The sequence below is a fragment of the Puma concolor genome, chromosome E1 (assembly GCF_028749965.1).
Source record: "Puma concolor isolate L17-30 chromosome E1, mPumCon1.1.hap2, whole genome shotgun sequence".
Lineage (NCBI taxonomy): Eukaryota > Metazoa > Chordata > Mammalia > Carnivora > Felidae > Puma > Puma concolor.
This window is the reverse complement of record NC_141680.1, coordinates 31,490,798-32,067,513: the sequence shown is the minus strand read 5'-3', so window position 1 is coordinate 32,067,513 and position 576,716 is coordinate 31,490,798. Positions and strand designations below refer to the sequence as shown.

Here is a 576,716-nt window from a genome sequence, read left to right as displayed (position 1 = left end):
AGAAGTCCCTGGGACAGCTGCTAATAATGCAGATTCCTGCCTATACCCAGAAAGTCCAGTTGAAAAACTTGGGGTGAGGTCCAGGAAGCACTGTTGCATTTTTTAAACAAGTATTAACTGGTTTTGTTGTTGATGTTGATGACTCAGGGAGAATACCTTAAGAAACAGTGCCTTGGTGCTGTGACCTTAATCATTCTGGGGTTGCTGACTATGCGAGAATCTTATAAAAACAATGGAGACTGGGTCAAGGGAAAAAATACAGTGTATGTGGACAGAAACACCTTATATCTCCTACATCCGGATAGGGTTCTGGATTCTCTAAGCCCATTGTTAAGAACCCCACGTTAAGAACCATCCTAAAATAACGGGTGAAGGAGCAAGTCTGTGAGAGCTTGGATAGGAGTGTTTGAGTTCGACACTACTGACAGCTGTCACCTGCCTTTTCCCCTCCTGGTGGGTTTGCACGAAGGGTAGTTCCGCCTCTGTGATAAGGATGTGTGGTGCTTGCCTGGATAAACTCACAGGGTGGTAAAGGTCACATGAGGTCCTGTATACGAAAGCAAATTGCACACTCTAAAGTGCCATGAACATCCAGAGGATTTTGATGACGCAAAATCAGCCTTAAGGCGCTGCCTTCCAGGTTCACATCCTCCTCAGCACTGTGATCGCAATACCTCCCTCCATGCCTTTTCAAGTCCAGTCTTCATTTGCTGCCTGTCCAGTTTTCCTTCATGCCACAGGGATCCAAGGAATTGCACCTCGTGAAATAACTAACCATTGGACGTTTCCACTTTGGAGCCCGGCCAGCCCATGGCTCTCAGTGTACCCAAAACTCATCATGAAATTGGCTCCTCTCCCTCCTCATTTCCTGGCTGCTGTTGTGATTGGATGATATTTTGAAATATTAATGTGTACCCCTCCCCCTCTTGTATTTTTCTCTTTTTCTTTCCCTCCTCCTTTCCCCAATTCATATTCAGTTCTTTTGATAGGAAGAAAAGCAACAGTTGAGATTTTCTGCTGTAGGAAACAGGAGACTATTTTATATAGGGTGACCAAGGAAAGTTCCGTTGGTCTTTTATTAGAGGGTGAATCTGAAGCAAGGGAGGGAATGAGTCATGAATATAAATGTGAAGATAAGACCGTGTCAGGGCAAGTGCCTAGGCCCCAAGGTGGGAGCCTGCTTTGAGTTTTTAAGGAAGAGAAAGGTCACTGTGGCTGGGTGAAGTAAGGAAGCAGAAGATTGACAGGCAGTCAGGTCAGAGGGACCAGAGCTGGCATGTCCTCGAGGTCAAGCTCAGGACTATGGCTTTTATTCTGAGTGATTTGGGAATTGGAACTTACATTTTAAAAGGATCGCTCTGACATTGTATGAAGAATCACAATCACCGTTCCAAGCCCTCCCTCTTGCTGTGTAGGAGCCAAGGAAGAAGCAGAGAACCCAGTTAGGAGGCTTGTTCACAGCCCTGGCAAGACTCACACCAGGGGCAGCAGTGCAGGAGGTGAGGGTGGGGGGATTAGGGCAAGGCACTGTGTACATTTTGAAGGTAGAGCCAATCACATTTTAAATGACGGGTTAGATGTGAGATGAAAGAAACAAGAAGATCAAGATGACTGCAAGATTTAGAATCTGAAAATCTAAGATGGAGATGACTTAAGAGGCAGTGGGGATTGGCATTAGGAGCCAGGCTGGATCAGACATTCGGTTTAAGCCATGTTTAACCTGAAGATGTGCATCCAACATCTACATGGAGAGAGTGAGTAGACAATTTGACAAATTAGTCTGGGGTTCAGGGAAGAGGTCTATGCTAAAGTCAGGAGAATATTCCACAGGGTTCAGATGGTGTTGACAGCCGCAAGTTACGTAAGCATGTAAGGGAATGGCTATGGATAGGGAAGAGAGAACTGGAGAAACCGAGTGTAAAAGTTGGGCAAAAACAAGGAATTAATATGGGAAACAGAAAGTGGCTTGGCGAATTATAACAAAACAGAGTGAAGTGCTAAATGTGAAGGAAATGGTTCAAGAAGGAAGAAGTAATACAGCAATGGAGAAGGCTATTGATAGGTCAAATGAAGACTGAGAATTGACCATGGCATTTAACATTCTGGTAATTAAACTATGTGAATCCTACAATATTCCCTGGAAGAAATAAGAAATCATTTGCCTTAGGGAGTTGAAGACACATTGTTCGATGACATGAAGAGTTGCTCAAAAGTGAAGCTAACTTGATGGATTCCCATCTGCTGAGCAGGGTGCCTGCCCTTTTCTCACCTCCAAAGAAGTGATTTTTCATCAGAGAAGAAACCTGTCACACCTTTGAGCTGCCAAGCCATAAATCTTCTTTCCACCAACTTGCTAATAGTTTTTCTTGCCACCTTTCCTGATAACCCAGAGTAATTGTTATGAAATATGGGCTTGTTCTGTCTCTCCCAGCTGCGGCCCCTCTGTCCTCTGCAGGTCCTGGGGAAAGGCAGAGGCTCTATGTTTGTCACTGGGTGTTCATTAGAAGCACAGCAGATGCTGTTACCAAGAACGTGACATCCTGATGAAACCGGAGGCACCACACAGCAGCCCTGAAATCTGAGAGCCAACAGCCCCTCCTGCCCAAAAGTCATCAGCAAGTGGCTTCTGCTTTGTTTTCTTGGGGAGACAGAGAGAAAATGACCCTATTTAATAGGGATGAAAATGTTCATTCATGTGTGCTTTTACTGATTCCACAGAAATGTATTGAGTGTCTGAAGTTCTCTAGTAGAGCATTGGGTTAAATTTTGATACAAATGAATGGTCTGACATATGCATCCTATGGAAGTCATAATTAGCAGAAATTAACTGAAACATAATTAGCAACTGGGAAGAATATTGGGAGATATGGTCTGGGGACAGCTCAGTAAGTGTAGCTTTAAGTCTCCCTTGTTCATTATGCAGAATGTGCTCAGATCAGTGACTATGGAATTTTTCCTTGACCATCATGAGCTTCTGCCAGATCCTAAAGAGCCCTGTGTAAGCCTTACCAAGCCTCTTAAACCCCAAACACAGATCCTGAAATTTCAACAACTTTCCCTAGTGATTGCAAAAACTGCCTTTGCAAGCCTTATCTCCATGATTCATATCTGGGTTCAGGGTTCAATGTCTTGGTATGCATCTAAGTGCCATCTTACTACGCTGACCACACATTCGGTAATGGTGACTTGACAGCATAGATGCACAGTTGCCCTGAAGCTCTACAATGACAGATAGTCTATGGACATATGCAGTTGGTTATCTACAAAGTCTAAGTGACATCAATTGTGGCAGGCCAGTGCAAGACTTCACAAAGTACTTATGATTGGCACACACCATGCTAAGCATTGGGGATATAAAGCTGAAAACAAATCCCTGCCCTTAAGAAGCTCAAATAGAAAAGGGTTTGCAAAGTCAAGTGACTTTAAGGAAAGAAGCAACCATTGGCAGACTTAGCCCTAGTCTGAGCTCATGAATCTCCTGGCTAAACATCTCAGTCTTGACTGCTGGTCACCCACTAACTAAAAATTGGCAAGTTAAGATCTGATTGGATTGCTTTAACAATTGCTTGAGCAATGACTTATGCATTACAGTTAAAGACTATTTAGTTCTGATTTTCATTGTTGAACATGAGGAGTCCATCAAATGACCCAACACAAGTTAGTGTGGTTTTCAGATGCAGATGCCTGAATTAAACAACTAGAATTTATCGAACTCTTCCCTTGTGCCAGGCATTGTGCTAAGAGATTTCTGTGGATTATCTAATTTAATTTCACAAACCTCTAAAGTATGTACTATTATCATCTCCCATTTTCAGATGAAGAAAGTGAGTTTTGGTCAGGACTCAAGCCCAGGATGTCTGGTACCTGTGTCCCGTCCTACTTTCCAGGATGAAACATTTCCTCATGCAAGATCGATTCAGACATATTATATCTTTACTTAATGAATGCCAACACATTCTGAATGGTTGTGTACAACTACGTAAATTACTCAGCAGAATAGTGAGGGGCAGGGGCAGAAGATAACAGATGGCAGGACACAAGGATGATATTACCAAAGGAATGTAAGTATGGATAATTTGCAGATTTTACCTTGTTCAGTTCCTTTGCCTTCTTTTTGTATGCAATTCTGTTGATCAGACTCTGAAACCCAAATCTCTTCCTGTGCTTGTGATGAACAAAGAAAAGATAAGAACTTTAAAATTTTCAGAGAATAGCAGGAGAAATAAGATGTAAAGTCAGATAAAAAACACAGAGGGAGGCAAACCATACAGAGAAGGAGACTCTTACATACAGAGAACAAACTGAGGGTTGCTGGAGGGGGGATGTGTGAGGGGATGGGCTAAATGGGTGATGGGCATTAAGGAGGGGACTTTCTGGGATGAGCACTGGGTGTCATATGTAAGAGATGAATCACTGGGTTCTACTCTTGAAACCAAGACTACGCTATATGTTAACTAACTGGAATTTAAATAAATTTTTAAAAAGATGTAAAGTCAGATTTCCACCCCAAAATCTCAATTGGTTAAACATGGTCCAATTCTGGCAGCTTTCTAACCAGTAGGGGTGATATTTCTCCATCTGGATCATCAACTTCATCCCTTTTTACCTTTGTCCTTCTGGACAACTTTTCATTCTTGAAAGATTCTGCTCAAGGATCACTCCCTCCAAAAAGCCTTTCTAAGTTCCAGACTTAATCAAGTGGCCCTCCTTTGTTTCCCACACCATCACAGCATCATATTGTCTGTGTGATTTGGTATATTCTATATTAGGCTCTGAACCCCTTTAATACAAAGACTGGTTTTGCTTCTTTTTGTATACTCAACATGTAACAGAGTGGTAAATATATGGTAGGTACTTTTTAGATGAATGAAATCATTAATACATTTTGACATGGACCAGGTAGATTTGGTCTGCTTATAACCAGAGTCTATGTGCTTAAACTCAGTTATCAGTTACTTGTGGTATGGAATATGTCTACCCTCATAACTGGAAACAGAACTCATGGTGTAACAGAAATTTAAACATCAAATGGGATAACAGAGATACACTAGTCTAAATCCTTCTTCATATAGATAAAAAAAAAAAAATTAGACGCCAAGTGGACTGAAGAGCTTTCCCCAAGGTCATTCAGATTTCAGGGACAAGAACTGGGAATGGAGCCTAAATTTCTGACTCCTAAGCCAGAGATCTTTGCCACTTCACTGGTGTTCTCCCACAATGGAGGGTCTTTTAGTATTCTGCCCGATGAGGACAGCATGTTTTTCCTGATAGGTAGATTCATCTATATTAAGAGATCCTCAAAGTGACAAATGAAAAGTTACAAAAGAAAAATGAATTTAGGGGTGCCTGGGTGGCTCAGTCGGTTAAGCATCCAACTTCGGATCAGGTCATGATCTCACAGTTTGTGAGTTCAAGTTCTGCATCGGGCTCTGTGCCGACAGCTTAGAGCATGGAGTCTGCTTCAAATTCTGTGTCTCCCTCTCTCTCTGCTCCTCCCCCGCTCATGCTCTGTCTCTCTCTCTCTCCTTCAAAAATAAATAAAAAGATTTTTTAAAAAGAAAAAAAAAAGAAAAAGAAAAATGAATTTATTTTCCCATATATTGTTGAAAACAACTCAGAGTCTCTGGTCCCTTACAGTGCTCAACTACCACTCCTGAAACATGTTTCGAAAATTCAGTAATTCCAGGGAATTGTTTGTTTTTTCTCAAATAATTTGGCACACAAAAGAAATTTAAAAGGTGTTAGTGATTGTTTCTTATCTCTGAATAGATAGTCAAGGACATCTGCCATAAGGAAAATTCTCATTTCAGCCAGAATGTTGATTTCAATAAATCTATTCAAAGGAATAAAGTGGCTGTTCTCCCCTTTGGTAAAATACACTTGTAGCTCACACAGTATTTTGTTGATAGAAACGTTAGCAAGCAATGACAGACATGCAGCCTGAAAACACTGAAACGTAGCAAAACCCTACTAGTCGATAGAAATTAAAACATTGCTTTTCTATGTACGTCTAGAATGATTTGCGTTAATACATTGGTAGAGACACTGCCTGTGCACTGGAAATAATATGGGCTATGGAAGCAGACATATCTGTTTAACTTTGTCATGTATTAACTCTGTGACCTTTGATAAGAGATTGAATCCTTTTAGTTCCATCCATCAATTCAAAAAATATTTAATGAACATTTACTTGGTGCATATGCTAAAGCACTATGAACAGCAGTGACAAAAAGAGTTTAAAAAAAAAAGTCTAACTTTCATGAAGCTTACATTCTCATAGGGGGAGGCTTTGGGAGACAATACACACACAAATAGGAAATATTTGGTGATTAGAACTATGGGGAAAAGTACACTTTGGGGGAAAGGGAGTGCCAAGAGGAGAACAGTTTTAAATAGGGTGATCAGGGAAGGTGTCAACAAGAGAGTGACACTGGAAAGAGGGCTGAAGGAATAAAGAAATGAATCTGTTAGGCGTGTGGGGGCAGAGTGTTCCAGGCACAGAAAATGGCAAGTTCAAAGGCCCTGAGGTGGGTCTCATGGTAGGCAAGAGGGCTTTATGTCCAGAGTGTTCAGAGAAATGGGGAGAGTAATAGGAGATGATTTCAAGGAGGTATAAGAAGAGGGGTAGGCATAGGGTCAAACCTTGTAGGCCAACAAAGACATGGCCTGTGTTTTCCTAAGTGAGGTGAGAAGCTTATGGAGTGTTTCAAGCAAGGGAATGGTACGATCTGGCTCCAAGTTTTGAAAGATTGCACCGTGTTGACAATAGACTACAGGAGAGAAGGGTTAGGAGCATGAAGAATGATCCATGCAAGAGATTATAGTGTCTTAGACCAGGTGAGTAGCCATGGAGAAAGTGAGAGGTAGTCAAATTGTGGATATATTTAAAGATAGTGTCATCAGGATTTGTGGACAGACTGCATGTCAGGTGTGAGGGAAAGAGAGTCAAGAATTACTTCAAGGTTTTTGACCTGAGCAATTGGAGAGATGGAGTGGTCAACTGAGATGAAGAAAACGATGTGAGGAACAGGTTAGTTGAAAAAACCAGGTGTTTGGTTTTGGATATATTAAGTTTGAGATGCTTATTAAACGTGTAAGAGAAGATCCTAATTAGGCCACTGCACCTTGTAGAGGAGAGGTCTAGCTAGACTGTACATTTCAATATGCCTCTAGATGTTATTTAAAACAATGAGAAATAATGAGATCACCCAGAGAAGGACAGTCTCCAAGGGCTGAGCCCTTAGGCACTTGATGTTAAGAAGTGGATAATAAAAATAGTTAATGCTCATGTAGCACTTACTGCCTACCAGACCTTGTTCTGAGTGTTTTCGTATATGAACTCCTTCAATTTTCATGACAACCTCATAAGGCGGTTACTGTTATTACCTTTATTTTATAGATGAGGAAACTGGAAGAAAGAGGTTAAGTAACTTGGCCAAGGTCATAACACTTGCTGAGTTGTGTAGCCAGAATTCCAACCTGGGCTGTCTGGCTTCAGAGTCTGGGCTTCTAACTCCCTCCCAGCACTCTGTCTCCAGTAACTAGAAGAGAGGGCTGCCAATAGGGATGCCTGAGGAGGGACAACTGGTGAGATAGAAGGAAAACCCTGGTAGTGTGAGGTCCTGGGAGCCAACTGAAGGAAGTTTCAATGAAGAGAAAATTGCTTACCCATGTCAAGTGATGCTGGTAGGCCAAATGGAGATAAAGACTGACATAGCAACATGGAGGTTTTCAGTGACTTTGGCAAACGCAATTTTGACTGGCAGTTTAGAGTGACAAGGGCAGGTAGAGTGGTGGCAGTAAAAGCCAGACTGGAGTGAGTTCAAGAGAGAAGGGGGAGTTTAGACAATGAGTTTTGACCATTCTTGAGAGGATATTTACTATACATAGGGGATATAAGCAAGTAGTAGCTGGAAGGGGATATGGGATCAACTGAAGGTATGTTTTACACATAGGATAACAATTAACATACAGGTGTTGAGAACGATATAGTATAGAGGGAAAAATTGATGGTGAAGGAAAGACAAGGACAAATGGTTGCAGTGATGTCCTTGAGTAGGCAAGAGTTGACTTTTGGGGGAATGGACAGTTCATCCACAGTAATGTGAGGGAAGCAGAGCCTAAAGGTACAGATGCTGGTAGTTGGGTAAACGTGGTGGGACTTTGTGAACAAGCTTTTGTTGTTTAAGTTCCTACGCCTCAATTTCCTTAACCACAAATTGGGGATTTATATCTCTCTTTCAAGTTGCTGTGAGAATTGAATGAGACAACATGGCAAAATGTTAGCATCATGTCCAGTATAATTTATGAGCTCAAATTCCTTATGAGAAATTCCCTCATCTCTCTCTTTATTGGTTATTTTTCTTATCAGCTACTAACATTCATTGAGCATTTACAATGTAGTGGACACTATGCCACGTACTTGGCACAAATTCCTCAGAGAATGTTCCTTCCATGTTTGTGGGATCCTATTGAAGCTTTTTGAACTCTTACAAGGAACCTATTTGGGATTTGGTTGGCCATTTAGTTATTTCTTTTCCTCCTCAGTCTTCCCTTTATCAGCAACTGCTCTGGTCTAGGTTTTTAACATTTGTTCATTCACACTGATTCACCTGGAGAATGGTGGCATATGTCTGGGACCCAGAAGCATACTTTGCAACTAACATCCTTTGTGGGGTAAGATGAGGTGTGGTGGACTGGGTTACGCCATTTGTCAACCCTGGGTCTCATTTATGTTGGCTCCACTGAAACCACCTCAATATGGTAGAAATCCCCCAAAAAACAACTAGCCGTTGCTCAAGCTTTCTTTTGCTGCTTTGGAGATTGGGAAATGAGAGATGGGTTCAGTACTGACCAGCTCCCGAACATCAGTGTTCTCAGGTGGGAAAAGTGAGGTTCTTTTCCCCCATGGAGCGTCTCATAGGTCCACCCGGCATTAACATTTTGGGTTTTTTTTCATCACCTGGACTTATTTACTCTTTGAAATGAATACAGATTTCCCTGCTGAGGATCCCCTTGTTCAAAATAGGTCAGTCATGAGAAATGCAGCCCTCCTAAATGAAGGCCTTCAGCGAAAGTAGATTTGCATTCTGTTCTCACAAGTCTGTTTCTAAGGCAAAGCAGTAAGAATCAGTGTCTTCCCCCTTTTTGAGCAATTTTCATAAACCTGTGACTCTGTTTCTCATATCTGGGAAATGGCCATCCCAGCATTTTTACATGCTTGAGAGCTGAAACTTACGGTTTATCCAAATATGTAAAGTATCGTTATTTGTTTCCTTTGAGGAAGCAATTAATTACATAGACCATTGGAATGATCCTGGTGTTTTATAATACAATCGCAAGGTTCCTCATTAAGAGATGACGAGTCCCCAAAGCAAGCAAATACTACCACCAGGTGAGGGATCTTTATTTCTCTTATGGGGTACCTACTCTGTGACATGCATTGAATGTGATAGTTAATATATACCATTGCACTTCCCTCCTGTAGCTCTTCTATACATTAAGTTTTATTATCCCTAATGTGCTGATGAAGAGAGAGACTTGGAGAAAATAAGGAGTTTTCCCAAATTTACACAGCTAATAAGTGATGGAGCTCACATTTGAACCTAAGTCTACTTCAATGTATGTAAACCTTGGTCCATCTGAAAGCCTTTAACTTTTAGCCACCAAATGGTATTACCCTCCTCCCCCCGCCCCCCCCCTTATTGATGTCAACAACGTTGGATCCAGAACGTTGGATACAGAATCCTTCTGTGACACTATGCTTTATAATGCCCATATGGCTTCACCTGGAGTCATTCTGGAAGCTGTAAGTTCATAAATAATGTCTCTTCAACTTGGTTAGGCTCACAGTGCCAGGAGAAGACAGATGATCTACGCTGTGCATGGTATCATTGCGAGCTAATGTGTTACTTCTGTAGTCTTGGGTTGCCATCCCCTGGAGTGTTTTGATGTGATCAGTTGTCAGTTTCAGGTCTGTTGTTTCTCTCGCCAGAAGCCCAGCCCGTGGAAGATGACAGCCCCAAAGCCTTTCCTGTGTTAGGGGAGCTATCGAACTCACATAATGACATAAACGAGTCGGTGTTCATCTGGGGAATCTCAGACAAAGCAACCCAGAGGAAAACCATCTCTGTCGATGAAGGTTTGTTTCACTTGCAACAGAAAAAGCAGCAGCAGCAGCAGCAGCAGCAGCAGCAGCAGCAACAGCAGCAGCAGCAGCCGCGACCGGAGCCCGTGCACAGGCTGGGGAGAGGTAAAGGGAGGCTGAAGCTGCCACATGTGAGTAGCATTTTATGATTTCTCTAAAGCTGAGAAAGGAATGCTGGGGAGGGGGCTTGGCCGTGAGGTGGGCGTGCGTGTATGAGTTGGGGCTTTCCGTGGCAGGGGGTGGGAGGAATGGTTTACACAATTAACAAGTGCATTTGGGATCTGCCCTCCTCTTCCAAAGGAAGTGCAAGAACGTGCCCACACGCACTTGCATTTTCTCCGCTGGTCGTATAGTAAGTCCAAGCAGCAGGTGGGGGAATATTGTCTTTTTCTTCTTCTTCTTCTTCTTCTTCTTCTTCTTCTTCTTCTTCTTCTTCTTCTTCTTCTTCTTCATCCTTGAGAGTGGGCTGCATGGCAGAAAGATCCCTGAGCCAGAGAGAGCTTTCCTGAGTGGAAGGACTCTTCCAGAGGGTTTCTTTCCCAAGTTTCTTTTGCAGATGTGTAGCTCTCACGGAGATTCTTTGCCACAGAGCTGTTCTCCTGCAGGGGTGTTTACAATCCTGCTAGCCACAAAGGGGCAAGGGTGACTTTTGTATCTCTGGTTCACAGTTCTAGATGTCTGTAGTAAACAGCCACAAATCCAACACAATTTAACCTCTCATTTCCCACTGGTAAAAGAGTTCAACGGGTACCTCCCGGGCTTAGAAAAGCATGGGTTGTATTTCATGCATTTTCTCAACCCAGGATAAAATAAGTAGGTCTCTCAGGGTTGACAGCATTGATGCCTTCTTGAACTTGGGGAAAGTTTTGTGGGGGTTTTTTTTGTTTGTTTGTTTTCAGTTTTTTTGTTTTGTTTTGTTTTATCTTGTTTTTATGTTGTTGTTGTTTTCAGGCTCTGGAAATTACTGTGAACACTGGGTAGATTGAAGCTGAAAAACGGCCGGAGAGAATGTTTTTTTTAAACCACTAGTGTAGCTAGCTGCAGGTTTTCTTGGGCTAGTTAGCATCTCTGGGTTATTGTTACTGACGCTAAATAATGAGCTGAGCAAAAGTACACCTGGTCATAAACTTGCTTGTGCTCTGTTTTTCTGAAGACCTGGTTCTTTTTTTTGTTGTTTTCCCGCCCTTGCTTCCTTTCTTCTGTCTTTAGAAGCTTAGACGTGGCTGAGCATGTCAGGCTGAATGTTTACGTGCATGAGTATTTGCAGTCAGTGCACCACAAGTTTATCTTCTGCAGGACAAAAGGAAAAAGGGGAGAAGGAGGGTTCTAAGGAAAGACACTTCCCTTGTCCTAAGAACAGTCTTTGGGCAGTTGTACATAATGAAGGCAGAAGAGTCAGAGACACTTCATCTGGGACTTGGTCCAGAGGAGAGCAGTCTGCCAATGCTTGGGTGGAAAACTGAATGCTGTTATACTAGGGGTCAGGGCCCCAGCTCTCAAGTTGTTATGGGGTGTGCATGAAATGTAAACCAGGGCATTGCTTTATGGGGAATCCTGTCACCCAGGGAGCGCCTTCCAACCTCATACCACAGCACTCCAGGGTCAATAGATGAGGCTGCTTAAAGTTGGAGATGAGTGGCTAGGAGACCCAACTGGCCATCCCAGTGGGAAGGGCTCAATATTTCAGTATTTGCAGTATCATGCTATCTGGGCTCCATCCACTGCACGTGGGGAGCCTTGCCATTCAAGTTGGAAGGACCTAACTTAAGCAACTCAGGGAAAGCCAAAGAAATGAGGCAAGATGAGTAATCTGATGCCTATGCTTTGCTATGATTTACTTTTGCTGTTATTGGTAAGGATGCATTGTGGAAACATTACAAACTGGGTTTGTTTGTTTTTTTAAAGACTTTGTCTTAATATTGCCCTTTTAGCATCCCGTTTCTTCTCTGTGCTCTCTCCCAGCCTTTGTCCAAGCATGCCTTTTTGACACAATTGTAACCACAGTCTAGAAATATTTATTTTCACCATTTATTTTCCCAGTATTTTTTTTTTTTAATTTTTTTTTCAACGTTTATTTATTTTTGGGACAGAGAGAGACAGAGCATGAACGGGGGAGGGGCAGAGAGAGAGGGAGACACAGAATCGGAAACAGGCTCCAGGCTCTGAGCCATCAGCCCAGAGCCCGACACGGGGCTCAAACTCACGGACCACGAGATCGTGACCTGGTTGAAGTCGGACGCTTAACCGACTGCGCCACCCAGGCGCCCCGTATTTTCCCAGTATTATTCCATAAACACTTTCCTGTCTTCCAGCCAGTTTTCACATAGATGGTTAATTGTGACTGGATTAAATGGATTAATCCCTTAAATGGATATGCCATAATCTGTTTAGCAGTTTTTGGCTATTTAAATTGCTTCTATGCTTTCCCATGATTGTTATGCCACTGTGAATATTTCTGGGCATAAGGCAGTTTTATTTCTCATAAAAACGTTGGGGGGGGGGATGAATTCTTAATATTGATATTAGCAAGGTAAAAAAATATGAATATTTTTGTGGCTTTTCGTGCCTATTACCAAACTGTTCTCTGTAACATATTTTCACTGTCCAAAGCCATCAGTAATATAGTCTGGAGAAAGGTAGATTTATCTAGAGACTTAGGCACATTAGATTCTTTTTTTCTCTCTCTGTCTAAATTAGGAGCTATAAAAAGACACTGGTCACTTCTTTAAATCTGGCTTTGAGTCCAATTAAGCCAGGCAGTATCATCCTCCCCAGGATAAGCCTGCAGCTCCTCAGCTTCCATACTTTGTCAAGAATTCCCGTGAGGAATCCCAAGTGCAGCAGACCCCTCTTTCCATTTCTGTAAGGAGTGAAGAGAGGGGCAGAAGCTCTCCATCCTGTATCAGACCACCTGAGAAAGATGAGCAGGGATCACAGGAGGGGACGCTAGCTTCGGGTTGTCTCCAAGCCCTTGAGCTCAATCCTGGCAGGCTTCTTTGCCCTTCTGTCTCCCTCCCCAACCCTGACGGAGCCAGCAGAGAGGTAAACTCACTCCTTGGGCAAGAGTTGCGGCTGAGGCCTGACAGAGTAGATGGGAGTAGGGTCCTTGGGAAGGTGAGGACTAGCTAAGCTTATCGGGGTAAAAGGAACCATACCGTAGAGTCTCACTGCCTTGTGTCCTCCCAAATGCATGGACTTTAATGATGTAGGGCAGACAGCGCTGAATGCCAACTCTCATCAAATAAGAGCTGTAGAATGCTTCTTTTTCGGTTCCTACCTCCTATCAAGACAACTTTTTCAACGATTTATTATTTCTCTTATTTCCTCTTCCCTTGTACTTTGTCCATTTGGAGATTAATCTGTGCTCTTCTCACTTCCTGTGTAGCTCACCGTAAATTGCTTCAGTGCTAAGCTCTTGTTCATTCTGTAATTATTCGTGCAAAGGCCGAGATTGCCCAGTGGGAGCCACACAGAAACTCGGCATACATTTGCGGACCCTAACCTGCACAGAGAGAAAGGACTTGTGTCTTGGGAGCAAGACTTTCTTACCATACATAAGCGGGTTTGATAAATATGAATTTTTTTTTTAATTTTTTTTTCAACGTTTATTTATTTTTGGGACAGAGAGAGAGACAGAGCATGAACGGGCGAGGGGCAGAGAGAGAGGGAGACACAGAATCGGAAACAGGCTCCAGGCTCTGAGCCATCAGCCCAGAGCCCGACGCGGGGCTCGAACTCACGGACCGCGAGATCGTGACCTGGCTGAAGTCAGACGCTTAACCGACTGCGCCACCCAGGCGCCCCGATAAATATGAATTTTTAAAGGGTATTAGTGACTCAGTCTGCAAGGGCTTAAGAGAAGAAGCACTGCTTCACAAAACTGGCGAGCCACTGGTGTGTCTGAATATCAAGTGGAAAGATGGGGCAGTGGTCTAAGAAGGAACAGGGGTGTTGCTGTTTCAGATGATGGACAAACCAAGGGAAATGGTGTGCTCATGATCTGCCAGTGAGAGGAAAGCCTTGCCTACCAAGGATGACAGGCTTTCAAGTTGTAGCACAAGTATTTAAGAAAGATGTTACTAAGGACTTCCCATATGATGACACTCTGCACTTCCCACGTGGCAATCCCCGATCTTTGTATTATTGGTTTCAGGGCTAGCTTCCTGCAAGTTTATACTCAGAAGCGAGAATGGTGCCCGCTTTATTCCCTGTTACTTCTGCAGTCTGTCACCCAGCAGCAGCACCTTCCACTTCGTCAAGATTTGCTGTGTGCCGGGACATGGGTTAAGTGCTACATCTCCATTAGTACCCTCACTACTCACAGCCGTCCTATGCAGTGGTTCCTAGGATTATTCCCATTTTTTGCAGATTTAAAAAAATGAAAGACTAGGAGGCTAGGCCAGAGGGTAGATGGAGACTTGTGTATAAGGATCGGGCGGGGGGAAGGAAGGAATCATGGAGGGAAAAAGAGAATCTGTGTCTCCACTTGAAAAGTTACACTTTTTGCTGTGTCACCTTTTACCGTGGCTTTGTGCGAGCACTGATGCGACGCCCACGACACCCTTTTGAGAGGCTACCATCTTTGTCCCTATTGCGCCGACGAAGAAATTCAAGCTCTGAGATCTTATGCGGTTTGTCCAGGGTCACAGAGCTAGGGAGTCTGACTCCAGCGTCTGTTACCTCTGACTGCACCTCACTGATGTGCCACTTTGGCGCTGATCAAGGGCCGGAGCAGTCGCAGCAAAGGGTTTGCCTGGGACAGTAGAGGTGGGCTCGGTGCCTTTTTTGATCTCTTTCAACTTGGGGTTCTGGGATGGCTTTTAGATCATCTTCCTATGATGCTGCACAAAAAAACTTAGGTCTTAGCTCATGCCTGAGGTTACCTCAAAGGCAAGTTACTAAAAGTAGAGGGCTCTGAAGAAAAATATCATCATGGGACAAGCCTCTGGTGCACCTGCCTTTGTTCTTAGCTCTAGAACTGCGCTGTCCAATATGGTAGCAGTTAGCCACATGTGGCTATTGAACACATAAAATGTTGCTTGTTCAAACTGAGGTGTGCCCTAAGTGTAAATAAAAAAACACGTCAAATCTCAACAGCTCAGTATGAAAAAGAGTATAGATTATCTTAATAAATTTGTATTGATTACATATTGAAATGATAATGTTGCAGATATAATGGTTTAACTAAAATACATTCTTTTTTCAAAGTTTATTTATTTTGAGAGAGAGAGAGAGTGCACAGGAGCAGGGGAGGGCTGGGAGGTGGGGAGAGAGAGAATCTCAAGCAAGCTCCATGGAGCCTGACCCAGGGCTCGAACCCATGAACTGTGAGATCATGACCTGAGCTGAAACCAAGAGTCAGATGCTTAACCAATAGAGCTGCCCAGGCACCCCTAAATAGAATATAGTCTTAAAATTAATTTTACCATTTTCAACTGTTTCGAAATTGTAGTAAACTCACATAATGTAAAATTTGTCATCAACCATTTTCTTTTTTTTTTTTTTTAATTTTTTTTTCAACGTTTATTTATTTTTGGGACAGAGAGAGACAGAGCATGAACGGGGGAGGGGCAGAGAGAGAGGGAGACACAGAATCGGAAACAGGCTCCAGGCTCTGAGCCATCAGCCCAGAGCCCGACGCGGGGCTCGAACTCACGGATCGCGAGATCGTGACCTGGCTGAAGTCGGACGCTTAACCGACTGCGCCACCCAGGCGCCCCTTTGTCATCAACCATTTTCAAGTGTATACTTCCATAGTGTTAAATATATTCTCACAGTTGTGCAGTCTGGCTCTGGAATTTTTTTTATATGGCAAAACTGATCATTTATACCCTTTAAACAACTCCTCATTTTTCCTTCCCTCATCCCCTGCCAACCACCCTTCTACTCTCTGTCTCTATGATTCTGACTATTCTAAATACCTCATATGAGTGGCCTTAAGATTCATCCATATTGTAATATGTGTCAGGATTTCCTTCCTTTTTAAGGCTGAGTAATATTCCATTGTGTGTATACAGGACATTTTGTTTGTCCATTCATCCGTCAGTGGATACTTGGGTTGTTTCACCTCTTTTTACTTTTTTTTTTTGATGTAGCTTCTACCTTTGCTGTTTGTATTGTAGTTCTATTAGACCTCTTTGATCTGAACTTCTTGTTCTTGGTGCTTCCTTCTTCTTACCCCCACACACAAGGCCTCCGCCAGCCTTTACCAGATGTTACTCTGGCCTCCCTCTTCCCCCTTCCCTAAGACCAAACCAAGAATCTTAACTCTGATCAATCACTTATTTCTATAAAGATTGGTGAAAGACTGTCACGTTAAACAGTTTTCTGTAATTGAATGAAACTATGACATTTCTCAAGAGGAGTATTCCCTTTTTCTTTAATACATAAGTTGAAGGCCCAATATATTGGGACTGAGAAGGAAAAAGCTTTTGAAGTGATTTGATGTTTTTAAAAGTCAACAGCTTTCCTTAGCACACAGTCTGAGAGTGAATTTTATTAACCAGTACAGGGAAGAGTGCAGTACCAATAAGGCATAAATTCAGAGCAGAGATCTATACCAGCCTGTCATTTCTGAAATCCAGGTTTTGTAGAAAGACTTGAGTATCTGGAACTTCAAGACATTGGGATATTGCCAGTATTTTGTAAGCTTCCCATCATCAAACAGGATAAAATCCAGAAGCCGTATTAGCATGGCCCCCAAGTCCTTTCAGCTTTCTAATTTCCTTTCCCCACTCCTTTCAGGCCTCTCTATAAGAAGATAAGTGTTACTGGGGTGCCTGGGTGGCTCAGTCAGTTGGGCATTCGACTTTGGGTCAGGTCATGATCTCATGGTTTGTGGGTTCAAGCCCTGCGTTGGGTTCTGTGCTGACAGCTCAGAACCTGGAGCCTGCTTCAGATTCTGTGTCTCCCTCTCTCTCTGCCCCTCCCCTGCTCACACACTGTTTGTCTCTCTCTCTCTCTCTCAAAAAATAAACAAAACATTAAAAATATTTTTAAGAGGGTATTACTTATTTGCCTCCACATATGCAGTGTTCTCCCAGGCCTCCCTGCTGCAACAGTGTTCTCACTTCAGCCTGGGACACCCCACCCCACCTGCATGCTCCTGCAGAAGCTTAATCATTCTTCAGAAGGCCACTCTCTCTGGGAAGCATCTCTTGACCTCAGCATTGATCAGGGGAAACATGAGGTCCACCCCTAATGAGTGGTTGCAGGGAGTTGCGTGATAGGGCTCCACAATGGTGCAGGCAAAGTTAAGGGAAACCAAGACGGGATGGTGAAGCAGCCCAAGACTAGTAACTGCTGGAAGCAGGAAGGAGGAAGCAGTTACTGGAACATGGCCAAATTCATAAGAGCAACCTCTAGTCAGAAGCTGTGGCCTCTCCTAGAACAGTGCAGCACCTGAAAACCTGCATTGTGAAAGGAAGGTGGCTCTCTCTCCTTCACCCTCTCATGTCCTCCCATTGACTGAAACCATCTGGAAGCCAGAAGGCACCAGTGCCCAGAGGATGCAGTTTATAGAGGTTACATCCAAGAGCACAGAGCAGGTGGGAAAAGGGTGGATCTAGAGGGGCATATGGAGAGTATATAGTATGAGTCCCTACCTCATCTCCAAAAACTCCCTTCCCAAGTTTCCTAAGCAGTTTATACTGTTTACACCATAAGATAATGCTTATCATATTATACTCAAATTGTTCAATCAAATGTCTTTTTTCCTAACTGCACACAGAGACAATGAGTTCTTTGAAGGTCAGACTCACTCCTCTCACTTATACATATATGTCTAATACCTAGCAAACTACTTGATAGCATGTAGGTACTAAATAAATGTGGATTCCTTGATTGTGTTAGTCCATCACACGTGTTTTCTAAAGCTCCCTTGGAATCTGGATGATCTATGATCATTCTAGATTGGGAATTTCTCAATGAGTTGGATATATAGAATTAATATCCTCTTTCTTTGAATCCCAGCTAGGGAGCTAAAATGGCTCAGATAAATGACTCTCTGTGTCTTGTTATGCTGTAATTGGTGGCACATTAAGTCATGAAGAATTGAGGAACTTGAACTTAAGTGGTAGGAATCAGCACTAAGTTAGACCAACCATGAAGGTAAGTGTTTGCATAGGTACCCAAGAGAAATTGAGCATCTGCCTCAATTAAAATCAGAGAATACACATACAGAGAGAATCGCACGCCTTTTCTTCATGTCCTCTTTATTTGGATTTTTCGTACAAACCTACATGGTTTGCAGAGAGAGACTGGAGTATTTAATGCTTTGAACCAGAAGCAGCTGGGATGAGCATTGGGGGCACAATGAGAAATGCCAAGTAGGGCAATGGGAAGTACAAGGCGAAATGGAGACTGGATGTGGACTAGGAAGAACACATTCATGGCTGAGGTTGACACAGCCATGACTGGTCCAGGGACAAACTTTTACTAAGCTGACTGGCCTACTGACCCAACCAGTGAGTGAGGACACAGCTCTGAACTATGCCAGTGTATCTTGAGTTTGCTCACTCTACAGGTCCATTTTTAACCTGGAGTTTGCGATTGTATTAGTTTCCCAAGGCTTCCGTAACAAGTGACCACAGACCAGGTAGCTTAAAACAATGGAAATTCATTCTGGAGTTTTCTGGAGGCCAGGATTCTGAAGCCAAGGTATGAGCACGGCCACCCTCCCCCTTGAAGGTTCTAGGGGAGAATTTCCTTGCTTTTTTCAGCCTCTGGTGGCTCTACGCTTTCGTTGGCTTGGAGCTCACAATTCCAGCCTCTCCATCTTCACCTGGCCTTTTCCTATGGGTCTCCTCCGCATCTGTGTGTCTCAAAGCCCCCTCTCTTTTCTCAGTCCAGTTACTGGATCGATCTCATCTGGAAATCCTTAATTTCATCCGCAAAGACTTTGTTTCCAAATAAAGGTCACATCTATAAGTACTGGAGGTTTAGCAATGGACATAACTTTTTGAGGGCCCATATTCAACCCACGACAGAGATTATGCTGCTTATTAGCCAGCCTCTTTTCTAAAGCCAGACCTTTCCCTTCGGTCCACATGCTCTGATCTATCTGAATCTAGGATCTTACTTCGTGCATTTTTTCCACTTTCTCTTTTGTGTCTTTAACACTTTCAGCTTGATCCTTCCCTTCAGCCTACAAATATGCTTAATTCCTTCCCAATCACAAACAAACCACCTTCTTTTCTCTAATTCTGCCTTCCAAATTGAAACTCCTCTTAATGGACACCATGTCTCGCAACTCCTACCCCCGCTGCCCCCACCACTCCAAAGATGGACTCTTCCTCCACTCGCATCTCAATCATTTCTGTGCTGATTTTTGCTTTCATTACAAAAACTGCCTTTCTGTAGTGACGAGGAGAGTTTAGGTTGTCTGACCCCATAAACTCTGATTCCCTTTCGTCCTTCTGGTCCTTCCTCCAATGTCTCATTCTCTTAACCATATCTTCCTGCTTGAAGTTTCTTTTGTTATCTCAAAGTGTCAAGTTAGGGATTGCAGAGAAAATGTTTCCTCAACTATATCTTGCCCAGCTGCTAATGGATAACTGCCCAACATCTGTTGTATTCCTTCCCCTCCAGGGCTCATGGGCTGCTTTTTCTTTGAAACTCTACTTAAAGCAAAAGTAACATTTCCAACCACCAGTCAAGTAATCAAAAGGTGTTTCTTATTTTTAAATAAAGGGATACTTATTACAACAAAAACACTATACCCATCCCCAGTATAGCATTGCATCTGTTCAGTAGGTCTGTCTACTCTTCCTTAGTCATCACCCGACCTCACACAGTACAGTACTCCAGTTTCATAAGAAATAGATTTAGACTCTGACCACAGTGACCCCCTCCACCTTCATTCTATGGCAGGGTTTTATAGTTTCTGCAGAATAAGGAGGCTACAATTCACAGTGGCCCCTAGCTGTTCACTAATTGGTCAGTCTGTGTATGTGTTGCCCTGCCCCCTTCAGGTGTTAACAAGAGAAGAGGGATTTGTGAATTCAGCTATTGTTTGGACTCCAGACAGAAGCGAAGTAGGTGATTGGCTGCTCTTTCTTACAATCTTAGTTTCAGTTGTTTTCTTAGAAAAGCATCTATTTCATTAAGATTTTGAAGGCCATTGGAATAAATCTGGTATACAGTATTCTCCTGTAAAGTTGCAACTCCCTACATATTGGCAGTCATGTCTCCTCTTATTCCTAATGATACTCACTTGTGTTTTCTCTTTTGATTTTTTAAATTAACCTTTCAACAGGCCAGCTTTTGGTTTTGCTGATTAACTTTACTTAATATTTAATTGATGCAGTTTTATTAAACTTCTACTAATATATAGTATACACACAAAAAGGCAAAACATGGTAGAGCTCAGTGGATCTTGACAAAGTGAATGTGCACTCATGTAACAAATATTACATCAAGAAACCAAATGCTCCCATGAGCCCCACCATGAGGCTTCCTTCCAATCAGCTACCCCCCAAAGGTGGCATTATCCTCCCCATGCATTAAGTCATTTTGTCCGTCTGTTTTCTATTTCCTATACCATGTACTTATGTAGAATGTGTATACTTTCATTGTGTCTGGTTTTACTCACCATTGTGGAGGGTTTCTCATCTGTAAGGGACTTTGAGTGGTAAGAGCACTGGAGACCATGACTGTGAGTCACCTGACAGAGGGTCTGGCCGGAGCAGATGAAAGTGGCAGTTAGTATCATGAGATGATGGTCTTATCTACAGATGGATGAAGTGGGGGAGACGAGAAGGAGAAGTGAGGAGTGTGTGTAGTGGAAAAAGCACAGCTAATTTATCCTGACAAGTTCCCAAACATGTCCTGGCCAGGGCCAAGACAGGAAGACCTATGGTGGAGAGCGGGATTTTGGTACCTCCCTTCCAACTTGCCTGATGGAATGGTAACCACCAGGTTTTATTATTTTCCTAATATTTTCTTATAAACATTTGCAAATACATGGAAACACTGAGTATTACAGTGACTACCCATTTACCCACCACCTGGATTCTACAATTAATATTTTGCTCTTTGTGCTTTATCACATATTTTGTATCTGTCCATTCATCAATCCATCTTTATTTGTATGCATTTAAGAGGAAGTTGCAGGCTTTAGCAGTAGTTTTTTTTTTTTTTTTTTTTTTTAATTGAGACGAAATTCATGTAACAAAAAAAATAACCATTGTAAAATGAATAATTCTGTGGCATTTTATACATTCATCACGTCGGGGCGCCTGGCTGGCTCAGTCGGCTGAGCTTCCGACTTCGGCTCAGGTCATCGTCTCGCAATTCCTGAGTTCGAGCCCTGCAGTTGGGCTCAGAGCCTGGAGCCTGCTTCGGGTTCTGTGTCTCCCTCTCTCTCTGCCCCTCCCCCACTTGCGCTCTGTCTCTCTCTCTCTCTCCCAAAAATAAATAAACATTAAAAAAATATATACGTTCACAATGTTGTACAACCACACCTATCTAGTTCCAAGACATCTTCATCTGTCTGCTCCAAGATAGAGCCTCTTACCTGTTAAACAGTTAGTCCCTTTTCCCTTTTCTTTTCAGCCCCCGGTGACTACCAGTCTGCTCTTTGTTTCTTTGGATTTACCTGTTCTGGATATTCTATGCAAGTGGAATAATTCAACAAGTAACCTTTTGTGACTGGCTTTTTTCAGTTAACATAATGTTTTAAAGTTCATCCACATTGTAGTTCATATCAGTAATTTATTCCTTTTTATGGACAAATGATATTCCATTGTATGGGTACACTACAATCTGTATATCCATTCATCTGTTGGTGGACATTTGGGTTGTCTTCACCTTTTGGCTATTGTGCACTTGGACATTTGTGTATAAAGATTTAAGTACTTGTTTTCAATTTTTATGCCTAGGAGTGGATTGGCTGGGTCCGATGGTTCTTCAATGTTTAACTTTTTTTTTTTCAACGTTTATTTATTTTTGGGACAGAGAGAGACAGAGCATGAACAGGGGAGGGGCAGAGAGAGAGGGAGACACAGAATCGGAAACAGGCTCCAGGCTCTGAGCCATCAGCCCAGAGCCTGACGCGGGGCTCGAACTCACGGACCGCGAGATCGTGACCTGGCTGAAGTCGGATGCTTAACCGACTGCGCCACCCAGGCGCCCCAATGTTTAACTTTTTGTGGAACCATCAAGGTGTCTTCTTGGTTTTTTAATTTTTTTTTTTTTACATTTATTTATTTTTGAGAGACAGAGCACAAGTGGGGAGGGGCAGAGAAAGAAGGAGACATAGAATCTGAAGCAGGCTCCAGGCTCCGAGCTGTCAGCACAGAGCCCGACATGGGGCTTGAATTCACAAACCGTGAGATCATGACCTGAGCCGAAGTCAGTTGCTTAACCGACTGAGCCACCCAAGCACCCCAAGTTGTCTTCTTGGTCTTTAAACCCCAGGAGATAACTTGCTCAAAATGGTCATTAGATTAGATGTTGTGCTTTCACGGCCAGTTATGAGCAGTCACTTAGCTCCAGTCTGACGTTCCTTGATTAGTCTATGCCCTGGATAAAATACACAGGGACTTCAGTGCACCTGAGAGGTGATGCTGATTGGGAAGGCAACAGTTTCCTCTTGTCTCCTGTAGGGTGTGTCAACTTACCTGGCATTGGAGGGGCGGGGTGGATTATCCAGGACATAGACTCCTCAGTTTATGGTTCCTGTTATGTGACCAGCGAGTCTCCATTCTAGAAAACTGCTACATGGAGTAAGACTCCTGTGAATGCTACATGAGCCCCAGATGGCCAAAGCAGCTCCAGACTCCCACATAATTTCCTGGGTTTCGCTAAGAGCTAAGTACCACAGATTTGGGTTGGAGAGAGAGGGATTTGACAAAGAGATTCATGGGAGTGGCAACCTCTGGAACAGATGCTGACAGCTGGTGTGAGATTTCAGAGGGCTGCCCCTGCTCTGTTAGCCTGAGAAAACAGGAGAAATTCCAACTATTGCATGATATCATCTGTGCTTTAGTAGCATTTGTTTTTAAACTACGGATTTAATTGCTGTTCCTTTGGCTCCTATTTCTTCTTTCCCCAAGAAAAAGGGAATCTTTGAAATTCCCATGAAAGCGCATTCAATTGCCATGTCTGTTCCAACTTCAAGACAGAATCATCCCTAATAATGAAAACAAATCTGTTCTTGGCAAAGCAGACCCAAGTGTTGCTTTTGGAGAGTCAGGAAGGGGAAGCAACAAAGTGTCAGAGTGGCCCAGAGAGTGCAACAGATTAACAAAGCCTGTTTATAAGCATGCCAGTAATCCACCAAATTTGTACAATGTGTGATTAGGGGCAAATCCCATTCACAAGAATTTGGTCAAGTAAGCAGAGTGGGCTCTGGTAGATTTTGCTTTGCAGCTGAAGAGGTCTAGATCAAAAAGGATATGCAGCTTATTCATGGCCATAGAGCTAGCAGGAAAATAGAGCCAGATTTCTGGCATATAAGAAAAATATAATAATCACCCAAGGTGTTGGGGAAATAAAACTTTGGAGTCCTGTAAAACCACATGTCTCAGTCACTGACCAGCCACATAACCACAAGCAAGTCATTTAGCTATGCTCCCCAAACCCCTCAGCTTCATTTTCTTCATTTCCATCCTCTGTACAATGGATCTGAAGGTACTTGTAAGATTAATGTGAAGATAAAATGAAATATTGTATGTAGGGTATTCCACATACTAGCAATTACAGGTGCTCAAAAAATTGTAGGTTTCCTGACCATAGTAGATTGTGCCAGATTTTAGAAAATCTCTTCCCACTACTTTTTCTTTTTTTTCTTTTTAAAAATTTTTTAATGTTTATTTATTTTTGAGAGAGAGAGAGAGAGAGAGAGAGAGAGAGAGAAAGAGAGAAAGAGAATGAGCAGGGGAGGGGCAGAGGCAAAGAGGGAGGACACAGATTCCAAAGCAGGCTTCAGGCTCCGAGCTATCAGCACAGAGCCAGATGTGGGGCTTGAACCCATGAACTGAGAGATCATGACCTGAGCCAAAGTTGGATGCTCAACCAACTGAGCCACTCAGGCACCCCTGTTCCTCCTACTTTTTCAACCCTTGCTCTTTTTCTTCAGAGTGTCCTAGACTGCACATGCTCTGGCCCCAAAGCAGAGTTCTTTCCAATGAGAAGATATCCTTGACATAAGAATGATGGGGGTGCTTTGAGATAAGGGCACACTTTGCAGTCACAGGGTAGGAAGAATGGATGTTCGTTACTTAATTGAAATAAACATTCATTTATATGTACAGCTGTCAGGAAGCAAACTGATCAAAGGCCCATTAGTCACAAGGCTGGCTTTGGAAAGGGCCACTTAGTTAGGGGGTGAATTCAACATGAAAGGGAAGAGTGAACTAGTACATTGTGGCCTGGAACATTGTGCATTAGTGATTACAGGGTCCTACTTCTGTAAGCTTTCCCTAACAGAGGTTAACCCAGATGCTGAAGGTGAACTATATCAAGTGTTAGTGGCAGGTATGGGCAAGTGATGACTTTGCATCCCTTATCAAATTTCTGAAGTGGCCAGAATTGAGAGCAAGACTGAGAGGCAGAAATGTCAAATTTCTTAGAAAATATTAGTCCCCAAAGACAGTGTCAAACCTCTCAGACCACCGTATGGCAGAATAGAGTTGACTACTCTGTGTCTGCTTCAGAATTTAGAACTTGCCTGACTTTGGGAAGGTCATTAAGTCTGGACCTTTGTACGCTCATGTTCCAATAGCACTTGCTTTTTAATATGGAATTCTTATTTTTGACAATTGTAATATTAATGATAATATTTATATCATTATGTCCTACAACCAGACAGTGTGAGCCACAAATTAATAAGCATTTGCTCAACACCCACGGGGCACCAGGTGCTGCTGCCACAATGGGGATAGATATTGCAGAAGTGCATGGAGAAATAAATGATTTAATTTATATTTCACATTTTGTAAGCACATTTGCATTATACAAGCACTCAGCACATTTACATAATCTGCCAGTTGAATGAATAGACAACGCGTTGTGGAATTGCCTTTAGTATGTTGTGAGGATATAATTGCTGTTATTGTTATAATTGCCTTCATTTGCTGAGTACCAGCTATGGGAGGGCACCATGTGGGGACAGCAGAAGGCAGTGGTTGAGAGCACCAACTCTGAAGCCATATTGATGTGTTTGAATCCTGACTCTGCTACTTACGAGCTGTGTATCCCTTCAAAAGCAGCTTGATTTCCTTGTGGTTCAGTTTTTCCATCTGTAGAGTGAGATGGTAACAGTGGTACCTGCCTTATAATATTATAGAGACTACATGAAGTGATATTTATAGTGTGACTGGAACAGTACTTGGCATGATGTAAACAACAACAACAATAATAACACATATGCATGCACATGTGCAAACACACACACACACACACACACACACACACACATACACATATCTACTGGGCAATATACTCATTTTATACCTGAGGAAGCTGAGACCTAAAGCCTCAGGGGCAAGGTAAACTCGAAACTCAGGTTTGTCCTCCTCCAAGTATATTCTCCTTCCACAAAGCCAGCTGTATCCTGGTAATGAACATAGTATGCTAACTCTGGAGGACCTAGAGATGATGCTTAGGGGTTGGCAAGGTCTTCTTCCTTCACTATCTATTGTAATAATAGATACATATATCTATTATATACATATGCATATATATACATATATAGATACATATATCTATATCTGTTATAATAATAAAGCAGAGCCTTCCCGTGCCTCCTGATCCAGAAAAGAGCATGTCTATAACATCTACACCATCCCATCTTTCCTGTACGTGAGAGTGTTACCATTTCCAAAATAACAATCTCTGCATAAATGTGCAAGGACTCTGACAAAGGAATTCAAAGAGATTCTATTTCTAATGCACTTCCTCAGTTACCACTCTAAGGAAAGAAATGGCAACCTCAGAGATATGTTCTGAAGGGTCAGTCTCTCTAGGTTTCAGGTCACAACCATTACGGAGATAGCATGGCTTTGAGGGTCTGTGGTCTATAGAAGATACTAGGAACTGGGCTAGAGTGGACAAGACGAGAGTTTTAAATCGGCACCACCAAAGCCAGGGAAGTCATTGGGGCGAGGAGAAATGCAGTCAGAGAAGGAGCCCACAATCAAGCTAGAGAAACAGTATAAAATGCCCATTCTGAAGAGTAAGGAAGTCAAATGGGAGGCAGGTTAAACTGAAGCTGGGATAAATGGGCATCAGATAGCAAAGCCTGGGGCAGAGTGGGGTGGCAGCTCCAGATGGTCTGAGCATACTGCAACTGATATGTCCAGTTGCCTTTGGTGCCTGGAGGCTTACTTGTTTAAAAGGGGCTATGCAAGGCTGCCAACAAACAAGGTCCTCTTGGTTTATACAAGGAATCTCTGGAGTTTGAGTCTAGTGAGAGTTAACCTGGTGCAGAATTTTCTCCTTAGTCTTGCAACACTGGGAATACCTTGGGAAATGTTTGAGTCAATGCCACATATTGAAGTCATATCCCTGCTCGATTGTACTAGATAGTTTGATGGGAGAGAGCAGGGAAACAAGAAAAAACTAAAATCCTGTTGAGTAAACATCACCAGGTGACATATGTCTTTAGTTTGTTACCAATTTATGATTACAATATTAAGAATCTCATTAGTCCCAAATGAGAGATTTGATTTCTGGGATGTCTCTAGGGTTGTGATGTCACAGCCAATGGAGACAAAAGGATCTTTACCAAGATTTTGTATTCTTATGGTATCTCTTTCTTCCCAACATGCAAGTAAAACATTGATCTAACACTGCTAGGGAATAACTAGACAAGGAGATTCATTCACCCAGACCAAATTATATCAATGTATGTGTTGTTTTATACAATATAGGGCAGGTCATTTTGGAGAGAAGTTAAACTTTGCCTTTGCTGGATTTGATCTTGAATTGGACAGATGCTCCTTCTTTACCTAAAATAAGGCATCCCCAGTCTATTGGCCAACCATTGGATTTTCCCATTTTACCCATTGAGGGTAGTGGGAACTCTCAAATCAGCCTCTTTAGTGCTCTTCCCTTGAAAGGATGCAGGAATAAAGAACCTGTGGTTTCAGGGCTAGGAGGAGGCCTTTCATGAATAGGTAAAATGCCCCATTGTCATAGGGGAAACCTGTGGGCCTAGAGCCTGTGAACCTGACCCAAAGCTGTCTTCTAAATCTCTCAAATCCTTGTCTCTAGGCTGCTTCCACATAGCTGGCCCTACTCTTGTATTTATTCTAGTTCTGCCGTATACCTGTATATGGTTTTTTACCTTTCTGGTACCCTTGGGACTGGCCTCCTGGTTTCTGTCATTTCCACATTTGGCTTATTTTATGAACTTCCAAAAAAATTGTTTCCTCCCTTCTCTGCTTAACTCACTGGAAACCCTGACAGCTAACTTAAATTCTGATCTTTTTCTCCAATTTACACCTCTCCCCTACCCCTGGAGTTTTGGAGCCTAAATGCAATGGTAATGATAGATGTGCCTTCTCTTCCAACATAGAGTATTTACTATATCTGGAAGCCTCTTGATGATGTTTCTGTGATACCTCCTCCAGTGCCCAGGAGATCTGGATCATGACTCATTGCCTGTGAGGCATTTTCCAAATAATACACTAAATACATCATCTTGTTCAAATTTCACAATGACTCTCAAGAAGCAATTAATGTTTATCTCTATTTCATAGAGAAATTTTGGGTTGTGTTCTAGCCATTGTGTTGTTGTAGAGATTCTGGATTCTGTTATGTTTCTCTAAAGAATGTTTTATTGTTGTTTAATTTTTATTTTTTGTTTTTAGCAGCAGTAACTTGCCTAGACTCAAGTTGCATACTCTGTCTTGACTGTGGTGGATAGTAGCTCAAATCTCACTCAGCCTTTATTTCCTTTATCCAGGTGGTTTGCACATGGCTTCACACATGCATAGTTTTGGAGTAAACCAGAGATTTGGGCAGAGTTGACACATAGAAACTGGGGCTCCTCTATTCTGTCATTCTCCTTTCTGGGCTTCTCTCTTCACTTTCCAGAAGCTGTGGCCAACTGGGGTTCTGTTTCTGATTTCTCAAACCAGAAAGATGGTGGGTTTTTCCTTGTTCCTTCAGCTGGCCTATGTCTACAATATGACTATGACCCACCCTTAGGACAAAGTTGCAACAAAATGGGGAGCTCATCCTCTGTCAATCTCTTCTTTCAGATTTCAGCTCCTGTCTCAAATCCAGCTGCCTTTGTGGACTCTCTCTCTCTAGAGAGAATAAATAAACCCTTGGATTTCTTTTGGCTTTTTAAAATATTTTGTCCAGAGTTTATAGCTGTGGTTTGTGGAGATTTGTTATAGCTGTTGTGGAGATTGGTCTGCTAGCTACTTACTCCGTCACAATAAAAGCAGAACTCCAGAAAATGTTCAACAACTACTATTAATAATTACTATCTTCACCATTATTCTCATGATCAGCCTTCTCTTGCCAAGTCAGAGAATCACAGGTATCCTGGGCAGGTGTTGTAGAGCTGACAGACAAAAAATGGCTAAAGTATATCTCTGGAATATAGGATTTGTACCCCTCTGCAAGGTTTTCAAATAGTGGTTCTTTACAGAACTACGTGGGACATCACCCTCCCCAAGTCCATATGTGTGTGTGTGTGTGTGTGTGTGTGTGTGTGTGTGTGTGTGTATAGTGGGAGAAGGAGGAATAGTAATTTTCTTGAGTAAAGAACAATTGGTGAAGTGTTAATTCCCCACTCACATATCCCTCAAAGGGCACATAGCAAATGGCTTTTACTTTGGAGACAGGAGGTATCTGTTGCCAAAGTATCCCAACCAGCAGGACATGACAGAATTGTGGCTCAGAATGAGTAAGGAGGCAGGAGCACCTCATTCAAGTTCCTTGTAGCCCTTAAGGGGTCACAGAAGAGGGGTCACCTCACTCTTACAACCCCTGCTGATGGAGCTTGGAGTTTATCTGTGGGACAGGAGCCACAATGCATGTTTCCTATAAGGGGCATGGCATGTGCCCCTGGCAAGGGCCAAAGGGAATATGGCTGCCACTGAGGAGGTCCTCCACACCAGAGGGCAGCAGAAACATGCTGCTCAACAACCACGCAGTCCCCAGACGCCTCCTTGTCAGCAGAAACCACTCACACTTCACGGCACCAATCTGAAAATATGAACACTTCCTTTCTACCTCCCTGCTGTGCAGGCCCCAACAGACATAGTGAGGTGACCATGATCATTAGTTTTGGGACAAATGGGAATGATGCAGGCACTGGGAGCCAAGAAAGGAATGACCACAAGCCTGATGATGGCACAAGGGACTGCTGCTCCTGGAGGCTGACCTCTGCCCCAAGTCCTCTCCCACCCAAAGATGGGCATTGTCAAAAATGAAAAGAGGAAAGTGGAATTAGATAGAAGAGGAGAAAGATGCTGTGGGATGGGATTGTGGACCAGACCTTGTCTAAGGTTTTAATAACCAGGGCTGGGCTGAAAAAGTAAAACAAAACGCAAATGACACAAAAAGAAGCTGCCTGCTCCAGGCAGATAGAGATTTCAGGGCCAATAAAGGAGTTTGCAGTTCTTTTTTTTTTTTTTTAAACATAATTTATTGTCAAATTGGTTTCCATACAGCACCTAGTGCTCATCCCAACAAGTGCCCTCCTCCCTGCTCATCACCCAGTTTCTCTTCTCCCTCACCCCCCATTTGTGGGCTTGTGTCTGAACTTGACCAAGTGGTGGCTTCCCTTTCATACCTCCTACAGGCACAGAACTCCTAATCTAAGTGCTCGGAAGAAGATTTGAATACATGGAAATTTAACCCCTGTAAGTTGAGAGCTACCTCAAAAGACGGAAAGACAAGCAAGAGAGCTATCGAAGCTATAATATGCTTCGATAATATGCAGATTATAAAATACAGATTATAATATATAAAATACAGAATATAAAATACAGATTAAAAAATACATCCATAAAGATAACCCAGATGTAAAGGACAAAAGTTAGGCAAGTCGTAAACATGGATACATACATGGCTAAGAAACATAAGAAAAAAGGCTTATTTCTCAAGGATTGATTGAAATGCAAATTAAAACAAGGAACTACAGGGGCGCCTGGGTGGCTCAGTTGATTAAGCGTCTGACTTTGGCTCAGGTCATGATCTCACAGCGCGTGAGTTCAAGCCCTGCATCAGGCTCTGTGCTGAAAGCTCAGAGCCTGGAGCCTGCTTTGGATTCTGTGTCTCCCTCTCTCTCTGCCCCTCCCCGGTTCACGCTTTGTCTCTCTCTCAAAAATAAACAAACATTAAGAAAAAAAATCTTTGGGGCGCCTGGGTGGCTCAGTCGGTTAAGCAGCCGACTTCAGCCCAGGTCATGATCTCGCGGTCCGTGAGTTCGAGCCCCGCGTCGGGCTCTGTGCTGACAGCTCAGAGCCTGGAGCCTGTTTCAGATTCTGTGTCTCCCTCTCTCTGACCTTCCCCCTTTCATGCTTTGTCTCTCTCTGTCTCAAAAATAAATAAACGTTAAAAAAAATTTTTTTTTAAAAAAAAAGAAAAAAAAATCTTTATAAAACAAGGAAATACATTTTTTTCACCTACTGGACTGGCAAAAGTGTAAATGATTTTTTTTAATTTAACTTGTTTTATTTTTTATTTTTTTAAATTTACATCCAAATTAGTTAGCATATAGTGCAACAATGATTTCAGGAGTAGATTCCTTAGTGCTCCTTACCCATTTAGCCTATCCCCCCTCCCACAACCCCTCCCATAACCCTCAGTTTGTTCTCCATATTTATTATGAGTCTCTTCTGTTTTGTTCCCCTCCCTATTTTTTTTTAATTTTAATGTTTTTATTTATTTTTGAAGGAGAGAGAGAGACAGAGCATGAGTGGGGACGAGCAGAGAGAGAGGGAGACACAGAATTCGAAGCAGGCTCTAGGCTCTGAGCTGCCAGCACAGAGCCCGATGCAGGGCTCGAACTCACAAACTGTGAGATTATGACCTGAGCCGAAGTCAGACACTTAACCTACTGAGCCACCCAGGCGCCCCATCCCCTCCCTGTTTTTGTATTATTTTTATTTCCCTTCCTTTATATTCATCTGTTTTGTCTCTTAAAGTCCTCATATGAGTGAAGTCATATGATTTTTGTCTTTCTCTGACTGACTAATTTTACTTAGCATAATACCCTCCAGTTCCATCCATGTAGTTGCAAATGGCAAGATTTCATTCTTTTTGATTGCTGGATAATACTCCATTGTGTGTGTGTGTGTGTATATACACACACACACACACACACATATATACACATATACACCACATCTTCTTTACCCATTCATCCATCGATGGACATTTGGGCTCTTACCATACTTTGACTATTGTTGATAGTGCTGCTGTAAACATGGGAGTGCATGTGTCCCTTCGAAACAGCACACCTGTATCTTGTGAATAAATGCCTAGTAGTGCAATTGCTGGGTCATAGGGTAGTTCTATTTTTAGTTTTTTGAGGAACCTCCATACTGTTTTTAAGAGTGGCTGCACCAGCTTGCATTCCCAAGTGTAAATGATTTTTAATATCCAGTGTTGCTATCTGGTGGGTGAGGCAGGGGTGAGGACACACATATCCTGATGCTAAAGTCCAAGTCAGAATTATACAGGCTTTTCAGAAGGCAATTAACAGTGCCTGTCAAAATTTAAAAGTGCTTTTGACAAAACACTCCACTCTCAGGAATCTATCTTACAGCAGTCTTCTTACAGCAGTGTGTAACATAGATGTATAAGGATGTTCATGCTACATGACTTGTAATTGAGAGAAATCAGAGAAAACCTAAATGCCCAACGATAAGGGGATTGTAAAAGAAAGTATTGCCTATGCACACCATTCAGTGTCCAGGAATCAGTATTCAGGAATACCATTCAGCTACTAAAAAGAATGAATTACGTTTGTACGAGTAACAGAGAAGCTTGTCCAAGGTAGTTGTTGACTGATACAAGCAAGTAGCTAAACCTTTCTGTGTTTCAGACTCTGTTCTCAGAACTTTATGTTAATTCACACATCTAATCATTTATGATTAAATTGCTCTATGATTGGCACTGTTGTCACCATCCCAAATTTTAGCCAAGGAAGCAACCACGGCCCGGAGAGACTAAGTAAATTTCCAAGATTGACTCCAAAATGCATGTCCTTAACTATTATGCTATGCTGCCCCGTGTGTGTGTGTGTGTGTGTGTGTGTGTGTGTGTGTGTGTGTGTGTATTGTGTATTCATAGAGACATAGAAAGTGTGTAAGTTTTATAAAGATAATAAGACTGTATTTAAGTAATGTGCTACCCAATTCTTCCTTGAAAAACAAGTCACGTATTCTCCCACATGTCCAAAGTGTCGGCTACTAGGGGCTCATATAGCTCCTTGCCTCCCCAGGAACTGCATTCTTCCAAAGGGAGCTGCCTCCTCTGAGTTCACATCCCCTTCTGTAGGGATGAGAGACAACTCACATCAGTGAATAGTGCAAAGAGTGCATACAAAGGCCCTTGCCCCCTTTCAGGACAATTCCAATGGTCCATCTCAGCTCCCAAGTTCCCCTATGAATCACCTAAAGTTTTTAGCGGAATTGCATCATAGCTCAGCTTCTCTCTCTGCCCAATCCTGCTTCCTTCACTCTTCTACGGCTCTGGTGGCCAAGGGCATTTCTTAGTCACTGCTATGCCTGCTAACCTCCAACTCAGAGTCTGTCCTTGGGGGAGCTGGAAGGTGGAGAGTGGTAGCCAGAGGTGAGAAAGGGACTTCCACTTACACTACAGAAATAATGTATATTTCTATTTTGTGTGAATTTTGCTCCATGAACATGTATTACCTGCATGTAACAATTTCCAAAAGGCCAATAGAAAGCATACAACATAAAATTAAGAAGTGTTGCCATAATCCTATAGCCAACATAGAACAACATTGGGACCTTAGAATCTGATTAGAGATGTGTATCCAGAGAAGAATATATCAGGGCTCTCATTTATTTTTCAGAGTCCTTGCCTGAAAAATAAAATGCCTTTCCACTGTGCCTGGGTGTTTTTTCCTCCTGATACAACAACAACAACAACAACAACAACAACAACAGCAAGCATTTTCGCTCTGTCTCTCCAAATTTTATCTGGAAGATTTGATATTTTTGAGTCTCCGTGGGCTCCATTGTCAGAGGGTGAAGGAAACCTGCTGCATTTTCTCTCAAATCCCTGCTGCAGAGAATAGGAAGCATTGAACCTTGTCAGAGTTCCAAATTTATTATATAAAAGCAAAACACAGAATCTGTTGAGAAAGAAAGATTTGCTGATAGATAAGAGGTTGGTTTACTGGTTAGAACAGGAGCCCAGTAATTTTCAGGAGTCCACTTTACTTATAAAATATTGGTGCCCAGTTTGCTCATTCATTCTCTATGCATTCATTCATTCATTTATGTATCAAAACCTTATTGAATTCCTACTTCATGCCACATATTATGTTCTTGGGAGGTGTATTGGCCTGACCATGATATGATGAAACAACACTGACTTACTGATTGGTGAGCTACACTCTGGATGTGAAAAGGTACCATTTAGCAAATTTGGTCCAAAGGAGGACTACCTGCCATTGTACCTGTCCCAGAGAGCTCTCTAGAGCTTAGGTATAATTGAGAGGATGTGAATCACACAAAAAGCTACTGGAGAATTGTTTTTCCTGGGTGATTGAAGAGATTCCATATTATGCCATATTATGAAACAGAAGTAGGAGATTTCCTGTCAAATTTAGACATGAATGACATTGTGATGACTGCTAACAGTAAGGGCAGCCCTTTGCTCCTGAAGAATATTTGGATGAGTGATGAGATTATAAGATCATAATCACAGGCCTGAAATCAAACAAATAGGAATTGCAGGAAAGCAGCATAGGCATTCAGGAAATCAATAAATAAGCAAGTGAATGAAACTCTACCTAGAAAAATGCTTTACGCATTGTAGGCACTCAACAGAGGTCACTAAAACAAAATGGAGAGACTAAAGCGCATATACTGTGTAACTTACCGCCTCCCTGTCTTCCTTCCAGTGTATGTTGAGCACCTACTATGTGCTAAACACTATGCCAGACAGTGATGCCTTTGCACATGTTAGTTCAAACCACACTTGCTAATTCCAAGCAGAACTGGAGCCTGCATTCCCTCCAACTCTTTTGCCATAACCAGACCTTCTAAAAAGTGCTTCCATGACCAGAGAGAGAGAGAGAAACAATGAAAGCTCAAAGTCATTTCACATGCAGGTTTTGAACTTAAACGCAACTGGCTCTTGAAACTACTCTTTTGACAGAGAATCTGCTCTTGGAACAACAGAAGCATTATGCCAGTGCAATGGTGACTGAGATATTTTTAGATTCCCATATTCTGACTTGAAGCAGAGCTTGAAAAGTGGAGCTGTCCAGGAGTAAGAAAAGACAGGCAGCCAGGGAGTAGGAAGCTCTGGCATTATGGAAACTCAGAGCAGTGGTCTGCTAAAGGAAAATCTAGTCTGACGTTCAAACTCAACTGTATTACAAACTAGGTGGGACCTTAGCTAGCAGAAGTCACCTTGGAAGGTTTAAATGTACTTAGGTACGAATACCATTGCTCCTTCTCAGATTGTCACCTGACAGTGACACCTGACAGCGAATGCACTGGCACACTTGAATAAAACCTCGCTGATTGGATACCCGTTGACAAGAAGAGGATTCCAATTCCAGGTCTCCAGTCAGGTACCAGGAAGAAGAGGGGAAGTCAAGTGGAAACAGGGGCAATGTAGGGTGCCTTGCTTGAAGGAAGGGATCATCAGATAATAAATTCAAGCCCATTATAACTTTGTGGGAGGTCAGGCCCTGTGGTGTCATAACTTGTCAAGTTTCAAGAGAATCAGGAAATCTTGACTTTGATTGAAATCCTCAATACGTTTTTTAATAGGCACCATCCAGAGACATGTATTGGTTAGGTTTTACCTATGGGAAGCTCTTGAAGGCAAATGGCCCCCCTGGTCACTATTTCCCTGGTGAAGAGGGAAACAGAAAATGAAAAGAATGTGCAGTGGTTAGGTGTTGTCATGGCAACCAAGTACAGTACCTATGACACCAAGGGAGTGAACCTTCCTTCCTTCTTTCCTTTTTTTCTTTTTTAAGTTGGTTTTTAGAGGAAAACTAAGAAAGGTATTGTGTGAATAAAGACCTTATTTTAACCATAAAACAAGTTTGGTTTTTCTCTCACACTGCTCTCCCAGCTTTGGGGCAGCTTTGAGAGTTCAGGAAAGACTCTCATGGTTCCAAGGCGACTTTGCTTCCCCACTTGTGGGCAGGCCATGTATTTGAGCATAGCAAGCAGTATTCCAGAAGTTTTTCCACCAAGCAAGGGCTTGGCCCTTCCTGATCTGGTAACTGTGTATCTGGGGAATTTACAGGAAAAGGTGGACAAATAAAATAAGATCTTGTTACCAACCTTTTTTAGTTCTGATAAAGTACACCCTATGCTATCTTTTGTCTTTTCCTTTTAACTTCTGGATCTTCATTTTTCTTTCTCAGACTCTTTTCCAGGCTTGGTAACAGAAAGCCTTCAAGGTTGTAGAATGAAGTGGAAATAGCTTGTCCTGGGAGTCTGGAGACCTAGACCAGTTGTGATACAAGCTAACTGAGTGACTTTGTACAAGCCTCTCTGAACCTCAGTTACCCTCACTTGTAATGCAGCAATAATAAGGCAATAGATTGCCATGGTTTCAGGAACCTCAGAATGAGGGGCAGAAGATCTAGGTTCAGTTCAGGTTTGACATGATCTGTATGTGTGATCTTGGCTAGATCACTTCTCCAGGTCTCAGTTTCCCAACTGGCAAAATAAAAGTGCTCATCAGTTCACTCATTCAACAAGTATTTGTTGGGCTCCTAACATGTGTCAGGCTGTTTAGAGGTTAGACTAATATTAAATATTTCATAGTTTATGTCTTAGCCTTCAATGGTGTTAGTAAGTTGAATATTGACCTCCAAAAGACCTTTCCATATCCTAATCCCCAGAACCTATGAATGTTACCTTATTTTTAAAACAAAGGTCTTTGCAGATATATCTGAATTAAAGATTTTGAGATGAGATCACTTTGGATTATCTAGGTGGCTCCTAAATCTTATGACAGGTATCGTTATAGGAGACATACAGAGAAGAGATCCATGGGGGGGGAGGCCATGCAAAGATGGAGGCAGACATTGGAGTTATGCAGTCACAAGCCAAGGAACACCTGTAGCCACCAAAAGCTGGAGAAGGCAGGGAAGGATTCTTCTCCAGAGCTGTTGGCTGGAACATGGCCCTGCCAACACGTTGATTTTGGACTTTGGCTTCTAGAACCGTGAGAAAATTAATTTCTGTTTTGTAAGCCACCCTAATTTGTTACGGCAGCTTTCAGAAACTAATATAGATGGGTTCAGGCCAACCAGCTGGCCACTTCTTTTTTGTGGGACCACCATCTGTGGATGCTCACAGGGCTTTCATAAAGCAGCAGCCCCATTTGATTCCACCCAAAGCTCCCTTTGAAGGGAGCAGTCCAAGATATTTCTTTCTGCTCAGGTTACCATGGTCTCTACCACATGACCATTCCATCCTTGGGGCCACTGGTTTACTAGGAAATAGCTGGCTCAAGGTTGCAAGATGGCTGCAAGGTAGCCTGGAGGAATACTTTACCTAATAGGGCTATGAGTGAACATATTGGACCACTTTCCTCCACTCTGAGAGTTTGAATCTAAGGCACAAAGAAGGAGATATTAGTTGTTAGAAGATGCAAAAAAGAAAAAAAAAAAGCAACATGAAGAACCCACGAGAGTGTAGGACATGTGAGCATCTAGAATCAGGAGCCACAAAGGCTTTAAGTAAGCTGAAGCAATTGAGTATAGAAAGTATGCTTTAAAAAATCAGTTTATTAGGATTGAAAGTGGATTGGTTTCCACTGGTAACAACAGTTTCAACTTCCATTTTTGGAATCCATTTTGGATTTGTCCATTTAAGATCCTTATCAGGCTAGCTAGGGACTATACCCAAATTCTTCTCTTTGGGCTTCTTACCTGGACCAGATGTTGGAGATATCCATGTCCTCGGCACTAGGCTTTGCGCCATGAAACAGTGGTGAGCATTGGTCCAGCCCCAACTGGGGAATGTGCACATTGTCTTAGAGCAACTTTATCAAGACTTGCAGTGCATGGCTATCTGTTCTACCTCTGTGCCTAGTACCTGGTTCAGACTTTTCCTGAATGCTGGTAAATAAAAAGGGTACTAATGTAATAAATACCACTTAATCAACTCCAACATCATGTCGAGTGCCATGGTGGGAATTTAGCATGAATTATCTCTGATCCTCACAATAATTCTGCCAAGAGAAATTATGATCTACCTTTTAAGAAATTATTAACAATACTTATCTGGCACAGTTTGTGGGCATCATAGATAATGTGTCTAAAACGGCACATAGAAAACATTTCAACGTCAGTTGCTGCTACTACTACTACCAAGACTGAAGAGAAAGTTCAGGAGGCTGAGTACCCTCTCCAAGGGTGACAGAGATGGTACTGAGAGGGCCAGGCCAGGTTTGACCCCTGTTTGATCCTGTGTGTGTACTTCCTAGGTCTGTGATGAGGAGCACTGCTATTGCTAAGCCTTAGTCATGGCTGAATCTACTGATATGTCATGGATTCCTCTAGAAGGGCACACCGTGGGCCACACAGGGCTCCTCACCATCAGTGGGGAAGTGACTAGCTCATTATGGAAAACACTGACCATGACCCTTTTCCTGACCTTGGCAAGTACAGAATCCCCTGAAAGGCTTTGTGCCTCCTTGAGAAGCCACGGTTTCTTTACCTTGCTGGGATCTGTCTGCTCAGCACCTGCTGAAACCCCTGCCTGCAGCTCTGTATCCACATTGCCCCTTTTGCCCTTCAGTGCCGTTTAAACCTTGTGGAATAACAAGCTGGCTACCCTGTGCTGGGTAGTAACATTCATTTCTATTCTCATCCCAAGAAAAGCTTTCGAAGGAGTCCCGTTGACCCATTTGTTAATTGCAGTTTTGGCGGAAGCAGCCACCCACTGAGAAGTGGGTGAACACTTTGATGGATATCTTATCCGTTCTTCTAGACAAAGGTTGGCAAACCATAGCCGTAAACCACATCCAAGCCATTGCCTGTATTTATAAATAAAGTTTTATTGGAACACCACCACACTCATTAGTGAGCATATTATCTGAGGCTGTTTTGGCACTACAATGGCAGAATTGAGCAATTGTGACTCTGCTGGTATGGCCACAAAGCTCTTTACGGAAATGTTTGCTGACCCCTGTCCTATACTATAAACCATTTGCTATGCACATGCCTCTGTGTGTATGTGTGTGTACACATGTGGAACCAGTTTACTGAGGACTCTTGACCCTTTAGGCATAGGCATGAAAGGTTTTATTCTTTCCAGGAACCATCTCTAACTAGATTATGTTATTCTTACTTCACCTCTGGGTAGAGGCTCCCTTAGTGATACATTGGTTCATTCCCATAATTTTCAGCCACTTTGAATTTTTTAAAATGGATAAATGCAATTCTGTTTCTGTTTGTTATCTTGAATTTTACTTTCAAACTCAATTTAAAGCACTTCTCAGGGTGCTCGGGGGGTTCAGTCAGTTAAGCATCTGGCTTCGGCTCAGGTAATGCTCTCGTGGTCTGTGGGTTCGAGCCCTGCATTGGGCTCTGTGCTGACAGCTCAGAGCCTGGAGCCTGCTTCAATTTCTGTGTTTCCCTCTCTCTCTCTGCCCCTCCCCTCTCATGCTCTGTCTGTCTGTCTGTCTCTCTCTCAAAAATAAGTAAACATTAAAATAATAATAATAATAAAAGAAAGCACTTCTCCCTTCTCCCTACCAGTGGCCCTAGTACTTGAGGAGAACATGTAACCTGGCTGCAAGATACATCCCCATTTCAGTTTCCTCATACACAACTTCCACAGTTTGAGGGAGAAGTTGAAGAGAGAGGGGAACAAGCTAAAAACCCCTTGCCCTACAGGGTGAGCTTGTGTTCCTCATGTTGGTTGGGCAAACTCACTGACGTAGCTCTGCATCCACCAGCTTCCCTGAAGACTAGTAGTGATTCCAACAGGCAGTGTGGGCGATGATTGATTCCCCAGTACCGGCAGCCCCTTAAGGCATCTGCCCACTTCTTCCAGTTGATTGCCAGCTGGTGGCTGTCACCCCACATATCTCTGATATGTCTCTCTTTGCATCTTTACCCCTGGATACTGCATAGGTCCTGTCTGTAGCCTCCACCCTCATCCATTCTCTCCAGCCCTTTCTAGGGACAGGATTCCCTGCATCTGTCTCTCTTGCTCTCCTTTCTCCTGACTGACATTTAACAAGAGCAATCACGCCAGTCTCCCCTTTTTGCAGACATTGGTCACCTTAGGATGGGACTCTTTTCAAGTTTCATCTTCCCTTGGGCACCCCTTGCCATTGGGGAGGGGAACAACAAAGCTCTCATTTCAACCCTTGTATACATCACAAAACTAATAATCTCCTAGCACCTCTTCTTAATCTGTCTGGGGGGGAGGGGAGAAAGGAGACAAATGGCTAATGGTAGGAGGGCATTCTGGCTGCTCCTTGCGTGGCTTAGAGAGAGGTGGCCATGACCAGTTGCTGGTGGCTCTCTTTAGAATGTAGGGTGCTTAGCAGGATTTGTCATCATTGTTGGAACATAACCACTATTCTAAGAAGAAAATCCATATACTACTAGACATCTTAAGACATTTGCATTTGCATGTGTGTATATGGGTCAGAGTGAGGGTTAAAATAAAGAGAACAGGGTTTGTTTGTTTTTTCTTTTTGAGAAAAATAGGGCAATTCTCTATTCGCTATGCTGAAACTTAACTTCTGTCAATTCAGCAATAGATTGTGAATACCCTTCCATCTTTGCAAGTGTAGATCTACATTAACCTTTTATTTTTATTGAGGTATAACTTACCTATAGCATTATATAGTTTCAGGTATACAACATGATGATTCAATATTTGTATATGTTAACCTTGTTAATGTCTATGTAATACTCGATCATACACCATCCCCTAATATATTTTTCTATTCTCTATTTTTTTTGCATTGATTTTTTTTAAAAATTTACACCCAAGTTAGTTAGCATATTGTGCAATAATGATTTCAGGAATAGAATCCAGTGATTCATCCCCTACATATAACACCCAGTGCTCATCCAACAAGTGTCCTACTTAATGTCCCTTACCCATTTAGCCCATTCCCCCACCCAAAACCCCTCCAGGAACCCTCAGTCTGTTCTCTGTATTTAAGAGTCTCATGGTTTGTCCCCCTCCCTGTTTTTATGTTATTTTTGCTTCCTGTCCCATATGTTCATCTGTTTTGTATCTTAAATTCCACATATGAGTGAAGTCATAGAATATTTGTCTTTCTCTGACTAATCTCACTTAGCATAATACACTCTAGTTCCATCCACATTGCTGCAAATGGCAAGATTTCATTCTTTTTGATTGCCAAGTAATATTCCACTGTATATATATACCACATCTTCTTTATCCATTCATCAGTGGTTAGACATTTGGGCTCTTTCCATACTTTGGCTATTGTCGATAGCATTACTGTAAACATCAGGTTGCATGTGCCCCTTTGAAACAGCATACCCTTATCCCTTGCATAAATACCTGGTAGTGCAATTGCTGGGTCATAAGGTAGTTCTATTTTTAATTATTTGAGAAACCACCATACTGTGGTTTTCCAGAGTGACTGCACTAGTTTTCATTACCACCAGCAGTGCAAAAGGGTTCCTCTTTCTCCACATCCTCGCCAACATCTGTTGTTGCCTAAGTTGTTAATTTTAGCCATTCTGACAGGTGTGAGGTGGTATCTCATTGTGGTTTTAATTTGTGTTTCCCTGATGATGAGTGATGTGGAGCATTTTTTCATGTGTCTGTTAGCCATCTGGATGTCTTCTTTGGAAAAGTGTCTATACATGTGTTTTGCCCATTTCTTCCCTGGATTATTTGTTTTTTGGGTGTTGAGTTTGATAAATTCTTTACAGATTTTGGATACTAACCCTTTATCTAATATGTCATTTACAAATATCTTCTCCCATTCTGTCTGTTGCCTTTTAGTTTTTCTGATTGTTTCCTTTGCCATGCAGAAGCTTTTTATCTTGATGAGGTCCCAATAGTTCATTTTTGCTTTTGTTTCCCTTGCCTCTGGAGACATGTTGAGTAAGAATTTGCTGCAGCTGAGGTCAAAGAGGTTTTTGCCTGCTTTCCCCTCTAGGATTTTGATGGCTTCCTTTCTCGTGTTTAGGTCTTTCATCCATTTTGAGTTTATTTTTGTGTATGGTGTAAGAAAGTGGTCCAGGTTCATTTTTCTGCATGTCACTGTCTAGTTTTCCCAACACCACTTGCTAAGAGGCTGTCTTTATTCCATTGGATATTCTTTCCTGCTTTGTCAAAGATTAATTTGCCATATGTTTGTGGGTCCATTTCTGTGTTCTCTATTCTGTTCCATTGATCTATTTGTCTGTTTTTCTGCCAGTTCCGTACAAGCTTGATAATTACAGCTTTGTAATACATCTTGAAGTCTGGAATTGTGATGCTTCCAGCCTTGGTTTTCTTTTTCAGGATTGCTTTGGCTATTTGGGGTCTTTTCTGGTTCCATACAAATTTTAGGATTGTGCTAGCTGTTGGAAGAATGCTAGTGTTATTTTGATAGGGATTGCATTGAATATGTAGATTGCTTTGGGTAGTATTGACATTTTAACAATATTTGTTCTTCCAATCCATGTGTATGGAATGTTTTTCCATTTGTGTGTGTGTGTGTGTGTCTTCTTCAGTTTCTTTCATAAGCTTTCTATAGTTTTTGGTGTATAGATTTTTTACCTCTTTGGTTAGGTTTATTCATAGATTATTTTATGGCTTTTGGAGCAATTGTAAATGGGACCAATTCCTTGATTTCTCTTTCTGCTGCTTCATTATTGCTGTATAGAAATGCAACTGATTTCTGTGCATTGATTTTATATCTTGCAACTTTGCTGAATTCCAGGATCAGTTCTAGCAGTTCTTTGGTGGAATCTTTTGGGTCTTCCACATAGAATATCATGTCGTCTGCAAAGAGTGAAAATTTGACTTCCTCCTTGCCGATTTGTATGTCTTTTATTTCTTTGTGTTGTCTGATTGTTGAGGCTAGGACTTCCAACATTTGTTGAATAACAGTGGTGAGAGTGGACATCCTTGTCATGTTCCTGACCTTAGGGGAAAGCTCTCAGTTTTTCCCCATTGAGGATGATATTAGCATTGGGTCTTTCATATATGGTTTTTATGATCTTAAGGTGTGATCCTTCTATCCCTACTTTCTTGAGGGTTTTTATCAAGAAAGAATGCTGTATTTTGTCAAATGCTATCTCTGCATCTATTGAGAGGATCATGTAGTTCTTATTCTTTCTTTTATTAATGTAATATATCACATTGATTGATCTGCAGATATTGAACCAGTCCTGCATCCCAGATATTAATCCCACTTGATAATGGTGAATAACTCTTAATGTATTTGTGGATCTGGTTGGCTAGTATCTTGTTGAGAATTTTTGCATCCATGTTCATTAGGGAAATTGGTCTGTAGTTCTTTTCAGTGGTGTCTTTGTCTGGTTTTGGAATTAAGGTAATACTGGCCTTATAGAATGAGTTTGGAAGCTTTCCTTCCATTTCTGTTTTTTGGAACAGCTTCAAAAAAATAGGTGTTAACTCTTCTTTAAATGTTTGGTAGAATTCCCCTGGAAAGCCATCTGGCCCTGGACTCTTGTTTTTTGAGAGAATTTTGATTACTAATTCAATTTATTTACTAGCTATGGGTCTGTTCAAATATTCTATTTATTCTTGTTTCAGTTTTGGTAGCTTATATGTTTTTAGAAATTTGTCCATTTCTTCTAGATTGCCCAGTTTATTGGTATATAATTGTTCATAATATTCTCTTATTATTGTTTGTATTTCTGCAGTGTTGGTTGTGATCTCTCTTCTTTCACTCTTGATTTTATTTATTTGGGTCCTTCCTTTTTTCTTTTTGATCAGTCTGACTAGGGGTTTATCAATTTTGTTAATTCTTTCAAAGAACCAGATCCTGGTTTCATTGATCTCTTCTACTGTTTTTCCCCCCAATATCATTGATTTCTGCTCTAAATTTATTATTTCCTGTCTTCTGCTGGTTTGGGGCTTTATTTGCTGTTCTTTTTCCAGCTCTTTAAAGTGTAAGGTGAGGCTGTGTATCTGAGACTTTTCTTCCTTCTTTAGGAAGGCCTGGATTGCTATATACTTCCCTCTTATGACCGACCACCTTTGCTACATCCCAGAGGTTTGGGGTTGTTGTGTTATCATTTTCATTGGCTTCCATGTACTTTTTAATTTCCTCTTTAATTTCTTGGTTAACCCATTCATTCTTTAGTGGGATGTTATTTAATCTCCAAGTATTAGTGGTCTTTACAAAATTTTTCTTGCGTTGATTTCAAGTTTCATAGCATTGTGGTCTGAAAATATACATGGTATGATCTTGATCTTTTTGTACTTGTTGAGGGCTGATTTGTGTCCCAGTATGTGATCTATTCTGGAGAATATTCCATGTGCACTCGAGAAGAATGCATATTCTGCTGCTTTAGGATGAAAAGTCTGAATATATCTGTTAAGTGCATCCGGTCCAGTGTGTCATTCAGAGCTGTTGCTTCTTTATTGATTTTCTGCCTAGGTGATCTGTCTATTGCTGTAAGTGGGGTGTTGAAGTCCCCTACTATTATTATATTACTATTAATGAGTTTCTTTATGTTTGTGACTAGTTGATTTATATACTTGAGTGCTTTTTACATACTTGGGCATAAATGTTTACAATTGTTAGCTCTTCTTGGTGGATAGACCCCTTAATTATGATATAATGCCCTTATCTCTTTACAGTCTTTATTTTACAATCTGGTTTGTCTAAGTATGGCTACTCCAACCTTCTTTTGGTGACCATTAGCATGATAGATGGTTCTCCATCCCCTTACTTTCAATCTGAAGGTGTCTTTAGGTCTAAAATGGGTCTCTTGTAAACAGCATATAGATGGATCTTGTTTTCTTATCCATTCTGATACCCCAGGTCTTTTGATTGGAACATTTAGTCCATTGGCATTTAGAGTGAGTATTGAAAGATAGGAATTTATTGCCATTGTGTTGCCTGTAGAGTTGGAGGTTTTGGTGGTATTCTCTGGTCCTTTCTAGTCTTTGTTGCTTTTGGTCTTTTTGGTTTTGTTTCTTTTCTCCCCTCGGAGAAAAATACTAGCAAATGTGGCTGTTCTCCGGGGTCTGCTGGGATCTTTGGCTGTGGGGAGGCCATATGGCCTCTACCAAATGCCATCCACGCAGGGGAACCCCTTCTCCCTGTGTGGCCCATGAACCTCTCAGACCTTGCTGCCTGCTCCTAGGGATTCACCCTTCCTCCAACTAGAGCACTGCCAGTAGTTTTGACTCTGCACTCCCGTGTTTATAGAGTCCTAATGATATTTAAACCTTTACCTTTCTCCCTGTCAATGGTTTTTGGGAACAGATTTCTTGTTAAGTCCCTTGTGAGTATTTCCACTCTTTCTTTTTCTCTCCAGCTACTTTTGGGGGGAGTGCTTTTCTTGTACTCTCCCATTGTACCATGCTCTCTCCTTCTTTCTCTGTCTTGTCTCCACAAAAACAGCTCCCTGCCCTCCATGGCTTCTCTGTCCCACAGTTCACTTCTCCGCACCACATACCTGCCAAGTTCTGTGGCTCAAGTTATGCAGATTGTTGTGTTAATTCACAGATCAGTTTCCTAGGTGTGCAAAATGGTTTGATGCTGATCTAGCTGCATTTCAGGGATGAGAGAAGCCAAGAACTTCCATGCTGCTCCACCATCTTGGCCCCACCTGGATCCACCCTCTATTCCCTATTAATAGACACTTTGATTGCCTATAAGCTTTCACTATCATAAATGATGCTGCAATAAATAGACTCATACACATACCCCTGCACTTGGTTGTAATTATTTCTCTGGAAGAGATTTCTAAAAGTGGAGTTGCGCATCAGGGCACTCCAATAGATATTCCTGGGTGTGTTAGTTAGCATTCCCATTGACAATGAATTAAGGAGTTTTTAATTTTTCTTTCACTTACCAATATCGAGTCATTTTAAACTTTGCTAGTAAGAGCTGGGGAAAGTGGTATCATCTTGTTTCTTTGCCCTAATGGAAATTCAATACAATAGACATATTTTGAGTAGCTTCCAGGCATAAGGCACAATGATAGGAAGAAGACACATTTCTGCCTCTATCCTCATGAAGAGTAGACAGTGAAGGGAGTATGCGGGGTGTAATGCCAACACTCTCTTTAGAAGCAGAAAGACTGGGAACCCAACTTTGCTATATGTCATCTAGGCCACCTCCAGTAGTACCTCCCTGAGCCTTGGCTTCCTCATCGCAGTATGTATATGATAATAAAGTTGTGCCTGGCACATATCGGATAATAATTGGCATCTACTACCACTACTGCAAGAGATGATTTTATAAGTATTAACAACTAAATGTAAAATTAGAAATGAAAAGATTCACTCTGGTTGAAAGGAAATCCAGGAAAGACTCATGGATTTGAGTTGGGTTTGCTCCTTGCTAAGATGGGGCTACCAGGGAAAGGCCATCATTGAAAAAGGCATGGGGGAGAACACTGAGATGTTGGGGGTGGGAAGGGTTATCAGGTGCAGTTGTGTAGCTGGGACAGAGAATAAGGGGAGTGAAATGGGAGACTGGGTAAGGTGTGGGCCAGAATGTGGATGGCTGGATACCAGGTTGGAGGAAGCAGCTTGGTTTCTGACCTATCTGCAGTAGAGAGGAACTTAAAAATTTGGAGGAGTAGAAAAACAAAGGCAGAAAGCAGTGTTTTGCCTGAAAGGTAAACTTTGTGAGGGTTTCTAACAAGCCATATTCAACTTATTTACATACCAACTTCTGCTAATAAAGCAATGACCTATGTTAGTTGCTAAACTAACATACGAATGGCTCTTTTCTAATTTACAGAAAAAAATTGAGATGTACAATTGTCCTTTGTACTATTTTCTTTCTTTTTTTCTTCTTTCTTTCAAGTGTTTGGTGCCTACAAACACTTGTCTATGCTAGACTCAAATATAAAATCATGTCTGGTTTATCATAAAACGTTCTAGTGTTTGCTTTATTTCAATATACTATACCAATATTTCATGGTATTTGCAGTGAGCATGAGGAATTCTGGGTCTCCATCCCTGGGACACGTGGAGAACCATTGTTATAAATCATGAACATCTTCAGAGCAGAGACTACATTATTCATTCCTACCTCCCTGACAGCTGGTTCAGAGCTTGGAATGTAGTAGCTCCTCAGAAACATGTTTTTTTCAAGCAAATAAAATACTCAACTCTGTAGATGATAGTAGCACCAAAAAAAGGAAATGTAATTTAAAAAGTTGGCACATGGTTCAACAAAAATGACAGACACACAATAAAAATGTGTTAATTGAAATCACAAAACAAAATGCAACTGTTGATATGCTACAGCAAAGCCATTGAGTAAAATTGCACAAATGATTTTGTAGCATGTATTTTAAATAAATATGGTTTATTTATGAATTAAAATTTATTTTTCAAACATAAAATTATTTGCATTTTTCTTCCAAACAAATGAAACACACACACACACACACACACACACACACACACACTCACTCACTCACTTTTCACTAACAACACGAATTACCCATAATACTCAACATTCTTTCTACTCTAACATTTGACACAGGAATAGAAACAGATTGTTAAACCAGTTTTAACAAATCTGGAGCAGCAGGTTCTTTATTGAAAAAATATTTACACTTATCAAGAGATGTTTTTCCCTGAAGGGAAGTGAACACTGAGTTCAAAACCCTGACTTCCTCATAAAGCAAATTGGGAGCAAGGTCATTTTTCCATGTTGATAACATCCAGATTTGAATTATTTCACCCAGAGAGGGAGATGTTCAGGAGCAGTCTAAGCCAAAGCAGCCAGAGGATGTGTGGTTAATTTTCAAAAGAAAACCACTTATTTCAGAGTATTATGACTCTAACCAAGGCTTCAGAGGTAAACATATTAACCACCTTAATTGGGAAACAGTCCTGCAGTATATCTGTAACTTTCATGTGGGTGCATGGAGGGGTAGTTTCCCAGCCCCCTTCAGCTAATTTCTGGAACTAAAATTAAAATATGTCATTGATGGCAACCAACCTTGTTTTGATGCCATTTCCAAATAGTGTTTACCTTTAAAGCTTGCATCAAATACTTAAAGGAAGAAAAGATGACAAAGGCAGACATTACCATAAAGCATATGTTTACAAAAGAAAAACAACACAGCCTTTCTGTACAAACGTCCCAACCTGACTGGGCGAAAGGGTTGATACAAATTGGAAATGGTCTGTGCTGTTCCTTTGCCTGCCCAGAGGAACCAATAAGGGCTTCTCTCTTTCGTCTCCTTTTCCTTCTTGGCATCAAAGTGTAGGCAGAGACCAAGGTAGTGTGTTGGTTGGTAACAAATTCACATGAATGCAGCAGCTTAAAGCAATGCCCATTTAGCATCTCACAGTTTCACAGGTCAGAAGCAGGGTAGGCTCGGCTGGGTTCTGTGTAGGGTCTCAAAGCCAATGTCAAGTTTTATTGGCCAGCTGGCATCTTGTCTGGAAGGTCTAGGGAATAATCTGCTGCCAAGCCCATTCAGGCTGTTGGTAGAATTCAAATCCATGTGGTTGTAGATCTGAAGCTCCTGTTTCTTTGCTTGCTGTTGACTGAGGTTTCTTCTTAACTCCTAGACGCTCCTGTCCTTGTGTGTTGCCCTTCTCCATCTTCAAAGCTAGCAAAGATACTTCAAGTCTTCTCATTCTTTGAATCTCTGTGCCTCTAGTCAGAGAGAACTCTGCTTTTAAAGGCCTTCCATGATTAAATTTAACTCTACCTGGATGACATCTGTTTTGATTACCTCAAAATTAACCAATTAGTAACCTTAATCACATTGCAGAATCTCTTTTATCACATAATGTAACCTAATCACAGCATGAGATCTCACCCTATGCACTGTCCTAGGGGTCAGGGCAGGAAATCTTGAGGTGGGGGCAGGCTGGGACTGTGCCTTCTACCGGGGACATGATCACAAGGGCATAATATCAAGTCATTTAATTTTCTTAATTCATTTCCAAGTCAAACAATTGGGTAGGTTAGTGGCTAAGAACTTGGGCCATGGCATCTATTACTTGGGCTGAAAACCCAGTTCCTCAGCTGTGGCTGTGACCTTGGGCAAGTTAAAGCCCCTTCTGCTAGAATGCTTGTTTTAAATATGCATGTTGTTCCAAGGACATTGCTATATTAAGGAGAAATTCAATCATAACACACATTTCACATTTGCTTACACACAATTTCTTCCTTCCTGGGTAAATGTAAAAAAACTGCACCCAGCAATACAAACTGCCATGGAGGAATGTGTACTTTTCAAACAACGGCCGCAATCCGCCGCTCACATTATGAGCTATGCGCATCCAAGAAATGCTCCAATTTTTTCTCTGATTTTAGGTGACCCTCCTTTTACCACTTCATAAGCTGCAACCCTTCCAACACTAACTTCCACTTAAACTTACAGTAAGTCTTTCCCAAGGCTAAATGCCATCTTTTTTGTAGCAGTTATGTACTTCTTAACCATCTAATGTGCGTAAAACCGTGCTGCTGTTTATATTAGCTTCCTACCTTCATCTTAATGTGTCCCTGATGATTTTTTTTGGGTGTTGTGCCCTGTTATGGGTTAAATTGTGGCCCTTCTCTTGACCTGCAATACCTCAGAATGTGGCCTTATTTGGATATAAGGTCTTCTTAGAGGTAATCAAGTTAAAATGAAGTCTTTAGGGTGGGCCGTAATCCAACATGACTGGTGTCCTTATAAAAAGGAGAAGTTTAGACACAGAGACAGACATGAACAGAGAGACTGTGTGAAGGCACACAGGGAGAGCGCATGTAGATGTGAAGGCAGAGATCAGGGTGAGGCAGTGACAAGCCAAGAAATGCCAAAGATTGACAGCAAACCACAAGAAGCTAGGACAGAGGCATGGAAGGTTCTACCTCACAGCCCTCACAAGGAACCAGCCCTGTCAATACCTTGATCTCAGACTCCTAACCTCCACAACTGCAAGACCCAGCTTGTGGCACTTTGTTATGGAAGCGCTAGGAAACCAATGCAGGTCCCAACCCAAACTTTCACATAAGCTCCATAGTTTTTATTGTACAATTTTGCATAGGAAAAGTTGTGATTTTAGCAGTATAACAGTATACTGTATGTGACATTGCAGCAGAGGTAACTTTATTTAAATGCCAATTCAGTTTTCTCTCCTTTCAGAGGAGTCTTCATGTGATTGTTGAGAGGGCTAAATTTCAGAATGAAATAAGCACCAAAAAATGCAAGCTGTCATTACTATCACCACTAGACTGTCTAGTTCAAACCTGAATATTGCACGACTCTATAAACAGTGAGAGTAAAAAATAGCAGTGAGAGTAAAATGGCACTCCAAGCTCCAAATATACCACCTAAAATCTACATGGGATGGTATGCCATGTCACTGACGTATGGAAATGGTCCCTTTAGAGAGATCCATGGATGGAGCTAGGAAGACAACGAGTGCTCAATACAGGGACCTCCACCCTCATTCAACCTGGATATTGATAAGGAATGTCACTTTGCAGGAATAGGCCTTTTAAGAGAAGTGTCACTCTTTTCCAATCTCTTTGATTAAAAATAATGCCAGGACAAGTCCAGAGATCAGGATGCTTATTGAATTCCTTCCTTTTGGCAGGTATCCTAGAGAGCTAGGAAGGCCAGAGAGAAGGAAGCCAAGCTCTGCATCAGAGGGAGGGACTTGTGTTCTGAATGCAAAAGATGCTGAGTCCATCATGAGAGCCAGGGAAGGCCACCAGTATGGGCAGGTATATGAGATGGTGTATGAGCCACAGGAGGGTCCTCATTGGAGGTGGGAATCCAAAATGCTGGCTTTGTGCAATGTCTGGCATAAGTCACTAGATGCCCAAAGAAGTAAAATATCCTTTGAGCCAGAATTTCTTAACGAGGCTTCAGGATTGCAGCCTGATGTAAATGAAAGAACATGGGCTTTTTGGAATCAGAAAGGCCCCGTGCAAATCCCAACCATGCTGTTCATTAGTTATGTGACCTTGGAGAGCTTATGTTATTGCCCCAGGCCTCAGTTTCCTTGACTGTAAAGTGGCCATAGTATCAGTTGGCTTCTAAGTTAGCCCTGAATTAAATGAAATTTATGGAAAGGATCTGACTCCATACTAAGTGCTCCCCAAAAGATAGGTTTACATTTGTCCCTCCTTCACAACTACTGTGAGCTACTTTTCCACCAGGCACAGCTCTTCCCATGCTAGCTGGAAAGTAGGATGTGGTCCTTCAATGAGAGAGGGTTGTGAGGTTCTGCCCTGTGACTGGGGCTGTATTGTCCCATGCCCTACATGGCTAGTTGCCATTCTCTTATGTGTAACTCACCTCTTAGTATCTTCTGCCCCCCTATACCCACCCTAAACGGTCCTGGAACTGAACTTTGAATTCAGATTGACCTGGCTTTGGTTCAGATTCTAAACAATAGTCCCAAAGTACTTTGAACAGTCAGGACTATTTTCATCCAATGGAACCTAACTCAGGGTTGGTATGTTTGGTAGCAGATCTTTACCAAAGGTTTGGGATAATGGAAAGGGAGGGATTATAGAAACTGTATAGAAAAACCTTAAAATTGAAAATTTTGGCAGGGAGATCTCCCTGCCATAAAATCCCACTGGTCTTTACCTACTATGAAGACTTTATTGCTGGTCACAGCCCCACTCCCTACCCTGCCTTAGATCCCAGCTTATCTTCCTTCTACTGTACTTCTGTCTTCTGTCTTCCCCCTCCCACTTACCCTCCCCCGTGACCAGCATGGAACCCCCAAATGCCTGTTTCTTTCTTACCAGAGAATTTCAGTTTGTCACATCCCATGGCTGCCAAAGGCTCATTCTAGGCATATCTATGCATTTCTAAAAATCCATCAATGGTCTGTTAAGTTGGAGCTTGTGCCCACCCTGTACCCCCATCTAAGCGGGGTCCTCATATTGAAAACAAGTCAGATCATAATATTCTTGTGCTCAAAATCTTCGGGTGACTTCTCATCTCAGCAGAAAGGCAGAGTCCTTTCCAGCCCCACATGATCTCTGCATATTTCTCAGCTTTTTCTTGTGCCTTCTTACCCTGACTGTCTCCAACCCAGCCACACTGGCTTGTTTGTCCTTCCTTTAGCAGGAGAGACATGCTCTAGACTCAGAGCCCTCATGCTTACTGTTCTCTCTGCTTGAAACACTGTTCCTCCAGATTTCCTATTTATTCTGTATATTATTTGCATCTCTATAGTGGGATAAATGATATCTCCCCCCCCCCCAAAGAGATACCCATGGCCTAATCCCCAGAATCTTCGAATGTTCCTTTTTGGGGGGAAAAAGGTGTTTTTGTTAAGGCTCTTGAAAAGAAGAGTTATCCTCAAAACTCTCCAAATATTTATTGAATAAATGAATAAAAGGCTTCAACTTTCATTGCATAAAGAACCATCAGAAGTTAGAATTTATATTTTAACACCTCATAGCAAATCCCCAATCTCATCCCCATCTCTATAATCTTCTAGAGAAGTAGCAATAATAAATATATTCTGTTGCTGTTGAGAGCAAATCTCTAGAGGTCAAAGGTGTGTGTGTGTGTGTGTGTGTGTGTGTGTGTGTGTGTGTGTGTGTGTGTATTGGGTGATGAATGGGGGGAAGAGAAGGACAAAGTGTCTTTCCAGTTATATCTATATTAAGCAGCACCAAGCTCATATGCCCCTGAGGTTCAGAGAAAGGGAAACTCCTGCTTTCCGGCCTGTCCACACCTGCCAAGATATCCTTTGCCATTTTGCAATTTGCCCAGCAGGTTTGGAAAAGGACCAGTAATGGATGGATAGTCTTACCTTGTCACAACTCAAAGGTGACATGCTATTTTTCTTTGTACCAATTTTCTACCCCAGGAGCATTTATGAGCAGTGGATTAAGCAGTTTCTATTTAAATGCTGAGGCTTGTTAGTCAAACAGGACATGAATGAGCCGTTAACTTAAAGAATATGGAAAGGGAGTGATGGACCAGATCGCAAGTTACTTAAGTGCTTAATTTTCTGGTTTTATTCCTTCACCAGTGTTTCATTTAGCACATTTTAAAATCTCAAGTGCATAGTGATTTTGGATTGGGAGGCACTGGTAATATTTGGAATTCCAAGCCTCTTGTGTTTCCCTTCTTCTTGACCCACCAGTCTGGCTCATAGTTCTCTTCCATGATGCTTCTGATGGTGTTGAACAAGTGTGGATTAACTGCCTTCTGGTGTTGTGCCACCTGGTGTTATAATTTGGGGATTCAAAGTTTAATTTAACCCAGTCTCCATTTGCCAGAGGGCAAATCTTCATCTCCTAAAGAAGCCAGAAATTTAGACAAATCACTACAACAAATGTAATAAGTACATAGGAGGGGACATTGGAACTCAGCCTTAAAGGATAAGTAGAAATTCGCCAGGCAGGATAATAGGAGAAGGAGATTCCTGGTAGAGAGTTAGTCAACAAGATTGAGATAAGTCTTTGCTCCATTTGTGCAAATAGCTCTGCATGGCTGGAGTGTGGTAGGATGAGAAGAGGTGGGGTGCTGCTTAAGAGGCAACACAAGGACAGGTCATGAAGGATACCACCATTTAAAGAGATTTGGATTCTCCCCTGTGGGTGATATCATGGAAGGGCATTAAATAAAGAGTGACTTGGTCATTTCACCTTCCTGGGGGTGTGTGGAAGATAGATAGGGAGACAAGAGCCAACAAGGGAGATTGGTTTGGTAGCCGTAGCAATATTTCAGAAAGAAAGATGAAACTTTAGCAAAGAAAGTGGCTATAAACACAGAAGATGAGACACATACAAGGGACATTAAGGAAGTTGTAATAGGACTTGGAGTTCAAGCAAATATGGAAAATGAGATTATGGAAGGAGTCCACAATGACTCTTAGGATTCTGAGGTTAGTATCTGTGCCATCCAGTTCTTCTGGTGATCATTTTAGTTGATGAAATAGAGTAGGAGAAATCTCTCAGAACCAGCCAGTGAGCATCACCTCTGCAAATACATTGTGTTTGGAGGCAGTAATTCCTCTTAGGTTGTGGACAGACAATTGTTCCACACGAACAAAGTATAGCATAGAGGGATAATTTAGTGTGGCAGAGTTACTTAGGCATACATCTAAGGAACCACATGATAATTATTCTATGGTATGCTAATTAAGCAGTAATCCTTAAAGTTGCTGTAATTCTAGCTCTTGACATTTCTATTCGTAAAGCTAATCCCAATATTTTTGTAATCACCTCATTGGAGAGTAGATCTAGGAGCAGTAAAGCAACAGAGAGTTAGTATCTTTTCCCTTTACCAATCCCAGCTTTCCAAACTCATCCCCAGACTCATCCCTAGTCCATCCCAATTCTCCCCAAATTTAGGGCTTGGCCAACCTGTCAGTTGAGGCTCCCCCAGCTCCAGCCATGGTTTGGATCCTACCTGGGTCTTCCTGGATTAAGAACACAGAACTCTTCAGACGGGGCTATGTACCATTGTCTTCTCCTAACAATCCCTTCCCCTCCATTCCTTCACTGGATAGGAAACGAATCAGTGTCACAAGTGACTTCTTTCATTTTGTTCTCCTAGAGCTAGACTGCATGTCTTAAAACTTGCCTCCTCATCAACTTACACTTTAACCAACCAAATATTCATTTCTGTCAAAACCATTGTTATTCGGACTCCTAAGATTATCAGGGGTTAGGAACCTCTCAGCAATTCACTATTTAATGAAATATTTCTTACCTGGTGCTGAATGATGGTGATACTCAAAGTGTGGTCTGTGGAACAGTGTCAATCCTCAAGAGTAAGTGTTTAGAAACTTTTATAGCAAACTGTCATTGCCACAACCTCCAATATGTTCAGTAGATATTTTTCATGGAATAAGACATAAACCAGTTTAGATAGAGTCAGATTTGTGTGGTGAATTGTGTATCTCCAGTATTGTTTAGAACATTGTGATGTAAAAACAAAATGGGTTGTTCACTGGAAATAGTGGTTGATCAGCCAATTGCATCAGAATGCCTGGAACAGTAGTTAAAAATATAGATTCTTCTGGGGTGTCTGGGTGACTCAGTTGGTTAAGTGTCCGACTTTGGCTCAGGTCATGATCTCATGATTCATGAGTTCAAGCCCTGCATCTGGCTCTGTACTGACAGCGCATAGCCTGGAGCCTTCTTTGGATTCTGTCTCTCTCTCTCTCTCTCTCTGCCCCTCCCCTTCTCTCATTCTGTCTCCCTCCCTCAAAATAAATAAACATTAAAATTTTTTTTTTAATTTTTTAAAAATTAAAAGAATACAGATTCTGGGCCTTACCTTACAACCTAATGTGTCAGAATCTCTGGGGATGGGGCTATACAATCTGCATTTTATTTTATTAGTATCTGTATTTCATCTTATTTAATTTTATTTAAAAATTTTAAAGTTTAGTTATTTATTTTGAAAGAGAGCACAAGCAGGGGAGAGGGAGAGAGAGAGAGAGAGAGAGAGAGAGAATTCAAGCAGGCTCCACACCACCATCACAGAGCCCAACACAGGGCTCAAACTCATGAACCTGAGCTGAATTGGGATGCTTTACTGACTGAGCCACTCAGGCTCCCCTTAAAATCTGCATTTTAAACAAGGAGACTGGTTGCTCTTTCATACTCAAGTTTGAGAAGCATCACAGACATTTAGCAACTACTTATGTTGATTAGAATAGAGTTTTGAAAGATCCTATTCCCATGTCAGCCATTTATATTCTCGTGTAGGCCAGTTATTGTCCTCTGGGGCACAAGTTGCACTCATCACCAAGGCGTACCCCTGGGAATCTACCACCAGCACCTGAAAAATGCATCAAACTCTATATAGTGGAAGTTTTATCATAGTGATGTATAAAAAAAAGGACTCATTGAAGATAGTCTGTACATATTAACACACCCTCTACCCCACCAAACCTGGAGATCTACTTCTTTTAACATCAGCCCACTGGAACATAAACTGAGAAGAAAAACAGTAAAAAGGTGTGAGAAGCCAGATATCTGGAGCCACGTGGTAAAGGGGCAAACGACGAATTTACATGAGCACATAACTGGATTACAGTGTAGGACTTAATATCCAAGAAACCATTCATCATAAATATAATGGCTAATTATGTTCACTACCTTCTGCTTATATTTAATAAATTTTAGAACAATGTGGGAAGGGAGGGATGAATAGGTAGGTAAATTGTTTAGATTTTGAAATTTGTAAATTCTATTCATCTGGGGAGTTCATGAATATGGAACATCTTTTCTCCTGATGGATTCATATAAAGTGGTGCCTCTCAAACACAGACATACATTAGAATCCCCTGGGGAGCTTCTGGAAAATAAAGATCTGAGCCCATCCCAGCTATCCTTAAGCACCTGGGAAATGATCTTCCAGAAATCTGCCTTTTCAGATATCCACATGATTTGGGTGTGCAGGAGGAATTTGGGAATCACTGATTTAATGGCAGTATTGCTATAATATTATAACCTGAGCTTGGAAGTCCTAAGGAGAAAATTGGGTTTATTGGAGGAAAATCAAAGCTCTGGGGAAAGTATTATGTTTGAGAATTAAATATACATAAATAGTACACAACAAAATATGTAAATGAGCATCTGCTATTTGGTAATTAACAACGTGGCCCTGGGGTGCCTGGGTGGCTCAGTTGATTGAGCATCCGACTTCAGCTCAGGTCATGATCTCACCGTTCGTGAGTTGGAGCCCCGCTCCTGCTCTGTGCTGACAGCTCAGAGCCTGGAGCCTGCTTAAGATTCTGTGTCTGCCTCAGTCTCTGCCCCTCCCCTGCTCATGCTCTGTCTCTCTCTGTCTCAAAAATAAATAAAAAACATTTAAAAAAGAATTTAAACAATGTGGCCCCTTTAGCATGGGCTGCTATGTTGATAATCCTGGGGATTGTATGCATCCGGGCATCTGTAAAGTGAGGAAAAATGGCGACTTCAGTAGCCTTTGTAAAGTCAGTCAACATTGAAGGAGAGAGTGAGGGAATTCAGGTGAAAAGTGACATAGAAAAGAATCTTGCCCCTTGCCATGCTGCGTATTGTTGAGTGGAATTGCCCGCCCCGAAGTTGTGCAGTTTGCATCCGTGGCAGACTGGGGAGGAGCAGAGCTGAGCAGAATGGAAGGCACAGGATCTGGTCAGTGGCAGTTTCTGGTTATCAAGTCTGGAAAGGGCTGAAGCCAAAGGCACTTTGGGAACCAGCTTCCCTGGAGAATATCTGTTGGGAGAAGACCAGAGAGCAGTGCGGAGCAAGGTGGGGGGAGTTCCTTCGGTGGTTTGTCCTCAACAGTGGCAGCCAAGGGGCTCACCGAGAGATGGGCAGCAGGGCTCTGCCCAGTCCCATTGCAGGGGTTGGTTCTTCCATGAGAGGAAAGTGATTTCCTGAATTTCCCAGCAGCTGTAGGATGTACTGAAAAGTGAGTTTAGTTTAATTCAACCAGCATAATTAAGTATCTGCTATGTTCCAAACCCTCTGTCCCAAGCTGAGGATATGGAAATGAAATAGCTCCTTCTCCCATAGAATTTATTTTTTTATTTTTTTTATATATATGAAATTTATTGTCAAATTGGTTTCCATACAACACCCAGTGAGAATTTAAACTGTAGTTTAAACTTTACTACAATGCATAGTAAGATATGGATTTTATACACACATGCACAGGAAACATTTCTTGAAAATGTATTACCCTTTATGAAGTACAAGGCACTACAATAGTTTCTTTTCTATTCTATTTCCTTGTTTAAAAACTGACTTTATTTTTTAGAGCAATTTTAGGTTCACAGCAATATTGAGTGGAAGATACAGAGATTTTCCATCTCCCCACTGTCCTCACACATGCGCAGCCTTTCCCATGATCAACATCCTGCACCAGAGTGGTACATATGTTACAATTGATGACCCTACACTGACATATCATAATCACCCAATGTCCATAGTTTACGCTATGGTCCACTCTTGGTGGTATAGATTCTCTGGGTTTTGACAAATGTATAATGACATGTATCTACCATTTTAACATACAGAATAGTTTCACTGCCCTAAAAAGTCCTCTAGGCCCACCTATTCATCCCTCCCTCCCTTAACTCCTGGCAACCACTGATCTTTTTACTGTTTCCGTAGTATTGCCTTTTTTAAAATGTCATATTGCCAGAATCATATAGTATGTCACCTTCATATTGGCATCTTTTATTTAGTAATAAGCTTTTAGATTCTTCCATGTCTTTTCATGGCTTGGTAGCTCCTTTCTTTTTAGCAGTGAATAATATTTCATTGTCTGGATGGACCACAGTGTATTTATTCATTCACTTACTGAAGGACATCTTGGTTGCTTCCAAGTTTTGACAGTTGTAAAGAAAGTTGCTATAAATATCATGTGCCGGTTTTGTGTGGATGTAAGTTTTCAACCCTTTTGGGTAGATACCAAGGAGCATGATTGCTGAATCATAAGGTAAGAAACTGCCAAACTGTCTTCCAACATGGCTGTACCATTTTGCATTTCTCTTTTTTTTAACTTTATTTATTTTAGCGGGGGGCAGGGACAGGGGGGGGGGAGGAAGGGAGGGAGAGAGACAGAGAGAGAGAGAGAGAGAGAGAGAGAGAGAGAGAGAGAATCCTAACAAGCTCCGCACTGCCAGTGTGGAGACCAACATGGGGCTTGAACCCATGAGCCATGAGAAGAGTCAGACACTGAACTGACTGAGCCACCCAGGTGGCCCCCATTTTGCATTTCTTCCCTCCACATCTTCACTAGCATTTGGTGTTGTCAGTGTTCTGGATTTTGGCTACTCTAATAGGTGTGTAGTGTTACCTCACTGTGGTTTTAATTTGCATTTCCCTGATGACTTACGATGTGGAGTCTTGTGGTCTGATTTAACTGCTAGATAAAGGAGAACACCAAACTAATCTGTGGGTTCGTTGTCTTTTTAGCAAGCTTGGGTAGCTGGTTTGAATCTTTAATCTCAATTTCTGATTCTAAAATTGGTATAATTTAGTCATGGGGCTTTGGGCAAGCATTTTTTTTTTTTATTCCTCAGTTTCCTCACCTCTCATTTAGGATTAATAATATTTATTTTTTCTCAAAAATCTTATTTGAGGGACATCCAGTTCTACCAACTCCTCTGTCTGGATTTTGGAGAAGAACAAATAGAAAATTTGAGGGAGAAGACTTGAGAATATATACAGCGAAACACAAATGTTGATTCTGTTTCAGTATAACAGTGGATATCACTGGCGGCCTGGTTGGGTCACTGAAGCTGTGGGCATTTCCCCAGGAATCCACTGGGAAGGATGAAGCTGAGGAAGTCTTACAGGGGAAACACCACTTCCCTCGTGGGCTGTCCCAGGAGCATCACGTGAAACTTTGATTTTGCATGTGCCCCAGGCCCTGCTCTAAAGAAAGTAACCAAAATAAAATCCAGGGGGCAAAGTTCTCCTTTTCTTCAATGTCAGGGACCAAGTGCTTCATTTCTGGATCAAACTTGGAAGGCGTTGGTTTCCTCCCACCCCAGAAGCCTTGACAGAGGGCTGCCTAGCTGCTGGAGACTCTGGAGCCTGGGCACTGGCCAAGCTGGGGGCATGGAGCAGGGAGACTGGGCTTGTGTGACCAGCCCTGAGTCACCTGCATTCCTAACGAGGACTTAGGATGCCCAAGGATTTAGGAAATAAATGGAGACTGGGGATTTTCACCCTCCCCCAGTGTAGCTTGGTGGTTTCAGATCTCATCAAAATGTCTCTGTCCATATTCCCCCCCAAAAGGTAAATGGCTAACCACCAGGGTTTTTTGTTTTTGTTTTTGTTTTTAAAAAGGATCACAACAATGAATTTTGCAAGGGCAGGTCACATAAAGGTGGTTTCCAGGTGAACTCAGAGCGATTATTCATTGCCTTCTCCAGTGTCCTATAGCTTCAGTGCCAGGCTCTGTGTTCTCCATTTTTATTGGCCAAATTCTAAGCTCCAGTCAAAATTCTTTATTCTCGGATCTCCAGAGAGCTTCCTAGTGTTTTGTCTTATCACACCTCTGAGCTGGTCACCTCAGGGTAATTATTCTGCGTTGCCCAAATGTTCCCTTTGCACCGTGTCCTACTCTTTCCCCAACACCTGGCCCAAGCAGTAGCTCCTTGGCATGACATTCTCCGACTTTCCCACCCACTGTCCAATAGATTGCAGCTGTATTCCCATAGCACTTTGCTTATATGCTTAGAACCCTGACTTGTCCTAAATGGCATCTAGGACTTCTCTTCCTTTAACTCTTCTTTTCAAAACCCTTCCATTTCTTTGCCCCAAATATCACTGTTTAATAAATGCTTATGTCATGCTTACTATGTGCCAACCACTGCAAATATTGGATGGTTAGATTGCCCTGAGAACCCTGTGAGAGCGGCACTGTTACCGCACCATCTAACTTTACAAATGAGGAAACTGAGTCATGGAGAGGGTAAGTAACTTAATAACCAAGCTAGTACATGGCAGAACTGGCATTTGAACCCAAACTCTAGAGTCCTGGCAAATGGACAGTGGCCTAACAATCCTAATTTTTCTAGAGGTGATGAGAATCTCTAAGATGCCAAAATTGGCTAGGAAAAAAAGCTCATGTATGTACAAGGAAGTATGGAGAACAAAAGCAAAATATTAAAATTTGAGATGTTATCTTCCTCTATAAGTTAAACCTGTTTTTCAACATCTGTTTGAGTGACCTCAACAAACAGCCATCAGACAAACAGTGCCATTTCGTAGTCCACCTTCTTCCCTTAGGAGGGGGTCACTGGTTCTTGGTTAAGGTTCCATTTTCCCCTGGGGTCTGCAAACAGGATCCTTAATGACTAACATTTAGTTAATCATTAACGGAGTGGTTAATATATGGGTTTTGGAGTCTAAAATGATTGAGGTAGAAGTCCCAGCTCCGTATAGCTGTGTGGCGTTAGGCAATATCTGGGCATCTCTGGGTTCAGAAACCTGATTTACAAAATGGGAGTAATCATTGTATCTACCACTGTATTAGGCAGGGTGCTGGAGTTAGGAGCTTATGCTGGAGCATTAAGCATCGTGCATTGATCATTGACTCAGTAAGGCAAAGGTTTGTTTTTCACTCAAGCTCATGTTCAATGTCGACTGGCAGAGGGGATTTTGTTCATTGTGGTAACTCAGAGACACAGGCTGAGGCTCTGTCTAGACCAAAGTTTCTCCACTTCAGCACTAATGACATTTGGGGATGGATAATTGTGTAAGGGCCATTCTAAGTATTGTAGGATATTTGGTAGCATCCCTGGTCTTTAACTTAGATGCCCTCAGCCCTATGTTTACAGCCACTGACATGTCTGAGAAGCATATTATCACTTTTGTATCCCTCCTTGAGAAGCCCTAAGACAGTGTCCGCCTCTTCCCCCCTCTGTCATCACTCCCAGAGCCATGGCCCAAGAGAAGGATAGTTTGTGTGTCCTTGGGGCATGAGGGACTAGCTCTGCAACACCCTCCCTCAGCTCTTCCCCTCTGACACAGTAAACAGCCCTCTCTCTAAAACAAAAACAAAAAGCACAAACCAAAACCACCAAAAACAAAACACCCCCATTCTAACAACCAAAACTATCTGCAGACATTTCCAGATGTCACCTAAGGGGCAAAATTACTCCCCATTGAGAATCACTGATCTTAGACATACATTTTTATAATCAGGAAAAAAAGCAACTAAATGCTTTTATATGAAAATAATATACTCACTTTCCTTTGTGTTTGACTGACTAAAGTTAGTCACATGGCCATACCTAACTTCAAGGAGGTAGGAAGTACAATCCTATCATTCAGTCCTGTCCCAACCAAGGGAGAGACCTGGAATATCTGTAAACAGACCTAATAAACAACCCTGTAGGGTTGTTGAGAGGATTAAATGAAATAATGCATGTAAAGCACTTAACACAGTGCCTGGCTGATAAGAAGTGCTGTTAATATTGGAAGACAAGTATGAAGCTGGCTGCCCTGGGGAGAATAGAGAGCTGTGGGTTGAAATGGCTCCACCAATGGCCCCTTTATAGGAATACAGAGCTTCCACCTCACATTTTTGAACTTTCCTTTATCTAAAGGCTGGTGGACGTTGGTTAGTTTGTGGTGCATTTTTTGCAAGGAATGCTTTTGTTAACAATATTGTTGACCGATTGAAGTTTCTTTTTACTTAAAAAAAAAAAAAAAGATAAGAAAGTCTGGTTGACCCTTGCCTGTCACTCCAGCCTTGTATTAATCTAGACTGCCTCTCTCTTGGGCCTTCTTCCCTAAACATCCCATACCATCTTTCCTACCCCAGGATCTTTGCACATGCTACTCCTTCTGTATAAAATGTTCCCTTCCCATTCATCTAGTTAATTCTTACTAATGTCTTCACTTTCCAAGGAAGCCTTCCTGGCTTCTGGTATTCCCTCCTCTGCTCCAATCCTAATAAATGCTCATTGTCCTGTGGTCTTTCTGTCATCATACATCACAATTTGTGGTTATATATTTATCTGTGGACCTGGTTGATTTATGTCTGTCTCCACTACTGGGTTGCAAATTCAGTTGTGACTTTCTCTTTGCCCACCTTACAACCCCAGGGCCTGGTGTCTGGTGAATCATAGGCATTTAGTGAATATATGTTGAATGAGTGAGTGAGTGAGTGAGTGAACGAATGAGTGAATGAATGAATGAATGAAGGCCAAGACTAAAATCTGGGTCTGCTGATACTTGCTTTGAACTCTTTCCTTCAAACTGTGATGTAGGCAGCAAAGTGCTAGCTCCAACACCTTCCCCAGGAAAGGAAAAGGGAAAGAAATCCTAGCCTAAAATGTTAAGATTCCTCACCTCCTATCAGGAAACTCTTAGCAGAAGGTATGCCACCTGCACACACAGTGACTGAGTGCCTCACGCTGGCCTGTCACAGCAGCGGCCGTGTTTGCAGAGGAAGCACAGAGCTCCCAGTTCCTGGTTGGGAACCATGGTGAAGAGTCTAAACAGAGCTGGGCAGCCTCAATCCGGAGCCTAGGGGAACAGCTTGGAGGCCTTGGGGCGCCAGCTGGCCACCCCTGAGCTGCTAGTGGTAAGTCTGGCCTTCCTCCCCAGGATTTGGGTTAGCTCTTGATTTCATTCTTCTGGGCCCTCTCCCCTTACCCCTTGGCAGCCTGGCCTCTGGCCTTTTGAACTTGAATGGGAATCCATTTTCTTCCTTCCTTTGACTTGGAGGGAATCCAAATCTCTGTGCTCCTGGCTGGTTGCCCACCCCCCATCCCCCCCAGCCAGGGTCTCCATCCCCCAGTGGTTTCTTTCTGGTTAACTGGATCCTGGTCTACAAAGAATCTGGCAGGCTGCTCCCCTGTCTCTCTGCCAGGCGTGTATCCATCAGACCCATGCAATGGCCACTCAGTTGTGGCTCACAACATCCCTGTGCACCTGTGAGTCTCCTCTCTTTGAAATATGATCATATTACTTTTTGCTGAGGCCAGGCGTGACATGCCCCAAAGTAATACAAGTAAATATTTAAACCCAAACTCCTCATCATTGACAAAAAAGATTTGTTGTTGAAAAGCTGGATGACTAGGAACAAATCCCTCGATACAAGCGTATAGAGGAAGAAAAATAAAACAGACGCGCAAAAAAAATAGGTGAAGAGGAAAACGAGGTATCAGCCACCTCTAACAGAGAAACACCTCTTGACTCTGACGGGCGTGCAGTGATAGCAAACCCATGAGGCTTAAAAGATGGCAAAACACTGGCGGCATAATTCTTCTAGTGTATTCCATTAAATCTGAAGAGCACTTGAAATCATTATAAGCAGAATGGCTGCTGCTCCACAGCCCAGCCCACTGAACTGAGGATAAACGTGGTAATTGGAGGGGAGTCTATGGTCTGAATCAAGGGCATGGTGTTGTGAGCTGTATATTTTGACTTAAATGCATGGCAGAACCCTCAAGCGGCAAACTACAGATGAAACTGTCTTTACCTCGTGGGTTAAATTCGTTTGTGCAGGGTTTTGTTGACAAAAATGGTTACAGTGTTATATAAATGATACAGACATTTAGAGAAATCACTATTACAATGCAGGCTAACGTCTTTTATCACAGCCAGGAGTAATTTTTCCTAAGCCAGGAAGAGTTATGCATTGTATAATTCTAGAACTCATTCGTGGGCTAAAGAACACTGTAAGCTCCTTCCTGGGGGAGCTGACTTCCCAAAAGGTGGCCTCCCTCCAGAATGGCAAAGACAGAAGTTTAGCTGTGGTTGCTACTATAATCTGATTTACTGTTTATATGAGTCATTAATATGAGGAGCTAGTCTGGTTTCTACAAAAATCAATTTTCTACAGCCTCTGGTTCTTTCTTTTTCCTCCCATTTTAATTTTTTTTTAATTACTAAAGTAATACATGATTGTAAAATAGCCAAGCAGAACAAATGTTCACAAAAGTGAAATTCTCTTTTTAACTCATACCCCCAAGCCATACCCATTCCCTTCCCCTTCCGGAAACAACCGTCATTAATGGTGTATATCCTGTAGATAACTTTTTTCTAAAATGTACAGGAATATACACACAGGATACAGATTATCCATAAAAATAAATGCACATGATGGGGTTGTATTGTTTTCAAATTTTAAATAGAATCACATGAAATATTTTAGTCTGCAGCTAAGCTTTTTTCACTTGAGAATATGTTGGGATGCTCTTTCTATGCTTGTGTGTATGGACAGACCTAATTCTTGTAAGCTATCGCATTGTTCCATTCTATAATCGCCATACTTTTTTTCACCTTTCTCTTATTGCTAGAGTTTAGATCATTCCCGTTTCTGCACTCTGACGGACATGTACCAGATGTATACACACATATGTACAAATGTGTGTGTATAATATATATGTGTGTGTGTGTATATAATATTATACACGTGCACTTCTGTGGTATTTCTGTAGGTGATTTCCCCAAAGAGAAATTAACTGAGCTAAGCTGTACGTGCAGTTGAAACTTTGGTACTGTTGAAGCCACTGTGACATAGTCCTCAGAAAGTACTGTGCTAGATCACGCTGAGTGATGGTGCCCTTTCCATCATACCTTCACCATCACCGGATATTATCCATCATTTCTTTTTTGCCAACTCTGTGTGTAGAAAATGACATACCATGGTTGATTTAATTTGGATTTTCCTGGAGTCGGGTGACCTTCACCTTATCTTTAGGCATTTTCCATGATGAATCTTCAGTGTAGGCCAGGTACACAAGTGAGGAATTGGGTCAAGCCCTCAAAACACAAGAAATTGAGGAAATTTAAGCTCAGATCTCCATGCCCAATGAAAAGGAGCTCCGAGCTGATTTCTTTAAAGAAGGCCGTGCTAATTATGTTAAGGGATAACAAGACAGAGACATGGAAAGGGCTCTCTTTAGCCTGGCGTATGCTGTGTAGAAATCAGGCTGGTGGAGCCAGGTTGCACAGAGCTTCAAGGGTGTGTACAGATATGTACTGTGGGAGCTAAGACAAATTACACAACCTCCATATGTCTCAACATTCTCATTGGTCAAACGGGAACCCTAATGTTACCCTCCTCACAGAGGAGGGTCATGAGACAGTGCGTGTCTACTCTTAGGCACAGTGCCTAGAAAATAAATGTTTTCTATGTTGGCTCCATAAATGTTTGCCAAAATAATAGTAATGACAATAGTTATTATTGTTATCTTAAGTTAAAGAGAGACAGTCATATACCCTCAGGGAAAGACAGAGCCCCTGAGTAGTAACTAGGTGGCATTTGAGCTCATCAGATGGATACAGGCCTGGGAGGGGTGTGGGTGGGCAGCTCACTGACCCTTTGTAGAGCAGGATCCAGTTAACCAGAGAGAAATGATGAATTACTTCCTAATTGTAGCGTAATTGTCTATCAGTACAGAAAGGGCTGTTAGAGGCTATTGAGTACAAACATCTCACGGTATGGATGAGAATCAGATCCAGAAAAAAGAGACCTTACCTAAGATCACACAGCTGTCCAAGCAACAGTCAAACCCAGGACCTCCATCTGCACATCCTCATATTTTCTGCCGTATTCTCCACCTTTTCGTTGAACAGAGAAAACTGTGAGGAATCAGTCTGTGGAAACAGATTTTTATTTCTTGTTCCTGAGTATGGATTATGACTTTAAAGAAAAATGACCAAATTAAGAACTCCTCAATATTAATAAGGAAGTGACACCTCCCAGGAAAAATGGGCAAAAGTGAAGAGCAGGTCATTTACAGAAATGGAAGTACAAATGGCCAACATACACGTGAAAAAATGCTCAGTTTGGCTGGTATTAGGGGAAGGACAACTTAAAACCACATTCATTCATTTATTCAGTCAAAACAAAGTTTTGAGTACCTGCCGTGGGGCCGCAGTGGTTTGTTTTTTTATCTACCAGATTGGCAAAAAATTTAAAGCATGATAACACCAAGTGTTGGTGAGAATGTAAGGAAATTGGTACTCTCATACACTGTGTGAGGAGCGGGGGGAATTAATACACACATTTGGAAAGCAATTTGTTATTTTTTAATTTTTTTTTTTTTTTGAGAGAGAATCTTAAAGCAGACTCAGCACAGAGCCTGATTGGGGTGTGTGGGGGGGGGGGGGGCTTGATCCCACGACCCTGGGACCATGACCTGAGCCCAGATCAAGAGTCAGATGTTCAACTGACTGAGCCAGGAGCCCCTGGAAAGCAATTTGAATAGCTTTTGGCAAAATAATGCCCCCTCTCTAAAGATGCCCATGCCCTAATCCCCAGAACCTGTGAATACGCAGGTGGAGTTAACATTGCCAGCCAGCTGATCTTAATAGAGGGAGAGTAGCCTGAATTATCCAGGTGGAGCCAGTGTAATCTCAAGAGTCTCTAAAAGCGCGAGAGGGAGGCAGAAGAATGAGAGTCAGGGAGAAATGACAATATCGGCAACATTAGGGTGGTGTGAGGAGCAGCAAGTTGGCCGCTGCTGGCTTTGGAGATGGAGAAGGAAGGCAGCCATGAGCCAAGGAGTGCAGGCAGGCTCTAGAAGCTGGAAAAGGTAAGGAAACTGATTACCACCCCCGCCCCGCGTCCCCCCTCCCCCCCCCCCCACAGAGAGAGAGAGAGAGAGAGAGAGAGAGAGAAACACCTTGATTTGCCCCTGTGAGACCCAGTCAGATTTAGAGCTTAACAGAACAACAAGATAGTAAGTTTGTGTTGTTTTAAAGCACAGGTTCCCTGTAATTTGTTACAGCAGTGATAGGGAATGGATACAGCTCTATTAAAATTTATTTTTTTTTTAAATTTTTTTTTCAACGTTTATTTATTTTTGGGACAGAGAGAGACAGAGCATGAACGGGGGAGGGGCATAGAGAGAGGGAGACACAGAATCGGAAACAGGCTCCAGGCTCTGAGCCATCAGCCCAGAGCCTGACGCAGGGCTCGAACTCCCGGACCGCGAGATCGTGACCTGGCTGAAGTCGGACGCTGAACCGACTGCGCCACCCAGGCGCCCCTAAAATTTAAAACGTTGTGTTCTTTGACTCAGCAATTCTTGTTCTTGTTGTTACCTCGGAGGGCCTCTAGTGTGTGTGTGTGTGTCTACAAAGAACCACAGACAAAGATGTCTGCTGCAGCACTTCTATAAAAAATGAACAATCTCAGGGACTTGGGCATGAGCTCCGTAAAAGGGGGTGGGAAGCAGAAGTTAAAGTGACTGACGTGCTGAGTTGCCCAAAACAGAGTATGAGAAAAAGCAAGTTACGCTCTCACAGAACAAAATTATATACTTTTAACAGCCCATATATATGAATTGAAGGATGCATGCCAAAGAAAATGGTTTTAACCACGAGGGAGACATTGCGTTTGAGAAGCTTATTCCTTATATGATTTTAAAATAAAATCTAATTGAAAAGTAAGAACAGAGATCAGCTGAAGGCTCATCCCTCCCTCATGTACAATCTTTCTTTGGTTTGGTCCCCTTTATAGTGAAAGGACCCAGTGTTAATAAAGATTCAATGTCTGGGGAGGAAAGGATATTTCTTCAAAGTATGAATTCTCATTTGGACTAGCAGTCACAGGACTCAAAGTTTTCTTAGTTCTGGGGAGGAGGGTCCTTGGGGGACAGGACCATGTCCTGTCTGAAGCCTTTCTTGACATTACTCAGCCCCCTTCCCTGGTAGAACTGGCCACTCCTCTTTTTCCAGCCTCATCAATAGTATATATATTTGTGTTCACCATAAGATTCCATTTATTGCTATATATGTGTGTACTTTGTATTGTTATATAATGCATACTGTTTTGGGAGGATATATACAGTACATTTGGGAGGATATATATAATAATTATACTGTAAGTATCTTGAATTCAGGAATAATGTTTTATTCTTTGTGGTATTTAGGACCCAACACATATTGGGTCCTTCCTCAACACTCACTGGAGTAATGTGAAAAAGACATACATTTTGTGCTCAAGGGATTCACAACTTAAAAGAAGACATGAGTGTCCTTTAAATTAACACAGTCTAGGGGCGCCTGGGTGGCGCAGTCGGTTAAGCGTCCGACTTCAGCCAGGTCACGATCTCGCGGTCCGGGAGTTCGAGCCCCGCGTCAGGCTCTGGGCTGATGGCTCAGAGCCTGGAGCCTGTTTCTGATTCTGTGTCTCCCTCTCTCTCTGCCCCTCCCCCGTTCATGCTCTGTCTCTCTCTGTCCCAAAAATAAATAAACGTTGAAAAAAAAAAATTAAAAAAAAAAAAATTAACACAGTCTACTGTAGTAAGTACACTATATTACACATTTTAACTCAATATGACATTGCCAGTTGAGACAATATTGATTGTGTTAAGTTAAAATGTTGCCTTTCCCTAGTAAAGGTATGGCTACCTTTCAGGGACTGAGTGCCTGGGAGGGAGCCCAAAGATGGCTGTTGGGATGCTGGTCGTGTTCTATTCCTCAATCTTAGTGCTGGTTATCCAGGTGTTCCTATATTGTGAAAATTCATTAATTTTCTTTCTGTATGTTCTACTTGACAGAAAACATTTTTCAAGTCCTCGGATGGGCTCATCTTGACCTCTATGATATCACCTGAGCTTGCCTTATCTTCATCATTTTTTCTTCATTTCTAAACTCCATAATTACAGGACTTATGTCTGTCTTATTCACCACTGTGTCCCCCAGGCCTTCGGGAGGGCCCGGTGCTAGTCAGTTTTACTCTCAATTTCTGCTTGTCTGGTTTCAAATGGCAAGATATGGTCATAAGGAATGGGATGATTGGCTTTCTTTCAGTAACCTCACAAGGGGTGCCTGATTGTAGCCGCATCATTATGCGACTATTCTTATCTGATAGAATAGAGAGCGAATAAGGTAGATGGTGAACTCTCATGAATCAGCACTAGACAGCAAAAGTACTTGCAATGTATGGCCTGAAGTTTTCCCTCACGGAGCAGGACACAGAAATGCTACCCAAGGGGCACCTGGGGAAATTGGTTAAGTGTTCGACTTCCACTCAGGTCATGATCTCACAGTTTGTGAGTTCGAGTCCCACGTTGGGCTCTCTGCTGACAGCTCAGATCCCACTTCGAATCCTCTCGCTCTCTCTCTGCCTCCGTCGCTCTCTCTCTGCCTCCGTCGCTCTCTCTCTGCCTCCGTCGCTCTCTCTCTGCCTCCGTCGCTCTCTCTCTGCCTCCGTCGCTCTCTCTCTGCCTCCGTCGCTCTCTCTCTGCCTCCGTCGCTCGCTCTCTGCCTCCGTCGCTCGCTCTCTGCCTCCGTCGCTCGCTCTCTGCCTCCGTCGCTCGCTCTCTGCCTCCCTCGCTCGCTCTCTGCCTCCCTCGCTCTCTCTCTCCTTGCCTCCCTCTCCCTCTCTCCTTGCCTCCCTCTCCCTCTCTCCTTGCCTCCCTCTCCCTCTCTCCTTGCCTCCCTCTCCCTCTCTCCTTGCCTCCCTCTCCCTCTCTCTCTGCCTCCCTCTCCCTCTCTCTCTGCCTCCCTCTCCCTCTCTCTCTGCCTCCCTCCCTCTCTCTCTCTCTGCCTCCCTCTCCCTCTCTCCTTGCCTCCCTCTCCCTCTCTCCTTGCCTCCCTCTCCCTCTCTCCTTGCCTCCCTCTCCCTCTCTCTCTCTGCCTCCCTCTCCCTCTCTCTCTCTGCCTCCCTCCCTCTCTCTCTCTCTGCCTCCCTCCCTCTCTCTCTCTCTGCCTCCCTCCCTCTCTCTCTCTCTGCCTCCCTCCCTCTCTCTCTCTCTGCCTCCCTCCCTCTCTCTCTCTGCCTCCCTCCCTCTCTCTCTCTCTGCCTCCCTCCCTCTCTCTCTCTGCCTCCCTCCCTCTCTCTCTCCTTGCCTCCCTCTCCCTCTCTCCTTGCCTCCCTCTCCCTCTCTCCTTGCCTCCCTCCCTCTCTCTCTCTGCCTCCCTCCCTCTCTCTCTCTGCCTCCCTCCCTCTCTCTCTCTGCCTCCCTCCCTCTCTCTCTGCCTCCCTCCCTCTCTCTCTCTCTCTCTGCCTCCCTCCCTCTCTCCCTCTCTCTCTGCCTCCCTCTCCCTCTCTCTCTGCCTCCCTCTCCCTCTCTCTCTGCCTCCCTCTCCCTCTCTCTCTGCCTCCCTCTCCCTCTCTCTCTGCCTCCCTCTCCCTCTCTCTCTGCCTCCCTCCCTCTCTCTCTCTGCCTCCCTCCCTCTCTCTCTCTCTCTCTGCCTCCCTCTCCCTCTCTCTCTGCCTCCCTCTCTGCCTCCCCCTCCCTCTCTCTCTGCCTCCCTCTCCCTCTCTCTCTCTGCCTCCCTCTCTCTCTCTGCCTCCCTCTCTCTCTCTGCCTCCCTCTCCCTCTCTCTCTCTCTCTGCCTCCCTCCCTCTCTCTCTCTCTCTGCCTCCCTCCCTCTCTCTCTCTGCCTCCCTCCCTCCCTCTCTCTCTCTGCCTCCCTCCCTCTCTCTCTCTGCCTCCCTCTCTCTCTCTCTCTGCCTCCCTCTCTCTCTCTCTCTGCCTCCCTCTCTCTCTCTCTCTGCCTCCCTCTCCCTCTCTCTCTGCCTCCCTCTCTCTCTCTCTCTGCCTCCCTCTCTCTCTCTCTCTGCCTCCCTCTCTCTCTCTCTCTGCCTCCCTCTCTCTCTCTCTGCCTCCCTCTCCCTCTCTCCTTGCCTCCCTCCCTCTCTCTCTCTGCCTCCCTCCCTCTCTCTCTCTCTGCCTCCCTCTCTCTCTCTCCCTCTGCCTCCCTCCCTCCCTCCCTCCCTCCCTCTGCCTCCCTCCCTCCCTCCCTCTGCCTCCCTCCCTCCCTCTCTCTGCCTCCCTCCCTCCCTCTCTCTGCCTCCCTCCCTCCCTCTCTCTGCCTCCCTTCCTCCCTCTCTCTGCCTCCCTCCCTCTCTCTCTGCCTCCCTCCCTCTCTCTCTCTGCCTCCCTCCCTCTCTCTCTCTGCCTCCCTCCCTCTCTCTCTCTGCCTCCCTCTCTCCCTCTCTCTCTGCCTCCCTCTCTCTCTCTCTCTGCCTCCCTCTCCCTCTCTCTCTGCCTCCCTCTCCCTCTCTCTCTGCCTCCCTCTCCCTCTCTCTCTGCCTCCCTCCCTCTCTCTCTCTGCCTCCCTCCCTCTAGTTATCTTCTAGAGAAGTTTTTGTTAAGCAGGAAGTTTGCCTAGAGAAGATTTTAAATGGTAATTTACTTTTAACAAATTAGACTTTCTGTTCTTCAGTCACACCAGAGATGACCAAGAGGGGGATTGGCAAAGGAATAGCCCCAAGAATAATGATGCCGCAAAACAGCAGCTCTCTGAGACTCTCCTCATCATGTGGTCCTTTAGCTTTTTTCTTCTTTTGAGATACAGTTCACATACCATCTGATTCACCCATTTAAAGTGTAATACCCCCTGGTTTTTGGTATGTTCACAAAGTTATGCAACCCTCACCAGGGTCCATTTTCAATCATTTTATCACCCTCAAAGAATCCCGTACCTGTTGGGGGTCACTTCCGGTCTACCCCAATTCCTCAGCTCTGGCAACCTTGGCTAATCTACTTTCTGTCTCTCTAGATTTGCCTGTTCAGCGCATTTCCTGTAAATGGGATCATATGGTCTTTTGTGACTGGCATCTTTCATTTAGCGTAATGTTTTCAGGGTCCATTCATGTCATTGCATGTGTCAGTGCTTTTTATTCTTGAACAACATTTCATTGTGTGGATATATCACATTATTTTTATCCATTACCGACTGCTGGACATTTGTATTGTTGACGTTTACTGGCTATTATGAATAATGCTACAATGGACATTCATGCGCAAGTTTTCGTGAGACTGTATGTTTTCATTTCTCTTGGATATATACCTAGGAATGGAGTTGTTAGATCATACTATAATTCTGTGTTTAATCCTTTGAGGAACTGTTTGCCAAACTCCTTTCCCAAGCGGCCACACCAGTATTCCTACCAACAGTGCATGAGGGTTTCATTTTTCCCACAAAGCCCTTTACTTTTCAAATGCTTCTTGCAATGCTGGTTTGCATGGAAATGTCTTTATTGTCAAACAAAATAGATGCACTTATATCTCAGAATCTATAGCAACACATTAACTTCTGTTCCTTATCAGTATCTGTACCATTACAGCTATTGCTTTGACTCCTGATGATGACAGCTAGCATTTGCTGAGGACCTACCATGTGCCCAACACTGTCCAAGTGTTTTGCATGCGTTCACATACATTGAATCCTGCAAACAACCCTATGATATGGGCAGCCCATCTCAGAAATAATGGCAGTTTGCACTGGAAGAGCAGAAGTAGAAATGGCGAGAAGTGACAAGATTATGTCATTTATTCACTTATCTATATAGTCCACTCTTCGCTAAGTACCATGTGATATATTAAGTCTACTACAGTGGGGGCGCCTGGGTGGCGCAGTTGGTTGAGCGTCCGGCTTCAGCCAGGTCACGATCTCGCGGTCCGTGAGTTCGAGCCCCGCGTCAGGCTCTGGGCTGATGGCTCGGAGCCTGGAGCCTGTTTCCGATTCTGTGTCTCCCTCTCTCTCTGCCCCTCCCCCGTTCATGCTCTGTCTCTCTCTGTCCCAAAAATAAATAAAAACGTTGAAAAGAAAAAAAATTTAAAAAAAAAAAAGTCTACTACAGTGAGCAAAAGAGACTTCATCTCTGTCCTCAAGGGACTTGTAATCTATTGATTTGAGAGATATTTAGGAAATAAACTCAAGAGACCTTATTAATTGGCTTAATACAGAAAGTGGTGCAGATAAAAGTTTCAACTGGAGGCGAGTTGTACACTTCCTGAGATAAGGAGTGTGGGGGTTTGGGGGTGGGTGGGTGGAAGAGGTGGGTACAAGACAGGAAAAGATCATTTCAGTTTTCGACATGGATCTGTAAGACCTATAATAAACAGTTTGGCATATGGATCTGGAGTGCAGAGAACATATCTGAATCAGAGACATGAACGTAGGGGTCACGTAGATCATAATTGAAATCATGGACACAATTGCCTAGAGGAAGAGTTTTAAAAAGTGATGTGAGAAGACCATCTAGGACTGGACCTTGAGGAAATTTGACATTTAAAGGCAAAATAAATAGAGATAAGGCCGCAAAGAAGCAGCCAAGTAAGTAAGAAGAAAACCAAGACTTTGTAAAGTTTCTGAGGCCAAAAGAAAAGTGCATTTCAAGGAAGGGAGCTGTCCACAAGTTTGAATGCCACTCAGAGGTCAGGGAGGGGGAAGGTGCTTCGGACTGCGAGTCTTGGTGGGCAGTGGTGATCTGTCAGAAAGGTCTGTGGTGCAGTGGTTGGGGAAGTGCACCAGGCCAGTGGAAAAGGATGGAATGGAGGCAGAAAGGGTCTGACTTTTTTAAGAAACTTGGTAGAGAAGAATCCACAGTAGGGCATTAACAAGCAGGGAAACGGCGTTTAGGACATGTTTTGTTTTGTCTTTGATAGAAAAAGCTAAAGCCTATTTAAGTGATGCTGATGTGAATTCAGTAAAATACAAGTGTAAAGACTTATGCCCTAGGTTCAACCACTGTTAATAACTTAGCCCACACCTTCTGTGCATAGATTTGAACAAACGAACATTTTACTAAACATGGAGAAACAGAAAAGCCTGAACTGTGGCCTGGACTATCACTTAAAGTTCAGTGTTTTAATTGCTTTCAGCATCCGTTTCCACACCTTCCTTTTCAGGATTACTGCAATGATGAGAAATAATATATGAAAAGACATCGTGATCCCACTTGGCACTTAGCTCCCAATAAATGGCCACACTTCCTATTTCACTCCACACAGCCCTGAAGTTTGTAGTCGTCAAATCCTTATGTTTTCGTTGCTGGAAGAGTTGTTGTGCCTATTAATTGAAGCTTCAAATAGCTCCCTGGGTTTCCTGTGCCCAAGCCAAATGCTCACATGATGCTGCACCCTTCCATCATCAACACACGTTTATTCTTTCAGGACAGATGTACCATCTGAACTACTGTTCAGCTGTAGTTTTAATCACCTCCTGTTGTCATCACTGCCATTGACATTTCATAAGAAGGAGTTGTACAGCATCAGCCTACCATTCACACACAGCCTTGGGCTTACACTGCTCGACCTAATCTACTTCTATGTCACACTCCGTACTGTTCTTCCACAAACCAAATTTTTCCGCCCTCCTTTCTTTTGGGGGGGGGGAGGGGCAGGATTTGACTCACGGCATTTTCTTCCTGGTGTTGACCTTGATTCCTATCAGAACGCTTCTAATGGCCTTTGGCAGTCTTGGGATCTTCCATTTAAAGTTGAATCCGATCCTTGGGACCCTAATTCAGGAAACATGCCCAATTGCTTCTCCCAGCTCTGTCTGGTAACACTCAGACAAGCATGACAATAAAAGAAAATCAGAAGGCTAATTGGTAAAATGAGTAATTTACTCTGATAGGGAAGTTTTTAGAAGGTACTACTTGTTTCATAATTCCAACGGTCTTCTCGATGCCTCCATAGAGGTTTGTACCGTCGCATGGAAATCAGATTTGTTTACTAACTTGCCATTACCAGGATCCCTTTCTTGAATGTCCTGTCCTCCTTGGTGCTATTTATTCTTACAGTCCCCTATACTCAAATGTGTAGTATTTTCTTTAGTCCTGCAACCCTTGCCCCACCCACTACCTTTACTATACTCCCATTTGGTCATCCATCCACATTTATTCCAACTTTTTCATGCTTTTTGACTGTATCTCTTTATCCCATTCCCCTGACATTTCAACCTGTAGCCCTGCCTCTCTACCCAGCTAAAATTTTCTGACTCCATTACTTGCAAAATAGCATTCAGACCCCCAACACACCCAACCCCTTCACCTTTTCCATTTCTCCTTATGTGTTTTAGGAAGATCTTATTCTGAAATGTTCTACTCACTTTTACCCTGGAGGTGTTCTTGCTTTCTCTCCTTTGGTGATGTAGTTGTATCCACCTGTAACAATCTTCCTCTGCTCCTCCTCAAGACTCTCAGGTTGAACATCCTCCAGAGAATCAGCACTTAGCTATTAATGATCGCCACTCCTATGAGTTGAGAGCACTCAGTAGTTTAATCCTGAACTGGACATTTGTCTTGTGATGCCCTGTGTTTGGCTGCCTTTGGTGTCTTCGAATTTTATGTGATAAACCTTTCAAAGGTAACATTATCTATGGCTGTATGGCTAGAGGTAAAGTATCCATCACAAGGGCAATGGGTCACCTTCTCCATTCTTTATGGTTCAGACTCCACCAAGAATACCACGCCAAGGAGGGATTGTGGCCACACAGAACACATTCAGAGGGAGAGTGACAGAAAAGAAAGGGGAATCTGAGAATGAGGATATTCAGAGTTAGTAAATTGGACAGTTATCTCCAAATACTTATAGAAAGATACTTAGGTTTAATCCATTTGGCCCAGAGAGTGAAGACATCATTCACAGGGGTGATGTGAAAATATTATCAATCAGTTCAGTGCCAATCAGAAATAATATTGGTTGTAGGGATCTCCTAAAGCCCTAGAGGACCTCCTTGCTGTACGAGGCATTAAGCCTTTGGTTTCTGGATCATGGGAAGGTTAAGGAGGTTTTGGGGAAGGTGTCAAGATATTGGGGTCATAGTGGGGACTCAAGGAGGTAAGTAGGGCAGTGGTTATCTGTCACTGGTACAAAAGTGCTTTAACAATTGACACAGCCTTACTGGAGCCTGCCGGCAGAAGATCAGGTCTAGACATTTAACAGACTGGCTTCCTGCAAACTGGCATAGAAGGCATCCACCATTAGGAGATTTGGCCACTCTGAGTACTGGCTTTCTGAGAATTGGCAGCTTTCAGAAATAATACCAACATGAGGAAATTATAGAGAGATAAAGTTTCAGTACAATACAGTCTAAATAGGATTATGAGTGATCTCTTGAGGTAGTGGGAGTCCTGTCCCTCTGGAGGTGTGTCAGCCTCTGACAGGCCATTATTTTATGAAAGGAAAATAATGATGGCATAGAAGACCTCTATGGTTCCTTTCAATCTTGAAAGTCTGGGATTTTACTATAGTCTAACTTCTTCATTTTATAGATGAGGGAACAAATTCCAAGAGGAAATGCGAATGAGATCTGCTTTGTTTTTGCTGCTTTGTTATTGCTGTTTTACTTCCATATCGTGGATTTGTTTTTCTATGTGTATTTGCCATTGTCTCCAAGCATAGTTCGCTTCTTCTACCCTCTACCATGACTAGAAGCATAATGCACACAGCAGGGGTTTAATAAGCATGTGATGTGTGTGTGGATAATTGCTCACCTCTATCCACATCTCAAACTCAGCATCCCAGAGAGAAAACTTAATTCATCCTCTTCTCCTTTCTCCTGCTTCAGACTATTGGAACTTACCACTGCTTCTTCCTTCCCTGACCAAATGCTAATGGAGGTGCTAATGAGGCCCTCTGGCCATCAGAAAGAAAGAGAAAGAAAATCAAATAGTCTAATTAATCCACAAATTATAGTTGCTGAAAAAAAGTGGTCATATTTCCTATAGAAAGCCAGACGAGGACTAATGGGCACTAAAGCATTGGTCTTGGCTCCTTTGGGTGTGTAGTTTGGAGGTTACCTGTTGTTTTTTCAGGGATTATGAGGCACCACTTGGCTTCCATCTGGGTGGAGCTCACCAGAACTCTGTTCCAAGTCTGAGCTGTCTGTTTGCTTATTAAATGGGAAAAGGAGGGCAGAGAGTAACCTCTTTGTATAAGGTGAGCCTAATATTAATAGCAAACATTTATGGAGTACTCATTATGTGCCAGGAACTATACTAAGCATTTTACACGGATGATCTCATTGAATCCTGCACATTTATTCCCCCACTTTATACACAGGGAAACTGAGGCTTCGGTAGGAGAAGTAACTTACTCAAGGTCACAAAATAAGTGGCTGCATATGTGGTCCAAGGCCTTTTAGCGTGTAGTAAATCTGCCAGTTGTATTCTGTAGCCTGTATTTTAACTCTTTCCACTTACACTATATAGTCTAGGTGGCTGCCTTTTCAATCAATGAATTCTGGGAATGTAGCACAAGGAGATTGGAGCTAATACTAAACAATATGGGATTTTAATGGATTGTTTTGAGGATTATTGTAGGGGAGGGGTATGAGGAGGTGATATGCCAGAACCATCTGGTGGGCCAGAGCAGAAAGGACGCCCAGTGACCTACGTTCTTCTGATTTAGAGCAGAGCCTATCCCAGGCTTCCCAACAGGACACGGAGGATTTTCACCGTAACAGAGAATGTGGGCCTTTATCCAGTGAGAATCAAGACAGCCGTGTTTAATAGCTACCAGTACAGTGAGTGGAAAGCAAATTTATAAGTGTGAAATTGCAAGGTGTGCTAGGTTGGAAACCAAAGGAATGAGGCAAGAAGCTAGGAGTAATTAGGCATAAAGAGAGAGACCTCACTGCTCATGGATTAACAAATTCGTGTTTGGCTTTTCCAGAAAGCCTGGTGTGCCTTATGTGTGAGTGCTGCGTGTTGCATAGGGCAATGTGCGAGTCACTGCAAGCCTACAAGAATTTTTGAGACATCTTTCCTGGTGGGGTCAGTCCCACTCAGACCTTTAGCCCGTAAGACCCTCTCTGAAAATCTCTCTTCTGCTCTGAATCTATGCTGGAATTAGTCACACCTGGTGAAAACAGCAGCAGGGGCACCCACTTTGAGCATCTACCTTGGTCCTACACTCTCCTAGTCCAGTGTTTAACACACTCTAAGGCACATATGAATCACCTGGGGGTCTACTTAAAATTCTCATTCTGAGTGGGGAGGTGTCTGGGTGGCTCAGTCGGTTAAGCGTGGCTCTTCGGCTCAGGTCATGATCTCACAGCTTGTGAGTTCAAGCCCTGGGTCAGGCTCTGTGCTGACCGCTTGGAGCCTGGAGCCTGCTTTGGATTCTGTGTCTCCCTCTCTCTCTCTGTCCCTCCTGTGCATGCTCTCTCTCTCTCTCTCAAAAATAAATAAAACATAAAAAAAAGTCTCATTCTGACTCAGTGGGTCTGGAGTGGGACCCAAAGACTCTACAGTCCTAACAGGTTTCCAGGTGATGCCAATACTGCTGGTCTGTGAACCACACTCTAGACCCTTTACATAATGGTCTCTGTTGACCCTAATATAATGTGTAAGATGCCATATTTGACAAATGAAAGCAATGAAGCTGACAGTATTGGATGATTTGCTCAGCCACAGAGCTAATGAGCTCAGTCCGGGTCTGATGACTCCAAAATCTGTGCTTCTATTATGTTCCACTATAGTCCTTACATACATTCAAGCTGCAGCTTCCCTGAGACTCAACATAGTGACCTACAAATACAGCCCAGACACTAGGGCACAGTAGTGGCCCAAGCATCCCTGCCTGCAAGGAGCTGGTTTACTCAGCCCACTATCTTCCAGGGTCCCTGGGGCTGGTATATTCCAGGCCTATAGTTTTAAGCCCACCTTACTCCTCTTGTCCAGGACCTCTGCCAGCTCCTGACCCAGGGCAGAGCCTACCTTCTCTTCTAACCAGAGGCTCAGGAAAACTCCCTTTACTTCTGCTGGACTAGCCAGTCAAAATATGTACTCACTGTGTCCCTTGGATTGGACTACATGTGTTAGAATACCAGCTGGAATGTTCTAGAGCACCACGTCCTCCACCAAGATTAATGTGTTGCCCTTCTATTCCCATCCCCCAGAGGCTATCCCTTTTCTCCTCAACTTGTCCAGTCTCCCTGGCTTTTACCCCATGCTGCTCTTGGTTCCCTTTCCTGGCCTGGCTATGACCTCTTAACATGCTTAATGGCAAGGTGGTGCAGTTTCTGAAATGGTCCCTGGTTTCTTGAGGCTAACACCCTAGCTGGAGTGACAGATGCAAATAGTCACTTGTCTCTCTACCTTAGCCCCTCCCTACCTTCCTTCCCTCTCCCATCTTTAAATACTCAAAGCCTGAAGGATCCACTGCAAACACCATCTTTTCCATAAAGCATTTCCTGATCACCTCAATTTACATGGACTTCTCCTTCCTCTGTACCCCTCCCTACTTAAAGACATATTTTTTGCACGTGCCTCACAACACCCAGCACTTTCAACCTCACACCAAAATCAGCCTTGCCCATGACTTCCCTTGGAAGTAACTCCTTGGAAGTAACTCCTGTTTTTGCCCCATGATTATATCTTCTGCAATGTGCTCTGCACATTATATGTGTTCAGTAAATGACTACTGAGTGAAATTATTTCAAGTTAGACTCATAAACATAATAAAAGAATGGAAACCTATGAGGTAGAATAATTGAATAAAAGGAGGCTGGAAAGGGAGGGGAAACTCCCTGTGGGGTCTCATGGAGGAAATGAGGTTGATATGTCTCTTGAAGAGTGAGATGGATTTCCATAGTGGAGTTAATACTCATTGTACTAATAACTGAAAGTTACTGAGTGCTCAGTATGTGCCAGATCCTGGGTAAAGCATCTGCTTATTTCATCCTCAGTAGCCCTGTAAAGGGAGTTGGTCCTGTTTAGTCTTCATTTTACAGATGAAGAAACACACAGAGAGGCACCAAGAGGCCAGCTCACTTTCTCTGGAACGTATAGATAGTAAGCAATGAAGTCAAGATTTGAATCCATCACTTCAACTCCATAACACATGTTTTAAAACCTAATGCAATTGGTAGAGATGGGGATGCGGCAGACAGAGGTGATGGCACAGCAGGAGCAAAAGCAGGAAGAGAGGGGGAAGGAAGCATCACTTCATCCTACATGACAGGGGACAGAACGGGCCCCTGGTAGGGCCACTGTAATGTCAGACAAGGCTGGGAAGGTGGTCTGGGGACAGACCGGGGTCATGTTTTCCTGTCCTGAGAATGAAGAGGACGAGCCACGGAGAAGAAATACCAAGTGAAAGTTGCACTGAGAAGCGTTATTTATGTGCTGTCTCTGGCCTGGCCCCCGGGGCTGCTGTTGCGAGGGGAGTGAGGATGGCAGCCAGCGCCCCTGGACAGCTCTGTGGGGCATGGAGCTCACTGCAAAGTCACACTTTGGAGAATAAAGCTGCTGGTGATGCCCAGAGTGGCCCAAATAAAAGTCAAATACCACATTCAGTCCTCCGGGGGTGTTTTTGCTATTAAATTAAGTCTGGAAAATAAATAATTGTCTTTGGATTTGATTTGAAAGATTTTTGGGAGTTGAACACTCAAGTCAGAAGAAAAAAAAAAAAAAGCTATTTCTTGAAAGATTCTTTGACTGGCTCCCCCTGCCAGAGGACAGCAGATCACAGTGAAGGCCTGCTGTCTGCAAAGAGCTGCTTTCCTCCCCCTTCTCCTTGACACAATTATCCCAGAAAAATAGAGGGGGGAGGGGAGCCTCCGTCATATGTTCCAATTTTTATTGCCACATTCCTTGGATGGCTCCATATGTTTACCTTTAGCTGACTTTAGACTTGGTGTTCTCTGTGGCTGCTGGCGTCAGCCACAGAATTCTTTCATGTCTATTACTTTATTAAGGAATGTAAAAGCCACATACAGACCGACGGGGGGACACAACAGTATGAGACACAAATAACCCTGAATGCGCTTGCAAAGAGCCTAAGGAGGCTTCACACCGAATTCTCCCAGATGGGCTGTAAGGCTCTCAAGGACCAAAAGGGGGCACTCTTAGCACTCGCTCCCAAGACCAGCCAATAATACCATTCTGGTGAATAAATAGTGCAGAAACAGTGCAGGACTTTAAGACCAGTCTTGATGGCAGCAGAATGGAGTGAAAGAAACCACTCTCATCACCAGGGATTTATTTTTTTTTTAATCTTTGGCTTTCATTAACTAGAAATGGAATCTCCAAATCTTAGGGAGGTTGTTGAGATTAAATAGGATAAATGAACAAAACAATTGCTTGCACAAAGCCTTGGCACATCTATTGTAAATGCTCAGAAAGACCAGCTACAATTTAAACATATACTCAAGAGATTTGTCTGCCTCCTTCTGCCTAGGTCCAGAGTGGCTCATAGCACTAGAGTGTAATTGTAGATTGATTCTTTATATTGGGCAGCCTTGGACAGGGAGTGAGGGATAACCGTTATTTACTCAACTCCTACTGTGTGTTGGGCACTTTACATGCACCATCTTGTTCTCACGACTTTATAGATGAGGAACTTAAGGCTCCGGGAGGGTAATTATTCTGTCCTGGTATTTGGCAGAGTCAGGATTTGAACCTGTATTTGTCTGATTGAGTCTAAGCCCGAGCTTTTTCCACTAGACAAGGGAACGTAACTCAAGACCAACTTCTCACAATACCTTATTTTCTCACCTAGTCTCAAACTCCCACAACACTTTATAAAGTCTTGAAGTCCAGCACTGAGAACTCCCAATCACCTTTGGTACAATTCCAATCTTACTCAAGGACACAGACTAAAATTCTTAAAAATTTCAGCAAAACGTGTTTGTGGAGAGATGCAGAGGGAAGAAGTGAACAACTAGGTGATGAAGATAATCCCAACCTCCAAAGGTATTTCTTGGTCTGTGCAGGATCCATATTTATTCTCCTTCCGGTGGGTCTCTCCAGGCTCTTACACCAGCCTCTAAGTCCCTGAACTTCACAGAACCAAGTCTGGAGCTTGTTTAAACACCAGTGTTCTTCCATTTTCCCTTCCAAGATCTTCACTCAGTGTGCAGATTTCTGCTTTCACAGGAGTTTATAGTCTGTCTGGGTTCTGGCCACCCAGTACACTGGGAGGTAAAAAAGAGAGCTCTTGCTCAAAAAGGCAATCCTCACACATCAAGCCAGGATATGAGGATGGGTTGAGCTAGAAAGACTGTGTAGAGTGAAGTGTGTTTTCACCTCCCCCATGAAGGCTAATGGCCACCTACATGTTGTTTCCTGGTAGGTGCTCAGTGATCAAGAGTAGAAATGCTTTGACTTAACACGGAAGAGATTCTTTGCTGAGATGATAAAGCATGTTTGCCTTGTGATTTTCCTGAAGAACCCAAAGTGGCTGAATGGATTTCAGCTGAAGGATGTTTGATTATCAAGATAGTAGCTCCTTAGCCAAATCAAGAAAGCCTGTGGCCCCACTGAGGATTAGGTGTTCTCTCATTGCATGCAGGGTCTGTCCCTCAGTCCACCAGGCCCTTCAGGGAGTCTTCAGAATCAGCATCTCTCTGCATCATTGGGAAACTTTTTGTAACACTGGATACTCTTTCCAGTGAGGACTAGCTATGTGTATCTAATGTTTACACTGAGCCAGTATTTCCCAAGGTGGCAATAAAGGCTCTGAGAAGTCCTGTAGTAAAGAAACCTATGTCACTTTACTTAATCCAGAGATTCTCACATATATCTGACCACAGAACCTCTTTAGCATAACATCTATTACTATCCCATGGAACCAATTTAGGTATAAACACATAAACTCTTGAAACTGCTTAGACAGGATAACCTCAACTTATTGATGGGTTTGGATAGACTATTTAAAGCACAACTATTGGTCACATATTTGGGATAAAATGTGAAGCTGCCTTAGCGGTCTGTCTGGATTATTTTTAGATCTGTGTAAGTATGTGTGCATGTGTTTATATATACTACATATAAATATGCATTTTAACTGTGGGGTTAGAAGATGGGGGAGGGGGGAGAAAGAATATCACCTTTTATAAAAAAAAAAAAAAAAAAGCAATTGGTGTCCTGTAGGACAAGGGGAAAGTCCGTAAATTTGAAAGCATTATTGCCATTTCCTATGCTGGCAGCCTCTGTTCACGGCTTCCCGTAATAGTGGAAACACCTGGACTCCTGTTCTCACCGAATTCCCTGATGATTGGAGATGACACCCCTTCTCGGCACCCTCCCAGGGCCCAGCCAACCCAGCACCCAAAACACTTCTTTCCCAGTCTTTCATTCCTATGACCTGTACTCATACGCATCCTTTCGGATGATGAATTAATTCAGAAATCACTGGCATTTTTTTTTCAATGTTGTGACTTAATTTTCATTCGCAGTCCGTGTTTGAAACCTTCTAGAGAAAATTCTCAGAAAACAGCTCTGTAAAAAAATCATACAATTATATGTATTTTTTTCATTGTTGCAAAGTTACGGGGGTTGCTTTTAAATTATTTTCAACGAAATATAATGTTGTTTTCTGAAATAGACCTTTAGCCATGTTTTTTTCTTTTTAATTGTCACATATAGGGGTGATTTTAAAGTAAATAGGAGCACAAGGTTCATATTATTTTAAATGTATATTGTATTTGTCTTCTCAACGCTGTGGTTTTTAGGTTTGTGAATAACATCATAGTATGGAGCCAGTCTATTAAGCAGCCTGTTTGGGTAAGGAAACCCTTAGACCAGCACAATGTTGTATTACTCACTGTGTCCTTCCAATATGGTTAGAATCCCACAACCTAAATGATCATTTGTTGAACAAATTCATGCTTTTATTAGTCAAAATACAGAGAAAACAGAGCCTCCCTGTTTCAAGATATTTGCTAATGCATGGTTAATTATCACATATAGCTTACTATAATTCATTTTACAGGGGAGACCTCCTGCAGGTAACATACTAGCAGTTTATGAACCGAAATAACCTCACTATAGATTAGAGCTGTTCCAGGGCCGGTCAGACAGTTGGTGCTTCTAGACCTTCTCACTTCACATTGCTAATTCGAACAAGGCTTTATTTTTATATTTGTCAGCAGCAAGACTGTAGGATGGTTGTTAAACTTCTCCCAGGCCTAATTAGAGCGGCAATGCTCGCATTCATAATGAAGCTCGGGTCTTGCTCCGGAGTTAGTGAGCAGGACTGTTACAGTAGCTTCCTGGCAGGCCGTTGCTGGCAGTTTTAAGGTAGCTAGTGGCTGCAATATTAAGTGACTGTTGAAATTCATTGACTCCACCACGGCTAATGTGTCTAGATGACAACAAGTTTACACGGTTCTTTTATAGTTACAGCAAATGGGTCCATTTAAATATTTATTAGGTGATTATGGTGATGTGAAATGGAAAAAAAATGCAAAGTGCAATCTCACAAGTATGGCTGTTTTTAACTGTTTATGTGGGGCCAGGATCATGGTATCTATCACTCAAAATCGCCGCATCTTTCCCTTATAAATATTTATACTAGATCAGCAGCGATGAATGCTAATTTATTTGCATTTTGTTTCTTTATTGACTTCTCCCTGGGCAGAGGGTAGCTCCGAAAAGGTGTGCAGGCTTACCGGGTTGGAGGATATTTCAATCAGCCTACCAAGTGGCATTTTGATTAGCCGGGGGAAAGTTCATTTCACCGAAACTGAAGAGCTCTTTCTGTTCTTGGAGATGCAGCCTGAGAGAGCATTCAGGCAGCTGCTGTTCTGCCCTCTCCCAAAGTTGATGTGCACGCTGGCAAGCAGTGTTGCCTCTAAAAGACTGCTTTTCTGTAGAGCGACTTGTCAAACCTTGGATTGAATCGGGTGAGGCTGGCCAATCTGGGTGTTTGTCGGACTTCTAACTCTATTTTTTTTTCTTATTCTGTGAGCCACTTAAAAGGACTGCATTTTCGCAGAAGTGGAAAAGCATCTATCTGAAATTGAATGCAGCATCTAAGAGGGGGAGGTTAAAATGAACTCAGCTCTGTTCTATAAAGATAAAATCTACACAATGCCAGAGAACTGAAGGAGCCTATAGAGGGAACGGTCAAAAAAAATTTTTTTAAGGGACAGAAGGAGGTTTTCATTTTGCACTTGACTATTTTGACTGTGTACGTAGCTAGGGCATAAGATACTTACTCTAAATTCACCATCCATAATGCTACTTACTGGTTTGTTCCCTATGTCTTGAAATAAGCAGCATTTGTATAGCCTTGGCATGTAGAATTTTTAGGAGGTTTCTAGAAGTTGCTCTTGAAGCAGTCCATTACTACATTTAGGATGCCCTGGAGGTCTGAGGATATCCAAATAAAAATATGCGTGGAACACATAGGCCACTGAATCAGAAGTCTCTGAAGTTACTATAGATGCTTCAGTTAGTAAAAACAAAACAAAAACCTCAATTTCTAACTCTAGCGATGTATCTCTTATATCTCTTGTATATATATATATATATATATATATATATATATATATTTATATATATATATATAATTTTATATATATATACATAAATTATGCTAGTCTCTCCTTAGAACTGGATTTGTTTCAGTGGATTCCCATCTTAGACCTATTCCAAGGGCATTGATTACTAAAGAGTTTAGAACTGCCTCATTGTATGATCAATAGTGTAGGGTACTTGTAGGACAGGGATGTAGCAAGAGTCAGCTGCAGTGGTGGTTCTACAAATGCATGTTATTTAGAGATAAAAAGTTGGGTGGGTAACTCACTATTAATAAAATATTATGGTGACTCTTCACCATATGTGAAGACTCCTCTGCTAATGCAAATTATTACCCTCAAATCTACCAATCTGTATTCTAACTTGTGAGAATCCAAGCATGTGACACCCCCTCCCCCACCCAGATTCAAAACTGTAACCGTGGATCCCTGTTGATAAGGATTTGTGGCTTCCATTACTGTCCAGTCAGGGCTCTTTGCGGGACACCCATGATGGGTGGCATGTCATGTCTTGTCAGTTGGAGTCTTCTGAGATGTGGGGACAGTGTGCAGAAACTGCTTACTCTGTTCAGACAGAAGCTCATGCCTCAGTCCAGTCTTGTCTTTCCCAGTTAACAAAAAGATATCTTTTAATCCTCTCACCTCAGTGAGAAAACATTTGTTCTCCCCATTTGACAAATGAGAAAACATAAAATTAGAGACATTTTAAGGTTTTCTGGAGATCTCAGGGCGGGCTGCCTTCCTGTCCCACACCATCTTGAGGTCTTGGCGAGGATGTGTCCTGGAGGTAGACTGTGTGCTCCTCTGTGCGGCCGTCTGTGGCCACCTGCCCTCAAGGATGTACCTCTTGCCCCCAGGAAGACTCCACTGTAATGAGTTTCCTAGTGCATTTCATAAAAGATTCAATCGAGCAATGTTTACTCATAAGTTTTCAATTTTATAAAGCAATTTTATAAAGCAAGGCCTCTCTTTAATGGGTTTTCCTAAAATCAGAACACATCGACATACCAGAGGTGGAGGAGGTCACTGGGAAAGGTTGTGAGGATGCCAGTTTAGAATCGTTTCCCTTAAAATCATTATGTTGATGCAAGGGCCAGGCACAAAACAGGGAAGCAAATTCTACTTCCATGTGAGAGATCATTTGAAAAGAGTCATTTGGGCTTACCTTTTTAGCTGTCAGCCCAGGAAAACAAAACTCTTCATGACATCTGCTGAAGGAAGTAAATAAAGAAAATATGGGACACCTCAGTAGCTTACTCGGTTAAGCGTCCAGCTTTGGCTCAGGTCGTGATCTCATGGTTTGTGAGTCCGAGCTCTGCATCAGGCTTTGTGCTGACAGCTCAGAGCCTGGAGCCTGCTTTCGATTCTGTATCTCCCTCTCTCTGCCGCTCCGCAGCTTGCTCTCTGTCTCTCTCTCAAAAATAAATAAACATTAAAAAAATAATAATAACTCATTTTTGTCATTGTCATTAAGTCTGTGTATCTTTGAGTTGGCTGGTTAATTTGTTTCATGTGAGAAAATAATAGTCTTTCTCCAAGTACTTGGGCTTATAGATTTTTACATGGTGGAAGGTAATTGCTGTGTGTCCCAGCTTGCAAATGTGCTACGACCCCCAAAGTAACTAACCCCACATTGAAATTTAAATCACTTTCACCATGGATGACTTCGAATAAAAGCCATAAAACCGTTGTTGCCCTTCCTTCTCACAAGTTTTGCTTTGTTCTGCTCTACTGAACAATGACAGCCTTAAAAATGAAATAGCAAAGCAATATTTGTTCTCGGCCTTGATGCCATTTTGGATGTGTTCACCTGTGGGTGTGTGTCTGTGTGTGTACACATATCTGCATTCCCTCCTTTGTGCTCACAAATTTGGGTTCTGGGTTCCATAGCATTGCTATGAATCCTAATTTCATGGGCCTGAATCTATACCCATCAATGTTCTTTTCCCCTTGACTCTCCGGCCTTGTCAGTGTGGCTCATGGTTGAATCTACAGTCCTGGCTAAACTGTATAATAGGAGAATTGTAGGTAGAAAATCAATTAATTAGTAAGTGATGGTATGGCTTTCTAGGCTGAAAGTATATTAGGTTCTACTTCAAGTTATTCTATATCCTATTATAAAATACTAGAGTATCAAATTGTATACCCCAGTGTAAAATACCCTAGTGTAAGGAAATGTCAACTCCTCCTACCCCCACCTCAGTCAACTATTATACATGGTATGTCTTGCCTAGGTATTGGTGTTATTGTTTGGTCTTCTGATGTGTTGTCTGGATGGACTCTTAGGGTAAGCAGTGAGTTTAAAAGTGGGTAGGGTGCTCTTTGCTCCCTTAAAAGTGAGTCTCCCCGGTATTATTCTTTAAGTGAAGAGGTGGAACCTCGGGCCATACAACAAAACTTTCTGGAGGAAGGCCAGGGGTTCTCATCATCCCTATTTCATATAATGGAATTTCTAAACCAGTTTGAATGACTTTCTCAATTTCACATAGCCAGGTCTGCTAGGAAGATCAGGTCTAGGGCTGTTCAGTCTAGTTTGTTCCTTTTATTTTTTTTTTTATTTTATTTTTTTTAAAAAATTTTTTTTTTCAACATTTATTTATTTTTGGGACAGAGAGAGACAGAGCATGAACGGGGGAGGGGCAGAGAGAGAGGGAGACACAGAATCGGAAACAGGCTCCAGGCTCTGAGCCATCAGCCCAGAGCCCGACGCGGGGCTCGAACTCACGGACCGCGAGATCGCGACCTGGCTGAAGTCGGACGCTCAACCGACTGCGCCACCCAGGCGCCCCTAGTTTGTTCCTTTTAGAAAGGCTCTAGGATGCCAAGCTAACTTTAAAATGCAATGATGGGGTGCCTGGCTAGCTTGATCCGAAGGGCATGTGACTCTTGATCTTGGTGTTGTGAGTTTGAGCCCCACATTAGGTATAGAGATTACTTAAATAAAACATTTTTAATAAAATGATAATTACCTAAAATGTAGTATTTGTGCAACACTATGCAGTTTGTAAAATATGTGTGTGTTTACATGTATACATACATCCATGTGTATATGTGTGTGTGTCTGGCCTTTACAAATACCCTGTGGAAAACAGGGACTGTTTTCTGCTTCAGTTTGATAGATGAGGAAATGAGATTCAGATTTCACATGAAGAGCCCAAAACCACACAATGATGGAGTTTGAATTATAACCCAGTTCTCTAGATTCCTTGTCTGGTGTTCGCTCTATAACATCACAAAGCTATTAGTGGCCTTCTGATATCTTGGTGTCATCTATTGAGAAGCTGTCTGGAGATTCTCAAGTACATAGATAATTTTTAAGAGAAAATGAGAAGGAGATTAACTTGTTTTAGTTAGTGAGACTTGAAAACAGTTGTTCCCTGTGACCCACAGATGCTTTTGTTCTGGAGGCTGGGAAGTGACTCACACTGATTAGAAGAACATTCTGACCTTCAGAATCTATTCTGTGTTTCTCTTTCCCTGAGGTTATTGATTAAGAGTTCTATTTGCTCTACTTTCAAGCTTCAGTGAGTACTACAAATGAGGGAAAAAGTTTGAGGATCACCTTGTTACGTTCCACTTTATTAGACAATGGACATAATAGGGAGTACAAAAATAATTCAGGAAGAAAGCAACCAGGTTGAAAACTGTGCTGAGGTTATGAATGGAAATAGCTGTCAAAAGTTGTATGAATGAGAAAAAAAAAAAACAACAGAATCCCTCCCCCAAAGAGATTCTTGTGGTGAAGCATGCTACGAGACATTCTGAAAAAAAAGGCATGACCTTACATTGTAAGAGCAGTACAAGAAATTTGCAAGAACCATCACGTAGAAGAACCCTATTACCACTCTCAGAGAAAACGATCTGTTGGGTAGAGTTTGGACCTTGACCTTTAGAGGTGCCTACATATGGACAGCTGGTTGTATGGCATCCCTGAACCCCATTATTCACTGCCCTCTTCTACTGGCTCCAGTGAAAAGGAATGGTGGGACAGGTCCCCAGCGACACTGAGGATCTGGATGGAAAACTATGGAGGGACTCTAAGGACACAGGTTATGCTTTCATCTCTTCTTTCAGCTGTAGGTCTTTGGAAAAGAAAGGACTATAAGGGACTGGAAGGGCTGAAAATGGTGTGGAAGAGATGTTAGGTTCCGGGACTATGATACCAGAACGAAGGGTCCTGGCTAGGATCTGGGTACACTGCACAGAGACTGGAAAGTATGTATTTGGCAGGCTATTCTGAGCTGATCAACAGAGTTAAAAGAGGACTTTTGTCCGAGAGAGGATGGAAAAGTGCAAATAAACTGCAAAATAGGATTATGTGGACAATGCTGTGTCTGACATGGCAAGAAGTAACAGAGCAAGGGAAAGGTTCCTAGTATTTCTTAGGTGATGACAAATGGCATTTATATGCCAAACATACAGGGCCACGCATTTGGACTTAAGATGCTAAGATATATGAAGTGTATATGCAGTCTCCTAGATATTCATCTACTTGCATAGGGAAGCCTATGGATAGAATGAACAATAAATTAACCTTTGGAGAAATTCAAAATAAAAATATTAACCCTATCCAAATAAGCATATTTAAATGTCAGATCCTTGCAACCAGAATTCTAAGTCACTAAAAATAAGAATTCTGTTGCTCTGAAAGAGTAGAATCACTCTTGATAAATCCAGACACCCTTACTAGGGATCTACCACAACTGTGCTCACAAAGGAAAACAGACCATTTATTTAATAATCATTGACTGTGTGGTAGGTGGTGGAAATGCGCAGATGAATTAGACATAGTCTGCCCTCCAAGAGGTTACAATCTGATAGGGAAGAGAGATGTAAAAATTAAATATTTAAAATCCAGTAGGCTGGATGTATTTGTAGTATTGTGGAAGTATAAAAAAAAAATCCTGGAGGGTTGAGAAGGAAGTAGGTTTTCCAGCAAAAGATAGAGCCCTCTCTTTGAATACATAGCATGGAGGTTTGTGGTTGAATTTATTTCTTTAGGGGATCTGACTCTATAGGGCACAATAACTTAAAAACATAGGTGGCTGTATGCTTAAGCAAGATCAATTTCAGCTCATGAGGCAAATGCCTTTGAAGTTGGTTTCTCACGAGGCAAATGCCTTTCCAGAGGTTCTCTTCTGTTACTACAGCCTTGATGAGCCCTTCTAGAAACCTCTATCTACCCATTTCAAGCTTTTCTTGCTTGATTCTGACTTGTAGTTAGTCCTGCTTACTTGTTGTAAATCTTTTTTTAAATACCAGTTGGAAGAACTGGGTGGCATGCTGCCTTCAAAGACAGGAAAAGAAGAATTTAGGCCTGTATATGATGGAGTCATATGCCTGTACAAAAAAGTTATAGATCTGAGAGGGAAGGTAAAGTAAAAAGCATTTTGACCGCAATAAAGGAAAAGAATCCAAATGTCTATTTTGGTGGCAGTATACTGTAGGCTACCTAGCCAGATAGTGTTTTATTTAAAAATACAGGGCCACCTAGATGGCTCAGTCAGTTAAGCATCTGACTGTCGATTTTGGCTCAGGTCATGATATCATGGTTCGTGGGTCCAAGTCCCTCATCAGGCTCTGTGCTGACAGTGTGGAGCCTGCCCAAGATTCTCTCTATCCCTCTCTCTCTGCCCCTCATCCACTTGTGTGCATTCTCTGTCTGTCTCTCTCTCTCTCTCTCTCAAAATAAATAAATAAACATTTACATTAAAAAAAATACAGAGGTGATCTCAGTATGATGAGGGACTTTATCTCCTCATAAAACCACCAGAAGTCTGATTCCTTTAAAAGAAGAATATCGCACAATCCTTTACCTCATTGACAAAGTCATTTTTTAGAAAGTGGAAGGAAAAAATAAAATTGCCCTTATACTTAATATTGGCCTTCAAAGTGATGTTGGATTAGAAGGAATTTTGAAAGAACCATCTCAGAAAAGTTAAAGGTACGATGTTTCTGTAAACATTGTTAAAGGCAAGGTTTCTGGACATGTACCAAGGCTTCAAAGAATTCAGAGAATTAATAGAGATAAGTCTATATCTTCTATAGAAGATTCCTAAAGTGAATGGGGACTTCTAAATTTGAGGAATGACAATAGTTGATATTCTGGTTATTCAGTTTAAAATGATCCCAATGAAAACAAAAATGGGGCACCTGGGTGGCTTTGTTGGTTGAGTGTCCGACTTTTGATTTCGGCTGAGGTCATGATCTCATGGTTCATGAGATCAAGCCCCATGCTGGGCTCTGTGCTGACAGTGTGTAGCCTGTTTGGGATTCTCTCCCTCTCTACCTCTCTCTCTCTCTCTGCCCCTCCCCTACTTGCATTGATGCTCACTGTCTGTCTCTCTCTCTGTCTCTCTTTCTCTCCCCCCCCCCTCAAAAATAAATAAATAAACATTTTTAAAAAAAGAAAACATAAGAGGATGAGTTAGCTCATGAAACCTGTATGGATACATGGGTGGTGGGAGAGGAGTGTCAGTGGTTTGGGGACTTTCTGCATTTTGATATCAGAAGATCCATTCAGAAAATTGATTTGAATCAGAAGATGCAATATTAGTGCCATTTAATTTCTGGCTGCTGGGAAAGCTGAAAATCTGAATGAAATAAATCTTGAGTAAGATCCTCATGTCACCAAAGCCTACAAGAGAACCCACACAGAGTAGGCATTTAATAAACAATTGTCAAAATGAACTGCATTGCTGAATAAGAGAGAAGGAAGAACACTCAACTTGCATTAGGTTTTCAGATTTTCTAGCAAGAATTATCTTTACATCAAAAAGAATATAAAGAAGGGAATTCAGGTCAATATTGAGGGAGAACAATTAGGCATCCATGAATTCAAGTTCAAGTTTTTAGGCCCTGAAAAGTTTTATTTGAAAAGTTTTTATGCTGAAAATATATACCCATATATCCTCTTAGCAATCTTATTGTTTACCTTTGGATGATGTATAACGAATGGAAGCATTCTCAGAAGACTAGTGATTAGGAGATATCCAAGTTCACTAAAATTTAATTCCTTAAAATTAAATTTTTATTAAAATCATTGACACAATTCTGGAAAACTGATTAAATTGTAGGTTCAAAAGTTTTGAAAAAATTAAGTGATCACCAAGAACCCACATTTGTTCATTACAACAAATCATGGCATGGTAACTTCATTCACCTTTGAGCTAAAATGTACTGTGTTGATAAGAGACCATCCCAAAACAGAGTACTTATTAACTGCAACCAGGCATTCAACAGTGTCTCCACAGAAGATCCACAATGAGTTAAATAACTGTGCTCAAGGACTGTGACATCTTGGAGGAAATTTTCTAGCATGAGAAACCAGGGCTCTACCCTTGGCTATGACCTGCTCTGTTGGCTGCCAGATCTGTGTTTATCAGCAGAGCCTTTGTATTTGAGTCCATGCCATCTTCTTCTCATTATGCTGTGTTGCTGAAGATGAAAGGTTTAAAATCATCCTGTATCAGGAAATGTTGACAGAACAGGCAACACTCAGCCCAGAGAAGGAAGAAAAGGACCACCCCATTTATACTGGCTGCTCAGAAGTCACCATGTTTTTTTTTTCTTGTCTCACTCTCCATTCTCCATTACCTCATTGCCGCATTACACATTACTAACTATCCCCTTCTCTTACAATATCTTATCTTGATTTCCACAGTAGTACATTATCCTTGTTTCATAACTTTCTTCCTTATTCACTTTTACCTATTTCATTATTAATTAATTTACTTCCTCTAGCAACTAGCCTGGAAAGTTCAGCTTTTCACCTCTGCCCTTATAATCTTCTTTCCTTGGAGAACCTGTATGCATCCACCTCTGCATTACTGGTTGTTAAGTCTATAAACCCAAGCCTGACCACTTTTCTAAGCTCAAGTCACACTTGATCGATTGCTTGACACGTATGTTTAGAAGTCCTGCAATCATCTCAAACTCAAAATGTCTAAAACATCACTGATCTTTGTAAAACCCAAGCTTTGTCTTGGCTTCCCTTATTCTATTTATGGTACCACCATTTTTTAATGTCAGAACTTGAGAGAAGTCCTTGACTTTCAATATTCTTTTCTCTCATATCCACTTGATAATCAATTTGTGTCAGTTCATCATTTATAGATTCTTTTGAATTCATCCATTCATTTCCATTTTCACAGCCAATACCTAAACCAGGTGTTGGCCAAATCACTGCACAGTCTTCCAGCTTGTTTCTCTGCCTCTCTTTCTAACATCCCCTAAATTGTATAAGACCAACCATCCAGAAGTGAGGAAAATGAGTCTTTCATCATGCCACTCCAACCAACTGGAAGTCCTTCTTAATTTTTGCCTTCTAAATCCTAACCTACCTTCAAAGTCCAATCTAAGTTTTTTTCCTCCTGTGATGGAGGCTTTGAATCCCAACTTTGCCACTTACGAGCCATGTGACCTTGGGCAGCCTACTTAACCTATCTGTGTCAGTTTCCTCATCTAAAAAGAATGAGTATGCTAACAATACCTACATCACAGGACCATGAGAAGGATTAAATGAGTTAGTATCTTTAGAGCACTCAGAACTAGTAAGTGCTATGTAAGACATTAAATTAATTAAAATTTGTGTATTCTCCAGCTATTCCAAATTGGAATTCATCTCTCCTCTTATCCTCACCGTTAATATATTACAGATATAACCCTTAATCTGCCCTATTTATTAAATTATGTTGTCACTTTATGCTCCCACACAACATGTCCTTCAGCTACCCATATTGACTGAAAGATTGAGGGGAAAGGCCACATGATGTATTTTTTCATATCTCCACAGTCTCTAGTTTTATCTCACCTATTGGGGATATGCAAGTAATGATCACAAACTGATATACCCCTGATTTTCCAAAATGATCCTCTGGATGCTCTGATTCTCAATCTACCATCTCTGCTTTATTTCTAGATTTGGCCTCACTGATGTTTTCCAAAAGGTTGATTGAAATGGTACAGTCTACCTCTCTTCTTGGCCATCTTTGAGTGCTACATTTATCAGGGACATTGGGTCTTGGCAGGCAGACAGGAAACATAATCTGTAGACAGAGCCACCACAAGCCAATCTTGCCAGTACAATTCCTGCAGTTTGTTGACAGTCATGTGGTTGTTTTCCAAGCTCTAATATGGAATACCATAGGGTCTTTAAAGAGGAGTAGTTGAAGATTGGGGGCTGCTGGCTATTTTTTCCTCCATTGTTTTCTTTGGGAGGTCATGTGCCTGATGTTTTACTCTAAAATGACTTGGGATGCTAAGACTGTCACATAAAGAATGGTCCAGCAAAAGGGTGAAGTTTTGATTGGTGTGAATGTTTCAACAAATCTTCTGAAGACCATCCAAAGCCACACATAAATAATGAGTTTGGAATGGCAACAAGAAAGCATGGGATGTGGCCTTCTGAGTCAGCCATATAGTATTCCTGGAGTGGTGGACTAGTTCGAATAAAGGACCATTTGAAAAACATTTATCAGGGTGTGGTGGGGGAAAAGCTTTCTTTGAGTAAATAGTTCCAATGAAGTTTGCATTTCCACACCAAGTTCCCACCCCTGTGCTGTGATATCTGTCTAGGCACAGCACTTAGGTAGAGGTATTTAATGTCCACAAATTTATGAACTGCCTCATAACCAACAAACCTCTGATACCCTTATTCAAAAAGCAGTCAACCCCATGTCTCCCCATTTCCTTATAACCAGGGTGTTCCTGAGTCTAATTTTATGGTCTAGGCAATTTCATAGGAGTAAAAAATTAAAAAAGCCTAGACAGATGCAGCTCTGATAATTTCATTGACTGGATGGAAATAACAAGTTGAAAATATCCTTACTAGGTTGCCCCTTATAGCTTACATCAAAGGTTAGCTATTGGCCAAGTTCATTCTGTGAAGAGTAAATCGTTCTTCTGGCCAAATAGGAAATGCTTTTGGAAGCACATAGCCTTTATAAACCAGTAATGGGTTCAAAGGACACTGCATAAGAACCTTATTCATGTGTGCCTTATGCCTGAAAGCTTAACCCACCTGCAGACAGGTTTCCAGAATGAAAGTCAGACCCTGGAAAATTCTGCCTTTAAGGACAGCCAGCCACACCTCAGAAAGGCTCTCTGTCCTTCAGGTTTTCCATTTGTCCATCCATCCTTCCCTATATTTCCTGATGCTGGTGTCTTAACTCTTTGAGAATCAGGATGGTCCCCAAACAGCACATTCTTGCTGATTTTCCCCAGCGGACAAGAGCTATTTGTTGTTGGCATGCTCTTTCCAGTTTGTGTTTCACTGTAGCAAATCTGCTTTCTCAGACTCTCTGTGATCGGTTTCCTGTCTACCTCTCCAGCACAAAGTTACTTCCCCTCCAACCTGCTCACACTCCACATACCCCACTTTGTGTGATTCCCCGGTCCCACCATTTCTTCTGTTTGATCAGCCTGCCCAGAGGCTCTGATCACCCATCCTGGAATGCATTTAGATGTTGAAACAGATGACATTCACCAATGAGTACGGATGAATGTTTACTTACACAACAAACTGGAACTCCCAGGAGGAGAATAGGACACACAAGAGTCTGAAGATGAGAAGGAGAGCAAGAGGATGAGGTGGAGGTGGTTTTGGGCTTTTTTGGTAGTTAGGATGTGGGGCCAAGGTGAGGGGCTCTCTGCTGCATTATTTGAAGATCCAGCCCCTGCACCTCTGCACACTGACCTTCCTTGTTGGGTCACACAGACAGCAGAAGAGAGGAGGGATAAGCAACGGGGAGATCCGAGGGACCTGTCAACATCCAAATGCCAAAAACCGAGCCGTCCCCTTCGTGACACTTTCAAACCTCCAAGGCTTCACACAAGTGAAGTAGGTAGTAAGCAGTAGGCCGATTCCAGACTAGCCTTGAAACCCCCCTTGGGAATCACCTCCTCCAGAAATTCTCCCTGATGCTCCCCGCAGCAGCATTAGACTCTCTCCTTTCTGGTGCAGTTGTGTCCTGCACTTGCCTCTAGTTTTTTAGCACATACCACGTGTAGTCTTTGTGGTGGATTCAAGCGCGCCCCCAAAAAGATATGTTTAAGTCCTAACTCCCAGTACCTTTGAAACATGACTTTATTTGGAATTACGGTCTTTGCAGATGTAATTTAGTTAAGGGTCCTCAGGATGAGGTCATCCTGGTTTTAGAGGGGAACCCCAAATCCAGTGGATTTAGAAGGGAGAGGAAATTTGACACAGAGACACAGCAAGAAGGCCGTGTGAAGGTGCTGGCAGAGAATGGAGCTCTGTGGTAACGAGCCAAGGGCCACCACAGATTTCCAGTGGCCACCAGAAGCTAGAAGAGAGACAAGGAATAGATGTGCCTTCAAAGCCCCACAAGAAACAACTTTCCTGACACCTGCATTTCAGACTTCTGGCCTCCAGAACTGTGAGAGAGAAAATTTTCTATTATTTTAAGTCACCCAGTTTATGATAATTTGCTATGGTAGCCCTAGGAAACAAATATTTTAATAATTGTGTATCTGGATTTTTAGCTTCATTGCAAGAGCTGTGAGCTGGAGGGCAGAGGTTGTGTTTTGTGCATCTTTAGAGCCCCACAGCCTAGCACAGTGCCTGGTACAAATAGAGGAATTTTTTCATCTTACAGAAATGTTTTCTGAAAACAAAACAAAACAAACTAAAACAAAACTACTGAGCCTGACCCAATTGAATGCAGAAGGAAAAGAGCCCCTGAAATTAGCTCTAAGCAGGAGGATTCCCACTGAAACTGCTAGGTAGGTAGAAATCACGAAGGCTCAATCTTTCTGTGCATTCAAGGATGCAGTATTGTTTCCACTCTAGTTTAGACTATTTCTTTACCTTTTGCCTGCAGGTGGATTTCTAGAATTATTGGGTGGTGTTGAGAGTCCCTGAGCCAATCTGTATAGGCACTAAAGGGCTCTGGCACACATCCCAGCTTTCTCTCCAGGTCCATGTTAACCAGATCCATCTAGAAGATGGACAAGTAGCCTGGACACTCTGATTTAAACCACATGCCCTCCTGGGAGCCCCTGGAATGAGGGTTCCAATGGTGCAGATAATCTGCTGTTTGGTTTGGGTGCTTTCTTCTCTAGCTGAGCAAAGAGATGATTTTTTTTTCCCTCAGGAGGAGGTGAGTGAGTGAGGATGAAAATATTTACTTAGAGACCACCTAGGCCAGGTCTGAAAACTCCTGAGCCAGGTGGGAAACTTCAGCCCAGTGAGAATTCTCTGTTTTTGTTAAAGAAAAAGAAATTGCAGATGGACAGCCCGGGCATGTTGGAGCAGACGTCTGAGGCACGAATCCCTGAAGCAGACCCAGTGACCACTGCCCTTCCGTGCTTTTCCATCGCCTCATTTTACAGATGACAAACAGCCTGGCCACTTGTTTAAGGCTCGGATTTTTTTCTTTTTCCTCTTTCTTCTCTCTTACTCTTTTTTTCTAAAAGCCACAAGAGTGTTAGGTGATTTTTCCCTCCCTGCCTAGAGAACATTTATTACAGATGCTTAATCTTTCCCCTCTCCTTGGGGCAGCTCAGGCTCTCGAACCTAGGAGTGGAATCTTTGCCTTGGCAGAAATGCTGCCCACACATAAGGGGTAGGTGCTTTTATCTGAGCCTGTTCTACAAGGCAGGCATGGGTAAGGAATAAGCACTGACTGGGGTACTGAGAACACAGAATTAAAGTAGAAACCATGGGATGGGAGCAAAAGAAGTGGAAATATCCCTTCCTACCTTCGAGGAGCTTCCAGACAGGCAGACACACACACACACACACACACACACACACACACACACACACACACACACTCTCTCTCTCTCTCTCTCTCTCTCTCTCTCTCTCTCTCTCACACACACACACACACACACACGCACGCACACAAAGAGAAGTTGAAAATAACTTTTTTTGCTGGCAAATGTGTAAAACTGTTGCTTTTCATTTTTCACAGAATCTTCAGATCTATGACATCGTTTCATGTTTATGAAATTCCTGGGATATAAGGCAGGTGGCATGACTTTCATTTTCTAAATCTGAAAACAGGTTATATGAATGGACCAAGATCATGTAACTTCTTTGTGTCAACATGGGACCCACATCCCATCCTGGGATGTACCACTTCTGGTACTTTCCATCTTAGTAAAAGCAGCTAACCTCTGCTGGATCCTTTCTCTTTGTTAAGTCCTGTTCTAAACACCTTACCCGCATTATCTCCTTGAATCCTTACGAGGGTCCTCTACAGGAAGGACAGTGACTTCTATCTTACAGAAAAAGAAACTGAGACATATCTAGGTAATGGGGCTAGTGAGTAGTAAAACCAGAATTTAAAAACCAAGCCTGTCTCACTCAGAAACTCATCTTTGTAACTCTACAAATTTAAAATTGCATTTTGCTAAGAGGACACAGATAAAGCTGTAGTTAGTATCAGAACACCTTGATCAAGGGAATTTCTTTAAAGGATGTGAATGTTGGGTCCCTCCAAGAGAATAAGAGGAAACATATATCACACAGCTAAAACAGGGGAAGCCCTTTGGAAGAGCTGCAAATCTAATTAGCTCCCTACACAGATAGCATGGTTCTGTTAATTTTATGGGTAAGGGCCTGAGGCTTGGAGAGATCCGGTATCCTGCTCATAGTTCCAAAGCTAGGACTTTGATGGAGTCAGGATTCACGTTCTGGTTTCCTTAGATGACTTGAGGGTCTCCACTCCACCATGTTTTTTTTTTTTAATATATGAAATTTATTGTCAAATTGGTTTCCATACAACACCCAGTGCTCATCCCAAAAGATGCCCTCTTCAATGCCCATCACCTACCCTTCCCTCCCTCCCACCCCCCATCAACCCTCAGTTTGTTCTCAGTTTTTAAGAGACTCTTATGCTTTGGCTCTCTTCCACTCTAACCTCCTTTTTTTTTCCTTCCCCTCCCCCATGGGTTTCTGTTAAGTTTCTCAGGATCCACATAAGAGTGAACACATATGGTATCTGTCTTTCTCTGTATGGCTTATTTCACTTAGCATCACACTCTCCAGTTTCATCCACGTTGCTACAAAGGGCCATATTTCATTCTTTCTCATTGCCATGTAGTACTCCATTGTGTATATGAACCAGAATTTCTTTATCCATTCATCAGTTGATGGACATTTAGGCTTTTTTCACAATTTGGCTATTGTTGAGAGTGCTGCTATAAACATTGGGGTACAAGTGCCCCTATGCGTCAGTACTCCTGTATCCCTTGGGTAAATTCCTAGCAGTGCTACTGCTCGGTCATAGGGTAGGTCTATTTTTAATTTTTTGAGGAATCTCCACACTGTTTTCCAGAGTGGCTGCACCAGTTTGCATTCCCACCAACAGTGCAAGAGGGTCCCGTTTCTCCACATCCTCTCCAGCATCTATAGTCTCCTGATTTGTTCATTTTGGCCACTCTGACTGGTGTGAGGTGATATCTGAGTGTGGTTTTGATTTGTATTTCCTGATGAGGAGCGATGTTGAGCATCTTTTCATGTGCTTGTTGGCCATCTGGATGTCTTCTTTAGAGAAGTGTCTATTCATCTTTTCTGCCCATTTCTTCACTGGATTATTTGTTTTTTGGGTGTGGAATTTGGTGAGCTCTTTATAGATTTTGGATACTAGCCCTTTGTCCGATATGTCATTTGCAAATATCTTTTCCCATTCCGTTGGTTGCCTTTTAGTTTTGTTGGTTGTTTCCTTTGCTGTGCAGAAGCCTTTATCTTCATGAGGTCTCAATAGTTCATTTTTGCTTTTAATTCCCTTGCCTTTGGGGATGTGTGAAGTAAGAAATTGCTGCGGCCGAGGTCAGAGAGGTCTTTTCCTGCTTTCTCCTCTAGTGTTTTGATGGTTTCCTGTTTCACATTCAGGTCCTTTATCCATTTTGAGTTCATTTTTGTGAATGGTGTAAGAAAGTGGTCTAGTTTCATTCTTCTGCATGTTGCTGTCCAGTTCTCCCAGCACCATTTGTTAAAGAGACTGTCCTTTTTCCATTGGATATTCTTTCCTGCTTTGTCAAAGATGAGTTGGCGGCCATACATTTGTGGGTCTAGTTCTGGGTTTCTGTCCTATTCCATTGGTCTATGTGTCTGTTTTTGTGCCAATACCATGCTGTCTTGATGATTACAGCTTTGTAGTAGAGGCTAAAGTCTGGGATTGTGATGCCTCCTGCTTTGGTCTTCTTCTTCAAAATTCCTTTGGCTATTCGGGGCCTTTTGTGGTTCCATACGAATTTTAGGATTGCTTGTTCTAGTTTCGAGAAGAATGCTGGTGCAATTTTGATTGGGATTGCATTGAATGTGTAGATAGCTTTGGGTAGTATTGACATTTTAACAATATTTATTCTTCCAACCCATGAGCATGGAATGTTTTTCCATTTCTTTATATCTTCTTCAATTTCCTTCATAAGCTTTCTATATTTTTCAGCATACAGATTTTGTACATCTTTGGTTAGATTTATTCTTAGGTATTTTATGCTTCTTGGTGCAATTGTGAATGGGATCAGTGTCTTTATTTGTCTTTCTGTTGCTTCATTATTAGTGTATAAGAATGCAACTGATTTCTGTACATTGATTTTGTATCCTGCAACTTTGCTGAATTCATGTATCAGTTCTAGCAGACTTTTGGTGGAGTCTCTCGGGTTCTCCATGTATATTATCATGTAATCTGCAAAAAGTGAAAGCTTGACTTCATCTTTGCCAATTTTGATGCCTTTGATTTCCTTTTGTTGTCTCATTGCTGATGCTAGCACTTCCAACACTATGTTAAACAACAGCAGTGAGAGTGGACATCCCTGTCATGTTCCTGATCTCAGGGGGAAAGCTCTCAGTTTTTCCCCATTGAGGATGATACTAGCTGTGTGCTTTTCATAAATGGCTTTTATGATGTTTAAGTATGTTCCTACTATCCCAACTTTCTTGAGGGTTTTTATTAAGAAAGGATGCTGAATTTTGTCAAATGCTTTTTCTGCATCGATTGACAGGATCATATGGTTCTTATCTTTTCTTTTATTAATGTGATGTATCATGTTGATTGATTTGCGAATGTTGAACCAGCCCTGCATCCCAGGAATGAATCCCACTTGATCTTGGTGAATAATTCTTTTTATAAGCTGTTGAATTTGATTTGCTAGTATCTTATTGAGAATTTTTGCATCCATATTCATCAGGGATATTGGCCTGTAGTTCTCTTTTTTTTACTGGGTCTCTGCCTGGTTTAGGAATCAAAGTAATACTGGCTTCATAGAATGAGTCTGGAAGTTTTCCTTCCCTTTCTATTTCTTGGAATAGCTTGAGAAGGATAGGTATTATCTCTGCTTTAAATGTCTGATAGAATTCCCCAGGGAAGCTATCTGGTCCTGGACTCTTATTTCTTGGGAGAGTTTTGATAACTGATTCAATTTCTTCGCTGGTTATGGGTCTGTTCAAGCTTTGTATTTCCTCCTGTTTGAGTTTTGGAAGTGTGTGGGTGTTTAGGAATTTGTCCATTTCTTCCAGGTTGTCCAGTTTGTTGGCATATAATTTTTCATAGTATTCCCTGAAAATTGCTTGTATTTCTGAGGGATTGGCTGTAATAATTCCATTTTCATTCATGATTTTATCTATTTGGGTCATCTCCCTTTTCTTTTTGAGAAGCCTGGCTAGAGGTTTATCAATTTTGTTTATTTTTTCAAAAAACCAACTCTTGGTTTCATTGATCTGCTCCACTGTTTTTTTAGATTCTATATTGTTTATTTCTGCTCTGATCTTTATTATTTCTCTTCTGCTGCTGGGTTTAGGGTGTCTTTGCTGCTCTGCTTCTATTTCCTTTAGGTGTGCTGTTAGATTTTGTATTTGGGATTTTTCTTGTTTCTGGAGATAGGCCTGGATTGCAATGTATTTTCCTCTCAGAACTGCCTTTGCTGAATCCCAAAGCATTTGGATTGTTGTATTTTCATTTTTGTTTGTTTCCATATATTTTTTAATTTCTTCTCTAATTGCCTGGTTGACCCATTCATTCTTTAGTAGGGTGTTCTTTAACCTCCATGCTTTTGGAGTTTTTCCAGACTTTTTCCTGTGGTTGATTTCAAGCTTCATCGCATTGTGGTCCAAAAGTATGCATGGTATGATCTCACTTCTTGTATGCTTATGAAGGGCTGTTTTGTGACCCAGTACGTGATCTATCTTGGAGAATGTCCCATGTGCACTCGAGAAGAAAGTATATTCTGTTGCTTTGGGATGCAGAGTTCTAAATATATCTGTCAAGTCCATCTGATCCAATGTATCATTCAGGGCCCTTGTTTCTTTATTGACCATGTGTCTAGATGATCTATCCATTGTTGTAAGTGGGGTATTAATTCCCCTGCAATTACCACATTCTTGTCAATAAGGTTGCTTATGTTTGTGAGTAATTGTTTTATATATTTGGGGGCTCCCGAATTCGGTGCATAGACATTTATAATTGTTAGTTCTTTTTGATGGATAGACCCTGTAATTATTATATAATGCCCTCCTTTATCTCTTGTTACAGCCTTTAATTTAAAGTCTAATTTGTCTGATATAAGTATGGCTACTCCAGCTTTCTTTTGACTTCCAGTGGCATGATAAATAGTTCTCCATCCCCTCACTCTCAATCTGAAGGTGTCCTCAGGTCTAAAATGAGTCTCTTGTAGACAGCAAATAGATGGGTCTTGTTTTTTTAATCCATTCTGATACCCTATGTCTTTTGGTTGGCACATTTAGCCATTTACATTCAGTGTTATTATAGAAAGATATGGGTTTAGAGTCATTGTGATGTCTGTAGGTTTCATGCTTGTAACGATGTCTCTGGTACTTTGTCTCACAGGACCCCCCTTAGGATCTCTTGTAGGGCTGGTTTATCCACTCCACCATGTTTAATGGTGCTGTGAAGGCAATGGTGACCACAAGCCATGCACACCTCTTGTGAAATCCATAAGTTGGGCATCATCTGTCTGTTTCTTTTTTTTTTTTTAACGTTTTATTTATTTTTAAGACAGAGAGAGACAGAGCATGAATGGGGGAGGGTCAGAGAGAGAGGGAGACACAGAATCTGAAGCAGGCTCCATGCTCTGAGCTGTCAGCACAGAGCCCGACTCGGGGCTCGAACTCATTGACCGTGAGATCATGACCTGAGCCAAAGTCGGACGCTTAACCGACTGGAGCCACCCAGGTGCCCCATCATCTGTCTGTTTCTAGGGAGCTTTCAGGGGCTTTCTTGGATTGCAGCCACATATTTGTGTTGGAGAACATAGTTAACATAGCTAAGATATCCAGGGGACAAAACTGCTGGGACTTAATAGCACTAGCTTTCCCTTTTTTCTCTTAAAAATTAAAAAAAATTTTTTTTCTTTAATGTTTGTTTTTGAGATAGAGCAGGAGAAGGGCAGAGAGAGGGGGACAGAATCCAAAGCAGGCATCATACTGTCAGCACAGAGCTCAATGCGGGTCTCACCAACCGTGAGATCATGACCTGAGCCAAAGTCGGACACTTAATCAACTGAGCCACCCAGGCGCCCCTCTCTCGATAATTTTTTTTGCCTTCTGCACTGTAGCAGAATACATAGGGCTGTACGAATTTCCATAATTTCTTTAGTTTGGTTCATAGTCTTTTGAAATATCTGTCATCTTGCTTACTTACAGATGCAAACACCCTCCTACTTTCCCCCTTTAATACTACATTCGTAAAGAATAATACTGATGACTGCTACCATTTTTTGAGTATGTATACAAGAGGATAGCCTGCATTAGCTTATATGATTCTCTCAAAAACTGTACAGGGTAGGTATTATTCATCCCAGTTTTAAGATGAGGAAATGAAGCCAGGAGAGGTTACGTAATTTGTTCACATCACACAGGGAGTAAATGGCAAAGCCAGGATGTGAACTTGGGTCTGTGTGATTCCAAGATTCATGCTCTTTCCATTGCCTGCAGGTAATTGAATAGGCTCTACACAGAGGCAGTGGGGGAAAAGTCTTTTAAGGTCATGTTTGTGTATTTTAATTTAAGATAATAAATAATAGGGAAGGGGATGACATGATGGAAATGGTGCTTAGGGCAGGTGGGGAGAGTCTGGAAGAAAAACCTTCTTCAGAGGCCCCAAATAGCAACAGGAATTGGGAATGTTGAGCACCTGGATAAGATGGTGGCTATAGAAATAGGAGATGGTAGTTCGGAACCAGCAGACTTTGTAGAAAACTAATTGGTAAGATTTGAATCATAACCAAAGGGAAGGGGAGAGAGAAAAGGGATATAGAAAGCAAATTCTTGACAAGTAGGGGCACATTGTCATAACACTGAGAAGGAAGGAGACTGGTGATGATATAAAGGGATTCAAAGGGCAGGGGTGGTCTCCTCCTCAAGGTTAAACGGAGAGAGCTAGAAGCAGGGTAGCCATTGTGAACAGTTGGGCCACTTGCACCATGACAGTGCGTCTGCAGGTGTTCATGGTGAAGAAAGGTCTTCCTTGAAGAGGAGGATCTCACCATTGCCAGCCCTTCCCCAGAAACAATGCTTCTTGAGTTTATACTGGCTAAGAGCTGGAGAAAGTATGCTTGAGGCCAGTGAGAAAAGGGACTTGTGTTGAGTCATGCATATGCCTACCCCCTGGCATGGCATTCTGTTTGCCATGGTGACACCCACACACCCCACCCCTTTTCTGCCAGTCTGCCAGCTCAGCCTTCTGGCACCACAGGAGGATTAGGGAGGACTGCCTCTGGAGCTGTCCAGCTCCCTGAGTTGGATGGGAGCACTGAACACTTCCATTGCCACAACTCCTGAGAAAGAGGTAGGTCTTCCATTATTTTTTCCCCATTCTTTTATAGTTGATCACTGTAGCACCCTCTACTTCATGAAGTGGCATGTTGAGGTCATTTATGTCTCTACCTGTTACCCTCTGGATGTCTTCACATAAGTTTTGTGATCTGGATTGTTGATGACAGCTCTACGCCCCTGCCTATAGATGCCTGTGCCCACACTCTGGAAAGTCTCACGTAGAGCAGAGGTCATGAAGTAGCAGCCCATGAACTAGATAGATATATTTTGTTTGTCATATGCAGTGTTTGTGAGCATTTTGAATCAACACTGTTAAATTGGGAAATTTCATACATTTTCACATTTTTGGCTTTTCTTCAAAAAGTAAAAAGTGCTGGCAATCCTGGGCTTCAGTCCCACATGTCAGGCAGTGGCTAGAGTTACTACCGTGCCCTTTGAACATAGCATTTAGTCTCTATTTTACCACAGTCTCCACCAGTCCATATTACCTGACACAAGGCCAGCTGCCCTCATTTACTTCAGACTAATGTATGACAAGGGTATTAGTTCAAACAAGAGGTGGTTCACGACCAGAAAACGTGAATGCCCTTGAGTGGTAGGTATGGCTGAATTCTAATTCCTTCCCCCTTTCTCCAACTCCTCCTTCTCCTCTCCTTCCTCCTCCTCTCCTTCCTTCTCCTTCTTCACTCTCTCCCCAAAATGCACAGCACGCCATGATGAATGCTGAGTATAAAACATTGCTCCTTCCTTCTGGTGAAGCACAACATAATTCTAAGTGAGTATCCTTCCACCGAAATCCTCCTTCCACAGCACCTTACCCAGGGCTCCCTGGCACAAGCAGAGAGGTCTGGCAAGTCGATTTGGGGCGCTGTCTGTGACAGTGCCATTGGTTGTGTTACATATGGGTAGAGTAAAATGCAAGAGAAAGAATGTGGTGAAATAAAATGACCTGAGTATGTCAGAGAAGAGGTAAGATACTGGGTGAGTAAATGCAGTCTCTGAGACAAAGCTGGGCAGTGCAGATGACAGAAAGCCTCAGATATTGGACTCAGTCTAAGGACCGTGGATAGACGTAGCAGTATCTTACTCTGAAGAGTGGCATGACCAGACAGGAGGGCCAGGATGGGAGGCATGCCCCCACCTAAAGTCAGAGGCCACTCGGGAAGATATGAGGGGGCATTTCCACTCATGGAGTCCCATCTACTCTGCCCACTTGGTCTGTATCTCTGGGCCTCAGTCTTCATCTATGACCTTCAGATGACCTGAAAGCATTAGTCTGTCTTTTTGGCAGAGACTCTGGCACTTAGCACTCTCCACCTGCTGTTTCCATTGTGAAGGTGCAGTGAGGCCAGGACCCTGATCCCTTTGGCTGGAATTTTCCCCTGGTTGACAAGTTAGTGATGTGGGCCATGCAAAGTAGGTCCTGTGTCAGCATCCCCTAGAGAGAATGAGAGGGAAATCTGGGCCCACAAATCCCAACTAATAAGAGTGTTCAGAAGGCTATTTTCTTGTGGTTATGCACCAGGCATATCTTGTGCATTTTGGTAGTAGGTTTTGATAGATTTAAATTAGTCTTTTTGTAAAAGAGAAGCAGCATCACAGAGTATGGAATGTGCCGTGATGGTGCTATCTCCAGCCATTCTACCACGAGGTCATGTGTATTACCCAGGGTTTCTTTCCAGGAGGCAGGCTGAAAAAGCCAAGGGTATTGACAAGAAATAAGCATGGACCCTGCCAGCCTAACTGGGCCTGTTTGCAGCTCAGAGCTCCTGGGATTTTACAGCCACAGTCTGACAGACAAAACCACCGAGAGAGCTGGTTTTCATCCACTAAATAAATGCATTACTTCTTTTACTCTCAGCTACACTTGCTGCAATAGGCTTAAGTAATATTTCAGGACCGAATCCTTCATTTTACATAAATCTTAAATTTCACAGGCACAGATACTATGCCTTCAACATCTCCTGAGTCCTCCCTGGGGCCTAATGTAGTTGACAATAAAACATTCAAAAATGGACTCATTGATCCTCAGTCCTTAAGGATCATGCACCTGCTATGTAGTAGGCATATTAGTAGGTATTTAAGAGATGAAAGAAAGGAAGAAAGAAAGAAAGAAAGAAAGAAAGAAAGAAAGAAAGAAAGAAAGAAAGAAAAGGAGTGAAGCATGGTGCTTTCCTTCTTGGAGATTATTTCATGGTAGGGGAAATCCCTACGATATACACAGGCACCAATGATGTGTGTGTATCAGTTTTGCTTGGTACTTCACTATCAGTGTGAATAACTTCACCCCATGTTTAGCCCAGACCAGATGCAGAGGTGGCCAGTTTCTGTTTTCCTTTATTGATTTGCCCTTTTTTTGTGTTTAAACTTGTACAACAACATTTGGATAGAGAATTCTCTGTTCTAAAAAAGCAGTTAGACATCATGGTCAGAGATAATGGGCTTTGGGCTTGAGTCTGTCTACTACCATTCAGTCATGGGTCATTGGGTAAGCCATGTCCTCGAGCCTCAACTGCTCCATTTATTGCGTTTTTATCCTCCTACCTTGCTAGAAAGATAAGATGTTGGAACAAGTCATCCTTCTACAACCATTCAGACTGCTGACGTTTTATTGAGCACTTGCCCTGTGCCAGGCACTAGGCTTGTAATTGACGTCCATCCAAACTTTCCAAACTACTGTTCAATCTGGTCTAGCCTTGACAAATGGGTTTCAAAATAAGCATGTACAAAATGTTCCTCCTTTGGCATCTTCCCTAAGAGAATTTATTCTGAAAAGGAAAGCCAACCCAGGTCCCTAAAATGCAGGGCAAATGAGAATTTGCTTCACGGTCAAAATGATACTACCATCTCCAGGCCGGGCCCCACCAGGCTTCCAGAAAACAGGCAGACAGCTCCTCCGACCAGTCCAGTAGCCAAAATAATCCAGCGTGAAGCTTCAACTAAGCATTTTAACTAATTAATTGTGCATCTGATCAATGTTCAGCCTCTGCTGAAGGAGGCTGGGACATACCCTTTGCAACTTTCCCATCCCTGTCTCCCCTGTGATACAGATTTGAATCTGTCTCCTTTTGGGGAGCAGGAAAGCCAACTCCAATCTGATCGCAGCACCATAGATAAACTTACTCCCTCGCCACCGGGATGCCTCCTCAAACTGCATTTTCACCATTTCTTTCATTCTTTGAAAGTGATTTCTTTGTGAGAAGCATGTGTGAGGCTTCCCCTCCCTCTGCTCTTGACCCTGTGCAGAGATTTGGCCACTGCTGGAGCCAGGCCGTGGGAGAGGCAGCCATTCTTCGCCTCCCAGGACAAAGAGAGTTCCCTTGGTAACGGGAACCGCGTGGAGGTTCGAGAAGGGGTTTCCCTCCACCCCCCAGGTTCTCTTTCAACTCAAGAGCTCAACCCGGTCTCTCATGGAGGCGTCTCTAACCAGGGTAGGAAAACCGCAGTTTTGAATATCAGTAATTGGCGTTTGGAGACAATGCTCTGCATGCAACAGGCAGGAAAATGTGGGGAGAGTGGGTGAGTGAACTCAGCGAGCGGGTAAGCATCCTGGGTCAGGCGGAGGGAAAGCTGGTTTCGTTTCTGTGCGCTGCAAAGTCTTGATCCCAAGTAGTTTGGGGCTGTGATAAAGTGTGTCTTTATCTTTTGGGAGGTGAGAGAATGGGGAATGTGGAAGGAGAGAAGCTTCTAGAGGCAAGTATGTACCTTTTTTTTTCCGGTTTCTCTTTTATCCTTGGCTTTTTACTTCTATAAATACAAAGCAATCAGGAATGGTGCGTTTCTGTGTTAATGTCAACTCTTGCTCATTATTTCTGCCAGTGTACTTGTGGCTCGCTCTTGCTTGCTCTATCTGCCTCTCTCTCTTACCCTTTCACTCTTTTTGGACTTTATTGTCTGGGTGATGGAGAGGAAAGATTTGTTCTAAAGGCAAGGGTGAGCTTTTCTTGTAGGAGGTCATCTCTGAACAACTGAGCCAGGGCTTAGCACAGTTGGGACTGACTGACGTTAAGTCCCCCTACTGATCTCACAGGTTGTATCGGTACTTGAATCCCTGTCACTGACCCAGGTTGTTCTAGAAGACCTCAAATGTGCCATTGATTGATGGAGGGAATGTCTGTTATTGACTAGGTTAGTAGTAACCAAAAGTCTCTGCATTCTCATATCAAAAGTTGCTACGATAATGCAGAAGATAATCTTTGAAGTCTGGGCTGAGGGCTGGCTTCCCTTTCCTTTTCTTTCCTTTCTTTTCCTTTCCTCTCCCTTCCCCTCTCTCTCTTCCTCTCTCTTCCTCCCTCTCTCTCTCTTTTTAAGAATCATATGCAGAGGGAGGCCTAAGCATAACTGAGGAAGCTTTGCAAGGTGCTTTAAGAATCTCCTTGAGATTAAACTGATTACTGCATTCACCTATTAATCAACATTTAAATGCACCCAAAAATTCCAATTTCTTTCATTCTGTGTTCAGACTTCCAGTAAACTCTTTGGGGACAGGGACTCTAGTGTTTTCATTGTTGCACCCCCAGACTCCCAGCAATTATGGGACCAGCCATATTGGATGCTCCATCTATGTAGAATTGAATTGATTCTTCAGTGAGCAGCCTGGGATGTTACAGATTGTGTACTTCTAACATTTTGCATGCAGTGTGGAGCTAGGACCAGTTTTGTGATCAGGAAACTCAGGCTATAGACTCACAAGTGACATTAATAAGCAGCAGGACCTTAGCTAAGCTATTTCAGTTCTCTGGCTCTTGGTTTCTCCACCTATTAAGTGACAGTGTTTGGATAAGAATGGTGTTTTCCCACCAAAAGTGCACCTGAGGTTTTCATGCTGCCCTTAAGCCTGGTGAGAAGAGGATTTAGCAGTGGTGGCAGTCTGGTCAGGAACAGCCCCTGAAGAAAAGGATGGTGCAGATGATGGAGGAGGTGGAACAACAAGTGGCTTGGCGGCTGGCAGGTGGAAAACCTTGGACCTTCGATGACCTCTGCCATTCAGTTGTGAGACTAATCTTTCCCAGTTTGGTGGCACCTCTCCTGTATTCCATACTTTCTAAGGATGAGACACAGTAGTACCCTAATTTTTTTTGTTGTTCTGCCAAAGGCAAGCAAGCTGTGCTTCCTAGAAGGGGATTAAAGGACAAAATTTCACACTGCTGATAGATTTGAAACACTGCCCTCAGAGTGGTGATCAACTGGCTCTGAGCCAGTCACACTCTTGCCTCATTCCAATATTTTCTCTCATTTATTCAACAATCAGTAGATAGCCGTTGAAAGCCTATGAGATTAGATGACATTTATCAGTGAACAAGACAAATCCCTTGCCTTCACAAGGCAAGAGAGAAGAAGAAAAAAGGTAAATGTGATTATTGGCTAGTGTGATAGGAGCTACAACGAAAACAAAAGTACCATCAGGAGACAGAGTGATTAGTGGTGCTTTTATGGATAGGGTGGTCAGGAAGGTTCTTTTTGAGGAGGTGACATTTAAGCTGAGGCATCAATTAAGTGAGGGGATGAGCCATTCTGATCCACAGAGCATAGTGTTTCAGGCTGGAGAGCCACAACGGTGAAAATCTTGACGTGGGAGTCTGCTTGACGTGTGTAAGGCAAAGCAAAGTGTGTGGGGCTGGAACAGAGTAAGTGAGGCAGAGAAGAAAGGTCAGAGAGGGTGGAGCAAGATAGCAGAGACCATAGTGGCCTCATAAGATGTGGGAAGGATTTGGGATCTATGCTGTTGTGCTCACTTAATTGGAATGGCTTTATTCTATCCAACGTGTGATGGGAAGCCAATGGGCAGATTTGCACCTGGAAGTGACAATATCTGATCACTCCAGCAACTGTGGAGTGAACAGTACATCAGAGACAACATCTGAAAAATGGTTAGCGTGAAGGGATTGAAAACTAAACTGCCTACACAGAAGGCTACATGGTGAAAAGGAAATTTGGGTATGGTTAGACAGACCTGGATTTGAATTTTGACCTGGTAACGTGGTCATTAGGTGGCTTGGGCAAGTCATTTAACATCCCTGATCTCTGTTTCCTCATCTGTTAAAGAGGGAACATATTACCTACCTTGGTGCGCTATGAAGAAGAAAGGAGAGTATGTATGTTATCTCATGGCAGATGCTCACAGTGATAACCCTTCCTGTAAAACAAATTGTGTGGCCTGTGCTTTGTTGGCCATCAACAACTCCATTGATGAGCAAGACAACTGAAGATGTCAGGCACATGGCCAGTCTCACATGTCACCCTCTCTATAACATGCTTCCTTTGGGAGGAGTGAGTGGTGAGAAAGGAAGAAGTGACTTGCCTGAAGTCATGCACGTGGTGAAGGTTAGGGCTGTGACTGGGGGCCAGGTCTTTATTTGCATGTAGTGTTCTTTCTTCTATGCCAGGGGTCAGCAAGCTAAGGCCCCACAAGCCAGATCCAACTTGTCCCCTATTTTAATAGAGAACATTTTATTGGAACACAGCCATACTCATTCATTTGCAAACTGACTATGGCTGCTTTAGCACCAGGTCAGCAGAGATGAGCTTTTGCAACCAAGCTTGCATGGCCTATAAAGGCTAAAATATTTATTTACTGGCTCTTCTACAAAGTTTGCCAGTTTTAGTCCTACACCATTCTGCTCCCCTAATTGGAATGGCTTTACTGTATTTAGCTTATGTATCATCAGCTAGGAAGGGGACACCATCTCCAGGTCTCCCAAATAGCACAACTAAGAGAGTCTCTTGGGGAGGGCATGGTCCTGGTGGAATAATATAGCAAGTGACCTTGGGCCACTGGTATCCAGCATAGGAGCACTGGTCGCCTAGGGAAGGTGGCAAAGAGGGAGGATGAGGACTCTGGCCAAAGGGGCATAGATGGGGGGAAAGGACCTAAACCTTTGCCCTTAGCTATTTCAAACCACAAAGACAGCTATCTAAACCTGAGGTGAGGAGGAAGCTCAACAGCTCAGGAGACAGGCAGATGCAGAAGGTTTATTTGACCACCTCAGCTTGAATGTGCACTGAACTGGACTGTCTGGGAGACATCTACCAGGGAGTAGGCAGACCCCAGGGCACATCACCTCATACTCCCATGACTATGACCATGACTATGACTCTGCTTGCTTATTCTCAGACACCATGGCTCAAACATCTTAAGGCTACTTGGAGGGTCCTCCTTCTTCTCAAGACTTTAGGTCTCCATTGGGACTATGGTGTCTTCTCAGAGACTCTTTCTTTGCCTGGCACTCAGGAAGGCCATAGATTGACTTCATTCTCTTTGACCTCCAAGTTCCTACTGATGTACTTAGGTGGATCCTTCTACTAGGACTCTGATGCATTTGGTCCCAACACATGATGATTTACCTACTTCAAGGTTTTAATCTTGTGTTTGAGGGTACATTTATAAGTGTGAACCTACTGGTCAGAAAGCAGTGATTGCTTCACTTGGTTAGATGTGTGGAATCCGAGTTTGACCTTCATGCTTAGGTATTCCTCTTGACTCTTGGTTTCAGACTTCAGTTGTTGCCGTAAGCGGTGGAAACTGGGTTACACAGTTCTTCAACTCCAGGTAATATAAATACAGTACCATGTATTTCTTGGCACTTTTAACTTTCCAACCAGCCTACATGGAGAACACCCTAGCTTTTGGGAATGCTAAATAATTCACCAGACCGATCGGCCATGGTGTTTCAGAGCTCAGTAGGCTCCTTCCACTGATCCAATGAACAGATGTGCTAATTTTTTGCTTGCTCGAAATGCTTCAGTCATTTGAACATCATGGACTCAGGGCTTGGATCAGCCATACAGTGTCCTGACACACTCACTAACTCACAGACCAAGCAGCTCCCCTCACATACACCTCAAGGGCTATCTTGTCTAATTCCTAATTCCTAGAACCAGGTCAATAATTATGAAATCAAATAGCATAATGGCCCAGTTCCAACATGGGCCCTCCCTACCCAAGACCTTTTTAAAAAGAAAAGGAAGAAAAAACTTCCTTATGTCCAATCAACCATTCCCTTCCGATATCTTCTTCCGCTCCAGTGCTTAGATGAGATTAGGGCCATTGCAGAAGTGGCTAATGAAACTACAGGTTTCCCCAGCTATCCAAAAGCAGAGCATCCCTACAAAACCTTTTGTGAGCCTAAATGGCATAAAGCAAAGAAGCAATTAGCATTCAATTATATGGGACATTTTTTGCACTGTCCCAGATCCCCAAAATAATTTTTCTTAAGCTTTTCTGATACCTTGGGACACATCTTGTTAACAGATACACAAAATAAATCAAGATAAAGTGCTCACGCTCTCAGACACAGTTCAAAGTTACGGCACTTGATGCCGAAAGGCTGAGTGAGTATGGTTCCTGGAGAAGGAGCTTGGCAGGGCTGCTCGAGGTGCACGCTGCCTCCATAACGGCCTGCTGCGAAACAGATGCTAAATGCTGTATATGCCTTTCTCCATTTTTTGGTAAAAGCAAAAGTCTTCTTTGGATTTCTTTCAGTTAGCAAAAACAGGTACTGATGCAGGTCTTTGGTAAAAGCAAAGCGGCATAAAGCAAACTTTGGAAAAGCAGGGGATGGCTGTATAACAAAACGGCCAGCAGATCCCAAACACTGTAGGCTGGTAGCAGAGCTGGTAGCCTTCATGAAGTCACTGGGAGCTCCAGGCAAAGCAAGTGGGGCTACAACAGCCCCTGCCTTCTTAGTACTTCCATTGAAAGAAGGAACTGCTAGGCTGACGTGAGCAGGCCAGGGCAAGGGGGTGAAGACAGACAACTAATCAGCATGTGGAGACGAAGGGAATGCTACAGAAGGAGCCCACGCTAAAAATAAGTGATTTTTTACAAGTGTGGTTAACTTTACGGAGACTTAAAATTACGAAACACAGCATGCATTTTCCCCCTAAAAGAAAAGCTTTGAGAAAGTTTGAGCTGCCTCACATGAAAAGCTACAGAAAAGGAAAGTATCTGTGAAAGCTTTTAAAATTATGACCATATTTCAAGTATGATAATCATCAGGAATAGTTAATGCTCTCAGAATTAGACTGATGTAGAATTACTTTATTTGAATCAATCTAGTCATTTGTGTTGCCCCATCAAAAAAGACTCCCTAGCACTCTTATTTATGGAAAATATCTACCATCATCTAGGAGCAATCCAGGCCAGGAAAAGAGAAGGAAAAAAAAAAAAAAGAAGAAGAAGAAGAGGAAGAAATGGGCCAATTTCATCGAATTCTGTCTAGTGTGACAATTTTCCTGTCTCCCAAGTGAAAGTAATCATTCATTTTGTATTTAATCTGTAGCCAGAAAAATGATATTCGATGCTAAGTATGACATTTTGTGTTGTGTTTAGTTGGGATTGGAACCAGCTGATTGACCCAACCAGTTAAGATGGCGCCCCTATGAATCAGTCTTTGCGATGTAACCACCTAATGTTCATAATTTGGAATTGGGCATCTATCACACAGCCCTGCCCTGTCTCTAGTTCACTTTTTATTTCAGCCTATCACAGTTGGCCTGAGCAGATGGGGCTTCTGCGGGTTTTCAACATTCTTCCAGCAACATGAGATTTATAGCATTATCTTTGTCCAGCCAACATTTATTTCCCCAGATATAATTTTGTTCCCATTTTATATGATGTTGACAAGTAGTAAATGCTGGGTATTTTGGTGCCATGTGATTAAAGCTAGTAGTGCCTGAGAGTGTCCTCCAGCGTGAGTCCTCTCTAATCCCCCTCTTTCCAAGACACACACATTAATAATTCTTTAGCACCGGTAGTTACTGTTTTTCCTGAACACTGTTAGTCTTGCAGTCTGATGAAAAGCTTTTGTGTTTGAGGTTTGGGTTGTGTTTTTGTTTATTGTACAGAAAGGTGGAAGGGTGGAGAGAAATGGGGGACTGTCAACTCGGCATGCTGTCAGTGCAGGGATGGTAATGGAAAGTGAATTTTAAAATTATGGGATATAAAGTGGGGACCAGAGGGGAGGAGTAATTAGAGGATTTGGCCAGAGGAGGTGGGGGCGGGGCGGAGGGCAGGGCAAGGAAATGGGAGGGGTGGGCCATCTGGTGTTAATCTCCTGCTGTGTGTTTGCAGGGCAAAATAGTCAGGGTACTTTGTCAAGGTACAGTCTGCTTTTGCAGACACAGATGGAGCAAAAGGGAGATTAATACATGTGGTTCTAACCACCTTTCATATCTTTACAGCTAAACATTATTTATAGAAATCAATTAGTCCTCTGTCTGTGCAATTTTATTATGAGGCTCTGTCCAAGTTTCTGGCAAGCTCTTTAAGAGGATGATTGATGGTAAACTTTCAGAATGAATAAAAAATGAACCCTCCCCTAGGAATTGGTGTAGTGGAGAGAAAGGTAAATGATAAAAATTACAAACTCTGCAAGTCACTAGAAAACTAATGTAGGATCAGTGTGGTCCTTGTTATACTATTTTTTTCCTTGCAGATTTCTTTCTTCTTTCTTCTTTTTCTTCTTCTTTCTTCTTTTCTCTTTACTTTTCCTCTGTTCTCTTTCTTTCTTTTTCTTTCTTTTTTCCTTCTCTTTCTCTGTCTCTTTGTTTCTGTCTTTCCTTGTTTCTTTCTGCATTTCTTTGTTTCTTTGCCTTTCTGTCTTTCTTCCTTTTGCACACTCAGCTGGCTATTTGCTATGGAAACTTTAGGAGAGCCTGATACCTACAACTGAGCTTGTGGGAAAGTAAAGGTTTCTTCATTTGCCAAGCTAGTAAATGCCACTTTGATTACTGATGCTCACACAAGATAAAAGAATCCCAGGAAAAAATGAAACAGAACTTTCATGTTTTGTCTTCTGGAAACTTTTATAAGAGATGGGAGCTGCCAGTTGGCCTCTCTTAAATGAGTCTAGGAGCCAAGTAATGATAAATACAAACTCCCATTGCAGTGAATTCCATAGAAGATGCATATTGATTTATTTTGAAATTCTAGCCTTGGTAGTCTGTTACCAAAGCTCATGCCCCTAGGCTTAGAAACGAATTTGGGGCAAAGCTCACACTCCCAGAGTTTCGACATGAAATAGTTGTGATAGCCTGGATGTGAGGACACAATTATCAAATCAAACAAAGTTCTAAATCCAGGAGAGGACAGGAGACAGTGGCAAGGATGCACAGGTCCTAACTCCAGCTCCTTGAATGTTGGCATATTAAGTTGTTCTGTTTTGTTGACTGTTTTGGGAGGATAAGGGGATATCTTTGGCCTCTAGAATTAGAGATTTGTGTGCAAATTGAAAAATTATGAAGGATGCAAGGGGGTGCTCCAGGAAAGTTTTCTAACCTCATTTGGTCTCAGTTTCTATCCGACTAAAATGGGATGATAACAGTGCCCAGCTCACAGGTTGGCTATGAGTATTAAATGAGATCTGACATTAAAGTATGTAACATGGTGTGAACACAACAAATTCTCCTGTGGTAGCATTGTCAGAGGATTCAGATGGATTTTTCTCATTTTCTTAAGGTTTGGTATTCACTATAGAACGTGTTCCTATTTGTTAACTGTTAAATATATCTGAGGAGCCCCTAGTAAGTGCCTTTAGGCTGGGCAATCTTTATCTTTTTTTTTGAACCCCCCCCCCCCCCGTATTACCTGATACGGATCTTTGTACACAGCAGATGCAAAACACTTGCTGATATAAAATTCCCCAAGTTTAGATGGGGTTTTCCACCTACTTAATTTATGCTGTTGATATAAATGTATATAGACTCTACATAAATGCAGTTTAATAACATGTGAAATATCTAATTTCTAAATATTCGATAATACCCCACATTACACAAAACAACTTCCAACTCCCAGTTTGATGAAAACACCCAGTGCAATATCTGACACATAATAGGTGCTCAGTGCACATTTATTGAATGGTGAATGCCTAAAACCTACATGGGAGGATAAAAGAGAATTAAGCAAGGAAAGGGTTTTAAATAAAAAAATTAGTAAATTTTCTTTTAGATTTCAATAGAAAAAAATGGCACGAACAGGATTAAAAATAATTGCTTGCAAGCTATATAAAATATCATCTTTCTAATCTAAGATAAAACAGTTTATTAGAAAATGTGGGGCAGCTCTTAGAATCCATGAGAATGCCAGACAACCATACTTACAAAAAAGCAGGGCACTGGCAACAACACTGATTTGTGTAGCAGACACTATTTAGCAGGCAGTTGTCAGCACCATGAATAAGCTTCTAGTGTCATTTTCATCCTAGTTCCTCTTGAGAGTCAAAGTCCCAGGAGAGAGTTTCATTGGCCTAATTCAGGTCACATGTCCACCCTGCCCCCCAAATATCTTATTTACAGTCCTATCTAGAATGCATAAAATGAGGAGAGGTCATTCTCCTCAAAGAAATCCGAATGCTGAGGCCAAACTGAAAAGGAACAGATGGCAGAAAATAAATGTTCATGCTATAAACTTACTAATATCTAGATAGAATAAATATGCATGTTGTGTTGCATTTCCTAGGGCTGCCATAATGGAGCACCATAGACTGGCTAGCATCAACGACAGAAATTTGTTGTCTCACAGTTCTGGAGGCTAGAAGTCCAAGATGTGGGCAGGGTTGGTTCCTTCTGAGAGCCGTGAGGGAGCATCTGTTCCAGGTCTCTCTCCTTGGCTTCTCGATGGTCGTTTTCTCCCTATGTCTTCACATCATTCTTCTCTCTGTATCCAAATTTCCTCTTCTTATAAGGATACCAGTCCTATTGGATTAGGGCCTACCCTAATGACTCTATTTTAATTACCTCTTTAAGGACCTTATCTCCAGGGGCTCCTGGGTGGCTCAGTAGGTTAAGTGTCCAACTCATGATCTCAGCTCAGGTCTTGATCTCAAGGTTTTGAGTTCAAGCCTCACACTGAGCCCCTTGTTGGGTAAGAAGCCCACTTAAAAAAAATAAAATAAATGAGGACTCTATCTCCAAATACAATTACATTCTGAAGTACTGGGGGTTAGGGAGTTAGGACTTTAGCACATGAATTTGGTAGAGTGGGGTGGGGTGACATAATTCAGCCCATAACTGCATGCTATAAACACCCTAATTTATAGAATTAATCAAATGAGTGTGTATATCAATGGACACCCAATTGTGTCTGTAGCATTTTTTTAGTGAAAATGGAGTAACAGTTTAGCAAAGTCTGCAAAGATCTTTGATGTTCCAGATTTGCTGGTTGAGCTAATTAGAACAAAGATAAACAGTTTTATCCCATCCATTATTTTTCTTTTGAAAACACATTTGATCCTCATCTACAGAGTTGCTATTGGGTATTACTATAATACCATACATATTTATTTGGGAAAAAATTAAAAGCAGCAGTAATAAAGCTTAGATTTCTGATATTGAAAAAAATAAAATTGAAATAAAGACACATTTGAATCTTAAAAACAAGACCTGGTAACTACTTTGTATCTGAGATGCCAATTCTGCCTATAAAATTTTTCAGAAATTTTTCTGAGAGCAGAGCCAAGCAGAAATGACTCATATTACCTCCGCCACACATACAGATTTTCTCTTTGACTCTGGCCGCTGTTCAGGCTTGACTCTGTCCAGCCTTGAGCAATACATAAAGTAAACAATGTTCATGTAGTGATGCAGAAAGCCCTGGCTGGATCCTGGACTCTTTAACTTGCTTCCTAAAACTCCCAGCTCTCAGAATTTATGGTCCCGTGATTCGCATTTTCCCAACACACACACTTGTGGTCTTCTTCCATGATCAATCTCCACTTCCGTTAGACTTCATCCTCCATACCTATCTTTCCTTGGAAAGATGTACTCCCCTGACCAAGGAACCCAAGAGGTAGTTTGTTGCTGAAAGTTTAAAGGTAGTCTGTATTGTTTATGTCTTTGTGGGAGTGATGGCACCTCAGTGCCACCGAGGCCTGGACATTGATGGGACTTTGTCCACTCAGCTCTGCCAAACATTGTCTGCCCTGCTTCTCCTTCACTTCCAGTGCCTGTGAATATTAACCCACTGGATTTAGATGGCAAGCCAAACAAACAAGCTACACGATTGAAAGCTCCAACTCCCATCTCTGAGGAAGAAATCATCTAGAAACTTAAAACAGCTTTGTTTATTATCTTCACTCAGCATATCAGCATAACGGATGTTTTGCGGGATGTATGTGTGTTGGTGTTTATACACATAATCACAGAATTTGGATGAGCCTTCACCAGTAGTAGCTGGGATGACTTGGGTCTAAAAAGTACCCCTCATGTGAGGGGCACCTGGGTGGCTCAGTCAGTTAAGCATTGGACTTCAACTCAGGTCATGATCTCATGGTTTGTGAGTTCAAGCCCTGCATCAGGCTTTCCACTGTCAGCAGAGAGCCTGCTTCAGATCCTGTCTCCCTCTCTCTCTACCCCTCCCCCGCTTGTGTTCATTCTCTCTCTCTCTTGCTCTCTCTCTCAAAAATAAACATTAAACATATTTTTAAAAAGTACCTCCCATGTATATTAAGCAGTAAACATTTGGACTTTGAGGCTTCTCATAATCTGTCCCCCCACCCACATTTTTTTATTCCTCTCCATTATGGCCACACACTCTATTTACCGGTGCTTTCCCACCTTTCGGCTGGCGAAGACTTCCATCATGTCTCATGCACTTCTAAGTCCTCATAACTTCTGACGGTGTTTTACACCCCAGCCCACATAGCAAATCCTCTGGGATTCCTTCCCTGCTTGTTAGTCTCAGTCGGATGCCCATCCTCAACATCCCATAGCATCCTGTGCATCTATACTGCCTCTGTTCTCACACTGTATCATATAACACATTCTTTCTTTATCTGTTTCTACCCAAACCGTGGGCTCCTTGAAGGTGGGGACTATGTAGGCCTCTTTCTCTCCAGCCCCTAGCACTGTGCCTGGTACACGATAAATGCTTAATGGCATTTATCAACAAATAAATGAATGAGTTAATTAAAATTTAAAAAGAAATGAATAATTGGAGACACAGCTTTCTTATTCTCAACAATCTAGAAGTTCTGAAAGCCTCTTTATTTGAAAGTAGTACCCAAGTTCCTTTAAAATGGACCAGTGCCCCAAGATCCCAAATTGAAAGTACTCTGTGATCCCCAAGTTATTCTTGGGGCCTCCTCACCTTACAACATTCAGCCCATTTCTCAGGATAATGCATAAATTTGCTTCTCAATAGAAATCTGTTCTGTCAGTTAAAAATACTCAGTGGTGGTAACTATTGCACAAGCCACAGTGGAAAATAAAACCCAGTACGGACTGCCAAAATTATAGCCTGCTAAAGGAGAAATGGTAATATACATAATATGTTCATTATTATGGTGTAGTGAAAAGTACACTGGACCTCAAGCCAAAAGGCAGAGACTCAAACCTGGTCCTCACCATTTGCTAGTTGGGTGGCACTGGGCAAAGTTTGTTCATGTTTCAGGGCCCAACTAATTTGACCTTCATCAAATGAAATGAGGCTCACATGAATTGTCTTATGAACTTCAAATTCTGCATCCATGGAATGGAATGAAAATTTATATTGCTTAAGTGCCTACTTTGTTCCTTCAGTCTGTTAAGCATTTTAGAGATGAGTAAACCCAAATACAGGTTTTCTTCAAAGTCCCATGGGATCTGTTTGTTTCTGTTCCATCACATATTACCTTTCTAAAGTTCATGGCTTAATAATTACAGATGTTTTTTTAGAAAATATTTCAAAATTACCCAGACAGGGAACGTTCCATGCCATTGTAATTTGCTATTATATAGACTATTTTCCTATAGGATATAGACCAGTATTATATAGACCATTCACTATTCTTAGCAGGAGTTTACTGGAATGAGGTATGGTAGCTCCTATGTCTCATCTCCTTGTCAGGTGAAGTTGATTTGCCAAAAACATACAAATGAGTGCTGTCTGGGTAATGCGTTCTCCATACCGACACTTTTCAGAGTCCTAGTGGAATCTACAAAATGCCCTGCCAGCAGTCAGCACCATATGCCCTCTTGTTGCCTCTGAATCAGCTGTGTGGGACGCTTGGCGTCATATAGCCCAAACATTCAGATGTTGGACTCATTTTTTTAATTTTCATATGGGTATTTGGCACTCAGAGAAACAGCTCACTTCAGCCTGGAATACAACATCCAAGGATTGTTTAAACATGGGATTAGTCTGGGCTTTCTCGGGGGAAATGTTCTTTTCAACATCACTTTCTAGAACAGTGATCTGATCCTGTTTATGAACAGCATTGTCAGCATTGTTAATAACAACAAGAATTCTTTCTCTTGTATCGTGGTCACGCTCCTCTATCCTTTTTCCCTTCCATCGCACTAATTCAGGTGTGATTACACGACTCCTTATTCTACTCTGGAATTCACCTAACCCTTTCCCTGCCTCCACCTTTCCATATGTCCCTCTGCATGGTACACTCTCACTGCCATTTCAGTGCAATGTACATGCTGAAAATCTTGCAGAGCCTCCCTCTCACCTACACAGTAGTCCAAATGCATTAAGGTCTTCCAGATTCTGATGCCTAGTGTGGAGAAAAAAAGGCACGGGAGAAAAAATCAGGTGGTCTTTGTTCTACTTCCAGCTGTGTCACAAGTGGAGCCCTGTGACCTTGGAGGAGTTGCTTTCCCTCTCAGATCATAGTTCCCTTGACTGTGAAATCAAGGTGATTGGACAGGATTTGAGATGCTAGATGCATGGCTTTTGGGCACCATTCCTTTCCTAAGGTGCCCTTGGAATTTCACAGTTCATGGGCCCTTGGCTCTTTCCCACTAAGCACCAGTGAGCTTCAGAATCATTAATGCAGTCACACCCAGCAGACCAAAGTTAACCCTTGACCTCCCTGAATGGGTCCATCTCTGAGGCTGCTTCCTGTGTTAACTTTCCATAGTCCTGCCCTCTTCTTTTCATCTCACCCACCTACTGCTCCAATGCAAAGCCAATAGTATTGCCAACTACACTCTGAATATTTCCCCCAAATGCATTTCCAATATTTTGGGTCACTGGAATGCCCTTTCACTTCACAGTCCTCATTCCAAATCCTATCCATTCTATCAAATCCTATCAAAGTTCAGGTGAGCCTCCGTGAAAACGTTGAAAGTAACCCAAACTGGGAGTGATCATGCCCTCCATACTTGAATCTGCACAGTAGTTTTTCTTTCAGTCATAAGACCATTACACCACCTTTCTGACCTTCTTGACTACTATATTTAGTGATACTTACGTAGCTCTCTTGACCCTCTACTAGACTATAAACTCCTATGTTTAAAAAACAGACAATCTGTAGGGCACCTGGGTGGCTCAGTCAGTTAAGCATCCAACTTCAGCTCAGGTCCTGATCTCACGGTTTGTGGATTCGAGCCCTGTGTTGGGCTCTGTGCTGAAAGCTCAGAGCCTGGAGCCTGCTTAGGATTCTGTGTCTCCCTCTCTCTCTCTGCCCCTCCCCCACTCATGCCCTGTCTCTTTCAAAAATAGATATAAAAACATTATAAAATTTACAAAGAAAAAAAAAAACAATCTCTGATTAAATTCTAGTTCTTCCTATTGTAAGTCCGCAGACAAGTCATTGAATCTAATCCTTAGACAGCATCTACGGTACAGCCAGCAGTGAACACTGTGCTGGCTCAACGTGGAAAATCAATAATTATTTCTTTAGCAGGAGGAAGAAACAGACAAACAGAGAGAAATTTACTAAGACCTACCTGATGAGCTTACTGTAAGGGCTAAATGAGAGGGAAAAAAAATGTGGTATGTATCTTTGAAAACCTTGGCTGAGGTGTTAAACACATGTAATAAAAACATGTAAGTTATCACTAATAATAATCATCGATAAAACATTCATTAAGGACCAATTTTGTGACAAGAACTATACCTAATTTGGAAGCTGGCATGCACTGGTAGAGCAGGTACAAGCTTTGGAGCCCAACTAAGCCTGTGTTCTCGTAGCCCGATGATGCCATTCTTGGTGACTTTGGGTGAGTCACCAATTCTTTTGGACCTTCATCTTCTATATGAGGATAAACTATCAGGGCACCTGGGTGGTTCAGTCAGTTAAGCATCTGACTTAATCATGATCTCACGGTTTGTAGATTCAAGCCCCATGTCCAACTCTGTGCTGACAGCTCAGAGCCTGGCGTCTGCTTCGGATCCTGTGTCTCTATCATTCTCTGCCCCTCTCCCCACTCATGTGCGCTCTCTCTTTCTCTCTTTCTCCCCCCCTCTCTCCCTCTCTCTCTCTCTCTCTCTCAAAAATAAACATTAATTTTTTTTTAAAAAGGGATAAACTATCTATGTTAGAACTAACTATCCTGCACTATCATGTGGTAACCAAATCTCCCTGTGGTAGAACCTGAAGAAAGTGTCTCCCTTGCATTACACACCATAGCAGATTTGTAGTTATTCAGGGACTCAGGAGGTTGGAGGCTGGCTTCACCATCTTGCAACTATGCCATTGTGGACACATGGCATTCCAGGTGCTAGAGCAATAGAAGAGAGTGGAAGTTTTCACACCAGCAATTAATGCCCAACACAGAAGTGACCTATATGACTTCTTGTCACAGAGCCCACCTCAGTGGACCTGGGAAGCGCAGCCTTCCATGAACTCAGAAGAAGAGGTGAACCAGATATTGGTGACCATTAGAAATGTCTGATGAAGGTAATATGACTACTTTGTAGGCCTATTAGGAGAATTAAAAGTAATAACCTCATCAACATGTAGGACAGGTCTTCAGCAACTGTTTGGTGCCTTCTTCTTTTCCTCCTGATGAACTGGGACAAGTTGTATATGTACTTTTATTCCTTTTCTATTTCTAACTCAAGTCTTTGCACACAGTGCTCAAGAAATATTTACTAAATAACTTTAATAAGAAATTTGAAGTTATTTTTCATAAGCTATCTCAAATTCATAGGAAATGTGGTTATAGAGCGATAATCAATTACAAAACTAATTTAACATTCTGGATAATTGTTATATCTAGACTTTCCATAAGCATCACCAAAGCACTTGGTTTTGTCTTGTTTTGTTTTTTTTAACACTTTCAGAATTCACATAACTTCTCATAAGCCTACAATTTCATCATTATTATAAGGCATTTTGTCAGCATTGACAACATTGGTTTCATACAGGTTCCAATTTCCCTCTTCTTCCTTTCCAACAAAATCCAGACTTGGTTCAGATATCCTCCTAACCATATTGCAGCCAGGTGCCTGAGGCAAGCAGGCCCCACCCCAGCTTCAGACTCGGGCCCCAGTGACTTAAAGGTGCTTCCTTTGCCTGATTGCCTGGGGCCTGATTTGCCCCATAAAACAACCAGAGTAGTGGGGGGGGGGGGGGAGTTTTCTCACTCTTGAGACAGACAGAGGTATGGGGGACACAGAAAAAGAAAGAAGGAGAGGGATAAAGAGAGAGAGGGAGAAAGACACCGCCTCTTTCTCCTGTGGTTGGGTTGGATGTGACTCTGGAAACTGCCACACATCAGCCTAAGGAGGAGTCTGAGGCTGAGGTCCACAGAGCAGAGATGCAGCGATGAATCAGGCCCAGAGCTTGCTCTCCCTGTTTTGTGAGATAATCAACTGTTCATGCTTTAAACTAATTTGAGTCAAAGTTTTCCATTACTTCCAGCTGAAAATATCCTGAGACTAATACCATTATATATTAAGATTTATTCACTAAACAAATAAGTAAGAGCCCACTGGGTTGGGTGTTTGAGAAATAACAAATATGTGAGAAATAGCAACTACTCTCACAGAGCTTGTAGTACTGAAGGGAAACAACCTTGTGCCCTGTGTAGTCTCCCATGTTTCAGTAAATGACAGCATCATCTTCCAACAGAGCTGCCTAGAATGTCATGGACTCCTCTTTTTCTTACATTATTTATCCAGTCTTTCAATAAATGCATTTGACCACACCCTCAAAACGTATTCTGACTTAATCCCCTTCTCAAGTCCCCTTCATTGTACCCCCCCCCCTTGTCCACACCACCATCATTTCTCCAGAGGTTGACTGCGAACTGCTTTTCAATGTATAATGTGTACAGATGACTCTTATCTGTCACAGTAGCCAGAGCTGCTGCTTTCAGAGGACTGTTGGGAGAGGTTGAGGAGTAAATGTATAGTGGAGATAGCAGGCTTTGGAGAACTATTTCTAGAATTTTGACTTGAAGAAGAATAAAAGTAGACTTCCACTCTACCTTTATAGGTAGTGGTTTCAAGGGAGCCTGGTTTTGTTTTTTGTCTTATGAAGATGCTAACAGAGCCTGCTTGAATACAGGGAATGTTATCCAGGAGAAAGGGGTGGCGGGTGGGGTGGGGGGCTGGATTTGGACATGCAAGAGAAAGCAGGAATTAGTAATGGCTCCTGAAGAGGGACAAAGGGATGACATCCAGAATCTATGTAGGGCCTGGCTGTGCTCTCCTCTGTAACTAAAGGAAAGGAGCAGAGTAAGAGTTCAGAGATCAGGAGATGTGTGGACCCTTTGGGAGTTCCTAATTCCTTTATGAAATGTGAGGAGGGGCATCCACAAAGAGTGAGGAGGAAAAAGGGAGATTGTAGGATGAACAGGAGATCGGAGGAGAGCAGACAAGTGAAATAGTCATTGGCTGGATTGGTAGAGCAAGCTTCCCCTGGAGTTCCCTGGAGACGTTGCCAAGCCACGCTGAGGGCTCAGCTTGAAGGTAATGATAACAAATCAATAGCTGCCCTATTGTCCCTGCTCCAGTGACGAGTGTGTGCCCTGTTGGCAGCCTTGGTGGTGAACCCTGAGGATGCTGATGCTGGTGGCAGCAGGGGAGGCAGCCCTGCGTAATTCTAATGGTGACACTCATCGCTTTGCTCCATCTAATGATCTATCAGGAAGCTGAGACTGCGGGGATTGTGTTAACAGGAGAGAGGGCCCAATCAGGCCAGTCTGGAGAATCCATGCACATCAGTGTCTGCCATGCTGAGGAGAAGAAGCTTTCAGGACCCCCATTCTGAGTTCTGAGAGTTTGCTCCTCTTCCAAGATTCAGGGATTCACATACCTTCCTGTTCCATCTTGAAAAATAAAAATGGACGTATCTTCAAAAAATGATCCTGGAGCCCAAAGAAAATAATGACTAGTGAAATCACCCATCCATTCATTTAGCCAACATTTATTGAGCTCCTATTATTTGCTGCCAAGGATTCAAAGAGTAAGGAAGGATCCCTGTCCCTACAGGGTTACCTGCCCAGAGTAGGAAGTAGATACCTAAGGAAATAACCATCAACGTGAAGACATAAATAGTTGTAAGAGCTCTAAGAACACAGAGGAGCCAGGACAAAGTCTGCAGAAGGCTAATAGGATGTTTGAGCTGGGTGGGTGATTGGGAGGCACAGGTATTTGTACAAGGCTTGTTTCACGAAATGTCCTAAAATTATCATAGTATTCTCATATTTATATCTCTTCTTACCTGTCCCTACTACTACCACACATGTCTCTGGGTTGTTTTTTTTTTTTTTTTTTTTTTCCCATGTTGATATAAGACCCTTTGGAAATAAGAACCACTTCTAAACTTACCTTCTGCAGCTGGAAGGGAAGGGAGAGTAGGAGTTCCTGAGAACCAAGTGTTACAGGAGAACCAACCGTTACAGGGGCTGGACCCCAAGGAAGAGATTTGCACTCATGAGAAATTCATTGAGAATTCCCGGAGGAAGCAGGACTGGCACCGGGTAATCTACTAGATGGAAAATGGCCTACATTGCAAAGTAGAAATAGCCCAAGGCATTGTCTTATGTCCTTCCCCTGGGCCTTTGTACTTGTCCCCTGGGCGGAGGTGAGGGACTAGAGCTGGAGAGTCTGGAGTGAGTGGTTCTGGCTCATGCCAGGGAAGGAGCCATGTGCAGACAGGAATCCTGTCTCCAGCATTAATTAGCCAGTGGACGGGCCAGGAGCCTGTTTTTTCCTCTGACCTGAGCAGCACCTTATACTCCAGTAGGTTCTCTGCAAACCAGAGTCCACAGCAATGGTTATAACAGCAGTGTGATGAGCATCCACGGGCATTCCAGGAAGTTGTGTTGTTTATCCCCAAACTACCCCTCTCCATTTGTGTGTAAATGAGTCGCATGATTCATTTTCCATAAACAGGGTGGGTGAACAGAAGGGGAAAAAAATCTGAAGACTAGGAACTGGCATTTCACTTTGTGGAAACTGCCAAGGCAAAGTTATTTTCTTCATTTTGGCATGCTTCTGAGAAGAGAGCAAGTCTCTGAAACAAGAGGCTGTCCACAGCTGGGTCACATCACTCCCAGTCTGGGTCTTCACACGGACCCATTAAGACTGTCCAGGCACACAAATGTCAGCACAGATGAGAAGACAGGAAACAGCAGGGGAACATGTGATTGAAATGCAAACTCTTCCCCCGTCCAGCACTGAGGTCCTGAGAAGGAAACTTCGAGGACACAGAGCTAGCAAAGGAACCAAGGAGGAGGGTCTCTGTCCTGGCTTTGTTTTTTCTCACTCTAAAGTTGAATCATCATGATTAAGACCTTCCAGAATTTGACACCCAGAATCTGTTTGTACTTCTTAGTACCAGGAATAATAATGGCTGTCTTAGTCTACCTGGGCTGCTATAACAAAGTACCGTAGGCTGGTGGCCTCTAAACAACAGAAAATTATTTCTCCCAGTTCTGGAGACCAGGAAGTCCGAGATCAAGTCCCTGGCAGATTTAGTGTTTGGTGAGGACGCCCTTCCAGGTTCACAGACAGCTGCCTTTTCACCACATCCTCACATGGCAGAAAAACGGATCGGTGCTTTCGCTAATCATTATTTTCTTTGACCTCTAAGATCAATTTTTTGAAGATACGTCCATTTTTCTTTTTAAAGATGGAGCAAGGAAGGAATGTGAATCTCTGAGTCTTAGAAGAGAAATAAACTCTCAGAACTCAGAATGGGGGTCCTGAAAAGCTTCTTCTCCTCAGCATGGCAGACACTGATGACTGATGTGCATGGATTCTCCAGACCGACCTGATTGGGCCCTCTCTCTTGTTAACACAGTCCCTGCAGTCTCAGGTCTGGGTCCTCTTTTCTAAGAGCATTGGTTCCATTCATGAAAGCTCCATCCTTGTGACCTAATTATCTCCCAAAGCCTCCAGGGTGGGTTAGGGTTTAACATGTGCATTTTGGGAAAACATGAACATTCAGTCTCTAGCAGTAACAAAATAAAAATGACTCTAGTTTTAACTGCATGCTTACTATGTTCTTGTAAAATCCGTAGTATTTTATATTGATTATTTTATATTGATTATACTATTCTAAAACATAAATATTATTATCCTTATTTACACATGAGAAGAATAGCTAAGTGTGATTAAGTAACTCTTAGCTCCTGGTCAGACACCTAAACATAGCAGAACTTGAATTCAAAACCACTTCTATCTGACTTGAAAAAAATGGGTCCTTCAGAATAGGCCACAATATACTATTCCATTATTTACTCTTTAACTTTATTGAGAATGTTATACTCTGCATTCCCTCGAAAACCCCTACAGCTTTCTTCTTCTGCATCCTTGATAGTGAGCAGTGTCTTTCTCCCATCTTTCACTTATCTGAGTCTTAATTATCATGCCAAATGAAATGTCAAGACATCACACTGGGAAGAAGTGGATTCAGTAGATTCTAGTCCAGAAAGCAACAAACAGATGACCAACTCAGCCAAATACAAAGGGTAGGCCATGGAAGCCTCCAAGGTCAATGCTAGGGGGTGGCAGTGAGAACCCAAGAGCAGGACATGACAGGTGCCAGCTTAAAATCCAGAGGCCAACCCCAGGATTAGGAACCAGGGGAGCTGCCAAGGAATTAGAGACAGGAGGACATGGGCACATTTGCTGGACAAACTGTTTGGCCAGGCTGGTCCATCTGGGGCTTCCAGAGAGTGCATGAGAGGGAGCACTTTCTTGGCTGGCCCTTGTCCCATGCTGTCTTACAGGCACTACCTGACACCTAATACTACTGGTCAGGCAAGGCCCATTTCAGGAAGTGGTCTCTAACCAGGCCAACGAACAGGGACACATCCTTCCTCTGAGTGCTTATACCATCTGTTGTCTGTACCACACACTTAGCTCTTGGCAAACACTGCTCTGTGTGGTTAGTTTTTAGACCCCGCCACTGTGATAAAAGGTCCTGGAGGGCAGGAGCTGCCTCACTGGGGTTTATATAACTAGCATCTAGCCCAGACCATGATCCACAGCAAGAATTGTAATTACAAATGTTGATCAGCTTACTCCACCAATTTCCCGAGGTCTCTGTCTGAAATCGGTTAAAGTGGATTCTTTAAACAGGCTGCGTTAATTCATTAATGTTTTGTCAGTTAGCTCTAAGGATCCCAGTTTTAGAATAGCATCTTCAAGTGTTAGCGTGCCAGTGAATCTGGCTGTGTGCTACCTCTGGGTTCTCACCTGTGACCCTCCTCATGGCCCCTAGGCTCTGCCATGTTGCCTCCTGGATGTTGCTCATGCTCGCTCCTGCCTTCAGCCTTTGCTCTACTGTTCCCTCTACACATAATGTATTTCCCCCAGATGTTGGCATGGCTCATTTTCTCACAATTTTCAAGTCTTTGCTTAACTGTCACCTTGTCAATGAGGCTTTCCTTGACCTTCCTACCACCCTATTTTATACCGCATGGATATCTGCACTTTCTGCTGCTTTATGTTTCCATGTGGAACTCAGCACTTTCCATCGTGCCACACACTTCACTGTCTCCCCAACTAGAGTGTCAGTCCCAGGAGGGCAATTTTGTCTGTTTTCCTTACTGCTGTGTCTCCAGCACCTACAACAATGCCTAGCACAGACAACGAATATCCAAGAATCACATGGGGCACATAGAGGTACAGATTTCTGGGACTCATTACAGTCATTCTGATACTGAAGATTAATTACCTGGCTGACATTCTCCACAACCTGCCTGAATGTTCCTTCCTGGTCACAGCACACTCCTCCCTCTTTTCTCTTGTGCACCTGAGCTCTGGAGGAGAGTAGGTGAGCTGCTGTCTCTCTGTGCCACCTGCTGGGTCCCAACATGCTTGCCTTCCAAGAATCCTTGGGTCAGCCTGACATTGTGGGTGGTCCATTTGGGAAGGATGGGACTGCATTCTTTTCCTGGATGCTGTCATCTCTGCCCTCCCTTGTTCACTTCCTGGACCAGCCAGAGAGCCAGAAGCTCACAAGGCAGCAGTACATTGCCAACAATCCTTCAAAGGCGTGTGTGCCCCCTCAGCCCTCTAGTGACACTTGTCTGCAGTCTACTGGCAGCTTGGCCAGGGGACACAGGAGCTGACAGTGCCTGGAATCCCCAGCAAATGCACAGTGCAGTCACGTTCTGGGACAGCTGGATTAGAGGAGGGAGGAGAGGTTGAGTTTGGCTTGCTTCCCTAGCAAGTGATCTTTTTAGTGAATTGCTTGAGGCCTCTCTGGCTAGACCTGATGCAGTTATTTGCATTAGCCCTTGTTGTCTCTCTGTGCCCCTGGGACAGCCTTTTCCCCCCTCTCATCATCATCTTCAGTGATTCATGGTTGATTTCTGCCATGTGGATCAGCTGTTCATTCCTGTTAAGGGTCCTATAATTAGACAGAACATAAGACCTGCAGCTCCTTGCTTGGATTTTACCCAAAGAAGCCTCCAGGGACACTCAGACCCCTGCCTAACCCTTCTCAAATCTATTCATTTACTCCCAAGCCAGAGAACAAGGATGAACGAAGATTGATCTTCCCTGTCAACAGCCCCCCTCCTTCATCCTTTCCTTCCCCCAGACTGAATGTCCATGTTCAAAAGTCAAGCTTAACCTTGGGGATTTAGGTGGTGGTAGCAGGGGTGGGTTTTATTTAGGTCAAAATGAGTCTATAAAGCACATACACTTAAATGGATCTTCTTTATTTCTTTTATTAAGTGGGAGGGAGTTAATTACCTCTCTGTGTGCCATTATTTCTTTTCCTGTGCCCTGATCACCCCCAACCCAGATTTCAAGGTAAAGAGTAACTAAGAGAAAAAAAAATCCATATCCATATTTGTGTGAAACAGGTATTTTCCAATTTTTAGACCAGAATACTTTCTATTGCTACTCTCTTAAGAAAACCTGGGGTTTTCTGATGTCTGCAGGATTATAGCCAGATATCAAAAGATGCATATTCTATATATTTTTTGTCCTTCGTGTTGTCATTCTTGGTCTAGAAAAGGTGCTAACAATATGACAGGGTAAGAAGTTTGAGCTCCAGTCAATTAAGATTTTTACAAGGAGAAAAGTTTAAGAAAAAAAAAACCTGGATATAATTTTTCAGGAGTTAAAACACTGCCACTTGCAGCTACTGGTGCGTTTAAATTCCGTACCAGAACTTCACAGTGTCAAGAAGATAATGGGTCTGTAACATTGATGCTGAGCCCTTGGGGGCTGAGTTTTTTGGGGAATTTGCTACACACGTTGCAGAGCTCTGGTGATCATCATCAGGTACAGGCAACTCAGGTGACATCAGAGCCAGCCAGGCCAGTAGGCGAGAGTGAGACAATGAAGCCCAGACCCCCGCCTACTTTCACTGGGTCAAACACCCTGTCAGCGTCCATTTCCACCTTTCCCCACCCTTCAGGCAGCAGCCCCAGCCTCCCCCACCCTCCCTCTGATCACTCAGCTATGCCTGCTCCTGCTGCCCCAGCTGTAGAAGTTTCCAGCTCGTGCATTCAGTTATCAATCAATGCAGATCTCAGCTGCAGTTGGGCTGGAGCGGACAAACCAGCCTTTCTTTATGCCAACAGGGAATGCTTGAAATAACTGGACACACAACTCTGATTGATGCAGCCACGGTTTACACACCACACTTTAGACAGTCTAAAATCGCTGGAATTAATAGCCTATTATTAGATAGTGGGGGGGGGGGGAGGGGAAGGAGAGGCAAGAAAATACCTTTTTATGGTCTTCTCATTTAAATCTATTTATTTGATTTTGCGGAGTGTGAAGTGACAGGGGGGATGTGTGTGTGTGTGTGTGTGTGTGTGTGTGTGTGTGTGTGTGTGTAAGGAGGGGTGTTCTTACCACCCTGCTGAGTCCCCTGAGGGGCTTCAGCCAGCTTGGCACCAACCCACCCACCACATTCTTTTTGCAAATGATGCGGATCCGTGTGGTTGAGCAAGGGAGGGGTTAAAGAGACCAGGGAGTCCTGGACTGACGAAGGGAGAGTGAGGGTTGCTTGGCTCCCTTGCTTTCATGCCAGGCTCTGCTAGCCAGCTGCAGTGAGGGGAAATGGAGTTTAAAACCCCTGGTAAGACATTTTTCCTTGGTCTGAACATTGTTTAAATTCCTGAAGTGGGTGATCCCTGTAATAAATACCTTGGACTTTGTAAGACAGATATATTTACTCAAGTTTAAAGTTTGGATTTTGATGGATATGCACTTGGGAATGCATGGGACTGGAGTGTTTGTTATATGTTGGAACCCGTTCAATGCGCACAACGAGTTAAGAGAACTCCATTTATAGCAAAGCAGAATGTCTTAACCGTTCCTTGTGGTCACTGTGTCGAAGTCTGTGCTTCATCCCATATTTTGAACATTGCTGGCCTTCCCAAAACATTAGCTGACAGGGATGAGGGGGGACAGTTGGCTCAAAATACCCAAAGCACTTTCTCAAGACTTGTGTGTGAATGAAGCCTTGAACCACACCACCTTGGAAAGGAGCTCTACAACAAAGTGCAGAGGCAGGGGGTAGAGATGGGAAAATCTGTGTGCTCGAACTCACGTCCTATTTTCCTATAAGGTTACTGGCTCAGCTGTGATTATATATTGTAGGACAAAAGATTCACTCTATGATTTTAAATATGGTTCTCTCAGGACACACTCCCTCTTGCCTGGGGTTGGAACACTTGATATTCCGCTAAATAATACCACCTCAACCCTACCACCCCTTGAGCAAAACCAGCAAGCCAGGTAATTCCAAGAAGGCTAGATTAGAATTTCTAGGAACTCAGGTCACCCTTGCCATCTGTGTAGAAAAGGGAACATTTCCTCACAGCCCCCAGGTGATGTGACCCACCTGCCCTTCTCTCCTTGGTGAATAACAGCATTCATTATTCCAGACCGACTGGCAAAATGAACAGCTGACTGACCATCATGAATCTCACTTAATGGTTTGGTTTGGTTTTCCTAAGGAGGTCCCCGTCCAACCACAAATCTGTCTGGAGCTCCATGACCTCGCTGAACATGTGCCCATGCTCAAGGGGGCATGGCCATGAGCCACCGTGTGCATGCTTTGCCATCCCTACCCTGTGATGTAGCTGCAGTTTTGGTTTCCCAACATGGGAATGAGTTCCCATCTTTTCATGATGGAATGTGTAATGTGGAAAACCATCTCACCTTGGGCTTGACTAGCTGCTCAGGAGCAAAAGCCAAGAGTAAGTTGGAGATTTCTGGCCCATCTGCCCTGGAAAAGGTGATTGCAGGAGGGGTTTTTTTCATAATCCACCTACAATTAATTTCCCTCTTTTGGCTGGTGCTCAAAGCCACTCGAGCTGGCAACTCCAACATTCTGTCTTGGACCTATTTGCTGCAGTCAGAAACTGCCTCACAAGATAAAAGACCAATATAACGTTTTGTTTAAGAAAACACATGCCTTTTACAGGCTGCAGTACATGATGTTTGCAACAAGAGGAATAAAGTTGTGAAAGTATTATTTTCTATGATGTTGGTGTTATTTTTTTAAACTGCCTAAGCTTCTGATTTTACCGTGGCTGCCAGCACAGGTTTTGTTTTTGGTTTTAAGCTGCTGGGAATTTTTTTCAGCACATTATTAATATTAAAGTGATTTCCAAGGCAGTATTTTCCAGTTAAGTTCATGATTTACTTGGGATTTCATTGTTACTTAGGGGAAGTCACAACAGAACAAGTCACACAGAACAACTACTAAATAAATTTCTATTTACAGAATTTTTTTCCCCCTGTGTGTTAACGTAACCAGCCCTTAATACTGGTTGATAACTGGTCTCTTGGGGGTGGTAGGAGGCCATTCATCATCCCCCCACCCCTGGTCCTCACCCACATTTTTGTGACCAAGTTAAAAAATCAGAAAAGGTTATGGGAGTCTTCAAAGGAAAAGGTGCAGACTTAAGTAAATGAGGCTTGGGATACATTCTCATGAGACCAGAGACCATCTGAGCCAGCAATTGGCACATTTGGGCTGCTTCAGGTATCTTGTGATTATTGAAGGCACCAAGAGAACCAACAGAACTTCTTCAAAAATTTTAAGATGTTATTATTGGGAGGACATTCATTTAAACATGCCCCACTATAAACTGTATCACTGCATATATAAAGTTATCAGTATCAATAACTGACAGCATAAGCCAACTTTGCTGGTGTGAACACATCTCAGCCCCTGGATTCCTGAATAGGGTGTTTTACTAGATTCAGTTTTGTCTGTTAATTCAGCATTTGGCTCTTTGAATGACCTACAAGTGGTTTGAAATATGGATTTTAGAAGGTGTTTAAAATTCTCTGGACTTCTCCCAAATCAGACTTGCTGAGGATGGGGCTGCAAAACTGTGTATTTTCCTAACTCGACCTTGGAGGAGGAGTAGGGCTTTTATCCTCAGAAAAGGTAGGAAGGGCATTCCAAGGAGCAAACTGGTTTGGGTGAAAGGCATGGGTTCAAGAAAGATGATATGTTTTTTTGGTTGCTTTTTGCTGCAGAATTTCTTAGAGCCTTTTATATGCTGATGAGCATTGTGAATCATCATGGGAGTATGACATGTAGCCTTTCCCAAACCTATTTGAACTTAGCTTCCTTGGTCATGAAACAAGTGTCCCTTCAAACATAGTTTAGGAAACTCTCAGCTGAGGAAATGAGAAGATGGAATGGAGAGAACTCCCTGTTAACACTTCCTGAGCTCTTAGTAACATAAGGGAATGGAAAGCAAACCCCTGTGTTTCCTTCACCAGAAGCCACAGGCCAGACTTCTGCCAGGTCAGCCTTGCTCTCTGGGTGCTGAGTGAGGAGCCCCTGGCCTATTTGAAATGCTGCATTCAGTAGTCCTGACAACTTCAAGAGGAGAAGAGAATACATTTTCCAAATTGCCAAAAAAAAGGGGGGGCCGCAAAATTGGGACGAGAGCCATTTGTAGGGATAAGTAGAATGGCTTTGACTTTTCTGCCACTAGACCAGCCTGGGAAAACACAGAGACCTGAAAGCTGAATGTTAAGAAGGAAGGCCATCCAAGACTCAGATTTTCGTCTGTTCTGTTTCTCACAAGCTGTGTGACCTTGGGCAAGTACTTTACCAGTCTAAATCTCCATTTTGTTTTATCTAAAAATTGAGTGGCCTACCTACCCATGGAGTCTCTGAGGAAAAAAGTGAAATCAAGTGTGTAAGGTACTCAGGTCAGAGCCCAGAGCTTGGTAGAGACTGACTTACCTGAATAAAACATTCCTTCCTTCTTCCCCTGGATCTGAAGATGAAAGCAACTTCCCTGAACCTGACTTCAATTCAAGAAGCTTTCACTGTGTCCTCAGCCAGAGGAGAACCAGCATCCTGAGCTCAGCCTATAGCATGAGGCCCAACCAGAGAAGGTGTTCAATAAGTATCTTTGTGTGACTGAACAGTCGTATGTGAATCAAAAAGAGAAAGGACCTTGGATCCACAGAGGAAGAAGTGACTCAGGTAGTCTTCTAGTCTTCCCGTACATGGAGCATTGCTGGAAACTCTTTTGGTTTCTCTATCCATTATTTGATCTTCCCCAAGGGAGTCCCTCTGACAGTTTGCCAGACAACCTTATTGTGGGGGGACAGTCACTTCCTGTCTCCAACATCTAAGAACAGACACAGCTGACTTCAGGAGGATGTCATTCTCTGTACTGTCTGCGAGTAGGTGTGGGAGTTTGTCTGCTGCCCTGACCATGCTTGTGAGTGGAGAAGGGGATTCGGAGTCTCCACAGTAACCCCACTCACATCTTTCACATCACCCATGTGATGTACAAGCCCCATGATTCAGGGTAAAACGCTCAGTCTTAGCCCCAGGCCTACACATGTAACCAAGCACTTAAAGAGAACTTTATTATAGAGATGAGACTTTTGAAAATAGCCAGAGAAAAGTAGTTAGCATCTAATTTATGAAATGAAATCATAGGTTCTCCCCATATTTAGTGTTTTCATTGGTAAAACAATTATACTGCTTTCAATCCTTATTAACTCTCCTACAGGCAACATTTATCGGTATCCCCCATGACAACATAATTAGTATTCTAAGGATATTTTTCACCAGCTGCTTATGTCTTCAAGTTAAAAGTCAACAGCTAAATATATAGCATGGCAAGAGCATAAACACTGAAATTGATTTTAGTACTCAAAACGACTTGATTATCTATATTTATAGCTGTAATTAGAGAAAGGCTTAATGCCTTATATAATCGGTTCTTTATTGAAAGTTTCATGACAGAGGATTTGATGCTAATTCACCTTGTAGCATCAAGAAACGAGCACCGATTTTAAGCAACACCATTGGCTTTAGCTTCTGGGTTCATTAACTACAAAATATGTTGCCCTACATCATATATAGTACATTAAGGGCTCTTTATTGAGCAGCTTTCAAAGGAGTTTCTATTTCAATTTGCTAACATAATATACGCCTTTCCCCAGTGCCTGGTTGGCTATTTTGGTCTAGGGAATGAGTGACGCTTTTTTTATTATTATTAGAAAAATAATGTTAATTCTGTATAATGTTGATAACATCTCTATCGCAGAGAAATTTCATCTTTTCTACATGAAAGCCTTTTTTATCTGCAGGACTTTTAGAACCATTTCTACATCTTTATGGTATTCTCTCTGTATCTCTGAAATTGGAGAATTTTTCCCCCAAAGTTTTTTTTTGAAAAGTAAAATTTCCTAGTAAAGGTACTAGCCAGGAGTTATCGAGCACTTACTATGTCCCAGACCCTTTATGAAGTATACATATTATGTCATTTTATCTTTGTAACGACCTGATGAGGCCACCCTATCATGTGTCTGTTTCACAGATGATGAAATTGAGAGAAGTGACTGATCCAGGATGACCCTGCAGTAAGTGGTGGTTTGGGCAGCCTGGCTTCTGAGAATGAACTCCTGACCTCCCATTACAGCCGCAGACTAGTCAAAGTGAATTCCCAGTGCTCAGACCATTGCCTGCTCCTTCCCCCATGGTTTTCCTTCTCTTCTTTTTATTTATTTATTTTTATTTTTTTTAATGTTTATTTTTTGAGATAGAGACAAGAGTGTAAGCAGGGGAGGGACAGAGAGAGAGGGAGACACAGAATCCGAAGCAGACTCCAGGCTCTGAGCTGTCAGCAGAGAGCCAGACGCAGGGCTCAAACTCACAAACCACGAGATCGTGATCTGAGCCACAATCGAATGCTTAACCGACTGAGCCACCCAGGCACCCCTTCTTTTCTTCTTAGCATCAACAAACACACATTATATATGCATGTATACGTATATATGTGTGTCATGTATATGCATATATGTAGTTATATGCATTCACATATACTACATGGAAAGAACATAAACAGTAACTTCAATTTGGCAATTGAAGACCACTTCATTATATTTGTAGCTCTAATTACTTAGGTGATATACACATAATCCTCTGTGCCTCAGTGTCATTTTAGAAATTTTCACACATATTTTCATATAAACCGTTATTCTCATGATCTCATTTATCCTTAGGTTAGCCCTGAGAGATTGACAGATCCTGTGTTCTTTGGCTTAGTTCAGCAATGAAATGACTTATCCCTGGTGAGTTCACTACTTGTAGCAGAACTCAAACCAGAACCTCCTCGCTCCAGCTGTTATTCCAGAATATCAGAATGCCTTGTTGCCTTTCATAGGCCATCAAACAAATAGTAGTTCTCTGGACTAGGCAGAAGCTTAACAGATAGAAATAAACAAACTGCGAGTCAGAAATGCAACATGAAAGTCAGGCACAGTGTTTGTGTAGTAAAGTTTCGCTCTTTTGAGGAATCCACCATCTTTGTTTTCCTCAATTTCTGACCACGTGGCTAACTAGGGCTAAACTCTAGCCCTAGTTATCACCCCAGAGTGTTATAGGACACATGGATATTGATGCGATTCACCCCACCTCTGCAACTAGATTATGAGTTCACCTCTGTAATCCAGTGTTTAGCACAGAGCCTGGCAGTAGAAGGCACTCAAATATTTATCCACTCATTTATTTGTTTTACATAAATGTTTGCTGAATCTGTCATTGGCAATTAGAAAAGATATAGGGAAAGAGAAAGGGGGAAGAAACTAGAGACATAAATCCCAATTTTAACTACCTTTCCATAGGACTGGTCTCCATCACCTTTCTGATCCCTCTGCCCCAAATACCAAACTTTGGAAAAATTCCTAGGTGTTCCACTTTCCAAGAACAGGCCAGGGCAGGGCTGGTAGTCTCAGAAATGGTCTACAAAAAAGTTCTTTGGGGACTTAATGTGCCCTCCAGGACAGTGGAACCTGTAAAACTTATAGGAGGGAATTCTAGGGAGGAGACCAGTATGGCAAAGCAAACTGCTTCTTCCCACCACAGAGTTAAAAAACAATATCCAGCCTTTAGGTTGTGGGAAAGAGAATGGTGAAATCATTCTCTGTCTGGCACAGTTGCAGACTATTAAGTCGTTTGGGAAATGTGGACTTGTACCAATCTACGAGATTGGCCATGGCCATTTTAATATGTTTTTGAAAATCAGCGAGTGCTTAAAAACTTGTAGTAAAAGCCCTAATAAACTAAATTAGACCAGGACTCTGCCAGAATTGTATTTACCTCTTGAAGTGGAAGGTTAGGAAACCATGTTCAAAATTAAAGTGAAAAAATAGAGAGAGAGAGAGAGAGAGAGAGGAGAAAGAGCAACAGATCTGTGTGTTTAGGGAGTTGCTTGGTTAAAAGAACGAACTGTCCCCTCTCAAAAGCAGCTCATTTTCAAAGTGACAGGTGAGTGCTTTCAATGACACACAGTTTTCATGAATGATGCCACCCGCCATCCCCCTTTTTGGCTTTTGTTTTGTTTTATGAGTCTTATTTGTTTTTACAAGGGTAAGTTTGGAGGGGGAGGGGTGTAGTTACTGCAGCCAGAAGAATAAATGCTTTGTGCATTGTGCATATGCCCATGTAGTATACTGAACAAGTACTAATAAGAATAAAATGATTGGAGCAAATAAAATCACATATGCTTTTTAGTCACCTGGGAGAGGGGCTGTGCCAGCCTTTTTGAGCACATAAAATTCATAATTCTTCACATCTGAATAGCATTATAGAATTTATAAAGCTCTTTCACCTATATTATCACGCTTGATCCTCAACGGCGTGGTGAGTCAGGAATGATCTGTGTGGTTATCCCATTTTACAGTTCAGGAAAGGGTAAGTGGTTTGTCCAAGTCATGGAGCTACTAGGAGTTAGTCAACACTTCCAACACTCACCCCAGAGCATTCCACTTTGTCCATTGTGACACATGGGATCAGTGGTATGAAACTGAGCAAAGATGTCCAAGGTCACTTTGTGTAGACACAGGAGATGGACATCATCTGACTCCCTGGACAACAGGGAAATTGTCTACACCAGGAGAAAATCATGGAACTAAGGTTTTATAGAGCCCAGTTCTGACACAGGCTAGCTGTGTCTCTGCTTGAGACATATATGCACAATATGACATTCTACTTCTAGAAAGTGTCATTAAACATCACATGAAACTAATGTAAGTTATTATGTCTGTTGAAACCTTCTAAGAACTCACTGGCTTTGAGACCACTTTTCTGTCCATATTAAGGAGGAGCCTGGTGTATTGGTTTCCTATCATACATTGCCACAAACAGTGACTTAAAACAATACATGTGTACTCTGTTACAGTTCTGGAGGTCACAAGGCTAAAATCGAGGGTTCAACAGGGCTGCATTCCTTCTAGGGGGTTGCCTTTTCAGCATCTAGAGGCACTGGCACTTGGCTTGTGGCCCCTTCCTTATCCCATTATCACATCTCCTACTGTTTCCTCCTGCCCTTCCCCCCCACCCCCTTACAGGGACCCTTATGATTATATAGGGCCTACTTGTGTAATACAACATAATCTTGCCATCTCAAAATCCTTAACTTAATTCCACCTGCAAAGTCCCTTCTACTGTGTTTGATATCCAGGGATTAGAGCCTGGGCGTGTTTGGGGAGTCATTATTCAGCCTACCACAGCTGGGTTGACAAAATTTGAGACTGAATTTGTATCTTGCACTCTGTCATTCACAAATAGAATGATAAAGTTTACCAGTGTAAACTGGCCATGCTTCCCCCTCCTCCCCACCGTCCACCTGTATCCTCTGTGAATAAGCATCATGCAGGCAGCCGAAGACCTTTCATAATGAGAAAGAGGACAGAGACAGAGGACAGCTTAGAAGTTTAGGAGCAAGCACATCTCTTAGCCTCTCTTTTTGTATAGGAAAGAATGTTTAATCAGCACATGCTGACAGCTTACCCTGAGAGTGTTAATGTTCCTTTGGCCTTCGAACCCTGCCATCTAGATTGGCATCTTCCTCAGCTCTCCCAGGAAGTTGGACACCCTCTCTGGTGCTTCTGGGCACTTGGACCACAACACTGACTTGTAATTTGGAAATCATGTTTTTCTCCCTCACGGGACTCTGCTCCATGAAGGCTGGGTCTGGTTTGTCTCTGTATATTCAAGGATCTGTCTAGCTCCTGCAGGTAAGCCCTTGATAAATGTTTGTGGGATGAGTGTGTTTTAGAGGATGTTATTTTACCTCGTCATGGTACCAGAGGAAAACTCAGTTTTCCATCCTCTCCTTTCCTGGCCTTCATCTTCAGGGCCCTCATTTCAGTTCTGCTGTTATTGACAATGTTTTGCCTCTTGTCAAACACCCAATCTTTACTTAGAAAACTGGCTCTGTGTTTTTTAAGTCCTGAAAACCCAGGGCCCAGAAGAAGCAGAGGCTTCTACACTGAAAGCCAAAAGAATAATTCGGAGCCTATTTCCTTCTCCCAAAGTAGACAATAGGGTATGGAAGCAACCGGACTCAGAGAGAGTGACTCTCTCAGCATATTATTCTCTTTGCTCTGTGAATGCTTACAGGTCTGCACCTCCTGTTTAGTAACAGGGCATCTATCTCCATCCACGTGATGGGTCTTTCCATGCATATCTTCCTAAAATGAAGAGAAGAAACAAAATGCATGGGCATTACCGACAAGTAGTATGTAGATACATCACCATGGTTGTTATTAGTTCCACCCTTGAGATTTTATTACTACCTCTTGTTAAAATAAAAGTGGATACTTGACAAGAAAAATCTAGTATTGAGGAGGACATCCAAAATTTGTAATTATGACTGCATTTGGGGAACATGTAAATGCAAGAAACGATGATTTCCTCTATATACTCACTCAAGGAAATGTACTTGGGAGCAAAGTGAAAGTCAGATCCAGTCAGACTGGATCAAGTGCCTTTCAACCCTGAGGTCAAGATCCCCAATGCCCTTTTTTCTTTTTGAGCCACCAGAGCTGTTGTGGCACCTAATAGAATATTAAATACTTAGAGAAAAAAAAATTGTGGCCAATCAGCAGTGCCATGCACATTGTGTCATACAAATTTCAAACCTTTCTAACCTGACACTTGGACTAATTTCTATTGTGAGCAGGTCTAAGTGTGGCTTGCTCAGAACTGTGCTAGAAACCATGCAAGCTGCTGGCCAGCCATTCTTTGCTGGCACAGCTTTACTGCCGGGTAGTTCCTAGTACTCCATAAAAAACACGTGTGTGCGTTGGTTCAAATGAAAGAAGATTTGTCTCCCAGGAAAACCATTGAAACATGGAGAGACTGCAATCTCATTTTCAAATATTAGCTTTCATTTTATGACAGATCATGCTGTTTCATGCAGCATATCTATATTAAAGAGCAGGAACAAGTCTGCCTTGTTCTGTTCCGGGCCTGTCCCTCTCTAATGTGCATTTATAAAAACACAGACATATCTGATTCCACACACACTGTACAATATTTTATCGATTACAGTGAAACGTAGTTATATCATATTTCCAGGGACTGAGAAAAGAAAACATAGAAAGTGGGAAACACTGAATTTGATTATGCTAGGCATGGAGTTTAAAAGACCTGAATTGTGGGGAGGTCTTGTATGTGGGAATAATAAAAATAGGTTTTACTAAAAAAAAAAAAAACCCACCCGTTTATGAACCATCTGACATATCCCCAGCATACTCCTTTGTGTCTAGACACACAGTACGTAGGGCAGGCTACTTTTCTTTTTCAGATCCTTCTTCTCTCTTTCCCTACTGCCAAGCTTTAGTTAAGAGTCCTGAAGTCTCTGGTCCAGATTATTCCAATGGTTTTCTAACTAGCTTCCAGGTGCCCCTTCCTCTGTGGTCAGCAAACATTCTGCAAAAGACAAATCTACATTAAAAACTTTGAAGTCTCCTGATGGGCTGGACTGACATGGCTCAAAGTCCCTTAAACCACCCAGAAAATAATTTAAGCTCCAAGATCAGATAAATGTTTGCCTTTATTTTCTTCTTTTCTGTCAAATTCTCACATTTAACTATTTTAATGCATCGGGCAATTAGTGTTTCCAGTGAGATAATTTTTTTTTTTTTTTTTTACCAAATAGATTTCCAACCTTGTCTTTATCAATCCTTCTCTCCCAACTCTGATCCATGTTTTCTCTCATGACGTGTGAGTAGGTGTTTCAGACACCAGGGTCTGTTTCTGGGTTCTCTGCTCTACTCTTATCTTCTCTGCTTATTTCTTCCCAAACACAATTCTGATGGAAGGAAATCATTTTTGCAGTGTTTTAATGTCAGGTAGGTATAGCAACTCCCTTCATTAGTACAGTCACTTAAATTTTTCTAGCTGTTATTAGTTTTTTTTTTTTCTTTAAGTAAGTGTTAGAATCATTTTTGAAGTGATTATATGTATTTACATGTCCTGCAGAAGTCTTGATTATCATGTCATTAGTCCTAAAAATGAATTTTGAGAAAATTTACATCTTTACATTATTTGGTCTTCTCATATAGAAACATGGCACGATTGCTCATCTTTTCATCTCCTTTTATGTCTCTAATAATGTTAAATTTGTTTTTTATGTGAGCCCAAGACATCTTATGGTTTTGTAGTTTTTTCTCAGTTGCTTTATATTTTTGATGGTCTTCCAGATGCAATCTTTTCCCATTATATTTTCTAGCTGGTTATTGCTATTACAAAAGAAAACTACTGACTTTTTAATGTTTATTTCATACTTAATGACCTTACTGAACTCATCTATTCCAATATTTTTTTGGATGATTCTCCTGGGTTTCTTAAGAGGATATTTTCTGAAAATAGTGATATATATTTTTTCTTTTCCAGTAGGCAAAGGTCATACACCTCATTTCTGTTCTGGTTCTCATTACATGGGCTTGATCTTCCAGAACAATGTGAAATCACAAACTCAACTTTGATCCCCCACCTTTGATGCATTCTCTCCCCACCACTACCCCCAAATATCCTCACTTTTCCTGGCATTTTCACTTGACTCTCCTTAGTGAATTTCAACATCTCTTGGTGTGTTGGTAACTTTCCCATACTGACCCCATGGAACTTCATCTACTAGTCAGCCAGGTGCACCAGCGAGGGTGGCCAAATAAAATACAGACATGCAGTTCAATTTGAATTTTAGGTAAGCAACAAATATATTTTTGGCATAAGTATGTCCCATGCAATATTTGGGACAACTTATAATAAGAAAATCACTTGTTGGGGCGCCTGGGTGGCTCAGTTCATTAGGTGTCTGACTTCATCTCAGGTCATGATCTCACGGTTTGTGGGTTTGAGCCCCATGTCAGGCTCTGTGCTGACAGCTCAGAGCCTGGAGCCTGCTTTGGATTCTGTGTCTCCCTTTCTCTCTGCCCCTCCTCTGCTCATGCTCTGTCTCTCTCTATCTCTCAAGAATAAATAAACATTAAAAAAATTTTTTTAAAAGAAAATCACCTGTTATTTATCTGAAATTCAGATTTAACAGGGAGCCCTGTGTTTTTTTATTTGGTAAATACGTAAACTTTAGTGCCAGTTCCAACTGCTAAGCCAATTAGGCCAAGTTTACTTCTATGATCCCATGGCTCTATGCTCATATGTATAGGTATCTATTATCATTTTTTAATATTCTACCATAATGATATGTTCATAGGGTACTTCATATCCCCAGAACCTTGTAGTAGCTGACATATCCTACCATTTAATGTGTTTGTTAAATGAATTAAAAATATATATGAATAATGGCCAACAGATCATCAATATTTATTGAGTATTACTGGAACACATGCATTGTAAAATGTTTTCGTCTTAAATAGAGGAACAAAAAGGTGTGTGGTGTCAGAGCATCCAGGGAAAAGACAAAAGTACAGCCACTTTTCCAGATTTCCAGACTGGAATTTTTTTTTTAATCCAGAAGATAAGTAAGCATATCACTTTACTTTGGATATTTGAAAGAGCCATGAGCACTGGAGTAGAGTCAGGAAATTTTGGATCTAATCCTGACTCTACCACGAATTAACTATTTGACCATGGGCAAGTCGCTTCACTTTTCTGGGCCTCGGTTTCTTCGTCTTAAGAGTAGAATAGGAATGGCTGTCAAATTCTTTAGTGGTAAAGTCACCCAAAAATGAGATATTACACAGAACCCCAATATCTAATACAGGTAAAGGTAGAACTCTTCTGGTTGAAAACATAACAGGTCCAGCATCTCCAATTCAACTCCTTGTTGCCTTCCTGAGTAGTCCCATAAGCAACTCTATAACCCAACACCATTGGGCTAGACAGACTTCAAGGCCAGCATACCATCCCACTTTAATATATGTTATGTGTTACTGTAGCATCATACCCAGGTATAGATTACCTGAGAGTGAATGGGTACACACATGTAACATCGGAAGTAACCAATGCTTGACTTCTGCAGTCTTTGATGAAAAGGAGGAAAACTACTAGTCTGAAAGCATCCCAACTTTCTAGAGTTACACTCTTATCTAATGAGGATAGATAGTCATGGTGGTGAGCTGGGATCATGAGAAAATCATTACAGACAAGATTAACTTCTGTTTTGTATGCTGTGCTCCCCCTTGTGTCTCCCCAGAGTAGCCCCAGTCTGTGGGAGAGATTGCTGCTATCGCCTCCTAAGAGGTCTACCTGTGTCTCTGCTGTGGAGCCCCACAGTCTGACCACTCTGCCTCCTCAGTAATGACCCTTCTTATAAATGTACTTCTGGTCACATCACACTCATTACAGCCTTTCCACCACTACCATTCCCTAAATGCCTTCAACAACTTGACTCTCCATTGCTCTGAAAGTATACAATCCTCAGTGAAACCTAGCATGTCCTACATACCTCTCCAGCATTTTCTCTGCTCCTCAAATCCACACCCCATCCACCATCAGGCCTTTACACATGCTGTGCCTCTGCCTAGAAAACTCTCCCCTTCTTCTTTTCATAGTCAACACCTGCTCATCCTTCAGAGCTCTGCTTCCTCAGCTCTGAGGAGACCACCCTACCATAAGCTGACATGCAGTTCCATATCCTTCCTCTCCATCACCTGTTTGTGTACTTATGTGATCAGTGTCTGCCCTCCTTACCAAACCGTAAACTCCATGAAAGGTCAGCACAGGACCTGACATGTAATTCACTTTTAATAAATATTTGTTGATTAAACTACTAAAGAGCTAGGAAAAATTATTCACACCTTTTACAAAAATGTGCCACAAGCATTAAGAATTAATGAGTGCTTTGGTGAATCAAAAGTAACTTGTAGAAAACAAAAATTTAGCCAATCTGGGATATTGAATTCTCTATTCATCTCTGATAGTTGTGCCTTAATGTTTTATTCATACCAGCCAGGAGGAGGGAAAAACCACTCTAGGATTTTTAACACAGGGGATTTAATCGAAGGGATTGGTTTCATAGGGATAAAATTCTGACACTAGTACTAGTTATATGACCTCCTTCATCTGCAAAGGAGCCAAGAAAGCAACCCTCCATGTACTTAGAAGGTAGAGAGTCAGAAATACTTGGCCAAAAGCATGAATGAGTACTGTGGCACACAATAAAAATTACTGGGTGAAATAAATAATAAAGTTAAAGACATGGGTTTAGAATATAAGACAGGCACAACCTCGCCAGGCATATCTATTTTTCTAAATAAAACTATATAACTAGAAATGGGGGCTGGTAGTGAGACACAAATTGGGAGGGAGAGGGGCAAGAAATGGATGAACTTTCAGACTATGCCTGATTTCTTCTCTGAAATATTACCTAAGTTATGCCTCTCAGAAAACCAGGCACTGTTTATGATCATACATAACTTGCTGGAAACCACTGTCGTGACATAGACATTTCAAAGCCCACGATCAAGACCTCCTGTGAATTCTGTCCCTCTGTCTCCTTCCTACTCACAATCCCAGCACCACTGGTTTTGACAATTTAATATTACACCCTTTCTGGCTCCATTCTCTTGGACAAAGACATTTTTGGCTGCAGACGGAGGCTTACAAACCACTGTATTTTCATGACTGAATGAAGAGTTTATTTCTCCAATGTACAAAGAGGTGATTACCCAGAGACTTGTCCCCAAAAGCACTCTTAAGATCAAAGACCTTAGCTGAGCTACTGAAGTGTTAATTGGCCAAATACAATTGTCAAAAATTAGTTTCTATGTGAACCAATTAAAACAAGATAATTGGGAGTTGTCAGCACTTCTAAATATTTATACCAGTTGATGCAAATATTTATTTACATATCATCTGTTTGCAATTTTTATCACTTCTGCTCTCTGCAAAGCTGCTCATAAACCATTAGATCATGTCTCTTGATGCTTAAATTAAAATCTAAACTTATTCTAGTCAACTGACAGAAAGCTAAAATATTTTTGTTCAAATTCTTTGGACAATGTGTATTTTTGACAATGTGTTTATATTCCTCATTTGTAATGGAAAGTGATACTGTAGCCATCCTTTCAAAGGGAGATTTCTGATTTTTTTCATAGCCAGTTCATTCTATTTTCCCATGTGGTATTCATTAAGGCAATTCCTAACTTTGTTGATTTTCATTATTATCTATAGAGTGTTAAAATGTGCTTTCACACTTCTGCAATCAGTTAGCAATATCAGCCCAACTTTTGGGCATTCTTTCTATGACTGCACATCAAATCTATGCTAGTCCTAAAATGTCACCCCTGCCCCCACCTCACCCTAAAAATCCTTTCTCCAGTCACACGTCTTTCAACCACCTCAGAGCACATCTTCACTCGCACCTTCCTTATCATTTTGTAATTTGTTTACCTATCTTCTTCTCTTGTCTTCAAAAAATAAAGTTCCCTAGCCTTTCTAATGCTAACACTTGCATTAAAATACTTAAAATTGATAAAGTTTATTATTTCTGTTATATGTGACACTCAAATGAATAATGAAAAACTTTGGAGAAAATGCCCTCCACTTAAAAATGACCTCAGTATGGGGGCTTCTGGGTGGCTTAGTCACTTAATCATCTGACTCTTGGTTTCAGCTCAGATCATGATCTCACAGTCTGTGAGTTTGAGCCCCATTTCAGGCTCTGCACTGACAGTGTGGAGCCTGTTTGGGATTCTCTCTCTCCCTTTCTCTCTGCCCCTCCCATACTCTTTCTTTCTCTCTCAAAAATAAGTAAAGTTAAAAAAAAGAATGACCTCAGTATGCATTCTTATATAGTTCCATCTATAATTTCATCAGTGATTAGTATGTTACTTGCTTTTGTGTGTTCATGTAATTGTGGTATTATGTATTCAATTCTGTTAATATATTTTCATTTACCATAATACTATAGGCATTTCCTCTATGTAATTTCAATTCTTCATTAAGTTTTTTTTTTTTTTGATGGTTATATGATAGTCTCTTAGTAGACAGATGTATCATGATTTAGTTGAACCATCTCTTACTGGATTAGAGAAGCATTGGAAGGAGTTTGGTGCCTGAATCTGATTATTTGATCCCTCTTCCTGCAGAAGGAAAACATGCACAGAGAACAACAGAAGTAGAGGGGATACAAAGTTCCGGATTCACATTGTGGTTATCAGCTATGGATCATAGCAAAATGCTATGTATTATCCAGGGAGAAGTTCACAGAAAAAAAATTGGAGAAAAAAAAGAAAATGTTCTTGGTTTCAACTTTGTAAGAATGCCCATCTATAATTCATGACCTGGGAGCATAAACAATTGAACTTAGAAATTTTGTGCCAAGAGATGAGAAGAAATTCTTTGTAACACCAGACTAACCATATCCTTGGAGGCAAAGAGAGAAGAGGAAATCTTCCCATACACTCTGTTTCCTCTCTCAGAGACTGGCATTTGAGACCTCCTAGTCTCATAAAATTAAGAAATTTCAGTGGTGGCCCTCATCTCCATGTCTTCTCGTGTCTCTGTTCTATGCTGTGTATCCTTTTAATTTTTAATCCGTGGTTGAGCCCTACACTTTGCCCCTCTCCCCAGTACTGAAGTGGGCTGAGTGGGTGGGCTCTTTACAATGACTCAGCTTTTTCTCCCTCTTGGAATAAGGTGGTCAAGAGAGAGAAGCACCTGTTTGAACAAAGGCTGTGCCTTCCCCAGGATCTCAATGTCTTGCTCTACTTTTTGTATTTCTCCATCTGTCAAAAGACCCCAGGGAGCAACGTCTACTGTCTTTGATTCCTACACTGGAATCCTGTACAACACTGGTTCTCTAAATATGATGACATCGGTGCATCACCTGGGAAATTGTTAGAAATGCAGATTCTCAAGCTTCACCCAGATCTGTTGTATTGGAATCTCAGGGAGTAGAACACAGAAATCTGAGTTTGAGAACCATTGCTGTAGACCTACCTCTGAATGATACGGCTTTCTTGCTTGCATTTTTCTCTTAATAGGCACTTGCCTTCAACAGATCCCCTAAGACTTGATGGTGCAGCTGCAGATTGCGTGCTCAAGTGGGAAGTTATCTTTTACCATGTGCTCTTCCTCCCTAATTTGCCTTTGCTTAATTTTTAAATTTCTAGACTTTGAGAAAATTATGCTATTTCATTGGTAGTAAGAACTTTTATCTCTGCCACCTTATCCCTCTACAGTAGCAAATGCCTCTAGTGTTTCATTTGCCTTCTCCTTCTCCACTGTTTTCAAACAAACTCAGCTGTTTTTAAAAGTGCAATATGCTTCCTAACTTGACTCCCCACCTTCTCCATATGTGGTATTAATACCCTTGGCTGGATCACAGCACCTTCCCCTCATTCTCTTTCTCTTGCTTTCAGCCCCATTCATTTGTTTTCTTCATATTATTCTAGATTTTGTTCTTTGAGATCCTCTTAATAAGAGATGTGAACTCAGCAATTTCAGAAGCTGCCAAAATATCCATAGTTGAAGCAGATCTTGTTCATGGCTAATTCTCCTGCCCATCAACCCACCATCTGACCCCATCCAGACTCAAGTGTTGTAGCCCAGCCTGGCTTTCCTTAAGGCAGTCTCTTAATCTTAGTAGTACTGACTCTTCAGACTGGATAATTCTTTGTTATGGGAGCTCTTCTGTGTATTGTAAGATGCTTAGTGGCCAGAAGCTCCCCGTCCCCAACTTATGATAATCAAAAAATGTCTCCAGACATTGCCAGATGTTCCTCTGGAGGTCAGGGTACAGTTCACTTCAGGCTGGCTATGTCCTTCTCCCTGAATTGTCCATTAAGGACTGATGCATATGATTTCTAATGGCAACCCACCTGCACCTGCATCATTGCTTCAACACCTGTGTTATCTTGTCACTAGTGAAACAATCCCTGCAGGATTCCATCCCAGTGTTCCTAGTCATCCCTCACAGTCCTGTCCATATGTCATGTAACAACATCCAGCAGGCTCTCCCATCCCTCCATTCAAGCGGCTTCCAATAGTCCCTCACATCTGGGCATCGTCTGGGGCATTAGTCTCCTTTGTTTTCTTTCTTTAATTTTTGTTGTTTTAAAGCCTCAATCATGCCTCTTTTCTAACTCCCAACTTTAGGAGCATTTAAAATGTTTTAGGTTTGTATCTGTTCAACCTAGCCTCTAAAATCTCTGCATTTCTCCTAAAGAAGTAATTCTTTTTTAAAAATTTTTTAAATGTTTATTTATTTTTGAGAGAGACAGAGAGAATGTGAGTGGGTTAGGGGCAGAGAGAGAGAGAGAGGGGGAGACACAGAATCCAAAGCAGGCTCCAGGCTCTGAGCTGTCAGCACAGAGCCCGACGCGGGGTTCAAACTCACGAGCTGCAAGATCATGACCTGAGCCGAAGTTGGACATTTAACTGACTGAGCCACCCAGGTGCCCCAAGAAGTAATTCTTTTCCTTCTACTCAGTCATAGCATCTTCCTTCATTTTCTTTCATTTCCAACAGCTCATGTTCTAAATGCAAGATCAAAGCCTGTATTTTAGCCCACTTCCATTCTTCCTTACATCTCTAAGCAAGTCTATCCCAGAAACAGTTCAAGAAAACAGCATTTTATATAAACTTCCTAGCCAAATGCCTGGAGAAATGAATCAGGGACTATACTCCTCTTTAACCATTATTTGAGCCTGTGTCTTTTTTTTTTTTTTTAATTTTTTTTCAGTAATTTTTTTTTTTAATTTTTTTTTCAACGTTTATTTATTTTTGGGACAGAGAGAGACAGAGCATGAACGGGCGAGGGGCAGAGAGAGAGGGAGACACAGAATCGGAAACAGGCTCCAGGCTCTGAGCCATCAGCCCAGAGCCCGACGCGGGGCTCGAACTCACGGACCGCGAGATCGTGACCTGGCTGAAGTCAGACGCTTAACCGACTGCGCCACCCAGGCGCCCCGAGCCTGTGTCTTTTAAATCCATACCATATCATGTCTTATTTAAGATACAAGCTTAATGGAAAAGAACCCAATTGAAGACCATTGGCAGAGGAGCCCCAGGAGGCTGTGGGCAAGCCACACAAATCAGGAAACCAGTCTTTCCATAGACCCCCTGGAGCCTGTGGAATTCCAAACAAGATAGAAGGGATCCAAAGTTGGATAAACTGAGTAGTGTTCCCAGTGACTAGCACTAAACCCAGTGACTAAGGCCAGACCACTTACTCTCGTTCTTTCTACTCTAGATGAAATCTAGCTGGATTATTTTATTTTATTTTATTTTATTTTACTTTAGTTTAATTTTTGGCTACTTAAAGCCCAAATCATCCAATATTGGCCTCAGCAGCAATTCACTATATGGCAGCAATTCACCCCATTCACGTGAAAACCTGTCACAGTAGCTGTACCAAGATCTGTGGTCTCACGTTCTAAGTTCTTTGCTCTCCAGATGTTTGTATTTAATCTTAAGGTTTCCAGACAGTGCACTAATGTGTTGGGGATCATGATGCTATCCCTTCACCTCTTCTTCCTCACTAAATGAGTATCAAAGTATCAACTTCACTGATAGCTGGGGAATATCCAATAAATCTAAAATGTAGGGCAAGTAGGAAACTTCACTGGAGAAACCCAGCCATAGCTTCCCACTACCTTCCACTGAACTGAAGAGACTGGAGCCCAGTGTCAGATTCACATAACTCACCTATCCAGTCATGGCTGTACCTGAGGGAGCACACACCCAACTTGCAGCATTAACATAGGAACCCAGAATTCTGTGCACACAAGAACCATGGCCCAGTATAGAAGCATGGGCTCGTGGACATCTGGCTTCCCATGGTCTAATAAGTCAACCTCTTCCTGGATGGAGAAGAAAGGGAAGGAAGAGAAACTAGACATGCTTACTCCAAAATATGTCACTCATGGTGTGCGTATAGAAGTCTCCTCCAGGAGAACATGGGGAGGCAGAGGAGACATTTCCCCCTCTCCACACTGATTACTTAGTCTGTCTACACTTATCTTCTGTTTTAAGAAAGCTTTCCTATGTGTCAGATGCTATTTTAAGTGCTTTCCACATAGGAACACATTTAATCTTTCCAGTAATCCTAGGGGAAGGCCAGTGTGATCTCTGGTTTACAGAGAAAGAAATTAAGGCTGAAGTAAAGAATTTGATATCTGAACCCAGGTAATTCAGCTCACCCTGTTCTTACTCAGTGGCTTTCTTTTAGGTCCTCAAATAAGACATGCTCTTTCCTACCTCAGGACTTTTGTATAAGCTGTGTCTCTGCCTATAGTGACCTTCCATTTGCTCCCTTCTCAATAAATTACTCTACCCCAGCTTCTGGATTTCAGTTTAAATAGCCCTTTCTAATAAACAGTCCTAATCTGGTACCCCAGATGAGATCAACATCCCCTGTTTTCGTAGACGTAGACTCACCAACTCTTACATTTCAATTTTCTATGCACAGAAAAAAGACAAGTGTTGGAGGGGTTCTAAAATTCTAACAACGGATGCCTTTGAATGATAGAACTGTTGTTATTTTTTGTTTGGTTGAATGGTTTTGCTGTTTGTTTTTGCATTTTGCCTTCTCTGTTTTTCAAGTTGTCCAGTGATTAGAATATACACCTTACAAGTGGAGTCATTCCAAGTAGTAATGAGGTTTGAGATATGCCAGTGAGTGACTGATCAGCACAAGGCTGCTGATCTTTTGCACTGAGAAATCATTGCACTGATATCAGGGAGCCAGATCTATCATGAATACAGATATTACAAATACCAAGAAAGGTGGGATACAAGGGAAAACTGAGAGTCCCATGCTGGAGTCAGAGGGAGGCAGAAATGAGGCATGGAGAGCAGCTGATGGTAAAGGGTAAGATGTGGAAAACAGGGTGCAAGCAATTATGTGCCACAAGAGCAGCATAAAAAATGGTGGCTCAAGGGCAGATAGATAGAATTTTGCTTTGGAAGTAGAAGCAACAGTGGCCCCTATTGGAGACAACTGTGGAGGTGGGAAAGCCAGGTTTCCACTCAGGTGAGGAGATGGACTGAGAAGGCACAGAGGGAAGCTTTCTCGCCTTAGAATAGGGGTCCAGAGAACAAAATGAAAGGGACAAGACAAGGAGGCTGGAAGGGCATGGACTCAAGAGAGAGGGGTCTGAGTGAGATGGGAAAAAAAGAGGCTAACGAAGCTCAAGCATGGGTTTTCCCACAGTGCAGGAGGTACAATTACCAGGCATAAAGGAATCAGAAGGCTGAAAAGCTGGCTGGGCACAGACAGGGCCAGCTCCATGGACAGATACCTGCCGAAGTAGCATAGAACCCCATGCTTGGTTTAATGCCCTGTCATCACGGTCTTGAAGTTCTTGATCATTTTAGAAGAAGGAGCTCCACCTTTTCATGTTTGCCCTGAGCCCTACAAATTATGTAATGTGTCCCGGGCACAGGTATGGTGATAGAAGCAGCATGGGTGTGGGAGGCTGCTGGACATATAGGATCTTATTGGCAGGGAAAGCCTGGAGGTTTATTCATTTAGCTACAAACTATTGAAGAGTGACTATGCATTGAATATTCTGCTAGACACTACAGAGGAGAAAATATGAATAAGAAGTTGCTTAGGTTTGTGCTCTGGTTCATAGGAATTTGAGCCATGGCTTTCCTGCTGTAAGAGTTATAGATCAATATCAATTGAGGTCACTTTTATAAGAAAGAACTGCAGTGTGATTTTTAAGCTTTGTGTATGTGGACTTCAAGGTTTTCCATAAGTGACTTCAAAGGAAATGTTTCATTAAAATTGATGGCTAGAAATGTAAACACTGGCCATTAATCAGCTTTCCTATTATCTATAGTAAATTTGAAAAATACTTCATTCCTCACCAAAAGTCATCTTTTTGACATTTGAATAATTAATCCTTAGAAATTCATTATTTAATTATAAGGTTTGGACAGTAGCCTGTGAGACATGAAAGGGCTCTATGAATCTATATTGTCAGCTGACAGGAGATCAAAATTTGAGAAGTGTTTAAAGTAGAAAATATTGTGAGCCAGACAATATTTTAATGATATCATGCAGGAAAGATCTGAGAGGAACTGAAGTTTTAAGAGATCCTTGGAGTGAAACCTTAGTGAAGTAGCTTGTATTCTGCTTTTTTTATTCTGGCAGGGTTATTACCTTGAAGCCTCTAATGTAGAAATCAGAGACCTTTCTAGAGACTGGTACCAGCTAATCAGAGAGAAGTGACTTCCTAGGCAGTGTGTTCTGCTAGAAAAAACACAGAATCAGGAACCAAAAAGTTCTAAGTAGGCTTTGTTCCTAAAACAAAGCACTGTAACCCTCCAGACCTCAGTTTACCCATCTGTAAAGAGAGAGACCAGGTGAGAGGATCTCTATGTTGACCTCTGTGCAGTCAAGTCTGAAGAGTCTGTCTAGCCACCTGCCCTTAAGGAATCCAGCATCCCACAGGGAAATTAAGCCTACTGGTAATTCTAGTAAAAGAAATTAACCTCAAAGAATGAAAGTTTTACTGTAGGATGTGGTGAAAGAAGAGGAAGAAACAAAAAAGAAAATATAAGAAGAAAGAGTAGAGGATGACAATGGCAAGGACAGTGACGTAAGCCCCATGCAGAAAATGTCTGCAAAACCTTGAGAGTGGACATGCTCACAGCCGCATCTGGCTTGGGGCCCCATTTTCAGACTTTGGGACAATAGGGGAGTCTAGCACCACTGCAGAACAGTGACTAGTTTAGGAATGAATATTAGGCATCTCTGTCATTCAGTGTTCTCCATCTTCCCAGCCATTAGGAATTTCTTTTTTTTTTTTTTAATATATGAAATTTATTGTCAAATTGGTTTCCATACAACACCTAGTGCTCATCCCAACAGGTGCCCTCCTCAATGCCCATCACCCACTTTCCCCTCCCTCCCACCCTCCATCAGTCCTCAGTTTGTTCTCAGTTTTTAAGAGTCTCTTATGCTTTGGCTCTCTTCCACTCTAACCTCTTTTTTTTCCTTCCCCTCCCCCATGGGTTTCTGTTAAGTTTCTCAGGATCCACATAAGAGTGAAACCATATGGTATCTGTCTTTCTCTGTATGGCTTATTTCACTTAGCATCACACTCTCCAGTTCCATCCACATTGCTACAAAGGGCCATATTTCATTCTTTCTCATTGCCACGTAGTACTCCATTGTGTATATAAACCACAATTTCTTTATCCATTCATCAGTTGATGGACATTTAGGCTCTTTCCACAATTTGGCTATTGTTGAGAGTGCTGCTATAAACATTGGGGTACAAGTGCCCCTATGCATCAGTACTCCTGTATTCCTTGGGTAAATTCCTAGCAGTGATATTACTGGGTCATAGGGTAGGTCTATTTTTAATTTTTTGAGGAACCTCCACACTGTTTTCCAGAGCACCAGCCATTAGGAATTTCTCACCGTTCTCTTTTCTGTAAGAGATCAGCCCCACTGCTGCTCAACAAGGTGCCCTCAGTTTACTTAGGAATTCAGTTCCTCTCACTTCCTTCTATAGCAGAATGTAAATCCCACACCATCTACTCGAGGTCTAGGCCAACCCTGAATTTGCAAACTCATTAATACGTTCTGTGAAGCAAAAGGTCTGCCCCTCTGGGTTTCACTCTTTAGTGGCATAAAAGACTTAGTAGAGTTCTTCCAAATCCCACCACAGTTTGTCAAAGGGAAAGTCCAGAGCGGTGGTTTGACCTGCGGGGTGGGAGGTAGGAGGAGAATACCGTTGTGCCCCTTGGGGCCATGTGGCAATGTTTGGGGACACTTGGGTTGTCACAATCAGGGGAGGGAATAATACTGGCATCTAGTGGGTAGAGGCCAGGGACACTGCTAAACAAATATTCTGTGAGGCACAGGACAGTCACCATAACAAAGAATTATCTGACCCTAAATGTGAGTAGTAACAAGGTTGAGAAACCCTGAAATAGGGATTTGTTTTTCCATCATATGAGTAAATTGACCCCCCTGTAGAAGGCAAAAGAAGCTAGTCCGTTTGGGTTTAATTTTTTTTTTCACCGTGTTTTGTTCGTTTAAAAACAATTCATACTTATCTTTTTGTCAGTTGAGGGGCTTGAGGTACAGAATTCCTAAATGAGATATGTGTTTCCTAGGGAATAATTACCTAACCTGTGGATTCCTAGAGTTGTTAGTATCTCTAATAAATTAACCTGTTAGGATCTTAACAGTTAACATATTCCAATGGCTCTTCTGTTTCAACACGTCCAAGCATTGGCTACAGCTTTGGCTCAGGCCTCCATCCCTTTTCACCTGAATTCTACCTCCTAAGTGAGCCATTAGGTTCAATCCAAACCTGTTCTTTCTCCCGTATTCCCCATCACTGTATGACTGTATCACCTACCCAGTGTCCCCTAACCCTTACCTGCCACTCACCTCACATCTAACTGGACTCCTGGTCCTGCAGATACTGCCTCCTTAGCCCCCCTTCCTCCCATCCTGCCTTCTTTCCTTATTTCCTTCCTTCCTTTCTTCCTTCCTTCCTTCCTTCCTTCCTTCCTTCCTTCCTTCCTTCCTTCCTTCCCATGCATCCATGCATCCATTCATCCATCCATCCATCCATCCATCCATCCATCCATCCATCCATCTTTCTCCCCTGGCTCATTCCCTCAACACTGACATCTGGGTTATTTCAAGAACTCCTCCTGACCACTCTTCTTTTCTCTAGGCAACTTCACTATGAATGCACAGCTATACTGTTACCAGGGTGATGTTTTTGGGTTTTTTTTTAATGTTCGTTTATTTATTTGGAGGCAGAGAGAAAGAGAGAGCATGCATGTACATGTGGGCACAAGCAGGGAAGGGGCAGAGAGAGAATCCCAAGCAGGCTCCACACTGTCAGCACAGAGCCCAATGCATGTTCCATCCCACAAACTGAGGGACCATGACCTGAGCTGAAATCAGGTCAGACACTTAACCAACTGAGCCACCCAGGTGCTCCCAGGGTTTTTGACAAAGCAAATCCATTCATACCTCTCCCCTGTGTCAGAACATCTAAATACCTCTCTTGCTTTCAGGCTAAAGTTCAACCCTTTACCTGGATGGAATGATCTGACTGACTCTTGTTTATCTCTGTACCTACTTCTGGTCACTTTTTCACGTGACCTTTGGCTTAGCTCTTTGGAGCCACTTGGTATTGTCATAGCCATGTCCTGTCTCCGTGCCTTTACATGGATTGTTTTTCTTCCAACCTCTTCTGCCTCACACCTGCTCATCTTGGAGTCTCAGCTGCAACGTTACTCCTCTAAGAGAGCTCCCTTGGATCACTTAGGCCATTGTTCCCCAGGTGTGTCCCTCAGAATGCTTGGAAGAAGGGTTCTTCAGTCCCATACATTCAGGACATTACCATTCCCTAGAATTTGTAATAAATATTTGACTATTAAAACCTCTGAAAAAGATTATACTAGAAAGATCCACTTAACCATCTTTAACCCAGTGTTTCCCAAACGTACTTAACATTTAACTCCTTTCTTCCACAAACCCATTTTGACCCTTCTTTGGAAAAATCTGCCTTAATCTGTTTTAGAAAGAATATCCTTTGCTCCTTGAATACCACAGGCCTAGCTCTATCCTAGTGGTTACCACATGTCATTATCATTGTGGAGTCATTTTCTGATAGGCCTTTCATGCAACACAGACCGCAAATGCCTTGGTGATAAAACAGTCACTGTGTTTTGTCAGTGTTTTATATTTAAAACCTAGAACACGTTTTAAATATCTGATATGTATTTGGTAAACAAGTACATGGTTGACTAAAAAAATACCACTTACTTTGTTGCTATTGATAATTAGTGTATATTATTTGAGTAGTGTGTGAAATACAATTATTTTGCCAAAATATGTCCATATGAAAGATAGACTACAATTCACAATATTATTGACATGTTTTCTGCGAGTGCCATGTTTATATGAGTCTCGTAATGTCCTTTATCCTGAAGATAAGAGTGTACACTTGGTCTGACATGTCAACTTGGCTTCAATATAGAAATTTCTATGTTGTTTGGGAGTTACCATTGCTTTGTGTTTTGTTTTTGAGAGGACCATAACTAAAGATTACATCAATTGTGTATACCTTGAAGAGAACGCTTATATTCCCTATTTGCCAGGAGGATCCTGGTAAGTCCTAGACCTCCCTATACCACTCAGTGGAGGGGTCCCAGTCTGCCAGCTCATTCACTAAGAAAAGATTCTTCCTTTACCTGCCACCAGTTGCAGACCCACTACTGCATAGAAGACCCCCACCCCCACCCCAGCTTACCTGCATATGTGCTGAGGGCCTCTCCTCCCTTACAGGTCAGGAGATCTGGATGTGTGCAGACAAGTAGCAGAGTTTGTGGGGAGAGAAAATGCACAAAGCATTAAAAATGACTCAGCAGTTTGAAGAGGGAAAGAACAATGTAATCAGAACAGGTAGCTCTCTGTGAGGTATCCTTAAAGGAAGAAATAAAAAGAACTCTAAAAGAAAGTAACATAAATTCCCAGGGCGACTAGGGAAAGTTATTACAAAGGAACAATCTGAGGGGAAAAAAAAGAATTCTTGGAACTCAAAAACATTGCTAAAAACGGAATTAAGTATATTGAAGCTCAGATGGAAGAATTATCACATGGAGAAGAAAAATGCAAAGAAATAGAAATTATGAGTGCAAAGTGAAAGATACATATGAAGGATACTTATTGTTGGTACAGGGTGAAGAGGCTCAACCTTCTTGAAGACTAATGTTCAAAATGCTTTCTCATTGTAAGCACATTGTCATAGCAAAAAAAATCCCAAGAAATTTAAATGTTCACTAATCAATATGGGATTGGTTAAATAAATTAAGGCATGTCCATAAATGGATTTCTATGAGGCCACTAAACAAATATACCAACTTGGAATGTATCTCCACAAATATACTAAAAAGAGAACAAAAAGCATAGTATAGAGAATTATATAACATGACCTTGTTTTTGTTGAAAACATTTTAACCACATGTGTGTATGGGTAAAAGGTTTACATATGTATGTGTGTTTTCATAAGCATAAAAAACACTTTAGAATGATACCCTAACACACTATTGACAGTAATTATCTCTGGGAAATGGGAGGCAAGGCGCTTACCTCTTTATCCACTTTAGAATAAATCTGTGAGGTGAGGCTGTGGACTCTTTTACTTCATTTTAGTGCTTTTGTGTATTTTCCAAATCTTCTGTAGTAAAAACTGCTTCTTTGGAGTGCTTGGGGGGCAGGGGGCTCAGTCAGCTGAACGTCTGACTTCAGCTCAGGTCACGATCTCATGGTTCATAAGTTTGACCCCAGGTCAGGCTCTCAGCTGTCAGCCTGTTGGTGCAGATCCTGCTTCAGATCCTCTGTCCTGCTCCCTCTTTGCCCTTCCCCTGCTTGTTCTCTCTCTCACTCTCTCAAAAAAATAAATAAATAAATAAAAAGAAACTGCTTCCTTAATTTTTTTAACAGTTAAAGCTGGAAAAAATCAAAGCATAAGAGGTCATTTGTAAGCAAATGTGGCAAGGATATGCAAGGGTTTGCTGCATTCTTGGAAAAGGCAGGGTCAAGACTAGAAAAAGAAAAAAATGGCAGTGGGATTCCAATACCATAAGAGAAACAATTAGAAATGTTTACAAACTTCTTAAAACACTAGTGGGAAAAACTTAAAAACTACTGTAAGAAGGAAGTGAAAAAGCAATCCACTCTGACTTTTTATTTATTTTTTTTTTTAATTTTTTTTTTTCAACGTTTATTTATTTTTGGGACAGAGAGAGACAGAGCATGAACGGGGAAGGGTCAGAGAGAGAGGGAGACACAGAATCGGAAACAGGCTCCAGGCTCTGAGCCATCAGCCCAGAGCCTGAAGCGGGGCTCGAACTCCCGGACCGCGAGATCGTGACCTGGCTGAAGTCGGACGCTTAACCGACTGCGCCACCCAGGCGCCCCTACTCTGACTTTTTAAAGAAGAGCCCACTTTGGGTCAAATCAAGACCCAAAGTCAAACACAAAAGAAGTTGGAGATGACATTTCTTGTAACCACTTAAGGAACTAGGACAGAATATTTTGATCCAAATGGAAAGTGTAATTCTTGCTACAGTAATTTTTCAGTTTGGACTCAATAAAGATAAATCTAAGTGTCATATGTTAAGCACTTAAAATGGGCAAAGTCTCTGCCAAGTCCTCTATATGCATCTTCCTCTAAAAAGCACAACAATCTCAGGGGAGGTACAAGTGTTGCTCTTATTTGCCTTTTATAGACAAAGGCAGTGAGATACACAAACATCAATGTATGTATATGTGCTTTCATAAGAATAAAAGGCATAAGATTAAATATTTGGCTGCACATCACACTGGAAATAAGTGGAAGAACCGAGACTCCAACTCATGGCCCTCTGACACCATTGCCTCTACCTCCAGTGGGAGAACCCAGACTCCAACTCATGGCCTTCTGATACCATTGCCTCTACCTCCAGTGGGAGAACCGAGACTCCAACTCGTGGCCTTCTGATACCATTGCCTCTACCTCCAGTGGGAGAACCGAGACTCCAACTCATGACCCTCTGATACCATTGCCTCTACTTCCAGTGGGAGAACCAAGACTTCAATTCATGGCCTTCTGATATCATTGCCTCTACCTCCAGTGGAAGAACAGAGACTCCAACTCATGACCCTCTGATACCATTGCCTCTACCTCCAGTGGGAGAACCGAGACTCTTACTCATGGCCTTCTGATACCATTGCCTCTACCTCCAGTGGGAGAACCGAGACTCCAACTCACGACCCTCTGATACCATTGCCTCTACTTCCAGTGGGAGAACCAAGACTTCAACTCATGGCCTTCTGATATCATTGCCTCTACCTCCAGTGGAAGAACAGAGACTCCAACTCATGGCCCTCTGATACCATTGCCTCTACCTCCAGTGGGAGAACCGAGACTCTTACTCATGGCCTTCTGATACCATTGCCTCTACCTCCAGTGGGAGAACCGAGACTCCAACTCGTGGCCTTCTGATACCATTGCCTCTACTTCCAGTGGGAGAACCAAGACTTCAACTCATGGCCTTCTGATATCATTGCCTCTACCTCCAGTGGAAGAACAGAGACTCCAACTCATGACCCTCTGATACCATTGCCTCTACCTCCAGTGGGAGAACCGAGACTCTTACTCATGGCCTTCTGATACCATTGCCTCTACCTCCAGTGGGAGAACCGAGACTCCAACTCACGACCCTCTGATACCATTGCCTCTACTTCCAGTGGGAGAACCAAGACTCCAACTCATGGCCTCTACTTCCAGTGGGAGAACCAAGACTCCAACTCATGACCCTCTGATACCTTTGCCTCTACTTCCAGTGGGAGAACCCAGACTCCAACTCATGACCCTCTGATACCATTGCCTCTACTTCCAGTGGAAGAACCCAGGCTCCAACTCATGGCCCTCTGATACCATTGCCTCTACCTCCAGTGGGAGAACTGAGACTCCAACTTATGGCCCTCTAACACCATTGCCTCTACTTCCAATGGGAGAACCAAGACTCCAACTCATGACCATCTGATACCATTGCCTCCACCTCCAGTGGGATAACCGAGACTCCCAATTCATGACCCTCTGATACCATTGCCTCTACCTCCAGTGAGAGAACCAAGACTCCAACTCATGACCCTCTGATACCATTGCCTCTACTTCCAGTGGGAGAACCCAGACTCCAACTCATGGCCTTCTGATACCATTGCCTCTACCTCCAGTGGGAGAACCGAGACTTCAACTCATGACCCTCTGATACCATTGCCTCTACTTCCAGTGGGAGAATCGAGACTCCAACTCATGACCCTCTTAGACGATTGCCTGTACCTCCAGTGTGGGAGCCCTGGGCTCTCAAAGTCAACATCTGATCCCTGTGCCTGTAGCACATAGTCTCAGGTTTTAAAGAACACTTGATCAAAGTGAAGAGGAGTTTCACCTTTTATAACATAGTATTATTATTACCTGATAATTGGCATATTCTACTTTATATAAAACTTGCATCAGTTCATTCTTTTTTTTTTCCCCACTGTTACAATACCACTGACTATGTTGCCTATGCTGTGGCCTTTATCCCCATGACTTATTCATTCTATAACTGGAAGCCTGTACCTCCCCCCTCCCCTTCACCTCTTTTGTCCAGCCCCCCTCCTCTGGAAACTATCAGAATGTTCTCTGAATTTATGGGTATCTTTCTTCTTTTTTAGTTTTTCTGTTTCTTTTCTTTTTTAGATTCCACATACAAGTGAAATCATGATATTTTTCCTTCTGTCTCTGACTTATTTCACTAAGCATAATACCTTCTAGGTCTCTCCATGTCACAAATGGCAAGAGTACATTCTGTTTTATGGCTGACTAATATTCCAGTGTGTGTGTGGGTGTGTGTGTGTGTGTGTGTGTGTGTGTGTGTGTACCACTTCTCTATCTGTTCATCTGCCAATGGACACTTTCTCTGATTTATTTCATGTACTACAATGCCCTCAGGCCCATCTCAGTCCATCTTGTCACAAGTCACAAATGGCAGGATTTCCTTCTTTCTCAGGCTGAATAATATTTATAAATATATTCCATAAATATATAGTATATATAATCTTCTTTGTCGATTCATCCATAGATGGAAACTTAGATTACTTGAGCTACTTCCATATCTTGGCTCTATAAATCATGTTGCAATAAACATAGGGGTCCATATATCTTTTTGAATTAGTGGTTTTGTTTTCTTTGGGTAAATACCCAGTAGGTGGAATACTGGATCATATGGTACTTCTATTTTTAATTTTTTGAGGAGCATCCATACTGGTTTCCACAGTGGCCACACAATTTACATTCCCACCAACAGTGCACAAGGGTTTCTTTTTTTTACATCCTCGCCAGTGCTTATTATTTCTTGTCTTTTTGATTCTAGCAATTCTGACAGGTGTAAGGTAATATCTCACTGTGGTTTTGATTTGCATTTCCCTGATTATGAGTGATGTTGAGCATTGTTTCATGTGTCTCTTGGCTGTATGTCTTCTTTGGAAAAATGTCTATTCAGGTCCTCTGCCCATTATTTAATCAGATTATTTGTTTTTGTTTTTGTTTTTTTGTATTGAGTTGTATAAGTGCTTTATATATTTTGGATATGAACCTCTTATCAGAAATGTCATTTGCAAACATCTTCTCCCATTTAGTAGGTTGCCTTTTCATTTGTTGATGGTTTCCTTTGCTGTGCAGAAGTGTTTTATTTTGGTGTAGTCCCAGTAGTTTAATTTTGCTTTTGTTTCACTTGCCCTAGGAAACATAGCTACAAAAATGTTGGTACTGGCATCTGTTCACTTTTAAAGTATTTTTTTAAGTTTATTTATTTATTTTTTTGAGAGAGAGATAGAGAGTGAGCAGGGGAGGGGCAGAAAGAGGGAGAGAGAGAATCCCAAACAGGCTCCTTGCTGTTTCCCCAGAGCCCAATGTGGGGCTCAATCCCACAAACTGTGAGATCATGACCTGAGCTGAATCCAAGAGTTGGACACTTAACCAACTGGGCCCCCCAGGTGCCCTGTTCATTCTTAAATTAATTTCCCAGGTAATTAAAAAAAACTGGTCTCTTGGGGCGCCTGGGTGGCGCAGTCGGTTAAGCATCCGACCTCAGCCAGGTCACGATCTCGCGGTCCGTGAGTTCGAGCCCCGCGTCGGGCTCTGGGCTGATGGCTCGGAGCCTGGAGCCTGTTTCTGATTCTGTGTCTCCCTCTCTCTCTGCCCCTCCCCCGTTCATGCTCTGTCTCTCTCTGTCCCAAAAATAAATAAACGTGGAAAAAAAAAATTAAAAAAAAAAAAAACTGGTCTCAGCACTCCTGGGAATATGTGAAATAGAGAATAAGTATTCCTACCATAGCAATAAGCAAATAAGTAAAATTAACATAAAATAAAATTTTTTCAAAATTCAGAATAAGAAAGTGGTAGCCACTTCATCTCAAAATTTATAATCTTGGACATGTAGGAACTACTTTATTTTATTGTGCATTGTAGAGAGGAATAGATACATAGGAGATTTTATTCCATATGTTATATCATTCAAACAGTTATACTTGCATTGATGCAATTTTTTGCATATTGTGAAAACTTTAAATAGCAGACAATTCAAACCAGATACTTCAATGAGCATAGAACATTCTGAAATTACTAAGTAGTCTATTTTTTTAATGAGTGTCAATTGTAGGTTACAGATCATAACCAGATGGGATCAACCACAGGAACCAGGGTAAGAAGTTAAGATAAACAGGTGATGTGTAGAATCCCTTAGTTGAACACTTTGGCCTAGAGATCAGTTGCTCCAGGACCATCAGTTGATAAATCCCAGTGACTGTCAGAGCATAGGAATCTGAAGTCCTAGCAAGGAGACCAAGGAAATCCAAGGGCTTTGAACAAGATCCATTCCACGTGGATCAGGCCCATGTGTGACCATGACCCAGATGCTGACCTTGCATGTCCTCTGAGGGTGGCTCAGGGGTACTAGGTGGGTGTGGTTCAGGGCAGAGAGATAAGAGGACCTTGCATCTCCACAAGGTGAGAACACTGAGGCAAGGCTTCTGTAACTTAAGTTATCCAGCATTGATATCAGAAGGGCCCCATCTATGATTCTTTAAGAACTCCCATGGTGTAAGAATGGATTTGGTTGAAGGGTGTGCTAAATAAGGCAAATGGTGGTATTGGTCTCCGGGTCCCTCAAGGAGAGCGAGTTCCTCCTGTCCGGGGCCCCATGCCACTGATGATGTCCTTTTGCCTGGTGTGCTCCAGGAACCCCCATTTGGCTTTTTAACTCCCACCCTGAGGTGGGACTAGTTCCTTTCTAGGGTGGTTAGCAGTAACAAGTGAATCAGTACATGCCAAAGCACCTAGGACAGTTCCTGATGCGTTAAGACTCAGCAACATCAACAGGCATTATTAAATATGAATTTTTCTTCAGATATTATCCTAACACTCCCCTCAATCAGACTTCCCTGATTTCTCTTTCCACACTGGATCATCAAAGACCACCTCCCCTCCTCTCTGACCACCTTGTGATTTTGCATTACATCATCATGCGATCCCTCCAAACTGTCCAGTTGTCTCCCCTACCAGACAGATGTTATCATGAGAGCAGGCAGTGTATTCTCAGGGCCTAGCACAGTGTGCTGCACATACCGGGCACTGAATACACATTTAGCAAATGAGTTAATTATTCATTTTAAATGCTCTCTTCTTTAAGAATTCAGGTATTTCTTTTTCTAATGTGGAAATAAGCATAGAAAGCCAAAGCAAGCTTTTATGTTCCTCTGTAGTCTATAAAACCTCACCACCACCCACACTGTTCTTGATTGCTTTATTTATTTTGTACCCCAAGAAAAATGATCAGTACCACTGCATTAGGTGGCTTCATAATGCAGTCTCAAGGACAGCTCTGAATAGTTTTCAGGGTAATCAATGATATTGCCATGAAATTGTTGCCCAAATGAAGAAAGAGCTCTTGTCCAGTGAATCCGTGAAGTAACAGACAGTTTTCCTTGTTAATACTTTTGTCACTAAAGAAGAACCTGTTATCTGAAGCAGTAGTAAAAACTTTCCTCAGCAGGTGAGAGCTGTCTAAATTTGTTTCCTAGCAACAAGTTCCTTAGAGGAACTGAAGGGTGCACAATTTGAGAAGAATTTTCAGCATACTTTTTTGTTTGGAGGAGGGAGAGGTGGGGGTGTGTGTTGACTGTCAGAGCAGTGTTTCTAACTCCTCCTAGTCGGTGACGCATATGACATCTTATTGAGTCACACCATAGGATCCATCTAAAATAGTCAACTCAATAAAAATGTATCAAGCACCTACCTCATGTAAAGAACTCTGAAAGAAGAACTATGCCTGTTCTTTCTGGGGTCATAGTTCAATAATTTCATAATTTGTCAGTCTAGGAGCCTCACCCCAACCATGTCCATGGATAGTAAATGTGGAATTAGGTGGCTTGCTAAAACACTGAGGGATTTTCCAGTGTGGATGTTAATCTAACCTGAATTACACTCAGCGGTTAGAGCAACAAAGAGTGGAAGAAGGCAATGTGGGAGAGAAATCTGGGACAATGGTACAGTGCAGATGGTCAAGAGAGGAGACATCTTACCCAACCACAACTCTCTCCATAGCCACTCTCCCAGCTCCAATATCATGGACTTATTATATCTTCTTAATTTGTTTTCCTAGATAGGTCTTCTGGTAATAAGAACAATAACAGTAAAACACTAAGTAGCACTTATTTCACATGCATTATCTCACTTAACTCTTACAACTATTTGAAATAACCACATTATTATTTCTATCAATCCCAGAGCACTGAATCAATTTGTCAAAGTCACACTATTACTAAAAATGGCAGAGCTTGGGGGCGCCTGGGTGGCTCAGTTGGTTGAGTGTACGACTTCAGCTCAGGTCATGATCTCACAGTTTGTGGGTTCGAGCCCCGCATCAGGCTCTGTGCGGACCGCTTGCTCAGAGCCTGGAACCTGCTTCAGATCCTGTGTCTCCTACTCTCTCTGCTCCTCCCCCGTTCACGCTTTGTCTCACTCTGTTTCTCAAAAATAAATAAATGTAAAAAAAAAAATTTTTTTTTAAATGGCAGAGCTTGGAAGAATACTGCTCGCCAAAGTCACTAATCCAGCTTATCCAGATCCATGTAGGGGGGCATGGCAGATCTTGCTGTAGGTCCAAGGACACCATGACTTGAGTGTTCAGTCTTAGAGATGACCCAGAATCATGTGAATCTCAGTACACAGATTGTTCATATCAATCATGGGGGCTTACCTGCCATTCCCAATTAAATCTACTACTTTGAAAAGGACCCCTTTGGATATAACCACAGTATATCCAAAGGGGGAGAAATGGATTTGGAAGCAAACTGAGTTGTCTGGTAGGCTGCCACACCGAACAAATTGCCTGCACAACTGGCAAACTCCTTCCAAGCACAGGCTCAGTCTAATTGTTTCTTCTTTTACTGCCATCTTGAATAAGGAAAAACCTGGCATCGATTCCAGTGCCCCCACCCCAATACTCCCCAGAATAGCTTTTTATTCCTTGGAAAAGAAAACTTGTCCACTTACCCAAATAAGCATGAATTGAGAAGAGCATAATTTTTATGAGGGGCTTAATTTAATGGAACAATGTCTCAGAGCTGGGCCTATGAGAATAAGGTGCAATGTCAGTATGAACCAGAAGCCAGAGAATGATGAGTCTAAGCCATTGAACTAGGCAACTAGACTCTCCATATTTCTCTCTAGCCAGGATCAGATGTGGGAGACAAAGTGAGCATCAAGGGATCTGGAAATTCTAGGAGGGTCCAGGACAGGGAGCTGAGAATGTGGTGAGATATGACAGTTGACTTGCATGTTTTCTTTATGGGCTACTTCTCTCTGTACCTCTAAGAAGAGTTCCCCAATAAAAATGTTTTCATCTCTGGGCCCCTCATGTTTTCAGTCAGTGGCTGTACCTTCAAAGACCATCCAGTGCCTTTTTCATTCTGAATTGGTTGCTCTCTATTTTTTTTTAACACGCTTGTTTTTTGTTTTTGTTTTTCTCTTTGTTTCAGAGGCTGCCCTTTAAAGACAGGCATTTCACTTGCAGCAAAATGTAAGTACATTTCCTCCTTGAAATGGTATCTCCTTCTCAGCTCTAATTCCTAAAACCTCCTCATCTTTAAGGCTCCTGTCTCACATTGCTGCCTTTTTAAAGCCTGGCTCAACAAATGCAGCCTCAGTGTGAATCTAATGTTTCACACTGTTGGTTTGTATAGCATTGTGTGATATTTTATAAACCATTTGGGAAACAGATTGAACCCAATCATGGCTGCCACTACATTGCATCTAAAAAGCTAGAAAAAAAAGTGAGGAGGAGACATTAGGCAGTATTCTTTTAGATATGATGATCATGTGACACCAAACATTTGAATATTCAGCTTCTCTCAAATGGCTAATTTATTACTCTTTGCCCGGTCACTCCTCACAGTCACAGGCTGTTTCACATTTAATAGCAGGGTAGTTATCTTAATAATGCCTCCCTGTGTGTACTGCATTGCAGCCACTCTGTAAACCCGTGTTCTTTCTAGAACGAATCTCCATGTATTATGTTTCTTTACTCTTGGTACTCTCAGTGTCTATAGCCAAATTACAAGCCCCCTCTTTTTTAAAAGACCAAATAAAATTATACCGGGTCCGAACTGGGAGTTCAAAATATGAATGTTCCATCTGTCTCTGGAATAATTTGATAATACTCAAGTTCAAAAAGCAGGGGATAGATGTGAATTCAGGATAAAGACTCTAGCTATTCAAAAGTAGTTCAAATGGTAGTGACTTGCTTGTCACTACAGATAAGTAAGCAGAAGATCAACAACCATAAGGTAGAAGCAGGAGATCAACAACCTTGAGCCAGGTAAACCAACAATGTGTGGATAATATATTTTGTCTGCTCTCTAGAATGGATTGATCCCATTGCTATCCACCAAATATTCAAACACTAGCCCAAGCAACATGCATCCTTATTAAAACCATTCATATTTTATGTCAAAGTATCTGTGTTCACTGTAATTTTTTAAAATGTCAATTTCTGTGTTATATCACTTTGGTCTTTATTGCATTATCAAGACACCTGCAAGTTATGAATGTTTTAAGCAGCTTTTGCCTGTGAAGCCATGTTAGATTTTAGGAGCAGTCTCCCTTTTCATGTGCCATCCTAAGTATTTTATTTGTACACATGTTAACGTCTGACTATATTCTTTCTTTTGAACATAGAAATTGTTCAGGAGAACAGTCTGTGTTTACTTTCCTCCATATTCATATTCCATAGCTCTTTCTCACACTGTATCTGTCTACTTAGGCTTATCACTGATTTTAAATGGTTTAATGTTAAATACTAAGAGATATTTGGAATATGTTCATGGTGACAATTAGACGGAAGGTAGTTTAAGATAGCATTTTTAGTCATTATTTGCAAGTATGCAACTATGAACACATATATGACCACTACCTCAAGATCTCTTTATCAAAGTTTTGGTTGAAGCACCTTGCATCTCCCAGGTGGAGAGAGAAATGGCTAGCTGTTCCATGTTAGGAGGTTAATCTGTGATCACTTTACTTTCACACTTTTTTCTCAAGGACATACAAAGTGCTTGGTGATCCCTTTTATTAGCAAATACTCTGAGCAGCAACTTTGCACAGAGTTTTGCACCATCCAGACAAAAACAGTTCTTCCCACCTCTCCACGTCATCTCTGAGCTAAACTGGTGGGGAGTTGGTCTGACCCATGGAGTCATGGAAACACATTAAAATCACCAGGCAGTTGTGATTTGGGTTCATTTTGGCAGCCAGACTCGATCAGTACCTCAGGAGTTGGCATTACCCCAGTGATGATTGTATTATACAACCAATACAAACGGAAGACGACCTAATCAGCACGCATTCAGACAAGGCTCAATCTGTAGTGAATGGCAGGAGGTTTTCCAAGTCAAGGCCCTGGAAATGTGTATGGGCCACATAAAATCCCAACTCCTCTGAAGGAGAGCAGCCATAGCCAAGTCAGGAAGGCATGCCCCCACAGAGAAAGGGGGTAGGTGATAGAAGGAACTCAGGACTAAAACTCAGAAGGCTTATGTCTGAGTCCCAGATCACTCCCTCAGAAGTGGTATGATTTTGAGAATGTTACTGAACCCCTCAGTTTCAAAGCGTCTTTATTATGGGTTAGAGGAGGAGAAAGGGAAAACATTTTCCTTGCCTCTGTCAAAGGGTTGTTGTGATAATCACATAAGGTAACATTTCGGAAAGATTTTGCCATCTGAAAGTGCTTTGTGTCTTTAAGGGATTCTTGTTACATTATTGGAGGCTCTCTCTCTGTCTCAGCAGGAATCCCTGGGAATCTGGGAGGGGCAAACTTTGGATCTTAAAATCAATACTACACAATAGAATCAAATAGAACCGTATTGGGCCAAAGCAAGGCCCCTGGAAGGACTTGCACCCACATTTTTTGTTTCTCTTTAACTACAAATATTCTTTGGGACCACTGCCTCTGGTGGAAGAGAATTGTCTTCTGGGTGGTATGGGTGAGAAAGTTGCCAAACAAACCTGAATTATCCAGAGGCCTGTAAAATGCGCAATTGCTTTTTAAGAGGCATGGTGATATTGTGTGTTCCTTTCGATTTTTGGCAGTAACGATTTTCTGCAATTTGTGGTTTTGCAATTTCTCTTTACACAGACAACACTCTGGCTCTCATTCAATGCCCCACTGGTTGGGGGGGAAGGGGGAGGAGAGAGAAAGAGATTCCCTGGGGCTCTGACCACTCCAGAAAAAGAAGGAAATGTTAATGAAATAAGTCAGAAAGAATGCTTGAGACTAGTGGAAGCTGGTTGGTTAGTGGGGAAGAAAAACTTTTAATAAATTGCATAGTATGGTTAGGATTTTATCTGGGGCTTTTGTGGGCTAGGCAAAGGTCTGTTCCCCTTGACTCTTCTGGACTCTCCACTGAGCTTTGTCTGGATGACAATCTCCATTTTTTCTCTTACTTTGTCCTGTATTCAACCAGCCTAGAGCAGTCCCTTCTGGCAGCTCCCTTTCACTCCTCCTGTCTCTGGTGGGATTCCCTTTCAAAACCCCATCTCTAGGTGCACTTGCCAATTGTGTTAATTTGGTTTGTGTAATTTACCTGAAGATCCATGTGCCAGAATTTTCGCCTGTGTTCTGGTTGCATTTTCTTCTTCCCCAAGCCTGAAATGCTCTTTACAGAGGAAGATCTGTGGCCCATGCTGCAGAGGCACTGCAGGGATGTAACATGTTGCGTTTATCTAGACCAGAGTAATATGTTCTATTTCTATTCATCACCTCTGCAAAGGTTTTGCTGACTTGTGTTTGCTTTTTTTATGACCGCTAGGCACTGTGCTGAAGGATTTAAAGCCACATCCAGCGTTAACCTTGTATTCCTTCTCTGTTCCCTTCCTTGTATGAAAACAGCCCCCTGTTCTCCACAGAGCAGATTCCCGGCCAGGGCTTATGCCTGTAGTTCCCAGGCTTTCTCTGCACAGAGGCAATTGCACAGGCTGTTTGCTTCGTCTCTTCTCATGACCCAAATGTCACTGCTTCTTTTGCTTCTAGGAGGGATAATTGCTACTCATATGTTAATTGTAGTTTTTGTGTATTTGGGGAAAATAATATTTTCCTGTGTATGTATTCTAAAAGCTTAAGGAATTGGGGCACCTGGGTGGCTCAGTCAGTTGAGCATCTGACTTCAGCTCAGGTCATGATCTCACGGTTCAATTCGTGGGTTCAAGCCCCTCCTCGGACTCTGTGCTGACAGCTCAGAGCCTGGGCCTGCTTCATATTCTGTGTCTCCCTCTCTCTCTGCCCCTCCCCAGCTTGTGCATGCTCTTTCTCTCTCTCTCTCTCTCTCTCTCTCTCTCTCTCTCTCTCTCTCTCTCTTTCTCTCTCTCAAAAATAAATAAACATTAAAAAAAAGAATTTAAAAGTTTAGGGAATTGTTTGTGCTATGCCATTATAAATCATGGGATTTTAATTTGGGAAGATGGTTCAACACGATGCAGTTCAACAGCCCACCCCAAGCCATCTTCCTCACAACATCCTCTCTAGGACCCCTTTCTCTAGCCCATGGAGGTGCAATCATTTTTAATAGCTCAACACTTCAAACTTTCTTTTACTAACCTGAGATAACCTTCAGGTGGCTTGTGCTAGTTTTGCCTTCTGGAGCAGCTCAGAAGTTGACTCCTTCTTCCACATGACAACCCTCCAAATATTTTGGAATCCGATCCCATACACTCTCTGAGCCTTCCTGGTCCAGGCTAAACATCCCCGGTTGCTTTAGCCATCCTTCATATGACTTGGTTTAGTTATCCTTTTCCATTTGCTCCAGTCACATTTTTCAATGTCCCTCTTAAAATATTACGTCCTGAACTGAAAAAAAAAAAAAAAAAATCACTGCCAAGATGGCTGACCATTGCAGAGCTCCAAGAAAACAAAAAAAAGTTCTTGTTCTGGACATGTTATTTCTATTACTATAACCTAAGAGTACATCAGAAATTTTAATAGCACTTTAGTCTTGAGGTTAATCTTAAAACCTCTAGATATGCTGTATAAAAGCTGCTATAAAAATGGATTTTTTCTAGTCCTATATTTATGCACTTGGTTTTGAATACTACAACAAACTTGTACCTTTATTCCTGTGACACTTATTAATTTCAGAATACTAGTGGAGATTCTTAGAAGCTTTTTGAATTTGAATTACTTTAAACCCTATTTCAGTTTTGGGACATACTTGATTTGCCTCTTGACTTCATTCAAGAGATTGACAAAAATGGTGTATACCTGGATTTTAAGCTTTTCGGAGGCAGAATCATGTTTTATTCATTTTCATCTTTGTCTCTCCTGAAATGTCTGTAACATTCTGTTAAACAAGCAGAGGCTCAGAAAGTGCTTTCATGAAATCACCCAACAATATCTGATGCAGGCAGCTTTCCAGCACCCTGACAGCTACTTTAGGTTGTTATCGGTGCTCTTTAGAAATGAAGAGTAAGATGAATTTCACGCTACACTGCTAATGTTGGGAAATATTGTAGCATTATATAGTTCACTAATGGTATGATCTTCAGGGCTAGATTGCCTGGATTCTAACCTTACTAGATTTTGCTAGCTATGAGCTTGGGAGCAAGTTACTCTACCTTTCTAGGTCCACATCCTGATCTGTAAAATAATGACATTATTTTATCTGCCTCATAAGGTTGTTGTGATATTTAAGCAAATTAATCTGTGTAAAGAATATAGAACAGCAGGGGCGCCTGGGTGGCGCAGTCGGTTAAGGGTCCGACTTCAGCCAGGTCACGATCTCGCGGTCCGTGAGTTCGAGCCCCGCGTCAGGCTCTGGGCTGATGGCTCAGAGCCTGGAGCCTGTTTCTGATTCTGTGTCTCCCTCTCTCTCTGCCCCTCCCCCATTCATGCTCTGTCTCTCTCTGTCCCAAAAATAAATAAACGTTGAAAAAAAAAATTTAAAAAAAAGAATATAGAACAGCTATCAATAATTAAAAACAATAATTAGTGATGGTAATAGTTGTATTGTTGTCATTTTTGTTGTTATTGTCAAGCTATGCTAGTATAACCATGCTATCATTAGAAGAACAAAGGCAATTTGGCAGTTTATTCATAGTGAACCCATATTGACTCCAAATAATAGTTTTATGATCAAAATGTTGTGTAACCTAACTATAACTCAAATGCTTCATGGCCCCTAAGTTTAGGTATATATTCAAAGGAAACACAAAAATCTAAACAGATGAAAACAATGTAAATTTTTATTAAAGTCCTTTAAAGCAGAATTATATCACATTCCACAGAAAAATATCCTAAAGACCTTTATCCAAATTCCTCATAGTAGCTGCTCAAAAATCTCGCTTCTTCCTCTCCCTACTGCTCTCTATAGCAAAATGCTAGTGCATTGCCTAGCTGGCTCAGTGGGAAGAGCATGTGACTCTTGATCATGGGGTTGTGAGTTTGAGCCCCATATTGGGTATAGAGATTACTTAAATAAATAAAACTTCAAAAATTTTTTAATGAAAGCTTGTGTTGCTTTTTTCCTTACTTGCCTCTTCTCTTTCAAAAATGCCCAATTCCAGGGATTAATAAATTGCTTATCTATTATTTTCTGTCTCCAACAATTCCATTTCTTATGAAATTTCAATGTTGCCCTTCTAGGCTGCTCCTGGAATAAATTATATACACAGGCACACACACATGTGTCCATACATATATATGTATATGTGTGTGTATACATACATATATGTATGTGTGTGTCTATATTTACTGACATAATGGATGTGTAGCACACAATTTACAAATAAAATAAAATATTTAATACACTTTATTGTAAATTCCATGTAGCCAACTGATTCTCACAGAATGCTTTCACTGATTTTTGCTGAAGTCATACCTGTAGCCAGCCTATGGCTGCAATTGATGAATTAATGTAGTTTACATATAAATGTGGATTACTAATGTGAGCAACTTCTTTACCATATTGGGTAATAGTTTTTGAATACTGTAGACTGTTTCCTCAAAAATCAGGAAGTGATGAGTTTTGAGTATTTCCTTTTTTTTATTATTGAGGTGTGATTGACATACAACATTACAGGAGTTTTAGGCACACAGCAGAATGATCTGATATTTGTGTGTATTACAAAACGATCACTATAAAAGTCTAGTTGACGTCCATGACCATACATATTTACAGAATATTTTCCTTGTGATGAGAACTTCTAAGATTTACTCTCTTAGCAACTTTCACATGTGCAGTGTAGTATTATTAAGTATAGTCGCCACACTGTGCTTTGCCTTCCCATGACATATTTATTTTACAACTGAGAGTTTGTACTTTTTGATCCCCTTCCCCTATTTCACCCACCACCCCCAACCCCTGCCTCTGGCAGCCACCAGTCTGTTCTTCGTACCTGTGAACTCTGCTTTTGGTTTTTGTCTGTTTGTTTTTTAGATTTCACATGTAAGTGAGATCATATGGTATTTGTCTTTCTCTGTCTGACTTATTTCACTTAGCATAATGCTTTCAAGATCCATCTATGTTGTTATAAATGGCAAGATTTCACACTTTTTCAGAGCTGAATTATATTCCATTAGATAGATAGATAGATAGATAGATAGATAGATAGATAGACAGACTGACAGACATCTTGCATGTTCTTTATCCGTTCATCTACCAATGGACACTTAGGTTGTTTCCATATGTTGTCTGTTGCAAATAATGGTGCAATGAATGTGGGGGTACGTATATCCTTTCAAGTTAGGTTTTTGTTTTCTTTGGATAAATACCCAGAAATGGAATTATTGCATCATATTATAGTTCTATTTTTAATTTTCTGAAGAACCTCCATACTGTTTTACACAATGGCTTCACCTATTTACATTCCCACCAAGAATACACAAGGGTGACATCTTCCTGTGGTTTTGATGTGCATTTCCCTGATATTTAGCGATGTTGAGCAGCTTGTCATATACCTGTTGGCCATCTGAATGTCTTCTTTGGAAAAATGTCTATTCAGACCCTCTGCCCATTTTTCAAGTGTTTGGTTGTTTTTTGTTTTTTTTGTTGCATTGAGTTCTAAGAGTTCTTTATATATTTTGGATATTAATTCCTTATCAGTTGCATGATTTGCAGCTATTTTCTCCCATTCAGTGAGTTGCCTTTTCATTTTGTTGGTGGCCTCCTTTACTGTGCAGAAGCTTTTTATTTGATGTATTTCCTTTGTCTTTAATACAAGTAATTTTATAATTTTTTATAATTCATTTTTTAAGAATGGCCATGTTTAACAATCAGCTCACAAATTCCCAAAAGTCTAACAAATGCCGCTTGCGTACTGGCCAGGCCATTTCTAGTACTCTTTGTCTTTAAACAGCACTGGGGATAGGAAATGGGTGGAAGTGGTAAGATATAACTTTGAATATTGACAAGTATAATTTTTCCAAAGTGATAAATTATTAGCTTTAAAAAATATATGTTTTAGAGTTTTACCGAAGACCAGAAGTTATCTCCCAAGTACAGAAGCCACTTTTGACCTCCCTCACTGTTAAAATATGTTTTCACCTTTAGTATTAATTATTGACTTAAAGAAGCTATTACTCTGTCTTTTCTAAACAATTTTTAGGCTACAAAACCAAAAGCTCAGATTAAAAGGGAGTGAGGAGGAGATAATTGAGGGAATATAAATATTTAATGAAATCTGCAAACAGAAAACAAAATTTGATTTGACTTTACACTAACCTGAATTGGAGAGCTCCATAAGAAACAAGTTATCAAGAACCAGGCTTCTCTTTGTGGTCTCGCCTACTTCTGTAGACCAGGTTCATCTACTTACTCCTCAGATTGCATGTGGCCCAAAATGACAGGCGCAGACATCAAGGAGAGGACATTTTACTTCTGCGTCCCACTGGGGGAATACACATCAATTCCAGAAGTCAAGGAAAGAAATCATGTGGTTCAGATCTTTGTTCCTCAGTAGGACACTGGCCAGAATGAGTGGGATTTGTCAGTTGAAAACATCCCTAGTTCCATTAGCTGTGGCTCCAGCAGAGTTGTGAGAAGGTACAGGACAAGATAAACAAAGAGTGTGGGCAAGGATAGCACCTACAGTATAGTGCTATGAACAGGCAGACACAATGATTCACGTTTTTAGTGCAGTATCCACAAACCCCTTCATTAAAAAGACAAAGTGTTATAAAATCTTTCAAGTAAACAGGAAACGAATATAAGGAATACCCATGTAGTATCACTCACAATTAATTTTCCAATATTTCGTCCACATTTTTATGGATTTGAAAAAAAAATGTTACAAATATTATTACATTTTCATGTGCTCCCTTTCCTGATCCTATTCTGCTGTATCATTTCTCCACAGAGAAAAATACAACCCTGTGTGTTTATCCATGTTTTATCTATTGATGAGTGATATCCACAGTCTTTTAAGTTTTCATAAATGATGTGCCATTCTGCATATTTTTTTCAGTCAACATTATGTTCTTGAGATTTAGCCAAGTGGACACATGACTCTGATTATTTGCTTGAAATATAGATAATAGTCCTTTGTATAAATACAGTACTGTTTATTAATTTGTTCTACTGATGAACAATTAGGCTATTACCAATTTTTGCTATTAAAACAAACAAAACAAAACAGTGCTTCACTGATTATTCTGGTAGCTTTATGCCCCTGAGTAGATTTTTTTCCAGGGTACTTACCTGGGAAATTGTTAGGTTATAAGGTATATACCTCATAAACATTACTAGATAATGACTAGATAATGCCAAATTGCTCTCCCAACGGTTGACTGGCTTGTAATCCCATGAGCAGTTCATGTGAGTTCCTGCTTCCCAAATCTTTGCCAACATGTTATTTTCAGACGTCAAACTTTTTCAACCCGAAGGGTGTAAAATGGTATCTTAATTTTTCTAATTTTCAATTCCCTAATTTCTAGTGAAGCTAAACAGTTTTTATATGTTTATAGGTCATTCAGTTTTCCTCTTTTGTGAATTGCCTTTTCACATCCTTTACTATCTTTAAGCTAGTTGCTGTTCTATTTTTATGGATTTGTAGAAGTTTTTTATCTATTCTGATAATAAACTTTTGTGTGTTATGTGTAAATGTCTTTTCCTAGGCATTGACCTACTTTTTACTTACATGTACTAATTTTTATTATGGAGATATTTACATTTTATGGCACCTAAGTGATTGAACATTTCACTTGGGTTTTATTTCTTCCCTATTCTAATGTTGTAAACTTATTCTTCTATATTTTGTTTTAAGAGTTATAAAGTTTTGATTTCCACTTTATGTTTTTGATTCATATGGAATTTATATTACATATGGTGTGAGGTAGAGATCCAAATTTAAATTTTTCTCTATGGGAAACTAGTGGTACTCTGATAAATAGTCCTGATTTCCTCCATTGAATTGTTATACCATCTCTGTATTAAACTTGGCTTCCATAAATCTAAGGAATCTAAGTCTGTCCAGTAGTCTGTTGGTCTGTCTTTTCACCTGAAACACATTATCTTAAATATTCTAGCTTTCTGTTAACTCATAGTATTTGAGGGCAAGGTATTATACCTTGATCTTTTTTTCAGTGTTGTGTAGGGTATTCTTTGCCTTTTACTTTTTCAAGTGAATTTTGAGATCAGTTTGTCATTTTCCACAAAAGTCTCTATTAGAAATTTTATTGCAATCGCATTGAATATATAGATCAATCAGGAGAGTTAACAGTTTCCCATCCATGAGCATGATATGCTGTGCAGAGTATTTGATGTTTTTATGAACCTTTATTTGTTTTTCCTTTATAATGGTTACTTCTGGTATATTTATTACTCATTACAGTTCATTGCTATGTGATTGATCTTTTTTCTGTTACCTTTTCTAAATGGTTATTGATGTTGTTTATAACTACAGTTGATTTTAAGGTTTGGTTTTTAATCCAACAACCCTGTTAATCTTCCCCAAAGGTTTTAATGGTATCTCTGTAGATTATCTAAGGATTTCCTACAGACAATCATATATTCTGCAAATATGAGTAATTTGATGTCATTCTTTCTCATTTTTGTGCCTTTGATTTTTTGTTTGTTTTTATTATTTTTTGTGGGTTTCCAATTATTCTGAATACCAGGGTGATGACAGCCATCCTTGACATGTTTCTGACCTTAATAAAAAATTATTTAAAATTACACTATTAAGAAAAATATTTGCTGTATGTTTTGGTTAATTTCCATTCAATTGAGAAAGATCTTTCTCATTCTCGTTTACAAAAACAAATTTTTTTAATAAGGATTGTGGGTTGAAATTTATCAAGTATTTTCCTACATCTATTGAGAAAATAATATAGTTTTTTTTCTTTTAATTAATTCATGTGGTAGATTATATTCATAGATTTTCTGATGTTCAATTCTAGGCATACTCTACTCAGTAGTGGTCTTTAAAACTATATTGATATACAATTTACAAGTGTTTTATTTAAATATTTTCATTTATGTTCACTTATTAGAATGCTGTATAGTTCTTTTTCCCCTCCTTCCTTCCTTCCATTCTTCCTTCTTTTCATTGTAGTATTTACATTTACCTAGCAGTGAGTTTCTTCGTGCGTTAAAAATGTTGCATATATACCTTGCTTTCCTTGAAACTTGCCTCTTTCCCTTCCTCTATCCTACATTCCTCATTCCTCCTTATCTAAAGGTTTTGCTATTATCTCCACTTAGCTCCTACCTAGGAACCCCAGTCCAAACAAATCTTTAATAGGGAGTTATGCTCTTACCCCATGGTGATATTGAGAATATCCAAGATCTGAGCCCCCAAGCTAGTGACATTTGGCTCAGTTACTGTTATAAAACTGAGTCTGTATTCTGCAGCCTCCTTAGGCCAAAACTGCAGTCCCAAGCAACAGGTGACATCAACCTTTTTCCTTCTCTTTCGACAAGTTGGAAAGACCCACATTACCTCCTGGTTTCAGCCAGTGAACCTAGCTCCAGATTCCCACTTGACATAAAGCATTTGTAAACCCCGGTCAACTCCAGGGGCTGAGTTCCCAGTCCTCCCTGATTCTAGCCCTTCCTTGTCCTGCTTCCAGACTGAAGCTCAGATAGAGGGCTTTACCTCTCTACTTAATTTCTTCATTTTTCTGTTTTGTCACCTACAAAGTTATGGACTTTGTTTTTTGATAAGGCTATATCTTTTTAATATTTGATTTACTTATGAAGTTGAGTCCCATAAAATTATATAGTTTTCTGGGGGAATGAATTGAGATAATAATGATTTTGTTTTAAATATAAGAGATAACAACAACAAAAGGAAACACTAGTGTAAAGTTGATGTATGCCCTCTGCCTGGAAAAGCCCCTCTTTTCTTTTCCACCTAAATCTGAATCATCTTCACCTGGCTACTTACTCTAAATTGTGTGTTGTATTCCTTCAATTTAATCTCATAAATATTTATTGGGTGCTGTAATATATTAGGCACTATATTAGTACTAAGAATACAGTAATAAAGGATAAGGGCAGCTTCCTGTCTTCATAGAATTATACCTAGTATGGGAAACAAAAACTTACAATACAGTATAATAGAAATACTAATGTGATAGCACTTACAATTAGAGCATCCTACTTAACAATTGATTACATACTGACTTCCATTATAATTTTTGCATATAGGTTAATCATGTTTTCCTAGTTCTGAAAGACCAAAAGATAATCTCTATTTCTCTTATTTGTGTCCCCGATTTAACACGTGGAACCAGAGATCATTTTGCACGTAGAATAGAATAGTCTTTATCCTCCAATGGGGTTACAACAGATTTCAAGGCACCGAAGCACACAGAGAGATTGTTTTAAGTTTAGCTATTATTGCCTTTCATCAATAGGCATTATAGAAGTTATAGGACAATTTGGTACAGTATAATCTTTAAAGTCGGAGAGTTAGAATATGGTTTAGCATAAAACTATTAGAGTTAATTTCAAAAAAATTACCATATCATTGCATCTCCATGTTAATTTAATTTTAATGGCTAAAGTAACTTTACTCCAGATTTGTGAGCACCGTGTCTTTTAAAAGGACAGAGACAGACCAAATCTCTTTCTTTTAAAATCTTTTAAAATTTTTTTCTTTTTTAAAAGAAAGATTCAATGTTGTATTTTAAGATACTGTAAAAGCTAACTACCCAGATCATGAATAGATACCAGTTTAAAGTACCTCCAAGGAACTTCTAGCATAAAATCCAGATTTACTAAAATAAAAGATAATAAGCTGACCCCCACCAAATAGCTATAATAGGAGATGGAAAATACCAAGCACTGGTGAGGAAGTAGGACAGTTGGCATTCTCATACACTGCTGGTAGATGAGACATTTGGAACAACCACCAATGGGAAATTGGTATTATCTTCTAAAAATGGACATATGCATACCCTATAATTTAGCAAGTCCATCCTGATATATAAACCCAACAGAAATGCACTGTGGTATATTTACAAAATGAAATACTATACAGCAATGAGAATATACCATCTACAACTACATGCAACTACATGAGTAAATCTCACAAACAATATTGAATGAGGGAAACCAAGCAATGGAAAGAAAGTGCTAATGTAATTGATAATCATCATGAACTCATTTTGGGAGTTTTGCAACTATACCTAATCTAAATTTTGGTGGATTGTAATCAGTTGAACCTTATCTGTTTTACCTTTTCTTCCCCAAATGCTACCATGTCAGCATTGGATGGAGCAGATTCAAGTGGCCATCGTATAAAATAAGTGTTTGGAAAGACTGACTATAAGACAGAGCTTCAAAACTAAGAGGTCAGTGAGCTAGGACAGGACATGAATGCCACATGTCCGATGAATGAAGCTACGTCCTAGCCAGATACTTTGTGGCAATAGGAATACAGCAAACAAGAAGTAAAACTTGAGCAAAGCAGTTGAGGGCCAATAAGAAAATCCAGATCAGAAGGGATCATGCAGCGAGTTAATGTCACCATTTGGGTACTCAACTGCCCAAAGACAGGAAAGAAAGAGGATCTTATACTTGTGAGAAGGACCATGACAGTGGCAAAATAGGGGCACATTCAGATCTGAAGCCAAATACTAGAAGGAGTGGTGTGATAGGGAAGCCAGAAACAGGACTAGCTTACTTAAAACTCTACGGAGATCCCAAGAAGCTCTCAGGTAGACTGACTGTTACAGTTAAGAGATTAGGATGGTCATGAGCCACCTTCTCATCATGAGAACCAACTCAGGAAAAATATTTAAAGGGCTGAATTTATTAAAATTGTATATACATATATACATCTGAAATATGGAATTATACTTTCAACCTCCAGTTACATTAAGGGATATTTGAAAAATGTTTTTTCATATTAAAATTTAAAACATAGTTATCATGCTCTGTAATTCTGTGCCTTTGAATACATTTCCAGTTAAATGAAACTTCATTGTACCATGGTGGGGAAGCCAGTTGGCCCCAGAGTTCAGCCATAGACAATTATGAAATATCAGGGATCATAAGCAGGAAGGGGGGACAACGTGCTACTTGGAGGGAAGTTGTAAGTGGCACATATGGAATATGGTGGTGAACCAAGAAGGGAGTGGTGACTTAAAGTCCTGTGTGTATGACTGGCTCTTCTTCTCTACTCATAACCTATAAAATTCAGCACATTATTATTTTTTTGATGTTTATTTTTGAGAGAGAGAGAGAGAGCGGGAGAGAGAGAGAGAGAACATGAGTGGGGGAGGGGCAGAGAGACAGAGGAAGACACAGAATCTGAAGCAGGCTCCAGGCTCTGAGCTGTCAACACAGAGCCCGACATGGGGTTCGAACCCATGAACCATGAGATCATGACCCGAGCCGAAGTCAGACACTTAACCGACTAAGCCACCCAGGTGCCCCTCAACACGTTAGTTTTTAAAATGTTAGTAAGCATGTACTATTTGTCAGACACTGTGCTAGGTATACTAAGTAAAGATATAATTCATGGCTAAAGACAGACAATCAATACCTGTGTGACACCAGTGGAGGTGTCAAGGTGAAAATAGGGCAGAATAACTCGAAGGGAATACCTCCTTCTGCAACATTTGCCCCAAATAGGATCATTTTTTAATGATTTTAATGATTTTATCATTTTATTTATCATATTATTTTAACAATTTTTCCTGAATCAGTATCTTCTTCAAGATTTCTTAGACTCCTTGCCTGTGTGCTTGGTACCCAAAGCCACTTGCCCAGAGTTGACTCTCTCAGTTACTCAAAATTGACTGTCTCACAATATTTCCTGAACATCAGCCTTCAGAGCCCAGCAGCCTAAGGGAGAAATGGAATTGCTCAGCTCCAAGATGCTTTCTCAACACCAAGTGATGAGAAAGCTGAATGAGTGAGCAATGTCACTACTCATCTTTAACACTGTTGGGATTTGTCCACCTGAAGTTAGATGCCCAGTCATTTCCTGAATGCAGGCAGACTACATGCAGCCAGCAGCATTGAGCTAAGCATCACTAGATCTAGAGGACCTTAGCAGAATGGCTGTATCTGCAATTCTAACATGAGTTCTGGCTGGGGAAGGGCTAGTAAAGAGATCAGGCTTTCTAGAATCCCCACCATGGCCTTCAGAAGCTTGTCCCAACTTATCCCTCAATACAAGAGACCATTTAAGCCACAGCTTTACATTGGTGACAGTTTTTAATTTAGGGAAGGATCAGTCAGATGGCCAACTTTTTGTTCCATTAAAATTTCAGTATACTTCCTTATCATAGTAATTATGTTTTTCTAATTGCAATTTTTTTAAAAAAAGGCTTTAACAATATGAATATTTGAATTACCAAACACTTGCTAATTGTTTACTTGTCTGTAGCCTCTTGAAATTTGCTGGGTAGATATCCAAATGGCACAATTTGTATTTTAAATTCTGATATTCAACAGTCCATTTTTTTTTTTTTTTTTTTTTTTGCAATCTGCAAAATTTAACTAGGTAATAGTCATCACAAAGAAAAAAATAAAGACCACTTAACCCGAGCTAGAAATGTTGCCTACCTTCCCAGAAACTCAGTGGTCCTTTGCCAGGCACAAGAGTCACAGGGAGGCCTAAAGCTTCTGGTTTCTCAAGATCACTCATTTCATGAGCTTTTTTTTTTTTTTTTTTTAATGTTTATTTATTTTTGAGAGACAGCATGAGCAGGGGAGGGGCAGAGAGAGAGGGAGACACAGAATCTGAAGCAGGTTCCAGGCTCTGAGCTGTCAGCACAGAGCCTGACGTGGGGCTCAAACCCATGAACTGTGAGATCATAACCTGAGAGGAAGACAGATGCTTAACTGACCGAGGCACCCAGGCACCCCAAGCTTTTTTTTTTAAGTTTATTTATTTTGAGAGAGAGAGAGAGAGAAAGTGAGCAGGGAAGGGGCAGAGAGAGGAGAGAGAGAATCCCAAGCTGATTCTATGCACTCAGCTCAGAGCCTAATGTGGGGCTCAAATTCACGAATCGTGAGATCATGACCTGAGCTGAAACTAAGAATTAACTGACTGAGCCACCCAACACCCCATTGTATGCTTTATGACTCTCAATGAGTGAAGGTTCCACCAAATGGAGTGTGATTCTAGTGTTTCATGATGCTTTAAGAAAAACAAAACAAAAACAAAAACAAAACCATCATGGCATCTCAACACAAGATAACAACTTGACTTAGTATCCCACAGTGATGTCTCCTGCCACACTGACTCTTTGAAAGATGGTCCCATAGTGTAGTTTATGGGTGACTTCATGAAGTCTCACTGGTAACTTTGACAATTTGCAGCTTTTACATATCAACCTTAAGATCCAAATCTCTTACATCCTGTGACTCCATTGTGATTCTTAAATTTTGTCAGTTACATTTTAAAGCTGAGAGCAAACCCTTAAAGTAATACTGATTCATCCAAGTACAAGAGAGATAATTTTACTTACAATATTTTAGTGGAGAACATATTCAAGTCCCTTTTAATTATGTCATTAAAATGGAGACTAAATAGAAGTGAGGACTAAGAGACACTATCAACAGAAAAGCAATGCTTAGGAAACTGGAGGACCCTACTTTTATTGTGAACTTTCAAAATGAGCCTGCAGGATCTGTGCTAGTAATTGGTTTCTGTAGTTTTGCTACAGTACTAAGTCATGTTTTATGGATTCTTTTAATAGGCAAGCTGTGTTGCAATTTATTAAATGAGAAGACAGGCAGCATCAACCTACTAAAAGGTCAGAGAGAAAAAAGCAGATGGGTCTCTTCCCCTGAATCAAGTTAAAATGGTCCTGCCTGTCAAGATAGCATCTTTTTGCAGAATATATTATTTGACCAAAAAAGAGGCATCCATAATCAATGTTGCTCTTTTCTATATTCCACAATACCACCACCACCTCTAATCAGATGAGGGAAAAAGTCACTAGTGGTTGCAAAGTGATTCCAAACTCTACTGGGAATATAATTTGGGATATAGACCGACTACCCAGATAGGGGTTTGCTTCCTAATTTGTGTGTTTGAAGCAAATCCACCGCATTTATAGCATCATGGGCAGAGGCTTTGGTGGCGACTAAACTGAGACTTTTTATCTGTTCTGTCTCCATGGAACCAATCTCAATGAGATCAACTCCTTACAGAGACAATAACATCTGTCAGCCTCTGACCCATCTCTGTAGTTCAAGTTAATGGCTGTAGCTCATGTTACAAAGTGCACAGCTATGTTTGTTGGACCCATTTGGTTTCCATCCTTTTCTTATTATTTTCTTTACAAGCCCCTTTTGTATTTGTCCGCTAGTAGAGCTCATGCTTTGAAGAACTTAGCCTACTGAACAAATAGTTAATTAATGATAAATGTTGCAATTTTTATGAATCACAATGGGAAATTACCAATCAGAGCTTTGATTTAGCTGACGTGTTCAGGGTTACCATGTGAGTTGTTATAATTTCGTAAGGAAACAAAACAAAACAAGAACTTCCCATTTTCAATTAGACTTTTTTTAGAAATAGAGACAGTTTCCTACTGGTGTATATAATTCATCACTAAACATTATGCTAAAGTCTAATACATTTTATAAGGGAGCTTCTATGCAGAGAATTTAACGAGTATTTTCAATCCCTACCTCTATCTTGCTTTTTAGGGACAGGCTTCAAGTATCAGTTACTCATCCTAGAGTTCTTTTTAATTTTCTTCACCTTGGAACACATAGTTATGCAGCGTAAGTCAATAGAACATCAAGCCAAAGTTAAAGGTCTTCTGTTTCAGCACGTAGGATGGTTTTCTTCTTAAATCTATGCCTGTCACTAAAATAGTATCTAGAATTTTTCCATTTTCCCTTCATATTTATAAAATGACAGGAGATGGGGCGCCTGGGTGGCGCAGTCGGTTAAGCGTCCGACTTCAGCCAGGTCACGATCTCACGGTCCGTGAGTTCGAGCCCCGCGTCAGGCTCTGGGCTGATGGCTCAGAGCCTGGAGCCTGTTTCTGATTCTGTGTCTCCCTCTCTCTCTGCCCCTCCCCCATTCATGCTCTGTCTCTCTCTGTCCCAAAAAATAAATAAACGTTGAAAAAAAAAATTAAAAATAAATAAATAAATAAATAAAATAAAATGACAGGAGAAACTGCAGTGAACTACTCAGTTGGCAATAAACGTGGCTTTGCAGACAATGGTGGCATCGCTGCTAAAACTTGGCAAGCAGTGCTACATGAGGAGCATTTGATAAAGCATTTGATAAAGCATTTGAGCCCCTTTGATAAACTGAGGTACAAGTTTGAATTTGCTACAGGGAAGGACATTTAGGGATTTTAATTGTATGGGATACAAAAAAATGCAGTTTATTTGAAAGTTAAACTTCTAAAAGTTGAGCACCTCATGTATTGGAAGTAAGACACAGATTTGCCACAAATATTCCATATGCTAGACTAGCAACGTTAGGTAAGAAAACACTAAATGAGGTATTTCAGTTATATACTAGCTACATAATAGCAGTTATTACCATTTACTGTTACAGAGTAGTTGTTATGTGCCAGGCACTAACTGGACATCTTATACACCTGTTTTTTGGTCCCCCCTTACCTGATTGAATCCTGTTAATATGGCAAAATGGGATTGTGTCAGCCTTTCACTGAAGAAACTGATGGTCAGATATGAAGTATTCTACCTAGGATCACATGTAACTAGAAAATGGCAGAACCAGAATTAAAATTACTCCACAACCTATGCTCTTTTTTTCCACACTTAATCGTACTGTTCTTAACATAGTTCACTGAGACTGAATAGAATCGTTACATTCCTTCCTGGCTTCCAACATGGACTCCATATGTCTTCTCTCAAGCCACATTCTAGAAAACTTTGTAGATAATGGATGGTAGGCCCTGTCTGTTGCCTATATTAAATGTATACAAAGCAATATCCTGTTTTAACTACTCTTAATTCTAGAGAAGTAGACAGAATGATGTCCACTAATTGGACTTGTCTGAATGCCTTTGGATGCACCATATTTATTACGTAGGAGAAGGAGATATAGTGTACTCAGTAAACAGCAACCAGGAGGTCTTCAGAAAGAGAGATTAAGGGAGCGCCTGGGTGGCTCAGTTGGTTAAGTGTCTGACTCTTGATTTCAGCTTAGATCTTGTTCTCACCGTTCGTGAATTCAAGCCCCATGTTGGGCTCTGCGTTGACAGTGTGGAACCTGCTTGAGATTCTCTCTCTCTCCTTCTCTCTCTCTCTCTGCCCCTCCCCTGCTATCTCTCATGCTTTCTCTCTCTCAAAATAAATAAATTAATTAAAATAAGATTAAGAAATGCATCATAGCCAAGGGCCTGACTTTTGTGTCCATTATTTCACTGGCTCTGCATCACAGTGTTTTAGGTATGATATCCATCATGATCCCCATCCCAGAGAAACCCGGAGAAGTTAACAAGAGCATTTGGCTAATACACTGGGTATTTGAACCCATGTCTGTGTGCCTTCAAAAGTCCACCCCATGGTGCAGAGTGTACAGAGCCCTGGTGTATAACACCTATGAACGATTCATGCACTACTGTCCAGTATCACTGTTTGTCACAAGTTCTTCAAGATCTGTTTTGCCACTCATTTGTCAGTGTGCAGCAATAACCATAGTTTCCATTTATTGTACACCCAGCCTGTGCCAGCTCCTTAACTATGTTCCTTGCATAAGTTATGCCTGAAGAAATAAATATTTGTCGAATGAATGTAAGATTTAATATGTCATTTAATAATCAGAACAATATTATGAGGCTTAAGTTACTGTTTTCATGTAGCTGGAAGACAGAGGTTTATTGAGGCCATACAGTGAAAAATTCGGGGAGCTGAAATTAAGCAACTATCAGGCCACAAAGCTCATACTCTTCCCTCGAATGACCCTACCAGGAGGTTACCAAGGGTGGAGTTTTGGGGGGATTTTTTTGTTTTGTTTTTTGGTGTTCTTTTTTTCTTTTAGGTTCTGAGAATTAGATTTTATTACATTTGGCATGGAAATCTACTTAATACTTGTCAAGGATTCCCCTGAAGCAGACCCTGAGGCAAGGATGAAAGTACATGTGGTTTATTAGGAGGCAATTGCAGGAAACATGAGTAACAGAGCGAGGAAGTGAGTCACAGAAGTGAAGGCAAAAAGGTGCCTTCAAGCAAGTTAACGCTGCGGACAATGGGAGCTAGGACCAAGGGAGACAGGGAGACAGTGAGGAGAACCCACCCGATGGGAACAGCATGGAATGGGGCTGAAAATTCCCAAGTCATGTGACAGTCTCTCTAGAACAGCTCAGGGTGTTATTAAGCAAGTAACTCACCTGTAGCTAAGATCATCCTAACCTTGGAGATTTTCACAAGCAAAAGTTGTTGGAAGACATAAGAAAGAGTAGATCTGATGAGTGGCCAGATACATAATGTTCATGCACAGAAAGTCACATTATAAAAATGTAAATTCTCTTCTAATTTGTAAATTCAAAGGAAATCCAATCAAAATACCAATAGGATTATTCACAGAACTTGACAAACAGGGTTCTAAACTCTGTATGGAAGAACAAAAGGATAGAATAGGGGCTTTTGTTAGAATAGGCAAGACCATTCTGGAAAGGGTCAAAGGTTGAGCAAACTTGCCATGCATGGATGGCTAGACTTATAAAGTTTCAGTCATTAAGATAGCATATTATCACAGATAAATAGATAGACAAATAGATTCTAGAAGAAGACAGACATCCCCCCAAAAAAGGATCTGTAGAAGGCCCCGGTCAATAAAAAACAAGTCATGAGATATCCAGTGGGGAAGCGTAGACTGCTTTGTAAGTACCATGGGTCTGTTGGCTTTTCATTTGGGGATAAATTAGAAGAGGAATTTTACTTTTTTCCATATGGAAAGCCAATAATCCCATTGTACTTTTTGAGATTTAATCACTAGGGCAGATTCCAGTGCTTCTGGATTTTGTGCTACACCATCATTAGCACTTTTTCTAAGGAAAAAAGAAAAAGCTTCTGTAAAATAGTTTTATTGTATATATTTATCCAGTGGTTGAAACATTGGAGCTCCACTGGCTTGGTGTCCCCTCAACAATCCCCACCCCCAATCCCAGTATCTCTATAAGAACAGAAGGCCCATTTTCTCATTAAAAATAAATAAATAAATGAAGCAGAAAATACAACATAACCCAAGGATCCTCCATTCTTTATTTCCTTTGAGAATTTAGGGTTCAAAACACCCAGTTTAGAATCTAGGCAGTGTTGAGATATACCTAGGTACAACATTTCATAGATCCTCTCCTGTATTTTGCCTGCTTCAAAATGCAAGACAAATAAGTTTCATCTCACTGTGAAGTACAGTCTGATGAAACAGTAGTTCAAATGCTCTTCATCTGAGTATCAACTCATAAAAAAGAATGGCAAGGTTGATTAGTAATGTCTGCTATGGGCACAGTAGCAGGTAGTGACAGCACACTGGCCAAAAATTTATTATTCTTTAATTTGACAGGTTTCTATCCAGAAGTATAAACCTAATTTTTACATCATTAATCTAGGGAGCTTGGTATTATTATTCAAATAAATAAATACCAATTCTGCCCACAAAGGATTTTTTTCTTAAAACATCCGGTTGGGATATGCCACACAAACTAGATCTATACATCATGTTTTTTTAGCTCTTTTCAAGTGAAAGGGGGAAGGCATACCGTCAAGAGTTAAGTTATTTGGTTTCATCAAGCCAGCAACTAATTAGGGAATATGGTATTCAACCAGGGTTTCCCTTCTAAATACAACCGACAATTATATCTGATCATTTATCTAGTATAGCCATCATTTATAATCACTTCAAACCTTATTACTTTTGAAAAATTTTAACAAATTCTCCCATGCAGGGAAGTTAGAGGGCAAGCTAATCTCAATGCATCATTTTACTTACTGAATATACTTATACTTCATCTCTTTCAAAAAAAATTTTGAAGCTGCCTAAAACAAGAGCCATATACAATTGTGTGAATCAAAAAAAGATAGTCATGTTAATAAAACAAGAAAGGTTGGTCATTTTTTCCCAAAGGAAGCCAAATTGTGTTTAGTTAGTATCTTTTTCATTGGTCTCCTTTAACATGGGACCTTTGTATAACTTTGCAGCGGTATAAAATCATGTTTCAACTCTAACTTAGAAAAAATAGGTGCTCCCAAAAGCATGACCTGTGATGCAGGGAATAAAGTAATAAAGGCAATCACAAAAGTTGGGGCAGGGGGATTTTTTAAAAATGAAGCTTATGTTTCTAGAGCGGTTTTCATTCTAGTTAAGCCAAAATTTGACTTAGTTGCACTTATATCAGGGAAGACTTTTGTAATGCAGTTAGCAAAGAATGTAAATCTCCTCCTGCCCCAAAGGTTTTCTTTCTGAGGTCCACGTTTCCAGATGAGACATCCATCTCATAACCATCCAGTTTCATTTCCACTTACTGTTTTGTTGCTACAAGACCACCCACCTGACCTCCTCTCATTTGTTGCGGCCCCACCCCAGATGAGGCTTGAATGTGAACACAAAAATGTATGTTCTAACAGGAGAATTAAAAGGAAAAAAAAAAAAAATAGTAACCAGTACTCCTAACTTCTGTAGGAAGAGCTCTTGTGAGTCCATACAAAAGATATCTGAACTATGAGTGTTAAGAAACTAAAAAGAGGGGTCCCTGGGTGGCTCAGTCAGTTGAACGTCTGACTCTTGATTTCAGTTCAGGTCATGATCTTATGGTTCGAGTGATCAAGCCCCACGTCGGGGCTCCACGCGCTTAAGGTTCTGTCTCCCTCTTCCCTTCTCCCTCATTCATTCTCGCTCTCTAAAAAACAAAACAACAAAAAAACAACAAAAAACTAAAAAGAGAAAAATGAAACAAAGGGTGAGGATAGCTTATAAAACAAATGCCAGGAGGTCCTATTCAGACGCTAGAGCTGAGTTACACATCTGTCTCTGAATCAGTAGTTTGTGTTCTTTTGTATTGAGCGATGGACCTCTTTGAAGAGATAATAAAGAATCTGAAGCATTCCCTCAGAAACAAAAAAGAATGATTTATCAAAAAGCTGCTGTCAGTAAAAAATAATAGTTTTTTTTTACATCGTAACATTTCCATAACAACTTAATTTTAACTGTGATAACGCAAATAGATGTTTGGGCACTAATTAGAAAAAATAACTGGAGATATTTTTTCCCAAAATATCATCATAAATCTTTAGAAGTATTTACCTACTTCTGGGCTTGGGGGTTGAGAAGAGAGTTAATACTACAGAGTTATAGCAAGGGGACTGGAAATCCATATGCACATCAAGAAATATGTATTGAGGGGTGCCTGGGTGGCGCAGTCGGTTAAGCGTCTGACTTCAGCCAGGTCACGATCTCGCGGTCCGGGAGTTCGAGCCCCGCGTCAGGCTCTGGGCTGATGGCTCAGAGCCTGGAGCCTGTTTCTGATTCTGTGTCTCCCTCTCTCTCTGCCCCTCCCCCGTTCATGCTCTGTCTCTCTCTGTCCCAAAAATAAACGTTGAAAAAAAAATTTATTAAAAAAAAAAAAAGAAATACGTATTGAATAAATAATAACTCTTGTATGCATTAGCAATATTTGCATAGCAATAGATGCTATGTTTTAATAAATGAAATAAGTATATCTAAAAGGAAAAAAATCCAAAAGTTGAGAAGCCATTCAAGAACATATTGATGGATTTATTTTTCCCTCCATATGCTTACTATATGCCCACTCTATTGAGACTGAATTTCAGGGATATCCTGTAGATTGTAAATTCCATGAGGGAAAGTAGCAAGTTGGCTCAAGGCAATTTCAGCTGGCCAGTATTTTGTTGTGAATTTTGTGCTCTGTGGCATAATCACAGAACACAGGCTCACAAGCTAGCTTCCATCTGCCGTGTGGTACCTTTGAGGGTTGATCATGTATGCTAAGAGAATGTAAACTCCTTTATAATTCCAAGGTTGCCACCACTGAACAGGACTTTAGAAATCATGTTATTTCCACTTCTTAACCCTACTGATATACAGTAAGGCCTGCAGGATAAGTTCTGTAAAGTTCCACAGCTTAACCAGTGATGGGACCAAGACTGGAACCCTTGTTATTATGCGCTTTTAACTAAAGAAAAAACTAGGGCAGTAAATCTGTAAAAATAATTATTTAAATGTATTCCTAGGCCAACTTTGCTTGTTTAGTTTCCTCCCACATCTTCAAATTTTTTTTTTATTTGAAATACATACACTGTTAAAAATAACAATGGAGGGAATCTGGAGTGAGAAAGAGGAGGTGAGAAAAATTAGGTGAAATAAGAGATTACTTCAGCAGACTAAATGCACCCATAAGGTTCTACCTGGTTACTAACAATGGGTCACCAATTAATGCTGAACTTCTAGCAGCAATTCATAGCAGGCATCAGATAAAAACAATCTAAACCTGAAAAAAATTAATATCCTCTATGATTCCAACTATTTGACATTCTGGAAAAGGCACATATGTAGACAGTCAAAAGATCAGTGGTGGCCAAGAGCTAGGGAGAAAGGAAGGGATTCAACTATTGTTGAAGCCCAGAGGATTTGTAGGGCAGTAAAAATACTCTGATAGTATAATGATGGATAAGTATCGTTATACATTCATCCAAACCCATGTACACCACAAGAATGAGCCTAAATGTCAACTATGGACTTGGGTGATTAATATGTGTCCGTGTAGGTTCACCTATTCTAACCTATGTACCAATCTGGTGGGGATATCGGTAATGGAGTCTGTGCGTATGTGAGGGCAAGGTTGTGTGGGAAATCTCTTTAACTTCGTCTCAATTTTGATATGAACTTAAAACTATTCTTAAAAAATTAAAATCTTCTTATTAAAAAAAAAATCTAGATTTTCGGGAGAAATACAACTGCTCCTAGCCTTGAGGCCTCAATGAAATTTCTTCTGTGGGTTCCTAGAAAATGAATTACTGCTATGATTCAACAGTAAATTTCAACAGGCTGGTTCTTGAGCCATTCTTCAGAGAGGCCAGGAGGAATGCAATGCCCAGGATAGTGGAAGCATCTGGATACGAGGCCAGAATACCGCAGTTCAAGCACATAGCTCACTGAGGGTCTGGCTTCATCCAGGGATAATGTTTAGACCACCTAGAGGAATAAAGAAAAGTCTGCCTTGCTTGGGCTGTCACTATGTGCCCAGACTGTTCTGAACATTTACATGCTATCTTCCTGGGCAAGCCTCATGGAATATTATTTCTTAAAGCTGAATTTCTTTTTTAGGTTTTAAATTTAAAAAAATTTTTTAAAGTTAACATGTGCATAAAAGGAAACTGAATAACACAAGAAGCGAAGAACAAAGTCATCCATAATCACAAGCAGTTTACAGTTTGACTTCTAGGTCCCATGTATCTACACAACTGACCATTTTAATGTAATTAAGATCATAGTTATGTATCAAACTTTTTTACACACCATGAATTTTACCATTTCAAAGTCCCAAAACTATGAGTAGAGAGCTGAATTTTTAATAAGGACTGAGCAATGGAACACTCAGGGTTACAAAGGTCATATATTCTGTCAAGTATTTGGAGATAGATGTTCACTGTTGCTGAAAATTTTTCTAATACTGAACCAGTAGTCTTCTGTGAACATTAAAGCATTTTACCAGAACATGTGCCAGAAAATGTTCAGGGAAATAAAGACAAAAATCACAATTCTTCAGCATTTTGGGATTCCCGAACCACTGCCCCATCCATAATTAGTAACTTATTAGTATTCAAAGCATTCTAGTACCTGAGACAATGCAAGGTATGAATGCTTTCACTGATTTGAAAGTTAGGCTATGAGACAATGCTATGTGGCCAATAGGAGCCTGAGCATCAACAAACCAAAGTGAGTTTTTTTACCAAATGAAAGTTACACCAAATGTGCTCTCACTACACTGTCTGTACGGACCAGTGTCTGTATGGACCAGATGGACCAGTGTCTGTGTGGACCAGTGTCTGTGTGGACCAGTGTCTATGTGGACCAGTGTCTGTGTGGACCAATGTCTGTGTGGACCAGTGTCTATGTGGACCAGTATTTGTGTGGACCAGTGTCTGTGTGGACCAGTGTGCTAAGGGTAGTTAGTTGAGCCTGTTTGTTAGCTCCAACAGTGACTACACTCCTTCTCCACAGCCAGGACCCTCAGGTAGTTCTTTTCCCTTGGTTATGTCTCCAGTATGTTCTTCTCTGTGGACTGCATGCAGTCTGAGTTTCTCCATGGCAGAGCTTCTCAACCCTGCTGCACATCAGAACCACCAGGGGGGCTTTGAAAATGCCCCACATCTAGTCTGCTCCCCAAACCACCAATTTCAGAGCCTCTGGTGTGGAACCCGCATAAGACAGAGATAAAGAGAGGACATTGAGAACATGAGCCCTGGATCCCTGGTATTCAGGAAGTGGGAGGAGAGACGGTGAGGAAGGAGACCACTAAAGGAGTCAGGGACCCATGCCTGGCAGCAGGGCAGGGGAGTCCAATCCCTCCCATCCTGTGGCTCTGACTGGAAATATATGGCATCACTTAGACACAAAGGACCCTGCTCTGTTACCACTTTCTGTACATGCTGCCTCAAGCCAGACCAGTCCTGCCTCTGAAATCCATCAACATTAAGGTTGAAGTGGCCACTGTCAGAGAGGGCCAGGGAAGGAAGAGGGAACAGCAAAAGGCAACATGAGGATATTGTGAAAAAGGCAGCAGGGAAAGTGACTCCTGGGTTCTAGCCTACCTTTGACCATGACCATTTGATTCAGTAATGCTCTTTTTTGCCAATCCTGCACTAATGATGTTTGATTGGAGACAGCTGGTCACAACTGATGGTTGTGTCGCCAGAGTTCTTGAGATTGGAGCTATAGAATATACTAGAAAGAACATTAGCGCCTTCAGGTACAGAGCAGGTAGAGAAGGTAGGGTTAAGTCTAGCTCTTCTCAGGTTTCCTGTTTTTGGGTTACAGCACAGCTCCAAACTCCTGTACTATAGGATTCAGCTCTCTCTGCCAGTGCAATACACGAGGCACAGACATTTGACTCAGAAAAGGACACTCACTCTGCCCTTTAGGCTTGGGCAGTGTGGAAGGGGATACTCCGTATGAGACTCAGACCTATAAAAAGAAAAGAGTACATTTCCACCTTTTCCTTGGCCCCCCAAAGAAGTCAAAATTAATCATATAAATTTAGAAGTGGCTAATTTTTAATGGAAACTTAATCTGCATGTTACCCCCATGAAAAAGTAGTCTGTTTACAAACCAAGAAGGTCAGTATGGTAAGTGTAACCCAATCATGCTTTGTAAATGGGTCAACTTTTCACTGGACTGTTGTATATCACACAGCTTTTACACAAGCTTGTTAAATTTTAGACATTCAAGACAATCAAGTCTAAAACATTTGAGTACTTTGGTTATATTTTCTCATTACTGGTTAAGCCTCCATATTCTAATAATAAGAATGTATGTAAGAACTGCAAGTGCACTATGGAGAAAAATTAGTAGATGATAATTCTGCTTGAAGAAAGAATGTGTCATGAGCTGAGACCTGCCCCAAAGAGTAGCTGTTTCCATCCTGAATTCCTTCATTGTCCAGCTATGTAAATCGCCAGTGCCAGAGTGAGTCTGTGAGCAGGGCTCACAGGTAGGGCTTAGAAAAGATTAATGAAAACACTTTCAAAGACTCAAGTCAAGCCATTTTATTGGGGAGAAGAGAAGTGTTGGTTTTAGTCTATTATTTTTCAGCTTAGAAGGAAATACTTATTTGCAAATTACAAAATAAGAAAAATGTGCTATTTCTTTTAGTCTTTCAAAATCCAAGCATTTTCCTCTCGGCAGACACAAGCCTTGCCTCCTCCACTTCTCTTGCCTTATGAAAGGGTAAATCCCACAGCTCAAGCCCTGCAGACACCCAGATGACATGGTGGGAGCATTTTCCAACAGTGTGTAAAACCCTCCACTTAGACTCTTAGCTTCGCTCCCAGGATGATGCCCTGTTGAGAAACCTGGCCAATTTTCTCACAGTCACCAACCCTCCAGGCTTGGATTCATGGTGTTTGCTTGCTTTTTCATGGTGGAGAATTAGTTGGGACTGAGAGCTTGGAGTTCAGAATAGAGAAAGGGAAGTTTGCATTCTGAAGGTTTAAGAATGTTAGGAGTAAGAGAGCAGAAAATGCAGCCAGCTTCCCTTGACTACCACCTGCCCATGGTTTGCTTTTCGTGGTGGATGGTTTAGGCCACATGCAATGGTCAATTAATATAAAAATTTTAAGTGTTTAAAAATAATATGTAACACATATTAAGGGCCCACTATGAGCCAGGCACATTATATACTATACATAAGAGCGTTAATAATGACCGAAGAGTGGTTGGTATTATTCCTATTTTACAGATACAAAATCAAGCTCAAAGACATAATTAGCTACCTAAGACCACACATGTAGAAAGTGACAAATCAGGAATTCAATCCTAAATCTAGTTCTTTTACCAAACCAGTATTATCTTCTAAGAGTATCAAGAGTCACCAAAATAACTTAAGTCAGAATGGGCCTTTGTAATCATTTGTTCATGCATTCATTCTCCATTCATTCATTCATTCGTTCATTCAAGTTAGACCTAGCTAGATTACCCAACTTCATACTGATCAACATTACAGGCTTCGAGGTCAAGTCCTAGACATGTCACTTGCCACCTTGGTGCCTTGGTCAACTCACTTAACCTTGGGTTCCTGATTTATCAATAGGAGATTGTGATGGGTTGTTCAAAGGGCTCTTGTGGATTGAATACCTTCTAGCCTTTGGTTTGGCGCCTGGATATTGTAAGCACTCACTAGCTTTATGCTGATGGTAGTCGTGATGACGAAGATGATAGTGCGGTGGTCCTGCAGGTGGAGATGCCATTTCTCTGCTAGGGAAAGCTGGCCCTAGAAAGCTGTGATAATGGCCAGAGACCCTTGAATCCTGGAGCTGATAAAGACCTTTGGGATTTATCTGTTCCCTGCCTCTGGCTACAGATGGAGCTGCAAACACCAGGGCTACATCAATTGTGATGTGCTACACAACTAATTTATTCGCAGGCCTTTAAACACTAACAGTTTCTCTTTTGCTCATGACTCTGGAAAAAGAGGGTAAATCCCACAGCTTAAGCCCTGCAGACACCCAGATGACATGGTGGGAGCATTTTCCAACAGTGTATAAAACCCTCCACTTAGACTCTTAGCTTCGCTCCCAGGATGATGCCCTGTTGAGAAACCTTGCCAATTTTCTCACAGTCACCAACCCTCCAGGCCACAAGCAAATGAGGACATGAGGACTATTCAGGGGACTCCCTCCCTGCAACCTCCTTCCAGATGTTTGGCACTGTTGGAAACAGGCATAGCCACAGTTTCCTTTGGACAATTTAAGGCATTAATATTAAAGGATGTGTCACCCCAGGTCTAGAAAAGAGGTTACCATGGGCTTTCTTAAGCAGCATTGGACGCTCCAGTGGGGACTTTGGAATCCGAGAGGAAACATGCACTGGCTATCTTACCTGTCTTCTTGCTCCCACCATGCCCTCACCCCTTCCAAGAGCACTTTTTCAGCTACTTGTCCTGTTCCTCTTCTAATGCCACCCTGAAAACCTCACTACGATTCCTCAACCTAACATATGAAAAAATCGAGACCCTATCACCAGCTTCTGTAGCAGATTGATGCTGCTGCTCCTAAAAGTCTCTTCTAGAAGTCTAAAATTTTAGCCAAAGAGCCAAGGGAAGGGTTTATAAATTTAACTCTTTCTTGCCTCTGTGTTCGCTTGTACGTGATGACTTTATTACAATGACACGGTGTTTTTATTTTCCATGAAACCCCCATCTCATAGTTCAGACGGGATTCAGAGGGCATTACCTGACAGGTGAGCTTTGAGGAACTTTCATGGCCTGTGGCCTGAACTAGAAATGATATTGCCCTACTATGGCTTAAATGTAATATTTTAAAGATAATATTGGGCCATAGACATGAAAATTATAACAATATTAATAAATTATTGCTGCCATGCTATTTTTTCCCTCTAAACTGGCTCCATTTTGCTTTCTCATTCCCACAGTATGACAGGGTTTTGTTCAGGGGAAGGAACCCATGTGCTTTCTGTGTGGAGCGTGGAGTCTGCCCACCATGGTGCAGAATTCAGAATAAAGGGCTGGTGGAGAAAGAGGACTTCAGAACATACACAACTTGTCCAGCCCATGGCAGCTACCACTGGTCTCATTATTCATAAAATGATGGGCACGTTCCTTTGCCCTGATGAAATTTCCCAAGTATTAGAGATACAGAGTAACTATACAGAGGAGTAGAAAGAACATCAGCTATGATTTGTTGGGTGCTTATTATATCTCGACACTGTTATGTGGTGTATCTTATGTAAGCTTCCCAACAGCTGTACAGTGTAACTACTATTATTATCCCCATTTCTGAGGGAATCAACTGAGGGAATCATGAGGGATTCATTCTGAGGGAATCATCTCAATCAACTGAGGGAATCGTGAGGGAATCATTCTGAGGGAATCAAGTTCTGTAACAGGACTGCTAATACCGAATCCCCCATTACTGAATGGTAGAGTCAGTATTCCGACGCACATCACAGATCTTCATTTTTAATCACTGTGCTACAATGTGACTTGAGTAGTCACGTGTTCTATATCCTTGTTTCAGTTCTGTCACCAACTCTTGGTCTTCTGTTTCTTCCTCTGTTAAATGAAAAGGTTGGAATAAGTAAGTGTTCCCAGTATCATTTATATCATTGAGATTCAGGGAAGGGAGACAAAAAGGAAAGAAAGAGAGAGAGAGAGAGAGAGAGAGAGAGAGAGAGAGAGAGAGAGGAAGAGAGAAAGTCCACCAGCATCTGTTATCACAGGTGAGAGAGAAAAGGAGATGGTAACAGTTTGCCCCTCTAGTTTGTCAGTGAGCATGATGACACCAGTTCAGTGACTTTAACTAGTCTTTAACTAGGGCTAGTTAAAGAAGGCATCCCTTATGTTCCTGACTAATGCTTGTGGCCAATACATAAACTGTTAGATTCGCTCCTTTTTCTCAGCATGTGATTCCTTTTGTAGTGCCATTTTGCCAGGTGTGCTTAGGATCCAAAAGATTTGGCAACACTCACACACGTGTGCACACACACACCGTTCAAATTAAAGGAAGTAACTTACAGATGCAATTTAGCTGATTATGTGCAATTATGAGCATACGTCTGCCATCCAAACAGAGCACTGCACTGGATTTTGTGTGAGGATTGCCAAAAATAGATTTATCTAAACCGTGGTGGCCTAAGAATTATCACACCAAATTTTAACTTTTGGGTATTCAGCTTCCCCAATGTGACTTCCTGTTTTCCAAAAAAGAGCTTGAAGAAATAATATTAAAGGAAGGCTCATACTCATTTCTGCTCACCAAGTGGCTTGTTCAAAACAACATTTTAATGATTTAAGTGTAAATGAATCAGAAGCATATGGATTAGATTTCCCTTAAAATACACAAGGATTTTTAAATGAGGGAGAGTGGAATAAAGAAATTTCCCCAAATTTAGTGCTCCTTGGGATTGCCTTTTCTAATGCTATTAAAAATTGGTGGTAGTGGTAGGGTGGGGCTAGGGTGCTGATTCACTTTGAACTACATTTGGCAAATGAAGGCAGGGGGATGGGGGAAAGGTTCCTAACATCATCTTTTTTTTTTTTCAACGTTTTTTTTTTGTTTTTTTGTTTTTTTTTAATTTTTGGGACAGAGAGAGACAGAGCATGAACGGGGGAGGGGCAGAGAGAGAGGGAGATACAGCATCGGAAACAGGCTCCAAGCTCCGAGCCATCAGCCCAGAGCCTGACGCGGGGCTCGAACTCACGGACCGCGAGATCGTGACCTGGCTGAAGTCGGATGCTTAACCGACTGCGCCACCCAGGCGCCCCCCTAACATCATCTTTAAAAGGGGCCCATACTTCTCCTTGGGCATCGACTAATTCATCCCAACCAGCATTTTTGATGAGTTAAGTGTAAATGAATCAATCAGTAACATACGGATTGCATTTGAAATACACATGGGATTAAAAAATGAAGGAAACAGTGCTTGGTAAAGTATGTCTGGGGTTTTGCCAAACCCAGAATGTTTAAAAAAAAAAAAAAAGAGTTGGAAACAATTGATGAATCCCTGAATCCCTCTCAGGCTTTGCCAACCTCCCCAGGAGGAGTGGACGCTGGGCTGTTTGTGCGACTATTCCAGGCCCCTCCCTCTTAGACAACACTACGGAATAGCCAGGATCCAGCCTTACCTGTGTGGTGCCTGGGTCGCATCCTAATTTTAAGCTTCCACTCTAAAAAGGATCACTTCCCGAGTAGGAGAGAAGGCGAGCTCCTTCCCTCCTTTTGAGAGCATGTGGCTATAGTACATTTGGCTGTTCAGATAATAGTACTTTCAGCTTTCCTGGATAAACATAAAAGGCAAGTGAACAGATACTGGAATCTGCCCCTGATTGAGATCTGCATTTTGTGTTCGCTTTTCGGCACATGAATAAAACATGCGGTGACCTGGTGCTCCATATCCTGCACGGAGCCCCCCCAAACCAGTGGCTCCTGACTTTTCACCTCCAAGGAACTTATAATCTTCCTCTCCTCCCAGATTCCATAGTTGGAATGATAAGGTCTATATACCAGACTCAATTAACTGAGAAATAATTTTCTCATTTTGTTCATAAACAAAAACTACCATCATAAGATAACCAACATAAACATGTTGAATTGGTAGAATCTGAGTTAGAAGAAATACATGTGAGTTGTTCCTTGTGTCTGAACCCAGTTAGCTCTACAACTCCACTGAGTGTTTCTGGCATGCTGGGAATATCTCAGAGAACCTCCTTTCTACCTGCCTGGGTCCCCAAAGGGGCCAGGATCCAAGAGGGAATTATTAGTCTAATGAGTCTGACAGGCATTTTGACGTGGAGAGATTTCCAAAACAGCTCCGATGGAACCCTCTATATCTAGGTCTCCCAAGCATCCTACTATCATTTTAATGAATCTTTCCCCCATACTAGGCAGGTTGAAAGACTTGGTAGCTTGGAGAATCCTCTCAGGGAAAGGCTGACGAGGACTGGTGGGGCCACTGTCTCCCCAGCTGTGTTTCTGATTTCTTAGCATGGTCACGAGCCTGTCCCCTTAGCTCTGGAGGCATGCTGCTCTTCATTTGGGGCCTGAAGTCATCCGGCCAGCCCCATTTAAGACCTCTGCAGAGACTTCAATGGTTTCAATCTGTTGCAGCCACCCAAACACCTATTTTCAAGAAAATTAAGCGTGTGTCGTCAGCAATTGTTAAAGAGCTTAAGAGAAAACTGATTTCATTATTTCCCTGCTGTTTTTTGAGGGTGGGGTGGGGGAGTGGAGTGGGAGGGAGTGATTATTTGAAGATTTGTATAAAAATTCAAAAGTTAATCTTTTCTCGTCGGGACTTGGGCAAACAGATTCCTACGTGTTTTTATCAGACGGAATGGGCGGGAAGGCAGTTCTTTTCATAACGTTGGGAAATAAGCTTGATCTCCCCATTCCCAATGAGGCAGACACAGCCCCGGCAGATGCCTCCAGAGACCAATCATCCTGAGATAGCCGTGGAAACAGTTTGACGTTAATGAAAGTGTGCAAAGGAGGTAATAAACCAGGATGGAAGAACCATTTCAGAACAACCTGTGACCCTTTCTGTTTTCTTCCTGCTGCACCCCCTCATGGAACAGTGACACAGGTTATTCAGAGAGAGGAGCCACAATAGGATTAGCAAACACAGGAAAAAAAGAGATTGTCCCCCTGTTCCAGGATCCTTTCCCGTTGTCCAGCACCAGAGTCAAGGTGCAGTCGTAACAATGAGCTGCTCTTTGAAATGAATTATGTCTGTGGCTTATATACATTTCGTGCTCAAAGGACCAAACCTCAGCACAGAGGCCGAGTCATGGGAGCACGCATATATACTTAGTTTTATTTTAGGAAAGCAGTCAAACCGGGACCCTGCAGTGGGGCCCACTCAGAAACAAGACAGACAGGTTCGCAGGCCATGGCCCAGGAACCTCCAAAGGACTGACATAAGATCGATTGGCCATCCTGAGCCATTTACCAAACAGTTTACATAGACGGGTCCAGGCACTGGATTTAAATTAAATGAAAACTATTGGGAGAATTCCCTATAAAGTGGACTTGATCTATATTAGGGAACAGGCTAATTATAGGGATTGGCATATATGGAATCAAAGTGAAACACTATATGGGACTAGAGAGTGGTGGTCTTTTATACCAGGGTGGTCTGAAACCGGGATTTAATGTATGTACAATATACAAACATTTTTGACAGACCATTAACACCTATAATCTTGTAAATATTTGCAATTTTCTAGATCATAAATATAGCTGCATAAGCAGTTCTTTCAGAACATCATTTATACACCATTAAAGGTTAATTTACAAGTTAGTACCTTATAGAAAGAAGATATGTGGGCTTTATGCTAACTTTCTGTAAAGGGAGACTGGTGTCTCCAAAAGCAATTTGTAGCTCTCCTGTGGGTCTGACTGGGGTCCTATTCAAAGCACTATTTGAATTCTTTTCATCAGCTCATGTTCACAGCAAACTTAATCTTCTGTTTTGGGGGGAGAAAAAACAGAGGGGAGAGAAAGATCTGAGGTCTTCAGGCTGTGCTTCCAAGCATCCGACTGTTTATTTGAACAGTCTCTCTTGACACTATTCTCATTTGTCACAGTCCTCCGATACCTGCTGTTGTACCTTAGCCTCCATCCCTAAGGGCTTCCAACGGTTCATTCTAATCTTTAAGACTCCTCGGTGGGACCAACCAACAATGAAGGCCTGACCTCCGAGGCCGCCGTTGTATGACATTTCACTTTGTCAAAAGATCAAAGAGGGAAAGGAAGAGAGGCAGGGAAAGGTTTTGTGGGGATTTCCCCCACCCTCCGTCCAGTCAGGCGATACTGGAGTCTCACTAAAGATGGTGAGAGGGACCCAGATTCCTGGAAGAGCTAGCAATGGAAAGATGCTGGGGCACCCTGGGACGAGAGCATCTCCTCTGTGAGAGTGTTGGTACATGTGGGTCAAATCCATGAGGAGAAAGCCACAGAGTGAGGTCAAGTGACCACAGCGGATTTGCATTGTCTGTGAAGAGGCTGAACCGTGTGACTTATTCACTATGTGGAGCCTCTCTTCCTCTGCAGAAGGATTCCATCGATTGCCCTTTTCCTGAAACATGAACAGCTGGGTCTGTTGGCTGCATGCCTGCCTGGCCCAGTGTGGGCACTTTTCAGAGCCTCTTTTGCCTCTCAGATCTCCTAAACTTAGACGACTCTTGGTATTTTCCTGCAACTCTGAAGTGTCAGGAGCTCATTAGGACACCAGGAGCAGGTTTTTAAAGTTTTCAGTCTAGATACACACTCGTCCCTTCCTTTTCTGTTGTTCTGGGTAAATTCCCTATGTGTGTCCAATCTCTCCAGTGCCCTCCTGCCCCCTCAAAGTCACCCATTCTCAGGATAAGATAGCAAGACAGCTCTCTCCTACACTTGTAGCCCCTCAACATAGTGTGGCAAATAGAGCTCAGAACTGGGCATCTCAAAGTTTAGACCCTAACCTTAGCTATGCTGCTGTCTGACCTTAGAGAAATGACAGTCTACCTGGGCTTCCGTTTTCTCTTTTATAAGTCAACCACCCTGGGCAGTTAATGAGATGACCTCAAAATTCCCTTTCATGACTCATAGTCTGTTTTCCATGGTTCCTTTTGTTTGGGACCCATAAAACCTACTTAGTACCCTCCTCTCCCCACTACAAAGACTTTGTTTTGGGGAGGAAACAGCATTGCCCTCCTCAGAACCCTTCCCCTAGTCCTTAAGCTCTGACCCTACTACCATCACATACTTTCTAGAGGTTTTCTATGATATTCCCATCAAATTGTAGCCACTCCAAGCAGTTTCTATTGCCTCCTTCTCTGCTCTGCATCTCCCTTTCCATGCTAGCTTATATTCTTTTTAAAAAATAATAAATGTTGGTATAGCTCATGGGTTTTATGGGAATTAAAGAGTCCCTGATATTTTTAGAAAAAAACCAAGATTTGAGCAAACTGTGTAATGCTTAAATGGGAAGTTTGGGGGGCACCTGGTGGCTCAGTCTGTTAAGCATCTGACTCTTGATTTCAGCTCAGATCATAATCTCACAGTTCGTGAGTTCAAGCTCTGCATCAGGCTCTGCACTGACAGTGTGGAACTTGCTTGAGGTTCCTCTCTCTTTCTCTCTCCCCCACAAAAATAAATAAACATTTTTTTTTTTTTTTAATGGGAAGTTTTAAGGCTGTGGTTAGGGAGGTAGGGAAACTGACTTAGGACCAGCACAGCCTGGAGTCCAGGTGTGGGACTGTATATGTAAAGTAACCAGAGGGCCTTGTTATGTGATGAGGGAGGGACACACAAAAATAGGTGTAACCATGAGGAGTCAGTTATTGGCTTATCTCTGGGACAACCAGACTATAGAACTTAAAAAAAAAATTTTTTGTTGTTTATTTATTTCTGAGAGAGAGAGCATGCGAGCTGGGGAAGGGCAGAGAGAGGAAGACAGAGGATCTGAATTGTCTCCAAACTGACAGCAGAGAGCCTGACGTGGGGGCTCAAACTCGAGGAACTGCAAAATCATAACCTGAGACAACCTCAAGAGCTTCAGACGTTAACTGACTGAGCCACGGGTGCCCCCAGACTGGAGAACTTTTAAAATCAGTAAACAGTGAAATTTGGTTTTCTTGACACTTTTCAGTTGTGCTTGAGTCATTTGTAAATAACACTATTATGTATCTTGAGTGTTGGGATTCTCTACCATTTGGAAATATAATCATTTTGAACCTTGGGCTATATATTCCTTCAGTTTCTGATTTGGGGCCTCAGAGCTTGGCCTCATTGTACCAGCACTGTCTTAGGCCATCTACTCTGTGAGGATTTCACCCATGTTTGAATCTAATTCTGCATCCTCCAAGTCACCTGCTTGCTGAACCATCATGAGTCTGACTGCTGCTTCCACCTGAGCCTTCCCCTTCTGCCTTCCCTTTCTCTCCCTCTCCTTACCGGTTCCTCTTCCCGCCTTCAAAATGGCCCTAGTCTACATACCTTTCACTCAGAACCCAGTTCTCAGCTTTCTCCACTAGTTAACTAAGCCAGTAATCTACTCGGTGCACATTGGTGGTTTCCACTGGGTTGACCTATTAGCTGCTCTGTCTATATCCCTAAGCCCTATCGATCCGGTATGAATTGAGGTCACCTAAGTAATGTGTCAGACTGCATGCCCTTAGCTCACTATAGACATTCCTACAAAGACCTGTAATTGTCCTTGGCTTTCATTGAATTTTAATAGATGAAACAGCCCTATGGGGGATGTTTCTGCGTCTTTGCCTAGTTTGCTGTTGAAGACCATCCATTATGTTATTCAATACCCCCTACACAAAGAGCTATGTGATCAATTTTTTCCAAGGGTTCAGTGCTAAAAAGGAAAAAAATTCTTTGCCTCTCCCGATTAAGTATTTTGCTTGTATTTTAGGAGGTAATTCAGCTGTAAAACTCAAGAATATTAGAGGATTGTGTCATTAATTTAGGAAAGGGACTCATGATTTCTTCTTCTTTCTGCCTTGGTTATAGAGGAGTTCAGAGCCTTGTCTTCCACACAGTTGTTATTGCTGCTCTTGTCCTGGTGTCTGAGCTGGTCCAACACTCTCCCTGCCATACTCTTTTTAGTAGTCTGTTCTTGGTCTGCTAGCCGCACATTCCCTGCTCCGCTCACCTCTGTATCTCCAATACTTTGTGGAAAGAAGACAGGTTAAAATAACACGTTATTTCCCCCAAACAATATGGTGCTTTGCAGGGGTCCTTCTAGGGAAAGGACACTTGAACCCAATGCCTATCAAAAAAAAATGTTCTTATGAGAGACTCCTCCAAACAAAAGAAAACAAAACAAAGAGTTCTTTGAACCAAAAAGTTAAGAAATATATACTCTAGCTGCCTCATGGGGGTTCTAGAAGAATAGCAGAGTTAAATCTAAGAAGTCCTGAAGTAAAACCTTGGTTTGTGAGCATAATTCATTCTGGAAACATGTTTGTAATCCAAAGCGGTTGTATATCAAGGCAAACTTCTCCCTAAGAAATCGTGGATACTCAGAAGATTCATTCCACAACCCAAAAATATTCATATAAAAATGATTACATTACTGTAATATAATACAAAATAATAAAGAAAATACAAAATATAAAGAAAAATAAACAAATTAACCTGCACTTACCTTTGAAAACCTTTGTGGCTGGTGTGAGGGAGACGAGAGGAGGGTTATTGTATAGGATGTATTGTATAGGATGATTTTCACTATCACTAATGGAATCACTGCTATCTATTGGCTCAGTGGAATCTTTTTCTGCGTGGGGTCGATTTTATACACTTTCACAGGTGTTGACTACAGTACAGTATTGATAAACTCTTGTATACTGTATTTAGTGTAACTGGCAAGAAGGCAGCAGAGGAAAGGGTCTCTATCTGCAGGCAGCCTGACCTAGAATAAAGTAAAGCGTTCCCAAACTTCCTGTTGTCTGGAAAAGCAAAGGACTGTCTGTAGGTGCTTTGAAGAGACAAAAAAAAAAAAAAAAAAAATACACTAGTTCCAGTTGTGGGCACCTTCCAATGTTCTGAAAAATCACTGATATCTGCCAGACACCACGGCCTGAGACTGAGCATCTGATCATGGGAGATGATCACCCACAATCCAACAGTGAGAGAGAAACAGAGACGGACAGAGAAGAACAATTAGCTCAGTTGTGATCATGTGCTGTTTGGTGTCACACACTACTCATATTACAAGACATCGCTCATTTATCAAGTTAAAATTTATTAAAAATGTTTGCTCATCTTGCAGAACACTCATAGAACAAGTTACTCGCGATCCAAGGTTTTACTGTATTTGACTACAGTCTGTTTACATTGGGTACTCAGAAGAACACATTTTAAGAATGTCTGACTTAATCCAAATAGTGGATTCCATTGGCGGGTGTTTTAGGACCTGGGGCCAGTGAGTAGAGGTATATGGGGTTAGATGGAGGGATGGACTTTCCTGCTTCCCAGAGAAGACCAGAGGTAACTTCCCACGCTCCTTCATGACTCAGCACTCAGCATTAGCCTCCTTCCCCCGGTACTGAGCCTTTTCAAATACCACTGGCTTCCATAAATGATCCATTTATCTTCATCAACCCACGTAGCTTCCCCACCCAATGCTAATAGACCTTCAGGGTACCTTTCCAATTGTATTCCTTTTTTTTTTTTTTTTTTTTTTAATAAAAGGGACAGGAACGCTTTCGGAGAAAAAGAATTTATTGTATTTATTTCATGTAACTAGAAGTCCAAAGGTGGACATTAAGTCATGGCTGAATCTAGGGATTTCAAATAAGTCATCATATCTGCTTCTTTCTCCATCTCTTGGCTCCTCTCCGGACTGCCCAATGACATCATTCTTAGTATCTTCCTGCCTGTCAGGAAAGGCCACTGGCCACTTCCAAGTGTGCGTTCTGTGGACTAACAATCCAAAAGGAAGAAAGACCTCCTCTCTCTATTGATCATATACCAAAGGGCAAGGAAGCGCTGTGGCTGGCCCCGTGTACAAGGTCACATGCTCATCCCTGTATCAAGGGCTGAAATCAGAGTGTTGCCCTGGGGCAACTGCCCAGCTTCAGCCATGAGCCCCCTTGTGCAGGATGGCTTAATGACAGGTTCACTGCGCAAATGCCAACATTAGATGTCTTGCTTGTTTATGGACCCAAATTACCCCATTTTGTTTAAAATCTGTTTCTCTTGGGGTGCCTGGTGGCTCAGTTGGGTAAGCCTCTGACTTCGGCTCAGGTCATGATCTCATGGTTCGCCGGTTTGAGCCCTGTGTCGGGCTCTGTGCTGACAACTCAGAGCCTGGAGCCTGCTTCAGATTCTGTGTCTCCCTCTCTTTCTGCCCCTCCCCTGCTCGTGTGTGCTGTCTCTCTCTCTCTCTCTCTCTCTCTCTGTCTCAAAAATAAACATTAAAAAAAATTGGGGGGTGCCTGGGTGGCTTAGTCGGTTAAGCATCCAACTTTGCCTTGGGTCATGATCTCTGGTTTGTGGGTTCGAGCCCTGTGTCAGGCTCTGTGCTGACAGCTCAGAGCCTGGAGCCTGTTTCAGATTCTGTGTTTCCCTGTCTCTCTCTGCCCCTTCCCGACTTGTGCTCTGTCTCTCTCTGTCTCTCAAAAATAAATACACGTTAGAAAAAACTTTTTAATAAATAAAAAATAAAAATTGTTTTTCTTAAGGAAAAAAGTCCTGTTTCATTGTACTTACAATTACTTGCAGTGCTCTGGGTTTTTTTCATAAACACCTTTTCTCCACAGCTAGACTGTAAGCTCCTTCAGGTCTGAAATCATGCTTTCTTTTCATTTCCTGTTGCTCCCTCTCCTACCTAGTACTCTTTACTCATTCTGCAAAATTCTGTTGAGTGCCTGTTGCATGCAAGGAACTCTACTAAGCCCTAGAAATTAAACATAAACAAATAAAGGGGCGCCTGGGTGGCTTAGTCGGTTGAACGTCTGACTTTGGCTAAGGTCATGATCTCATGGGATTTGTGGGTTCAGACCTCACGTCAGGCTCTGTGCTGATAGCTCAGAGCCTGGAGACTGTTTTGGATTCTGTGTCTCTGTCTCTTTCTGCCCCTCCCCCCCTTCTGTCTCTCAGAAATAAACATTAAAAGAAATTTTTTTAATATAAATAAAGAAAAATACAAGATGCTCGGAAAACGCTTTACAGATAACTGAACTCCATTTCTTGTGACATTCTCACTGCTAAAACGGACCTTATTCTCTCAACCACTGGCATCATAGCATTTTCAGTGAGGTAATTATGTCATCACAAGACAGTCATTCCCCCTTGGTGCTTCAGATTCCTTGAGTGTGAAATAAACAGATTAACAAGAAGCTCTCCAAGCTCTGAAATCCTAGGATTCTTAATCACGGACAGTCACAGAATAAGGGCGGGAAGAGATGCTTTTTTTGAACTCATCCCTAATTGTCTCCTTCCAACTTAGATTATATCCTGACCCTCCCTTAGCATAAAAGATAAGGGAACACATGTTTATTTCCCTGCCCCCTCCACCACATATCACTTTCAGATAAATGAGATGTACCATTTTAAAACCCTTCACAACCTTCTGGCACATTCATTACCACTAGCCGTTTTATTTATATGTACTCCACAATTTAAGCAGCCCTCCCGAACAGCTCTTGGAAGCAGATAAGGCGTTGTCCCCATTTTACAGATGAGGACCCTAAGGTTGAGATAGTGTAACTACCATCTCGCACAAGGTCATGGAGCTGGTGTGGGTTTCTGAACGAGGCCCAGACAGTGTCCTCTCTCAGCTACACAGGGCTGCCGCACACGCTAAAAGAGTGACTTAGTGCTTGCTGTCAAAAGCCTGGATCCCGTGAGAACAAAGTCTGTGAACTTCTTAAGATGTTTAAGTCAAAAGGGCTTTGGTGAAGCATACTTTTAACCCACAGCATAATAAGGTCTTTGGCAAGGAAGCAAGGAATACCCGCAGCATAGTGTCTGCAAGGAAAACGCGGCAGAATGCCACATATATCAAGCAGCTCTCACAGCCTGGGATGAAAGAAATTAGAACAGGGGAAAATGTCACCATTTTGGGGCCCTCCATTCTGTGAAGTTCTCACTCAGGTCCCTGCAAAGCTCAGGGACATGCTCTCCCACATTCCCCTAAACCCTGCCTTTCATTTTTAAACCAAAGTGCCTGCAAAGAGAAACCCAGTATGCACATGTTTCTGATTCATTTACACTTAACTTATCAAGCTCTGTTTAGGAAGAGCTATCTGGGGTCCAAAAATCTTCTGGAGTCTTTCTCTCTGCCCCTCCTTTGAATAAGCCATTGAAAGCCTTTTTACCAGCATGACCATGCTTGAGTTGAGCACATGTAAACAAAATAGGCACCTGAAGAAGCTAGTGGGCACACAGGCCCTGTCTGCTTAGAGACCAAGATGGACAATACTGGTTAGCAGGGTCCCCTGGCCTCCACGGCAATGGGGCTCCATTGAGGGAGCCTGAAGAGGCTGGAGGCAGGGCGATTTGTCCAGAGCCGGGCCCATGTAGTTGCCACAAGGACCAGCAAGAAACAGGGCTGTAGACTCAGGGGAGATTTTCCCTGTCCTGTCCAGTCTCCAGAGATACGAGAAGGAGGGAACACTACCGAATTGCTAGCTCAGAGGAGCTGGTCACCCCAGGGAGAGAGAGTTCTCACCAAGCAGGTGGTCCTAACCATCATCCCTTCCCTGGACCCCTGCAACAGCTTCCTGGCTGGTGGCCTGCTTCTTCCACTCCTGACCCTGTACAGCCCAGGTTTCACTCTGGAGAAACCAAAGTAATCATTTAAAACAGAAATCAGGGCTCACCCCTCTTTGGCTTAGAAACTTCCAATGGCTTCTTAGAGCACTTTGGTTTTTTTAATTCTTTGTTTTTAAAGAAAGACAGGGCAGGGGAAGGGCAAAGAGAGAGAGAGAGAGAGAGAGAGAGAGAGAGAGAGAATCCCAAGTGGGACTTGATCTCCTGACCGTGAGATCACGACCTGAGCCAAAATCACTGACTGAACCACCTACTTCCTGGAGCACTTTGGATAAAATCCACATTCCTTGCCATAACTGGAATATTCATTAGGGCCCCTCCAACCTCAGCTGCTCTTTGTCCCCATTCACTCCACTCCAGCCAGACAGATGCTGTTCTCTGACTTGAACCTGTGAGGCTCGTTTCAACCTCAGGATATTTGCACCTGCTGTCCCTCAGCCGGGATGGTTCTTCCTTCAGGTGATCATATCACTGGTTCCCTCCCATTATGGGTCTCTTCTCTCAGTCACCTCTGTCCTTCTCACTTCTGCTACAGTGATGCTTCTACTTAGCTCACTCTTTAATGTTCCATTGTTTGCTTGGTACTTACCACCGCCCCAAATTGTCTTAATTGTGTCTTCATTTATCTGATTATTTCCGCTGATCCTCACCAGAGTGTAAGCTCCAGGAGGTCAGGGACCATTCTTCCTGACTCCCTTCTGAAGTTACTCTTCCTAACTCACTCACTCTTGTGCCTAGAACAGTACCTGACATAGGGTAAGTGTCTCAGTCATTATTTGTTGAATGAATGAATGCCCTTAACAGGTACTTTTTTTTTTTAATGTTTATTTATTTTTGAGAGAGAGAGAGACAGAGAGACAGAGCGTGAGTGGGGGAGTGGGAGAGAGAGAGGGAGACACAGAATCTGAAGCAGGCCCCAGGCTCTGAGCTGTCAGCATAGAGCCCGGCGCGGGGCTCGAACTCACGAACCGTGAGATCATGAGCTGAGCCGGAGTCAGCGCCCAACCAGCTGAGCCACCCAGGCGCCCCTTTTAACAGGTACTTTTAACCCAGAGTCACTATAGCCTCAAGAAACCTCCCAGCCCCTGAGCAGCAGGAGCAAACAGACCTACAAGAGCCTTGCCTCTGTCTCGGATAAGGCAACATCAACCCATTGCTCTCAAGCATCTGTCCGTTGGGGCTAATGCTGTGACAGTGACCAGGAAAGGCAGGGAGACTAAAACAGACGACTGTAGAAACAACTGCTGGTGAAGCTCTGGAGGGTGGGAGGGCTGGGTGCTGTAGAAGCCAAGTTGAGCCCTGACACCTGCGAGGGAGCAGAGCAGCTCATGGAGGTGTAGCCAGAACAGATGAACAGAGCCCATGTCCCACCCCTGACACTCACTGGCCAAGGACTTTGGGCAAGTATTTACCCTCCCTGAGCCCATTTCCTCTTTTGAAAAATGAGAATAATAACATCTACCTCAGGGAGTGCTGTATTATGTCAAGTAATGTAAAATGTGTCAAGTGCCAAACACTGGATCTGATATAAGAAGCATGCTGGGGCGCCTGGGTGGCTTCATCAGTTGAGCGGCCGACTTCAGCTCAGGTCATGATCTCGCGGTTCACGACTTCGAGCCCTGCGTCAGGCTCTGTGCTGACAGCTTGGAACCTGGAGCCTGCTTCCGATTCTCTCTCTCTCTCTCTCTCTCTGCCTCTCCCCCACTCACACTCTGTCTGTCTGTCTGTCTGTCTGTCTGTCTCTGTCTCTCTCTCAAAAATAAATAACCGTTAAAAATTTTTTTTAATTAAAAAAAACAGAAGTGTGTTAAGAAACAGTAGCTATTGCTAAGTGGAGGAACCGAGGTGCAAGAATTCTGATGATAAACTAGAGAAACATGGTTTTGTTAGGACATTAGGACAGGTAGTTCCCCAAAGCAGAGCAAACTGGGTTTGCGTTTCCATCCACTAACCCAACAGTTACATTTCTAACTGGAGGCTGAAGCAGGGAAATGCCAGGGCTGAGTGCAATATGGTGCAGAAGGGATCCTAATTCCACACTTCACCCGGACTGTCTGGGAAAATGTTCTTCAGTTTGTTTCCTTTAAATCCCTGCCAGAGAAAGCTGATAGATGATGCCTGGATTGGGCCCCTGGTTCAACAGCCCAAATATTTTTCCTAGATATAGCTGTTAATGTATCTTAACAGCCTGAATTGTCACTTTGACACAAAAGGCAGCAAATTCTAACTCCTACAGGACACGGTGCACAACTCTGGCACTGTGAATCTCTCTGGCAAATACTTTGGTATTTTCCTTCATTTTTTCCCTTCATATATATGCTACGATATACCTAAAATATTTTACATGACTAAATTCTTAATATGTGTATATTTCAATATCCCCTTTTCATTTAATATTATGGCATGTTCATTCACCTTGTTATAAACAACTCTCTGCAAATGTCTTTATTTAATGGATACAAAATATTCAGTTCTGTGACTGGCTCATACTTTTCTGAGCCATTCATCCATTGCTCAATACTTAGGCTTTTCCTTCCAATTTTTCACTATTATATATACTATTGTGATACATAAATCTTTGCCTGAATTTTATGTAGTTTTCATAAGAGAAGAGAAGATGGCAGAAGTGAATTTTTGGATAAAAAAAAAATGGACATTTTTGAGGACTTTTATAGTATTGCTAAATTGATTTCAAGAGTACAAGACTATTATATACTATAACCAAATAATCTACCTTGTTTTCATTTGCATATATGATTACTAAACTAGGCTGAATTGTTTCATGTTTGTTAACTACAACACAAGATGGTTAAATAAGGAATGTTACCAAAAACCTAAAGGCAATCAAAAATATATAATGGAAAAAAACTAAAAGCATAAAAATAATTAAGTTCCCAAAGTGTAGGCTTAGACTCTGAGAAAAATTAAAGTACCTAATATCGTATATTTAATATGTGTCACAACCTGTGTTAACTGTTTACATAAAACCATCTTTTATCCTCACAACAACTATATCATATGGTTAGGACATTTTCAACTATAATACCCTAAGCAACAGAGTCATTTAATTGAAAAACACTGTGACAAGTTTGGCTTCAGGTAGAGCTTGATTCAGGATCCCAAATGATACTTTTTCTATTTCTTGACTCTGCCTTCCTCTATGTTTGCTACATTCTCAGAAGTGAATGGTTGTCCAAGAGCCTGGGCCTAGGTCTTACTGCATTTCATCAACTCTCCAGGCCACGTTTATAGGACTCTGGTAATACAGCACTCTCATTGGCTAGATTTTACTCACATGCAGTAGCACCCAAAGCACATGAGCCGTGAATAGGGTTGAGGGCAGCACCCTAAAAGAAAATTCGGGACCCTTTGACCAGAAGTGTCGATGGACCCTGAGCAGCAAAAGTAACTCTACTAGAGGCACAGACTCTTATGAACCACAGTTTTGCATATAAGAGACTGAGGCTCAGAGAGCTTAGATGGCTGCTCCAAGATCACACAGCTGGTATGTGGCAGAGAGCGATCCATACAGTCTCCCTTTTATCTGGCCCTAGCCGAAACGCTGAAGAGCTTGACAGAGCCCCCGATCTCTGACCCATGCACAACCTCGTTCTAGTCCCTTTGGGGCTGGCAGTTTGCCTGGTTCCTCTTTCAGCTCTGAGTCTCCACATAATTGCATTCATTTAGGCTGAATGCATTCATTCAGTCAACCCTGTGAAGAGACTGCCACTGACTCTTGCCTCTGGTTTAATGAACTCGCCGTTAATAACATGGGACTTGGAGGGCAGGCAGCCTTGGGTTCAATCTTGCTTCTGAAAAATGTGCCGTGAGACTATTTACGTGGAGTAAATCATAGTCTCTGCTTCATATGGTTGTTGGGAGACTTAAGTGCACTCGTGCTCACAAGCTGTTGAGAGCCACGCCTCTGCTCCTCGTTGGTACCCAGTGGTGATCAGCCATCTTGGGGCACAAAAGGCATTGTCACCACCTCCTTCTGTGCCATTACTTCCCATCTTCAGGAAAGGTCACTTATAATTTCAAGTCTGTCATCTAAAGCTGAGTATAATGCATGATAGGGAGACAACTAAACCAAGAAAGAGCATTCTTTTGTTAGCAGAGGATTTAACCCCTCCTTCCAATTGGAATTTTGCTGATTAATAAGGAGGTGAATGTTACAAAGGAGAGTTTATGCTTCTTTCTTAACTCACAAAAATTTTATTCTACTTACTCTTAAAAGCTTATCTCCCCCCTTCGGCTTCTTTCTTATTCATTATATATTTTGACTTACATTGGATGTTTACATGCTTCAGGTGAAGACTTTTTTTTTTTTTTTTTTTTTTTTTTTGCTGACAGGGCCTCCAGCTTCACTCCGTTTTTCTTGAATTGTGGCAAGTTCACTTTCAAGGTTTATTTCAGGGAAAGGAGGCTACTCTAAAAAATTGCACTCTGAGCACCATGGCAGTAATGTTTGGGGGTTAACCCTCCTGTTGGTCAGTGTTCTGCAAAGAAACAGAACCAGTGGCAGGGGTTGGGAGGAGAGGTGGGGAGAGAGACAGAGACAGAGATTATGAGGGTTGGCTCACACGATTATGGAGGCTGAGAAGCCCCACGATCTGCTGTCTTCAAGTAGGAGGCCCAGGAAAGCTGGTGATATAGTTTTAATCCAAAACAGAAAGCCTGAGAACCAGGATCACCAGTGTCCTAGGGCAGGAGAAGATAAATGTTCCAGCTAAAAGCATGGAGCAAACTTGCCTGGACTCCCCCTTTTGGTTCTGTACAAATTCTTAAAGATTAGAGGATGCCCCCCACACTGGTGAGGGTGATCATCCTTACTCAGTCTATTATTTCATTTGCTAAATCTCTTCCAGAAGCGTGCTCTCAGACACACCCAGAAATAATGTTTTACCAGCAATCTGGGCACTCCTTAGCCCAATCACATTGACACATAAAATGGACCATCACACCTGAACTCCTGAAATCCCAGCTGTAGAAATGATACAGAATCCAAGAGCCATCCAGACCAATCTCCACTGCCCTGTAAAGGAATGACCACCAACCAGTAGCTGTTTGGTAGTACACTTTTTGTTTAGAGATTTATCTGTAAACAGCTGTCAGTTCTCTTCTTGAAATTCTCTAGGAACAAATCTAAATTCAGGAGTCAATTCCAGGAATTTTTTTTATTCCTAAAAATCAAAAGGTCATATTTTTTACTTTGTCCCAATTGTCATACAGTATTGAATTGCATAGTGTCCTACAATAGTGAGTAGTAAAATGTCTGTTTGAATGGCAATAATTAAAGTAATTTTCATTTTGTTATTAAGTGATAACTGAGCACTTTGTAGACACACTTCAGTAATGTCAAGTATAGGAATTTACAATGACAAATTTTACAAATTTGGCTTGCAAGATGTCAGTCTTGTAAGTTCTTTGTTTTTACTTAAGACCACTTCTTTTCTGGGGTGCCTGGGTGCCTCAGTCGGTTAAGTGTCTGACTTCAGCTCAGGTCATGATGTCACAGTCCTTGAGTTTGAGCCCCACATCGGGTTCTGTGCTGACAGCTCAGAGCCTGGAGCTTGCTTCAGATTCTGTGTCTCTGTCTCTCTTTGCCGCCCCCCTCCCCCCACTTCCCTGCTCGCACTCTGTCTCTCTCTCTCTCTTTCTCTCAAAAATAAATGTCAAAAAAATTTTTTGACTAAACTAATTTTTAAAAAGACCACTTCTTTTTTCATTTAGTCACCTACAGAGTTGTCCTATAGTAGTAAAATAATTGTGATAATTATAATGATGATATAATAATAAATAGTAGTAGCTCTGGTGTATTGAGGGCCTACTATGTGCCAGGCACTATCCTGGATACTACGCGTACATTTTCTTATGCATTCCTCACAGTAACCCTGTGAATTAAGTATTCATATCTCCATTTACAAAAGATGACATCAGAGTTCAAAAATTAGGTCCAAATAATTTTGTATGACAATAAGTGACAGCACCAGAATCAAACCCAAATATGGCTAACTCCAAAGCCAACACTGCTTTAGAACTGAGTTTGCAGTCCTTCAAAGTTTGAGGTTTAGAAATCTGGCACACTGCCATAGAATCATATATTTAGCCCAAATGGTAGATCCAAGGAAGTGACAGAGTGGTTTGATGAAAACATGAAAACTAGCAGTGTAGGTAAATGTTTATGGAGGAGAGCACTGAGTCACCTGATCTGCAGTGTTTCCATGATGGAGACGATGGTGTTCCTGTCACTGATGTCTTCACTCTGTTCAATACACCACTCTGCCAACAAGGGCAAGGGACGATACCCCGTCTGTGGGTCAGCCTGTCCAATAACGCGAGTTTGAAAAACACTTGCTCCCTTAGGAAAGTAATCATTTATTGGACAAACGTCAAGGGATAAGCTGGTTCTTCATTACCAATCGATGGCTTTTTGAAAGAAACTTCCAACAAAAGCCACTTTGAATTACCCATCCACAGCAATATCAAAATGATCAAAGCAGCTTATATGTCATGCTAAAGCCTTTTCTCGTCTAGATGCTTCTTTGCCAACCTCTCTAGAATTCTCAATGATAACCACAGTGAAATACAATTTGGGTCCTGGAAAGATAGCTCCCGAGGACCCTTTCCTTCCCTGCTGTCCTATCCGCCACCCTTAGCTACCCCTTCTTTCATCGGTCCCCTTGGATCTAAGTTTTCCAAAATCCCCAAATTAGGTATTAAGTACATGTTTATTCTATCACGATTTTCTCCTCTAATCTGGGAGATAAAAATAACAGAAAGAAATGTCTGTTTGTAGTCTCATTTTATCCTCCACGGTCCCCAAAGTAAACTTCAGAATGCTGCTGATCTCATGCCTCCTCTTTCTTCCTTGGGCCCAGTCCAAACAGGACAGCTTTGAGGGCGGACCCCACAGACAGCTCCAGTTGAGAAAAATTACTATCACTTCAGGAGTATTCAGACTGATTCTGAATGTGCTTTTGGCACATCACCGGTATTTTTTTTTTAACCCATTCTATGTCAAAAACTAGAGAACGGGATTATTTATTGGCAAAAGTAATTCTGAGAGTTGATGACCCACAGGCAGCTCAAAAGACAACTTGAAAGATGGCTTCTGACAAAACAGAAATAATCATAAATGATTTATAAGAGCCCACAACTCCTCACTGAACAGGTACACTGGAGGCATCTTCATTTGTCTTGAACTGCCTTGAAATGAGGAAAAATGTGAAACTATGACATTATTTATTTATTTATTTATTTTATTTATTTATTGATGGAGAGAGAGAGAGAGAGACAGAGGGAGAGGGAGAGGGAGAGGGAGAGATGGGAGAAGGGGCAGAGAGAGAGGGAGAGAGAGAGAATCCCAAGCAGGCTCTGCACTGTTAACACAGAGCATGACATGGGGCTTGAACCCACGAACTATGAGACCATGACCTGAGCTGAAACCAAGAGTCGGGCGCTCAACCAACTGAGCCACCCAGGTGCCCCCATTTTTTTTTTTGAAAGATGTTCAATATGAAGCTTAAAGGTGAAAGATCCATTTAACATGGATTGTTTTAAAGCTTTGAAATGAGCAGTGCCTGGTTGTTATAGCAAAAGCTACAGGACTTTGGCTACAGGCATTTTAATGGAGCTCTTAGTATTTCTTTAGCAGAGTAGTTCTGTTTAACCCTCACTGACCACCCTTTATGTGCCATTCCCTGTGCTAATGAGAGAACGAACACCAAGGAAGGCAAGCATGGTTTCTGTCCTCTGGGAGCTTAAAAAATCTTATGCTGGAGAAAGAGGCATTACAGATTCTAATATACTCAATTTAAAGTACTAATAATTGCATGCCATCAGTTTTCCTATCTATTGTCCTATAATTTCTACTTTCCAAATAGAAGGACATTGAATCCCAGAGAGAGAGAAAATAAATGTGCATGCTGAGCAATGTTCTTTTTCCTGTGATGTTTAAAAGCAATTTTCCTTAAATGAAATTTAGATAGAAATTGCTAATATTGAAGTCAGTAATATTATCAGATATTCGGTGTTTTTACCCGAGAAACATAAGAACTTCAGGCTTCATAGTGTTTCTGCAAATAGCCTTTTGTTTTTTTAGCTTGGAAATTGACATCACGAAGACAGCTATTGACTTGGTATCCAGGGGTAGGATAACACACCTGGTCCTAATGCCTATGTTATTTCTTTCCATCTTCCCCCTCTCTAGATTGCTTCTCTTTGTTACTTCCCAGGGGAAATGCATATTTAGAATTTTGCTCAGTATGACACAAAGAGCTAGATCACGTTCTCTGCTGGCAAGAAAGTGGCAGCTATTTTGTCTGGGTTGGGAGCTGCGGCGGTGGGTGTTTAATAAGGTTGACATCAGTTTTTTTGACCACCCATACGATGTTGTGTGAAGAACAGTGGGTTTAGAGTGAGTCAGTTCGTAAGTTTTGTAAATTCAGGCAACTCACTTGTAACTTCTGAGCCTCAATTTCCACGTCTATAAATTTGAGCACTGAACCAGTGGTTCCCCAAACTTTGCTGCCCATTAGAAACATCAGGAGAGTTTTTAAAAATTCTGATGCCCAGGTTGTATGCCAGACCAATTAAATCAGAACATCCCAGGGCAGGAGCCACATCTGTGTGGTTTAAAGATCCCCAGATGGTTCCAGTGTGTAACCATTGCAGAAAACTGTGATTCATCCCATGTCTTTTCCAGCTCTAGTATTCTAATTTCCGTGACTCTCTGACCTTCAGTGTTCTCATCTCTATCATGAGGCTCAGGTTATTAACAACTTACCTATAGCTTCCATAAACACAAACAAAATCTCAGTGGGCTTTTTTTTTTTTTTTTTGGAACTTGACCAACTGATTCTAAAATGTTTATGGAAATGCAGAGTATCTAAAAAAGTCAAAGCAATATTGTAAAAGAACAGCTGAAGGCCTCAAGATTGTCAAACTATGGTAATTCAGACATGTGGTATTAGTGTGAGGAAATAGGCAAATAGATCAATGGAACAGAACAGACGGTCCAACACTTGACCCTCATTTGCACCATCAGTTGATTTTAAACAAAGTTGTCAAACAGGAGAGAAAAATCTTTTCAGTGCATAACACTGCAACAACCAGATAATAATTTGTAAGAGAAATGAATCTTAATCCCTACCTTACATCAAATATACAGATAAGTTTTATATGAATCACAGACCTAAATGTATAAGCTAAAACTATGGTGTAAAGCTTCTAAAAGAAAACATAGGATAAAATATTTGTAAAGACTTCCTAAACAGGACACCAAAAATACTTGCCATTAAAAATGATAAATTAAAAATTCAGAAGACTCCATTAAAAAATATGAATAGACAAGCCACAGACTGAGAAAAAAATACATTATGTAGGACTTAGATTCAGAATATATAAAGAGCTCCTAAAACTCAGTAACGAAAAGACAACCCAGTTGAAAAATGGGCAAAATACTTGAACAAACGCTTTATAAAAGGCACAAAATTAATCAGTAAGCACATAGGAAAACTTCCAAATTCATTAAACATCATGGAGATGCAAATGGAATTTACAATGAAATGAAAATGAAAACTGCTCTCTTATATTAGAATGGCTAAATTTAGAAAGACTAACAACACCAAATGCTGACAAGGGTGTAGATCAACTGGAATCCATATATATTGGTCATGGGAGGGTAAATGGTACAATTACTTTAGAAAATTGTTTGGCAGCTGCTTATAAAGTTAAACATATATCCACCCTATGACCCAACAATTCCACCCCTATTAACCTAACAGAAATGAAAACAGATGGCCATACAAAAACTTATACATGAATGTTCATTGGAGCCTTATTCATAATACCCCCAAAATGGAGATAACCCAAGTGTCCACCAATGGGATGCATGGATAAAATGTATATTCATTCAGCAAGAGTAAAGAGTAAACTACTCACACAAATAATAGCATGGATGAATCTCAAAAACATGTTGTGTGAAAGAAGCCAGACACAAAAGGATGCATACAATATGATTGCATGTATATTATGATAAAATCAGAACAATGGTTGTCTGTGTGTGTAAGATGGGAAGGTGTGCAATACACGAGAACTCTCTGGGGTGTTGGAAATGTTCTATGTTGATTGCAGCGTGGGTTACATGGGTGTATATGTTTGTCAAACATTTGCTAAAACTCATCAGACCGTATGCTTGAGATCTATACGTAAATGACACCTCAAAAATTAAAATACAAAAAAAAATCCCCTTTGTAAACTTTAAAGTGTTATACAAGTACTAGGAAGTGTTTTAATTTTGAAAATCTTCCAAGAAAAAGATGCGTTTGAGATGGCTTCAGTGCCAAACAGATGTTCAATAATCATAAGGCACCACGTATCCCATTTTCATTTGGATGTTTGATGTGATTCGCTCCATGAGTTTGTTTCATAACTTAGAAAATGAACATTGCCTCCTAACTACTCTAGCTAGCAGTTAAGAAAGAAAAAAAGACCCAGTACCAAGACTGAAATATACTATACATCAGTATATAGGATATTGGACTCTGACAAAGTGTTGGCACGTTCACTTAGGTAACGCAATGGCTGGTGATTTTGATGACTTTTTAGTGATTTTTTTTAGTGATTTAGTAATTTTACCTTTACATTGAAGTGGGAAAAAAATAGAAGGATAAGACATGTGACACTGGAAATTACATTCTGTAAAGCAAATTCTATTAATGACCAAAGAACAATACAAAAGTATGTGCATGACGCTGAAAAGGTAAAAACTGATTTCAATATTATTTTACAACAAGATCTCAACTGAGACATTCTCTAGGAACAAAGTCCGACCTCCCTTTTGAAAGCACACACACACACACACACACACACACACACACACACACACACTCACACACCTATACACCTTCCATAAAGCACCAAGAGTGGCACTCATCTGTAGGCAAGTCCTAAGAGCAGTGGGAACACTGAACCAGGTGCCCAGGACAGAACCCCTCATTGTCCACCTTCTTTCTAACCACATGTACATTCAGGTAAAAGGCTGTTCTACACAAAGTTGTGAAGCTGACAGGGCTTGCCCTAACAATACCAGCCTTTTTAAGGGCTTTGAATACGGTGTAGGGAGGTCCTCTGTGCTAGGTGCTAAGCCTAGAGTGCTCCTCACACACAGTCATTCTGTCAGGGAAGCCCCAACCTAGCATCAGGTCTACCGATGAGATGGTCTCATACACAAATCAAGGAGCCTCTCTTTCAAAGAACTTAACTCAACATAAAGGTGCATCTCTTGGTAGAGGGTAAGCTCACTGGGGGCTTTGCTCACTATTAATCCCAGTACCTAAAATATAGCAGCTGCCGCATGTGTTTTGTAGACCATGCAGCTCAGTGAATGAATACTGACCTCAAGGCGCCATTGTAACGAATCAATGAAGTAACATATTTGAAGTATTAGCAGAGCACCTAATGCTTAGGTTGAACTTCAGCTCCTTTTTCCCTTTCTCTTTACAAAGATTTTTCCTCCTTCAGGGAACTCTTTCCTCCTATTTGAATACTATATCTTCTTCATTTTAACCACCACAACCCAACCCCTTTGGAAAATAGGAAGTAATTATTTACAGCTATCAAAAGACTGGTACCACGTCACATCATGGTTTATATATTTCCTCACCCAGCAGTGAACTTTAGACACTTCTGATTGGGAAACTAAATACCCTCTACCCTGATACTTGATAAGAGTCCCCAGAGAGATCTGGAAATTCTGTGTGTATCTCTGTGTGTAGTATGCTTCAATGTACATGCACATGTTTGTGTATGAGAGAGAGACTGATTTGTGAAATTCTAGTAATGGACTTAAATATTATAAATTCCTTTTCTAGAATACAAAAAAGCACTATAAAATTTCCAGTCATAATTCACCTTTTTAAAGTTGTCTTAGAAGGTATCATGTCAAAGATATTGTAAGGGGCACCTGGGTGACTCAGTTGGATAAGAATTCGACTTAGGCTCAGGTCATGATCTCACATGGGTTTGAGCCCCGCGTCAGGCTCTGTGCTGGCAGCTCAGAGCCTGGATCCTGCTTCTGATTCTATGTATCTCTCTCTCTCTCTCTCTCTCTCTCTCTCTCTCTCTCTCTATATATATATATATATATATATATATATATATATATCTGCCCCTCTCCCACTGGTAGTCTGTCTCTGTCTCTCTCAAAAATAAATAAACATTAAAAAAAAAAAAAAAAAAAAAACACTGTAAGATCAGGGCTCCTGAGTGGCTCAGTCATTTAAGCATCTGACTTCAGCTCAGGTCATTGGTTCAGGTCATGATCTCACGGTCCATGGATTTGAGTCCCACATCGGGCTCTGTGCTGACAGCTCGGAGCCTGGAGCCTGCTTCAGATTCATTCTTTCATTCATTCATTTCTCTCTCTCTCTCTCTCTCTCTCTCTCTCTGCCACTTCCCTGCTGTGCTCTCTCTCTGTCTCTCTCAAAAATAAATTAACATTAAAAAAATACTCATAAGATCTTTTATTTTCCCCTTTTCTTCACAAATAAACATACTGTCAGTCTTCTTAAGTCTAAAAGGAATCCAATCAGGGCTAATGATTTCCACTTTATCTTGATTGAATATCACTTCATCTGTTGGAATAGCCCACCATAGGAAAGTAGACCTTAGAATGGAAAGGGATGGAACCCAACAGAATACAAAACACAGGGTGCTTTGGGAAGATTAACATTTTGTGAGTTTTTTGTTTCAGTTTTATATATGCAATGTGTGTGTGTTTCCTGGGTCACACTGCAAAAAAAAAAAAAAAAAAAAAATGTTTCTTAATGTAAATCATGGTCAAAGAAATCTGAAGGCCACTGATCTGTGTAACAGCATAAAGTGCCCAGGCCATAACCAAGGTGAGAAAGTCCAAATCTGGTAAAAGAACAGGGATTTAGGTGTGCCAATGTATAGAAATGCAAAAGGTTCCAACACAAACAGGGAATTTCCAGGCAACCTGAAGAGAGATTTTGTTTAGTTCATTGAGACAAGCTTTGTGAGATGAGGGAAGAGAGGCAGACAAATGCTTCTCAACTTCCCCAAGGTGAAACAGTTGCCATAATTGTCAGAAACGTGTCAGAAAGAACCCAAATTACCTAGAACGAGCTACGTAAAACACGAAGCACAAGTCAGGGTTCTGTTTATTCTGCGACTACATAAATATTGCACTATTTTTTGATAGAAGGGAATCTGTGACTACTTCACCGAGTCACCTCATGGAGAAATCTGCAACTACCATGTCCTTCTAATCTGTTCCCTTCTCACAGAGTTTTAACTGAGCCATGCCAATGTCATTTAGGGTGACAGCAGGGGTGTGGTTGGGGACTGTGTGTGGTCTTTCCCTTGCAAACAAATTCCTATTCTTTAAAGAGTGTGAGGCAGAGACTGGACAGGCTGCTAAAGGCTTATTCCCTCAAGCTGCTGAGGGAATAAGCATCCCAGCATCCCACCCTCACTGAAATCTTTAAGGTCTTTGGGTCACAAGCTATCAGCATCCCAGGCCAAGTCTGCTTCAAAACATCCTTCCTCCGGAACTCGCTTCTACCCCTTTCCTTATTTCCCTGCCTTTTCTTCCCTCCACAAGCATGCACACACTTCATACGTGCACACACTCCAGATGACTCCTATAAGCCCCCTCTCCATCTTTATTCTGGTGAAGGAGTTTTTCCAAACCAAATGGATTGTTGAAATTCACCCTCTTGGTTAAGAGAGGTCTCAGAGTTGGAGCAGTATGATGCTGATGGTGTCTTCCCTCTTAGCTTTTCTGTCATGGACACGGAGCCTCTCTCTCCCCACTCAGGACTCACATCCTTCCTTTGCACCTTCCTTGTGACTTCATGTGTAACTGCTGCAAGCACAGACATCCCCGTCCGGGTCTTCGAACCATTCTTCCTAAACTTCCCCCAGCTGTCGTGGGCCAGCTTGCCACAACCCTCAGCACCTCCTACTGACTGGCTGGTGTCACACTAGTCTCTAAGTCCCAGTGTACCCAGGACATCCTCACCTATACCTGGTGAACCAGAGTAATTCATAATAATACCCCATTTCATTTTCAAAAGCATTTCAGTGTGGAAAGTCACTTACCCAACCCTGTGCTGGGCCTGCTTGGCTGGCTGTCTTCCTGTGGCCTTCCCTGGGTCCATCCCTTAGGTCTACAGTTACAGATCGACCCAGACAACATCTCCTGCCTCCCAGCATGATCTTGAGCTTCCAGAATGGAAAGCTCCCCTCACCAGATGAACCTTAGAGAAAACTGAGACAGTCTCTTGGGGTCTGTGTGACCCTGCGTTAATGTCTCCTCATCTTTTCCTGCTTAACAGCCCTCCCCAACTTAATGACTTAAAACAATAATTATCATTTATTATCCCTCACGGTTTCTGTGGCTCAGGAATTCAGATGGTACATATTTTGGGCAGCTTGTCTCTGCCGCATGACGTCTGGGGCCTCAGCTGGCATGTTCAGGGGTTGAGGGCTGAAGTTATGCAGAGGCTCATTCACTTACACATTGATGCTGGCTGTCAGCTGAGGCCTGGTTGTGTCTGTTTTCGGGAACACTCACACGTGGCCTTTCCACGTGACTGGGGTTTCCTCCTCACATGGTGGCAGGGTTGAAGGACAAGTGCCTGAGCCAGGTGGAAGCTGATCCCTTTTATGACACAGGGCCACTGAACACCAAGTCACAGGGCATCCCTCCACTGTGCTCCACTGATCAGGGAGGTTGAAAGCCACTGCCAAGATTCGAGGGCAAAGGACACTAGACCTCCACCCCTCTCAGCAGGAGAAATGTAGTCATGTTGTAAGGAAATCACGTGGGATGGGAGATGATAGATGGATAGATGGGTGGATGGATAGCTATACAGGTAGGTAGGTTGGTAGATAACTTGTGGGAAAGTAACCAGCCACTTCTTCCAAGCACCCCACCAATCATAGGCAAAATGTCACTATCCTTACTAACTCCTTCTAGCAAAAATTTCCCAGGGTGAGTCCATTGCTATTATGATACGGAGTGATTAATGTTCGAATTGGGAATACTACCCTAATCCCTTATAGCTGTGAGGCTTATCAGGGTTACCCACATCTTTCCATTTGATCCTCCCAACCCTGTGAGGTAGAGAGCGCAGGCCTCACTCTCCCCACTTCTCAAGAGAGAAGGAAGCACATAATATGTGTAAATAGTTTACCCAAAGTCACAGAGTGGGTTTCGGTGCAGTCAGTCTGATGGGGAATCAGATTTCTTTCCACTACCACCTCACCTCTCTGCTAATGAGAGAGCAGCACAGCCCTGGGGTCTGAGCCTGGGCTTTGTACCAGACAAGTCTGCTTTGGGGTCCTAGTTCTACAGCTTGGTGCCTTTGAACAAACAGCTTACCCACCCCGAGTTTCTGTTTCCTTGCCCTTCGAACGAAGGCAATAAGACCCACCTCATGTGTTGAGTTCCTGCTGTGGAACTAGATAATATTTGCGAAGAGACTAGGACAGCGCCTCACATGTCTTTGGCACCCAAACAGTAGCTGAGAAGTCCATTTTAACCATGAGGTGTGTGACACAACCTATTTCAAGCCTGCCCTCAAGGAAGTAAGCACTGATCCTAGCCATGACAGACAGGAGATGCTCTACATCTGAGTGTAGATAGATGGGAGACCATCCTCAGATCACTCCTGCAAGTCAGTTTTTCAGCAATTAGAAGAAACCTTACAAAGGGCAACCGATTCTCAAACTCATCTGTGCAAATATCATTGAACAGGATACAGGCTAATAATGAAATCTCCAACTCAAAAGGCTACTGAGGAATGATCTTGGAGGGCCAGCCTTGGGTGGCTGAGTGCAGGGTTAACTCAGTGGAGAGGCTTTCAGCAAGTTACCCTGGGATGGTGTTTCAATGTAACTCTGTGTCATATCCATGTCTGTGAAGGTGGACCCTGAGTCATTAAAAGGCCCCGCATTTTGCTTTTACTGTTTCCGGAGGACAGAGTGTTCTACTGGCAAAGGTTCCCGAATAGTTGTCATTAATGAGAGACAAGCAAAGGACCAAACTCATTAATATTGTAGTACCTGAGAATTACGCCATGGGGACAGGAGACAAGTCTCACATTACAGTCCTAGAAGATGCTTCCTAGACCTTGAGCAAAAGGCATTTTGTTAGAGCTCAGAAATAGTTTTCCTGTCTCTTCTGTTCCGTCACTTGGGCCCAGCCTTATGGCCTCCAAGGCATCCAAGGCCAAGAGGACAGCAGATTCGCTCATAGGAAAGCCCAGGGGATCCTTAGAATTTACGAGCCAGTCCTCAGCTCCTTACCGAGCACAGTTCTCATTCATGTCAGTGGGAAGCCTGCCTATGGGGCAGGGCATCTCAATCGAGTTCTTTCTCTGCTTCCCTGGTTCCCATCAAACTTGCCCTGTGGCTGCTTTAAGTGTTGATGTCTTGGCATCAAAAAGCAGGGAGACAGCTCCATTTCTTCTGGCGCCTGGAGCCCGAGCTTCAGGGCAGCTCACCCTCCTCCCTGTGGGGTTGCTTTGGAATCCTCACTGTTTACAAACGAAGCCCACATTGGCCCTGTTGTCACTCAGTAGCAATGGGGAATTTAAACGTCTTAAGTGACCCTCCAGGGTAACCAAAACCCTGAATTCCCTACCGGAGTAACTGACTTTCTGCCACTGTGCAGCCTTAGAGTTGAACAGCCCTCTGTATTTTCCAAAGCTCCTTCGTGTGCTTGGTCTCCTGTGGTCTGGCAAACCCTGTGAGGAAGGCTCAGCAGAGGTAGCTGGTCCCATTTCACAGATGAGAAGTCTGAGAGTCAGTTCGATCATGCAGCTGATGAGTTGGGCTAGGACCTAACCCCCACCCCCTGCCTACTGCATGGTGCCCCCACTATAGCTGGGTGTTTTCCTTTCTCTTCCTTGCACCTTTTCTGCTTCTTTCCCCCTTCTCATAACCTGTTCCCCACACACACACACTTCTCCTCTCTTTTTCCCTCCTTTCCCTCTCTCAACCTGCCTCTCCCCTCTTTCCTCAGCTCTCTTGTTCCAACAAAGATTTTAGGCAGGACGATGAACACTATAGAATTACACCACTACCTTCCCTGTTAGCCCCGCAATTGAAACAGGAACTTGAAAGCTCTCAGGAGAAATCTCGTTGCCTCTCCAGGGCTCATTTTTTCCATCTATGAAATCAGGATGCTATGTGAATAACTACAAGATGACAGAGTTGAAAGGGTTCTTAAAAGCCAGAAGTGCCCAAAGAAATATTGATGTAGGAGCCACATACATCCAGCATCTGTCTCTTTAGATCAAATTTAGGTACGCCTTCATGTAGACATTTTTACTTTCTCTTTTTAGAATTTGGAATTATGTTCGATTGGCACATTTGCGTTGTAGCCAAACCTGGAGCTCTCTCACCACACCACCCTTTTTGACCTGGGAAGAGATAGAAACCAAATTTTCCAAAAGTCTGGGGAGAGCTCAGTCTGTCCGGTACTCTACATAAGGATATCTCAGCAATTCAAAACACATGTATGAAATTTTCTGTCCGCAGTCCACCTTACGCAGATGGTAGCTGGTCTCATTAGTCGTTGCACTGGTGCCTCCTGATAGCCCCTCTCACCTCAATTTCTATTGATTTGCAGATGCTTGGAGGAATATCTGATATCAAAATTGCTCTTTGAACAGTGTCTGATCTCATTTCCTCCCTCCTGTGAAAGGTAATGACATGGAGACAAGCTTTCATGAGTGCCTGTCTCCAGTGTCCAAACTGTGAAGTCTATAATGTTTGGAGAACACTGACTTGATAGAAGGAGTTGAATACTTCCAACCTAATTAGAGAAGCAAAAGAAGGTAATCTTTCAAAACTATGCCCCTCGCCTCTTAAAAGCAGCATTTCCAGTTTGCACATAAGAGTCTGGATCATTACAGACCAATCCCGTCCTGAGAAATGACCAGAACCAAGGAAACCCTGTACAGACAGTCGATAATTTCTGAGAGGCAAAATGTTTCCAGAAGACTGTCAATGGAGCATTTTAAGGGTCTATGTGTAATTTGGTTCCATGTCCATGTCTCTTCAGAATCTGTTCTTGGTCTTCCTAAATTGCCTGTCTGGTTTTTCCTCTGTAAGGGCCTTGGATGGATTTTTTTAACCCATTAATTGACTGAACATACGAGATTTTTCTATTTGGGGCATATTCACTCTCATAACATTGGAAGAAACTCATATGATTGGGGAGTGCCTGCTTGACGTGACTAGTAATGTTCAACTAGAGCAGATCAACTCAGATGAAGACCATGTCAATGGATGTGGGATATCCTATTGTATAGAACTGACCTTCTGAAGCCCAGATATGTGCTAGCCCAGAGCACGGTTAGTCCAAAGCCTGATGTTATTCCAGCTAACTGAACCTTGGCTTCATCTAGCTGGGCTGACCTGAACACTGGACAGCTGCCTGTTACAGTGGCCTTGGGTAGCCTTCACTTCTTGCCCAACTTGGCCTATAATCCTTTGCTGCAGGGCTTGGAACTTAATAGCAGGGCCAGCAGACAGCTTTGCCACCCAGCATGCTACTGGCTCTTCCCATGGACCATCCAGAAGTTCTCCAGGGCTCTTTCGAAGCAAGGATGGGATGTAGCTTCTGACACATGGTCAGAGGCAACTGTTGAACTTCTCTAGTCTGTTCATCTATTTCTCTGAAGTACCTTTTTAGTGCCAAATACTTGCCTTGAAAATTAACTGGCAAATGACCCTAATTTAACAAAGAACCAACAGCTAATTAACTTAAGAGGAGGGCTCTTAATCCACTAAACCACATGGAATTCTCCTAAGTTTGTGACTAGTTCTTTATCTCTTTTAGAGCTGCTGTCAGTTTTTTTTTCCTTCATCTCAGCAAAATGCAGGAGAGCCGACCAGGTGGCATCTCAGAAGGAGCATGTTGCTGAGAACATACGTTGCTAAGTAGTGGGCATCATCTGTACCTCCCTGGTTTTCCTTTTCATCACTGGCATGGAAATCACAGTGCCTTCCAAAGAGGCAGAGGCTGAGTCAGATTCTTGCTAGGACAAAGTAAAATTTGGTTTCCTGGGGAGTACAGCTGAACTGACTCAGAGGCTGAGGATCTAATAATCACAGGAGGAAAAACAAACCAAATTTAAGTACTCTTGATCCTGTACCATCTTAGGGCTACCTTCCAGGGCACAGAGGTAATGTGATCAAAAGCAACATGCAGTCTCATCTATATAGATTGTGGCTCTGAGAAACTAAGGACCACGCCTGGGGGAAACAGACTTGCTCTGCCAGAGTGTGCCAGATTCAGACCTTTTGGGGGAAAGGGAGTGTCCACTCTTATTCTGTGTTTGCGGTGGGTCTCCAGGTGGTCCTGGGAGGACAAGAGTGTAGACATCAGTATGCGTTGTTTATTTTCTCCAGACCTTTCTTTCCTCTGTTCACCAAACCACACAGTTTCCCTGTTAGCATCTGTAACCATGTCTAGCTAACATCCATATTCCCTTAAGCAACTGGAAAGCAAACCAAATAAATGTAGAATCTCTAAGCAAAGCAGAGTTTGATTAAAACACAAAACACAACAAAACAAAATCTCACCTAGCTAACAACTTCTAGCATGTTAGAAGAGACCACAGGACCAAGGCACACGGCCTGGGCTGCTGAGTCAACCGTAGGAAAGAGCCTCTCATGCTGAGAAGGCAACCAGCAGCCCTATTAAACAGGGTCATACTTCTCTCACCCACTCGCTGCAACTGTGATGTCCTCCAGTGGAAGTGGAATAACAATCCCTAGGGAGGCTTCTCCCCATGGTGTGCACCTTCATTCATTCGCACATTCACTCATTCCTTTGTTCGTTCACACACTTATTCAGCTCGCACTGAATATGCCAGTGGTTTTCAATTCCATCTGCCCATCCACTTATGTATAAAGTACTTATGTTTGAACCCTGACTGGTGGCCCAAGTACTGTCTCAGGTACTGGACGTGTGATGATGTATGAAACACGGTCCACAACATAAAAGAAGGGATAGTCTAGTTAGTAACTCACACTCGTGTCAGTCACTTGCTCACTCATCTGTTGATTGTTCCTTTGATGCACAGGTGCTGAAGACCTACCGCATGCCAGGTCCAGTGTTAGGCATGGAGCCAAACATACACACCCCCATCTTCTTCTCTACCCTCTTTTAAACTCAGTGTATCACACATATACCACCAGCAGCTCTGCCAAGCACAGATGCAAAAACAAAGCCAGCAGCGTTTGGGGTTTGGCACATGTGGATTTGTGTGTGTGGTTATTGTAAGGGAAGGGGAGAGTGGGCTTCAGGTGGGCAGGCAGGGTTAATGAGTCCTACAGTATTCTTCCAAGTAGACATTGGTCTCATCTGGGCTAAGACAGAAGAAGGCAGATAAGGAATTCAGTACAGCACAGAGCGAGCCTTTGAGCCACGATGACCGTGAAGCAGTGGGATCACCTGCCACACAGTGACAGCCTCCCACCCCAAGATGTGGTCAGAGGTCAGGCGACGATCTGACAAGGGCAGCACAGAAAAGACGCTGCTCCCCGCAAGACTTCCCTGATCTAGAGTCTGTCGCTACTCTGAGATTTTATTACCAAAACAATCTCCCTGGTACATTCTAAGAATTCAGTAAACATTTGGCAGATGAATGAGTGAATGTGTTGGCCCTTGAGCTCCTTGGGGGTAAGAGCTGGGCCTTATTCATCCTTTGTAGTCCAGGAGCCTCCAGCCCTCTCCAGGGCTCCAGGGAATGGACTGAAGGCCTTTGTACTGGAGGCCCCCAAGCTCTCTTTTTAACATTCCAGGCAGAAACATCTTCCGGTGGTTTAGCCACCTGGCAGATTCTCCCAGCAAGGGGAGCATCCTTAATAGACATAGTCAGTTGTCTTTTCCTGAAACTCCAGGCTTTGTTTTCTTCTCTAATTAGCAAATTGCTGGTCTACCTCCCCGCCATGAGGCCTTATGTACTCAGGGAGCAAAAATTTGTTATCAGCTAGAAAGGAAAAATAGCTATATAAAGAAACCGAATAATGCCTTCCCAAAGCACACAGCTCTGGGTCAGCTCTGTTTGGGGTTATCTGTGGCTGTTTCCCTTCCTCTGGGAGCACCCGTAATCATAAAGAGACTGCATGATTGCCTCTGGAAACCGAGTGATTGATCTACAGCACTGTGGGCCACACACCACTGCCTGAAGAGAGGCTAGAGACAGGGGAAGCCAGAAGCCGACTTCAAGATTCTTGGGCCGAGGGCCACACCGTAATTCAGGTCGTCCCACTTTGCCAAGGAAGCTTATCAAAGAAGAAAACAGACTGACATTTTCTGGCCCTCTGGTTTGCTCTCAGAATTCGAGGTTGGAAGTTAGCCTGGCTTTCTCTATCCTAGGGAGAGATAGTAGAGGTTTGAGGATTTGATTCTTCGGAAATACAGACTGTGTAGCCTAGTACAGCATTGTGTATGCTGTTTTGCTACAGAAAAGACACAAAGCAAGACCCAAAAAATTTCAAACGGGAGCAAGGGCCTGACCTGCTTGTATATGGCCGTGTCATTCAGGGACAGCCCAAGTCTGGCAGGAATTTTCTGCCACAGAGCTAAACCCATCAATTTAGATGAAAATGTTACTGAGTGAACACTGATTTTAAACTCCCTCTACTCCAATATGCTAAGAAACTTCCGGAAGCAATGCACATTGGACAAGCCTGAGCCATTGGGGGGCAGGGTCATCTTTCACAGGGCATTTTGATGGGTGAATCTGGGAAAGCAATCACAGTTTTAGCAAGGGCACATAATCTTTCCAGCCACAGGAGCGAACTCCAATTCCTAGGACAGCTGCAGAAAATGACTGTTTGTTTGCAACCATCTCTAAAATCACATCAAGTAACAAAGAAGCCCATGTATTTTCCCCTTATTGATAGAGAGGAAACTATCAGAAAACACCAGGCTTCCTCTGGCTTTTATCTGTTAACGATCACCCCTGGGGCTTCAAGTGCCACAGCCGTTCCTTGGGAAGCCCCCTGTATCATGATGTGGAAGACCCAGTTTGACGTGGGCCCAGTCCTCCAGGTGACCATCTCTCTGGTCACATCTCTAATCCATCATTTTAGCAGAAGGCAGTGTGGCATGCAAACCCCTTTGAAACAACGTGGCAGAGGCTTCTTTCTCCGTAAGGCCGAGCTGCAGCATATCCTCCTCTCCAGCCATTCTCAGGGGCGCTCCCAGACGGGCAATATCAGTATCGCCTGGAAACCTGTTAGAAATGCAGCTCCCCGGGCCCTACTCAGAATTCCTGACTCAGAAACGGGGGGTGGGGCCCACTCGTTTAGTGTTTTGTTTGTTTGTTTGTTTTAAATTTTTTTTAATGTTTATTTTTGAGAGAGACAGACAGAGGGTGAGTGGGGAGAGGCAGAGACAGGGGGAGGCACAGAATCCAAAGCAGGCTCCAGGCTGCGAGCTGCCAGCACAGAGCCTGACACTGGGCTTGAACTCACGAACTGTGAGATCATGACCCAAGGCGAAGGCAGATGCTTAACCGACTGAGCCACCCAGGTACCCACCCCTCCCCCACTGGTCTGGTTTAACAGACCCTCCAGGTGATTCCAATGCACACAAATGTTTGAGAACCACTATTCTATGCTCCATGAAGAAATGTGGGTCCCACCATGATATAAAGATAGCTCTCTTTATACATTTATTAACGTATATATTTAGTAATCGATACACATTATGTATTTAGTAATGTATATTTAGTAACATAGACACATACTGTATATTTAGTTATATGTACACATATATGTATATATGTTAAGTATATACGTGTATATATTAGTCCTTAGTACTACCATATATATATATGACATATGTATCAATACTAATATCGATACTAATATATATCATATCATATATCATATATATATATCAATACTAAAATTATAGATTTAAAAAATTCAGTTTATCTTAATAGGATAGAAACTTCTCTTGAAACCTCTAACTGATGGGATAACTCAGAGTCCCTTGTACACTACGTCCATACCCTTCCTATGATCTCAGTACCATGGGTGGTAAACCAATAACGCAGGAACTCAGGGGACTTTATCCTGGTTGATTTAAAATAAGCTATTAGGGCACACCTGGGCGGTTCAGTCAGTTGAGTGTCAAACTCTTGATTTCAGCTCCAGTCATGATCCCAGAGTTGCAGGTTTGAGTCCCATGTCGGGCTCCACTCTGAGTGTGGAGCCTACTTAAGATTCTCTCTCTCCCTCTACCCCTCCCCTGCTCTTACACACACACACACACACACACACACACACACACACACACACTCTCTCTCTCTCTCTAATAAAAATAAAAAAACAAAAATTTAAAATAAGCTATTAGCAATCTACCCTCCCATTGAAGATTCTCTAAAAAAGTAAAATGCTTGGCCTTCTCTGGCATTTATATGAATCTGATGAAGAGAAGATTAAACAAATATTAGATACCTTCCTTTAAAAAGCTGATTAGAGTGGTGATAAGGAACATGGACTTTTGGGTCCGATAGATTTGGCTTTAAGTCCACCTCCATCCCTTGTCTGCTGAGCGGCATTGGGCAAGTGGTTCAACCTCTCTGGTCGCCCATTTATTTGTTTGTTGGTACAAACGGTTAGAGTGATAGTGCTGAGCTCCTAGGGCCAATGTGAGGATTAGATTAGATAATGTAACATCTACAGCGTGCTTGGTAAATACCACCGTTCAAGCAACAATGGGTCCCACCGTGACTCATTTTCCTGGGTTCACCCGCAGTGATTAGTACCACCAGTCACCGTGATTAGCATTCTTCCTCGGGGACAGTACCAGATGATGAGCCAACAAGAGAACGGGGACGCCCGCGAGCGTCCGGGGGACGTCCCGGGGTGAGAAGCCAGGCGGAGGCGCGGGGCGAGGGGCACCCGTGGGCCGGGGAGGCCTCAGCGGACCGTGGGCCCCGCAGCTCTGCGGCGGCCCCAGTTCCCTCTCTCATTGTTCTGGCGTCGGGCAGAGAGGCGCTGGGAGCCAGACCTCCGAGGCTGTGTGCGGTGAGCCTGCAGGGGCTGGCAGTCGCTGAGGGCGGAAACCACTGTTTGGGAGCCGCTGGCGGTTTAACTGTTTGTGTTGCTGGTGCCGAGGAGGAGGAGGCAGGAGGGCCAGAGCGCGCCCCACGGCGCTGCTATTCGTGCTAAGAGCCTGCTCGCTGGGGGCGCCCGTCAGAGGTCCCTGCGGAACCCTGAGCTTATCAGGCTGCCCCTGGAGCTAGATTTTTAGCCGGTTGCAGATCAGACGTCGGCCTCTTAGGCTCTTGTCTTGCTTCTCTCCTTCTGCATATTTCAGATGAACCGATGGGCCCGTCTCAGAAGACACAGCCCCCCGAGGCCTGTGAGGTCCTTGCTGCGCACCTGAAATGATTCACTTAGGACCCTTCCTTTCGGTGGTGTGCGCATTTATGATGCTCTAAAATCCAAAGTAACCGTAAGAGTGTCAACGTTTCTTTGTCTCCCACAGCCTTAGATGTGCTTCCTCCTCGGTCTCAAGGCTACAGGTACATCTTACTCACCTTAGCATTGTTTCTTAAAAATATGACCTCCTCCAATCAGTGGGTTCAACAATAGGGCACAGTTAACAAATCATGTAATAAAATATTATACAGCCTTGAGAAAAGGTATTTTCTAATATGAAGTGAAAAGAGCAAGAATCAAAAGCTCACAGAGCAACGGATCTCACTCGGAGTGTGGTCCCCGGCCCACAGGCAGCCGGCTGCAGCGACATCTATAAACCTGGTAGAAATGCACATTCCCCGGCCCGCCCAGACCTGCGCTATCAGAGACTTGGGAAGTGAGCCCACACCATTGCATGTCTTAGTAGCCAGGTGAAATTGATATAAGTTAAAGTTTGAGAACCACTGATACAGAGCATGGATTCACATAAATATGTAGAAGATATATACGTGGATAGAAAATACACAAAAAGATACAACGATTTTCTCTCTGATAGGATTATGGGTGCTTTTTGCTTTCCCCTATTTATCTTTTGCATTTTTGAAAAATATATATCCTACTTTTTCTAAAATGGGCATACCTTTTGTATTTGGAGAAAAAAGGAGCGAAGTTATCAGATATTTGCCACATGTGTATCATGTCAACTCATACCATATTAGCATTTTCTTCACTGTTCTTTAATTTCTTATTCTGACAAATCAACCTCCCTGTATTTTCTTTGATAAACTTTCTCAGCCCTGCTGCCGATTTACTGACTTTCCCACCCTTAGGTCTTGAAGCCCCTGCTATTAATAATAAATAACATTTCGGAAACTGTCCAAAGTTTCTATGCCTGGTTTGTCATAAGTGAGCAAATTGTTGGGGCCTTTGAAGGAGGATATTTCTTGTTGTATCTATTTAGAGGTTAATCTATTTTTATGCACAATTTACATTTCATTTGGATTAATTTTTTTTAAACAACTTGACCCTTCTAATTTCAAGGGTTCGTTTACAATTTACAAAGTAAGCACATATAGTGGATTTGCATTTTATACAGGGGGTGTAAGTTCTAAAATCAGCAATTAAATGTCACAGATGACCAAAATCGCTCCCTGTCAGTAACAGTAGCATAGACTGTTAAGCCCTGGAACTTAGCTAATCACCTGAGTACTAGCTAACATGGTTAGGGACTCTGTTGTGCAAAAATGTCCACCTTTCTTCTCCAGAATCACTTCGCGCTGTGACATGCTCACATCACGAGAGGTTCTCAGAGTCAGAACCAACTGAGTAAGTAACAGGCTTTTCCTCCTGTCTTCTACTCATTTTTCTAGGCACTGACAGATGAAATGGCCCGAGCAATTTATTTTGGAGGGTTTGTTTTCTTTTGTTTCGGTTGATGGTACATAATTGCACTTGCCTGAGTCAAAGGTGCGTCTGGTATGATTTCTGTGCATCTCTGCAGGACCTCCTGTTGTGCCCTAGGCTTCCTTCTCTCTTCCCTTGTCTCTCTCAGGTGTTCTCCAAGCAGGAATGACTCTGACCTCTCCCCTGGTATTCGGATCTTACCCATCTTTTAAAATCTTATGCAAGTGCTGCCTTCTACACAAAGCCTTCCTGATCTCAGTACAAGCTAATGCTTCCGTGCTCTGAATGTCTCTGGGACATTTATCCCTCTTTATTATATTTACATTTGAATATGTATGTCTTAGCTTGCCCAGAAGGTGCTAGGTTTCCTTGAAGGCAGAATCCATGTGTCTTTAACACCAATCTTGGCTTTGAATCCTAGATCTGCCCTTTCTAGCCAATCTTAGGCAAATCAACTAAATCCCACTGTGCCTCCCTCCTCTTTTGTAAAACAGGGTAGTGATAGTACAGACCTCTGAATGTTCAAGTGAGCATTAAATAGGACACTGCACTCACGGTAAGGGGCTATCACAATCTCCCGCACATAGTAAACCCCAATAACTGTTAGCTGCTCCTTCTCCTGTTCTCTTTTGTGATCCCAGTAGTGCATTTGTGTTCCATAAGCATTTGTTTATGGAATGTACGAATGAATGAATACTATACAAATTCATACACACTGCTCTGAATTCTCAGTGCTCGATGGGGGGTTTATACTGGCCATCTGTCTATGAATCCATTATAGAACTTAATGAACCAGTGACTTTCTTTTATTCCCAAGGCAGGTGTGGGGTGCATATGGGTAAATTTTCTGTCTTGAGAAAGCTGCCACCAACCATCTCATTTAAACCTCATCGAGCTCGGATGTTTTCATCCATGAAATGGGAATTATAATGCTGACCTGTGATTTTGCCTGGATACAAGGAGAACCCGGAGGAGGACGAGGCCTTCAGGGAGAAATTTTGTGAACAGGGACTGTTTGGGGGAGTTTGAAGAATCAGAGCATGACTTTATAAATTAGCATATTTCAGTTACACAGCTTCCAATCACATGGGACTCTAGATGTCGCTCAGTGAGGGCACAGGGCAAACCCAGCTGCTTTTTGGGTTCGTCAAGCATCTCAAGTTATTTCTCAGGAGTTGGGGTTTGGCAAAGTCTGAAACCCACATTGCCAAGTCCTTCTTTCCCCCTTAATTTTTAAGCCCATGTGTATTTTAAGGGAAATTTAATCCGTATGTTTCTGTTTCCTTTACACTTAACTCATAAAAATGGTTTGTCAGAGCAATTTGATGTCCTAAAAATCTTTGGAGCCTTTATAATGATATTTTTTAACCTTTCCCCCCTCCTTAGACACAGGAAATTGCGTTTTGTTTTGTTTTTTTTTTTTAAGAAAATGAATCAAACTGCAAGTCCCAAGGTCAGTATTGATGGGTCAGATACCAAGCTCGAGAAGCTATGCGTTTGCAAAAATGACATCTTCCCTTGCTGTTCCTGCAGGGCTCTGAGGGCAAGAGAAAGATCAGTTTCACAGGCAGATGGCAATAATCGGCAGGGTGTTGTGATAGAGTCCTCAGATATCTGACTGTTTGTCCATCAGGCTGAGAGCCCCCTATCGGTACTTCCGAATTGGGAGGTCTGCTCCTCAGATTTTGGGTCCCTCCACCTTAATCAAATCCCAGAGTTCAGCACCGGAAGCTCATGCACACAAGCAGTCTGAAAGAATTGAAACCACTAATTCTAAAACACGGTAATTGTTTTCTCATCTAGTTTTCCACATCATCCCTAGAGAGAGAGAACAGGAGCCAGCGGCATGTATCAACAGCCATATGAAGTGTTCTCACAAGGTTTCATAAAGATGGCATTCCTCCAGAGTTAGTGGGTTTGCTGTCATCAAAAGGGCTCACATAATCCCCAGACATCCACAGCACAGGCAGAAATGAGCCATGCATTAGTGTCGCACCTCGGCCATGAGAGGGACTATCTAGGCTTGTTTGACCTGCATCAGTTCCAGATTTGTCGCCTCTTCTACCAATCAGCTTGAGTTAAACTCTGGTCCGGCTCCTTTCTGGCAGCCTGCTCACTGCTGGATTGGGGTGCCTCTTTCTGGACACGAAGGATCACAGAGTCTCCCAGTACACAGCATATAATAGTGTAGGACACAATCATAATGGCTCAGTTTAATTCAAAATGCCCTAAAATGCCGGCTTACCTCATCCCACTTTCACCATATGGCATTAGAAGTGGGTAATATAATTAATGGCCCAACCTGAGGCTTTCTCGTGCGGACTTTTCTCATCTCTCAAAGTTACAGGTAAGAAGTCCCATCAAGCAATGCCCTGATAGCTTTGCCATCAGTACAGAAGAGCTGAGCTCGTTAGATGATGAAGATTCAGAGCTTTGAAGGACTTCTGTCTACACTGAGCTAGCTTGCAGTAGATGTGGGACAGTGAAATCCTAGATCTGGGTGGCTGATTGAAGGGTGAAGGAAGGGCATGTCTACAGACCACGAACACCAAACCTGGGTATTGAAACTGCATATTGCTTTTATTTTGGGTCTTGGATGAGAACAGGAAACACCTGACAGGAAGTAGCCAGTCTTGGAAATTCAATGAGTCAACAGGCCTTATGGCTATAAATATTTTCTACAGTTGAGAAGTTGTAGACAAGGGCCCTAATCAGAAATCTGGCACTCTCCCACAGCCTAGGCAGTGGCAAATGCATACAAATGCATTTTATAAATTAACTGCTTTGAGCCAGGCCCCAGATCAAATGTTTGTTTTCCTTCACTGAATTCACATGATAACTTTATAAGGTAAGTAGCATTATCCCCATTTTACAGACAAGGAAAGTGGGGCCCCTAAACATACTTATTGGAGAGGTGAAGTAAGTTGTCCAAATTTATAGTTAAAGGAAGTGTTGAATTTGAAACACAAGTCTTTCAAACTCCAAGGGCCATCCTCCATCATTAAAAGAAAAACACCTTTGGGGGCCCCTGGGTGGTTCAGTAGGCTGAGCATCCGACTTCGGCTCAGGTCATGATCTCGCAGTTGACGAGTTCCAGCCCTGCGTCAGGCTCTGTGCTGACAACTCAGAGCCTGGAGCCTGCTTCGGATCCTGTGTCTCCCTCTCTCTCTGCCCCTCCCCTGCTCATGCTCTGTCTCTCTCTGTCTCTCAATAATAAATAAACATTAAAAAAAATTGGAAAGAAAACACCTTTGTGTGATTTACAGAAGTTATCGATATCAGTATAACCTATTCAAACATACAGAAATAGAGAACTGAGTTAAAGTCCCTCATAATCCTACTTTCTCCCAAGATACCCATGTTCATAGCACAGAGTACATTTTTTTTCCTATTTTTTTAGTGTATACTACTAAACCTAGAGACATATGTATACATTTTTTATACAAAAAAATTAGAACTGTTCTAGAACTTGCTTTAAAATTTTTTTCTTGAGTATCTTTCTGTGTCAATAATACCTATGCACCAGATCCTTTTTAATAGTTGCATGGTATTTCATTATAAGGATTGTCATGGTATATTTAAATCTATTGAATATTTTTTTTTCCAACTTTTGGCAACCAGAAGCACTACTGCAATGAAATGTGCACTGTTTATATGCAATTGCACATTTGTGGACGGATAACTGCAGGATAATGTCTCCGGAATGGATTTGTTGGGTGAAAGAATTCACAACCCATGCTCTGTCTACTCTACAAGGCCACTTGCTTTGGCTCTCTTTGGCTTCCTTTGGCTTTCTAGTTCCTTTGATTTCTGAGTGAGTTGCATACCAAATTTTCAGACAAGTAACTTCATCTTCACCTTGTCACTGCTAGGGAATCTGAGGGCCAACAATTCCATTAGATTTGAGGAACAAGCAACACCGTCCAACTCTGAGGCAAAACAGCAGATTTCTGAAAGTATCCTTTTATTCAATATTACCTTCAGTAGCTACTTACTGATTTTTAATTTTGTGCAAAGCCCTGCACTAGATCCTGGGTAAGCAGTATGTCAGGTAACATACCCTCACGCCACTAGAAAACTTGTTTGTACAAAATCTCTCTGCCCTTCTGCACCAGCTTGCTGCCCTCCAGGTAGACATAGGCACGGTGTTACCAGAACCGGTCCTCTGTGCTCGCGTCTGCTTTCATACCACAGAAGCACTGATGGAGGTTAAATATCAGACAACTGAAGCAGACTATTTTCACAGCTGACCAACTTTTTAATCATAAATATTATTTTTGAGAGAGAGAGAGAGAGAGAATGCAAGCAGAGGAAATGGGCAGAGGGGAAGGGAGAGAGAGAATCTCAAGCAGGCTCCGTGCCTGGCACAGAGCCCAGTGTGGGGCTTGATCTCACAACCGTGAGATCGTGAATTGAGCCGAAATCAAGAGGCACTAGCTTAACCAACTGAACCGCCCAGGCGCCCCTAACTAAACTTTTAATTTGGGGAGCGCCTGGGTGGCTCAGTCAGTTGAGCGTCCAACTTCGGCTCAGGTCATAATCTCACAGTTCGTGAGTTTGAGCCCCGTGTGGGACTCTGTGCTGACAGCTCAGAGCCTGGAGCCTGCTTCAGCTTCTGTGTCTCCCTCTCTCTCTGCCCCTGACTCACTCGCATTCTGTCTCTCTCTCTCTCTCAAAATAAATAAACATTAAGAAAAAATTTAAACTTTTAATTTTGAAATAACCGTAGGTTCAGATGCTGTTGTAAGAAATAACACAAGGAGATCCCAAAGTTTTCTCTGATTATAACATCTTGCATCTTATGACAACAGTATCAGTATCAGGATACTGATATTGACGCAGTCAAGAAACAGAACACTTCTAGGGCGCCTGGGTGGCTCAGTCGGTTGAGCATCTGACTTTGGCTCAGGTCATGATCTTACAGTTTGTGAGTTTGAGTGCCACGTCGGGCTCTGTGCTGACAGCTCAGGGCCTGGATCCTGCTTCAAATTCTGGGTCTCCTCTCTCTGCCCTTCCTCCACTCATGCTCTCTCTCTCTCTCTCTCTCTCTCTCTCTCTCTCTCTCTCTCTGTCAAAAATAAATAAACATTTAAAAAATTTAAAAAAAACACACACTTCTGTCACCACAAAGATCCTTACCATTGCCCTTTAGTTTTATAACCACACCCACTCCCTCCTTAACCCCTGACAACTACTAATCTCTTCTCCATTTTAATATTTTTGCATTTCAAGAATGTTCTATAAATGGAATAATACAGTATGTAACCATTTAAGACTGACTTTTTTTACTCAGCATAATTCTTTAGAAATTTACCTAGGCTGTCATGTGTATCCAAAGTCTGTTCCTTATTTTAATTTTTTCTTTACATTTATTATTGAGAGAGAGAGAGAGAGAGAGACAGAGCATGAGCGGGGGAGGGGCAGAGAGAGTAGGAGACACAGAATCCGAAGCAGGCTCCAGGCTCCGAGCTGTCAGTCAGCACAGAGCCGATGCGGGGCTCGAACTTGCAAACCAGGAGATCAAGACCTGAGCCGAAGCTGGACGCTCAACCGACTGAGCCACCCAGGCGCCCCAGAAATCTGTTCCTTATTATTGCTGAGTAGTATTCCATATTATGGCTATTTGTTTAACCATCTTTCCATTGAAGAATATCTAGTTTATTCCTAGTTTGGGGCTATTATAAATGCAGCTGCTATAGACGTTCGTGTACATGTGCCAAAACTAGTCTTCATCTCTCTAAGATAAATGCCTAAGTAGTGCAATTGCTGGGACATAGGTCATTTGCATGGTTAGCGCTTTAAGAAATTCCCAGTTTTCCAGAGTGACGATACCATTTTACATCCCCACTGGCACCATGAGTGATCCACTTTCTCTGCATCCTTGCCACCATTTGGTGTTGTCACTATTTTTTTTATTCTAGCCATTCTGCTAGGTTTGTAGTGGCCTCTCATTGTGTGTTCCCCTAATGGCTAATGATGGTGAGTATAATATCATGTGTTTACGGCTTATTTGCCATCTGAATATCCCCTTTGGTAAAATGTCTCTTTATATCTTTTGCCCATTTGAGAATTCTTTGTGTATTCTAGATACCAGTTCCTTGTCAGATACGTGGCTGGGAAATCTCTTTCCCCATTCTGCAGCTTGTCTTTTCATCCTTTCACAAAGCAAAATTTCATTTGGATGAAGCCCAGTTTATCAGTTTTTCATTTTATGGAGTGTGCTTTTGGCATCAAGTCTAAGAACTCTTTGCCGAGTCCTAGATCCTGAAGACTTTCTCCTCTGTTTCTAGAGGGTTATGGTTTACATGTTACATTTTAGCTCATGATTGTATCAAGTGTGAGGCTTAGGTCAAGTTTCTTTTATTTTTTTTCTTTTTTCCTTCTTTCCTTTTTTTTTTTTTTTCCTATAGATGTTTATCTGCTTCAGCACAACTTGTTGAAAGGCTATCCTCCCTCTGTTGGTTACTTTTGCAACTTTGTCAGAGGAACCCAGTTGGGCATATTTGTGTAGGTTAGTTTCTAATTTATTTATTCTGTCCCATCGATCTATGCGCCTCTCCCTCTGCCAGTACCACACAGTTTTCATCACTGCAATTAGATAATAAATCTCGAAATTGAGTAGACTGGCTCTTCCCAGCTTAGTTTCCTTTTTCAGAATTGTTGAAGGTACCCTAATTCCTTTGCCTCCTACCTATGTTTTAGAAAAATCTGCCCTCTACCTACAAAAATTCTTGCTGGGATTTTGGTAGGAATTGTATTAAAACTAGATGTCAACTTGGGGAGAATTGGCATCTTGACTATGTTGTATCTTCTAATCCATGGCTGTGTTATGTCTCTCCATTTATTAAGATCTTTGATTTTTTACATCAGTGTTTTATAGTCAGCATACAAATCCTGTACATGATTTTTAGACTTATACCTAAGATTTCATTTCTAGGGCAAACTGTAAATGGTATTGCAGTTTTAAATTCAGTGTCTATACATTTATTGCGAGTAGACAGAAATGCAATTAAGTTTTGTGTGTTCATTTCGTATCCTGTGTCTTTGTTGAATTCTCTTACTAGTGCTAGGAATCTTTTGTAGATTCCTTGGCACTGTCTATGTAGATAATCATTTTGTCTGCAAATAAGGACACTTTCAGTTCTTCCTTTGGTATCTGTATGTCTTTTATTTTCTCTCCTTGCTTTACTACACTTCATACTACAAGAACTCCCAGTACTGGGGCACCTGGGTGGCTCAGTCAGTTAGACATCCGACTCTTAATTTCAGCTTAGGTTATGATCTCATGGTTCGTGGGTTTGAGCCCCATGTTGGGCTTTGCACTGACAGTGCGTAGCGTGCTTGAGAGTCTCTCTCTCCCTCTCTCTGCCCCTCTCCACCTCTCAAAATAAATAAACCTTTAAAAAAGTTAAAAAAAAAAAAAAAAGAATCCCAGTATGAGGAGCAGTGAGAGCTGACATCCATGATGTGCCCCTGATCTCAGGGGGAAAGCATTCAGTCTTTCAACATTTACTATCATGTTAGACATAGATTTCTTGGTAGATATTCTTTATCAAGCTGAGGATTCTCCCTCTAATACTATCTTTCTTAGAGTAATAATCATGAATGAGTGTTGAATGTTGCCTAACACTTTTTCTGCATCAATTGAAATGGTAATGTGAGGGTTTTTTTTCTTTAGTCTGTTGATATGATGAATTACATTGATTGATTTTCAAATATTGAACCAGCCTTGCATGCCTTGAATACATGCCACTTGGTCATGGTGTATAATCAATTCTTTTATATATTGTTGGATTCTATTGCTAATATTTGGTTAATGATTTTTACAATATTTATGAGGAATAGTAGTGTGTGGTCTTATTTTTGGCACTGTCTTTGTTTTCTTTACCAGGGTAAATATTAGTTTCATAAGATGAATTGGGATGCATTCTCCCCTCTTCTATGTTCTGCAAGAGATTGTGTAAAATTGGTGTTAATTTTCCTTTAAATATTTGGTAAAATTCTCCAACGAAACCATCTGGGCCTGGAGATTTCTTTTTTCGGTGTTTTAAAATTATGAATTGAATTTCCCTAACAATTAAAGGACTATTCAAGTGACTTGTTTCATATTGGCAGTTGCAGTAGTCTGGGTTTTTTGAAAAAGTGGTCTATTTCGTCTAAGTTGTAAAATTTCTATTTGTAGAATTATTCATTGCATTTCCTTATTATTCTTTTAAATATCTGTAATGATAGACCCACTTTTAGTTTCTTTTTTTTTTAATGTTTATTTATTTTTGAGAGAGACAGGGACAGAATGTGAGTGGGTTGGGGCAGAGAGAGAGGGAAATACAGAATCCAAATCAGGCTCCAGGCTCTGAGCTGTCAGCACAGAGCCTGACGTGGGGTTTGAACTCACAAACTGTGAGATCATGACCTGAGCCAAAGTCGGACACTCAACCGACTGAGCCACCCAGGCACCCAAGCCCCAGTTTTAGTTTCTTATATGACCTACACAAGTTTCAGGAAATGTCAGAGGAAATATTAAAAGGCCACTGTATACATTTACATTCAAAATTGAGTTTAGATTTATTCAAAATGAACTTGTTTAAAGAGCTAAATCTTCAGAAAAATGGTTCTGCAGGAATCATCAGCTGTAGATATACTAAAAAGGATATTTCAAAATTATAAAAAATTTATCTAATTATTATTATACTTCTAAAATACTCTTAACAGGTCCAGTAATAACTGTATCAACAGAAAGATCCTCTCAAAATCAAAAATTATCAAAAAGTATCTATGATCTTGCATTTGCTAAGAATAAGCTAAATAACTGATTTGCTTTCAGTTATATCAACTGAAAATAAAGTTACTAAAATTATAAATCTTGATGACCAAAAAAAATGAATTTTCAGAAAAGCAAGCTAGAAAAATCTTATGGCCAATCAAGAGCACGTTAGCAAAATGTTATTATTGTAAAATATAAAAATTTGACACCAAAATATTGTGTTTTTTGTACATTGATGTTATTACCCATTCTCGGTGTCTTACTCCTAATCCCAGCCATCCTAGCTGCCAGGTCTCTGGCCTCCCACGGTCCTCCCTAAAACCTTTTTCCCTGCGGGTCTCCAGTTATATAGCCAAGTGTATCCCTACCTTATCACACACTGGGAAAGTCACTAGCTTTCAACTTCCTACCTCCCCAAACTTCTATCAGACCGTGTCACTCAACAAACATTTGTAAATCATCTGCCATGTGCTAGGCACTATTCTATACCCTGGGGTGTTATACCTCTTGTTCACCAAGAGGTGGGCTCCCTGCCCCTATGGAAAACATAGTCTAGAAGGAGGAGACAGAGAAAGACCAGGAAAGGAAATACTAATTACAAATTATGGCTGGTGCTTCTAGGCCCAAAGGTGTTGAGATAAAGACTCATGGGATTGAGGGCAGAATATTTCCTCCATAAGGAAATGGCATTTAAACCAAGATCTGAAGTATCAAAGAGAGCCAGTCTTGTGACACAGACAAATGTTTTGGGCAGATGGAACAGTATGTACAAAGGCCTTGAGGAGAGCCCTCGTATAGAGCCATGCAGATTGTTCCTGGTACAAACAGGCCTGGCCTAGTGGGTAAAATGTTGGTGACATTCAGCCAATCTCTGCTCTCTAAGCAGTGGGTCACAGTGAGGGGGAAAAGAAGAGCTTTGCTTTTCTTATTCTCACAAAGACATCACATGGGCTAGTAGCATGGGCTTGGTCCTTGGGCTGGAGCCTGGGTTCACATCCTAGGATCTGCACCTGGCTTCCATATGCCTGTCCATAATACGGTCTGTGCTTGGTTTTATCTATCGAACAACAGCAATGCAGATTTACATGGCATTTCTATTCACCTTGTTTCTCATTCAGTCTTCCAACATCTCTGTAAGGTAGCTAGAGCAGACATTTATTGCTTTAAATTTACATACAATAAAATGAATAGATTTTAAGTGTTTGGTTAGATATGTTTCAATAATTGAATACACCCTCCTGACAACCTCAATCAAATATAGAACATTTCCAACATGCCCGGTGGTTTCCTTCTACTACCATCCAGTCAGCTATTCCCATTCCCCAGGCCTAGGCAACCACTGTTTTGATTTCTATCCCTATTGTGATCAGTTTGCCAAATATCTTCACAGACATGCCATCATGTTGTAAGTATTCTATTGTGTCTGGCTTCTTTTGCTCAACATAATGTTGTTGTGGTGTTGGTGGTTGTGTGTGTGTGTGTGTGTGTGTGTGTGTGTGATTCATTCAGTCACATTGTTATGTGGCTCCATAGTTCATTCCTTTTTATTATTGAGTAATATTCCATAGAATAAGTATAGCACAGTTTGTGCATCTGTTATTCCATTGATGACATTCCAACTGTTTCCAGATTGGCGATTTTGACCAAAGCTGCTATAAATATTCTTGTACAATTCTTTCTGTGGGTATTTCTTCTCCTCTCTTTTGGGTAAAACCCAAAGCAGAATTGCTGAATCATAAGGCACGTTGTATTTAATTTTGTAAAAACTTGCCAAACAGTTCTCTAAGGTTATTATACCGTTTCACACTCCCATCAACCATCTATGTGCGTTCCAGTTGTTCCACACCCCCACCGACATTGGATGTCCACCATTCTCGTGGGCACACACTGGTATCTCATGGTAGTTTTATTCTGCAATTCTCTGATGACTATTCAAGTTGAGCACCTTTTCGTGTGCTTACTGGCCATTTGTAAACCTTCTGTTGTGATGTATCTATTCAGGCCTTTTGCAGGGTGACTACTATTAATTCCATTTTTTACATGAGAAAATTGAGACTCAGAAGTCAGGTGACTTGCCAGAGCTTCACCACTGACAAGTAGCAAACCCAAGCCTTTTATCCGCATCTCCTGACCCTCACTGGCATTTCATTTCCGATATCCTAGACTTTTTCCTGCAGTGGACCCCAGAGTTCACCTTCCTTATCTGCCACTTTCGACAGCACCTTGAACCTCAGGGCCTACCAGGCAGGGGTGCTGCAGATAAAGGTACTGGTGTAGAGAAAGGAAGAGGGGAATGATTTCAGGTTAATGGAAAGCAGCAGTGATTCTTTTTCAGGCAGAGCTCAAAACCACTTCTGTCTAAGCCTGGGGTCTTTGTGTGACGCCTGATGCCTTCTCACGCAGGAATCTACTCTGTCTCAACCACTCAGTCCTGCCAAGCTCAAAATAAACTCTTCTTGTTCAAGGACAAGTGTGTTTCACTAGGTTACATGTAACTCTCTTCAGCCTGTGTGGTTTTGTTTCAGTCAGTTAAAATAGCCACAATTTCTCCTGTCCATATGCCACATTGCACTAAATTAATACTTGGTTGACAAAGTGTAAATGCTCCTAAGCACTTGATTTTCTCACTTACATATCTAGAAGAGATGGTGACTATGTAGCGAGGGTTGTGTGTGTGTGTGTGTGTGTGTGTGCACGTGTGTTCATTTGAGAAGGAAATGCATTTTAGAGTGGGACTGTTACAGAAAAATCCCTACATTTCCTTGATGTTGCAGGTAAATCACTTAGAATAACTAGCTCTGGTTGTGTTTGATACACTGAGTTCGAACGTTGAGGAACGGAGACATCGGCAAGGTTTTGTGACCTCCTTTCAAACCAGGAGGAGGCTGACCTAGCTAGGCAGGCAGCACTGATGGAGAGTGCCCGTTGCAGTCCTTTTAATCCTGTCTGAGCAAAGTCTTGGATTTTCCCCCAAATGCTGAATGAAGTGAATAAGCCATTGAGCCTCTAAATCCATTCAATGCCTCCCTCTCCTGCGAGGTGCATCCGGCAAGTCTGACAATGCCATAGAAGAATTACTTTGAGTACTTGGCATATGCGGTCCTTGAAAAAGCTCTGCACTGAGCCATCTTACAAAGTGACCGGAGCACCCCATTCAGCCCTTCATGGGCCTGCTGTCATGGGGGTTCAGACTCTGGGACGGAGAGAAGAAAGGGAAGTGGGACAGAAGTCTGGAGACAGAAGAAGTAGGCCAGAAAGAAAGGGGCTGTGCCAATGTCTGCAAGGGAAGACAGGAATAATAGAAATGGGGCTAAAAGTTAACGGGGTGAATCTTTAAAGCCTTCTTTAAAAGTACTATTATTACAACCTCTTTAACTTTCCTTTTGATTCTTCCTCTGTTTTTCTTTCTTCTCTAATTCATTAAATGCCTTTTTACTGCTGTGTGCTTTAGGTCAGATGCTTCTGGAATTTGTATGGCAAACCTGATCTGACATTGTTAGGAGAAAGGGGAAGAAGTTTTCCCTTTCATCAGAGAGTAATTTGAATGGATGAAGTGCCACTTGTGGCCCAGCGTTTAAGTGACATTGTAGACTCCCTTTATAATTGCTGGGTCTTACAACCCAGCATAGGTCTTCATGACCATGTTTGGATGTGCAAAGATGATGAACATCCTCACTTCTCCTTTACCTCAGTATTTTGAATTCTCACCATGATTAATGACAAAAGAATTCTCTCTTCTCTACTAAGATTTGGTGTCATGAAGTCATGGAGATAAGTCATTTGTCAAATTGGTGGGGTGTTTCTGGTGGGGCTGGGCAGGTGAGCAGGTTGGCAGGAGACTGGATCCCAAGCCAGACACATGGGGATCATCTAAGGAACTCTCGGGCTAGAGTAAATAGAGAAAGAAAACCTGGAAAAGAGGGAGGACCTCTTGAGATTTATTTATCAGCTAACCAAGGGCCAAAGGACCCTCTCTGACATTCGGTCTAGGGGTCTAGAATCCAACTGAAACCTGAACTCAAACTCCAAAAAAAGTTTCCCCGGATGAGTTTATGAAAACCTATTGTGGCCGGTGCCCAGGAGACAAAAACAAATGAGGGTGGAGAGAGAGGAATTTGCTCTACAGCTTGCCTGACCACCAGAACTACCCAGATTACTCATGCAAATCACTCCCCACTGAGCGGGGCCACCTCAGGTAATCAAAGGGTCCAGTGCTCACGTGCAATGTGGTGAGTGCATGAAGAGAACCAGTCCCACCAACAGCAACATCTTGTTGGTTTTATCCAAAGAAAACATGAATAGATATAGGATTCTGTTAGTGAGTGAAATACACCAACGTTCTTTATTTTTAAAGCAAGCATTCTTGATAAATAACACCTGCTTAAAGCAGATTTCATTGCACTAGAGGAAAAGAAAGTTCATGCATGTTGGTTCTAAAGCATGAGAACTTATTTCTGATACAAACTGAGAAGGTGGGTAGAAATAAAGCATTTTGTCTTTGTGGCAGGTGTTCTTTTATGTGCTATGTGCTCTAGTGGCCTTTTGATATCATAGCATATTAGAGCTCGGAGTTGCTTCAAGGTCATCTAGTTTAACCTGCTCAATTAAGAGAGGAGAAAGCTTCAAGTTGTTTGGCTTCTGTTTTGTTTTGTTTTGTTTTGTTTTGTTATGGGTTTTCTGTGGTTTGGGTTTTTTAAAAAAGCCAAGAGAATTTTTGAGAAAATTCCGGTTGATGTCAAGAGACACTACCTATATCACCCTGCTTTGGCAGATCCTTCTGCAGAAAAGAACAACTCAGGCTGCCTCCATCTTTGACTCACAGGAGAGGTGTAAATCCCACCCACGTAGTTAAAGCTCTCTTGCTGGACTGCTGTTTATTTTGAGGTTAACAAAGGCTAAGGAAGCCCATTGTGAAATGTTTGTTTGGAGGGCCAGAATCTAAACTTGCACTCCTTGTCATGGTCATTTTTTTTAAAGAAGATGACAGATGGGAGCCCCAGGAAGGGACACACTCCAGCCATGCAAGGAATAAGGGCATGCTTTTTGTCGTTTGTTGCTGTTATTGTTGTTTTCCATGTGCTTCTCAGGATATCAGGTTTATTACCGTGGCTGGGGACAGGGCTGAGAATGTTGTGGACGGTATGACAATGACTTCCTTCCTGGTGTGTCCCTGAATGGCCAGCACAGCCAACACATAATCAGACAATCTATAGCCGCACTGTTGCTGCTGACAACTTCATTATGCCTGTGATATTCAGCTGGGTAATTCATTTCCCGAGCGTGGCAATAGCTCCTGATATGCCTAATGGGTTGAATGTAATTTTGTAAGCTTTTGAAGATGAATGTCTCCCCTTGTGCTTAGCTATGCCCTAATATGGGAAACAATGAGAACTACCGTTAGGAAACAGCATTGTAGTGTTCGACTTTTTAGTGCAGGTTGGGTCTCTGAACCACAAAAGCAGGAAACATTAGTGATTGGCATGATACACTAAATGTGGGTCGCTTAACGTCCCTTATAATGGCTTTTTTGCCTGCCTCTGCATTTAACCTTCATGTGGCCGGGGCATCCTACAAAAATAAGATGGCCTTGCCCAGGATATAAAATGAGTTAACTAATAGTTCTGGGGGTGGTGTCGGCTTTGGCATGGTATGCCTACAGTCGCTTACCAATGCGGCCCTAAAATGGAAGAACCGTATGACAAACAAGAAATGTGACCTGTGCAAGGTTTCCAACACCCAAGCTGCAATTTCTCTTCTAACCTACGGGCAGAAATATAAAATGCGTTCATATGAATTCTCTTTAATTCAGTTCTGCTAAACGTATATATGTATTGAACATCATCTAGCATACACAAGGCCCAGGTCATTGAGCTGAGAAGCCAATTCAAAAGTTAGGATGGTATGAGTCTTGCCCTCCTGGAGGTCTCGGTCCAGGAAAGTGGGGCCACAAGTAACTCTAACGAAGGTAGACTATGCCGTGAGCGCTAACATGGTTCCAAATGCCACAGTGAGCACAGAGAAAGATACTCATCCCTTTTGGGAACGTAAAAAAAAGTTAAGATGCCATCTCTGAAGACTTCTGCCTTTATCCACCAGCCAATCTGAATTCTTTCGAGAGAATCCAGTCTCCTGAGAATCTTAACTTGAGTCAACTTCTTAATTTCTGAGAGTCAGGACTCCTCATCTTATGTAATTTCTCAGTGCTTCTTGGTCCATCATTTATGATGATCAGTTCCAAGTATCCCAAATGAAAAGGGGGGGGGGGGGAGGGTCAACATAAAAATAGGCCTGAGAATTTCTCAGCTTATCCTTTTATCCACGACCATACCTGTTTTCCTGACTTTGTAAAACTGTATCCTACCAGGCAGACTCTTATTAGCAGCCAGCAGATAGAGACAGATTCTGTGCTAATACTTTTAACTAAAGATATTTTTGATATTAAGATATTTTTTTATGGAAAAAGGAGAAGGAAGAAGGGGAGGTTACAGAGGAATAAGAGAAAGAGGAAGAGTCTGCCTAAAACCCAGAGGTCATTTATCCTTTGGTACTTGGCCTCATCAACTTGTCCACTTTGACTTGTGTATTGAGCACTTACTTTATGGACTCCAGTTTTCATGTATCCTGGTGAAGATTCATATGTTTTGATGGGCGAGTATACATGCCCATAGGTCTTGAAACCACTTTGAAACCATGAGGTCTGCCGGTTGCTTTATTGTCCTGATCTGAGCAAACTTTCTCTGAATTATGAATGTATGAATTATCAAATCTTAGGGTATTAATAATTTCATTTTTAAATTATTTGAAAATTCTGCTGAAGATTCTTAAAGTAAACGAAGACCCCCAAATCATCTTTGGCTTCCAGTTGCAGACAAAGACCTCCCTCGAGGAAATGGCCAAAATGAATGTTGTGAATGGAGAGGGGTCCCAAGGTCTCTGTGATGGCGCATCCCCCTCCCAAACAACCCACTGGAGTCCAAATCTCACTCTCCGAAGGCATGATGAAGATCCAGTTAGTAGCCCAATTATTGTAAATGCTACTCTTCATGATAAAACCCAGTGCATCAAAAAATGTAGATGGCCTTGGGGATGGTTGTGAGTGACCTGTGCTAATTCCTCTTGGAGAGATTTAGGTGAATACTGCCACCTATTGATAGGTGAAATATATGCCACAAATTCCTACTCTGACCTGACAGCATGCTAATACTTATCAGAACAGATCTCATTACTCAGTTGGCCAAAACCTTTTTAACAGCCTTAAGTTTAAAATTCTTTGCTTATCTGTGATGAAAAATAACTGTGTTATGCTAATTTAAAACGACTCACAAATTGTATTTCTGGTAAGAGGCAAAGGAGTGAGGTACAAATGCCGTGAGCTTTGCAGTCAGAGATCTGGGTTTGAGTCTAAGCTCAGCCTCTGAATGCACAGAAACAGGTTAATTAATCTCTCTGAACCTTAGTTTCAATAAAAAGTGGATAATCCTCTTCGTAAAGTGTGAGAATTCAGTGACGTCGCTGCATGCCACACAGGAAGAGGTGTTTGATAAATGGCAGCGTTTGTTACTATGTTTCCACCAAGCTATTGAAGTTAACTATTTGTGATGCAATGACTGGTAATATGACAAACCACATCACGCATCAGACTCTGGTGAACTCTTCAGTGCGGTTCAATTATCCTTTGGCAATGCTCCTTGTCTCGCATAGTATCTTTGACATTCAAAATTAGGACAGTGTGAACATAAATATTAGAACTTTAAGTGTGCCAATTGAGAAAATGAGGATAAATGGGCTTCATTACCAAACGTCTCCTGACTGCCCTAGAGGATCTATGGGGCTGAGCAGATAAAGAATTATGATAAAACTTTGGAGCCAAGTATAAATGGGGCTTTGTGACCTGCTGGATAGGGTTGAGGCTTAGGACCAGACCTAGAAGGTTCACATTCCTTCCTCGGCGTGGTGTGGGGGATCCCGGGCTCACACAGACAATAGGGGATTCATAGCTTGAGAATTCTAATGACGGCTGAAAGGAGGGTGGCAGCCAGAACAAGAAGACTTTTCAGAAGCTCGGACCCTGATTATCACATCGGTGCTCCGGCTGGCGAGAGGCTGGCGAGAGGCGGCATGAAGCTGTTCTTGGAAAGCTTTCAGTGAAGTGTTTGTAACCTCCTTAAGAGAATCCCATTTCTCAAAAATGCAACACTGGAAAATCTCACATGATTAGTTCCGATAAACACTCTGTCATCAAATCACGGCAGAAGTCACACGGCCCATCTCGTTTTGGAGAGTCTTTTCTGAATGTCATGAGTCTGGTCTCCAAGACTTAGAGAAAAAAAAAAAAAGAGTTTCTCAGGATATTTTGGGGCCTTTACTTTTAATCTGAAAGGTCAACTAGTGCTTAAAACAAAATAATCAAGAAATAGCATGCCTATGAGCAGTCTGCACCTTTTGAAAAGGTCTGCTTGGGACTGAATAGCTCCTGCCTTCCCCCACCCCTGTTTCCTTTTTTCTTTGGGGCTTAGTAATTGCAAGGGAGGAGGAGGAAGAGTTTTACATTCATTACTAACAACTTCGCACATAATAAGCATGTTCAGATACACCCTGGGGTGTTAGTTTTCTTTTCCTATTTTTTTTTTTTGTCTCCTTTTTAGCAGCTTTTGATAAGTAGCACATTTTATTTTTGAAAAAAGAATCATTACTGAGCGGCCTCGCCCTAAGGAAGGTCAGGAGATTAGGGAGCGGAAGTAGGCTGGCCAGACTCTTTGCTGACCACAGTAAGGGATTGCTGCTTTCTTCCCATAATTTAATTTTGAGACTCCAATGAAAAGGCACCCCTAAAAAAAAAATCTTTGCTGAAAAAAAAAGAGTGAAAAATCGTTAGAAAAAGGTCATCAAAAAGTGATCAATTTAAATTTATGTCTTCCAAACAAACCACACGGAACTAACCGCAGGGCAGACATGCATTTGCGGTGATATATGGACGTTCTCAAAATATGGGCATGAATTTGCAGGAGAGAGTGGACATTGCTAGCTTCTGATGTTGGTGGGCCTTGGCCTAGTTTCACAAGTATTCTGAAATTCTCAACGTTGCACTTCACAAATCAGGGAAGAGTCCACTAAAAAGGAACCTTTGAATTTAACTGGCTCTGCTCCCTCATTTTCCAAGTGGGAAAACTGAGACCTGGTGGAGAGAAAGTAACTCGCCCAAGGTCACTCAAGGTCACCCAGCTGGTGAGAAGCAGCCTGGGGACTCAAGCTCAATACTCCTCATCCCGAACTGGAGTTCGCTCCACCAGGCTCAACAACTCTGAGATGGAAACCATGTCATGGGGAAGTCCTCTTCCTGGGGAAACTCTGTACCTGTTCCCCTACACATGGCCCTATGTGTCGCTGGCCCATCTGTCACAGCCTGAACTAACTACTTTTACAGATGTTGAATGGCTTCTTCAGAGCAGTCCAGGCACCCACATGGGGAGCATGGGGAGCATTCCACATGGCTCCCAGGATTCAGCCTCCTGCTCTTTTCTCTATCTTCAAAATGTGCATAGGCCATGACTTGAATACCTATATTATCTCTGTGTTTGTGCACTGGCATTGATGGATTGTCGCCATCATCTGCCATCATGTAGGTTGAAACTTGAAAAGTCAACCTCAGCTTCTTTCTTATGCTCACATCTTCCTCCGCTCTTAGCTACACCACGGACAAGTCCTGTAAGTTCTTCTTCCAGAGTGCACCCAACTTTCAGCTCCCAATCTCCTTTTCCATAGACCCTCGCCATCAATGTCTTCCTGCTTCCAGGTTCTCAGTGCTTTGGTCCCAGGTCCATGATGGCTAGAACAGAGGGATCTTAACCCTCATCCCTGACATTCTCCTGCTCAAATCCCTGTCTCCTGTAGGAAAAAGCCCAAACTCAAACAGAACATCCACGCACACCCCAGTTTAGCCCTGACCTCTTTCTGCAGCCCACATTCCATTAGATCTTCCATCCACATTTACTCCAGCCCAACTGGATTACTGGTCGTTCCCTAAACATGCTGGGAATTCTGTGCATTGACTCCATTTCCCTCTCTTCTTTTCAACCTCTAGAGGTCTTCATTCTGCCAGATCCAGTGCAAATGCAAACCTCTCTGTGAATCTTCCCTAAGCATCCCATAAGGAACTACTCATTCTCTCTCACTAACTCAGTCCCCTTTACCTTTGAAAAGATACCTCATCATCTTTGTTCCCCACCTCACCATAGTGCTTCATCCAGTGCTTTGCATAAATAAGGTGTTTTTCTTCATATTTACTGAGCACTCAGTACCTGCTAAACACCACCCTGGGCAGGGGGTATAAGGGCTAGAGGAGGAAAATACAAATGAATTAAAATGTAATCCCTGTCTTCAGGGCACCTGGGTGGCTCAGTCGGTTAAGCGTCCGACTTTGGCTCAGGTCATGATCTCACGGTTTGTGCGTTTGAGCCCCACTTCGGGCTCTGTGCTGACAGCTTGGAGCCTGGAGCCTGCTTCAGATTCTGTGTCTCCTTCTCTCTTTGCCCCTTCCCAACTTGTGCTCTGTCTATGTCTCTCAAAAAATAAATAGATGTAAAAAAATTTTTTTTAATGTAATCCCTGTCTTCAAAGGAGCTTCCATCAGTGAGACATGTTCACAAATAACCTAAGCAAGTGAACTAACAGTGGGGGTAGAATTGGGTGGAGGGGTAGTGCTGAGTAGGGAACAAACATGCTCAGTGTTTAGGTATTATGATATGGGTTGGGGGTATGGGAGAGGGAGGGAAAGAAAACACAAAGCTGTTTTCAAATTGTATCTCTGTGCTGTGGTCATTATTAGAGTCCTGTCTAGGTCTGGCCAATGCAACCCATCCTTCCCCCAACCCCAGACTAATCTTCCTAAAACAAGACTCCAGTCATTCAACTCCCTGTTCAAATGTTTGCTATTGAATGAATCAAGCATCAAATAATTTCAGGCTTATGCTGGGCGTGATGGAGAATACGTTTGTAGAGATGAGACAAAGTCTGGGAAACAACTGGAGAACAGAAAGCAAGAACGTGCTTAAAAGTGCTGGGTGCAGGCGGGGGACAAACTAAGTATGTGATCACTATGGGCTGAGATGATCGAGAAAGGATAATCAGAGGATGGGAGACTTCAGTGGATTGCCACCTGGCAAGAAAAATGAGATGTACTAAGTGAACTTTAGGGTTCCTTTCAATTCTCAGACCCCTGTTATTCTTTGAAATGGTTTATTCATTCATTCAACAAACACATGCTAAGCACTTCAACAAAACACTCGCTAAATATTTATTGAATGCCTTCTATGTGCCAGGAACTCTGCCAGACTGGAAATAGAGCAGTGAATAAAAGGCTTTGCACTTAACTCCTACAGTAAAATGGGAATGGCTGTTGGAAAGCAAGTTAGTGCAACAAAATGTGATAGATGTCATGATGGGCGAGTATAAGGTGCTCTAGGACCACGGTGTGGGGACCCTAACAGCCCAAGAGCTTGAAGAGTATCCCTGGGAGATGATGTTTAAGCCAAGGCTGTAGCGCTGTGCATGAGTTAGCCAGACAAAAGGGACTTAAGTGTTCAAATGGAAGAATATCCTATGCAGAATTCTCGAGTTGAGAGACAGAACAGCAGGTCCACAGAACTGAAAGACATTTAAATGGGCCACAGCATGGGGGGTGAGTAGGGAGGGGTCAAGAAATGAGTCTACAGAGGTAGGCAGAGCCACACTATGGAGTATTTTGCTAAAGGTGTGGGAAGGAGTTTATACTTCATTGATAAGCTTTTTGGTGACATTAAAGTATTTGGCACAGTGTGCCACAGTGGCACAGCTACTAAGTACTTAATAATACACATCTGTTGAAAAGTGGATTGAGGAATGAATGGATGAATCCATGCAATGGACATGGGTGCATGATAATGACTCCGTCTGGAGCATTCGCTCCTGGAAGCAAGGCCGCTATTACTAAGGCATCATCTCCTTAGGTTTGCATGTCCAGCTGAACTCATGACCCCTCTCAGACAGCTCCTAACCTTAGTAGCATTACCCAGTCACCTGGCTTTCCCCAGCATATGGAATTGAAATAAATCTGCATTAAAGTCAAAGTCTTTTTAGAGATAAGGGTAAAGTTTTACCTGGCACTAGTTTAGGCTTAAGCTACAAAAGCCTGACTCTTTTCTTAATCCTTGATGAAAAAAATAGCCTTCTGGGCATGAATATTACCAAATTAGATTATTCATAGCAATGCTTCCATGGACAAATAAATCTAAGAGAGAGAGAGAGAGAGAGAGAAGAAGAAGAAGAAGAAGAAGAAGAAGAAGAAGAAGAAGAAGAAGTTGTTGTTTCAGAGATTTTACCTTCTAAGTGAGAAAAGAAAAAGTTAAGACAATTGTGAAAAGCTAACCTGAGCCTCTCCTTTGGAAGGTTTTAGGAGTTACTGAGCCTCACCTTGGATCCCATCCCCAGAGCTGCCATGTGTCAGAGACCCATCAGCCACCACAGTGAGATGCTGTCTCTAGAAAGGGGGAGATTTTCAGGAATACAAGAGGTCATTCCGAGGATTCTAATTCATTACAAGGCCAAAGATTAACATAACACCCTCTTATGTATAACCAGAGACTTTCTCCTGATTTGCTGCAGAGTCACATTCAAAATTTGGGAGTTGATTTGGGTCCAGGTATAAATAACATACCAGAGTCAGTGCCCAGGAGAAGGGTCCAAAACTATTTCTGAAGTCATCATAACAGCTAAGCTTTCATTTGGCAGAGAGAGAATTTGAAGAGATCTTTAGAAAGATTCTTAATGCTGTTGCTAGGGACGTCGGTGTGTGTGTATCTCTGTATGGAGTGGGGGAGGGGTGGAGGAGGCGGGGTTTAATACATCCTCTCAATCAGCAATGTCTCTCTAACATAATAAGCAGCCTATGAAGGTCATTTGCCACTTTATTTCAGAGAGAAACATTAAAAATGCCTAAATAAGCAGCTTTCTAGGAAATTCATTCTGTGTGTTTCATTAGTCATGTAAAGCATAACGTCATGAAAGGAGCCAGGTGCACCCATATGTAGCCCGCATGAAAGAAACACTGGAATCTTCCTCCCAACACTGAGCCTCTTGGTGGCCTATGACCCAGATCGGCTGACTACTTCCTCAGAACCTGCTCAGACAAAAACTCTAACAATGCTTGCGCAGTCCTTGCTGGATTGGGAGCTTTCTTAGCTCCTGCTGGGAACTTGGAAAGGATTGCACAGATGCCCTTAGGTGCAGGGATGTGGCGGTCACCTGTGTGCTTCTGGTCCCAGGAAGCTGTGGGCATAGGGGGGTGCCTGGCCCCAGGAGAGCCATAGGTCGCTTGCAGTCACAGATTGCTGGGTGGGCTCCTGGATGCCAGACAAGATTTCTTTCCCTGCAGTTGAGATAGTGCAATGCTAACTGGCTGCCTTTGCTGCCCCTCTGCTCATCCTTGAGTGACATTCGGTCTCGTTTGCCATGAAGCTCGTTGTCCCTGCATGCCGTTCCTGATGGACCTCACGGATACAATAGGCTAAAGACACACTGAAGTCATGGCATCCTTTGACTACACATACAAGAGATTGAGAAATCAAGCCTCCTCGGGGCGACAGTCCTGAAAACACACCTAGATTCTGAGCCAAGCTGTTTCCCTTTCCCCGTCCCTCCCTGTGCATCATTTGCTCTTTTTATTTGGCATCAAGAGTAGCTCAGTGATCATGGACTTCGGCTCTTGCCTGTAGTGATCCTGTTCGCATTTTATTCTTTACACAGAATAGGAAGGAGGTTCGCTTGCTTTGCGCAGAGGCTGAGCCACAGGAGAAAGCAAAGCCAATGTGATTTACTGAATGAAAGCACTGGACAATTACCAACAACTTGTTCCTCTGCTGCCTCGAACAACCTGAACTGGTGAGTAAAATTTACTGTTGTCTTTCTTCTTATGAGTGTGGGGCTGTCTCATTCACTGATTATGTTTTAAATGTGTGTGTGTGTGTGTGTGTGTGTGTGTGTGTGTGTGTGTGTGTGTGTTGCTGCGGTTTAAATGATATTAAAAAAATCTGCATCTTCCAAAGTTAGCTGCAGGCAGTCCATGAAGAATGCACACAAGCACATACACAATGGTCTACGACAGCACATCCATATCCATGTGCAGAGGTAAGAATGGGGGGTGGGGAAGCCCCACTTCTGATAATTAGGCATTTTGTTTGCAGCAAGCTTGAGGACATTACGTGCTCGCCTAATTGATTAGCAAGAGCTATGAAAAATAAAATACTTTTTGTTGTATAAGATCATTTTCCAATCGGGCTCCTGAGTACCTACAAAATACCTGTTGGATTGGGTAAAGATGCATCCCATCAATGCTGACAATCCTGAATATACACCCAGGCATGTTGTCTTTAATCCAGTTTAGAGGTTGGACATGCAGGGTGGGGTGCCAGCATTCTGTCCATCCTGGATGAGCGTGCCCCTAAGTAACATCCTGACTGTGATGTTGAGGATGCCCACTGAGGGCACACAGTGGGCATGCATGCAGACCCTCGCTTGAGCCACTGCTGCTTTCGTACCTGTATGCCTCCCGCCCTTTTTTCTTCCGTGAAGATGCATGCTTGGTAGGGTGCACTAGGTTCAAAGTGGGATACTGTGTCTTATTATCCATGCTGGTCTTTGGCCTCGCCAAGGCCACTGGAAGTACCATTGATAATCAAGTCTGGCTTTGCTTCTCTGCCAGGCCACAGAAATCCCTGTACTCACTTGATTTCTTCATTTCCTAAGTAAGATGCAAGGCAATCCCTGCAGAGGGGGAAGGTGAATGGAGAAGGCTATTGCTGTTACCCCCACCACCACGTCTTCTTAGTCTTTTGTTTGCCTGGCTACAGCAAGGCTTTACGGCAGCATCAGTCCATTTCTGGTGGGTTCGGAATCCATATAAATGTCATACCGAGTCTAATATCTTTGGTGTGCTCTGTCTGCAGTAGATCACTGGGCGTTCAGATGAAGTTGTGGTCTTGGGTGCTGACAAAGATGGATGCTGGCAGAACAGTGAGCAGCATGCTTCTCTAAATAAAGACCAAAGTTAGGAAATCTGAGAGATGGGTGAGGTTTTGCAGAGTAGAAAGTACCCCAGGCCCCCCAATCGCAAGAGTAGGGTCATTCTCCCCTGTGATGTGGCTGTTCCACAAAGGATGGCATTCCAACAGAAAGGAGATGGAATTGCCTAGTGGTTAGAAAATGTCAGGATAGTAGGGCACTTTTGCTAATTCCTAGACTGTGTATCTTTAGGAATTCCCTTACTTTCCCCAGATCTCCATTCTTCCATTCTTTCCATTCTTGATTGTTTCAAAGAAGGCATGCTAAGCTCAATTAATTTATCCATGAGATACTACTTAAAGCTTTCCTGTGAAAGGATCAGTAGGTAATCAAGATCATTGTTCATACGCTTTAATCCAGCGACCATGCATCAGAAACCCACAGATGAGAGTTTATGTGGGGATGAGGACATACATACCCCTTCTCCATCTAAGGCATATAGAGCACTCTGAAGGGAGCATGATAACACTCACGGAATTAGGAGGGGAAAATAGAGCTGAAAAATGGCATTTAAAAGAACAACTTGAAATAAATAGGTGATGTAAATAATATTTTTTAGTATTGATCAGGAATAACTGCTTTTCTATACTTATGATGCCAAGATAGTAAAGATCTTAAGTGTTTTGAAATGAACCTTTTGGAGGAGTTAGTTCAAGGATGAGGAGAACCCATGTATATAATTTATGTACAAATTACCCCCATACCCATGCACATGGAATTAGCAGCTATAAATGTGCTATGATTTATTTGAGGAATTCCAGAAGACCCATTGGCCAAAGAATTGTCCCATTTCTAGGATTAAGGTGCCTGAAATTCTTTTATCAGGGATTCAATTAAATATTGCTGTCTTTTATAAAATGCAAATATTCTTAGGAGGAATAACAAATTAAGACACTCATAGCCTATCATAAATGAATGCATTAAATTTTTTCTCCCTCAGGGGAAACCCAAAGGATATTGCATTAATATTATATTAATTCTTCTGCTTTCTATTTACTTCATACCTGTCTCCAGGAACTTCTTTTGTAATTATCACTTCACTCGTGATCAGAAAACTAAGGAGACTTTAGAACAAGCTATTGCCTTCTTTTTATGGGATGCTTGGATTAGACGATACCATCTAGATTTCCTCTAGGCCATCGAGAGTCACAAGTGGAAAGCTGAACTCATTATCTTCCCCCTTTTAAATCCACTCTTCCTCCCATATTCCTTTTTTTTTTTTTTTTTTTTAATTATTGGTGGAACCATTCTGCACCTAATCAGTCAAGCAGAGCTAATAGAAGCTATCATCAGGCTTCCTGATTCCTTGGGCCCCTCCATCCAATCACTAACCAAGTTTGGTCCATTTTGCTTCCTTCATTTTAATCTGCCCAGCCCTCTCCATCCCCATTGTCACATGCTATAGTTGAAGTCACCAGATCTCATGGGGACTTTTTCAAGAGCTTATACTTTGTTGTCCCCTGTCACTGGTCCCACCACACTCCCTCCCCTTCAAACCACCCTCTAGATACTACCAGAGTGGTTCTCTAAAAATGCAAATCTCAGCCTTTCTCTAGTGCTTCCCTGTTGTGAACAGGTTGAAATCTATTGTCCCTCAACATGGCATGAAAGCTCTTGATGGTCTAGCCCTGCTATCTCTCCAGGCTTCTTTCCCAAGGTCCTAGCATGGTAGATGAAATGTACCTTTGGAAGTGTCAGAACCCAAAAGAATTCCATTGGGCCCCTGTGGGCATCAACCTACCAGGAACACTATGACATGTCCTAACTTGAGCTATTATACCTAGAATGCCCTTTCATTTCCTTCCTGCTGGTTGATTCCTCATTCGTTGTTCAAAATCTTGCTCAGGCATCACTGTCTCTAACCCATTTCCCCATACCTTCTTCTGCCATGACACCTCCTGCCACTGAGCCCTCTGTGCTACTTACTGCCTTAAACACTTGAGAGCAGTGTTAAGAGGCTAAGCTCTCAGATCTAGAATCATATTGCCTGGGTTTGAATCTCAGGTCTGTCTCCTTAGTAGTACTTCAATTTCTTACTACATAAAGTGGGACTAATAATAGTCCTTACTTCACAAGGCTATTATGGGAGTCAAAGAGCTGATACATATAAAGGCATTATTTTATTTATTTTTTATTATTTATTTATTTATTTATTTATTTATTTTGAGAGAGAGGGAGAGAGAGAGCAGGGGAGGGGCAGTGAGAGAGGGAGAGAGAGATAATCCCAAGCAGGCTCCACGCTGCCAGTGCAGAACCCAATGCAGGGCTCGATCCCGTGAACTGGGAGATCATGACCTGAGCCGAGATCAGGAGTTGGAGGCTTAACCAACTGAGCCACCCAAGTGCCCCAAAGGCATTATTTTAGTTTAGTTTAGTTTAGTTTACTTATTGTGTGTGTGTGTGTGTGTGTGTGTGTGTGTGTGAGAGAGAGAGAGAGAGAGAGAGAGAGAGAGAGAGAGAGTCGGGGAGAGGCAAGAAAGAGACATAGAATCCAAAGCAGGCTCCAGGCTCCAAGCTGTCAGCACAGAGCCCAATGCAGGGCTCACACTCCCAACTCGTGAGATCATGGCCTGAGCTAAAGTTGGTCATTCAACCAACTGAGCCACCCAGGCGCCCCACAAAGGCCTTATTTTAAGTAGGCCTTTAGCGTTGGTGTTGGTGTTGGTGAAATAATCAACTTGTTTCAGTTTGTCTGGGATTTTCCCAGTTTTAGCACTGGAAGTCCTACCTCCAAGGAACCCCCTCAGTCCTAGGCAAACCAAGACAGTTGGTTAACCTCTGAGGGTGTCTTCTTTACCTTTGACTTCCCAGGGTCTATCTCAGGATACACAGACTACAAAGTAGATCACCCTTAAATATTTATTGGACTACAGAATCAAAATTGATTCTTTCCTCCTTCTTCATAAACACTCTTTTAAAACTTCAAATATAGTCTTCTATATTTGTGAAGTCACCGCTGACTTTTCAAAACTTACCACTGAATAACCAAATATATTTTTTTAAATGCACAGGAACTCGAAAGGTTATTTCCACCCTGTTATATATTATCAGTGTAATGGAATTGCCCACTCTTCAGCAATCAGAGACATACCTGTCATGTTAATAGCAAGTGGGGAATAGGAGAAGGGTCACACTTTCTTTTCTGTCTAATGACAGGCAGGTTGAAGTGTGAAGGTCCCCAGTTCACATCACAGCCTGAAGAGCAATCTTGTCTCAGTCAGAAATGTTCCCTTCGCTGAATGTATCTGTCTACCCAGCTGTCAAGAATGGCTGGAGCTCCTGTTTCTAATATGCTTTGTCTTACAACTGCTCCTCATCCAAACTGGCCCAGATCTTTTTTCACAGTACAAATATGATGAGAAAGTCCCACAACCAAGCTCCTGTGAGACAGGGACTCTGGACGTGCCAGAACTCATAACAAAGGCAAGATCTCTTCAGAATCAAGGTCTAGGAAGAAACTGACAGGCAGCCAGACCAAGCTCCCTCAGGCAGAATAATAGCAGAGTCGCTAAAAGCATGGACTTTGGAGTCAGAATTCATTTACGAGCTGTAGGATCTTGGACCTGTTACTTAACCTCTCTGGGCCTCAGTTTCCTTATTAGCAAAGTGATGATATAATAGTACCAACTTTCTCCTAGGGTTATTATTACATTTTGTCTTAGCTTGTGAAACCAAAACCTGAGGCAAAAACCAATCATGAATGTTCTGTTGGGTATTGGGAGACACAACCTCAGAGCATCAAGAGTCAAGCCATCAAGGAAAAAAGGGAAATGAGTCAAGGAAGGAGAAAAAAACAAATATAGGTGGTTTGTAACTGACCTAGCCAAGCTTCACAAGAAAACACATCTGGTGGTTTGTTTGTATGTGATTGCTTCCAAGAAGCCCTCAGAGCAATCCGCAAGGGAGGAATGGAGAAGAAATCATCTGCGGGCTGCTTCTGGTCTCTTGCCTCTCATTGGTCTGGTTTTTCACATTTCCAGGTAGTGTGACCCAGTCCCTCAGGGTAGCCATTAGTAAAGCTGGAGCCTCCCTCATGGGTCTGGTTGGGTCAGAACTGCCGCAGCTACTGTCACAGCAAGCATGGTGGGGGCCGTGCCAAGACCCGCCCTTCGCGCGACGCAGCTGGTGTTAGAAGACAGGATAATGGTGGCAGCCAAGGCTCTCGAGTCGAGCAAGCAGCCAAAACCCAGGGAACAGGTGGTTTTAAAGTAAATCTGGGGAGGCTCCACTCTCCACAGATTATTCTTGCCATTTTGGATCTGGCTTCTCCAGGCTACTGTCACTGTTTCCTTACGGTTGGCCCCAGATATATTTACAGGCCCTCCAAAAATGTAGCTGGGATAAGCTGAAATAAACAGCAGAAGTTTTTAAGTTTCATAAAGTATAATTCATCAATTTATTTTATGGTTTCTGTTTTCTGTACCTCTTCTAAGAAATGATCACCTCATGCAAGTTCACAAAGACTATCTCTTATTTTCTTCTGGAAGTGTTACAGTGTTATCTTTTACAGTTAGGTCTATAATTGATTTCATTTGAAGTTATTTTCTATCTATGATATGAGGTAGGGATTGAGGTTTTGTTTTCGTGTTACATATGGATATCTCATTGTTCCAGCACTATTTGTTGGAAAAAATATTTTTCCCTATTGAATTACTTTGATACCTTTGTCAAAAATCAATTGATCAGGGGCACCTGGGCGGCTCTTGATTTCAGCTCAGGTCATTATCTCACGGTTCATAGGTTCAAGCCCGCATCAGGCTCTGCGCTGACAACACAGAGCTTGCTTGGGATTCTCTGTCTCCTCTCTCTGCCCACCCCCCTCTCTTTCTCTCTGTCTCTCTCTCTTTCTCTCTCTCTCTCTCTAAAATAAGTAAACTTTTAAAAACTCCATTGATCATGTATGTGCATGCTATTTCTTGTCTCTCTATTCTGTTTCATGAAATTTATATGTCTTATCTTTGGGCCACAGTCTTTATCTGGAGAGCTATCCTTAAACCAGTACCACAGATCTTGATTACTGTGGCCTTGAGGCAATTCTTGAAATCATGTAGTGTAAGTCTTCCAACTTTGTTCTTCTTTTTCAAAGTTATTTTGACTATTTTAAATCCTTTCCATTTTTATAAAAATTTTAGAATCAGGTTTTCGATTTCTCAAAACAAAACAAACAAACAAACAAAAAAAACCCCAACAACCCTGCTATATTGGGATTGTGCTGAATCTAGAGCTCAGTTAGGAAGAACTGACATTGTAACAATACTGATTTCTTCTGATCTGATGCATGAAGAAGGTATACGTCTCTATTACTTAGGTTTTCTTTAATTTCACTCAGTAATGTCATGTAGTTTCAAGTATACAAGTTTTGCATACATTTGTTACTTTTGTTGCTGAGTAGATTTTTGTAGATTTATTAGACCCTTCTACAAAATGTTCATGTCATCTGCAAATGAAGACTGTCTTGCTTCTTTCTTCCCAGTCTTTATGCCTTTATTTTTCTTGCCTTGCTACACTGACTAGAATGCCCGGTATAACGGAAGAGATAGGAGAGGTCATTCAGGCCTTGTTTCTGATCCTAGGAGGAAGCACTTGGTCTTTAACCATTAAGTATAATGCTTGCTGTAGATTTTTGTAGAGAATCTTTATGAGGTTCAGGAAGTTCCCTTATATTCCTGAAAGCTTTATTATTATTATTATTATCATTATTATTATTATTATTATTGTGATGATGATGATGATGAATGGATGTCGAATAATGTCAAATGCTTCTTTTTCTGTATCTGTTAAGTGACCATATCATTTTTTTCTTTTATTCTGTTAATGCAATAAATTACATCGATGAGTGGTTGAATGTTATCCTGCTTTCCTGGAATATACCCTACTTGATCATGATATATTATCCTTTATGTATATTGCTGGATTTTATTTGCTAACATTTTGTTGAACTTTTTGGCTTCTATGTTCATGAGAGACATTGAACAATAGCTTTCCTTTCTTATAATGCCTTTTTTCTGGTTTTGGTATCAGGGCAATGCTGGCCTCAAAAATGAAACCAAATTTTTGGAAGAGTTTTGTGTAGAATCGGGTTTTTTTTTCCCCTTAAATGTCTGCAGACTGTAACATTTAACATGACCTTTAGCAAATATTGTGGGGGCAAAGAAACTATTAGAATGGAAAAAGAAAGTATAAAACTAGAAACTAGCTTTCTCATGTAGGATTTCATCACATCCCCTAAATTCTGGTCTAAAACTATGTTGCAGAGACCAGCCCACCTTCACTCAACAGATCTTGTTTGACCTTCTCTTTGGAGAAAACAAAGATACATCTTCTTTCCTTAGAGAGAGCACCAAGAGTTTTTTCTTATGAAAATAATGCCTAAAAACTGATTAATAGTGGTATGCCCATCCAACTGAATACTACTCAGCAAGAAAAAGTGAAGAACTACTAATAGAACAGTGTGGATAAATCTCAAAATAATTAAGCTGAGTTAAAGAAGCCATATTTTAAAGAGACAGAGAGAAAATAGTGATTATTCCATTTTAAGAAATCCTGGGGGGAGGGGAAAAAAACAATCTGTAGTGTCAGAAAGCAGATGAGTAGTTGCCTGGGAACAATAGGCCTGAAATAAATAGACATCCAAATATTTTTGAATTTATTTGATTACATGAAAAAATATTTGAACGTCTATTTATTTCAGGCATTCAGGCACTTTGCTAAACTACTGATAGGTATCATTTCATTTAAAATGCTAATATCCTTTTTAGACGTGACTTTTTTAAATTTTTTTTTTTTCAACGTTTATTTATTTTTGGGACAGAGAGAGACAGAGCATGAACGGGGGAGGGGCAGAGAGAGAGGGAGACACAGAATCGGAAACAGGCTCCAGGCTCTGAGCCATCAGCCCAGAGCCCGACGCGGGGCTCGAACTCACGGACCGTGAGATCGTGACCTGGCTGAAGTCGGACGCTTAACCGACTGCGCCACCCAGGAGCCCCAATTTTTTTTTTTTAACGTTTATTTATTTTTTTGGGACAGAGAGAGACAGAGCATGAACGGGGGAGGGGCAGAGAGAGAGGGAGACACAGAATCGGAAACAGGCTCCAGGCTCTGAGCCATCAGCCCAGAGCCCGACGCGGGGCTCGAACTCCCGGACCGCGAGATCGTGACCTGGCTGAAGTCGGACGCTTAACCGACTGCGCCACCCAGGCGCCCCAAGACGTGACTTTTTTAATTGAGATAAAGAATACTGTTAATGATAAGGCAACTGAAGCTTAGGGAAGGTAAATAAATTTGCCCAGTGTCTTGCAGTTAATAGGTAGAAGAGTCAAAATCCAAAGTTAGATCAGCCTGATATCGAAGTCCCTACTTTTAATACTGTGTTTAAAATCACCATGATTATCTTGCAATTGAAGAATGGAATAAAATGTAACTATAGCTCTCAACCTGTTGAGTGTTTCAGTGAAGATGGCTAACCAGGAATGCCCTCTGAAGAGTGATATCCCAGACCTAACATGACAAAAACAATTTCCCTACCAGTTCTCCTCCAGGATTCTGCATCTATTTTACCCATCAGGTATTTCATTCGCCATTTGAGTCTTCTCTTCTTCCCCAGTTCAATTTAATGCGAAAATGCAGAGTAGTGTTACTATCATTTTCAAGACACTTTGTTGGGTGCTGTAGGGGTTGCATGATATATCAGTAAAATCCCCAACGGGAATCATATGGCACATGAAAATAGAGTAATTGAGGAAAGGTTAATACATTTTGTACTTCTTTTGTTAAATTTGTCAGTATTTGAATCTTGTTAATGTCATGCTATTGTAAATGCAATTGTGTTCTCTAAATTTTGTTTTCATTTCGTTGTGTTAAATCAGAAAGTAGAATAACAGACTTATAAACAAAAGGTAGACTTATATTGCCTTATATGTATATTACCTTTTATATTTACCTCCATAGTTTCTTTACCAATGCTTTATCTCTCCTTGTGTGAATTTGAGTCACTGTTTAGTACCCTGAAGGAGTCCCTTTACTATTTCTTGTAGGGAAGGTCTGCTGTTAAATTCTCTTGGTGTTTGTTTAGCCATGCATGTCTTAATATCACCTTCATTTTTTAAGGGTCGTTATGCTGGATAGAGACAGTCTTTTTCTTTCAGCATCTGGAATATGTCATCCCACTTCCTTCTGTCCTCTATGGTTTTCTGGTGAAAAAAATCAGCTGTGCATCTTTTTGAGGATTCCTTGTATGTAAGAAGTTATTTCTTGTTGTTTTCAGGATTTTCTCTCTGTTTTTAGCTTTTGACTGTTTCATTATGATGTATTTAGGTGGGAATATCTTTGAATTTATCCTGCTTGGTGTTCATTGAGCTTCTTGGATGTGTAGGTTAATGCTTTTCATTAATCTGGGGAAGTTTTTGACCATAATTTCTTCAAACATGTTCTCCCCCTTCCTTCTTGTCCTTCTTAGACTCCTATTATATATATGTTGGTACACTTGATGGTGTTCCACACTTCTCTGAGACTCTGTTCATTTTTCTTCATTTCTTTCTCTTTTTGTTTTTAAAACTGGATAACCTTAGTACATCGATCTTCAAGTTTGCTGATTCCTTCTTCTGCCTACTCAAATTTGATGTTGAACCCCTCTAGTAAATTATTCATTTCCATTATTTTACCTTTCAACTTCGTAATATCTACTTGGTTCTGGATTTGTTTTATAAATTCTACCTCTTTAGTGATACTCTCTGTTTCATGAGATATCATCCTCACAATTTTCTTTATTTCTTTAGATATGGTTTCCTTTTGTTCCTTGAACATATTTAAAGTTTTTGCCTAATAAATAACATTTAGACTTCTTCATGGGCAATGTTTATTGACTGCTTTATTTCCTGTGAACGGGATATACTTTTGTTTGTTTTGTGTATGGCTCATATTTTCCGTGTTAAGAACTAGGCATCTTAAATATTATAATATGGTAACTCTAGAAATCAGATTATCCCATAATCCCACCTCCTCAGGGTTTATTGTTTAGTGATTTTTCAGAATTAAATCTGTGACATCTGTATTCTTTGTCACATGTGACCACTGATGTCTCTGCTTGGTTAGCTTAGTGGTCAACTAATGACGGAACACAAATTTCCTTAAATGCCTGAAAGCAGTAAGTCTTCCAGTCCTAACAGAAGGGCTCTGTGCACACGTTGGGGCACACTTTCAGTATTCTCCAGACAGCTGACAGCTCTGCCTAACCCTTCGCTTCCTGCTTGCACACAGCCCCAGCATCAGACAGAGAGAAGAGCTTAAGAGCTTCTCAGGTATTTTATGAGAAGGCTTCCAGCCCTGGGCATACCTGTGGTCTGCTAGATCCCTTAGCCACTCGTCAGTTTTCCTAAGTCCTCTATGGACAGGCATTCCCCAGCATTTCCCTTTAAGCTTTTTGATTAGTCTATTGTTTGCCCCAACTTTTATCCACCCCCTCAGGCAGCTGTGATGATTAAACAATTGCTGATGTTTGTTTTTGACAAGATGCCTTAGAGGAAAAGGTTATTTGCACTTGGTGAACCCTGAAGCAGGTCAAATCAAGAAAAGTCTTGGGAGTGGGGCCTTCTAGGGAACCACCAGGAAGGTCAAAAGACAGTTCTCTCAAAATGGGGTCTTGAAAGAGGCTGCATCACCATTTTGTACATCCAGTGGCTGCCAAGCTACTGTTTTTTTTATCATGAATATACACTGCTGGCTTTCAGGGCTACCACAGAGCCGGGGAAGCTAGGAACTGAGCACATTAAAAATTCCACATAGCTCCCTGTTCTTATCAAATTAGCCACTTTTCTCAAATAAACACTTCCTGGATTGCTGCAAACTTTGGTTAATTTCCAGGGTCATGAGGAAGTTAATTTTGACATTTCCTGCTATGTTCTTATTGCTTTTGTGGAGGAGACGAGTTTTGGAGGCCATTACTCTGCCATTCCCACTGTCCTATTATTCTTCCGTTTTTAATCTCTGTAAAATGTTTATTTAGGCGTACCACTTGTAAATCACTTTTTAAAAATCCCAGTTGGAGAGTTTTCTCTTTCATTAGGAAAAGTAAACTATTTGAGTATATTGTACTCACAGATATTTTCAGTGTTAGCCTTGCTGCATCATTTTACGTTTCTATTTATTATGTTTTCTTATTTTGTTTCATTTTATTTTTTTAATTTTTCTTTAGAGTTATCTTTATTCCTCTCCTTCAACTCATAGTTTGAAGTTCAGCTTTCTGTTTGATTACAAGTTCCTGTAAACACACATATTAAAATATCTAAACTTGTATTTTTCTATCAAAATAAAAACTAAACAGTGTAATAAGTATGCAAAGTCATCTATTAAAGCAATGTTTAAAACCAACAAAAAAAAACTATTTAAATTATTACGATGTACTTTGGAGTCTCTGGTTTGGGAAGATTGAGGTAATCTTAATAATTTCTGCTATTTATTGAGTGGCTGCTGTAAGCATTGCACAGGATGCATGCTTTCATTTGTTAATTCATTTCATCTTCATAACTCTGGAGGAACTCTTGTTACAGATGATGAAATGAACTCCAAGAATTTCAATAAAGTTCCTGGAGTCACATAGATTATAGATAACAACATCATGATCCAAGCTTGGGTCTGCCAAATTCCAAATCCAAGGCTACAATGCTTTGCAAGGGCCCAGCCATTTCTATAGGGGTAAAACCTTAAGAGTGTAGTTAGTTGGGAGGGGTGTGCACATTTATGAGAACAAATAACACGGAGTTGTCTTTCTCAGTCTCTCTCATCAGACAACATTTTAAATATAGAGGGGGAAAAGAAAATATAATGATAGATGAAATCTAGAAGAATAGAAACATGCTGAAAGATGGCCAGGAAGGAAGGGGCAGCTGGGGCAGCATGAGAAGGAAGTCAGAGAGACAGAGAGAGTCAACCTATTTTGACTGAAGGGAACAGATGGGAAATGAGCAAAGACAAAAGGAGCCATGTGGGCAGGTGTCATCGGTTAGAGGGCAAGTGACTGGAATTTGATCAATCGACAAGAATTTATTTACTGGACTCCTGGGCACTGTGTGAGATACAAAAGAATGTAGAGTTATTTTGGGAATGATAATGATGTAGACAAGACAGATGGCTTGAACTGGGGCATTAACGCTGAAGGAAAAGGCTAGAGACAGAAGGCAGAAAGAAAGAGGTTAAGGCGATCTCCATGTGAGCCAGCTTGCATATCAATCTGGATTTTTTGTGGGAATGGCAAGATATAGAGGAAACGCTATAATTGCTATTGAATCAAAGTTAAAGGATGTGTAGATGGAAGGAGGAAGATGCCAAATCACCTACTCTATTTCTGCATTTAGGTAAATGAAGAGATTATTAAAGATTTATGAAAACACACCCATATGTACATACACACTACAGAGAGTGCATTAAGTCATCCTCCCAAATGTAAATATGACCATTCAGCAAAGACTGGGTGGGGCCTGATACACGTGACTCACCCTGAATAGATCTGACCACCTTGGAAGGTACTGGGAAGGCTTTTTGTGTTGGAGGAAATTGTAAGCAACACTTAAAAGGTGCCTAAAGACATTCAACAATGTAATGAGGATAGATCTCCATTTGTTAATGTGCAAGTAAGTCAAGGTTAGTTGGGGCCAATGGACATGGAACCCAGTTCAGAAGTATGAGCAGAAAATGAGCTTTCTGAGTAGTTCCTTAGAATATTACTTGTAATAGACTCTCATATGAACATTCCTTTATTCTAAAGTATTTACTGAGCATCTTCTGTAACAAAAAATGATAGCTTCCATGAGTTTTCTATACTCTAAGCTCTTTACATGCATTATCTCACCAAATCTTCATAACCATAATGTGCTATTAGTATTATCTCTATTTTATAAATGAGAAAAATAAGATTCAGGTGTGTTAAATAACTCACCCAAGATCACATAGTCAGTAGCTGGAAGAGGAGCAATCCATAGCCTAATCTGTATCATGTTTCTTTCACTTTGAGGCAGGTACATTTTAGGTGCTGGGGATATAAAAATTCATACTTGGCATTCCTTGTTCTTGAGAAACATATAGAGTAGCTAGGAGACAGAAAGCCAAAGAGTTGCAATACAATAAAATATTTTCTGTAAGAAGCATATACCAAGCGAATGAGTAAAGAAATACACAAGTTTGCCTCAGACTGTCAGAGACCCCTTGAGCATAGACCTTAAGGCTCAGCAATTGTTTCCTAGGTGGTGAAGGCACAGATGGGATTCCAATACAGGCAAAAGCAGTGCAAACAAGCACCCAGATGCAGGAAAGAGTTTGAACTATTTAGGAAACTCTAAGGAGATCAGAAAGACAGAAACATAAAACATAGAGGTACAGCAGGCAATGAGGCTGGCGAGGTAAGAACTGGTACGTGAGGCCAAAGAACTTAGAGTTTATCCTATAGAAATTGGGGAATCATCAAAGTCAGTCCCATGATGAGTTGGGTTAATAAAAGAGATTCTTACATGATATTGTATCATGAGATCCATAAAACTATGACAATTCAAAGACTGGAGATGACGTCCAAGGGCCACAGCTATGTAACAATGGCAGCATTACAAATGGAAGACTCCATCGGAGATTCAAGGGAAGGTGGTGAGAACGCAGCAGTGTGCTCCAGAGAGATCTGGGCCCAGTGTACTAGAGGCTTCCCCGGGGTGAAGCCGTGGTACATAATTGCCTTGGCCAGTTGTTTCACTCGTGCATTTGCTCATCCAGTACACATATGCATGCCAGGCAGCCGTTGCCTCAGCAGCATCAGTATGTCAGTAGCAGTACCCAACTTAATAGTGGATGGCTTTTGAAATGGCATGGCTGATCTCCTGGAAACTGACTCCAGGTGTGACATTGGTGAGGACCTGTTTAGAGGTTTGTGGAACAACAGTCAAGTACTACTTGGAGAATACCAGTAGTGAGTCCCCCCAGAGGACACTATCTGGAGTATCTGGGGTGAGCAGGGATGGAGCTATGGATACAAATCCCCCAAACTTCTGGGCACTGGGGTAGCTCACCAAATCTCAGACAAGACGCACAATTTAACACCTCAAGAGAAGGGGTATCTGCAGGGAACAACCATACCCAACAGAGGGCAGCATCTAAAAGGAGGTAAGTAGAAAGGTCCCAATTACATATACCCAAGGGGAACTGAACAGAACTCCTGGTTATAGATTTGAGACACTTCCCCTCAGTGGGACAGAGACCAAAAGACTTGAGTCAAGGCTCATGTCGTATACATGTGTGTATATAAGTGTATATGTGTAGATAGTAAATGGATATAGTCATTACATTCTTGTCCCCAATTAGCTACGTGGCTGTAAACAAGCTGTTTCCCTCCCTGAGTTTCAGCCTTCTCGTCTATAACATGAAAAAGCTGGCCCTCATCTCGAAGGTCGCCTCCAGCTACAGTATTTTATTAGGATTCCAGATGGTTACTGGTGATGATAAAATTCTTTGTCAACTTATAATTACGTTGTGTAAATGATACAACATCAGGTTTTCCTCTTCTCAGGAACTGCTTTGTGAAAATGACCCAACAAATGCAGAATCTGCATCTTTCTCAGTCGAAAAAACATAGTGCCCCATCGTCTCCCAACGCTGCCAAACGCCTGTACAGAAACCTCTCTGAGAAGCTGAAGGGAAGCCACTCTTCGTTCGATGAGGCCTATTTCAGAACAAGAACCGACCGGCTGAGCCTCAGGAAGACCTCAGTGGTAATAACATGCTTTAGATTCTTGTCTCTGCTTGCTTTGTGGAGTTGTGTTTGGGTTTAAGGAGATGCTAAGATGTTCCACGTTTACTTCAGAACCTGGTGTTTGCAGGTCTACAAGTGCCAAGAGTCAGATAAGGCAGGAACCACACGTGTCTGTGCTGAAGCCAAAGCTTGAGTGATTGCGGGAGTTTCCCTTTCTTTTTCTTAATTTCTTGCCCCTTCTTTTCTCTTAGTTTTTCTTTCTCTAATATATCAGAGAAACAAACAAACAAAATAGCAGTTTGATAACTGTGGAGCATGAATGATATAGGCTTTCTGAAAGCTTCAGTATTCATTCAAGTATCAAATAAACAATGAATATTTCATTTACTTATTTGTAATGTGCAGCCCGTATGTATTCCAGAGGCATTCAAAACAGAATCCAGGCCAAAAAAAAAAAAAAAAAAAAGTGTATGTATTATATAATGGGAAATAAGTAAAGTGATAGAGGGAGAGAGGGAGAGAGGAAGGGAAGGGAAGGGAAGGAAGGAAGGAAGGGAAGGAAGGAAGGGAAGGAAGGAAAGAGTGAAAAAGAAAAAAGGTAGAAAATGGGGCACCTGGGTGGCTCAGTCAGTTGGGTGTCCGACTTCGGCTCAGGTCATGATCCCACGGTTTGTGAGTTTGAGCCCCGTGTTGGGCTCTATGCTGTCAGTTCAGAGCCTGGAGCTTGCTTCGAATTCTGTGTCTCTCTCTCTGCCCCTCCCCTTCTCATCTCTCTGACCCTCCCCCGCTCATGCTCTGTCTCTCTCTGTCTCTCAAAAAAATGAGTAAACGTTAAAAAAAAATTCTTAAAAAAAAAAAAACTAGAAAATGATGAAGATAGAAATAGAAACAGATATACTAAAAGCCTCGGCAAATATAGTACCTAAAATTTATCATTACATTTATCTCTGAGCTCCTCGTCAGTCCAAGCAAAAAGGGAAGCCAAAGTGGTTATAGCATCCCATTAGCTGATAACTGAAAGTATATCAGTCTACCAGGAGAAACGAGTATTTTCCTGTTTATAGTCCTCTGGGCCTTTATATGACGTCACAGTGAATTCTGTAATAGAGTATAAAGGTCTGTATTGGTGATGTTATAGACTTTCTCATAGAGTAGTTTCTGATACTGACCATCAGTAAAAGCTGAGGGCATAATATATCAACATGCTCAGCAAGGGCATTTCTGCAGGGGGCAATAACACCATTTGTTGGAGCTTCAAACAGAAATGAGCCCTAGGCTTTCCCAAGAGAAACATGCTAGAGTTTGCCAACGAAAGCATGGAGGAGGAAAGGACTTCAGAGTGAGAGCAAATACGGCACATGAGAAATGAGGGATAGTAAGAATGACAACCAAATACACAACTGTGGACAGGGCAGCATGTTGACTTTGTTCTGTTTTCCCATTTGTTGTCTCATTTCAAGCTCATCTTCTGGGAGGGCTTGGTTGTGGCTGACTTAAGGCCTAAGCATCAGAGGCTCTTCAGTTTGGCAGATTGGAGACAAAACACCTTTGCATTCAGTAGATTGTCCTGTAGCAAAGAGAGCTGCACACCAAAATAGTTCTATCCCTTGGGACCCCACTGTCAAAACAAGTATTTGCATAATAGCATTGTATTTCCCTCAGATTTCAACCATGTGTCCTGTACTCACTTAAGCTGACCTGCTGCCTTTGATGGAGAGAATTGATTTTTGATGGTACTAAAATTAAACCTGCCAACCATAAATATGTTCGATCAGGCAAGCCCTAAGCTGTGTCAGGACCGATGGTATTTCAACATTCTTTAAAGAGCAAACAACACTTAGAGAAGATCCCAAACAGATGTAGAAATAGTGTATGTGTTGCTCTTCTCCCATGAGCTACAGAAATCCGTATGAGAGAATTCCAGACCTTTTATCCTTTGTTTACTATTAATCTCTGGTAGAACTTTTCAGTGGAATCGTATTGTCGTTAGCTACTTTTTTTAATATAGGTGATTTGAATCCTGTGAACATTCAACTTTTGGTCCTCTCAGCACAGGTGGCCACCCAACCACCAAAGCCCTCCCTGGACACCACCTCTTGAGCCCTTCCCTCGGGGGCTCAGCAATGCCAGGTGTTCGGTGGTTGAGGCCTCGGGGCTGAGAAGGTGCAGATGTTAGTTAGTACAGAGTAGTCTAGGAGCTGGGGAGCCAGCCTGCAGGCAGTGAGAGCTATTTTGGTGCTGCAGAAAGGAAGGGGTATGTAACATCAGTTTTAGAGAGACTACTCTCATCTCAATATGAAACATGGGCTGGAAGAGACAAGAACCAGCAATGGGCAGGTCATTGCCATCGTCCAGGCAAGGGATGACAGCATCTGGGTCTGAGTGATAGAAGAGAAGAGACGTGGGAATGGGGAGAGAGGGGATGAGCGGAGGGGAGATTGTGCTCTCAACTCCAAGCCAGTTGTAATTTAAATGACCTGTACTGCGTTATCTATGCCAGCACTTCCTGAACTGTGTTCTGTAGAATGCTATTCCAGGGGCAGTTAAAACAAATACAATGAAACATATGTTCTCTGCACAAATATTTAAAATAGGTCATATTTCTCACCTATCAGAGAGGCATAACTGCATGTTAGAATTATCAAAGGCCCTGATGGGTCTTATAGTAAAATAGTGTGGTAACCTAGATGAATCCAGTGTGTACCAGATTTATATGACTGCAGGCCACGTTCCTCATAGGACACCTTCTAATGACCTATCAGATGGTTTCGCACAGAAGACTGGTTTCGAGAAAAGCCAGTGTTTGCCCTTACCTGTAGACTAGCCATGCCCTACTGTATGGTCTCAATGCATCTAAATGTACAGATCCATTCAATGGCCATTAGACAAGAGGGAGGGAGGATCCAGCTGTGTTTAACAAGTCGTGTTTGTTGGGATCAATTGCAGTTATGAGTGGGGATGCAGTCACTGAAGTTAAAACAGCTAAGCTGCAAGGCAAGCCGGTCTATGAAAGTGTGCTCACCTGCGTGTGTGCTTGTCCTCCAGAACTTCCAGGGCAACGAAGCCATGTTTGAAGCAGTCGAACAACAGGACATGGATGCTGTGCAGATCCTCCTGTATCAGTATACACCAGAGGAGCTAGATCTCAACACCCCTAACAGTGAGGGGCTGACGCCCCTGGATATTGCCATCATGACCAACAATGTGCCCATTGCCAGGATTCTTCTGAGGACAGGGGCCAGAGAAAGTCCGCACTGTAAGTAAACCTGGGGATAAAAACATGTATTATTAAGGCTAGATCCAGCTTCGTGCCACCGAAATAGCATGACTGACATTTACAGCATGAACAGTTGATGAAGATAGGCTCAGAATTCCTTTACATGTTTTCACGGACTTTCATGCAAATACCTATAGAATTTTACCAGTGTAGGCATCAAGTTACGTGCTACATAGAATACACCAAGTGGAATTGAAAGGGATCCTTGAAAGAACTTCCTCCTAAGAATTTAACCCAAGTTTTAAAATATATGAAACACTCCAAGTGAGGCTATAGAATAGGAAGTATACATAGAAAAGGTTTAAGTGTGTATGTGGGTTAGTGTCTTGGGTCCACAGTCAATATGGTGGCTTGCTTCATTCATTCATTCATTCATTCGGCAAACACTGAGGACAGGGGCGCCTGGGTGGCTCAGTCGGTTGGGCGTCCGACTTCGGCTCAGGTCATGATCTCGTGATCCCCGCGTGAGTTCGAACCCCGCGTCAGGCTCTGTGCTGACAGCTCAGAGCCTGGAGCCTGTTTCAGATTCTGTGTCTCCCTCTCTCTCTGACCCTCCCCTGTTCATGCTGTGTCTCTCTCTCTGTCTCAAAAATAAATGTTAAAAAAACAACAACAAACAAACACTGAGGACAGAGCACTGTTCTAGGTACCTAGGCTCACCTCACCATGGTGAACAAGACAAAATCCCTGTTGTCATAGAACTTACACACTAGTGGAGGAGACTTCCAATAAGCAAGTAAATAGATCAATTAAGTTGTAAACGCAAATAGTGACAAATGTGATGAAGAAAATAAGTGAGTGGCTAGAGACTGACAGAGTGGGGACTATTCTAAATAGGGTTGGGCAAGAAAAGCCTCTCTGATGCAGTGACATTTGAGCCTGGTCCTAGAGGATATCAAGGAATGAGCCAAGTGAGGACATGTGGGGTCACATTCTAGGCAGAGTGAATAGCAAATAGAAAGCTGCCAAGGCAGGTAGGGGTGAGTTGCCCTGTTTGAAGAACGAGGCCAGTGTGGCTACAGCAGATAAACCAAGGGGAGAGTGATGGTGGAGGAAGACCATTCAGGCTCTTGCAGACCACGGTAAGGTGTTTCACTTTGATTGTAAATGTGATGGGGAGACAGCAGAGCAGTTTAAGCAGCTGAATAATGTGTTCTGGTTTACATTTGAGACGATCACTGCAGGGCTCTGCGGGAGATAAGACAGTGGCGGGGCCGCTGTGAAATTGGGAAGACTGGTTAGGGGTCCAGGAGACAGATGCAGGTGCTTGGACTAGCAGGGTAGTGACCTTGGTGGCGGGCTGGCGCGGAATTCTGGATGCGCCTTTGAACAGCTTGAGATACAATTCACATGCATGCGATTCACCCATTTCACATGTACAGTTCAGTGGTTTTTGGTAAATGCACGGTTGTGCAACCATCACCACAATCAGGTTTAGACCCTTTTCTTCACTCACACCTCACCTTTTAGCTACCACTGCCCAACCTCCCCACTCTTCCCAGTCCAGGCAGACACTAAGCTACCTTGTCTTTCTGTATAGACTTGCCCAGTCAGGACATTTCACGTAAACGGAATCCGATAACGCGTGGTCTTTCGGGACCGGCTGCTTTCCGGATGTGTTTTGAAGTAGAGCTGAGAGTACTTGCCAAAGGGAGCTACTCTGAGGCCCGTGGCAGAGCCCGCCGGGAGCAGACAGGACGAAGTCGCACAGCCCTTGCCCTGCGCCAGGCACTATTCTGAGCACTTTACATGCATTCACTCCTTTAAACCCTACAGCAACATTCCGAGGTGGGCACTCACATTCCCCTGGTGCAAACTCTCTGACCCAATGACCACAATGGCTCCAAGCCACAGTTTTTATGTTTCCTAAAAGAAAAAAGTAAACCCATCAAACTGTTACTTTCACTAATACTGATTCACTTACTTCCAAGCGGTGAGACCCAGAGAAGCAAGCAAATATATAATTAGAGGCCACATCTCTGCTCGTAAGTTTCATAAACCCCCACCACCCAAAGACTACGTACAGAGGCAGATCCTTGTATCAGAAAACTCTTTATTTTAAAAATGCTGGGCTCACCACATCCCTGTCACACAGAGTGAGGATTTGGGTTCCGTAGGATCGGGGCTTCTCAGTAAGAGCTCTTTCGTCAAAGTGTCACTTCTTTCTAGTGGAGCGGGGGGCTTGGAGGGGTAGGGGTGGGCAAATAGAGATGGAAGAAATCGAAAGCCCTCTTTGCTACCTTCTAATTTATGTTGCAATAACGTCTATCCCAAAGATCCAGTGAGAGAGCGGTGGAGAGAGGAGCAGAGGGTCTGAACATAGAGAATGTGGACTGAGCCCCATTCTGTAGGAACAAGGGAACCATTCATGCAGATGTTGCCTGCACTGGGCTGGATGAAACATCAGTCCCACTTACCTGAGACACTACAAAGAATTCTGCATTTTCCGTGAAACCAGTGAGACTCCCAATCTCCCCAAGTCCCCATTGTGCATAATTAAATCTCCATAAAAGAACCCACGTACTAAATATCTAGTTAAACCAAAAACAAATTCATTCAAAAGGTCCCTGGTTTTTCTCATTCCCTCTGGGATGATAACCAGAACCATCATCACAAAGTTGTAAAGGAAGGTGAGAGATAAACCTAGGTTTTAGCCTCCAGGAAATAGGACACCTAAGTCACCTTGGCCACCCAGGAAGTCAAAGAGATAGTTCCCTGTTAGACTCCCACATATGTAAAAATGGCAAAGGAATATCGATTGGGTAGCTATGAAGTCTCCATATACATGAGTTTTCATGGTAGCACAGACTCTGAGGGGGTTACGTGACTAACCAAAGGTCACACATCTGGCAGGTGAATAGGGGCGTCAATGACTCAAACCCAACTCTGTGGGACACCCATGCCTGGGATCCTTCTATGCAAACTTGCTGCTTTTCCAAATAATCAATATGGAGGACTGGGGCCCTGAATCTTTCCCTTTGTGCCATTTGCTAAAATCCTACGGTATATTGTTTTGTTCTGTCCTATACCCTAAGGTGCCTTTCCTGTTGGAGAGAGGCACGATAGAAAAGCACAATCTGTTTTCAGGGATTTTTAATTCACTTTATATATCGAGTACAAAAGACACAGAATTGCTTCTGTGCATGAGTGCGAGCCAGCCCATGAGAAACACCAGGGTTCGCCAGCCAGAACCAGATAAGCAAACACCTGCTGCGAATTGTTCCCCAGAAGTTGCAGAGGCAGGAAGTAAAAGAAGAAAAATAACAATGAGGTCTTAATTTCTTCGAGTGTTTTACACATTGTAACACTTCTTTTGCTTGCATCACCTCATTCGGTCCTCACAACTGGCTTACGAGATGGGAGTCTGTTTCATCCTTTTGCTCAATGAGGAAACTAGAATAAGAAAAGTCAAGGGTGCCTGGGAGGCTGAGTTGGTTAAACATCTGCCTCTTGATTTCAGCTCAGATCATGATCTCACGGTTTATGAGATTGAGCCCTGGGTCAGGCTCTGCACTGACAGCATGGAGCCTGCTTGGGATTGTCTCTTTCCCTCTCTCTATGCTCCTCTCCTGCTGCCTCTCTCTCTCTCTCTCTCTCTCTCTCTGTCTCGAAACAAAGTAAATAAACATTAAAAAAAGGAAAGTCAAAATAATTCACCCAATGCTACAAAGCTAGTAGATGGCAGAAGTAGGATTTAAACCCAATTCCTCTATATTAAATGCTTTGGTATTTGTGTAAAAGCATCAGCACACTCACTATCACACCTCAATTCTTTCCTTCCCTGACTCTCCGTCAGCTCCTCTTCTAATGCCAGTCAGGTATTCCAAAGCAGAGTACAGAGTCTCTACGAGGGTTAATTTTCTGTCTTCTGTTTCCTGTATGTTCCCTTCTGAAAGCCAGCCCGATGTGCTTTCCACTCTGCCAACCAAGGATCCCAGCACAACTCTGAAGCAAGTCCTCTGTGATTCTCCCCAGCTCATTGCAGGAATCACAAAGACACAGCTGAGTTTAGGGACCTAACTCTAAATTATTGGTCAGGCATGCTTTTCAGTCTTTAGCTCCTGAATCACAACACCATAGCAAGGTGTTCTTTACAAACGTGGCTTGAAACTCAACCATGTACATTTCCTTCTTTATCGGGAAAGTCCCAGAAGTAGCCACCCAAACTTGCACACCAACCCCATGTTAAATACATGCAGAACCCGGCCTACTCATTAGATCAATCTAGTATCCTTATTCAGTGGCTTTTCCCGTTCTTCCCATCTTTAAGCAAGCAGCAAAGTAATATCCATTCCTTCTAATATCAGTCTTGATTAAAGTAGAATCCCAAATACTTCCAGGTGGACTGGTGTGCTGAGCTCAGGAAACAGGCACAGACTAGAAAGGACTGGAACTAGGACAGCTGATGTAGAGAAGCACCTCAGGACACCCAGGGACTGTGCCTTTGGTCGTTCCATCCACTCAGTATCCCAGTCGCCATGACACCTGCTCAACTGAACAAACGCTATCCAAGAAAGACTTGTCTCTATAAGTGAAAGTCCCCAGTCTAAGCCTTTGCCTCATTCTGACTAACTCATATCCTGCCCCCATTCTGAAATCCCAGTTCAGCAGCCTCTAGAAGGAATTTGCCGAATCATCAGTGGGGTCCTTGCCTTTCTGAGACTGCTATTTATTTCACATCATCTAGGGTCCATAAACAGTAATCATAAAGAAACGAGTTCTTTTTGGATACCTACCATGTACAAATCTGGTCACTCCCATGGATTTTGTCTGTCTTGCGACCCCAGTACCCGGCACAGAGTAGGTGCTCAGAAATCTTCAGTTGAAATTTTGAACCCTGTCTCCCACTGCTGGGAATTACAGGTATTGAATTTATGCACATACGCACGCACATGAGTTACGTGCAGAGCGCGTTACACAGAGTATGGAAAATACCTGTAAGTCTTCCAGCAATTTAAGCTCGGGAGTATCTTTTGCTATTGTTGCGTTGTTATTTTTCCAGGTACTGTTGTAGAATTTGGCCGTAGAGGGAGCCTGACTGTTTTCAGCTTTACACTGTTGAATGATGCGGACCAGGAAGGATGGTGGGATGCACTTCATCTTCAGTCTTTCTGCCCTTCCTTGCAGCTGTGTTCTCCCTTCTCTGCAGACCCTCTCTGCATTTCTCTGTGATCTCTCTCACTTTCCCTCAGGTATTGCCCGTGGAACTGGGAGATGTCGCCCAGAATTAGTTATGTTCAGTGACTTCATAAAACGCAATTGCCCAGTAGCCGTCACGCGAGTATGGCGCGGACGCCAATGTTACAATTTTGACAGACAACGTCAGGATGCGCCACAAGTTTCTGCAGCAGTCGAGGGTCCGTGCCGGTGCTGGGACTGGTTCAGGGCACGTCTAAGAGGTGTGACTATAAACTAATGAGGCTGGCTTTATGTAAACAAACACACCAGAAAGTCTACAAGCCAAACAAATGTTATCCTTTAACACGGTCCTCACGGGAGACCCCACACTTGTTCCAACAGAGCGGCCATTGCTCCAAACACTTCTGGATTTGTCCTCAGAGCCAGTTTATGAGAAAATCTGACTCGTTGCTTACAGTCACACCTGATTTTTGTTCCAAAACAGCATCGCCCCGCGTCATCACCCTCCATGTTCACCAGACTTGGCTTCAGATGATTTAGAGTGGTTTCCTGAAATCAAATCCACCCTCAAAGGACAAAGATTTGCAACCATTAAGAATATGTAAAGAACAAGCTTTGGGCAGGTCTCTAGAATGAGTCCCCAGATATTTTTATTTGCTTCATTAAAATAGGTGTACAAATCCTCACCCGGACTTACAGACCTGCTTCTCAAGCTTCATCTCACACTGCTCACCCCTCACCTGCGATACACTAGCCCCACCAGCCTCCCTTCCATCCCGTGAACACACCCCACTGTCTTACCTGAGGGCCTCTGTCCTAGCTGTTCCCTACGCTTGGAGTGCTTGGCTGCTTTTCGTCTTGATCGCTGCCTGACCAACTCCGTCCTAACATTTCCACTTAACTGTCAAATCTTCAAGTGAGGATTTCTTTGGCCACCAAGTCCAATGTCTAAAGTCACGTTCTAATCACATCACTTAAATTTTCTACATAGTACTTATCACTGTATATGTATTTTTCCATTTCCTTTGCTTATTTACTGTCTCTCCTGCATTAGCATGTAAACTCCATAAGAGCAGAACCCGTCTGTCTCATTCATTTCGGCATCCCCAGGAAACAGTAGGCATTCAGTAAATATGTGCTTCATTGAATTGAATGAATCCCAAGGCCACTTCTTTTGAAAGGTGTGAATATCTTGTTTATTTTTGAAGGGAATGATTTTACTAAATACTGAGTGAATTGACCTTTTTTCATATTTCCGAGTAATTATTTAGACATCCGGTGGCCACAACCTAAGGTCTGTTCACCTGCTCTTTAGCAGTTAATTGTCCCTCATTCTTTTGTTTTTGATTTTTTAAATGTACATGCAACAGAGAATACATTCTCCTTGTAAAAACTTAAAATGTGACAGATAAAGTTTAAGGATACCTTTGACAACCCACTCAATCCATACATGTGCACATGCACATGCTCACAACCTAGGTCCGCGTCCCTAAATTCTCCCAACATAACCGTTACTATCCTCTTAAGGCTTGATTGAGGTAGAGGATCCACTTCCAACCTTACTCAGAATAACTGTTGGCAAGACATTTATGTTCCTTCCTGCATGGGCCTCTCCATAGGGCTGCTCCCTGACATGACAGTTAGCTTCCCCCAGTGCAAATGATAAGAGAGACAGACAGACAGAGAGATAGAGAGACAAACCAAGGTAGAAGCAACAGTGTCTTTTATAACCTAATCTCAGGAATGACATATTATCATTTCCTGCTGAATGTGATTGGCCACGCAGACCCAGCTCAGAAGTACAGTGCAGAAGGGTGTGGCTATTACGGGACAGTTAGTTGGCCAATATAAATATCAAAAACAATATAAAACAACCCAAGAGTTTCTGGTGAAGAGTTTAAATATTTTATGCATCTGTTGTATAGTTTGTGTTTTGAAAACACTGCCCAATACAAACACTTCTTTTTTTTTTTTTTTTTTTTTTTTTTAAATTTTTTTTTTTCAACGTTTATTTATTTTTGGGACAGAGAGAGACAGAGCATGAACGGGCGAGGGGCAGAGAGAGAGGGAGACACAGAATCGGAAACAGGCTCCAGGCTCTGAGCCATCAGCCCAGAGCCCGACGCGGGGCTCGAACTCACGGACCGCGAGATCGTGACCTGGCTGAAGTCGGACGCTTAACCGACTGCGCCACCCAGGCGCCCCCAATACAAACACTTCTTAACACTTATATATATTGTATACATAATATCTATACTATGTCATTAATAATTCTACACGGATTACATGTTGAAGTGATAATAGTCTGGATCTACTGAGTAAACTAAAATAGGTTATTAAAGTTGATATCACTTTTTTCTTTTTTATGGAAATTTTAAATGATTTGGCTTACACTATATTTCTATTAGACAGTACTTGAAAGTATTGGCAAAAGATATGGTTATCTTATTTCACAGTTAAGCTAGGACATCATTCAGTGATCTGCTTTGGATTTTCTAAATAATTTCCTCAAGTGTTTTGTATGCTTGTTTTAGAGATGTCCATTTATCCATTGGAGTTTGGGAGAGCTGGGACAGAAGTCTCTCTCTGGGTCATTGTCTCTTAAAGAACCACAATTACAACTTAAGCTGTATAATACGGACTTTGTGAATCCACATTCTGCTGGAAAGTAGCAGGGAAGAACATTCCAGAGCCCCATGTCCAGGGTGTAATGAGTTCTAAGAGGAGAAAGTGCCATAGTAATTAAAATGAAACACTTAATCTCCAAATCTCTAAAACATTTTGGAACCACATTCTAAAAGTCCTTGGGAAAACCTGAAAATAAGACTTCAAGGTCAAGACTTGAAAAGAAGACTTAGGTCAAGACCTAAGTGAAGCCAAAGTGAATTCTGAGTCCTTAACCTTAGCAAGACAGGTAAATTGAAACTGAGGTTTTGAGCTTTTCTGCTATGAGAGTTTTTTAATTAAAAAACATTGGATTATTGGACTCCTCTATAGTATTTCCTTTGAGTTCCTACCTGAAAACAAGTCAGTTGTGAGGTTGTTAGAAGGTTGTCGTTTTATGAACTGCCGTTCTTGGTTGCCCAGAGGATATTGGCTTACAATTCAAGGTTTATACCTAAGTGACCTTGTTTTCTTCTTTGAAATAACAGATAGGGTTAAAATTGACACCATTTAGTATATAATATATTTCTGAATAGTAGTTGGGGCAGAAAGTTTTTAACTGTGGTCAGAGATTTTTTTTTTTTTTTTGATGGAAGAACACAGCTATTTTATAAAACAAGTATTTGATTTAGTTTTGTGTGCCTCTAAAACATATAACACAGCCCAATGAATATATAATGATAATACAAAACTGCACTATTTGAGAGCCATCTATGTAAAGATTATCAATAATTGATCACAACTTATGAGACAGGTACTCTTACTATGCCAGTTTTCAGATGAGACACTGGGGTTTCAGATGGTAGCATAACTGGTTAGGATCACACATTTGTAACGGGCAGTGCTTGATCCGCATCTATGACCCAAAGCCCTTGTATCACTTTGCCTCTACTTTGGAAATAAGAGGAAAGCAGATTTCAGCTCAGGATGAGGAAACTCTTTAAAATTAAGTTAAACTCTTTTTTTTTTTAATTTTTTTAACATTTATTTATTTTTGGGACAGAGAGAGACAGAGCATGAATGGGGGAGGGGCAGAGAGAGAGGGAGACACAGAATGGGAAGCAGGCTCCAGGCTCTGAGCCATCAGCCCAGAGCCCGACGCGGGGCTCAAACTCACGGACCGCAGGATCGTGACCTGAGCTGAAGTCGGACGCCCAACCGACCAAGCCACCCAGGCGCCCCTGAATTAAACTCTTTTAAAATTAAAACCGACAGTGAGAATGGACAGGGCCACCTTAGTGAGCAGTGAGTTCCCCTCCTGGGCCACGGGTACTATAAGAAGAGGCACCTAAGGCTGGTTCTGAGGCTCTTTCGGATACTGAGACTAAGTGATTGTCTTTGTGCCTCCTTTTCTCATCAATTAAAAAAAAGAGAAAAGAAAAATGCTAGTGACAATAGAAAAGTTGTTGCTAAGTTGTAGAATGTCATATCATTTAGTAATGGGCACATGTATTCATTTTTTCAAGCAAATCAAATGAATCATTCCCTAACACCTTCAGTTAAAAATTGAAATTAGTTTACATTTTACCCTCGTTATATTGCTCTAAGCAATTATCAACCAGGCCAAAACTCATCAATTGCAGGGCAAGACGAAATTAAGAAGTAGTGTGTACTTGGCGATCCATAGGTTAGAGTCTGATGGTGAGGAAAAAACATTCAGTCTGATCATTATTTATCTCAGGATTTAAACAGTAACTGTAATTGTATTCTTTGAACACCAAGTTCCCACCCCACCCCCACCCCCACCTCTAGTTAATTAGCTGGGCAGGTCTTAGAACAAATACCCACTCAGACACTGGGTGGTAGAAATGCTGTTGATAATTAAACACCACAATAGCGTGGGGCCTATTTCAGGAGCAGCGGAGTGGTCTTGCCCCAGCCGGCCGGCTCACCACACACTCACAGACCCTCTATTGTGCTGGCTATGCCTGCTCAGAGGGATAGTTGCTTGGCTGGAGAAGGAACCGACTACAATGAGAGAGAAAAGACCAAACCTTGCAAGTAGATTGGGAATTCTGGACTCCAGGGAAAAATGTCCAGAGTGTGGAAGTAAAAGGGAAATGGATCCAAGGAAAAGAGAAGTGGATGGGCAGGAGAACAAATCATTATGATAGACATAGCCTTTCTCGTTTCTGTGTCCAACTGACCAACCAAAAGGAGCTCACTAGCCTCATGCCAAATCTATAGCAGTTAGAATGTGTGATATGTAAGCACTAGGTTAATTTGCATTCCTTTTGCCATAGAGGAAGTTCACTGGGTTCTTTAAGGTTGTTGTTTCTTTTTAATTTTTTGTTTTATTTTTTATATTTGAGAGAGAGAGACAGAGACGGAGAGCGAGCGGGGAGGGGCAGAGAGAGACGGAGACAGAATCTGAAGCAGGCTCCAGGCTCTGAGCTGTCAGCACAGAGCCTGACGCGGGGCTGGAACTCATGAGCTGTGAGATCATGACCTGAGCCGAAGTCAGACGCCCAACCGGCTGAGCCACCCAGGCGCCCCTTTAAGGTTTTTACGAAAATCTCGGTTAACCATCTCACCTCCTTGGGCTGGGTTTCTTCATTTTCAAAATAAGGAAGTTAAAAAAATAACAATAAAATAAAGCGGTTAAAATGTTCTCAATCTGGCCAAAATAGGAAGGGGACTCTCAGAGTCATTTGCCAGGTGTCAAAAAGCCTAAACTATGGCACCATTACTCAAGATAAAACTGCACGGTCTAATATGATTATCATATTACCTCTGCTTAAAATGTATAAACCCACTTCATTAGGTCATTAATAATAAGGAGAAAATGATTACTTTGTAAGTCAGCTGATTTGGTAGTCAATAAGGAAAATCTTTCAAAAGAGAAGTGTTTTATTAAGCTATTAAAAAACTCCATAGGAAAAAATAATAATAAAAGTTTTGCTGGGTGACATGGTTGGAAACCACTGGCTTGGTTGGTGCCCCTTCTATTCGCCCACGGAATTACCTCTAACTACAGAGGCAAGTGAGTGCATTCTCAGGGGTGCCTGGAAGAAAAACGGTGGGAGAGATTTCTATCAAGTTCCTTTTTAAGCCTTCAATTTTGGGGATATCTTTCCATTCTCCTCCAGAAATGTTTGTTTTAATTTCTAAATAATATGCTTTTACCAAAATCTGTATGGAAAAATTGATGCCCTGGGAAGACACACATATTCATTCTGTGGCTCCAGAGATGCCCACTGCGGCCCCACCAGCACCACCACATTGTGTTGGTGTTTAGGTAGCCCAATTTGAGAAGCACAGGGATCTAGAGGATCTTGGAAAATTCACCTGGCTGTAAAACCGAATGGATTTTCCTTTAGCCTATGAAGAGGCAAAAGGCTTTACCTTAAACATGTAGAATCCCTTTGCCACTACAACTCAAAACAGCATCAAGGCCACAGCCGAGGAGGAAAGGGAAAGTCTAGAAACAAAGCGTGTTGTGCTGAGGAAAGCAGGAAAAATTTCAGGGGGAGCCAAGCATAGCTCAAGAGAAGCTGTCCATCTGAAATGCCACCTGGAATTCACACCAGTAATAACTGTTGTGGATATAAAAATTAATAGGGGGGATTTCATAGTATTAGAAAAATTTATTTTTATAAATCATGTGTCTATCACCCAAGTGTTGATGCATGCATGCAATTCAAACATCAGGCTTACAATAAAAAGCTCACAGAATGACTTAGCAAGGACAATTCCCCCATTTTCTCTATAATTTGGAGTGGAAGAAGGAGGGGGGCGGTGGGTAGAGGGTGCAGTTACTGGGTCAATTAATCAACCTGAAAACTGTGACACAAACCCTGACGCCTAACCTATGTCTAAAAATACACAAATGTATACGAATTTGTTTTAAACTGTCAATGCCTATATTTAGGACCTTCCCAGCAAGGCTATAATGAGACTGTGTTTGAGGCCTTCAGTCATAGCAGACTCTACCATTAATCTGAAGTTAGTTAAATTAACAGCATTTAGTACTGACTTGTCAATCTCACTGCTTCAGGAAATTGCACCTTGAGGCTACTAATATTGCCAATTTTTCCACTGGAGTGTGCGCCCGCGTGTGTGTGTGTGTGTGTGTGTGTGTGTGTGTGTGTGTGTGTGTGTATTTTTTTTTTTTTTTTTTTTTTGCCAAAGCCTCCACATTCATACACCATCATTGCCTCCCTGCGTCCACAGCACTTATATTATCATTTATTCTGGCCCCCTTTAGCCTTCCCGGGGGATTTTGCGTAGTGTAGCTGCTCAGTGAAAGAGTTTTTTAGCTTTATATTTATTTGTTTATTTTTCTGTCATGGCTCACGACTGAGGCTTTAGAAAAAAAAAAAGTGTGACGGTATTCAGAGTACATGATTGACTGCTACAGCAACATTCATTAACCATGACAAATCGGCAGCAAAACACAGTCCTGAGTGTTCTAAACAGCAACTTTAAAAAGAAAGAAGAAAGAAAGAAAAAGAAAAAAAGACTCAACTAATTTTTCATTGACCTCATCTGTAAATAAATTGAGACTGATGGTGAGCAGGGGCAATAATAAATTATTATTCATTTCCTGTAATTAATGCAAACATGCCTATGAACACAGAGAAGATGAATCTATAACCACCTAATTTCCATTTCAAAATACACCTAACAAGTTTTCACTTGAGTTATCTTCATCATATTTCCCCCCCCCCTTAATTAGAAGAATGGAATGGTTGGATTTCTTTCTCACCCACCAGGGGGAAATATTGTTTTGGTCACAGAGAGGGTCAAACACATGTTGGCAACAGAGCAGCAGAACTTGATTCTGGTCTGTTTCAGTATTTGCATGGTTCCCTTCCACAAGACCACGCGGAGGCTGCCTCCTCCTTACCACTAACCGGAGAGAGGGGGGCTCCTGCAGAGTGACCAAGTGACCGCTGAGGCAGCCTTCACGTTCGTGAGAGCCAGGAGCAAAGGCCAAGAAGCAGCTTCCCAGTCTGACACAAGAATGTGATGCATTCTGTTGTTGTCCCGAACATTCACTCACACAAGGGCCAGTTGGGTAAACGCCATCATGTGAATTTAGCTGAGATATCATGTATTGAGTAAAACAGAAATATCAAGCTGTATAATCCCTCTCCGTAAAAAGAGTAGTCGAACTTGCTGTCAGGCATAGGCATCTCCAGAAACCATTCCTTCCCTGAGATCATGATCAGAGATCGAATTGATAGAAGATCATTGTCTAATGACACCCAGTGTCAGAATGTGCAGCCCTACCGTGGCAGCGGGCACTTCGTTAGCAATAAATAAATTGGTGGGGGCGTCTGGGTGGCTCAGTCGGTTAAGTGTCCGACTTCAGCTCAGGTCAGGATCTCACGGTTCGTGAGTTCAAGCCCTGCATCCAGCTCTGTACTGACAGCTTGGAGCCTGGAGCCTGCTTCAGATTCTGGGTCTCCCTCTTTCTCCGTTCCTTGCCCACTCACACTCCGTCTATATGTCTCTCTCTCTCTCTCAAAAATAAACATTAAAAAATATTTTAAATAAATAAATAGGTAAATATTACACCACTGAGATGTGTATACAAAAACGTCTATGAGATTGGCACAATGTGATAAGAGCAGAAAATTCGAATCCGATGCTACCAAAAAAAAAAAAAAAAAAGAAAAAAGGAAGGGAAAAAATGACCAACCAACTTTAATAGTATGCAACTTGCCTTGTGGATGACTTTTCCTAAGTCCTTACTAGCCCTACAGAGCTTTTGGCCCTGTTTGTCTTTCTAAAGATCATGGAAACAAATGTGTGCGATCTGGGTTAGAAGTGGTCCTCATGGGTACTTGATAGTGGAGTTCTAGTGAACCATGCTAGGCAGCTACTTGGGGTGCCTGTGACAAGAGGGCCACAGAGCAATGAGATATCTTAAATGGATGGATTTACCACTACTTTGACGTACTGGAGTCAGTCGGGTAATGAGGAACATGGATCCCACTTAGCCCGGGCATTTTTTTAAAGTCCACAGTAGACTCTTAACTACCCCGCCAATGAAGCGGCATTCCCCCAGAAGGAGAAAGGAGTCAGCCATGTCTTTCCCTCCAGTTGTCAGCCTGGAAAGCCGAGCGATGCACCTTGCCACGCTGGTGCAGGAGGCCCAGCAGAGGGTGAGCGAGCTGTCCGCCCAGGTGGAGAACGAAGGACCCAGTCTGGACAACACCGAGAAAGAGAAACAGCTGAAAGCTTGGGAGTGGAGGTGTCGGCTCTACAGACGCATGAGAACGGGCTTTGAGCACGCCAGTGAGTATAAGCAGAGGACTTCTGCATTTAACTAGAAACCAGGTTGGCTGGAGACAGCCAGGCCTTCTTTTACTGACTTTTTTTTTTTTTTTTTGGCAGTTCTGCTACAGGGTCATGGATGGCCGTTGTCAGCCTATTTGGAGCGAGGGCTCTGGGCGACTGTAAAAGGATCTTTTGTCTCGCTTGATTTTCTGGCTCCCGATAGGTTCTCTGACCACAGCCATGAGGCTTCGGTGCTGCTGGCCTGTCTCCACCATCTCACACTCATCTAGAGCTTTCCACCCGATACGCCCTACTGCCTAATAACCTGGATGGTTTGATACCCTAAGTGGCTATATTTTGGGATGTGGAGGTGGAAAATATTTGTTTGCCTATTTGTCCAGTTTCTGCCTTCAACCCAAGTTTAAGTTGTTTTCAACTCTCTCTTGCATTTTTTTTTTATAGGGAGCTTATATAAACCAATCTTCAGTTACTACAGGCGACAGAGGACAGTCAGTCACTGAACTGTGCTTTATCTGTACTTCTGTTCTCATCACCAATTCTTTCCGTTAGTTTAAGAAAAAGCGTTGTTTCTGGATAATACTCATTAGCACTGGAAGGTAATGCTTAGAGCAGCCCCTACTATAAAAATATATAAAAGTCAAACACTTGGGAAATACTAAAATCTTATTCTAAAAGTAGATCTTATTTAAACCACAACAACAAGTGTGGTTGTTGTGACACTCCAGACACACAGTGACTGGAGAATTTGAATATAAGAGAAAGATCAGTTCATTAGTTTGGAAATATCTGCCTCTGCTTTGTGCTATAGATAAAGACAAAAAGTAGTGAAAATCTGGCTTTCTAAAGCAGTGCTAAGTATCGAACCATACCCTAATCCTTTCTCTTAAAGCAAATAGCTTAAGCAACATTCATGGAAGTTTGTTTTCAATATTAACAATCTCTTCAGCAATGCTGATACGTGTTTTTTTAATTAAAAAAAAGACATTCATAAAAAATACATACTAATTTGCTTTCAAACTTATTACCTTTGCTTTGTTTTAACTAATAGAATAACTTGCTTAAATAAAGATTTTTTTACAGAATCTTATTGTAAAATAAATACTTTAGCATTAAAAAAAGACATTCAGCAATAGTTTTAATAAATGCATTTGCTATTGTGCCTCATTTAGGACACAGATTAATACTAGAAGTAATTATAGTTTTAGACTTACAGCCATTTGGGGGGTAATTTTCTAAATCACAAAACACCTTCTGGGTGTTAAGGAACACCTAAAACTATCAGGAGTCCTTTAAAACCCGAGGTTAATGGGCATGACATTCGTCCATGAATTCTTTCTCAGAAAATGTTACTTGATGTAATAGGAGGCAGCATGAGAGCCAGGCCCTGAGCATTCCACACAGGGAGGAGCCCAGAACGGGGCATCCGAAGCCACAGGCTTTGGTCTTAGCTGTGTCTTCACTGCGTCCTTGAACAAGTTAGTGTGGTCTCTTCAGACGTGGTTTCTTCCTCCTAAACGTGCACACACTGTTACTTGCCCTTTCTACCCAACAGGGTTGCAAAAAGGCTCCAGTTCAATGATTTACATGAAAATACTTCATGAAATGTACCAGTCTCTATCAACAGTTCCTGCTAACACTTTCTGGCCTCCTCTCCACTGGTCCAGGTCAATCTCCTGTTGTGTTTCCAGGATACTTTGGGAAGGCTTAACTGGTATTATTTACCCCTTCAGAAGATGTTCTAATGCTCAAATAAGATCACAATAGCAACAAATAAAGGCCATTGAGACTTCTAATGAAAATGTTCAAAAGCAAAAGCTATTAGGCTCTACAAACAAATGTTTCCATAGTGTGTGTTTCAGGGTATCCTTTGAAGAGGCGGGAACGTTGTTTGAAAAGGATTTGCGATGTTAAGATCCTTATGTTTTTCCTTCTGTCCCAGGAGCCCCCGAGGTGCCAACCAACGCCTCTCTTATGGTGACCAGCAGCACATCACTCACTGTCAGCTTTCAAGAGCCTCTTAGTGTCAACGCAGCTGTAGTGACCAGATATAAAGGTACTGGACTCCAGATTTCTTTTTTTTTCCCCATTGCTTCTTCTTAAAAAACAATCCATTGTTTTTTTTCTGCTGCTGATAGGATTTTTTAATCCCATTTACTTTTTGAGTTGACATATTTGCATAGGCACTCCCGTACAGAGCAAGGGGTTACTGAGAATAAGTCACAGGAAGCATGAACTGCAGGATCAGGCTGTCACTATTCCAAACCTGTCCAAAATATTAATAATTCCATTCTTGTTTGCAGAGGGCCTGTTTTGTGCATAGCATAGTGATGGAGACAAGACTGAGTAAGACACACTGAAGAATCAGTCTCAATCCAAGGAGCTCAGAGGGTGGGAAATGGAACATACTAAGAGGCATATGCATTGATATCTGTAATAGCAGGTAACTAGGGTTGAGGATTTAAAAGGAAAACAGATAAAGATGTTGGGAGTCAGAAAAGAAAGAGGAAAGTAACATGATAGGATCAGAAAAGTTCCAAGGTCGAGGTGGCATTTGGTTTTCAAGGATGTCTAGGATTTGGACCAGAAGATGCTGGGGGAGGGGCATCTGGGTGGCTCAGTCAGTTAGGCGTCCAACTCCACGTTTTGACTCAGGTCATGATCTTGCAGTTCGTGAGTTCGAGCCCCACATCGGGCTCCATGCTGGCAGTGTGGAGCATGCTTGAGATTCTCTCTCTCTCTGAGTCTTTCTCTCTCTCTCTCTGCACCTCCCCAGCTCTCTTTCTCTAAGTAAATACATTTTTAAAAATGTTTTAAAAAAAGAAGGTGCTGGTGGGAGGGGGAGGTAGCCTCCAAGTGGAGAAACCTGGGAGCACAGTTGAAGAGCAAGAACATGCTAGAACAGGCAGAGGAGAGCAGGGGAACAGATCATAGCTCCAGGGGAGGTGAGGGCTCACAAGAAGGCCCCGTGAAATGTAAGAGCAGAGAGAGAAACTAGGGCAGGAGGCAGGGGTACAATGACACTTGAATTCAAGATTAAGGAGTTTCGACATTAGATGATGAACTCTGCAGACCCCTGAATAAGAGGGGGACAGGATGGGAGGTAGACTATGAAAGACTTAGGTGGCAGTACTGTGTCTGACGCATTGGAAGAGGTGTGGACCTGGAATGAGGAAGTGAGTTAGGAAGCTATTCGGGAGAGCTGCTGGCAGCCAGACGTAGCTGCTACAGCAGCACCTGGAGGGAAGACAGGGAGTCCAGAGGAGAAAGCAGCAGAGTGAGGCTGCGATAAGAACAGTCGAGGCTGCGGAGCGCCTACTGTATGCCAGGCACTGTTTAAAACCTCCGTGTGTATTAGCTCTGTGTAATCTCACAAGAACCCTGGAGATGGGCACTGTTAGCACTTCTGCTTTGTGGATGAGGAACCCGAGGCGGCGAGGTTAAGGAGCTTGGCTAAAGACTCCAGTAGAGCTGCACATATCACGTTATGTTGATTCTTGAACACGGTGGACAAAAAAGGGAGAAAGTCATTTTCCTGATTATACCCTGCACAGTCCTAAAACCTGATAAAGCCGTCCGTGCATATTCCAAGACGCCAGGCCACAAGGCAGAATTCCTGTCCACGCGGTGATTCCTTTCTCCCGCCCAGGGCCTAGTCCCAGGAGAATCTTCTTTGTCTGCAGAAATGACTCTGCCCACACCCTGTAGCCTTCTGAGATACTTGGGATTTTCCAGATGACTCCACTCTGTAATACCTTAGGTAAGGCAGCATAGAATTGGTTACCACTTTGAGTTTTCTTATCAAAAAGAGAGCAGCCTCGGGGTACGGGTGACACCAGACAAATGAAGCCACCCAGGACAGCCTCCTACAGCCATCCTTTGATACAATTCTGACACTTTGTCGGGGTCTCTGCTCCGCGGAGATTTCCTGAAGTCTAGAGCTAGTGTTTGCGGGCAGTGTCAGACTTGGGCATTTTCCTCTTTCTACCTCGCTCCAGCTCAGGTTTTTTGATGAAGGGTTTCGTCAGTGCTGCCAAACTTGCCATTTTCTTCTTACATTTGATTAGTGAACAATCGGAAGCTGATTCATCCAGACCGTCCGCTATTTAATACTCGCCCATGAGGCCTGCAAACTCTATCAGCATTCACATATTAACACGTCTCATCTCAGGAGACTTGCGTTTGGGTGAGGTTGAAATGAAAGCCACAAGTGGGTTCTGCTGGTGACTGGAGGGGATTAATTAAGCATTATAAATAGAATTGTCTGTTGCATTATAGAGTAGGTTTCCTTGTGTTAATTTATAAGGTCATAAATTGAGTCCTTAACCTGACCACTCTCAAGGGTTATTTAAAACAGCTGGCAGCCTCCTGTACCCGGAGACGGGACAGTTTTTAATTCAGGAGTTGAAGTAATTATTTAATTATGGAAATATTAGCAAAATTACCCTGAAACAAGGCGAGTTATTTTGTTTGCTTTAGAAAAGAAGAAACAAGGGAGAAATCCACGGAATGAGATGTCAGTTATCTAATTGTTTAGAGGGAAGACTTAACCCTGCAGTATTTAGGGTTTGGAACAAATCTCACCCTGCTCTCTAGAATTTCTGGGTTCACAAAACCTCAAGCCTATTTTGACAACCGGATGTCCTCCCCTTCATACTTGAGCCTGTGTTTCAAAGAAAATATGAATCCTTTGGTTCCTCACTTGCATATGCTCAACTCATCAACATATTTGGGGTTGTTGTTTTTTTTTTTTTTAAGAGTTTGTTGACATCCAGAAATCTTTTTAAGAGCATCTCTTTACAAGCCCCGTGCAGGCCCTGGCGATGAAAGGGGCCATGCAACCAGGCCGATTGTCATCACAACTTGGACATTAAAGGCATCAATTTCAGTTTAAAACCATGGAAACAGTTCTGAGTAAGACCCACTGGAGTTTTCCGCCTGCCTCTCCCCTAAATGCAGGAAAATGAGGCTAAGGGAACGACTTGTCTGTTTCTAGGTGTTTCCTTCTTGGATTCAAAGAGCTCTTGCATCTTTTGGTCCCATCTCACCAATTTTCATGGTTTACAGAGCCAGACTAGAGTTATTTCAAATGCTCTGATGCTTTGGACAATTGCCAGGACCTCATTTCACATTTTCTCCTCGCTGTGTTGGGTAACCTGTCTGAAGCTCTCATTTGCACAGGATGTGTCATTTCTCTGCAGCCCCAAAGCAGAGAACATTTGCAAAAGTGATTTTGCTGCTCTTTGCTGGGTTAGGAATGGAAAGGAAGGTAACCTCTAACAGGTGCAGTGCAGCATCTGTTTTCCATCCATAGGATGAATTCTTTTCTATGTTTGTTGTTGTTTTTGTTGTTGTGTGTTTTTTTAGAGCAGGGCCTGACGTGGCACCCTTTGGGGTTTGCCAATGATGAGACGCTACAGTAGCTGTTCCAGTGGGTGTGGGCAGGACACTGGTTTGGTTGGGGCCCTTCCCCATCTTTTCTCACCGTGTCATCCAGCAGATTAGAAACCACCACCCTAATTCCTTCCTACAAAGGCTTGTAATAGCAAACCATTTAACTGCTCTGCCTTTGATGACATTTTCTACAAAAAAAAAAAAAAAAAAAAAAAAATTAAATTAAATTAAATGAAAAAAAAATTTCTCCTTGCAGAGATTGCCAGGACCTGATATGATATCCACTCCAGCAAAGCCCAGGCCGGTGTTTCTGCCAACCACTACCTCCAACTTCTTTGCCAGAAAGAAAGGAAGTTAGAGAATTCCAGAGAGATGTCTGGGAGCACTGTAGCTTCTAGGAAAGAGAGTCCACCATTTGTACATGAAAACCCTAGGGGTTGATAATTTATAATAATAGTGTGAACTTGACCATGATTTGATCATTGGGGCCATCTCTTCACAAGACTTAAGAAAAACCTGACCTCCTGGGACTTAGGTGCACATTGCTTGGTATTTATATTATTTTTACCCCTTCTATTATTTTTTCCCTCCACCTTATAATTAGAAAGATATTTTGCCTACCAACAAAATTCATTGCTCTAAGGACTAGAATTATTGTCCATGTTTAATTAATTGAAGAATTAATCTGATCATAATATGAGGAGGCTACCCTCATTACTAGATTGAAGGGATTAAATTCCACAAAACAAAAGGATTTATCATTTTAGTTAGCCCGTTTGGGCAGGGGTGAGGCCAGAGGTTTGCAGATGAGAGCACCTAGGAGAGGCTGAAGATGTTACGTCTGAAGGACATGAAACTCAGCGGATTAACATTTTTTGCATGCAAGTGAAAATGTGGAAATAAGTTCAGCAGCTAAATGTATGAGGAGGAAAAACAGCAGGTCCAATGAGAGGGAGGGAACAGCAACACTATAATAATATATGTTGTAAAACATAGTCTTTTTGCATTTTCCTCACTTAGGTTTTTAACCTGCAAACAAGGAAGTACAGGTTATATAAAAGACAAAGTAAAACAATTTACTCTTTCCTCCAATGTGACACCCCTATCACTAAATTAATCTCTGTTACGAGTCCAGTGTATGTCCTTATAAATCTTTTCTTGATGTATGTACATGCATGTATAAGCACACAGATGTATGGTTTTGTTTGTGTGCTCTAATATAAAATTATCACACCGTGTAATCTTACAACTACATTTATTTTTAATTCAACAATGTAGCATACATATCAATCTATCTTTCTGTGTCAGTGTGTTTGGATATTCATTCTTTTAAAAAAAAATTTTTTTTTTCAAGGTTTATTCATCTTTCAGAGACAGAGAGAGGCAAAGCATGAGTGGGGTAGGGACAGAGAGAGAGGGAGACACAGAATCCCAAGCAGGCTCCAGGCTCTAAGCTGTCCGTACAGAGCCTGACATGGGGTTCAAACTCACAGACTGCGAGATCATGACCTGAGCCAAAGTCGGACACTTAACGGACTGAGCCACCCAGGCGCCCCTTCATTCTTTTTAACAATTGTATAGTATTCCTATTCCCTGGCTAGAAGTGCTATAATTTATCTAATTACTCTTCCACTGATAGCCATAGGTTGTGTCCATTTTTTTTCTATTATATGATGTTATAGTCTCACTCACCTATCTATGCCCATTGTTTGTTTGTTTGTTTGTTTGTTTTTTTATCTACACCCATTGTTAACCTTAAAAATAAAACTGCCAGTTACTTCACCAGCAAAACTGGGTTCATTTAGCGAAAGTAGAGGGTTGCAACTCGGGATAAGCAAACTACAACAAGTCCAAAGAGCAAAGCAGAGGAACACTCTTCAAAGAGGAAAGTGAGGGAAGCTGAGAGGAGCTGTTATAAACCAAAAATCCACTGGAGTAAACTGGGAGTTTGAAGTATAGCGGCTTTTCATTGGCTGAGTTGTGAGGTCTCTCATTGGCTGAGCTGTTGCTGGGGCAAGAGAAAAACCTTTCTTCCTCCTGCTGGGGTAGTAAAGCAGTAGCTGAAGTAGGAGAGACTTCCTGTTGGGTTTGTAATTGACAATGAGTGGTAGGGTGTGAGAGCTCCCCCTTCTGGCCTCCCCAATCCACTTTAAACGGCATTTCCTTTTATTAATTTTCACACCATATAGGAACTTTACAGTATATTTTAACATCTGGTAGGGCGAGTCCCTCCCCAGGGTAATCTTTTTCAAAATGTCTCAGTTAGTTGCACACATGTTCCCTTCCAAACGAATTTTAGAATTGGCTTGTCAAGTTTAAGTGAAAAAATCTTATTGGAGTAGCATCATATTCCTAAGTTAATTTGCAGAAAGCCTTTCCATCCATGACATGTCTTCCTAATCAAGTTGAATTTTACGTATTCAGGAAGGTTTAATAATTTTCTTTATATGGGCCTTCTACATTTCCCATTAAGTTTCATGCCGCATATATTTTACAGGTTTCATGACTATTATGAATCAACTCTCTTTTCAAGATATTCTCTAATTGGCTATTGTAGGACAATAGAAGAGCTAGTGCTAGTTCAAAAGAAATCTTTAGTTGGTTGCTTTGCTGAGCTCTGTTAGTAACTTTTTTTTCTTCAGTAGATTGTCTTGCATCTTATGCTTTTTTTGCTATATCATCTTCAAGTAAGGATCATTTTGTCCTTTCCAGTACTTTTCATTCTTTCCTGGATCTCACTTCATTAACGAGAATCAATGTGATTTCTGATTCCCAATACATTGTGTGCAGTAAGTGGGACAGTACCTATCGTTCTCTCCTACCTGCTTTTGTCAATGCGCATCTAGTATTTTACCACCTTTTTAAGTTTATTTATTTATTTTGAGAGAGAGAGAGTGCAGGAGCAGGGGAGGGGAGGGGCAGAGAGAGAGGGAGGAAGAGAAAATCCCAAGAAGGCTCCACACCATCAATGCAGACATAGGGCTCAAACCCACGAACCACGAGATCATAACCTGAGCCAAAATCAAGAGTCAGACACTTAACCAACAGAACCACCCAGGCACGCCTAATATTTTACCATTACGTATGATCTCTAGGAGAGGTGTCTGGTAGACAGCCTTTACCAAATTAAGGAATTTGGATTATAATTATTGATATAGCATTGAACATAATTTTTAAATCTCCTCTGTGATTATGGTCCCTTTAGTATTTCAAAAGTCATGTATATGTGCTCTTTCTTTTACAATTGTTGAACTTTTGTTATTTTATTGGTTTGTTTGAAGAATTAACATTCTTAATTCATAAAACCTATTTCTTGCTTATTTTCTAATTCATTAATTTCTGGCTTTAGCTTTGCCAGTTCCTGATGCTTTCTGTTTGTTTACTTTATTCTTTCTTTCCTGTTTTTTTTTTTAATTTGAAAAGTTCATTTACTTGTTCCTTTATTTTTCTTTTTTCCAATCCATGTATTTAAGGCTATAAATGTTCCCCTATCTTGTTCATATCCAGAAAGTTTAAAGCGAGGTGCTATAATCATTTATTTCTAAACAATTTGTAATTCCCACTTTAAGCAGAGTTTTTAGGCAAGCCATTTTAAGCTTCTAAATGACCATATATTTTGCTATATTTTTATTATTAATTTCTAATTTTATTATTTTAAGAAAAAATTTTAATGTGCTCTGTATACTGTTGAGATATTCTAAAACTCTTATTTGTAGCTAGCCAATCAATCCATATATATGCACTGGATTTGGTGTTTGAAAAGAATGTGTGAACTCCATTGGGTATATAGTGTGAATGTGTAGATGTTGTTTAAATCCCTGTCTTTTTCCAAAGTGTTTGTCCCTTTGATCTTTGATCTCTGAGAAGCTCCTTTATTTGTCTTGCTTAACGCTGTTTGCTTCAACTATTTTGTTTGTGATTAACTGTGCTTTCTCTCTTCCCATTTGCCTGCTGTCTTTCCATCTTTTTATGTGCATCCTTCCCATGACATTTCAGATACATTTATCTCTCATAAAGAGTATATAGTTATATTTATTTACTCGAATGGAAGGTCTGTCTCTTTTTATGTATACTTTTTATTTTTATTTTTGTCTAAAGTGATCTAAGAATGGGATTAAAAAACAAATTTGCACTGAAGGGTTTATAATACAGAAAAAAAGTTATTTGCCCCATTATTCCTACCCTACTCTTCAGAGCCAGCCAGTTTTAATTCCTCTAGTTCTCATAATTACCTGTCTACTTTAATTAATATGCTTCTATGGCTCTTACTTGATACATCAATTGCAGGTCTTATATGTGCAATTATAACTATAACAGAAAAGAATTTAACTCTCTCATAATGCCACCCTCATCTACAGTCCCTGATTCTCTCAACGTAATTATATTTCTATTTTTAGTTAAGTCAACAATGTTTATACTATTATGAGTGTGCACACTTTTGGTTCGTTTTTTTGTTTTTTGTTTTGGTTGTTGTTGTTTTTAACTAAAGTCCTTACTCTCTTTCAGTAACCTTAGTTTTCACCTGATGTCTCTTTTTGGTCCCAGGACCCCATCTAAGACCTTACATGACATTTACACATCATACCACCTTGGGCTCCTTTGGCCGACAGTTTCTTAGACTGTCCTTGTTTTTGATGATCTTGATAATTTTGAGGAAGACTGGTCAGGTATTTTGTAGAATGTGCCTCTATTGGACATGACTGATATCTTTCTTCATGATTAGACTAGGGATATGGGTTTGGGGGCAGAAGACCACAGAGATAAAGTTTTAGCTAGCCATTTTCAACCCATCATATCAAGAGTACATGCTCCCAACAGGACTCATCACTATTGATGTTGGCCTTGACCGCCTGGCTGAGATGTGTCTGTCTGGTTTCTCCACTGTAAAGTTACTTCTTCCATCCTGTTTTTTTGGAAGGAAGTCACTATGTGCAGTCTACACAGAATGTGTAAGGTTTGACATTGCAAAGTCAGATAGTGTACTATGATTTCCTCGCTTATGTATTGTCCTCAAATCTCTAATAGCCTCTTTTCTCTTTCCTACCCTACTTGCCATTATCATATTCGAAATCTGTTTCAAATGATCCTTTCAGAGTGTAGGACCTATCTTCCCAAGAGTAGCACCTATTTTCCCTCCTCAAGTGCCATCTACTCAAGTTCCACTTTATAATAAAAACTCACTGGGTTTGCATTAAGGACACGCAAATCAAAACCACCATGAAATATTGCCATATGCCAATCAGAGCAGCAAAAACATTTGAGAATAGTTGACAACACCACATGGCAAGGATGCAGAGACATGGGGTCACTCATCCATTGCTGGTGGGAATGTAAAATGATACAGGCACTCTGAAAAGCACTTTGACAATCTTTTTTAAAAAAAAGAAGCATGCAAGTACCATACATCCCACAAACTGGTAGGCATTTATTCCAGAAAAATGAAAACTGGTGTTCATATAAAAACCTGTTCACAAATGTTTATAGTAGCTTTATCTGTAATAATCAAAAACTGGAAGCAATCCAATTTGGTGAATGGTTAAACTAAACGTGGTATGTCTGTCCCACGGAATAATATTCAGCAATGAAAAGGAACAGAGTATCAGGACACACAACGGCCTGGATGAATCTCTAGAGGATGTTTTCCAGCTAATGGATATATTTTTAAACACTGTACCTTGTTTCCCTTCTGAAGGATTTGAAGAGAAAAATGATAGGCAGGCATAGGTGCCATTTGGCATTTTGATTCAATCTCCAGGTCACTTCTCCCTGTTACCCAGACTATGCTTAGTAAACATGACCTAATACTAATATTACCCTAAGCCAACATTATGAAAGCATATCTGCTGTTTCCAAAAATTATGTAAGTTACCTAGGGACAAACATGAAATGGGTTTTTATATCAGCTGGTGAAGGATTATTCTTGACACTGATTTCTTCTTCTTCCTGTTTTATTTGGAAAATCATAGATCCATAGAGTAATAGAAGTTTTTGGAATATTTGAGTTTTTTACTAAGGTATGATGAGTTCCTTGAAGGCACAAATCGTGTCTTTTTTTCCCCTCACCTCCTACAGTACGGTAGCATTGACAACCTTTCTGTTCTTAAAGCAGTTTTCCCCTACCACAGGACCTTTGCACATGACGATCCCTCTGCCTGGAACTGTTCCCCCCATTCCCTGACCATTGATTGTTCAGATCTCTATTAAAAGTCATTTCTTGGGGTGCCTGCGTGGCTCAGTCAGTTGAGCACGTGACTTCAGCTCAGGTCATGATCTTGCCACCTGTGAGTTCGAGCCCCACATCGGGCTCTGTGCTGACAGCTCAGAGCCTGGAGCCTGCTTTGGATTCTGTGTCTCCCTCTCTCTCTGCCCCTTCCCCACTAATGCTCTGTCTTTGTCTCTTAAAAATAAATAAATGTTAAAAAAAAATTTAAGGTCATTTCTTCAGAGAGGCATTTCTAAGTATTTCATATAAATCATGCCTAATGAGTTCTATCATGCCTTTCAAAATAATGTTCACAAATCACAAACATCTATTTATTTTTGCAGATATTTTTAAGTTTAAATAGGATTCTTTATTATAGAACTTTTTAGAGTCTCTAGTATCTAATACATCCAGTAAATTATTGGCCAAATTTCATTTGACCGTCGTTGGAAGTTCATGGGAACCCTGAGTATATTTAGAACAGGAATTCTCCAACAAAGCTGCCCATTAGAATCACCTTCGGGTCCATGCCAGGGCCTCTTCCAAGACCAATCAAATCTGAGTCTTTGCAGGGCAGAGACCCGAGCACAGATACCCTTCAAGAGTTGCTAGGTCATTCTAATGTGCAACCAGGCTGTGCATGTGTGGTCATGTCTTCAACATGGGTCTCTCCCATCAGACTGGAAGCCTTATGTAAACAGCGATGTCTTGTTCATCTCTGTATTCCTAGAACTTGGCACAGGGTTTAACATATATATTACATAGTTAGCTATTCAGTGAATTCATTGTGAGTCACAATGAACGTGATAATTGCAGACCCCCTCTTTGTAGGGCTTGGAGGGCTTATGTGGGGAAAGAAGGCTCACCAATATAAGAATTCACTTTGCAGCATAAAGAGAGTAAGGCCCACTGAGGCTGGAGTTTTTAACTGGCTTTGTCCAACACTGTCTTTTACTGAGCCTCACCGCTCACCGCTTTCCTTCACAACTCCACAGTTCTTCTTGGACACCACCCACCTCCACCTCCCTCTCCTCTCCCCCCACCCCCATTTCCCTCCCCTCCCCCCACCACCTTCAGTTTCATCCTCCTGCACCCTGCTGGCTCCCCCAAGCTCGCTGTCTTCAACACGGTTGCCACCGGAAAGTCTCCGCAAAGGTGATCACATCAGTACTGAGTCGAGTGGCTTATTTCTCCTCCTCCCCCTCACACACCCCTCCAGAACTTTGGAGCCATGAAGCCTCTTGGCCGAGAGGGAGGCCCACCAGGCAGCTCTTTATTGCCATGCAACTGTGAGATTCCTCCCCACGCTTCCTCCTGGGGAAAAGTCAGCCTGCCAGTGGAGATTTAACGGCGGAGCAGTGCTCGGTGACGTGCCAAGCCTCCCCCCTCAGCCCCCCCAACCAGCCCCATCACCACCCCCGGACTGAACAAACTGTATCACTTACCCCCTGGGAGCCTGGCCGTTGCTGAGCCCAGACGCCACAGGGGCTGGTGAGTTTCCAGTGGCCACAGAGGCAGGTCTCCACTCAAGGCACAGCTCTGTCCACGATGGCCCCACTGGGCACACAGCTGGCACTGCAGGTGATGAGCCGCTTCCGGGCCACCTTGTCCCCTTGGAGATTTTCTCTTGATCCCTTTTTGGCCAGATCCCTTTGCAGCATTATAGTTTGTCAATAGTCCGCGACTGCTTTCTAGAATTTCTCTCCGGGAGAAAGTGTGTTTTTCTAAGAAATAGGTGTTCTAGCCTGAAGCCTAATTTCATGTGAGGGCTCAAAAATGAAACAAAAATAATCACCCTCAAGTCTGGAAGCTGAGGGGCCTCTCCACGCCGTGAGGAGTGCTTCCTTTTGGGAGGTGGGAGGCAGGGGTGGTCCTTTGCGCTTCTCAAATAAAATTTTTCCAATTATAAAAAATAATGTATGCTCCTTCTATCAGCCAGAGTCCCAGCAGAAACAGAAGTACAGTCAGCTTGAAGTCTGAAGTAATTTTAATGAAGGGATTATTTACAGAGAAGTGGGCAGGGTTCGTGAATGGACAAGGGATAGCAAGGCACCCAGGACTAGCTGGATGGGGAAGCCTTTATCACCCCTACACTCGGAGGGAGATGGGGGAGCGCTGGGACGGGGACACCACCAGGAGCTGCCACCTGAAGGGACGCTGTGTGTAAGAATCAGGCTCCTGGAGACACAGAGCAGGTCAGTAAAGGTCAAAGTTTTTTTTCTGGTGAAAAGAGGGTTGGGGACAAATGGAAAAAACAGTGTCATAATTATAGAACGCTGCAAAGAACAGAATGTAAACAAAGAAACAAATCAGTTACCCTCAGTCCTACAGCCCAAAGAAATCTACTCCTTGGAGGAACTTTTGGTAATTTTGGACCCCATAATAAGTTGAGATCATAAATTTAACAACAATAGTGAACATTTGTCAAGCCCATAGCACATGCCAGGTGTGGAGTCAAGGCTTTAGAAACGTTGCTTCTTCTATCCCTCACACAGCCCTATGGAATAGGTACAATCATTATTCTCTCCTCATGAATGAGGAACCCTAAAGCAAACAGAGGAATGTGCTGAGGTTCTACAGCCATGCAAGAGTCCAGTTTTTCATCCCAGAGCCTCTACTCTTTTTTTTTTTTTAATGTTTATTTATTTTTGAGGGAGATACAGACAGAGAGGGAGACAAAGAATCCAAAACAGGCTCCAGGCTCCAAGCTGTCAGCACAGAGCCCAACTCAGGGCTCGAACTCGTGAGCCACGAGATCATGACCTGAGCCGTAGTTGGACGCTTAACCTACTGAGCCACCCAGGCACCCTGCCTCTACTCTTAAAAATTTTTTTCTTAATGTTTATTGATTTTTGAAGGAGAGAGAGATAGAGCATGAGCGGGGGAAGGGGCAGAGAGAGAGAGGGAGACACAGAATCCGAGGCACCTCCAGGCTCCCAGCTGTCAGTGCAGAGCCCAACATGGGGCTTGAACTCACAAGGCTGTGAGATCATGACCTGAGCCGAAGTTGGACGCTTAGCCGACTGAGCCACCCAGGTGCCGCTCCCCACCTCTACTGTTAATGACAACTATGCTGTACTGGCCTTCTTCTCTTCTACTTCACATCCCCATGTTATGACTTTTGTTCTGAAGCATTGTTTTAATCCATTCATATGGCATGGAAGTCATCAGTGTGTATTTTTTGGGTTTTTTTATCCTTGGCTGTTCAAGTTTCTTCCAGTTGCTTCACTATTAGAAGTGCTGCTGCCACGAACATCTCTGTATTTAGAGCATTTCCTACAGTTTGGAATGTTTCTTTAAAGGAGAGTTCTATTAAAATTTTTCCCCATTTTAAAACCAGTCTTGACTGTTCCATCACTTCAAGTCACATAGTTGTAAATAGCTAAATGTGGATATGGAAATAATATTAAAAAGTCTCCAATTCTATCACTCCACTCATCCCCAAGGAAAAGAAAAATAAAGTTAAGTGGAGAAAAGCATAATGAGTCAAGGAACTCTTAATTTTAATGAGAAATGGCATCCATCATCCCTATCTAATCCCACTGCCCAAGGTGTTAAATGGGGACACATCCACGAGCAATGGGTGCATAAAACCCAGAAAGTGTGACAAATCTAAATAAATGGGGTTGTGTCTCTTCTATTCTAATCAAACATTTCTCCTTCCGATGACGTGTGTGCTAAGCATTACATTAACAGATAGAAACAATTTATCAAGAGAAGTGAGGTCACACTTCACTGCCAAAGAAAAGTTGCCCATTTACAAAGAAAGAATTGAGGCTATACTACAAAGTATTTTAAGCTCTAAATAAAAATGTGCCCTCAGGGAAGTCCAGCTTATTCTTCAGTACAATAACTGATGAACCACTCAAGGAAGATGAGACAAACTATTTTCTAGAAAATACCTAGCTTCATTGGCAAGCGTTTGTAAAAATCTTGGTTTGTCTGTTCTATGCAGTGTGCTGATTATGGCATGGTACAGACTAGGTCAAAGTGCCAGTCTCCTGGGAGCTTGTGAGTTGTGAAGGGTGATGTCACTCTGAACTTTGGTAGTGGAGCATGGGTCTGCAGTAAGGGCATTTATAGCGGCACCTGGGTGGCTCAGGAGGTTAAGCACTGGACTTCGGCTCAGGTCATGATCTTGTGGTTCGTGAGTTCGAGCCCCAAGTCAGGCTCTGTGCTGACGGCTCAGAGCCTGGAGCCTGCTTCGGAATCTTTGTCTCCCTCTCTCTCTCTCCATGTCTGTCCCACTCACCCTCTCTCTCTCTCAAAAATAAGTAAAACATTAAAAAAAAAAAAAACACCTTTTTTTAAAGTTTAAGATGGCATTTATACAAAAGCCCTAGCCAGAAAGTCAGGAGGTTATTGTCCTCTGCTTCTGCTCTAACTAGAGCTAAGCGACCTTTCTGGGTAAGTCACATCTCCTCTTTGAACTTCAGTCCTGATCCGTGAAATCTTAGGTCTCCACAGAGATGTATCAGGGACCACAAATCAGGCTGGAATTGGGTTGGTTGGGGGGGGGGGGGGCGGGGAGCAGTGGGAAGTCTCCCAGACTCTGCAGTATAAATAATTAGGTCTTCCTGTTGTATTCTTTCAGAGCACCATGTTAAGTTTCCCTTATAGTCTTGTTCCCAGTTTGTAATTACATCTTCATCCGTATATTATATGCTTGATGTCTGTTTCTCTTTCTAGACTGTATTCTCCTTGAAGGAAGGGACTGTTGCTTGGTTCACCATTATAAGCCCAATGACAAGCCCAGTGCCTGGCACATGGTACATGATTGTCGAATGAATGAATGAATGAATGAATGAATTCATGACTGTCATTTCTGGCCCTGGAGGTGCTTGTACACATGGAGATGATTAGTTTCAGTAAAGTACATAGTACATTTACCTCCTCCTGTTCCTCATTAAACCATGTGAAAAGAACTATCTTTGAGTTCGGGCTTAGCCCTGACTTCTTACAAACCAAATGCTCTTGGGAACAAAGCTCACAACTTCTCTGAGCTTTGGTTTCCTTTCTTTTATAAAATGACTAGGTTAGTCTGTGACCTCTCAGGTCTCCCTCTGCTTCAGCGTTCTATGATTTCATGATTGTGTCTTCCTCAATCCCAGGAAGATTAGGTAAAGCTGAAGATCCGGCCCAGGCTTAGAGCTCAGCAGCACAGAGTGAATCTATGGGAATGAACACGCTCTCTGGTAGATACTGAGAGAGGATCTTAGATATTCCAAGGAGCGGAACCATGGATTGGCAAAGTCGGATCAAAGAGGCGAGTTGTCACTCTGCCACCTGCTAGCTTTGTTTGTGATCCTGGGCAAACATTCTGTCTCCTCTGGGCTTCAGATTATTATTATTTTTTTAATGTTTATTTATTTTTGAGAGTGAGAGACAGAGCATGAGTGGGGGAGGGGCAGAGAGAGAGGGAGACACAGAATCTGAAGCAGGCTCCAGGCTCTGAGCCATCAGCCCAGAGCCCGACGCGGGGCTTGAACTCACGGACCGTGAGATCGTGACCTGAGCCGAAGTCGGATGCTCAACCGACTGAGCCACCCAGGCATCCCTGGGCTTCAGATTCTTTATGTATGAAATCAGGACAGAAGTACCAGTTCCAGCTGCCCCATGTGATGCTATAAGGATCAAAACAAATGAGGCAGTGTAAGTGAACATGCTTTGTACGGTATAATGTGCTGTTTAAATGTATGTATAATGCACGTTAAGATGATGCTATCATCATTACGATGAGGTCACCATAAAGGTCATGATACTAACACATTATAAAGCCAAAATAACTCCACAGTGCCGCACTGGTACATAATATGCCAGTGGATTAGAAGAGAAATTCCGTAGGTAGCTCTAAATTCAGGAATTTACTATAGGATAAAAGTAGTATCACAAGTATGTAGGGGAAAGATGTAGAATCCAACAAGAAGGCTACTTAACGGAGAAAATAAAATGTGATTGCATCCATGTCTCATGGTGTCTTGCAGCATAAATTGTAAAGGGATCAGAGACTTCAATGTAAAAATAAAATGAAATGAAATCGTAACTGTTCTGAAAAACAAACTGGGAGAAATCCATTATAACTAGAGTAAGGAGAGGCCTTTATTACCATGATTCAAGATCTAGAGTAAATTCAACCTCATTTTAAAAAACTGTCTTCAGCAGAAATGACTACACGCACCACAAAAAAAGACACCATTTCGTACAAGAGGCAGAGGCTCATCTTTCTGATATATAAATAGCTTTTGAAGTCTATAAGAAAAAAATGAGGGAAAGACAGTTCATAGAGAAAGAAACACAGATGGCATATAAAAAGAAGTTCAGATTCTCCCATTATAAAAGAAATGCAGTTTAAAACGAACCTGAGGTATCAATTTTCACCTTTCAGGACGGCAAAAATTCAAAAGTTTTAATACACACTCTGTAGATCAGGGTCCAGGAAACTGTCACTTTCACATAATGCTAATGGAAGAATACATTTTTATGACCTTTATGGAGGGCAGTTTGGCAATATCTATCAAAATTACAACTGCAAACAACTTTTGACCCAGCAATCCTTATTAGGAGTATTTATCCTACAGATATGCTTAGAGATTTCTAAAATGAAATATGCACAAGGTTATTGTATCAGCATTGTTTGTAAGAGTAAATTGCGTCACATGCAGTATAAAATACAGAAACTCCATCAATGGAGGACTAGTTAAATTGTCATACACATCCACATACAGAAGCTATAGAAAAGAATGTGGAATCTCATTACACATTTATATGGAAAGATCTCCAAGATAAGTTTTAAAAAAAAAAGGTTGGGGCACCTGGGTAGCTTAGTTGGTGGAGTGTCTGACTTTGGCTCTGGTCATGATCTCACGGTTCGTGGGTTCGAGACCCACGTCAGGCTCTGTGCTGACAGCTCAGAGCCTGGACCCTGCATTGGATTCTGTGTCTCCCTCCCTCTCTGCCCCTCCCCCACTCACACTCTGTCTCTCTCTCTCCCTGTCTCTCCTTCTCTCTCAAAAATAAACACTAAAAATTTTTTTAAATAATAAACACATTAATTAATTCATTTAAAAAGGGTTGGAAGAATACATATAGTGGGCTTCCTGTTACGTTAAAATGGTGGGCGAGGAGAATCTACATTCAAACTTGTTTGAGTGTGAACAAAGAAACTCTGAAAGATACAGAAGACACCAAGAACAGTAGATGCCTGCGGGGAGAGAGCAGATGAGGATTGTGGGCAGATGGCAGAGAGGACTTACGGACACTTAGTGCTGTATCACCAATTCTACCTTTTGATTTTTGAACCGTGTGGATCTACTCAAAACAAATGTAATAAAAGGATCAAAAGAAAAAAAAATAAATTTCATGGGACACAGGGGGAAACCGTGAGTCAAGAGAAGAAAAAGCGAAGGAAAGAGAGCTGTCAGACAGAAGAGGGCTCCGAAGGGATGCCCTTTAAGGAAAAAGGCCAGGTCAAGAGACACGTAGCATGCCACGCACGGGAGAAGAAAAGCTCCAGGGTACACCTGAGAGGAAGAGAACAAAACTTGTCTGTCGATGTCCACGGTGTTTTTCCTGTATTGACAAATAGGAGAGAATAATGCAGTAGGCCCAAGTGGGCCAATTATTTCAGATCTTCCAGGGACCAGGGAAAAAAATATCTGTTGCCATCATTTTTGTGACTCTAGTGGGTGAATTTCACGCAGCAGGCTCCCACACTATATGAAATAGCAACTTTCTCCAAAGGAGTCTTTTGTAGCGCTTACTGAAGCTATCAGGAAAGTGAGGAGTCTTACATGACAAGAGTGTTTACGTATGTAATTTCTGCGTAACATTAGAACCATAAAAGCTCTCTCTTTAAGATGGGGAATATGTGACACATGCAGTGAATTTCCACATTAAATTATTGAATGAAAAATACACACATTATCCATTGCAACTCCCGGATTAGGTCAGGTCAAATTTTATTGCTTTTGGCCAAGGGCTTTTGTAAGACTTATAAGGCTAAGAGCAGGTACAGTGTGATCTTTGGTATAAGTTATAGAGTTAGAATGAGGTTCTGAGTGAGAAAATACTTAGCATTTCAGAGGTAATTTCATGAAAGTCATCATGAGACCTAGCACATCACTGTGTTGATTTAACTGGAACTTTATAAGATCATTTTAGCTCTGGTTTCTAAAACTGCCAAGGTTCATGTATCCGCCTGACAATAAATAACCAACCTTTTCTAGATTGATCTGTAATGGATGCTAATTTGAATCACCCCCAAGAAGTTTCTGGCATAGGACCAAATAAACATGGCGAGGGAAAAAAGGCAGGGGAGGAGGAAATGTGGATGACTCCCTAGCTCAGGGGTTCCAGAAATAAACATTTGATGGGTTAAAAGTGTCTAATAGTATCTGCCTTCAAACCCGGTCATGGGCATGAAATCTGGAACAGGTTTAATTATTCTATTAGGGTAAGGAAAATTTGTATCTGATAAAAACAGTCTACCAAACACGGCATTTTGAACAGAGCTGTTCTTAGACTGTTTTATGTGAGAAATCTAGGAGAAGTGGCAGCAGTAATAGTCAGAAGTATTTACTGAGCTCTTATACGCCCAAGCTAATGTACATTTTGTGTACATTTTCTCATTTAATATTCTCAACAATCTTATCTTTATGAGGCAGGATCTATCCTCAGTTTTTAGATGAGGAAAATTAAGAAGTCGACCAAGTTACACAGCTAGTAAGTGATGAAGCCAGGACACATATTCCTCGAAAGTTATACCCATAACATCATACTAAACCTCCGCTTATATTAAAACATATTCAGGCTTTTGTTGTTCCACAGTTGTGGGTCAAAGCTTACTTATGATCAATAGATTCTTTGTGACTTCTAAACCCGTGGACTCAAATTAAGGGGAATCCAATCTCGGGGCGCCTGGGTGGCTTAGTCAGTTAAGCATCTGACTTCAGCTCAGATCATGATCTCACGGTTTGTGAGTTCAAGCCCCACGTGAGGCTCTGAGCTGTCCTGACAGCTCAGAGCCTGGAGCCTACTTAAGATTCTGTGTCTCCCTCTCTCTCTGCCCCTCCCCTGCTCACCCTCTGTCTCTCTCTGTCTCTCAAAAAATAAACATTAAAAAAAATCTTTTTAAAAGGGGGGAGTCCAATCTCTTCCAGCTCAGAACTATCAAAGTATCAGAGGAATAAATGTAAGATAGGAAATAATTTAGAACACTTTCACAAGAATTATTGGCTATAGTAACTATAGGCTATTTTGACCCTCCTGTGCCTATGTCAGACACAATTTAGGCTGGAATAATATCAGAGCTGGAGTTCAGCAAAGCGTCCAGAGACCCTTTTCAGTGATTGCAATGACAGAAACTATATTTTCAAATTGAACTTTCTAGAAGAGCATTTTATTAAGAATAAATAGCCACATATATTGTTTGGCCCATCACAACATTCTGGGTGTCTTTCTGAAAATTGCTGTAGGTGTTTATAAGATTTTTACCTCCCTACATACATATTTGTTAACTTTATTCCCTCCATTTCTTTTCTTCAAGACATCTGGTTAAGCCTGGGTGCCTATTATGCATTAGCTGAGCTGTAAATTCCTAGTGGATTAGGATAAAGGCACCCGTGAAAATGATGGGAGCTCTTACACGGACCCACCAGGAATATGCTCTCGTATTATCCTAGCAGTGGAGGAAGAGAGCAATCAGATTCTTTATCTCCAAAACTATATTCAACTCACAGATTTTGTGGGAAAGAAACGGAAGAGAGGATCAGAGATACCAAGGTTAGGTTACTGGATTAGTAAAAGGTTTCATTTCTGTTACCTATTTCTTTTTTTTTTTTTTCTAACGTTTATTTATTTTTGAGACAGAGAGAGACAGAGCATGAACAGGGGAGGGGCAGAGAGAGAGGGAGACACAGAATCGGAAACAGGCTCCAGGCTCCGAGCCATCAGCCCAGAGCCCGACGCGGGGCTCGAACTCACGGACCGCGAGATCGTGACCTGGCTGAAGTCGGACGCTTAACCGACTGCGCCACCCAGGCGCCCTGTTACCTATTTCAAAAATGTTTATGCCAGGTAAAAAATGAAGAGGGAACTAAATTGTGAGGTAGTCTATGGTATTGGTATCCTTCCTGGTTATAAAGATAACTAGCCCCTGAGCGATTAGCATAGTGGATTCTGTGGAGATGGCTAAATTGATACAAAAAAGTTTCCACTCCCCCTTTGGACTAGGTTTGACCACAGGAATTAACACTGACTAATAGCTGGGGATGGGAGGAACTCACGAGATCATGCTGCTTGGAAACACAGAAAGGTAAATGCTGTTAAGAACTTTTTTTAAGTCTACATCTTAGAATTTGTGTCCCCATCCTATGAGATTCCAAGGACCCAGCTGCATTGCAGTAATCTCAAAATCTCACTCAGAGACAACCAGAATTTACCAGAAGATGGAGGAGACAGAATTTTCCTATTCTTCCTACAAAATACAGTGAAAAACACTGAGGTGCTGTTAGAAAAGGCCAGCTAAAAAACAGAGGTTTTCTGAAACAGCCCGGGTCTCGCAAAAAAATACATTGTCTGGCCTTCAATTGAAAATCACTCCCAGGGGCGCCTGGGTGGCGCAGTCGGTTAAGCGTCCGACTTCAGCCAGGTCACGATCTCGCGGTCCGTGAGTTCGAGCCCCGCGTCGGGCTCTGGGCTGATGGCTCAGAGCCTGGAGCCTGTTTCCGATTCTGTGTCTCCCTCTCTCTCTGCCCCTCCCCCGTTCATGCTCTGTCTCTCTCTGTCCCAAAAATGAATAAACGTTGAAAAAAAAAAATTAAAAAAAAAAAAAAAGAAAATCACTCCCAAAAGCAAGAACCAGGATGGTCTCAAACTGGATGAAAGAAGACAATCAACAAAGACCAACCGCAGAATAACAGGGATATTAGGGTTTTATGACAAGAGTCCACAGCCATGATACAAATGTCTCAATAGGCAATTACATCCATGCTCGGAACAAATGAAAAAATAAAAAGCCCAAGCAGAGTAACAGAAAGTCTTAGCAAAGAAATGCCAAGTGGAAAGAAAAACTAAATGCAGACAGTACAACTGAAAAATGCAGTAGGCGAAATACCAGCCTCAGTGGGTATGCCCCACAGCAGAATGGAAGGGGCAGTGGGGAAAAAAATCAGTGAGCTGGAAGATAGAAAAGTAGAAATTACCAGTGTGAAGAACAAAGAGAAAACAGACTGGGAGAAAATAGACGGAGCATTAAGACACCAGAGGGATGATAACAAAAGATCTAACATTCATGTCATTAGAGTAGCAGAAAGAGGGGAGTACTAGAGAAGGGCAGTACTAGAAAAGTACTTAAAGAAATGATGGCTGAAAACTCTCCAGTTTTGGCAAATGACAAAAACCTACAGATTCAAATAGCTGAGCATGCCCCAAACCGGATCCAACCAAAAAAAATCCACACCAAGACACAAAATGGTCAAGTTTCTAAAAACTGAAGACAAGAAAAATCTGGAACACAAGAGAAAAACAACACCTGAACCACAGGAGAAAAACAGTTCAAATGATAGCGGATTTCTCATCAGAAACCGTGGAGTTCAGCCAGAAGCAGAACAATATTTTCCCAGCACTTCAAGAAGAGAATTGTCAGCCCAGAATGCTATGCCCTGCAGAATAACCTATCAAAGTGCAAGCAAGATTTTTTTTGTAGATACAGACAAGGCTTTATAAAATGTTTTTTTGAGAGGCAGAGTAACTAAACTAGCTACAATAATTCTGAAAAAGCAGAATACAGGGGGGCGGGGGGAGGGGAGTAGAATCAGTCTACCCAGATCCCAGACTTTATTGCAGAGCTGTGTGATCAAGACATTGTGGCATTGCCGGAAGGACAGACATAAAGATCAGTGGAACAGAAGAGATCCCAGAATTTGAGCCACACACATGCACCAAACTTCTTTTTCACAAAGGTGCAAAAGCAATCCTGTTGCCAACAGATAACCTTTTCAACAAATGGTGTTGCAGCATTTGGATATCTCGAGGTAAAACAAAAACAACAAAACAAAACAAAACAAAACAAAAACCACCTTTACCCTAAGTTCCAAACCTTGTACAAAAACTGATGCAACTTGGTTCATGGACTTAAATGTGGAAGGGAAAAGAAAAAAGAAAAGAATATTTAATTTGTTAGTATTAGTGATCACTAGCAAACATTTTGCTTTATTTTTGTTTCTGTTAGTGTTATGTACATTATTTTAAAAATAAATATTTCCTTCAAATTTATGCCAAAAAAAAAAAAAGATTGATTTCCACAAGCAATGATTATGAAACTGCTTTGGAAATGCCAAAAATTTTAGAGGCTTCCATTGGAAGAGTTCATTTATATATACATAGACATATATATACACATACATAGACATATATATACACATACATATATATATATATATATATATATATATATATATATATATGTTTTAATTCCAGTATCGTTAACAGCGTTATATTAACTTCAGGTGGGGATGGATGGGTGACTCAGTCAGTTGAGCGTCCGACTCTTGATTTTGACCCAGGTCTTGATTCCAGGGTCATGGGATTGAGCCCCGAGTTGGGCTTTGTGCTGAGCATAGCTTAATATCCTCTCTCTCTCCCTCTCTCTCTCTCTCCCTCTGCCCCTCTCACCCACTCACGCTCTGTCTCTAAAAAACATAAATAAATAAATGGTCTTCAGGTGTGCAATATAGTGATTCAACACGTACATACAACAACCGTTGCTCATCACAGACAAGTGCACCCCTGAATCCCCATCACCTGTTTCACACATCCACCCCCCCCCCCAACCACCTCCTCTCTGGTCACCATCAGTTTGTTCACTGTAGTTGAGTCTGTTTCTGAGTTTGTCTCTCTATCTTTTCTTCTTTTGCTTGTTTTGTTTCAAAGAGTTCATTTTAAAGTTTCACATGCTCAGAAGCTTTTTCCTCATGGCATCTGAATAAATCCTGATCGCTAACTGCCCCGTAATGAGGAGAGCCTTACACAAGTTCATCAGCGTCTCTTTCAATGAGACTCAAATAGCCTTACTCCTCCTCGTTAAGCCGAGTTATCCCCAGTTAACAAAGTCATGATATTAATACTCTTATTATGCCTATTTTTTTTCTAAAACATGAGTTTAATAAGGGAAGAACAGGCACTATTTTTTGAAACACAAGTAGTTACAATCCCCTCCTCGTTTATTTTTTTTTTTTTTTCCACGTCCATCTACTTATTAGCTGTGTGAACTTGAACAAGGACTTAACCCCTCTGGCCTCAGTTTCTTCCCTAAAATAGGAAGGCAGTGTTTCTGCTGTTTTCAGAGTCATAAAATGGAGCCACAGTTACTTAAATAATATATAATTAAAAAACAAGGACTGACAGTACAATAGGAGAAAAGCCAGGCCAGTTTTGAGAGTTGAAGCCCCAAATGACAGACTTCCCATTTTCTTTGCCCTGAGAATAACATCTTCTTGTTATTCCTGGGAACCTACTAGAATTCCCCAAAGGCTATATTCTTTTCTTTCTCCAAAGAGCTAGATGTTAACACGGTTTTGTCCGCACAGGAGGAAGAACACTTCTTGGAGGCTTCACCTTTCCTAATGACTGTTTCTGTGAATGAGGATATATTCTGTTTGCTTTGTTAGTCGGGAAGAGGGACTCTAATTTCTTGCAAATTCTACTTGAGTTATTTTCACTTGGATAGTTCTAGCTACTTAATAGAAATACTTTGCCAAAACTTCCCCAAAATTTCCAAATGAATTTATTTGGTCATTGTTAAGTAGTGTCTAGAGGTATCCTTTTAAACTGACCTTCTTTTCTCATCATTTTATCCTTCCGTGTTTCAGCAGTTAAACTTATCTGACACTGTGGTGGTAAATTCTTTGTTATTTGGTAAGGAATTAACAAGGATAAAAGAATGTGTTTGTGTTGGTTTGATGTTGAGATTGGAGGAAAAAGTTTAACTTTACAGATCTTCTGCTCTTGTTGTGTGATCTACTTCTAGAAAATCAAAATCCAGGAAAAGTTAACAAATTAATTGGTATTTTTAATAAAATGGTCTTAGGGGTGCCTGGGTGGCTCAGTCGGTTAAGCATCTGACTTAGGCTCAGGTCGTGATCTCACAGCTTGTGAGTTCAAGCCCCACATCAGGCTCTGTGCTGACAGCTCAGAGCCTGAAGCCTGCTTCAGATTCTGTGTCTCCCTCTCTCTCTCTCTCTGTCCCTCCCCTTCTCATGCTCTGCCTCTCTCTCTCTCTCAAAAATAAATAAAGACTAAAAAAATAATAACTATAATGTAGGGTAGACCATGGTAAGTGCTGTAAGAAAAAGAGAAATTAGGGAGAGAAGTCACATTCTATTCAGTTCATGAGTTTGGGCCATGCATTGGGTTCTCTATGCTCTGATTCTGTGGCTCCCTCTCTGTCTGCCCCTCCCCCGCTCACGCTGTGTCTCTCACAAATAAATAAACATTAAAAAAAAAATTTAATGGTCTTAAGAGATGGCCATTTGTTTTAAAACATTAATAGTAAAACAGTGATAAAAAATTAAAAACCAAAAGGCATTAAAAATTAAAATATGTAAAATCAGGTTTAGAAAGGCTTTTACATAAAATGATGTAGTGAGCTCTAAAAAGCAAGAATAAAACCATAAATCACAAACACCCATGAAATATGTATAACATTAAAAAAAAAAAAACAAACCCAAGAGTTTTAGAGTTTACCAACCAAGGAAAAGCAGAGATCATCTGGCCCAACCTATTCTTTTAAAACTAAGGAAACTGAGTCCCAGAAAGGTAAATGGACTCCCTTGAGGTCACAGAGCTGAGGTAAAATTCCTAGATCCCTGCTCCCAGTTCACTATTCTGTCCCCGACAGCATTTAGTAAAACTCACCAGAGAGACCTGAAGCCCAGGCTGGGGACCTCAGGGGTTAAAGCGCCTCACCTGTAATCTGAGCAATTCATAGGACCCTCATGAGATTTCTGGAGTTTGCAGAAGCTGAGGATGGTCAACAAGGGGAGCTCCTTCAACTCTGATGTCCCCGGGACCAGAGTAACCTGCCGAGGGCCCTCGGACCCTTGCTACTTGTGCTGGCATCAGAGGCTCACACCTCAGCCCCCAGATCCCTGCATGTCTGTTTTTATCCCTGCATTTCTAGCTTGGGTGGATAATGGGAAGCAATACGTCAGGTGGGAATCTCGACAGTTGGCCAACCCCCAGTCAGTGCATGGGAGCAGCCCACTGGCCCCGCTCTCCAGGACTATGCCATGATTTTAAGGAACATAAATCTGAGAATCTGGTTTTGCTATTTCTACGAGTTCCGTCTGAGCAGGACCAGCTTTATGTGGTGATGACTACATGGTCCATACTCCTTAACACGCATACGGTCTCTACACAACCTGGCCCTAACACTCCCAGCTTCATTTCCCACCACCTGTCGCTCTCCCTGCCAGGGCTAAAACCACACGGCAGCTCACCTTACCTGGGACTCATCTCACAATCCCATGCCTCATGCCCTCGCACATGTTGTTTCCCTTTCATCTCCTTCCAACATCGAGCCTGAACAAACGGATGGCTGGATGGATGAGGGAGTGGATGGAAAATGAGTGAGGGAGTGAGGGAATATAATTTGAGGAGCCTTAGAAAAACCTGCCATCTCAAACTGGCTCCAGCTCCCATTCAACAACTGAAAATTAAGCCTCTACTATCTGAGTAGCCTCACACCAGTGTTGTGATTATCTGCTATGAAGTGTATAGGAAATAGTTTAAATAATGGTTATGATGCCGAAGCTGGAGTAGTGAAGTTAGCAAAAAAAAAAAAAAAAAAAAAAAAAAAAAAAAAAAATCCTTTTTTTAATGTCATGAGGAAATCAAGGTTATTGATATGGTGTTAACTCTCACTCACTTGCATTTCTTGAGCAGGGGAGAGGTGAAATTATGCCCAGGGTGCCAGGTAATTGTGCAATACCATGGATACACCAGTGGGAGTGTGGCATGTATGGGAAGCCTTCGCCCATGACGTTTGCAGTGGAGGAAACAAGCTTGGGAACTCTCTAGCAGAAATAAGTATTCTGTGTTGTCTTCTGACTTCCTCTGTTTAACATGAAAGTGCTTTGGGAGAAAAAATAACTAAAATATGTAAATGAAAATAAATAGTCTCAGGGCTTAGCCATCACTCATACTTTGCTGTAAAGTCATTGATCATGAGATGTGTCTTTAATTTTTAAGTAGAGGTTCAACTTTCCTGTGTGGCATCTGGGTCCAGAGTTTTGATAATGGGAGAATGCAGGGAGGCAATTCTGGAAGGCTGGCACAGTGGTGCAGGCAAGTTGGCTCACTGAGAGAAATGCACGTAGACACAGTTCTGGGGGAAGGCCAGAACAGGAGAGAGACCCAGAAAGAGGTAGCAAGCCCAAAGGGCAACTCTATCCTGCCTTACAGTCTCCATCCTCTCCTTCATTTGATGCACATTCAGTGAATGGGGCACAACCCCAAGAAAATGGCACTCAGGCTCTAGAATGCTGCTCCTAAACCACTTTGGTATCATTCTCCCTTTGAAAAGTTTGTAGCACAGTGGCTCTGCCTGCCCAGTAAAAACACAGGTCTAAATGTCAAGGCCTTTGTAAACACTCCGAAGCTAAGCCTTAGATTTTGCAGAGGTCTGTGAACTCCGGGTTAAGGACCCCATGATCAGTTAATATTTGCAGACCCTTCCAAAGTCTGTCAAGTACTTTGCATATCATTCTTGTAACAACCCAATTAGCCAGGTACTCTCTCATTTTACGCATGAGAAAACAGAATGTCCTCCTGGTAGGTCACAGTCTATTCTATTCTCTATTTTGTCTGTATGGAAAATATCTGGAAGGGGAGTCAAGAACAGGTATCAGTGGTGGCCTGTGGGAAGCAAGCTAAGAGGGAATATAACCTTTGGTAGTATTTGCACTTTTTCCATGTATGATGCCACCAGTTTGTTTTGTTTTGTTTTTAAAAAGAGAGATCTGATCTGCTACTTTCAAACCTGTATTTTTATCCCTTTAAATAGGTGAAATGATGGGTACACTTAGAAAAGTCAGAGATTTCCAATGTCTTCTGAAAAATGAAATCTTTTTTATGCAAATTCCCACGTCAATTATCTCCTCATACTAGTCAGATAATTTATGGATAAATTATACATTTTAAAAGTAAATTTCATTGCAGCATGGTGAGACTACATCTTGCAAATATATAGTACTTATATTTATAATAATTATATATTTTATTGGGTCTCCTTGGCCTTTTACTTGTAAATTGGTTTTCAGTAGAATTATTGGATTGTGCGGATTTTGTTTTGCTTTTTAAAGTTTATTTATTTTGAGAGAGAATGAGGAGGGGAGGGCAGAGAGAGGGAGAGGAAGGGAGAGAGAATCCCAAGCAGGCTCCATGCTGTCAGCACAGAGCCCGATGCAGGGCTCAGTCTCATGAACTGTGAGATCATAACACGAGCCCAAATCGAGAGTCAGACGCTTAACAGGCACCCCAGGATTGTGTGGTTTAATGCCAGATTTTTTGATACAGTAAATACTAAAATAAATAAGCCTTTGCGTCTTCATTCTCTAGTCCCAGGCAGCATTTAGCATTTAGCCTCCTCCCTGACCTACACACACATTTTCAACTGTTTCTTCTCCTTGTATGCTACCAAAACCTTTAGGTAACTAAATAATCAGTATCCAATGTTTGCAAATGCTTTTTTTTTTTTTTTAAGTTGAAGTGTAGTTAACATCCAGTGTTATATTAGTTTCAGGTGTGTGATACAGTGATTCAACAATTCGATACATTTCTCAGTGCTGGTCCCGACAAGTGTGCTCTTAATCCCCTTCACCTACTTCACCCATCCCCGCACCCCCCCCCACCCCCACCCCACCTACTCTCTGGCAACCACCAGCCTGTTCTCTGCATTTAAGGGTCTGGATTTTTTTGTTGGCCTCTTTTTTATTTTGTTCGTTTTAAAAATCAAAACCCTGAAGCCTGAGATGCTTGTTGCTTTTCTATGCTGAGGCCTAATGGAATAAAAACTGGTAAGGACATTTGTAAACAGGTGAGGCAGAGGAACACCTGGATGTGAGAACTCACCATTCAAAATGATTTGAAATAAGTTACTGAGTGGTGACCCCGAAGATGCTAGAAACACTGTTTCAGCCCTGACCACCTCCAGTGGGTTTTTTTCTGTTTTAGTCTCTGTTATAAATGGAAGAATCTATCCCTGAAAGGGTCAGCCAAGGCCGTGTAATTACTTTTAGCTTCCGCCTGAACTCTAGCTTTTGCTTTCATTTACGGCTGGTGCTCAGTGGCGGGTCTGGTGTTCCAAGAGGGAATTTCAAAGCAGAGCCCACAACCAGGTTTTCTGCTGTGGGAGAGACCATGTTCTGGGTCTACGGCTTCAGCTGTCCAGGTCTCCAGGGGCCTGGCCGCGTCCTAGGAGGGCGAAAGCAACAGTATGCAGGACAGCTCGGGGTCCGCTGTCAGTACAGCTGCAGTCCCATGACGTGATTCAAGCGTTCGTCAACACTATCCAGCAATTACTCTGAGGAGATTCATCTTGTTGACTGAGTGGAAGTAAGGAAAAGAATCATGCGGAAAGGTGACTGTTCTCAAGGTACGGCAGACCTTCACAGGAAATCTAAGTTACTGTGCACAGTGTTGGTGGTGAATGAGCTGGCCAGACCACCCCAGATGTAATAAACCGTGGGCTCCACAGAAAACAAAGAGGTTTAGGGCCATGTGTCACACAGGCATGCAGAATCTATAGGAATTAAAGTCAGAAATGGTACAGCTGGGTTGTGATACCTACACCAACCAGCTCTCAGGAAGTCACTGGACACTCTAAGAATCAGCTCCCTTACTTGAAATACAAGAATAAGAACAAAGTTGGCAGAGCTAGTGAGGTTTAAATGTCTCCCATGAGCCTCCTTACATCAACACCGGTCATCAGATTAAAACACGAATCGATCGTGTCATTCTGCTGCTCATGAGCCTTCACTGGCTCCCACGAGGTAAAAACCAACTCTCAGCATTGCATTCAAGGACTTTCACATATCAGCCCAGCCCCCAGCCCCCAGCCCCCACCTCCTGCTTCCCTCTGCTTCAAACCATCCCTCCTTTACCTTATCATGCCCATCCTCTCAACCCTTGGTCTCTCTCCCCAGAATGCCCTTCTCTGGGTGGTAAAATCCTATTCAGTCTTTGAAACCCAGACCAGACGTCACCTTCCCTTACCCAGTCCCCCTCCCAAAGTTTGTTGGTCCTTAGAACGTGAACAACACCTTGTTCACCTGCCTGCGACGGGGAGCGTTGTGCCTACTGTAATTGCCTGTATCTTTATCCATCTGCCTGCTGGGCTGTGAGCCCCAATTCAAGGATGATGTCTTCTTCTAGTTTACATCCCTGTCACCCAGCGCTGTGCCTTGCAATCTTAAAGATGCTCGCAAAAGTGTTGGCTCCTATGTGGAAATGTGAATTCATGAAGGTGTTCTTAAGCTGGAAAGTGTCGTGTAAGTGTAGTATTATCATTAATGAAGGTGAAGGACCGAGCAGCAAGAATCGGTCCCGGAGATTTGCACTTAAAGGAATGAGTATCAAACCCTTCTACAGCTAAATGCTACGTGTCCTTCCAGGGCCCTGCAGGGAAGCGGGCGGGCACACTGGGGGTGAGCCCCTTGGGGCGCCAAGGCGTAACGCCCTACCCAAAGCTGCTCTGTGGAACTGCACCTTCACCTGATAGCTAACTGAAGATTCGGAAGGATCACCTGTCAGGCTTTCTCCAAATCAAAACTTACGAACCTGTGTGCCTCCAGGATTCCTTCTTCCCAGCAACTGTTTTCCTCGCCTTTCATACATTCTGAAGTGACATTTAACTATGAGGGAAAGAGGCGCTGGATTCTGAGCCCAGACCGACCTAGATTCAAAACTTGAGCCTGTGTTCATTCCCAGCGTGCGGCTTGGCTAGCACACGCAGGCTTGCAGAGCCTGTGACGTCACGTCTAAAACAGGAAAAGTGCCTAACAAGGAAAACCAAGTGTGACAGATGTGGAAGGGAGTATCGCACGCTGAAAATGCTAGGAAACTGTAAGATGTTCTTTCTGTGATGAGAGGTAGACAAGTACCAGCCACAGGCTTACTTTCCTTTGTTACTTCCTCCTCCTTTTCTCTCTCCTTTCACATTGCGAAAGTACATCTCACTGGTCTGTTTCTGTGTAGAGGAGTGTTTGCTCCAAATCTAATAAGGCTCATCTAAGGGACAACTTTTGGGGGAACATAATAGAGTCAGCAGCCCCCATGGTAACAGCATTTCTTTGATCTCTTGCCACTAAGTGTTGTTTTGAAAGTTAATTGAGGATGAAAGCATCTCCCCAAAAAACTACTGTCAAAGGAGATTCCAACTCACCTCAAATCCAACCAGCTCTGTTTTGCACGTGTAAAACTGAGATGACAACCACTGCATAAATATTAAACGAGCAGTGAGATGTCAGTGTTTTCATTACTGTGTGAAGTGGGACTCTGAACGAAGCTGAGACCAGTTTGGTACACCTGCAGAGGCAGCATGGGTTTTGATATAACTACGATATTTGATTTGGAAATTTAAAACATACAGTGTTGCCAATAGCTCTTAGTTTAAAAAAAAAAAAAAAAAGTAGTTGAACTCCAGGATTCACCATTTCCTATAAGAGCTTGAGATGCCAAGTATTTAGGTTTACATGAAAATTTGGCTCACAAATGCCTCAGCGAATAGGAAAATCTGTCTCTTGGCGGGTAACGGAAGTCAAGCTATTTCTTCCTCTTCACCCTCTTCAGAGGGTGAGACGCCAGTGCTGAACTGGTGTTCCACCTCACAGGGATCACAGCACACGAATACTTCTGGTCTCCCAGACTGTAGCCTTCTCCCCTCCAGTTTTTCTCCAACAAGCTACAAGAGTGATCTTTCTAAAATGCAAATCTGGGGGCGCCTGGGTGGCGCAGTCGGTTAAGCGTCCGACTTCAGCCAGGTCACCATCTCGCGGTCCGGGAGTTCGAGCCCCGCATCGGGCTCTGGGCTGATGGCTCAGAGCCTGGAGCCTGTTTCCGATTCTGTGTCTCCCTCTCTCTCTGCCCCTCCCCCGTTCATGCTCTGTCTCTCTCTGTCCCAAAAATAAATAAACGTTGAAAAAAAAAAATTAAAAAAAAAATAAAATAAAAAATAAATAAAATGCAAATCTGATCATATAATGGCCTAATCTATCAATAGCTCCAAAATGCCTTCAAACTATGTTAGCAGGATGAGCTCTTGCCTTGTGGTCCAATCTCTGCTCTGATTCAAGTCACACTCCCATCCCACCTCACCTCTTCTGTCCCCAGTGATTGCCCTGCAGTTCCCTGACCACACCATGATTCTGGGCCTTTGCTCTCACAGCAACCTCTACCTGGAATGTCTCTGACCACTCTCTTCCCTTGGCAGACCTGCACACTCTTCAGGACTCTGTCAGGAGTCAGCTTGTCCAGAAAGCTGTCCCTACCCACCCTCTCCTCAGGCTGCTGAGGGTGCCCCCCTCTGAGCCTGCCTCTCTCATAGACTCATCATATTGCATTCAAACCTTGTAGTGAGTTGTCCATTGCCCCCATTGGACTGCCATTGTCTTGAGGGCGAGGATCAGATTTAATTCATAATCCCATCCCCAGAACTTTACATAATCTGGTCCGTACTGGACCATCAGTAAAAGTGTGGTAAGTCAATCCACCAAATGGCACTAGACTGAAAGCTGGGTATGACTTCTTATCCCAAACATGCCAGCAATTAGTGTGGTGTTGGATCTAGGCCGATAGAGACTCTATCATGTGTATTTCACTCCAGTAAATCCACATAATTCTTTCTCTCGCTGTCTATGGGCCAGTACCTTACCCCCAAGATTGAAATACTGCCAATGACTTTCCTAACCCACCTTGTTATCTTAGAATAGGTAACAGATTTTTCAAAGTCCGAAGAGCTCCTTACCTTCATCCTCCCCACAGAGGGTGACCTCTTGAAATGTTTGCAAAGTGGCAGCAGTCCTGTTCTTCCTCTGTAACTGCGAATGGGACAGAGTCTTCTTTGTTACTTATTGCATCTACTCATTTAAGACATTTTCATTAGGAACCTATTACGTGTCAGCTGCTCCCATGGACCAAGATAAGAGGCATGGGTGAATCTGCCCATTAAACAAAATAGCTGAAAAATACTCAGCGTTATACATTGTCGGTCCAGGCTACTGACTCATTAGATACGTCCCCTTATATAAGGAGAAATGTAGAACCCAAAGGCCACAAACAAAATTAAGATAACCGTGGCACTCCCCCCAAGAAAAGTAATTAGGCCCTGTAAATAGCTCCAGCCAGGATATACATTGTACATGATGATGTGTAGTCTTTCACGGGGATCTGAAAGGGATCCCTCAGATACACCTACGTTGCGTACAGTATGAAGGGTTTTCTTTGATCCCCTGGAGCCCATTTGGAATTCTTGGGCCCCCAAGTAAACAACTCCCAAACGAGCATGTCGAGGTCTGTGCCCTCAACATCAGCCATTCTGATCATCCACACAGAAACAGAAGCTGGGTCTGGGAATGGAAGACAGGGCTCTTTGTCTCCCTGGGGAGCTCTGGAAGGCTTATTCTTGCCTTGATGAGAGAAATCTAAAGATTGGATTTTTCAGGGTCAATAAGGCACCTTGTTGAGTAATTTACAGTAGAATGTGAAAACAAATACAGGAGGGAAGCACGCCAAACAGCACACTCCCCTGGTGAGACAAAGGGAGGAGGGCTCTGGCTGACTGCTCCCAAGGTGGTCTGGTTCATTCTTATTTATTTCCGTTCTCCCACACATTCCTCTGGATCCTGGGGAACCACTCCTGCTCTGGAGTTGGTCCGTTCCCAGGTCATCCATCCTGTCCCTCACCTCAGCCTAAGTGACTCTAGCCAGAGGGGAAACACGATTGGGGAGGGCCGGAATACACTACCGCGGAAGGAGAGGGAGGAAGATTGGGTACCGGGGATGTTACAGAACATGAACCAGGCTCAAATTATAAGCCAGCAATTTACATGAGTCTTCTGTGACTGTTTACACTGCTGTTTATTTATTTATTTTTTGAAATCAGTACTTATCTTGGCCACCACGGCCACATGTAGCTGACATGAAAATACAGAACACCTTCATGAGACTCACGGTCACCCAGTATCCATACAATCCCCTGTTCTTCCCCCCAACCCTCTCTCCCTCTTGAAACCACAACAAGGAAATCACAGTACTAGAGACAACGTGGGCCCTTGGGGAAAAGGGACAGAGGCGCCAACCAGGAGCCCCTGCCTTCAGTTCCCTTAGTAGAAGTCAAATATTGCAAATACTTTCTGCAAGCTTTTCATAGTTGCTGCTTTCTCTAGCTTAAAAGATCTTAATATGGCTGTTAGTCCATTTATCACTTTCTCCTCATATGGGCTTGGCAAGCAGACAAAATAGACAGGAGTTCAAATCCAGACTCTGCATGGATAGGCTCTGTGGCTTTTGGCTAATTATTTAGTAAAGCACAGTTCCCCAATAAATATTAATAGATGTCTTCCCAGAATCCTCCAAAGATCCCTAAACCTTAGCTTCCTATAAACCATTATCTGTTTTTGTTTAATTCAGGATTTTCTTTTTATCTTTTTTTTTGTAACATTTTACACATACATATTTTAAAAGGTAATCTATCTTTAAAAAAAAAATGACTAGACCAATTTTCTTAGGAAAAACTGCCAACTCCACCCTTTGCCAGTGGTTCTTTCCCATAATCAGAAAACACCTAGCCTAGCTTCCACATCAATTGGAAACACCCTTCACTGGGACACTTGATGTACCCATAGCCACAGTTCTCTGAGGAATATGCTGAAATCCATGGCCCCTCCTTAAAATGTGCTCTCAAACAGTGGAGTGTAGATGAGGTGAAAAAGACACTGTACACATTTTTTTGTTTCTTGGGGTCTTGCTGACAGCAGGTGTTTTCTCACTTTGTCCCAGGAGGAAGAGAAAGTGACTGGCATTTTATTTGGTCAGTAGCTATTTTTGGAACTATTACTCCATACAAGGCACAATATTGGCCACTGTGGGGGATGCAGAAATGAGTCAGACACTGTATCTTCCCTGAAGAACTCATAGGGAAGATAAAATATTCGTTTTGCACACTTTTTGGAATGCCTGCAATGTGCATATCCTCTTGTAGGCCCTGGAGATACAGTGAGGAAAAACAGACCAAGCTCATGTAGTTCATATTTTCTTGGGTAAGCAAGTAAATTAACAAATAGCTTCAGATTGTGATAAATGCTAAAAACAAAAGAATAGAGGATAATGTATTGGAGTGAGGTGCAGGATGACCTTGGTAGAAATGACTTGGGAAGTCAGAGACAGAAAGTGCCCATGAAGGAAGATGGGTAGAATAACAGGAAATGGAGTTTCAGAGAAGTGGACAGGAGTCAGACATGACTCTTTGTAGACTAGGGGTCTGTAAACTCGTCCTACCAAGTGTCAGACAGTAAGTAAACATGTTTGGCTTTGTGGGCCATGTGGTCTGTATTACAACTATTCAATTCCGCCATTGAGACAACATGCAAAATTATGACTGGGGTTGTGTTCCAATAAACTTTTAGTTATGGACGCCGAGATTGGAATTTCACATAATTTTCACATGTTACAAAATATTTTTTTTCCTCAGTGTAGACACCATTCTTAGCTCACAGGCTGGACAAAAACAGGCGGTAGGCTGGATTTTTGTACAGTTTGCCCCCGTTGTACACCCCCGTTGTACAGTACGTTAAGGAGTTTGGATTTTATTCCAAGGGTACCTATGAGATTTCAATGAAGGAAAGTATTGTGATATGGTCTATGCTCTGAAGAGATAGTTCTGGCTTCTGTGGACTGGTGAGGGGTATGTGCACAGGCAGCAAGACCAGTTGAGCTCTGAAACTGTCACAGAGTACCAATGTGAAACAGCGGTGATGTGGACAAGAGTAACAAGCATGGAATTAAAAGAAATTAAAAGGAGGCTGATTTGAAATGCGCTGTGTAGGTAGAGTTGAAAACACAAGTGCCTGAATCATTATAATACAAAGTAGACAGGACTCAAGCCAGGGAGAATGACAGATACAATTACTGTCAGAAACCAGAGACAGTGAGCTGGTGTTGAAGGAGCCTGCGCCTCTCTCACATGGGTAGGTCTTTGACAAGAGGGGATGGGAGAGACATCAGGCTGGAAAGATGGTCTGACTGGTGATGGGGAAGGAACTCTGTTCTGAGGTACACTTGATCTCTCCAAACCTCCCATCCTCATCTGCAAACTCATTAAACTGTAAGCTTCTTGAGGCCAGGGACCATGTTATTTGCCTTTCCATATCCCTACAACCTAGCTGGTCAATAATCTTAACATCGATTCAGTAAGTCTTTTCTGACCTACTCTATGCTATGGCATATGCTAGCAACATATATATACACATAGTTAATGTCCTCGCAGAGCTTATAGGACTAAAGAGAACTGAACTAATAATGCTACACAGGGACACTATCCGGTGGTCCAAGAGATGCAACGGGGACTTTGTGTTATCTTGGGACCAGAGAAGGCTTATGAGCAGGAGTGACATTTACATTGATTGCTGAGGGAAAAGGAAGGGATATTTAGTGAAATGAAAGTCAGAAAGAAGGAGGAAGAACATTTCTGGCAAAATGAACAGTGTGTGTGAGAGGAAGAAGCCTGACATGTCGAAGATCTAAAAATCAGAGAGAAGAGAACAAGTGGGCGCAGTGGACCGTGGCTAGTGGGTGGAGAAGGCCAGGTCATCCAGGGCCCAGGCTCAAGAGGAAGTTGTAGGGGCATTTTGGGTTCACACAGCCTGGCCTTTAATTCCCAGCTCTGCCACTTGTCAGATCGGTAGAAAGACTGAACGAGTGCCTTAGTCCATCTTGGAGGACTGTTGTAAGAAATAAATGAGATTTTCTGTATGAGAATCCAGTAGATTTTCATTAAGTGATAGTCTTCCTCCCTTGGCTCACAGGACAAATGTAGGGAGTAGTGCAAACTCAGAAATAGGTTAAATGCCTGGTGAAGGAGTCCTTATCTTGTAGTTTGCAGGAAACCCAATGGAACAACGAGGACTGTCTCCTATAGAAGCCAGACCAGCTCCATCTGAGACTCCACTCCATACTTCTATGACAGAGGGTGGGGTGGGTGTCCAGAGATCAGTAGGGCAGGGTCCTGCCTTCAAGGGTTTAATGATGTAAAGTTATAAAGAGGAGCGTGGGGTGTGAAATGGGTGCAGTAGGATGAACGAACAGCCAAACAGTGCCGTCCTCCCAATGAAAGCTCCTTGTCTGGCCGGAGAGTTGGACTGTTGTTGTTTTTGCCCCTGTGGCTGCTTATTTTAATTCCATGAGGACCCAAAAGGATTCAGAAATCTGGAAATTGGCCACATATCTTGGATCTTGTGTGTAGAAGTCAGACAGCTGCCACTACGTTTCTCTGCTTTGTGCCCTTTGGAAACATAAAGCAGCTTGCCAGACCTCTCTCCCTGCAGGCAAGAAGGGCATCTCTCTGCTGGGAATAAAACAAAACAGAATCTCAGCATCCCAGGAAGCTCAGCCAGGAGAAGGCCCTTCCCCTGTGGAAGAGGCATCACATGCTGCCTATTCTCAGAGTCCCAGCCTTCAGCTCTCTGCCACTTGTTTTTGAGTCCCTGCTATTGTTCAGCTACATCCACTGCAGCCTTTGAAAAGCCTATACGTGTTAATAAAATCATTATCTGGACACTATTAAAAGGACTCGAAAACAAGCTGTTTTCGAAAAAATCTGTCTGGACATCCTATAACTCAAGGATATAGCAGTGTTCCAGGGAAAAAGGAAAAGCCAAAAGTATCTGAATTAATGACCTGTGTGACTATTTTCGGTCCAGAGTGTATTAAAAGTGCCCATACAGGGGCGCCTGGGTGGCTCAGTTGGTTAAATGTCTGACTTTGGTTCAGGTCATGATCTCACAGTTTGTGAGTTCGAGCCCCACGTTGGGCTCTGTGCTGACAGCTTAGAGCCTGGAGCCTGCTTCGAATTCTGTGTCTCCCTCTCCCTCTGCTCCTCCCCCACTCATGCTCTGTCTCTCTCTCTCCTTCAAAAATAAATAAAAACATTAAAAAAAAGTGCCCATACATATAGCCCAGATAATCATGAAATAAAATATAATATCAATGTATAATAGAATATAATAAAGAATATAATAATTATGAAGCCCAGATAATCCAGGTTAGGAACAGAGCTCTTTCACGCCATCAGGAGTACTGGACTGGTACATCTTGTCGTACCCACAATCGATATGTAGGTTTCTTCTGGGCAGCCCCTGACACTGTCCCCCTGGTTGCAGTCAAGTCCATGGATGCCCCCTGCAGGCTGTGTGCTCCACCAGTTTCTGGGCCACCCTGGCTTGGGCTGGAAGAACTGGTGCAGGAAGCCTGGGCACCTGTACTGCCCAGTGCCTGGGACCTGACCACTGGGCAGACCTCCCCAGTGGTGACTGCTTGGTAACTGAACTTTTGCCCCAGATTCCCTCACTGTACCACTCCTGCCTCCTAAAGGAGTTTATATACCTCATTCTTGACTCCTGGTAACAGAATGTTACCTAAATTATGCCTGAGAAATCTATCTCCCCCCGACATTCTACCCTGGTGGTCAGGATACATCCACCCTTAGAGTCTATCTAAGCAATCACCTAGCATTTATTCACTGGTATGATGGTAAGTGTTTAACAACTGGCTCTCTGGGGGGAAAAGTGTGTGTGTGTGTGTGTGTGTGTGTGTGTGTGTGTGTGTGTGTGTATACCTTCACATAAGTCTATTGTAAGTTTTACTGATAGGATATGTAGCACACAATTTAAAATCATAATAATAAAATATACAACACTCTTTTTTGTAAATTTCTTCTAGCCTGTTGATTCACCTAAAATGCATTTTGTTTGTTTTTATCAAACTCTTGAGTCTGTAAGCCAACCTGTAGCTGTAATTAATGGATGAGTATAGTTGCCATTTAAGTGTTGGTTGATATATTCGTGCACTTTAAGGAAGCAAAACAAGATGAAACAACGCAGGCTTATCGTGGGACATCACTTGTTGATCAGTGGCATAAGCAACTTCTTTGTCAAATCAAGTAATAGTTTTTGAGTACTGGAAGGATATTTCCTCAGGTTTTTTGTGCTATTCACAATGAAACAGCCATAGAGATTTTAACCTGCATTATTAACATTTTCTTCATCGCTTTCTTAAGTCTAGACTAGTGATCAGCAAATTTCTCCTGTAAAGGGCCAGAGAGTAACTATATTAGGCTTTGTGGGCCACATATGGTCTCTGTCACATACTCTTCCGTGTGTGTGTGTTGGGGGGTGGGGGGGTGGAGTGGGTTTTACAATTCTTTAAAAACATAAAAACTAAAACCCTCCTTAGCTCCTGGGCCACACAAAACCAGACTGAGGCTGGATTTAGCTCACGGAACTGTAGTTTGCCAATACCTGATCTAAACAGTTCACAGAAGAAAAAAATCAAGACCTGACTTCCGATTTTTATGGTGTAACTATTCCCACCATGGCCACTTCCAAGCTGCCGACACAATATCATGAAAATGACTGGGAAGCGATGTGCCCTGGTGCACCATCATACATGTTTCCACTGTTCAGGTGCAAGAGATGTCAGTAACCTCGGGAGCATAAATAACAGCAAAGTGCAGTAAAACAGGGAGTAACAAGTTTTAAATACTTACTGTCTTTGTCTTTAATTTATTTAACTTTAACTTTGTATGATTTAATTTTTAATGATGGCTGTGTTTAACCACTAGCTCATAAAACTCCTGAGATCTCAACAGTCCATTCTCACAAGCTATGTGGCTCAACCCCGGCGCCCTGCTGCGTTTATCCCATGCACACACGGTTGAGGACCAAGCCCTGACTTGCCCCGGCTCCCTGTTTGAGCCGCCTCTCAAAGCCACCTTATCACACCACCCCACCTTAGATGCACCACGATGGGTGGATTCTGCACCCTGATAAATCTGTGACCTTCCCAACTCTTAAATGTTCTGGGAAAACCAGGAGGTGAATATGCCAAGGAAAGACAGCCTATAAACGGAAAGATAAAAGTGATTTCTACACGAGCTGGGGCTTGAGGGTTACTTAGGCTTCCAGTAACCCTAATGGTGCCACTGATTCAGACTTTCTGAGCCCAAAACTGCAGAAATTACTGAGAGAAGTTTTGTTTGGAGGCATGCCTGGTGAAGTGTCCAAAGAAGTACATGAAAGGTGAAGTTCTCTGAAAAGGTGAAGGCTGGCACCTAGGTCATCTGGAAGACTGGGATTCATTCAACAGGCACTTTGTGCTAGGCTTGGAAAAAGAGAGAAAGCTACTTGCGATAGTAAGAATCACACAAATGATAACACCTTTCATTTAGAAAGCCAAGGGGATCAAGAGAAAGAATACAATTAGATAATAGCCATAATCGGGTGAACTATTAGGAGGGAAATAAGGACGCAGGTGGATTGGACTGTGGTTACTTGTACTTTTCAAAACCCTGAATTTTAGACATCCCTGCTTCTGGTCTGTATCCGTGTGCTGCTCTGTCATATAGCAGGCAAAACTATGACTGTACACAACGTAGACAGATAGGGACATATCATTTTTGTGGTTGCAGAATCTGACCATAAGTAAATGAAATAGCCCTCTGATTCCAACTTTGCTTTTAATCTTCTAGAAGTAGTGGGTGCAAGAAGGCTTTACTACTGTCAAAAAAAAAAAAAAAAAAAGGCTTTTGCCCTTAATTTAAATCATTGTTTTTCTAGGGAAATTTAATTTGGGGGAAAAAAATGTTTTTCTAATTAACTGGAAGACTGTGTGCTGTGCAAACAATAAAGATTCTTGTTTGAAAGTAATGCATGCCCCCACTCCTAGGACTACCAAGGGAATTTAAAATAAAAAACGCGAGCAGCTCTGACCTCGTATTCTGCCAGAGCTAAACAGAATTCCCAGATCCAGAGTTTTCACGTCAGTTCCCAATTTCAAACCCACAAGTGTTGAGTGGGTTCATGCTTCGGCAAGACACATCTTCTCATCTCTAGAAACAACTGTATTTGATCTCTTCCTGGTTTCTCGGCACGTCCCTCACTCCCTTTTTCTTTCTCTTGTGCTATGGTTGGCCTCAAAGGTTAGAAACTGCACAATTGGATGAACCGGGGAGGATTTCATAATGTTCTGGTGATGGGCTGGGCAGTCTAGCCAAATTCCGTTCATTAGCTAAGGCGCCAGGGTGAGTGTGGCCAGTAAGAATGCCGTTTTGGTTCCACTGAAGTGCTGATAGGGAACAGGAAATAAACTTTTATTTTTTTGGTTCCTGAGCAGCAGTATGGACAAGTGAAGAGTCTGGGATGCTGGGAATCTGGAGGCCAGGAATTAATCTCCAACCCAACCACTTACTGGGCAGCTCAAGCAACTTCTGTTCTCTTTCTGTTTTTTTCTATTCTGACACTGTTTTCTTATTCTTTATGTACTGGCATCAGATTTCTGTCTACCTTAGACTTTAAACATTCCAAAGTCAGGAATCAAGGAATCAATTCACTCACCGTTTACTGAGCCACCTATGCTGTGCTAGGTGCCATGACAGGCGCTTCGTAAACTGGTATTAATCCAACATGGTCCCTGCCCTCAAAGAAAGTACAGACTACAGAGGAGGCAGATCTCTTAGAAAATAAACACAAAACAAACAAAGCAAGTGGAAGTGTGAGAGACATATTAAAGTTACTATGGCAAAATGGCAAAGGAGCTTCCGTTGGAAAGCCATGGGAAGCTGTGGAAAGGAAGGGACTTTGAACCGCTCCTGTTTGAATAAAGGGGAAGACAATTTGGGGGAAGAGGAGAGCATACCAGAAGAGAAAAAAAACATAAAGACAATCAGTCTGAGGTCAAGTGACATATGGCTAAAGTGAAGGGTTCCAGCAGGGCCTGGGCATGAAGCAGGAGTAGAACCCACCAGTATACTCCTCCTGGCGTGAGCGCAGGACAACAGCTCTGGGCTTTCAGGGGTTTCAGACTTGAGGGAGACTCTTGGACAACAGCAGGTTTTAGATGTTTTATCAACTAAATAGAAATTTACTAGACATTGCTGTAATGTTATCTCCTTATGCCTTGATTTTTGCATAGTGTCCACCCTCTCAAGAAACTGGCCTGAAAACTTAAAAAGTGTTACCGGCTGAAACAGGGTGGATTATTCACATAGTTCACACCAAGAGGCTGGAAACTTACCTGAGCTTTAGATTTGGTCCTCTTTGTGCATCCTAATGCTTCCAGTCATGAATTTTCTACTCTTGCATTGATTCTGTGACTTTTCTCCTTACATTATAGGCTTCAGGTGACAAGGCCAGACCTTCAGGAGCTCTTTTCCTTCTTAACCTTTCAGGCTGCATTTTATGTAGCTGCCATCCAGTAAATAGAGGTGTTCAGCTAGAACTCTCCTTCCAAAATGACTCTACATTTCTAAAACTTAGATAAAAATAATTGTTAAAATAATAAAGCATCATATTTAAAATATTCATAGCTATTTGATACAAATATAGTGAATCACAGTTTGAGCCAGAGCCAAATTTTCAGACGTACTAACACCTTGGTTTGGTCTGGTACCTTTCTTGCTAATGTTCAACTGCTATGAGCCATTGCATGATTAAACCCTGCTTCTGTTTCCCAGACCTAAGTAGAAACAGTTGCCCTGATCTTTATCTTAAAATTATAAGTCTTATACAGTTTTAAACTTCATATACATGGCTCCAGCCCTTCAGGGATTTAGAACAGGCTTATAAGTGATTTTCTTGTGGCTTTAATATTAAGTCTTTAAACTACCTACACATAACTTTCCAGAGAGACCATGCTAAGTTGCCTTCCTAGAATTCCCAGTGGGCTCTCAAAGTGATTCCTGCTGACTCTGTTTCCCTCCCTCATTTTTTAAGTGACCAGAAGCTCCTTTCCTTTATGTCAAAAGAGTCCACCAAACCAATGAAGTACATAGAGGAAGAAGACTGTTGGTTGCCCTCGGAATAGATTGTCCATTCCAATATGGAGGATTTTTTTCCTTCCATGTGAATCTTCTCTTTCATGTTCCAAGATCTAATTAGACTTAAATGCTTACAAGTTTGTTTGTTTGTTTGTTTGTTTGTTTGTTTTAACGTTTATTTATTATTGAGAGACAGAGAGAGACAGAGCATGAGCAGGGGAGGGGCAGAGAGAGGAGGAGACACAGAATCCGAAGCAGGCTCCAGGCTCCGAGCTGTCAGCACAGAGCCCGACGTGGGGCTGGACCTCACAAAACACGAGATCATGACCTGAGGCGAAGTCGGACGCTCAACCGACTGAGCCAGCCAGGCGCCCCAATGCTTAAAACTTTCTATTAACTCCCAAAGCTGCACCACATCTCCTTACAAGGCTGCTTCTCCTTGTATTTTGTTTTGTTTCTCAAGAAGCCAGGTCTTCTTTTCCACCTGAAACATTTTATAAAACATATTTCAATAGAACATGAACAGTTATTATTCAAAAATAAATCATTTCTTCCAAAATTTTCAAGATTGTATCTTTGAACAACTTCTCATTAACCACTTGCCAGATCATCTGGTGGCAATCCCACTAATCCTTAGCTCTTCTTTTAGGAAGTCTCCCTGAATCCTTAGCCTGGAATCGGAAACCCTTGATTCTCATCCTTCCACTTGGAGTTCCCCACATCAGTCAATGATGCATGTCTCAGTGGCAACCAAAGTTCTGTTTCCAGAATTTTCCTGTGTTCCTTGCTTTTTCTAGATATCCTTCCACATTTGTTACTGATTTTCATTTTGTTTTGTTTGTGATAATTTCCTCAATGATTTCCTTTTTTTTTTTCCTTTGGCTAGTTATATGCAACATTATTCTCTGATTACAAACCCTCTCCAAGTTGACTTTCAGAGACTTGGCTTCTCAAGAGCTAGTAGCTCATAAGCATAATGAAACATTTTGGAAAAAATACATATATATATATGTATTTTATATAATATATAATATATAATGTATATTTTAAGTTATATCTTCTAGAATATCTATTTGTAAGGAAGTATAGGCCTGATTTGAGATTTAACATCCAATCTTAATCATTTGATTCTAATTACATTTACAACATGCCTAAGAGTTTCAAAGGGCAAAGAACTGAAGAGTGAAAAAATTCACAGGAAGAAAAATATCTCCATGTTGGAAAAACCAGTCTATTCTGTGTGTGTGTGTGTGTGTGTGTGTGTGTGTGTGTGTGTATGCATGCATACAATCAAACTGTATATATTTGATTTGTAAAATATTTAGGAAGCACCTTCTATCCACCAAAAACACAAATCCATGTACTAAAGAGGAAAAAGAGAAAGCTATTTCTCCTATTCTCCTATCCTCAAACCTATCACAATCTAACAAGAAAAAGAGATACATAAAATTAAGCATAATATGTGTGTAGTAAATCTTGTTTTTATATGAATAGAGGGCTTCGGGAACACAGGAACAGGTGTATTTAATTGATTATTCCTGAGGAATTTTGAGTTAACTTTGCTAAATATTTTTTTAAGTTTATTTATTTTGAGAGAGAGAGAGAGATACAGAGAGAGAGAGAATCCTAAGCAGACTCTGCACTGTCAGTGGTCAGCACTGAGCCTGACGTGGGGCTCAAACCCATGAAACATGAGATCATGACCTGAGCCAAAATCAAGAGCTGGACATGGCCCCAACTTTGCCAGCTCTTAAAAGGATGAGTAGAGTTTCACCAAGCAGTGGTTGGAAGGTGAGCAAAAGACACCGAGGCAGAAAAGTACACAGAATAATCAGGTAACGGGAACTTACAGAGCAAGGACTTCACTGTGAGACGTGGCAGAAAGTGAAGACAGGAGAGTATGGCTGGGACCAGATCATGAAGGTCCTTGAATGCCCTGTTAACATTTCATTTTATTTTGTTTTTTTTTTTTTTTTCAACGTTTATTTATTTTTGGGACAGAGAGAGACAGAGCATGAACGGGGGAGGGGCAGAGAGAGAGGGAGACACAGAATCAGAAACAGGCTCCAGGCTCTGAGCCATCAGCCCAGAGCCCGACGCGGGGCTCGAACTCACAGACCACGAGATCGTGACCTGGCTGAAGTCGGACGCTTAACCGACTGCGCCACCCAGGCGCCCCTGCATTTCATTTTATTTTGAAAGCAACTGGACACTGTAAAAAGATGAATGAAATCATGAGATCTGAATTTTTAAACTATAATTCAGGCTGTTGTAAGAGAATTGTACATAAGAGTGAGAATATGAACAGAAAAATCAATTAAGAGAGTTAATCAGTTAATCAGGGGTATACCTCCTTCTAAAAAAATGAATTGCAGAGTTGATGTGCATGATTATAAAGTCCTGTTCTAGAATAGTTTCAGTGTGCAGGGGAGAGGGAGACTTACGGGAGACATTTTAAAGCAGAACCTACTGCATTTAGTAATCAACTGGTTGTGAGGAATTAGGGAAAGAGAGGAGGCAAGGATGCTCTGAGATTTGGGGTTGGGTGATTGGGTGTGTGACAATGCCATGAGCTACAACTGAGAAAACAAGAGGAGACACCTGTTTTGGCAAAGAGAAGTACTAGTGGGCACTCATGTGGAGACCTGCAAGAGGAAGTCCGAGTCCAGAGAGAGGCCGGACCTAGAGTTACAGTTTTGAGAGCCATCATTGGAGCCATAACAGTGAAAAGGGTCACTGCTTGGGACAAGCGTGCAAGGTGAGAAAAGAGCCAAAACCACGCCTCCAAGGAACATTACAGCAAAGGAAGAGGGAAAAGAGGAACCAAGGGGAGCCCAGAAAGAGGGGTCAGGAGGTAGGAAGAAAGGGTGCAACCAAAACGGAGGGGAAGAAGGCTGCAAAAACTAAGGGAGGCCAGAGTGGCAGGATTTCCCAGAAGAGGCTGCTGCAGATAATTAAAGCACTAGGAAGTTTAGGAAAGCAATTTCTAGAGAGTGAGGAGAACAAGGCAGATTCCTAGGAACATACAGAGACAGAGCCGGGGGTACAGGGGCAGCAGCCCTAAAGCACAGGGATTGTGTGACTCGAGAAGCAGCAGGCTTTAGGGATTGTTCAGCTTAATTTTGAAGTACTTAAGTGTCACAGAGAATGTAATTTAAATCTTAAAACCGATAGCTTGTCATTATGAGGTTTAAAACACGCAGGCCTTGTCTTCCCTGTGACTTAAGCTCCTGCTTCATTCAGGATTGCCTTAAATCCTGCCATGGGTAAGCTGTCACTTTTTACTCTACTTTTTACTGATGAGGCACAATTGATCTTTCCTGACCATGGTTTTTTGAACCCGTGGAAAATGCTATGATATGAAAGAAAATGGTCTCTGGGTAAGATGGGGTGTTAGAATTTGGGTGTTAGCTTTAACTGTGAATGAATACCCATTCTGGGGATGTCAGGTTGAGGGGGAGCACTGAAGAGGTCAGCCACAAACCCCAAATCCTCAGGCTGAAGAGAAGCCAATGAAAAAGCCTGGAGGACAGGACCAGAGAGGAGAAGGAGAGCCTGGGGAGCAGCGTGTGAGACACTAAAGGAAGAGAATGCTTCCAGAAGAAGGTGTCAAATGACCCAGCAGGAAATGAAAGGAGGCTTCTTTGTTTGGGATGAGAATGTCCCTGGGACCTTGAAATAGCACTTTCAGGAGATTGCTGAAGGCCAGATCAGATATGGGCAGCGAACAGAAGGCAATGTCCCAGTGTACCCTTCACTTCTTACATGCAATAAATAACTTACCTTCTACCTACACTGAACTGTTATGTATAATGTGCCTGAGGATGCATGTGTCTATGTACATGTATACACAGATACATACACATATGCACACTTAAAGGTGTATTAATCACTGCTGAATGGTTAATTGTCTTCCTCTCTTGTTTTAAAAAATAATTGAGACTTGGAAACCGAATTGCTGTCCCGAGGCAAATTGTTAGATGTGCAAATATAGGGAAAAGAGGATAAATGTACCGTTTTTGAGAGGGACTTTTGCTAGAGTTTCTGTGATGTTTCTTGATATGTGAGTGGATTTCATTCTCTTTTTCTTTCTCTCCTTCCAGTGGAATGGAGCATGTCTAAAGACTTTCGTCCTTTGTCTGGAGAGATCATCATGGAAAACTTGCAGACCCTGAGATGCACAATCACAGGACTGACAACGGTAAATGCCAAATCCTCCCATTAGGCTTCCCATTCCCCTGCTCCTGATGTTTGTGCTGGGATTCGGGTAGCAAATGCCTACTCTGGAAGCGACAGCCAACACCCAGCCCTCTGGCAACAACTGCCACTCGTTAAGTGTGATATGTCTGGTATCCATAATCTGAACTCCACAAAGGACTGAGCAGACAGCATGAACCACTTTGTAAGCTGCCATGTTCTACAGAGATCAGAAAAAGACTGGCCTCATGCAAGCCTTGAAAGCTGCTGCTTTCTGGATCACAGTCTAATCTTTAGGGGGGATCAAAGGCTCGGAGAGATCCAATTTTGACTCCCTGTCTGATGGTAAAAATAACAGCCTCCTCTAACCCTCACCCCCATAGCCTTGGTTGAGATCAGTCATCTATTGGAGTCATACAATTTCCTGAGAGAAATCCTTTTCCCTTGATTAAAAAAAAAAAAAAAAATCTGTCTAAATCTGCTTTCACAGAAAAGAAACTATATATGGTGGCACTACATTTCTCAGTAACCTGAACCAATTTAAACTGTGAATGAAAAACTGGAACAAGCTGAGCTTATTTGTTTAATCAATCTAAACTCAAACGTTAATTATTTATACAACTATACACCATAGGAGCATATGAAATGCAAAAAATAAAAACACCTGGCACATCAGTTCACACTGAAACAAACCCTGTATCTCCTCAAGTAATTAAAATGCAAACAAAACTGAATCATCAGAATATTTTTTAGTAAAGTTTTTAAAGTATACTTATCAAACCTGTCGGGGTTTTTTTGTTTTGTTTTGTTTTTTGTTTTTATTTTTTTACTCCAATTAGAATCCTTAATTATCTTAGGACCTTTCTATGCAAGAGGTAGGGGGAGAATTTTCTTGGTCTTGTTGTGTTTCAAAAAGATCAGTCCTTTAAACCAGTTATGTGTAAAGTGTACTCCTGAAACCCAGCATGAAAAAGTTGCATTAGGTTGCATCTCTTCAAGTTTGAACCAGCTAGAATACAGAATTCTTGGTGGTTGGGTCACCACCACAGAATCTTGACTTTTAGTCCTAATCACACATCTACACCAGGGGCCAAAACTGTGGATTACCAGAACAAACAAACCCCTGAGTGGGTGGCCCCCAGAGATGCTATCGGCAGAAGACTGATTCCCAACCCTATAGCTCACATGATGGAAAAGGGCCAGAAGAGAACCCTAGGGAATTTCCTTTGCTTAAAAGAAAAAGTGATATTGTGATAAAAATGGAAAACTCTCTACAGAGAGTTTCTCTAATATTTGAACTAATTTTTATAGGGATTAAGTTTTTCCACTTGGTCGTCCAATGAGAGCAATTCAGACACTATCCTAATCACATAAAAGCCTAGAAGTAGATTTACACTTCTGCGGAATCTCTATAACCTTGAAGTACGTAGAAACCTATTTTTAATGTTAAAAAAATTAACTTTATAATATGGTAAGGCCAACATTATTAAAATATCTAGCAAAGGCTCTACGAAGATGTGGGGTTTTTTTGTTTTGTTTTTTGGTTTTTGGGTTGTGTTTTTTTGTTTTTTTACTTCAAACATTATTTTACAATTTTTGCAAGGGATGTTTTATCAAATGCTGGCTTCAAAAATGCCTCTTTGGGTTCACTGGGTAAAGAAAAAAAACTCAAAGGAAAAATGTAAAACTATACAAAACATCTGAAGTTTATAAGTAAACAAAACAACTCCTAAATTTTTAGTGTCATAAGACATTAAAGAATATAACCATTGTTTTAATAATGGTTTTAAACTTGAAGTAAAATCAAAGAAGCAAAGCATTATTTAATATGGCATAAAATGTAGAAACAATCTTAATGTTCATTGGTAGGGGACTGGTTACATAAATGACAATATTTGCCCACAGTGAAGTACTTACTATGCAGCCCCTAAATGAATGAACCATATCTCTGATGTACTATTATGAAAATACGTGCATTGTAACTTCTTAATTTTAAAAGCAAGTCAATCAGCTAATAAAAATGATGGTGACTGCCTCTGGGGAGGGGAAAATAAAGAGAAAGAGGTGAGGAATTGCTGTTTTTGGTAAAACTTGACTTTTAATAATTAGTGTATAATTTGGGGGGGGGAAGCTCATAGAAACTGAGAGCACCCCAAAATGTTTATCATTACACATAAATAAATGTGATAGTCAATAAAATCTAGAAAGCTAACGTATGGCTAGTAGATTTCCCAAGGGATCAAGTTGTTCATTGGACACAGGACTCTAGACTAAAGTGATTCAGTAAAATTCCTAATGCATCATTCTCTCTATTTCGATACTTTTCAGGGCCAACAGTATTTTGTTCAAGTCTCGGCTTATAACATGAAGGGATGGGGACCTGCTCAGACCACGACTCCGGCATGTGCCTCGCCTTCCAGTAGGTGGTGGCTGTGAACTCTCTCAAGCCTGGCAACAGGCTCCAACTCCCCCTCCATCCATCCTCCGGACACCACTGCCTTTCCCTCTCCCCACTGCTGGGGACTAACAAAACCTCCTCAGAGTAGCCTCTGGGCCACATAATGAAGGATTCCTCTGCAGAAATGTTCCCTTGGGAGGCAACTCGGTGCAATGAGAGGAGAGGGAATTTGGAACCGGCAAGACCAAATTCAGTACCCATGATACATTTTATTAGCCGCGTGGCCTTCAAAAGTTCCTTAACCTCTCCAAATCTGTAGGAGCCCAATCTGACCTTTCCCAAGACTTTCGTGGGGATGTGGGGAATGACAGCAGAGGGAGTGGCCAGCCCATTCTAGCTCTCCTCTCCTCCTCACTCCCTCACCCACATCCAATTGATAAGAGAATGAGATATTCTTCTGACACAATGTCAGAAAAAGAATCTTTCTTAGTAACAGGCACTCTGCTACCCTCTGCTACAAATATATAATATTTATAGTGGGAGCTGAAAACCACAACAAAAGCCACTTCTAGTTATTTAAAGATTAGTAACTTATTATGTCTGGTATATTTGGTAACTCTCTATTAACCAGAAGAAGCATCTCTAAATATATCATATGATAGATTTTTCTGTATAATGAGCCTATTGCTCTGAACTGTGTTTTCATTTTTTAAAAAGTCTCCATGAATATGATAGTTCAAAATGGTATCATATGCTTCTTGTGAGAGTGCAGACTGCTACATCCTTTGTGAGATACAATTTGTCATAATAAAAACATTCGTTTCTTTTTACCCCATAATTACATATCTAGGAATCGAAGCCAAGAAAACAAATGCAGACAGACAATTATGAACAAATATGTGCACTATAGCAATATATTGATATAGTGAAATATTGTGTATGGTAGGGAGAACAAATATCCAATATCAATTCAATGGTTAAATAAAGTATGGTATTTACATATCCATATTATAAAACAAAAGGCAGCCACTAAAAATGGTGTTTAAAAAAACTTCATTGTGTGGAAGAAACTCTTACTTTGGAAGTTTTATATAAAAACATGCAAAATTTTCTAGCACATATTTAAGCTTCCTATTACTAGGAAGGCACGTCTGCACATAACTATCAATATGTGGCAGTGGGTATTTGGGGTATAAGATTATAGACTCTTTAGTTTTCTTTTTTATGTATTTATGTGCTTTTCGTGTTTTAGAACAACCCTTTACCTAGGGCCAAGCACGAATCAGGTGGCATGTTATGGGCTTTCGTCAGTGTCTCACTAAACCCTCACCTCAGTCCTTCACCACTGTTCCTGTCTTGTGGATAAGCACTGTCATCATCTTCTGCATCACTCTGAACATCAGAGCCAACGGTCATTAGACTCATTATATGCTGGACATTAATCTAAGAGCTTTACAGGGATCTACTCATTCAATCTTCATAACAGACCTATTGAGGTGGTTTTATTAGTAGTCTCATTTTACCAGGGAGGGACCTACTAACATAGAGGTACAGGCATAGAGCCCAACACCACAAAATTAGCAAGCACTGAAGTCAGGTCCAAACCCAGTGGCCCTTGTTCTTAACCACTGTGCTGTCCTCCCCTTCTATTAATAAGGAAATTGGGATTCAGAGAGGATGCTGCCTTGTCCGAGGTCACAACTCATATGTGGCTGAGCCAGGATTCAGGCCTGAACTGATTGGACCCATACCACATCTCCTATGCTGTGGGAACTAGTGCCCCATCATCAGGCAGACAAGCAGACTAAGAGCCAGCCAGCCAACCATTCCTGACTGTCACTCCGGGAGTGACGCCAGGTCATATAGGGCCTTGGACCACTGACACCAGAGCTCTCTAAGGCCCCTCCCTGAGTCCCGTAGGCATTCAATGATTTAATTATTCCAGTCTTATCTGGACATCTTTCTTATTGTAGACATCAGAAACACAAACTGGGAATGCTGCAAGATTAAGATACTAAGGGAACCAATCTCATTCTAGGAAAAAAAAAAAAAAAAGAATATATTTATTATTGTAGATAAAGGGATAGAAGGAACAGAAAATGAAAAAAAAAAAAAATGATAGTGTTGATTGACCTGAAGGTGGGACATGGGAAAACCTACTCCAAATACAAATTCTGATCTGCATATGGATGCATTTACTTATAAGCATCAGATGTTCCAGTTCTATAAACTTCAAATTCTGTTCAGACACTCTCCCTCAAAGCCCTTCAGGGCTTTCTCCAGAGTGACTAGGACAGTTGTCCAGGACTGGGAAGAGTCACTTATTGCTAATTAACATAGCAAATGGCAACACTCTCTAAAATGGCCCATTTGACTAGTAAGGGTATCTGGCAAAGAACTAAAATCCAAACATGCCGTTATAGTTGCTGCAGACATGCCATATCACTTGGAAAAGAACAATATAAGACTCTGCTTCTATTTATAAACAGACTATGACATTGTGATGCAACAGATATCAGTATTCAGATATTTACTAGAGGACAATGTATTCTAACATGACAGAGTAATTGGAAATTTGGTAATATGTTCCAGTAAGCTATAAAACTTTTTTCTATATTTTTACAAAAGGCCTTAATGTGTTTTTATAGACTTATGTTATATGGTATGGTACATAATAAGAGAAAAGGACCCAGACAGGCTTGTCTGAGTTACGATCAGGAAAGCCCTGATATCGCCAGTGAATGTAAGCTCTGCATTGTGTTGCAATTGAAGTGTCTCATTACCAGAACACTGAACTGTATTATGTGGCACAATCTGCTCTTTTCCTCCCACACTAAGTTTATTCCTGTCAGGTTCCTGATTTCTTAATATATTTTCAATTTTCTCCCTCATCCCTAAAGTCTCCTATTTTATGTAGTCATCAGAACCTTCCAAACATCTCTGAGAAAAACTCATTCTTTCCAAAAACCTTGGCATCATGTCCAGTGCTCACTTGGGCTGCAATTTAGCATTAGCAATCTTCGAGCTTGAGCTCGCCTCTGACGTAATGGGGCTCGGCGGAAAGAGCCAGCTCCATGTCAGCTCCCCCTGCATCGATGGCAGTATTAACACACATTAGAACGTATTGCTAAGTGCAGGGCCACATAATAACTCAGCCACCCAGGAGTCTTACTCAAGCAAACATTACTCATCTTATGAGCACTACAGATGCATTTTTTCAACGGCAGGAACAAACTCAGAATGGCCGTTGGGAATCCATGACAGCAGCATCTATTATCACTGTGCCCTGACTACTACCAGGGACACTGCAAATAAGGCAGAAGATCACTGGGAGTTCACTTCCTCAAACATTTCCAAATTTACCAGTAAAAGCACCTTCCCCAGCCCAGTCTACCTGAACACCATCCTTCTGTTCACAATGCCTCACCAACACCTAACGAGTGTCCCTAATGTGCCCATAATGGTGTTTTACATACGTTGGTTTTCTAAACTTCAAACAACCTTTAAAAAATATTCAAAAACTCACTTTGCAGAGAAGAAACCTGAGGCAAAGAGAAATTAAGTCACGGTTTCTGCCCACAAGGAACAGAGTCTACAGAAGGCACCTATGCCAATTCCCTGTCTCCAGAGTTGACCACAACTAAGCCACACCACACAAACTCCAACCAAGCTCTGACCCTCCTTCCCAAAAGAAACAAAACAAAAGAAAACGTGTCCACAGCATAAGGAAAGGAGCACTATATGGAGGGCCATGTAACTACGTTATGGGCCTGGCTACGCCCCCAGATAAGCTGAGTAACATAGAATTGGAATGGTTCTCTCTAGGCCTCCATCTTCTGAGAGGTAAAATGGAGAAGGACACATGGGGAAGGGTAGGAAGCATGAAGGATTCAAAAATGTCTGAGGTCTCCTTCTTCACAGGGAATCATGTGATAGGGTGAGAAATTATGTTTCCATAGTCGCTACTCAGGGAGTTAACTCTTCCTCAGAGAATTCCCTTCTTTCTAAGTTATGATTAGTTATGACTGACATAATGCCATTAACAGGCATTGTACTGGGTACCTAATAAACCTCTCATTTAGTCCTCACAAAAGGTCCTGCAAGGTAGGTGCTATGTTCATTTTTCACATTACAGAGTAGAGGCCTTGTCAGCGTAAGTAATGTGCCCTACAGATACTGAACCAGGAGTCCAAAGAGCCAGGAGTCACACGCAGGTTTTTCTGACTCCAGAACCTGTGTTCTTTCCAACTGTGCTGTACTACTAGGCCGTGGATGGACCAATGGTTATCTAACTTTGACCATCAGGACATCTGCTTAACTTTCTGAACAAGGCAGACTCCATATTTTAAAATAAACCTGGGGGGAGAGAATTTGAAACGCATTCAATTAGAATTGAAGCCTCAGATACACTTATGAACTAACTGGCCTTACTAGAAAAGAATGACTAGCATTTTTAGAGAAAGTATTTCAACCAAGAAGTGCTTTAAGTTGTTGCTTTTAAAAGGTTCAGAAAGCAAAACTGAGTGGATAGTGAGAAGATGGGATGGACTATGAAATGACAGACCTGCTGAAAAAAAAAAAAAAAATCAGAGTCGGAGACAGCAGAATTACAATCTTGACATTAGTCCCGTACGGGTTATTACTCTTGATATCATTATAGCCAAATGGAATGAAAATAGAAGGGGGAGAAAAATCTCAGTGGGTATTGCAATTTAAATTTGCCATGTAAGCTAATACTGTATATTTAGAGACTGAGCAGACAGGGTGGTTGGTGGCTCAGAGTATGTACAGGGGCTGCTGTGCCAGCTAACCAAAGCAGACATTCATTAGAGCGAAATGTAGATTTCCATTTCTTGGCATCTGACATGGGCTCTTTCCTTGGAAAGAAATGTCAATTTGGCCAAAAGTGTGAAACCTACAATAAAAGCATTGGGACTGTGGATTTCGTCTAGTCTGCACATTCCCACCCCTTTCTTTCCTACTGTGGATATCCAGGTGCCATTTGGGGTGCTGAGTGGAGAGGTGGCAGGGGAACTGATTAGGACCCGGGATGCTGAAAGGAGGGTAAGGAGCTGGGGAGGAGAAACCGGACTCCCAGATTCCCTGTTTTCTTTTGGCTTTCAGTCACCATTTTCTCTTGCCCTAAAACTGCCCAACACACACACACACACAAAACCCAACCACAATTACTGTTTTGCACAGGGCCCTGAACAATGGCAGCTGCAAACCCTTGGCACTGACTGCCAGCTGTGCGAGTGCCAGGTGCTCATCCAGAGTCTAGGGGAGTGTGAGCAGAGCCCAGCTCCTGAGGCAGCGCCTCCGGGGAAAGGCCTCCTTGCTTTAAAATTTCATTCTGTTTGTTTCTTTTGTTCAATAGACTGGAAGGACTATGACGACAGAGAGCCCAGACACAAGGGACAGAGTGAAGTTTTGGAAGGTCTGCTGCAGCAGGTCCGAGCCCTTCATCAGCATTATAGTTGCCGGGGTAAGGATAAAAATCTGCGCTGGGCCATCGACTGAGGTCTCGGTGGCGCCGGTAATTTTAGCAGTTTCCTAACTGGGTCATACCTTCTCATTCATCAGGGAGAGAGAGATATTAATATTTGTACATCTGGAATCACTTTACAGCACTATCTTGCTTTAACCCTTCAGAAGAGACTTCCCTCTCCTTCATTCCCTTCCTTTCTTTCTGTCTTACCCTCTCTCCATGCAAACAGTTTGAAAAAAAGCTCAAGAAAAACAGCAGCTGCCACCAGTTCCCTTCCCTTTGAGCTGTCCCTTCACAAAACTCCTCAGTGTCCCAGGTCTTTGAGATATTCACCCTCAAACTTTTCAGTCCCCAGGAAAACTCCGTGAGCATCCCTGAGGAAATTTAGCCAATTTTTAACAGCAACAAGAAACCTTCGTGTATATTTGTAATAAAGCTTACAATGCAATTTCACATCCACGGTCTCTTTTTCATCCTCATGCTGGCAGTTACCACTAAAGCTAAGTGACTTGACCAAGGTCACACTGCCAGGAAAACACAGAATCAAGATTCTGACCCAGGTTTTCTGTCTCTAAGCGCAATCTTCTTGCCATACCTCATTTGTGTCCCCCACCTTTACCTTTAGGACTGGGCACTGATGTTGATTGATCTCACCCTGAATTTTAATCGTCCCCTGTACTACTACTTAGGAGAAAATAGAGCACACATCTCCAGACCTGGCCAACTATACCCAGAAAATCTCTCAGAAGCTTTTAAAAACTTCTCTCCTATTTGGGCTATTCAAATGGGACAGGGTCAGGTTTCTGATCTGTGTAATGATTCGTGGAGCAGGCACTTAGTTTTATTTGGAGAATTAAAGCCTCCATAAAGTTTTCGTTTTCCATGCTCCTTCACCCATCAGATCCCAACTGCATTGCACTCTCCAGATTCAGGGCACTGCTGGGCCAGCTAGGTAAGAAATCCATGGCTGAAACTAAGAGATGCAACTGAGTTTGGACTAGGTATAAAAAATCATACTTAGCATTAGCAAAAAGTGAGTCCCAATTACTGTGTAACAACAGAGCTCTTCAGAAATGTTGGCTTTAGCTAGCAATGAGGACAAGTGTTTGTAAGAAAATAATATTCTTTTAATGAGTGGTTCATTAGAAAATGTAAATATGCATGTTTGAGAAGGAAACTCAAATGAGTTTCATTCCCAGATCTGAAGGAAAACTTTACCCAGACCATGGCCTTAAAGATTCCACACTGACCAAAGTACACTCAGTTCTCAGAGCTCATTTAACCAGGCCAGGCATCATTTAGGTTCCTTTCTCTCTTCTGCCTCTCTCTCCATCATTCCCCTGCCCATTGGTTCTTGTATGGCAGGCAAAGGTAATAAAGCAACTGGATAGATGATTCTTTGCAATTCATAAGCCACTTTGTGTTTAGTCTTTACCAGGGGAAGAAAGCTAAAACTACTCACGAGAATGAGAGGTAGTTTTTTGTTGTTGTTTTTTTGTTTTTTTTTTTTTTTTTTTTTATTATCTAAGGATTTAGATGCTCTCCCCTTTACTGTTGGGTAACTATCTAATAATCAAGAAATAAATTATCTAGACAGCCCAATTATTTCAATAGTTTCCATTTAACTTTCAGCATGTATATGCTTTTCCCCCACAGGGATGTAAATATGCAGACAATGTCAGGAAAAATTTAAGTAAGGCATAAACAGAACTTCCCAAAAAGGAAAAAATATTTTTTATATTGAAATGTACTCTAGACACTTAAACAGTACCCAAAGTATTCCAAAGAACAGTGGTTGTATAAGATGCTCAGCTGAAAAAGTCTCTGGTCAGTAAGTTTGGAAAATGTTGCATTATACATCCCTTTCCTGGAAATGTAAAATCGATATTACAATAGTAAAGACTCTAATAAAGAGATATTTTGAATTTGGTTAACCAAGCATTTTCCAAACTTATTTGCAAAGTCATTGTATAACTTTTTTCACAGAGTTAGTATTCCAAGACATGGACTTTGGAAAATGCTGACCTACAATATGTTAAGATAAAGGAAATTACCTCACCCACAAAAAAGGAATGATTTTAAGATAATTTAACATTACTCTAAGCCTAGAAGGATAAACCAAGGATAATTAGGTATTACATACAGAAAACTACAAAACTGTTATTTAAAATATTCAACTACAGGGCTCCTTGAGTGGCTCAGTCAGTTAAGCATCTGACTCTGGATTTTGCCTCAGGTCATGATCTCATGGTTTGTGAGTTCGAACCCCATGTTGGGCTATGCTGACAATGCGGAGCCTCCTTGGGATTCTCTGTCTCCCTCTCCCTCTGCCCCTCCCCTGCTCATGCTCGCTTGCTCTCTCTCTCTCTCTCTCTCTCTCTCAAAATAAATAAATAAACAATAAAATACTCAACCACATTGAGATCTGTGTGGTTGAGTGCATGTCAAATTTATAGTTAGAAAAAATAATTAGTTCAAATCCCATTTCTACTACTTACTAGCTCTGTATCCCTGAGAAAAGCATTTGATCTCTCTGAGCCATAGCTTCCCCATCAGAAAAATCAGGATGACAGTATTTATCTTTCAGGATTGTTATGGGGATTAAGTTAAATAATGTACTAAACTCGCCTGACATAGTACAGGCACTCTGCAAACTCTAGCTTGTTTTCCTTCCGTTGCTCTTCCAGATGAAGAATGGAGTCTCTATCTCTTTATTGATAAATCCTAGAACTAACATGTAATCACTGACTCCACTGTAATGAGCCTGGAGTACTCAGTAAGTACACAGCATATTCCAAATGTGGAATTAATAATAAAACAACCCTTCTCCTACCAAAGCCTCACATGGGAGATACCAAAATCCACATTGATTTCTGTATTTTGGCTAAAGTGGCTGCAGTTAATCTGCATGTTCAGGACTGGGATGCAAATTCAGTGGAGATGTTGAGCAGCCTTTATTATTCACACAGTTTATGCCCTGGCATAATGAGTTATAAAGAAGCCAGTTGTGTTCATCATAGCAATACCCTGTGGGAGTGAATTTCAGTTATCCAATTTTTCAAGTGGCACACATTAATTGAAACACTGCCTACTATGTGTCAGGTGCTAGACATATCAGTATGAATAAAATAAACTCCCTATGTTCCAAGCACTTAAAAGCTAAAGAACTAATGCATTCGGAGTCCAGAAAACTGAACACTGTTCCAGAGTCCTGAGCTACACAGAGCCAGAAGCCAGAGTAGAAGCCACTCTATCAGTGACTCAGTGTGTCAGTATAGACCCTGAATCAGTCAAGGTGAGCTATAATATGCTGCAATAACCAAATGACCCCCCCCCCCAAATATTTATTTCTCACCCAAGCTGTATGTCTACCACTGGTCAGCTGAGGGCTGTCCTTCTGTGTTGTCATCATCCTTTCTCTAGAAATATTTGTCTGCACCCTGGGAGAAGGAAAAGGAACACTTGAATGTCTCATATGGACAGGACTTTATGTATGTCACTTACACTCAAAACTCATCGGCCAGAATTGGCCACATGGCCACACCCAACCACAAGGGTTCCAAAAAGTGAAATTCTGTCATGTGCCCAGAGTGAGGAGACCTGGAATACTTAACATTTGCATGGGCCCCTTTCCCAGATAGTAGGAGCATTTCTCAGTTTTTTTCTTCCTTTTTCAGTCTAATCTTAATTTTAATTTACATTATGTATGACTATAATGTGAGAGTTATCTTAGCATAAACAGCTAATCATGGATTAGCGGGGTTCAAATTCAGACTAGACATTTACTAGCTGTGTGACCTTGAGCAAGTTACCTAACCTCTCTAGACCTCATTTTTGCTCACCTGTAAAATGCAGTAAGAATTATACATACTTGCCAGCCACTGTTTAAGGATTGAATGACTTTAAGTAAAGCACTTAAGAGCTTTATTACTTAAAAAAAAGCAATTCCTCCCATTCTCCATTTTTTATTTCCCAAAGACTCCATTCCTTTAGCCAGTTCTTTTGATATTTTCTTCATATCTCTAAGTAACATTTATATTGCTGATTCTTGATGTGTTTTTGAGGCATTAGCTCACGAAGATGATTTTTTTTCCTTCCCCCCCTCTTACATACACATTCATCCTCCTACCCTTCATTCTTCTAATATATTTCTATTGTAATTTTAGTAAGATCAGTATTTATTGCTCACATTATAATGATCACTTAACTCAATGACTGTTTCCCTTTCCTGGATAACTTTTTGTTTTCCATGTCGTTAAAAGAGTCATCTTTCATTGTATGTTTGCTTATTTTTCTATGTGGTCACAACTAGTTAATCCCCAAGCTTTTCTCCAGTTGTATCAATTTTCTCTCAATACAATCAAATATATTAGTACTGTTTCAACTACATCTTCTTAAAGAAACCTCTCCTAGAGCCCTGTGAACTGCTCCAATCTAGACTGGTTGCTGGCTGCCTGTGTCCAGTGCACAGCTGGCACCCTGGGATGTCCTTTCACCACCATATTGAGGAGTCTTCTGGCCACTCTCCAATACTGGATTGCTTCTTTCTGTATCCCATGTCTTAACTTTTTCTTAGCCCTTCATTTTGGTGGAGCCCTTACTCTAGTCATTTCCTGAGAGGATTCTTGGGAACTAAATTTTAGATACACTCCATGTCTAAAAATGCATTTGTTCTACTTACCACTCACTTAAGGATAGAATTCTTTTATTTATTTTTTTAATGTTTATTTATTTTTGAGAGACAGAGACAGACAGAACACCAGTGGGGGAGGGACAGAGAGAGGGAGACACAGCATCCGAAGCAGGCTCCAGGCTCTAAGCTGTCAGCACAGACCCCGATTCCGGGGGCTCAAACCCATGAACCGGGAGATAATGACCTGAGCCGAAGTTGGACACTCAACCGACTGAGCCACCCAGGGGCCCCAAGGATAGAATTGTTGGTTGAAATAATTTTCTTTCAGGTTTTGAAGGTGTTGCTTTGTTCTTTTCTAGCTTTCAGTGCTGAGAAGTCTGATGTCATTCTGACTCCAGAGGTTTTATAGGGTACCGATGTTGTTGTTTTTCTTCTCTGGAAGGTTTTAAATTTCTTTTTATCTTCAGTACCCTAAAATCTGTTTTTATGCTTTCTTCATGTCTCCATATCACGTTTATATTCTAATTCTTGATTTTTTTTTTTTAGTTGAGGCATTACCTAAGGAAGGATGATTTCTCTTTTTGTTCCCTCCCTGCTCTTAATTGCACATTACAATTGCTACCCCTCATCCTCTAAATATATTTAATAATATAAAAAAATAATATAAAAATATAAAAAATATCTTAGTGTGGATGTATTGTAGTCTGTTGGGCTGGCCCTTTCAATGTAGAAAGTTACCCCCTTCAATTATGGGGCCTATTCTTAATTATTTCTCCCCCTCTTTTTTCTCTGCTCCCTCCTACTAGAACTCTTAGTCTGGTGTTGAACCTTCTAGGTTATCCTGTTAATATTTCTTTTTCTCTTTTACTTTTCCATCCCCATGGCCTTTTGCTCTTTCTCAGAGATTTCTGCAACCTCATTTTCTAAGCCTTCCATTGGGTTTTTCAGTTTTTGATAGTATGTTTTTAATTTCCAGTGCTCTCTTTTATTCTCTGAATGTTTCTCTTAGAAACTTCTGTCCTTTTTATAAGGCTGCAATGCCTCTGCTTATCTTTAAGGCTATTAATAATAGGCTTTGTTTCATTTTGTATTTTCTTCTCTCAGCATAGTCTCTCCTCTGAATTGCCCTTTTATTTCTTTGGTTTGGGCCTCTGTTTTTCCTGTTAGATGCTTTTCACAACTGCCTGGTGATCCTTGGATGTTTACTGAGACTTAACAGAAGAGAGCTCAGTAGCTGTTAGGAAGCTCTGAGTACATGGATAAAGTTCTTTATTTATAGGCTTCACTGTAGAGTGATCTGGCATGGCCTTTTTAAAAAAGTTTTTTATTTAATGTTTATTTTTTTTGAGAGCGAGAGAGAGAGAGAGAGAGAGTGGTGGAGTGGCAGAGAGAGAGAGGGAGACACAGAATCCGAAGCAGGCTCCAGGCTCCAAGCTGTCAGCACAGAGCCTGACACAGGGCTTGAACTCAAAAACCGCAAGATCGTGACCTGAGCCGAAGTCAGACGCTTAGCCGACTGAGCCACCCAGGTGCCTGGCATGGGCTTTTCTTTAGGAAACCATTGAAAGCAATGTCGGAAGCTTTAAGTGGATTCTCTTAGTCTGGTCAGAGTCTCCAGAAAGTTTCCTCCAGTGTCCTTCCCGGAGGGTGTAAGTTTGAACACCAGGGTTCTGAGAGCCCAATGGGAAAATCATCTGTATGGAAATGTTCATTTAATCACTTGTTTTGGATACAGTACTATTCTCCCACCCCCATTTTTAACTGTACCCCATGTCTCCCACTCTAGAAACCAAATTTTATGCTTTTCAGAGAACAAGCCACTAGAGCTTTTTTCTAGAGTGGGGAAGGGGTATTTGTCCAGCTATGCAAGTTAGAGGAGATCTAGAAGTCCAACTGCTTTTTAAACAGACTTCAACAAATCCCTCTGATTTTAGCTCCACACTTATCCCCAACTTCCAGCAGTATGTGGTGCCCAAGGGGTGAATCAGGTTACTTAGCCTCCTCCACTGCTGGCTTAGGACTCATCTTTCTCAAGTCTGCTAAATCCATCTGTCCATCTGCTTTCCAGCTACCAAGTTCACTTGCTTTTGTTTCCTTTTCCATCTCTTTGTCTCTATAGATTTATGGAGTTTCCTTTTTATTTTTTAATCTCTTCACTCTGGTTTTAGTGAGATTTTAGGAGAGAGTAGCATGTGATGAGTATGTTCAATATGCTGCCTATAACCGGAAGTCCCAGCAGCAGCATTTTCAAGCACGGTATGACCAGCCAAATTCATGTTTAAGTCAGAAAAAAAAAAAAATGTTTTGCTTTGTTCTGCCAGGAATAACCATTACCAGCACTAGCTTGAAGCTGGCATGAATGTTTGTCAGTCCACTTATTCCCAGCTGTTCCTATAGGATCGTAAGCAGAGCCACACTGGGCCTCAGCCGTGGGCCATCCACCCAGGTTTCCATGCCTAACAGCAGTAATGTAGATGATATTCTTACCCCAGTGACATGTCTGTCAGAAGTTTGGTGATGACCCCAACAACCTCAGCTTCCCTCCATTACACAGAACACACGAGGACTGAAATCAGTGATCTTTTCGCTCAGCTCCACGCAGTACTATTTGTAAAGACTACTAGGAGAAGTCTGCAAGTTTTATCAGTGAAATCTCCAGGTTCTAAGTAGGAGGGGTGACCAGAAGCAGCAATGGATGATTTGCTCACCAAATGTAGCCACAGAGCCCTGTATGTAGTAGGGTACTAACAAATATTTGTTCAGTAAATTAACATCTCAGTTTTTCTCGGCACTGGCTCTTTTATCTTGGGCAATCTGTTTTAACCTCTTAGTGTCTGTTTCTTCTTCTGAATAGTACTGATGATAATCATAACCTATGCCTACAACTAGTAGTGTGAGCCAACATATATACACTGGGGAAGATTGCCCCAGAATGCTAGCAGTGGTTGTACTAAAATGGCAACATGATATGGGTAGAGTTTTGTTTTATCTATTCTCCAAACTTTTTGTATTAATTGTACAGTGAAAAAAAATGTAATGAAATGTGTGAACTAATAAGAGCTTTGGCAGCATTGAGAAAACGTATGGATATTAAAGGCAATGGGAGGAGGCAAAGGGTTTGACTCCATTTCTTTTTATCCCTCATTATAATCAATTGTTCATCAGGAAAATATAAGCAAAATGCCGAAGGGGTCCCCCTCGAGTTATAAATGTTACTCACCTCCAACATTTTTGAGGAGCTGATCATTAATTGAGTTAACCACTAGCAACTCAAGATATAAAAGCTTTTTGTAAGAATGAATGAGTTGGATCCACATGAAACTGAGGATAAGCAACACTGAGGGGACGGGGGAGAGGAAGGCAGGACGGAGGGAAGAAGATACTGGGAGTGTTATTACTCTGCCAATGGAGTTTATACTCTATTTTTTTTTTTCGGTGTTTCAGAAACTTCAAAATTACAAACCACAGGCCGCAAGCAGTCAGTCTCAAGGAGCCTGAAACACCTATTCCATTCCTCAAATAAGTTTGTGAAGACCTTAAAACGGTGGGTCCTATGCAGGTTTTCCAGGAAGTCTTAACTTCTCAGGAATCAGCTGGTTTGGGTTCTAAGTATAAACTCGGTAGAAACTTCCTTTTTGTTATGAAAAGTAGGAGATTCACTTTCTCCTGAAAATTTGCGCAAGATAGTAACTTCTGTGAGTACTAGTCTGTGACCATGTCATACCTAGCAAGACTGTGCTCATAGTTATATTAAATGATCTTTTATCACATGCAAAAATATATGTTTCCATGATTCAAGCTTGGTAGAGACTCTTGAAGACAATTTTTTTATTTTGCTTTTTCTTTTTAGAGGACTCTACATAGCTGTTATATTTTATTACAAAGACAATATGTTAGTCACCAATGAAGATCAAATACCGATTGTTGAAATTGATGACTCTCACACCAGTTCCATTACACAGGATTTTCTGTGGTTCACAAAGGTATACTGAGTTCTGACTTCATTTTGCACCAATGTTTCTGTGCATAAATCTCTGAAAAGTTTGTTGGGGAGTCTCCAGTGATCAAAGTATTGGGGTGGGAGGAAATTATCTCAAAGGTCTTCCTTCTGCCCTGATATGCCCTATGCCATAAAAAATGCCAAAGTAGCATCTACATTACATTTTCAAAGCAAAGAAGCTTGCATTCTGTCAGATTGTGTCTCCACTATTCTGAGTTATAGGATCATTTGGCAAAGACTAAATTGTGGATCTGACTATTTCATTAACATTCAGATCTTTTTCCAATTGGACAGAGATCAAAAAGTTGTTTTGCATGTATCTGAAAATGGACTGCAGAACAAACATCAGGGGTCAGGTTTCCTTTTCCCTGCTTTTTGCTTTGATGCCACAACCTAAATCATGTACTGGCTTGGATGATGATATGACCTCGTGACTTCTTTTGCAGCTGTCTTGTATGTGGGAAGATATAAGGTGGTTGAGGCAAAGCATACCCATCTCCATGTCCTCATCCACAGTGCTGCAAGCTCGGCAGAAGATGCTCGCAGCAACAGCCCAGCTACAGGTGAGAGGCCAGGTTTCAACTTATATTGCAAGGAAATCTTAGAAAAACTCGACCAGTTCAGGTACCAGGCCCACCTGGAAAGGAAAAGGATGGGCTCCTTTCTTCTCCAGATCCCTAAGCATATGAAGTCTTCTGAGGCAGTCTGAGATGCACTCAGCTCATGTAGGGAATCTGTGCCTTTGGCAATTTTCTGGACGAGGGGCAAGGGTCTCTCCTGAAGAGTCTAGGAGTGACCCCCCTAAACAAGATGTGAGACTTGACTTCTGGGTTTGATATTAATCATTTCTCCTTTCTGGGCCTCAGTTTTATCACTTGCAAAATAAGAGGAGTTTGGATCACCTGACAAACGCTTGCTGCTCTGTTAGTGCATAGAGATGGAAAAAGAGACCAAAAGATATTTTGAGGAGTTTCTTGGCTTGATCTTCTGTTAAAGCACAGGAATTTGCATACATTTTTGCTTACTTTAAAAAAAAAAATAAGAAGAAAGAAAACTCTTAGAACCTTAACTTTAATTCTGAATTTATTCATCCTTCCATATTATTAACCCAATCAGACCAGGTCCCCAAGCCCTGCAAGAATTATTTGTAGGCTACAGAGCCTCTCCTAGAAATTACACTGAATTTTAACCAAGGTCTTCTGGGATTTCTTTTCATTGTCTTCTGGTATTAGCTGAATTTGTGGTTCTTAGCTACATGGAATTGGAGTCTTGAAGAGATCACTGAGCCTTTAGCAGTGATCGGTATTTCCCTACAAAACTGTCAGTTACATAAACCCCAGAAATACACATAACAGGAATCTATGTAAGCTGTGTTTGGCCAGGCCATACTAGCCAAGGCATAAAAATAGGATCATAACAACAAAAAAATATTTCTGTGGCTCCACCCCCACCAGCAATTACAGGAACTTCATTTCTTGACCCACACAATACTAACAATTCAACCACCTGAAATAGTAATAATTACTGTGTTGCTATTATAATTCTGAAAGGCAACTCTTACTCTTTCTGTGCTATAGTCCACTGCAGAGGCAGGTTATTATCTTGTGTGTTCAGCAGCCTCAGAGATTTTAGCAGTGTTCTCAACTTCAACACACTCTTACTTCAAAATCTTCTTCAACCCAAGGGGAAGTTCTTGGAGCTGGGCCATGATGACTGTACCGAATTCAAAGCTCCCCTTCCTGGGGCACCTGAGTGGCTCAGTCGGTTAAGTGTCCAACTTCAGCTCAGGTCATGATCTCTCAGTTCGTGAGTTCAAGCTCACATCAGGCTCTGTGCTGACAGTGTGAAGCCTGGGGCCTGCTTCGGATCCTGTGTCTGTCTCTGCCCCGCCCCCACTCACACCCTGTATCTCTCTCTCAAAAATAAATAAACATTAAAAAATAATAATAAAGACTTAAAAAAGAAAAAACGTTTATTTATTTTTGAGACAGAGAAAGACAGAGCATGAACAGGGGAGGGTCAGAGAGAGAGGGAGATACAGAATCCAAAACAGGCTCTAGGCTCTGAGCTGTCAGCACAGGGCCCGATGCAGGGCTCGAACTCACGGACCGCGAGATCATAACCTGAGCCAAAGTTGGGTGCTTAACCAGCTGAGCCACCCAGGTGCCCCAAGACCTTTTTTAAAAAAAGCTCACCTTCCTTTCATCACTGACCAGCTTGAGTGAGAACAAGCCACTGTACCTGAAACTGTTCTTTTCTTAGGATAAAGCTCATTCCCAGGAGTCTCCTTGGTATCAGTCAAGTTCTTTCTCAGGAGATTCAGACACCTCAATGGACTCTCAACCCACCATATAGCCCAGACATGCTTGGATCACAGACTGAACAACTTTTCAAATAGGGTTCTTCATTCCTAGAACACATTCATCTGGTATCAGTAACATGAGAAGGGTATGGCTGTCCTAGCCAATGCAGCTAGATGCTGAAGGGCTAGAGAGAAGCCATGATGACCAGTGTGCCCCTACTCAATTAGTCTCATTGAAATGGCTCTTGGATTTCCCTGGCCCCCCGATATATATATTTTATAATTCATCAACCCCCTTCTGATACCATTTCCTGTTTTGTCCAGCTTAGATTCCTTGGCCCATCCTAATTATTCCCTTGAAAATACTCTAAATTTCTGGCCACTGTCTCCCCCGTATTATTTATTTGGAAAAATCCAAGCCTGGATGAATCCAACAAGCCTACACTGGAGTACTTGCACATTGCTGCATAAAAGTCACCATAAAAGGGAGCTGACTGAGGGGCGCCTGGGTGGCTCAGTCGGTTGAGCATCCGACTTCAGCTCAGGTCATGATCTCACGGTTTGTGAGTTTGAGCCCTGCATCGGGCTCTGTGCTGACAGCTCAGAGCCTGGGGCCTGCTTCTGATTCTTTGTCTTCCTCTCTCTCTGCCCCTCACCCACTTGTGCGCGCTCTCTCTCTCAAAAATAAACATTTAAAAAATATTTTAATAAATTTAAAAAGGGGGGGCTGACTGGTTTTTTAATTAAATTCATGGCTGCAATTCTCACATATAACTAGGGATCATATTCTGTTTCTCTACTAATTTCACTTTCACCAACTATAAGGGAACTATTTAAAAACCTGCTTTCTCTTGCACCCCTATCCCTTCCCTATAATCTCCATCCCCATATCAGGTGATGATTTCACTGTATAATTCATTAAGAAAAAAATAAATGGGAATTCTTTTCCTACCAGCAAGTTGAAAAGCCTCCTGGCATTAACCCCACTTTCTCTTTCATCCCTCCTATTACAAAAGTACTGGTTGGATAAATAAATGTATTTGTCTCTCCAACCCCTGGACTCCAAAGATCACACTTGGGGGTATTCTATTTTACCAGAAAGAAAAAGGAAATAACAGAAACGTATCTCATGCCATAGTTACCACCTGAATAATTCACCAGCCCTGCATAGTCACCAGTAAATAGTACTCAGTAAATAGTTACCCTTTACAGCACCCATCAAAGGCCAGAAGGCCAGAGCACTGCTATACTGCTATGCATTCCCTTCTCTTCACATTTCTATTTGCCTGGTTATTCAACTGGGGTCACTGTCATCTTTTTTATTTTTCTTTTTGTAGGACCTACTGCCCAAACTATTTGCTGATCTTTAGGATGAAAGTGTCTGAAAATAGTGAAATCACTTTTTATTTTTAGGCAGTGGGGAGGGAGTAACAAGGCAGAGAAACATTTCAGAAGAGGAAGAAAACTGAATGTGGGAAAACTGCTACTTAATATTTTAGGTCTCTTTGCTAATCTAACATTTTTTACAATGTTACGAATAAAGTAAAAAAGTGTGGGGCACCTGGGTGGCTAAATTGGTTAAGCGTCCGACTCTTGCTCTCCATTCAGGTCATGGGTCTTGTGGTTCATGAATTCAAGCCCCATGTTGGGCTCTGCTCTAAGAGTGCGGAGCCTGCTTGGGATTCTCTCTCTGCCTCTCTCTCTCTCTGCCCCTTCCCTCTCTCTGCCCCTTCCCTGCTCACACTATCTCTCAAAAAAATAAAATAAAAACTTTTAAAAACAGCTTGATTGGCATCAGCCATACATAAATCCTGTGGTCCTACCTCTGGTTTATTTCACTGTGCTGTCCTCCCCTTTCCAGCATCACAGCCACTGCCTGATTACTCCAGTTATATCAAAAGCCTCCAAAGCTATGCTCCAGCTTCCAGTGTTAATACTCTCCAATCCATCCTCCACACTTCTGCCAGGGTAGCCAATAAAAGATTCTGGCCTGACTCATACTCTTTCAAGAGTGGTTCAGACATTTTATCACGGCATACAAAGGCCTCTGTTGCCATCTTCCCTTCCCTCCTATTTCCACAGCATACTGACTTACCTTTATCGCAGGGCATACCAAACACTGTGCACCAGGTGCCTTGTGTTCCAATTTCTTCCCTATAGTGAAGTCCTTTAATACGTAATAATAGGCAATAATCATGAAACAACTTTCATTTATTTCACAGAATACATGCCAGCCACTGTGATAAGTGCTTTACAAACTATATCTCATTTAATCTATACCACACCCTAATGAGAATGTAGTATATTTTTTAAGTTTATTTATTTAGTTGAGAGAGACAGAGACAGTGTGAGTTGGGGAGGAGCAGAGAGAGAGGGAGAGAGACAGAATCAAGCAAGCTCCAGTTCAGAGTCCAACACGGGGCTCAAACTCACAAAACTGTGAGACCATGACCTGAGCCGAACCCAAGAATCGGACACTTAACCAACTGAGCCATGCAGGTGGCCCAAGAATGTAGTATTATTGATATTCATTTGACAGATGGTAAAACTGAGCCCTAGAAGGGTTAAACAACTTGCCTAAGGTTGCACTAATAGGAAGTAGCAGAGTCTGGATACAAATCCAGATCTGTATAACTCTAAAGCCTACATTCTTTCCAATACTTCATCATCTTATTATGTGTTCATTTACAAAAAGCAGACAAAAAGTTTAAATAGAAGAAATTATCCACATTATAGTTTAAAAAGTATTCTGTATCATTTGGAGCCTATTTAGGAGAAGTGGTCTTAGATTTTATTTGAAAGGAAGTAAAGTAATTAACTGATTAATATTACCTAAGCAGGAGGAAAGACAATCTGTCAGCATTTGGATTTAAAAAAAAAAAAAAGATGAGAAGACCTGTAAGTGGCCAACACCCCACACTGTTTTTCCCACCCTTAGGAAAATGACAGAGTCCCCAAGAGGCAGAAGTTTACATTGCTCTTACATTGAGGGGTATCCAAACTACTTATCCTCAAAATACAGTAATCATCTGACACTATAGATTGGGTTACATTAAACTTTCTTCCTCCGTAGCCTTTAGAAATGAGTACTAGTGAGTAAAAGCCATGTAACAACTTATGAGTACCATGTCTTTTTAATTTTTCAAGGAGGGGGATAAAGCTTTCCCCATAATTTTACTCTCCTTTTCCAGGCCTTCATATCTCTACTCTGGATTTCCTTCAACTTCCCATGTCACCCCAAGCTGAATAAAGTTCTCTAAATAGTATGCATCTGTCTAAGGCTTACTGATAGTCCTGTAATGTGTTCTGGTTATAACCTAGATGCATTCCTATGGGCCATCAGGTGGTTTTTATTCCTCGTTAACTTGTAGGAATCTCAGGGTTCCCAGATCTCCCAATCTTGACTGCATAGCATCAAAGGTATTAAGATGATTTGGTTTTCCTTTAGGTCCTAAAGAATCCCAAGTTTGCCCTTGTGGAACACAGATTTATTACAAGGATATTCTGCTTTGAAATTGGGCTCTCCCCAGCTAGCCATCCAACCCAATTTGATGTCAATAAAGAATTTCAGAAAGACTTTTAGTGCTTTCTTATTCAAACTATTGGTCAGCATATCCAAAGCTGATGGTGAAACACTGATGATAACTCTGCTTAAATGAAATAACTCCCTCAATCAATGAATCCCCACCAGCTATGGTCCAAAATAAACAATATTTTCCAATATCCTAATGATAAAATGTTAATTCATTCAACAAAGAGTTATCGAGCTATTACTATGTGCCAGGCACTGTGCAAGGAACCCAGAGACACACAAATGAAACAACCATTATTTCATGACATGTATGTCAATATGCAGGAAAGCAGGAAAGCTAGAGTCACGCTAAGACATAAGTTTGTATGGGAAGCAATAGAAGACAAAAGAAGGGATCGTAAATTCTGAGAGATTTGGGAAAGTTCTCCCAGAAAAAATAAAACCTTGGTGGAGTCTTGAAAATGAGTAAGTATAAGTCAGGGTGAGATTCCAATTAGAGGAGTAAAGAAAACCCATACCCTAACTTGTATGAAGCTTGGGAGTTTGCAAAATACTTTGTCAGGCATTGTTTGACTTAATCCCCCAGACAATCCCTAAGGTAAGGATTAGCATAAGGGGTGACTCCTAATTTTAGATGATGAAACTCAGGGCCAAGAGGGTAAATAATTCTTCACGAGTCTGAGAGTTAATGAACAGCAGGCTGCCCTGAAACCTAACACCCGTGTAACTGAAGGCTCAGCAGCAGTAGCTTGCTGGAGCCAACTTGTACGGGCTCAGGACAGCCAACTGTTAAAGATTCAGGAATTTTGAAAACCTGTTGTCAAACTCTTGGAAGCTTTAAATTGGCCAGCATCAGTGGGAGCATTTACACCACAGAAATTGGCATATGCTATAAATCAGGCCTTCTTTTTTGTGACAGCCAGTTTACTAGTTTATTTACCAGTATTACTTTGCAGCAAGCTGCCTATATATAAAACTGTAATACTACAGAGGACAGGATTGAAAGCCTTATCCAATTACTTCTCTATGATTTAGAAGTCAATAACTTGAAAGGAATAATCTGACTGATCAGGTTGTTTTAAAAATAATGATCCCACCAAATGAATTTTTATGTGTCAATAATTATTTATGAAATTGCTTACTTATATGCCCAGTTCTAATGAGGAAAAATAAAAGACATAAGACACAGTCTCTACCTGGAAGGATCATTCCAGTGTTTTCATATCTGTAGATATTGACCTGCTGGCTCATTCATTTTTAGGTCATCTGTGTCACTTTTATAAGTTCCAGTTCTACTTTGGCTCTCCTGCAAACAGGTCATCAGCATTTATCTGAGCTTGCAAATAACAGCTAGGAGCTCTGAGATCTTTTATTTATACTTTTGAAAAATCACAGATATTCAAAATAAAAGGATATTTTATCCTCCTCATCCAACATTCTAGGTTAGAAATCTTCAAACCCTGCATATTTTTAAAACTGTTTATTTTAGTAACATCTTCCTGGGTCCCTCCACATTTGATGCAGCATCTTTATTTTCCTACCTTTCTAAAAGTATTGTCTGCCTCAGGTGATCTAGCTTACAAACAATTTTAACGTAATTTTAAATAAACAGAACCCCCTGAAATGCAGATAAGTCAAACCAGGCCAATCTCCCAATTAAAGTATCTTGAAAGGAATGTTCAGTCATTTGGAGACCTGTACAATGTACTACATTGTCAATTCACTTCTTCATTTTAAACAACCCCACTTCATACCAGCTTACTGTAGATCTCTTGAAAACTCCACAAGTGGCATACTTGAAATATCAGGCATTTTTCTTTAAAACATCTGGGATTCTCTTCAAGTGCTGGTAACTGAGGTCTATGTGCTGGTGTGTCTATGTGGGTAAGAGATATTTACAGATACTGAATTTGCTTAAAAAAACATCATTTTTGTGCCTCTTGCTATAATCTTTGCAAGCTTATGGTGAAGAGATTTTCTTGGAGCTCCTGTTAAGTACATTTTCTATGGTGCCACATATTCCAGTTTTAAGTTTGCTTTAAAAAAAAAAAAAACTTCTCAGAAACATCAGATAATTGATATTCAGTGTCTTTTGTTCCAATTATGTTGCTTTGTTTGCACAATATCATCCAAACTACCAGAAATCTATTTGTTTCTAGAATTTACTTGGAACACACAACTTAGGAAGAGTTTACTATGAGCCCATTAAAGACCGGCATGGAAACATCCTCATAGTCACCATCAGAGAAGTGGAGACACTCTATTCATTTTTTAATGGCAAATGGATGCAAATCTCAAAACTACAAAGCCAGAGGAAGTCTTTGTCAACACCTGAGGAGCCTACAGCCTTAGACATTTTACTGATAACCATCCAGGTATGCAGTCTTTCAGTTTTCTAATACTGTATATTTAAAGTTCAAACACATTTATTGAGGGGTTAGTGAAATGTACTAAGACCCATTTACAAATGCAGTGATGGAATAGAGAGGGTCCAGAGGCATTTCACTGTTTGTATTCCACACACAGGAAAGGTTCAGAAGCTTATTTTTTATTTATCACTCTCCAGATACGTAATTGGCCATGCAATACAAGTGCAGTGAGCACCCTGAAAATGGCCCTGACCAATAAGCCAATGAGAAACATTGAGACAAATGTTTGAGTAGGGGTCTACAGGTAATATAATCAAAACATTAACACCTAAAGGGACTATAATAATAATACATTGCTAGACCGTGTGTGTGTGTGTGTGTGTGTGTGTGTGTGTGTGTGTATAAAACACTATGAACAAACACTCTTACACACACTTACTTATGTGTTCCTTCTAATATTCCTCTGGGTCAGGCAGGCATGATTAAATCCATTTTAGGAATGAAATAACCGAGGCTCAAAGAGATTCTATGACATAACGACCACACAGAGAGGCAGGTCTAGTGAAGCTAATGTAGCCTCAGCATATTCAGCTCTTCACTTGCATTAGCCCCTATCAGTTCCCTGGCAGGGATCCTAACAACTTCATATCCACAGTTTTGTATTCTTCTTGTTAAAGAAGGCACGGAAAATTGTATTCGCTTTAGTCCCCACAAAACTTGGGTTTGCTCCTGGGCATACAGCTAGAAAATGGCAGGACTGAAACTTAAACTCAGATCTTCTGGCTGGAATCAGGCTTCTTTCTGCTACATTCTGTCACATCCTGGGGCAGGAGTTAGGATTTTAGTCATGAGGGATTGGAGATCAAATAAAGGATGAAAGATTCACCTGAGAACTGAATAGCCACCAAAATGCAAAATTCAGGCAGCTCTGATCAAGACTCAGGCTGGATGGCATAACTGGGATACAAAGTACATCTTTTGCTCCTGAGTCCAGCACTCTCTCCACACCACCACACTCCTCAGGTGTTCTTACGTGAGCATGGGCTTCACGCTGTTTCCCTTCCCTCCTTCCTTCCTTTCCTTCCTTCCCTTCTTCCTTCCCTTTCCTTTCCTTTTTTAAACCCAGTCATGGAGATGAGTTTGATAGTACTCTCCAGTTAGGCAGACAAGCTGGCAGAAACACCTACCTTAAATTGAGGTCTGGCATATATCCACAAGACAGCCAGTCCAGAGTAATGGGAAAGAAAGGGCTCAGTCCCACATAAACAAGCCAAACCCAACCCTTGATGCCAGTAGCCGCTCATGATCACCCTAAAAAACTAAGCCACCAGCCCACTAACTTACTTTAGTTCCCCACTGAGGAGTGGTTGATAGAATAATCTCACCTCTCCATTCCTTGCACTAACCCAAACCAGAATGGAGTCCAGTGTAGCAAAGGTAAGCTAATTGGTCAAAGCCAATACCTCTGGCTTTGATTTTATGGAATTTGGGTTCATATGAAATTGATAGAGGGTGTGTGTGTGTGCATGTGTGTGTGTGGGGGGGGGGGGGGTGTGGGTGTGTATGTAGGAGGTGGGGGCAGGGAACATAGACACTATTCGTGGCTCCCCTCTTCACCCTTTATAAGCAAGTGCTAAAAGAAACATTTAAAAAAATCACAATAAATTGAGCTTTTACAGGGTGACTAATACACTAATCCCCTATAGGGATAAACTGGGGTCTGGGCTACCTTTGCTCCTAGAAACACAGCACAGGCCCCAGCATGATATAATACCTGGTTTCTCCTAGACTTATTACATTAAAAATGTGTTACAGGTGCAGAAAAATTCCAATCTGGCAAAAGGTTGTTAGAAAAGGAGACCAAAAATAGAGGCAAGATCAGGTTTCCACACAGATCCAAGTGGAAAATTTACCCCCGCTGACTGGCACATTTCTGCTTGATGTCATTCCCACCCACCCCCACTCTCCTTCTCCTCCTCCTACTTCTTCTCTCTCCCCTCCTTCCCAATCAGGTCTTACACTAGAGAGGAAATAGGGGATAAAACTACTAGGGCTGGTATCCAGTCACTCCTGGACTTTAATTATGTCAGGAGTTGGCCCCAGCAACTCAACATGAAAGTAGTGACAAGTCTTGGTGTTTGCCCAAAGCAGGCGGGGTACTTCCCACAATTCTGAGCCACAAACCACTCTCTTTTCTCATGGTCAGTTGAGTGATGACCACTAGGCTTGGGGCTTCTTTCTGTTAGATCACAACACATATTGAGGCACCAGTTTGGAATATAGCACACGAGGGTGTGCTTCCTGACTCCACCTTGTCTAGTGATGTAACTAAGGCAAGATACTTCATTTCTGACCTCTTGTGTTTCCTCCCCTTCTTCCTTCAGCAAGAAACCCTACTTCATAGGGTTCCAAGGAAGATTAAATGAGTTAATATGTAAAGCATTAGAGAGTGGCACAAAGTGAGCACTCAATAAACGTTAGTAATTGTTATTATTTCTCTACTCGGAAAAATAATTCTAGGCCTCCTCGGGAGGTATCTAGGCCATCTCCTCCCATCCCTACCTTCCCATAAGACCCTGGTACTGGCTCAATCATCCGCTGGGGCATTGCACCACCACCTCTACCTTTCATAAGAACTAAGGAAAAGTTGTATAAAAACTGTATGGTCTGCAATGAGGTTTTCAAAACAGGTAAGGGCTTTAAGAAACTCTGGGTCTATAACTAATCTACTAATCCCTAGGGCCCCAGGGAAACTCCAGGGTCTAACCCTCTCAAATTCTTGACCCTCTCAAGTCCCAGACCTTCATTATGGGCCTTTCTCATATTTAGAAGAAAGAGAGAAATCCTTCACACACCTGTCTGGGAAGGATAAGAGAGTTACTATGGACAAATTAGAGTCCCTCTGAGCAAACTAATTGGCAGTGAGAGTACTTCCAATAGGGAGGACCCTCTCAGGTGCTGAGTTACCCAGACACTGATCTCCAGGGTCACCTTAATAACTGGAAACTTCACAGGTAAACTTTTCTTTGAAGCTTAATCTTTCACATTTGCACATTTTCAAGTTTATAACACTCTGTTACATCTATAATATCATTTGATCTTCATGAAAACCCAGTGAGATTGAGTGGGTAATTTCATTGTGTCTCATTCACAGATGAAGCTATGGATTTCAGGGAAATAATTCCTTAGGGTCATATTAGCAAAAAAGCAGCATAGGAGAAACTAGGGCCCAAATCTTCTGACACCTGGTCAGGTACCTTTTCCATTTTCCCAAGCTGCTTTACATGCCCTCCCCCTCCTTTTCTCTGTATCCTCAAAAAAAAAAAAAAAAAAAAAAAGTGTCATCCTAGAGAGGATGTGCTAAAGTTTGCCTTCTGGCCCCTCCCAGCTCTGCTTTCCTTCTCCTTCTCCTTCGGCATTCCTGTCACCCTGTGTCTTCTCACACCTGCAATACCCAGGACCTACTACTTCTTCTGCCCTTTTCTGTTGTTGTTTCTTTTTTCCAGTACATTCCTGCTCTTTCTACCCCCAAGCAGCCCCTAACATGGGGATCAAAAACTACAGGAATCAGGAAGATGAATGAAAATGAGCCAATTGAGCTGCACATGAGAAACAATTAGGTTCACACAAAAACTTGTTTATATCAGTGTTCATAACAGAAAAAGAGTGGAAACAACCAAATGTAATGACTGATGAATGGATAACAAAAGTGATATCCATATAATGGAATATTATTCCGCCATAAAAATGAGTGAAGTACTGATCCATGCTGCAAAGCGGATGAACCTTGAGATCAAACATCACGCTAAGTGAAAGAAGCCAGACACAAAATGCTACATATTGTATGATTCCATTTATATGAAATGCCCAGAATATGCAAATCCACAAAGACAGAAAGTAGATGAGTGGTTCTAGGGGTAGAGGGAGGAGGGATGACAGCTAATGAATGCAAGTGATGGAGTGATGAAAATGATCGGGAATTAGGTAGTGCTGAGAGCAGCACAAGCTTGTGAACATAGGAAAAAAACACAGAATCTCACACTTTAAAAGGGTGAATCTCAATTTTAAAAAAAAGGAGCAAGTGGAAGTAACAGAGACTACAATAATCTGGAGGGCCCTTGTGCCATGTAAAGAACAGCCCATTCAGCCACAGCCAACTGCAGTGGAAAAAAGTGGTCCCAATGTTGAATGTTTTCCCATTTTTAAAGAGAAGTTAAAAATCTAGAGTTTTGGATAAAGTATCCTTATTTTTAAAAGTTAGGAAATAATTTAGAAAATTTAAATTCTTTGCAAACCCTATAATCTTGGGCCCACAAATACCTGGGCCACCATTTTCTGACCTTTGCTGTCCCTGGTCAATTCAGTTTCCATCCCCTGTGCAAAACTAAAGCCCTGTGGTTACTGGAAAAGCAGGTCATTCCTCTAACAAACTCTTAGGACACCTGGTCAATGGAGGGCAGTTGGATATACCTTTCCTGGTCACTGAACCAGCACAGCATAGTCTCTCCCTGAGGCCCAGCTCCACACTCCACTACCTCTGGGCCTCTCACTTCATATTTAATAAACATTTTTTCAGCACCAACTAGGTGCCAGGAACTCTTCTAGGTGCTATAGGAAAAACAAATGAATAAGTCAAGGTCCCTGCTCTCAAGGAGTTCAGTCAAGGGAGGGAGACAGACTTGTAAACAAATCAAGGTAATACAAGGCAGAATTAAACCAGAGCCTGATAGCAGTACAAACAGCGTACTATGGGAGCACAGACAAAGCAGCTATTAATTCTCCCTGGAAATATCAGGGAAGGCGTTGTAGAAGAGGTGACATTTGGTTAAGCCATGAAGGGTAAATTAAGTTCACCAGGTGGAGAAAAAAAAGAGAAAGAGAGGGTAGGGAGGAAGGAGGAGAGAAGGAGGGAGAAGAAGAGGAGGGAGAGAAAAAGAGAGGGAAGAAGCAAGGGGGAGAGAGAAGAAGGAAGGAGGAAGGAAGAACTCAAAGAGAGATTTAAATTAAATAGAGGGCATGGTAAAGAAATGAGGCTGAAGGTAGAAAAGGAGATCTAACCCTCCCTTGGGTCCACAATGGACCTTATACAACGTGATCATACAGAGTTAGAAAAACTTGCTACATGTCTTTCTCACACACTGACATTTGAGTTCCATGAAGGGAAGGATCACATCTTATTCATCCTGATGTCATTAATATTCTAGCATGATACCTGACACATAGTAGGTGCCCAATAAAAGTTGGTAGAATTAGTGAACTCATGAACCAACAAAGAACCAAAGAACAGCAATTAGGACATGTTGGAGAGAGGAAAAAGCAATCCCTTTCGGCTGGATATAAGAGACACAAAAGGACTATAATGGAAGTAAAGACTAGAAATACAAGTTAGAAGTAAAATCAGCTAATATACAAGCCCACAGGCATTTGATTTGGTTTAGAAAGCTTTCTAATTATGCGAATGGGACAATTTCTTTCTCTTCCCATACATTTCTCAGGCTCTAAAAACATTCTAATGAAGGATAAATGACTAGTAAAGGCAGGAAAACAGATGCTCAATAGTAGATGCTCAGTAATCGTCTTTTAAAACAATGAATGAAAGAGTAAATTACACCACCTAAGAATGGTGGTAGTTTTTACATAACCACAGTATGTTCCTAGCTCTCATTCTATTTGTGGTTAGTGCTCACCCCCACATGTGTATAAGAGAAAACTCTTCTTATACACATCCTATATTTGTACTTTTGGGTTTGGGTCTTTACAAGCACATTTTCTTATTAAGTTTCAACCCTAATTATTTTTCCAATGTATAGGCTCATTCAAAGCTTTATTACTATTTTCTTGAAACTCAAAACCATAACAAATTTGGGACCTGCAATTTTGATGCACACATTCTTCGTTTCTTGGTCTGGAACATCAATAAATAAGCTAAAGAGATGGGCCCTCAGGACCAGTCCCTACTGGGCCATCACTCAATATGTCTACCATTCCCACACCATCTCCATCCACAAATCTTCAACCCAGAGAGTCAGCTTATTAAAGTAATGTCAAGATTCTACTTTTCCCAGATTATCTAGTGAAACAGATTACTGGAGACTTCTCCCTGGTCTATGGATCCTGTTCTTTTGCTGTTAGAAATTAAAGTTGTCTGTATGATTTGCCCTTCACAAAACCACACGGACTCCTGTTTAGTGCCTCAGGATTTCCTGGGTGACTGCAAATTGATTATTTGATGGTTCTTTCTCATTTTCCCCAAAGATCAATAAGTTGGAGGTCTTTAATTACTGAGGTCATCTTGTGTTTCTCCCCTTTCTATTTCAAAGACAGGCGTATTTGCCCTTTTCTAGTCTTTGGGGACTTTTCTATTTCTCTGCCACTTCTCAAAAATAATGACCTCAAAAATAATGACCAAGCTGGGCACATCTGCTTGTATAGCAAGTATCCCTAGGGTGCATATCATCAAATTCTACTGATCTGAATACTTCCATTTTTCCCTTCTCTCATTACCTTCTCTCACTCATTGCTCTCTGATTACCTGTTCGTTTCTCAAAATTTCACTTTGACTGAACTTCCTCCAGTCAACTACCTGTGATCTTTTCTAAAGAGATATGATAGAAGACATCAAAAAGTTCTGCCTAATCCATCTCTTGATATTAATAAAATTCCTTCTTTCTTGATCACAAAAATCCAATATTTTCTAGTCTTTTTTTTTTTTTGCCAAATACCATAAAAGTTACTTAGCCTTTGCTTTTCTATACCTGCTAGTTATGCCTTCCTCCCAATTGTGACCATTCTTATTTTGTCCCTCTTCTGCTATTCTCCTATGTTCTGGCTTAGGGAACTGTCCTGACTTCCATGTGCTGTGTATCTATTATATACAACAATAGCACTGAGTACTAAGGACACAAAGCAATAAAAAACATAGCCTTGCCATTAAATTCATAGTCTGGTTCAAGAAAAGAACATAAAAGAAGAAAAAATATAAGTACTCCTTCCTCAGTATGCCTCCATTGCTTCTATTGTAAAACTGATTTCAGAATACTGTGATCATTTTTTTACTCATCTGTTTTTCTCAACCTCTTCAAGAGTAAAGATCACATGATGTTCCCCTGACACCCCCGTCTCCTGCAGTGCCTGGAACTCAAAAAGTTTGATAAAGGATGATACAGAGCAGACAATAACACAATAGTATAGGGGCGCCCGGGTGGCTCAGTTAGTTAAGCATCCGAATTTGGCTCAGGTCGTGATCTCACAGTTCGTGAGTTTGAGCCCCGTGTCAGGCTCTATGCTAACAGCTCAGAGCCTGGAGCCTACTTTAGATTCTGTGTCTCCCTCTCTCTCTGCCCCTCCCCAACTCACATTCTGTCTCTCTCCCTCTCAAAAATAAACAAACATTTTAAAAAAAATACACAATACTGTATGTTAGATGTTGCAGATGGTTAATTCTACGGAGGAGGGATTACTTCTTCAGAGTCTACAGGTCAAAGAAGCCCTCTCTGTTCCGTATAGAATTCCGCACAAGTTTATATGCTTGGTTTTCTCTTCCTTTTAATATTCCCTGCATTTCATGGTAAGGTTGGCTCCTTCTTTTTACTCCCTTTGAAAAGAAAGCTAAACTCTAGCCTATAGGAATTCTTCCCTGACTCACCACTCCTGTGTTTCAGTTTCCCCACTGCCCAAATGCTTAAAAAGGTCTTACCTACTGATACATATTTCTAATTGTTCATTATCCGAGTTCCTGCAGTTGTATAGGGAAGCAAAAGTCACAACCAAAATAGTTCACTGGAGAGTTGACCACATATAAAATAAGACTGCATTCAAACATCCTTCTGTGCTTAACCAGGCTGGTACTTGCTGTTGCACCAGAAACTTCAGTCTCTGCTGCCTGTGGAATAAAGTGATGTGAAAATACAATGCAAATTCAAGGCAAATCTATTACAAGGTGAATCTTAAAATCTTATAAAAGATGCAGAATTTCGTGAAGCTGATGAAGATGATGTGGAGATCTAATCAAATTACAGCCAAAGCTGTTGACAATTAAGAATCTAGCAGGGGCGGGCCAGTTAACAATTGAAGAACACAAAACAAAGGAACTTATGAGAATGACCTGAATATCCACATTTTTTAAATGCCAGGGGGAAAAATATGAAGACTTCAAATATTCTTGCAAAAATACCCTCTTCATTATCACATTGTGAAAGTCACATATGAGGAATAGCATTTCAGCTATCATACAATTTAGTCTAAAAAAATAAAGCCAAAGAAAAAAAAAAGAATCAATACTTGATTCTTCCTTCATCCTCATGAATTAATGAATAATTGTAACTACAACTTAAGTGATAATAATACAAGATAAATAAATCTGGGGCTATTGCTTTTTGTTTCATTTTTCAAGATAAAGAACCAACCAAATCTTTGTTTTTCTACTTACTATATAAAGTTTTGGTCCTATTTTAAATGGTGTCATTTAAAAGAGACTTTTCCTAGATACCAATTATTCTGAAATAATGAGGCTTCGTGTACTGCTTTGTCAGCTTCTACACTTGCAAATTTCTGTTTTCCTACTGCTAAACAACAAACCCTGAGAGGACAGAAATTAGGAATTCTAGTTTTCTAGTTACCCGTTCCCAATCACAACCCACACACCTAGCCCAGCCCAGGAAATAAGGAAATAGCATGCAGGCAGGCTATATTAATGACTAATTACCTGACTTGGAGGATAATCCAAGGTAATCCTAAAGGTAAGATTGGCTGTACCACCAATATGTCCCCAATATCCACAGTGGTATCCAAGGCTTCTATCCTAATAACTTAGCTACAGCTCCTTTAATTTATGACATGGTGCACCTATGAAAGGAAAAGGTTTTGAGGTTGCCATTTCTTAAAAAAAAAAAAAATATATATATATATATATATATATATATATATATATATATATATATATATAAATGTTTATTCTTGCAAGAGAGGAAGGGGGGGAAGAGGGAGGGAGGAAGGGAGGGAGACAGAAAGAGAGAGAGAGATACATAATCTGAAACAGGCTTCCAGCCCTGAGCTGTCAGCACAGAGCCTAATGTGGGGCTCAAACTCATGAGCTGTGAGATCATGACCTGAGCCGAGGTCGGACGCTTAAGGAACTGAGCCACCCAGGTGCCCCTTGAGGTTGCCTTTTCAAGGTGTTTTATGTGTTGTTTTGTTTTTCACCCTACAGGATATTCTCTCTTATCACAAAAGGAGTCATCAGCGTCTCTCTCCTGGATTATATCTGGGTTACCTAAAGCTATGTAGCTCTGTGGATCAGATCAAAGTCCTAGTTACCCAAAAGTTGCCCAACATTCTCTGCCACGTGAAGATCCGTGAAAACAATAACATTTCCAAGTAAGTTGTGAGGAGTCTGGGTTTTCCTTGTGATGAAACAATGGCTCAAATGATGGGTTTGATGTGTCAGAGGAGAAAACTGACCCAGTGTAGTTTCTGCAGTGAGATGTCCCCAGGTGCCAGCACACCGGGGCAGAAGCAGAGCTGTATTTTAACATTAGGATAAGGAGGGTTTGTGGTATTGGTTGGTGGAAGGAGTGACCCAATTGAAGGAGGAGCAAACTCCTTTCACTTTCCTCTCTATATTATTCATGGTGCAACCACTGACACTCAACTGGTTAATGAATAGATGCCCTTTTCTTTCAACATTTTTATTTCCAGTATCTTTTCTTCACAACTTAATAAGTCATTTTTTAAAAATATATATATATCAATTGTGGAAATGGGTTCTGGTAGAGCAATTGATTTCCCTTTAAAGAATCCCCCTGCCCTCATTCTCCCCATCCCTGGCCCTCTGGCCTTAGGACTATGTATGTTTCCTGTACTCTTTATGGTTCTCTAAAGAAGAAAAGAAGTAACAAGGCCTGTGCTTCTGGAAACTGCTCTATGGTTTGGCATTATGGTGAATTACCCTGTTAGCTTTCGGAAAGTTGCCCAATCTTGGTAATCTGGCTCAGATTTACAACTAGCCCTCCAGCAGGCCTCTGAAAGTCTACTATAATGAACTGAATTGTGCCCAACCTAAAAAAAAAAAAAAAAGTAAAGAATAGATAAGAAAAACAACTCTCCAGGGATCCTTAGGCTTTAGAATACAAATTAGATGCCCAGATTCTAGTTATACCTATGGATTTGCTTAACCAAAAGGGATTCCTAACTTGGGTCATTTAAAATTTGGTCCATAAGGTGGCAAGAGCTTATTAACTATAGTGTCTCATGATGTTTTTTAAATACTATTTGATGTCAGTGAAGGAAATAATGATGATCTCTTCAAAAACTCACTAGCTGCCATATTCTCATCTTTCACTTATCAACCACACCTAGACTTTAAGTCTGCCATCTGGTGGTCACTTCTACAATCAACTTTGGTTATCTTATCAGTCCCTCCCAAGAGGTTACATGGCTCATTTGTGGGTTGACTCAGCAATGGTTACTTTCATCCATTTGCTAGATTTGTGTCTTAAAGGTTTAGACTCTATCTTTTAGTGGTTATACCAACTAATTTCTTCTTGACAAGGATCCAAGTTTAATTTTTACAAAAGATTCCAGTAGCCTTCACTCTTGCCAGTTCCATTTCTCTCATCCTTATAGACTAAACTGCTTAGTTAGTGGTAGATGTTTCATGGTATTCCTACTGGTAATTTATTCTCTAATTTTATTACAGATGCTATTTTAGCAATGTGCTCCTTTAGGTTTTGTGAATGTTTGTGCCAGTCAGAACCCCCTCATTTAGTTCAATATCAGTGATGGGAGAAAAGAAATTAACTCCCAAGCAGGTTCTCAAAGATTTCAATTATTTGTGGAGCCAACCGCACGCCCAGATTGAAGTAGGATTTAATTTTTATTTTGTTTCTCTTATTGGGACAATACGGTAGATTTTCCATAGTATTTTCCAGTGTGGGAATTGAAATGAAACAGAGATCTTGAAAACAGACACTTTTCCAAGAGGATAGCTGGTTAAAAGAGATTGTTTTCTGATGAAAAGCTCATGTCACAATCGATTTCATTTTCTGACACACAGATTGGAGCCCAGGCTGGTAAACCCACTGGGGAGAGCCCTCAGAGGGTTTTCACACGAGTGGGAACATATGTTAGCACCTCCTCTCTTTCCATCCCCAGAGAGGAGGGCTTTCCTTTCCTCTCTGGCCTGCTCCTGAGTGCATACTGCTGCTCCCTGCAGAGTTAGAAAGAGGAGAAACTGGGCCAAATGAACGTGTTTAGAGACTTGTGCTGGAATACCTGTGGAAACAATGTTCTAAGGAGGCATTTACCTTGATCTTTTTAAGCTCCTCTTGAAGAGCGGCCTTTGGGGGACAAACCAGATGTGTTTTCTCCCACCATCATTCTTTTCCTTGCCCTTCTGCATGACATTTGGAAAAGTTCATTAGGAAGGATTACAGAGCACACAGAATAAAGACACAGATGACTAGTTTGCAAGGAGGATGGAACCAGTGATGTGTGTCCCCTGGTTCCTTTTATTGGAATTGTCTGGTGTTCCTGTTTGTGATTCTCCTCAAGCTCTTGGAAGGGGAAAGAAACCAAAATAGTCCCCACGATTACAACAGGCCGGGGTTGAAATGTGCCATGTGGTTTGTTGGCTGAGTTGGACCAGAGTCCTGTGGTTACCCAACTGCTGAATTAACCAGCAGATGCCCCTGTGGTAAAATGCAGGGTCTTAGAACTCACAGAGGATCTTCAGGGAAAGAAAAATGAAGACAGTCAGGAAATTATTACCAAATATTTCAAAGCTCCAATCTCAAAAACTGACTGATACAAATTAGACCTGCTGTTCTGAGGTATATGTGGTTTGATAGGTGAACTAAGCTTATATTAGAAAAAAAGCTCATTTTAAACTCCATTTGGGTGGCAAAAAGTTCAAATTTTATGAATTGTATTGAGTTTTAACCACCAAAAATTGGTTATCTGGGTTCTGGACATATACACTAAAAATGTTCTGAGCTGTGTTCTGAACTTTTGTTATATTTCTAATTTTAACTTGACTCAACATACAGAGAGGAGTGGGAATGGGTCCAAAAGCTTTCTGGCTCTGAATCTATGGAAAGTGTGGATCATACTTCTGACTGCCCCATGCAATTGTTCTTCTACGAGCTCCAGATGGCAGTGAAAGCTCTCCTTAAGCAGATCAATATACCTCTACACCAGGTACTAGTCTTTACCATTTTTATCTTCTTTTCATAGCTGATGGAAACTGCATTGTGGTATAAAACTAAGACGTTAAAAAAAAAACTGATATGTTTGTTTTCATTGATTTAAATACCACTTTGCACATGTTGCACACTTTGATGCCTACAAATGGACACACACTGTACTTCCGCCCCTTTTCTGTATCTCCTCCATATTGACCTCTTCCAAGGCTCTGGACCCAGCATTATTGTGGTCTGGTCAAGCAAGGAAAAAATCACTGGCTAGCCCACCTTGAAAAGACACCAAGTCTCAGCTTCAGGATAGCACAAGTCAAGGAGAACATGTAAATAAGTGCATAGTTAGATGTATAAATGATTTGTCTAAGAACATCAGACTAGTGGTAGTATAATCTAATAGCAATGGCAAGGGTATGCCATGCTGTCTTTTCACAAACAGAAAATGTACCGTCAAAATTATTGTTGTATTCAAATTGAAATGTGCAAATCTAACCTTCACTAATAAGCAACTTCAAGAAAAAACTGTTGGCACAGAAGAGAATAGTAAAAGTTTATTAGGCTCTGTCTAGTAAGTTAACATGATGTAGCATTAGGTTGAATTCTTTTCTCTTTTTTTTCTTTTTGGCCTAGGTTCACCATCTCCCCCTACCCAGTGTGCGTGCACACACACACACACACACCAACCATGTTTAGCCTATAAAATAGGAAGACCATCACAGGAGTGACCGGCTCTCTTAAATAACAGAGCAACAACCTAGACTTGGCCTCCGACCCATGGACACAGGGACATAGATTAGAGACTCCAAGTGTTCTATTGGGGTACTGCTCTGATTATAAGTCAGTACTGCAAGGTTAGTTCAAAATAGCGAACACTGATGAAGAATAAATTGCACAAGATGCTATAAAGGCACTAGGGGAGCAACTGGATTATTCCAGGGGTGGCCGTGTACTCAGGAGGGGAAAAAAAAAAATACCAGCTCTACTTGTGACAGTAGATACTATTAAAGGGTTTCTTGAGCTTAGCAGGTTCGAAGCAGCTCATATTTCATTGGTGACTCTTGGGCTACATACACATGTTGGGAGAGGGCTGCCTAACTGCCTAAGAGTGCACACAACATTTTTTTTTTTTTTTTTGGATACTTGTAAAATTTTTTCAGCCCTTGGCCAGAAACTACATTTTTCCCCCTTAACCAACTTAAATTGAAACTAGTAGATTTTTAATTCAATCCATTTTTGTTGCTTCATGTAATTATATTCATCATTTTGAAAAGCCCACAGAATGCAATCATTTTCTGCTTTTATAAGAAGCATAAATGTTGTTTTCAGAGTTTATGTGGAACATTACTGCCTTAAATCTTGATTTTATATAGCATTATTAAATGGGCTGAACCCTAATATTTATGTTGTATAAAAATTCCAAGCTTGAAGTCGTGTAATTTTGTTAGATGTTTTATGCCAGTTTGGTGTTGTTTATGTAAGTGCCATGTTGTAACTCTCCTATTTTTCCTCCGCGCGTGTCCCTCTGCAGGCAAGGAACTTCCGCCTCTACACACAGGAGGTGTTGGAAATGGGTCACAATGTGTCCTTTCTTCTCCTGCTCCCTGCCTCAGACGACGTCTGTACAGCCCCAGGACAGAATAATCCTTACACCCCACACTCAGGGTTTCTTAACCTCCCTCTTCAGATGTTTGAACTTGGTATAGTAGCTTGTTTCACCTAGAAATATTAACCCAGCCTCCTTATAATAAAATCACAAAGTTATATCTGTTCCCCTTGTCCCAGTGGAGGGTCAATAAATCACATGATGGCTTTGGCAACAACCCTTCCTAGAACTGTGTACAAGTCTGAGAGAGAGCAAAGCTCCAAGACTATGTGCCGGAGCAATAATTATTGAAACCTAGCTAAGGCCCATTGGAGAGGAGGGGGTTCTAAACAGAGTGTTCAGTTATCAGGCTGCAGTTCTTGCCTTCCCTTTGCTTTCTTAAAACATAAATATTAAGAACTGATGTTTTCATGAAAAGCACTGCCCCTCCCTCCTTCCCTCCCTCCCTCTCTCTCTCATCTCCAACTGGGAAAAAAATGGTGAAATTAAAACATAAAGTGTGTATCACTCTGAAGGGAAAAAAAGTCAATTAGTGCTAATTTATTAAATAGACTCTAATATTAAATAGGCTCTAAATTTCTAGCAGACCATTTGAAAAAAAATTGACAGGGTCTCCCAGGATGCAATATTGTGATTATAATGTGGAGTTCTGAATGATGGAAGATCTTATCCTGACTTTCAGAAATGAATAGCCTGGGCCCCAGTTTCTCTAGTTTTACAGAGACCCCTGCTGCCCACTGAGAATGTGAATAGGGAGGCTTTGTCTCTTCCCCATGCTTCATCTTATAACAGACCAATAAGAGGCAATTAGCAAGAATTCCGTCAGTTCAGATGAATTGTAGGATTTGTGGGGGGTGAGTGGCTGCATGGGTAGAATGGAGGCACACACACTTTGGATTGCTCCCGAGCCACCAGATTTAGCAGCACACAGGGCAACTGCCATTCTGAGACCTGGGCATCTGAATCTGAATTTATCCCTTGAGGATAAATGGATTAAGCCTCTCTGTTTCCCTTGCTCTGAGCAGGTCAGATGCCAAAAAGCTAGAATAGCAATTATTATTTTCCAGAAGAGGAAGAATTATTAAGAGAAGCCTGAATCTGATTTGCAGACTGGGACTTGAGAGTCCTGGGTCCCCTATTGTGTGACACTGGCAATCACTTAACCTTTCTGCACCTTTTCTCTATCAAATGATTAATAACATTGGCCATGCCACTCTCAAGAGGCCTGGATGTGAATATGACCCCATCCAATGAGTTCCCCACCCAAAGAACATTATTAGTCCATGACATGACTGCACTGCTGTTACAAAATATAGTCTGGGTCATGGTATTTCATTTCAAGTCAATAAATATATATTAGATACCTACTGTGGAGATTCAGAGATGAGTAGGACAAAGGCTCTGCCTGCAAGGGGCTTTCAGTACAGTGGTAGGGAGTAAAATAAGGATACAAATTACTATTAAATGAGGTAGGATATGCCAAAATCGTAAGTATTAAGTGATATTGAAAAAAGAAAAGAAAACACATTTTTCTCAAATACTATAGCAGAAAGCCACCTTGGAGGACAGGATATCTGACGTGGGTGTTAAAGAATGGACAAGAGGTTAATAAACATGGACAATAGGAAAAGCTTTCTTGTCAGGGGGAGCAGAATGAGCAAAGACATGGAACAGAAGATCTCAGAAAGAGTCAGGAAAGGAGCAAGTGGTCCGGTTTGGCTAGATCAGAGAAATGATGTGAGGAAATAGTGGACATAGAGGTTATGGGCAAGTCATGGCCATACAGGGCAGTATCTTAAGAGTCAGGCTGAGGAATCTGTTTAAGATGGATCGAGAGCAGGGCTGGTGGATAGTTCAGGAGTTATTATAATAGTCCAATAGTAGGGTAGAAACAAAACCCCCCAAAAAGGAAACAAATACAGATTAAGAAACATCAGGAGTAATACACAAGACTGAGCAACTGTTTGAATGAGAAAAGGTGAAATCTACAGACTTCTAGTATTCTCATGGCTTTCAGCCTCAAAGACTGTGAGCATACTGCTGCCATTATCCACAGTAAGGAAATCAGAGAGGAAATGGCTGAGGGAAGAAAATGATGCTTTTAGCTCTGTCTTGAATGCGCAGTGTGAATTCATCCAAGTGGACATGTCCATTTGGCAGTAAAATGCAAGAGAGCAAGTTGGGTACTAAACAGAAATTTGGCCAGTGTCTATTAATAACCGCTGATGCCATGAAAGTTAATGATTTCCCAGGGACAGATCATTGACAGAGAAAAGACCTAAGGAAATACTTCAACGGAGAGCTGAGTGTCCATTCTGTGTGAAATGGTCATCATTGTTCCATGATTACAAGCAAAAACGCTCATTGGTCTTCACAGTGACAATCAATGATTTCAGATCACTTATAACAGTGTAGGACTCCCAAGACCCTGGAGGATCGACCCTCAAAGTGTCCTCTCTATCCTGCCTTCTGGGAGGCTCAAGCACTTTTCCTGGGCAGCCACACTATGTCCTACTGCTCTTACTCTCTACAATATCCTCTCTCCACTCATTTGTTCATTAATCCAGTAAATATTTACTAAGTAACTTACCATGTGTCAGGCACTAGTCCAGGTACCAAAGAATCTGTGATGAACAAACTCCCCATGAAGCAGACATTCTCGTGGAGGAGACAAACAGTAAACAGTTGAACAATCAATACTGTACATGTCAGACAGTTGTGAGGGCTATAATGAAAAACAAATTAGGGTAAGGGGCTTGAGTGAAGCGACCAGAGCTACGGTTTTGTACAGGATGACCTGGGAAGGTCTCTCTATAGAAGAAACATGTGAGGAGGGACCAGAGGTTTCCATACAGTGGGAAGGACAAGTGCAAAGGCTTTAAAGTAAGAGTGTACTTGGCTAAAAGATCAGCGTAGGTGGTGGAGTGTACTAAGACAACAAAGACAGGAAATGAGATCAGAGAGTCAATGGCTAGATCATGCAGGGTCCTACAGGCCATGATAAGACCTTTGGATTATCCATGATAACTCTGGATTGTACTTTAAGTGTGCTAGAAGTCCACAAGAGAATTTTGAACAGCAGAGTAACATATTAGAAGCTCTGCAAAATCTGGTAGCTCCCCACAAAATAATAATAATAATAATTAATAATAATAATAATAATAATAATGGAAACTAAAAGCTTAACTTTGTTTAACCCAGCAGTTTCCAAATTGACCATGATTGGAACAATTTTTGGTGTGGCACTTACAAAAAAACTAAGAAAACACACTTTAGGATATGATGCTCTAGACCACTGCTTCCCAAACTTTAATGTGCGTAAGAATCACTTGGAGAGCATGTGAAAAGAGACCTGGAGTCCCACCCCAGAGATGCTGGGACGGGGACTAGAGAATTTGTTTTTCTAACAAGCTCTCCGCTGATACTGTGCTGATACAATCCATGGACCACACTTGAAGTAGTATTGCCTAGAACACAGAGAAAAAGACATTTGAGGAATTTACAGAACTAGAGATGTAGTTATCATAGTATCATAGAATCCAAGAGGACCTATCTCTTTGACATATCTTACCTCTTCTTAATACTAAAAACAATATGACTGTAAGATACTATTCTTCATCTATGAAAGCCAAGGCATAGATCAAAGCCTGGGTCTCAATAGTTCCTGACTTTAAAATGTTTTTTTCCTAGAATAAAATCTACCTTCATATTCTCTTGGTCCTCCTTCATTACCATACCATTGGTGATCCAACTGATTAATGAGAACAATATAAGTTTCCAGAAAAGATCACTTGACTGGGCTTGGTTCCACTGACATACATAATTCTATTAGTCTTTTCTAGGGATCAGGAGGAAATGTTGCCAGTAGCAGGAAATTAACACACACTAGTACAATGTCTATTATACTTCAGCACCACTAGCAACAATTTTTAAAATATTTCTCAGCCTTAGTAAGAACCATGACAGACTCTATCTTATCCCCAAAAGCAATCAAAGCTTTCCACAAGAAAATTATCATACTTCTTCCATTAGACTTTAGCCCACTAAGCATTTAATAACAATTTCTATAGGAACTTCTAAGAGCTTACTATATAGTGGGCCTAAGCCCTCAAGAAAGATGCTAAGCAATTTTTACTTGTTTTTTACAAGTAGGGACTTCTGTCTTCCATTGATAGGTCCATAGTAAAAGATCAACAGACACACTAAGCACTTCTGAGAAAGAGAACGTTACTGAAAATTCAATCAGAACTCAGAAAATCGTAAGAACACAGGAATTTTAAATGAAACTTGAAAAGGTGCAAGTTACTGGCACAGGTAAATTATAAAAAAGTTTACACTGTATTTCCGTTTGACTTGTACAAGTCACCCCTGTCCCAACAAAAGGATATGAGATTTGGCAAAGTGACCACCTTCCTGACAGCAGCCTGAGTGATCACAGATAACTTGCTAACCAGCTACGGAAAACTGTGTCCGCGCCTATTCTAGCACTAAATAGATCTAGTAAGGACAAAATGATAAAGGAGCTTAGCCCTCTGTCTCCTCGAGTAAACACTAGACTGGGGCAAACCCATAGGCTATTCTCTCACAGGATTACTTGTAGGGGACAAGGAGACTGTCACGGAGATGTCGTGAGATCTCTGTGAGAAAGGTGGAGCTAAGGCAAGGTGGTACAAGGTCCAGTCTACTCCCTCTGCTTAGCCTGAGGGCTGACACTCCGCCCATCCCATCCTTTGGATAGGAGCAGGATAGCACTCAGCGGCAGTAACAAAGCATGTGCCTGGGGACTGACAAGGGTCACTATTTATTTTTTTCTTTTTTTTTTTTTTTAATAATTAACTTTATTATTTTTTTTTTAACATTTATTCATTCTTGAGACAGAGAGAGACAGAGCATGAACGGGGGGAGGGCCAGAGAGAGAGGGAGACACAGAATCTGAAGCAGGCTCCAGGCTCTGAGCTGTCAGCACAGAGCCTGATGCGGGGCTCGAACTCACGGACCGTGAGATCGTGACCTGAGCGAAGTCGGACGCTCAACCGACTGAGCCACCCAGGCGCCCCAAGGGTCACTATTTAAACTGTTCCCAGAAACAAAAGGAAAAAGCCGTGTCATGAGCTCTTAGAAATTCTGTCTAATGATGTGCCATCTTGAGGATTTGCCTCGCCTGCACTGAGGAGGTGGCCCTGTCCTGACCTTATGGGCAGTCACAGTTGACAGCAGGCCCATGATAAGAAAAGTTGAATTTATTTATTTCCTTGGCTCTGTGACTCAAGCTGATTGGACTAGCAGGATTATAAAACTGGGGGATTTTTAAAAAACAGTTTGAAGCCTGGTATATATTTCATACTTAAGTGTTTGGCTGCATTTTTCATTCAACAAACATTTCCTCGTTTCCACTGTATGCCAAGTACTGTGCTGAGGCTGAACATACAGATGTTAATAAGACAAAGTCTGCCCACCAGAAGCCTAGAACCCAGTAGAGGATACAGAAATCTATACCAAAAGTCCCAATATAATGAAAGCCTGGCTATAAAAGGCGGGCTATTGAACTTCAAAGGAAAGACACCTAATCCTTCCTTAAAGAAATAATATTTGAGCTAGATCTTGAATTAGAAAGAAACATCCAAAAAGCGGGGGGGGGGGGGTGCGCCTTGGTGGCTCAGTCAGTTAAGGGTCCAACTTTGGCTCAGGTCATGATCTCACGATTCGTTGAGTTCAAGCCCCACATCAGGCTCTCTACTATCGGCATGGAGCCCACTTTGAATCCTCTGTCCCCCTCTCTCTGCCCCTCCCCCGCTCATTCCCTCTAAATAAATAATAAATAAATAAATAAATAAATAAATAAATAAATAAATAAACAAACCAAACAAAAAAAATGAACTTCAAAAAATATAGTGAGGGGCGCCTGGGTGGCTCAGTCGGTTGGGTGGCTGACTACAGCTCAGGTCATGATCTCGTGGTCTGTGAGTTCGAGCCCCGCGTCAGGCTCTGGGCGGACAGCTCGGAGCCTGGAGCCTACTTCGGATTCTGTGTCTCTCCCTCTCTCTGCTCCTTCCCTGCTTGCTCTCTGTCTCTCTCTCTCTCAAAAATAATAAATATTAAATATATATATATATATATATACACACACACACACACTTAGGGTGCCTGGGTGGCTCAGTCAGTTAAGTGTCTGACTTCAGCTCAGGTCATGATCTCACGGTTTGTGAGTTCAAGCCCCACATCGGGCTCTGTGCTGACAGCTCAGGGCCTGGAACCTGCTTCGGATTCTGTGTCTGATTCTCCCTCTGCCCCTCCCCCACATGTGCTCTGTCTGCCTCTGCCTCTCAAAAATAAATAAATGTAAAAAAAAAATTTAATATATATATATATTTAGAAAAAAAGAAACATTCAGAAAAGGAAAGAAAAGGCAGGGCTAAAAAGGAAAATCATTTTAAACAGAAGGAACAACATGCACAAAGGCTTAAAAACCTGAGGAAATGCAGTCCAATTAAGTACACTCTTAGTGGCTCATTGTGCCAGATGCTTAAGGCACCTGAGAAGAGTGACAGGAGATGAAACTAAATATTAAAAAGGTCAGAATCACAAAGGGCTACCTATGCCATCCTAAAGAAGTTAGATTTTATCATGTAGGCAATGGGAAGTCATGAAAAGATTTTTTAAAAAGGAATAATATGGTCTTACTGGATTTTAGCAGCTCTGTGGAAGATGGATTGCAGAACAGCAAAAGCGAGGGCAGGGGGTGCTGGGGCTAGAGTCAACGAGACAGCTGAGAGAGTGGTCCAGGTGGCAATGATAAGAGCCGGAACCAAAACTGCCACAGGAGGGGTGTAGAAGAGAAAGCAGAGGCAAGAGGAACTTAGGAGTTAAAATCAACAGGACTTTGTGATTGATCTAATGTGGTTGAAGAGCAAGGTGAAGGAGCCACAGAGTCTGAATAGGGTGCTGAGATGGATAATGTTGCCATCTACCAAAATAGGAAAGATGAGGGGAGGAACAGGTTTGGGGGAGGGTAAAGATGATGAGTTCAGTTTGACAAATGATGAGTTTTGAGGTGCCTGTGGGATATCCAGGCATTGAGCCTAATGGAATCCAGGCCACAGGCTTACAAGAAATGGCACAGTCTCAACCCTCATTCCTAAGGCCCATTTTTCATGATTTAGGATACCATTCCTGAATTCCAACTGTCAACTCCTTCACTACCAGGAATCTTTAGAGGGGCATCTTGTGCCCGGGTTCTTTCCGACACCTTGGCAAAGAAGTCATGGAACTAAATTCACCCCAGGAGGTAACCATATTGATTTTTTAGCTTCTAAACTAGGCTCCATGACCCAGACTTATTAGGATTTTACTAAGTTAAAGATCTTAAGAAGAATATTCTACTCTCAATCCTGTTCTAATATTCTAACTCGAAATGCCTCATTCTTTCTAAAGGGTTGGGGCAAGGGTGTGAAGAAAAAATTATTTTGCTTATGATATGTGCTACATGCTGTGCTGGGCACTGTATGTATACGATATGAGTTAATCATAAGCAGGCATTACTATCAGTCTTAGATGTGGGAAAATTGAGGCTCCCAGAGATTACATGCCCACTGCCACGCAGGTAGGAACTGACAGAACTATGATTCAAACCCAATTCTGTCTGACACCTAAACGCAAGTACTTTCTACTCTATGATACTCCTAATCCAACTTCTAGTGTTGGTGCTGAATGCATTTTAGTCTGTCACTATCTTATATGCAAAAAAGAGGGAGAGAAAAAACACTGCAGAAAAGTAGACATAGTATATAAATTACTAACAAATCATGTGGTCCAGATAATGCATTGTTGGTACCCTTATACCATTCTGTCTGTTAAATGCATGTGATTCACATTAGAAAAAAATTAGAAGCTTCCAGTCTATCCTCCCCTCCTCTGTGATGGCTACCAAATGTATCATTGCTAAACCACAAAAGACTATGTTAAAGTAACATTTGTTAAAGTAACATTAAAGGCTCTGGATAAAAACCACTAGTGCGGGAAAGTGAGGCGCTGTAGTTGAAAGGTCCTTACAGCTCACTGTGGTGAGTGGCACGGGGTGGGAGGGGTTGGTGTGGGCACTGTGAGACCACCCACTGATCCAAGGCTCCTACCACAAGGAGACACAACAAGAGAAAGTTATGGACACCCTGGCGTTTTAGAATTCATATGGGACTGATTGTGTTTCTTTTAAAGAAATTCTTTAGTGCCTCTCCCTAATCTCCCTATCTTCATATTTTAGAGAGAAGAGAAAAAACGGATTTTTTTTTCTTTTCTTTATTTCCTTTCTTTTTTTTCCAACTTGGTTTGGAAAGGCAGACTGTGAGACACTTCACTCTCTTCACTCTCCAGCCAAGAGAGGACATCTGTCAAGTGCTAACAGGATATAATCCCTCCTTGAAAGGCATAAAGACACATTCAGGGAGTTACAAGGGTCAAGAGTAAGCTACGAAGTAATGGTGACTCTTTCCTGTAGAACTGCCAGCAAATATCACAGACCTGAAATACACCTTTCAAAACAGGAAAATCGAGAGCACAGAGAGAAGAGAGAACAGAGGGAAAGAGGACACTTTGGAGGAAGGGTCTGCCCTCTTCCGACCAGGATATGCATTTTTTTGTTGTTGTTCATTCAATCAATAAACATCAATTGAGAAGTTATAATGTTCCAGATTTTGAGGAAATAAAAATAGGAGACATGACTGTTGCCCTCCCAGAAATCACAGTCTAATACCAAGGCATTCAAGTAAACACGTAATTATAATAAAGCAGGGTAAGTGTCCCGATACATTTAGAAACAAGTGCTCCAGGAGCACAAAAGAGAAACTAATTCCACCTGCAGAGGAAGAGGTGTCAGTGAAGATTTCACTGCAGAGAAGACACAGTTTTAAACTGGATCTTAGAGTATCAGAAGAAGTTGACCTGAGGATATTGGTGTGACCTGAAGACACTGGTAGGAAAGGGTATTTGAGGACAAGAAAAAGGCATGTGCGAAAGTATGGAAGTGTAACAAGACTTGTAATAAATTCAGCCTGATTGAAGTTTAGGATCAACTCGAGTGGAGGGTGAAGGGTGGCTGCATGATGGAAGGAAGATATGATTGAAGATATATTCAAATCCTATATTGCAAGGTTCTTTCCTTATGGTGATAAGAGGTTTGGGGAGCATGGGTGGCTCAGTCAGTTAAGCATCTGACTTCAGCCCAGGTCATGATCTCATGGTTCGTGGGTTCGAGCCATGCGTTGGGCCTCTGGGCTGACAGCCTGGAGCCTGGAGCCTGCTCTGGATTCTGTGTCTCCCTCTCTATCTCTGTCCCTCTCCCACTCATGCTCGCTCGCACTCTCTCTCTCTCTCAAAAATAAATATTAAAAAATGTTTTAAAAAGAGGTTTGATCGGGGCGCCTGGGTGGCGCAGTCGGTTGAGCGTCCGACTTCAGCCAGGTCACGATCTCGCGGTCCGGGAGTTCGAGCCCCGCGTCAGGCTCTGGGCTGATGGCTCGGAGCCTGGGGCCTGTTTCCGATTCTGTGTCTCCCTCTCTCTCTGCCCGTCCCCCGTTCATGCTCCATCTCTCTCTGTCCCAAAAATAAATAAACGTTGAAAAAAAAATTTAAAAAAAAAAAAAAAAAAAAGAGGTTTGATTTTTGTCCTGAAGTAAAGAAGGAGCTCTGTAGAAGTCTTTAAGCAGGGAAATAGCATGAAAAGTAGGTGTTATGGGAGAAGTTCAATAGTTTGTCGTTTCCAGAGAGGTTCCATGAAATTAGTTCTTCTATGAAATTAGTTAGGCAAAGAAGTGCTGCACAGGAAGTGGGAAGGAAGGATCTGATACCAGAGAGAAAAACCAAGCCTAGAACTGAGAAACACCTCCTTTAAATGGTGCACACTTGGAATAAGGATGATCCACAGAAGCCCTCACTCCATTCTTCTCTTCTACTTCCATATGAGGAAACACAAACAGAGCAGATTATCCTTACACACACCAGAGATTCATCCTAGGAGGAAATCAAGCAAGCAAGTAGGCAGCGGTAAGATGGAAATTGTAAGGTGCACAGAAATCTCTCACTCTACAGAGAAGTAGGGCTTCCTACTGAGGTGTGGAGATGACAAGATGCCTCGTTTTAAGGTAGTGTGGTTTTAGCTTCCCTAAATGTCCAGGTCTAGGTCTTTGGAATCAATAGCAAAGAGGCCCAAGGGCAGTAATTAGATGTTCTTCCTAGAGTTCTTCACTAAAGAAGCCAGAATAGAAATGTTTCCACCAATTTTGGAGTTATAACAGCCCTATTTCCAAAGCATGGAACAAACTAGGAAAGTCAGAGATACACAGAGTAAATGAGGCTCCTGGAAAGTGAGTCTGCAAATTCAACAATGGCCAGGAAGAAACTGGTACTACACTATGATTCAGGACGCTTTCCTCAGCTCACTGGAATCTAATGTTATGGTATGTGATCAGAGCCAGGTAGAGAAGGATGGAAAATCTGATCACCTCAGGGTACCTGCATGAGGCTGAGTCCCACACTCCTCTCTCCCTCCTCCAAGATGGAGATAAACGTTAGACTATTTCCCCTGGCCTCTGGCCCATTATCTTTTGAGAGAGGAAGGCCAAGTCTGCCAAAGACAAAAATAGTCTATCTCCTTCCAGGGCAGCTGGGAAGCAGAGAGGCAGGAGAAGGATCAAAACCCATCATACCAGGTCCTCTGGGAAGTTTTCCAGCCAGACAAAAGATAGCCTGAGAGAAGTATGCCTTGCGTCTTCTGGGACTTTTGGCCTTGAAAAGAAGCATATAAGATACTTACTGGAAATCAGACATGGAAACCAAAACTAGGTTGCAAACTGCTACTTGACTTTTTTTTCCCTTTAAAGTGATAAGCAAATTTATTTTCTCAGAAATGAATATATATATATATATATATACGCATATATATATACGCATATATATGTATATATACATATATATATGTATATATATATGCGTATATATATATATTCACACACACAGATACATAGAGAGGGATATATATAGATAGATATATAGATATAGATATAGATATAGATATAGATATAGATATAGATATAGATACTTACACACAGCCTCAACTTTAGGAGCTGAACATAAACTGCAGCTTGAGCCAACCCCACTTCCCCATGCCTTACCAGGACTTGGTAAACCTTAAAAGGGAATACTGTCTGACTAAAGCCAGACAACTGGCCCCTAAAGAGCACATTTATAATTTATTTATGGCTTAATATTTTCCACTGATAGGATTAATAAATCATGTTTTCATTCAACTTGTTTTCTCTGAGGTATGAATTTCTCTATTTTGATACCAGATCTTAACATGTTTTATTTTGCTTGTCCATTTTCCAGTTCATTTTTGCAGCTACAGGGAGAAATTTATTAGTCTGTATTGCCGCCTTTCTGCTGTTGTGGAGCTGGATTCTCTGAATACCCAACAGTCCCTGAGGGAAGCCATCTCAGACAGCGAGGTTGCAGCTGCCAAACAAAGACACCAGCAAGTGTTAGATTTCATTCAGGTAATCGTTTATTTCTTCTGAGGTGGAAGGAAGGAAGAAGTGGCAGGGTGGAGGGAATGAGAACCAAGCATGAGAAAGAACAGCAATCTGGGTTTACTTAAAGACAACAGTATGCAAGAGCCTGTTGATTTGGTTAAAATGTGGAGTTTAGGAAGATGTGAGTTTTTATTTTATTTTTTTTTTTTTTTTAATTTTTTTTTTTTTTTCAACGTTTATTTATTTTTGGGACAGAGAGAGACAGAGCATGAACGGGGGAGGGGCAGAGAGAGAGGGAGACACAGAATCGGAAACAGGCTCCAGGCTCTGAGCCATCAGCCCAGAGCCCGACGCGGGGCTCAAACTCACGGACCGCGAGATCGTGACCTGGCTGAAGCCGGACGCTTAACCGACTGCGCCACCCAGGCGCCCCAAGATGTGAGTTTTTAAACAAAGGCTTAAGAAAGAGCTACATATAAATCACAGTGTTACTAAGGACTGCATCAGTCACTTTGGTGGGTAGAGGTGGATTCCCATATTGGAGAGAAAAACCACTGCCAGAGGAAGTAGTGATCAGATTAGTATTCTTACCTGGGAGCCCACTGACAATTCTAACAGAAAGAAAAATTGTATTAACTCAATATCCCAGAGAAAACAGAGAAGATGACCCGCCAGTTTATGTTAACTCAAATCCAATTGGACCTGAGATTCCCCATGGTTTAGACTTCTTTCTGGCAGAGCTGACGCTTTAATGTGTGGCTACAGGGGCCAGAAAATGTGCTCCCTGTCTATGGTCTAAGTGACACCTCAGGTTCTTGTGACAGGGGCACTAATTAATTATCAAGACAATTTGAATCTCGCCTGAAATTGCCTCTAAGTCCTTTGGACAAATCTTATGATCTTTCTGCCTATATTACCCAAGTCACAAAATGAGTATAATAGTAATATCCCATGATAAATATCACTATGATACATGTTCAGTTCAATTTGGTAAATATTTGTTGAACATGCAGATGGCAAGCACTGCAAGAGAGATACCGAGTTGAATAAGATATGGTCCCTGACTGTAAGGAGTTTAAAATCCAGTAGGATAGACGAGAAATGTGTATAAATACTATTTTTAAAATGAGTTAGGTGCCAAAAGAAAAGTACCAAAAAAAATCTTTTTTTGTCAACACAAAGAAGTAAAAATTTACTTATATTTTTGGGTATAAGAAAAGTTGCCATAGAAGATGTAACTGATACCCAGGCTGGGTCTGGAGGGACAGGTTGGACTACAGTAAGAGGCACTGAAAGCAAAAGTATAAACAGATAAGGCAGGAAGAATAGAAAAATGGTATTTTGGGAATAATGAGTAGTCACTTGGTTGGGGCATAAATTGAGTGAAGGTAGTGAGAAAGTAGGCAGGAATGAAAGGAGCAATGAGATCAGATCACAGGGCTTTATTAAAGGCTATGGTAAGAAATTTGTACTTTATTCTGTAGGTAAGAGGGCCCTAGCCAAAGTCTTGGAGAAAGTAAGTTATAGGCCCTCATAGCTATTTAGGATAGATTCAAGGTGAGGAATAGTCCTTTGCAGTAGTATGGACATACTGGTTATTTCTTGTAAACACTCATTCTCATTGGCTATGCTCACTAGATAATTTGCATATCATTCCTGGATTTAAGGGGAAGACCAAAAGTAGGTAAATCAAATATGAAGCTATTACAATCATTTAGGAGAGAAATGCTGTGTCCTCTGTGTCCAACCTCCTAATGTGTAAAATAGGGAAGGTAACACTACCACTAGCACATAGTGTTACTGAGAGAATTCTAAAAGATAGCACATGTAAAGCACTGAGCACACTGCCTGCACATAGTAAGTATGCAGTAAACTATGTATTCATTTATTCATTAATAAGTAGGAAAAATGCTCTGATTTGGAATTTACTGAGAACTCAGGAAGACGATATAATACACTCGCAAAGTGGTGAGCAGACAAACCTTATTCTACTTCTCCCGCTCTGTAAATGAGATACCTTAGACGACCTCTCAGACTAAAGAAATAAACCTTTTAATAAATCACATGTTTCCTTAACCTGAGAACGTGGTGCTCAAAAATTCAAACATTTATGGCATTTATTTCATTTCCAGTAAACGTGGAACATCGATATGGGGAAGGGGCGGGAAAGGGAAGAATGAGGCATGAGAATAGGAAAGACCGGCTTACCTTTTGAACCCAATAATAATGGACGTGGAGCAGAAGAAAACAATGACCAGAAATCAATAAGCATACATTTTTAGTCCTGAGTACCTATAGGCCTTGGAGTAATGGACAATTTGTTTGCTCTCCAGGGCCCCAATTTTCTCGTATGTAAAATGAAAGATTTGGACTGAATGACTTTGAAGGGCCTGGTTGGCCCTAATATTTCATGACTTCTTTAACAACCATAAATGTTTTTAGAGAAACACTTCTATAACCATGCCTTAGGTTCTGTTTCTGCTTTTATTCCACTTAAGCCTCCCTGAATCCAGTGTGTTCATCCAACAAGAAAGCTGACTTTTTTCAGTCTTTCTCAGTCTCAGACCCCTCAGGACTTCCTGGCTCCATTCTTACTCTTACTCCCACTCTTACTCCTTGCTCCATTCTTTTTCACCTAGCTTAGGGCTCCATTGCCTCTTTCTCTTTTCCCTTTCATCACACCATTAAGTGGGATGGATAAAGGCAGCCCCGGCCAGCAATTCTTCAAAACTGCAGCCCATTCTAGTCTCCCAAAGCAGGTAACTTGAGAGCCCCCTCTACATACTCTCCTTCCAGCCAGCCAGGTACACGTAGACTTGGATAAAAGCCAATTCCCAAAGGGTTCAAAAAATCACTTCTACGCCAGGGTAAACCCAGATCATCTCCTGTACCCAGGCCTTCAGTGGGCTGCTTTGCTCCATCCAACATAGATAACTTCACTGACTAGAGATAATGCAGTATCATCTCTCCCCTTATCTACGTTGGGTTTCTCAATCCGCTGTCCCACTCAGAATGAAAACCAGCTGCAGCCACTCACCCGCTGGCATTCACAGCTCAGCCCACCACACACCATAACCTGCAGAGGCAACCGCCAGCCACGAGAGCATTTGTATGATTCCAGATCTAAGACACTGTTGAAGTCACTACACAAACCAAACACTGTAAAGAGCAAGGGAGTCTATGTAAATATGGTGAGGAAAAGAAGCCAAAGAGTGCAGCCAGAAAAGGGGAGGGCCTGGACCAGGGGAGGTGTAGAAACTCATAGATAAGGCATACAGGTTTTATAGACAGCACACACAGCAGAAATGTCACAGTGTAGAGACTTGGAGCTTGGCATATTTTGAGCTGCTAAAGCCTAAAGGGCAATTAGGCTATAATTTATACGCTGTAATGCTTCAAATGCTCCTAAGCTGTAATAGAAACACAGCTCATTAAATATAGCCAATCTATCATCCCCTCAAGCACCTTGTAACTGTGCTGTGAGAAAACCAATCACCTTTACATTTTAATAAAAATATTATCTTGCCTGAGCACAGAGAAAGGGTGTAATTTATGGGATGAAAACCAAAAATTTTAAAGGGCAGGGTGAGAAATGGATGCAGAACTTTTAACCAACAGACCTAGGGAGTTCATGGTCTTTCTTTTTAAAAATGTGTCAGCAAGTCTTTAGAAGCTGAATTTGGACCTTAAAATCAGGGGGATTATGTTGTCAGTTATTTTTAGATCAACAGTATAAGGTAAAATGGGTGAAAATTGTACTGCTTTTAGAGCTACTTAGCTAAGTCTGCTAAACTCAGGCCACGGGCCTCCCTGTACAAATGTTTTACATTTTTATTCAGTTAATACTTCTCCACTTCATCACCGAGAAAAAATAACAAATAAACATTGTTTATACGACAATTTTAAAATCTATACGCTAAATCTCACTATCCATCCTCAGCAATAAGGCTGAAATACTCTTATCCAAAGAGAGTATGTGGATTATTAATAATTGTATTAGTTTCTTAGGGCTGCTGAGACAAATTACCACAAGCCAGGTGACTTAAAACAACAGAAACTTATTCTTCCACAGTTCTGGAGACTGGAAGTCTGAAATCAAGGTGTTGGTCAGGCCATAGTCCCTCTGGAGGCTCTAGGGAAGAACATGTTCTCTGCTTCTGCCAGCTTCTGGTGGCTGCTGCCATTCCTTGACTTGTGGCCACATCACTTCAATCTCTTGCTCTGTGGTCACACTGCCTCCTTCTCTTCTGTCCGCCAATCTCACTCTGCCTCACTCTTGTAAGAATGTCTTCATGAGGACATTTCTCATTGAAATAGAGTCCAGCCCAATAATCCAAGATAAACTTCCTTCTCAAAATCCTTAACTGAATCACCCAGTTTGGCAGACAAGGTAATATTTACTCTTCTATCATAGAAGGCAATATTCTCAAATTCCAGGGATTAGGACATGGGCATATCTTGGGGGAGGCCACATTCAGCTTCATACAATAATCATGATTGTCATTTCAACAACTTAAAACTTTACAACAATGTATACTTTATACAGTGCACTATCTACATTATCTTACTTAATACTCATAATAACTCTGTTGGGGGGTAGAGATGTAAAGAATTAGGTAACCATTCATTCATTCATTCACTCACTGAGCAATCACTATTGAGTAGCTACTCTTTGCACAGCCAAAAACAAAAGACAGAAATGCACAGTTCCTGTCCTTAGAAGGCACTCTAAAAGCTGTCCACAGTCAGTAGTGCCTTTAAGATAACTTTGAGACAAGAGTGCTACATGAGGTAGGACCAGTAGAAGCCAGCTGAGAGAGCAACAATCCCAACAAGAAAATCTGTCCAAGTCTCCTCTAGGATTCCCACTTTGGTTTTACCTGCTGAACTTCAGTTCGCCCCCTTTACAATGCTCCATGCATCCTCATGACCTGCCCACTGTTGACTCTCCTGCCCAACTCACTGCCTAACAAAGGCTGAAGCTCAACCAGATGCTTTCATTACCAGCCCTGAATACTCTGCCAAATCCAGAATAGAAAGCAATGGACAATGGCTCTTGACCACACTAGTTCACTCTAGCTTGCCTGTCACTCTGAACACGGCAGTCTATCACAGTTTCAGACTCTACTCTGTGTTGTGGATATTCTTAAAGACTATTCTTTAAGTACAGATTAATCTTTAAAATTTCTATAATCAGCCCTTAACCTTGCAGTATTCATACAATTAACATCTTCTACCTGGAAGTTGAGTGCCACCAATTTTCCAAATGCCCTTCAAAAATAAATCACAAAGTGTCAGAGCTAAAAGGGACTTTAGGCATCATCTAGTCCAACCTCCTCTTTTTACAGTTCAGTAAATGGTCCAGAAGTTAATGGCTTGCCAAAGGCACCCAAGTGAAATTAGACACAAAGCCTATCACAAGCTCCAGGGTCCCATGAAAAAAATGTATAACTAACATCCCCTCCTTGGAAAGTCAGAATAACCAGCAAGTTTATGGCCAGTGTCTATTAAGATCTGGGAGACTGTCATCCACAGAGGCAGACTTTTATTTACACTAATATGCTTCAGAAAAATGACAATTGTACTCTATAATGAAAATATTGTTGAATTTACTTTGGTAATTTTCTGATAACCCTGAAGCCAAAATGGTAACAACATAGAATGGACTACCCTAAAAATGTAAGGATATTTTAACTACTTAGGAATAAGCTATTTAAACTGTTTTGTACTTCAGAAGCACTTATTTTATATGTACAAAAGTAATAAGTTAATATATAAAGTTATTTCTTTTCTATTAAAATAGATCCAAGAATCTCTGCTTAGCAAAATATTCCAGTAATGCTGTGCTTTTCTATTTCGTATAGAAGAACTAAAATTGCATTTCTTTCTTCAAATATTCTGAAATTTAGACTTTATCATATCCCTTCCTCACAATACCCTAATGAGGAATATTTCATCTTAAGCTGAGAATTAATAACACTTCATATGTGTGAGAAATGTACTCTGCAGTACAAAGCACTTACAAATTCATCATTTCACCCAATCATCATAGCAGTCCTATGAGATATAAAAAAAGACATGTAAAAAGGTTTTGTCTACATTCACAAATAAGGCAACAGAGGCTGAAAGAGGCCTAGTGACTTGCCAAAGGTTATTACAGAGCTAAAAGTAGGGGTCCCAGCTGGAATTCAGATCTTCCACGACTTGCACCAGATGATATAGCCTCTCAGGTAAAAATATGCAAGGCACAAGAGATGATAAAGAACAGGATTTTCTGGCTTAGCAAACCTACGTTGAAAATATTTTACTCAAAACCAGTACTGTGGAAAATGTATCATCTTGGATTCTCAGGGAAACTTGCTCTTTTTTAAAACCTGTTTGACAAACTTAAAGTCTTTTATAATTTCATTCCAAAGCAAATAGATGAAGTTTGGCGCGAAATGAGATGGATCATGGATGCTCTACAGTATGCAAGATACAAACAGCCAGTTTGTGGCTTGCCCATCACGAAGCTGATAGACCCCTCAGATGGGCAGAACCTCAAGAAGATCAACTCTACATCCTCACATATCGACTGTCTTGCATCCCCATCCCCATCCCCAGAGATGCACAGAAGAAAGGCTGTGAGTGGTAAGCAATGAGATCTAAAGACCCGTATTTCAGTCACCAGACTCTTGGTCCTATCTCCACTAATGAGGCTCTTTTATGGTGAGGCATTGGTCTCAGTAAGCAGGAGGAAACACTATATAGTGGTAAGAGTCTAAAAGCAGAGAGGGATCAAAATCAGAACAGTGGAGGGATAGGAAACTAGGGCAATAACCTGAGATTAACTCCATCCAGCAGTGGAGAAGCTTTAGTCCAGTTCTAGCCTGAGTTTCCCAGATATAAAAGGACACAGAGCAGGGATAGGGCCTCAGAAATGCAGAATGGGGACTGATATGGTGCCAAGTGTGGACCAAGTCAGCCAAAGGAATCTGACCAAAACCAAGTAAGGAAGGAGATAAGGCCCAGCCTCTAGTAAATAGACACTGGACAATAAAGAGGCAGGACGTAGGTCCCAGCCTGGAGAAAAGTTCAGGGTGAACTCACCCAGCATAGCACCAGTGTCCTGGGGTGGAAGATGGGAAAGAAAGAAATCTTGGATAAATAGAATCCTGACCCCTGGGGCGCCTGGGTGGCTCAGTCGGTTAAGCGTCCAACTTCAGCTCAGGTCATGACCTCATGGTTCCTGTGTTCAGGCCCTGCGTCGGGCTCTGTGTTGACAGCTCAGAGCCTGGAGCCTGCTTCAGATTCTGTGTCTCTCTGCCCATCCCCTGCTTGTGCTCTGTCTCTTTCTCTCTCCAAAATAAACAAAAAAAAATTTTTTAATAAAAATAAATAAAAAATAAAGCATCCTGACCCTGAAGCCAAATAAGTAGGTTGGCCTCATCATGGATAAAACAAGCAGGAGACAAATTTCAGGCAGGCTGTAGGAGACACCTGGCACATCACCTCTACTCTTGGGAATGGAGTTTGGAGTTTACAAGGAAATGCTGAGAACAAAACATGGCTGGGTTAACACAGAGTTCTACAAAATACCTCTGGCTTATAAACAGAAAGCATACTAATCAAAGGCAATATAATTCTTAGGATATGTTGAGACTAGTGCCATTTTCTAGTCAATTAAAATAATGGCAAAGCATCTTTCTTGATTCTATAGCTTATAAAAGCTCCCAATTCTGTAAGCTTTACAACAAGAATTAACATTTTTAACAAACAGTTCTGAAATATGGGCTTGTCCCATAGGGGGCAGCATGGTGTAGCTGAAACAGCTTGGGCTAAGAAATCAGAGACCTGGATTCAAATCCCAGACAATAAATTGTAGGTATCACATTTGATGTTATTACTCTTATTATAGAAAACTTTAGTGGGGATGTAAACCTTTTCTATAAGTAAGCTTATCTATGCTCCTATATTTTAAAAATGTCAGTGTCCTGGGGCGCCTGGGTGGCGCAGTCGGTTAAGCGTCCGACTTCAGCCAGGTCACGATCTCGCGGTCCGTGAGTTCGAGCCCCGCGTCAGGCTCTGGGCCGATGGCTCAGAGCCTGGAGCCTGTTTCCGATTCTGTGCTTCCCTCTCTCTCTGCCCCTCCCCCATTCATGCTCTGTCTCTCTCTGTCCCCAAAAAAATAAATAAACGTTGAAAAAAAAAAAATAAAAAAAATAAAAATAAAAAAATGTCAGTGTCCTAAAAATCAAAACTTGGCAAATGAAGAACTTGAGAGACAGCTAATTTACATTCCCAAAGGATTCTATGATTTACCCAATAATTTTTTAAAGAACTCTGTTAGTAGATTTCCTCAAGTGAGTTTTGTAGATTCCCACTTAGCTGGACATACAAATAAAATGCCATCCCTGCCATAAGCTAGTTTAGTGGGGGAGACAGATACATTAACAAAATTTCATGGTAACTGCATATATGCTATGATGAGGAAATGTATAGGGTGCTGTGAAGTCTATCGGATGTGTTAACCATAAACCATAAAATCAAAGAGACCTTCCTGGAGGGGAGATGGGGTGACAAAATACTGAAGGATAAGCAGGAGTTGAGCCAAAAAAGAGGAAAGAGGAGAGGACTTATGGGCAAAGGAAGCAGAGTATGCAACTGTATTGTAGTTCAGGGAACTGTACGCAGTCTGGCTGAACTCAGGATCCAAGAACATTGTTTAGCCTTTTTATTTTCTCATTAAAAAAATACTTATTGGTTATCCACCAATAACTTCAGGTACTTCTTGTACTCTTGAGGTAATAGGGAGGGATATAGTGACAAAGTAAAGTTTCCACTTCCATAGAGCTTACATTCTAGAAAAAAATGGTAATGAAAACGTAAACAAACAAGATAATTTCAGAAAGTGAAAAACTTCCAATATATAATGCAAAACAGGAATCAAGATGAGCGGAGGAGATGAGCAGGGAGAAGGGAGAATGTTGAATTCACTAAGATGATCAACAGAGACCTATCTGTGAAGATTACATTTGAAGCAACCACAGAAAAAGGAGCCAGTAATGCAAAGATCTGGAGTTGGAATATTCCAGGCAATAAAACAGCAATAGGCCCTGAAGTGGGTCAGGGATGAAAGAAAGCCAAAGTCACTGGAGCAGAACAAATAAAGGGGCTACTGGTGAGAGAGAAGGTAGAGAAAAAGGCAGGGGCCAGACCAGGCAGGGGCAAGATAAGAAGTTTGGATTTTATTCCACTTGTGATGGAAAGCCACTGGAAACTTTTAAGCAAGGATTGATGTGGTCTGAATTACTCTTTAAAATCAAATCTGGCTTTTGTACGAAGAGACCATAGTGGGACAATACTGGAATCAAGGAGATCAATTATAAAGCTAGCAACAGAGGGATACCAAGTTTTCTCGCTTGAATGTCTCTGGATATCATGATGCCATTTACGAAAAAAAAAAAGTTAGGAGAAACAAGCTTGGGTAGTTGGGCATGTTGAATCTGAGTTAGTTTCAGGACATTCCACACAAAAAGAAACATGCAATAGAAAAGGATTATGGGATCTGGAGCTCAGGAAAGAGAAGTGGACTAATAACATGGATTTAAGAATTGTTGACATACGAATGATGTAGCTACAAAAATACTTGGGATTCCCTAGACAGAGTAGTTAGAGTATGGAGAGGAGAGTGAAAGGATCCCCGTGGAAAGAACAGCAAGACTTTCTAAAGCAGGAAGAACCCATCAGAAGAAGATAAAACAACAACAACAACAACAACAAAAACCCAGAGAGTAGTGTCACAGAAATTAAAGCATGTCAAACAATAGTGAGAGCTTAAACAAAACTGAAAAGCTTCTATTGGGGTCGTTTATTTTATTTTCAACAAGGGAGTCATCCGTAATCTGGAGACAGCAGTTTGTGAAGGGAAGGAGATATAAACTGAACAGAAGTAGATCAGGAAGTAAATGGGAGGTAAAGGAATGGGACCAGTAAGGATACACTCTTCAAAATCTTGGCTGTTGAAGAGAAGAGTGAGGGAGGGCAGTAGCTAGAGAGGTCTGGGGTTGAAAGCGCATTTTTAAAAGGCAGGATAGATATTCCCTCTGCTGTTCGACAATTTACATAAATCTGCAAACAGCTCTTCCATTCTACTTCCACCTTCATAGCCCTTACCTGCCCTCTGCTCACACAACTTTCCCAGAATTTTATCTTCTCTTGGCCACGGGGTCCTAAGAAGGTCCCCCTTGGCTGTATGAGGGTGGCCTCTCCTGTGCCACAGAAGTGCCAAACTCTCATATTGGCCAGATGACAGGTTACACGCACTCTCTACTGGGAGGATCTGGCCAATTACATTTGGATTTTATTATTAATCTAAAATGTGAGTGATCATCATTCTGTTGCTTAAAATATAACTCTCTCTTGGGTCCATTTATTTCTCTGAAGCCAAGATTCCATGGGCTGTGAAACACAAAGACGTGGAGGGAAGCAAATGAAAAATGGAACCCAGTGACAAGGAAACAGTTGAGAGCTTGGAGAAGCATTTAGTAGTCAGATCCCCTCACAAAAGCAAAAGCATTTCAGAGCAATGAAATCTGCTCCTACATACTCTAGCCTCTGCACTAGTGTGGCTACTTTTATTTGGAAACCATTTACAAAGAGGAAAAAATCCAATTTAGAGAAACATCTCCAGTGGGTTGCTCAGAGAGCAAACTTTGCAATACAATTCCACTCTGCGTGGGTAGGGTTCACCTAACTTCTGAGGAGCTGGCTGGAAATACAGAGCCTATCACAAACCTGCCAACCCAAGATTCTGTTTTAAGCCTGTGGAGCACCTTGGATTTGTTTGTGTATATCTGTGTGCGGGGGGGGGGGGGGGGGGGGGAGTGGAACTCTTTAACTTCCCATTTCTGTGTGGTTTTCAAACACAAAGTAGAACTCCTCCGAGTCAATTAAAATTAAGCATCTCCCAAGGACCCAAGGGGGAAAGTTGGCTCCTAAGAAAGGCAACTCATGGCAGGGGGTGGAATGATTTGGTCCATCACATGTGTATTTTCTCTCCCACTCCTTTTCTGTGGGTACAGTGGTCACAGGCAGCAGCAATTTTTTTTTCCGATACTGCTATTTCTCCTAGTGACACATGGGTGAGGCAACAGAGGGGAGGGGGGTGTTGTTTCCTTCAGATGCATTTGAAGATTATTCTGATCTTCCAATCTGGTAACCTTTTTCCAGATGATTTTAAGATCATTACAGTATAAACTAAACAGTTCAGAAAATCAGCAGGAATCTGAAGATGTTATTTCTCTTGGTAAATCAGAAGGTGAACAAATCCCTGAGGTTCTCCCCATTTATTTAAATTCTTCATTTATAAGTTATTTAAATTCCACTCAAACACAGTGGAAACAGATTCAATGAAGCACACAAAAAAGTACAAATTTGGACACTGATACATTAAAAATGTGAAGATAGATTTTAGGGCAAATATTGCTTATTATTCCTTTCTTTCTGTCCTGCCATGCCCCCTGCCTTTAAGAGAAAGGCAATAGCTTTAAATCAATTATTCTTTCCTGAAATGTCATCTCTACATAACGCCCTCAAAATCCACATCAACTCTACTCTGCTGTTGTTGGCCTGAGCCACAGAGACCAGGAATTGCAACACCCATTACAATGGCAAAAAGGCCAAGCTTCCTAAGCCAGCACTAATACTATGGGCAGAACTTTCATCAAACAGCTCCTGGGTCAGTCAGAGGGGAAACACAAGGTTCTACCAATGCTAGCCTGCCCAGTGGGCCCTGTAAGGGAAATTGAGGAGCACAACCAGGTTTATTAAAATAACAACTGGGCAAGGTGCCTACAATGCTTAATGGAGCATATGGCCTGGATCTGGGGATGGAAGCTGCACTTTGCATTCTTTTCCAGGAAGGGAGGGAGTGGCAGTGGCCTAAGTCCCTGGAAACTCTCTTCAGTGCCCTGGCTGGCATCCTGGAGATTTTCCCAGCTTGTTCTGGGAGGGGTATCCCACTCTAAGCAATAGGTTCCACTAAGTCTTATAATAAATAATACAACCACCATGGAAGTCAAATATTTAGATTCCTACTAGAACAGTGTTTCCCAACTGTGGGTCCATGAAACGACAAGATAATATTTACCACTCCATACCCAAGCCTTTTTTCCCTCTCCTTGGGTTATGACAGTTACAACCAGCTCTTCTTTTAATTTATCTCCTATGTCTCTTGCTCCTAGGAGCTATGGTAAAGAAGTTAGTTATATCATTTACAAATTCACTGCTAAATCTAGGTCAGGAAATACAGTACTCAACTAGATCACCACCAACACAAGACACCATACAAGAGATTATTGTTCTCCTTTATTATCAACAGCATTCTCACAGCAAAGTCTTGAAGTTTATCTGATTACTGGTCTATATTTTAATGAGTCACCTCTTGATAATGTTTTCTAGTTATTTTCTCAGCATTTAAGGGTAGGAAGGCACTTAAAGTGTTTCTAACAATCTAACTTAATCATCCTGGCACCTGTGAAGATACACAATATAATACCGACATGCTATAGAGGAAGAAAGGTTCAGAGGGGCTAAGTGATTTGCTCAAGATCAGATACACAGTCAAGGAGCAAGATAGGACTTCAGCCCAGGTTTGTCGGATTTTAAGACAGTTGTTCTTTCTGCTACAACTAGGATGACCCTTAAGTCAAGCATCACCAAATATGAAACAAAATAATTTAGGTGACTGTTTTCAGGAATTTCTATGGCAGATTACGTAAATTAGCTCTTTCCAGGCTGCTTTCAGTATTGTTTTTAAGAGGCAATCAAATCTCACAATTCTTTATGCTCCCAGATTTCAATATTTATTTTAGTTTCAATCAACTCAACATAACTTATTTTACTGAAAGCTTTGTATGCAACAGAAATAGCACAAGAAGCGAATAATACAATGATAATTAAGTTGCAGTCTTGTTAGGAGATCCTCATGGCCTGCTCAAATGTCAATGTTCAGATTAGATGATCTAGAAAATACAGAAGATTCTGCATGCCCCTTTGCTTGACTCCTTCTTTGGTCCATTCCTTCACTGCCTGACTTCTTCAACATTTACTGAGCAGAAATAAATAAGACATAGTGTATGCCTTCTGGAGTTCATAGTTCAATAATGGAGATAAACATGTAAATGAATAGTTTATAATAAACCTTGATAAATGCAGTAACAGAGATATAAATAAAATGCCATAAGAGCCAAGAGAACGGAGCAACTAACTTTACCTGAAGGAATCAGCACAGGCTCTTCCTGGGAGTCTTAAAATAGGATTCCCCATTGAAAATTAGAAGGTCAGACCTTTGAAGCACACCTTCATATACTCCTTAGTCCCCTGCAAACAATAAATGTTCACTATTTGTATGCTGAGAGGTCAAAGTATAAACTGCTCTTGCAGAGTGTTTTACCTGACTGTGGGCTGGAAAGGGAAAGAAAGTGCCACAAACTCCTCACCAATTGCTTATAGTTACAGTCATGTCTACTATCAGACTTCTAGTGAATTTAATGGTGGCCCTAAAATGATTATGTTCGTGTCCGAACCCCCATAACCTGTGAATGTGACCTTATTTGGAGAAAGGGTCTGGGTACACATGTAATTAAGGATCTTGAGATCATCCTGGATTATCAGGGTGGGCCCTAAATCCCATGACAAGTGTCCTTACAAGAGACAGAAGAGTCTATATGAAGACAGAAGTAGATATGGGAGTGATGCCCCACAAAGAACACCAACAGCTGGAAATGGCAAGAAAGCACTCTTCCCTAGAGCCTCCAGAGGGAGGGAGTCCAGCACAAATGACACCTTGATTTCAGACTTCTGGCTTCCAGGGCTGTGAGAGAATAAATTTCTGTTGTTATAAGCCACCCAGTGTGTGGGGATTTGCTATAGAAGCCCCAGGAAACTAATATAAAACTTAACATGTTTCTCTAACAGCAGCAATATCAAGAAGCTCTTACTAAAAGTTGAATTAATGTAACTCAGTGTGCGTCCCACACAAAGTAGATTAGGTAACGAGGTCCCGGCCCTCAGGAAGCTTCCATGGAAAGCCATGAAAATGCTACAGTGGGGGCACCTGAGTGGCTCAGTTGGTTAAGTGTCAGCACAGAGCCCACTTTCGATCCTCTGTCCCCTTCTCTGTCTGCCCCTTGCCCAGGCGCTCGCTCTTTCTCTCTGTCTCAAAAATAAACGTTAAAAAAAAAAAAAAAATGCTAAAGTGCATAGGAGCATGGCAGGCCTTTGGAGACAAATCTGCAGGCGAGTTTCTATCCTGCTACTTACCAACTGTACATGAATTAGAAAATTTAATAAGCCTAAGCTTTAGTATGTATTCTTATCTGCAAAATTAGAATTGTTATAAGCATTAAATAGGATAAAGCACCTAGAATACTTAGCATAATGGCTGGCCCACAGTAAGCACTAAGAAAATGTCATTACTATTGTAGACACAAATGAATACATGTGGACAGCTGAGTAGACAATACTGACCAGATAGAGAAGGAAGTTCAACTAAAGTCATTCTTTGGATCTTATTTCCAGCCCAGTTTCAAATCTTCAGTTAACCTCTCTTCTTCATCACAACGATGGCACCTGTTGCTGTCATCATCAAAAACAGCTGATAGTTCCGAGACCCTATTCCTGGAGGTACCCAATTTTTCTCACAAAGGATGAGAAAAAGTGCTCTCTAAAACTTGTTTTAAGATTATTAAAGCCGTTCAGCCCAAGCCGTTATCCAATTCACTCCTTTTAACTTGAAAATCTCTTTATATCTATCTTCTTCCCTACCTCATGTCCTTCCAACTTTTTCACCAAAAACCAATGCCAGCACTGGTGCTCACAAGTGACCACTTCTTGTTATGTCCGTTAACCTACCGTTCTTCTATCTTTAACAGTTCCCTCTCCAGTGGTTCCTCCTCTACCCACAAACATCTTCCCCCAACCTTGCAACGCATCAGGCTCCCATCCCATCTCCTCCAGGGATATCTTGGCCAACCTCTCAAGCTTAATCTGTCCCAAATTAAATTTACCATCTCTTCTACTGCCCAACCCAACCCAAATCTACTGCCTAACCCTGATGCAATTTAACTTCTCTGGTTTAATGCTGATACTATCATTCAGACACTAAGCCTTGAAACCTGCTAGTCACTGCAGGGCCTTTACACTTGCCTCTCCAAGTTGTCTGGAGCACTTTTCCTCAACCTTTCACATAGCTGGTTCCTTCCAATCATTAACATCTTACCTAGACTCCCTTTTCTACAGGGATTCCTCCCTTAGCTACGTTAGCAAAAGAACCTTCCTCCCAAGTCACTCTCTAGCTGAAACCCAGTTTCATTTTCTTCACAGAACTTTGCACTATCTGAAATTAATCTTATGTGGGTTTTTTTTTTGTTTTTGTTTTTTTTTTACTTATTTAATCCTTTCTCTATGCACTGTGTAAAAGCAGATACCATATCTGCCTAGCACAAAATACATGCCTGGTAAACATCTTTGAATAATTTTCCTGGATTTCTATTTTCCTCCACATAACCACCACTCTTACACAGCCCCACAACCTGAAAAAGATAAATATTTAAAAGAAACATAGCTTGGACCACAGCCTTCTCATTGGCCTCCCTGCTGTCTGTTTCCTCTCCATCCAATTCCTCTTATATCCAACCTGCTACATAATTATCCTAAATCACACCTCTTGTCAATTACTTCTTCAAAATTCTTCAATAGCTACTCATTGAGTACAAAATTCTTCAATAGCTTACTCACTGAGTACAAAATTAGGTACAATCCTTATCTAAGATTTACTACTCACTTCTGGCTCCACCCTACCTTTTAAAAAATTAAATTCTCTCTTTTGGCCATTTATTTTGAAATAGAGAAACAGTAGGTTGCAAAGAAATGTACAGGAATTCCCATGTACCCTTCCCCCAACTTCTCCAACATCAACAACTTACACAGCTCTTGTACAATATCAAAACCAAGAAGCTGGTACAATCCATACAGCTTATCCAGATTTCACTAGTTATGTATACACACTTGTGCATGCATGTGTGTAACCGTGTGCATGCAGATGCACACAAGCACTCAGGCTCCCTTGTATAGCTCTTGTATCACACGTGTACTTGGGTAATCACTACCATAACCAAAATATTCAACTGTACCATCACCACAAAACTCCTTCTGTTCCCCCTTACTCATCCCCCCATCCCTACCCCTGGCTACTACTATCTATTCTCCAGCTCTATAACCATTTCATGAATGTTACATAAATTGAATTCTTTATTTTTATTGATAAGTAGTATTCCATAGAATGGATGTACCACAGTTTATTTAACAATTCATTCACTTAAGGACATTTGGGTAGCTTCCAGTTTAGGGATAATACAAATAAAATTGCTATGAACATTCACATACACAGTCCTGCATGAAAATAGTCTTAATTTTCCTAAGATAAATTCCCAAGAGTGCAACTGCTGGCATCTTACTTTTGTAGCCTCACTTTTCCAAAATTCCTCCTGTTCCCATATCACAGTCAAATAAGACTACTTGAACTGTTTCCTCTTCTTCTCTGGTTTCTAATCCTCTCATCATTTGCATATTTATTATTAATAGCTGCCTAAACCACTTTTTCAAAGAGGATGAAGAAATAAATTAATTTATGGGGTGCCTCAGTGGCTTATTTGTTGAGCATCTGACTCTTGGTATCAGCTCAGGTCATTATCTCACCGACATGAGATCGAGCCCCATGTCGGGCTCCTTTCTGAGCATGGACCCTGCTTGAAATTCTCTCCCTCCCTCTCTCTCTGCTCCCTCCCTCCCTCCGTCCCCCTAAATAAATAAATGAACAAACAGTTATTTACATGAAGGAAAAAATAAATAAAAGATGATGGAGTATTTTATCAATCCTGTCCCACTGCAATGTGATCTCTTTCCTATAAACCTGCATCATATTTGCTAAACTTCTCTTATAAAATGTCTGTTCTACCAGTCTCATAGATGCATATATGCCCTATACTTCCATTACAACAGTAAACTCCCTGGAGACAGATCATTTCTTATTAATTTCATATTCACTCTGGCACCAAGCACACTGTTTCTGTTATAGCAGGAGCTCAAGCAAAACAGAATCTTCATTGTTGAATGAATGGACGAATTAAATATATTTGCCCTAAGAGGGCTCTGATTTAACCAGGAATCCAGGATGTTATATTTGCATTAAAAAAGACAACTAATAATACAAGTCTATACAGGCTAAGTGCCAAAGGACAATAAAAGCAAGAAATGTTAGAGAAGTGCAGAGAAGGCAGCAATCTTTTCTGGGGCAGTTGAGGAATGCTTCTTAAAGAAGGCTATTTTTGAGGGAAACCTTGAACAGATGAGTAGAACTCAGAAAAGTAGAAAAGGGAGTCCTTTTTGGTAGACATTATTTAAGAACAGTATATGGACTGATCTCATTCTTTGTAGCTTCTGGATAATATTCCACTATACAGATGTGCCCAAAGTTTTAACCTATTCTCCTGATAGCAGACATTTAGTATGCATCAGTTAGAATTAAGTTTGGATCCATGTTACGGAAAATCCAAAAGGAGTGTCATACACACAAGATACTTTATTTCTCTCGTGTGAAAGAAGCCCACACGTAGACAATTCATTGTTGGTATGTGGACTCCATGGTCTTCAGACTCCATGCTCCATTTTTCACCTCCACCACACTAGCATATGGCTTTTTTTCCCAAGGTTGCCTTATGAGCCTAGCCAACACATCTTGTTACAGGCAACTGAAAGGAAAGAGAAAAAAAAAGGGGCCTACCTCAGAGCTAAGCCAGCTCCCTTTTTGCAGACTTCCAGAAGTTTCACACAATACTTTCAGTTCTACATCATTGGCCAGAACTTAGTTATATGGCCATACCTAGCTGAAAGGGAAGCTGAAAAATTCAGTCTTTCACATGAATGCATTGCTGTCTCAAAGGAAATTTAAGATTTGTAACCAAAAAAGGATAATAGATATTGGGTAGCAGCCAGCAGTTAGAGAGAAAAACTGAAATCTTGCCCTGCCAATGAGTAAGCACACACATCATCTTCCATAGTCAGGAAAAAGAGAAAGAAAAGAAAATGAAGCACTTCACAACCTGACCCTGAAATAAACAAACAAGCCAAGAAAGAAGGAAAGAAAGAAAAGAAAAGGATTACATCTGGTTCTACTTCCTAAAATAGAAGAAACTTTAATCCTGTTTGTGTAAATTACTAATTCCCTTACAAAACAAAATTTTTCCCTGGAGTCTGCAATATTCTTATGATAACCATGTCCGATTTCCCACCATGAACAAAGTAACTATAACCTTGTATTCCTGTGGGTTTTTACTTTAAATACCTGTTGTATTTTTTAATCAGCAAGCCAGTCCTGAAGTTGGACTCCCTCACAGAACTTTGCAAGTAAGCTATTTTTCTTAAGTGATTTTTCTTTTCCTAATACTTTGGTGCCTCTAAGTCTTCCCTCACAGCAGTCTCAGCCACAGGATTATTTCTTATTTTCACTGTTATAAATCCCACTGCAGTAAACAGCTTGTAAATGCCTCCGTGTATACACAGTGACAATTTCTCAAACATAGATATCTAAAAAAGAACTTGCTGGGACAAATGATATGCACATTTTTAATATAGTCTACTTAAAAATGCTATTGGCAGAACGGTACTAGTTGATCACACCATCACTATATGAGCATCCCTGACTTCCCACACATCAACAACACATGAGAGTATCCCTCTTTTCATTTTTAGCAAATCTGATAGGCAAAAACATGCCTTGTTGTTTCAACCTGCATTTCCCTAACTACCACCTAGTTAGTAATTATAGTCTATCTAGGTTGAACATCTTTATTATGTTTATTGACCATTTGTATTAATTATTCTTTGAAGGACGGGTTATCATCTGCCCATCTGGATGGTCTTCTTATGGATTTAGAGAAGTTCTTTATATATTCTGGTTATTAATCTTTTGTTATACATATTATCACAGTTTTCTTCCAATCTATCTCTTACCTTTTTACTTTGTTTATAGTATCATTTGTTTTACAAAGTATTAAACTCTGATGTAGTCAAATTTAGCAGTCAATTCTCTGACTTCTGGGATTTTGTCTTGCTTACAAAGACCCTGCCACCGCAAAATTACAAACATATTGTCTTCTATTACTTGAAGGGTTTGCCTGTTACATTTAAGCTGCATGAAATATATTTTTATATATGCTATAAGGTAGGATTTTCTCTAATTATTTTACTAAAGGGATAACCAATTGTCCCAACACTATATCCTGAAGATTTATCTATCTACTCCCTTACTTTGGAATATTATCTTTACTATATGTTAAATTATCACACAGAATTAAAACTATTTCTGGACTTTACTCTTCTGTTCTATAAATCCATCTGCCCATTTATACACCAATACTACAAAGTTTTAGTTGTCAAAACTCCGTAGTATTTTTTGATATCTGGTAAATCAGAAATCAGGCTCCTCCCTATTGTATCTTTTAAAAAGGGTGGAGGGCACCTGAGTGGCTCAGTCAGTTAGGCCTCCAACTCTTGATTTCATCTCAGGTCATGATCTCACGATTCATGGGATCAAGATTCTCTCTCTCCCTCTCTCTGCCCCTATACCATTCCCGTGAGCACTCACAAGCTCGCTCACTCTCTCTCTCTCTCTCTCTCTCAAAATAAATAAACTTAAAAAAAAAAGCTGGCTGTTCTCATAAATTTTCTCTTCCAGGTGACTTTAAACATCAGTTTACTAAATTCCTTTCAAAAATCCTACAGAGATTTTTTTTTATTGAGATTGCCTGATTTGTAGATTAGCAGTTTTTCTTTTTTTTTTTTTTTAATTTTTTTTTCAACGTTTTTATTTATTTTTGGGACAGAGAGAGACAGAGCATGAACGGGGGAGGGGCAGAGAGAGAGGGAGACACAGAATCGGAAACAGGCTCCAGGCTCCGAGCCATCAGCCCAGAGCCCGACGCGGGGCTCGAACTCACGGACCGCGAGATCGTGACCTGGCTGAAGTCGGACGCTTAACCGACTGCGCCACCCAGGCGCCCCTAGCAGTTTTTCTTTTTAAGAGAACTTGCATGTTTTTAAATTAGCATGTATGTACCAACTACCTATGTTGGGATGAGTTCTGTGGGAATTCAAAGCATTTTTAAGACATCCTTGCTCCACAGTAACATACCATCTGATTGAGGGGGGGGAATAGATATAAATAATGAGTGCATTAAATGATAAATATCTTTAGAATTAAAGTTGTGGCTCATTTATGGTCACTATAGTATGCACTTTGAGGCTTATTTCTGCCTGTCATTTTACTTCCGTTTTTGTTTTTTCGCCTTTTTTTTCCTTTTTAAACACCTGACAACTAGGTAAATATTTATAAACATAATTGATTTATACCTTAGTCATCCTAGGTAAGAAGTTCTATTATCATTCCCATTTTACAGATAAAGAAACTGAACCTCAAAGAAGTTAAGTAACCTTCCCAAGATCACAGAACAAGTAGGTGGAGGACAGCTAAGATCTGAAACTGTTTCCCAGACTTCAATCCCCATAGTTCCACCTCTTCTTCCCTCCCCCTTTTAAGTTCCTGCTACTTTATCGAATGCAAAGCTCATCTCTGAAATAAGGATAGGAAATGAATAAATGAGTAGCATGCAATTTTTTAAACTGTTTCATCCTCTGTACAAGCCCAGCAAATAATAAAAGCGTACAGGGAGAATAAGGGCACGTTCCGCTCTGCCGCTGTCCAGGTTGGACCTGTCCCGAGTTCCTCTCCCTTTCCCTTAAGCTAAGCACAGGACTCATTACATAATTTATAGAGCCCTGTGCAAAACCAAAGCGTGGGGTCCCTTGTTCAAAAATGATTGCTACCTTCAAGAGATAGACCGTTAACAAAGCACAGGACCCTTCTAGGCACAGTGGGGGGGGGGGGAGGGCTCAACCACATGGATACTATGCCCAAGAAGCAGGCCCCAGCTAAGAGTTTCTCTCTCTTTTCTAACCTGGGTCTCTGGCTCTGTAGATTCACAGCCCTGCTCTGATGAAGAAGGCTGCTCAGAAGTCTTCCTCCCCACTGACAGCGACTACGACTCCAGTGATGCCCTGAGCCCCCGAGACCTGGACCTGGTCTACCTGTCATCACAGGATATCGCCCAGCAGGCTCTCAGCGGCCTAAGTGGCAGCGCCCCCGACGTTCTGCAGGTGCATGACATGAAGAGTCCTCTGGGATCGGGCCAGGACCCCCAAGGCCGGCCCCCGGGGCCGGATCCCGACCACTCGTGCGCCGAAGTCCTCCACAGCCTGACCCTCACCGGCTTCACTCCCAAGAACCACGCCAAGATGGCGCCGAGCGCCAGGCCGCCGCTGGGCTTCCTGGGAAAGCGGAAGCCGGCTAAGCACCAGCACTACGGCGGCTTCAGCCGCCACCACCGCTGGCTGCGCATGCACAGCGAGACGCAATCGCTCTCGCTCTCCGACGGCGTTTACACGCAGCACGTGTCTCGGGCCTGCGCCCTGACCCAGGAGCCCGCGGAGGCCGAGCGGCTGGGACCTTCCCCCGTTGGGTCCCGGGGCCTGGTTCTGGCCCACGCCGCAAGCCTCCCTGAGGAGGGGAAGAGCAGCCTCCAGGATGCCAGGCCTGCGGTACGTCGCATCTACGTGGAGCCCTACCGCGCGGCCCTGGTGGACGCAAAGCCCTGGGCTGCCTTGAGCCCGCCCCCCGGGGGCCACTCGGCCCTACCCAGCCCCACCGGCCCGGAGATGAGCCCCGAAGGCCCCACCACCTCCCCCGTGTCAGAAATACTCAGCAGCATGCTTTAGGGAGTCCTGCAACTGGCTGTCCTGATCCACAGCAAATCCCTGCATTCTCCATCACTCTCCCTCCAGCCCGGCCCCCACTGTGTCCCCAACCCTTTTCAAATGGTTTGAAATGTTAAAATTCCAAAGGTTACAGGTCCAAGTCCCTCTTTTTTTTTTTTTTTTTTTTTTTAGGATAGAGTTAGGTGGAAGTGAGAGTTGCCAGTGTTGTTCCCGGTTCAGGGCATACAAGAACTTTTGTGTCAACATGGAGTCCTGGACTATTTAGGGGCACCCATGGCTGAAGTAGGGCAGCCTAAAGAGCCACCTCAGTTCTGCAGCCGGCTCTGTAATCTGACCTTTGGGTTTAGGGCTCTTTCTTGAATTTGTGATTGATGGGGAGGAGTTCTAGAGATGAAAGTAAGATTAGCATTGTTTTTCCTTCCGTTCTAAACCTTCAGAAGAGTTTAAGGGAAAGAAGCCCAGGTTGCGTCTTCAGGGCACAAAGTCAAGTGGACTTGACCTGGGTTCCCAGTCAGCTAAGCCAAGTCATTCCAAAGTGCAGGGTTCTCAGTTGGTCACCAAATCAAATTTATCCATCAGCACTGATGGTAGGCCTAAAACAGATCTTTTCTTCATTTAGTGCTGTGTGGAAATCACCAGAAGCAAAAGTAGAGGATGCTTTGCTTCTAGTTTTGTCTTGCAAAGGTAAAACAGGGCAGGAAGCAGGACTTCCTGCACACTCGGCTCCCGTTCAAGCATGAAAATGGTCCTTGTATTATTCAGGGTGCAAGGAGATAGCTGAATTAAGTGAAAGCCTCAGTTAAAGACAAGACAGAGAGTGGGAGAGAAAGATGGGCAAAAATGCATTTTTTCTACAATCCTAAGATAAGTAAGTCCATGGGGCTTTGTCTCTGAAAATGATGGTGGATCTGCTTAGATTCTTAGGTGATGGAATTGTCATTGAATGAGAAAGTGCCCTTCAGATATGGCCAGGCAGCTGATGAAGTCCTTACAGATACACTGGCACATTTACTCACCCCTACATCACAGGTCATGGGACAGATTGCCCAGGGCTTGGGTTGCTGGCTTCCCCTTTTCAGTTCACCCCTTCCAAAGTCCACTTTGCTCTGAGATCAGCTGGCCCATTGGCCTCAGGGAAAATCCTCAGGGACAGAAGTCCCTGTCAATGGTTCCAAAACTGCTTAGAGACACCTGAAAAAAGTGTTTTGGTCTCAATGCCTCCCACCTGCTTTTCTCACAAATGAGAAACCCAAATCAAAGAGAAATCACACTGCATATTCCAAAAAGGCATGAGCCTTCTCTCATTTCCTGGAGCCAAGACTCATTCAGTTTACTGATATTCTAAATGGTCCTTTTCTGCTTCACAGGCATTTTGGTTAAATATTGCTCTTTATGGGCCCTACCCCTGTCCTCACAGTTCTACCATTCCTCCTCATGGGAGTTCATACAAAGTCCCCTGTTCACAATGTTATTCCGATCCCTTCCATTTTTAAAACATTTGATTTAAACATAAATAATTACCCTGGTGGAAAGGTACAGATTTGGCCCATGGCCTATGGTCATTAGAAAACTAAAGCCCAGAGCTCAATCTTTATTTTTTTAAGAGATTTTATACTCAGTGAACCACCACCCCCCATCCCCCCACCCCCTCACCGCAGAGAATCTTGAGCAGAATCACTGTGGCTTCTTTTCTATGCCTGCAAGTATTTTAAAATGCAGTTTTCTTCTGTTCTGAGTGAACTCTATGTATATGGAGTATTAGAGTTAGAAAGAACCATAAAATTAGTCTAAGTGCTTGCGTTTGTTTATAGATGAGTCAAAGCCGAGAGAGGTTAAGTGACTTGCTCAAGGTCACAGAGCCACTTTATTCTCAGAGTTAGGGTCAAAACCCGGAACCATTCCCTTTATAGTAGGTTGGCCCATTGGGAATTGGTACACACCTAGTCAACTTTTGATCGACTGTAGACTACTTACTGAATTTGTAGATTATCTCTTTTAATTCCAAATTCAACTCCTTTTCTCAACCTTTACCTAACAATTTCCATTATCACAGAGCTCCTTGTTGCCAGGAAATACAAATTTCACATAACAGGCATCTAAGCTAAGTTACTTAAAAGGCAAATTTAGAGAAATGTCACTTAAAATTACATACCACATGACTCCCCTTTAATAACAAGAATGACAGTCACCTGCACTCAATTTCTATTTATTTCTAATTAGAGGACAAGATTATATATGTTGAATGCTGGAATTGCCAAAACTAAGAAACCAAGTGATTCTCTGATCATGACCTGTCTGGTGGCATGAAACAAAATTTGTGACTGTGAATTAGATGGGAGGCATTCAGCAGGCAGCAAAAGCAGAGACCAACCCACCCTTCTGGACCCTCAGATTCTGGCACATTGGACCAAATAATGACTCATGAAGTAAAATTGCATTAAATCCAAACCCACTAACTGATATTGGGAACATGGTTTATTTTTTCACCTTCTACAAAGAAAAGAGATGCATTCCCATGAAATGAATAATGCACATTCAATTTCAATGGGCATAGTCCACTTGAAAATGCATCTTCCTAGCAATATTCCTATACAGAAGTGGATGTTATATTCTCAGCAATTAGCCATTTGTTCAAGCAGGTTTCCTTCACTTGTACCTCCACTTTGCAACATCTTGTGAGCCTGTTCTAGATTCCTGGGAGGGACAACTATGTTCTCTAATTCACAATCCTTTATTCATTTGTCCAGGCCACTCATTACAGACACTTTACAACATCTGAGGAGTTTTTTGTTTGCTTATTTGTTTTATTTTATCTTGATGGCTTTGTTATGTTTTGGATATGATGAACTTTTTGTCTTTTTTTTTTTTTTTTAAGTCCAGACTGGGAGCCTCTGGAGGAAATATTCCTGTCCCGGGTCTTCTTTTCCATAATTTTTCTACCATGCTTAACTCTCACTTGTGTTACCCAGCTCTCATCATTTGTGAAAACGCTCAAAAGTTGTTGACCAGGGCCCTCTCACATGTCCCTGTCTCTATTCTAAGTCCCACAGAGAACAAAAGAACAAAGTATGAAACATACTCCCAGGCCACAAGGAGCTCACAATCTTATAGAAGTGTAGCCATCCTCACTGTACATCTTCCCTTTGATGTTTTAGAAGAGGCAACAGCCTGTCTCCTCAGCCAGGCTGACATAGGGCATGTTGGGCTAGAGATCATTGATTTCACTCTTGCTGGCTATTGAGAAGGGAAGACAGCCTGGAAAATGCAAGTCTCCAATGTATATGCTTCGCAACCATTTACAAGGCTGTCACATCCTCTTAATTGGTGAGGGGAACTGGGAGACAGTAATTAAAAACATTTACTCTAGGGAGTGGGTATTTTAAGAAGTGGGTACTTAAAGATGAGACCCATTCCATTTTAAGAACATTCACTAATGCTCAAAGCAATAATTACACTGGATAGAATGGTTCCATTTGGTTTGAAAGTTGAAGCCAGTTAGTAATAATATTCCTCCAGCCCCCATTCCTGAAGGATCCCAAAGCACTTTATGAAAAGCAATGACTGAAGCCTTGTTGTACTCCCCTAAAAAGACCTTGTCTGGGAGCCACCTGGCAAGCACCCACCCTATCCTTGCCAGGAGATCGTGCCAGACAAGTGGGAAAGAGGACTGGCCTCTCATTTATTGTTATCCTGCCACACAAAGGTACACTCTGGGGACTGCTCACCTCTTCCCTTGAAGACAGCAACTTTAGACAAAGAGGCATACTAGAAAATCCCAACCCCTTGCCCCCCGCCTGCTCCTCACACTCCACCCAAGTACTCACTTTCTCTTGGAGAACTATCAACTCAAGCTGTTAAGGGGTCTGCAGTGGACTCAAGTTCCCTGGTTATGTCAACAGCACACAGAAGTCACTGGCTTCTTAAAACTGATACTGTTGGAAAGATGATGCCATTACCTGACGGTTCTCTCCAGTTTGTCTGTAGCAGAGCTACAGCCGGGAGTGTGCATCTCTTGGTATGTTTGTTTATTGAATTGTAACATACCAATCAGAGGGGGTAGTTATCAATTAACTAGAGAACACTCTCAGAGAATTGAAAGGGCTACATCATCACTTTAAAAAGTCTTAAATATTTTCCCAGATGATTCAGTGACGCAAACCTGAAACTTTTTTTTTTTTTCCTCCTGGTCATACCTTTAAGGAAGAATTTAAGGGAGCTGTTTGGAAAGCAATGATACCTCTTCATAGGTAGTAGAGTGAACAAGGGAAAAACTTGTTTCTTTGCCGGCCCCCTCTCATAAGATGTTCAAACACATGGCTTATGACTGTTAAGCTAAACTTCAACAAGGCCTTACAAACAACAAGGGTAGTGTATTTGAAACTATGTTGCGCAGTTTGGAAACTTATTCTAAGATCCTAATTCAGAGTTTTTCTGAGGTGTTGAACTTTGCCATTAGCAAAAAGTATTTTTAGAAAAATCCATTGACTGTTTATGAAGCACTGATTTTGCCATATTTCGGGTCTCTGGTTTTTCCACCACATCTGTACCCAGTGGTTATATTTGTGGGTTTTTTCAATTATTTCTTCTATTTCCATTATTAATGAATTTGTAAAATAGTTATTCAAAAAGACAGTTGGTTTTGTTTAACCATCAAATAGGTTTCACAGTCTATTGTGAAAATATTCTATTTTGATAAAGGATGTAGGAGGTTTGTTGTGGTTGTTTTAAATATCACCCCAGGGTCCTTCCCCTCCAGATATACACATTTTTTTTTTATTTTAGCAAAAGCCAGTATTTAACTTAGTGGCAAATGTTTTCAAGCTATTAGTTAATGCCCTTTGGTCCTCTCCCTTCAGTCCACGACATGAAAATCTGAATATGCTTTCACAGTAACTGGTAGCTGATTTATAAAAACCAAATCTGGCAAATTTTTCTCTCAAGTCTGTCTGAGTTGCTGTGTTACTTCTTGCCCTGTGACCAACCAGATGTTTGGGGATATCCCATCTATGTGGCCACAAGCATCAGTTTAATGGTTGTGATAGAAAAAAGAAGTGTATATGAGTGTGTGTGTGTGTGTGTGTGTGTGTGTGTGTGTCTGTGTCTGTGTGTAGTGGGGGAGGGCTGTTTCATAGAAAAAGTAATTTTTTGACCTTCTTTTAGGCAGTGTTTAACTGCTTCCTGCCTCATGTGTACATAGTGATTTGGCTGATCATTGGTTATTTGTTCAGAACTTAATGTATCTTGTTGCTACGTATGCAACTGAGTGTATGTAAAAGTTTAGACTTCGGTACATTATCTGCACAATTTTGTGTGCTTTAAACCTCTGTAAATGTACAGATGAATCATGTAAGGTGTATTAAACGTGACCTCTACTCTTGAAACAATAATATTTTATAGTATGTACTTTTGCAAACTATTTGAACATTTTAAATGGATATTGTAAATGGCCAGTACATTCGATCAAAATCAACACTGGTGAAATGCATGCCTCTTCAACCTACCAATTTATAAGAAGAGGTCAAGGGTTAACAAGAATTAAGATAATTTTTCTAATGGCAAGTATTTTTGATAATTTCCTACATGCCTAATTGTATTTGAAAGAAAAATTGTCAACAGAAGAAATCTTAGCTATCAGAGGGAATGACTTTATTTCATAAGCATTAAATAATACTAATATACTTTATATCTAACCTGATGTTATTGAAATATAGTTCATAGGAGAAGTCAAAAATATTTTTGATTCTTCATAAGATGGTTTGCTGTTTCAAGGACAGGTTCCAAGCCCTCTGTCTTCAGTGTGGAGAAATGTCAATTAAGTAATAAACTAATAGAATTGTCAGCAATTGGCTTACCTGCTGGTTTTTCCAAGTCTCAATGAAGACACACATTTTTTAGCCTCAGCTTTTAAAAACTTCTTGCTGAAACTTTGGAAGAGTTATTATTTGGGGCATTGTTTTCACAATTATCAGAAAAATCTGACCAGTTGGCCCTTGATTGATCAATAGCCTTTGGGCAATTTCTCTTGCATACCTAGTTATTGCCAAGTATTGAAAATACAGCAGCAGGCTGCCAATGGCAAATATTCTCACCTACTTGCATCCAGGAGCTTGGACACCTGAACTTGCTCCTTCCTCCACCGCATGCATGTTTAAATGTCTTCAGTGCATTTCTGCATGTGCCCTCCTATTTCTCTATCCCTTTATTTCCAAACTCACGAGGCTCCTCCCTTACCCCTACTCCCTCTGGCTGAGATTTGAGATTTCTTCTGTTTCTGAGAACACTGCAAAGAACTGCAGGAACCTGCACAAAGGTTCTCCTGAATTCCCAAGGCCAGGAATGTGCTGCTTTGGACCATGTTTTTGTCTTACGCTATTTTACAGAATTCTTTTAAATATGCACAGGCGTGCACGTGCGCGCACATGCGCGCACGCACACACACACACACACACACACACACACAAACACACACACAAATTCAACTCTTTATTGGCATGTTTGTGGTCGGCTTTCCTGACAGCCTCAGAGGGCTGTTTTGTTGTCCTGGCCAAATGTGCTGTTTTCCCTATGTAAATTGTCATCTTTCTAAGCAAACCATTACTTTCTTTTCCTAATTCTGTCTTTGAATAAAAGTTTACCTTCTTTTTCAAACCAAACAGATGACATTGCTCTTTAATATCCTCTTTCCTCTATGAACACTCCTGGGGAGGCATTGGGGGAGGGGCACAATGGGGAGGCCTTTCAGATTCAAGCTGCTAGGTAAGAAGTGTGCCTTCCCTGAACGCTTTGCCTTTTGACGAGCTATGCCAGGCAACAACACCTAGTATTTCTATCTGCCAACAAGAAACAACTCCTTCTTCTCTATAATAATAATTTAAAAATTAGGTTAGGGAATTAGGCAAATGTAAAGAGGGAGTTTCTAATCAATTTACAGTGACGGGGAAAAAAATCTTAAGGAAATTCTCTTGCCCAATATTATCTGTCAAATAAGTGAGATCTTTGTAATGATTTCTTGACTGTGAGATTGCATTTCCTTTCCAGGTAGCCTATGGCATTCTCACATTTGCATAATGCTCTTTCTTCTGTCAATAATAATAAAAGCAATAATGATAATGTTCCTTATCTTGTCATAGTTATGTCAATTACTGAATTCAGGTGGAGGCCACAGAAGGGACTGGTGTTAGATACAGACTAGAGGAAGTTAGGCACCAGTTGTACTCTACTCTAGGTAAGAGTCTCTAAGCCAAAGGCAACTGCCTCTTTGTTTGCTCATCACCTCCTCAACACATTTCACAGCTCCTGGCACAAATACCCCAGAAAGGGTGATAAACTGATGAAGAGATCTCTTAAAATCATGTTAATCCCCACAAATTGTTTAATTACTCCATAAATAAATGGACTCAAAGGACTTTCCAAATGACTGCCAGCTTGAGGCTCTCTAAAATGGCTCGGATGGGGCACCAGGGTGGCTCAGTTGGCTAAGTGTCCAAGTCTTGATTTTGGCTCAGGCTGTGATCTCACGATTTGTGAGATCAAGACCCAAATCAGGCTCTGTGCTGAAAGCGTGGAGCCTGCTTGGGATTCTCTTTCTCCCTCTCTCTCTCTCTGCTCCTCCCCTGCTCATGCTCTCTCTCTCTCTCTCTCTCTCTCTCTTTCTCTCTCTCTCTCTCTCTCTCTCTCTCTCTCTCTCAAAAATAAATAAATAAATAAACTTTTAAAAATCCTTTGAAAACATAAAATAAAATGGCTCGGTTTCTCCTTTAGGGTGCCTCAAAAGTATTTCTTTAGGACTTCGTGAGAAGTTGCACCCCCCATCCCACACACCGTCTCCAGAATGCTTTGATTGAGGTCAGCACACCCCAGAAGGAAGCAAGCAAAGGGCCTGGGGAGAAATCCACTTTTTCTTATCATACAGCACATACTTCCAGACAGCCAGCACTCACCTAAGTGTCGCGATAGCACGCACAGCAACTGAGCACCATGACTGGGAAGGTCACCTATCCCAGCTGAACCCTCTGAGTTTTCTGGACCCAGAAAACCTGCAAAAAACTCTTATTCCAGTGCCCAATAAGGCCAACTTTTGCACACACTACTTTCCCCATCAGGCTTTTGATAACTGCAGTGTCCTATATGTTTATAAAACACTTTACCAAGCACCATTCTATTTGAGCTTGACAAACAACCCTGTGAAGTGATCAGAGCAGTTTTATCTCTGTTTTACAAATAAGAGGCTTGGGGCTCAGCAAAGTGAGCTCCAAGTCCCAGGACTCCCGACTTTGCAGTATGCCATATGCCATTGGCTTAGGAACTATGGGAAAGGAAAAACAATGCCCAAATTGACCAGTGGAAGCTCCTGCTCTGCAACAGAGCCCTGCAGAGACAGACATGCATGGGACATACACAGATAATGAAAATAAAGCACACAGATCCTTTCCCGTGAGGCCCGTGTTCTAGCTCAGTCAGGTAGTCTGGACTGCAGACAAGAAACTTTTCCTCTCTGGACTTACAAATGAAGACATCTTTCAAATGTGTAGGGTCTCTTTCAGCTTTGAAATTCCATGAATCTAATATAGTCACAGTGAGAACCTATCAGGGATGGGTAGGGGTTCTCTTCAGAGAATTTCGGTTTTGTGCTGTCATCGGTCTCGTTGGGGAGGGTAGGTGGTGGCAGATACATTGGCACAGAGTCTACTGTAGCTAAAGGAAAGTGGAGAAGGACAGTAACCGAGGAGTCTGTGCTCAGCAACCCTTCCCAATACCACCACACCCCAACAATCCCTCCTTCTGCCTCACTCGACCCCAATCTCTCAGAAAACAGTGCCATCCATTTCAGCTCCTGCATCCTTGGCTGTCCAGGCCATTGTGGAATCACAGCAGATTGGGTCTGGAATATCTTTGGCAACAGCACCACTCACCAGCCGTTCTCTTAGACTCTGCCCAACCACTACCTTAAGATCCCTTCCTTGGAGTGGCCTGGAAGGGGCCAAAACACTGCACAACTTCGGGGGGCACCATTGATAAGTGTGGAGCGTACTCCATTGGCCATTTCGCAGAATCCAGGAATGAAGAAAGCAGACCCTTTGCCAGAAAGCAAGTTTGCAATTGGTATCCCTTTTGGGAGAGAAGGGAAGATGAGAGATAGGCAGAGGATGGGACATGGGGCCTCCCTTTATGTAGGGTATTTATCATACCACCATGGGGCCTGCTGTGGACACACACTTTACTCTTTCAAGTTTGGGGCAACTGGGGCACCAGCCCGGACCTCACTGGGCCATGTTGGTTTGGCTGGAGCCAAGTGCCCATCATTGTTCTCCCTCTGCTCTCACAGAAGTCCGTGAAGCCAGGGCAGCATCATTCTCTGACAAACATTCAGTACATTTCCTTGGGTCCCAGGAGGCGTGATATTGAAATGTTTTCCTCCCCATAGTTATATTTTCCTTGGTTGAAAAAGTTTTGTTTTGGAAGTTGCTACCCTGTCGAGGTAATGAGTCAGTTTGGGAGGCCGGTGCAGAGGGGAAAATGCACATCATTGGCAGAGGCCAAAAGGATGGGGGTGAGAGAAAATGGGAGATTCCGGGTGGGAGAGAGAGAGGTCCACACCCTCTGCCCCCTCCCGCCCTTTCAGGAAGAACACAGCCCCTCCTTCCCAGCTGGGGTCTTCTTTGCTGGGGTCAGGGGCCAAGCCCCACCGCCGCCTTCAGGGCTTATTCCTGAGGAGGGATAGGTAGGCAGGAAAGCAGCTAACATTATGGGTTATCTTTTGAGTGCCTTTTAATCTTCCACTTTCTGTGGCAGTTGGTAGCATTATCATCCACATTCCGCAAATTGGGAAACTGGGGCTCAAAGGAAGGGAAACACATACCCCAAATCCTACAGCCGGCAAGTGGCAGAACTGGGATTGGAATTCAAAGAGTCCCGTGCCTGTTACACCATGTGCTCTCTACATAAGACTCATTCCTATCCAGAGAATCAGACCCAGGTGACTCGGGGGAGGGACAAGAAGACCCAGTTGGAGGGACAACTGAAATTATCTGGCTTGGAGCCAGGCAGGGGTGTACTGTTGGTAGAGGGAGAAGAGGACATTTATGGACTTGGACCACCCTTTCCTTTCCCTTCCATCCTCTTTTCCCCTCAATTTTTCTTCACATGGAGAGAAAAATCTTAGAGATACAAAAAAAAAAAAAAAAAAAACACATATAGACACACCAACATGCTCAGATCCCCCCCCACACACACACACATTCACACACACAACACAAACACACCAGTCCGCACAAGCACAGAGGCACACACATCTGGAGGTAAATCTCAGGATTCAAGGGTTGGCCTCGTGCCAACTCTGAGCCCCAAGTAGCCCACTGAGGAGCCCTGGTCTGCCTCACTTTGGGAGGTCAAATCAATGAAAGAGCCCTGGTAGTTTAAAAAAGAGAAAGGGAGAAAAAAAGAACACCAGCACCTCTCATGATGGGAGGTCAGAGCAAATGAAACCAGGAGGAGGGGGTCGCGGTATGGGGGCTGGGGCGAGAGCATGGGGGTGGGGAGCCTGGTGCTGGCAGCTGAATTCCTACCCTGGCCCAGCTCCAAAAGATTAAAATAGAGCTCTTAGAGTGTCCCCTCCACAGACCAGCCTGCCAGGGGCCAGACAATACGTGGGTTTGTGCTCCAGCATAGGCCTCCGGAGAGGTGATGTTTTTACCCGGACAGCTAAAGGCACAGAGGCAGGTCTAAGCAATTCCAAGGCTCCTTTGGCCCGCAGTCCCAGAACAGGCCACAGCAGAGGGAGAACAGCCGGCTGCTAGGACACATACAGATCTGCTCTTTTCTCTCCTCACCCCAGGGCAGGCCACTGCACTCATACTTCGTAGCCACCCCACCCCCACCCCCAAACACCCAACTGGCAGGGCTATGTAGGACCAAGTCTTAGCAAATTTGTTATACTTTTAATTGAAAAAAAAAATCTCAGCATGCCTGTAAACAGGAGGTTCTACTAATGAGGGACGGACAGGGCGCCCCTTTGGAGTTATCCGAAATACCCAAGTGGGTACAGACACCTCATTTTCCTACCCAAGGAGCAGATTCCCCAGAAGGAAGCTCCACTGGCCACTTGAGAGTTATATCTACTCCCTTGGAATTCTTGAAGACGTTAGGCAGCTGGGCGTCAAATCCAATATCTCAGGCCACTAACACAGAGGGATGAAGACAAGTATATATCAGCTAAGCACACAGGCTGTGGAGTTTGCCAGCCATGGGTTCTAATCCTGACTCTACCACTTAGTACCTTATTGAACATGGGCAGATTAATCTGTCTGGGCCTTAGTTTCTTTATTTCTTAACAGCATCTACTAATAGTCATAAGGGTTAAATGAGAAAATGCATAGAAAGTGGTCAAATCAATGCCTGGCATGTATCTAGCAACTGTTAATCAAAAACAAAACAAAATAAATTCCTGCCTGCCGGGTCCCCCATAACTAGGATGAAAATATAATTTATCACTCAAACCAGAACACTTTTGATAGTGAGAGTGGGCACTGAATGGACAGGCTCTGGGATGCTGGCCAACCAGGAACTATCCCTGGAAAAACTGAGACATATGACCCCCACTTTGTATAACGTTCTGAAGGGTCTGTACATAACATTGCATCAAGATAATCCCTTTAAAAAATGGTCCTAAAGTTTACTCTATATCATGAAGCCCATTGGGAGTCATGGCCCTCTATAGTGTATCATAATACTCATATATAAAATTACCATTTAAAATATAATTTTATTATGTATCTGAAAATCATAAAGTTGTAGGCAAGTGATAAGAGGTAAGAAGTAAATCTGATTTGGATGGGGGTCTGAAAATTGATAAAATTCTAGTACCATCTTAATTGTTTATTTCCTGCTAATTGGGCAAAGTAGCTGTTATTCAATTTTAATGGAAATGCTCCTCCTTCCAGTTCACAGAACAGCAATATTCCCTATTAGCAAAGTTTAAGAACTGCAGCCTTAGAGAATCAATATCTCTTAAAGGGATCAGCAAAATGGGTGAAAGGAGTGAGAGATCCAGTTATGGAATGAATAAGTCATGGGAGTCAAATGCAAAGAATAAGGAATATGTCAATGATATTGTAATAGCGATGTATGGTGAGTGATGGTAACTACCCTTGTGGTGAACATAGCAATATATAATATAAAAACTTGTCAGATCACTATTGTATACCTAAAGCTGACATAATATTGTGTGTCAACTATACTCAAAGTAAAGAAGAAGAAGGAGAAGGAGGAGAGAAAAAAAAAGGAGAAGGAGAACCACCAGAAAGTGAAGGACGGAGGGCAACTTTCATGGTCATGACACATCTTATCTTTAAACAGCTTTAGCCATTTGAGAATAACCATCATGACATAGGAAGCCTCAGTTTCTCACCCCGTATCTCTCCATAGGGCTGCTTGAGTGTCCTCAGGGCATGGCAGCTGGCTTCCCCCACTGCAAGTGATCTGAGAGCAAGGCCATCTAGTGTGCCCAAAATTGAGGACCCTGGACTTCCCTTTTTAAAACTAAGACAGTTCCGGGCACACTACTCAGCTGGTTGCCTTCAGGAAAGAAGAAAACACCTGAGAAGTATCCAAGCACTCCTCAGCAAAGGACTGCAGCCAACAGCTTCAGTCTATCAAAAAGAATCTTTACACCCAATGCCAAAACCAGACAGCTCTCCAAGAGAAAGTAATCCTCATCAGTCAGGGGATATTTGGGTCCTCAAATGCAGAAAATGCTTGAACAGTTTTTTGCGTGTGTCTGTTTTAAAACACATCCTTGATTGTAAGCCTCTGGAATCTTCCACTCAACCCAGCCAGCCCCTTTCCAATGGGTGCCATTGGGATTTGCCCTCCTGAGTTTCTATAGACCCCTCCAGCATAGGGTCCTAGTTGTCTCTTTCTGAAACTATGTATTTGTTTGTTTGCTTTTTGTTAAAAAGAACAGTATCTTCCTCTAAAGTGTTTTGCTTGCATGAAATAAATGTTAAGCACAATGGAAAGTCGTGTGGTTTGCAATGTGATTTCTCTTTTGATTCTCACAACCTGCAAGGTGGGCACTGTGATGGTGCCCACTTTTCTTCTGAAGACATCAACTCTAAAAGAACACAGCTAGTGGGGAGAGAACCAGGAAATTCAGACCCATGTCTTCTGACTTTAAATCCTGTGCTCTCTATACTGTGTCACATCTCAGCAGTGCGATCCATTTATTTGATTGAACATGGAATGGTATCTAGACATGGCTACTCCTTGCATTTCAGCCAAGTCAATTAAAACACACACACACACACACACACACACACATTTACACACATACTCACCAACACACGTAGACCAACCTCAAAACTGGGTCCCTATAGATTAGCCCACCCTACACCCCCATCCGAACAGTGAATAGATGTATTTTCTGGGTTTTACTTCAGCCACATTGCCACCTTGGGAAATCAGTTACTGCATAAACAAAATAGAATAATGGCTTAGAGAGTTGGTTTAAGGGATAGAAGACAGGACATTGTTTATTATACCATTAACCAGCATAAAAGAATGTAAGACATGCTACCAAGTAACCAAAATCCCACTTTGGGAAATCTATCTCATAGAGACAAAAGCACCAGTAGATAAGCATGTTTGTACAAGATGCTTTATTGCAACTTTGCAGATTATGGCAAAACTAACTGGGAATGACCTGAGTGACCACAAATAGAGAAACACTTGGACAAATTATGCTGCATCTATAGTACTTCTATAGTACTATTATCATAAAGGATGAGTGGGGCGCCTGGGTGGCGCAGTCGGTTAAGCGTCCGACTTCAGCCAGGTCACGATCTCGCGGTCCGTGGGTTCGAGCCCCGCGTCGGGCTCTGGGCTGATGGCTCGGAGCCTGGAGCCTGCTTCCGATTCTGTGTCTCCCTCTCTCTCTGCCCCTCCCCTGTTCATGCTCTGTCTCTCTCTGTCCCAAAAATAAATAAACGTTGAAAAAAAAAATTAAAAAAAAAGGATGAGTAAGAGCCATTTATACTCACCCGGAAAGTTCCATGAAGAGTTGAAAAGGAAGGAAGGAAGAAAAGGGGGGAAAGAGTGTGAAATGATAAAATATAGTTTATGATCCAGTCTGCTATAAGTGACTCTGTAAAACTCTATCGATGTATACATATAACCATACAGATACTCATAGAGATAAATATGGAAAGAAATATAGACTGTGATTTCAGACTCTGGACCGGGAGAGAAGGGGGAGATTTTTAACATTTTTGCACACTTCTAAATTATTTGACTTGATAAAAAAAAGAAAAGCACATATTATTTCTGCAATTAAAAAATAATAATAAAGTAATCAAGATAAAAATAAGATAAGGCCAGAATTTTGCCAAGTCTGAATTGAGCAAAGAGAACTCAAATTCTTCCCCTTACGTCTTTAGTTCGACCAAATGCACTCTCTTAATGGGCCCCAGACACCAACATCTGTTTGGAACAACTTTACTCTCTACTCTCTCCATTGGTTTTTCAAAATGGCCACCTCCGCGGGATGTTCCAACTTTAGTTGAGACACGTCCTCTCCACCCCCACATCTCCCTCCACCCACTCATACCCAAAAAAGACTTTGGTCCCTGCTTAAAAGGCCAAGAATAAATCCTTTCCACCCCAATTATTCTGCCAATACATCATTCTCCCCTTTTCTCCCTAACCTCCAGATGGTGGCTTCTGGAAATGGGGGACTGTGGGAGCAGTGGAATCTCCTTTCTAAAGGTCTTTACCAAGAGAGATCCACATCTGTGGAGGATGGCTTGGATTTAAGTGCAGTTAGAACAAGTTAGTTATGGGTGGTTTGCCATTTGGGGAGTGCTGATTGCATGCAGAGCTTAGCGAGAGGGAGAGACAGGAAATCAGGAGCCCTGGTGGCAGAGCAGATATACACAGATGAAATAACTTGGTAACCTGATGGAGCTGTAATTAATCAGTTACATGTAAGCACAACTCCCAGATTCCATTTTTGTAAATTTTTTTTTAGATTTATTTATTTTTGATAGACAGAGACAGAGCACGAGTGGGGGAGGGGCAGAGAAAGAAGGAGACACAGAATCCGAAGCAGGCTCCAGGCTCTGAGCTGTCAGCACAGACAGAGCCTGACGCGGGCTCCAGCTCACAAACCGCCAGATCATGACCTGAGCCGAAGTCGGACGCTTTACCAACTGAGCCACCAGGCGCCCCCTAGATTACATTTTTGGACCACAAAGCTAGAAGAGAGAAATCTAGGTGAGATAATGTACTAAGTGATGGACTCATGATTCAGAACAATCTAGACCAGCAGATGTCATTCCATAGGGATTTAAGTTTTGCATCTAGGTTAAAAAAATCCAAAAACAGAATGGGAGAATCTTAGGTGGGCAAAGGATTGTAAAAAAGTTGACTTAGACATTTTACTTAATAAACTCAAATTAGGCAAAAGTATAAAAAGCTGCTTAAAAACAGAAAGACCAAAGAAAAGTAAACTAATGCGATCTCCAGGTATTTGAATAGAAATAAGTCCATCCATCTAGTCATTCACTTGTTCATTCTTTCAATGGCAAATATTAATGGAATACCTACTATGTACCAGGCACTGCATACACGTGGGTTATAGAGCTCTAATGATTACATAGTCTTCTGTATTCATATTTTGAATCTTATGCACAATCCAAGGTGCCATGTTTCAGCTTCATTAGCATACTATACAAGGATAGTAGAAAGATATATACCAAGTCGTGAATGGAGCAGTCAAGGGAATTGAGGATATCTAGCCAGGGGTGTTAAGATATCCCTACAGTCAGTCAAATATCTGGAGAACAACAGTAATGATTAAATAGGCTGATTTTCTACAGTATCATTTAGGAGAACTATGACTCTGGTAGTTTTTAGATATGTCCACAAATGCTTCTATACTTTTCCCTTGAAAAGGTGGAGCCTAAGCTCTTTCACCTGGAATGTGGCCTGGGCATAGTGACTCACTTCTAAAAGAATGCGGCAGAAATGGCAATATGTGACTTCCAAGACTAGGTCACGACCGGCATTGTGGATTCCACCTTGCTCTCTCTCCCTCTCGGACCACTTGCTGTGGGGGAAGCCAGCTGCCATGTCCTGAGGACACCCTATGGAGAGGTCTACCTGGCAAGAGTCAACAATGAAAGCCTTCTGCCAACAGCCATGTGATGGAGCCATCTTACAAGCCCACCTTCCAACCCCCAGTTAACTCTGAGGACTGCAACCCTGCCTGAAGGATTGACTTCAACTTCATGAAATACTCTGAGCCACAAATACCCAGCTAAGCTGTTCCTAAATCCCTGACCCTCGAAAACACTGGGAGATAATAAATGTTGACTCTCTTTAAGCTGCTACATTTTGGAGCAATTTGTTATGCAGTGATAGATAACTGATATAACTAATAACAAAAGATCAGTCTGGCAAGGAGATCAATTTAATCTTAACAGAAAACGATTCAAATCATCAGAGTTGTCTAACAGTGGACTGAATGTGCCACCTTAAGTTGAAGCAGTGAGTTTCCTGTGTTGAACCAGAGGGACCACCACCTCTCAGGGACACTGTAAAGGTGATGTTTACAGTGGGTGCCTGAGGATGAGCTTAGAACCCAGATTCTTCTTTCTTCATCTTTACCCTTCATATTCCAGCCAGCCACTTGATTTCCTGACCTTTACTCCCTTCTCTGGCTAAGAAAGCAAGGTCACCTTCATACTAGGCACAAGGAACCTCTGGGATGATTTTCCTCCAGGTCTTATTTGGGTCTCAACTGGCTTGTCTCCATCAGGAAGAAACCATTGCTTTGTTTTTACGATGCCATCTCTGCCATGATTCAGAGACCTACCAAGTGGAAATTGGATTTAAGACATCATCGGTCCTGGATTGCACCAAGAGTACAGTAATCTCTTCAAAGCCCAGTTGCAGCAGCCAACATTCCCCCTGCTGCTACTGATAATTTGTACCATATTGACTAGGTCACTTAGCATTTGCAAATAGAATTCCATAGTGGCTGGACGTCAAATACACGGAATAGCTCTTCATCAACCTGGAGCCTCTCCACCCACCCCTTAGCCACCAGAATGTCGGGCAGCCCAAGCTGTCCTTACCGCCCACATACCCAGCTCACTGCCTGGTTTCCCCACTAAGGGTAGAGACCTCAGCCACGGCATGCATATAGCTTCTGGGGGAAAGGAGGAGAGGAGGGGATGGATGGGGCCTAGGGAGTCCCAGAGAACAAACACAAGGCAGGTGAAACATGCTCAGGACCTGAAGGATCCAATTAAGCCCAATTCACTGGGACCCAGAGTTTTCCTACCAAATTCCAGAGGAAACCAAATCGAATAATGTGTGGCTTATTCAGAAACACACATCCCGGTGTTGTTGGGCAAGGCAGGGGCAGTGTGGCGGGGGCTTAGGCAAGGGGTGCAGGTGCACCAAAATGAAAACAACAGACTAAAACAACAAGCTCCCTGGCCTGTAAAGAACGGCTCCGTGTTTTGCTGGAGTCCGCGGTCAGAGTGTGCGTGTATGTATAGGCGGGTTCTTGTATGCGCGTGCAGCTGGGCCTGGGGGTGGGGAGGAGGGGGCCTTCCCGGGAGGGAGCAAGAACGCGTCTACATATTTTAAATGGCAATTGCAGAGAAAACCATCAGAGGAGCTCTAACATACATTTGGCACTGCGTTTTGCCAGCTCCTACAATAACTTCTGAATCTCCTCCCTCATTTCATAAACATTTTATATACATTTTTAAGTGGGAATATTTTTGCTCATTTGGGAAGAGAGTGCCTTTATGCAGTTGAGCTGGCCTAATTTGTGCCTTGCACATTTTTTCTGGGATGAGAAGCCGGAGCGGTGCTGAAATGGGGGTGGGGGGGCAGGGTGGGTTGAGATGGGTAGAGATTTGGGACTGGTGGGAGGAAGACGGTCCTTTGAAAAAGGAAATTTTGTCATTGTCCTGCTTTAGGTCTGTTACACACCTTTCCATGGAAAACCTGTTTAACCTGCTTCAAAAAAAAAAAAAACACAACAACAAAAAACACTTGCAGCAACTGGAAGTTATGAGTAAGGGTTGTGTTACTGCTCTGTTCGACCTCCACTCTGCACAGCTGAACAATTCAATCTCTCTTTCCCCAGCTTACCTGTGGCATGTGGGGCCTGCTTGGCTTGAATAAACGGCTGCTTATGGATGATAGCATCTGGTATGCCCCTGATGAGGTCACCTTGTTGTGTTAAATATTTCTACCTCCTGGTGGAGAAACCGAAGCTGACTGCTCTTAGGGACCACCTCTGCCCAGCACAGACAGCACAGCACCCCACGCAGGAGCCACACCTTTGAAAGGCCGGTTAAACCCCTCTGTCAAGTTGAGGCCCTCCTGTCAGGCTCCAGGACCAAAGCAAAGGGTTGCAGCTTTGGCCTCCTAACACCAACGTTCATCCCACGAGGAGAACATATTAGTATGGGGCTCTTAACACCTTGTCTGGTGTCATTGCCACCAGGACCCTGGCGGTGCTGTGATTGTTGCTTTGCTGTGCATTCAACAGGTGACAAACTGAGGCTTGAACTTACCCCCAGGCCTCACCTGACATAAGTAGAAGACACGTGATTGGAGCTCAGGCCTTCTTGGCTTCCAAGTTTATGATTCTCATGCTCTAGAGTCTGGAGAAAGCAATCTGGAGAAAAGAGTCAGAACTGTTGTGTGGTCCATTTCATTTCACTGTGCCTCAGTGTCCTCAGCCATAAAAAGTGAGAGGTGACCGCCCTTAATAGGACTGTCAAAGGTCAGCTGAGGTCTTAGAGATGACTTTCACATTTATTGAGAACCTCGTGGCCAGTCTTTATTGACTGAAAGAGTGAACTGATGCATTCAAACATGGATAAACATTTCTGGACTCAACATCTCCAATGAATGCCACTGTTAAAAGAACCTAATGAAGCCCACTGCTAGCCCCCAGGTTTCTGACCAAAAATGGCAGATTGGGGGCTACAAGTCCACAGAGTTTCCTATAGGAGGCAAAGAACTGAAGCCCTCTCGGCCCTGGAACTGTTGACCAACATAACTCCAAAAAGACATGTTTTTCCAATGTTCTTTCAGTCGCTATCCTAGGATGTGGAGGAACATGTGAAAAAAAAAAAAACGGATTTGGTTTTTAATAAGGTCGGAAAGGCATACCAAATATCTCAGAGCTCCAAGGTGTCTACTCCCCGCCAGCTGTCCACGGTTTTCAGCTGGGGCTCAGAAATGGAGTTCAGGACACCCAGACAAGTAATTCTAACCAGCAGTGCCAGGAAAATATTAGAGTTTAACAAAATAAAGCAGAGATTCATTTACTTTTTAAATATATACATGCCTTCCTATAACGTCCCTCACACCAAAGAACCCTGGACAAGTCTGCCTTCACCTGACCAGAATTAACAATTTCAGAGTTAAATCTATTCATGTCTTGCTTAGCCCAACCTTACAAACATCACCCCCAACCTCTTTTTTTCTTCTTAGCGCTCATTTTCTAGCGTTCACTCCCCTGTGGGATGAATTGGTTCTATTCCGAAGATGGTGGGGGCGTTCGGCTGTGATGACGCTGTTTGCGGTAAGCAAAGCCTCCAGAACTATTGGGTCTGAAATCCTCTCCAACCCTGGCCTTTAGACAGCCAGTTCCCCAGATGGGGCAGCCATGGCCTGCTGCCTCCCACCTAGAGAATCAGCCCAGGGGTCGCAGAAGGAGACTCCAGAGAGCTATAGGGTTAACCAGCCAACCAACCATAAACATTACCTCCTCTGTGGGTCTTCAAAGGCTTGGGGAAAGCAAACAAACCACATAAATCTTTATCACGGCTCCAAGAAGAGCTGGGTGGTGACTCTGTACAGTGGATAAAAATTATTTCAGTCAGCGGCACCTGAGCCAGAGATGGATTTTTTTTTTCTTTTCTCCTCCCCCCACCTCCGCCCTGTTCCTCCTATAGAAATGACTTATTTTTGTTATTTGTCACCTAGGCGTTTCATCATGAGAATCCTTGGTCCTCTGCTGGCCTCATGGTTTCCATACTAGATAACTTCCCAGTAATGCATAAGAAAGGAGAGACTTTAGAACAGGAGCTACCATGTTTGGAGACCAAGGAAGGTGGTGGCCATGTCCATTTTAGAGGTTGACCAGGGTAATGTAGCTACCATGAATGGGGTTACAGAGTAGGCCACCCTCTGCTGAAAATCTTTCAGTAATACACTTTTCCATCCAGGAAAAACTCTCCAAACCCATTCCAAATTCCCAACCAGATATACAAGGCGGTATGGCCTGTCCTCATGAGCGTAGGATCCAAATCTCACATCTGGTACTCTCTGGGAACCTGGGCAAGTCATTCCTCCTCTCCAGGCTGCATCTTCTTGTTGTAACAATAGCAGTAGGTAACATTTCTGAGCCCACCTACTAACTCCACTTTAGCATGTTGGTTAGTACCTTCTACCTGTTCTTAAACATGTAATCGTCACCACAAATCTCTGAGGTTTTACAGATCCCATTTTACAGATGAGGAAATTGAGTCTTAGAGAAGTGAAGTAATTCATCCAAGGTCACAAAAAAACAGGGATTATAGCACTTACTTCATAAATCAGTGAGGAGTGAATGAGATAATGTCTGCAACGTGCTTAGCATGATTCCTGGCACCTTGTGAGCTCTCGTTCAGGGAGGGCCCCGCCTCTGGAAATCTTCCCTGAACCCCTGACCTTCCTCCTCCCCGACCCTCACACACCTCCCTACCAGGTCTTTTCACCCAGCCCCTCGCTGGTCTCCCCGACCCAGGAGCAAGTCAGGGGCAAAAGAGTGTTTCATGTCTGCAGTGCCAGTCAGCACCTGGCACACAGTAGGAGGAGAGTATGTGAGAGTAAAAACAACAGATGAAATCAATGAAATATTATGAACAAATACCTAGTTAGGAGACGGCTTATGCAAAAAAAAAAAAAAAGTGAGAACAAATAATAATAAAATGACTTGTCATAAAGATGGTTGAAGATCCAAAATTTCCTGGAGGAGCCTGTGTGCTAGTGGAAAAATGTACAAAAGGGAATGAGGAGCGAAGTCATCCTCTTTTTTTAAATACCAGCTTTCACCACAGCTTTAAGGGCTTCATAGACTTCCCCAGAATGCCCATGAATCATAGGAAGAGAACCCAAGAGTCCTGAGTCCCAGCCACTCTGACTAACTTCAGCAAACATCCTTCAGCTCCACAGAAGGTGGGCTGGCATGGAAACCACACCCGTGTCCACCTGCACACACACACACACACACACACACACACACACACACACATGCGTGCACACACATACATCCATGCACAAAGAAATAAACACCACGCCAACAACTCAGTCTCTCCGTATTGACTGAACACTTACTCCATGAAATGCCGCCTACAAAACTCAGAAGAAATAAAGATCCTAAAGACCCCAGGACACTGAGTTTAAATGATGCCAAGTCTAGTTGTTGAACTGAGGCTGCAGGGAAATGAGCAAGTTTATTGTGATAATAAGAATAATAGCTACTGTTTTCTAGATAGATGCCAGAAAATCAGAATTCCCAAGGATGGGTGTGTAGTTTGAAGACGTGTATTCATTCACTCAACAAATGTTTCTTGAGCCCCTGCTATGTGCCAGGCACTATTCCGGGTGAAGAAGATAGAATGGTGAATAAGACAAATCCCCTGGGCTCATGGAGCTTACCTTCTAGTCCTAGAAATTTAAAAATAAGAATTTGTTTGGAAATGACAACAAAATATCGACAAACTATAGAAAGTTGGGTATGACACGATGCTTCTCAGTGCATATAAACAAAAGATGGTCACTCTATGTAGGGAAAAGGGCAGGGCAGGTGGCCTTGGCAGTATCTTCTGGGGATGGGGGTAGGCAGGCTTGTGTGTTTCTCAAAATACAGGAGTTAAAAGAGGCCTCCAGAAAACAGGAGTTAAAAAGGAGTTATCTGACAGCCCCAATTTGTAGCCCGGAGATGTTTCCACCAGTAAAATCCCAACTCCTTCACATCCTGAACCTCATCAGCAGGATGTGGTGGGAGAAAGCCCATTGGCCTGGAAGCCAGGGTGCAATCTCAGGACAATCACTCACCTCCCTGGGTGGTTATATGATGAGGAGCCTGAGAGCAAAACTCCACAAATATCAGAATTTATTATTGTTGTTATTGTGACATAGACCTCAAACTCACCCCTTGCTCAGTCTCTCTTCACTCCAGTCATTCTCCACCACAAGGCTTTGGACAAATAATGGCCGTTGACACCGTTTACTGTAAGACAACATTAGGCACTATGCACACATGGTCTCATTTCATCCTTGCAGCACCTGACAGGTATCTTTGCCTGGTGAGTGGCACAAGGTCCCACACCTGGGAAAATGGCTAACTCGGGCTTTGACCCTAAGACACCAAGCACCTAGCCATTGGGCCAAACTGGCCCCCTGGGCTTCTAAAAGCACTGCCTTGCTCATGGTCTCTTCCAACTCCAGCCTGTCCACCAGCCCAGTTGATGGCCAACTGTACCAAGTTCAAGTGCTCACTCCGGTTGACCAGATCTCCTTATGAGCATCTACCACTCTACTCTCCTCACTACCTCTGTATTTTGCCTGTGTGGTTTCCCACCCTGAGTGTCCTTCCTTCAGCCCTCTCTCTTTTCAAATTTCCAAAACCGACCTCACTTCCTTTCTCTTCCGCAGACTCTTCTCCAGCCTCTCTGTCCCTCGCTGAGCTTCATCTTCTCTGAATGTCCACTTCACCTTTATAGTCAGTATCACCCCATGTAGCATCTGCTTGTTCTTAGCCCAACAAGCATTTACTGAGCCCCTTCGAGGTGCCAGGCACAGCATGCAGGCCTGTGAGGGACACTGAAGTGGAAATATCCTCAAGGATCCTACAGTCTCCCAGGGGGTGACAAGACAGCATGCAAGTAACAAGGCAACATAGTGGCAGGTCCACTGGCAAGACCCATTCAGCGCCACATAGGCTCATTCAGTGTCATCAGCCAAGTGCATCTTGTACAAAATGAGGCAGTACAAGGTGGGGATTAAGAGTGTGGATCTGGGGGTGCCTGGGTGGCTCAGTCAGTTAAGCTTCCAACTTCAGCTCAGGTCATGATCTCACAGTTCATGGTTCGAGCCCTGCATTAAGGCTCTGTGCTGACAGCTCAGAGCCTGGAGCCTGCTTCGGATCCTGTGTCTCCCTCTCTCTCTGCCCCTCCCTTGTGTGTTCTCTCTCTCTCTCTCAAAAATAAATAAACATTAAAAAAAAAAAAAAAGTAGGGATCTGGGAACCAGAATGCTGGGGTTCAAACCACACAGTTCAAACTGTGTGACTTTAGTTAAGTTACTGAACTTCTCTGTGCCCCAGTTTCCTCATCTGTGAAAACGAGGATAAAAATACTACCTGAAGGGTGCTGATAATAACTTGAATTTGCTGTTAACCTACAACTGCTCTTAAAAAGGATGGGGAGGGGCGCCTGGCTGGCTCAGTTGGTTAAGCATCCAACCCTTGATCTCAGTTCAGGTCTTGATCTCAGGGTCATGAGTTTGAGTCCCGCATTGGGTTCCATGCTGGGCATGGTGTCTACTTTTTAAAAAGGACAAAAAGTCAGAAAGGAATTAAAAGGTACTAACTTTGAGTTGTAAAATACGTAAGTCACAGGGATAAAAAGTATAACATAGCAAATACAGTCAATAATACTATAATAAAGTTGTATGGTGACTACACGTGTAGTGGTAAGCATGTATAGAATTGAAAACCACTTGGAGTGCTGGGCAGCTCAGTCAGTTAAGTGTCTGACTATGGCTCACGTCATGATCTTACGGTTTGTGGGTTCGAACCCAACATCAGGCTCTGTGCTGACAGTTCAAAGCCTGGAGCCTGCTTCAGATTCTGTGTCTCCCTCTCCCTCTGCCCCTCCCCCACTCATACTCACTCTCTCTCTTTCTCTCTCAAATAAATAAAACATTAAAAAATACAATTTAGAATTGACAAACCATTATGTATTACACCTGAAACTAACATTACATGTCAATTATACTTCAATTAAGAATTTTCTTCATTGCTTTAAGTCAGAAAGAAAGAAGAAAAGAGGGAAGAAAGAGAAGACAGGAAGAAAGGAGGAAGGAAGGGGAGAGGGGGGAGAGGAGGGAAGGGGAGGGAAGGGAAGGGGAGGGGAGGGGAGGGGAGGGAAAAGTTGATTCATAGGCTGGTTGTGAGGATTAGATGAATTCATATATGTAGAACTCCCACTTGGTTCTGTGCCTGGTACATAATAAGTGCTCAATAAATGTTTGCTTTTGTCAGTATTAATATTATTACCCAGACAAAGGGAAATTCCTCAGCTCCACTGTTGTTTGCTTATTAGTGTCTCTATTTTTTCTTTGGAAAGTTTTTCGCAGTCTTATCCACATACTACCATTTTCAGACTATATCATCTGAAGCCCCAACAGAATTCTCTAGCTGGCAACTGAATGGGGCTCTTATGGATTTCAATCTATTAGTTGTTGCTTTCCTGTTCTCCAACATTTTAACAGATTGCTATTGTCTTCCCCGTCTGTGGAAGGAAAAGTGGAGCACAAGTTTCCAAGCAAAATCAGTGCATAAGCAAGGAACCAAGCTTCTTCCCACAGACATGGCCCTGCCAGCTGCTGAGCATCCCTCGTTCACACCGGCAGCCCCTCCAGTTTATGCCTCCCAGCGGGACGGTAATTTTCAGTTCAGGCCGAAAGGCTTTGTTTAAATGTGGCGCTTATGTGGCAATAGAGTATATTGCAGGGGTTGTTTTTTCTGAGGGTCAATGTTGAATTTAGTTTCAAAATAAACAAGTCTATCCTCTTCCATCCTCGCAAAGTTGTGGGTGGGATTGAAAAAGGGCTGAGGAAGAAGGAAGGAAAAGAGGAGACAGGGGAGTGTCCGGGGGAGCTTAAAGAAGGGGGAGGGGCGCCTGGGTGGCGCAGTCGGTTGAGCGTCGGACTTCAGCCAGGTCACGATCTCGCGGTCCGTGAGTTCGAGCCCCGCGTCGGGCTCTGGGCGGATGGCTCGGAGCCTGGAGCCTGTTTCCGACTCTGTGTCTCCCTCTCTCTCTGCCCCTCCCCCGTTCATGCTCTGTCTCTCTCTGTCCCCAAAATAAATAAACGTTGAAAAAAAAAATTTTTTTTTAAAAAAATAAAAAAAAAAAAAAGAAGGGGGAGAAGAATAGGCAGCAAGTGGCCTCCACAGATGAGACAAATCCACTGCCTGTCTGCCAGAACGATTTCTAAGCCAACGAGAGCAACCATTTACTGACAGTCTACAGTATCCCAACCAGTATTCGGAATGCGTACTGACATGATTCGATTTAATTTCTCCCAAGAAGCCCTCTGGCATAGATATGATGGTGCCCATTTTACAGATGAGGACTCAGAGAGGTAAAGTCACCTGCCTCAGTTGCATAGTTAGTGAGATTGTCAAGCTGAGATGGGAACTGAAGTGTCTTTGAGTGCACTGACCATGTTCTACTATCTACTACCACCCCATGGGGCAGCAACTGAGGACTGTTCAGTAACAGGGCTGATGAGGGGAGAATTGTGTGACTACCACATTACAAACCAAGAATTGATATAGAGCTTGACATGAGTTATAGCAAAGCTGTGTAACATCTGATATTGGGTCTGCCTCAATATATGTAAAATGCGTGGTTGCCCGATGGGAGGATAAGGCAGAGGTGGGAGGCGACAGGACAAGCAGGGGATGATATGTGTCAGGTAGAATGGGACTTGGGGAAACATGAACCATTGGAGAGTGAGAGGAGGGAGAGCTGGGTACTGGAGAGACAGAGGAGCTCATGGAACCTTCCCGAGGTGAGCCCAGAACCAATGGAATGCTACACAAAGAGATCAAAGGAAGGCTTGAGTCTTGTCGTGCTCTGGACTGAAACAAGGGCATGTGACAGGAGCTTTACAGCTACAGGCTGTCACAGTCACCACCCATATGTCCCCAAATGGTGGTGTTAGTTTCTTAACACAGAGGGGTCTGCAGTTTTTCCAGCACTCCTGTAAGAAAATCTTTGAAGAGTTTACATTTTCTTTCCAAGAACCTAGCCCAAAACCACTTCTCTGCCAGAAGTGCTCTCCAGGAATTCTTCTTGCCCTGTTGTTTCATAATGTGAACACCCCCATCTTGAAACAAATTGAACTGGGGAGAATTGGAAGTCTGGACCACCTCCCCAGTCTGTTTCCAGAGAGGCATGAAGAATGACGGGTACATAGAGACCTCAGGCAAGAGTAGACAATATGGACATTTTGCTTCCTCAACCGGAATTTTGTAAGGACTTAAAACCCAGTCCTTTGTCACTTCAAGCTACTGATGTAGCTTTGGGCTTGTTGATGTATTATTCATGTTCTTGCTCATCCCATGGAAGTAGTGAAATAAGGACTGAATATCAATTCACAAGGAGAATAATGGCTGATGATTTAGTGTATGTGCAGCCTAACGACCATGATGCACGCCTAAGGAGTCAAAAGTCAACTCTTATTAAAGCACCACAATCTACATTAATATGACAGATCAGAATAACTCTGAAGGAGCCATTATCATCCATTATGAAAATAACATTCATTTGCAAAATGAGGAACATACCAAAATGCAAGTTGTTCCAGGTCTTTCAGCTAAATTACACATTAAGCAAGCAGACTTCCTCTTCCAACATTTTGAAATGGTTTAATATGCACGTGGGCTAGCCAAGGCATGGATTTTCTAAGACTGCCCCAAAGGTGGAGAAGCCTGGAAAAATCAGGACTAATTGCCAGGGAGACATTCAGCCCTGTGGGGGTGTTAATCAGGTGGGCATGATTATGCTTCGGAACTTCTTCTGGGGGCACAGGACTGACACCAACAAGAAGCTGTGAATCCCAGCGAGCTTCATCCAAGAGCTTATTGGCTGCTGACCCCCAGTGGTTTGTTGGTTAGAACTCGGGAATGAAGTATAGTGGACGTTTGTTGTTTTTGCCTTTCAGGCATTCATTCATACCCTCTTCTGGTAACAGTTCTGTGAATTTCCTTCGGGAGCCATCGCTTCCCTATTCTTGGTCCATGTAATAATAGCTAAGAATGGTAACAAATGTGCATTAAGCTCTCACCATGTGCCAGGCACTGATGTAAGCGTTTTGCATGCATTAACTCATTTAATCTTTATACAAACTCTATGGTGTAGGTGCTATTGTTATCCCCATTTCAGAGATGTGTCATCGAAGATAGAAATAAATATTTTCTCTTATGTGGCAGAGGCAAGACTTACAAAACCAAGCAGTCTGCATCCAGCGCTGTAGTCCTAACCACAAGTAGCTGCAGCAAGGCTGGCCGCTACCCCAACTCCAGGGACAGGACCATGAATGAGGTCTGGACAACCCAAGCATCATATAGATCTCAGAGAGGGACATTTCAGCCATGCCAGCCAATCCTGTCAAATCAATGCAAACCCAAGGAGTTATGCTCCAAGAACCAGAAAGAGTTTCATGTTTGTTTTTTTTCTGAACATGAATGTGAGAGAGAGAAGCCTTGAATGTCTGGGAACCACCATGTAGACAGAACCTAAAAATAAAGCCAGTGCAGACAAGATTGAAGAGAAGAAAGTCTTAATCATAACACTTGAGCCCCTGAAGTTATTATATTCCCTGGCCTTTTCTGTTATGTAAGTCAGTCAACTATCTTCTTATATTTAAGCCAGTTTGACTTGGGTTTTCTGATGTATGCAACATAAATAGTCCTACCTAATACAGAAACCAAGTGTTAATCTGAGAATAATACTTTCCATTTACATAACACTTTATAATTGATGAGCTTTTTCATGTACATTACCTCAACATTACATTTATTTATTCATCCATTCCATCAATAAATAAACATTTACTGTTTATCTAATTACAGTCACTGACATAAATCAAGGGGATCCCTTCCCCTCTTCCCTCTAGATATAGTTAGTTCCCATAATTCTGTGCCTACCATTCTTAACAGCACTTACCTGTAATTACTGTATTTGTTTATGTATAACCCAGCAAAATACAAGCTGCTCTGAATTAGAGATTTATTTATCCAGGAATCCTGGATGTCTACCTGGGTCCCTGGCACATACTTATCCATTTCTTTACCAATACTTATTAAATACCCTTTGTGCCTTTGTTACCATGCTGGGTAGTATGTAATTGGTCGTCATCCGTGGTTGCATACAACAAAAAGCAATTCTAGCTAACTTAGACAAAAACAAAATTTCTGGAGGGATATCATGTAGCTCAGAGAATCACCAGCAAGTTCGGAGAACTAACTTGTAAAATGAACGGACAGGAAAAAAGGGAAGAGGAGCAGCCAAAGTACAGCTTAAATTGTACCTGAGAGGAGTCAGTTAGGGGGTCCAGACTGTCTCCACTGGACACTAAATGCTCCTAACAGAGCCACTAGAATGAATTCTAAGCCATCCCTGCTTCTCTGCATTACTAGCTGCAGATTCAAAGACCCAGGCAGGAGCATTCAATTGGCTGGACTGAGGGCACATTCTGTGCCCTATCAGGAACCAAACAGGGGAATTGGACTTTCTAACTTTCTTGCTGGGAGGCAAAACTCTGCCTTCCCTGAAATTCACACCATAGCCATTTCCCCATTTTTTGGTGGCCATGAAATACCAATTGTCCACTACAAATGGTGAGCCAAAAAAATAAAACAAATGTACAAAAAAAAAAAATGGTCACCATGGTCTTTGCCCTCATAAAGCTTATAGGAAGAGAATCATTAATTAAATCATCAGGCACAAGATGCAATCACAGCTGTGATGAATACAGTGAAAGAGAGGAATGACAAGCCAAAAGGAATATAATTCTGGAAGTGTGCTTCAGTTATCCATTGCTATATAACAAACAACCCTGAAACTTGATGACTTAACATAAACATTTGTTTTTGTGTCTCATGATTCTGTGGACTGACTGGATGAAGCTAGGCAGTCCTGACTTGAGTGCTATCACATCATAGCTAGGTGAAGTTGTGTGAGGGTTCAACTGGACTAAGTCATCCAAGGTAACTCATTCACATGACTGTCAGTTGACCCTGTCTGTCAACAGGGCCTTCTGAGAAGAGCACCTACCCACAGCCTCTCCATGTAGCTTGGGCATCTCACAGCATGGCAGCTGGATTCTTAGAGTGAGTAGTGTTCCCAAAGCAAGTATTCTAAGAGGTGAAGGTAGAAGATGCAAGGTTTCTTATGACCTAGCCTCAGAAATTGTACAACACTGCCACATTCCATCTATCAAGAAGTGAGTCACAGGGGCAGAGTAGGTTCAAAGAGGGAGAACTTACAGCACAAATACTAGGAGGTGTGGCTCACTGGGGGGCCATCTTTGGAGACTAGCTCCCACAAAGAGTATGTAATAGGAGAACATGACCTGGTATAAGAGGTCAGGAGAGATTCCCAAGGAAGTGCCATTGATGTAAGATCTACATGAGTAGAAGTTGATGAGGTAAAGCCAAGATGAATACCCGGAGCAGAGGAAATAGTATGTGTAAACACCCTGTGCCAGTTTTAAGAAGAATGGCACATTTAAGTACCTAAAGAAAGTGTGTATGGCTGAAATGCAGAGACTAAGGCAGAACGTGAATCAAGATAAGACAGGAGAGATTGGGTATGTACCAATTCTGGAAACCCTTCTACAGGTTATGTTAAACATTTTGTTCTTCATCTAAACAACAATGGGAATATTGCCATGTGGCCCTCAGAAAATATTAGTAGATGAAATAATGAGTGAATGACTTCAATCGTTCTACAAATAGCTATTGAACATCAGCTATGGGCAGGAATTGTAAGTGCTATGGATAAAATCAACTTGAAAGAAGCTGCTGAAGGCAGAGGATGTCTGACTTCTTTAGAGAAGGTCATCAGAGATGACCTCTCTGAGCATTTGATATTTGAACTAAGATAAATATGAAGGCACCAGTCACAATAAGTTCCAAGGGGAGACATTCCCAGTAGAGGAATAGGAACACAGCAAATGCAAAGGCCCTGTGGTAGAAGTGAGCTTGATGTGCTCTAGGAACAGAAAAAAAAAGACCAGCATGTCTGGAGCACTATTGCCCTTATAGGGAAGAATTCAAAACTGGCTTTCTAAAAATGGCAGGGCCACCAGCAATGCTTTCATATCAGGACAGCATATCACCAGGGCCGCAGCTTCGGTGACTCTGGAATGTCTCTTCCTGCTAGAATGTTTGGAATGCTCTTTCTCTCTGGCTTGGCCCTGCTTGTCCTCGGCTATGAGACTCATCTTTCATCATGTACTTCCAAAGCTCAACAACCCCCAAGGAAGCAATTTGGCAGAATGTTCAAAGAACCTTTAAGATGTTCATGCCCTTTGATTCAGTGATTCCCCATCTAGGGATCTAGCCAAAGGAAATAATCATAAATATGGAAGAAGAGTATTACATGAAGAAGTTCATCCCAGCATGATTTATAATAATGAAAAATGACAGTAAATCAAATATCAAACCGTAGGGGAAAGATTAAGTAAATTAATGTACATCTCCTAGATGTGATCATTAAAAATTATGTTCTTGAAGGGCTGAAATAACATCAGGTAATGGTTGTGCTATAATGGTAAGATTAAAGAGCGGGATATAAAATAGGGTGTATGTGATTTCTGAAATTGTTTTAAAAATTACATGCAGAAAAAAATACTGACAATAATCAGTTCTTTAAAGGGAGATTACAGGTAATTTGTTTTTCTTCTTTTCCATAATCCTCCTACTTCCTGTAATGAGTATTACTACTTTTAAGATAGAAAGTGGATTTTACCTCCTAACAAGAAAGAAAAAAACAGCAGCTCCATACTGCCTTTAGGATCACATACAAATGCCCTAACGGATGGTCTTCTACCATCTGGCTACAAATAAAATTTCCACTTAAAAAAATTATATACTTTTTTTTGTTTTCAAATTTTGTTTGTTTACCAGAATTCGATATCCCATCTAACACAAGTTTGCCCTTTTTCCCGGAGGACAATCCTTTTGCATGGTAGACATTTGAGCACACTCTTCTCTTCCAACTCTGGGCTTAAGAAAGGGAATGAAGGAGGGAGGAAGATCTACCCAACCTCTATTTGTTTTCATCTGGCTAAATCCTACCCATGTTTTAATACCCACCTTGAGCCGCTCATTCTCCAGAAAGACTTTCCTGGCCATACCCTCAATGACCACTTTTTCTAACCACCTATAGCATTACCATGTCTGTCTATGCAGTTCACACTTTGGCCTAAGTGCACCTGGCCTTATCTCGCTCTTCAGAGTCGAGGTCTATGTCATTGTCTCCCATGAGACTCTCCTAAGAGAGTTGTCTTGCCTTCCACTACCATTCCATCTTGACCCTCAGCACAGAATCATCTTGTTCATCTCACAAGAGTTAAATCAGCATCCCATAAATGAATGAATGAGTGACTGTATTTGAACAAGGTAAGGGACAAAACAGCATCTTTGGGAAATCTCCCCACACCTGTAGCTACAGCCCGATTCTTGGTGGGGATACCTTTGCTCTGGCAGAACGGCCCCTCTCTCTGCTCCACCACGGTCTCTCCCCCCACCTACTCACTACCAACACTTACCATCTCCAGCTCAAAAGATTCAGAAGGCAGAGTTTGGGAAAATTCTGCACATAAACTACACACACACCAGCCTGCTCAAGAAAGGACCCTTTTGTTTTCCTCCTCATGGGCCCCCATAAATTATGAGCCACAGCCTTTCTTTTTTTAAGTGACTCTAAGGTTGGTGTAGAGAAATTGTAGCTCACTCCATGGAAGCAGATTTCCCCTGGTCTTGAACACATCCATGCCTTAGGGCATATGGCACTGTCTTAGTAAACTACTCATCCCCCTGCAAAGATGCAGCCAGCCAGCCCTGCTCTGTGCTCCCAGCAGTGCACACCCCTGAGGGCTTTCTTGCTCCATTGGGCAGTTCCTGCTTTGCCTGCATCTGTGAGCTCCCTGCAGGGCTGAGCTGACTCTTTCCTGCTTTTGTTTACTCAGCACCAAGAACAGTGCCCAGCACACAGTGGCCCTGAGTTGCGTGTTTGTGGAGGGAGGGAATGAATGAATGAATGAATGAATGAAAAGCCTCTGAAAGCTCAGAATAAGCTGGTTTCCAGCTGTGGATTTCCAGAATACAATTACTAGAGTATGCCCTGTATTTGTTTCCTAGGGCTGACATAACAAGTTACCCCAACTTGGTGGCTTAAAACAGCAGAAACTTTTTTTCTTCGCAGTCCTGGAGGCCTGACATCTAAATGCAAGGCATCAGCAGAGTCCTGCTACCTCCAAAGGCACTAAATGAGAATCCTTACTCATCTCTTCCAGCTTATGGTGGCTGCTGGCTTCCTTGGTTTATGGCCGTGGCTGCATAGCTCTAGTCCTTGCTTCCATGTTCATGTGAACTTTTCCTCTTCTCTCTGTGTGTCTCTTATAAGGCACTTGGCATTGGGTTTGGGGCTCACTCACATAATCCAGAATGATACCATCTTGAGTTCCTCAACCCAATTACATATGCAAAGATTCTTTCTCCAAATGAGGTCATAGTCATATTCACAGGTTCTGGTGATCAGGACATGTCTATATCTTTTGGATAGATATGTCTATTCAACCCAGCAAACACCTTTCTTATGGTAGAGACATGTCTTATTTCCATTTACCCCAACACCTAGCATTTAGTCAATTTTTAAAATGGGATGGCTGGATGGATGGATACAAGTATGGAGAATAGACGTATGGATGGATAGATGAATGGATGGATGGATAGACAGAGGGATAGATGGATGGATGGGTAGATGGTGGAGGTTCCGCCACTACCCACAACCCTTAGCACATTTAGATAGTGCTTGCTAGCAAAATGTGGCTGAGAATGGTTTCTCCAATCTGTACTATCACCTCCTGGGAACTTTTCTCCCACCACCAAAGACCAATGTTCCTGGGATCACACTCGTACTATCCCTTCAGTATATCCCTGCTAACATAAAACACCACAACAGCCATTTGAAGAGAGGATAGATTATTTTACACAGATATGTTGGTGTACTAACTACACCAAAATGTTGAGTCAATGTGTGAATTAAGTCACGTCAACTTAACTCAATTCCAGAAACCTTGAATATGCATCTGAATTCTGCTCACAGATTTTCCTAAATAAAATATTACCTTTCTTGGGCAAACTACCTCCTCTACTGTATCTTGAGTTTTTCTTAAAGCCAGCCTTCAAACGTAGCATAATGTCCACATCCACTTTCCATTTTGGCTGACCCCTCAGGTTAACAGGTGCATAATAAAAATCAAGCCTCATTCATATTATTGTTGACCCAAACCAAGTAAGGTGATTTTCAGGCTACATCTTACTATTAAGAGAGTGGAAGACAGAAGGCATGCTATGCTATTCCTTATAAATGCACTAATATGGGGCAAGCTTTCCAATGAGCCACACTTGTGTAGAACCCAAGGACATAGGTACCCGCAAAGTTTGTGTGTCACTTGTAAATGTGTGAGCAATGGGCATTTGGGGCTCAGCCTGACACACCCTGTGAACGCAGCTATTTTGGCAACTTGAATCCCAGTGTTGGTAGAGGATAGAACAAACTCAAGTTAACCCTAGGCACTTCCTTGGGCTCTGCTCTATGGGAAGGAGTCAGCCAGGCAGACAGCTGCCACTTCAAATGCCACTCCCCGGGAACAATGCACTTTATTTTTGGAAAGAGGATAAAACAAAGGAGCAGAGAGCAATGCCGACAAATATACATTTGCTTTTCTATTTATGCAAAGCCCCTGCCCCTTCATCACCTCAGTTACCAGTTGTTTGGAGCAGCCTTAGAATATATAGATATGTAAATAGTCACTGGCCTGCATCCCTGCAGAAAACTACACAGGTCAGCTTTCAAGATGGCACATCCCACTGCTGTAAAGAGCTATGTAGACAACAGGATTGTTTCCATAACAGGCTGTTGGCCCACATGGTTGTAATGAATGCTTCTATCTACCAAATACACTCTCTGGATACTTTTCTTTTTTTTTTTTTTTAATTTTTTTTTAATGTTAATTTATTTCTGAGACAGAGAGAGACACAGCATGAGTGGGGGAGGGGCAGAGAGAGAGACACACACACAGAATCAGAAGCAGGCTCCAGGCTCTGAGCTGTCAGCACAGAGCCCGACGTGGGGCTCAAACTCACAAACTGTGAGATCATGACCTGAGCCAAAGTTGGTTGCTCAACCGACTGAGCCACCCAGGTGCCCCTGGATAGTTTTCTGTGCAAGAGTCACTCTCTATAGCAGTAGGACCCCAATTATGGCTCTTCATCCCACAAGAAAAAAAAAGAGTAGAGAAAACAAATGTTGAAATCATTTTCCATGTCTCTATGTTCACTACTTCCTCTGCAATTTCAAACATCACCTTAATCATGCTTACTTACTATAAAATGTGAACCCACTTGAAAAGTCCAGTAGTGGAAAAAGAGAGACAGACACAAAGAGAATAGGAAGGAAGAGAGGAAGGATGGAAAATGGAAGGATGGTAAGAAGAAAGGAGGGAGGGAGAGAATGCAGGGATCAAGGGAAGGGAAGGGAAGGAGGGAGGGAGGGAGAAAAGAAGAAAACAAAGGCAAAGAAAAATTTACAAACAGCCCCAAAGGGGCAATTGCCCTGCTTCCTGTTGTACTCCCATAACCTAACACAGCTAGTAGCCCGGGAACATAGTAAGCCCTTGATTATTTAATGAATAATTGGAATAAGTGGGAAAATTCTCTAATAATTGAAAGGAGTGACAGGCTTAGTCAAAACTGCCTAACAGTTTCCTTCTTTCACTATTCAGTTCAGGATCCATCTTATCACTTATTCACTCTTAGAGAAGGGATTGAAAATTGGTTTTTTAAAAAATTTTTTAATGTTTATTTTTTGAGAGAAAGAGAGGCAGAGTGTGAGGGGGGAAGGGCAGAGAAAGAGGGAGACAGAATTTGAAGCAGGCTCCAGGCTCTAAGCTGTCAGCACAGAGCCCAATGCGGGGCTCAAACCCATGAACCATCAGATCAAGACCTGAGCTGAAGTTGGAAACATAACTGACTGTGCCACCCAGGCACCCTTGAAAATTGATTTTAAATGAACACCTACCATGTGCCACGTATTTTAACTTGTTGTCTCCTGTAAAGCCACACAATAAGCCTATTTGACAAGCAGTACATATATGCTGGAAGAGGTTAAGTAACTTGCCCGTGGTAGCACAGCTAATAAGCAGAGAAATGAGAATCTAAGTACAGGCCTGACTGACTATAGAACCAAGCAAATCTGACTATAACCTGCTGCTCTTAAGAGGTTATCAAAGTCTATCAGCTGCATCAGAGCATCAGCTTCTAATGACTTACCATGAAATTTCTAAAGAAAAACTGACTAAGTTAGAATCTAATATTTATCACTTGTTTTTTGACTATTGTTCCTTCCCAATTGTCAGCAATAGGCAAGAAGGAGCCATTTCTTTTTTGTTCACTATTGTAAACCTAGTGCCTAGAACTATATGGTGCACTCATTATTTAATGAATGCAAATGATGGTAATGGATGACCCATTGGGTAAACTTTTGCATCCCTGGACTGGGGCTCCAGGCAGGCTAGGATGATGAGTGTGAAACTGTGGGGTTTTGATTAATCAAAACCATGGTCTTGGGAAACAGCTGGAGAAAATACATCCAGGTTATGGAGAATTATTCTCTCCCACTCAGTTTTATTTCACATTCCTTCCACGTGAAAGGCCCCAAATCAGATGGAAAGTAGCATTTACTAAAATTTCAAGCCTTTTTAGCTGCAACCCAGCATCCTCCAGTTTCCCAAACACTGCATATGGTGGCTACTACCATTAGGAGACTGTGAAAGAACCTTAATCTACCTTGAAGGACTGAGTCTTCAGAGGTTTGGGACTCTGAGCCCAAACCAATTAGCTTTCAGAATTGGATAGAAGCTGAAAGAACCCATGCCTTGTTTGGGGCACGGCCTTTCAAGACTGAAAGAGGCTTATATACCCTTCTTATTTGTCACTTGAAAAAAACTGGCCCAAAGTCACCCACCTCAGTAGCAGAGACAAGACAAACTCAAGTCTTCTGACAGCCCCTAACCCAAAATTATTTTTGCTATCCCGTAGATAGATATGTGGGACAGGGCCAACACAACATGAAGAGGGGAGCAGATAGAATGTGGTCACCATCCTCATGAACTAGATGGTCACTGGGATCCTGAGCTAAGTAAAAGACAAAGAGAGGTACACTCACATGTTCTCTGGACCCTGAGGAAACCTCTGCATCAGGCCAAGGAGGGCAGAGAGGAGAGTGTTTTGAGTGCTGTCTGAGCCAGGCATAAATGGAGATCTGGAAGGACATGGGAAGTAGGATATCGAAGAAGAAACGGTCCAACTGAAGAAGAAACCAAAAACATAGGTTTGAATTCTGAGCCAACTACTTGCTAGTTCTATGACCTCTGGCAAGTTACATAACCTCTCTGTGTCTCAGCTTTGTCATCTATAGAAATTGGACAATACCTACATCACAGGGTTTTGTTCTCACCAAAAGAAATAATGAATGCAGAATATCTGGCAGAATTCTTGGCATATGGTGTGGACCTGATAAACCTTACATCCATCCCTCCTCCCTCAGTCTGGGAAATAGGAACAGTGGATTCATTTAGATGAAAAAAAAACTGGGATATGGCAGGTGTATGATAATATTTCATTCACCATGACTGTGGTGCACACTGAGAATGAGACTTTTTTTTTTTTAATTTTTTTTTTCAATGTTTACTTATTTTTGGGACAGAGAGACAGAGCATGAACGGGGGAGGGGCAGAGAGAGGGAGACACAGAATCGGAAACAGGCTCCAGGCTCTGAGCCATCAGCCCAGAGCCCGACGCGGGGCTCGAACTCACGGACCGCGAGATCGTGACCTGGCTGAAGTCGGACGCCCAACCGACTGCGCCACCCAGGCGCCCCGAGAATGAGACTTTTTAAATGTTATACCTGTAACAATGAAGTCATGGTTCTCTCCTAAGGGAAACTGGTACACCGATTGCCTCAGGAGAAGGGAAAACCTTAGGAGCATGTGTGAAATTCTATGAAATCCATCTAACCTTCCCAAGTGATTAGATTACAGTTGGGACTTCTAAATTTTTTTTTTCAACGTTTATTTATTTTGGGGACAGAGAGAGACAGAGCATGAACAGGGGAGGGGCAGAGAGAGAGGGAGACACAGAATCGGAAACAGGCTCCTGGCTCCGAGCCATCAGCCCAGAGCCCGACGCGGGGCTCGAACTCACAGACCGTGAGATCGTGACCTGGCTGAAGTCGGACGCTTAACCGACTGCGCCACCCAGGCGCCCCCAGTTGGGACTTCTAAACAGGAGCCCTCAGTCCAGCACCAATTACTATAGAGTGTCATAAAAGAATACCTGGGCCAAACAGATTTCTTTCTCTTTAGAATTTGAGTGGAGAAAAACCAAGAGGGTGAAGGATTTAGCAGCAGAAGACAAAAAACCTTAAGACAGAAACAAGCCAGAGGGGGATGCTACATCATGACCAAGGTGAAGTTATGAGGGTCAGAAACTAAGAAGCCAAGAAAATATAAACAACAGAGGTTGAGGAAATCAGTCAGTAGGAAGAGGAAAACAAGCCATGGAGAAGAGATGAGTCATGAAAACAGTGGAATACCAGAGTCAAGGTCCATAAGCTCCTGAGGCCAACATTCCTGGAACCACCCAGGATTCCAGATGACCTTACAATTCCATTTTCAGTCTCTGTGTGCCCCACATTCTAGATCTTCCCCAAATCAACTGAATAGCTTTTCCTCAGCTCCCGTGCACATGTAATCTCATGACAAACTTATGAATAATTTGAATGAATCTGTTTTTGCTCCCAAACAAGCCTGGTGTCAATCTGCTGGCTATATTCACTGCATTTCCTGGGATAAGTCCAGTTTCATAAATCTGTCCCCTATCTATCTTGAAAGGAGATTCATTAAAATCATAACAAAATGTGATTTAACTTTCACACTTCCTTATGATTTTTTTCTGTAAATAAATTCACAAGTAAGAATGGCTTGGTTTGGGATTTAAGAAATATGATCATCTTAATGCTACACCCGACAATTGGCTTGGCTCTGTGGGGTAAGGAGGTGGGGAGGGAAGGCATAGAGCTTGATAAATCCCCCTCCCCCCACTCAAATTGCCTTCAGTTGAGTTCATTAGCAGACTCCTACAAAAAATCATAAAGAAAAATAAATAATGAAGTTCAATAAAGGTCGATAATATGTTTGTCTTCTTCACTGTATATCACCAGTACCTGATACCAAGACTGGTACCTAAACAACATTCCAAAAATCTTAACTGAAAAAAGAAAAGAAAGAAGAAAGGGAGAAAAGGAAAGGAAGGAGGGCAGAAGCCATGAAATATGGCTCTCAGATCTCTTGCTACCAAATGCATAATTGACTGATAGCTCCAGCTGCTGAGCTCTGAATGCATCACTGTGTGCAGTGAAACCATGCATCCCACGGCTGCTCACAAAGAGTAAGCTTGGCAAGAATACCAAGGCACACAGTTCCTGCAAAATGTGGGACTCTTCTGATGGGGACTTTGGTTCAAGGACTCTCCATTGACCTGGCTGAAAAATTTTTAGAACTGCTTTACAGTCTAAGACTCTACCTATCTGACCTTCCTTCCTCCTCCTTCACAGGTGTGAGACCTGCGTCATGGTCTAGAATCTCTCCTAAGATGGTCTCCCTTCTCTCTGGCTTCCTCTTCTTTGTTTCCTCACAGGTATTTCCTCCCCATAAACCTAAATCATCTTAGAATCTACATCTCAGAGAACCTAGCCAAAGTGGGGGGGGGGGGCCGGGAAAGGAGAGAGGAAGGGAGGATGCTGAGCATGGCTATGTTTGTAACTGGCCAACCCAAGGTTCCTGAGCTTAGAATCATGAGGCAGCTTTCTCCATTCTGTTGTCAGAGGTATGGCTTATGATAGGATAACCTGCTAGACACACAAGCCCACATCCACTCTCTACTCTTCTCTGCCTTACTCTGTGCCCGGGGAGACTGACCCCTATGGCCTTTGTCTTCTGGGCTCTTTCACTGGCTGGCTTCAGGGTGGGTTTAGCCATTAGGAGGCACCAGGAAGAGAACGCAGGTCAGGGAAAGAGAGTGAGTAGGACATTTCTTCACTGCTCCTCCCCACTTCAGTTCTGCTAATAATTGCATCCCTCATGACTACAGCTCCTACCAAGTGACTACCTCTCTGTTGTTCCAGCTAAGATTTCAGAAACCGTTTGATAGAAGAGTCTGGATTTTTGTTAGGTTGATGGCATTAATGGCCCAGTTAAGAACCTCCCTGTGTCCATCTTTTGCCATGCAACTTCATAGTTGCCTCCTATTCAGATGCTGGTCATGATCACGTAGTCTGCTTTGGCTAGTTGGAAAGCAGGAACTTAAGTAAAAACACTAGATGATTCTACTTCCTTTTTTGCTTCTGTACTTTTATCATTAGATGGTGATGGCCTCACACCATGACTGGCTTAGCCTGTTGGAGGATTACAAGGAGAGTCCAGTCTTTCCAGCCAAGGCTTCTTATACCAACCCTCAGCCAGCCAATGCTCTAACATAGGAAAATACTTGACCAAGATCAGCAGAATCACCTACCAGATCCAAGGCTGACTACACAACATGAGTGAGCCCAGCTGAGACTGCAAGAACCATCTGGTAAACCTTGGATTCATGAGCAATAATAACTATTTATTCACTTAAGCCCCCTGAGCTTTGTGGCTATTTACATAGCACAATTATGGCAATAGGTAACTGACACAGTGTCTTAAATGGTTTTCATTGGAAGAAATAAAGGTGCCCAGCCAGACTGGCTTTGGGGTTGGGGAGGAAAGGAACCTGGGGGAGGAGGACTCCTTGGTGGGGACAAGTTGCTGTTCCCTCAAGGAAGGACCAACAATCCAAGGGTCTAGTCCTGACTGACCTTCCTTAACCCAAATCAGATCTAAGTCAAATGTTAGGGGCATAAGAAAATCACTCTGGAGGAAGGAGAAAAGAGCACAACTTTCAGGTTATAGAACAAAGATGGACTAAAGGCCAAATTGGATATGAGGATAGAATTCCATCAATTCTAGAGAATTCAATCAATGCCAGAGCAAGATCAGGGGACTGGGGATCGGTAAGAAAACAATAGAGTGGGACCACTAGCTGATGACCTCAGAAAAACCTCCTCACATGGTCAGCACTCTGAGGAGGAGACAATGCCCTGGGATTGAGAATCACCAAGCAGAATGGGACCCAGAACAGGGGCGACAGATCCAATCCAGCCTCAGATTCATATCTAGGAAGATCTGAGTTTTGTTGAGTCTGAGAAGATCTGGACTTTTGTTGGTGATGCCTTCTCCCCCAGAGAGGGTCATCACAATCTATAAATGCCACTGGGAAGTATATTCAAAGATTAAAATGAGGCTAGGAAGGAATTCATCACAAAAAGCCAAGAGGGACTACACTTTCATCTCGCTGAAAAGGTGATGTCACATGCTCAGTTTCTCCATGATTTCATAACAAACAACTTCAAAATGCAATGTGTGAACACAATATAATCTTATTATATCTCACATTTTTGTGGGTCAAGATTTGGGGCAAGTCACAGCTGGCTGGTTATTCTATTTCATGTGATGCCAATAATGGGCACTCAGTGGTATTCAACTGGTGGACTGACAGACCACAGCTTCATCTCCAGATCTAACACCTGCACCAGGTTTGCCAACAGACTAGATTCAGCATGGCAGTACCAGGGTAATCAGGCATCTAACTTAGTAGCTCAGGGCTCCCAGAGAGAGTGTCCCAAGAGGGCAAGCCCAAAGCCTCAAGGCTTCATATGAACCAGCTTTCATATATATGTGTATATTGTATATATACAATTTATTGTCAAATTGGTTTCCATACAACACCCAGTGCTCATCCCAACAGGTGCCCTCCTCAATGCCCACCACCTACTTTCCTCTCTCCCCCAATCCCCATCAACCCTAAGTTTGTTCTCAGTATTTAAGAGTCTCTTATAGTTTGCCTCCTTCCCTCTCTGTAACCTTTTCCCCCCTTCCCCTCCCCCATGGACTTCTGTTAAGTTTCTTGGGATCCACATATGAGTGAAAACATATATCTGTCTTTCTCTGCCTGACTTATTTCACTTAGCATAATACTCTCCAGTTCCATCCACATTGCTACAAATGGCCAGATTTCATTCTTTCTCGTTGCCAAGTAGTATTCCATTGTGTATATAAACCACATCTTCTTTATCTATTTGTCAGTTGGTGGACATTTAGGCTCTTACCATGATTTGGCTATTGTTGAAAGTGCTACTATAAACATTGGGGTACAAGTGCCCCTATGCATCAGCACTCCTGTATCCTTTGGGTAAATTCCTAACAGTGCTATTGCTGGGTCATAGGGTAGATCTATTTTTAATTTTTTGAGGAACCTCCACACTGTCTTCCAGAGTGGCTGCACCAGTTTGCATTCCCACCAACAGTGCAAGAGGATACCCATTTCTCCACATCCTCTCCAGCATCTATAGTCTCCTGATTTGTTCATTTTAGCCACTCTGACCCGTGGGAGGTGATATCTCATGTGGTTTTGACTTGTATTTCCCTGATGAGGAGTGACGTTGAGCATCTTTTCATGTGCCTGTTGGCCATCTGGGTGTCTTCTTTAGAGATGTGTCTATTCATGTTTTCTGCCCATTTCTTCACTGGATTATTTGTTTTTCGGGTGTGGAGTTTGGTGAGTTCTTTATAGATTTTGGATACTAGCCCTTTATCTGCTATGTCATTTGCAAATATCTTTTCCCATTCCGCCGGTTGCCTTTTAGTTTTATTGATTGTTTCCTTTGCAGTGCAGAAACTTTTTATCTTGATGAGGTCCTAATAGTTCATTTTTCATCTTAATTCCCTTGCCTTTGGAGATGTGTCGAGTAAGAAATTGCTGCGGCTGAGATCAGAGAGGTTTTTCCTGCTTTCTCCTCTAGGGTTTTGATGGTTTCCTATCTCACATTCAGACCCTTCATCCATTTTTGAGTTTATTTTTGTGAGTGGTGTAAGAAAGTGGTCTAGTTTCATTCTTCTGCATGTTGCTGTCCAGTTCTCCTAGCACCATTTGTTAAAGAGACTGTCTTTTTTCCATTGGATATTCTTTCCTGCTTGTCAAAGATCAGTTGGCCATACATTTGTGGGTCCAATTCTGGAGCCTCTATTCTATTCCACTGGGCTGTGTGTCTGTTTTTGTGCCAATACCATACTGTCCTGATGATCATAGCTTTGTAGTAGATGCTAAAGTCTGGGATTGTGATGCCTCCCGCTTTGGTTTTCTTCTTCAATATTAATTTGGCTATTCAGGGTTTTTTGTGGTTCCATACAAATTTTAGGATTACTTGTTCTAGCTTCAAGAAGAATGCTGGTGCAATTTTGATTGGGATTGCATTTAATGTGTAGATTGTTTTGGGTAGTATTGACATTTTAACAACATTTATTCTTCCAATCCATGAGCATGGAATGTTTTGCCATATCTTTGTGTCTTCTTCAGTTTCCTTCATAAGCTTTCTATAGTTTTCAGCATACAGATCTTTTACATCTTTGGTTAGGTTTATTCCTAGGTATTTTATGATTCTTGGTGCAATTGTGAATGGGATCAGTTTCTTTATTTGTCTTTCTGTTGCTTCATTATTGGTTTATAAAAATGCAACTGATTTCTGTACATTAATTTTGTATCCTGCAACTTTGCTGAATTCATGTATCAGTTCTAGCAGACTTTTGGTGGAGTCTATTGGATTTTCCATGTATAATGTCATGTCATCTGCAAAAAGTGAAAGCTTGACTTCATCTTTGCCAATTTTAATGCCTTTGGTTTCCTTTTGTTGTCTGATTGCTGATGCTAGCACTTCCAACACTATGTTAAACAACAGCAGTGAGAGTGGACATCCCTGTCGTGTTCCTGATCTCAGGGGGAAAGCTCTCAGTTTTTCCCCATTGAGGATGATATTGGCTGTGGGCTTTTCATAAATGGCTTTTATGATGTTTAAGTATGTTCCTTCTATCCTGACTTTCTCGAGGGCTTTTATTAAGAAAGGATGCTGTATTTTGTCAAATGCTTTTTCTGCATCAATTGACAGGATCATATGGTTCTTATCTTTTCTTTTATTAATGTGATGTATCACATTGGATTGATTTGTGAATATTGAACCAGCCCTGCAGCCCAGGAATGAATCCCACTTGATCATGGTGAATAATTCTCTTTATATGCTGTTGATTTCAATTTGCGAGTATCTTGTTGAGAATTTTTGCATCCATATTCATCAAGGATATTGGCCTGTAGTTCTCTTTTTTTGCTGGGTCTCTGTCTGGTTTGGGATTCAAAGTAATGCTGGCTTCTTAGAATGAGTCTGAGAATTTTCCTTCCCTTTCTATTTTTTGGAACAGCTTGAGAAGGATAGGTATAATCTCTGCTTTAAATGTCTGCTGGAATTCCCCAGGGAAGCCATCTGGTCCTGGACTCTTATTTTTTGGGAGATTTTTGATAACTGATTCAATTTCTTCACTAGTTATGGGTCTGATCAAATTTTCTATTTCTTCCCATTTGAGTTTTGGAAGTGTGTGGGTGTTTAGGAATTTTTCCATTTCTTCCAGGCTGTCCAGTTTGTTGGCATATAATTTTTCATAGTATTCCCTGATAATTGCTTGTATTTCTGAGGGATTGGTTGTAATAATTCCATTTTCATTTGTGATTTTATCTATTTGGGTCCTCTGTCTTTTCTTTTTGAGAAGCCTGGCTAGAGGTTTATCAATTTTGTTTATTTTTTCAAAAAACCAACTCTTGGTTTCATTGATCTGCTCCACTGTTTTTTTAGATTCTATATTGTTTATTTCTGCTCTGATCTTTATTATTTCTCTTCTTCTGCTGGGTTTGGGGTGTCTTTGCTATTCTGCTGCTAGTTCCTTTAGGTGTGCTGTTAGATTTTGTATTTGGGATTTTTCTTGTTTCTTGAGATAGGCCTGGATTACAATGTATTTTCCTCTCAGGACTGCCTTCGCTGTATCCCAAAGCATTTGGATTATTGTATTTTCATTTCCATTTGTTTCCATATATTTTTAAATCTCTTCTCTAATTTCCTGATTGACCCATTCATTCTTTAGTAGGATGTTCTTTAACCTCCATGCTTTTGGAGGTTTTCCAGACTTTTCCTGTGGTTGATTTCAAGTTTCATAGCATTGTGATCTGAAAGTGTGCATGGTATGATCTCCATTCTTTTATATTTATTAAGAGATGTTTTGTGACCCAGTATGTGATTTATCTTGAGAATGTTCCATGCGCATTTGAGAAGAAAGTATATTCTGTTGCTTTGGGATGCAGAGTTCTAAATATATCTGTCAAGTCCATCTGATCCAATGTATCATTCAGGGCCCTTGTTTCTTTATTGATTCTCTGTCTAGATGATCTATCCATTGTTGCAAGTGGAGTATTAAAGCCCCCTGCAATTACCACATTCTTATCAATAAGGTTGCTTATGTTTGTGAGTTACTGTTTTATATATTTGGGGGCTTCCAAATTCAGTGCATAGACATTTATAATTGTTAGCTCTTCCTGATGGATAGACCCTGTAATTATTATATAATGCCCTTCTTCATCTCTTGTTACAGCCTTTAATTTAAAGTCTAGTTTCTCTGATATAAGTATGGCTACTCCAGCTTTCTTTTGACTTCCAGTAGCATGATAGATAGTTCTCCATTCCCTCACTTTCAATCTGAAGGTGTCCTCAGGTCTAAAATGAGTCCTTGAAGACAGAAAATTTATGGGTCTTGTTTTTTTTATCCATTCTGATGCCCTATGTCTTTTGGTTGGAGCATTTAGTCCATTTACATTCAGTAAACATATGCATTTAGAGTCATTGTGATATCTGTAGGTTTCATGCTTGTAGTGGTATCTCTGGTACTTTGTGGTCCTTGCAACATTTCACTCAAAGAATCCCCCTTAGGATCTCTTGTAGGGCTGGTTTAGTGGTGATGAATTCCTTCAGTTTTTGTTTGTTTGGGAAAACCTTTATCTCTCCTATTCTGAATGACAGACTTGCTGGGTAAAGGATTCTTGGCTGCATATTTTTCCTGTTCATCACATTGAAGATTTCCTGCCATTCCTTTCTGGCCTGCCAAGTTTCAGTGGATAGGTCTGCTACTACCCTTATGTGTCTACTTGTGTATTTTAAGGCACGTTTATCCCTAGCTGCTTTCCGAATTTTCTCTTTATCCTTGTATTTTGCCAGTTTCACTATGATATGTCGTGCAGAAGATTGATTCAAGTTACATCTGAAGGGAGTTCTCTGTGCCTCTTGGATTTCAATGCCTTTTTCCTTCCCAGATCAGGGAAGTTCTCAGCTATGATTTGTTCAAGTACACCTTCTTCCCCTTTCTCTCTCTGCTCCTTCTTCTGGAATTCCTATGATAAGGATATTGTTCCGTTTGATTGCATCACTTAGTTCTCTAATTCTCCCCTTGTACTCCTGGATTTTTTTTTTTATCTCTCTTTATCTCAACCTCCTCTTTTTCCATAATTTTATCTTCTAATTCACCTATTCTCCCCTCTGCATCTTCAATCCGTGCTGTGGCCACCTCCATTTTACTTTGCACCTTATTTATAGCCTTTTTTAATTCATCATGACTATTTTTTAGTCCCTTGATCTCTGTAGCAATAGATTCTCTGCTGTCCTCTATTCTTTTTTCAAGCCCAAAAATTAATTTTATGACTATTATTCTAAATTCTTGTCCTATTATATTGCTTAAATCAGTTTTCATCAATTCGTTAGCTGTCGCTACTTCCTGGAATTTCTTTTGAGGAGAATTCTCCTGTTTAATCAATTTGGTTAGTTTTCTGTCCCTTAGGCATTTTAAAAGCTTGTTGTGTGCTCTGCATCTGCAAGCACTGCTACATTAAAGGAGGGTCATACACTGTCCAGGGCTTGGCCCTTCAGGAGGTGTTTTTCCAGAGATTGTTACTTGCTCTCTGTTGTTGTGACTTTGGTTATTTTTACCCTACTCATAGTGATATTTTGGACCCTCCACCAGGTGTACTTTGATTTGTTCCTGGAGTAGCTCTGTGTGGCAGGGAAAATTTTCTTTACCAAATATTTCCTTGTCTCATCTTCCTGTGATCTGCCTTCTTACTGTTTGAAGCCCCCAGACCTCCTTCTCCCTTTCCTTTGCTCAGGATGGTATATAAGGCTCAATTTCTTGGCTGTCTTTTTGGAGTCTCCTATCTTTGTGGGGCTCCTGTATATAATTACAATGGCTTTTCTACCATTAACTTGACTGGCTATTGTGTTTCATCTGTGACTGGTTCTAACTATCTCTGAACCAGCTTTCAAGAAGCAAAGAGTCTGCAGCCGCCTTTAATCTACCTAACTGTGACGTGAGTAAACAGTCTCCAGAGGTGGCTGTCACATTCCAGAAGATGTATACAATAATCCTCAGGATTGAAAGAAAATATCAGCATGTCAATGCATGTTTATTGTCTCTTAACATAAGTTAATTTCTCTGACTATTTCATATCTAGATTGTCACTCGCAGTATTCCGTGGTCCATATGTCACAGATACCACAGCACCAACAGCATACAGGACACACTGAGGGTTGTGTGGGATTCCCACAGCAAGGAGCTGACAGTGATCACCTCATTGGTTTGATTGATTTCAGAGCATTTCTGTGTATTACAGTTTACATGTGCCCCATTAAACAGACTCATGTTTTATATTGCTGGCCTAGGCTGAATGTTTGTGTCCCCGCTACCCCCACCCACCCCCACCAAAATTCATATGTTGAAATCTTAATCCCCAATGTGATGGTATTTGGAGGTGGGACCTCAAGAGATGATTAGGTCATAAGGGCAGATAAAGGACCCCAGAGAACTCCCTCGCCCCTTCCACCATGTAAGGGCACAGGAAGAAGTCAGCAGTGGGCAATTCCAAAGACAACTGCTGTGAGAACCCGACCACACCAGCACCCTCATCTTGGACTTCCAGCTTCCAAAATGGTGAGGGATAAATCCTGTTGTCTATCCTGTTGCCACCTAGTCTTTATGGAATTTTGTTATAGCAGCCTGAACAGACTAAGACATTTATCTAATTCTAGCCAAACTCATCTCCACAAAATGGACAAATGGCTTAAAAGAATTCTTGCACAAAGGTGTGGATGGAAGACAAGTCAGTGCAAGTGAACGGTCAGAAAACGGGAAATGATCCCACTTAGCCTATTTCTTGTAGGAGCTCTCCATCAGCTGCATCATCAAATGTCAGGAAGTTGTCCAAAAGTCAAATTATTAAGAAGACTATTTGTAAAATGAGCGGCTGTAAATTCACCTTCATTAACAATGAACTTCACCTCTGGGAACCTGAGTGGCTCAGTCGGTTACGCGTTGGACCTCGGCTCAGGTCATGATCTCAGTTTGTGAGTTCAAGCCCCATGTTGGGCTCTGTGCTGACAGCTTGGAGCCTGCAACCTGCTTTAGATTCTGTGTCTCCTTCTCTCTCTGCCCCTCCTCTGCTTGCTCTCTGTCTGTCTCTCTCAAAAATAAATATTAAAAATTTAAAAAACAACAACGAACTTCATCCCAAAGGCATATTGGCAAATGCATATTTAGCTAGCACTGTTAGCAAAACACTTACAACACGATTCATCTTATTTTTATTCTTAAGTTTACTACTTCTGAATACATTTTATAATAGTGTGATACATTTGCACAGCAGCTATACATGTGTGTGTGTATATATATATATATATATATATAATTTCAATATATAAATAAATATAAAATATGGTGATATATAAAATTACAAAATTATTTTAATGATGAATGAATAATCAAAAATATTTGAAAGTCACTATTGGAAAGAGCAGAGCAAAGTCAGTGGCAAAAATGAGTGGAGAGAATGTAGGGAGGAATGAATATTGATGGGCCTAGAAAGATCATCTCCTGATTAGAATATTTGAACCTCCTATGAACATCTATAACTCCTGATTCGCCATCAGCTATGGCTCCCATAGCCTCACCACCTAGTCATGGGTTGCCATGATTTCTGTGCTTCCAGCCCCAAACCTGGGATAACCTACTGCTCACCTCCACCCCAGCAGTATCTGTTGTAGCTTGCGCACTGCCTCATTTGGTAAGTGAAGTCTAGCCTGATCTCCATTCATTCCTGGGCTAGTTAACTTCCTCCATGTTCCCAGAGCATGCACTAGGAACTTCCAGTCTTCAATCCCTGCACCATATTATAATCCCAGTACTGTATTATCTCACACTGTATCCTCATTGCCTGCTTATTTGTTTTGCCAACTAGACTGTGAGCTTCTTGAGGGAAGAGATTTTATCTCATTCATTTTCATAGTCCCAGACCTGGCACACGATGGATATTCCATAAATATGTGTTGAAATAAACAAAGGAGAATGAACAGAGGTGGGACCCAAAACCACTGTATTCGCAATGTTCATAAAATGATCATCCTTAATTCCCTTCCTAGCTCCTATCTTCTCCCCCTCAGAAATATGCTTTTATTTGTCCAAGGCTAAGCCACAAGCTACTACCTTTGTTTTAGACACGATTTTTAGCAACAACCCAAAACAGTTTAAGATTTAAAAAGAAGGGACGAGGAGACTCCTGACTCATTTAACCAGGGAATCTGAGGATGAACCAGGATTCAAGCATACCTAGATCCAGAATTCAGGTATGATCCACAGTCCCCTCTCTCCCACTCTCTTCCCCATCACTTGGTACTAGCACTGTCTGTGTGTCACCTTCATTCTCTCTTGTTCTATAAATAGGTCTTCCCCAAATTGTTAAGAAGATGCCTACCAGTCATACTCAATTCATATCCTTTTAGCCCTCTGACCTAAAGGCAAGCCACCTTCTCCACCAAATCCAAAGTTCCAGGGAGAAAGAAAGAAAAACAAAAAAGCCCTAGGGAAGGATCCTGATGGGCCCAGATTGGGTCAAATGTCCATTCCTGTGAAGGAAATGGAGTTCTGTGATTGGCAGAAAAGACTATGTCCCGGCCCTGCATCAAAGGGTAAGAGACACTGTGATAGGAGCACCACTGAATCACATCATTGGGAAATGGGAGCAATATCTTAAGGGGGTGGGTGTCGGGGGGGGGGGGTTACTGGACAGACAGAAAAACAGACGTCTTCTCCAAAACTCTCTGGAAATTGACCTGCATAAGAGTCCTTACTGCTTCCTGGAAAATTCAGGCCCAATCTTTGAGCTAAGGGGGAAAAATATCCTTGTGACAAATCACTTTCTCCCTGCGCCTCCCCATAGCCTTCTTCAAAGGGGATTTTGTTTCTCTCTTAAGTTCCTACCAAAATGACGCTGGGTGGTCAAGCTTTCAAGCCCCCCTCAGAGCCTCTAGCCAGACCCCAACAAGCAAGCCCAGTCCCACCCTCAGCCCAAAAAGCCTCTTACCACAGGGCTTCAGTTAGCTACAGGCTGTGTTGTGCCAGGCCCGAGGGCCATTCTGAAGGCCAGCACCACACTGCTCCACGGGGCTGTCTCCTGCCAAAGTGTGATCGGCAGGCCTCTGTTCCCAAATGCTTCGCGGCTGGAAGACGGGTCTCAGCCTGGCTTTGACTGCTGGGCCCCTGGCCTGGCTGGGGGCTGCGGATCAACGGCACTTTGTCAGTCCCGGCAGGCACACCTTCTAGAAGCTGAAGTGCATACTGAATGGAGGCGTCTGCAGAGCTCCTGGCCTCGGCAGGCCCTCTGCGTGTTTGGGTAAAGAAATATGCAGCTTGAGCTGTAGCCATTGCTGCCTGAGCCGCCGAGCTGCAATCAACATCAACACCACAAGGACACAATATTTTCTCCCAATTTACAACACGTTCATTTATTTTGGAATTTCTGTGCCAGCTGAGGCTACAGGGCGGTGACAGTGGAAAAGTTGTCCTGGGGCCAAGCAAAAGAGAGAGTTGCAACTGAGCTCCTGTTCTGAAAAAGGGTGCTCGAAAGCAGCAAAAAGCAAGCAAGGCGAAGAGGATGACCTTCACCAGACAGCAGCCCTCAGGTCATGGTGTGCAGAGGGTGGGAAGACAACCGATCCAGAGGGCCTCTGTTGCTCCTTACCAGGAGGGTCTGCATAGGGGTTGCTGGAACCCAAGATTCCTGAGAAGTTACTGACACCTTAGGGGTTTTCATTATAATGAAAGATCTGCTTTCTCTCTCCAAGTTCCCTGGGGAGTCAAAGATCATGCGATTTCAAAAGCCAGCCCCCACCCTCCAAAAGCAGGCTTTACTGGAAAATAGCACGGGATTTGGAGGGAGAAAGACTTGAGTTTGAAGTGTTCACACTGGTATTTACTTACTGAGCATCTTTGGTCAAATGTTTTACCTCTCGTAGCTTCTATTCCACATCTGTTTTTAAATGGACATAATCATATCTAGCCAGCAAAGTTGTCATGAGAGCTAGCATTATTTATTGAAGTACACAGTGCAGTGCCCAACTCTCTGTGGACACTCAGTACATGATAGTTCTGCCCCTGGTCTTCCTGTTTGTTATTGACTCATTCAGATGCTCCCCACTTGGCTTTATAGTGTATCTGTCAAACAGACCAGGATGTTCCCAGGATGGAAGTTCTATTTGCTGGGCTCCTTGGGACTGAGAACCTCTCCAGATTGGTGAATGGTCCATGGAAAGAGGTAGTGGTGGAGAAGAGATGGATTCCATTGTAGTGAGCAATGACTGCCCCTCAATAAAGCATCCCTAGGAAAGGCCCACTCCAGTTATTGTCACAAGGGTCCTCAACAAATTTGTCAGTCTGAGACACAAGAAGGCATCTGCAGCTGTCATCTGGAGCTGACTTCCACAGAGAACCTCTCCAAGCAAGTAACTTGCTTCCCTCAACTCAAAGCAAAGGGGAAGGGCACTCCAAGTGTACCATTTTTATCCTACTGAGAGAAAACCGATGCCTGCCAAAGGGAAGTGATGACTTAAGGTGTCATAGTTGTTAAGAAGCAGAGCAGAGCTTTGGAACCAAATCTGCTTCACTTCAAGTCTGGTTATCTTCTTATAAAACAATGAATTTTAGCAAGCGTGACCAAATGTAGTTGATTCTCATTATTCATGGTAGTCGTGGTCTATAAAGACACCTGAATTAACAAAGACTGAACCACTGCTCTTAGAGGAAATGAGGATTAGGCTCCTGTGAGCCTCTTCTGTTAACCAATCAATCCATAACCCTGGATTATGTGTGTTTCTATTTAAAGAAATCTTATTTTGTATATGTTGTTGACTCATTAAGATTGAACTCATGCCCAACAGCACAATAACTCATACCCGAACAAAGCTTATGCAAAACATGCAGTTTTTCCATATGTCACTTCACTGCCTTCGGTGCTTAGGATCGCTAAACAGCACTTTAGCACTGCACTTGAGGACCATTTTAAACAGCACAATCACCAAGGAAAGGCACAGATGCAAAGTGTGGCACTAAATAGACCATGGAAAGGACAGGCATGGGAGCTGAAACAAGAAGGCAAGGGATCGACGTGTTCAACATCACCTAACACCTGCACAACAGACGACTCAACCTTCTCTTGTTCTGCGTATGTCTACAAATGACCACAAAAGTGTCAGGAATGCTGATTTGGAAGTCACAAATAAACTTTAGCGAGCAGGTAAATTTGCAAAGGCAGATTCTGCACGTACTGAGAATCAACTGTAATTTATTATCCACACCAAGACATTTTTATGAGTGAAAAGAGTTGCTTTTAACAATTACACCAGGACAACTGGTGTAAACTGGAAATGTCCCAAGCAAATTGGGATGTATGATCACCCTAATTTTAGCCTTTGAGACCCCTTTGAGAATCTGATGAAAGCCATGATCACACACATTCTTTGCAGACAATCCCAATGAATTCACAGACCTCAGTGTTCCTCGTACTGCACATCTCAGCCTGAAAGAGCAATGAAAAAGAATGATATGTAAACTGCAGTCCGAGAAAGGTATGCCTCAAACTTGAGGCCAACATAAGGATGAGATGAGCTGAAGTAGGGGAATCTTCCTCCGGGACCCTAGGCATTCACAGACAAGGCACTGTTAACATACATTTGTCTATCGGAGCCACTGCCTCTTTGTCTTACATACAAATTCACTCTAAATTTGAATTCAGACACCAAGAATCTAGACAAGGAAGGGAACGAAAACAAGCCACGGGGAACCCTGAAAGCTCGACCTGAGTGTGCAGAAAGCCTACCCTGTTATCTCATCCTCAGCACTCATGCAGAAGGTCAGGAATGGAAAATGTCTGCAGCAGAAGAGGAATCAGCCAGGAACTACTTTGGACTTACTTAGTAAAGAACAGAAAGAGAATGTCCCCCAATACCTGGGACCAGGAACCAAGGACCACCAAAAGGTTAACTGACACCCCACCACCCCATACCTTACCTCCAGTGAGGAAAAAGAGGGAGCCATAGAGAGTTCTGAAAACAGCTTCTGACAATTCCCATGCGATGGGTTAAATCCCTTTGGTTGATGGGGGTTGAGGGCTGCTATCTTTAATCCTTGACCACACTCCTGCCCCCTTTGCTCACCTTCTCACTTGGGAGAGCACAGCTGCCCAGATGTGTGTTTTCCATTAACTCTGCTGGCTCTAGTCTGGGGTGAAGGAGACATTTTCATGCCAAATTAAAAACGACTTGGAAATGTGCATTGTGTTGGGAGAATTGGCCTTTTCAAAGGGGTATAAAAACGAGGGAAGCTGATTTCATCACCCTGCCTGCAGACAGGCCATCAAAGCATCCTGCCCCTGTGAAGCAGGCAGGCCACCTCTGCTCTTTCCCCTTTACAGACTGTGTTAGCATCTCCATTATTTACCCCCAGGGTAGGATAAAGGCGCCGCGCAAAGGCTAAGATCTTTAAACTGCCTTGAGTGCCCATTAAGCACATTAATAACATCCACCATCACGAGTCTTACCAATATAATTTCCGACTTCAAGCCGGGCGTGAAAAAAAAAAAAAAAGGAAGTCAGCTGAGTTTATCAACCGAAGAGACCACCTTAAATTAGAAGAGATTATGTGGCAAAGGGGAAAGGAGAGAGCTAGCTGAGAAGACATGAAACACTCTTGGCCATTATTTGGCTACAATTGACCCTCCCCCACCCTCACCCCCGTGTCATTGGAGGGAATGGACTGAGCAGATCTTCAGAGCATTTCATCAATGAAGCTAATGCTGCAATGCAGTCCCAGAGAGCAGGGTCCCCTCACTACAAGAAATCATGTAAGGATCAATTTTAAAAGAAAAGGAGTAAATGAGTGTCAGATTTGTGTCAGTGCTGGAATTGCCTGTTCTCATATGTGTGTGTGTTGGTCAGGGGATATCAAGGGAAGGAGATTTTTGAAATAATAAAAGACACTGCTTCCTGAAGGATTAGGTCCCAGGCAAGTCACAGGTCTAAACTCGCCTCTTTTCACAGCCCTCCAAACTAGGTGTCAGTGTGTCCATTTCACAGATGAGAAAATTGAAGTTTCAAGAGGTCACGTGGTTTATCCCGGGACCCATGGCCATATGCGGGCAAACTGGGATGGAAACTAAGATCTCCAGGGCTCTGAAGGATGTGTTCCTAACTCTCTTCCATTCTGCCTGACCCAATGTGGGAAAGTGTGTGTATGGAATTGAGGGACAGAGGGTGGAGAGAGATCTGTTTATTTACTGGCTTGGAACAGATAAAATTTTAGAAAAGCCTCATCCACAGGCCTAGGGCATGAGGCCTTGGGCCTCAGAGCTGTGTGGGGTCAGAGGAGGGCCTAGCTGGCCGCCTCTTTCTCCCCTCTCACAGCCCAAAGCCACAGGACACAGCCTGCCAGTCTCCTCTCTTGCCTTCCTCATTAGCTGGGATTGGGACCAATTTGTGGATGCCTTTGGTGCCCTAAGGCAGTGTTTGAGTCATCTTCCCTGATGCTAAAGAAAAAAGAAAGGAGGAGACAGCCATCCCCCAGGAGACTGGAGACGCCAGGAGAGAGAAGCAGTGATGGATGGAGGCCAGAAGGGAAAGGCCAGTGTCCAGAGGTCATCCTTAGTCTGGCCTTCTTTAACTTTGCTTTTCCCTGGGGACCTGCTCCCCCATGAGATCATCTCCCACCACAGACTTCAAAAAAGATGGGCTCACTTGGGGATCAGCCTTCACTACTTTAAGGCTTGTTAACTTAAGGACTCTGGCTCCCTGGTCCTTCTAGAGCTCTAAGGAAAGAATGCAGGTGGAACTCGACAGGATTAGAGTCAGCAAGGAGGATAGATCTTCTCATACTAACCCAGATGATGGGTTCCATTTGCTTCAGAACTTGACAAACGCCTGTGGGTCTGGAAGCTGGAACAGGAGCCAAGTCAGGAAAGCACTTAGAGAATTAGCCTTCAGGCTGTAGCCTGGTGCAGAAATGTAGCTTCTACATTTCTTCTACATATGTCTCTTCTCTGAGACATAGTTTCATGACATCTTATAAGAATAAAATTAAAGTGGTCATGGGGGGTTGTAAGCTGGAACACACCAAATGTTTGCTGTTGCTGTCATTAAAGTTCAGGTAGAATCATGTGAAGGATGACCATGGTAAGCACCTTGTTGTGTTGGACCATAAACACTGGAATAGCACCCTGCACTGTCATCATCTAAAGCTCACAAGAATTCTGAGACAATTAGTATTAGGTCTATTCTACAAGTGGGGAAACTAATGCTGAGCTAGGTTAAGCACTCTGTCCCATATCATACAACAAAGTAAGTGGCAAAGTTGAAATCAGAGCACAGTTGGGGCACCTGGGTGGCTCAGTTGGTTAGGCATCTGACTCTGGATTTCAGCTCAGGTCATGATCTCACAGTTCATGTGTTTAAGCCCTGTGTCAGGCTCTGTGCTGACAGTGCAAAGCCTGCTTGGCATTCTCTCTCCTTCTCCCTCTCTCCAAAAATAAATAAATAAACTTAAAAGAAAAGAAGAAGGAGAAATCAGGGCACAGCTGTGTCTGCCTGCAATAATGATACGTCATTATCCCCTATGCCACACACAGCCCAAAAAAGTGGGGGAGGGGAAGGAGAATCAACATGAACTGTGAACCATGGGAGGGTTCAGACACAGAGGGTGGAGGAAACATTGGGAGCGTTGACTATGGACTTCCCATAGTCAGGACCACAGTGCTAAGCATTAGCATGTATCATGTCATGAAATCAGAAAGTAAAATGTAGGGGGCTGACATGTGGTCTCCAACTCAAAGTCAAAGAGGCACTCATGCTGTTGGGTTGTAAGCAGCCCCAGAAGCTCCTCACTACTCATCACATTCTCTGAAGCTTGAAGAAAAATGGTTTAGAAACCCAACCCAGGACATTCTCCCAACACAGACACCAAGGGCTCTTTCTGTTGTCATTTTGATCTCCACACACAGACTTAAATACTATCCACATTGCTCTCTGTATCTGCATCGAGACCGAAGTCCTCCCTAAAGAACACTTTCCCATACTACATGAGGGCATATTATCTTCACAACAACCCTATGAGGTCTGAACAATATGGGATGTGATCCTGCTCAGCACATTAGGGAACTAGGGTTCTTGGATTTCCAGGTAGTGACCTGCTCCAGGTGACACCAGGTGGGAGCCAGCCTTCTAATCCCTCCTTCGAATCCACTTTTGCTGCTAGTGGTTGTTTTAAGGGAGACTTGACAAAAGCCACACTCTTAGGACCATCTTGGTTTGACTTTCCTACACCACTGGTAGATCTGTCACTGACCCTGTCCCGCTGGTCAACTCCTGCAACTACCTTCATGAACAGCAAAACCACCCATTGTAATATGTGTGGGTAAAGGCACTCTTGTATTTGGTGTACAAATTGGTATACGCTTTAAGGGAAATTGGCAGTATCAAAATTATAAATGCACCAACCCTTGGATTCAACAATTCACTTCTAGGAATCTACCTTAAAGAAATGGTCACGTGAATAAGCAGAGGACATGTATCAAAGTTATTCCATTACAGCTCTATGAGGGCAAAAAAAGGGGTAAAAAAAAACAAAACCAAAACTCTCCTCATTAGTAAAACATTTTTTTTCCCCTAATCATGATTATCTCATGCCATGGAAAAGTATGCAGCCATTAAAACCAATGAGCTAACCCTCTGTACTAACAGCTCAGAGCCTGGAGCCTGCTTCAGATTCTGCGTCTCCCTCTCTCTCTGTCCCTCCCCTGCTTACGTTCTATCTCCTTCTCTCTCTCAAAAACAAATAAACATTTAAAAAAATTTAAAAAAACGACTGAGCAAACCTGATTGTAGTGCCATGAACATACGTCCATGTTGTTAAATAAGTAAACATATCCATGCTGCAAAGGAACCTAAACAATAGGATCAAACACTTCTTTTAAAAGGTGGGGGAAGGGCATGCTCAGGTGGCTCAGTTAAGTGTTTGACTCTTGATTTCGGTTCAGGTCACGATCTCATGATCTTTAAAAATACATACATACATACATATATACATACACAACACATAAATAAATAAATAAATAAATAAATAAATAAATAAATAAATAAAAATAATAACTCAGTTGAGGCTCCTCCTTTGCATCTCAAGTAGAGGCTGTCCTAGGCCTGTGATTTCAGGGACAGTGGGAGATGTGCCCTGGACCCTTCTTACCTGAACATTGTTAAAAGTCAATTTTGAAACTTCTGGTCTTTATGATACCCTAAAAGGCCTACAAAAGATGCCAGCAGTGCAGATTACAAACCCACAGTTGCGCCTGTCCCGCCCAGTGACTACAGTGCTCCAGCCCAGTCCCCCCACCTGCATGCGTGAGTATATCCTATGCATTGTATGACTGTTGTGCATACACATGATGGGGGAAGAACACACACCATCAGACCATCAAACACACTGGCCACTCGAGGAACAGATCGAGGAGACTCTGTGTTTTCACTCTTCATACTTCTGCGTTATTTTATTTTCTTACAGTGTATTACCTTGTGGTTTTTAAATTAAAAAAAAATGTAAGGCTAAAAAATTCATTCAGGCATAAGAGAAGAAAATAAGAAAACAAACCAACAGACAAAAACAGTAGATGCAGTAATTGCCTTCAAGCTGGAAAAACTCAACTGGGCCTCTGGCCATCCAGACCTCACCAAACCAAATCCCAATTACATAGCAATATGGTACAGCAATATCTTACGAAGCAGGTTAGTAGGGAGGAGAGCGAGGAATTCGTCTGTTTTGTTTATAATCTGGAGCACTGCCTGGCCCATGTTAGGCACTCCATAAAAAATGACTGAATGTGCAATGAATGGAGAAGAGCTCAGGATATACACAGAAGGGCGATTTTACTTGATTTCAGTGACTGAGATTAGTAGATGGAACTGTGACCAAATATGGACACTCCTGAGCACAGGTAACATTGGTCTGCACTTAACATATCAGATGTTTACCTACCTGTAGCCACTCGTAAATTGCTTTTACACATTCAGTCATGGACTATCTATTAAAGGCCCTAGAATCAGTCCTTTCCCTCAGGGGCTTCAATCAAGCTGTACAAGTGAACCTACAAATCCAGCACTAGATAATTCTACTTGCTGGCAGAACTAGTCCTGGGCAGACTTCATCTGCCATAACTGTGTGACCTTCTTTGGTGTCTCACCTTGCTCAGCTGTACATGGTGGGGCTTGAGCTTAGCTATCGTCTCAAACATAAAATGCAATGATGCTCCTAAGAACAGGGGCTCAGAAAGCCTGGAGCCCTGGAAACCTAGTTTGAGACACCCTCTACTAAATATTCTCAGAGCCCTTCAGCTCAAAAACTGCTGATTCTGAGCCTGTTGAACTCTGTCCTCACGGTATCACTGAGTATCACTGAGACCGGCAAGTCTTTAGACTTCAGATTTTGGATATTCGTTAGACTTCCACCTGGTTCCACCCCGAGCTTCACCACTTAACCCACTGGGTGACCTTGAACAAGTGACTCAATCTGTCTCAGCCTCAGTTTCCTCTTACCTAAAATAGGCACGATAATAGCACCTACCTTGCACCCAGGACATGGAAAGCCCTTCACACATTGCCAGGAACCGGGTAGGTGTTGCAGAAATGGCAGCTCTTCTTAATGAGTGAGGGAGGATAAAGGGAAAAGGATTACAGTTATGGGATGGAAGATTGAAATGGAGGTTCAGCAAAGCAAGGGTGACTTTGAGAGCATCCTCACTAGAACTATAGTCACTGTTTCCTCCTTGGACTGGGGGCCAGGGGAGGGCAGGGTGCCTGAAGGTGCTTCCCTAGACTGACTTCTCCTCTGATTAAGCTGTACTCCTCTCTTGTGCCCATCCCCATGCACCGCAGTTCTTGAATCTACTCCCCTGAACTCCTGTGTTGCAACAGTGAATCAAAATCAATACTCCCCTTGTTGAGACTTCCCATCTGCATAAGGCAGTCTGAGGCCCTCCCAAATCCCAAACCAAAGCCTGACTGTGAAGGAAGGTCACTCGGGAATAGACCCAAAAAAGACTATTTCCCAATAGTTTTATAACCTTGGGGTCCTGGACAAGGAAAGCAAGCTGACAACAGAAAGTGTGCCGAGGTGCGACGACCACATCACCGACCACATCCACCGCTTCTATCCTCACAATTTCATATTGCGTCTAACTTACCCTGCAAGGAAATGGGTGCATTGAGACTCGGGCAGGGTGGGAGCGTTTGTAAAGACACGATCTCTTTGCTTTGTGTTTGTTTTATTAATTCCACCACCACCCCCCCCCCCCAGCAGCAGCTCAGAGCTGACATGAAAAGTGTAATAAACTGGGAGTATCAGTGTTCACTGAAAATATCACTTCACAAGTGAAAATATATCCAAACAGCCAGTTGTAGTTTGAGAGGCTGACCCTCCTCAAAAATGCAGCTGTCACCAAAAATACATTGGAAATCTGTCTCCTTCTCTCTCTCTGTCTCTGTCTCTCTCTCTCTCTACCTCTCTCCCTCCATCTCTCTCTCCTTCCCTTCTTCTTCTAAACTCTCCCTCTGTCTTACAATTTAGCTTTAATTGCCCTGTCAGCTCTAAAGGCTGCTAATTGACGCCTTTTATTCCACGTTACAACTCCTGGGGAAGAAAGGAGCTCTCGCGCCCCCCCCCCCCCCCCCCCCCCGCCCTGAGCTGGGAGGAGGATCGGATCTGCCGATTTGGCACGCCTGTCTCCCAGCGGATTGAAGCTGGGTGCTCCCAGCTCTGGGGGCAGGAGTGGGGGAGTCGCGGAGGCGGGGAGGGGGCTGGGCAGGGGTTGGAGCGTCTATTTTTAGTGAGGGTTTTATAGAGTGGATCCCTGTGGCTTGGCTCCACACTGAAATATTGTCCTCGTCTCAATGACATAAACACAGGGCAACTTGGAGACCTTGGCGCCAGCCCTGGCCGGAGCCTGTGAATGGGCAGAACGCGATGGGAGCGAGAAGCGTACTGTAATTACAAATAAATCCGCCCCCTACCCCCTCCCCTGGCTCGCCAGGCTCACTTAATACCGCAAAAAGCCTCCGCTTTTGTGTAAATAAGATGAACTGAGGTTACTGAAAGATCTACCAAGAGGCAGCTAATGGAATAATGACTTGGGTAAGCTCGGGTTAAAAAGAAAGGGGCATTCGAGAATTAATTACACAGCCGTGGTCATCGGTGGAAACCAGGCAAAGTGTGGAAGGCTCCTTGGGCTCCTGGAGTAAATCCAGAGCGTTGTTCCCTCAGAGAGCATCGAGCATTCAGACCTGGCCCTGCCAAATGAGAAATTGGAACTGATAAATTGGAACCAATTAGCACAAGATCTCTAAATGATTCCCTGGACTGTCCCAGGCCAGGCTGGATGAAGCTGTCGCTCTGGACTGCTTCAGACAGGGAGCCACACTTTCCAAAGCATATTTAAATATAGCCTTGCTTCCCTCCAGATGTAATCCCAACCCTCATTTTTATCCCTGGAAGCCTGGGGCTGGGGGGGGGGGGGGGGGAGTGCAAGGGTGAGATGGGATTTTCACAACCCCCACTCCCACAACCCTGTAAATAAATAAAAGATTGCACCAAATTCCATTTGAAGTTGTCAGTCCCGGAATGGAACTTTTATCCCATTATGAATTTCATGGGTGAGCCCCGTCGGACTTTGAATGTGGCTGACACCTCCATTGATGGGCCCTAATTGCAGTTGTAGAAATGGACTGCAGACACCACACTGTACAACCATCACATTCCTGTGAAGAAAGAGCATCCTGTGAGAGCACCCCCAGGCCTCCCCTCAAGTCAGTAGGATCGTCAAGGTTTCACTTAAACTTTAAACCAAAGTTGCCCTATGGAAGGGCCAGGTGCTAATTTGGGATTTTGAGGTTGGGCAGATTTGCCTTGGCTGACAGGGCGGTTACTATACTCAGGGGGCTGGCTGCAGGCAAGCTGGCCTCGGAGTCCACCAGGAAGGGAGTCTTTCAATCCATACGGCCCCCTGAACGACTGCTTTTATTTTCGGATGAACTTCCTCTGGGCCTGAAAGTGTCCAGTGCTTGGCTGAGCGACAGAAGAAGGAATGGAGAAATGTGCTTTGCACCGAGCTGCTGGCCCACCTGAGTCAAGAAGGCGGCCTGCTGACGGTGACCCGGGGAGGGGGCCTCGCACTTCAATCTGAGCCTGATGCCCTTTGATGGGGACCAAGCCAAGGAAAGATCGCACACGACGGAGACTGTTTCCAAACAAGCCCAAGCTGGACACCAAAGACTTTTTTTTTATTGTGGTAAAATAAACATAATATGAAAATCCCCATTTTGGCCATTTGTAAATGTACAGTGACATCAAGTACATTCCATTGTGCTGACATTACCACCACCCCATCTCCAGCACGTTTCCATGTTCCCAGACTAACCCCCATTCCCCAGCCCCCAGCTCTTGGAAGCCAACAATCTACTTCCTGATTGTATGAATCTGATTACTCTAAGTACCTCATATAAGTGGAATCGTACAGTAATTGCCCTTTTGCGATTGGCTTATTTCACTCAGCGTGGCATCCTCGAGGTTCATCCATATTGTAGCATGTGTCCGGATTTCCTTCCTTTTTAAGGCTGAATAATATTCCATTCTACGCATCTACCACACTTTGCATTATCCATTCATCTGCCGAACACTTGAATCGTTTCCACCTTTGGCTACTGTGAATAGTGCTGCTGTGAACATAAGTGTACAAATACCTGTTCAAGTCCCTGCTTTCAGCTTTTTGAGGTACAGATCTTAGTGAAATTGTTGGGTCATATGGTAGATCTGTGTTTAATTTTTTGCCACCCTGTTTTTCATGTAGCTACATCGTTTTACATTCCCACCAGCAATGCACAGAGGGGTTCCAGTTTTTCCACATCCTCACCAACACTTGCTACTTTTTGTGATAACAATCATTCTAATGGATATGAATGACATTTCACTGCGCTTTAAGATACTAAAATTTTTAGAAGACCATGGGGGAAGCGGGGGGGGGGGGGAAATAGTTATAAACAGAGAGGGAGGGAGGCAAACCATAAGAGACTCTTAAATACAGAGAAAAAACTGAGGGTTGATGATGGGGGGGGCAAGGGAGAGGGGAAAATGGGTGACAGGCATCAAGGAGGGCACTTGAGATGAGCACTGGGTGTTGTATGTAAGCGATGAATCACGGGAACCTACCCCCAAAACCAAGAGCACACTGTATACACTGTATGTTAGCCAAGTTGACAATAAATTATATGAAAGAAAGAAAGAAAGAAAGAAAGAAAGAAAGAAAGAAAGAAAGAAAATTTAAAAATTAAACAAAGAAAGAAAGAAAAGAAAAAAAAGAAAAGAAAGAAACCAATATTAAAACAGACCCTTAACTATAGAGAACAAATCGATGGTTGCCAGAGAGGAGGTGGGTAGGGGGATGGATGAAATAAGTGAAGGGGACTGAGGGTACACTCTTCATGAGTGCCTCAGTAGTTCAGTCGTTAAGTGTCTGACTCTTTATTTTGGCTCAGGTCATTGTCTCACCGTTTGCAAATTTGAGCCCTGCATCAGGCTCTATGCTGACAGCACAGAGTCTGCTTGGGATTCTCTCTCTCTCTCTCTCTCTCTCTCTCTCTCTCTCTCTCTTTCTCTCTCTCTCTCTGCCCCTCCCTCTCTGCACCTCCCCTGCTCGTGCTCTCTCTCCCTCTCTCAAAAATAAATAAAAATTAAAAAAAAAGAGTACCCTCATCATGATGGGCACTGAGTAATGTATAGAATTGTTGAATCATTATATTGTACACCTGAAACTAATATAACACTGCAGGTTAATTATACTGATATTTTAAAAATAAATAAACATTTTAGGGGCGCCTGGGTGGCGCAGTCTGTTAAGCGTCTGACTTCAGCCAGGTCGCGATCTCGCGGTCCGTGAGTTCGAGCCCCGCGTCGGGCTCTGGGCTGATGGCTCAGAGCCTGGAGCCTGTTTCTGATTCTGTGTCTCCCTCTCTCTCTGCTCCTCCCCCGTTCATGCTCTGTCTCTCTCTGTCCCAAAAATAAATAAACGTTGAAAAAAAAATTAAAAAATAAATAAACATTTTAAAAAAGAAATGTTCTAAATATAATAACTATCCACCAAGTACTTTACCCTCCCTCTCTTTCCCCAAAGGTAACCACTGACCCCCAGTTAGTGTGTATAATTCCCATTCATTAGAAGCTTTACCACATATATTTGCATCCACTGATAATTTATACATTTTGTAGATCACCCTGGGTTCCCCTTTTGTATCTCCCTCCACTCCCACCTCCACCTTCCTTATTTGTTAGTTGTATAAGGAACACCAGAAGCGAAATCCCAGATCAAACCAAAAAGGGTCATAAAGAATAGACCACAAGCTTTGGGGTTAGGCAAAGAGTTAAACCATAGCCATGCCACTTTCTGTTTGTCGTGACCTTGGTCAAGTCACCTGAGCTCCCTGAGTTTTAGTGTCCTTGCTTAGAAGCAGAGATGTTTTGAGGGATAAATGAATTAACAAGTGAAATTCACTGTACCAGGCAGCTAGCAAGAAATCGTTGGTAAGGAGGAGGAAGAGAAGAAAGTGGTTAACGTCAATTGTCTTGTTAAGCTGTTGGCTGTGCCCAGCTGTCCTCTGTCTTGCACTCAGTACTTGTAGAGTGGGTACTCACAGTACCCACTGGCTGCTCTTGCCCACACCTTCATGTTGCCACAGGGTAGGACAGAAAGAACATCTACAGAAGCATAAGAGAAGACATGTGGCTCCATTTACTCTTTGCCAAAATGTTTATTTAAATCATGGGGGGTGAGGGTTCCCCCATATACCCACCCCCACTGTGGCCAGAGGGCAATGGAGACCCGAGGAAAGTAAGGAAGGAGGGAGGGAGGCCTAAACCATTCTGCCAAGTCACCCTACTCTGGGGAGGACATTCAGCTCAGGCCCTGAGCCTGGCTGCAGAAACTGTAATCCAATACCTTAATCCATTTCTTCTTCAAAGCGTTGCCCTTTGAGCCAGGTGGACAGAACCCGAGTGATGTCGAGAAGCACTTGCATTGGGCTGTGTCATTCAGGCTGAGAACAGAATACCCAGAGGGGCACCTTTGACTTGGATATCTGGACAATTGTGAGCACGGAATGACAGCTTAGAGTACCTAAAGGGGGGTTAGGGAATGGCACCTAATCAGTGTTGACAGTGAACCTAGTCCTTGATCCAATTGCCCTGAGTGAACAGAGTGTGCCAGATGGTGTGCAAGGCTCTTTGACGATGCAAAGAGGGATCATACATCAAAGCAGGGTGCCCTTCTGCCCTTTGGGAAAGGCTCCTGAATCCACCTCTCCAAGAAGAGCCATAGGGTGAAAGGGAGAGAAAATAGTTCCAACAAGGACTGGGTTCTAGGGTCTCAGGGATGTGGGTAGGGATTCCACTGTCTTCCTTTCCAAGGGCAGGGGTGTAGTCTGACGCATCACAGCAGCTGTGGCTCCCCAGAATGAGCTGGGGTCATTCAACTACTCACCGACCCCCACCCCAAGCTGCAGCTTCCTGGGTAGAACCAACCACTCTTCACCACCCCTACCCCTTGCCTTGGTTTGCTTCTGCTCCCAATGTCAGTGGATTCCAGGGTACAGAGCTGCTAATTTGTGAGGATTCAGGCTGCTGAGGGTGTTGGTACACAACAGCCAGGCCATCTCCAGTTCAGAATGGACGAGTCATTTGCGTGCACCACTTAAATTATAAAGCGTCTATTTGATCAAATTGGCATTTTTACTTTCCAGATACCTCCGAGAGATCTGATTTCTAAGAAAAGATCAAATATTATAAGCTATTACTGTCTGGATTTGCTGCAGCAGTTAAGAGATGGGCATAATTTTTACCACCATGGTCTCCCTCCACCCAATACTAGCATCCGTGAATGGTCCCCAAAAGCAATTAAACAAGCTCAGGGATTCCTTCATTCACTAGTCACCTACTGTATACACTACTAGGCACCGTATGTAATGCAAGCACTTGTAGACAAACACAAGACTAGACACTGGAAATGTAGAGATGAACCCCTTAAGGAGTTCACTGTCTAAGCGTCAAGACAGACAACTGCCCTGAACGCAATGTGGCTATCAGGTAGGAGGAGGAAGGAAAAGAATGGGTAGGATTTGGGAGGGGCACAGCAAGCAATTCCATCCAGAGGGAATCAAGAATGGAAGAGGCAATGTTTAAGCAGAATCTAGAAAGTTACAAATGACTTTGCAAAAGGGAGAGAGTGAGTAGACAGAACACCCACAGTGAGGAAGAGCGGACTATGTGTAGAGAACCTCCAAGCAGTTCCAGACAAGCTAAACATGAAGTGAGGAGGCAAGAGTGGAAGGAGGTGATGCGGAAAGGGAGATGGGAGTCGCATTGGAAAGGCCATCCGATATCACAACTTCATCTTGAGAGTAACCAGGAGACTCCTCAGAGGTTTTTGAACGATTGTAAATCGTTGCCCTTCTATACACGTTTATTTTAGCCTGTTTCTCCTTCAGGAAGACTAAGATTTGGGGGAGAAATGAGACAGGCACTTCAGGGCGCTTCAGCAGAAGCTCTGTTGTCTTGGACAGGCCAGTAGTATCTGCAAGCCCTGTTACTCAGTGGCCAATTTAGGAGAACTTAGGTGAGGGAGGAGGGCTTTACCTAGGACCCCATTAGCTGTGGGCTGAAGAAGAAGCTGCTATCAGGGACAAGTCAGAGACCACACCAACCCCCCACCCCACACCCAACGACGACCCTGGAGTTCTTAAGAGAGGACAAGAGCCCCAAGGCTTGCCTGGCTGTCAAAATATTTAGAAGCATATTGAAATCACCCACCGGTAATAAGACTACCTCAGAAGTCAACGTTCATGCCTTGAAGAGGCCTAAGCCATAAACATTTAGTCTCAAATGGACCCGCCTATCCTCTGGAGCTAGAGCCTTGAAAGAAAAGCGGAGTTCTGTAAAATGTGATCTGCCAGGATTTTCTTACCCCCGTGGCATGATAATTACGATGCCTCTTCTTACATTTAAAGGCTCATCTGTGGTGACTCAAATCCTCAAGGAGGTGAGGGAGGCAGCTTTGCATTTTTCTCAATGCATTTTGCTGAACCACTGCAATCATTCACTTCTGAAACAATGCGGAGTGAAATGAGGTTGGAGCCACAACCTTGCCTCATTACCGGCACCCCCCCCCGTCCCCCCCCACCTCCAGGCACTTCAAGGGCCCTTCTCCCAGCATTTTAGGGATTATCTTTGCGAGTTTAATCAAGCTTTACGTTAACTAGTTAACATGGTTAAGCCTTTGTGTGTGGAAAGAAACACTTGTCTGAAACTGTAATGTACCAGAGTCGTTTTGTGGGGAGGGGACCAAGGGGCCTCTACTCTCTCACCTTATCCATACTCTCCCTCTACCATGGGTGGGGAAAAAAAAACAACTATTTTTAATTTATATGTATGCAAATACATATAAAACTAATACGTATAAAACTAATAAAAACTAGTTTTTCCTAAAAATCCTACCTTAGAAAAATCCTGTGTCGAAACAGGATTATACCCACCACCCGTGCTGATGAAGAACTAATCCCTGTTATATCTACTTTCATTTGTATTTTAACTAGTACATTTACTTATGAACTTAGTTTCCTATGCAAAAGGGAAGATTGGGAAATCATGGTTAGACTGGAGATGCTTGATGGGTTCGGAGGAAGTTAAGGAACCCCTTCTAGAAGTTTAAGGTGGTTGCTCATCTAACTTTTGAAACCTCTTTCATTTTCTGCAGGCATGCTTTGTGAATTACAATAATGAAATGCCATGATTTTTTTCCCCCTCAATTGAGGACATTTTTTAAATGAAGCTGGGTAAAGACACTAAGGTGAAACCTTAGATATAAGAAAAATAAAAGCAGTTGGGGGTTTCTGAGACATTGTTTGTCTTGAAAGTGATGTGGAGAAGCTTGATCAAAAGCCTAGTTTTACTACAGTCATGCTTCATTATGGAGGGTGGGACCATGGGCAGGATGGGGGAGGGGAAGATAAAATGAGTCCTTGCCCAGACTTGACCAGGTTGCCAAAAGTCACTACCCAAAGTAAGCCTCCCTAACCTGCTGGTGCCCGTGACCTCTGAAGTCAGTCAAATATGGATTCAGATCAAGAGAACAGTAATGGACCAACAAAGATCAGTCCCTTTAGGAAGCCCCGTGCTTCCACAGCTCTGAGCTAAAATGCCTCTCCCTGCCTTCTTAGATGATCCTGGAGTCAAAGAATGTGGCCTTGGGAAGTTTCCTCCCCTCTCTGGACCTCAATTTCCCTATCTATAAAATGGGGAGATAATTATCTCTTCTCCAGAAGCTCCTGTATGAGGTAGATAAGATAATGCTTGTAAGGCAGGGAGTAAATCCCCAGCACATGTTAAACGTGTGTTCTTGGTTCTAAGACTGGCAACTGGGAAAGAAAGCCCTTGGTGCACTTGTTTGGCGACCCCATGCTCCAAACCCTCCACTCAGGTGACTTCCAGTACCCAGCCCCCACCCCAAGCTCATTCCAGACTGCAGAGTTTTGATCCAGCATGAGATTGGTTTTTGATGCATTTGAGTTTTGTTTTCTTTCTCAGCCCAGTGGTGAGTTTTGACGTGGGTATCACTGCATTTTGAAAACAATCTGGTTTCTCCGTAGGTGCCTGAGACTGGAGCTTCAGGTGTCGTGCGTCCCAACACACTCCCCTACACGCAAAAGTTCCTCAGCTGGACTTCTCCCTCACCTTATAATCCTATGCGAGCGCTGAACCATTTAACTAAACCTGAAACAAATATTGCCTAAGAATACAGGTTGGCCTTCAAAACTCTCTTCAACATGAAAAATTTTAAGTACCACTTCCAGCCTAACGGTTACTTGGGGGCAAGTTATTTCCTCCGAATGCACAGGTTTTAATCTTTTATTGAGTTTTGTCTAAAGACGAAAATAATGAGTGTTCTATCCTTTTCTTCTAAGATTTACATAAAGGTAATGTAAAGTAAGAAGCCATTTTTCTCTCCCCTCTTCAGCCCACCCCTTTATCTTATTCATTAGGGGTAATCAGGATAAGTAATCACTTATAAACATATTTTTAGGAATTTTTCCAGGCGCATAAAATAATTCCTACGCAGAGATTAAAAGCAAAGCTTCTAGGGAATGAACAGCCTAATTTCAATCAGAATCAAGTTTTGTTTTTGTTTGTAATAGGGGCTGTCTTAAAATATTTGGGACCTATAATCACCATACGAATATGGTTCCCCAGGTTTCTTTCAAGTATTTCCAAACCTAAGTTTAAATTTGAATTAGATTTCAAAGTGCTTAAAGGCCCTCAAGGGCCCACCATACAAAGCCCCTGGTCTTCCAGCCTCTAGACCTCAAGCCCTAACACAGCACTGCCACCTTGGCTACAGGATTCAGACCATGTGGCCTGCTCCCTCCGTTGCCCAAAGTGTGATGTAGCCAGTGCCCCTTCCTCAGCCCTCCAGCCTGTGACCTCCTATTGGTCTTTCAGAACCCAACTTGAACATTGAATTTCCTGGGGAGCCTTTTTGGCAGCCCCCAGCCTACCCCAACATTCCCGTGCTTCATCGTGGCGATTGACGTCCTAAATTGTAATCTTTGGCTTATTTTTTTCTCTTCTCCCCCATAGTCATTGGACTCCTCAAGAGAAGGGAGTTCGTGTATTCTTTGGCAAACAGAGTGTCTGGAATCGGGCTGCATGGGTGGGGAAAAGATAGATGCATGAGACTGAGGGATGACAGGAGATGGTGAGTGTGTCGTTTCCAAGGCCACATGATAGTTGGGCAGCGAGGAGACAGAGATGAGGGCTAGGAAAAAATTTCAGAGATGGAGATGTGATAACATTGCCTTAGGTGGATTCAGCAGGAGCTGGAACCTGAAAGTCACCGACGCCACCTGAGATGGGCTAGGGTGGTTTTCACCTTATTTTTTTCTCCACCGAGCTCCTGTCTCCTTGTTATCGTGTGTGTTTGAGAGGATAAGGGAGCCTAGACTGTATTATCTCAGTAAACATCTATCTGAGGCAGCAGGATGAGACGATGTGGGGGAAATGTGAGCCTAGGTTGCTGAGATGGGTGCTTGTGTGTTTGGGGAGAGAAGGGGGGCTGTGTGCAGATTCCTCATGGCAGGTGGCTAAGGAAGCCTGTCTCCAGAAACCTTTACCGCCCAGGTGGCAAAGGGAGGAGCAGGAGGGTGTGTGTGTGGTGCATGTATGTGAGAGGAGGGGGGGTGCTTGTGTTTACCATTCCTCAGTGTGTTGTTGTTGTGGGGGAGGGGCGGGGAGGTGTGCCCCTCAACGAATGTGTCAGTATCTGTACAAGTGTGCATCCATAAGGGCCCATGGTGGGAAGTGAGAACAAGTCCTCAAGCATCTAGAGTTTAAATCTCTAGTAACTTAGAGACAGCTGTCTTTTCATGAAACAGCCCTTGCATCATTCTGGAGAATTCTTTGCCATCGCCAGCAATACTGGAGCCATGGCGTTCCATTCATCTTCCTTTTGAAATACTGGGTCACACATGGTAAAGGCCATAAGTCAGAATCAAGTTTTGTTTAAATTTATCGAGAGAGAGAGAGAGAGAGAGAGAGAGAGAGCGCGCGTGCGCGCGCGTGCGTGCGTGCGTGCGTGTGTGTGTTTAAGACAGTGGCTGGAAACAGAAGGACTGTAAAAAAAAATTTCCTTTCCAGAGGAAACCTTGGGTCCACCCTAGCCCCAGCCTCCAGCCGAGGAAACGCAGTGGGAAGGGTGAGGGCCGAGGGCAAAGCCCAGAGGCAGCTTGTGCCTTGGAGGAAAGGGCTGAAGATCGGCCTGCCTGCGTCGCGCCCCCTCCTCCCCGCCCCCAGGCCCCCCACATCAGGGCAGGCTAAACATGAGGAGGCTTCTGTCTCCAAGACTGGAAGAGAGGCGCCCTCGTTAAAACTCAGATAAACAGTTTATCAGGAGATGAATGAGCCACTGGGCTCCAGAGTCGTCTCCCCTTCCCCAGCGTGGAGCCAGCTGGGGAGGGGGCTGGCAGGAGGGCAGGAGCCAGACCCTGGAGGGGAAGGGGCTGTCGCGCTGGAACAAGCTAGCCAAGCTCCTTTCTTCGTTTCGCCTGTAGCTTTTAGCTTTGTCTCTATTCCTGGAAATTCATTTCACATTTGTTTACCCATTTTCCCACCCCAGTTACCTCCCTCCCTCTCTCTCCTCTGTTTCCCCCTTCCCCCCTCTCCATGCCAATAGCAGTTAGAACTTCACTGTTCCAATTAGAATCCTATCACCAACTGGACACCCCAAAATTCAGAATGTCTTGTGAAGCTGAACAGGCCCCACCCTGGCTGTGGGTCCTGAACCCGCCAGCATTCCCCTGGCCCCTGGGAGGCTATGGGGAGTCCACCACCCTCTGGCATGGGAAGCTCACATCCTTCCAGTAGTCAGCAGGGCAAAGTGACAAGCCTTGTGGCTGACTTTTCCTCACTTTGCTAAGCTGGGTCAAGTCCAAAAATGCCATTTTGGGTCTCACTAAGAAAAAGCCCATCAAATTTGACATTTATGGGCCCCATGAGGCAGAATCAGAGGGTGATGATTTTCGTATGTCTGGGATGATGCCAGGCCTAAAAAATGGCAACTCATGTCTCCTTTGTGGTACTTCATGGTCCCCTGACCTCTCAGTGTCAAGGAGCCCCAGAGAGGTAGAGTGACTCCCTCAAGGTCCCAAAGCTGGTAGGTTGTAGGTTTTTTGATATCAAGCCCCATCTGCAATGTCCTTTGCAGATCACCCACAGCTGCCCCTCAAGTCTATGTTTCCAGGGCCGAAGAAGCAAGAAAACTGTTGAGTTGTTCTTAGGCTTGTGCTTAGAATCAGATGGAAACAGGAAAAGATGCACGAAAGCACCCTCAGGGTCCTCTTGCCTTGACCTAGAATTGCTGAAGCTATTGTTCAGAGGAGTGCTCAGGTTTTCTTTGCCCAGACTAGGAAATCATGAGATGCAAATAGCCAAGTATGGATCTACACTCCTGATTCACTAGACTCTTCCCACTTGGCTGCCTGAGTCCCTAGCCAATCCACAAAAGTCCAAACACCTCCCAGGGCTAGGGCCTGACCAGAAAGCTGAGCTTATAGCCATCCCTCTCCCTACAGATCTGTCTCCCTCCCCACAGCTCTGCTCGTCAAACTGCTTCTCCAACAGAGTCTCAGAAGCATTGAAATGGGCCAGTTGTTGAGTCCCCCAAGAATTTCCAATCTCTGTCTCCCCCCACCCCAAAACTTTTGAAGGCCAGCAGCCACTGAGAATAGCTCAGTTGCATGTGCTAAGTGGACAGGAAGCAGGCCCAAAGGTCATAGGGTTACTTCTCCAGCACCCCCTGTAGCTTTCTGCCTCTCTGGCCCAAACCTGAGTTGGCTGGTCAGTTGAAGGCAGTGGGGTTCCCTGAAGAAGGCATTTGTTGAAAGACTAAGGCCCACTACAGATCTGCCCCAGGTGCTGTGCTTATCTAGACATTCTTTGCCCCCTCTGTATAGCACAAGTCTGAGAGTTGTTTGTTATCCCCACTTTACAAGTGAGAAAATGGAAGTTGGGAGGTAAGAGATGCCTATGTCAGGGAGGTAACGCAGCTCATGGAAGACAGGGCCAGAATTCCAACTGAGACCCACCCGGTCCAGGGGTTGTCTTTGTGTTGAGTTTCCCAGTTTATGACATTCCCTCCTCCATGCCCCACACCCCAGATTCCCTGTCTGTCCCTGATACAGCGTGCTTCCTCTCTTTATGCAGATTCAAATTCTAGGTCTCAAATCTCCTCCTCTCACTACTCAAATAAATATACCTTTTCTTCATCAAGCTCCGAGAAAGCTCAGCTCTACCAGGAAGGTGTTAGTACTGCTTAGTCTCTGAAAACAGCATCCCCCCCAGCCCATTCACTCAGTATCCAACTGCTGGACTGCAGACCCTCCAAGTTGGGCATTTCAGAACACCACGGTGAGGCAGATAAGTGTACTTTGAAAACACTATAGTTTGTATTATAATTCTTGTGGCTTTTTTTTTTGGTCATCATAATATATTACAAAATTTCAAACAACAAAGGATAGCACGAAATTGTAATATTTATCAAAAGTGGGCTTGGGTTTTAAAAGTTGTGAAACATTGGTCTACACTCTTATGGGAATATACAGATTTTTCCCACATTCTTTTAATGTTTTTTTTTTAATTTATTTTTGAGGGGTGAGGAGGCAGAGAGAGGGGGCAGAGAATCAGAAGCAGGGTCTGCACTGACAGGTGGACAGCTGTGAGCCCGACGTGGGGCTCAAACCCATGAACTGTGAAATCATGACCTGAGCCCGAAGTCGGATGCTCAACTGACTGAGCCACCCAGGTGCCCCTCCGACATTCCTTTAATGTTTTATTCACATGCTTGCCCAACCCCCTTAACTGGACTGCAAAAGTCTAGAATGGTGGCAATTGACTGTGAATTTCTCTCTTTTGTGTTTCTTCTTCCAGTCTTCACCCAGTGGATGCTCTACAACAGGTCATCCAATTCTTTGTCTAACATGGTTTGTTTTTCATTCCTGAGGGAACTTTTTTGCTGTTCAGACAAATCCACCCAACCTAAATAAAGGACTGAAGGAAACGCGTCGGTTTTCAAAAATAGGTGATCCGAAGGCAAGGGGATTGATGAAACAGAAAACAGCACAATAAAATGTCACTAAATTGGAACCTACCATCTCAGGAAGACTGAACCACGACTTAGCTTTTGAACTCTCCACGGATAACTTCTTTAACCAGTTAGTTCACAGCAGTGACCAAATTGCTCTGCAGACCATTGCATCTTTCTAAGAAAACAAGCTAGCACCAAGCCCCCATATTGAGTACCTAAGAGAAAGGGGTATGGTTTAAGAGCCTACCATGTGCCAGGTTCCAATGGCACCTCATGTCAGAATTAGCTGAGTTCAAACAACCATTGGGTTGTTCTTATCTCCAGTGTCCATGTGTCATTGCGTGTGTGTGTGTGTGTGTGTGTGTGTGTTTGCAGACTCCAAAGTTGGAGAATGTTTAAGAAAATGTTTTCAGCCGAAATTGGCCATCCCTCTCAGCTGCTGAGGTTTTGCAGAAAGACTGTGTTGTGAAACACAGTATGAAATGCAGTATGTTTTCTTCCTTAGACAGATGATAAATTCACGGGGGGAGGGGTGGGGGGCACAGGATGACACAGGTTGAAAGGAAAAAACAGATCTTTGGGGCAAGTAGAGTGATTTAGGCTGTCACGAGACCTCCTAATGATACTCCATGGAATGCTGGTGAACACGTGAGTCATCTACTCCAAGTCTTTCTTCTCCACCTTCTTCCAGACCCCAATCACATCGACCACACGGGAAACCAAGTTTGAGTTTTAACGCTTAGATTCAGTTCCTCATCCAAGGGAAAATTAACCGGAAGTGTCATTTCAACATCCATCTCTCATCAAAGAGACACTGCTTTGGGAAGAGAAAGCATCCATCCATCATGCAGGTTTATTTAGGATCATGGAAACGTAGAACTGGAAGAGGAAGGTAGTTATGTCACTAATGCAGAAAGTAAGGTATATGGTGCCACAAAAGTGACTTGTCGGAAGTTGACGTATGTGGGCAGACCCCAGCCAGGACTCAGGTCCCCCTACTGCCAGTTCATCTTTCTTAAGTTTTAGATCTCCACTCTTGCCCACCGAGGCCGATTTAGCAGAAGCAAAGGTGCAGTATATTCTTGCGACATTTGGGGGGGGGGCCTCAGGAGGAATCTCAGGAAGTTTACACTGAGGGCCCCGAGATCTTGGAGGGAACAGACGCAACCAGAACAGACCCGGCAGCGCGCGCGCGCACGCAAACCCACACGCACGCACGCACAATGACAGGGTCACAGAAAGCAGAAGCTGAGCTTGGCCAGAGTGGAACGCAGACGAACCCACCTCTCAGGGCCACCCCCCCCACCCCCCCACCCCCCGGCCAGCGCCAGGTGCAGGACTTGTCGGGCGCCAGCAGAGGGCGCGCCGCCCCCAGGGAGCCGAGCGGCAGCCGCGCTGAAGCCGGCAGGCTAGGGGAGCCGCAGGCGAGCCGGACGCGCCCCTGCAGCTCGGCCACTCAGGGTGCAGGACCCGGCCAAGGAGGAGGAGGGTGAAGAGCGGACCCCCCTCGTGGGCCCGAGTAACAGACGGGCCGGAGTGCTTCCTAGGAATTACATCACGCTGCGCAACGCTGCGCCTCCCGAACTCCTCCTGCTCAAAGTGTGTGTGTGTGTGTGTGTGTGTGTGTGTGTGTGTGTGTACACGCGCTGGGGGGAGGGGGAGGGGACTTAGACCAAGCTTGGGAGAGAGGAAGGAGAGACGCGCCCGGGGAAAAAGCTCCATGCACATGGAGAAATTCCTTGCGCCGGACTGCACGGAGAAACGAGCCCCCAGCACCTCCCGGCTGTTCCCCTCCCAGTGCAAAGCACCCAGCTAGTGAGAACCCTCACGGCCCCACCTCGAGCACCCCCCAGAACCGGCCCTGCACCCTCCAGCCCGGCTCGAGCGCCGCCGCGAGCTTTCCCCAGGACTGGCCCTGGCGGGGCGCCTAGAGCCCCAGTTGCATTGCTCCGGGAGAAAGGAGGGGGGCGGTGCATTTTGCAGGAGGAGGAGAAGGGGGGTGGGTGGTGGGGGAGAGAGAAAATTGCGCGGAGACCTGCCAAGCGCCACCGCCGCCGCCACCGCCGCTGCCGCCGCCGCCGCCGCCGCCGCCGCCTGTGAGCTCCGGCGGGCAGCCGGACTGTCGGCTTCCCGGGGCATCTGGGTCCGGCGGGGCACAGCCCTGGGCGCTGCCGAAGCCGCCGCCGCGGCGAGTGCAGGCGGCTTCCCCCGGAGCCTGTGCCGCTCCAGCTCCTCGGGGGTGGAGAAGTGGGGGGTGGGGTTGTTGTTTGGGGGAAAGAAGGGGGAGGGGGCAACGCCGAGAGAGTCAGTGGTTTCCATGGTGATGGAGCTGAAAGTGCAGGAAATTTAAAGGCTTGGACGCTGCGAGACAGACAAACCGGTGCCAACGTGCGCGGACGCCGCCGCCGCCGCCGCCGCTGGAGTCCGCCGGGCAGAGCCGGCCGCGGAGCCCCGAGCAGGCGGAGGGAAGTGCCCCTAGGACCCGCTGGGCCAGCGGCGCTGCACAGAGCGGCAGGACGACGAGCAGAGAGAGGAGGAGGAGGGGAGAGCGGCTCGTCCACGCGCCCTGCGCCGCCGCCGGCCCGGGAAGGCAGCGAGGAGCCGGCGCCCCCCGCGCCCGCCGTCGCCCTGGAGTAATTTCGGATGCCCCGCCGCGGCCGCCTGCCCGCATAGACCCGGGAGAGGAGTTGCGGCCAACTTGTGTGCCTTCTTTCCGCCCCGGTGGGAGCCGGCGCTGCGCGAAGGGCTCTCCCGGCGACTCATGCTGCCGGCCCTGCGCCTGCCCAGCCTCGGGTGAGCCGCCTCCGGAGAGACGGGGGAGCGCGGCGGCGCCGCGGGCTCGGCGTGCTCTCCTCCGGGGACGCGGGACGAAGCAGCAGCCCCGGGCGCGCGCCGGAGGCATGGAGCGCTGCCCCAGCCTGGGGGTCACCCTCTACGCCCTGGTGGTGGTCCTGGGGCTGCGGGCGGCACCGGCCGGCGGCCAGCACTATCTCCACATCCGCCCGGCTCCCAGCGACAACCTGCCCCTGGTGGACCTCATCGAACACCCGGACCCTATCTTTGACCCCAAAGAGAAGGATCTGAACGAGACGCTGTTGCGCTCTCTGCTCGGGGGCCACTACGACCCGGGCTTCATGGCCACCTCGCCCCCCGAGGACCGGCCCGGCGGGGGCGGGGGGGCGGCCGGGGGCGCCGAGGACCTGGCCGAGCTGGACCAGCTGCTGCGGCAGCGGCCGTCGGGGGCCATGCCGAGCGAGATCAAAGGGCTGGAGTTCTCCGAGGGCTTGGCCCCGGGCAAGAAGCAGCGCCTGAGCAAGAAGCTGCGGAGGAAGTTACAGATGTGGCTGTGGTCGCAGACCTTCTGCCCGGTGTTGTACGCGTGGAACGACCTGGGCAGCCGCTTTTGGCCGCGCTACGTGAAGGTGGGCAGCTGCTTCAGTAAGCGCTCGTGCTCCGTGCCCGAGGGCATGGTGTGCAAGCCGTCCAAGTCCGTGCACCTCACGGTGCTGCGGTGGCGCTGTCAGCGGCGCGGGGGCCAGCGCTGCGGCTGGATTCCCATCCAGTACCCCATCATTTCCGAGTGCAAGTGCTCGTGTTAGGACTCGGGGTCCCCTTCCCGCACCCGGACAACTGATGATACCCCACCGACGCCCTCCCCCCCCCCGCCCCCCGCACCGTCTCCAACCAGTCCACCACCCTCTCGAGAGGGGATTCAATGAACTTTTTTTTTTTTTTCTGGCTACAGAGACCTAGCTTTCTGGTTCATGTAATGCACTGTTTAACTGTGTAGGAATGTATATGTGTGTGTATATACGGTCCCAGTTTTAATTTACTTATTAAAAGGTCAGTATTATACGTTAAAAGTTACCGGCTTCTACTGTATTTTTAAAAAAAAATAAGCAAAAGGAAAAAAAAGAACAGAGAAAAGAGAGACTTATTCTGGTTGTTGCTAATAATGTTAACCTGCTATTTATATTCCAGTGCCCTTCGCATGGCGAAGCAGGGGGGAAAAGTTATTTTTTCTTAAAGTACAAAGAGAGGGGAGAACTTTTGTAGAAGGACTTTTAAAAAGCTATTTTCCATTCTTCGGAAAGTGTTTTGGTTTTCCTTGGACCTCGAAGAAGCTATAGAGTTCAATGTTATTTTACAGTTATTGTAAATATAGAGAACAAATGGAATGACTAATCATTGTAAATTAAGAGTATCTGCTATTTATTCTTTATAATATCCCGTGTAGTAAATGAGAAAGAAATGCAGAGCAGGATTAAAGAAAACCACTAAAACCGACTGCGCTCGACACTGCGATTCTGTGTTGGTGATTGATGGGGGGGTGTGGGGGCTGGAGGGGGCGGGTAGGGGTGCCGCTGTGCTTACTATGCCTGTTGGGAGAAGGGGCTCATCCCCTCTTCTGCTGTGATGGAGATGACCGCTCAGTTTTTCATGGGGGGGGGGAGGGTTATTCTCAAACCCCTCACTTGAGCATCACGTGGCCTCTGCCCCGTCTCCCAGCTTTTTCTCCCTATGTCACCAAAGCTCGGGCCCGTCCTGACCTCGACACCCAGCCGGCCCCCTGGAGCTGACCCCAGGCTGGGCCGAGGGGCGGGGGGTGGGGGGGGGAGGATGGGCGGCCGCTTTGTCCTGCCTGACAGGCCCTTCACAATGGGGACACGTGTCTTTCACACCTACCCTGGGGGCGGAGTGCCGCTGAAACTTGACCCCCGAGGAATGGGGGGGTGGTGGTGGGAGAGATCAGAGCGCGCCCACCCAGATCCCGCCACCCCTCCCGCCTCGCACCGCCGCCCCCCCCCCCCCACATCAATAACCCGTCTGTGTTAACCCTTTGCACGCCCGGAAGCTACGGTGATGTAAGCTGAGGCGACCCGGTCCTTTGGAATCAACATTCGGGAGCCGGGATCTTGCAGGTCCGAGCCCCCAAAACCCCAGGGCCCCGGCCGGAATTGCTGGGGATAGCCGGGAGATTTGACACTCGCCTCCCTCCTCCCCCAGGACCTAGGGAGGACTCTGAGAGTCAGGATTTCGGAGGGGTCTGCATTTGGGTGAAAAAACGCCACCACTGGGATCTGCAGTTGGGAATGGGGTGCGCCCCCCCCGCTCTGGACACTTCGTCTGCTTGGGGGTGGGGAGGGAGGAGCAATCAGAATCGGGATCTCTGAACTCTTGGGTTAGAGAGGGGCAGAAGACGTGTTGCCCTTAAAGGAACGTGCAAAATAGCACCCTCACCCCACCCCTTAAAAAGCCAACTTCTTGGGGCTGGCGCTCGACTCGCGTGCGTCCCTCCGCCTCAGTCCGCGGTGGCGCCCATCCGCGCAGCTCCACGTGGGCCGGCTTCCTGACACTGCTCAGCGCTCCCTTTATTTATCTTGGACTCCAAAGTCGCTCTCCTTTGCTCCCTCCCCACCCCCCTGCCACCTCCCCGCGCCTCCTTCCCGGCGTCCCTCCCCGCCCCCCCCCCCCCCCCCCCCCGCCCCATCCCCACCCCGGGGCCGGAGTCCCGGCGAATCTATGCTAATTATTTCAAACCTGCGCCGGGTCCCCAGCGCAGTCTCAATGCCCCCGGCCCCGCCCGCCCTGTCCCTCCAGCCGGGCGCTTTCTTCCCTCCCGACGCAGCCTCGGTGGCTCCGCATTTCAATAGCCTGGCCCGGGAGCCGGAGCCCCCTCCCCGGCGCTGCCTCCGTCAGCCGTGGGACAGACGTTAGGGTATTCATTAACTGAGAGCCGAGGAATAACGGCATTATTCCCCCCAGAGAGGGCACCCTGCCCCCGCGACTATCTGAGGCTTCATTGTAAAAGGATTAAAAGTTAAAGACCTCCATCTTATGATTCTTTCATTTAATCTTCCTGGCGCCTGGGAGACATGCTCGATGGATGATGGCTTTTAAAATATTCCTAATGTCGGCTACCTTAAGACTCCAAGCCCGGCAAACAAACGTAATTTATTTCCAGAAGAAAGGGGATATTGAGATGTTTAAGTTTATGAACCGCCGTCCTCATGTATATTTGTTAAGTTCTGACAAATACCCAAATAACGTTAAAATCAGCCATTCATCACTTATGAATTTATGCAAAACTTTCTGTGCCCCGGGCCAATATTTTTTTAGACAGAGTTTCACTCGCGAGGGGCGGAGGTGGTGGGGAGGGGGAAGGGGAGGGGGCTTACGGGGCGGTGGGGGGGGGGGGGCAGAGCCGAAAGCAAGAATTTTCATGCCTGGTAAACACGCGAATTATGCGAAGAGAGTTATTCCCAGCTGGGCGGGCAGCCAAAACTCGGAGAGCGCGCCGAGGCCAGCGCCCCCACCCCCACGTTGGCAATGTCATTGGATTACAATGCGAGGTCTTCCCCTCCGCGACGCCCCCTCCTCCCTCCGCCCGCCCGCCCGCGCCCCTCCTCCCCACCCCTGCCCACTTGGAAAACCCGCTCGCAGCCGGCGAGCTTCTCGGCTTTCAGAGCCGGAGTCGGTGTGAGCTAGGAGGACCCGGGCTGCTGCAGACGTGACGGGCAGTAGACAGACCACCGCGCACACAGACCAAAGGGCAGGCCCCAAGCCGCTCCGGACGCGGAGAAGAGGACCCAGCAGGATCCAGGCAGTCCCAGAAGAGAAGGAAGGAGGTGCTGGCCCCTGGAACATTGTGACTAATGCACAGCCGGTTACGTCTCCATTATTATTAATGTTAATAATACTAATAATAGCAGCAAAGCGGAAAGGAGTAGAGAGCTCTGGGCAGAGAGGCAAGAAAACTGTCCTCTGCGGTCACCTAGTGTCTATCTCCTGTAAGGAGGAAAATTGATCTTGGTGTCTTCCGTGGCTTTGACAGCCTGTGCTTACAAATTCATGCAGCTGCTGGGGGTGGGGGTGGGGGGGAGGGAACCATGCCTCCCCAGGATGGAGAATTAGAACTATTACAGATACAGATACATCCACTTTCTCGACATCCTGGAAGAGAAGGGCAAGGTTACCACCACTCCAGCCCTCCCGCCAGGATCGCAGGAAATCAATCATCAACCCTCTATTTTCAACTCTTTCCTTTATTCCTTCCTTCCGCCCTCCCAACACTCCCCACACTTCATGCACATGTATACTGAAAGCCAAATGTCCACGGAAAGCCAGCACCCTCAGGGGAGGGCCCTCTGGCCCCCAGAGTCTGGGAACTGGATCTGGTTCCCTGTTGAGATGGAGAAGGCCAGGGGTCCATTATCAGTCTTGCTTCTGAGACCCCTGGGGAAGGGGGTTGAAGTTTCGTGGCAGCTGCAGCAGGAAGCCGGCTGTGTATTACGAGCTCTTAGCTGTGCTGGATGGGGACAGCAGGGGGAGGGCCCAGCCCGTATTGGTATTTTGAAGGGGTGATTCATCCTTTTCCTTTAATGCTCTTGGAATGTCAGCACTGGAGGGGAGCTTAGATTCCAGTACCCACCGCTCAGTTCACAGATGAGAAGACTGAGGCCCCAGCAGAGCCAGGCCGATCACACAGATTAATATAGTTGGGGCTGGCCACGCGGTCTCCATTGTGCCTTTTCACTCTGCTCTTGTTCTGTGTTCCTTTCAAAATTCTTTTAATTGTTTTAAAATGTATATATTTGTGATGCGGGAGAGTTCTTTCCAACATTGACACGATAACACTTGAGCTTCCAGAAGATGATCGACTGTTCTGCTGTGTCTACTCAGCGAACAGTTATTAACGGTCTGTGATGAGCCAAGCGCGAGAGCTGGGCCTATACACACATTCTCATGAGGTCTCTAGTTTCTAAATAAGGAGACTGAGCTCAGAGAGTTTATGCATCTCGCCCAAAGCCACACAGTAAGTGGCACAATTATGATCCAAAATCTGAGCTGACCCCAAAGCCTCTACTTCTTCTAAATACCCTTCCTCCCTTCAAGCGCTTGGGAGACACAAGGTGCCAGATTATGTGCTGGCAAGTCCCATCTCAGGCTCTGTAGGGATTCATGCCTGGTAGGCCGCACAACACGTTTGTATGCCTCCTTATGTGCTCACCCTCCACACGCGTGCGCGCGCACACACACACACACACACACACACACACACACACACGAGGAGGAGGAGGTGAGAAATAAAGAACAGGGTCAATGAAGGAAAAGAATTAGGAAAACACCAAACAAAGTAGAGATGGAAAGAGGAGGGCTCACTACTGGACTGGGCAGCCAGAGAAGGCACCTGACTAAAGTCTCAAAGGACAAGTTAAATGTCAACATCCTGAGGTGGGAATGTGGGCAGAAAGGACATCCGGATGGAGAAAGCAGTAGAGATAAGTAAAGACGTGATGTTGGAAAAGTACCTGTTTGGGAAGATCTGAAAAGCAGGCTGATGCCAAATTATGAAGGAGCGTAAATGCCAACTGAGGGCACTAAACATTCTTTTTCGGCTATAGGGAGCCATTGAGAGCTCTTGAATAGGGCAGCGACACCATTAGAGCACTACTGCCGATGAATTCTTCGTTCATTCAACCGTTTTTGATCACTGGTCTGCTTATCTCTTGGTTCATGACAAGCTACATTAAAACTAAGAATCTTAGAACAACAATTTTATTTGGCTCATGATTCTGTGTGTCAGGAATTTGGAGAGGGCTCAGCTGGGCAGTTCATCATCTCTGACGCTTGCGGTGTCAGCCGAGCGCTAGAAATCCACTTCTCAAATGCCTCCTGGCCATTACGGGAGTTCAGCCGACCTGTTGACTAGAGCCCCCTCAAGTGGCTACTCCATGTGGCTTGGGTTTTCTCAAAGCCCGACGGCTTCAGAATAGTGGGGCTCCCTACATGGTAGCTCATGGTAGCTCTGAGAGAAAAAGTTCTCCAAGAGAACTGGATGGAAGCTGCCAGGCTTCTCAAGACATTGTCTCAGAAATCATGCAACAAGCACTGTTTCCACCACAGTCTGTTGGCTACCAAGTCTCTGCCAGGAGCCCAGATTGAAGACAAAGGGAGGTAGACCTCTCAATGGGAGCAAGCAGCAAGGAATCAGGGGCCATCTTTAATCTCCCACAAGCTACGTTCTGTACTGTCTGCTCAGGACACAAAAGTGGGGAGGGAGAGTCATCTCCCATTCAAGTCTGGTGCCGGTGTTTAGGACGGGTTAGAAATGGGATAGTGGCTGCTGGAAGGCTGGTTAAGGAGGACCTTGCTGTGAACCAGAGACAATCATTAAGTGTGGATACCTGAGGAGTGTCAGTGCCAATGAACACAAAAAGCATTTGCCGAAAGACCGGAGAGGACTTGGTGACTGATTGGATGTGGGGGCTGGCGGACGGGTCGAAGGCTCCCTTTATGTTTCAGGCCTGTGGATGCTCAGATGAAAGAGCTTCTTCCTTTGCCGCCACCCTCAGACAGGTACAGAGAGGTTCCAGGCTCATCCAGAAGAGGGAGGAATCTGAGGAGCCTGGGGAAGAGTTCAGTTCCTGAGTTGAATGAATGAATCCATGGGTGGATGGGTGGAGGGTAGGGAGACAGCCAAAGAGGGAGGGCTCTCTGAGGTTAGGGAACAGTAAGATTCTCCCCAGCGGACCAGAAGGGTCTTGGGGAACTTGCATTTGGAGATGCTATGAAGAAAGGCATGCAGGGAAACCCAAGAGAGACCAAGGGGCAGAGGAAGGCACGAGCAGGCCTTGAGTGATACCACCAGCCGGTGCTTCATGTTCATCATCTCATTTCACTCTCCCTGTGAAACAAGCATCACGGCCATTCCACAGGCCAAGAGAATGAGGCTCAGAGAAGCTGAGTGCCTCGCCCAGGGACATTTGGGCCCCTGGAAAGGGAAGCATTTGGATTCAAACACAGGCCCGTGTGATTTCAAAGTGGCATCAGCTCTGCTCCGTAAAGGCTTCCTCTATCTGGAGTGAAGCACTCCCTTCTCTGTGCCCCTCTGTCACACTGAGACCTAAGCATCGGACTTTCTCCAGGCAGGGGACTCTTGACCTGCCCTGCTTAGCAGAGGAGCGTCAAGGTTGGCCCTGCAGCATGTACGTCAAATGTGTTTGCGTGTGTTCTTTCTGGGAAGAGTGTGTTGTTCTCATCAGACTCTAAGGTCTGAAACACAAAGGTTAACTTCTGTCGTAGGCTGTGAGAATTTTGAAGTGACTGAATTTTTTAATCGTAACTCTTTTTTTAAAGTCTCCACAGCATATAGCACAATGCTTGCCATGATACGTGTGTTCAGTAAATACTAGGTAAAAGGAAGTGAACGGGGTTCAGGGTCCACAGGGAACTGCTGCAGGTTCTTAAAGAGGGGATGAGGTGGAACGCTTGCTCAGGATTCGGGTGTGTAAAAAAAAAAGATTAGAAAGGTAAGACAGCAGGCTGGAGAGCCAGAGAGGGTGAAGGGAGACAAAAGGACCAAACTGAGAGGCATATTAAAGGAAAACAGGGGCACCTGGGTGGCTCAGTCAGTTAAGTGTCTGACTTGGGCTCAGGTCACGATCTCATGGCTTGTGGGTTTGAACCCCGCGTCAGGCTCTGTGCTGACAGCTCAGAGCCTGGAGCCTGCTTCCGATTCTGTGTCTCCTCTCTCTCTCTCTCTCTCTCTCTCTCTCTCTCTCTGTCCCTCCCCGACTTGCACTTGCTCTCTCTCACTCTCTCTCTCTCAAAAATAAATAAACATTAAAAAATTTTAAAGGAAAACAGAAGTTAGATCCAGGCTGCATTTTTATGTAAGGCACTAGCGTGTGGAGCAGGAAAGCAGCAGTGTTCTTTAAATGGAACAGGCCTCCTTTGTTTTGCCACAGTCCTTACCTCTCCTTATTGCCTGCTTCACTCATTCTACCACCCACCAGAACCGCTGTAACATTTACAGTTGGGAGCCCTGGATTAGATATGAGAAGGGGACTGAAAGTAAAAAGCAAAGTGTGATTCTTTGCAATAAGAAAGGAAGTCCCAAAGGAAACCATCCACGGCTTTTGGGAGGAGGACCCAGATTTTGCAGGAAGGGTGATAGAATGACAACATTTAAAAACAGATGGCCGTAAAGTTCTTCATTCCTTCATTTGACTGCAGCAACTAAGGCTCATCAAAGCCAACCGACTTGTCTCCGTGCTGGTTACTTTGGAACAGAACCGCCATCAAAAACAGCATTTCCAGATTTCTATTCAGCCACCCTTTTGCAGTTGTTGTAAGTATAAGCAGTGTTAGGATTTTAAAAGCACTTTCGTGCACGTAATTTTTCATGCAATGAGATATGAAGACTCCCAAGGGCAGGAAATAGGTCAGTCTTACGTTCCCAGAAACTAACCCAGTGCCTGCGCCATAGCAGCACTGAACAAATATTGACTGGAGCGATACATGTACACAGGCTTGTCTCACAGGTAGGAAAACTGGAGCTCACAGAAATCGAAGCAAAGATGGACGCTCACGGAGCTCATTCCAGATGGCGGAGGCAGGGGTGGCTGGTGCTATTTCTCTATGGTCAGGGTTGAGCTCAGGAGCCAACCGCACATCTGCAGGCTGCTCAGTGAGTGTATCCAGTAAGAACAAGGAAGTCAGTGCTGGCCTGCACCTGCCAAGAGAAAAGGGCCCGCAGTCACTGGTTTTGGCAGCCTCCTCCCAGCCCCAGTTGCAAAGGGCTCCTGACTGGCGTCTAATTTATGCAATTAAGGGGACCAAGTTAGTCCAGAGAGGGAAATCGCTCTTCCCCATTTTACAGATGTGGAAATTGTGAAAACAGGAAGCCTAAGTGACTCGCCCAAGATCGCACGGCTAGTTGGTGGGAGAGCCAAGATTCAAACAGCACTAGCTCTCTGCCGGGCTGTCGGGAGAAGCAGAGGGGTTTCGTGCTCCCGGAGTTCATAATCCCAACCAGTCTCCCTGATTCCATGCTCGCCCCAGCTCCAATCCATTCTCCACGCTGCAGCCCAAGTGACCTTAAGACACACATGTGGTCTTGTCACTCCCCTGCATAAAACTTCTCAATGGCTTCCCATGGCTCTGAGGATAAAGGCCAGAATCCTTACCAGACCGAGGCCCCTCTGCGCCTGCCTCTGAGTTCAAGCCACACAGTCTAGCTCAGGTTTTCTCATGCACCAAGCTCCCCCTCCCCATCCCCTGCTCTAGGGCCTTTGCACATGCTGTCCTGCAGGCTGGGATGCCTCTTCTGCAAACAGCACACCCAGGCTTCAGATCCCATTCGTAGGGAGAGCAGAAAGTCCCCTCTGGTCCATGCTCTCGGGCTCTCGGGACTTTTTATTCAGAGGCTGTATCAGTTTGCAATTGATATTTATAATCCTCAGATATTTGTGTCCTCTTTCTCTTCCACTGGACTGTCACCTCCCTCCATTTTGCTCACCAAGGTATCCCTGGGCAGAGGTGCAGGTCAGGACACATATAGACACCCCCATATAAAAAAGACTGGATGACTGAGACACTGAAGAAATAGCAATTGATCATATTCCCAGTATAAGCCAGGTTCTATCTGGGGCTCTGAGGATGTTGAAATACAGAGTCCAGCTCTTGTTAAATAGTGATCCAGGGAAACTTTAAGAATGTCCCCGAAGGTGGATACAGAGCCAGGGCTATTCACATGACCCTGCAGTGACTCTATCATTCTGGGGATTAGAGTGACTCCCAGTTTACTGACTCCAGAAGGTCCCTGTCTGCTGGAGTAGGCAGGGAGAGGTGGCTGAGTTGCAGATAAATTCTTTTAGCAAATCAAGGAATCTCCCAGTAAAAGGGAATCTACCACCTAGACAAACGTTCCCATCAGAGGCTAGATAGCTTTGAGTAATTCCATAGAGAAAATTCTAAAAGGACGCTCCAGGGGTGGGTAGAAGGTCCACCTTTCTCCACATCTGAAATCCTTAAAAATGGGAGAGATTACCTTATCTGCTGAACCGTTAAAACTCCATCTTTCCTGCCCAGGGAATAATAAAATTAAACAATGACTAACTCATGCCTTAATGCTTTACGGTTTAAAAACCACTTTCACATTCATTATCTCTTTCAAACCCACGCAAGAGCTCAGAGCCAAAGTTTTGATTATCATTTTAAATTTTTTTTTTCAACGTTTATTTATTTTTGGGACAGAGAGAGACAGAGCATGAACGGGGGAGGGGCAGAGAGAGAGGGAGACACAGAATCGGAAACAGGCTCCAGGCTCTGAGCCATCAGCCCAGAGCCCGACGCGGGGCTCGAACTCACGGACCGCGAGATCGTGACCTGGCTGAAGTCGGACGCTTAACCGACTGCGCCACCCAGGCGCCCCTGATTATCATTTTAAAGATAAGGAAACTGAGGCTTGAAGAATAGCTTGCCCTGGAGGCAAAAGCCTTTCTACTGGTCAAAGAAGTTGATATTTGGGGGTGGCAGGTGGGGGTGGGGAATAGCTACCTTGGACCAGAGTGAGTCTGAACCCTGGTTACGTGGCTATTAGCTGTGGCATCCCCGAGATTGAGTTTCCACACACTTAAAATGGATATAATGGTATCCACCTTACCAGCCTGTTGGGATGTTCCAATGTGTTCCTGGTGGGAACACATTGGTTTAGCTGCTGGTGGGGTGTAGGAGTCCAGCCTACCATGGTTTCTTTCCCTCTCCCCAATTCCGAGGCCTGTGCTGTACCCCTGCAGTCAGGATGAAAGCCAGATGTCCTATTACCCAATGGCAGACCAGCTACTTACTCAGGTCCTCATCCATGCACGATCTACGGCAGGGGAAAGAATCCAGTGGGTTCTTCTTTTTCTCCACCCGCGAAACAGCTTTATATTTCATTCCAGTTGACATCTGGGTTTTGCTGTCATTGTTGTTTAAGTGATAGGCCAAAGAATGGACGAAAGGGGGAAAACCAATGACCAAAGGCAAAGCTGAGAGGAAAAAAAGAAAAAGTTAAATCAGGATGGAAGGAATTGGGGAAGCCAGGGAGTTTGTTTTACATAAACAGAGGCAGGAAACCATCCCAGGTACATTAGCTCTAATTTGTTCTAATTCCAGAAATTCCTCAATCCTAGTTATTGGCACTCAATCAGGAAGCACCTAGAGGTGACTATCTCCCAGAAACAGTCTTCACTGGCATCTTTCTCACCTCACTTCAGGGGCAGAGACCTATGAGAGAGACGAGCGCACTCAGGTAGGGCCAAGGCTTCCAGGTCAATGGGCAACATCAGCAACAAGAGCTTTAAAAGGCATCTACCACCGGGCAATGAAGAGCTTTAAAAGGCATCATGACCACCACCATGGAACATGGAAAACATTCCATGGCCCAGAGAGGGTGAATGACCCAGTCAGTGTCAAATCTCAGGTTAACGATAAAGACTAGTGGAGAAATTCTGATGGGAGTATGGGGCAGCTGGTAACTAAACCCGTGGGACACAAGTGCCTGCCACCCCCGAGGTTGGACAACTTCCCCCAAATGCCACATTCCAAGGCAGGTTTCCCAAGAGCCCAGGCCTCCTCTGCTGTCTTCCTTCTTCCCACACTGTGGCCCCAGACCCCTGAGATTCCTGGAGGACATGCCCTGTGTGATTCTTCTGTCTGGCTGGATGTTTAGACATTGATGCTCCCCAGGGTTCTGGTCAGCTTGCCTCCTCTCCGTCTGTGTCCTCTGCCTGAGGGGATACTCAGGGATTCTCACTGTGGGATGTATTACACCTGTATGGGCAGTACCCAGATCTTCGTCTTGGGCCAGATGTCTTCCCTACTTCCTACACACTTCCGGTGTCTCCCCTTTGCTGTAGAACCATGGTTAACTTCCTTAGCATGGCGCCCAAGGTTCTTTACAATCTATGACCCCAACTTGCCTTCCAGTGTAATTTGCCACCATTTTCGGCTCCACCCACCTTCCCCCACCAACCAGCCACACAACTTACTCATGGCTAAACATACCTAAACCTGCTGGGCCTTTTGCTTACACCATTTGCTCTACCTGAAATGTCCCCTGCCCCACACTTACCCCATCACCCCAAAAAGGATTCCACCTAGGGAAGGCCTACTCATACTTCAGGGCACCGCTCACATGGTACTTCCTTGGCCAGGGTAGAACTGACCAAGCTGTACTTTGTCCTCCCACAGTGCTGATGATTAATAATAATAACCAATAATAGATGCTAACTTTCCATATGTGACAGGCACTGTCCTGGGTCCTTTATGTGCATTGTATCATGTAAACTCCAACTTAATCCTATGTGATATTACGATGACGACGACAATGACTACATAATAGGTTCAGAAAGATTTGCTGAATTACCCAAAGACTCTTAGTGGCAAAGCAAGGACTCAGAACCATGATTGAAACCCCAAAACCCAGGGGCTTTCCAATTTGCATACTGCCTAAGTGCCACGGTCCCAGCACTTATAACACTGCACTCATTAGTATGGACCCATATCTGGCTACCTCTGGATTTCAAAGTCCTTTGAGGGAAGTTACTGTATTTGATTCTAATTTCCAACCATATTATCCAAAATAGTGTCTTATGCATGGTAAGCATTTCATAAATATGTGGTAATTAAGTAACTGAGCGACTGGATACGACAAGGGGTTCTGTTGCTTTCCTTTTAAGTCAAATTGAAACAGAACTTTTTGGTTTGTTTAGTGAATGTTGGTTAATTCCAACTTCAACTTATATACATCTTTTGAAGGCATAGGTAATGTGGGGTTGTTAAAAGTGTAGACTTTGAAGTTGAATCTAGGCTCTTTGCTCTACCCCATCCCAGCTATGTGACTGATAATATTAATGCCTGTGTAAGCTCTCAAACCTTGAGCAAACACAAGTCACTGTCATTAATAATATGTACTTCTCCACAAAGCACTCAGGCTGTCCCCACCCAGAGGAAGAGGAAGAACAGAGAAAGTCCCAAAGATCATGGGAGTCTCATAGGAAATCCCTGTGAACAGCCGGCCAGGATGGTCTTCTGTGGATACTGCTGTCTTGTGAGGAACTGATTTGATGAAGGCTGGGACAATGAAGACTTGTGGCCTGTTTAAACCAGAAGAAATGGGGGATAAAATCACAGAAGACCAGTACGGAAGGGACATCAGAGTACCATGACTGGCATTTATTCCAGCTCTCTCACATTAGAGGTGGGGATACAAAAGCCCAGAGGGGTGCAGAGACTTGCCCAAAGTCACAAAGCTGGTTAGCGCCGCGGCTGGGACTAGATTCTGGAGACGCTTATGACATGCCAGGTGACCATCCTCCTATGATTAAAATCACTTCTTAAAAATACTCGGTATGGTTACCTTTTCTTCTTTGCTCCTGAAGGAAGCATTTAGCTTTATTTTTTTTTAATGTTTATCTATTTATTTATTTTGAGAGAGAGAGAGAGAGAGAGAGAGCGCGCGCACTAGTGGGGGTGGGGGAGGGGCAGAGAGAGAGAGAGAGAGAGAGAGAGAGAGAGAGAGAATCACAAGCAGGCTCTGCACCGTCAGCACAGAGCCCTGTATGGGGCTCTATCTCATCAACTGTGAGATTTTGACCTGAGTCGACATCAAGAGTCAGACGTTTAACCCCCTGAGCCACCTAAGCTCTCCTGCATTCAGTTTTAGAGGTGCCAATTAGACCCATTGTCCTGCAATGTTAGACACACACTTCTATAGTCTCCAAAGCCCTGCCAAGGCCTGTAGGAGTACCCCTGGGTACTGTAAGGGCCGTGTTCACAAGATCAGCCACTCCCTCCCTGCCAGGCCAGAGTCCAGTCTGGCTCTCAGCAACAGGCTCTCCTACCCCTAAAATCTCAGTCCAGGCAAGTCAGACCAGCACCCGAGTGAGATAAACATGGTGAGTAAGAAGAGGTCAAGTTATGGAGTGAGAGAGACCTGGAGTGGCAGCCCCCTCTGAGACCCTAGCCACAATCCCTCCAGTCCTTCCCGGGCCCTGACAATAGCAAACCAGCCATGTTATCCTCCCATTCATGTGCCGAGCCCTTATCCCACGGCAGCTACCTTGTAGGAACAAAGACTTTAAAAACTCCTTCCTCGGGGCGCCTGGGTGGCTCAGTCAGTTAAGCATCCAACTTCAGCTCAGGTCATGATCTCGTGGTTCTTGGGTTCAAGCCCCGCTTCGGGCTCTGTGTTGACAGCTTAGAGCCTGGAGCCTGCTTCACATTTGGTGAGTGTCTCTCTCTCTGTCCCATCCCCGCTCGCGCTCTGTCCGTCTCTCTGTCTCTCTCTCTCAAAAACAAATAAACATTCAAAGAAATCTTAAAAACTCCTTCCTTTCCAACTGTTGGGGAAAAACCTGTGCTAGCAGCAATCATTTATGGGGCTCTTAACATGTGTCAGACACTGCACTGAGCATTCCACGTGCCTCAGCTGACCCCTCACAATGCTAGAAGGTGGTGCTACCGTTTACAGATGGGGACACTGAGACACGGGGTGGCGACTAGGAAAGGCAGGTCTGGGATTCATTTGGGCATTCTGACTTCACAACCTGTGCCTTTAACCTCTTTAACTGCCCCCCACCCCACCCCATCTGTACAATAGGAGTAGCACTATCTACCCTGCAGGGTTATTGCCAGGATAAAAGCAAGTAAGAAATGTAGGAGGGGGCGCCTGGGGGGCTCAGTTGGTTAAGCATCTGACTCTTGATTTCAGCTCAGGTCATGATCTCACAGTTCGTGAGTTTGGGCCCCACGTCGGGCTCTGCACTGCCAGTTTGGAGCCTGCTTGGGATTCTCTCTCTCTCCTCTCCCTCTGCCCCTCCCCTACTCAGGCTCCCTCTTCTCCCTCTCTCTCTCTCTCTCTCTGTCTCAGAATAAATAAATAAGTAAACTTTTTAAAAAATCTTGGAAAAGAAATAGAAGAGCCTAGCACAGTGCCCCCTACATACAGCACTTAAGAAATGCATTCTGGGTCACCTATGGGGATTGGGGCCAACGGTAAGGAACGAGAACAGGATACACAGGGGCCAAGATTCTCAGGCCTGTTCTGACTATGTAGCATCATGTAAGGGGCCACCTAATGCAGTCCGTGAAGGTGTTAATCCACCTTGGACAATGTCAGTCTAACCGTTAAAATGCCAGGCCTCCTCAGAAATGACCACCTTTCTCTCCTCCTCTGGCTGTCACATAGGGGAGAGCACTGGCATGCACATGCCACACACGAACACGTAAATACACACATACTACGGCTTTTATTTTTCTTCTGTTTCTTTTGCTTCCCTGCATTTGGTATCCATGGCAACACATCCCAGCAACAACGAGGAGGTGGCAGAGCGGCTGTTTCCCTGAACCCGCTATCCTGCTGATCAAGGCTGTCCATCCAACTCGAAGCCGTCATTCGGAGGACCAGGCTAGCCTTGCCCAAAAGGCAGTGGACATGCTCCCCAAAGAGGGGGCAAGGGGGAATTGGGTAAAACGTCTCCACTTTAAAAGCCAACAGACAACCCTCTGTCTAGCATGGTGACAAGAGCAAAGGGACCCAAGCCCCTGGCTGTGCCAGGCAAGCCTTTCCCAGTCATGGCACTGGTAAGGCTAATTTGGGACCTCAGCCCCTGTGGTATCTATAAAGATAGGCAGCTAGCTATTTCCAGCCTTTTAGGCTGGTGGGTTTCCCTAGATGTTAAGTTCAAACCCAGTCCCTGTAAGTCTGGGATCACAGAATCCATACCTTGTACCACCTGTCAGATGTTGAACCTCACAGCTCATCTGAGTCCCTCACGTCTCTAATAGCCATTCTCTATAGTTACCCTGAGCATGAGAGTCCACAAACCACATCACACACAGCACCCCACTTGATCCTCCCACCAGCGCAAGAACATCCCTACTATTACTGCCACTTTTTGAGGTGAAAAAAAAAGATTCTCTAAAAAAACACCAATCAATTGTTCACAACTTCTTCATCAGATGTCAAGTTTCTTGCCCAGTATGCTGCAACTGACCCTGCCATTTACATACTACACCATATTATAATGGTGTAATATTATGCCAGTGGAATTGACGTGGGAACTATATCATTTAGAATTCGAGGGACCTCAAAAATTATTTAAAGTAATTCCCCTTCCTCTTCCATTTCATAGTAGAGGAAATGGAACCTTAAATTATGTCTACACATAGTACTACACATAGTGTACTACACAATAAATATCTACTGAAGTCAGAAGAAGGAAAATGATACTCAAGACCACACAGCTAGTAATATTAAAACTCCTCTTTTAACTCTAAGTAAAGTCCAAGTCAACATACATTTGCTAAGTACCTGCTAAACCTATGTTGGAGCTATACAGATGCAGCAGAACTGGTTTCTGACCTTGAGGTGGGCAAGTGTTACTATGTGAGCTCTTGGTCCAGCCCAGGACGAGACCAGTTAAAGGATGAGTAAGAGTGAGTCAGGCAAAAATGGGGAAGCAGAGGGGAAGAGAAGAGGCATTCCTGGTAGGGGGAGTGGCATGACCACGTGCATGGAGATCAGAAATAGCTTGCTGTGAACTGGGAACTCTGTACCGTTCAAGGTTTACTGTAACAGACCGTGAGCCTGGGAATGGTGGGAAAATAACAACTATGGTGGAAGTTAGCGGCCACGCAATGGAGGGCCTTGTAATCCAAGTTCAGGAATTTAGGCCCTATCTCAAGGCCATTAGGAGCCCTTGAAAGGTTCATTAGAAGCCACTGAAGGGTTATGTATATCACATAGAGGATACATCAGAAGAAGAGATCAATTAGTAAAACTTTGCAATGTCTGGGCTCAAGATTGGGTGGGTTTTTGTCATGGAATGATTAGGGATGGAGAGGAAGGAACTGATGCAAGAATGTCTTGGGAGTGACAGGTTTCAGTGATTGATTGGATATGGAGGGTAAAGAGAGAGGAGACGTCAGGGTAGCTGCAGTGTTTTCCATTACATAATATTGACTACCATCTGGAGTGTTCCCAGCCCAAGACCAAGGTACCTAAATATCTAACATCATTCTGAAATTGCTTAGAGACCACAGGCTTAGAACAAACAGAAAGAATAGTATTGAACCAGTCAGAGGGCTGTGTCTAGTGTGGCTCTGCCAGCAATAGGCAGGATGCCTTCAGGACTATTTAACTCTTAGGCTTTGGTTCCATCATCTGAGTTGGAGAGTTGGCTTTGACCATTTCTCAGGTGTCTTCCAGCCTTGCCTACCTTCCTCGTTCAATTGCCATTAAGGTCAAATTCATTCACTCATTCATGCAGCAATATCCATTGAGCATTATCCACGTGCCTAGCCTTGTTCTAGGCTCTGGGAGTCCAAAGACGAACAAGAGCCAACACTGAATCTCGTGGAAGGAGGATGTGAAAATACAGACACATAACGGGCAATTACAACATGAGCTATGGGATGAGAAAACACTCAGAAAGGCTCTTCCCAGGGTGGAAGTAGAGTGGGCCAGGAACTATTTCTCTGAGAATATCTGATATATCTAAATTATTATTGAAAGATAAATAGCCAGGCAGCAATAACAACATGGTACAAAGCTCAGAAAGTAAGAGAGTACATGATCATCTCAGTGAATTGAAAATAAGAACCATATGTGGAAGTGTGCTGTAAACAGCAACACACTATGTCACCGCCATCATCATCATCATCATCATCATCATCATCATCACCAACATCATCACCGTGATCATGATGTAGAACCTGGTGAAACACACCACACACCACAAGCAGGACCCACTGCACTTTCCTAATGACCAGGCTGTCCAAAGCCACCAGAGTCTGTATTCCTCTCCTCTGGGTTGTACTGGTGATACAGAGAAATATTCTTACTCACCAATTCTTTTTACTATTCTCCATGGTTTTTCCTTAAGAAAAGAAGATCAGAGATATTGTACAATACAGTTTAATCATCAATCATGTCTTTAGAATCTCAAACAATCCTGTGGTAGCAAAAAAAAAAAAAAAAGACAGTATAGTCCCCATTTTACAGATGAAGATGGTTAGATGCAAAGAAGTTGAATGATTCAGCCAACAGTGGAGAAACCAGACTTGAACCCCTTTTCTCTAGCTCCAGGTCACCCTCTCGTTTCCAGAATCCATAGAGACCTTCTGATTACACTTATCATAAAACCACACCCATCATTCTCCAAGACTTCCCTGGTAGACTGCACTTGCCAAAGTCAGAGATCCCTTTCCATTGATTACCTTGTAGGTGGGTCTGCTTCTTAAATCTCTTTAGTTAAGCCACCTCCAAACCGCTTTGGCTAGAAGATAGGATCAGTTTATGTCTGAGAAGGTTTCCTGTAGACAGCAAATCTTATCCATAATGGGAAGGTTTCCCACATTTAATCAAAGAAGGTGGTATTTCCTGCCTGCAGGATTCTGGCGTTTTAACCTTTTATATAAGTAAATGCTTGCTTAGAATTTGGAATTCAACTCACTTGAAAGTTTAACCCACATGATGGGGTGGCAGAAGACTGGATCTGTTCCTGGAAGACCAAGGTTGAAGGCTTCCTTGGCTGGGCCCCTTACTGTCTTGTGACTGTGGGGCAAATCACTCCACCATGGGGAAGTCTAGGGTCTCACATACTTTGGTTTATATCCCAACACGGCTTATGATTGGTTCTATGACCATGTGTAAATCATATACTTTTTTTGGAGCCATAGTTCCTCACTCAGAAAAATGAAGAAAAACCCTATACCCCTCAAGATAATGTAATGTTGGAATAGAACAGCTACTTAGCTGGTATTTGTTGAATAAACGGGGAATTCAAAGTACTTCCCTTCACCCTTCTCTCCCTCTCTGGCACACTTTTCCTCATCTGTTGAAGAGAGATAAAGATCTCTCTTCTATATACCTTATTGGGCCTCTGAGCAAACCCCATACAGTCATGTTTGCAAAAGCTCTTATACACTATAAAGAGTCTACAATGGCCAAAGGTACAATTTGCTCTAAGGAACCATGCAAAACTCTAAGGAACCATGCAAGTGGTATTTATCATTCTATGAGTGTCCTACAGGGTGGATATCATCATCATTTCCAGTTCCCAGATAAGGAAACTAAAGCTCAGGGCGTAAAATGGCTTTCCCAGGTTCACAAGATAGCACGTGCAGGAGATTAGAAGTCAGGCCAGTCTGACTTTAAATCCAATGTTCTTTACGTGATAGCCAATGATCCCACTGAGTCTGGGGGTTACAATCCTAGTCTCTGGAGGCAGGCTACCTGCAGTCCCACTTAAGGTCCACCACTATTAATGATGTGTCACCAGGGGAAGTTATCTTCTCTGTGCCTCAGTTTCCTCAGTATTCCTCAGATATATTAATAGTATCTAATTCATGGGCGTAAGACTCTTCATTTCATTACTTCCAGTTCCTTCAACTAAAAAATGAGAAAATAATAATTGTGCTGTGCCAGACTGGAGGCAAGGGGTAGACCTCACTCAAGGTCTTCATTCTAGCTCTAAGATCTAGGATGCTTTTTATTTGAGACTCATGCCTCACCTTTTTTGGGGAGCCTTCCAGGGTTATTCAGGGACTGTGTTTAGAGTTCTCAACACACACTGGGGCATCAGTTAAAACTCATTTGTAAGTTACCAAATAAATTCATTTAAATATCTTTTATGCCTTGACTGATGCTGTGAGATTCACAGCTTTTTAGGCTCTAATAATAACTATCCTTTCCTGAGTACCTATCATCTGCCTGAAACTGGACAGTTAACCCTATGAGGTGAGTTTTATTATTCCTGTTAATGAGGCTCACAGAGGTTAATTTGCCCAAGGGCATACAGCTGTATGCATGGAAGAGACTAAGAAAATATTTGTAGAATGAATGAATGAATGAATGAACAAATGAACAAACCAAGGGATGGAGTGGTATGTCCTTAAAACCACTCATGATTTGGAAAACAAAGCTCTATCATTTATGTTCTGTCCCCACAGCATCTAGAATAGAACAGATTACATAATGACATTTTACTCAGACAGAATTATGGACAAGATGTCTGATGAGTTTCTAAAGCCTCCATCCAGTGGACACATATCATGAGAGGCACAGCAGGGGCAACTGGGCCATGTGCAAGAAGAGAGAACAGGAGCTCGCAGTTCTGCCAGGTGACCACCTAAATTTTCATCTCTTTGGGGACATTTAATTCTTTGGCAATCCAAAGAACCAGAGCAGAAATGTATTTACAAGTGGCGATCTCACCACTGGTTTCTATTTGTTATGCAAGTTGGATTCTCAAAGGCCAATTCCCCGTGGATACCAGTGATCCCCAGTTTTCCATAAACCATGCTTTAAAAAATAAGATACAATCCTCAGAGTTCAATCATGTTTCTTATACTCCCCGCAAATCTTTTGCCTTGTCTGCCATCTGGCACCCAAATATGACATCAAGCAAGCAGGGGGAAGGATGAGAGGGTGGGGCACTGAGGCCAGGGGCAAAGAGGAAGTCAGCATTCTTATTTCATGTAGTGTTCCACAGACATTTAATGGAGATCCACCTGATGAAGTAGAAGCCATTGTTTCTATTTTCTGGAAAAGAAAACTGCAGTTCAGAGAGGCCTGTCAAGATAAGTCAGATATAGTCCCTACTCCCAAAGAGCCCCCAATTCAATAGAGGTGACAGACATGGAAGCCATGACCTATGACCCAATAAGAGTGGGTACAAAGTACTCAAGGTGTGTGGAGGGTAGCACAATTATCTTAAGAAGGAAGGCCTCCCTTTGGGAAGTATTTGCAAAGGCAGTGAAGTCATGCCTGACAATGAATGACATTTGGCAATGACATTTGACTTGTCCTCAAATCCATTGTTTCATGATAATATGATAATATGCATCCTGATTCCTTCACCAAGTAGGTGAGAAGTGTCCAAGACTTGGAGCCTTTGCTGTGTGATATTAGACAAATAACTTCATATTTTTAAGCCCCAGTTTCCTTATCAGCAGTATAGGAATAATGACAGTCCTAACCCTTTTTAAGGTCACTGTAATTATTGCTATTTCCCTAACTGCCTCCGGAGGTTTCCCAGGGGCTCTCAGAGTGTGACATACATCCCCAAACACTGAACCCACTGCAACCTCCCATTCATGTGTGAACGAGTGATTATATTGTTGTTTCTGCTGAAGACCTGATCCTGTATTCCTCAGTGACTACACACTCTATATTGATTCTTCATAAATTAAATCTTGTCCCAAAGACTGGTCAGCCCCCAGACGGTCTCCCTTCCCTACGTGCGTCTCAGGGCAATTCCACTATCCAGGGGATATACACACACGACACTATGGACACTTTGAATCAGACAGCTCTTTGTTGCAGAAAGCTGCCTTGCAGGACGTTTAGTGGCATCCCTGGTCTCTAACTTTTAGAGACCACCCCCACTCTAGGTTGTAACAACCAAAATGTGTCAGGACATCGCCTGGTGTCCTCGGGGACTGAAGGGTAGGATCTGTCCTGTTAAGAATCACATGTGACAACAGACACCCAGGAGGTATCCCAAGCTGGAGTTTCTGCCTCCATGTCACAAATGAGAAATAACCTGAGACCCACAACTGGAAGGAACCCATTCAAGCTCACAAAGGAGCCTAAGAGCCAAGAGTCCCGATATCAATTTCCAGAACATCTCATGTAGAACTGCAGTGCCCTCCACAAAGGAAATGCAGAGAGGGAGGAAGTTCCAGGGACTGGTGACTGGATCTCTTTCTTCTCAAACCTGCCTGGACCCCTCCTCACCCCTTCCCATCACTGAGCAACAAGCAGCCTGTGGGAATGCCTGCTCCTCCCTCCCCTCTGCCCTGCCCTCACCCCTTTCACTTGTATTGTGGGAGGGGGTCACCCATAGGATGCCAGGATAGGCACGGGGCCATCATTGCAGGAAGGGAACCAAAAGGACAAGGAGGATAGAGCCCAGACTTAGCTCTGCCCCAAACTCCAAACTGCAGGGGCATGTGCTGTCACCAAGAGGCAAACATAAAAAAATACACCTCAAACAAGATCCCAAGGGGAGGCCTTGGCCAGCTCTGTGCAACCTGGGAGAGTTGAGGCGGGGGTAGGCAGCACAGAGAAGAGTATTCTGGTTCACTCCCTAGTCCCCACCCCCAGCCCCCCTCCCCTTTGCATCCCTCTTGGAAGGGCCCCTTAGAATGCACCAAAATAACCCCTCCCTCCGCCTTCACCTCCCCGTCATCCTCGCTGTCCCCCCTGCAGAAGGCCGGCATGCAGCCTGGTGCACGGGTTAGGGGTGTGTAACATTTTGTCTGAATAGGCCCCTATGTTCCCATAATTTATAGTGGTAAGTAATCTTATTTGCAAAGCAAGCCCTTACAGTTATAAAAAACAAGTTAATTGACTTGCATAAAAATCAAACATGTAAAAGTTTTCCATCTTAACACAAACAGCACACTGAGCCCATTTGTACAATAGCTATGATGCAGGGCGGCCGCGTCTGGACTACCTAGGACCCGGCCTCTTTCATAACCCAAAATGGAATCTTAAACCCTGACAAGGCCACATACCGATGGGAGTTACTGAATTTAGAGTCAGTCACTCAACTAATTATACGACGTTTTATTTTTTTCCTTGTGTCAATAAACAAACTTGGGTCTGACTTCTGACACTGAGTCCTAGAAGCCAATTAAGAAGCATTCCCAATATATTACAGGGTCTACAAACAAGGATGGCTTTTCTTGGAAAAGTGAACATCATGTTTCTTTTAATGAGTGTGAAAATATATGAGTTTCTTAATCACTGGCAACTTCGATGGAGTCCGAGACAGGGAAATCACTGACTCCCGGCTCAGGAATGAACAGGGGCCAGATTCTTGATGGGGTTTTTATGATGGGATCCTCTGGTGAGGGACCCCTGGGAAGGCAGCTTTCAAGAAATGTTACGTTTAGTTGTCACGTGACAAAGAGTTAGTGGCAAAGTCTGCTTCATCACTCCAAGAGAGGGAGGGCGAGGAGCCCCATGTGGTCAGAGTCTTCTGCAGAAAAGCAAGGAGACCCCACCCTGGTGGAACGGAGGGGGAAAAAAATCACAAACACAGAGACATGTATTGTAAAGGGCTGTCCGTGGTGCCTTCCCCATTATCCCCATCCTCTGCCAACCTGGGAGCCCATTTCACAGGTAAGGGGAGAAAAGAAGGGGGGAGACTAACATTTATTAAATACCTATTGTTGGGTGCCTTTGTTTTCTGTATCCTATTTAACTCTCAGAAGAACCCTGTGCGGAAGATATAATTGTTCCCATTTTATACATGAAGAAACTGAGACCCGGAGAAGTAGAGTGACTCGGCCAAGGTCACACAGCAAGGCTGTGGCAGAGCCAGAGCCAGTTCCAGCCAGTCTTCTTAGTTGCACACTGCTCCAATTGGGCAGGAATAGACATGGCTGGAGCTCTGGGGGACACAGGATCAGGCATGATCTGAGTGTCCACCTTGTCTGGAAAGTAGCTCCACCCACCCATCACTACCTGTACAGATTCAAAAAGCAAGAAGAATAAGAGGGTGATATCTGTTCTGATGGAGACACTCACAGGGGGAGGGCACCCGATTCATCCGATGATGGGTAGGGTGGGGGTGATGGTCAGGAGGTATTCCTAAAAGCAACCCTTCATCTGTGACTTAAAATGCATTGGTATTTTAAAATTACCTAGGGGGACACATGGGGAGAGAGAATCCAGGAGGACAGGCCAACATGAGCAAAGGCATGAGCAAAGGCATGGGGGGAGGGAGGGGCCTGGTACCAAGGGTTCAGATCCCATGCTCTGATGCAGCACGATGAAGGGTTGAGAGGAGGGGCTCTGGAGGCAGCCTGCCTGGGCCTGAATGATGACTCTAGGCAAGAGACTTAACTTCTCTGTGCCTAGGTTTTTCCCCTACGAGGTGGGATGAGAGGAATACCTACTTTACGGATTTGTTGGGAGCCTTGAATCAGTTCATTCATGTAAAACTGTTAGAATAGTAGCCGGCATGTAACAAAAGCCTAATAAATGTAAGAGGCTGAAGAGTTCTCATTTGAGCCCCCCTACCTTACAGACTCTTGTCACCTTGACAGGTCTCCAAAATTCCCAATAGGAGATTGGTGGGCCCTTGGCATATAGTAGGTACTCAATGCTTAGACACTGTCTTCCTTGTTGTGCTACCCCATCGCGGTCTCTGCAATGGCCCGGTGATCTCCCGCCTTCCCCAGTGAAGTCACGGCCACCGTTCCCCCATCAGACCTGTCCGGGAAGGCTGACATGCCACCCAGGCAGGCAAGACAAATGGACTTGCCGCCTACACGGAGCGCGCGTGCGCACCCGGGGCACGTAGCCCGGCGGCCCGGCACAACAGGGCTCCCTTCTTCACGGCGCTGCCTCTCTGCTCTGCATGCGCTCAGCACGGAGTGGAGGTCCCCGTTATTTATGTTTGGAAAATGCATTCAGGGCAGTTCCCAGAAGCACTTACAGAGCTCTTATTTAATTGCTACTTTATAAACTCGCTGCACCGAAGAGTGAGGGATTGATGGCCTGGCCTGGCACCTGGAGTGGCCTCGCTGCAAATGCTTTTCCGAGAACGGCCTGGGAGCCGAAGTCCCAGGAGCCTGCGGCCCCCGTGCGGCTCTGGCCCGCAGCCAGCTCCGGAGGGCCCTGTGGGCCTCGTCACCCTAATCCCCAGCTTTGGGAGGGCAGCAGCTGCCGGCCTGGTCACACACACACACACACACACACGCACGAAGACCCTTCATCAGCTGGGGGGCGAGGGCTATGGGGCTTACAGGGTAGGAGAGGCCCGTTGCTCCCTGCTCACCCTCCCCTTGCCACCAACCTACAAATCCCAATGCTGAAGACATCCCAGGTCCCAGATATGGATGACAGGGACCCAGCTCAGCTCCTGCTGAGCCTGTCTCTCGCTCGCCTCAGGGCCATCCACCTGGGTGAGGCAGGCCTGGGTTTGTTCCCCCCTTTTCAAGGCACGCTAGGTAACCCCAATGAGCCTCAGCTTCCTCTCTTGAAAAGTGCAGTTTTGGGATCCCATTTGCCAGCATTGTTGAGAGAACAAAATGAAATTATAATTGTGCCACACCTGGCATGTGGAAATAGAGACAGAAGGTCACTACAAGCTATTTATTGGATTTCTGCAGCCACAGAAATAAAGGGCGAGTGTCTTTCACGTGTCCGTGTAGATCCCCATCCAGATGCAACACAGAACTTCACAATGGTGGCTTCTGTTTATGCAGTCACTTTACACAGCGCCAGACTATAGTGCTTTATGAGCTCCCAAAGCATCTTACAAACCTTCTCTCAAATGCCCTTCACTGCTATCCCCTAGGACTGGATCATGATCCGCGTGTTGTAGATGAGGAACCAAGGCTCATCTCAGAATGGAGGCAGGGCGATTACTCGTTAATCAGCTTCTGTCCCCAAGCCTATTCCCTTTCTTTCACGACGCACCTACTCTGCCGCCAGTAAGCCCACGACCTGTTTGTGCCACCGTCTCAAGGGCACATCCCCTCCCACATGAATTAAGCAGGCATGCATAACCAACAGATACTGTGGAAATCACTGCCGAGGCCAGGCCGTGAAAGATATAGCCACTCCACTTGCACCTTGCCCCCTGAGATCGCTCCCTGTGGGGGAGCCAGTCACCAGGACACGAAGACCCTCGAGTAGCCCTTGTGGAGAGGTCCTCCCGGTAGGGACCTGAAGCCTTCTGCCAAAAGCCAGCGTTGACTTGCCAGCCAGATGAACGCACCATCTCGGCATCAGGATCTCCAGCCCCCATCAAGGCTTCCACCTCATCCTGGCTGCAAACTCATGAGGGAGCTGGAGCCAAAACCACCCAGCCAAGCCACTCCCAAATTCCCGGCCCACAGACGCCGTGAGATAATAAATGCGTTTTATGCTGCTGACTTTGAGGCTAATTTGTTACCCAGCAACAGATAGCTAATACACCATTCATCTTGCCCCTGCCCCAGCCACCCCTTTAGCTCCTCTGCCTGCTTCCATCCTGTACAACTCAGGCACTTATTTTAGATACGACTGGTATGATAGTTGTTACACACCTTTGATCCTTTTTGGGAGACTTTCATTCTGTTTGTCTTCTCTGTGTGAGTGTGTGTGTGTGTGTGTGTGTGTGTGTGTGTGTGTGTGTGCATGTGCATGCGCGGGCACACACTCTCCAGATACAGACCATTCTACTGTTATCGTGTGTGTGCAGCCTCTTCAAATGAGGGTGCTAAGAAACAAGCCCTTCAAAACGCAGGTAGTTAGTGCACATTTTAACATTTTAAGACCAAGGCTTCTCGGTCTTTGGGCTCCCTTTTCACCTCCCTTGTTCGAGTCCCCAGCTCATCCCCTCATTATTTCCCACCCAGATGATAGCAATAGTGTCCTAGATAGTTTCCTCACTTCCGGTTGTGCCTTGCTCCATTTCCTCTACATTGCTGTCATGAGAATACTGTATCGTTAAAAAAAAAAAATCTGCTTAAAAACCCCTATGCTGTATTTCTATCATCTCCTAGGAGAGAGCCAGGGTCCACAGCATGCCCTACAAGGTCCTCCTTGATTGGCCCCCACTTGCCATTCCTCCCCAGTGAGGTGACAGGTCCCTGACATTCTCACCTCTATACCTTGGCACTAACTGTTCCTTCTCCCTGGAAGCCCTTCTGGTCTCATCCACCTGGCAAACTTCTACTCATCCTTCAAAACCCAGCTCAGTCATTGCTCTCTTGACCTTTTTATCCACATATCCAGGCAGAGTTAGGTCCCCCTGTATTCCTGATTGTATCTCTCTGATAACACTGAGCACATTGCTAAAATTACATACACATCTGCCTCCTCAGTTAGGCTGGGGACCCCTAGAGTTCTATTCATTTTTGTTCCCTTGATATCTACTTAAGGGCTTGGCTCATAATAGCTGCTCAGTAAAAATGTATTGACTTGGAAAGTGTGGGAAGGAAGGAGGCAGTTTCCCTTCTGTGAGCTGGTGTGTGTGGAACTCGATGGTGTAGTGTTAGGCATACAGAACACACATCCTAAATGTGAATGTCGGGGCTTTTTTGTCCTTTGCCCAGCATGCAGAGGGGCAGGCTTTGTTTACCTGTGATCCCGCAACCTCTTCAAGCACTTTCAGGAATTCACAGGATGGTCTGGGTTTTCACTTCCTTTAAATTCTCCCTGGACTATGGGGGTTGTTGCCACCCTACAGCCTCCATACCTGCTGGGTCCCCGGAATCCTTGTGCTTTTCTTTTTGTAAGCCCTACGAATGGTTTCATAAGGTCATATAGCATTTACCTCTTCTGTCTTCAGTACGGATAAAGGGTAAAGAGGTGGGACCGTGAGTGGCAAGCTTGGGAAACTCAATAGTCCATAAGGACTAAAATACCAGGGAGGTGTTCTCTGCTCCATTTTACAGATGGGTTAACTGAGATTTAAGTATTTGTGGGGTACACAAGTAAATGAGAGAGGAGAGGTGGCTGCAAACAGCCTGCAGGCTTTGAGCGCCTTGAAGGGTAGATCACTCACCCCACAGGCACCAGGGCCAGTGGAAGCAGGTGAGGGCCTGTTGCCATTACGTTTGCATCTAAGAAAGCTCACTCCAACTGTGACCAGCTTGCTCACTCCTGCAGTGGTCTAGGCAAGATGAGATGAACTAATAGGGAAGAAGAGGGGAAAACTCAAAAGACATCTAGAGCATAAGTCGGCACGCTTTGTCTGTAAAAGGCAGATAATAAATAGTTCAAGTTTTGTGAGCCATACAATCTATTGAAACTACTATAATTGCAAAAGCAGCCATCAATCTGCAAATGATCATGGCTGTGTTCCAGTAAAACTTTATTACAAAAGGAGGTGGCAGGCCAGATTTGACCTATGGGCCAAAGTTTGCCAACTCCTGATTTAGAAGGTGGATGGACAGGGATTGACATCCAGAATTGTAGGGGAAGGTGCTGAGGAGGAAGTAGGAGGGGGATTTCAAGAATTTCAAATGGTCACCAGGCCCAGCATTCTTCCTCTTTGCCAAGATGGCTTAGCTCCATTCCACATCAAGTTATTTGCTTCCAAAATATAAAGACTGAGATTCAACAAGGCCCCTCTGTATCCATGAAGTTGCTCGTTCCTACAGCTGTCACCTCCTGATGCCCCATAGGATTCATGATCGTGCACCAATCTTTGGAGAGGTTGGAGAAAAATGGTTAAATATTGACCCATGGTATAGCCTTCGAGCGCCCGGCTCCCTACTGCCAACCCAGACCCACTCCAGGCCTGGAGGGAAAGCCAGAGCAAGCACCTCCCAGCTGAGTTCCGCAGAAGGTTAAGGACTGACCCGGAAGGCAGTGCACACGCTTGTCCAGATCCAACCAGTGAGCTGACTGCTGGAAGGTGGCACATGAAATCTCACGTGGGGAGGTCACACATACCAAGAAAACTGGCTATTTAAAGAATTCTTGCAGATAATTCCAATAGAAAGTGTCTCCCGTTGTACCCTTCTGCAGTGTTGGTAGGAATACAAATTGGTGAAAAACTTTTGAAGGTGCTTTGGTTATAGCTTTCAAAATGTAAAATACCCCTTTACCCAGTGTTTGCACTCGTTAGGAATCTATCAGCTGGACATACTTGTCAGTCACTATCCCCTAGGTCATTGAATTCATGGCATTCGTTGTGTTATAGACTAAATATTCAACCCAAAACCCATGAGTTGAAACCCTAACCCCTGATGTGCTGGTATTTGAAGGTGGGACTATTGGAAGGTAATTAGGTGTAAATGAGGTTGTGAGGATGGGATTAGTGCCCTTATAGGAAAAGGAAAAGACACAGAGCTCTTGCTCTCTCATGAGCACCCACCAAGGAAAGCCATGTGAGCACACAGGGAGAGGGTGGCTGTCTACCCACCAGCACGAAAGCCCTCACCAGGAACCGAATTTGCCAGCACCTTGATCCTGGCCCTTTCAGCCTCGAGAACTTCGAGAAAGTACATGTTTTATTTAAACCATCCAGTCTGAGGCGTTATGTTATAGGAGCCCAAACTGACAAAGACACACGTAACAGCAAAATTAAAATTTAAATGTTCATCAGTAGAGAAATGGCTAACTATGATTCGTTCATGGTGTAGAGCACTGCATAACTGCTAAAAGTTTGAGACAGATGCGTAGGAATTGCCACAAATGGATTTTGATTCGTTGTTGAGTAAAAAACACGCCACCATAAAACAGAAGTTACTGTCATTTTTTAGAAATAACTGTATAAGTACCTTCATAAATACATGCAATGCATAGCAGGGCTGGGATGAGAGTGTACCCCATGAGGTAACTGCAGAGCAAAATTTAAGGAGGCGTCCCCCACCTCCCAGGTTCATGGAGGTGTCGAGCCTGCACTTGCACAAAACTCAGAGTGAGCGCCTCCCTCAATTTTCCACCCTAGACATCTTGCCTCACACTAGTCCCAAACCCTACGCTTAGACAAAAGTTTAGGACTGATTATACAAGCTATCTTTGAAGAGCAGTATTGAGGGGATGGCCATAAGAAATCTTCATTTTTGACTTTGCACCTTTTGGTACTGTCCATTTTTTTTGCTATAAAAATGCATGAATTAATTGGGTTATTAACAAAATAGAATTTCCTCTTAAAAATCTTCCACCAATTCATCTCATTAATAAACATAGATTTGCATAAGTTGAGTATTTTTTAAATGTGCATCTGTATATTACCCTAACAATCACTGCCATTCATTTATTAAGTACTTTTATGATATTAGGTAGAATTATTATAGCCACACACATTATAGAATAGCAGTTAGCCAAATATGAACATTTTTTTCCTCATGTAGTAAGAATTCTGGTGGCATATCAATTAGTTTTGGAACCAGCCAGCACCAAAAACCATCCCTCCCGCCCCCCACCCCCAAATCACTGAAACTAGAGAAAGGGCAGGCAAAGAGGTGCAGAGATGAGGTTAAAAAAAACCTGAGTGTGAGTTCCAGCTGTGGCTCATGCCAGTTACTTAAAATCAAACCCATCTATATTTCTAAATCACTCCTCAGTATTCTCATCTGAAAAATGAGAATTACAATGTAGATCTCAAAGTTCTGCTGGGAGGATTCAATGAAATAATATAAGTGCAATGAGCTTAAACAGGTAAGCTCTCTCCCCAGAAGTTAGCTTTTTCCCTTCCTGTGACTTCATCCAAATCCCTTTGAATTGGGGCACGAGGCTGGTTTAGTTGGTTGAGCATCCAACTATGGCTCAGGTCATGATCTCTCGGACTGTGGGTTCGAGCCCCGTGTCGAGCTCTGTGTTGACAGCTCAGAGCCTGGAGCCTGCTTCGGATTCTGGGTCTCTCTCTCTCTGTTCCTCCTGTGCTCAAGCTCTCTGTCTCTCCCTCAAAATAAGTAAATAATCATTTTTTAAAAATGTCTTGTAAATCAAATCCCATTTCTCCATCTACATGCATGGTCATCTCATGATGAGCTGTTGTGCCTCTATTCCTCATGGGTTGTCAGTTGGCAGAAATGCTCAGCATTCTGTTTTTGGTTTTTTTTGTTTTTTTTTTTTTGAGAGAGAGAGAGAGAGGACACAAGGGAGTGAGGGGCAGAGGGAAAGAAAGAGAGAAAAGTAGGGCTCACCCTATTCAGGGGCTCGAACTCACGAACGGTGAGATCATGACCTGAGCCAAAGTCAGATGCTTGACTGACTGAGCCACCCAAGTACCCCAGAAACCCTCAGCATTCTTGTTTTGCCAGCCCAAGAATATGTCGAACAGGATCAAATTTTCATAAGACAGTCCAGATGCCAAGCCTTGGAAAACCAAGAACCACGAACACCGTTGGATTATCTGATGCTCTGGCCTGATTGCTATTTGGGGAGAATCTACGTTAGCCCTCTCTTCATCCATTTTATAGATCTATACCAAAAGTCTCCTTCAGGAAGGTCCTTACTAGTGAAGAAGGGCCCCCAAGCAGACCTAGAGACAGCAGAGTGTGTTTGGGGCTGGGTGATACATCTAGAGTATAGGTTACAAGCTCAATCTGATGGCTGTTTTGAAGACTGACTTGTGAGCAGAACACCGTTCTAGGTTCCAATGAGAAAACCAATGAGTCATGGCCTGGGCCCACAAGTGCCCATGGTCTTTTGAAGGAGGGATTTGTGGTGTATGAGCAGAGATACAAATGCATTTGCTTGCTATCCCTTTACCGAGAGAGGAATTAGGTGGAGAAATTCAATACACTGTGGCCAGAGTGAGTCGGAGAAAAGATAAGGCAGAGAGGAGCTCCGATTGCTTTATTGATAATGACGTAGGACTTCGCGCATGTTGGGAAGCTGGTGAGTACTCAGCCTCCACGCCATTTGCTGTTGTAAACGTCCTGATTATATTTTGAGGGAGTGCCTCACCCTCTTAGGAACAGTTGAGTGTCCCCACAATTGCTATGAATGGGTACAGGTGTGCTGAGATGTTGAGTCCCTCAGCCCCATTCGGGGTAGCGATATGCAGCAGGAACTAACAACCATAAGCCTCATCCCCCCTCCCCCATTTATGTCTTACAAATATCATTTTTTTTGTGTGTTGGGATGTGGAAAAACTTGAGAAACAATGCAACGGAGCCTTGGGAGACTATTAATAAGGATCTTTTGTCCTCCCCTGATCAACACGGAGGTACAGGACCCTACAGGACCCTATCAAAACCAATCAGCAAGTTTCTCCCTGGAATTTGATTCATAAGCAGAATGTCCGAGACCAAAAATGGTAGGACGATCTTTCCAGCAGCAGCGCTATCTTTTCCAAACCTGGTTTTCCAGCCTTATAAACTCTTATAAACTCTCTTATGAACTCTCCTTGCTTCTTTCAATAGAGGAATGAATCTGTTGCTTGCAACCAAGGATTGCTAACCAATACCTTGGTTAGCAATGTGGGTTAGCAATGTTAGCAATGGTTGCTGTGTGGGATGGCGTATGTTTGTGTACATGCGTGTGCATCTGTGTGCAATCGTGTTTTGTGTAATTAAGGGTCCCAGCACCCTCTTATACCTGTGAAAGCTGACTTCTTTGCCCTGAATCCTGACCTGCTTCTCAGAGGTGTGCAAGTTTGCTTCTGAATGCTGGGGGAGGGTAAGAGCAGGGCCCAGGAGAGGAGGGGAAGCAGGAATACATTTCCGGGGCCTGGGGGCTATGCTCCCCAGCAGCACAAATCCCACACAAAGATCTTAAGCAGGTCTGCCTTTGGGATGGAAGGGGGACTTTTCTTTACCTGGGCCCAAGCCCTCTGTTCTTGGCTCCACAGTGGGAGTTCAGGAAGGGTTTTCCACCATCCTCGGAGAGGCCACTCAGCTCCGAGCAACCAGGGGCAGGCCCGGTCAGGGTGACATAAGGAGATGAACAATATAGCTGGTATTTACTATTGAAAACACATAAGGGCAAATATTTGGCGACGTGTTTATTTGTTAGTGGAACTTTTTAAATGGTTGAATGGAGCCCAAGTGTCAGCGTGGGGAGTTTGATTAAAAACAAACTGGGTAAGTGTTTCTCCACAGTTGTGAACTTGGAGAGTTTCTGTTTCTTTGGCTCTGGAATGCCCAGTGCGCTCTTCCCTCGATTCCAGACAGCGGGCGGGAAGCCCCAGCCTGGCAGCTCCTCCTGGCCCTGCAGCCCGTGAGGCCAGGACCTCGTGTCCCCTCATCAAAGGGGGGGGTCCCACCACCCTTCAGGCCCAGTGCAGGGCTCAGGGTGACACGGCTCTAGGCATGATCTGTTACTGAGGCTTAATCCCCTCACCCAGAGGCCAGTTCATGAGGATGGCTCTGAGGAGCACTCTGGGGGTGACTAAGTGTTTGCAGATCCGTCTTTCTTTCTCTCTCTCTCGTTTTTTCTCTCTCCAAGTGACATTTAGTGCTTATGAAATGTATGTCTCTTGCTATTAACTCCGAACTGCTGTGGGCAGAGAACGGTGGGACGGTGCTTTGCTAGAAGGTCTCCAGAGCACACATCTTGTCTCCCACGGGGAGAAGCTCTGACATCTCCTGAGTTCCCACGCTGAGCTGGCTTCCATCCCCGGCTCTTCCTCCCTTCCTCGTCTCAGGTCATCCTGTGGCCAGGAGACTTATCACCCCCATTTTACAGGTGAGTAAACTGAGGCTCAAAGGTGTGCCATGTTTTATCCGAAGCCATACTGTCAGGAGCTGGCAGAGCAAGATTTCAGCCTGGACGTGTCAGGCTCCAAAAATCCACACTCTTTTCTATTTCCTCCCCCTTGCATCCTCTCACTTGGCCCCATAGCCACTTCGCTGGATGTCCCAGAACATGGAAGGAAGCAAGGCCTGGGAAAGTCAAGAGAGGAGACCAACAGAGACAAACCCACCCCTCCACACCCTGGTTCTTAGGAGGAATGGTCATCCGTGGAGCGAGAGGACCCCACGGCTGGCTCCCTGAATAGCAAGCCCCCAAATCCCAAGATACCTGAGGGGCACCGTCCGTAGTCAGGCCGCTGTTGTCACCCCCTTCTCAAATGATTTCTGCTCAGGGAAATGGGTGAACAGGGAGGAGGAAACTTAGACCCTTAGCAATGTGCCCTGTTACCACCTGGAAACATTTCCCCCTCCCTCCCATATTCCCACCTGTGCTTCAGAGGCCACGGATCTAGGTGCGGAGCCTACTAAATGACCGAGAACAATTATATTTCCTCTCCGAGCCTCAGTGGCTCCATCTATAACATGGACATGATCGTGCGTCCACACACCATAATTGAATATCAAATAAGAGGACATCTACCAAGATAGAAACTAGCACTGAATAGTCACCCCCCAAAATATTACACCCCCTCCCCACACCCCACCCCACTCACTCACACTTCCACTGAATCTCATAGGTGAATGGCCTGATTCCTAAAAGAGAGGGGAAAGTCGCACCTCTGGCCTAAGGCAGCTCCCCACCCCCACCGGAGTGATTGAATAGTCAAAGCCAGTCCTTTACCCTCACAACTCTGCAAACTCAAGCAAACAAGACTGCTCATGATAGGCGGCTCTGGAGTTTGGCCAGATTCCTGAGGGTGAGAAAAAATATCACACTAAATCTCCAGGAGACAGTCCCCAGAGAGAAACTGTTCTCACCAAGGGGACCCCTGCCTTGCACTGTGGGACTGAGCCGAGCCCCGTGGCAGGAAACCCCTTCAGGACGAGGGATATTTGTCCCTGGGGACCTCACCTCCTTACCACAGGCCCTGGAGGTGCCAAGGCGGCATCACTGTCCATCACACCAAAGGGGAAACTGAGGCTCAGAAAAGGTGGGAAAACAGGCCAAGGTCATGCAACAATTCGGGATAAATTCTCCATCCCTCAAGGCAAGGGCAGATTCACATTTCAGCAGGGGGAGTTTGAGGAAACATACTGGATATTGCAAAATAGTATCATACTTAGAAAAAAAGAGAAATCGGTTTTGTTTTAATTATACAAATTACTAAAAGTTAGACAAATGTTCAGCTGGGCATGGGTAAAAAGAAAATTAAGAAATATTCCCTTAGACAGTGAGGGTGAGCAATCCAGCCAGAATTATGTAAAAACCACCCTCCTTTTTTGCAAGGAGAATGCTTCCCCCTCTCCTCTCTTCTCTCCTTGGGCCCCCTCACACACACATAACTGTTGTGCCGTTGTTGCAAACAAGAGGGTGGGGTGAGCAAAACCACAGAAGTGAAAAAATGGCTCACATTTGTATTTCTGCTAATACTCTTCATTTGACCATCACTACATTCCTGTGCCGCATTGCAGGTTTTGTTTTCCACAGGAAGGAACAACAGAGAGATAAGGTCATTTTCCCAGGGTCACACGGCAACTTCGTATCAGAAAGAAGATACTAGCCCAAGTGATCTCCAACATGAAAAGCTCGTGCTTTTGTGGAGTTGTAATTTCCCTGTGCATTTGGCTGTAAACCCTTGAACTTCCCAGGGGGGCCATGGCCAGACTTTGATCCCAGACCTTCTGGATCGCCTACATTCTTAGCAGAAGGACATATTTGGAAGTGCAATTACATGTGTTTTATATATGTGTGTGTGTGTGTGTATATGCATACATATGCATATCAACATACGTATATTTGTATACATGTAAGTATACATATACACATACCCTACATAGTTAAGTAATCTTACGTCATCTGCATATACCTACACATATGTGTTTATATATGTGAGTGTATAGAACACAACTCCTTTGGAATCCATGAGAAGGAGGAAAAAGAAACAAAATGCATAAGCGGAGGAAGAAGAGGGTGTGAAGGAGGAAGAAGAGATAAGGAAATAGAAAAGGAGGAATCCGAAGAGGAAGAAGAGAAGGATGGGTGTGTGAGAGAACTGCCGGAAGAGAAAACAGAAAGCAGAGATGAAGACATCTCCTCTCAACCAGATAAATAGGATAGCGCTGCGAGGCCATTGAAATCCACAGGATGCTCCTCGGCCCCAAGAAGTGCGTGTTCAGCCAGGGAGGACTCTTCGGAGCCAGCCACGTCTCCGCAGTCACACTCTGAGGCCCTTACCGGTGCCTGCCTGACGGGACGTGGGGGAAGAGCAGGCGGGCAGGCTGATGGAGGTAGGGAGCGCTGGACAATTTCCTGCTCTCGCCCTCCTTCCTGAAGCTGGCCAGGGCACCCTCCAACCCAGGCACCTGGTGGCCTCAGTGCTGGTGCCCACACATCATCAGGTTCTCCCTGAAGCCTGGCCTGAGGTTGGCCTTCCCCTCCCACTCGTGTGCCTGGAGACGGAGACTGGCAAACGCATCGTGCCTCAGTTTCCTCATCTGCAGGTTGGCACATTACGAACACCCACGTCATCGGTAGTCATAAGGATTCAGTGAATGTGCAGATACATCTTGGGCCTCAACAGCTACTAGCCATGATTGTTCTAATTGTGCCCTAGGCTGAGCCACCTGCTCTGGCTCACACAGCTAAGGCTTTCATTATGGAGCAAGGCCCCTGGACTGTCAATCCGAGGGCTGACTGTGCACTGAAGACGTGAAGTCTTAAATTCGGGGAAGTCAACAGTGGGATCTTTGGCATTTGGGAAACACCTATGGGAGAGAGAGATTGTATTCGTTCAGATAACATTTGCTGCACACCTCCTATGAGTGTGGTCCCATGCATGTGCTTGGCTGTGCAGTTACAGCCAAGGGACAAACGAGAAGCATTCAATGCTTTCTCAAACTTTTCCTCTTTCTTCTTTTTGAAAAATTATGTATCTGTCTGTCTCATAAATAAACTGTCAGCTTCTTGAGGACAGGGGCTCTGCCTGGCTCCTTCTTCCTTCCCACAGTGTTCGGCACAGAGTAGATGCTTAATAAACATCTGGGATATAATCCAACAACAAAACAATGATTGTCCGAAAGCCCAGGCCTCCCAGTGGAGATGGGGAGGAGCCCCAGCATTCCCTGGTCACCATTAGAAGCTGTGAAGTGATATCTTCATCAAGTTGAAAGAAATTGGAATGTGGAGGCCATGAGACTGGACCTGGGCTCTCTGAGTCACGATGTGACCCAAGACAAGTGGCTCAGAGCATCCAAGTTTGTTCCTTCATCTTTCAAATGAAAAAATGCCCCCTACCTCCCTGAGTCACTGGAGGGATGAAATCAGGGAACTAAATGGTGGCACTCAGCCCATAGAATGGCTCAGGCACCCCTCTTGTCTGTGCCTTTTCTCTGGGTAACAAAAGATTGGCAACAAACTCATTACGATCGTAGGACTCAGGTCACCCAAGGATTAACTAGTTTCATCCTACAAGACAAACCTATATAATGTAACATGGTGTATCAACTATACTTCAATAAAGAAAATGTTTAAGATAGATATAGATATAGATATAGATATAGATATAGATATAGATATAGATATAGATAGACATAGGTATCAGAATTCTTTGGGAACACTTTGGAACATATTGTTTTACATCAATGGCATTGTCATTAAACATAATGGGACTATGGGGGTTGCTTTATATCTCATTTGACCTTGACTTCAGCCTTATGGAGTAGGTGTCCACAGCCCCATTTCCCAGATGAAGAGAGGGAGCCCCTGAACACTCACCCAAATTTGCATGGCTCATGGGGAAGGAGCCAAGATGTGAACACCCCCCTGCAGATCGGTCTGATTCCAAAACATATTCTCTTTCTGCTCTACCCCATGGCCTCTGTCCATATATGTGGAAACAACTTGGTTCTCGTCAGAAGCCACAGTGAGAAGATGAGGGAATGAAACCAAGTGTTGGGTGGGGGGCTGCGTGGGGGGAGGGAGGCCGAGAAACCTCTTTTCTGAACCAAGTAGAAACATTCCAATACCATTTTTCACTGTCTGTCGCATCCTAAGAACACAAAGACCTCAGCCAAACCCCTAAATATTTAAAGAGTAACAGAACTCCAGATTAAATGAATATCCACGTTCAAACAGTAGCTGCAATGGGGCAATTGCCAAGTTATTTCTCCCCTCATGAGAAAGGAGAGAAAGCAAATATTAACCAGGACCTCAGTCTGGAGCACTGAAATCAGATCCCACCAGGGTAGTGCCATGCTGGGGAGCTTGAACACAATCAAATCTTTTATGTCTCCACTCAAATCTGCCCCCTTTCACCCGGCTCTCGCCTAACTGCTTCCCTCCAGCGACAATGAATTGGTACCAAAGTGATCCGGACTGTTTTGACACCAAGTATCAATTCCGCAGCCTCGGTTTTTATTGACAAATCAATTATTCTGGCTCATTACAGGGCCCGAGGGAGTTTTCCCATCAGAAGGGAAACTTTCATTCACTCTGCCTTTCATTTGCCCAGGAAGGAAAGACAAAGACAGGAAGGCAGGAGGGAGCTATGCTTGAGTTATAGAGAATGCCCACATGTCCCCTCCCTGGGACAGAACCCAGGGAGATGGCATGTCACTGAGCCAAGCATGCGGGGCTCCAGGAGGAGAGCTCGGGCTTCCTGAGAGCAGCCCCACGAGGCTGTATCATCCGCATCTCAGAGGCACTGAGAGGAGCCCCCACAAAGCCATCAGACAAGGAGGAGAGAGTAGCAGGCTAGGCTTGCGGTGTGGGGGGGTGCTGGAAATCAAGCCACAGGTAACAGGAAGTGAGATCACCAGCCCTTCCCCTGAAATCAGCAATTTCCCGAAATACTATATGACGCCCATCGGAGAGAGCACCTCCTATGTGCCGGGGCCAGGGCAGGTGCGTTATATGCTCCCCTAAGCCTTCCATGCACAGTTTAACGCAACAAAGAGTTGCTGATCATTTATCCCCAATCTACGACGCCTTTAAGAAGACCCCCGGGGGAGATGACTGTGGCCTCAGTGCCAAGGGAAGTTGCTGTCCTGAGAAATCATTCCTTTTAAGTACAAAAAATGGATTTTGTAAATGATGTTTTCTGCTTCACTTAGGCCAACCAGAAGCTCAGAGACAAATTTACCAGCTAAGTATAATAGTTGTGCTGTGCACCTTTGTGTACTAACACTGCCCTAGCTTCATAGTTCTGTTCAGCTCTTATTTTCTTTTTGCCATGATTTCTTTAATGTACTGTACTTCTCTTAGGGAAATAAAATGCAAACTTTGGTTTCACCCTCATAAAAGTCTTTGGGGATAGCGGTCATGGTTCTCCTATTTGGGATGAGGAAACTCAGGCCCAGAGAGCTTAAGTAACTTATCAATGTCACACAGCTAATGAGGGACAGTCAGGATGCCAACCCAAGTCTGCTTGATTTTAAAGCTCATGCTCTTTCCGTTGCCTGGCCCTGACAGATATTCACCACCCCTATAACCTTCCGCCCCCACTGCCCCATCCAGGAGCTCTCAAGACCTTCCAGAGTCCAAGAGTAGAGCTGTAGATCCAGCCACTGCTCCCATCTTCTCCTCTTTCACCCAGGATAGGATGAGAGGACACAGGTGCAGGCTCTGTTTCCATGTCATTCTCCGCATCCCAAGCTTGGCCAGTCCTAAGACAGTATGCGAAGGACTCAGCGCCCTCATTCCAGAGCCGTGTGTGCTGGGAGGGAAGACTCATGCATGTGTTTCTGATTTGCATGCACCCCCCCCCTTCTCCACAGAGCCATTCCAAGGCCGAGAAGCCAGCCGTGGGAGCCTTTTTTTCATACTGCCTGCCTCTTCTCTCTTTTCTCTCTCTCTCTACCCCTGCCCTCTTTCTTTCCCCCCTGTCTCTCTCTCTGACAGATTTTCTCTTTGCATCTGAGAACCAACTCTGCCAAGTGAAAATGTAACTGAAACCTCAAAGGGCTCAACAGCGGCTAGAAACTCACAAGGCACCATCGCCCCAGAGTTGCCGGCTGTGCGACAGGACTCCCGCTGGGCGCGGCTCTCAGTCTGCCAGGAAGGGGGTGCTGCTGGGGGTCTGGGTATTTTTAGCTGAATGTATCTAAATGCCCTACGCCTGACCACCTAGAGGTAGGGATGATTTCCCCACTTTACAGATGAGGAAGTGAAGCTCCGAATCAAGAAGAGCCTTTCATTGAGTCAGTGCCTACTGTATGCCAGGGCTTTCCATCTGCAACTCACTCTGTCCTCACAGCCACCCAGGAAAGCCGCTGGGAGAAAGGCACCCTGAGGCTCTAGGAGGCTGCTACCTTCCTTTCACCCCTCAGCTTGTAAGACATGAAGTGGAAAAGTCAAACACAGGACCATGTGATTCCAGAGCCATTTTCCCCCATCATGCAGAGGGACACAGTCGAAAGGGAGAGGCACCTCTAGAGGTACAGGCAGGGCAATGAGTACCCGTACTTGAAACCACCCAGCTTCCTCCCTGAGCATCGTCAACAAGCAAAAGATCTGCCGAGCAGAGCCTGTTGTCTGCAGACGTGCCTGGGAGGAGTTGAGTGATCCCGGCAGGTGGGCTTATGAAATGGCTTTCTCAAGGAGGCCAGTCCTGAGCCGGATCTTGAAGGGTGGCGAGCAGCAGCTGAGGCAAACTTCTACAGTGAGCGTGTTTGTCCTTGGGTCCCTTTCCCTGAGCCCTACCTCCCCACCAAGACCAGCTACATAATTTGCCAGCACAGCTCACAATGAAAATATGAGGCCCCTTGTTCAAAAGCTATTCTTTGTAAGATGACCACAGCGTTAAAGCAAACACAACGCCCTGTGCAGCTTTTCAGGTCACGTGCCCACAGAGCCAGCCCTTAGTGACTCCTTTCTGTACCCACTTCAGATCGTCTAGTTCTAGAAGCCCAGAGTGGGAGGTGCCTGCGTAAGGCTTGGTAGCTCATACGTGGCCCAGCAAGAACCATCACCAGTGTCTCCTGATTCCTCATCCGGGCCGAGTATGTCATCATTGCAAGTGCTGCCACCCCCAGTCTGGTCTCGAGCAGTCTTCAGGATTTAATTCCATTGAAAAAATAAGTGACAGTCATTCACAACCGAGTGTACATAGTTTGTTACCTGTTTAATCTGTGACCTTCTCACAGAGATTTTCCTTTTCATGGAGATCAGAGCCTTGAGCTCAAGAAAGACACTTCACTTGGTGGCCATCCAGGCATCCAGGAATAGATGGGGAGAGGGTGCTGCCCTCCACCTCTGGATCAGGCCTTTGGGTCAGGCCAATCCCAGAGGAGCGATGCGTGGACAGCCTCTGTGCTACATCTTAGGGACTACTTCTAGCCTCTCACAGTGGCTCAAACAAGTTCTTAATTTTCATCATGTGGGACTCACTGGGTCAATTGACCACTGCACTCTATCAGGGTCAAGGTTTCCTCTGTAGGAAATTGGGTCTACTACAACTTTGGGTTTTTTCTCCTAAACTCATGGTGGAGTCAATTCATTCCCAAAACAGGACCTGAAAAAGGAACGGGAGGAAGAGAAAATAGGATGAAGGGCAGATGGAGAGCAGGGGAAGGAAGGAAAGAAAGAAGAAAGGAAAAACACTGATTTGCTTTTAATTGATTATAAGTTTCTTGAGAACAGGGACCATAGCTGTCTTGTTCCCCTGGAGTCTAAGGCAACCAAGGAAGCCAGCACAGTGCCTGGTATATTATAAGAGCTCAATAACTGTTACAGTTGGATGGATGGATTGATGGATGGATGGATGGTGGATGAATGGTTTGATGCATGAATACATGTGCAGGTGGATGGACATGTATCTGAGTGGGTGCATTGATGGGTGGATGAATGAATTGATGGAGAGTAGATGAATGGATGAAACGGTGGTGAACCACTGGAGAGATAGGTGGGTTAATGGCTGGATGGGTGGATAGATGGCTTGGAGGGTGGGAGAAATGTTAAACCTTGTGGTGGATGTTTTTGTGCTTATGTCATTTTTATTCTCCAAATGCTACCTTGAATCCTCTTTGAACAAAGTGAAGGTTTAAACAAGCAAACTATCTCTTATCAGCCCTGTGAATTAAATTCTCTGTAAGATCACCTCCCGTCTATGTAGGAAGGGGCCCAGCTGAGATCCAAATCTCAGTCAACCTAAGTCAGTCCAAAGCCCTCTCCATAGCAGTAGCATGCTAAAGAGGCTGAGCATTTGCCCAGGGGACACCCTGCAGTATTTTCTGCTTACCCTTAACCATAGGTCCCTCGGCCCCATCCCCTGTTCTGCCTCAAGGACATAGGCACACTCAACAGCATTTTCCAACAGCATTCATTCAGGCTCCTCGATGTATCACACGCTCGTTTTATGGAATATTCCAGCCAACACCTCCTGTCTCTCAGAGATGAACTGACCAGGCTGGGTCAGGCAGGGCATGGAGTTCCTCTGACATGAAACCAAACCACACAAGGGCAATGTCCCAGTGAGCTGTCAGCTTAGCTTTCTGTAGCCCTGATGTTGCATTTGTACTTAGAGTCTTGACATTTCCCCCACCCTGTTCTAAGAGTAGTGCTTGTTTGGAGGTCAGGAAACCTTAAGACAATTTGATGAAAGCTACCTACACTCCCAATGCACATAAATACAAAATTATATATACACAGACCCCCCATTGAAGAACACCTGATCTAATTCATTGTGTTGTGGGATTGACTGGATGGTGGGTGTCAACTCTTCATAGTCCAAGTATCTAGCATGTGAATTATCCAAAATAGGTAATGTTCTCATTTTTTAAAATCAATGTCAAAGTATTAAACAAGGCTCCACAAAGCTCTGCAAACTGGCTCTATCCTCTGTGAGTGTGGTGGGCAGCTTCTAAGTATAGCTCCCCATAGTCCCCACCTCTTGGTATCCATGCCTTGGTAAATTCCCTCCCCTTGAATGTGGGCTGGACCTAGTGACTTTCTTCGACAAGCAGAATTGGGATGTCCCTTCCAAGATTAGGTCCCTTCCAAGATCCTGGCTTCTGTCTTGTTCACTCACCTCTGCTTGCTTGCTTGCTTGCTCACTCTTATGGAGGCCAGCTGCCATATTATAAATTGCCCTAAGGGCAGCCTCTGGCCATCAGCCAGTGAGGAACTGAATCCTGCCAGCAACCTCCTGAGTGAGCCTGGAAGCAGATCCTCCCTTGTTGAGCCTTGAGATGACTATAGCCCCAGCTCCACCCCCAGCACCAGAGACCCTAAGCCAAAGGACTCAGCTAAGCTACACCCAGACCTCAGCTCCACAGACACTATGAGATAATAAATGTGTCTTCCTTTGACCATTAAGTTTAAGGACAATTTACACCTGCACAGATAACTAATACAGTTATCTGACATCCTATTTAACATTTACTCTTTGCCAATGGTTCTACGGGAAAAGAGATAAGATCCATTCCATATCCTCTAGATAGTTTCAATCTGTGAGTCAGCTAGTAAAACCAGATCATCATAATTCACCTAAATAAATATCATAACAAAGTTATGATACATTGACAGAGTAAACAAACAATAAAAACCCATTGGTCACAGCAAGTCACATGGCCAAACCCAAAAGGGTGGGAGGAATACACTCCACCCCTTTAGTGAAAAGAACTGCAAAGTGCATGACAAAAGATGTAGATACAGGAAAGAATTAGGAATTGGGGCCAAAAAAACAATCTACTGCCAGGAAAAGACATGGGGGAATCTTAAATACATATTACTAAGTGAAAAAAGCCAATCTGAGAAGGCTACATACTGTCTGATTCCAACTACATGACATTCTGGAAAAGGCAAATACAGTAAAAAGATCAGTGGTAGCCAAGGGTTGGGGGAAAAAGGGATGAGTAGGCAGAGCACAGAGGGTTTTTAGGACAATGAAACGACTCAGTATGATACTGTAATGACGGATACATGTCATTATGCATTTGTCCAAACCCACAGAATGTACAAGAGGGAGCCCTAATGCAAACTATGGACTTTGGGTGATGATGGTGTGTCCACGCAGGCTCATCAATTGCAATAAATGTACCACTCTGGTGTAGGATGTTGATAATGGGAGAGGTTGGGGGGGGGGGGGGCGGGTATATGGGAAATCTCTGTACTTTTTGTTCAATTTTGCTGTGAACCCAAAACTTCTCTAAAAAATAAAATCTATTTTTAAAACACAATCTACTATAAAGAACTATGGCAGTTAAGAAAAAAATACATTTAATGTATGCATAAAAAAGACTGGGTGGAGCGCCTGGGTGGCTCAGTCAGCTGAGCATCTGACTTCAGATTAGGTCATGATCTCCCAGTTCGTGAGTTCAAGCCCCTCATCGGGCTCACTGCTGTCAGTGAGGAGCCCGCTTTGGATCCTCTGTCCTTCTCTCTCTGCCCCTCCCCTGCTCTCTCGCTCTCTCTCTAAAATAAACATTAACAAAATCTCTTAAAAAAAAAAGAGAGAGAGACTGGAAGGAAATGTATCAAATGTTAACAGTGGATGATGGTGGATTGCACATGATGTTTATTTCCCTCTTTGTATTTTTTTCCATCTCCAAATACTCTACAAGGAGCATGTTTACATTTAAAATAAGAAGAAAAATGTTACAAAAATTATGAAAAGGGCTCATGGAGCATGAAGGAAGAAATGCTCTCCGGCTGAGAGAGCCCAAGGAAGTACCCAAAGGCTGATAACACGGAGCTGGCACAAAACAGCACAAAGTCCTTCTGCCCAGAGGAAGCATAATGAGAGCATTTTATTTTTTTATTTTTTGATAAGAACATTTTAGGTCCAGAAAACAGAATAAGCCCACTAATCCCAGAATAGGACTTGCTTTAAAGCTGTTATGACAGTAAGTGAATCTTAAGCGTTCAGCTGTCCAGCCAGGCCCCAATGCACTGACAGGTAAGGGACAAGTCGTGGACAACCCACCGCGTGGAGGGCAGAGTCCAGAGGAAATGGGCATTATTTAGGGAGTCTAAAATGGCAGAGATCAAAGGGATTTTTGAAAGCGGATCGGCCCCTTCATTTTAATGACCTAAAAAGAATATCAATTTCATATGGTTCAACCTAATACCAAGAGGATACCTGAACCCAAAGAGGGAAAGTGCTCTACCCAGGGTCACAAAGACACGGAGTGGCAAAGCCAGCCTATGTCCAGTGCCATTTCGAGAGCAAACGTAGGATAGATGCAGCAGGTCTGAGTTTTCTCTGTGAGTTGTTCAGACATGGGTGGATTTGTCAAGGAGCCTCTTAGCTCTTCAGAAATGCTGACTTGGGGGTTCTCACTGTGCATACGCTGTCAGCCTCATCTAAAGTACTTAGTATCAGCTGACATCATCATTCAAGCAGGTGCATCTGACTTTGTCTCTACAGATAGTCATGAGTTGAACAGAGTCTCACAAGTTCATCACGGGTGGAGACAGCATCTCGTCCTTATTTGCAGCGTCTACAGGCTGTGACACAATTCTAGACACACGGTCATCGTTCAGTAATGTTTGCCAGGTCCAGTGCCTGCTGTCTGTTCACGCACCCTCCCAGGCTGTGGGCCTCCAGCCAGCGGTCACCTCTTTGTCTCCTGCTCTCCCAGGGTCTCCCCAGTCCTGTTCTGTAACTTTTATTTTTTTAGTTAAAGAGCTTTGTGTGGCAGGAGGTGGGGCAGAGGGGACTAGGAGGTGGGGATTAGGTAGACATCGAGGGACCCTGAAACTCAGGGGTGGCTCCACTGAACCACTTTTTGTATTGCATTTAGAAAACACAGGTTTTTATAAGAAAAAAAGGGGCAAATCCATCCCTATGCAGGGGGGATTTGGGAGCAAGATTTAGCTTCCTAAGAGGGTTCACAAGGTTATACTTAGTCTCTCTCTCTCTCTCTCTCTCTCTCTCTCTCTCTCTCCCTCTCTCTCTCTTACACACACACACACACACACACACACACACACACACACCCTACACTCATTTCGTATCAAGCGCCAGGTTGAGTAGGTCAGAAAGGAATGGTTCCATTGTTCCCTGTTTATGCCTGTTTTTCAAGAGACTGCCCCAGAAAGTCATTTCCCTACCCTTCCCCTACCTGAAAATGAGATTAGAACTTGCCCTTGATTTTCCCCAGGACCAGTCCAGCTCAGAATGCTCACAGCAGGGCCATTCAATGCCCACTAATCATTTCTTCCTATCTCCCCATGAGATTAGAATACTCTGGGCTCTGGCTCCTGGTACAGCCTGACTGTGTTAGGCCCCGACACTCCCCGGCCACTGCGAAATACCCTGGAAAAAACCAGCCCTGGAAGAAAAGATCTCCTTATGGAGCCACAGCCTCAAACTCCACTCTCCCCGAAGTGCTTGGCGGAGGTGGGGGCAGGGAGCATGGGGACTGAGCCACCACTGAAGGAGAGTCTGCACATTTCAGCAGATCTCTGCCTCAGTGGTGAGGCCTTTGAAAATTCCTTTTCCTCCTCAGCAGGTCCCTAGGCCAGGACCCAACAATGCCCCAGGCCTTCAGGAGCCTCAATTACCGAGTCTCCAAGCCTCTCCTGAAGGTGAGCTTCTCAGTTTCACCCCCTGATCACCCAGGAAGGGGAGACTGCCCACCTGGAGTGACCTCCAGCCGAGCTCCAGGCCTGGGACCCACTTGCCTCTCTCTCTTCCTTGCTCTCGCTTCCACCAAACAGAGCTCCTCCTGAATGTGGCCTGTAGCACAAAAGCCTCAGAGGAGACGCTGCTTCTCTCCTTCCAGCTGTCAAAGAGGCCAGCTAAGAATAACCACACCCGAAATAGCACTTGGGATGATTTAGGTGTGGCCCAGCCCAGAGGCAGGTGGATGCGCTAGATGACCTTTGGGGGTTCCTTCTGCTCCTTGGACACCCCCTTCATGCAACAAAAAACATACAGAACACCTACTATGTGCCAGGTACCATGATAGGTCCTGGGGATGCAATGATTAACTAAATGCATGACTCTTACCCTCATAGAGGCCTGAGCTTGGGAAATCAATCACAGCCCCACCTCTGCCTCCACCACCTTTCCTGGCCCAGGTGAGTCAGTGGGTTCTGCCTCTGTGCCGTGGCACTGTGTTCAGACCTCTGGCCTAGCTTGCAACACATTGTACTACACTTACCCATCTCTTCGGTTGCTTCCTTATTAAATTCTGAATTCTGGGAACAAGAATTTCTATTTCCCCAGAACTTAGCACATTGCTTGGCCCACTGTAGGTGCAGAATAAAGGTTCATTGAAAGGATGAACGATTCAGTGAAGTGGATGGATGCATGCATGCAGGCATGGGCATAGAATCAAAGGATCAAGTACTTTTGGCGATATTGGCTAGTAGGTATTTTCTCCTATCTGCTTCTTTCTTTAAACTCCAGTTGGTTTGGCTCTACTATATCAATGTGGGCCATGCTGAAATTAAATATAAGACATAGAGAGTGAACATTTGAGAGAGAATAAGGATGGCAAATATATGACATACACGCTGATGCTTCTTATTCCCATGCCAGCGGCCTCTCTCCTGCTAAATCCAGGCATGGCCACAGAGCCAGCCCTTCTCCAAACAGTTCCTAGGAAATTTGCAGCCAGTCATTGGAGGTGTTATCTATGTCAAGGCTTATTTGTCATCCATAAACTGGAAGATCAAGCGTGGCGAGGAGAAGCAGGGAATAGTTCTGATAGATAGTTGAGAGCAAATGTGAATCAAGGGTGAAGGTTCTCAAAGTTTTATGATGAACAGGCCAGTCCTATTGTAACACACACCAAGCAGTACTTACAGAACACATTAACATTTTCATTCAGATGCTAGTTAATGATTTTGTTCTTTATATTAATTGCTGAATTGTTTACTCATCCCCTTAGGAGACCCCTGAAATTCCCAAGTGCCCCCTGGGAATCCCAGAATTTTCAAAGCCAGGCCTAGAGAGGACCAAACTCAACCCATGCCACCATCTTGTCCAAGAACCTCCAGTGGCTCCGTCACCGCGGTGATAAAATCCCAGCTCCTTCACAGAGCTTTCCAGGCCCTCCATAAAACCCAAGGCATGGCCACAGTGGACTCTCTGCCCCAGTGCTGCCTCCTGCTGCTGGGACTTCACCTTCACTCTCTCCTTCCCTGAGAATTCACATTCCCCCACCTCCACCATGTTCAAATCCGCCCATTCTTGTGACAGCATGGGAAAAACACTTCCAACTGCTCTGTTTTTAACAATGAATGCAAGAGTGTATGCTTACCATGATAACATGATAACACGATACGACAATAACAGCTATGGAGAAGCTGTGCCCACGGGAAAGGCTGGCAAGAAAGGCAGCAAAATGCCAATAAAGCTTACATTGGTGGTGTGGAACTGTAATAGTACTTCCTCTTTCTCGTGATTTCTAAAGGGTTTCTAATGTAGTTCTGTTGTGTTTATGAGATGAACCAACATCTACTCTTGGGTGGGAATTGAGCTATTTTTAACCCGTACACCTGTATCACAGCCTTTCCAAATGTTATCACCTTCCAAGATGCCTTCCCTAACTACCCACCCGACCATCTTGAGAAGACACTCCACCTTCCCCTCTGTGTCCCCTCCATAGCCTTTCATTACCGCCTCTAGCAGAGGAGATATCAGGATCTACAGTGAATCACAGATGATTTTATACAGGCCTCTCCAGGTTTATGATGGAAGGACACTATTTCTGAATCAATAAATGAAAGAATGGCCATGTTTTCAGCCTGCTCTAGTTAGAATATATAATATCATAATATAATATGACTTGATACGACATAACGTGGAATAAAGTATTACATCCTCATTACTCCTTTCAGCCTTCTTATGTGACCCTTTCCAACAGCCCTTTCCCAATGATTCTAAATCCCAGGCAATTGTTTGCAAGCATTTATGAAACCAAAAGGTAGGACCTTCAAGGTGAGATCTTCTAACACACATTGGCTTTCAAAACAAGTAAAATTAACTGCTTGGGTAATTAATTTGCAGGAAATACGAAAACCCACTCTTGGTTGCAAGCCACACACCTCTCTGTGGGATTTAAGCATTCAGCCAGTTGGATGAAGTTGGTCGATGCTATCAACAGCAATGAGGGAATGAGCCTTCGCTCCCAGCTGACACTGTGCAGAATTACCCATCAGACTCGCACAGGTACAGCATAATTGGTGGAGGATTATTTGTTTGAACTTGCAAAATGGATTTCTTAAATGTTTGAGCTGGTGCTAGAAGTGTTTTCAAAGTGCCTGTATACTCATCTTAAACACACACATTATTAAGGGATTTTATTTGACATTTAACAATTTTGTATATTAATATTCCCCTCTTTCCCCTCAATGGCCTAATCCGTCTAAATCCACAGCATCAAAAGTCATTACACAAAAAGAACAAGATGTTGCCAGAGCCACTGTGGCCCAGCATTGAGTTTGCATGAGCTGAGATGATTCAGGCAGATTTATATCCTGTTTTTTCCTGAACTCGGAGCAAAACCTCACAGGTTCAAGACTTTGAAAGCATTTGTCTCTGAGGAATCTCACTTCATCACTTTGAAAGGGATGGAGTTTCTGCCATCTGCCTGAGCAGCAATGCCTTCCTGAGAAGAAGCCTCAATCTCTCTCTCTCTCTCCTCTCTCTCTCTCTCTCTCCCCCTCTCCTTTTACCTCTCTCTTTCTCTCTCTGTCTAGCTGGATAAGTGAACCAACTCCAAGGTGAATTCCAAGGCCCATGGCTACTGGGAAAAGGGAACCTTTACGTAATCTTCCTTCCCCAGTAAATTCCCTTTTACCTCTTCCCCCAGTTCCCATGACATGGAAAGACACTTGCAGAGAGTATCAGTGGCACTTGACATCCTGGAATTATTACTTTGTTCTTCTCACTGGCAAATGACATAAAGGGTTGGACTAGAGTAGTGGTTTTTAATCATTTTTGAGTCACACACACCTTTAAGAATCTGATAAAAGCTATGTACCCTCTCCCTAGAGAAAATTAGGTATGTGCCCACATGCAACATTCGGCTCGAAAATATAGGCAGTTCTGGGGTGCCTGGGTGGCTCAGCCGGTTAAGCTTCCGACTTTGGCTCAGATCATGATCTCAGGGTTCATGAGTTCAAGCCACGCGTTGGGCTCTGTGCTGGCAGCTCAGAGCCTGGAGCCTGCTTTGGATTCTGTCTCCCTCTCTCTCTGCCCCACCCCTGCTTGTGCTCTCTCTCTCTCTCAAAAATAAATAATAAAATATTTTTTTAAAAAAAGAAAACATAGGTAGTTCACATGGTGATTTATTCTTCCATGGGTTTCCCAAGGGTCTATGAACCCCAGCTTAATGATGAACACCACGTAATGAACACTGGCATGGCCCTTTGGTTTATATTTTCACATCTTTTTCTCCTTAGACAATTTAATAAGGCAGGTACCCATTTCACTCACACCGAAAAGTATTGTTGACATGGCTTCTAAGACACTGATTTTGACTTTCTGCTCTCAGATCTTCATTTGCACCCACTCCTAATAGAAAACTTCACTTTGAAGATTCAGATTCCATTTTGTATGTTCTCCAAACTAATTTGTTAACACTAATTTCTTTCTTGTTTTCTGTAAATATGGGAAGGTCATGGATTGGATTCCAAAGGCCTCCCTGAAATTGAGAGGCCACCTCCTCTGGATGTCGCACCTCGAGCTCCTGACCCTCAGCTTCTCCACCTGAAGCAGTGGCATCTCGACACCTGTCTCACGCTGGTCCAGAGAGTTCATGAGTCATGCTGGGCTCCTCATCTGAGCCGCGCCTCCCAGCGGGACATGTCAATATCTCTGAACACATTTCAGGTGACTGATTGTTTCCTTGACACAAACTACAAAGGGTCGAACTTCCAAAATCTCGCAGACTGGCGGCACTAAGCAGACGATAGAGTGAGAAAGGGTGGCGGGAGGCAGCTCTTATAAAAAGGTTTCTTGACCGCTGAGATAATGTTTTCATGCCTATCCCAGTGTTAGTCTCCTGGCCATCTACCTCTGAGTGGGAGACCATGAGACCAAAGAAACCCAGCTGTTTGATCAGATATCCTGAGTTATCAATAAATTCTCAGAACAAAAGCATGGGTGCAGTTACACATTAAGCACGAACCTCGCCGGAATCCAGGCCTCTTGCCACTTGGAGGAACCTACTGGCCCACCACTTAGACATTGCCTGACACCTTTGCTCAAAATAGCTACCCGTCCCTTGCTCACTGCATCCCTGTCTTCTGCCCAGTTGGGCTGTTGACAGCCGTGGTCAGGGCTAAAATGACAAGTTGGCATGGCAGACAGCATGAGCGCCTCCTGGCATCTTTGTCCCCAGCCTAAGAGGGAGCCGGCAGGGCCACAGCTAGCCTATATGGCAGGGCTGTATGACCAGGAATAAGAGCCCTCTCTGGGAAGCCTGCTTGGAAGAGGCGGTTCCCCGAGACTGGCATAGCCCTGTGAGCACAAGATTTGGCAATCAGAAGAAGGACTGGGTTTTGTCCCTTGCTGTGCCCCAGACCTGGTGCTTTTAATCAGCAAATAGACTGAGTATTCCCAGAGCAAGCCTCCCCTCAGGCCTCAGACCTTCTTCTTGCCAAGGACTTAGGTCTGAGAACATAGAAGTCAGCAACCCCAAACAGGGAGGAGAGCAGATGGCCCCTCGCAGCAGCACTGCTCCTACTGTCATTCATTTAATTAACAAATACTTAAAGAGCCCATTCTATAGGCCAGCTCCACACACAAGGTGCATTGCATAAGGGTTTCACTGGCTTCTCATAAAATCTCAGCAAGATAGCAATTATTACCATTTTACAGGGAAAGAAACTGAGGCTCAGAGAGACTAAGTTATTTGCTGAAACTGGTACAGCTGATAAGTGGCAGGGCCAGGATGCAGAGTCACCTGTGTCTGAATCCCAGTCTCACCAGGCCCATCCAATGCCATCAAGTCAGTGGTTGTCAAATCCGGATACATGTTAGAATCTCCCACAGAGCTTTAAAATCGCACCAATACCGGGGCCTCACCCCAGACAGACTGAATTGGTCTAGGGTGGGGTCAAGCACCAGGGTTCTTACTACTGCTGTTATTTCAAGCTTCCCTGGTGATTCTAATCTGCACCAAAGGTGAAGAACCACAGACTTAGGTGAATTACTGATTCTGCTTGGACTCAACCCATTTCTACCCAACTATCTGAAGAGACAGACGGTCAGCCAGAGCGTGAGATTCGATATGGTATCAGACACTATTCCCATTTCCAAAATGCAACTCCACTCCCTGCCACTCCTTCAGACCTTGAACTTTTCCAGTGTTCCCCTTCTTAATATTAGATAAAACTTGTTATCTTGTTGCATATTAGTGGGGACTGGCTGTGATTAACTAATATCAAGAATGGGGTATTGGGAAAGGAGCTAGTGGGGTGGGAAAGCCCAGGAATAAGAAAAGTCATGGTAGAGGAGATAGGCTAAATAATAAAATAATAATAATAATAACAACAGTAGTAGTATGTATGTATGCTGAGTGCTTACTACATTCCTGGTCCTGTTCCAAACACTTTACAATCATGAACTCAACAATTCTATAAGTGTGTCTACCTCCCCTGTTTTACAAATAAGGCATAGAAAGTCTGCTAGGGGCGTCTGGATGGCTCAGTCGGTTAAGTGTCCCACTCTTGATTTTGGCTCAGGTCATGATCTCGTGGTTGTGGGATTAAGTCTCACGTTGGGCTCTACACTGGGCTTGGAGCCTCCTTAATATTCTCTCTCTCTCTCTCTCTCTCTCTCTCTCTCAAAAAAAAAAAAAGTCAAAAATAAAAAAGGAAGTCTGCTAGATAACCTGCTCAAGATCACCCAGACAGACAACCTGGCTCCACAGTACACGCCCTTCCTTTTGTCCGCTTGACAGTTTTTCTCAGGACTAGGTCTGACTGTGGCTTCCCTGCCCCACTCAAAGTCATGTTGCAGAGGTCCCCTGGAGCATTGCTTCAGCCTCCGTTATGTGCAACTGCTTACCTGCTTCCTCTCCTCTGCCTGGCCCAGTGTGGCTGGGGCACAGACACAGTGTAGGGGTAGGGAAAGAGCCGTAACTTATTGGTCATAAGGGTCTCGCCGCAGGCTACTAAGTAACTGTAAATCCTGGTCAAGTTATGTTCCTCTCTGGGCTTAAGTTCCCTTCTTCTAAAGTGAAGGCTTTAGACTGAATCATTTATAAAGCCTCCAAGAAGTCCCACAATGAAGAAACCAGATCCACCGGGGTTTCCTAAATTAATATGGCCACTGTGGTAGATTGCATCGTGCTCCCAATTCTTCACCCCTCTTTGTATCCACCCTCTTTACCGTGACTTTGCAATTCTGGCCACTAGAGGTGCCATATATTTCATTGACTCATTAACATTGAGCTTGGCCATGTGACTTGGTCTGGCCAATGGAATGTTAGTGGCCATGATGCGAGAAAAGACTCAAAATACCCTTACGGAAGTAAGCTTGTCCTCTTGTCCTTCCATCTCCAAGAGAAGACCATGCCCTGGGCAATCTTCTGATCCCAGAACAATCAAAGGCTTGTGTAGCAGAGGTACTCCAATAACCCTGCAGGCCTGTAAGCAAAATAAATATCTAATAATAAGCGTTATTGTTAATGGCGGAGTTTGGGGTGGGTTTGTTACTCGGCATTAGTGCAGCAATAACTGACTCCTATAACTACCAAACCATCTTTTAGTTTACATTCGTTACATCTCCAGTTGAATTAATGTTCCGAGAAATATACTTTAAGAAGTGCTTCTCTAGACACAGCTGAGGTAAGCCAGTTTTCCCAACTTTACGTGCCTTCCCGAGCTTCAACGTGCAGAGGGCAAACTCTGTATTTATAGGCTTTGCATCTCCTTGCACAAACTATAAGCTCCTTGAAGGCAGCGACTTCTCACCATCATCTCTCTGTCCCCCATGCAAAGCACAGAGCCCAGCACACTACAGATGTTCAGTCAATGTTGCTTAAATGAACCCGTGGAAGTGGAGGCCTTATCATACTTGTAACTGCTTGGGCCTCTGTTTTTTCCGAGGAATGCAGACAAGATGATGTCTAAATATCCTTCCGTCTTTAACATCTTGGAGTCAATAAACCATCTGTGGGGACTGGGAGCCAGTGCCATACTCTGTGCCAACCTCCTCATGCCCACTCTTGATTTCTTGTCTCATTTCAACAATTAATTCCGCCACCGTGTACTGTGCTCTTAGGAAGTGCTAACTGTTGGACGGTACAAGGCCGAGCAGGCCACACTCTCTCCACTGGAGGACCCAGAGCTGCTGCCGGTCTGATTGACACTGAGATTAGAGGGTCAACATCCTTGGACAGAGACATGCACCGAAGGGTCAGTCACCCAAGTTTTCTAAGCAAAAGGTGGCATGGCCAAGCCAAACCTCGGTGGGTCTCTGGGGTACTTTTCCTGCTCTCTCTTCCAGAGTCCGGGTCACGAGCCATCCGGTCTTCAATGCAAATCAAAGAGAGTCAGTCCCTTACTGGCATTGAGTTTCTAACCAATTAAGCATCCCCCTCCCTCCCAGGCAACTCTGAAGGTGCCTCAGGCAAATTTGGGGATTTCCTAGAGGGGGCCAGCCTCCTGTCACTTGAGCAATAGCCTTTCCTGCCCTCTAGTGGCTACTGGGCAACTTGACATCCTAGAGGAGCAAGGTAACTCCCCTGGGCCTATAAAGTGAGCTGGTTACGCTAAACACAGTCCTCCGGGAAAGCAATTTGGCAAAAAGTATCAAAAGCCATAAACACAGTCCTACCCTTTAACCCAGTAATTCCACTTCTGGGACTCTATTCCAAGGTGATAATCCAAAAATAGGGGGAGAGTCTGTTAGCACAGTGATGTTCATTGCCTCATTGTTTATAATACCCAAAATTAGTAAATATCCTAACTGATGAAAAATAGCAGAATGGTTAAGCAAATTATGACAAAAGAGTAAGTATGGTGAAGTCACTTCAAATGATGAGAAGCAGCATGTTAAAAAAAAAAAAGCAGGAATATGGATATTGAAATCAGAGGGACCAATCTAGTCTCCATCAGCTGGTTACTGCTGACAAGCTGCCTGAGCTCTCCAAGCCTCAGTTTCTCAATCTGTAACATATCGCTGATGACAACCATCTAGCAAATTAGAAAGATTAGATGAGAGCCCCGGGTACCGTGTCTGGCACATGGCAAGACACACAATAAATGGTGGCATTACTGTTAGTTTTATTATTATTACTGAGATGTGAAATTATGTCACAATCAGGAAAGTGCATCTGGAATCATGGTAAACACCAACAATAAAAATAAAAAACAGAACACAAAATCGTGTGTTCCTTATCATAGCGGTTTGGGGAGGAATGGAGGGAGGGAGGAATGTCCAGGGGAGGAGGGAGGAAGGAAGACAAGGAGAACGTTTTGGGAAGATATACATTAAATGCTGATGATGGGGGGGGGGGCTGCATTTTTTTTCAGCTAACATTTCTTGAGTGGAATGTGCTCAGAACTGAGTGTGCATTAGAAATCGAAGGCTTGAAGAAGGCACCTAAGAAGCCAATGGTTCACGAGACAAGACAGTTCAGTCAATAGACAGCACTAACAGGAGGAAAGGGGGTTGACGGGGAGGACTCAGGAAAGCTTGCCTGAGGGAGGTGGTACCTTGGAGCTGACTCTCCAAGACAAGAGAAAAGGTTCCCCAACCTTCCAATGGCACCTTATTTGGGGGAGTTAATTTCATAACACTTGCCTCGCTCCACTCCAAGTGATATGTTTGGAAATGATTAAGGCGGAGAGCTGAGGGGAGGACAGCTGAGACAGAGGGTACTGGCTTCCGGACGGTGCACCCAAGTTAATCCTGCATGAGGCTACCTTCCTATAGAGGGAGGTGACCAGCCTGAAAGAGACATAGCTACTCATTTGCCAAGTCAGCGGCCACATAAGTGGGTGAAGGCCAGTTTCTTTTCTCTCACCATCTTAGCTACTTAGAATTGTCCAGAGAGACTTACAAGTGTCAACTAAAGCTTTACATAGGTAACAAGGTTTTAGTCCCCTGGCTGTCCTAGCAATAAGAGAAGAAGCCTCTTTGACTGCAAGCCTCTTTGACTCTACCCTAAATAGAATAGATGCACCTGGTGTGTACAACATCTCCAGCCTGGAATGTCCTAGGGTCCTGAAGCCAGGATACTCTCCCTGGCTCTCCTGAGGGAGATCAGCAAGACTGCAGCCTCATCCAACTGCCCTTCCCGGGCCACGAGGTCAGAGTCACAGTGCTCTCACAAATTGCTCTCATTCTCTTCTGTTCCCACTTGACCTCTCAGTTTCCAGGTCATAAGGGTAGGACCTAGATGATTAGGGGTGCTCACAGAATCCAGACGTTATTGAAATTGTCGGTCTCATTCCTTGCAGAGCTCCCTCATTACCTCCCAAATCCTTTCTGTCCACCTCAGAGAAGTAGTTCGCTATTCCAGTCATTATTGCTGCTTAACAAAGCTTAGTCGTATTTTAAAAACCCAGTGGGTTTATCCTACCTCTGGATTCTCCCAGTCAGAAATTTAAAATGGGGACAGGGGAGCAGTTGACTCTGTTACATGGCGTTCAGGGCCCCAGCTGGGAGGATTCATACTGGAGCTGACTTGCAGGCTGGGACCATACTCATCTCAAGGCTCACTCATTCACATGTCTGATTACTTAATGCCAGCTGTAGGCTGGGACCTCAGCAGCAACTGTCAGCAGAAACACCCCCCCACATGGCCTCTCTGCATAGCTGCTTGAGCTTCCTCGCACCATGGAGGCTGGGTCCAGAAGCAAGCCTTCTAAAAGAACCACGCCTTGAAAGTCACATACCATGACATCTGCCAAAGTTGCAACCCTCCCAAGTTCAAGAGGATGGAACAGAGACCTAGCCTGTTGATGGAAGAAGCATGAGTCACATTACAAAACCATTTGGGATGAGAGATGCAACCATTTTTGGAAAATGCAGTTTTATCATGCTCTCCCTTTCCAGTGGAATCAGTAACAAGATGTATCTTCTCTTGCCTTACATTTTCTGCGGCGGGGTTCCAAGACAGAGCTATCTTGAAGCTACTCTGCTACCATGGAGAGTGAACCGCTCTTCCTTTCTTCCTTCTTCTTCCAGCTCCCATCCCCAGAAGATTCTGGACTTTCTTCCAAGGGAACCAAGTCAGAAGCTTGGGTACCACTAGCACCCCCCAAACTGGCTCCAGGAATCATCCACACATCAAGTTAGGACACTCTATCCCACCAAACTGCTCTCCTTTGCCACATCCAGCACGATGTCTTAGGAGGACAAAGTAACCTTTTTTATCAATAGCCAACAGGCTAATCATCCAGTCTTAAAATGTTTGGTCATGCAAGCCTTTCCCATCAAGACCAAACAAAACACTCTGGTAAACTCACCTGACCAGCCCCCTGATGTACACCAGTATATATGAATTTTCTGAAGCTTAAGCCTGCACAACAGGAGTTAAGTGAGAAGAGAAAATCTCTGAGGATGTGCTGACATAAAACCCTAACAATAGTTTTGGTATGTATTACTCTGGAATCCCAAATTGGGAAGGAGTTATTTGACACATACAAGCAGGCCCCATTTTAAGAAAGCTCTGTTTGCAATAATCCAAGGCTTAACAATAAATTTTTAAAATACAAGAGTACTTCCTCATTTTCTATCAGATGATGCTTTTATTCAAGGAATTTCCTTGATGGGTTTAAGTGTTGGTTTATAGATTGGCAGCAACTAAGAGGCAGAAAAATATAAAACTAAGGATGGGCCCACAGCCAATCACAAATCAAGACAAACTTCTAAAGCTGTAACATTCAGCACAATGGAAGCAGGATTTGCTTTTCACACATGCACATACACTTTAAATGACAAACAGGAATCCGTGCATTGCACAGAGTCAAGTATTCCTATGAGAGGGACCTGAGGCCGGATTCCAGGCTCAAGGAGTAACGTGAACAAATGCACAGGGACAACAAAATAAGGATGGCATGTTTATGGGATGTGGGGGAGACATACATGCCTGGAGAAGCGGGCGTGTGTCAGGCAGCAGAAGAAAATAAAATCGGCCTGGCAGGGTGGGGCCATTTTAGCAGGCTTTGAAAGCTAAGCTGAGGCTTTTGAACTTGAATTTGGGGGAAACAAAGAGCTTCCAAAGGTTCTTCCTCTAACAGTGGCATGATCAGAGAGGATTTTTAGGAAGATTAATCTGGTGGGGGGGGGGGTGGTCTCTGAGGATGGAGTCATGGACAACAGCTGGAGGGGGGTGGAGGTTGTCACAGCCTTGAAGGTCTGAGGGACGGAGGGCTGAACCAGACGGAGGCAGGAGGGCCTGGTGGTCTATTTCCATAAGAAAGATATTTCTGAAGGAAGATAGCACATATTCATCAAGGCTCAGATTCCACCCCAAGTCTCCCCCATCTTCAGAGCAGTGGCACTCTCAAACTATGTCTTCAGAATCTCTTCTTGGCTCTGAAGTCCTTCAGCTTTTCACCTCCTAAAAATCCATGTTACCAGACTTGGAAGTGGGGTGCATTCAGTCCCAGGTGGTTCAAAATGTGATCAACGATTAATGAGGACTAGTCATTTTTAAAAACAAGCCTATGGGTCCTTAAGCCTCCAAGAACTTGGACCCTAAGGAGACCGTGTACCAATGATACACCAAAGAATCAAGTTCCCATACTTCTTTGGAGACTGTCTTCAGAGCTTGCAATATATCTCTTTTAAACTCAACGATATCTTCTTTTGAGGATACAATTAATTTTTTTGAAGAAATAGCCATAAGTCAAGTCTGGTAGAAAATAAGGTGATCACTCAAACTGGGTAATGGTTTATTGGTTTAATAACAAACAAAACAGGTGAGACTTCAAAGAAGTGTAATAAGATAAACTGAGTGAATGTTTTCTTATTATTTGTATAATTTCTGTATATCTATAGTAATACCCCACTCTTTATTCATGTTATTTATCGGTGCCTTTGCTCCCTGTGTCCTAACCAAAATCACCAGTTTTTCTTCGTCTGAAGTCTTTTCAAAGATCTCACTTGGAGGGGCAGGGGACAAAAAAGAAAAAAAAAATTTAAAAAAGAAACACAATTGATCTCCTTGTGCAATTTGTAAACTGGTTGAGTAGGAAATTTCCAGAGAGAAGTTACACCAAAAGGTTTTGGGTAAGGGTAGTAGCTCACTTTGGCTAACATTAAGTAGCCATATCTGCAAAGATCTGTTGTTGTTTTATTCAACAGGACTGGGACTCAGGTAAAAATTAACAGGAGGATTCCTGCCTTCAAGGAACCCATGAGCTATGGAACAGCCTCTCATGTTGTTTACTTTTACAAAAATAACATTTGCCTAAGTGTCTAATTCCTATTTGTTTTTATTTTCTCCCCTTTTCACAGAGATGTCAAATTCTCACTAAATAGCCTTGTGCTCCACCACCATCCCCAGATTCCCTTGCAGTTAGTTTGGAGCCACATGACTGGTTCCGAGCAAGGGGATATGGGAGAAGGCGATGTTTGCATTTCCAAACCTGGTGATATAAGCCCCCGTGTGGCCCTCCAGCTTTCTCTTTCCAGGTTGCGGTGATCATAGAAGCCACGCAATGGCACAATGTAGCCATAGGACAAGAACATTCCATCCCAGACCCCGAATCACCATCTGGAAGAGAGGTACCCTGAAGATTCACTCTATTTGCATTGGGGGGAAAGGAGAAATAAACCTTAGTAGGTCAAGCCACTGAGTTTTAGAGCTTTATTTGTTACCACAACCAAGCTTCGTTGCCTAAAAGAAGATAATTGATCTAAGAGGCAACATGATGTAGTGGAAAGATCAGGGGCTTTAGAGTGGCCCCAACCTGAAGGAAGCTAGTGACAGTCTTAGAGGTGACTCATCAGAGATATTTGCAGCCTACAAATCTCAGAAGAGAGACCAATCCTCCCGAGAGAACAGACGTACTGCTCCAAGAGACAGGCAAAGAGAATCGACGATGGCCTCCTTCAGAGTTTTCCAGAGAGCAAAGTGACCACAGACTGCTTGAGTTTTTGCACAGTAGTAGGAGTGTACCCCTCCATCCTGTCTGTTCTATCACATCCAGAAAGGACTCCCAAGAATATAAATTATACTATTATTCCCTTTAAAAAGCAGATATAAGCAATCAAGATGTCCTTCAGTAGGTGAAGGGATAAATAAATAAATAAATAAATAAATAAATAAAGGGTGCCTATCAGACAAAGGAATATTATTACACACACACACACACACACACACACACACACACACAAGCTACTGAGCCGTGAAGACATGGGGGAATCTTAAATGCACATTACTAAGTGAAAGAAGCCAATCTGAGAAGGCTACTTACTGTGTGATTCTGGTCATATGGCATTCTGGAAAAGGCAAAACTACGGAGATATTAAAAAGATCAATGGTTACCTGGCTTGGGGTGGGGAGAGGGAGGAGATGAACAGGCAGAGCACAGAGGATTTTTAGGGCAGTGAAAATACTCTGTATGATCTAATGATGGATGCATGTCATTACACATTGTCCAAACCCAGAGAACATATAACACCAAGAGTGAACCATAGGTAAACTATGCACTTTGGGTGATTAAAATGTATCCATGTAGGTTCATCCTTATTTAAAAATAAAAGCACCACCCTGGTGAGTGATGTTGATAATGGGGGAGATTACATGTGTGTAGGGGGAGGGAATACACGCGAGATCACGGTACCTTCTTAATTTTGTTGTAAACCTGAAACTGCTCTAGAAGATCATTTTTAAGAGATATTTCTCAAAAAGATAAAATGGGAGCACCTGGGTGGCTCAGTTTGTTAAATGCCCACCTTTGGCTCAGGTCATGATCTTGTGGTTCGTGAGTTTGAGCCCCGAGTTGGGCTCTTGTGCTGACAGCTCAGAGCCTGGAGCCTGCCTCAGATTCTGTGTCTCCCTCTTTCTCTGCCCCTCCCCCACTCACACTCTGTATCTCTCTCTCTCTCTCAAAAGTAAAGAAACATTTAAAGAAAATTTAAAAAGATAAAATGGAAGAGTATTATCATCTTGTTTTACATACATATGTATACATATTTTTCTTAATCAAACCAAACAGCCAAAGAGAAAGTCTCTTGGAACCCCTCCTCATTGATCACACTCTCCTTCCCCAAAGCAAGCACACTGAACCACCTTTTGGTACCCTTCCAGATTGTTCTTTGCATTTACATACATACATAAAGGAACCCAGTTTTGGGCCAAACAGCAAGTTTTGCTCTGCCTTGTTTTTGTTTCATTTTGTTTTGGTTTACTTTTTGCCTTTTCCCATTTCTGACTTGTAGTGTTTTTCAACATGTTTGACCAATTAATTGCCTTTTTATTGTTGCCACCTCCATTGTATGAAGGTACCATAACTTCTATAATCATTTCCCTATTGATGAATACACGGAGTATTTTGCAGCTATCATGACCATGCCTGAAATGCCCTTTTGTGCACAGAGTTCAGTGTTTGTCTAGGATTCATACCTGCAACGGGACCATGGGGGCCAAAGGGTACACATATTTTTACGTTTTTTTTTTTTAATTTTTTTTTTGGAATGTTTATTTTTGAGAGAGAGAGACAGAGCATGAGCGGGGGAGGGGCAGAGAGAGAGGGAGACACAGCACCCGAAGCAGGCTCCAGGCTCCGAGCTGTCAGCACAGATCCCGACACGGGGCTTGAACCCACGAACTGTGAGATCATGACCTGAGCCGAAGTTGGACGCTTAACCAACTGAGCCCCCCAGGAGCCCCCATATTTTTAGTTTTAATAGACATTGTCAAATTGCTGTCCAAAGCCATACCAACTTGTAGTCACATAAATACCACATGAGTTTCTCTATTCTTCACGTTTTATCTGATGAGAGTGGGTGACTTACAGATGGAAGCATTTTTGTTAGTAAACATGAGATATTTACTTATTATGAAGTCACCATCCTGACAGGATGAACCTCTACGTCCACCAGCAGATTTCCCTGGAAGGCCCTGGACCTGCCCGAGGAGGACCTCTTTCCATACTGACAGAGGGGCTTTTTATTTCGCTTAGTGAACAGTGACCGTTGGCTCTGCACCTGTGAGCGACATACTGCCAAAGGTGTATGACCCAGAAGGTGTTGAAGTGAGGCAGCAGGGGTGTGGGGCCCAGGGAGGAGAGGGAGGCTCTCCCCTCCGGGGTGCCAAAAAACTCCAAAATCAAGATACATAGGATTGAATGCGATATTTTTAAAAATCAAAATCAATACAAAAAATTCGTGGGAAGCGGAATAGCAACATTCCAGATACAGACAGCTCCATATTGCTCATTTTTCCATTTGCTCCAGGCTCCAACATGTTTCAGCACAGCACAGAGCAGGGGTCACCTGTCATTTTCAACAAACCTGGGAGATTCTTGGACACACACACGTTAAGATCTCTGCCTGCGTGACTTGGGGAAAGTCCCTGAACCTCTGGGAAACCCAGTCATATCATTTGTGAGTTGTCAAGGATTCAAGGAAATAAAATACGTAAAATAGTGGATTTTCAATAAACATCTACCACCACCTGAGCTCATAGTACTTCTGGTGCTCTTATTAGACACCAAGACCATCTTGCTGGTTGCTGGTTCTGCTCTCCTCCTTGGGCCTGGTTTGATCTCTTACCTCTTTCCTGATGACCAAGTGACCTCTGTGTAGATTCGAGATTGCCAACGGGAGGGAATGAATATTTACTGGGCACTTACTGTGAACCGTGTTCTGGGATGCACAAGTTCATGCGTTATTTCTCAAGTTAGTCCTCAGAGATACATTGATGAGAAAACTGAAGCTCAGAGAGGGTAGGTGATTTGCCCAAGGTCACAGAGCAAGTTAGTGACTGAGCTGGGCTTTGGACCCAGGTCTCTCTTCACAAATATACGGTCCAATGTTTACACACCTTTGGGCAGTGTCAGTAGGAAAAAGGAAAGAGTTTACTTCTTCTGAATACAGATCCCGAGGGCAAATGCTCCCTCCAATTCCCTATCTATCATCCAAACTAAAAATTATAAATTTTATTCCTGACTCAGGCCAGGCCTATTGCCTTCAGAGGGGTGTTGGTTTCTCCTGCCTGAGCCCCAGAGCCCCCATAAGTCTCTCTCCTGAAGGCAGATGCTCACTGTCCTTCCCCCTCCCACACCACTCACCCCCACCCAGGTGACATCCCCTCAGCCTTCCTGACATCAAGGTAGACCAAAAAAATGGCATGATTCCCTTCGCCTTCACCCTGGCCTGCCTCTGGGTTAGTCACCCCTTTCTTGGGTCTTTCTACCCAGCCTCTGTAAGCTGGTATGCACACAAAATAAGGCTAGGGTTGGGCCAGTTATCCAAAATGAGGGTTTTCAGAAGCGCTCTTGGCTTCTACACTCAGAACCTTTGGAGACCTCCAGAGGCTCTGTAACCACACTCTGCTCTGCTTCGTCAAGGGGGTGAAGATTGCCTGACCACACCAGGCCAGGCCACAGAAGCAAGTGAGCTTCTGGGGAAGGAGAGGGGGAGGGGCAGGAGTTCCTTTCCCAGATGGTCACCCCATTGTCGGATTCCATCCCTGGAATCTGCCCCTGCTGTCCTGTCCTCCCAGCTGAACTTCCCGAACAGCGTCTGTCATTGCCGGGAGGATCACGGCTGGCTGTCTCCATGAGTTCACAAATCACCTTCTTGTCATCACCTGGCAGGGGTAGGGGGGTGTAGGGAGGGGGACAGGAATCAATAACCCCATTTTCTGTCACCCACCCCCCTCCTCACCCTCGTCACCACCCAGGGCCAGGAGCCTCTCACAGGCTAAGTTCACACAAAATGTCACTTGCCCAACCTGCCAGAAGGTCTTAGCATTGATATTGCCCTCTAGTGGAGTTTTTAAAACAACCAAAACACACACAAGCACAGTCCCACCCACACAGAACAATCATCGATTACCTCTGGCTGTGTCCACAAAGTCCCCGAGCCAAAGCAACATCATCCGGGGAAGCCAGCCACCCAGCCAAGCAGCTTCCACATCTTGACCGGTGGTCTGGGTGTTTGGGGACAGTCATTGCCATTAGCTTCCTCGGGAACTGATTACATTGGCCCAAGCTACAAGTGGGGACCCGCCCCACCCCATGCCCCAAGGCTTCTCTGCCTGGACAGCCTGTAACACTCAAGATTTAGCCCCAGCATCTCCTTTTCACTACTACCTCTCCTGGCCACCCTCAGCCCTTTTCCTGAGGGAAAAATCCTCTTTCCTTCTACCCCACATCACTCAGTGTTGGCTCCCAGCAGAGTTTCTATGCCTACAAGCGAGATCCCTCCTACTGTCTATCTCAGGGCTTCCTACCCTGGGCATCTTGGTCCAGATAACTCTGTGTTGCGATGCAACTGCCCCGTGAATTGTAGCATTTTTTCTTCCCCATTTGTGGCAACAAAAATGTATTCAGACATTGCCAGCGTCCCCTGGAGGGGGAGGGGTCACCAAAATTGCCTCTGAATGAGATCTGTTGGTCTCTCTGTACAACTGTTTGTCGATCTAAGAATGCAGGGAGCCCTTCTGCCCACCTATGAGATCAGGGAGTAACTGTTCATGTCTTTGGGGTGGGAAGGCCAGTTGGCCTAGACTGTCCTATGAAGGGGAACCCTCCCTAGGCAGGATCAATGCCACAGGATGCTGCCTTCCATCTGCCAGGCGACACCAGGCCAGGCATGTGGGGAGTGAGGCTGAGGATGTGGAGGGGGGCAAGGCAGGAAGTGGGGTTCTGGGGACAGAGGGGAGGGAAGGAATGGGGGCTGGTGTACTGAGGTCCCAGCACCACTTTACCTTGTATTTCATTTCATCCTTAGAGGGTCCCAATAATAAACACCAACAACAATCTGGGGACCCTGCTCTATAGCAGACATGTCACTTGGCACCTGATGCAGATTAGTCCGGGAGACAAATGAGTTTCTTCATTTTCAAGATGAAGAAAGTAAGTCTTGGTGAAAGGCAGTCACTTGCCCGAGGAGCCAGGGCCAGGGCCCCACCTGTGCTACAATTCCCCGCAATGTGTCACCAGAACATTAAATGCACTGGGGGTAAGGGTTCCCACAGGTATAAAATCAGGAAAGTCCTTGACCTGATTTCAGTGTTTGCTTCAGGGATGACCCAGCTAGGGTTCTGAACTCAGATGGCCTAGATTAATTTCTTATTACCCAGGTACTTGGTAAATGCTTTGTGGCTGTTTCTTCCACACAGATCCTGTCAGCCCTGGGAGCCCTAGAAAGTAGCACCTCCCTCATTTCTCTGGCATGTCCCCCAGAACACCCAGCTCCTGGATCTTCCATGGAGCCTGACAGGTTGCCCTGGAGGCAGAGGAGAACACAGGAAGCCCAACCCCACTCTCCTCCTCTTGAGAGGGTGTTGTCTCCTCAGCCAAAGCCCAGCAGGCAACAAGGAGGGTTGGTGTGGGGTCAGGGGTTGTCAAATACTGAGCCAGGCATCACAGGGCCTGGCTGTGGTCCTCAGTCTCCTGAGTGGACTTAGCCAAGTCATTTTCCTCTCTGGATCTCAGCTGCCCCATCTGCCAGACAAAAGGCCAGGTCCTGCCCTCTGACCTCTTCTCGAGATGTTCAAGGCAAATGGTTACCCAGGACTGCCTTCCTCCACTGGCCATCTGAACACAAATTGACTGCCGTAGAGCTCCTGAGAGACCCTGATAGCTCAGGTGCTAGCACTGCCCTCCTAGCTTCTGTTCTCTTCCAGGTCAGCTTTGGACATCAAGCTTCTTTCTTCTTGAACCTTGGCCAAAGACAGGTGGAAACAGGAAACAGCTCTGAGAAGACCCAAGAGGGAAGGTTCTCTATCTCTCCAGTGTACCTACCCCACCCCTTGAGAAACTCTCATGGCATGTGACTGATTGCCCACAGCTTGACTGCCATAAAAATATACTGGCTTCCAAAGAAGAAGATGGAGACTGGATTGTGAGGTTTCTTACCTTCCACCCTCCATCCTGGCTTTGCATCCTAATGCCTCAACTTACCCCAGGAAGATGAACATCAAGAGTGAGGGCCAAGAAGGCCATGGGAGAGAGTGGAGGGGAGGGGGCACGAGAGACCCAAGGGTATGTGTGAGCAGAAGTCTGCAAAGGCAGCCCCAGGTTCTGGGACTGGGGCATAGACATGACTCAATCTTCTCTCCTCTGTAGACTTTGACAATCAGGCTATGGGACTGCGTGGGCAGGGCCTGGCCCAGGTCCAGTGGAAATATACCAAGGGAAACAAGGTATGTACTGTTACTTTGTAAAGGTACAAATATGATGTTCTGTCTCCTCCAGGTACAGACAAAGCCCTGAGCACCATATCATCTGCGTGTCTCCTCCACCACTACCCACCCAGACAGGGTCCAACTGTGAGCATCTCATGCCATGTCTGATGCCCCATCAAGCTTGGAGTCGAGGGTTTAGGAACTTAGACACTAGGGTCGGAATCACCTTGGCATGAATGAAGACTCCTGCCCCTAACAGATCCAGGTGGATACAGACCCACCTGCCATGATGTGGGGCATGTTATTTAACCTCCTTCAGTGCCCTCTATAAACATCCAGTCTCTTGGGGCTCCTGGGTGGCTCAGTCGGTTGAGCACCTGACTCGATTTTGTCTCAGGTCATGATCCCTGGGTCGTGTTATCAAGCCCCATATCAGGCTCTGTGCTGAGTGTGGAGCCTGCTTAAGATTCTCACTCTCTCCTTCTCTCTCTCTCTCTCCCCCCTGCCTCTCCCTCTGCCCTTCTCCCCCACTAGTGCTCTCTCTCTCTAAAATAAAATTAAAAAAGAATCCAGTCTCTCGTATAAGCTGCTTGGGGCATTTGATGAGATCATACATGTAAAATGCAGGGTAGCCAGCACAGGGCTGAGACACATTGTCTTCCCTGCCAGTCAGACACCCCTTCTCCAGGTTGCATTCTGACCTGATAAAACAAGAGAGACAGCTGAGTAAAGGGATGGGGGGAGGGGCTGAGGGGCCAGCGGGCCCCCAAATCACAGTGTAATATCCCAGGGGGAGAAAAATGATAACTGTAGGAAATGAGATAGGACCTATCAAAAGTAGGTGAAATTCAGGGCTCTTCTGATGCTGCGCCGGTTAAAATCACAAATCTCACTCAAGAAAGCATATGAAATAAGGAGAAACTGAGATCATAAATGCAAGCCCACAGCTAGAATTATCATTCACAAAGCCAAATCATCTTGGGCCCAACCCACCCTCTGGCCATTTCTTTCCTTCTTTGCCTACATCCAGGCAAGACAGGTTTGTTTAAATCAGGCCTGAGCTCTGGGAAATGTGGAGGTGAGTCTCAGTATCCTAACCCTGCCAAGGCAGCAAACACAGAGCCCGCCTCCCCCCAAGGCCCACCTTCCACATAACGAGGCCTATGTGGGGGCCAGGGGACGGAGATTTGCCAATGAAGGAACTGGGTTGTGGCAAAGAAAGAATTTAAGCAAACACACACACACACACACACACAGCACAGAGCATTTGTACCACCTGACTTTCCGCCCAGCTCTGCACAGCCCCTGCCATCTGGCCAGTGGGGAGACAGTGGCCAAGAAAGGTTATTCCTGGCTGGGAGATTCTGAGAACCACTCTGTAAGGCGATCCTGGGGCTCAGCCCTTGGTAGTAGGAGAGGAGTCATTTCAAGGCAAGGCAACATAGTGGGGGGGACTAACCAATGCCATTTGGACGGCACATCCCAGCTCCTACTAGGCACATGGGCTATGGGGGTTGTCCATGTGAGCAAGACATCACCCTGCCTTCCAGGAACCTCCACTCAAGTGAGAAACACCTAGAGTTCAACTTTAGTGTAGAAAGAAAGAAAGAAAGAAGAAAGAAAGAAAGAAAGAAAGAAAGAAAGAAAGAAAGAAAGAAAGAAAGAAAGAAAGAAAGAAAGAAAGAAAGAAAGAAAGAAAGAAAGAAAGAAAGAAAGAAAGAAAGATGTAGGGGGCAGGGAGTGGGGAGCAGTGATCCTCAAAGACCTGATGGTCCCTCCCAGCCCTGATGTGTGTAGAGCAAGGTCTTGCTCCGCATAATTAAAGTGCACACGAGGACACATATTATATCCATTTGTTTCATTTTACTTTGTGTTTGTTTTCCTTTTATTTAAATTTTAGTTAGCATACAGTGCAATATTGGTTTCAAGAGTAGAATTCAGTGATTCATCACTTAGGCAAAACACCCAGTGCTCCTCAGGACAAATGTCTTCCTTAATGCCCATCACCCCATCTAACCCATCCCCCACCCAGCTCCCTCCATCAGTCCTTAGTTTGCTCTCTGTCTTTAAGAGTCTCTTGTGGTTTGTTTCCCTTTCCCCTTCTCCCCCCCTTCCCATATGTTCATCTGTTTTGTTTCTTAAATTCCACACATGAATGAAATCATATGGTTTTTGACTTTCTCTGACTGACATATTTCACTTAGCATAATACATTCTAGCTCTATCCACGTCATTGCAAATGGCAAGATTTCATTCTTTTTTATGGCTGAGTAATATTCCATCATATATATATATACCATATCTTCTTTATCCATTCATCAGTTGATGGACACTTGGGCTCTTTCCATAGTTTGGCTATTATTGATAATGCTGCTCTAAATATCAAGGTGCATGTACCCCTTCGAATCCGTATTTTTGTATCTTTTGGGTAAATACCTAATAGGGCAGGGATGGATTATAGGGCAGCTCTATTTTTAGTGTTTTGAGGATATTTTGTTTTTTCAATTAATAGGCCAAGCACCCAATGTCTCAGCAACAGAGGCCCAGCATCTCCTTCTCAAGACCCCAATTAGTCTGAGGGTCCAAAGGCTCAGAGGGCCCAGTCCCCATCTAAACTTGCAAGCAGAACAGCCCCAGAATTTGGCCCACCTGCTGTCACTATTAGTTCCCTCCACTCCATGGTGTCATTATTGAGGATGGGTCCATGGTGGTGGGATGTCCTCACTGGTCCAGGTCCCTGCTCACACCACTGAGATGTGCAGGGTGACCTCCAAGATGTTCTTTGCAGTTCACACTCCCTCCCTGGCCTGCATTGCCCGGAGGCAACCACTGAGTGGGGAAAGCTGGGTCAGAGGAGCTCCCGGCAGTGCCAGCTACAAGCTATGCTGAACCAGCCTCCCTGATGACCCTGACGTGGTGACCCAGGGCCTCAGGACAGACTTTCTGTTTCCTTAAAATAATTTTAGAGAACTTGTCTCCTTGTTGGCCACTAGAACTTGGTTCGGACCATTTTACTTTGAACTTAGAGGAGCAGGGGTAATAAAATATGACCGTCTTTTTCCATCTTGAAAGGCCATGGACTTCTTAAGAAATTGATCCTCCTCTCTCAGCGATCAGATCTGCAAATGAAGAAATTCCAGGTCCTATTTTCCCCTCTTCTTAGAACAATGTGTGTCCACTTGCTAATATTTGTGTAGATGGGGGGGGGGGGGAGCAGAGACTTCCAAGTCCTTGTCCCCTAAATAGTGATGGGCTAAACCAAGGTGATTTGCAGAAACCAAGAAGAGATTTAGGACAGAGACAGGCAGGCATGATTTCTAAACACTCCCACCTCTACTTTGAAAACATTTTTTTAATGTTTTTATTTATTTTTGAGACAGAGAGAGACAGAGCATGAGCAGGGGAGGGGCAGAGAGAGAGGGAGACACAGAATCCAAAACAGGCTCCAGGCTCTGAGCTGTCAGCACAGAGCCCAACATGGGGCTCGAACTCACAGACTGCAAGATCATGACCTGAGCTGAAGTCAGACGCTCAACTGACTGAGCCACCCAGGCGCCGCCCATCTCTACTTTAACAGGATTACACAACAGGGTTATGCAATAACGTGATTTTAAATGCCCCTGATTCTGTAGACCACCTCTCTCCCCACCTCCCAGCTAATTCCCCCTTCCCTGCCCTCACCTCAGCCTAGTATCTCCAGACCAGCCCTCTTACGACCAAATCAAATGGCACCTCCACCATTGTCCCGGAAGTAGGAGCCCTGACCCATGACAACAAATTCCTTCAGCAATCTTATTTTGCTAGGGCGGCCATTACAAAGTACCAGAGTCTGGGCAGATTAGACAACAGAAATCTACGTCCTCACAGTTCTAGGGGCTACAAGTCCAAGGTTGAGGTGTCCACGGGGTTGGTGTCTTCTGAAGCCTCTCTCCTTGGCTTGTAGATGGCCATCTTCTCCCTGTATCCTCACATGCTCTTCACATGGTCTTCCCTCTGTGCATTTCTGTGCCCTAATCCCCTCTTCTTGCACTGATACCAATCATATTGGATCAAGAACCATCCATATGACCTCATTTTACCTCAGTTACCTCTTTAGGGGCCTTATCTCCAAAAATTCACGCTCTAAGGTACCAGGGGCTAGGGCTTTCACATAGGAATTTAAGGAGACACAATTCAGTTCATAACAGCAACCTATCCATCCTTCACAGGAAGGAAAATCCAGGAGGGCAGGGATTGTATCTGGCACAAGATAGGGTCTCAACACTACCATTTGAATGAAAGAATGACTTCATCTCTTGGGGCACCTATCACTTTGTACCCTATAATGTGGTGTGGTCACCTCTGGTCATAACCATCCGGAAGATGTTTTCATGCCGGGCTCTCATCTGCTGCATCTTGGTAGCCCTCACAGGCCCCTGTAGGGCCTTGGTCAGCTGATGTGGAGTAGTTGAGAACACGCGCTCACTGAGCTCCTTTGCTAATAAGCAATCATCTGCCTCTGAGCCACTCATTCGGTCCCTCCAAGCCTCAGCTCCCTGTCTGTGCAACCCGCAACACTGGCCTCACAGGGCCCTTCAGAGGTCTGGCTGAGATCACTGTGCAAATGCGTTTTGTAAACTCTAAGGTGTTTTTCAAATGTTAGCTGTTTTCTCAGGTATTTCATGGTGGGTGCTTCTTCCAGTTACTGCATAATAAATGAGTATCTCCAAATTTAGTATCTCTGAGTAAGAATGCCATTTATTTTGCTCACAAACCTGCAGTGGGTCAGGACATGGCAGGAGTGGTTCATCTCTGCTCCACTCAGTGTCCCCTGGGACAGCTCCAAGGCTCGTGCCTAGGAATCTATCAAGGCTCACTCACCCACAGGTCTGCCAGTTAATGCTTGCTGCCAGCCACAATGCCCCCCACATAGCCCCTCCATGTGGCCTGGGCTTCCTTGCAGTGTGGTGACTGGATTCCGTGGTAAAGCATCCCACGACAGAACCAGGGGAAGCCATACTCTCTTTTATGACCTAGCCTACAGCATCACTTCCTCTGGATTCTATTAATTAAGCACTCACAAAGGCTCAAGGGTAAGGAAAATAGACTCTGCCTTTTTGATGGTAAGCATAAAGCTCTGGAAGATTGTGTGGGACTGAAAATACCATTGTGGTCATTTTTTGGAGAACACCATCTGCCACGATATTTGATATATTGCTTTATTGTTTAACCGCCTTTCGGCGTTGATCAAGGCTTCCATTGCAAGACTCCCTTGGCACAACTTGTGCTGTAGATTTTCCCTAACTTCCTTCCACAGTGACAACATCCCCATCCCCATCTCAATCTGTCACAGCCCTACCTTTTGCAAGAGAAAAATGGGGATAATAGATCAATAGATAAATCAATTCCTGACAGTGCCTTAGCTAGGGAACTCCTCTTAGGTGGTAGAAGGCTACCCTTCTTTTAGAGCTAACATACCCAGAAGGGCCACGCCTGGGAACTTCAGAGAGAGGAGTAGACCAGGTCTGCCCCCTGCAGGGTAGGGCCACTGCGTGGGCGGTTGGCAAGCTTTTCACGTGCTCCAGTCTCATGGCCTGGGCAGCCACCTGGCCTACAGAGGTGAAACCCTTGCTCCACATTCATCCACTCCTTCTTCCCGCACTCTGTCTCCTACCACTTTCCTCTACTGAACATTTGGTGATGGGTAAGCCCTCCAGGCTTAGAAGGGAATGCTCTGGTCTGAATTAGTTGATTGCAGACCTGGCACCATTAGCCTATATTTCTTCACCCTACCATGGTTCCAGAGACTGGTAAGGGGGACCTGGGCAATTCTGAGGAGTTCCCAGAGGTCACTAAATGTTGAAATGCTCAATAAGTAATCCAGTTCACAGCAGGAACCATCCAAAAAACATTAACCCCCTTGTCCCAAACCATGTAATTTTCCACACATCCCTTCTGATTCATCTACATTTGTTCTCTGACTCATTAGGTCTGTGTTGTCCTTAATTGCATCCTGCAACGATGATGAAATATCGGCCTCTTTATTTTTTCATTATGGTCCTGCTGATGGGGAGGCTCCAGCTCATACCACAGAGCTCAGAGGGCAGCCACTGAGAGGCGCCACCCTGTTATCACACACACTCTCTCTCTCTCTCTCTCTCTCTCTCTCACACACACACACACACACACACACACACACACCTGGTGACTTCTCACTGCCTCATGATGAAGACCAAACTCCTTAACCTGACTTATGAAGGGCTCTGAGGTCTAGCCTGCCTGGGTGTCCAGCTCCATCCCTGGCCACTCTCCCTAAGTGGTCCATGCTCTCTCTTACACAGCCCTCGTTCATACCATTCCCTCTACCCAGAACATTCTTCTCCTTGATCCTCAACCTTCAGCTTTCATGGTAGAAGGCACTTTCCAGGGCAGCCTTCCTGCCTCCAGCATCAGTGATGCTGTCTCTTTGCAGCCTAGACCTCCCTCCCACTCTCTGCTTATATGAATGTATTTATTGACTAGTATCTGTCTGTACTCTGTCCCTACCAGTGGATGCTCAGTGAGGGCAGGACTCATCTGACTCACTCATCACGGATCGCCCAGGCCCAGCATCGTGTTTGGTGCACAGAGCCCAGCATGAATGAATGAAGCCGGAGCAGGGACGCCACTCCTGGGCTGGGTCAGTGACTTTGCTCTTCACCCAAGCCCCACCAGCACACTGTCAGGGTCAAGGAGATGAACAGGAGCAATACAGGGAAAAGAAGGAGGAAGTGGAGAGGGAAAGCAAAGCAGGAAAAGGCATGTGTGCAAGGCACCCTGCTTCTCAAACTGGGATGCATATGGTCCCAGGGTACATGCCAGGATGCCAAGAGCAATTGAAGCCACAGAATAAACAGAGCACATCTTTGAGGGTCTGTTTTACTAGACAATATATCATTCAAAAATGATTCTTATATTAAAATATATGTATTGTGGAGTCATATAAAACCCCACATTAATTTTTACGAAAATATGAGGCATCAAAAACACTTTATGTGTTTGTGGTGAGATCTTTCCATTACTCCCCTCCTGCCTCCCTCCAGGGAGAGTCCACATTTCAAGCTCTTGCCTTCTGGTTCTTTGGTTGAAAAGTCTGAGAATGGGCTTCCACACAACACAGTGACTGGATTTCTCCCGAGAGAGCAAGCCAAGCAAAGCCATATTGCCTTTTATAACCTTGCCTTGCAACATTGCTTCCTCTGTATTTTACTGATGAGGGACATTCAAGGTCCATTCTGGGTCTTCTAAAAGCCCAACATTGGCAAAAGATAGAATCAGTAAAGACCATCCCATTCTTATATCTTATGCCATGTTCCTTGTCAACCCAAGGGTCTCCCTGAATTCATCCGAAGACTAGGTATAACGACAATTGTTTTTGTGAAAAGCTCAAGCCACCCCTCAACTTTGCCAAGATGCTAGCAGCTAACATGTGTGGATCCCAGACACCAGGCACACAAAATGGATGATCTCATTTAACACTCATCGGCAGTCCCATGGTTCCCACCATTTTACAGATGAGGGCAAATTGAGGTTTAGAGATATTAAGAAACTTGCTCAAGCTCACACAGTGACTAAGTGGTGACACAGGGATTCAGTCCCAGAAAATGGCCCCAGGACCTGTACTCTCTGCCCCCAAACTCTACTGCCTAGGAGCCTGGGGTGGGGGGCACTTGAAGAATGGCTCCTCTATAACCAGCCACTTGGGGCTTTCACCCTCACACGGATGCAAACCACTCCATCCAGGAGAAACCCAAAGAAACCACCGGTAAATCTCACCTTTGCCTGCAGGCTCTGAAAGAGAGACAGTGAGACAGTTTCATGGCCCTTTGGCTCAGTAACTAAACATGCATGTTTCCCTTTCCCTTGGAGCTACTGCAAATCACAGGCACACTCAGGGATCATATGTCACAGGTGACAAAGGAAAAGTAGAAACTCACTTCATCCTCCAGATGGTGGCATGTTTCTTACAGTAAGATCATGGGGTTACTGCAGGCTATGCCAGAAACAGAACTGTGCCCTTTCTTCTCCACCAAGAGACAGATAACTCTCTCTCTCTCTCTTTTCTCTTTCCCCTCCTCCCATCATTACCTACACCTTCCTACTTGGCCTGGTTGACCAGAATAAGTTACAACTGGAAAAGTAAACATCTAGACCAAGTCTTTCCACTATTGACCTTTGAAGGAGATAATTCTTTGATGGAGGGGGCTGTCCTATGCATCTGTAGGAGGTTAGCAGCATCCCTGACTTCCACATATTAAGATGCCAGTAGCACCCCTACCCCCCCCCCCACCCTCTGCCAGTCCTGACAGTCAAAAGTGTGTCCAGGAATTGCCCAATGTTCCCTGGAGGACAAGATCCTTGGACAAGAACCATTGGTCTAAACAAACAGGCCATTTACATCAAGGATCTCTCAAAGAAAGTCAAGTCCAAAAATACTTATTGTTGGTGACAGTGAGAATTTCTTACCCCTGGGTAAGAGATTTTAGCTCACTCCCTCTCACCAACATGTATCTTTCCTTTATGGAATATACCACACTTTCTAACTGTAGCAGAAGCTCTCAGTGCCCCCCAGCAGCAGTCTTGGAACCTCAATCTGACTGTGTATATGGCATAGAATTTAATTAACCTACCCTTGCATCTACTCCCAACAGCTCTCAACCAATCCCTGACAGGAGCTGAGCTATTTATATGCCAACTACTGAATAAATAAATTCCCCAGATTTCCCCCATGGGATTAAGTTCCAACCACCTACACTGGCAGCCAGCTCATGGGAACTTAATAAATATTTCTTGGATATCAAATGAATGAATCTAACCTGAGATGCTTCAGCCAAGTAGGTAACAATCTCCCATAGGCCCAGAGAAGGGCAGTGGCTTGCTCAAAGCCACACGGCAGGTCACTGTCAGAGCTCAAAGTAGCATCCGGCTTTCCTGGAGCTTTCCGCTACTGTGCACTGCCTCCTGGCCATAATGGCAGGGAGACAGACACGAAAAGTGGGAGTTTCCAATCCTATGGATGAGTCAGGGCACAGCACATCCCAACTTCTCCTCAACCAGGATGTAGCTCAGCAGTCTGCTCTGGTAAGTCCCCTCTCTTACCAGCAGGTAAGATCACTCTCTCTTGGTGTCCCCACCATCGCTACGTGGGTGTCCATCATAGCGGCTACCGCAGGACCCTAAATCTCTTTGCTCATCTTCTTCCCCTTCTGAATGCTGAGTCCCTTAAGAGCAAGAGATCATGTGTTTTAGGGATTTCCCTTCTTAGTATTCCATTATTTAGCATAGAGCCTAAGTAGGTACTCAACAAATGTTTGTAGAATTACTCTGCAATTATGGACCTTGGTCATGTAGTGTGATTTCTTTTCTTTTAACTTATTTATTTTTGAGAGAGAGAGAAAGTGTGAGTGGGGGAGGGGCAGAGAGAGAGGGAAAGAGAGAATCCCCAGGAGGCTCCACACTGTCAGTGCAGAACATGATGCGGGTCTCAAACCCATGAACCGTAAGATCATGACCTGAGCCGAAGTCAGACGCTTAACCGACTGAGCCTCCCAGGCACCCCTGTAGTGTAATTTCTAAGTGCTGCAAGATTTACAGAAATCTTGGTGCCGTTTCAAACTAATCTTCACTTCTGAAATCATCCATCAAAACTTTAATTGCAGAGAAATTTTGGAGGTGCTGCCGAAGAGGCATTGAGGGAACAGAGGACTATTTGCTGACATTCACTGAGCATTTATTGCCTGCTAGTATCTTTCACGCATGATCTGACTTAATGCTCACATCAACCCTTTGATGGGGACATAATTATTAGCCCCCATTTATGACTGAAGGAATCAAGGCTCATAGAGATGAATGCATGTTGCTCAAGCTCAGTCAACAGCAAGAGGTGATGCTAGGCTATGAACCCAAGAGCTTGACTTTGGAGCTGGTGCTCTCCACTTCCCCAAGCCTTGGCTACCCTCGAGAAATTTCACGAGATAACAAATAAAATGCAAATAAATGAAAGTTCCTGCTTATCTGTTGACATAACTGTCTCGTGGCTGGGTCTACGGGTTTGTACGGGATAGAGACCACATTTCCCTCATCCCTGTGTCCTTCACACCCAGCATTGTGCCTCGCATACAGGAGGTGCTAAGCAAATGTTAGAGGACTATGTGAATGAATCCCTTACACTCTAAGGTGAGAGAAATTAAGTCAGACCAAGTGAGGGCTGCTCCTGATGGCTCATGGCCAGCATGTCTGTCCAGTAAAGGCTCTGAGTGGGTCTGGGTTGCTGGACCCCTACAAGATGCTGCCCTGTCTCGCCATGGCCAGGAGGCTTTCCCCTAAGACACAGATCAGCACTTATTTCCTCCATGAACACTTCCCTGCTTGACCCCACCTTATCTTTTCAAACCCCTTCACTCTGCAGAAGAGAAGTCTGAGATTCCAAGGTACCTAATAACTGGATGGAGGTCAAGCAGATGAGGGTTGACTTGAACCCAGAACGTCTCACTGCCTTCCTCTGTTCCTTGGCCCCCGGGCGTCCTGGGCGCGGTTTCATGGGAGCACACGCTGCTTGTTCACGCCTTTGTTCGCCAGTTCATTCATTCAGCACGAGCCCAAGACCGGACAAGCCAGAGGCCTGAGAGATGGGAAAGATGGAACACTTAAGGCCTTTCTGTCGATGCTCAACTGGAGTGTCAGGAAAACACTCGGCCTGTTCTTCCCCAAAGATATCCGTGCATCAGGCTTTCAAGCTAATCCAGCACCCAGTGGTTTATGTCCTGGTATTGCTTTCAAGAACTGGAGTGACTTTGGGCTCTTAACAAAGAGCCCTTGGGAGTCTTCAGAGAAAGCAGACCATTCCTATGTTATCAGGGCATTTGGGTTTTCAGCGTTGGTCTAATTGTCGCATATGCAAGATTCAGCCCAATTTTCCAGGCAGGATGCCTCCCCATACCTGAACACTGCATCAGACAGATCCATAGGCTTTTCAGGGGTGCTGCCCTAGGGCTCTAAAACTGGATCAGTCCCTTGTTTGGGACCTCACTGTAGCTCGTGCATACGCATTCTTGGACTTAAACACATTGCAACGTAGCAGCGTCCTTGCCTGGTCTGCCTACAGCTCTCATCCCACTGTACCCTTGAGTGTGAATTCTCTAGGGTTAGGCGGTGATTTTAATAATCTCTATAACCCAAGCACATAGCACAGTGCCAGCATAACAGATGCTCAATAAATGGTCTATAAATTAAATTACGATTATACAGCAACCAGAGCCAAGGCAGTAGAATGTGCCTTCCTTTGCATGTGAAGAGGCACGGATTTACTGAATCTGGCACCATGTAGGGTACCAGGCTTTAACATGAACAGGAGCCACACAGCCCCTGCCCTTGCAGACCTTACGGTCTAGTGGGGGCGTCGCACAAGCGAACGGACAAATATACAGCACGCAGCAGGGGCATCTAGCCCAACTGGAAACATGGAGTGAAGCATTTATTCTACCTCGAGGAGCTATTGTGCCTTTGTGTTTTACTAGTCATGGGGCAGATCGCCTCCATTCGTCCACTCTCCCCTTTGGTCCCCACCCCTTGGTCTCCACCCTGGTCAGTAGCATCCAGTTGCAGGCAGACCACCTAAGGGTGGAAAAGAAACCAGAGAATGTAGTTCTTCCTCACCAGAATAAAACCAACCCAACGAATGCCCAGCGTAGGACCTAACACCCAGGAATGTTTGTTTGTAGAATTAATTTGGGGTCAACCCCACCAGCGTGGCTGGGACAATGCACGGGGCTGGCAGTCAGTCCATGCCTATACTGGTGTCTAAGGATGTGCAGTTGGTGTTTTTTGCAGACAGCTGGTGGGAGGGTCAAGCGGGGGTGTGGGGGACCAACCTGCGTTTTTAATTGACAAGCTGAGTGCGGAGCTCAAAGCTATGTGGGGTCAGAAGAAAGCAGCACCCACCCGGCCATGCTCTTCCCTTATCCGCAGGAGGCACCTCGCTCTTAAAGATGCCCTATTGGCTCACAGAGGCCCTGTCCATGCCACAGCAAGGCAGCTGGTAGGCTAGGCGATGGGGTACAAGGAAAGAGCATAAAGCAAAGAAATGGCACCTTCCCAAGTTTGAGGGCTTGGCAGGAGGCCTAGGTGGGGCACCCATGCCAAATGGACTGAACTGCAGTGTCCCAAACTGAAAGCATGTGTGCCTGGGGGTGGGGGTCTCCTCGCAGGTCCGTCTTATCACCCCCACATAAAACTAAAAAGAACTCCTCTGGCCGGGACAAACCTGAACCCGACCCCACCCACCCCGCCCGCACCCCTTCAAGCCTCTGGCCACCTTCTCCTTTTTTAGAAAGAACCCCCCAGGAAGCGGTCCACGTGCTGCTGGCGTGAACCCCAGCGCAGCCGACTAAATCACCCCCGGCATCCTCATTTCAAAGCGGAGCCGGAGGAGTGCCGGTGAATTCTGGGTGCCACACATATCACTCCCAAGCTCTGATCTATGGATTGTTTTGATTTCCTCCTTTGAACTCTTCCCATCCCGCTCCAGCGGCAGACAGAGATACTGAATTAAGCGACAGACAAGTTGGAGACAATGAACGCCGGGGGCCCCCCTCCCTCCCCCTGCTCCCCTCCCTCTCCTCTCCGAAATTTGCAGACATCTGCTAGCTGGAACCCAGAGCTGGAGTCATAAAGAAGAGCTGGCAGGAGGGTGATGTACAGCTCGGGCCCTCCCGAGTGGCTGGCGTTAACCTCCAGCGGAGAGAGGCTCACCCCTCTCACGACGGAGCTCTTTGTTTTACGCCACTCGGCAGAGGTGCCTTGGCCGTGCTGAAGATTTAACCAAATTATAATGAATGATCCTGAGCAGCGCTGTGCCCCTAATTAGAACAAGTCGCACAGACATATTGTCTCCCTGATTTCCTCTGTTCCATTTCTCGGACTCTCTTTCTCTGCTCAGGACACATGGGCCCCATTAAACATTCTAGTATTTAATGTGGTTCCCTTAAATTACTTCTCAAGTTTTCGAGTTCCATTTAGAATTGGATTTTACTCGTTGGACTGTGTTTTTGATTTGGGGCTTTGTACATTTCCTAACCGCTCTTTTTCTCCACCTAGTGGAGACGGGGAACACCAGTTAGCAGCACAGGAGGCTAGAAGGCAGACAGCACAGCCAAAGGTGGTTGCCCACCCAGGACCCTCGATTCCCCAGAGTCCTCGTCTGCGCTTCTCTTAGAGGAGAGAGAACTGAACACAAGCGTCACCTGGCAGTGTCCATTTTTCATCACCCTCAACCCAATCCTAGCCCCCGTCACGGTAAAAGGGGGTGAGGACCTTCGGGGCATATCACATTTATACTGAAATGAAGAAGATAAACACCTTCCTGGGTCCATTCTGGGGGTCGATACAGAAAGAGCCCATGTTTGGATTCCCCTAGGATGATCAAGGGGCCTCAATTTCTGCAAATTCCCATTCTGCAGGAAAGGACTCGCCTCCCTTACTGGAAGCAGCAGAGAAGACCCACACTTTTTATGGAGGCCGGCAACAAGGACAGAAATTGAAAGCATACCTCGGGCAGTTCTGTGAGGAGAAATTCCATATTCCCTGAGCTTTTGTATGTGTAAATCTTACCCTGGGTGTCTGGATATAGAAGCACTGGATATACACAGCCGCACCCAAGATAGGGATCTATTGGGAGAGCACTCAAAGGGTTCCGGGGGAAGATACCATCGACCGTGGGCTGGTTGGGTGTGTGTGAAGACAGATTCCACGCCCTACATGTGTTCTCAAGCAGCAAGTTGGAGTTCTTTGAGTTAGGAATATTCTGCATGAAACGTCTGAACTGGAAGCGCTTTTGAGGTCCTCTGCCCTTCCCCCACCCCTGTCACCCGATTCCAGAAAGCCTTCTGATGCATGCCAGCCAGTGTTCACACGGTCTCTGGTGACCAGAACACCTTGACTTCCCCGGGCAGCCCGGAGCGTCCGAGAGTTGCTCCAAAGCGTGTCATAGAATCAGGAATCCATCTGTGCGTCTTCAGGAAAGGCACTCAACCTCTCTATTATCTTACTCATTCAACAAATATTTACCAGGGAAAGTTCTAGGCACTGGAGATAGGTCAGTATACAGTTTCTTGATCATTTCAAACAATTAACTTATCTGTGGCATGGAAACAATAGCTCACTTCACAAATGAGCTCATGTTTTTGAAACTTGTGTTATACAATGGTCATTATTTCTCTTGATTATAATCATCAGGAAAGGTTTCTTTATCTGAATGTAAACTGGCTTCCCCATATCTTCCACTCTTCAGTTTTAGTCCCACCTCAGAGAATGGACCAAATTCTTCCTCAGTGACATGTACACTCTAATTTGTCAATGCCCTTCTCAAAATCTCATACCCAAGAGTGAACATGATACCCCAGGCGTCTCCTGGCCAAGAATGTGATGAGACCACTCCTTCCCAAGAGTTCTATTCATTCTTGTACCTCACATTGTGCTGGATTGTTAGCAATCACATCACACTGCTGGCTTATTCTGAGCTGGTGGTCATTTAAAAGCCTCAGATATTTTTCCCATGACCGCCTGCCAAGCCAATCTCCACCGCTCTATGTTTTTGCCATTTGTTTTTTGCACGTAAATGCCAGACTTTACATTTAGGCCTGTTTGATTGTGTCTTATTGATTTTGACCCAGCATTCCAACCTGTCAGGATCACTCTGGGTCCTCATTCTGTCACCTCTGGTATTAACACTCCCTTCCGGATTTGTGATGTCTACACCTTTGATCTGTATGCCTCCTGAGTTTTCATCTAGTGATAAATCAGACAGGATCAAGGACAGAGCCCTTGGCACCTAACAAGGCACCTCTCCGGAGGTTGACATCCATTGTCATGAGCTGCACAGGGCCCCTCCAGGAGTGAGGACACGAAGCACGGAGCAGGGCTCTACACACGCCCGCCCACCCATGGGACCGCCTTGCTGTCCCTCTGCCTCCTCATCTGCTTCCACCTTCTCATGCCTCCCTCCTGAAACTTGTTTCTTTGTATGCATGTCCCTTCTCTAGGCCTCCCTGATGATGCTTCTTTTCATTTCTGCCCCATCCACTATCCACCCGATCCCCTCAAGTTCACCCAGGATCCCTGGGCAACAGGCCCAGGCTTTGCCAGCCCTTCTCCTGCCCTTCCCATTCCCTTCCCAGGGCTCTTGCACCCAGAGTGGCAGACTTTAGCTCCAGGACAAGCTCAGGCCAACATGTGACTTCTCTCCCTACCACCCCGACTGAATTTAGCACATGGGCCGTGACATCCATCCAATACTCAACACTCTTTGGATTCAGCTGTTGAGCCAGCTGCAAATACATCAAACCACGACTCCCATCCAACCCACATTTCACCATCTTAGCCACAAGGAAACCATGAGAGGAACTGCTAACCCTAAGCTGAAATCAAGACCTGCAATGTTTATGGCATACACCTGATTCACAAACATAGTAACCTTATCAGAAGAGGAAATGAGGTTAGTTTGGAATAACTTGTTCTCAGTGAAGTCATTTTGCTCCCAACTGACCACCGCATTCCTTCCTAAATGCTCACCCACCATCTGCTTCTCAATCCACCCCTCTTCCCTGTTGTCAAGGATCTACCTCAAACTCACTTGTCTAGAGTTTCCAGAAACAATCTTTTTTTCCTCCTTTATAAAAATCAAGACAACCTCTGCCCAGTTCCTGATCCTGGCACCACCTTCTATTCTCCACAATTCCTTAAAACTTACTGACAGTACCCCCTCCCCATCCCACCGGAAAGTTCTTTCCACACCTCGGGATGTGAGTCACTGGGTCAGATACTCAGACCCATTTGAATCAGCTCCTTGCCCCCTTCCTATCTAATCTCCTCATCTTTCTTGAGCTCTGAGACGGTCAGGACGCCTTGGGCTGCAAGAACACAAAACCCAGGTTTCACTGGCTTAATCCATAAGGACAATTCGATTATCTCATAAAATGAGAAGTGCTAGGTAGAGGGCCCTCAGGATTGGTTGCTTCAGTAGTTCGATTACATCTTCAAGGATACCTCTCTAACCTTCTAACCTCTAACCATCCTCAGGGTGTCCATTTAATTCCCTCAGGGTCACAAGGTGACTTTCGCATCTCCAACAATCCCATGCAAACACAACAATGGCCAGCAGTGAAAGAAGGACTGTTAATTCCATTTATCTCTTCTTAGAAGCAAGGTCACATTTTCAGAAACCCTTACAGAGCAGTCCTCACATCTTATTGGTCAGAATTAAGTCTCGGGTGCCTGGGTGGCTCAGTCGATTAAGCGTCCTACTCTTGGTTTCAGCTCAGGTCATGATCTCACAGGTCTTGGGTTCAAGACCCTTTGGTGCCTCTGGTGGCGCATAGTCTGCTTAGGATTCTCTCTCTCTTTCTCTCTCTCTGCCCCTCTCTCTCTCTCTCTCCCCCTTTTTGCCTCTCTAAATAAATAAATAAATAAATAAATAAATAAATAAATAAACATTTCTAAAAAATCATCCATCTGCCAACAAAGAGGGAGGAAGTGACACTTGAACCGATTACTACTGTCTCTCCATGGGCTTCAAATCTCTATACATTGTTCTGTCCCTTCTGGTTTGACATCCTTGACAGAAAAATTATACTTTTAACTTCCATTATACTTTTTCTTTTTATATAACATGATGTCCTTTTGCCCAAACAATGGGTCTACACTGGCACAGTTTTTCTTTTACAAACAGAGCTCCCTCCTTAAATCTGAGCTTATTCTGAGCTTTAGTCTCACTGTCACTCTTCCTACAGACACATTCTACTCCTTGGCGCTTGTCCTCAGGGTCCTTCTGGCCATATGCCTTTTTAAAGTCAGAGCCCACCATAAAGCCACCTGCATGGCTCCAGTATGACTTTGGTCAGTTCCCCGTACCACCCTGCCTTTTCTCCCCATTAGCATGTGATGGGGGTGCCTGGGTGGCTCAGTCGGTTGAGCATCTGACTTCAGCTCAGGTCATGATCTCGTGGTTTGTGAGTTTGAGCCCCGCATCAGATTCTTTTTTCTTTTTAATTTTTTTCAATGTTTATTTATTTTTGAGAGACAGAGACAGAGCATGAGTGGAGGAGGGGCAGAGAGAGAGGGAGACACAGATTCTGAAGCAGGCTCCAGGCTCTGAGCAGTCAGCACAGAGCCCAACACAGGGCTTGAACTCAAGAACTGGGAGATCATGACCTGAGCCAAAGTCAGACACTTAATCAACTGAGCCACCCAGGTGCCACATCATCAGTTCTGACTGTAGCGTTATAATAGCTTTTCTCGGAACAGTCTTCCTTTCTTAATGGTGTCACTGGCTACTGGTCTAGACTTTCCTATGGGCATTTAAAATGTGTTGTGATGGGGGCGCCTGGGCAGCTCAGTCAGTTGAGCGTCCGACTTCAGCTTGGGTCATGATCTCGTGGTTTGTGAGTTTGAGCCCCGCATTGGGCTCTGTGCTGAAAACTCAGAGCCTGGAGCCTGCTTCAGATTCTGTGTCTCCATCTCTCTCTCTGTCCCTCCCCACTCATGTTCTGTCTGTCTGTCTCTCTCTTTCTCAAAAAGAAACATTAAAAAAAAATTAAAATGCATTGTGAGGGACATCACTATTGTTATCCCAGGGACCCTATTTCCTTTGTGGAACTGCTCCTTGCACACCATACGCAGCCCTACCTCCATTGCTGGGTGAAAAAGTGACCCAGGCTGGGGTCATAGTATGTGATCCCCCTCGCGATAGTGATTATTAGTCCAAACTCAGGCATGAGGCCCAGCAAGGCCAATAAGCGATCTTCCCTGGCTTAAAAAAGAGAAATTGAGGAAGATAAAAGGCCCTTTTCCATCTGGGTAGCTAAACTAGAAACATATAAATCTGAATTTATAGACAGCTGCCTCCCTCCTGGCCACAGAAGCCAAAAAAAAAAAAAAAAAAGGAACTTAAGGATGAGGCAAGGATGAAAAAGTAGTCCTAATTGCCTTGTTTGAGATCCTGACTAGAGCCAGTAGCTTCCCAGGCACAAGGGTCAATTTATTCTCTTCCATCAATTGCCAGTGTAAGCACTCTAATATCTTTACCCTCCTAATGTCCGGGGTACATGTTTAACTGTGGCCAATGCCCTCCTCGCTCACTATCACAGCCTCCAAGATTACACAATCTCTCTCTCCCAAGGTTTCCATAATGTTCTTAAGACCAGCAAGTTCATCCCCCTGTGCATAAAATAGAAAGGGACAGTTTTCTTCCTTATCTCCTTAGTCTTTCCAGAGATGATGCTATTTGCTCTGCAAAGTGAAAAGGCTTTTGCCAAACACTGAACATTTAGGATAATAAGACCCCATCCGCAGCCAATGACTGGTAAGTAGGCAGCCCTCATGATCTCTTTGCCTTGAGTCTGCGCTACAGAATCAGAATTTTGGGGTTTTTTTTTTAAGTCTATTTATTTAGAGAGAGGAAAGTGTACATGCATGTGCATGCAAGGGAAGGGCAGAGAAAGACAGAGAAAGAGAGAATCCCAAATAGGCTCCATGCTGTCAGTGCAGAGCCTGATGTGGGGCTCAATCCCACGAACTGTGAGATTATGACCTGAGCCAAAATCAAGAGTTGGACGCTGAACCGACTGAGCCACCCAAGTGCCCTGAAAATCAGAATTAAAAAAAAAACAAAAACAAAAACAAAAAAACCACCTGTATCAGAGCACCTGGTTGGCTCAGCTGGCAGAGCGTGTGATTCTTGATCTCAGGGTCATGAGTTCAAGCTCCACATTGACTGTGAAGTCTACTTAAAACAAACAAAAACTACCTGTATCTTCTGTTAATCCAAGTGGTCACACGTCCGCAAGAGTACGGACTCTGCAAACTTCTCAGGTCTAGATTCTCTCTCCATTTTCTATCTGGGTAGCCTTGGGCAATTTCCTTGACTTCTCTGATCATTGGTTTTTCCATCTCTAATAAGGAAAAATAATAGCTTTTCCTTGTAAGATCATAGTGAAACTTAAAGCAGATATTGCATGCAAAATGCTTTGATGGTGCCTACCAATAGAAAAAAAAACACACACACACAACAAATGCTAATGGAAATCATTATCATTTTTACTTTTTCATCGCCCAACTTTTCTACTCTGTCCACACTCAAGTTAATCCGTTCTCCCACTCCTTGCATATACTCAGCCACTCCTCCCTGCCTTTATTAGAATTTCTATTTCTTTTAAGCCAGGAGCACACTTTCACAGCCAGACAAGGGCCATCCCACCAGGCAGTGTCCACTCTGAAATCTTATCCGCCTCTTCCCGTTATGTGTCAAATTTGCTTTGCTTCTCTACTCTGTGCGTTGGACCTAGGCTCCTAAGCATCTCTGTTCCCCTGTCTGCACCCCTGCTTACTCTTACCTCTGCCTGAAAGGCTGGCTCTGAGCTTTTGCTCATATCTTGTGCGTTTAGTTTATAGATCATCTTGCCTTCTTGTCTGCATTTTTCCCTTGCCATGTCACATTGACCCAAGTGTAAAGCCAAGTTTTTATCTTTGGTTTCTACAAGACAGCACTCACACAAGGCATTTATGAGTGCCGCAGAAACACAACTCCAAATGAGCATGGAGCATTCCCTCCTTCAACCCGCCATGATGCTTTACCTCGTCTTCTCTTTACCTTCCACTCTCTTCCCGACTCTCTCCCACTTGCCACCAATTTTTGTTCTTTACTACAGAAGTTTTAGCTCATTCTTTCTTTTTTCTCCTTGACTCATGCTATAGGGGGTCCTACTTTCAATCACAAACTGCTTATCAGCGCAGAGCCCCAGGCAGGGCTCAAACTCACGAACCGAGAGCCGAAACCAAGAGTTGGACACTTAACCAACTGAAACACCCAGATGCCCTTCGAGTTGATTCTGATTGGCTAATTCTGGACACCATGGCTTCTGTACCCACAGGTACCAGAGCCCCTTTCAGAGACCCATCATGGATCTGTGTAGAATGTTTCCAGGGCAGTTTCTGTTTCTCTTTCATTCCTAGGTCACCTTAACACTATCCTGATTCTTGACTTTTTTAGTAAAGTCCAGTCTAAGCCTAGGCTATATGTGTTAGCTAGGGACTCAGAAACATCTCCAAGATGTTCTGGAGTCCCACCAAGAGTTTACTTATTTACATGAGAAGCTGAGGGGGACTCCTAAGAAATAACTCACCCTAAGAGAACAGAGAGTTGGGCAGAGGAGCAGAGCCTAAACAAATCCTCATGTTCAGAGGAAGGGTAGTTCTGACTAGCATAGCATCTGCCTCTTGGATGTGTCCCCAGGCCAGCCTCCCTCATAGTCTCATGCATAGATCTCAGGAAATGACAGATTATTTGAGTAAAAATTTTTAAAAAAACTAATATTGCTGGAAATTGTGTACAAAATTGGGGCTTCTGTCACAAAGCCTAACAAAAATTGATGTCCCTCCCTTTCTCATAGTGCAAAACATAGCAGTATTTTGCATGCCCAGAGAGATGATTCAACGGAGGTAATATGGTAGCCAGCTTCAAGATGGCTCCCAACGATCCTCACTTCCTGGTATTCACACTTTCGAGTAGTCCCTTCCCACACGGTATCAGAGTTGGTCTGTGCGACTAATAGAATATGGCAGAAGTATGGCATGCCCCTTCTAAGGCACTGCCGTTTCCTCTCTGCTCTCTGTCTCTGAATCCCCGAATCCAGGGGAAGCCAGCTGCCATGTTATGAGGACATTTTAGAAAATCTGTAGAGAAGTCCATGTGGTGAGGAACTGATGCCTCCAACCAACCTCTATGTGAATGAGCCATCTTGGAAGTGGTTCCTCTAGCCCGGGGAGACCCCCAGACATCTCTCAAGGGGCCCTGGGCCAGACCCATCAAGCCAAACCATTTCCAGATCCCTGGCCCTTAGTAACTGGTGAGATAAAAATGTTGTTTTAAACGGTGAGGTTTTGGGGTAATTCTTTATGCAGCCAAAGATAACTAATACAGATTTTAGTACCAGAAGTGAGACGTTGCCATAATAAAAATGCAGGAGAGGCTTTAGAATCAAGCAGTAAGCAGAAGGTTGGGAGGATTCTGAGGTGAGTTTTAGTGAAAGCTTGAAGAACTTTGACAAAACTGTTTGCAGATGCCTGAGGAGGAGGCATCAGGCAAGGGCACACAGGAGTGTGAAGAAAGTCGTACTGGAAGGTGGAGGAGCAGGGGGATCCTCATGATACAGACATAGAAAGTTTAGCAATCCTGTCACCTGCGGTTATGTGAAAAGAAAATGTACCTAATGGACTGGACCTAGCTGAGGAGATTTCTAACCCATGTGTTAAGGTGCCCCCTGGTTTCTTCTTGTTGCTTATAATAAAATGTGGGAGCAGCCAAATAGGCTCAAGGAAAAGCCACTAAGCATTGAAAGAGGCAAGGCTTGATAGTCCAGAAAGGCCTCAGCCCCTCAGATGGCAAACAATGCTAAAATTAAGAAATGTCTAGGGGTGCCTGGGTGATTCAGTCGGTTAAGTGTCCGCCTTCGGCTCACCTCATGATCTCGAGGTTCATGAGTCAGAGCCCTGCGTTGGGCTCTGTGCTGACAGCTCGGAGCCTGGAGCCTGCTTCGGATCCTGTGTCTCCTCTTTCTCTCTCTGCCCCTCCCCTGCTCATGCTCTGTCTCTCTCTTTTTCAAAAATAAATAAAAATTTTTTTTATTTTTTTTTAATTTTTTTTTCAACTTTTATTTATTTTTGGGACAGAGAGAGACAGAGCATGAACGGGGGAGGGGCAGAGAGAGAGGGAGACACAGAATCGGAAACAGGCTCCAGGCTCCGAGCCATCAGCCCAGAGCCTGACGCGGGGCTCGAACTCACAGACCGCGAGATCGTGACGTGGCTGAAGTCGGACGCTTAACCGACTGCGCCACCCAGGCGCCCCTAAAAATTTTAAAAAAGAAAGAAAAGAAATGTCTTCCCTACAACGATCAACTCCAGGGAACTGCAAGGAAAACATGAAGAAGAAGCCAAGGGAGTGGCAATAAAGCCCGCTGTAAAGACCTCAGAATGCTCTAAGGTGGTAGCCAGAGGGCTGTTCCGTCCAGCAGAAATCCCCCTAAGAAGCATAAGTGTGTGCCTCACAGATACTCTGAATTAAACAAAAGAGCTTCCAATAAACTTAAGGATGTTGCCTTGGCCGTTTCGGCAGAAACACACGGGCTTATCTCAAAGAAATTTCTGGGTACGGCCTTTGTCTAAGGGAGTGAACCCAATATTGTTCACAGGAGTTTCAAAAATGTTCAATATTGTTCACAGGAGTTCACAGGAGTGTTTTTAAAAATTATATTTGTAAAAATACAGCCAGCTTGGACTGAAAGGGACAGAAACACTGCAAAGTGAAAATGACCTGTGAACCTCTCCCCGCACCCACCCCCACCCCACCCCAGCTTCTGGCAGGAAACAGGCTGAGAAAACTACACAGCTGCAAACAAGACTACCTTTCATGGAAAAGGAAGGATGACTCAGAGGAAGAGCCAAGACCCCAGAGGGAAGGGCAAAGAGCCACGGAGAAGTATTCCCAGTCAGAAGGAAGACCGAGTCTTAGTCAAAGAACTTCCAACATTTGTCCAGCGGTACTGCAGACTTTCCATGGACCGGTGAGTCCTTTGTGCCTCCCACTGCCCCCCAGTTTGGGACAGAAGTGTCTACAGTGGCTATCCGTTGCTTGTCCCATCATTATATGCTGAGTGTGTGTATTCACGGGTCTTTATATTTGAGAGGAATTACACTTAAGGAGCTGAATTTAAGGAATTACACCCAAGGATCCTCATCAGCTCCAAGTTTAGATGACACAATTCTGGAATTCAAACTGATGCTCTAAATGATATACCTCAGGGGCCTCGGGAAGGAGTGAGTATATTTTGCATGTGGGAAGAATATAAATAGTTTGCGGCCAGAGGGTGAACTGTGCCATTTTTCAAATGTCCACAGGTTCTTTTATACTCTTTCCCCTCGAGAGGTGGGAACTCATGTCCCTCCCATTGAGTGTAAGCTGGACTTACACTTAGTGACACAACTTTAAAAAAAATTTTTTTCAACGTTTTTTATTTATTTTTGGGACAGAGAGAGACAGAGCATGAATGGGGGAGGGGCAGAGAGAGAGGGAGACACAGAATCGGAAACAGGCTCCAGGCTCCGAGCCATCAGCCCAGAGCCTGACGCGGGGCTCGAACTCAACGGACCGCGAGATCGTGACCTGGCTGAAGTCGGACGCTTAACCGACTGCGCCACCCAGGCGCCCCAGTGACACAACTTTAATGAACAGAAGAAAGCAGTAGAAGGGATGGCAGACAATTTTGAATACTAGGTCATGAAAGGCACCTGCTTGCTCATTCCCCTTTAGATCCTTCACTTTGAGAAAAGCCAGATCAGATGTCACAGACACTCAGGAAACCTGTCCAGATGCCCACACGATAGATGGCCTCCTGCCAACACCCGCGTGAATGGGCCATTTCGGAAGTGATACCCCAGCCCCAGTCCATCCCTCAGAGAATCCTTCAGATTCTCCCGGAACCAGAATCACCCAGCCACGTCACTCCTGAATTCCTCACCCAAGGAAACTGTGAGATAATAAGTAATAAGGACAGTCCCTTACCTCTCACCCTACGGATCCACACTGGACACATAGTATGTGATAGAAATAAATCTTCATTATTTCAAACCACCGATATTTGGGGGTGCAGCGTAACCTAGCAATGGCAAACTGAAACACCAGGCTTTACCTCATGTTAAAGTACAAATAAAGCCCATATCCAGAAAACTACCACAAAGTATTTCTATTTCATAGGTATCTCAGGAAGGTAATAATAATAATAATAATATTTAGCTCCCTGCTGGACCCTTTCACCACATCTTGAATCTCCTATGTTCATGGAAAAAAGTCCATTTGATGAAAGACCTATTCGTTCCCTAGTTGAGTGCTTCTCCAACTTTAACGGGCATAAGATTCACTGGAGAATTTGATATTATATGTTACCACATTACGCTCCCCAGAGAATCAGCTTCAGGAGGTCAGGAGGAGAGAGGTTTAGAAATCTGCGGTTTTGGGGCACCTGGGTGGCTCAGTCGGTCGAGTGTCTGACTCTTGATTGCAGCTCAGGTCATGAGCCCATGATCACGAGATGTAGCCCCACTTCGGGTTCGTCGCTGGATGTGAAGCCTGCTTAGGGATCTCTCTCTCTCTCCCTCTGCCCTTCCCCTGCTCATGCTTGCTCGCTTTCTCTCTTTTGAAAGGAAGAAGAAAGAAAGAAAGAAAGAAAGAAAGAAAGAAAGAAAGAAAGAAAGAAGAGAGAAAGAAGAAAGAAAGAAAGAAAGAAAGAAAGAAAGAAAGAAAGAGGAAGGGAGGGAGGGAGGAAGGAAGGAAAGAAAAGAGGGAGGGAGGAAGGAAGGAGAAATCAAACCTGTTTTAATAAGAGCTCCAGTAGACTCTGAGGCAATTGGTCTCAGACCACACTTTGAAAAGTTCTCGGCAATTACATGGTGAACAGCCTAAAGAGACACATTGGCTATCAGTGGGGAAAGTGGCGGCAACATCCGCAGCAGTTAAGCGCGCTGTTCTGGCGAGCCTGTTGCACGTTGCTGGACGCGTTGCAAGTGCTCTAACTGCTAGTTCTCCTAGCGGCCACTCCAACGCCGCTGCTGTAGTTCTTACACCCAGATTGCACCTCATGGACTCTCTCTGTGTTTCCAAGTTTCCAAACTACATGAAACAAGCAGCATATAAAATGTTCTGCTCCCGATTCCAGGAGCATCTGTGCCATTTCTACATCAAATGCCATCACAAATACATACTGTAGCAAATTAGGGAGAGAAGGGATCCTGAAAGCCATTTAGTCCAATAACACCCCCCCCCAGATTGTTCTTAAGACAGATTAAGAGATGTGAGGGGGCGCCTGGGTGGCGCAGTCGGTTAAGCGTCCGACTTCAGCCAGGTCACGATCTCGCAGTCCGTGAGTTCGAGCCCCGCGTCAGGCTCTGGGCTGATGGCTCAGAGCCTGGAGCCTGTTTCCGATTCTGTGTCTCCCTCTCTCTCTGCCCCTCCCCCGTTCATGCTCTGTCTCTCTCTGTCCCAAAAATAAATAAATGTTGAAAAAAAAAATTAAAAAAAAAAAAAAGAGATGTGAGAACCACCGCCACCCCCAACCCCCCCCGCCACCCTTCTAGCAAGTGGCCATACCAGGCCTTGATCCCTGTTCTCTCAATTCCCAGCCTTTGGCCCTTTCCTTCCTTAGCAGTAGAGTCTTCACTCTCCTTGGTGTTTGCTCACACATTTGAGAGCCCCAGGCATTGAGAAAGGCATCGCTTTAATTAACACAGAGGAGGCATGGGCTGGGAAGGTGGGGAGATGAGGAGGGAGTTCCAAGCCATTGCCTATGCCAGGCTCCAAGTTCCAGATGCTGTTTGTCATCAGGGATCATCCACATGACATCTGTCACCGCAACATTGGCTGGAGACCATACACTGCCTGGCTAACATTTTAGGGGCTGGGAGAGGGGTGGAAGCTTCCTGGAGAGAGACAGTTCTGTGCCTAGATCCACTGGGCATTCATGGAGAAACTGACATGAAAGGCAGGATCGTGTCATGGGAAACTCACCCAGTGGTGATTCAGTTCAGGCTTTAGTTCTGCTACTCACTTGCTGTGTGATCTCGAGCCTTTTCCTTAACCTCTCTGGGCCTCAGTTCCATCAGTTATACTAAAAACAATACATTTGCTATTCTACCTAGTCAACATTAGAAGAAGCCTCAGAAAGAGTCTACTCTAACCCCCTAATTTGACAGACAGGAACTCACTAATTTATTTGCATGAAATCCTAGACACGTGTGAAAAAATAGTGATAATAGCTTGTACATCCTGGTGTCTAAGAATCAAGTTACATGAAGTCAGCCAACCACACACTGCTTCCTAAGAGTCCAGAGGCTGGGGACGTTTTAGTAGCATCCATCTTGGGGTCAACTGGATTCTTGAAGAGGGAAAATGCTCTCAACTCCTTTGTCAAAAGAGTTACAGCAAC

At 43.0% G+C, this 576,716-nt stretch overlaps 2 protein-coding genes and 2 long non-coding RNA genes across 4 annotated transcripts; 2 read left to right on the top strand and 2 right to left on the bottom strand.

Annotated features, from left to right (window-relative positions):
• The first annotated feature begins 107,924 nt into the window (after nt 1–107,924).
• On the top strand, nt 107,925–410,181 carry ANKFN1 (ankyrin repeat and fibronectin type III domain containing 1). Its single transcript, XM_086686907.1, has 20 exons — nt 107,925–108,064; nt 167,079–167,119; nt 257,947–258,081; nt 272,804–273,005; nt 276,032–276,242; nt 290,118–290,312; nt 292,255–292,368; nt 338,095–338,192; nt 340,517–340,607; nt 345,964–346,071; nt 354,152–354,251; nt 354,558–354,690; nt 355,154–355,270; nt 362,701–362,916; nt 372,119–372,285; nt 374,955–375,105; nt 376,633–376,801; nt 388,084–388,250; nt 394,643–394,856; nt 409,303–410,181. The coding sequence occupies exons 1-20, from the start codon at nt 108,044–108,046 to the stop codon at nt 410,097–410,099; spliced, it is 3,447 nt and encodes a 1,148-aa protein (XP_086543033.1). The 5' UTR covers nt 107,925–108,043; the 3' UTR covers nt 410,100–410,181.
• LOC147574249 (uncharacterized) lies at nt 319,863–333,508 on the bottom strand. The gene is made up of 3 exons (XR_015244058.1): nt 333,250–333,508; nt 323,930–324,002; nt 319,863–320,510 (listed from the first exon to the last, which is right to left on the bottom strand). It is a non-coding gene; the product is annotated as an uncharacterized LOC147574249 (long non-coding RNA).
• Nucleotides 370,284–375,916, bottom strand: LOC147574248 (uncharacterized). Its single transcript, XR_015244059.1, has 3 exons — nt 374,214–375,916; nt 371,615–371,754; nt 370,284–370,792 (listed from the first exon to the last, which is right to left on the bottom strand). It is a non-coding gene; the product is annotated as an uncharacterized LOC147574248 (long non-coding RNA).
• A 74,458-nt stretch (nt 410,182–484,639) lies between the features above and the next one.
• Nucleotides 484,640–486,639, top strand: NOG (noggin). The gene has a single exon (XM_086686906.1). The coding sequence runs from the start codon at nt 485,253–485,255 to the stop codon at nt 485,949–485,951; it is 699 nt and encodes a 232-aa protein (XP_086543032.1). The 5' UTR covers nt 484,640–485,252; the 3' UTR covers nt 485,952–486,639.
• The last annotated feature ends 90,077 nt before the right edge of the window (nt 486,640–576,716 follow it).

Bases quoted from the DNA above. Each gene is read 5' to 3' on its own strand.
- NOG (XM_086686906.1), top strand. From the start codon at position 485,253: ATGGAGCGCTGCCCCAGCCTGGGGGTCACCCTCTACGCCCTGGTGGTG.
- ANKFN1 (XM_086686907.1), top strand. From the start codon at position 108,044: ATGGAGGCGTCTCTAACCAGG. The intron at 167,120-257,946 runs GTAAGTACATTT...TTCTTTACACAG, and splicing joins CATTTCACTTGCAGCAAAAT to AATAGGAAGGAGGTTCGCTT. The intron at 273,006-276,031 runs GTAATAACATGC...CTTGTCCTCCAG, and splicing joins GCCTCAGGAAGACCTCAGTG to AACTTCCAGGGCAACGAAGC.